Source organism: Misgurnus anguillicaudatus, chromosome 18, assembly GCF_027580225.2.
Source record: "Misgurnus anguillicaudatus chromosome 18, ASM2758022v2, whole genome shotgun sequence".
Lineage (NCBI taxonomy): Eukaryota > Metazoa > Chordata > Actinopteri > Cypriniformes > Cobitidae > Misgurnus > Misgurnus anguillicaudatus.
The window spans coordinates 3043133-3619848 of NC_073354.2; the positions used below are offsets into that span (position 1 = coordinate 3043133).

Sequence of the window (576716 nt, forward strand, 5' to 3'; positions counted from 1 at the left end):
GAGCAAGTTTGACTGAAATAACCACTCATTACAACCGAGGTATGCAGCAAAGCATTTGTGAAGCCACAACACACACAACCTTGAGGTGGATGGGCTACAACAGCAGAAGACCCCACCGAGTTCCACTCATCTCCAATAGGAAAAAGAGGCTACAATTTGCACAAGCTCACCAAAATTGAACAGTTGAAGACTGGAAAAAGTTTGCCTGGTCTGATGAGTCTCGATTTCTGTTGAGACATTCAGATGGTAGACTCAAAATTTGGCGTTTAAACAGAATAAGAACATGGATCCATAATGCCTTGTTAACACTGTGCAGGCTGGTGGTGGTGGTGTAATGGTGTGGGGGATGTTTTCTTGGTACACTTTAAGCCCCTTAGTGCCAATTGGGCATCGTTTAAATGCCACGGCCTACCCGAGCATCGTTTCTGACCATGTCCATCCCTTTATAACCACCATGTACTCATCCTCTGATGGCTACTTTCAGTAGGATAATGCACCAAGTCACAAAGCTCGAATCATTTCAAATTGGTTTCTTGAACATGACAATGAGTTCACTGTACTAAAATGGCCCCCACAGTCACCAGATCTCAACACAATAGAGCATCTTTGGGATGTGGTGGAATGGGAGCTTCGTGCCCTGGATGTGCATCCCACAAATCTCCATCAACTGCAAGATGCTATCAATATGGGCCAACATTTCTAAAGAATGCTTTTAGCACCTTGTTGAATCAATGCCACGTAGAATTAAGGCAGTTCTGAAGGCAAAAGGGGGTCAAACACAGTATTAGTATGGTGTTCCTCATAATCCTTTAGGTGAGCATGTGTGTATATAAATATATTATTTTATATATGCTTATTTATGAAGAAACATTTAAACATCAATATATAAAAAGTAAATTTGATCTAAAAAAAGAACAGCATGTTGTTTCCAAAATTAAATAAATGGCAACATACTTTGCCACTTTTCGCTTGGTCATTTTTCTATTAAATTTTCTGGGTGACCCCAGTTTGAAAACCACTGTAAAATGAAACACTCACATGCTCATTCACAAACACAGGTTTATTTAATAAAACAAATGTTTAAACACACATCACTTTAATATTATCAAGAACTTGTGTTAACAGGTTCTCTTTAGTAGGCCACACAGAGAAAAAAAACGGACAATTTAAAATCAGTGCAACATGAACTCCACATTAAACATTTACTGTGCTGAAGTACATATGGCTTGTGGTACAAATAATACAAAATATTAAATGTATTTAACATAAAAAAAATAATTAGGCCACACCATAAAAATATTTTAAAATGAAAACTTAACAAAAATAAGCATGAGTACATTTAGAAATTCCACATCCCCTTTAAGTTTTCATAAACTATGGCTGTAAGTTAAACAAATATAGAGCTCTGTGTTTTAACTAAACTGTCAACGACAGTAATAGCCTTAATCTGACTAACCATGGCTTTAATATGACCTTTCGCCGAGTACTCCTTAGTACTCTCAAAGTCATTTACAGTAAGGAGTGATACAAATCTTAAGTCTGAAATCCTAACAGAAATCATAAAAACACAAATAAAATTCCTTTAGCATTACACCACACCTGAAACAAAACACCCAGTTTAGTGACTAAACACGTGTCATTTAGTTTCATGCTGAGGTCAGGATCTTTAACTGAGTTACATGAAAATGATTTTCATCGCCCATCAGACTGCACTCAGCCCAATTTATATCAACAACAGATCACATGGCCGAGAAAGACAGACTTAAAGAAGTCATGCTTTGGACGTTGTGCTATTGTAGACCTGGACATCATCACTGTAGGCAACTGTAGGATTGCTGGTGGCCACACGCTGATGTTCACCATTCTTTCTCTTGTTTTTAAAGAAACAATAACCCAACACAGCCACGATGGCCAAGACAGCCACAACCAAAACCACAGCCAGAGCAACAGATGCTGAAAGACAGAAAAAAGTGTGTGTATGCGGTTGCCAAAAAACCTATTAAGGGGTTACGTACAATGCATCATTATCATTTTAAAGGGTTAGCTTACCCCAAAATGACAATTTTATCATAAACCTGTGTCGTGTTCTAATCCACTTAGTCCTGCGATTGTCTTCAGAAAACATTTTTAGATATTTCTGATGGAAACAGGGAGGCTTTTGTTGGTCCCATTGACTTCAGTTGGATCTACACAATCAAACCCACAAAAGAATAAAAGACATCGGCAGAAAGGTCCATGTTCACCATGAGCACTTTTGTGCACAAAGAAAACAAAACAAACGATTCCATACAACCATTTGTACTCTAGCTTGGTTGTTGCCAAAGTTTTTTTTCCTTTTTTATTAAGTGCATTATGCAAACATTGTAAACAATATTTAAACAGCTTGTATGAATGTTCAAATGAGCTGTTATTATGCAGCTGGTTGCCAGCAACTCACTGCAGATTTTGCATTTATGTTGTTTGCTGGCAACGGTTTGTTCAAGGTTGAATGAACATGGAACATTTTCAGTCTTTATCTTCTACAGTAAGTTACTGGCAACCAGCTGCATAACAACAGCTCATTTTTTATAGGCGAACTGAACGACCATGGAGGAGAACAAATTGTTGAATCAAATCGTTCGCTCCTTTTTCTTTGCACACAAAAGTGCTCTCGTTGCTTTAAAATATTATTATTGAATGACTGATGGCACATAGACCTCTCTGGCGACGTCCTTCACTCCTTCCCGGGCCCGATTGTGTAAATCCAACTGAAGCCAATGGGCACAAGCCTCACGGTTTTCAAAATCTTCAAAAATATCTAAAAATGAGTTCTGAAGACAATCTGAGGACTTGGTGGTTTAGAACGACATGGGGGTAAGTGATTTAAAATACAATTTTAATTTTCGGGTGAACTAACTCTTTAAAGGTGCAGTGTGTCATTTTTAGAAGGATCTCTTGACAGAAATGCAAAATATTATACAAAACTATATTATCAGGGGTGTATAAAGAACTTTCATAATGAACCGTTATGCGGTTATTACCTTAAAATGAGACATTTTTATCTACATACACCAAGGGTCCTTTACATGGAAGTCGCCATTTTGTGCCGCTATGTTTTTACAGAAGACCTTAACGGACAAACTTTTTTACTAAGTTGTCTCCGGCGATGACATGTTTGTCCGGTGGCGGCTACTGTAGCTTCTCTATGTGTTTCAAAATCTAGAGGTGAGCAGTGGACTAAGCCTTTGGTTGCAATTCGCAACCTCACCACTAGATGCCGCTAAAATTTACACACTGCACCTTTAATCCGCATATTATCAGAGAAACTCACATTTTAAGCTAGCATAAACACATTTTAAGGAAAATATAAAAAAATTTAAATGATAAACGTTATTATATAACACATTTTGGTTAAAAAAAGTGTTTTTTGAACATCTATGTATTAACACTAAATAAAAAAAGACTTACCTGATTGGCTTTCTCCTAGTTCTCCTGTCTCTCTCACATTGAACAATCCTCTCGCAAACACATTATTTTCTATAAAGGCACAAAATAGATCAAACTGAACTGATTTCAGCCATTATCACCAAATTTTCGTAGTTTAGATTTGGGCACCAAATCATACCTGTGACACCCGAGCATTTCTCCAAGCAATCATCCTTCTTCTCAAAGTTGTTTTCATTGTTTTCGCAGCCACCGTAAGTGAAGTGATGGCAATCTTTACTAGCGGGATCATAATACCAACGTGGAAAATGAGCTCGACATGGGCCTGTATTTGGTGGATCGGTACAGCCGGCTATACCAATATCAAAGAAATGAAATGGATTAAAAGAGAATCATAGTTAGATATCATGTACAAATGCAAAACCTATTAAAGCAAGTGGTGTCATATTAGTGTCTAAAACCCAAGTTGTTTTAGTTAAGTGACGTGGAGTAGACAGTTTTATCCAAAGCGACTTACAGTCCATTACAAGGTATACATTTTTATCAGCATGCATGTTGCCTGGGTTTGAACCCATGATTGTTAACGCAATGCTCTACCACAAGCATGATTATTTGGGGAATTTCTATAACAATGAAATTATAAACAAAAACATTTTAATATAGAAAAGATAGTAAGGAATGATAATAAAAAGGAAAGAAATTAGCTAAAAATGAGGGGTTTTTATGTTCACTCCCTACCCCTCTGCCGTAGCTCTCGATTCTCAGTCACAGTTTTGCAAATTCAAGTAGCAGAATCTTGACATCAAAACCTGACAACATGACATGCCTTTGCGTATCATATCTACAGTACAGTATGCGGGTTTGAAGATTTTAGATCTAAAGTTGAGAAAAAGGTTTCCAGCAACTTCTGAACATTTTGATCACACTGTCATGACTTCAGAAAACTTACGGTGCATTTCATGAATCATGTAGAGTACTTTTATGTTGCTTTTTGCTCCTTTTTACTTCTTTTCACAAAGAGCCGCTTGGACTTGGACTTAGTAAACTTCCATAGAGGTCATACATTTCTGAACTTAAAGGGTTAATGCTCAATAATGCTTAAAGGAATGGTTCGTCCATAATGAAAAAATTTCATATTAAATATTTTAATTTTAAACTTTGTAAACTATAAACATTGGCTTCCAGTAACGGTCGAATGTGTCATGAAATGCACAGAGTCAATGTCCGGCGTAAGCTCGACCTTTGACCGTCTGTGACGCATGACATGGGCCTATGTGTACAAACAGTATTACAAGCCAGTGTTTACAGTTTTATAATAATATTTTTATTACAAAAACCATCGGTTATCTTTAGAAGACATTTACTAACCCACTCAACCCTTATATGGATTATATTAATGATGGATGGATGTGCTTTAATATCATGGCACCCAATGCAATGCAATGCCATTACAAAACTACTGTAAGAGGAGTCAGGAAATTGAGAGAATTTTAATTTTAGGGTAAAGTATTCATGTTAAATGTTAATCACCCCATTATTTTTGAGGAAGTGCAAGAAACTCACCTTTGTAATTCGCCTTAATGACAAGAAGTTGGGACAGGCTTTCATTCACTAAAAAGATAAATGTAATAGCTTTTATAAATGTAAACTTAATGTCAGAACTCATGTATGATTATGAAGCTTAAAGTCTGACCTTTATCACAGGACGCCTCATCAGAACCGTCGCTGCAATGCGTTTGTCCATCACATTCAACCTCTTTCTTCAGACAGCAGCCATTAGAGCATTTAAACTGGTCTTCTTTACACGGAGAAGTACAGTCTGTATCACACATACACAGAAAAAAACAACACACACAAAATCAAATGAACAAAAACCCAGATAAAGGTTGATGATGAATCCCAAAAAAAAACCTTAAGATCATATTTCACCCCAAGTACAAAAAATCTTTAAAAAAATTATGTATCAAAATGAAGCCTATTTGTTACAGTACGTCATTTAACCGGAAATTCCCCTTAAAGGTGCAGTGTGTAAATTTTAGCGACATCTAGTAGTCAGGTTGCGCATTGCAACCGAAGGCTCAGTCCACTGTTTACCTCTCGCTTTTGAAACACATAGAAAAGCTACGTTAGCCACCACCGGACAAACATGTCATCACCGGACATAGATATATACACTAGAGCCGTTTCTCAATACCAAGTACGCCAAACTCGGACTTGTGTCCTTCGTAGTTCAAACTTGCAAGTTCAGACTCGGAAGAACGAACTCCTGATGCGAAATGCATTCTGGGAAACCTCACTGTCATAAGTCCACACAAGTCTCCTCTGATGCATCCTCGATAAAATGGGCGGATCAAGAACACATCCGGGGATTTTGTGTGAACTTGGGCTTAATGCGAACTTTGAACAGTACTTGGGCCGCGACTTATGATGTTTTTTTACAAGTCCACAAGAACAAAAGTACAGACAAGAACGCATATTGAGAAACGGCTTAGACGTCGCCTTGGGGTTCTAAGCATGCATCAAAACCGCCGCCATCTTAGAACAGGGGTCTTGTCATAGGAAGGATCTAAGTAAAGCTACTATCTCCGAAAGCCTGTACTCCGAATTCATGGACGATGCCGGACTTTTGTGCTGCGTATGGATGTTAGGCCTACTAGCACTATACATTATAGTTAGAAAAAGTAGATTTTTATATCAAAACTCTTATTTTTTTCTGGACTCAGTGCTAAATACATGTCTGACTGTTGGAACGAACCAAAACAAAACCTAGAAAATCGCATTTATGACGATTTATGGTGATTTTATTTCCGTTACACCATTGCCTACAATGACTCTGACGCGGGGTTCCCCTGTTTCAAGATGGCGGCTCTACTTGACGCATTAGGTCCAATGAACTGCGGCAGCCAAGGAGACATCTAGTGTACATATCTACGATCGCCAGAGACAACTTAGTAAAAAAGTTTGTCCGTTAAGAGCTTCTGTGAAAACATGGCGGCACAAAATGGCGACTTCCATGTAAAGGACCCTCGGTGTATGTAGATAAAACTTTTAATTCTAAGGTAATAAACACATAACGGTTCATTATGAAAGGTCTTTATCCACGCCTGATAATATAGTTTTGTATATTATTTTGCATTTCTGTCAAGAGATCCTTCTAAAAATTACACACTGCACCTTTAACACTAAATGCGTTAAAAAAGACAAAAAACAAGTATTCGAAAATTTAGTGGAGGAAGCAGATTTACCTTCGGTTAACACCTTTCTCGCTTCAGCACCATATATTGCTGTAGACAAACAACATTTCAGTGTTTAGATTAACGGCTGTGTTTCAAGGGTTTCATTCAATAAAATAACTTAACCCACTACAAATCTATAAAGTATTTTCCATCCGCACTGCATTCATTATCATGAGATATACATTACCTTTGGTGTCTTTACAGGCATCCAAACATTCCTTTTCGGAGAGGTAGTTGTTCTTATTCTGCTTACAGCCTCCAAAAATGAATTCTTCACAACTGCTAGAAGCTGCGTTGTAATGCCATCGAGTGAAGGAACCTCGGCAGGGACCCACCTTCTTAGGGATCAAACAGTGATCTAGTGGGAAATCAATTAGACTAAGTTAATTCCATTCTGATAAATAAAAGAATTGTAGAAATCAATCTTTTTCTTGTTGACCAAGTAAAATCGACAAAACATTTGCACTCTTGTAAGTAAATGGACTGTCTTAATACCGATTTCAGTTGATTTAATGTGACTTGGCAGTTGTAGGCAACTGTATCTAGTGTTTTAAGCACCACAATCTCTAACACATTGGCCTGGTTTTACAGACAGCCAGGAGTAAGTATTAGTTAAATTATGACATTTACTGTAAGTAGCTTTTATAAATGTGCCTTAGAAAAAAACAGCAGTGCATCTTGAGACAACAAAATGGCACTGATATATTTTAGGATGTTACTTAAGATACGTTATGATATATTAAGATAAGTTATTTTTAATACACCTTAAACATGCATTTCAATCTGAGGCTAGCCTGTAAGTGTACAAGATGTTTTTACTGGTATCATCGACTGATCAGATAAACAACACTAAATCTTTACCAAGTTGCCATTCATGTCTGTAACACAGCTAACATGCCAAAGCTGACTTTGTTTGTTGTAACCGTTACGTTTTTAACAATTGACATGCAATGTGCCACTAATAACAATAAAGTTGACTTTGGAAACTAAGGGTTTGTTTAAATCCTTACCTAAATGCATACTGATGCATTCCTTTGCAAACACCACTATTAAGGATGAATAGCACTCCTTGAATACAAATAAGTATGTAAGAGAACAATAAAAGGACTTCATGAGTACATGTTGATTTTACATGACACAACATGCCCCATTCGGTTTCATCTGTGGAAGTTCCTTTTAAAGTTATTGTTGAATCATGCAAGTGGAATCAACAGTTCTGGCAAACATTCAAACTCTGGATTCTTGAAATTGTTTGCAATAATGTTCAACACGGTGGGTAGTATTCATTTCATTATCCAAAAACCCATTACCCATCTCTCACACAACTGGAAGTCCCCCAGTAGTTGATAATTTTACCAGTTAAAACTCATCTTTCAGCATCATAACAGCCTACGGTATACTATAAACCACACCGGAGTATAAGCCGCATCCTTAAAAAATGCGTCATTAAGATGAAATAACATATATAAGTCACAGTGGACTATACGTCGCGTTTATTTAGAAAATGATTTCACAAAATCCAAGACATTTAATTTGGAAAGGCGAGTTATTCAACTAAACAATAGCAGACAGAACAGCAGGCTGAATAGATGTCTGTACGTTAAAGTAATATTATCAGTTATTTAAACCATAAACCATAGCATACAGAACTTACCTGGAAGGTTGAATAGTCTAAATTAACCAAACAAGCCAACTAGCGTAAAGTTCACAGACTCGTCATTCCGCATCACTGAATCTATTGAATTACATAAATACAGAAGCAGCATATGGTGAACTCTCGCGGCTATAGACGGTAATGTTGTCTCTTGCCTCATAAATGTCTAAATTAATTCATACTGACCTACAAGGCGCACCTGACTATAAGACGCAGCACCAGCCAAATTATGAAAAAAAACACGGCTTATAGACTGAAAAATACGGCATGTAAAAGTTTCTCCTGTGACAATAATTTCATCATGCTTTTAAAAAGCTTAAAATGTAACTCTGCAGTCCCCTCAAATCAGTCCCCGCCTTGACTTGGATCATAGATATATGTGTAAATAGATACTACATTCGGCAGTCTGGTTTCGCACAATATGTGAACTGCGCGTCTGCAGCACTTATTTTTTAGCGCTGATGTTTACAGCTTACAGCATTCACATGCGAGTCGGAGTTTAGCCGACGATACGGCACACACCAAAAAACATAATTCTTAGGTGGATAATTTACCCAAATGAAAATGTGTTGTTTATTTGCTCAACCTCATGGCATCCAATATGTTGGTGACAGTTTTTTCTGCAGTAGAACAATAAAGAAGATATTTTGCAGAACCCGAAGTGATCTGTGATTCATATAATGCCAATTTGAGAGCTTAAAAAACAGATATATCCAATACAAAAGTAATTCCCATGACTTGTGGTAACACATTGACGTCTTGTGAAACCAATCGATCAGTTTTTACAAGAAACAACGTTATTTACAACATAATTAGCGTTAATGCAGAGCCCCGCCTCTGCTAAAAATAAGTGTGATCTTCTTCTTGTGATGTTTTCTTTCTTGCGCGTGTCGGGTATAATATTAGTGGCATCGGGTCTCGGGTAATTACAATTAATGTGTTTTTTGCCGAACGAACCTGAAAACCTGAACTCTCTCGTGTGTGTGCATCAATGTCCTTTTCAAACCTCTCCTCTGTTTGCCAAGAGCGCTTGTGACATTGTGTGGCTGGCGGTAGCTTAATTTTCGTTGAGACAGACATATCAGTCAATTTTAAATGTATACATTTTAGCAGTTACCTGGGTGTCGTTTTCAGATAACGAAGTAAAACAAATGGAGCAGCTCGTCAAATTGGTTGCGAGATCAGCGGGGTTTATGTCTGACTGCTTCGTGCGGGGCTGCAGACTGCACACACGTCTGTCGGTGCCATTTACATTCGGGTCCAGTTGGGTTTAAAGCAACACTAAAGACTTATTGCTCTTTGCTCCCCCTACATGTTAGAAGCGTAATTGTTCATTACCACCATTACCTCTGATTGGATTGTAGGTCTGCCGTAAAGCAAGTTTTTGTAGTTTTCACTCGAACTACAGGACCGCTACCCGACGGTTGGAAACTTCTTTAGTGCGGTTTTGGCTGATAGAGGGCGGCAAAGCGAATGTGAAAGTGCCATTCACCCTGTTTTGAGTGGATGAACGACTGAAACTTTTTTGGAAACGTTATTTTAAGGTAAAAAAAAACTCTTTGGTATTGCTATAAAAAAAAATTTACACTGGTTCGGGTCAGACTCGGGTCTAATTTTCTCGGGTTTATCTCAGGTCGGGTCTTTAAAAAAAAAGTCGGGTCGGGTACCTTTATTTGGACCCGAGAAAACCTCTAGCACACACGTCAGTGCCGTGTACATTCTTGTCCTGTCGGGTTTAAAATAATTGCCACTGGGTCGGACGTGGGTCTAATTTTCTCAGGTTTGTTTTGGGTTGGGTTTACCCTTTAAAAGAAAATATTTATGCACGTCAGATTTGGGTAAAAAGCGATTCGGGTCGGACAAATTTGTGTTTATTAGCAGTTGGCAAAGCCTCTCCTTGACACTTGTAGAGCGGGAGGGTAAATCGCACCCCCTGTATATAATGTATTGTATTACAAATGTTCTATATTACATTTCTGTCAATAACCAATCGATTGGCTTCACAAGACGTCAATGCGTCACCAGGGGTTGTGTGGATTATGCGTGTATTGGATATTTCTACTTTTTTGAACTGTCAAAGTGGTGGAAAATGTTTACTCGCATCATATGAATCACAGAGCACATATCTTCTCCATTGTTATACTGAAGAAATAATGTCATATGGGATGGCCTGAGAGTGAGTAAACAGTACATTTAAATTTTTGGGTGAACTATCCCTTTAAAATCTGCCGACCATTATCTTGGTGTGTTCCTAGCTGGTGTCTGATCTCTGTTAAACACACACTGCATCACAGGAACAGGAAATGTGTGAGACATAGATGTGTGTCAATCAGGCAATAGCTAAACAGCAAGTGCATATGATGATTAAATGATTTTTAAATCGACCTCATTTACACTTTGAATCGCATATTTTTAATCGTTTCCATGAGTTTTTAATCTAACAGTTTATTTACTTAAAAATATGCTCCATCTATCTGACCTGTAACGCCTGCCACTCCATTTCTCCCCGTTTTTATCACTCACTTCTCCTCATGAGTTCATCTGTATTTGCTGGGGTGTGTTGTCTGTGTTCACAGGACTGTTTTCCATATACTGAGAAACTCCAGTGACTCACGCTGTAACATGTTAAACCGGTTCTTCACATTTATAAAAGGGAGCGGTGACTCCTATTACATGCTAAAAAATGGAAAGAGCCTGTCCCCAAATCATCACTGACATTACTGAACAGCGTTAGAAAAACATCTACTGTAGCTCTCATGTTGTTACAAACCTGTATAAATATATCTGTTCTGCTAAACACAAAGAAAGATATTTGTAATGAGGAAATAGAAGCACCACTGACTTCCATAGTAGGAAAAATACTACTACGGAAGTCAAGGGTGCTCAAAGACAGTTCAAAATAACTTCCATTGGGACTGTTTACATTTGGTATTGGACGATGCTATTTATAGGTGTAAACAGGGTGAGAAACGTTTTCAGGTCATCCACTTCGACCACATTCAGAGGTTGTCAAAAAAGAATTTGACCGGATTGCTTTTGTAGCGTAGACATGCATGTGGTCGAATGTGTTCGAGCAGCCACAAAAGACCACCTACTCTCCGCCAATTGATCTAATGAGTGATCTACGAGCACAATGTTTCTCCATGAGTCCTGACTTCTAGTGCAAGCATGCAGTGTACAGGGCTATCTTTAGGCATTCATTGATAAAACTAAAGCATTTTTTGATTTAACCCTTTCCCCGACATTGACAAGTTTTTACAGCAATCCGTATTTCCGCTATTATTACAGGTGGCGCTCTTACCCAACTTATAAACACTAAAGCATCCACTAAGGCCAAACAGTAAAAACTCATCACTCTGAATCTAATCTATAACAAAAGTCCATCACAAAAATGCAATTATCTCAGGTATTTTTCTTCAATTTTCTTCAGGGTCTTTTCTTTCATTTAATATATTATATGTTTATATATATTTAAAGAAGAATATTTTCTGGAAGGCATTAAACTTGTGAAAATCTTAAAAAATGCTGGCACTGGCTGGGAACTTTAAAAAAAAATGCTGTCGGGAAATAATTATTCTTGTGAGCGTGCGAAAGTTTTGTGCGCTTATTTCATCAATTGCTATGAAATATCAGTGAAAGCCTTGTGTACAAAATGTTGGGCAGCATGTTTACTAAAAACACAAGCAGCGGACTCTGACATAATATTAGTGCACATCAAATTAATTTGTAACCACATATCTACTGCTTGGGTTTAAATTAAAGTGAAATGAGGCCACTATATTATACCCGACCTGCGCAGAAGGCACACACAAAACCTTTAGACTTAAACCCGCTCAGGCCGGACCTTGGCATTTATCGGTGCACGCCTAATGAATGTGTATCTCTCATCCACTTGTGATCTGATTGACCAAAACACATCTTATTACCTGGTATAAACAGCCTCTTTGTGTTCAGTAGAACAAATAAATTAATACAGGCTTGCAACAACATGAAGGTGAGTTAATGATGACAGAATTTTGAGTGAACTATCACATAGTTCAGTAGTTACTATTTACTTTTTAAGCATCATGAAAATCTGACTTTTTTCATGTTTAAGTGCTATAATTGTGTCCCCAGTGCTTCTATTAACCTTGCAAATGTGAAAAAGATCAACCCAGTAACTTAGTTTTGGTAAACCCTTCTCTGCAAGACTACGAAAAATTAGCTCATTGAAATTTGGCTCCCCTTGTGATGTCAGAAGGGGATCTTATTATAAGAATACCCCCCTTAATCTGCACTAACCTAACCACGACACTGCCATTTAGTGCATAGATCAGCTCATTTGCATTTAAAAGGACACACAAAACAGCACATCCTCACATCTACAAAATGGCAATTTCAACATGAAGTTATAAATCTATATGATATTTTGAGCTAGTACGTCACATACATACTCTGGAGACACATCTTTAAAAAAGTATTGTAAAATGTCCCCTTTAAATCAGGACATTCAAGTAGCTGTTATAATGTGTCTTAGTTAAACATTAGAGGTGTGCAGACAAAACAATGGCATTGATACATGTAAAAGATATGTAAATGCAAATTATTTTGGTTAAGACAGCTCAAACTTGTGTTTTGTCTGGGACTAGACTTAAGCTTCGTCTTTGAAACCAGGTCTCAATGTCCTAATTTCTTTGAATAGATGAAGACCTTTACTCAGTACAAAATTCACTTTCAGTGAAGTCAGGTTCCCCTAAACTGTTCTAGCAGATTAAACGTTCTTCCCGATCCCATTTAAACCCAGTTAGTGTGTAATGTTGCTATAATAGCATAAATAATACCTGTAAAGTGATAAAGCTCAAAGTTCACTGTCAGGCGATATATTTTCTTTAACAGAATTCCTCTTTCAAAGCCTACAGTGAACGGCTGATTTGGACTACAGCTCTCTACTTCCCGGTTAAATAACATCAATATAAGAGTTTTTGACTAAGCTCCGCCCACAGGAATACGTCAGTCACCAGCTTTGGCTCAAACGGCTCTAAGCTAAGCTGCTATCTAATCACAACAAAAACAACTAAACAATCTACACAATCAGACTTCATTAAACAAGGAAGACATCAGCCCGTTTTGAGGACAGTGAAAACAACGCTATACAGATAAGTAAATTGTGTGAAAAATATTGTGTTTTTTTACACGTGAAACATGAACACATGTTAAATTGCACACTGTAAACACAATCAAAGCTTCAAAATCACAGAAAGAATGGGACCTTTAAACACAGCTATAGTTACACTACATCAACTGCAAATATCTTCCACAATGTTTAACATTAATAGTAACCAATTTGTCCATATTTAATGAAGTGGCTAATTCGCATTAATTTGTACGACCAACATTTGTACATTTTTGTAATTTATATTTTAACTTTTAAATTTCATAATAATTTAAAGCTGCAGAATGTAACTGTGGCCTCTCTATCGCTAAATATAAAATTGTTGTTATTTGTGTAGTAATGCTCTGTGTGTGCGTTGTGCTTCGCCCGCTACACATCAAAGCAGATCTGTCAATTTACAAACACATGACAGAAGTACATCCTAGTACATCCGCAACCAATCCGACTGCTCAAATTATAAATCATTAGTATAAGCTTACCATTGTGAATTGGGGCAAGGGAGAGGTTTTAAACACTGATTTGTTTTCTACATATCAATAACTGATTTTTTACAGATTGCAGCTTTAATGTTCGGTGGATGATGGCATGATGACATATTAGAGAATCGAAAAATGATTCAAAGTTAATTTTGTAGTCACCAGATATATAATGCGGATTAAAAAGTCCAGTTACAATGAGACTAGGAGTGGGTCAGACCAGCTGATCTGGAAAATAATGATCAAACATACAATAATACTCACGCTCAGATTGTTCAGGAGTGAGAACCAGCACAGTGACTTGAGCTGAATCTGAATGATGTGCTGAATCAGTCACTGTCAGTTTGAACTCATACACTCCAGGAATCAAGTTGGTCACTTTAATTTGGTCCTCATATTTGGTTTTCTGTGAAGGAACAGAAACTACTATTATGCCACAAAATAGTGGTTCTCAACTGATGGGTGGCATTGTATGCGCTATAATACGATCCAGACTAAATATGCATCTAGTACGAGTACTAAATATAACAATGTAAACATGACACACAATTTTTAGATGCCAAAAAAAATTTAATTTCTAAATTAATTTAATTGAAACTGTAGACATATTTACAAACCACATTTGTCACTTTTCATACTCATATATCATGTTAATAATTGTGTTGGGCTTATGTAGTTATATTTCTGTTTGATTTGTAATAAACAATGATGGTACTGTGATGTACCCCCAAATAATAGATAAGGTAAAATATGGGTCCTTTTAAAAATCTGGGACCAGTTAAGAAATAGTCAAGTAGCTTAATTTCAGTCCACTACATCACATCTTCATTTCATCTTAACAGCATAATAACCTTCAACTGAAACATAAAAATCACTGATCATATGAAAAGCATGATACCTCAATCACAACAGATGGATCTCCCTTGACGAGGGTCCATGAGTAGCTTATGATTTTCTCATCATCCCAACTCTCTATGCCATTCAGCAGGACCTCCCCTTTAGGCTGCACCACCATATCCGGCCCAGCATTGGCGATGGGATGTTTGTCAGTTTCATCTAGGGCAAAAACAATGATTGCTTAATTTCAAAGGCCATTGAGTCATTTTTAAAGAATAGTTTACACACTGTTGTTATTGTGTGATAGCATGCAGTCATTTAATAAGATTAATGTCTCGGCAACCCTACAAAAATGGGGTCTGACACACTCCTAAAGGGAGCTTCTTGATGCCACATGGGAATCAATTTTTGCTGAATAGTTCAAAAGTACCTTTCTGTTTCAAAAAAGGTTCTTTATGTTCTTCAAGGAACCAAAATTAGTTCTTCTATGGCATCACTTATTTTTAAGAGTGATGGTGTCTTTTACTATAGAAACTGTAGCTGTGTCCACTAAGGTAACCTGGTATTAGCTAATAGCCACACTGTTAGAATTTAAACAAAAACAACCAAAAGACCATTAAACCTTTTTAAAGAAAATATTGGTTTTATTTCACTATAACAAAAATTTTAGTAAACTGATTCCTGAGCACAAGGACATGCAGGCTACAAAAAAGTACTAAACGTTCAGAGAAGAAGCATTTCCTTATCTATATGACCCATGTACAGGTGGTTTGTATTAGAATGTATTAATGAATTTAGTGTCATGCAATTGTTTAAATAACTGAGCTTTGGCAAAATGTTTATTTATCCCTCCCACATATCAATTTTACTGTAAGGATCTTATTCAATAAAGTATTTATCTCCTCAATTTATAGGCTTCTTATAAAAGGTTTTTATATTTACCAGATTTCTGTCGATTCAGGTAATGCTCATACATGGGCTCCAGGATGTAATTCGAGAAACTGGAATTCTGTATGAATCTACAGACATATTTTTGCTTATATAAGCAGCTGAAGAGAAAGCAGTCGGTAACAGATTCTTCATCTTGTCCGTGTTCAATGAGCGCGACGTTACACTTGGCATCATTGCAGCACGCGGCGATACATTCGTCCTTATGATTGACGCTCGGGTTGTCCAGATACGTGGCTCCGTGTTTAATCGACTGGTCCGAATCCACAACAAAATCTTCTCGACCAGGAATGAACTTTTTCTCACACTTCTGCGCTTGTCCAGACGCGTCGCTCTGCGTTCCTTCGAAATAAACAGCGAGGATCTGAAGCAAGACGACGAAAACAAAACAGCACGAAGCCATTTTTAAGGGATCCTGATGTATTCGTAAAGTCCTCAAAGATACGTCAGTCACTTCAACTGGAGTTTAAATCAAACTTAATTAATAAGAATGAATCAAAAGTAAAACATCCTGTTTAGTCAGAACAGCTCAAAACAACGCTTTTTTTTAACGAAGGCTGTGCCTGTGAGCTCGTTTGTCTGCTGTGAGTTTTACCTGAGCTCAGGTGTGTTTTCGGTGAGAGTGAGGAAGTTAAACCGTGACGTAATGTGTGTCTTAAATCATAGTAAGCTGACTTGACTACTTGACTGCATTTCTGGGCATTATGTTGTTGTTTTCATAATGAGCAGCCTATTCTTTTTAAAATAAGTTTTTGAAATCCTGTTACCTTGAAAAAATATATTTTTGTTATATAATACTACTACTACTAATAATAATAATGATTATATAATAAACGTATTTTAATGATTAAATATTATAATACAATTTTAAATAATCAAATATATATATATATTCATTAAAAGTAATATTTTAATTTCACATATTTGAATAGCTGATCTTGTTTTTTGTTATCTTACAATATAGGCCTATTTTTCTTTTTTTTGTGACCCTCTCTGTGAAATCCAGGGTAAAGTCTCAATAATTAGGCTAATATAATTATGAGATTAGGAGCATCACAATGATCTCACTCGTTATTTTTAACCTTATTCATTATTAAAGATATTATAGTTTTTACAGAATTTTATTTACATTATATATGATTTTTAATGAAGAAAACAGTAAACCACAAAAAAGCTGATTTTTCAGGCAGGGTCAAATTTGACTTAATGTATTCATTTTCCCCATTGTTTTTATTTTAGCAAACTGAAAGAAGAGCTTTTGTAGGAGCTTGGATAATGCAGATTGTTTGGTAAGACAAACATTTGACAACTTAAATTGTAGGTTTTATCTGTCCTTAGTTATAGGTGCCAAAATATAAGATTTATGACTGTAGTAGTAATAATACATGGATTTATTTACAGGTTTTAATGATGATGGTAAAGACACAAAAGTAATATAAACACTGAGGACCAGAACTACTCAGCGAAAGTTTAGTTAAAGCATACAAAAACAACGACCGAGGAAGAGGGTGGATATAAAGACACAAGAAGGTGATAAAAGTAAACTAGGAAACGGTCACTATAGAAAAACTAAAAACAAACTATAAAACATTTGTTTATGTGAAAAGGAGCTAAAAGTCTAAAGGGTGGTTTCCCGGACAGGGTTTAAGATTAGTCCCAGACTAAAATGCATGTTTGAGAAACAACTTATACTTATCTTAACATATATCAATGCCATTGTTTTATCTCAAGATGCAAATAACTAATGCTTTTTGTAAAGTATGTTTGTAAAAACTACTTAAATGGCCTAATAGAACTAAGCCCTAGTCCTGGCTTAATCTAAACCCTGTCTGGGAAACCGCCCCTAAAAGTTTAATGGATAAATATCAAAACAAGAGTCCTTACATTAAATAAAACATGACAGCAGGACCTGCATCAGAATCTGAAATGCTAATATTACTTTTTTGCAAATGCAGATCAAAGCGTTTAGCTGTTAATTAAGGCTATGTTGATTTATCAAAGGTTACAGTAATGATTTGAAGTATTCAGAACAACATTACAGAGATAAAATATAAAGCCTTTTTTGTGTCAAATGTTACATTTCAATGTTTTTGCAGTCTGTTCATATCTCTGTGTATCTGAATTATAAAGAGATGGGTGGAGTTATTAGACAGCTGGGAGACATAGGGGAGAGAAAAGTGGTGTGTGTGTGTGTGTGGGGGGGGGCTTTTCTCTTCAAGTTTTCAACATACTATCTTCTTATGATTCAGCATTTTACAGGCATGAACCAGTCCAAAGTAATGTTTACTCCTTCAAACCTGGAGGAGGACAATGAATCCCCCCTATCGCATCCCTGGGAAACCGTAAAGAACTGCGGAGGAGGCTGGACATTGAGGAATGAATCGATAGATGGATCTTCTGTCTGATTGTGAGGTGAGACACGTCACTTTATTGGAGAAAGACATTGACGACTGAATAGTAGAAAGGATAGGAAATTTTGTAACACATTTTCGTTATCTGTAACTGGATTTTGTGCAGTGTGTCACAGTTGTTGATATAGCACTTCAATATTTAGTTGCTACATATTAATATTATAATATATTAAAATACAGGTTAATAATTCAGTCACCATAATAGCCAGAGCACTGCAACATTTGTATCAAATACACTTACTGTATAACTTCTCTGTCACATCAGGATGATATGAAAGTGACACTGTACAACTGTAGCTCTTCTCTCATTTGGTACTCATGCTGTGTTATAGCACTCTCATCATGTATGATTCGAAAAAAAAAAAAGATTAAGATTCCAAAGGAAGAATGAAACCCAATATGTGCCTCATTATTTCTGCCCTGGAGCAAGAATGATGATAAACGGATGAATAATATCCTGTGAATATATGGCCTATTTTTGAGTCTTTAACAAACTATTATAACTGGCTTTGACTGTCATTGACACATAAAGATACGAGATCAGTGACATCATTACCACCTCCAGCATACCAATATTACTACAAACAAGCTTGTGATTATTGTGTTTCCCATGACAGCAAATAATGAGATCTTTTTAAATTACGTCATACCCTAAAACATGCTCCTGCAAGAAAGGATCTGATCACTGGCTTACTGATTCTGTATGCCTGAGCAATGATCTGCTGGCGACTCTGGCTGGACGTCTGTTACTTTGTATGTGTTATACATATGTGAGTATAGTCTCCAAAGAACCCCACTGTACTGATGTCTGGGCTCTGTTTTAAAGTACAAATAGGCATGCTGGTATAAAGCAAACATTTGGATCTCAAAAGCTTTAGTACACACTCACCTTTGTAAATTGAATTAGAACATACAGTAAAAGTTTACACAGGCTGATGTCATAACCTTTCATGTTTACAAAAAGAGTTCATGCATAAAAAGTAATGAAATACAAATTTTTAAGTGTGTTGACTAAACGATTTACAATAACTGTATGCTGGAATACAGTTGAAATATCTTGAAATATTTATAGGGTCTTGATCTGAGCTTTTAGCCTTCACCTGATCATCTTAGATGCTCATAACTGAAAACACACCTTTTCCATTCAATTCACACACACACTGATAGACGAAATGTATAGATTTAATGCATTGTAAGTCACTTTGGATTAAATGCATGTCAGCGAACATTGTCATATGTTTATGTTTTGAGAGTTTGAATTGAAGTCTTACAACAAATGCAACTGTATCAACTGTGTCTTCAGTTAAGGCCAGTTGTTGACTGAAACTATAAAAGATGGGTCAGAAGTGAATGATGTACAGTAATTCACACAGTCCTTTCCCCCAGCTGGTCTAGTGGAAATACTTCTCCTGATTGTCTATGGAAAACTTGTTTCTTTGTCTGTGACTGAAACTCCCAGTAGAACATGCAGAACGTGGGTTTATTCACATCCTGTTTTCTTAATGAACAATGGTTTTAAGCAAAGGCCTCATTTTCCATTCAAACTGAGGGGGCACAGACATAATAGTCTATTAAAGAAACGTACATTAATCTGTTACTTGTCTTTTTATCTGTTTAGCACAATATTATTAGTTCTGAGCGGCAACTTTGTCACTTTTCAGAGATTTTCGCCATTTTGAGAGGGTTTGATCGTGTACTTTATTTATAAGGAAGGCGACAGTTGCAGTCGTCATCTTTGTTGAACCTAAAGAATTTAAATGTCGAACATTTCAAACTCTTGGTACAACGCCAAGAATCACATTCCTAACAGTAACATGTAATTTAATGCAAAAATGTGTTCCTCTAATCATCATATTCTTTATTTAGGACATACATTAAAAATTGTCCATAGCACTATACAAACACACAAAACAAAAACAATACAAAATTCGACACATACAATAAAGAATAATCACTACAACAGTCAAAAAAATTCCACAATACACAAGGAAAAAAAGTAATAATTTAATATATGATTTTTTTTAAAGTTTAAATATTTGCATTTCAAATAAAAAGTTGAAAATAAACAAAAAGTGTTACATCATTATTGCTTTTGCAGTGTTGAAGATTAAAATCAAAACGTTTATTAAAACAAAAAAATGGCATGTAAATATGATGCCAATATGTCATTATTCTGATTTAATTAATTGATATAGTATTTGACATAAAAGTTTATAAACACATTTATTTTGCGTTTTCACGTGAAGTCTTAGATCTCACTTTCTACATTGGCATGCGTGTTACATTTAATTTATTAAAACCGAAGCAATGTAATATATGCAGAGACAACTGTAAGTACTGTAATCTATTTGTTTAGAGCAATTTCTCCTTCAAATGTAATGGAGCTTATTTATGTACAGATATGTACCTCTTGAGGAAACAGTAGTTACCTTTTGTACCTCCTATACCTTTTTTCTGAGAGTGTCTGAAAATGTTTTTTTTATTTCATGTTTACTGAACATTACATAAAAGAAAACACATAAAATTACATAAAAGAAAGCATACATGACATTACATATACAACAGGGGGAAACAGTTTACAGAAAAGACAGGAGCAAAGGGTTTCAGATTATTGTTTTTTTATAATGGCCTAAAAGTAATTTTTTTATGATTAACTTCATATAAATTCAAAAGAATAAGCCAACTTAAAATATGCACAATTTTGTAAGATCAGTCATTTCCATGAAAAAGCACGAGCAAGCATAAGCCATTTTCATCCTTTCTGTTATTTTTGTTTTTGGTGCGAAGACAATCTGTTGCCTTCATTAAATAACCATTATTCCCTTGAGAACTTCTGCCAACTTGAGAAAAAGCCTTGAAAAAGAAAATGTATTTTCCATACCATAAATGTAAAGTGTTTCTTTTTTTAGATGTTGAAATACTTTGCCTTGTCTTTTTATATTAACATTTAAAGGCTGATTCCTCCAGAAGAGCACTGTGGCTTACTGGCACTTTCAAACGTTTTCAAGATTTTATTTATTTGAGCTAGTTAGACATACAGAAAGAACATTAACTCAAACAATGGTCCAATCATGGGGGGTTTGCTATCTGTTAGCCCAACAAATAGAAAATGAGTTTTCCCACTTTTTGTTGAACTAATAATGCTTGTTTTATATTTACATACACGTTTTACAATTTCCAATTTAAAACCTAAATAATATTTTACACAATGCATATGTTTGGAATCTCAGTCAATAGTATAGTGGACAATATGAAAAGAAAGGTTAAAGTTATTAATTCAATTTGGAAATAAAAAACGTATTCACCATGTTAATATTCAGCTTTACAACATGAATATTGGTAGTGTCTGTTATTGTAGATGATTTTTTTCACAGTGTATAAATGTAATACAGAGTTATTGTTAACAGAGCAGAGGCAGTGGGCATGTGTAATGCTTAGCTTAGACCCAGGAACAAAAAGAACTGTGTGCTAAAATGAAGTGTGTGCATGTTATATTTTATGTTATACAACAGTGACCACCCAGCCTGATTTGTACGAATGTTATGATTTGGCTAAAGTCAAATTATATGATTATCATAAAAAACAGTAACAAAACCCTGTCCTAACCCCAACATCACAGGAGAATCGTACAAAAATGTACGAATGTGGTTGTATAAATTAATACGAATAAAGCAACTTCACATTAACAATCAGGAAAATAAATGCAAATTACATTATGCAAAGTTCAGAGACAACTGAGAATATTTCAAATTCTGCTGTAAAACAATTTTATAAAAGACAATAGCATCTTTATTCAGTTGAAGCTATGGTTGAGTTTATACCACAGGGCTTTTGCTTTATTCTGATTGGTTGAGAAATGTTCCCCGGGTGTTGACTATTTGTCTGTGAAACGTGCACCTAAGTGGCAGATCACACAGAACACGCATTTCTGTCAGTGGCAGGTGCCTTTTTAATTGTTTTCTATGGGTGGTGAACGTTTTACACACTGTTGATGTGTGCCGAACATCTTGCAAGCTTTTCAGTTGTTCTAATCCTAAACCAGTCGTGAACTCAATTAAGTTTACAGATAAGTCTTTAAAATTAATCAAAACTGAAAATGGGCATTGTCTTTATCTGTTTCCTACTATCCAATCAAACATTTTCTTTAATAATTGATAAAAATGACATTACTGCTTTTGTCTTAGAGGTTAAATGTAATCAGTTGATTCCCTAATTTGATTACATTGCTCTCTTCTCTATGATTTCTGTCATCAATCCCTTAGGCTGTGCTATTGGCTTTGTAAAACTCACATTGCCTTGATTTGAAAACAGACTGACTGTTACTGTTGCTATATACTCTGTCCAGTCAGACAATATTCCAAAATGTTTTAAAACACATTATTTCTGTAAATATTTGACAGGAACACGTCGAATGCTGACCCAGGGGCGGATCTAGAAAATTATTTATGGGGTGGCAAGGGGGTGGCATGAGAACTACGAGGGGTGGCAATGAAGTAAGCATCCTTGCATGGTTGTCGTGGAATCAAGAAGTTATATACTGTATATACTATATTCGGTGTATACACTGGACCACACATTTTTAGTACATAAAAAACGCAACAAAAAATGTTCCTATAAGTACCCAAGCAGCTACCTTTAGCATCTCTACTGTAGCACCCTTTGTCTTAATACTAAGTTAAGACATACATCTTACCAATATCTAAAAACACTGACTGTAACCATGATGAGCAAGGTCGAACATAATGGTATAAAGACTGTTATATAAATAAAATAGGTTTGCCTAGTTTATATTAATGTAAAACATATTTAAAAGGCACACATCTCTTTCACTCATAACCCTCTTCTTTAATCCTTTCACTCACTTCATGATGGATTTCTGTCTTTTCACTTCTTTTAGCTATTTGCCATCCATATGTTTCATTCTTTCATGACTTCATCTACTCCTCTCCCTTCCACAACATATTTTTTGTTTTATTTGTACCTTCCACTCCCATAGTATTTGATTTTTCTATTCTTTTTGGTTACAAAAATTAATATCAGCATTTCTTTTCATAGTATCCTGGAAAATGCAGCATTAAGTTGTCTTTCAAGCTTTCTAAACATACACAACACTGAATAGTTCTTAGGTAATATCATAACGAGCGATTTCATATGCACGTATGGAATATTTTGATTGCTGCAGTAGCTAACAAGACATGACGAGCGGCTAACTCTAGAAAAAACTGCTTAAAAGATATTTACTGCTTACACAAACCTGCAGTTCAGTAGTTTTAACTACCAAGCAACTACCTCAGGCAATATTAATCAACAGTTTAATTTTTGTATTTTTATCCTGATGCAACATTTATCTGTAAAATATGACCGTATTCAGTACTCTGATTTGCTGATGTGATCCTCAACTTAATCACTTAAAGACAATAAAGAGAAACCACTAATTTTTTGCCAGCATGTGATGATGTGAGGTGCTTTATTAGATCGAATAACTTGCTACAGACGTGAAGAGACACTTTCTTCATGGGCATAAGTTGCCTTTCTGGTTAAAAGAGCCTACTCGGGCATATATTATATATATATTAGGATACCCGCGCTGGGGTGGCATATGGGGTGGCAATGCTTTTATTTAGGGTGGCAACTGCCACCCCGTGCCACCCCGGTAAAACCTAATTGTAAACTAGTAGCGTCTTTAACAAAATAACTTTGTATAGCATTTCTACTATTGTTTCTCTAAGACGAATCACACTGTTTTTGTTTCTGTTTTGATTTATTTAGGATTTTTTAAGTCACAGACTTGACTTATGTTTCATCTCTGTAAAATGTAATATAAGGCTGCTGCTATGTGTAACTGCAGCAAGCAATATAATGATTAGAAATACTTCAATATATACCAATATTAAGATGAGTGAACTGCATAAATACTTTTATCTTTGTTTCTCCTCGTCTTTCTTCTTGTCCTTACCTTGGCACCTGATGGCTCTTGCATTACAAAGTGTTGCATTACATCTCCACCATTCCCTCTCTATTTAAGGTGTCACTATTGAAGCTGTGACTTGGCGTGAACTAACCCCACCAAAGCTCTTCTTTAAGTATCAGCTGAGAAACCCTAACAGATCTTCTCGAGACGAAAACTCCAAAGTCTCGACCAGATTAACTGATCGCATGGTGACAGATTGACGTGAGGTGCAGATGAGCAATAAAATCTGATCATACATTCCATTTAACTTGCCAGAAAGACGTGCAACCTCCTAAGCACTTTAGAAAGAAGAAACGCCTTGACTCACATTTAACACACGTTTTTAGATGCAACTTTAAATGGCCCCTTAAACATTTACATCAAACAAATACGAAAAGTAAATAGAAATCTTTCTGCAGGCCAGATTATGTTATATTTTTTATTATGAAAACTTGAATGAATCATGAATTTGTTTAAAGGGCACCTATTATGCAAAATCCACTTTTGCAAGGTGTTTGGACATAAGTGTGCATTGGCAGTGTGTAAACAAAACCTACAATGAAATAAATCCCCAATAAACCGAAGCAGTCTCATCAGGCATGATGTTCTTGTTAATGTGACGTCACACTGATAAAGCCCCACCCATGCCCACTAACCGACAGTCCTGCATTACCATAGTTTCCACCCTTAGTGAACTGTATCCACCATATGTCGAAATTGAGATATTTTCTCAGACTATTCACAGGAATCAGATATATTTTGACTGAAAGATCTCACTGTCTGATGGCGAGGGAGTGAGGAGCTGTAGCTCATTTGCATTTAAAGGTACAGACATTAAAACTGTGCATTTTTGCTCCCACCCAAATAGGGGCATTTTGGACGTGCTATAATAAATGATCTGTGGGGTATTTTGAGCTGGAATGTCACAGACACATTTTGACTTATATTACACCTTGTAAAAATGGGCATAATATGTGCCCTTTAAGATTGCATGTATGCATCAATATGTAAAAAAAAACATATTAGGTTTTTTTATGTGGTGGAGTCCAAAGTTGGTAATCCATAGATTATTTTCTATACAGTTATATTGGAAAGACCTTGCCCGGCTGTTATTAGGATCATTAGGGCATTAAATTCTTCAAGACTGTGTCCAAAATATGGATATGATTATGTATAAAATGCTAAATATATAATGTACTTGGCAATTTACTAAAGTTTTAATAGTATTTTATCATTTAAAACATCATGATGATTATTTATCAAAAGGTACACGTTGGTACCTTAGAAGTAAATACTGTTGCCTCAAAAGGAAAAAATTATTATGCTTCAGATGATTAGTTTATGTGATAATGGCTTTATTAGGCTACATTAAGAATTTTGATGGATTATTAAAAGGGTTTGCTGTTACTGTCAAGATCTTTACTTGCCCCAGTGTTTATTCTGCTGTTTTTGGGAGGTTGTATTCCTAGTTATTTCCAGTAGTTATCTATTTCAGATCCTTAGATAATATTTAAACATTTGACTAGAGTCAAAAATGAAAAACAGCATCACCTTGTGGTGATATGTACTGTAGAGTGACCTCATAAAGTCATACAAATGCCCAGCATATAAATGCAACATGCACATTTGTACATTAAGTGGCAACACCCATCCACCTCCACCTCCCTCGCCCTGCCTTTGTTGTCAGAAATGCATTAACAGATGGGATTTTATAGATATTGGACAATTGTGCCAGCAAACTGTATCTCTCTTATAGCACCACATGGTAATATAATTATATTCAGTAACCAAAAACATTTAAAATCCTCATTCATTAAGTTCCACTATAGGGAGGTTTCTAAAAGCATGTTTTGAAAAGTACAGTGGTCTTATATTCATCAATCAGAAAGTCAATAAACATCAGCATGAGTTGTCCTTATTTAAAGTCTTATCACAAGTTCCTCAGCTCCATAAAATGTCTGATGTCTGATGTAATCACAGCTCAATTGTTGTGCAATATTGTTTTTCAGTTTTTGCCAGTATGAATACCAGTAAAGAGACCTATACTTGCTCTGCTAGATGGTATTACAGGAAGTATATTTTTTAAATATACACTGAGAAAAAAGATACAAAAGCTGTCACTGGGGCGGTACCCTTTCAAGAAGTACACCGTTGTGCCTAAAGGGTGCACATTGTAGCTCAAAGATACATATTGTTATCTCAAAGGTAGTAGCCTACATATGTGTACATAAATGGTACATACAAACTAAAAAAAAATGTTTTGTCAGTTTTGCAGACTGCACTACATGACTTAAAATTTAAGACAAACTTATAACAAGCAACGTTATTTTTAATGTATTATTGTAAAGGGCCGTGCTTGTACAATTGCTTGATAAAACCCTGTAAATAAACTGAGCAATTACCCAAGTTTAATCAAGGTATACTGTTTTAAAAATATAATGCAGTCCATCATAAGGTCCACCATTGGGGGGGGGGGGGACTGTTTTATAAAGACATATGTGAAAGCAGTGGGTTTTTGGATAACTGGTTTTAATGGTTTACTATCTACAGTATGTATAATACAAAAAATATACTAAATAAAATTAATAAAATATTTTTTGTGTCGGAGGTAATCATTGTGGAGAGGTCCCTGATCTAATGTAATTACAACACAGGAAAAGATGTTGTTTACATTGACATACTAAAATATAAATCAAATTTAAGGTATGGTACTATGTTATGCTATTTATTACATTCAGACACTTAACAGGTGCTTTTATGCAAAGGGACTTAGAAAACTGAGAGAAATAATAAAGCAATTCATCCTAAACAGGCAACAACAAGATAAGTGCTAAGATACGATATTTTATATTACACTGCCCTGTAGTTATAGTTTTCTTGCCATAACACAAATATGTTTTTCTACTGTAACTGTAAATGTTTTATCAATCCATATAGGTTTATCTTCAGATTTTAATCATCTGTTTTGAAGTATACAGTATCTATATGTTTTTATTGCTTTAAAATATAGGAAGAAGACTGAATGCCACTGTCAGTTTGATACAAGAAAAGCTAAAATAATGACAGAAAATGACATTTCCTCTGTGAAATAGGCCTAATTTATGCACATCTCATGCATATTAAATTATATGCCACTGATTTGTACATCAAGCCACAATGAGCTCTCACTATTTTAATTATAGTTAATATTATTTTATTTATTGTATTAAAAAGATACATTTTTACGGATGTTGTTTTACTTATATCCCTTTTAAGTACTAGCTTGAATGTAACTGAGACTTGAGTCTGATCCTGGTAGTTTAATAAGTACTTAGTAGTAAAAACAGATTTTATTCAAGTAGTGCTGTACTTGTAATAGAGTATTTACACATCTGTTACGGCTATACTTCCAATTTATGTTGATTGAATGAAGTCTTTGTTTGGAAAAGTTTATATAATAGGGCTTGACAATATGGAGTGCCAGATGGCCCGATGGCAGCATGGATGATGCTCTGGACAGATGAACATCACTTGCCCCATCTGACCAGTGTTGCATCATTCTCTAGAAAGGTTATCATAAGTTTCATGTATTGCCAAGTAAAATATTTAAGAAAAGAAAACGCAAAAGAGATTTCAATCTGCAACTTATGCTTTGTTTGAGAGGTTTTGTGTGTATGTGTCACAGGTCGGAGAAGCGGACCGCCCGTCGCGGGTCACGCTCCTCCTCGTTCCACCCCGAGGAGGTCCCAGAACACCCCAATGACCAGACAGACAAAGTATTAAAATTTAACAGCTTTATTTAAATATTAAAAATGATAGGAAGGGGAAGAAAAATAGGAAGTTAAAACAAAAATCAGTCCTTGGGCCTTCGTAGCAAAGGGGAGGGGAGCCCTAGGTAAATTCTCCACACGTATCGGCCTCTGATTCTCTCTCTCCTGCTGTAGGCGTGTAGCTGTAACACAGGGGGTTAATCTCAACCACTGGGGCTCACCCTAGTCACTGGTGACCACACAGGTAGGTATCTCGCAGTAACAGACTCTGGTTCTCTCTCTCTCCTCCTGTAGGCTTGTAGCTGTAACACAGGGAGTTAATCTCAACACTGGGGCTCACACTACTCACTGGTGGCCGCACACAGGTAAGTATTTCGCGGTAAAGGCTCTGGTTCTCTCTTACTGGGGGCTTCATTACAGGGGTCACAAACACAGCATATACTGTAAGTAGATAGCCAGCCTCACGGCCTCTCGTTGTCTCACAACAAGTTCAGTAAAGGGGCTACTGAAAACACCACCCAGCATCACTGCAATAATCCAAAGTGTATTCTCACAACAAAGTCTCAGACTCACCCACAGCACACTTCACTCTTCTACGTGAATCAATAAAGTCGCAGCCCCGCTTCATCTGACTGTCCTCGGGCTGGTGGGAAGATAATGTTGCAGGCTGGCAGTATAAACGTTGCTGCTGTGGCCCTTTAATCCTCTCCAAAGTGTTACGCCCCGGCTCGCCCACCGCCTTGCTCCGTGGTGGGGCCGTAGTCCCGCTCACTAAAGGCTCACAATGCACGTTGAAGCAGTATTCTACAATATCACCCTAATTTAGATGCTGAGTACTCACAATATTGACGCTCCTTTTCCTTTGTTTACCACCGTAGGTCGGATGCTTTCCTCTTCGCCCCGGTGTAACTCCACATAGTTCCGCCCCCTTAAAATCGTCCCCGGGTTACATACGCACATCCGAAGCATGTGCGCACTGAAAGCCACAGCTGTTTAATTTTAATATTTTACATTTTTATTAGTTATGCTCAGGGTGCGATTTGTGAAAAAACAGAGGGGGGGGATGTTTTCATAGGCGTCGATTTCGGCAACGGTGATTTCGTGAGTAATTTTGTACCCACCACTAGTTTTAACTTTTTTGACTGTTTTCAGTGGTTATGAAGAGCAATATGAGAGAGAAATTTGGTAATCATTGTCCGACCTAAACAAAAATCCATTATAATATTATTATTATTTTTTATATATTTCTAATTAAAATATTTCTAATATTCAGAAATGCGCTCTCCGCTCACGAGCTCTGATTGGAACAAACCCGAACCTCACTGTCTGCTGAACTTGCGCAGAAACTTAAAAATATAACCAGCTTTTCAAAATGGTTTTAAAACTAAACATTTATACTATTTTAGCACAAATTATGAGCTTATTTTTATAATTCTTGACATAATGTGTCTCTGTCCACATCACATTTCAAAACATTTTAATTCATAAAATAAATCATGAGAACATGAACTAATCACTGCATTTGCAGGAATTGTAAAATCTTTTTTCTTATTAACTCATGAAGTTAATAAGATTATGCCTCATCGGCATTTATCATGTGTAACTTCTGCCATTCTCAGTGGTGTGACTGGGACACTAACTCTGCTTGTCATCATAAACAGATAATCAGATTGTGATGTTTATTTCCGCTTTATTAATATGCGGCTGAATATGCTGCATTTCATCGTTTGACACACAGCTCCATAACCATCTCGCAAGTGTTGATAGGCTATTACTCGTGAGGTGTAACCGGGTCTTTAACCAATCAGATAGCGCCGTGGGCGGGACATTGAGCAAGTCTTCAGAGTGGTGAATACAGAGAGGCTGCACGGCAGCTGTATCAGAGCCAGCCAAAGTAGCGCATTTTAAAACAAAATTGACTTTAATCAAACCACGGATCCGTGATAAGTTTTGTGATCCGTCTCGCCACTAGTGTAGTAGCACTGATCACTTTGAGGGGGGGATAATTTATCACCACCAGGGATAAAAATAATTTAGGCAGAGGCAGCGATACATTGACCAGAAAGGGGGAAATCCCACGCATCCCCCCGGCAAATCGCACCCTGGTTATGCTCATAGTTTTTGGTACGTTTTTCTTATAAAATTACACAATAATGAAACAATTAAAACAATAATCATGTCTCACATGAGATGGCGGCAACACGGCCTTGCTCCTGGGAGCTGGACATTCTGGGTGGCTGGTGTAGAAGCCTGAGGAGAGATAAGTCTAAAATGTCATCACGGCTCACCCATGATCTTTTTTGGCCATGCCAGTATACAAGGTCTTTGAGATGGCTGCCCTGTTGTCGGGAGTCCAGGATGGTTTCACAGTAGATGTTGTTGCTTTCCTCTATGACTTCTGGTGGAGGATTAGAAACCTCATCACCACCAGACTCAGTAGGGGAAGAAGAGGATCAGTGAAAGGTTTACAAAGTGATACATGAAATGCGGGTGATATGCAATACTTAGCCGGTAGTGCTATTTGGTAGGTGACATTGTTGATTTGCCTCTTAGCAAATGGACCTATATAGTGGGGACACAACTTGTGGCATGGGAAACAAAAAATCCCGGATAGTACATGGGAGTGGCAGATCTTTGTGTCGGCCTGGCTCTTGTGTCCCCAGACGGCATGTTGAAGATGAAAGTGTGCTCACTCTCTCTGAACCAGTGGTTCATGGCTGGGACATATTATTATTTCCCTGACCAGGGAATCAGGGGAAGCTGGTAACAGAGTATGCATTGGAAAGAAGTTAACCCAGTGGTGGACTGTTGAAGGGAGTTGTGTGTATACTTAGCCCAGGAAAGGAAACGGCTCCAGTCCTGTTGATGTTGGTGACAGTATATCTCCTGCTTTCCTGGATCTAATGTTCAGTCTGACCGTTGTGGGTGGTATCCAGATGAAAGGCTGATGGAAATGCTAAGTAACGCTGGATGAAGGAGCGCCAGAAACGGGAGATAAATTGTGGTCCACAGAAACAGTGTCTTCTGGTAAGCCGAAGTGACAAAGGGCTTGGTGGAAAATGGCTTCTACTGTTTCTAGAGCTGTGGGTAACTTTTTCAGGAGAATGAGTTTGCAGGCTTTAGAGAATCTGCTCACAACCACCAAGGTGGATGGAGGGAGATCTATGGCAAAATCTATGGCTAAGTAAGACCTGGATGGTAAGGAATGGGTAATGGAATTAGTTTAATGGCAGGGAGTTGTTTTGGAGTGTGTGAAATGGTGCAGACTGAAAAGGCTTTGACTGAGTTTGACTGCCAGCAGCTCACAAATTCCGATATTGGAATTCCGCTCTGCCAGAGACAGTTTCTTCAAGAAGAAGGCACATAGAGGATAGAAGGGTCACCCTGCCGCTTGGACAACATGCCTCTAAACCTGGTCACAGAAGCATCCACTTTCATTATGAAAGGTAGCTCAGAATCAGGGTGGACCAGGGTTGGAGTTGGACAAAAGGCTTCTTTAAGGTTTTGAAAAGATTTAGGGGCAAGAAACTTGGGCTGGTCTTTTATGTGAGTGGAAAACTGATGCAAATGTAGTTGAAGATAAAACATCAGTAGAAATTGGCAAATCCCAGAAAGCGTTGGAGATCTGTGACGATAATGGGTTGTGGCCAATTGCAGATTACTTCTGCCTTCCTCTGGTCTATCTGAACTCCATTTCTGGTGATGATGTATCTGAGAAAATGGATGTTGTCACTGGAAAACTAGCATTTCTCAGATTTGAGAAAGTGGTGATGATCTCTTAACTTCTGGAGGACTTTGGTTACGTGTTGGCAATTGTTAATGAGAATTTGTAGATGTAGATAATGACAAAGTGGTGGAGGAACTTCTGGAATACGTCATTCATAAAGGATTGGATCACGGAAGGCAGGTTGAACAGGCCATAAGGCATTACTAGATATTCATAATGACCAGCAGGGGTTATGAATGCAGTCTTCCACTCATTTTCCTTCCGTATTCTGACGAGGTTATATGCACTCCGCAGGTATGGCTTCATGAAGACGCAGGCTCCCCATGTTTTAAGGAGGATGGTACCAGAGGAAGTGGATAACAGAACTTAACAGTGAAGCAAAAAGGAAGCTGGAAGAAGCAGGGGAAGTTGATGAATAGATGAGTGCCTCCACAATGTAGTTCTCCATAGCCTTCTCCTCTGGAATGAACAAGGGTAGATTTTACCTTTGAGTAAGGTGCCCTCAGGAAGCAGATTAATAGCGCAGTCCCATGGCTGATGAGGTAGAACCCAGGGATTTTTTTCAAGTTTTATGTTGAAAGTGAAGTTGGTGGAGAAGTTTGAGGGAGACATAATTTTCTGCAGATCCGGTGTGTAATAAGGCTTGTGCTGCAACAGAGGGTTGGGACGTAGTCAGTGATACATTAGTAGAGTTAATGCGGCAATCATGTGTTGAAGTTGGATGGTACTCACTTCTGGATGGTTGAATAGTTCTTCTTGGTGGTTGAATGGTTCTTCTTCTACTCACTGCTGGACGAGGAGTACAGATGGGACATCAAGGTATAAGATGTCCGTTTGAACCACAGTAGAGGCACAGATTATTCCGTATACACTGTTGTCGTTCCACGCGAGACAGATGGCATGAATCCACTTGCAAAGGTTCTGGTGCTGAAAGGGCGACAGATGTTGTAGTGGGAGATGATTTAACAGCAGGTTCATCCAGTGCATGCACATAGTTGTTGTATGATGCATATTAATTTGGTTATGAAACTCTCTAAGACAACTGAACTGTTGTAGATGGCCATATGACGGCACCGTTCTGAGTTCAGACCTCTGTGATAGGCATAATCACTTACAAAGGTTACCTTGGCAAATACTAAACAGTTCATCATGTATAGAGATAGCAGATAATGTTGGGCTCAATACAACTTTAAAGTGATCTGTAAACACCGTCAAAGAAGTAGTGACAAATCTGTTTTTAGTCCCACTGCAATGCACTTCCGGAGAGTAATGAGATAATGTATGCGATCTTGCTTTTTGCAATTGGATCTCGAACTGAAGTGAACATTGGAGAAGAAACCCACTGCAATCCTTCACCTCACCAGAGAAGGTTGTTGGTCAGGCCATCGGACTGAGAGAGGCAAATAAAGAGGAAATGGTGGCGGATGACATGTGAATCACTGATCGCATGAACAATAGGGTATATGCGCAACTTACTTCTGCATTCCTGTTAAACATAGTAGATCGCTTCCAGATCTGTATGCTCTACGCTGACATGGTGCTGTTTTCATACATGAAGCCTTTAGGAGCTATTAAAGATGAAAATAACCAATGTCCAGTGGATATGCTCGGTTGTCACTCAATTTAGCTGAACTCAATCAGAATATGCACGCATGCACAGCAGAGCGGAACCTGTGCCAGGACCGGTTGTTTCTCTGAACTGAGATCTTTTTAAATTTCACAACAACTTATTTTAGTTGCTTAAGAGTTACACTGTAAAAAATACTTTGCTGCCTTAAAATGTTTTGTTGAATTAACTCGAATTTACAAGTCATTTCAACTTAGTATTATTTATCTTGACTAGAGATGAGTTGTTATAACTACAGGTGAGTTGTTATAACTTATAAAATTAAGTTGGCTTTTCTCAACGATATTTTATAAGTTCTGACAACTCATTTCTTTTGACATGACTTGTAAATCTGAGATGATTTAACAAAAAATTTTAAGGCAGCAAAGTATTTTTTACAGTGTATGAAAACAGCATTTAAATATGACTTATTGGGGTATAGTCTCACAATCTTGTCTGACGGTAATAATAGCACGTTTTTAAGTTGCAAAGTACTGACAGATGTTCATCTGACAGGAAGTTTTATTTGTATGTGCGTGTACCATATTTATCCACTGGCAGCACGACTAACATAGCAGGGCATCTCGGGTATCAAGGTCAGATATTATTTCATAAAAGTCTAATCTAAAAATGGCATAGCAACCTGTTCTTAAAAAAAGTAAAAATCGAGAATCGAATCGAACCGTGACATTAGAATCGAAAATGAAGTCGAATCGAGGATGAAAATGTACTTTCACTTTTTTATACTTTATAGCTTTTGACAAAGACATTTTCTTTTCACATACATACATATTAGAAAAATAGAACATAACACAAATAATAATACTACACTCTAAAAAAACAAACGGTTCTATATAGCACCAAAACTGTTGATTTGAATCGTAATCATAGAAGAACCGTTTTTAGTGCCATATAGTACCAGTGAAGCACCTGTGTAGAACCATATAGGTGCCATATAGCACCACTATAGCACCACATTTGGTTCTATATAGCACTATATGGTTCTACACAGGCGCCTCACCGGCGCTACACGGCACCAAAAACGGCTCCTCTATGATTACGAGCAAAGAACCACTTTTGGTGCCATATAGCACCGTTTGTTTTTAGAGTGTATGAATAACAATAACAAGCCAAGATAACACATACCGGCAAGCAATATTTCAGCAAACGGATCAACTAGATATTCTTTAGGAGCCTCTACATTTGGCCTTACATAATGAGTGACATTGTTCACAAAGTTTATTTGCAATGGTACAGATGGCAGATGCAATATTTTAAGACCGATTGTGTCACAGCAGCGCGACTTGAGGCTAGTAAGGCCGTCCCAATTCAAAGGATGCTTAGAATGAAGCTTCAAAATGTGTCCTTATTTCTACGTGCTGTTAAGGATAGAACGAATGGATCCTTAAAAGCCGAGACTATCCCAAGATTCAATGCACACCTGTAACGGCTGGCTGAATGTTTTAAAATAAACAATTAAAACCTTTATTAAATAAAAGTGTGTATTTATCAGAAAAAATTTTTTTAGTATAAGTTATGTTTTGTGTTAATATTATTCTGTTTATGTTGCGTATATTTCTAAGGTTGATTAATTTGATATACTGTTGAATAGTTTAATCACGTGTCATATTTTCTAAAATAAATTAAAAAAATTCTGATTCCATATTTATTTTAATAAGTCAGAAACGTCTCCGCTGTGTCCTGCTGACAGGCGCGGTGGGCGCGTGCAGCAGGTGACGCCAATTATGGGTCGTCCGAAGGTTAGACTGTCTCATTTCGGTTCTCTTCGCGAACTTTTAAGGGCTGCCACCTTGAAAGACAGAGTGCTCACCTTTTAAGGTCGCATGCTTATAAGGTCGCAGCCCTTAAATTGGGACACAGCTCTGATGTGCCAAATGGAGGCTGTGTCCCAATTCAAGTGCTGCGACCTTATAAGCAAGTCTTTCAAGGTGGCAGCCTCAGAAATTTGCGAAGAGAATTATATGCAGCTGTTGCAGACACGCGGTGACTCTTGGGATGTTATCGGCTGTTGGGGATCTATTCTTTCTGTCCTTGACAGTGCGGAGAAATAATGGGCTTCATTTATCCTTTGGGTTGGGACGGCCTTGCTGGCCTCGGGTCGCGCTGCTGTGACGCAATTGGTCTTGAGGTGCGTCCTTGGAAGGTCGCGGCCTTTGAATTGGGACGCAGCTGGAGTTGCCTCCATTACAAGTGCTTTTTGTTGTGGGGCCGGTAAAAAGTTTGCCATGGCAAGTAAAAATCTTAATCAAGAAATTAACATTTAGACCTATATGTTTTTAAAATGTTGGAAAAAAGGAAAACATTTAAACAAAAGGGTGCTAATTTAAAACAAAATAATATTATGATTTTTGTTCAGACTTGTGGGGTAAATATTGGAGGGAACACGCCGCTGGGTTGAAGTGGACCCAATTCTGGGTTGCCCATGGTTGCATAACAACAACTCAACATTGGGTCATTTTTGGCCCATCATGTTTTCGGTCCAATGTTTACCCATTAGGGGTTAAAAATATCCCAACCATTTTTAGAGTGTTGTAGACATTTTTCATTAAATCAGGAAAAGGCAGATTCTCCTTGTTTATTGTATAAAAGCTTTTAAAGATAATAACTTTCTGTTTAACTTTTCTTGTTACATTTCAGATCAATTCTGTTGTAATGTGGACATTTTATTTTCTGTCTCTTTAAAAACTCAAAGCAGTTGAAGCGTTTTTAATCTTCAGTCTTATGTAACTGTGCATATGTTGTACTCTGATTAAGTTATCTCTTCTCTGAGTGATCTCACACAAATAATGAGAGCAACACGTCTGAAATCTCTATGACTACTTTGATTACCTCATGGATTTCAGTATGGCTGAGCAAGTTAAAAAGTTTATTCAATCAGACATTGTCAGATGTAAAACCCAATCCAAAATGTAAACATTTTGCTTTAAAACAAATTTTCTGACTATCATTTTAAAGGTTTACCAGGCTAAAAACAAATTAGTGAGTCTTTACATTAAAAATCACTCAAGTCTTCTTTCCTATTTACAAGATCCAGGTGCTGTACTAATGACACAGGAGATCATTTGGGATAGATAATTCTGAACACAGTCCATGTGGGATCCTAAATGTCCTGTGAACTTTTGCACACTGACTTGGTTTCACATGATAAGGGTTGTAAATTGGGAAAGACATGTTCTGTGAAAATAATTCAGATTAGAACATGACTCATATACAGTATGTATCACTGCATAGTCTAGAAATGATTTAAGTTAAGTTTCTTTTTTAAATAAAGAGATTCTGGATGCTGATTGGTCAGTGTTGCTGCAGTGCTCCAGCTGTTCTATAATAAATGATGTAGTACACATATGATGCCAACATCTCTTTACGTAGCTACTGTGAATATCTTTACACAGCTTCCATAGTGGCCTAACTGGCTCTTTTTTAATTCACTTTATCAAACTGTAATAAAATCTTGACTCCTTAATATCTTTATTTATTATGCAGTAGCAGTGTTGAGGGTAACGCATTCCAAGTAACGTGCATTACGTAATAATATTACTTTACTGAAGTAACGAATTACTTTATAAATGTACACATTAATATTTGAGTTACTTTTTTAAAAAAGTAATGCAAGTTACTTTTCAGTTCAATTAATTCTATTTTAAAATAAAATAATGTACTGAATTAAACTGAACATATTAACGTAGAATTACGCACTTTGTGCACCTGAGCCGGAACAGTTTGAGTCAGAAACTGAGATGGCAGGCCAGAGCTTGACATTTTTGCAATGATAAAAAACACCTGCAAGGCCTGAAAGAGATCAAGTCTCAGCTTAAAAAGTAACGCAAAAGTAACGTAAGCATTACTTTCCATGAAAAGTAACTAAGTAACGCAATTAGTTACTTTTTTTGGGGAGTAACTAAATATTGTAATGCATTACTTTTAAAATGAACTTTCCCCAACACTGTGCAGTAGTTGTTTGATGAAAAGCAAGAAGGTACTCCTGAGAGACTATCACGTGCTATTTTCTGAATATAATCTTGGTTGAAGGGTTGAAAAAAACACATTTTTCAAACAGTATATTTGTCTATAAAATCTTATTTTGTACCCAATTGCAAGACCTTTTTTGTTTTAATCTGATAAATATTTGATTAAAAAACAGGGCAAACACAATTTTGCTCTGCAGACCTTTTCAAAACCCATCAGCACTTTGATTGCGTTATTATGATATTATTATATCCTGCTGTGTGCTTTATTGCGTGTTCAGATGTGAAAGATTATACTTTCCTCTCTTAAGCATGTATTTATATTTATCAACCATGATGATTTTATTTGTTCAAAATTGTTTGAGATAATCCAGTAAATAGATTCTCAAAAAACTGTGACAAAATGTACTTTTCTTGTCTACATCCTGAAAAACAACCTTTGGCCTTTGTCAGATTTTACTTGAAAGACAACAAAAATCAATCAAGCAGAGGGACTAAAGGCTATAGCTGCTGTCGGCCCGATGCAATCAGTGAGTTTCATCAGTCCCAGTGCTGACGGGCAAGTCTTGGGTGTTGTTTATGAAACAGTCTTTGCCTTTGGCCTGCCACACTGGCTGATGGAACTTTGAACCCGTTGCAACCTTTGTTTAACCCCCCAAGTCGTCCCAGTATAAAAGGTGGTGATATAGGAGCAGCATCAGTCTCTGTCTGGAGGAGGACTCGCTTTAGTCCTTGAGCTTCTTCTGACCCAACATGGGGAACATGAAGCTCTGTCTGTTGCTGCTACTTGGCACTTCTGCCTTTGCCCGTGAGTATCATGTTTCATTCTGCTCTGTAGATATATCCAATAAAAACACTCCATCTTGTTTTATTTTTATTGCATTTTATTGCCATTTTAGTAGATCTCCGCATTTTGTGTCTGTGGTCAGACGTGTTACACATGTATTTAAATTTGTATATATTATTTACTTTAAATAATAAAAACTAATATATTGTAAATACTTTTGTGTCACACGCAGAGCAAGAAACGGAGTCTAATACTCATCCAGAATGTCATCGTAAGTTCAATTTTTATGATATAAATGTTATCTGTATTATAAACCCAGACTTTAAACATGTAAAAGCATCCCTGCTGTGTATTCTTACCTTTTATCTACTGGACTTATTGTACCTTTGTTGTTGTCAGTTACTTTGAACCTGCAATAAATTACATCAACTAGACCTCTCATGTACTCTGAGTCAAGATGTCAGAGTCCAAATGCCTAATACCTATTGTGATTAGATAATACAATACAATGTGATACAGTTTATATGATGGATCACTGCATTCTTAAAACCATATTAAATCAAGATAAACATACCTAAAAACAATATTCTGTGTCACAAGACGTAATACAGTAATATTGAAGACATATCTGACATTTTTGTTCCTTAATAGATAAAACTTTTTTCTTAAAAAAGAAAACAAGATAATACTTTAAAATTATTAATGATTACACACAATGTTTCAGATATTTCATTGTTGCATTTAACTTCTTTTCAGTATCTAAAAGATTTAAGATCTACAAAAAATATACATATCAGTATGAAGCAGAGATCCAGAACGGTGTAAAAGGGACAACCCCTCTCAAGAACGGCCCTAAAGTCTCCTGCAAGGTACATTTAAATGTATAAAGTCACACTTCAAGCTTCTGAATGCCTTGGTTTGTCTCTTTTTGACCCAACGCTGGGTTGAAAATAACCCAAATTTTTTTTACAGTGTATACACAACTGATCTACATGTTTTTGTAGTACTAGATGATTTCCTCCCGGTTAATAATATTTCCAAATTAACCATCTGCTCTAGGTTGAGATTGATGTACCTCAGGCATGCAGCTTTCAGCTCCGTACGAGCGAGTGCTCTCTGTCTGAGATAATAGATGTGAGTTCTGATGGGACGGCCATCTATGAACCTGTTGCTGATGCCCAGAACTTCCAAACTGCCATGGAGAAGAATGTTTAACGGTTACTTCACAAATATTGAGAACTGATCATTCTAGATTTGCAAATCTGTTTGAAAATTAAGTATATTTAAAATGACTACAGCAACTCAGAAGCTCAATCGTCCTGTAAAAAAATTTCAGGCTGTATTCACACTGCCTCATAATTTTAAAACAAATACCAGCATTTTAAACATGACATAAAGTTTGCTGTCATGTTAAGAACGGTTGTAAACAAATATAAAATATCCACACTGCCACATCACACTAATAGGGTTGTGGCTAGAAGGGATACAGCAACAGCCAAAATCAAGATGAGCGCTGGTTTATCCCAAACCTAACCCTAAACCCAACATTTCATAGGATTTTAGCCATAGCTGTATTCCATCTTTGAAAAACCCACTAACAGAGTCAACATATAAATCAGACAAAATCCAACAATCATTGTTTTTTGTGGGTAGGAAGACTTTAAGTCTCCACTTTATCACTTAGCCACAATTTAGCACAACCATACATGGGTTTAACAGCAATTTTTGTCTTTGAAAAGGAATGTACTGAAGTTTGTAGTTGAAGGTGAGAGCGAAGTGAAACTTTACTCCGATGGTGAGGATACCAACATCCTAAACTTCAAGAGGGGTATAATCTCCACTCTGATGGTGCCTGTCATGGAGAAAGAGCAGACCAAAAACATGGTACAAAAACGTTATCTTTTCTTTATAAGTCTTAATCTATATTTGCTTTATCAAACATTGTACAGGTCAGATTAACTTAATTTGCATCTTATGCAACGCCATTATTAGCACCAGCTTAATAACTGAGCAGATAAGATCATATTCTTATCGGGAATAATAAATTCCACTTAAGAACATCTTGACCCATGCAAACTTTGTGATATGATAACATTTTACATTGTCCCTAACTAAATACTGTCAGTGTTTGGATTTGTGTGTCAGATCCAAATAATGTAAAATATTTTGTGTTATGCAAGATGATTGATAAGTTCTAATTTAATAAGTGAAAGTAGATTGTTAGGACTTACTTAAAATGTTTGCTCTTATTGATTTAGCTTTTGTTATTTCATTAATCTAGGCAACTGTCCATGGAATCTGTGCCACTGAGGTCAAGGTCAATAACAAGGAAGATATTGCCACTGATGTCACCATCACCAGGGATCTGTCCGGATGTGATCTTTTCAAAACCCAAAGAAGCCACTCTAGCCCTCTTGCTATCGTCACTGGTTTGGTAAGGCATTCACACAGCATTAAAGTTTATATGTGAATCCGGCCTGGGAAAACTCAGCTAAAGTCATATTTTGTAATTTACTGTTTTCTACATATCAACATCCTACATTATTTAAAGAACATTCTGTGAAAATATAACCTTGATATCTGTAATACTGGTTAAAAATTGAAATCGATGTGAATCCAGTAACCGAAATCAAACTTTGATGCTCATAATCTCATTATTAGATTATAAGACTTTAGCCTAGATTTTACAGACAGCGTCAAATATTGTTTGAAAGACATAAATCATGGCTTTTTAGTTGCAGTAACCATCCTATCCATCTCCTTTTTTATTACAAACGTTGAATTAGTTTTGGCAGTTGGCAAAAGGGATTAACCTATTAAACTTATTGCAAAAAACTATGCATAATATCACATAGATGGCTTGGTCAATGCCTCCTGACCCAAAAACAAGTAACAATAAAATATTTTAATTTTATAACATGACGTTTTCATTAAGTTATATCTGTTTGTCCACAGCAATACCCTCTGTCCAAGCTGATTGGCAGCACCCAGTCCTGCACATACAAGTTTGACAACCAGAAACAGCACATGACTTCAGCTGAATGCATGGAGAAACACATCTTCCTTCCCTTCTCTTACCAGTGAGTCAAACTGACATTTTCAAATTCAATTTGTGTTTATAAATTGAATATATGTCAATAAAATTACCATTCCCTCTCTGCAGAAATGAGTATGGTATCTCTTCCCTTGTGAAGCAAACCCTAACTCTTCAAGGAACCAGCAAGATCAACGACAGAGTTTTTGCTATCGGTAAGTTTTTCTCTTTCTATGTAAATCTGTTGGTTTTTAATAAATGTCACTATAAGACTTCTATTTCTAACATATGGACTGCATATCACATCATCTTCCATCTTTTATACAGATTCTATTGACAGCAAATCTTTGTCACTGGAAGCTGTGGAAGAAAAAGCTAGAATCCAGACCTCCGATGCTTTGATGAGGTTGTTCAGAGACCTGAAAACCATGCATGAACAGCCGCAGGGCATCCAGAGGGTCAGCACCTTCCAGAGGCTGGTGTCTGAGCTCCGCAGCCTGGAAGTTGAAGTTCTGAAAGAGGCAACCGCTCAAATGGTTGAGGAGGACAAATTCTTGACCTGGCAGGCCCTGACCCAGTGTGGCACCCCAGAGTGTGGAAGTTCCATGCTCAGTATCCTCAAGACGATGGAACCCGATGCCATTGAGGTAGATGCCGCGATCTATGCTCTGGGAATGATGCACAGCCCAACTGGCCTCCTGGTGAAAGACATACTTGAGATTGCCCAGACCAAGAAGAGCAAACCAATCATGTATGCTCTCAGCAATGTCGTAAGAAGGTGAGCACATTCTTCCTAGAAACCTAGTGAGAAGCACTCACAAATAAACCAAATAAAATTCAAGATGGTTGATCTATATGGTTTTTCTAGTTGACCAAGCAAGTAGTCTTTTTATTTAAGCTAGTTAGGAAGCAAGCACACCAGCATCCAAACCTGCTACCTAGCTATGCTGGTCTTGTCTAAAGGGTTTGCCTCATATTTTGCTTTACAAATCCTAAATATATGTACATGTGTGTGGTATATAAATTTTTTAGGCACTTCGAAGCTGAGGGTAAGGTCACCCCTGAGATTCTTGAGGTATACAACTTTATCACCTCCATCCTTGGTGCTGACTGTGCTGGAGAGAAGGAACTGACCTACCTGACCCTAAGGGTGTGTATTCTTGAGCATCTTCCCTCTCGAACCTTTTCCCAATTCATACATTCCGAAAAATAATCTCTTATTTCAATCTCCCTTAATTAGGTTGTTGGAAACATGGGCGAGGCTATGGAAGCAGCTGATCCAAACATTAAAAACATGCTGCTCAAGTGCATGAGACAGCCTACCACCACTCTGTCTGTCCAGCTCGCTGCTATCCAGGCTTTCAGACGCATGTCTGTGACTTCTGATGTAAGTGTCACTTGATATTATGAATTTACATAAAAAACAACCAATTGTGTTCTATGGCAGATATGGCACATTTAGTCTTAGTTTCTATGGAAATATTTCAATAAGAATACCAAAACTCCAAAATCTTTGCTGTCTTTTTCTTCAGATCCGTTCCAACATCCAGAGAGTTGCCCTTTATGGCAAAGGTGCTGTTCAGAAAAGACTGGCCGCATATCTCATTTTGATGAAAAAGCCTGAAGCAAGCGACATAGAAGTTGTGAAAAAGATCCTTACCCAGGATCCGAACGTGCAAGTCAAATCCTTTGTGGCTTCCCATGTCTACAACATTGTTCACTCTAAAGACCCTGAAATTCAAGAGTATGTATTTTGCTTATTTGTCGGTTGTTCTTCAGAATACTCATTATCCTTTCCTCAACACTATAATTTTTCTCTTTCCAGGTTGGGCAAGAAAATAATCGAGGTCATGCAGGAGAATGAAGTGCTTACCCATTCTAACTACACTCAGCTTTCTCGTAACTACAAGATGGACGCATTTATGCCAGGAAAGGAGGCTTTGGGCTCCAGCACGCAGGGCAGCATGATCTTTGATCCCAGCAGCCAACTCCCCAGGGAAGTTATGTTGGAGACAACCCTAAAGGCCTTTGGTTTCAGCCTTGACTTCATTGAGGTGGGAAACTACTTTAGTAGTAGTAAAGAATTCAAGATCCCAATTGTTGTTATTCAGTTTATTTATTTGTACTTATTTTTATTTCAGTTTGGCATGGAGGGTAAAGGATTTGAGCCAACTGTTGAGACTATCTTTGGAAGCAACGGTTTCTTCCCTGACACAATTTCCAAGGCCATGTACTATGCTGGGGACAAGATGCCAAATAAAATCAATGAGATTCTGCAGGAGTGGGTTGAGCCTCTGAGAACGGAAAAAACTAAGAGACAGGTAACACAAACTATTACTTACTCCAACTATAATGACTGATACTGTATTACTGATATTTGGTGCAAGTACAGTATCAAAGGATGGCAATTTCTTAAGTACTGTTATAATTCTCTTTGACAGGTTCCTGAAAACATTGTAAGGGAAATGGTGCGCAACTTCAACAAGCTTGTTAAAGACCTGTACAACCAGGACTCACCAGAGGCCATTGCCTACTTGAGGATCATGGGAAATGAGCTGGGATACATCAAGGGCACAAGTGACCTGTCGGCTATTGTAGACAGGATGGTCACATACATTCAGGCCCTCAAGTACTCACCTGCTTTGGTATGTTCATACATTTTCACATACATATCTTTACTTGATCTTGTATATGAAACACCTTCATATCCAAAAACATGGCAAGTGATATCCTAAGTATAGTATAGTATAGTATACTGCTTCTCCTTCAATTCAGATTACAAAGGCCCTGATGTCTGGAGATCAGAACATCTTTGCTCACTACATCTTTATGGATAATGAGTTCTCCCTGCCAACCTCTTCTGGTTTCCCACTGAAGTTCGCAATGTCTGGAACCTTTGCACCTGGAGTAAAGGGTGGTCTGCAGATGAAACCTGGCAAGGTATTAAATAAAGTAGCTGATTACAATTCGATCAGTTGATAAATGGTGTATATGTCTGTTACATCATCTTGTGTTCAACCTTTGCACAAGTAGTACTCACTGATTGTTTTTTCACAGCATGAACTGTCTTTCTCACCTTCAATGGGAGTAGAATTTGTCACCCATATGGGAATCCACATTCCCAAGTTTGTTGTCTCTGCTGTGGAAATGCACACTACCATGTTCCATGAGAGCTCTCTTAATGCCAAGATCACCATGGGCAATGGTCAAATAAAGTTGTCTATCCCTGCACCCAAGGGTACTACTCAACTCTTCAGAGCCAGGTAGATTTGCGAAATCTGTTATCTTAAACCTAATTTCATCTTTATTTCAAAACCTAAAGTAAATGTACAGACAGATCAAAAATTTAATGGAAAACCTCTTGTATTTTTTTTAAACAGCAACAAGCTAGTGATGGTTTCCAACTCCCTGGTCAGACATGTGCCTGAAACAGGCGACAGATCCGCCATAGTGAATTGCAGTCCTCTAATTTCTGGCATCAAGTACTGCAGTAGTTTATCTTTCTCAGAAGCCAGACCAGATTCTCCATACTTTCCATTCAATGGAGAGTCCAGGTAAAAGTCTTCCATGTATTTTCAACATTTTGCAATGCATCATACGTTATACTAACACCGTTGCCTGCTCACAGTTTTGCTGTGGAAATCCAGCCCACCGGTGCAGTCACTGAGTACACAGCAACCTTTGCCTATGAGGTCTTGAACAAGGAAGGTGGCAACAAGGTTGATTCGCTGAAAATGATTCTGAGCACAGAAGGCATGTATATTTAACATCATTTTAACTCACGATGCTACAAAATTTCAAATTACAGCTATGCCACAGCGGGGCACATAGAGTTCCTTAAGTTTTAAAATGTTTTCTGTTTTCTCATTATAAAGGTGCTGATCCCACTGAGGCAACTGCCACTGTCAAGTACAACCGCAACAAGAATATGTTAACCACCAGCATTGAAATCCCTGACTACGATGTTGAGGCCGGAATTAATGTTGGTTTTGCTGAAAGCTCTTCTAATGAAAAGAAGGTCATCTTTGAAGTCACCAACAAAAATATTCCCCAGCTTTCTCTCATCGGTCGTGCCAAGTAAGCACACATCACATTTTAATGTTATGATGCTACTTGATCATTGCATGAATCTCTGACACAACATTTATTAATTCATTCTGAATGTAATAACTGTACCAGGCTTGACAAATTATGAAATGTGTGATATGTAAGTTTTTGTTTCTGCTAATAACAGACTTGAAGGCATGGAAGACGGTTTGCTGGAAGCCCAGTTGATTGTACCCTCACTCGATACTGATGCCACCTTGTCTGCCACCATGACAAATGTTGAAGGTTTAAATGTGGAACTTCAGAGTAACATCAAGCTCCCAGAGACCAACTCTGTGCAGAAGATAATTTTCCAATATGGTATTTTATCTCCTTTCGCAGTTTTTGCATGATTTTGAATGCAAATATAGCTACACAGGCTCATACATCTTACATACCTCTGCCTACATTTCCGCATAATGAAGTAGGTTCATATCGCTGCGTGTTTCGGTTGGAGTGTTCACTATAGGCACTGAAGGGGCTTGTATTTTCTCCATTTTGATGCGGGTTCATTCAAGGTTACAAAGAAGACAATACTGAATATTATTGAAGTATATTCTTCAGTTCATGGTTTTGTGACTATGGCGGATAAATGTCTGATGTTGTTACTCTCAGGATTGATTGTGTTCAGCTGAGGTATGTTAAGAACTTGTTGTTTACAGGAACATAGTGGCGACTTATAAAAGGGATAGTAATGATTGATCAAAATACATTAGATTTTAGATGGCTGTGTTTTATTAAAATTTAACTGGAAGGACAGCGTATGTCACTTAGGCATGCTACGCATTTGCATGCTTAAGACAATAAATAAATACCAAATGGCACAAATCTACTAAACAAAGATAAGCAGGTTTTAATTTATGTGTGTGTGTGCTTTGTAACTTTTGAAACCAAATGCATCTTTTGGACATCCCATCGAAAGATGCAACTATATGTACAGAAATGTAGAAATGTGTGTAGAGGTATGTATGGTAAGTGAGCCTGGGTTGAAATAGTATTGATCATAAGAAAAATCGCAATAAAGTGATGAAAAAAACCTGACATTTGTTGTCATAACAGCTGACGATGAGATGAAAGTTCAGCTAAAGTCTGACATGGACTCAGAGATCCAGAAGCAGCTTAACACAGAACGTCTTCAGAGCCACCTACAACAAGCCTTTGAAAAAATCATGGACCATAAAGTTGTCAAGACTGACATGAAGCTGCGTCACATTTATGCAAAACTCTGGGAGGTATGAGTTTGTCTATATTATATAGTTTAAACTGATTATAAAACCCAACAAAAATTAAAACAATTTTGTTTTTCATAAATTTGTGGAAGAATGTTTATTCCAGTATGTTCAATCCTATTACAGGCTTACCTCATTTGGGTAGACAAGATTTCCACCGACATGCCATACCTTCAGAATCTAAGAGAAAAAATTCCAGAACTGACTCTTCCATCTATGCCTGAGAGGGTGTACATGAACACGTAAGATTACTGCTAACCACCTTCATTTTTATATTTAGTTTCTACATCATACATTAAAAACTACAAGTAGAAAATGACAGTTAATTTTTTTTTATTTTTAGTGAGAGCACATTCAAATACAAGTTCAACAAAGATCATGTAACAGTCAGCATTCCCTTGCCTTTTGGTGGAAAGACATCTGAGGACCTGAGAATCCCTCCAACCATGGCCACCCCTGACTTGGTTATGCCACAGTTTGGTCTAATGCTGCCCTCTAAGCAGTTCAATCTACCTTCCTTCTCTATCCCATCGAGTTATGAACTCTCAATGCCACTCCTCGGAATGGTAGAAATATCGACAAAAGTGAGCACCAACCTCTACGACATGGAGGCAGTTTTCTCTGGTGGCAACAAGACTGAAAATGACCTCACCTACATTGCAAGCTACAAAGTGGTCGCCAACTCCCCAATGGAGCTTCTTGCCTTCGCTGTAAATGGTAAGCCTATGCCTACATGCTGTATTAGATTTTAATTTGTATGATTGATAATCAATATTTATTCAGTCAGTACTAAAAGAACATAATGACCGTATCTGTTACATGCAGGAACTGCTCAAATTGGTGAAATATCAAGCGACACTGTGAAGTTCGAAATCGATTCTTCCCTAAAGCATAAGCTCATAAATGCGCAATTCAGCCTGTTGGAAACATCCACGACTACAGACCTAGTAAAGACAACAGGAAATTACAAGATCAAAGCTTCCAGCCCTCTGGGTATGAAGATGTCCCTCGAGTACACAGCCCAGTGCTCTATCTCCTCTGAAATCACAGGAGATGGAAATCTAGATGGATCACTGAAATTAGGCCCACTGTCTGCTAGCACAGTTGCTTCACAAAGTTACGTACTACAACTCGAGAGCAGAGAGGCAAGAGCCGAATCTTCTTTCAGGTTGAGTTCTTCCATTTTCAAAATTCGAAACAAAGTAAAAGCTTCAGCAGCAAATGGAAAAATTTCATTTGAGTCAAACACTAACATCGACAACAACCCAGCCCAGCGAACCGCCGTTAAGCGCACACTTCGCAACCAGGTAGAATTCTCTGCAACCTTGAAGGAGGTCACTCTCAAGATTGAGTCCCAGGCTGATGACAACACAAATCGTGCTGTCTCCTTGCTTGCTGGATCCTTTAACACTCAGGGATTGGAACTCAATACTGATTCCAACATCAACTTTGCTGCCAACCGTGCCTCCCACAAGGGCACCCTGTCTTTCACCAAGGATGGCCTGTCCTCTAGCTGTACCACCAATGCTCAGGTCAGCTCTGTGACCTTTGAAAACATTTTTCAAGGTGGCATTGCAACTTCTGGTGCAACCATTTCTGTGTCCACAAAGGGAGCAGTCCAAGATAACAGCGTTGAGTTGAAAGTTGAAGGAAGACTTGCAAGTTCTGAGGTATATTTTAACAGCATGTATAAGGGTGATATCTTCAATGCCAACACTAGAAACAGGATTACTTTCAAGTTGAATGAAGAAGGATTGAACCTCTCCAACAACTTAATGGCATCACTTCAGGAGATGAAAATAGAAAACACAGACTCCCTGGAACTTACCCTTGAATCTTTGAACATCCGCTCTGAATCGGACAACTTCCTGAATGAGAACAACTTCTACAAGCACAACATTGCAGTGGACATTCGTGACTTTACAGCATCCTTGAATGTCAAAAATGATCTTAAGGTTATTGGTGTCAACTTAATCAATGATGCCCAGATGAAGGCAGAGCTTTACAAGATGGAACTTACTGGAACTCTGAAGGGAACCTTTGGTCAAGAGGAACTGAAACACAAATATGAAATTATTTATGCCGACCAGACAGCTTCGGCAAAGTGCAGCAGCAATGGAAGACTTCTGGGCACTCAAATGAGTCAGAGCTCTGAGATTGAGGTTGTTGGATATTCATCAAAGTTCACCAATGAGATGCGCTTCAACTCTCCCTCTCTCCAACTGGACAGCAACATCCTCACCAAAGCAGAACCTTTTAGATTGGTTGTTGACTGCTCCTTCAATGCTGATGGAGAGCTCAACCTGTATGGAAAACACAGTGGTCATGTGAAGAACATTCTGCTACTACGTGCCGAGCCTTTGTCTTTCTCACACAATTATGAATACAAGGCCTCAACCTCCCACCAGCTAAGTAATAGAAACACCATTACAACTAACTTCCAGAATGAAATAACAAGTGATGTCACTCCTCACCAGCAAAAGTTGAACAGTAAGATGGAGTCTAAACTGAATGAGCATGCTTTTGACTATACTTTGGAAATCTTCAACACTCCAGAGAACATTGGTATCGTATTGCTAGACACTGTGTCCACCAACCTCCTGAATAAAGACAGCAACGAAAATCAGGAATTTTCCATCTCCGGTACTCTGAAATATAAGAAGAACAGTGACAGTCATTTTATTACCCTGCCCTTTACTGACAAGCTCCCCGTTCTTACTGAAGAGGTCAAAATTGCAGTGCTTAACATGAAAGAGCGTAGCATTGACATGATGAATGACATTAACAACAAATATGATATTACAGACACTCTCCAGAGCAAAATAAGTAAACTTTTGGAGGCAATTAAAAATGTTGATGCTAGCAAGCTTTATGATGGTATAAGGTTTGTTTCCACATACATGACAGAAGTAGTATCGGAAATAGATATAAACTTGGAACCCATCCAGAATTTTTTATATAATTTCGAGCAAAGAACTGGCATTATCAGCAAGATCAAAGAAATCTTCTACAGAATTGATGTGTTTTTGAGAAGTTATAAAATTGAGAGAATTGTTGAGGAAAAGATTGATGATGCTGTGGAACTCATGAAGCAATATAAACTAAGGGAGACCATGCAATCAGCTGTAAGTTATCTAAACTCTTTTGACATAAAACCACAGTTTGATTCATACTGTGCACAGGTGTGTGAGTTGACAAATGAACTATACACCAAAGCCAGTGATTTAATTGATTATGACACCTTAGCTGATGAAGTAAGACAGAGGGTCACTGACCTAAGCAGGGTTCCATGCTTTGGAACGTTGTCCGGTGAATTTGCGATTAAAGCCTCTGAGCACACTTTGATGACCACTGCTGAACTCAGGAACTCAACGGATGACTCCGATAAGTTCACTGCAGTGCTGAATTCCCAGTTCCAGACAACTGTTGATCTCTTGGCCTACACCTTTGATGCCACTGCTCATCTAAAAATCCCGGAAATGAATGATGTGTCCCTGACTGAAACAGTTAAAGCCAATCACATGGCCTTTTCAGTTGATCACCAGGGATTCTTGTCTATTAATAGCGCTTTAGCCCAAGCATCTTCCAAGACCACTGCTAAGGCAACCACAGAACCATACACTGCTGACTTTGTGAGCGATGCATACTTGAGCACAGAGAAGGGATTATCAGGCACTTTGGAGACCTCTTACAGTCACAGTGTGAACATGCCAGTGGCCAACATCTTCAGCCAAGCCAAAATAACCCAGAAAGCTGTTGCTCAACTGGAATCTGGAATCATTACCTTCACAGTTGGAACTGATGGGAAAGGAAAGTACTCTATTCATGATTTGTCTAATGAAGGAACACACAACAGTGACTTGGAGATTTTGCTCAGTCTAGAATCCCTGAAATTGACCTTTACCAGCGATATAGACAGCAGTCTTATTAAGATGAAGCAGAAAGTGGATGCTGAGACGGTTGGTTTGACTGAGATCAAGTTTAATGTACATGTAGAGACAGATACTCCCTTCATCAAGAAGAGCATTGCTGCAGTTAAAGGGCAGTTGAATATTAAGAATCTCATGATGGAGCTCAGTGGATCCCACAGTGCTGAACTAACTGGCAAAGTTGAAGGAACCATTTCCAACTCGGTCACCTTCAAGGCTATGCCTTATGAAATTGTCTTTGACACCAAGAACAAGGAGAACACAAAGCTGATGCTTCCCTTTACATTGTCCGGTAAAGTTGATCTGCAGAATGACATGTCTTTAACTCTGAGTCCCGCTGTGCAACAGGCAAGCTGGACCGGTCTTGCTAGGTTCAATCAGTACAAGTACTCCCATTACATCGCTATGGCTAATGGTGAGAATGAGATTCAGGTTTCTGCATCGGTTAACGGCGAGGCTGATCTTAATGTTCTGACCTTACCGATTAATATTCCTAAAATGACTGTCCCATTTATTAACAAGGAAACACCATACGTAGAGGGATTTTCTTTCTGGGAGGACACAGGCCTTAAAAGAATCTTGATCACACCTCAGCAAACCTTTGATATGGATGTGAAGTTTAACTATTTAAAGAACTATGTGATGTTCAACATGGAGCCAATTCTGAATGCCATCATTAGCAAAATCAAAATACTAATACCAACATCTCAAATACACCAATGTCCATATTTAGCAAAGATCACTCTTCCCGATATTCAGAAACAAGTCATGATTCCTGTCATGGGAGACCTGACCTATGAGTTCTCTGTTAAAACTGCTATGATCACCACGAATACCAAGGCTGAGATCCTGAATCAGGAGGAAATTGTTGCTCAGTTTGAGTCTCGTTTAACCTCAGAGTTTGATGTTTTAAATGGCAAGACAAGTGGCAAGTCCACACTGAACAGAAATTCAGGGATGAAACTGTTGAGCAATTTGAATGTGGAGCATAAATATTTTCCCACTGGGAATTTTATGATCTACCACAAACTAACTAGAAATGCTGAAGATGGTCTTACTGTCTCTGTATCTTCTCCATCTGCTGGACTCCTTGGTCTTCAGCTGCAATGCAAGGGCTCATCCCAACATACAGGAAGACTTTTTGGGGCATATGACGTAAGTATTTATCATTTGTTAAAGAAATAGTTCACCCCAAAATTAATTTTGTTATCATTCATTCACCCTCACGTTGTTCCATACCTGTTCTCCTGAACACAAATTTAAGGGTGACTTCATTTTGGGGTGAACTATCCCTTTAAGAACATACCATACTAAACTTTTAATGTAATGCTTTAAATTAGCTGTTGACATGACCATACTTTCTTTTTAATTACAGTCTGAAGATAATGTTGACATTCTGAAGGTCAACGTTGCCATCATGGACTCAAACCGGCTGAGCATTCAGACACAGTGGAACAAGGAAATCCCTGCTAAGATTTTTATGTGGCTAAAAGAGAGAGCTGCTTCCCTAAAAGGTCTTAAAGACACAGTGACAATTTATATCAATGCAGTTTACATAGAGATGAGCAAGAAGTATGAGAAGCTAGATATCACCATTAATCAAGTTAAGGATCAAGCTAAACTCATGTACAAGAGAGCGGCTGAAAAGATCAACGCTGTTGATCTTGCAGGAATCAGCAGTAAGATTTCTGACAACATTGTGATCATGCTAAGAGTGTACCAGAAAAAAATCCAGGCCCTGTTGGAAGCATCCATCTCATTTATGAGAGACACCCAGTTCGAACTTCCCGGATACACTGAGAAACTCACTGGACTTGATATCTACAATAAAATCACTGTCTTTGTCGCTGATGTCACCGAGGAAGCCATCACAAAGTTACCAGAGGTCTTCAGTAAATATGTTGAGGTTCTCGCTGAGCGTATCAGAGAAGTAGAAATCACCATTCCAGGATCCACCTACGTTCTCCGTGGAAGCGAAATGCTGGACGACCTCCATGTAGTTTTCCAGAAGATCCAAAGCCAGATGATCATCATTGTGAAGAAGTTAGGAGATGTTCGGTTTGAGTCCATTGTCCAGAAAGTGTCCGAAATCCTGAAATTCACTGTGGTGAAAGCAGAGGAGCTCCTTAAAACGATCAAAATTCAAGATCTTGACAAGCTCACTGCCTGGATAAGCACTGTTTACAGAGATGCTGTCAACTCCGACATTGTAAGAGAGATTAGTAAGCAGATTGAGACATTCAGAAGAATCATTGTAGAGTTCTACAGAAGTATCAAAGCTAAGGCCCAGAACATCTTTGAAGAGATGACCAATGAACAACTGATTGCAGATGTCAATGCATGGATTGAATCTACCGTGGCACGTCTGCGTGTCTTTCTGAACCAAATAACCGAGACCCTTAATAATGTCGTGGAGAATGGTAAATTCTATGTGAAAGTGGATGACACAGAGATGGACATTGACATTCCTCTTCCATCAGTATGGAATTTCTAATCCTTGTATTAAGACGCTCCTTAGCTAAACTATTTTCAGAAAGAAATTATCAATAAAGTGTTATGCATAAACAATGTGCCTATAAGCTGCTTTTGTTCCCTCTTTTTATTTTGTAAATGACTAATTTAGAATAGTGTTAAAGCAAATATATGAATGTTACAATCTGTCTTACTGTATTTAAAAGCAATGACAGTAAAGTACCAATAAAAACATTTGTACTGCAGAAAATGTTTTGTATTTAATATAATAGGTCGTCTTCCCTTTTGCATTAACCCATGCACAACACTCATGATTATAAAAAAAAAAACATATAGAAAATTCCCATTTCTTATGTAGGCCTACGTCATAGAAAAATGACTAAACGCTGTACTAAACCACCCACCCGCTAGGTGTCACTATAACAAATAAAGACATTTAAAATCTTCTCATTTGTAATCAAATATCACTGATCAGTGATCAGTCTCAGAGCAGCTATTTCAAATGAACCAATACAGATTTATGGTCTCATCAAGATGCATTTATTTTTATCTGAAAATTGACATTTCAGCATCCCAAGAAGAAACATAAGTAAACAAATGTAACATTTGAAATAATAGCACTACTGTTTATAATGTAAATGTCTACATTCTGTGGTAACTTTTCAAGTAAAGTCACTCAGCTAGAAGCCCACCACATGCTCCAGTCCAACTTTAGATCTAAATATAGCTCACAGACATAGATGATGTCATTGCCAACAGGGCTCCTCCCATGTCATCTCTTTGGGAATAAACTGAGCTATGAGGCTGCTGACTCACTGTTTGTTCCACTGTTGAAACTACAAACACAAAAACTTTGAAGTAGTGCTGAAACCAGGGGTGAAACGTGGACTATTGGTAACTGTATACTGACGCAATTTACTGCAAGGTTTGATCATTAAACAGTCAATATTCAATCTTATTGATGTTTAAATACAATGTTTAAATACAATTATACAATATATTTTTATTATGGTATCTATACAATACATTCTAAAAATAAACATTATTAATATACATTTTGGTCCATAAAGTGATTCTCAACACCGGTCATGGGAACCCACATTACAGCAGTTTACAGTTTAGTGCATCATGTTATAATGTTTCCTTTTATAAATGTAAGTTTATAAAGCCTCAAAGTGAGACATTTAGGTTTTAAAAACTGGTTTGGTTTTGTTCAGTTTAGTCTAAAGCTAGATTAAATATATCAAGTATACATAACTAATTGAAGTAATTGTAATGTCCTCTCAATTTTATTCAACAACCAAATTAAGGATTGTTCATTATACATGTATGCAAACATCATATCATACTTATTGCAAATGATATTTCAGGCCAGGCATGTTTTTATTATATGTAAAAGAGTGTTCCTGCATAAACTCTTTAGAGGTCTTTGTTATGACAAAGGTGGAAGATCCCTGATGTAATTTCCCCTCAGAAGGGGAGATTCCTCCTTGAGGTTACACCCAAAATGTACCTATATTACGTTGTGTCAGTTACGTTGAGTAATTCAAGTCAGAACTGTTCACGTCCTTGGAATGTATTTGTTTATGGCAATACTCAATATATAAAATAATTAATCATATGAATCTTCATTCATAAAACTTTTAAGTCAAAGACAGTGAAGCAGTTAACAGTGTCTCTACTAAGATGACAACTGATTATTATAATTAATTACCATAAATAATTAGGATTTAAGGTCTGGCCTCTTTTTTTAAAGGGGGGGGGGGCTGTGAATATAAATACATAGTGTTATATGACATAATCACTACTATAATAATAATGGTTTTCAAATATCATGATGGAAAGCACAGCACCCACAAAGTATGATCAATATGATAGTGATTTACATTTGGCTCTCCTTATGATGTCATCAAATCACAGCACTTCCATTTAGTGCAGAGAAAAGCACAATTGAGTTTTAATTGCAACAAACCACCATCATTGTGATCAGTGTTTGAATTTAATCAGCTCATTTGCATTTTAAAGGACACACCCAAAACGGCACATTTTTCACACACCTACAAAGTGGCAATTTTTACATTTTATAATTAATTATTTATATGGTATTTTGAGCTAAAACTTCACATATGTGCTCTGGAGACACCAAAGATTTATTTGACATCTTAAAAAAGCCATGGCCCCTTTAAGATTTAATTTACCCATCTTTTATAAACATGCCTTAGAAAAAGACTGTACTGGTGTGTAAATTGAAACAAATCAATGGCACTGTCATATTTTAAGATCTGCTAGTTATTTTCAGTTGAGACAGCTCAAACATGTGTTTTAGTCTAGGACTAGCCTTAAGCCTTGTCTGTGAAACCGGGGTATGTATCCATTAAAATGTATTTTTATATCGATTCACACAATATGTTCTGTTCAATAACACTTTAACAAAGAATAGTGAATTATACCCACAGAAAACAAGCTAAAGGTGAGAAAAAATGTATAAAACAAAAATACAGACTCATGATGAACATTAAAAAATAAATATAAAAAATAGATATAAAACCAAAATCATTTATGGTAAAAAGTTTACAATTTTGCTTTTGTTTCATTTTCTTAAAATCCTTTTGCACCTCCAATAAGACACACGCCTTTGGTGTGAGAGACCCGGGTTTGAATCCACTGTGACACTGTCCCTGAGCGTGGGACCTCTGACAAATATACCAATTGTAAGTCACTTTGGATAAAAGCGTCAGCTAAATGAATACATTTAAATATTATCAGGGGTGTATAAAGACCTTTCATAATGAAATGTTATATGTTAATTACCTTAGAACAAGACCTTTTTACCTACATATACGGACATTCCCTACATTCACTTACATGGAAGTCGCCATTTTGTGCTGCCATTTTTCTACAGAAGCCCTTAACGGGCAATTTTTTTTTACTTAGTTGTCTCTGGCAATGACATGTTTGTCCGGTGGCAGCTACCGTAGTTTCTCTATGTGTTTCAAAAGACTTTGGTTGCAGTTCGCAACCTCACCACTAGATGCCGCTAAAATGTGCACACTGCACCTTTAAGTCTTTTTTTTAGGCTCGATACCCTCTAAATAGCACTAAAAGTGGTTCCTGTGTAGAACCATTATGTGCTATATAGAACCATATCTGGTGCTATAGTGGTGCTATGACCCCTGGATGGTTCTTCATAGGTGCTTTATGTTGGTGCTATTTGGCACTAAAAATGGTTCCCCTATAATTACGAGCTTTTAGTGCTATTCAGCACTATTTTTTTAGAGTGTATATTGTAAGTAATTTTTATTTAATAAGCTATTATCAGATTTGTTTAATGTGCTCAAGATTCTGAAAGGAACCGTTTATTTCTTTCCTTAGTTTGTAGAACCTGTATCCACCACAATGAACCTTCAGAAAGGTTCTCTAGATGTTAAATGTTTTTCAGGAACCATACAATGACAAAGAACCTTTCAAGTACCTTTATTTGTACATTTATGACATACTGACAGGAAGTAAAATCATATACTGTAAGTTTAATAAAAGGCTCCACATAACGAATGTGCCAAATACATAAATAGATTGTACTAAATGCTAAATACCCTCAGGGAATGATACAACTCCTTTCATTTACACTATTTAATGCCCATTTAAAATACAGTACAAATTAGTTTACAAAATGCTGGGGGGTGGGAGGTGTCCCACTTTTTTGTTCTAAATCAGTGACTATTGTACTTAAGATGTAGTAGAAGTTATAGGAATGGTTTTCCGGACAGAGATTAGCTTAAGCCAGGACTATAGGCCTTAGTTATATTAGGAAATGTAACAAACAAGCCTTACTAAAAGCATTACTTGTGTGCATTTTGAGGCAAAACAAAGGTCACTGATGTATTTTAAGAGTTGCGGTCAGTTTGGACAGCTCTTAAATTTATTTTAGTTTAGGACTAGTCTAATCCCTGTCTGGGAAACCGCCCCGTAAAGTGCTAAAGATGAATCACATATGGTTCTCATTTAGTAGTGCGGTTTCCCGAAAAGGGTTTAGATTAATCCAGGACTAGGCTTTAGTTATATTAGGACATTTGCAAAACAATGGTAGTGATATATGTTAAAATATGTTAGTGCAAGATGTTTTTTTAATTAAGGTAGATCAAACATGCATTTTAGTCTGGGACTAGGATAAGCCCTGTCTGGAAAAAATGTGTCTTTCATGAACAAAACAATTTCTTTCATAAACAAAACCATTTGTTTTTACATTCACTTATATTGCATGTAAATACCTTAGAGCAGCAAATGTAACAGAAATGAAACAAAATGATTTCCTTAATTGCAAAAATGTCCTTAATACTAAACCAACTGTTTGCTGCCTAGCATGACAATATAGGGATGGTCTGAAACATTTTACCAGTCTGTGTGATTTCAAATCCCAATGGCATGACCGGAAACAACATTTCAACACAATATTTACAGTTAACAAAGACAAGGTTGTGTTTAACTACAAACTCAGCTGTTCACATCCTAAATAAAGTTTAGTTTTCATATACAGCAGATAAAGGACCTGCATCAATACAGCACAAATCCTTCCTATTTCAGAAACAATGACTTTTTCCTCTGAAGTCCTTCCCATGCAGCTCATTCCAAATCCAACTAAGCAATCTTAAAAAGATCCTAATGAAATTTCTCATCTGTGTTATAAGTTTTTGACTAGTGATAAGTAAAATCTGAACTCAGTATTAAACATATATTAAGAAACATTGTGTTAACCAGAAGTCATTAGTGTTTAATATTCATATTGTGCCAGGTATACAATCTTATTTGAAGATTTTAGCCTAATGCTGTACAGTACTTAAAACAATGTAGGCCTATATTGGAACAGCTTAAATGGCAGTGCCTTATCCATTGTGCCAAAATTATCATTCATTCACATAAAATGACAACCTTTCAGCCAAGCTATAGTGTTCAGTCTGAATCTTTTCATGGCCCAAATGCCTTTGGATAGCTTTGAAACGTTGACCTCATTTGAAACAACAGCGAAGTGAGTTCTTTGATTCAAAAGTCATTTTCTCAGCTATAAACACACCCACAAAAGCAATCGTGAGAATGTGCAGTCTATTACCACATAGTAAAGATTCAGACTACAGCCCCGAACCTTTCAATGCGCGTCCATGACACGATCATCTGTTTGCGACTTTTACATGCAATTAATTCAATACATGCCATTCACATCAATCGACAACAGTTCAAACATCCAGGAGCCGGTTTGAATCTCTTCTGTAAGGCAGCTCGAGTAGCGGTCTCAAAAACTTCCCGCACCCCTTCTTTAGTTTTGGCAGAGCACTCAATGTATTCGTGCGCTCCGATGCGCGCAGCCATTGCGCGTCCGTCTTCCGCCTTTACGGGCTCTTGTTTCATTCTCGACAGCTCGCTTCTCAAAGTCTCATCGTTCCGCAAATCTTTCTTATTCGCCACCAAAATTATTGGCACGTTAGGACAGAAGTGTTTCGCTTCCGGTACCCACTTCTCCGGAATGTTTTGCAAAGAGTCCGGGCTGTCCACCGAGAAGCACATGAGAATAACATCAGTGTCGGGGTACGATAAGGGCCGTAGGCGGTCGTAGTCCTCTTGTCCCGCCGTGTCCCATAAAGCAAGCTGAACTCGTTTGGTGTCCACTTCGATGTCCGCCACGTAGTTTTCAAACACAGTGGGCACGTAAACCTCTGGAAATTCGTCTTTACTGAAAACGATTAACAGACAGGTTTTGCCACACGCTCCGTCGCCAACCACCACCAGCTTTTTACGAATACTCGCCATTAGTGAAGAGTTGCGCAAACTCTAAATAGCGGAATAGCCTTAGACTGTACTTGACCAGTAGCGCGCAGTGACTTTATAAACGTTATGTGAGTTCTTATTATAGCTGTCCAATCAGCGCGAAGTGCGCTCTGAGCTCACAACTAACATGAGTCAAATGCTGTTGGGACATTTTCCTCCTTATTTCAAACAGATTAGTCAGATGTTGAGGAGGAGTTATCAACACAAAGCACTCTGGGAAATGTGAACTTTTGGATGATCTTTATTTCAATGTCAGAGACAAGGGGAAAGGGAATTTTGGTAAACCATACTCTGGAAAGGATGTGTTCATTTTTTACACATTTTTTGTGTTATGCTAACACATGATGTGTCATTTTAACATATTGTGTGTCTTGTTGTGTTAAAATAAAACACGAGTTGTGTTAAAAGTAACACAAAATGTGTCCAATAATAACACAGGGATGTGTGTATTCTGGACAACCCAAAACTAAGAGTGTGTTTGAAGAAACGCCTAATAAATTTTTATTGTTAATTTAAAAGAATACTAAAGGCATTAAAACTGTAAAATAATACAAGTAGAAGTAGGCTATGTTATCAAAAAAAATTATTTACTTTAGACACAGTGATTCTCAACTAAGGTCCCCCCAAGATGATTTCAAATAAGACTAAACAAGAATTAAAGTAAGTTAAAACAACCAGAAATCAAGATATTTCTAAGTGTTTGTATGTTTGTAAAAATATACATCTGTCTAGTTATATGACAAGCATAGCATTTGTTTAGGCTATTTGGTAGAAATTGTGTTGGGGCTTTTAAATATTGTTGTGGACCTTGGCACTTTAAAGTCATCTGAACAGACATGATCACTTTATCATGCTGATAAACTTGCCAAACCTGTACCATTCTATCAAACACCATTAAATGCATTCAAATCATTGTGTTTTGCATGAGGATCATTGATTGTAAGTGTGATCTACTGACATGTCAGTGCGCAGGTCTGATGTTGTATGCGCCCTGTGAGCGAGTGTGTGTGCACAGGGGAGGAGGGCACCAATCCTCCCAAACTCCTGCACAAGCGCCTCCAACACCTAATCATTAAAACACACACACACACCACATCTCCACGGAAACTAAACTTATACACAGCATTGCGTCCTTCACAACCTCGGAGCATCGGCCTTGAACATCATCACACACAGCGCGTGAGTATCTTGAAGCAGATGTGATTGATATATCGGCGAGAGAGCGTCAATTGTTGCCCCTTTTGTTTAGGGGCTCGTGTAGGGGGGCCATGTTGTGAGTCTATCTCAGACAGGAGACCTGGGGCTTTATTCTGTAATTTTGACCAAATGCTCTCGTTTTTGGGTTCATAAACATTTGGTCGGCGCGTAGAGGTTTGTAATTGTTTGTAGTTGCTGTTTAAGACATTCATTGGTTGTGAAATGAACTTTTAGAGGCGAGAGGCCTGTGTGTTGTTTTATCAACAAAGCGGCTCGCGGATCTAAGCTAACACGTTAGCATGGACAAACGCTTTAAAGCGAGATTTCCTCTTAGTCTTAGATTTTTGTTTAGATTAGTTGTTTTATTAAACCAGTTGAGCTGTTTTCTACATCCGTTTGGTGGATTTTAAATATATAAACAAATATGTTTTTGTACGAAAACATACCCTTACTTGCGCTTAGTGCTAGCGAGGCGCTATCTGGCGGAGTCACGGGCCCTGTGATGCTAACAAACAACAGACACAATCGATCAAAAAAGACAACTGCTGGGGCTACACATATATACGTTTTATTAGTGTGTTGTAAAACTATGACATCGTTGGCAACCATGTATTCGTTTATATCTAATATAAGTCTTACTTCACCGCCGTCCATCAGCAGTGGGTTAGCTATTAGCATTGTGCTATCACTGTCCACCCTAGACATTCACATTGGCACGCATGTTAATTAAAATATAAATATATCGTCTAAATGAACATGTGTATTTAGTTTTAATAGTATAGTTCCACATTGTTAATGCAAAGTAGTGTGCATAAGTTAAGATTATAAGAAGTCTTAATACTGCCTCGATCTTATGATACTTTGATGTATTTTGTGTATACGTTAGCGGTTATATTCATGACACTTCTAATGAGAGTCATAAACAGGCCAATACTGTGTGTTTGAGTTTTAGATTGTTTGAAGGCTGATGTTTCAAGGTTTTTGTAGTAGATCTAAAGCAAAGTGTATGTGTCAATATTTGGAATTTTGTGGCACTTGGGTATAAAAGTTAATAATCTTTACTGTTGTCTGTGGGTTAGTGTTTACATCATGTCTGGTTTTTTTTTATATAACGAGCGTGTTTTGAACAAGTACCGGTATTTCAAGGTAGCAAGACACCGCTTTGCATATTCAAAATAGACCGAACAGTTCAGGAGAAGCCACTTAAAAACATATTGTGTGAATAAACTTGAGATTTCTTTGTAGGTTTACTCGTGGAATGAGCATTCCATGCAGCATCCTAGGTATGAATGACGTGGCCTGGCAGGAGACGCGAGGCGGGATGCTGCACACAAACGGTGCACCAGAGACCGGAGGGGTTCGAGTCCACGCAGGGGGCTCTTTAGCCACCGTAGGAGGTGCTGGGCAAGGGCCTGTAGCACACCCTCTGTCAGGGATGGATCGAGGGGCAAATCCCAACCCCGGCACCCCTCAGCCCCCACTTAGTGGCCGTTCCCAAGACGATGCCACTGTGGGCTATTTCTTTCAAAGGCAGCCTGGAGAGCAGCTGGGCGGCTGCGCTACAAGCAAACACCGCTGGCCCACTGGTGATGGAAACCATGTTGACCAGGTACCTAGGGGTGAACTCTTGTTTAATTCATGCTGCAACCTGAAGTTGGTCTTGATTCTTCTTAAATTCTTCATCCTTGTACTTATTACATAATTCTCTGAAATGCTTGATTCTGATTTGTCAGTTGTGGTCATTCTGTAAACTTTAAAACAAGAAATTCATACTTAAATTGATTGCATTGCCCATCGTGGGGCAAAACATGAATCAACCCTAAAATGTAACTGAAGATACTGTATTTATTTTTGAGTGTTTAAAGGCGAGGTGCATGATCTCTGAAAGCTAATGTTGATATTTGAAATCACCTAAACAAACACGCCCCTACCCCAATAGAATCTTGACCTTCTTTTGATAGACCCTCCCCACAAATACAGCAACAATTTCGTTTAGTAGACACGCATCTTACTGCTGATCGGCTACAAGTGTGTTTTGGTAGTCGGCCCGACAGAAATCGTGCATTCTGCCTTTTATATAGGGCTGCAACAACTAATTGCTAATAATCGATTATGAAATTCGTTGTCAATGAAAGCATGCTGCTCAAGGTCAGGCACTTTTTCATCATACAATGCGAGCTGTACATTTATCAGGCGCTTTTCACCGCCCGACCAGTGATGACGGAAGCAAACGCGCAAAAGAACACTGCTTAATAAAGGTTTAATTTTGTCCTTTAATATAAGTGAGTTTGTGTTAGTTTAAAGAGCACCAATTATCCGATTCCCGATTTTTCATTTTCTTTGGTGCAGAAGTGTATATTAGTACATGTTAACGATATGAAAAAGACACATACCTCAAAGTAAACAATGACGCGAGTTATCATCTCCAACGTAAATCTCTTTTCTTGGACTACAACAAACACACGGATTGTAGGCAACAGTTTACTTCCTGGGATTGGTGATGTAGACAAGATCAACATTATCATAATTCCTTCCGCTTCAGACTCGCAGCCTGCAAGTTAACTCCTGTTAGCATTGCATTGTTACCGAATCTTTCAAACATGGTAAGGAGTGTAACATTTCCTGCTGACGTTTTTAGCAATGAAATAGGTGCACATTAATTATTGTTGGGCTTTCATAAAAATAGTAATGAACCACAAACTAAGCATCTGCTTTAAAGTAAGAGAGAAATCCAGGTTTTATTACTGTAACAACGCAATAATGTAGGTTATATCACTTTCATATCATATGGCTTATTTATTTTGTTAATAACGAATAATACTAATACTTATCAAGGTCTAAAGTTGGAGATTTAAATGAGTTTATTAATCTGTGGCTACATTTATTCACAAGAGTACATCCTTGATATGCTTTTTTATTAATATTGTGACATTTAAAGATATTTTACTATTTAAAAGCTGCACAAACATTTTAAAATAAGGCCTACAATATCACAATCAAAAGATTATATTGGTAAAAACTATGTGCAATTTTAAAAGTAGACTTCTAAAGTCAATACCCTAATTTAATGCCGTATTTAGCTAAAATAAGTGAAAATTCGAATTGAGTAAAAATTGAGGCTTTTATCCGATTAGTCGATTAATCGGAAAAATAATCGCCTGATTAATCGATTATGAAAGTAATGGTTCCTTGCAGCACTAGTTTAATATTTTAGAGGTATGCCCATACAATGTTCAGTGGCTGTACCGTGGTAAAATTAAGTATTGAAAAGTCAGCAAACATGACAAATGCCTTTTGTATGTGTAGGTACGCAGTGTGGATGAGATGAATTATGATTTTCAAGCTTTGGCTCTGGAGTCTCGTGGAATGGGTGAGGTATGTGATTGAGTCTCGTCTTATTCTTTAAATGGTAATCCTGGTTTTCATGTGAAGATGTGTTATAATGTTTAATGTTTTCGTTGCTTTTGGATGTTTTTTCTTGTGTTTTCACACACAAACAAGATTGCCATATCGAACTTTGTTACAGCTACTTCCTGCAAAGAAATTATGGGAATCAGATGAATTGGCCAAAGATGGACGTAAAGGGATGTTGCTGGGTGAAGAATGGCGAGAGAACGCTTGGGGTCCTTCCCGTAAGTTCTATTATAATTTTTCAGTGCGTCAGTAATTTTTGCACATTTACAGAAATAAAGACTTGGCTGGGTTTTCACATTCAGTGTCACATTCACTGTAGAGGTGAAACAACTAGATGAGCAAAATATTACTTAATCTATTCTAGTAATATCCTGAATTCTTTGTCCATGTTTTATGTGTGTTCTGATTAGATCTAGTTTTTCTCATGACAATGCCATTGCTTTTTCTGCGCCGTTTGTAGATCATTCAGTATCTCAGCCTATTATGGTGCAAAGGCGGCCAGGCCAGGGCTACAATGGTAATGGAGACACAAGTTCAGTGCTGTCCCCGCGCTCAGAAGGAGGTGGTCTAGGTGTTAGTATGGTGGAGTATGTTCTCAGCTCCTCTCCTGGAGACAAGATGGACGGTCGCTACAGAAACGGAGGCTATGTGAGTCCACAAGTGTCTTATTACTGTCACTGAGCCAGTACACAACACTTGTCAGTTATAAACAAATCATATAGAAAATGGTTTTATGCATGAAAGGCTTATCTGACACGGGTATTTGTAGTGATACATTTTAATCAAAAATGTCTAATGCTGTTTTTCTGAAAGGAAAAAATCTGTATGATGGCACGTGGCACTTTGCAAGCTTTATGTTTCTTAATAATTGGAATAAAATTAGTGACTTTTTAAATTTTAAGGATATTTATTTTCAGTTTATAGTTTCAGATGTTTTTTGTTGTTGCCAAAAACGGACATTAAAATTATTGGGTATCTTAATTAGACATCATATTAACAAGGCTGTCGAGTTGTTGCTTTACTTCACTACTCTTTTGCATATTCTAGTTTTTAAAACTTTATATTATTTAGATAAAAAGCTAGTCTATCTCTCAGTATCTATAGGTGATTTTTTGTGTCTAAATTCATATGAAGGTAAAACTACAGTATTTGTCCCCTCACCAGGATTATCACATTTAACTTTGATTTATTTGAATTTCAGGGTGGAGCAGATACAGATCCAGATGGCAGGGAAAAGGGTGATCCTAAAGAAAAGGTTTCTCCATTTGAGGAGGACAAAAGCCCAGAGATGAAAGTCTGTGAAGAAGGGGACGCCTCTAAAGGCAATGCTAGAGGATTACTGAATGGGATGGACCGTGACTGCAAAGACTTCAAGTATGATGCTTTGTTTTTGTGTTATATAGTGTTGTAGTAAATAAATAAACCTAAGATATAATCAAATCTACTAGAATACTAATAAATAACACTATTTATACTATTAATAATACAATTTCCAGAATTTCACTGTATATGTTCAGCGACAATAAAGATCTTCTCTATTAGACTATTGGCGCTTTTCCATTGCATAGTACACCACGGTTTGGTTTGGTTTATTTTGAGTCGGGTCAGCTTACTTTTGGGAGCTTTTCCATTGGGTGCAGTACGTAGTACCCGATTCTTTTTTCGTACCACCTAGATTGGGGTTCTAAGCGACCCAAGCTGATACCAAACGTGACGCGAAAACACTGTAGATCACTGATTGGTCTGAGAGAAGCGTCACTACCAGTGTAAAAGATTAGCTTTACCTTGCTAGCTAGTCTCGAGCAAACATGTTGTCATCTGTGCTCTATAAGTTCCCAAACTCCCTTTTAGCGATGAAAAACATCCACAGGTTGAGAATCAGTGACACCATAACAGTTTTTTCCAGACTTGCAGTTTGTGGCGGAACATTCGCGACGAGCACGTCAACATTATATATGCTTAAATGCAACTTCAATGAGGCTCAGCGGAGCGCTGTCGACTGACACCTCGGGTGTTTGAACAGAAACTGTCATGTGAGAGAGAGGTAGTGATAAACGCGATGTGCAAACATCTATTTGTGGTGGTCAATTTTAATTTTGTGGCGGACTGAGAAATAAATAAATGTATAGGAATGTACAGCGACACTCTCACTTGTATGATGTCACAGCAGGCAGCGCAAATATAACGACACGCCTATAATCCCTCCCACTGCGAAGTGATACTAAACTCAATGGAAAAGCTTACAACGCCAAAGTGAGGTGAACTGACCCGACCCAAACTAAACTAAACCGTGGGGTACTATGCAATGGAAAAGCACCATATATTCACACTATGGACAATAACATACAAATCGTTCTAGAAATAGCAGCATTCACACCACAAATATAACGCTAAAGGTACAAGGAATGATATCTTTGGGATCACTTTGACAACCAATCAAATCTATTAAAATTTAAAGCCCTTGCATATTTAAAATGATGCACATGGATGCTGTGGAGATGCAGAGGTCCATAAGTTTGTGAGTAGGTATACATCGCTTCTAGTCAGATAGCGATCAGATGAGTTTGTGCAGAGCTGCATAATGTCTTATGTTTTCTGTAGCATTGACTGAAGAGAAAACATTGTTTTTTTTTTTACAGCCCCACTCCAGGCAGCCGCCAGGCGTCCCCCACAGAAGCAGTGGAACGATTAGGTCCTAGTCAGACGGGACTCGAAATGATGCAGCACCATCCACATGTAATGCAGCCACCCAACACGGTCACAAACAAACCTCCCACCGAGGACTTCCAGAGCCAGGAAGCCCAGAACATGGGTGGCATGGAGCAGCAGACAGGCATGGAATCACTTCAGTTTGATTATGCTGGGAACCAAATCCAGGTGGACTCAACTGGTACTCCAGTTGGCCTGTTTGACTACAACTCCCAACAGCAGGTACAACTGCTACAAATGCTTAAGCACTTATTTCTAAATGACTTTTACAGGATAAAGTGAAAACGAAGATGAAAGACTGTATTGTCTTTTTTATAAATCTTTTTTTAGCTGTTCCAGAGGTCCAATCATCTTACTGTTCAGCAGCTGACAGCAGCGCAGCAGCAGCAATACGCCCTCGCCGCAGCCCAGCAGCAGCACCTTGGTAACATCACCTTATACTTGCATCATACATTCATTTTGAGCTGTGCCAGCTTTGAGTTAGATGCTTTACCTGAGACACTAGCCTGGTTTCCATTACAGATTTGTGCAAATCTTTTGCGATACGTCGATAAAGACTATTGCAAAATGATGGTGTTTTCATTAGTCAATTTTATGCGACTAAAACATTTTTTGTCTCGTGTGATGAAAGTTATTCCAAAAATCATGGCTATCATATTTAACAGCCACTACACTTGCCATTTTTTGTTTTTAATGGAAGGATACGCAGGTGTGTTATCCAAGCTTTTATAAAAAATATTCATGTGACTTTTATGCACAGGTGAACTGAAAATGTTTAACTGCAGTTTGCGATATATTTCTTTTTCGAATTGCCAGAAAAACACCTCATGCGAGCACGTTTTTGCGAAATTGACACGCTGATTTTTAGGTTATATTCTGATTGCGATTTCAGTTTGCATAATTTGATCGGTAATGGAAACCTAACTACTGTCATGATAAAAGGATAACTTGAATTTATGGTCCTGTTTCACAAACGAGGCTTAGATTTAGCCAGGATTAGGCTAGATCAGCTTTTCTAATGTAAAAAACACAATACTGATGTGCATCTTGAGACAAAACGGTGTATATTTGAAGATATATAAATGTACGTTTTCGGTAAAACAACATGAGGGCTGCAGTTTCCCAGACAGGGCTTATCCTCGTCCCAGATTAAATTGGATGTTTGAGCTGCCTTCATTTAAAAACACCTTCCTACTGACATATCTTAATATATATCAGTTCCATTGTTTTGTCTCAAGATGCACACCAACTACTTAAATGTCCTAATATAAATAAGGCGTAGTCCTGTATTAATCTAAACTCTGTCCGGGAAACCACCCCTTAGACATTCAGTTTAATTTGGGACTAGGCTTAAGCCTTGTCTGTGAAACTGGACTTTTATAAAATACAATATATTTTATACAAACCGTAACAAATTAAAGTGAAATGGCTGAGTGTTTGTTTGTTTTTTCCTGTCATTTTGTGAATAACCTAGACAATATGATTTAATATACGAGTCATTTTGTGCGTTATGAAATAATTAATTTAATCTGTATGGCATTTTATTATGCCGGTGTGCATGTTCCCGGTAGGCCTTGCACCTGCATTTGTGCCAAATCCTTACATCATAAACGCTGCCCCTCCTGGAGCGGACCCGTACACTGCTGCTGGCCTGGCAGCAGCTGCAACACTTGCAGGTACATGCATGTATACACACTATCAGCAATGTAATGATAATGCTGCGATTGTTGAACTAAATTGAGTGTTTTCCCTTAGGTCCAGCAGTAGTCCCTCCTCAGTACTATGGTGTCCCGTGGGGCGTGTATCCAGCCAACCTTTTCCAGCAACAGACTGCAGCTGCTGCCAGTCATTCTGCCAACCAGCAGGCATCCAATCAAGGCCCAGGACCGGGACAACAGGTCGATTGCATCAACTCAGCATATAAGCCTTTTCTAGCACGTGACATTAGTATTATCCCTTTATTACTTCTCTTTTTTCTGAATATCTTGACTATTTCTCCATAAGTCAAATTAAAAATTGCTAGTGTGATTGATGTGCTTATTGACTTTGTGTTTTTGTATATCTAATCTTCTAAGTTCATCATGATGTCATTACTCTGGTAATCCAGTAACCAGTTTAGACTGTATGTGCAGTGATGCCTGAAAAAGCGGTGTGACACAATATTCCATAAAATACTGTTTACTTTGCACTGAACCCAGAACAGTCTTTCAAAAAGGGTTCAAAGTTCAGTCACAAGTTTGAAGATACCGTCATGTTAAATGCAGTGACCTCAACATTGTTTGCATTTAATCTTAGGGTTTCTTTGTATTTGATGAGATTAGTTTAACTCATCACATATAAAGTTTTTCTTATACTGTGTTCCCAGTGTCCTTGAAGCCCAGCAGTGTAGTTTTTTTATATTAGTTTAGATCAGTACTTGTTGTTTTTACTCTGAGAGCTTGTAATCTAATCCATTGTTTGGCTTCTCTATGGTCTGAAATGCATTTATGTTGAGATGTTTTTGCCATTAAGTGAATGATGAGAGATACGTCATTTGTGTACTTTGGGCTCTATTGTGTAACTCTTTCATCCCCCATTCAGGTGATGCGTGCAGGAACCAACCAGCGACCTCTGACCCCCGGCCAGAGCCAGCAGAGTCAACAGGAGTCCCTTGCTGCCAATCCGGCGCTGGCCTTCACTGGCATGACAGGTGAGACACTCTGATCTTTTCTTCCCGTTCTAACTTGAGCGGATACTTAAACTCGGATGAGATATTCCTTACATCTCAGGTTACGTCTACATTGCGCAGCCCGTGATGGGACACGCTTGACCTCGCCAGTAGCAAATGAGCTTTTTGTCACTTAATACTGACAATACACTCATTAACAGAGTATTTTTCAGTCTACTCAACTGCAACTCTTTATGTGTGATTATCATTCCTGTACTTATTTTGGCTAGCTTTGATTTGTGGCCTGAAAGGAGGTGTTTTACTTAATTCGTGATAGGAAAACTGAGACAAATGTTGGAAGCTTTTATTCAGGAATCCCTGCTTTACTCCAGACAAAAAATGGCAAGACTTAAGCAAAAAGCAGTTCGTAGAATTGAATTGAATCTAAATAGTGGTTAAACGCATACACAGGGGCGCGCATCATCTACGCTGAGCGTAACTGCGTCTGGTCGTTTCTTCAGATGGTGCAACAGGCGTAAATATTTATCACAATGCCGGACGTAGCTAAGCTCGACGTAGGACTTACACCCAACTTCTTAACGTCCGGCTGGTGCAACTGGCCCCTTGTTATTTGCGCATGATTAAACATGAGTCTTTATGGTGAGAAAACAAAGTTTTTTTGCGGGTTTTTTTTTTAAAGTGGGGCTTGGGGGTGTGCCAACCCGGTTGGGACATGTAAGGGGTGCGCAGGAAAAAAGTTTAGGAACCCCTGGACTAATAAAATAATAGGCTTAAATAAACATAAATCCACTTACAGTTCTCACGGACATGTGTTTTATCAACTGGCTATCATCCAGACATGATGGACCACGTCTTTATCTGATTTTGGCCGTGTGGCGCGCGTGCACGCTCCCGGTGTGAAGCACGTCCGTGCTATTCTCTGAGATGTTTTATCAACTGGCTAGTTATCCTCCAGACCCTGACAGACCACGTCTTTACTGTCAATTGTTTTTTTTTTTGACGACCTAGTTTAGGCGGTAAGGTTTCCTAGCTTAGCCGGGCCGCCCAAACTGCAAAGTGCTGCGGGAAACCCCTATTTGAGTGGTAGCAAAAACACTTTGTGTGTGTGTGCTTTTAAATGAAAATGAGCTGCGGCCCCTGGCCCTTACCGGAAGATGTGCTTTTATAATTTATACAGGCAGTGAGAGCGTTCGGTTAAAATAGACATGATTTCTGAGACAATAGTAACGTTAGCCACATTGTATAGCTGATTGCAAACATTTACCTCATATATTAAAGGATTAGTCCATTTTCTTAAAAGAAAAATCCAGATAATTTACTCAACACCATGTCATCCAAAATGTTGATGTCTTTCTTTGTTCAGTCGAGAAGAAATTATGTTTTTTGAAGAAAACATTGCAGAATTTTTCTAATTTTAATGGACTTTAATAGAACCCAACATTTAATACTTGACTCAACACTTAACAGTTTTTTCAACGGAGTTTCAAAGGACTACAAACAATCCCAAACGAGGCATAAGGGTCTTATCTAGCGAAACGACTGTCATGTTTGACAACAAAAACAACAAACATACACTTCTAAAGCACAACTTCTCGTTGTGTAGATCCGGTCGTGATGCGCCAGCTGACCCCACTACGTCACTGCAATACGTCATGACGTCAAGAGGTCACAGAGGACGAACGTGAAACTCTGCCCCAGTGTTTACAAGCGTCTTGAAAGAGGACCGTTCCGACGTTGTTGTATGTCAACTGATACTAATTAATGTCTTTATGGCAGTTTATTGTTTAAAATGGTCCGCAAATGTGCGTTTTATATATGTAACACGTGACCTCCCTATGTCACTACGCATTTACATTAGGTCGCGCTGGACCGGACCTTGATGAAAAGTTGTGGTTTAAAAGTATATATTTTCTCATTTTTCCTGTCAAAAATGACAATCGTCTCGCCAGACAAGACCCTTATGCCTCGTTTGGGATTGTTTATAGTCCTCTGAAACTCAGTTGAAAAAACTGTTAAGTGTTAAGTATTAAATGTTGGGTTCTATTAAAGTCCATTAAAATTAGAAAAATTCTGCAATGTTTTCTTCAAAAAACATAATTTCTTCTCGACTGAACAAAGAAAGACATCAACATTTTGGATGACATGGTGGTGAGTAAATTATCTGGATTTTTCTTTTAAGAAAATGGAATATTCCTTTAAGTGTGATATGTAGTTATTTTGGATATGGAGTTGGATTACAAACAGCTGATAGCAGTCCAGAGTAAAATAATTACACAATCCTATAAGACTTAACCCATTTTCTTAGGCACATTCCCTTTATAATCGAAACCAATCCACTAGAGCCCAAACGATATGCGTTTTTCCGAGCCGATACAGATATTAGGGAGTAAAAAAGACCGATAACCATCTGCCGATATTCTTTAGGTGTATATTATAGTACAGTACACATATGAAGAGTTTCGTTGCAAAACGAGATAAATCCATTTTTTTACATTTTTGTCAAAACATGTTTATTATTATGTTATCATGTTATTATCTTGTTTTATGGTGCTACTTAGCTGTATTTTTAAAGTTATGAAGGTTTAAATCAAAACAAACCATCTGCAGTTGCATTGAAATCAATTGGAATGCACAAACAAAAAACGAGATTTCTGAACAATTAAAAAAACGGTGGTTATCTCGTTTTTAGTGATGCACCGATGTATCGGCCGCCGATATTTATCAGCCGATTTTTTTTTTTTTTTGAAACCATCGGCAAAAGCACGAGAGAGGCCGATACCGATTTGTTTATTAATTAACCGCATAAAGGCAATGAGTTGCATGTCTGTTGTTTAATTAAAATGATTTAATGTTCTGGTGTGCACTATACTTAAGCACTGACAGAAAACCTTTGTTGAGCTGGCTCAAATGTCTTGGACAATAAAAGAAATAGACTGAAATGCTGAATAGCAAAAACCACCTTTGAACGTTGTCATGTTGTCTTATTATATTTGTTTTAGCTTAATTTGTGCCTCTCTTATTATGTTGGTCAGTTGAATGTTAATTAGATCCAGTCCATGTTCAGTAAAAATAATTTGATGCAGAAATAAACTTGCTAATAGACCAACTGTATAGTATTGTACACAAGTGTTTAATATCGGCATCGGTATCGGCCAGAAGTTGTCTGTTTAAACGGTATCGGTATCGGCCCAAAAAAATCCTATCGGTGCATCCCTACTCGTTTTGCGACGAAACTCTTCATATACTACAGTATATTATACTACAGTACTGTACCTAGTATACACTATATACATTAACAGAATATTCTGTATATAAATAAATACAATGCAATGCAATGATCACTCACAAATGTGGTGATCATACACTTATATTGACGTGACAAAGATATGTAATATAGGCAAGAAGTTAACAATAAACTTTATTATCCAAAATGAGTCTGATATCAGTGCACTAAACAGTAAATTGTCTTATTATAAATAACTTTAAAACACAAACAGAACAAATTATATAAAACTTTCATCATTTGCAGTTTTGACGAGAATTACGTTATATTGGACTTGTATTGAAAAGGGAAACTTATAAAGTCATTGTTTATTAGCTTTACAGTAAGTTATGGACTTCACAAATTAATTAGAAACTTACCGTTAAGAAGACATTGCTTGACTGACAACATCCTGATGTAGGCTAATATGCAATGTACTGCACAACGTTTTTATAACACAAAACAGTTAGACTTTAGACTTTTATAAAAATAAAGCGTCTTCTCTCTGCCTCTTTTATTTAGCGAGGATGTAGAGTTGCGCAAGCTTATTAAATCAATTGCTCTGAAATGAGCATGTTCACTAACAACACAAGCCGCTGTAATCTCATATAGTGTTATATAAGTGCACGACTGCACGTAGTTTAAACGTGTCATTTCTCTGTCTCGCGTCATTTCTCCCGCTTGTGTTTTAATAACTCGCAAGTCAACAAAAGAGACGGATTAAAAACTCCCAATGTAAATGGGAATGTGTTTCTCTTGTCCACTTATAATACAATTGACCAAAGCGCATCTTAATACCAGGTGTAAAAATGTTGTGAAGAAGACACTGCGTCTGCGTGACTACCGCCACCTGAACTGAGAGACCCAATGACTGAAGTGAAGGGGGTGGGCCGTGGGGGATTGGCTGGTGTCACTACACTGAGGTCACCATAAGCAACCAATAGGGCGCACTCTGCTGGTCAAACAAGTACTTACATCTTTCAAAAGCATTTCATGTGTTCTGTCAGAAACGTTCATATCGGCTGCATATCTGCGGCTTAAACGCCGATACAGATATATCTGCGACAGGCTCGTGTCGGCCGATAAAATCGGCAAAACGATAAATCGGTCGGCCTCTACAATCCACTATGTTTTAAGCAGCTGATATGTCAGGACTAAATGAAGATATGTTCACTCTTACATCCAACAGAAAAACACCCTTAAGTGCTTATGAGACATTTTTGTTGCTACAACTGCTCCATCGTGGAGACAATCGCAGACATTGCATAACTGACTCGGGGTGGAAATTATGCTAAGTCAGCAGTCTGTCAGCAATAGTGGGTGTGGCTTATGCTTTGTGACATCACATTGCAAAGAAAATGAAAACGACTTGGGCTGTGTCCCAAATAGCGCCCTTCATGTGGACTTGCGATTTAATGGACAAGCAAAGTACACAAGACCATAAAGTGTCCATTTGTCATTTTAGGTTTAAAAAGGGTGCTCATAGGCGCCCCCTTTTTAGTCGGTTGGCACCCTTGATGCACACTTTCCTTGAGCCCACAATTGTGTGTGCTTCGCAGTAGAGCTCGACCGATAAATGATTTTGAAGGCCGATACCGATACAAATGTTTGTATGCCTGCCGATATATCGGTCGAGCTCTACTTCGCAGTGGACTTCTTCACAAACGTGAAAACGGCGTTACGTCTCTAAAGTCTTGTGAGAAGACTGAAGTATTTAGGGTGCCAATAGGGGCAGGGCCTTGGTCTGTGGGACCGTTAAGTTTTATGGGGATTTTTAAAATAAAGCGAGTGGGTGGATTTTTTCATTATGGTGTGGCTGTGTACAAACTGACACGCATTTATGTTCAAAGTGAATTTTGCATAATAGGTCCCCTTTAAATAAATATTTTTTTCTAGGTTTGACCAGAACCCTTTCTTTTATGCTTTGACAGGTTATCAAGTTTTGGCACCAGCTGCGTATTACGATCAGACAGGAGCACTTGTAATGGGTCCTGGAGCTCGCACTGGCCTGGGTGGACCCGTCCGGCTGGTCCAAACCCCACTTCTCATCAACCCAGCAGCTGCACAGGCTGGTGAGTATTTCAGGAATTAGTATTAAGAAGTACTTTGTTTTCTCCCACTTAGCTAACACATGCATACTATTTCTTTTCTTAAGCCGCAGCTGCATCTGCCTCAGGCTCCGGTAACAGCATGTCCGGTCCTGCTAACGGTCTGTACCGGTCCATGGGCTGCCAACAGCCACAGCAGCCTCAACCTCAGCAGCAGCCTCCACCTCCCTCCAGCGGTCTGGCCTCCAGCTCTTTCTATGGTTCAGGCTCAGTGGCACCCAGCTCCCAGAGCAGCTCGCTCTTCTCCCACACAAGCGCGGCACCGCCACCCAGCAGCTCTTTGGCCTTTAGCAACACCGGTGGATCTCTGGGAGTGGGGCTCGGCTCCGCTCTTGGTGCATTTGGCTCCTCAGGTCTGTTTTTAGATAGAACAGAGAATAGGAGTTGTTGTAGAGTTAGTGATCTACCTCTAAAACTCAGTTTTTTTTTTTTATTGTTACACTAGTTATAAAACCAACTTTAGGTCTAAGGGGATCTTGAAACTTGGTGGTGTGGAACATCATGAGTTGACCATTTTATGGAGTTTACTGCTTGTAGTGAAAAATCTCACTTTGCCTTATTTTGTCGTCTTTGTCCTTCATTGCTTCTGCTTTGCAGTGTCAAGTTCCACCAGCAGCAGCGCAAACCGTCGAGACTCTCTATTGGCCAGCTCTGACCTTTACAAGCGTGGGGGTGGGAGCAGCTTGACTCCCATTGGCCAGTCTTTCTACAACAGTTTGGGATACTCTTCCTCCCCCAGTCCTATTGGCCTGACACCTGGTCACTCACCTCTGACACCTCCACCCTCTCTGCCTTCCTCCCATGGGTCCTCATCAAGCCTCCACTTGGGTATGATTTCTTTAATTAGTTTATTGATCCAGCCCATCATATCTTCATATTTTTTCTGTCAATCATTATGAGTACTAGTGGTGGCGTATTACCAATATAGTTAGGAAAAAACTAGTTAACTAATTACCTAAGGAGGAAAGTGAACCACAAAGCATAGTTACTTTCACAGTTTTTTGCTGCATTGCTACAAGGACACATTTTTTGGGTTTTTTTTTTTGAATAATTTGTTTACTTCATAATTCCAGCCGCATTTGTTATACTAAAATCTGTAAAATGGTCATAGTAAGTAAGGAATAATGTAAAGGCAGCGAAGCAGAGAGTCTTGTATAACACTGAAGGGGCTTATTTCGCGATAACAACTGAGTGCCTGTACATTATCCCACTTATTACATGGCTATTTACCTCATAAGTAAGGTAAGGAACATTAACTATTGATTTGTAATAATTTTTTGTACTAATTTTTAATGAGTGAATTTTTTCTGTGAGGAAAACACATTTAAGTTCGGTTTTAAGATAAGACAAGATGTTCAAATGTCACAAACGCACTATTTGATTTAAAGGACAAGTTGGGTATTTTACACTTAAAGCCCTGTTTTCAGATTGTTTATGGTGAAATAGAACAGTTTTGACTGAATTGACTGAATTTTCATGTGTTTGTCGTTTCACCTCCCACCTCTATAATGGGTTTATAGGTGCACAGGAACAATCCTTCCTAAAATGCATTAAACTTTCGTTTACAAAGACGTGAAACTCACCGAGTGGTCAGGGGTGTTCACTGATATTCTCACACAAAAATCGCTGTAAATGATGCTTTCCAACAGTTGTTTTAGCATTCGTTGTAAACTTGTGGACCTATTTTTCCAAACGCCTCACACCCGTATATTCTTCCATTTAGAGCTTGAATAATAGACACTCCAGACCAGGTGGTGGCGATAATCCACTTTTGCCAATTGCAAGAATAGAAACAAAGTTCCCGGCGTGGAGTAATACCCGACCTCACAGCACATCTAATACAAGTCAATGGAGTTGGACAAAAACTACGATAAAACCTGTTGGAATGCGTCTTTTGCAGGGATTTTTGCGTGAGCACATCAGCGAACACCCCCGACCACTCGGTGAGCCCCACGTCCCTGCAAACGAAAGTTCAATGCATTCCAGGAAGGACTGTTCCAGTGCACCCACAAACCCACTGCAGAGATGGGAGGTGACACAAGAAACACCCGAAAATTCTCAGGCCAGCATCATATGTTCAAATTTCAGTCAAAACCGTTTTACTTCATCATAAACAATAAAAAAAAATAAAATAAAACGGCAAGCAAACAAATTGTCAGACCTGTTCATTTTAGAAATCTGTAGTCTGGGAAACAAACACCCCAAGCCTGGGTTCCTTCGCTACACCTGTAAAACCGGTTTGTCAGGTGCCTGAGCTTAGTATGTTCTCATGTAGTCACGATACCAAAATTCTGACTTCGATATCTAATTAAAGTTTCTTGATACTGAATTGATGATACCATGGCAAAAACTAAACAACAGGATAAGTAATTAGTTAATAAATGAATAAATATGGAACTTAAAATTATTCGCTAATTATTAATAAAAAAACACAAAAAAACTCACACTTAAACAAAGGCTGTATTTAAAAATCTTGATGCCCAATTCGTGTTTGTTGCCTGTATGTTATTTTTTTACATCATCTTTTAAAAGCGACTCGTATCTGCATTTACACTAAACACTTGGCAAAACAATTCATGGTAGACATACTGACCTGGAACAACTTAAACCACAGAGAAAGTAAAATGTTGCAATATTCAATGGACACAGACAAAATGATTATACAAGATTATAGAGCTTTATTTCTGTAACAAGACATAAAACTTCAACATTACTCCACTAAGCGGAGCCATCATCCTCCATTGCGCTGCTAAAGGGAGTCATGTGATTGCTGGTGGTGTCCACATGAGTTGATGTCATTTGCCAGCGTCACATTTTTAAAGGTGCAGTGTGTAATTTTTGGTAGAATCTTTTGACAGAAATGCAAAATAATATACAAACTATATTATCAGGGGTGTATAAAGACCTTTCATAGTGAACCGTTATGTGTTTATTACCTTAGAATGAGACGTTTTCATCTACATACACCGAGGGTCCCCTTACATGGAAGTCGCCATTTTGGGCCACCATATTTCTACAGAAGCCCTTAACGGACAAACTTTTTTTACTAAGTTGTCTCCGACAATGACATGTTTGTCCGATGGTGGCTACAGTAGATTCTCCATGTGTTTCAAAAGCGAGGGGTGAGCAATAGACTGAGCTGTTGGTTGCAATTCACAACCTCACCACTAGATGCCCTAAAATTTACACACTGTACCTTTAATGACACACAACATGTCTTGAGATGGGAATATCCAATCTGTCCGCTTACATTGTGGACGGGAATGCATGTATCCGATTCATATCCGATTTATTTCCAAATATGAATAAAAGGCCTAAAACCGTTAAGACAATATCGGATTTTATGCACTTTTTTCCTTCTTACATTGTCGTGGGTCATATCCAATCTGTGCCACTTAAGAGGAAAAAATTTAAATCGAGTCCCTTCAAACAGGCAGTGTAAATGCGGCCAAAGTGTTCCTGTGCATTTCGTCTCATTTATTAAAAAATGAAAAATTGTTCATGTTAGTTCACTGTGTGTTAACATATTTAACTTGAGATTTTTAAAAATATATTAATATAGAAATTAATTGATAAATATTAAGGTGAAAACATTTTGTAGAAGTCCTTTTCATTATTCGTGAAGCGTTACCAATACAGTATATTTTGTCACAGCTGGTACTATATGCCACATGTGCATTTAAATAATAAATCACTTTGTTTGATTTATATTTGATGACATGAGCATAATGTAGGCTAATGTTATTCTTCACATTCTGTACCTGTCTTTATTTAAAAACAGGTTGGGATGTTTTGTCAGTTTGTTATGCATGTAATGATGTCTCATTGGTATTCAGAATAGCTTTCTTTGTAAAGCATGTACTTGTCTTGTGATTGGGCCATTTACTCAGAAAGTGATCCAACCATATCTCTCCGCTTTTGCTTTTAAAAGTAAACAACTTTCTCATCAAACTCGAAATCTGTTTTTCTTACACTTCATAGGTGGTCTGCCCAATGGCAGCGGCCGTTTTATTTCTGCCGCCCCGGGAGCAGAAGCCAAATACAGGAGTTCAGGCAGTACCTCCAGTCTGTTCAGCTCCAGCAGTCAGCTTTTCCCCCCACCACGAGCCCGATACAGCCGCTCGGACGTCATGCCTTCAGGACGCAGCCGCTTACTGGAGGACTTTCGAAACAACCGCTTCCCAAACCTGCAGCTCCGAGACCTGCCTGGACACATGGTGGAGTTCTCTCAGGATCAACATGGCTCCAGGTGCCAACACTTTACTCTTTGTTTGGTCATAGTAACGCCATCTTTATTGTTAAGAATTCAGATTATGTGTCTGATATTCAGTACATTTTGCTTAGCCATTTCAAACACCTACTGCTTCACTAAAGTTAAGAACTTTCTCGGTTTCACTATATTTGCCTACTGGTCATGGTTTCTCTGCTTAATTTAATGTCTTTACGTCATTGTGCAGGTTTATCCAGCAGAAGTTGGAGCGTGCTACCCCTGCAGAGAGACAGATGGTTTTTGGGGAGATCCTGCAGGCTGCATACCAGCTCATGACTGATGTCTTTGGGAACTACGTCATCCAGAAGTTCTTTGAGGTAACTTGGTAACCCCCTTTTACCATCATTTAAGTCCAAACTGTCCATTCTGTATCTGTTTCTGTTTTTGCTTTTTCAATAAATTGTATTCACTGTCTTTGTCTGCTGTAGTTTGGCAGTGCGGATCAGAAACTCGCTCTGGCGACTCGCATCCGTGGCCATGTTTTGCCACTGGCTTTGCAAATGTATGGTTGTCGAGTGATCCAGAAAGCTCTGGAGTCCATCTCCTCCGACCAGCAGGTAATTGTAAGTTGCCTTTTGTTTACTTTTTACATCACACCTCAACACAATTTAGATGAATTGTTGCGATTTATTAGCAAAGTCATTTTAGTTGTTTATCATTTTTAGCTGTTTGTTATTCTTACATTGTGGTCACTTGCCTTTTTACTGTTTTAGGAGTATCTTTTAATATGTTAAAACTAGAGGTAGACCGATTAATCTGCACAGATAGATGGCAAAAAGCCATGCCAATAGTTTTTCTGAGTTGCGTCCATTGCTTCATGTCATTATAAAAAATGATTTTGCATTGAAGTTTGTCGTCACGAATGACAGGACATTATTACCATCCATTTGCTTTAGTTTATATCCAGCTGGTTACTTTTATCCATGATTTAGCCGGCTAAGCTGCATATTTTAAGTTAATAAAGCGAACAATATGTGGCTGTCAGCTACATTAACATATCCAACAAATAAAAATCTTTTTTTTATTATAACTACAATACATTAATATATTTTTATTTATACATGTATTTCCTTAAGGCATTTTCATGGTTCAATACTGTTGTTTTATTACTTTTGTAATAAATTCCGGCACTGTTGAGTGTTATGTGTTGTGTTTTATCCCGTATCTATTTAAGTGGTGCACCAATAAATGCAGATATGCACTAATAATTCGTGGCCGATAACTATTCTTAATCGCACAGCTGATATTATTCATAGCTATTTCATGTACTATGGCTTTGATCAGTAAGTCCTTATAAATCTGAAATCACTGTTAGTTTGAATAGTTTAACCCGTTAATTGGTGCTGTCCCATGAGCGGGACACCTACGTTTATTTCAATATTTTCTATGTAAATGTTAATTTATCACGACAAACTATATATTGTTGGAAAGGTCTAAGAATGTAGTTTTCATATTTCAAACCCTTTTAGCAGTAATAATAATGCAGTAACTGTAATTTATTCATTTGTGACACAAGTAGGCAGCAAACCTTTTACAATTTTGTGTATTAAAAATAATACTATATTGGATTTATTTATTACAAATAAATTTAAACTGCTTTAAAAAAAATGAATATTTTCACCTCCAGACACTTCCCTAAAAAACGTTGAAGTGTCTTCTTTAAAACAAAAAATTACCAAAATTAAAACCAAAATTAGGCTTCTAGTACCAAAAAAAAAAAAAAATGCCAGAGTTATATTAATTTAAAGGTGTATATCACCTTTTCACCAACCCCTCACTCAAAAAGGGCTGCGCTAGTTAAAGGGTTAAAACATGCATTTGAAAAAGTGACAAACATCGTCAAACATAATCATTATACATATTCTTTATTATTATGAAAATACCTGAAAAGGTTTGAAGAACAGCAATATAAATATATCCTTAAGCCAATTCCTGGAGCTGCGAGTCATAGCTGCGTGTGTATGGTTTTTTTTCTACAGCGCATATTGAGTTACTGCACAAGAGCAGCATTTCACCGTAATTCATTTAGAAGCATAGCAAGCATCATCGTCCGATATATCAGTGCACCCCTAATCTATTTTAAAAACCATCGGTTGGATAATAGGGTATCGGCAATTATGGACCACTTGGTTATTGGTATAGATAAAATCCACTATCGGTCGACCTCTATAGCTGTCTCGCATCCTCGAATGCAAGGACTCATTCTTTGAAGGTCGCAGCCTCTCAAGTCCAAGAAGAGAAATACGAAGTCCGTAACAGGCACGCAATGAATCTGGGGATAGCCTCGGCTATGAAGGATCCATTCGATTTATCCCTCGCAGCCCGGAGAAAGAAGGACAGATTCTAAGTAGGGCTGTCAAAAGATTAATCATGATTTCATTAAAGGGGGCAGAGAATGAAAAACCATTTTTACCTTGTTTTTGTTGAATAATGGTAGTCTACCCACATTCACAAACATAAAAAAAGTGCTAAACATGCTTAACATCTCAGTCTCATAGAAATTCCTATTTTAGAAATGTCAGCCAGAAAACGGCCCAATCTGAAAAACTGATGCTTATGACATCACAGGCATCTCACTGCCCCTCCACTTTAAAATAATTGGTTACATTTTTTGAGTGGCAGCAAAGTCAGCCAATCAGTAATAAGATTGCAAGTTAAGCCAGTAGGGGGAGCAAATAGGTGCAAAACCACTTGTTTAAATTCCCCCACCCTAATAGAGCTATCTGAGAGAGGTTTTTAGGACGCTTTTAAGGCATTACAGACCCAAACAAAAAAATTTTGTCTACATGTCACATCACAGAACAAGGATAAATACCCCGTTCAATCATTCTATGTCATTTTTAAAGTTTGTGTTTGCATAATATATTTGTGTGTGCTTCGAGCTGGAATGGCCTTACTGACCTTCAGTCGCTGCTGTGGCATTTTCAAGTTCAAATAAGCTCAAAATATTCGTTTTCTCCCACAAACGTATAATTATGCTTCAAAAGTCGTATGTTAACTCACTTGAGTCATTTGGATAACTTATATAATGGATGCATGTTGTTCTGGAGCTTTGCCATGTTGGCTTCCATATAAGAGAATAACATGACAGCATTTTAATGTAAAATTATCGGTTTGTACATGAAAAAACATAGTATAACTCTTTGCCCGCCAGCATTTTTAAAAACGTTGCCAGCCATAGCCAGCATTTTTCACGATTTTCACAAAAGTTTAATGCCTTCACGAAAATGTTCTTCTTTAAATATATAAACACACAATATATCAAATAAAAGAGCAGACCCTGATTCATCCTACCTTCATTTGTTATCTTCTTATCACCTCTCAAATATGGGTAGGTTATAAAGCCTGGTTGTGAAGCCTGGCAAATTAAACCTTTATCTCTTTGATAGGAAGTTAATGAAAAAGATTAAACATTACTAGATAATATAATTCTCCTTTTTGCCTTTAAATATACATGGGTGATTCTCACGAAAACTTGGTTTTAAAAATGTCAAGCATGAAAATGTAAAAATTGCTTAATTTACTTTTTTCCCACCAGACATTGAAAAACAAAGTCTGGAGTAAATGGGAACATTAATTTAAAACTTTTACTTATCATTTAACACTTTTTGTAACATAATTTAAAAAATTAGTCCTAAAAAATCTAATTACCGCAACAGTCAGAAAACATCAACACTGACATATTTTCAAAATGACATGACAAACCTGAAAGAAAATAATTTGGAGATTCTGCACATGCATTTAAAATCAAAGTATTATGCTTCTATTAATTAAGTTAACATTTAATAAGCATCTGTTGCGGTAATGATAATCAAAATGTCGTGTAAGCATTCTGACAAGACAATATTTCAAATTAACTGTAAAAAAATGAACTTTATTAAAATTCTGTATGTGTGGTTAAACTGTTCTCAAAAAGTGTTGCGGAGGATGAGAACATCAGGCATGGACACATCATTTCCTAATTTTTCTTCATTTATTATTATACATGAATATTCAGTAAATATTTTTCTGTCATCTAAAGTAGTCTAGCAAAACATCCATTTTTTTTTCTTAATATTTTTGTGTTAATTTGATAACGCATGTTCAAACACAGCCGGACACATTGCGGTAATGAGAATTTCAGCAGAAAATGAGATAAAATTTACAATTATAAATTCTTATGTTGAAATCACACATTGTGCAAGGTAGAACACAGTATTGTGTTAATTCTGATGCTTTTTAATGTTACTATATTACACATTTTAAAGCTAAAATCATTAGTGCCGTGGTGTTTCAATGGTTTCGTGAGAATCACCCACATAAGCTTTGTAACTAGAATGATATTTTAAAAAGACAGAGGAAGACTTGCTCTTATCTAAGTTGTCCAGCAGTGTTACATTTGTATTGTTTGTTTTTTTCAGAGTGATATTGTGCGAGAATTGGATGGCCATGTGCTTAAGTGTGTGAAGGATCAGAATGGGAATCATGTGGTGCAGAAATGTATCGAGTGTGTCCAACCCCAGGCTCTTCAGTTCATCATTGATGCCTTCCAGGGCCAGGTATCATCTCAGAAACCCTCTTTCTTACCCACAACACATTTACACGAGATCACATGGTGATATGCTTCCAGTTCACCAATACTTAATTTCATTTTTAGCACTCGTTTCATTGTGTGTTTGTTTGCGTGTAGGTGTTTGTTTTGTCCACTCACCCGTATGGCTGCAGGGTCATCCAGCGTATCCTGGAGCACTGTACTCAGGAGCAGACCCTACCCATCCTGGAAGAACTCCATCAGCACTCAGAGCAACTGGGACAGGTATGATTTATGCACACTTGCATCCAGAAAGGGAGCTGTGATCTCTCTGATGTCTACCATTTTTACTGTAGTTTAGGTTTTGTTTTGGGTGGCCTCTCTTCTTCTCATTCTTCAAAATGACTCCAATAGATATGACAGATTGATAGATTGTGTAGAATGCAGGGATTGGTCACATTCCAGTTTAAACTTGGCTCATTAAGCACTTGATATTAGCTCATTGCGTTGTGCTCATTTAGAAGACAGTATTTTCTTGTTTTACAAAACTAGTCATAGAGTAGAGTAGTTACATCAGTTACAAGATTGTCTTCCTTTCACATCATAGTTAAAGTTCTCTCACTCATGCTACAGTAGTTGGAGATTTTATGATGATGAGGGAAAGAAAATGAATGAAACTGTTGTTGTAGAAACGTTTGTAGCATTTTTTTTTCTCCCGCTTCCCACGGCCTCATCCACCTGCACTCTTTTTTCGCTCTGTTGCATTGAGATGTTGCTCATTGCTGCTCTCTTGCTGTTTGCAAGCCAGAAGACCTGCAGCATTATTAATGCTTCTCCAGCAAAGTTTACAAAATTTAGCTGTCTTGATTGTTTATATTTATTGCATGTGTACACGTAGTGTTTCTTCACAAAGTAATGTCACCAACTACTGGTCTAGCACACATAAAACTGCATTTTTTGTCATTTTAGAAAGCATTGTCATGTGAAAGTGAAAACATTTTATATGTAAGACAAACGTTTCAGTTTTTACTATGTTGTTATCGTGTGAACTTAGCCTTAAGGGGCGGTCATACTATTTTATACGTATTTTCCGGACTATAAGCCGCACCGGAGTGCATCATTCAAAAATGCGTTATTAAGATGAAATAACATGTATAAGTGACAGTGGACTATATGTTGCGTTTATTTAGAAAAATATTTCACAAAATCCAAACCGAAGAACAGACATATAATCTGGAAAGGCAAGTTATTCAACTAAATAATCAGCAGGTTGAATAGATGTCTATACGTTAAAAATGTCCGTGTCAAATGACCTCTGCCAGTGATCTGACTTTTCTTTGTAAGCTTAGACTTTCTGCTCTTTATTTACATTGAACGGGTAAGTCCGAGGAGGCTTCCATGTCGTTCTGCCATACTGATAAACTATGATAGCAGAGAGGGACAAAAAGCACTAGCCTACCAATGCGTTTCCACAATGCATTTTCATTCAGAACACGTGTTTAGCCGAAACGGACAAGGAGATCAGTGATTACATAACGGCTACTGTAGTTGCAACACACATTTGGAAAAGCGAGGTGCTAGAGAGCACTATTTGTTTGAATGCAAAATACAATTTCACCACTAGATGGGGTAAATCCTACTTATTATCCCTTTAAAGTAATATTATCAGTTATTTAAATGATAAACCATAGCATACAGAACTTACCTGGAAGGTTGAATAGTTAAATAGATTAACCGAACAAGCCAACTAGCGTGAAGTTCGCAGACTCGTCATTCCACTTTACAGAATCCATTGAATTACATAAATACTGAAGCAGCGTATAGCGGACTCTTGCGGCTGTAGACAGTAATGATGTCTCTTGCCTCATAAATGTCAAAAATAATTCATACTGACTTACAAGGCGCACCTGACTATAAGACGCAGCACCAGCCAAGTTATGAAAATAACGCGGCTTATAGTCCTAAAATTACGATACATGTTTGGTTCCGTTGACTTTTATTCATACGCATACGAAAGACTGAAAACACAAGCTCATGCGAAGATATTTAGTGTAGCAAAGTTTAAGTCTGGTGAACTTTGATCTGCGAATTTGTGTCACGTAGAGATATGTGACCAGTCATGATACGTCACAGCCTGACCTTTCTACAGAAAAGCAAAGAAAAAACTTGTATTGATGAAGTGCTCCCCGCACATATTCACAGTAACATCCGAAAAATAGCCTAGTGTGATCGCCACTTTAGTCAGCAACAGGCTTGCGCTGTGATTGGTGACCATCTAGTGCTTGCCGCATATTTGAAAGTGTAAGGTTTAGTTTTGCAGTGTGCTTTGCTTGGATAGATAAAATGTAAGGATTAGGATGAGAATTTTCTTTAAAACCCCTTTTCTGTTTTTTATAGCTTCTATGTAGGGGTATGGCGGTTTCCCAATCCAGGACTAGGCCTTATTTATATTAGGTAATTTAAGAAGTTTTTACAAGCATACCTTACAAAAAACACTACAGGTGTGCATCTTGGGACAAAAATGTCACCGATATATGTTATAATTAGTCAGGAACAGGTGTTTTTAAATTTAAGCAACTCAAACTTGCCTTTTAGTCTGGGACTAGGATAAGCCCTCTCTGGGAAACCACATCATAGAGTCTAGTAGGTTTTGCTAACTTGTAATTCAAAACCTTCAGCAGACCAGTCAACATTGGGAATGAAACTTGTCATCTGAGCGTAGTCTTTTGGGTGAATGGAAAAGAGGCCACACAATGAGACAAGTATTTGGGTGGTGATGATTGCATGACATTTTCTGCATGACCTGTGTATGTATTTGTACCTTTTGCCTATTTAAATGTAGCATATTCAGTTGCTATGAAGGATGTTCATGTGTCCAGTTAGATGTGCTTGATGGATTTTGATGCAAAACATCACCCACCCCTTGACCCCCACTTATTTTATCTAGAAATATCAAGGCGTTTCTTTGGAGATGACCCCCAAAACATATTATACAGTGTCCAGCGATGCACTGTTCAAGGTCAGAGTCAAGCGTCCTTCCTCCTAATGAAAACCTCCTGGCGTCTCCTCGTCTCCCTCCTAACCAGCCTGTGTCTAACACCTAGATGCCTCTTCTCTACTTACTATTTGCTTTGCAGGGTTCCTGTCCCTTACACGCCTCCTCTTTCACACGCTTGCCTTCCTTTATGTCTTCCTCCTGCTCTGCTGTCTGCCTTTAATTCACTTATTATACAATTTCGACCTCAGAGTTGACAGCATGTTTGATTTGACAAGATTGAGGCTGTAAGGTGTGAGTGGCACAATACCAAGATGTCAGTCATTTATACCAATACCACTTCAACAAATAAACATGCTAAACATACTCCATTAAAGCTGCAGTCTGTAACTTTTGCCTCTCTATTGCCATCTCTGTATAAAACATACAATTGCAGTTTTTTGTGGAGATTTTTCTGTACATGCGTTGTGCTCCTCCGCTACTCTGTTTATCTGACAAAATATGAAAAATTATCCCAACAAGTAATATGTTGCGTTTGTTCGACTAAATGAAAACTTAAATGTTTAAGCTTAAATTACATTGCTCATGTTTTACCTATCCAGAAGAGAAAGTTATCTTTAACTGGGTTTCCATCACACTTATTTTATGCACATTTTGAAGTATCGCGTAAGAAACAAGTGATGGAAAAGCCAAATTTCAAATAAAAATCCCATAAAAAGTTTTAACGCTTATTTGAGGTGGTTTTTGACTTGTGCGAAAAAGCGTAAATACGAATAATTAGAGATGGAAACGCATTTGCAGAATAGATTATGACGTAGTGAACATTAAGCCCACATTTTTCAGCCGAAGTCGTCTTACCAATATATGGGGCTTGACGTCGTGTAATGCCCTTGCTGCTAATGCCTGCTTTGTTTGTCTTTCTTTTTTTATGTGAATTTTGAAAAGATTTTTTTCACGTTTCGATGGAAACCCAGCTTCTGATATTAACTCGCTTCTGATATTAAGCACTAGCTTTGTCATGTTCCCTTACTTACTGGAGGCTCTCTGTAGTTTTCATTGTTTAAACCATAGACTGTAAAAAAAGATGGACGACGCGACGTCACCTCCCACCATTGTAATGAATTGAAGCCAAAAATGTCCGACCACGGTCGCCGCCATGTTACGTAAAAACGTCAGTTTGGAGCCAAGGCATGCACAGAAGAAATCGTCCATGGAGCCAGAGGCTGAGCCGCGGTATCAAACCTTCGCCCAAACGCTCGCGCGACCAATTCAACCACGGCATTCATAACGACACCCCCTGTTTCTATATCATTCAATTACTAGCTTAATTGAAACTTAACACAATAATGAACACTTGAACATATATCAGCGTGATAACAACTACTTGAAAGGACCAAAACCATCTTTCGGAAACTTTTATTAGAAATGTAAATATTTTTTTTATTTAGAGCAGAGTCCCATTCATTTCAATGGAGAGGGCGGGGTTTATGACTTGTACTGCAGCCAGCCACTGGGGGGCAATCAAAGAGCCAGAGGCTTCACTTTTCAAGGCTTATGAGGCACACCCGGTTTAAACCTGAGCCGTTTCTCAATATGCGTTCTTGTCTGTACTTGTGTTCTTGTGGACTTGTGAAACGTCATCAGTCGCGGCCCAAGTACTGTTCCAATTCAAAGTTCGCATCAAGCCCAAGTTCACATAAAATCCCCGGATGTGTTCTTGATCCGCCCATTTTATCGAGGATGCATCAGAGGAGACTTGTGTCGACTTATGACAGCAAAGTTTCCCAGAATGCATTTCGCGTCAGAAGTTCGTTCTTCCGAGTCTAAACTTGCAAGTTCGAACTACGAAGGACACAAGTCCGAGTTTGGCGTACTTGGTATTGAGAAACGGCTCTGGTGTTTTCAAACTTTTTGTCAGCTGAACCCCCTTGACCTAAATTATTTACCCCCTGAGATTTTAATTAAATATTTCAATAATTTAACTCTTCTTTTTTTTGTTGCCACCCAGCGCCAGCATTTTTCATGATTTTCACAAAAGTTTAATGCGTTCCAGAAAAGATTCTTCTTAAAATATATAAACGCACAATATATCAAGTGAAAGAAAAAACGTTTCATCCTACCTTCATTAGCTGTTTGCCCTAGGGCGATACATCCACAAACTCGTCAATGGCAAGGAAGGGTTAATAGCACATTTGCATACTTAACTTTATAAATTATTTTAGTTTTCATCCGTTTTTAAGTTTTTATCAATAGTATTTTACGTAGATATTGTTTCCAGTTATTGGACTTTTTATTGGATCTTTTATTGTTATCAATGTATCTATTTTACGTTAGTTGTTCTCAGTTATCTGATATATTGTAGTGTTGTGTAATGGTCACATGACATGTAGAGTAAACAAATAAATTATATATTTTTGTTAGAATTTTATTAAGATAATTTATTCTGAAATTTGTTTATTTAGATTTTATGATTTAATTATAATTGATTATTTTTATTAACTCAAGAACCCCCTGCAATTCCCCCACAGACCACCAGGGGTTTGCGAACTCTGTTTGGGGAAACCCTGGTTTAAACAACAGATGATTCCCCAGATGTAAGGATGTAATAAGTTGACATGTTTACTTGATATTCCCCAGGTGATCGTCACTTAACTTTACAAATTAAACGCTGCCATCTTAGATGACAAGTAACTGTTAAACCACAGCAAACACATGCATGCAGTGTAGTTAACAGCTGCTGCAAATTAAAATCAAATCACTGTTATAAACGTAAAGTAAGACGACACTTTCTATGTATTTACTCAACTGAGTTTTGGTCATTTTTAACCATATAAAGTTTAGGATTGCAGTTTTAAGTTAAATTTAGTCTATAGTACTACTGACTTGATAATAGATGGGTGAAGTGTCATAAGATATTATCCTCATCCATTTGATGCAGACGCTTAACTGTTTTAAACTCTCGCAGCTTTGTTTATATTTCTGTCAAACTAAATGCGCTGTCTTCTCTGAGGTCTATTTCATCTCCTTCACACGCTATTTTCGATCATCTCTCAGCATTTCAGTGTTGTTATGGTACTTGCTTTCTTCACAGTTGTTTTCTTTCTCTGCTCCACTGAAACACCTTCTTGGCATCTCGGACCAACACCTTTGATTTGTAGTGGGCATCCTTAATAGCTGAACTAATCTTGTTCACCTGAACCAACCCAAAACAGTAGTCACCACTCCTTCATTTGAGGGATCACTCCAAAGTTAAGACAGGCAGGGGGTTTAAATCAAATGCCACATGTCCTTATTGAAATATTGACTTGCCTTCACATTGATTGTTGGTGTGTCTGTACTCAAGTTGGTGCTGTTATGGTTTCTTATAGGGTCATGTGTAGTGCCAATCATTACATTAGACCCAATCATATTACAGAAGATGCTAGTGTTAATTTGTCAGTGGCAATGGGTTGCTTGTTTTGGGTTTACACCAGTGAGGGTTTGGAGATTTCAGCTCATTAAGGTCAAATGAGAGGGTATGGTATTAAAATGCCACATTTTGAAGCTTGACTGTTAGTCACGTCTCTCTCTCTTTTCCTTTTCCCCCTTGTCTCCAACTGCAGGATCAGTATGGTAACTATGTCATTCAGCATGTTTTGGAGCATGGGCGTCCCGAAGACAAGAGCAAAATAGTGGCGGAGGTCAGAGGGAAGGTTCTGGCTCTGAGTCAGCATAAATTTGCAAGGTAGGTCAATACTGACAAAACTGTCAATTAAGGCTGCACGGTACGAGGTGGACTAATACTGCAATATTTCGTTTTTCTGCAAAGTCAGAAATTCTGAATAACTTGATAAGCTCTGTTTGGCATCACATTGAAGGCATTTCACGTTGTTTTTAACAGTACGGAAACAACATGTTTGAGATTCATCTGAATTCACAGCTGTAAACTGTTTTTTGTTAATTTTTTTTTTTTAAATCTGTCTCTCCTTTAGTAATGTTGTAGAGAAGTGTGTGATTCATTCATCTCGTGCGGAGAGGGCCCTGCTTATAGATGAGGTTTGCTGTCAGAAGGACGGCCCTCACAGCGCGCTCTACACCATGATGAAGGACCAGTACGCCAATTATGTGGTGCAAAGAATGATTGACATGGCCGAGCCTGCCCAGCGCAAGATCATCATGCACAAGGTAAAAACCCAGAAAACAATACCATTGGCCTGTTGCATAAAGCTGGTGTTAGTGGTTATCCCGGTGTAAGTTTGCGTTAGCAAACTGAGTTTTTGTGCTCAATATGATTGATTATTGCCATGGCAACTTGCGCTACATGGCTAACCTGCTACGGAGCAGGTTTTCTTCAGGGTAAGACCAAAGTCCTTTTAATAAGGAAGTTGCTACACTCCACCACCATATTTGCAACGCCTTCAGTTCTTGTAAGCAAAAGACAAACAAGAGCTGTCGATTCTGTGCATGCGCAAGCACCTCTCCCAGAGGATTCGGATTGATGATTGGCTCTTTTTATTGGGAGGTGGAACTAGACCGTTGCGATATCCCCCATTCATATCAATACCAGTGACGGATCTTGTAAATATTAAATATCTTTGGTAAGAGAGAGCAAACCTAAACTGGACCTGTTATCAAAGTAAATCTGATGCATCAAGGTAAACCCTTTAGTGTTGATAAGTAGAGCACTTTGACTGGAAAGAACTTGAGGATAAACACAATCATACATTTATTATATTATAGCATACAAGGACAATAAAGACCAAAATGCACTTACTTAAAGGCGCTCTAAGCGAATTGAAGCGTTTTAGACCATAAAACATTTTTTGTTACATACCGGAAACATCTCCTCACTATCTGCTTGCTGCCTGTCCGCTGATCAAACTGTAAAAAACCGCAATCTCTGTAGACAGCCCAGGCTCCACAAACGGCAATATCAACATAGTGGCCAAACCTAGCATCACAAAACAAAGTATTCCAGCCAATAAACGGCAAAAAGGATTTGGGGTGGGGGTTGGGCGCGTTCATGAAAGCACGGAAGGGAGGGGGAGGAGTTAGCTACGCTCCGTCTGTTTGAAAACAGTTTCAAACGTCAACAATAACTAACGTCTCGCAGATTCACTTAGAGAGCCTTTAACATCTTTAACAACGCTTAGATGTAATTTGCTGCCAAGATCTTTTGGAGTTTGAGTTGCCTTGTCCTTTAACTTATCATTAATCCTGTACTGTATTTCACAGATCTTTTTATTAATATTAAACTTTTTATTTGAAATGAAATTCCCTGAAATAGTTGTGAGTTTTCAGATGGTTTTATCCCCCATTGTGAGACTGTAAATACGTACTGTAGATCCCAAATCTAAAGGTTTACAAAGTTGCTTTCTGGAATTCGTATGTTTTTAAACCCTTTATAATTATGTATATTCATTTCTTTGAAAGAGAAATATGCTCATCGACTTTTTCAAGTTAAACACTATTGGTTGTTCGCAAACATGCATCATTGAATCGGGGATAAAACCGCAGTTGAGAAAGTTTCAGAAAACAGATTATTCCAAACCGTGCACGGGTGCGTGCCTTTGACCCCCAAAGCCTGGTTCATTTGACTAGTGGTATCGCTCTGTATCACACCGGGGTGCGGTTTGGTGAATAGTGTCCTGGCCGGCTTGCAGAGATTGGCTTGTGCGTGGGTCACTTGGGCTCAGGCGCGGAACGTGTAATGTGATCGCAAATCACACCAGAGCCATTTGAAAAGGAGAGACGTCAATTGCAAGATCACTCACCTTTATCTGCCTTCGTAAAAATCTTCTGATTCGTGCAGCAGGGTTACGTGAATGTCTGAGCTGCACACACGTCAGATCAACTAAGCAATATGATAGGCATGTGAAAGGGCTGTGTGCCATCGCGTACCAAACGAATAAAAACACAAACTTAACATTACAATAAATTCCAGTGTTAAGAGAGCACTTTACTTCCTGTTTTCTTCAAAGCACGCCTGGGCTTGGGTCGAAAAAAGTACATTGTGAGTGCTTTTGGGGGAGTAGGGAAGGAGGACAAACACGCTGGGACATGGTTTGGTTTGGAGTGCTCCCTAACCCATTTTTCAGGTTTTGTTAACTGAAAACACACTCTGCAACTCTGAGGTTGTTTAAATTGCTTCGTCCAACAGGCCACGTGTCATTGAATGAATTGTTTTTATTATGTCTACTGTATGCTGATATAGAATCACAGTATCTTAATTTTCTTTTTATTCCATGCTGTTTATTTAAGATTCGGCCCCATATCGCCACTCTTCGCAAATACACGTACGGAAAACACATCCTGGCTAAGCTGGAGAAGTACTACATGAAGAGCGGCTCAGACCTGGGGCCCATCGGGGGGCCCACCAACGGCCTCATGTAGGGGGCTCACACCTATCCCTCGCCCCCTTACCCTCAAATCACATCTGCTACGGGCATCTCCTCTCCACCGTGGAGTTCAGTCACACCCTTGAGGGGTTTTACCAAATAAGAAAGGAAATCAAGTGGGCTTCACCTAAGAATGCTGTGACATCTGACCATGCTAACCCTTAGCTGTTCAGCCGCTAGCGTCCCCCAACAGTGAGTGCATGGTCCGTAAACCGTTTTCTGGGTAAAGCACAACACTCTTGTTTATGATGTAAGTGATGTAACTGACTGTTTACTTTTTCTTTTCTAGTAAATATCTTGTACATTTTTTTTTACCTTGTAAATTCTCTGTAGAAAAAGAAACGTTTGCCGAAAACTTACAAATTCTTACAATTTACACCAGCAAGTGACTTTATAAGGCCAAACTTGGTGATCCTTTTTAATCGTTTTTCCTTCTCTCTTTCGTTTTTATATATCCAGACTTCTTATTAGCAGTTAGGGAGCGTGGCGCATTTAAGGGCACATGCCAAAGCTGTTGATGAAATTAACCAGTCAGCTAATCTCTAAGAAACTTGCTCGTAGATGACCACTTCTGTCTGGCCATTGATTTAGCTTTAAGAGCTTCAATGGTGGTCTGGTGTGCCGGCAGTCCCTCACGTGTGGACCTTTACACAACCAAGCGTTGTTTTAGCAACTGCTCCATCTTTAGGGTATTTGTGTCGGTGGATGACCTTCAAATTGAATAAATCAGAAAACGTTTGGAATCAAACGAGGAGCACAGCCTTGGGTTGTACCGTGATAGATCGTTAAGACCAGGAATCATTTTTTTATTTTGGGATGAGGGTATGTGAGGCTTGGGGGTGGCTGGGTTGGGATATGGCATGCTTTGTCTGGATTTAATGTTTATCGGAATGATTTTTCTTTGTCATCATGTTTGTGAAACATCTATCCGTCTAGAAGTTTTTTAAACACTGCCCTAGAAACGATATGGTTATGTACTGATTATCATCTCTTTACATTGTAATAGCTTAGGCGAAGTGTATAGCATCTTTATGTACAAGTAAATATTAAATCGTTGCTCTTTTTTCGGGTGGGGGTAGGAGTTTTAGACGGCATCCGAGGGCGACCACTCTTGTCTGTGGTGCCATCCCAGGACTTTTAACTTTGAAGCGTTTAAAGCATAATGACTTTTTTTTTTTAAACGCGGGAGGGGTAGAGACGTGTGGCTCGGTAGATGAAGAATACACAAAGATGAGTTTGAAGAGAGCGGACGTCTTCTGCTACACAACTTTTCTGTATGGCTAGTATATTAATGGCTTTCGTTCTTTTGCTTCATATGAATAAATGTAGAATATGTGTAGTATATGTGGAGTTATTAAGTGTAAGTTTATTAGTTGAATAGAAGAAAAAAAGAATCTAGTCGTGATGTTGGACAGGCCTTGCTAAATTGCGTAGTGATTGCTTTTATTTTGTCTGTACAGTTGTACATTTGTAAACGTTAACGCTGTAAATGGAATGTCTTTTACACTTTCTGGGGAAGAAAAAATTAGCGAAAATGTGCATTTTGATGTGTGAATATTCATCACTCCTTTCCCCTCGAATATAATGTATACAGTTTTCTTTGAACAAGCGTTATTTTAAGGATAAAAAAATCTTTTTATGGCGTCACAATCTCAAGGTGGTTTTGTTTTTAATCCGTTCTTGGACAAGGTCTGCCTCTCTATGTACCTGGAGCAGTGACACCTTCTGTCGACGTTGTCGTTTCGACACGTGGCAGTTGAATAAAATAAATTAAAAATTCATGAATAAAAATAAACTATCTTTGGTCCTACCTGCTACCATGATGGAAAATCACAGGACACGACAAGAATTATTTTTGTATAAAGGAGTGCTGTATTTTGGAGCAGCCACTAACTTGTAAGCGAAATAATTGTAAAATATTGTCAATTATATAAATATGAACATATGAGTTTTGTCACACTGTCAAAGTCATGTACATTTTCAGGTGGCCTTATGTACATTTCCAGATGTTAGACGAGGAGAAAAGAATTCATTTTTTTTGAAGCAGAATTGTGACTATGTATGATTAAACTGTTCTTCTAACATTTGACTTCTGCGTCCGACTCATTTATTATTTATGATGCAATGAACTTTCTGGGTTGAACGAGACCCTAACCCAACTAACATAAATCATTTCAATTCATCTCTCAGTTTGGGCAGTCAAGATAAGACATGGAGACAAATCAAGCTAATGTAGCATAGAAGCTGTTTTTAAATTACAATGCAATTGTATGTGTTCAGCGTGTTTAGGCATTAAATAATCTGAATGATTCATCATTTTATGAGCATTCGGTGATTGAATATTTCTCAATAATAACAACGGCTTACAGTAACCCGGTATATCTGCCATATTTGCACACCATTTATTATTGCAGGTACAAAAAAAAGGTTTCGAGGATATTTCCTAGTTTAATTGTAAAAAAAATAATTGAAATCTTATTTGTTATCTATGAATTAAAAACTGGGACAACCTATTTGAATGTTTATGTCTTTTTTTATTGTTGTGGGTTTGTGGAGGACAGAACGCCAAAAATTGGACATAATATGGTCACTAGTGATGGAAGCGCACGAAGTGCCTAAATATGGCGCCACCTTCTGGTGAAAACGTAAACGCAACAAGATCTCAGTCCAAACGTTTTACACTTTTTACAATGTAATCACAAAGGTTTTTCTAACATTATGTTTTTAAGAAAAATAAATTATTTAACTCAAGCCATTAAATAAAGTGTATTCTATCTTTTCAGTTTTATCTAGGCAACCCGATCATTAACACACTATCTCCCCTTTAAATTATACATAATATCTGTCTATAAACAAAAAGTAGGGAAAATGCTAGCTTTATCAGTGAGAAGAATGAATGTTTCATGAACTTGTACAATAAAACTGACCCGAGTTCACATTTGTGATCAACTTTCTTCCCCTAGTGGTAAACCATCGGATTTTCGAAACCGTTATGACGTAATGAAGCGTCGTTTGCTAAAATCATAGACATTAAAATCACGTGACTTGGCCAGTTTCTCCAAAAGGGATTTTTTTGCGGTATACCAAATAAAAGTTAAAGAAGTGCACTTTAAAATTTTGCATAACACCGTGTAATGCTTTATCTACATTTTGTGATGTAGCTGATATATCTTCTGTAATAAAAAAAGAGTGGAATATATTTGCCATTTATTTTTCTCATGCAATGTTTTCAAAGTTTTCTGGAAAGATTTGAGTTCCTATTGTTTTTCTAAAATTAATGTGACTTGTAGCTAATTTACACATTAAGAATATTTTGAAAATCAAAACAAATCTGTAGAATCAACTATTAACTTTCTTATCCTTATGGCAAAATTCTATTTTGACAAACAAATATTTCTTAAGAAAATACCTACTTTATAGATTTCTTATGTGAAGTAGAACATTTAATTAAATCACCAAAACTAATTGATAACAAAAAAAATTTTTCTTTTTTGAAGAAATGTGATTAGAGCTTTCATGTACCGTGATTAGTTTTTTTTTTATTTAAAGAGGTCATATTATGAGATTTTTTTTAAGATGTAAAAGAAATCTTCGTTGTCCCCAAAGTGCATATGTGAAGTTTTAGCTCAAAACACTCTACAGCTAATGTATTATAGCGTGTTAAAATTGCTAATTTGTAGGCATGAGCAAAAGTGTGCTGTTTTTGGGTCTGTCGTTTAAAATGCAAATGAGCAGATGTAATGCAAACACTGATCATGATGGTGTTTTTTGTAATTGAAACTCAATTGTGCTTTCAATCAAAGAGTATAGAAGAACAAGAGGCGAAACTCTGATGCATTTTTGGCAACAGCCACTAGGCGCTTCAGTAGTGCGGCCGCCATTTTGGAATGAAAATTCTCACAGCCAATTCATTCATTCTTAATTCATTCTCAGCGAATCTCACAGCCAAATCAGAAGCGCAATAGTAAGTTTCTTCAATTATATTTTTGTTTACTTGCTACAACTACACTAAATGCTGTATTGTCTTGTATGTATGTGTTGTGTTGTGTTGTTATTGTTATCAGTTGTGGAATCCAATCATTATATTGATACACATTTGAGGTAGTTTTTTTCTTACTTTATTATGTAATTCTATTTAATGCTACTTTACACATTTACTCCTATTATTATTCACCAACTCCACTAGGTATGAAATATATTTTGGACATATTAATCCCGTGGATCCCGCTACAAACATGATCTATTTCGAGCAATTCTGATATGTGTGTATATGTGTATGTATATGGAGCCAAAATATTATGTGTGGATGAGTTTATGTCGGTATGTATGTATTAGGTAGCCTATATAAAAATGGAAGACTTGTCTAAATATCTGAAAATAAGCTGTAAAAAGGGATTAATGATCACTGGTCTGATTGTATGATATACTGTGTTTTCATCATTCAGTTTGAATTTGATCTTTTAATGTACAAAGTAGCTGATATTGCCATCACTTCTAGTTGACTCCCGAATCGCTCTCATTCCAAAATGGTGGATTCGTAGGGGTGCTGCTGGGCGCTGGTGTTGCAATGGAACGTTCTATTGACTTTCACTTCTTGTCAATATTAGTTCTTTGTTTCAATTAAAGGTGCAGTGTGTATATTTTAGCGGCATCTAGTGGTGAGGTTGTGAATTGCAACCAACGGGTCAGTCCACTGCTCACCCTTGGCTTTTGAAACACATAGAGAAGCTACTGTAGCCACCACCGGACAAACAGGTCATCATCGGAGACAACTTGGTAAAAAAAATTGTATGATAAGGGTTTCTGTAGAGGGGACCCAAAAAGGCGACTTCCATGTAAGGGGACCCTCTGTGTATGTAGATAAAAAACATCTCATTCTAAGGTAATAAACACATAACGGTTCATTATGAAAGGTCTTAATACACCTTTGATAATATAGTTTTGTATATTATATTTCATTTCTGTCAAGAGATCCTTCTAAAAATTACACACTGCACCTTTAAGTACTTTTCTTTCTCTCTTTCTCTCTGCCCTAAATGGCAGTGCTGTGGTTTGATAATGCAGTTTAAGGGGGCTGTATTATTGTAATTCGCCTTGCTAACTACTTCACAAAACAGGCAAAATCTGAACGACCTAATTTTTCACATTCTTGCAGAAAATGGCTTACCCAAACAAAGTTACTGGTTTGATCTTTATTACATTGTCTAGGTTAATGGACCCAGTTATAGCACTTAAACATAAAAAAGTCTGATTTTCACGCTATGACCCCTTTAAGTTTTGTCCATCAGAGTTCATCAGCTGCCAGCTATCGTCTGTGTGGCCAGTGCGCCACAGTGTGCTATCCTCCAGGCCTGCAGGTGGCGGTGTGAGTTGATTTTATTGCAGCAGGCCGCAGCAGAAGAAGACGCGCTGTAAATGGCCACCTCCATCTCCTTAAACGAGACCAACAAAGATTACACGGAAAAATAAACGTCGACTTTTTATGAATCACTGATATCCTGAATCCTGTCATATATTATAACGGTAAGATGATCAATTTCTAACAGTAATAACGAAATCTAGCATAAAGAATGAGTTAATTAAATGGTCGTGCTCGAGCGTAGTTAACAACAACGCGCTACTGTCTCTGTTTTTTGATATCAATGTAAATCGATAAACTAATTTTTATTCCCCAAAGCAGTTTTATAAATATAAAAATCACATTTAGTGAAATAATAGTACCAAACCCGTCATATAGTATTACTCATTTGAGATCAGAGACCTTAGATCCGAAAGTAATGTGATGTCTCTTAACATAACTTAGATTGATCTGCTGATATTTTCTCATTCAAACACACTGAGATCCAGGTTGATCGTGTTTGATGTGCCATGACAAAATGCCTTAAAATAACACGATTATAGATTATTTACCTTACTGATGCACAGTTATTACATTTTAATAATATAAATTTAATTTCCAAACTTGAAAACCATGGTAACTGGTGGTAACGTTTTTTTTTTTTACAAATACAAAACCTATTACTTGCTTGTCTGTCTACTAAGTTAAAATGCCTTTGATATGTTCAGTGTTTTGTAGACCCTGCACAGGGATTGCTGTCCAGTGGACTTAAAGTCCAGTTTGGTATCAGCATACACTTCATCCAAAATGATGGACGGCAAGGAAAACTCCAATGCCACTTCTGGAAGTTTTGCCACAAATCTGGACCACACGAAACCATGCTGGTACTGGGATAAAAAGGATCTAGCCCGCACTCCGTCCCAGTCCGACGGCCTCGACCCGGCCACAGAAGCCCGGTACAGACGAGAGGGAGCCAGATTCATATTCGATGTCGGAACTCGTCTGGGACTGTATCCTTTTGATGTTTTTTTGCTAAATAATATATTTGATTTATGACTGTTGCATGGTCACTTCATTGTAGGACTGAGTTTAAATACTTTTAATGCTGTTTTTGTACAATCCTTAACCATTTTGTTTTAGACATTATGATACATTGGCTACTGGAATAACATACTTTCATCGTTTTTATATGTTTCATTCTTTTAAACAGTTCCCAAGATATGTAAGTAAATGTCTAGTTATTATTGAGTGTGTTTTTTCACATAGTCAAAAAAGAAACCAATTTTCATGCAAATCAACTGGCTACACACAAAACTGCGTTCACACAGAATTTGGAGATTTGTAAAGTTTTCCGTCAGTTGAGTGGAGACGAGAGCAAACTTTTATGCGTTACTTTACACTTCTGTATGTGATGTTTATCTACTACATGCGAAGACATGTTTCTCACAAAACTGCGAGAAAGACGTTTACATGTAACACAAAATAATAATGGGCAGTGCATTATTTGACTATACACATTATCAGTTTATTATGCATAATAGGAGTAAGACTTCATGTAAACACACTTATTGTTAATAATTTCTAATTACAGAAATGTTTGTTTTCATACACTGCCAACACACATTTTTATAAACTACTTATAAAGGTGTTTTTTGCACAATAAAAGAAGCAAACTCATTGGCTCTTATCCAAAGGTTACCGGGGCTTGCTGTCTTTTCTTGGCTGGTAAAGTGGAAGAAACCCCTAAGAAGTGCAAGGACATCATTAAAACGGCTCGCAGTCTGCTAAATGATGTGCAGTTTGCCCAGTTTGGAGACGATCCGAAGGTTTGTAACCCCTTGCCATACACAATCAAGCAATCTTGTAATATCCCATCTGTACTGTAACATTTGTGTGATGTCTCTACAGGAGGAGGTCATGGTCTTGGAAAGGATTTTACTGCAGACAATAAAGTTTGATTTACAAGTCGAGCACCCGTATCAGTTTCTCCTGCGCTACGCTAAACAGCTGAAAGGTACTGCCAGTATTTTTTTTAAAGTCCATTCAAGTCCATTTATTTGTGCTTTACATTGATTTCTCTTTCATAATATACAAAAATCCTCTTTAAAGAAGATCACTCGAGGAGTTGTTTTTCAGGTGATAAAAACAAGGTTCAGAAGCTTGTGCAGATGGCCTGGACCTTTGTCAATGACAGGTTTGTTTAACTTGGATTCATTTTGTTTTGCTGGTTTAGTCCAAATAATATTTCACACAGTTCTAAGTGAAAATAAACCTCAAGGATCCTACTCTCCAGTCCGAAGTAAATTAAATTGTTATTTTTGGACCTTTGCATCCTTCTTCCTTAAGAAGCAATAAGTTATCTTTAACCAGGGCATTAAAATACAGCTTAGCGTTGTTTTAAATGAAATGTTATGGGGTTTGTTTTTGCACTAGCAGTCTCTGCACAATGTTGTCTCTACAATGGGAGCCAGAGATAATAGCAGTGGCTGTCATGTACCTCGCCGGCCGACTCTGTAAGTTTGACATCCAGGAGTGGACGTCTAAGCAATCTTCTCGCCGGTGGTGGGAGCAGTTTGTACAGGACGTACCAGTGGAGCTGCTGGAGGGTAACTGACTCAAATCAAATGCAACATAGTATTTGATAGGGGGCGGTCACAAACTTATTTTAGGAAAGTCACAGAGACAGGACTTTATTTGTGTATTATATTGCTTTTCAAGACCTAATTTAAATACATTTGCCTAAATTAAAGGTGCAATAGAATGTAAAGAGTAGATGAGTTGTATACAGGTCCATACTGAAAAAAAATCACAAACTTACCACTCAGAAATGTCCATTAACAATCTCCAAACAATTGATCATTCCTCAAAATCTGTATCTTTGTCTGATACAGACTCAAACATAAGATCTGTTTACACACACACAGAGAGCTACTGAAAGAGCTGCTCAGAGCTCAACATTATTATTCATGACCCTTTCAAAGAAAGTATTAATAGATGTTTTTGTATGTGTGCATGTAAATGTTTTTCTTTCTTTTTAACACTTTTTTTTTTCAGAACAAACTGGGCAGCACAGATAGATAAATTATTATCCATAAGGTTGTGTACATTGTTTGTGTAGGTGATGAGGAGATCTCATTGTCGGGGAACTGAACGATGCTCTGATTGGTTCTAGAGGATTGAATATCACACGTTTAAAGCTTCCGTATATTTTGAGCTTGTTCTTCATTTCCATACCCTTCAGACATCTGCCACCAGATCCTGGACTTGTACTCTCAGGGTAAGCAGCCAATACCCCAGCAGCCTCAAATTCAGGAGAAGGAGAAACCGCCACCTCCTCCTGTGGCCCTTCCCAGCCAGTCGGGAGGGCAGAACCCACCTGCTCAACCACCTATAAAGAAAAACTCCCCACAGGCCAGCCCACCTGCCAAGATGAAACGGCAACATGTAAGTTTACACATTAACTATCTGCTCTGTTATTGTTTAGACGTTATCATGAAGAGGAAACAGTGTGTCCCAATTATGTTTGAATCACATCCCATGACTTAGTCAGTGTCAAAGTCATTGTCTTTGAAACATCTAAATGTGGAACTTCTGTTGATTGTAAAGTTGTGCAAAGATAAAATATTCGATGTTAAAGGTTCTTATGTTTTGTTTTGTAGGTTTCTCCTAAAGAAGAACCCAAAGCTCCAACAGGTAAAATACAATAAGCGAATGTGCTAAATGGTGTCATAAAACATATTTTCCGTTACTAATATTTAATCTCTTTGTTTCAGAGCAAGTTGGGTCTAAGATACCACGACTGGAGAGTCCTATGCCCCCTCTTCCTGTTTCTCAACCCCCAGGTAAGACTTACAGTGATATGAAATGACCAATAGAAGCCACTAGGGTTGTGCCGATAGTATCGTGTATCGACGATCTTCAGACATATCGCCAATGGCAGGCTTTCATGGCGATAGTCAAGACGATAGTTGGCGAATGGTTATTATTATTATCATCATAGTTTTACATTAACATCCACATTGCATGCTTTTCCTCGCATGAGGGTTTGTGGGCTTTGCTTTACGCGGAGAGCTTGTAAAGAGAGAATTTCTTCTTGCACGTACCTGCACTTAATGCGCACGTCTTGGGCTCCTTCTACCACTAAATCCAGCGCCCCGCGTCATGAGCAGCTGTGCTTCTCTCTGTCTGACGTGCACGCCCTCTCGCGTCTGTCCGAAGTCTAAACATAAACTAAAGTAGTAATCCTTATGTATTTGTTCAGTTTAATGCATTTCATGCAAGCTGAGGCAAACTTCACTTTTTGTTTAAAATATGACCCGCTGCATTAGGGGTGGAACAATACATGTATTCGTTTCGAACCGAATCGGTACGGGGGTCACGGTTCGGTGCATGAATTTAAACGGAGAATACACGGTATGAAAATAAAAAAAACTTGCGTGCAAAATAATTAATGTAATGCGGAACTACTGTTAGATCCGCGGGTTCTTTATGGACAGCTAATCTGTTGCCCCGCTTTAGCTCTGAAGCTCTGATTGGCGCCGATGCAGCTGAGCTCCGCCTATGTGCGCTCTGTCAGAGACCGTTTACATTCTCTGGCACTCTGCAGTTTTTTGTCAGGTTCACGGTCCAGTGAGTGAAATAGCAGCGACAGCGAGTATGGCAAATGGTGGTGAGGATCCGCCGGCCCCTTTAAGATCGCAAGTTTGGCAAAACTTCAGTTTTCCAGTCAGTTACAGTAGTACAGGCGAGAGAGTGGTGGAAAAGACGAGGACTTTGCGTCGGCGTTGTTCAGCAGTTGTTAGGTATGTGAGTGGAAATACATCTAATCGGGGCTCTCAAGTCTCACGCATTCACCTTGACAAACACGCATTTCAGTCAGTTCAAACGCCACACTTTGTATTTCTCACGCTGAGAAGTAGGAGATAAATTGTCCTGCTATATACAACAGGCATACGCAGGGCAGTTCTGTCGAGTTCAGCTGCTTTCAGTTTTTTAAGTGTGCTCAACTTTACGCCGCGCCATCAGCGTAAGAGTACTGCGAGAAATCTTGCGAAGGAGGCTGATTTCAAATCGCTCTCGCGTTACTCTGACGTCATCCACTTGTCGTTTCTTGCAGCCCCTCGTGAAGTCGTACACACCTATTAATTCATCCTACAAGCCTATTTTTTGTTCTTTAGTACATTAATATGAAATAAGGCCAAAAATGTAATTTAAAAATGTATTTAGGTAACACTTGTAATACATTTGAACCCCTATTTGTATGAAAGATGAGTACAAGATTACTTAAAGTGGTATATATTTTTGAAATACGAGATTGTATGTTAAATGCATTTCAGTTAATATTCATGACATCTCAAAGTAACACTGATAAGGACACCTATGTTTTTAAGATTAGCTTAAAAAAAATGCCTTCTTCATTTTTGTTTTGCTTTTTTCCTCCATTGTACCGAAAGTGAATCGAACCGTGAAGCCTGAACCGAGGTACGAACCGAACCGGGACTTGTGTGTACCGTTCCACCCCTACGCTGCATATTGGCGCCTCTCTCTCACTCTCGCATACGTGCAGAGAGCTGCGCTCTGTCCGAAGTCAGATCACTAGGTATTAATCCTGTTTATGATATGCATTTCAATGAGTTGTAGCAACACGTCCCTCGTGTTTAATATATGATTGTGTTTAAAATATGATCGCGTTCCGCTGGACCGATGCGTTTAAAAAGGCACCTCATGAGAGCACCACTGCTTGACACGTGTAGCCCTCTGCAACAGCACCTAAAAAATGCATTGAATTGTTTGTATGTGCGCGCACGTGTGTGTGCGTGCGCAGATGCATGTTTTTACAGTTATTAAGTAATCATGGTTAGGGTTTTAATGACGCGCTCGCATTAATGGCATCAGTTTTAAGAAGGTTGCGGTCATGACGGTGGTGCTCTTGTTCATTTTTGTCCACCAATTCAGTGACTTGTTATAATGAGTAAAAAATTAACAAATAAAAAAATTAGTAAACTACTGCCCCGCCCCCCCGATACTATCATGTATCGCCGATATCACAGGCTGACGATAGGACGATCTCAAAATGGGGCATATCGCCCAACACTGGAAGCCACTAAACAGTTTTCATGCCCATCATGGGAGCTAACAAATATCATGTTTGTCTCATGAAAACATCCTCTATATTAATCGTTGTAGTCCAAATTGTATTTGTTTACAGTGTTGGCTTTTAACAATTTGTTTGTTAAACTGTATTTGTTGAGTTTTTCATTCAGATGAAGTTAAATTGCAGTTCTAGTCACATTAACGCAACTCATCTGTCCTTGTAGATCGCAAGGCTCCATCTGCCATCCCAGCACCACCTGCTGAAGCAGAACCGGCCACATCAGTCGACATCGACCCAGCACAGGGGCCGGCTCCTCCTCTGCCGCATGGAGCACCGCCTCCTTTACCTCACCGCCCGCCTCCCCCACCCCCCTCCAGCTATATCATGGGAATGTCCACGTCCAGTTCGTACATGTCAGGGGAGGGATTTCAGAGTCTGCAGTCTATGATGAAGACCGAAGGGCCCTCGTATGCGCCCATGCCCCCTTCGTACGGTCTACCGTACCACCCGCACGTCTATCCGCATCAAAACCCTCCAGGCCCACCACCTCCATCTACTTACCCCCCTCCCAACCTGCCACCACCCACGCCATCTTACCCCCCTCCAGGTTACAACCCCAGCTACCCCCCTCCTCCTCCACGTATGCCACCAGGACACAATGTACCACCTCCTGTAATGGGCTTGCCACCTGCTGGGTACCCACCTCCACCTGTGCCTCCTGGGCAACCTCAGGTGCCCCTTCCACCCCATGCCATGCCACCTGTGTCGGGAATGAACAGAGGAGCTTGGATGAGATGAGATGTTTTGTATTGATGTACTTTAGGCAGTTAATAAAAGTTATTTTTTCCTCTCGGATTTGATACGTTTACTTTATTTCAAGTTAAATGTTTAGGCACTTAAATAAAATGTAACGCTTATTTCTCCTTTTGAATATTTTCCTAATGCCTTGCACTGCACACCCCAGTACAAGACTGTTAACAAGGTTTTCTTTTTTTTTAAACTTGAGATAGAAATTAAAATGATTTATGTACAGTAGCCTACATTGGCTCATGTCTCTCATCTGATTTCATTGGTTTATGCTCTTTAGTACATGGACCACAAAAGCGTCCAATCTCTTGTTAGTTACCTTAATAGTCTATAGCAAAGGTAGGTAACGTCGGTCCTGGAGTGCCAATGGCTGAATCCGAAACCGCATACTGCCATACACTATATAGTAGGCAAAAAGCAGTAGGCAAACGAATAGTGTATGTCCGAAACCTCAGTGTACATAAAAGGGTAGGCGAGAATTACCGGGATTTTGGACTATTTCTCGCGATATTCAGAGGCACGTGTACTTAAGTATCGTCCAAAACCACCTACTTACTGAAAATGTTGTAGGGGAAACAGTACGTGAACAGAGTAGTACGTTGGAATCCTCAGTATCCATAAAGTCAGTAGGGGAGAAATCCCCGGATGCCCTACTCGGAACCGGCCCTGCAAACAGGTCATTCTTATCTTAATCACACGTTACATAAAATAGGGAAACATAATGCAGGTTTATGTGAAGTTTGTTTAACAGAGGAAACAGTGGAACATTAATGATGGTATATGAAAGAGAAAGAGAGGTTTGGCCACTTGTTGATATTGCCGTTTGTGAAGCCTGGGCTGTCTACAGAGTCTACAGCGTTTTTTTACAGTTTGATCAGCGGACAGGCAGCAAGCAGATAGTGAGGAGATGTTTCCGGTATGTAACAAAAAATGTTTTATGGTCTAAAACGCTTCAATTCGCTTAGAGCGCCTTTAAGGAGGAAATGCAATCAATGGGAATCCAAGATTTACATTAACTGAAATATTAACTGACGGATCAAATGCAGGGAAAATGATAAATGCAATCATGAGATTTATCAGGATAAGTGGATTAAAAAATAGAATATGATAAGAATAATAATAATTATTATTATTTTTCTTTTTAGTTTAATATTTTGTTTTGTTAGTTCATTCTCTTCACACTCCACCACAGTAGGTGGTATGCAGCTATGAAGTTGGTTCGCAATCCGCCATAAAATCGAAAGAAGAATAAGAAAATACTAAGGCTGCGTCCGAAACCGCATACTGTATATCCCAGCAAACATTGGTCGGACGGCAACGTCGTCTCCCTGGCCAAAAGAGGTCGCGGCAGGACGCCACAAATGGTGTACTATTGGTCCGAAATCAACGTCGTCTCCTCGTCCAAAATTAGTCGGTGCTGGACGGCACAAATGCACAACATGTCCTAAAATGCATTTATGTAGTCCTTGTGAAATATGCAAATGCTGTGCGTACACCTTGGTTAATACTGCAATAATTAATTTAAGTGAACAACGTAGTTTTTAAGAGGTTATGAATAGACGTCCACTCACGTCTTTTACACGTCTAGACTAGACTCGTATAAAAAAACATAATAATCTTTATGAAAACCACGATTTGTATACAAAGTAAATATATTAACTTTATCTTGTTTAAATAAATTATAATCACAAAGTGCCCAGTGTGATTGCAAAGCCACACTGCATTTTAGTCATTATTTCAACCTGTTTTATTATTGAATGTATGCATATAAATGTAAAACAGATACATATCCGGTCACCATTTAGGTCTGAGTTGGATGTAATTTCAAAAACTCTGCTTCCAATATTATATTAAGAAATAATTTACAAAATCCCGCGATAGGACAGATTATCTCGCGAGATAACGTCACGCGTTCTTCCGGAAGTTCACATTCAAACAGGAGGAGCGGTTACGAGGGAGTTTTGTCTATATATTATGTAAAATCTACTGTTGGGTAAGTACATTGTGTATTATTTGATTAACGTGCTTACGTTTTACTTGTTTGACACGAAGGCCCGAAATAAACGTTACCAGAATTGTTCACAATGAGTATGGCAAAAATTAGCTAGAAGGCTAAAAGCTAACGTACTTTGAACTTATACATGGTATAAAGTATGTTTAAGGATACAGTCAAAGTTATTACTGTTACTTATTAATCTAGCCTCTTGAAAGTCTCTTTCAGAAAGTAAATTATCTGAAAAATAAAAGTTATTTGGCATTAATGGAATTACAATGATTTGATTGCCTAAACATTGCACATGCAAAATATTAAATACTGTTTTGCATTAAAAGTTTAGCAGAAGTGTTTGTTTGATTAACTTCCTTTGCTTTTGTTTTGTACAAAGGAAAAGCAGAACCTCATCCAAATAAAAATAAACAAGCTGTTAAAGGCACTGTGTCCTACACAGACCCTCCAAAATATAACCACCCAAAACCCAAGTCAGGTAAATGCCTCAGTTTGAAAATACATTAACAAATTGGAGTTGTTATTGTGGAGTTAATATAATTAATTACAATTTCGTTTTATTTACAGTTGAAGATCAACACAAACCAAATGAAGATGCACATTCTACAAACAATAAAAAAAGGTATGGAAAACTGTAGATATGAATTTTTGTAGATATGGCTTAAACAGTCTACACATTTGTTAATGTTCTAATGTGTCATATGTCCTTTTTTGTGCTAAAGATCAAGTTTTGTGTCCAACACACTTGGATGAGGCGTGCCCGACCCCTGACTTTGTCTACCCTACATTAAGTTGTAAGTTTTTGACTTCTTTGCTTAATACTACGAAAAAGCATGATTTTTTTCATAAAGGACTTTTATATATTTTGATATGAAACTCAAAAATGTATATAAATTGTTTTGGTGTATTTTGTTTACACAGGCACACTTCATGACAGTAAACATCTGTATCAAGATGGTGTGATTGATCTATACCCTAGAATAAGCTGTGACACTATGAGACGTACGTGCTACTGATGCTTTTTTTTTGGTGCATTCCCACACTATACAAACACGTTGCTTTGCTCCTAACTGCATACACTTTTGCCTTTATAATGTCATTCTCATTTTTAGGTAAAAATTTATTCCATGAGTCAGGGTTTTGCCTGAATGTCAACATAATATCCAAAAACTTTGATATAAAAAATGATTTATTTTAATATTTTACACTACTGTTTTTTTTTAAATACATTGTGCATGTGTATGTTTATTGTACTTAATGAAATTACATGCAAGGTGTCATTTGTTTCGCAGGGTCACATAATGAACAGCCATCTTACAGACAACCGAAAGAGTATTGTTTTCTTGTGTATTGTCATACACCTAAAGAGGATTTTTTAAATCATACAATTATGGTGTTATTCATTCATTAATGAGTTCTTTCTTATCTTAAATAACTTTTCATTTTTCACTTCTTTTATTTTTAATGTCTATATAGTATTCTCTACAATCCCAAATTCTGGATTGACGCCCCAGTACCAGAGGGCACGCCAATCCCAGAGAGCATCAATCTGAAAGCAGGTGATGGCAATTTACTACTAATCAAGGAACTGGCTTTACTGACGAGATGCGCATGATATCGCATGTGATTTATCGTGCAGCCCTAGATTTTACTTTAGTGACAACACAGCTTAGAGGATAAACATGTACATTTCTCTGAATCTGAGTTAATAGTTACAAATACAGAGCTTATAATGTCTGTCATTGCTCAACCACAAAGACCTAAAAGTACAGACAGCTAATTTCATAACTAATGCAGTATTACACTGTGAAGTTATTTATATATACTGTTAAAATATTACACTACCATGTAATTAACTATATTTGTCCAGGTGAGGTAACACAAGAAAAACTAACAGGATGGAGACTACCTGATTCTTCACCTATGGCCTCAGCTTCAAATGCAAGAAGTAAGAAATGCTATAATATGACTGTGTATTTTGCATTATGAATACATTATGAATACATCAAAGATGTTGATAACAAGTTGATCTGCGTAAATTGTGACATAAAGAATATGTATATATATTTCCAGCTATCTTTCTATAACATTATTTCAATTGTTTTCACATGTAGGTCCAGCAACTGTCTGAGTTGGTGGATATTCTGTCAGAGACTGCGTGAACAATGTTATGAACAGGCATGTATTTCTCTTGAATTGTGTAATCCTGAATAATATTTCAGGAATATATGTTGATTACCACCATTAACCCAGCTATTTATATTACTTCATTACAGAATTTAATCTGTCACACATTACTGTTTGGAAGTTTTAATGTTCGTAGTGACTTAAACAGTCAGCCATACTGAAAACAAGAAATCAAAACATAATTTCAGTGTAAGCCATTACTTGTCATCAAAACTTATGGATGAGGATATAGTTTATAGCACTTGTTACATGATAGATGAGTAGTTGTGAAATGCTAAAACATAGTTTATGTTTGAATATTGCATGCAATTGCTATGTTGCACATTACTGTTAATTGTGATTTATTGACCATTTAGGTTATTTGTCTAAGGTGAAGTAATCTTACATTTCTTTCACAGAATGATGTCTAATTGTCTTATGGCAAAGTTCAATATGAGGGGTGGTGGACATCTGGAAAAGAAGTATTTTAAAGGCACACCTTTGTATTGTGTTATTCAAGGTAATTTGGGGAATATGTTGATCTAAAAACTTGTTTTTGTATATTATTGATGTAATTTTTATTGCTGATTTATGTATTTAGGGGACATCACAGCTCACCTGTCTTTATCAGAAATATCCTGTTCATTTTTTGACGATTACAAACCTAGTTCAGGGTCTTTCTCAAGGGCACCACAGTGGTTTTGTAGAGGGAGAGGACAAATGCTGTTTCCCCCACAACTGATCTAACACTTATTTAATGCAGGACATCTTGTATTGTATTTTAATTGTATTTATTTTAAAAAGAAACATATTCTTCTCTTCCCTCAGATGCTGTGAAGAGGTGGAGCCCAAATGCCACAGACTCAGAAATAGATGCAGCTATGGCAGACCACCTCAAGCTGGGGAAGAGCTGGGGGTTGTGAATACACTAAATAAGCCAAACAGCTCTAATGTGTAAAAGAGAGAGTTCACAAAAAAATGAAAATTGTTATAATTTTCTTACCCACATGTTTCAAACATGTATACATTTCTATTTTCTGCTGAACACAAAGATTGAAAAATGTTTGTAACCAAGCTAACTGTCAATAATTTTTTTTACACTTGTAGTAATGGGTTGTGAGATCTGCTTTCTGCGTTCTATTCTTTCAAATATCTTTGTGTTCTGCAGAACATAGAAAAGTATACAGGTTTGAAACATAAGAGAGAGTAAATTATTAAATAATCATTTTTGGGTGAACTATCCTTTTATATAGTAAAGTATTTTGAAATTGTTATTATAGTTAAACGGTTTAAAAAAAAATAAAAAGTGCTGAATCGGAACATGCTTCTTTTTTTGCTTGTGTCCACAAATAGTGTGTTCTTTGGTGTGTTTGTGAGGTGCGCGTGATTGCAACGTTGTGGGGACGTTCGGGTTTGGCTGGACTGAATTTGTGTATTTTAAGAACTTTTATAATTGCCTATTACAAAGTAGCCTGTTTTATATGCACGTTTAAGTGAGTATAACCCATGAATTAAGCAGAGACTCATATTACCGTCCAGAAGAGGACATTTTTAGACGTGCACGGACCGTGTAGAAAAGACGTGTGATTCACGGTCAGATGACGTCAAAGACGTCGGTTGGATTTTCATTTTGGAACTATTTTTCAACCATGACGGGACGTGACGAACGGACGTCTTTTCAACGGTCATCACACGTCCAAATGTTTGCTGGGTAATAGGTACTAATAAGATGAAGTACCTACTTACTTGCCAATAAAACAGTAGGTACCATACGTCGTCATCACTTCATTTCAGCGCGAAAACAGGCGCATGCACTAAAAACTTGAAAGCTATGAGAACAATCGCTGTGTTTAAGACTTGGCACTTGGTTTGGACTAAAAGACTGGACTCTGGCATATTAATTTATTGTAACATGGCAATGATGACAAATGCTGTTATTTTCTTTTTCTGTTTAATAAAATAAAAAAAAGGCGAATGCCTCTACTTCTTCGATTGATAAGTCCTCTCCCGGGGCATCATGGGATAGTGAAGTGTCCATCGGATGCACGCTGCAAAATCTAACCGGAAGTAGTAGGTCATCCGGGTACTTTTCGCATACTGTTATTCGAATACAATGTATTCGGACATACTACTCCCCTCACCTACTGCTTTTCGCGTACTATATAGTATGAAGTAGGCGGTTTCGGACGCAGCATTTCTCTTCACCGTGACTGAAGCGTCTCGCCGTAGATCGTCGCACTTGTGAGGGACGCAATGATCGCGTCCCTTTACACGCGTTCCGGCAGAAGAATTTTACAAGGATTTAGAGCTTCGCTCCTCGAGTGAAGAACCGTAAATCTTATGGACTCCGAGATATATCGAATAACTGCGTTCTAGGCAGCGTGTTTCATTGAGTGTAAAAAGAGTCTTGTCTCTGTGTGTTTTAGTTTTGAGATGGATGTGGATTGTTGTGAATCTTCAGTGTATGTAACTAATGATGGGAGTCTGGATTCAGTGTGGATGAGCAGAGATCAGAGCCGCACACCACAGCCACTGCTGGACTCTAAACTCTCTGAAGAGAAATCCAGACACACACAGGACTCAGATCTCAGTCTGACTTTACTCTGTTATACTGAGTCAAAGCTCACAGACACTCAGGACACTACAGTGTGTGACAGTAAACAGAGCTTACAGGAGGATCAAACCTCCACAGAGTCTCTGGATTCTGTCTGTAACGCTGGAGAACAGCAACAGATCCTGAAGATGTGTTCAGTCAAACTGATCGACTTCAGGAACCTGATGATGAAGATTAAAACTGAACCTACAGAAATAAAAACTGAACCCACAGAAATAAAAACTGAACCTACAGAAATAAAAACTGAACCCACAGAAATCAAAACTGAACCTACAGAAGACCTTCACACTGAGGAAGATGATGATTGTATTCCTTCAGGTACGTCTCCTCAATTATTGTTGTATTTTTTATTTTTTATACTTAAAATTTTTAACTGTGATCTGAGCACCTGTTTTATAAAAGTGGGATTCAGTCACAAACTATTAGGATATCTTTAATATTTGTTGAGTAACAGGCATGTAGGCTTACCTGCAGCCTTCCAGCCACACTTCACAGCAGCAGACACGGACCAAAAAAAAAAACTACTCCAAACACACACATTTGTACTGGCGGTCAGCGCCATTTTCCCCATGGGGAGGGCAACTCGCAGAAAACACTAAACACAAATTCCATAGACATCAACTCTGGAAAAATATATTTGATCACAATAATTAGAATATATAACTTTTTTTCCAATACCTTACCAATTAGTTCATAAATAAATAAAGTTTGGTTCTGGTTGGTTGTCAGTTTAGGTCATGGGTCGGTAGGGATTTTATTTTATTTTTCATTTTTTTCCCAGTGGCAGCAAAGGAAAGGTAGGAAATTGTTCAATATTTAAATTAGATAGCGAATATATTTGAGGTGACTTTGGCTATATTGTGTGTTTGTCTCGCGCAGCCATGTTTCCACGGATTATCTCTTTTTAATGGAGTGTGTGTGTGTGTGTGTGTGTGTGTGTGCGTGCGTGTGTGTATGTGTGTGTGTGTGTGTGTGTGTGTGTGTGTGTCAGTGGCGTATCCAAGATTGTTTTCATGGGGGGGCACAAAGGAGCCGGTACAAATCTTAGGGTGGCACAATTAAAAAATTTATTATGCCTGAATCTAGTAGTTTTCCCTTTGCTTTTAATACTACTTGGAGTATAGTTATTCTTATTTATTACTAGTATATGATTTACAAGAGACAAATAATTTAAAGATCAGATGGTGGAATAGTATTCATTTATCAAAGATTAGTATCAATCGATCAACGTTTGATTTGTGTAATTAAAATACATTATTTTATTAAACTATACTTAAGCAATATCGCTCAAGTAGGAGTGTGATAGGTCTATATCATCACGGCTGTGATTAGGCCAGAGACACGAGGCCGAGTGCCGGAGGCAATCACAGCTGTGATGATATAGAACTATATCACACGACTCCGAGAGCAATATTGCTTTTATACAACAGTTCGACGGCACACGTTTGAAAAACGAAAACTAGAAAACAACAACGGAGTTATTTTAAAAGCCTCTTTGTTTGAGAACTACTTCTTCCGCCACGGATTTGAGGGCGGCCAGAATGACAGGTAAAACTTTCGGCTGCTTTGAAGCTCATAACAACTCAATGGACGGAAAAGCCGTTACTTTATATTACCGTTTCTTGGTCACAAAGTGTAGTTTTAAGATTAGTTCAGTCGAGAATGTATATGTATTATATTTAAATCTGCAGTCGATTAGTAAAGATAGCGCCTGTTTGAACGTTTGCTTAGTGAGATTCGGTACGAATGAGAACCAAGGCATGAGCGGACATCAGTGTTCTCTCTCCCTGCGGACCACCGCCCTCTCTGGGCTACATCTCTGACAGGGATTCCCTGGCTCTCATGTTGGCCTTGTTTGTTTATGATCGTCAAAATGAGATCAAATCAGCAGTATTTGGTGTCATGATCAAACTATTACTTGTTTTCTTATTCATATTTAGTGTCTTTTGTGTTGTTATTGTTTTGGCGCTAGGTAAAAGTTAATAAAACTATATTTGTATAACGTTACTATTGCTTTCTCATTTATTCTTAACGCGATACGAGCACTCGATTATTATTATTAAACTTTGTTCTTGTCAGTACTATATAAAACGTTTTTTTTATAAGTGTCAGAGAGATGTTTTTGCATGCTGCTTATAAATATATCAGTGGCGATATCTCATAACATGTTTTAATAGTCACGTCACGATAAAGTAAATGATCAATGTCCACATTTAAAAGCTGCAGTGCTTACTTGCAGTTTCACTGTGTTTTCGCGTTCTGATAAGAGATATAGCTCCAGAAAAAAACGAGTGTTTACATTCCTCTTTCCAAGTGTTAATCGTCCACACGATGTGACAAGACATTACTCCCATTAACTTTAATGTAACATCCAAGAGCGCTGATCTTTGACAGAATAATAACTTCCGATTGAGGATTCACAGACTGATTTATGAGCAAGTAAACTAATGAGACACACGGAGAGTGTTTAAAAACAGGGCGTCTGTGTTTTTCCATTCAGAGTTGAGCCTGTTTCGGACCTCCATTCACTAGGTGGCGGAATGATACGAAAGGTGAAGCGGTTACTGTGCCGTTATCAGTACAATATCGTATGGCTCTTAGCCAATCAGATTCGAGAACCAGAAAGAACTGTTGTATAAAATGAGTAGGGCTGTCACTTTTGTGAAAAAATCATTTTCGATTTTTAATATACAAGTGTTCATTGAATCGATTGTAAAATCGATTTTCCATGTCTAAAAAAGACGTTTCCATTTAACGCCAAATAACAGACAAATGTAAAGAGAGCGCCTGAAACGCACAAGTCAGCAATATTTCTTATTCATTGTCATTAAGTTTCGTGCAGAATAAAAACAGCAACAGTAGTACAACATTCTCTAAAAAAATATGCAGAGTGGACTGCTGCCACATATGAAAAACATTACTGCAGGTTCAACCGGCTGCTTTTATGATTTAGGCATTTCAAAAATGATTTTAAATAATGATTCGATCCATTTCAAACAACTGTTCAAAAATGAAACTTTAAATAGACTAACTTGAAGTTGAGAACATGCTGTGTATTTTTTTATTAAACGTAACCGACACTTAGGCGGCACTAGGCAGGCATAATGAAATGCGCAAAAAGACTAGGGCCATTACAAATTATTGGTCAGGAAAACAAGTCGATCAACATTTTAGGGGTCAAGAGCAGAGCGCTTTTCATTCACTATGTCCATCTGTTGAGAAGACGCACTCCGACCGCACTGATGTCCCAGGGAAACTCGGGTACTTCGTTGCCAGCTGCGTATTTCGTACTGCCAATCTTCCATCTCAAAAGCGGGTCGCTGTCAGCTCGCAAGGGTGGTTCCTTGTCATAACTCATCATCTCCTGTAAGGTCACATTTTCGACGCTGTCTCATGTTGCACAGGTTTATTGACGTTGTCCTCCATTTTCTTTGCAAAACACTAGATGCAGCGATTAAAAGCGTGAAACTATAGGTGCGTAAAATTGCTGGGTATTTTCTGTCTAGCTTTCGCACACCTACTGCACTTTCGGAATTCTTTATTTTCTTTTTCTGCTTGTTTGTGAGTTTTGTTACATCTATATTTTTAACTGTTTAATTCTTTTAAAATTAATAGTGTACATATTTGGTTAAAATCGATTGCCTATTTTCGTTTTCGAAACGTTTTTTGGTTGGTCCGATCGATTGTGCAATCGATTTTCGAACGAAAAGTGACAGCCCTAAAAATGAGTTATATCCAGTGTTATCAAGTTAACATACTGTAGTGACATACATACTTTAGACCTAACACGTTTCTAGTCTTCTATAAAGTTTTCTCGACGTGGGCACCATTTTCTCTCTCTCTCTCTCTCACACACACACACACACACACACACACACACACACACACACACACACACACACACACACACACACACACACACACACACACACACACACACACACACACACACACAACACACACGCACACACCTCACAAATGATCCTGCGTGTGCGTTCTTGAAGGAAAAGCGCGTGTTTTCGCGGCAATTGCACCGCCCAATTCGCGTCATTTGCGAGGACGCATGATTGTGTCTTTGCATTGACTTTGTATGTAATCTACTCGGGCAGATAGACTTAATGCGCGCGTCTTGGACTCCTATTATCTGAAATAAAACCGGTGCGTCATAAGCAGCTGCGCTTCTCTCTGTCTCACGTGCACGTGCTCTCACATCTGTCCAAAGTCTAAACATAAACTAAAGTAATAATCCTTCCCTATTTGTTCAGTTTTATGCGTTTCATGCAAGCTGAAGCAAACTATCCATTTTGCTTAAAATATAACCGGCTGCATCTTGGCGGCTCTCTTGTGCACGTGCAGAGAGCTGGGCTCTGTCCGAAGGCAGATCACTAAGTAGTAATCCTGTTTATAATATGCATTTCAAGAAGTTGTAGCAATACATCCCTCGTGTTTAAAATATAAATCGCGTTCCGCTGGATGGATGTTTTTAAAGGCACTTCTGAGAGGTTTATTTTCCCCCGCTTGGCAAGCCAACCGGACGTGACATGGGGCGTGGCAGCATCGACGATCCTATTTTTTAATTCGAAGTTCGAGGTTGTAACTTAATTTCGATCGATTTTGATTTAAAATCGAAATCGTGACACCCTTAATTGGTAGACTCCCAAACTAAATGGAACAAAGGATTCACGCCAATACTTTCCCAGACATATACAAGTATGAGACAAACACCACAATGACAAAGTTCAATACAATAATTTTACTGGACATTAATAATATAACAAAAATATCAATACAAAATTTGTGTGTCTTGTTTCTTTGTGTTTGTGTGAATGTGTGGGTGAATATATGTCCATGTTCAAGTCCCAGTTCTCTGTGTGGTCATAATGTGACCGTCACACTGTCTTCTGTTTGTGTGAATATAGAAAAAGATACAAAATCTCATTTCATTGTTCTTTGTGTAAATAAGAGTGAAAAGATAATTTAACTGTTTCATGTTTCTTTCAGATGTGAAGAGTGAAGAAATAACGTCCTCAACATCAAAAGAGCGACTGACAGCACAAACTCTGCACGAACAGACATTCAGCTCACAGAGACATTTAGAGAGACATGAGACAAAACACACAGAACATGAACTGTTCACCAGATCTGAGATCAGCTTTACTACCTTACAAGAGAGGAAACTTCATTCAAAAGAACACAGAGAGAAGCAGCAGTTTCACTGTGAGCAGTGTGGGAAGGGTTTTGTCTTCTTATCTCGGCTAAAAGTTCACATGAGGACACACAGTGGTGAAAAGCCTTTCAACTGCACTGAATGTGGAAAATACTTCAAAACCAAACAAAGTCTTGATTTTCATCAGAGAATTCACACAGGAGAAAAACCACACGAATGTCCTCACTGTAAGAAGAGATTTAGCCGTAAACATATTCTGAAGTGTCACATGATTTTACACACCAATGAGAGACAGCGTCACTTTAGGGATTCAAGTTCATCACAGCAGAATATTCACTCTGAAGAGAAACTCTATCAATGTTCACACTGTGATAAACCTTTCTGCAATAAACATCAGCTGATAATCCATGAGAGAATTCATACTGGAGAGAAACCTTATCACTGTAGTGTCTGTGGCAAGAGTTTTAGTAATCCTAGCAGTTTAGTGGTACATCAGAGAATTCATACAGGTGAAAAACCTTTCCAATGCTCTCAGTGTGGCAAGACGTTTGCTCAGTCAGGTCAGTTAAAAGACCATCAGAGACTTCATACTGGAGAGAAACCTCATCACTGTAATGTTTGTGGGAAGAGTTTTAGTCAATCCTCAAACTTTCAAAGGCACCAGAGACTTCATACTGGAGAGAAACCTTACAAATGCTCTCAGTGTGACAAGACGTTTACTCTGTCAGGTCAGTTAAAAGATCACCAGAGTCTTCATACAGGAGTGAAACCTTACAAATGCTCTCAGTGTGACAAGGCGTTTACTCGGTCAGGTCACTTAAAAGACCATCAGAGACTTCATACAGGAGAGAAACCTTACAAATGCTCTCAGTGTGACAAGACGTTTACTCAGTCGAGCCACCTAAAAGACCACCAGAGAGTTCACACAGGAGAAAAACCTTACAAATGCTCTCAGTGTGACAAGACGTTTACTCAGTTAGCTCACTTAAAGGAACATCAGAAACTTCATACAGGAGAGAAACCTTACAAATGCTCTCAGTGTGACAAGACGTTTACTCGGTCAGGTTACTTAAGAGACCATCAGAGACTTCATACAGGTGATAAACCTTACAAATGCTCTCAGTGTGACAAGACGTTTACTCAGTCGAGTCACTTAAAAGACCATCAGAGACTTCATACAGGTGAAAAGCCTTACAAATGCTCTCAGTGTGACAAGTCGTGTACTTCATCAAGTAACTTAAAAGTCCATCAGAGAGTTCATACAGGAGAGAAACCTTATGTCTGCTCTCACTGTGGAGAGAGATTCACTTATTCTAGAAGTCTTCAGCATCATCAGAAGAAACATCCTGAAGAACAAACTACACTGAAATCATCATAGCATTGGCCACGTATATTTGGAGTGAATGTTGGATGTGCTAGAACAAAACCAATGGATTTCTGTGAATGACTTTGGTTATTCACAATGTAAAAAAGGAAAGGTTTTTTTCGACCACTGTTTTGAATTTTCCCTTTTTCGCTCGACAAAAAAACAGGTCGACCAATGAGATCTGTAAGGTCCCTTTTCCGGGTCCGCCCACAGGTCCAACGACGGTAGCCAATGGCGTGGCAGAAGGATACTTACGCGTTACTGTCTTTCCTTTACACAACATAACAGAATTGGTTATAGACATTTGTTTACAAACAAATATAAATTAATACACGTTACCTCGTTATTTCATCTGACTCCATAATGAAACATTTTAAAGATTTGTAGGTAATTATCAAATTTAGATAAACATTTCATCATTCTATTCACTCATGTTTACATTGGTAATCGAATGAATGAGTTCAATGTCATATCAGTCCACACCGGCCGTTGTGTGGGTACTGAACACAAACTCGACCGTACTAGAGGTTGAGGCTAAAGCAATTTAACAAAGTCAATCTCTTGTTAAAAGGTCCCCATGTAGCTCTCAAAAATCGCCACTTACATATAAAACATAAAAACATAATCAGATGTTCAGTCTAGCTCCTTCGAGACGCATATAGTTAAATCATAGAACTATATAACAACTTGATTATAAAGAGGTAATTATAATTACCAAATGTGATTACAAAACAACTTAGTTAAGGTTAAATAATTAATCTGGCCATACAAAAACTAGAGGTTATGGCTAAAGCAATTTAATGATACCGCTTCATGTTTACGTGCCCTCATTAAATAGTATCTATATAGCCCCCACAGTCGCTTACACCACTTAAAGGCGGAGTCCATGATGTTTGAAAGCCAATGTTGATATTTGAAATCACCCAAACAAACACGCCCCTACCCCAATAGAATCTGGACTTTCTGTTGATAGACCCGCTCCACACATACGCAACCCGGCATTTGATTTGATTGGCTATAAGTGTGTTTTGGTAGTCGGCTCGTCTCCTTTTCCAAACCGTTTTTCAAACATCGTGGAGTCCGCCTTTAATGAATTATAACCAGATGTTTAGCTTAGCTCCTTCTAGCTGCCTGTAGTTAAATCTCATGACTATAGAATAACGTGATTATAAAATGGATAATAGGACTATCACTCTGATAGTCCATGCGACTGCCCACCAGCATAGTTAAGAGGCAGAATCTAATTAACATGAATTAACCCCGATCAAAGATTTGTGGTAAAAATGGATACCGTAATACTTTATCGTAACTTAGAAAAGCCAATGATACAGAGAAGATTAGGCAACTAGAATGAATACAAATGTAACAATTTATTTACCAGGTAAACGACACAATAATTCAAAGTCAATTCAATCAATAATTCAAAAGTCAATTCAATCAATATAACATATAAATCAATCATGAGAAATATGAAGTCATTCAAAACCAACTCAAACAAAATAATACATTTGTCAGGAATTGCTGGAGAGATGAACCCAAAAGCACACGATGTCGGGGAGAACAAAATAGACTTTATTTTAACTACACAAAACAAACACCCACGAGGGGGTACACAACATGAAACAGGATATTTAGACAGATAACAATAAACTAGACAAGATCTTGGTTAACTAGAACCCACACGAACACGAGAATACACAATGATCCTGAACAGAACTAAGGACACAAAAACATTAAATAGAAAAAACCAAACAAGATAACGAGCGGGAACAGGTGATGGGAGAAAACCAATGATCACTGATAAGCAGGAGAACGAGGGGGCGGGGACAAATGACAAGACACCGGAGGCACATGCCACAATAAACAAAGGATGAGCCTCCACATAAAGCCTGGGACTGAAAGAACTCTGCCACCATGACAAAATACAAATATAAAACAAGACTCTTATGGCAGAGTCTTGACAACATTGATCAATCACATAAAAACATGACAATATGAAAGCGAATATTCAATTCAAGTAATATAATACATTGACCAATCATACAAAAACCTTAATGGTACGAAATGAGAAGGTTTGAAAATGTTACCTGGAGATGCAAACTACACACAGTGATCGTGCGGGATATCTGTATATAAATTCCCTGAGTCACTTGCCACTTGTCCTTAAATACCCAGATCAAATAAACATTTATGTAAATAGTCTTTAACAATTGGGATTTGAAATGATTGGATTCTACAAACCTGTGGGAGGCACCTCGCCCGTATACTGCTGAGATGGGGTACACCCCCTTGTATTGAGTCATGTTTTTCTTAATTCTGTTAAACATGAAAACTTTAAATTGTTATTTGCATGGGAGACTTTTCACATTATCATTTAATGAAACCTTAGAATGTCCTGTGTGAAGAGTGTAAGGAGAGAAAGGAGGGGCAGAGGGGGTTAGGCCTTTTGGCCGCAGAGTCACAGTTTGCCTTGTTTGAAAACCAAATGTTACTCTGTGGGGAGTCCACTGAGTTCTGTGGAACGTTTTGATTCACGAGGGAGGTGTTGCAGGATCTCGGCTCCCTTGCTGTGAGTTCGGGAGGAAACCGGTAGTGATGTAAAGATATCTCTTTGAATGTCCTTGTTGTCTCAAGCACCTGTGGAATGCCCCGCTGTGTCTCCCAGGGGGTGGGGCCTTTTGGTCAGGATATTACAGCAATTCTTAAGGCTTGTTATAGTCGTGTGTAGGTCCTACGGCGTAGCAGCGACGGCGTAGGTTCCGCGTCGGTTTTCATTTATACTTTTGCGTCGTCGTCCGCGTCGACGTGCAAACACACGCGCGACCGCTGGTGGGCAGTATCCACACGTGTAACCACAGTAGCAGCGCGACCGTCAAAGAAGAAGAAACCGGGCAAGTTAACCCACAAACGAAGAAGAAACAGCAACTTGTTGTGTATGTTTTGAGAAGACCAGCAATGATGGAAGTAAATAAACAGTGACTTTTGATGCAGTTTGAGTTAAATCACTCCTCAACTTGGCTCATCTTTGTTTTCACCGTCACAAACGGAAATACCTACAGTGGGGCAAAAAAGTATTTAGTCAGCTACCAATTGTTCAAGTTCTCACACTTAAAAAGATGAGAGAGGCCTGTAATTTTTGTCAAAGGTACACGTCAACTATGAGAGACAAAATGAGAAAAAAATCCGGAAAATCACATTGTCTGATTTTTTAAATAATTTATTTGTAAATTATGGTGAAAAATAAGTATTTGGTCAATAACAAAAGTTTATGTCAATACTTTGTTATATACCCTTTGTTGGCAATAACAGAGATCAAACGTTTTCTGTAAGTCTCCACAAGGTTTTTACATATTGTTGCTGGTAGTTTGGCCCATTCCTCCATGCAGATCTCCTCTAGAGCAGTGATGTTTTAGGGCTGTCGCTGGGCAACTCAGATTTTCAACTCCCTCCAAAGATTTTCTATGGGGTTGAGATCTGGAGACTGGCTAGGCCACTCCAGGACCTTGAAATTATTCTTACGAAACCACTACTTCTTTGCCCGGGCGGTATGTTTGGGATCACTGCCATACTGAAAGACCCAGCCACGTTTCATCTTCAATGCCCTTGCTGACGAAAGGAGGTTTTGAGTCAAAATCTCACGATACATGGACCCATTCATTCTTTCCTTAACTCAGATCAGTCGTCCTGGTCCCTTTGCAGAAAAACAGCCCCAAAGCATGAGGTTTCCACCCCCATGCTTCACAGTAGGTATGGTGTTCTTTGGATGCAACTCAGCATCTTTCTCCTCCAAACACAAGAAGTTGAGTTTCTACCAAAATGTTATGTTTTGGTTTCATCTGACCATATGACATTCTCCCACTCTTCTTCTGGATCATCCAAATGCTCTCTAGCAAACTTCAGACGGGTCCGACCATGTACTGGCTTAAGCAGGTGGACACATCTGGCACTGCAGGAATTGAGTCCCTGGCTGCATAGTGTGTTACTGATGGTAGCCTTTGTTACTTTGGTCCCAGCTCTCTGCAGGTCATTCACTAGGTCCCCCCATGTGGTTCTGGGATTTTTGCTCACCATTCTGGTGATAATTTTTACCCTACGGGATGAGATCTTGCGTGGAGCCCCAGATCGAGGGAGATTATCAGTGTTCTTGTATGTCTTACATTTTCTAATAATTGCTCTCACAATTGATTTCTTCACACCAAGCTGCTTACCTATTGCAGATTCAGTCTTCCCAGCCTGGTGCAGATCTACAATTTTGTTTCTGGTGTCCTTTGACAGCTCTTTGGTCTTGGCCATAGTAGAGTTTGCATTCTGACTGTTTTAGGTTGTGGACGGGTGTCTTTTATACTGCTAACAAGTTCAAACAGGTGCCATTAATACAGGTAACAAGTGGAGGACAGAGGATCCTCTTAAAGAAAAAGTTACAGGTCTGTGAGAGAAAGAAATCTTGCTTTTTTGTTATTGACCAAATACTTATTTTCCACCATAAATTGCAAATAAATTCTTAAAAAATCAGACAATGTGATTTTCTGGATTTTTTCCCTCATTTTGTCTCTCATAGTTGAAGTGTACCTATGATGAAAATTACAGGCCCCTCTCATCTTTTTAAGTGGGAGAACTTGCACAATTGGTGGTTGACTAAATACTTTTTTGCCCCACTGTATGACGCAGATTTTTTTACCTGACCGGAGGGGTTCTGGTGGACCAATCACAGCGCTTGCGGTCCGTGTAGAACTGACGCGCTGTTAAAAATTTTGCGAGGTGCGCGTCAGGCTACGCAGAGCTACGCAGCTACGGCGCAGTAGCTACGGCGTAGAGCCTACACACGACTATAAATCGCCCTTTACAGATCCAAACATTATGCCATGTTCCTGGAGCCGCTGCTGTTGTAGTACCCCTGTAAAGGAGTATGGAAAATGTGATTAAAGTCTTAATAAACACAAACGCTGAAATGATGGCTTCCTTCTCTCGTGGTCTTTACTTAGAATCAAACACAATAAAAGTATATTCATATTACAACTTTTCAGGACACTACATGGTCAACACACATATGACTTTTGCATAGTAATGTCTGAATGTAAACATTAACAACACTAAACATTTGCATATCCAGCATTTACAACACTACTGGGCGGTTTCGCGGACAGGGATTAGACTAGTCCTGGACTTAAACACTTTTAAGAGCTCTCCAAACTGAAAACAACTTGCACTTACATATCTTCAAATTAGGGGTGGGCGATAAACCGGTAGACATAATTAACCGGTAGAAATTTGTCAACCGGTAGAGATTTTGGACTATCGTTTCTATCGAGGTTACGTGCCCACGTCACGCTCCTGTGCGTGTGGTCGCGAAAACGTAACGTTTGTACACGTATTTAAGCACTGCAGTTTTAAAACAAGTTATTTTAAGCCATTGAAACACAGACAACAGATCTGTATGCGTGCGTTCTTTCTGTGTCAGGAGCGGACAAGTCGCGCAACCGCTGCTCTTTCAGTCTGTGAGGAGCGCGCAAGTCGCGCGTCCGCTGCTCATGAGCATTTTTCCGCTTTATTGGCCTTAAATACACATATGCGTCAAAATTCCCCATAAACACGACCAGTTAGGTCTTAGAGAAAGTAAACAGCTGAAAGAGAAAGCGCATGTGTAACAGTGTATTGGATCCGGACTTTGGTCTTAAAGGGGAAGTTACCTAATTTTGCTCCTGTCTGTCACTCTTGTTAATCAAACAGCATTGAGAGAAAATCTCTCACTGCTCCTGATTAAATCACTTTTCTACCTTAAATAAAAATATATATAGGCCTATACATACATGCTTAAGTATTTATTATCATTCTTATATCATTGACTGTTTATCTTCAGAGAGCTTGAGTTTTGTTTGTTTTTATCTTCTTTCTAAAAAAAACTCTACCGTGATACATATCGTTATCATGATATAAAATTAATCCTATCGTGATAGAAGATTTTGGTCATATCGCCCACCCCTACTTCAAATACATCAGGGCCCTTTGTTTTACCTCAAAATGCACACAGGTAATGTTTTTAGTAAGGCATGTTTGTTAAAACTACTTATATTTCCTAATTAAACTAAGACCTAGTCCTGGATTAAGCTAATCCTGGTCCGGGAAACTGCCCCAATATGTTCAGCACACATATGACTTTTCATAGTAATGTCTGACTGTAAACATTAACAACACTAAACATTTTACCCTTTATCTAAATGATAGCATGAAAATGATTATGTAAAATACATTTAGAATTAAATCCATATTCTCAGTTGATAACATGTTACTCAGTTCGTTAAAAGATATAACATTGAATAAGGCATGAAATTTGCTTTTAAACTACACTCACATATGTAATGCATAACACATAGATTACAGACATCATCGTACGGATCACGACCCATGGTTCGGCTCGCATGTGATTCCCAGATTAATACGCAAATTTAAATAGGAAAAGTTTATCATTTGCGCGTGTTTCAAAGGCTTGCAAATGCTAACACTCAAGTGATTTAAAACAATTTAACCGCAAAAAGGCGCTAAAGTGAGCACCCCTTTTACGCACATGTGGTTTAATGTGTCCGGTCCAGCTCCAGTCAGGCACGTGCCCAAGTGTAAATCTTTTGTGCCCCGGTTTAAATTTTAGCAGTTATAGTGCAATCCTTTACAAAGACGGATCTTTATGCAATGTAGTTACCCAATTTACGCTTGTAAAAGCGACGAAGCAGTCGCAATGACGCGTGCACGCACGTATTCATGTCCGCGCGCGTCTTTGCGTTCATCCGCGCACAACCGCAATCAAAAGATGACACACGAGTGAGTTAGCTTTTGAAAACATGACGAGACTAAAGGAAGTTTCTAAATAGCAATGCTTATCTTATTTTGACTCGATCACTATTGGCTTCTGTAGATGTACATCAGAAATGTTTTGTGCAAAGCAGGGAAAGGGAAGAAGAACGGAGAGATGATGAGTTTAAGGGAGGTAAGACAAACTACATCCTCACCCTGTCAGGTCTCAAACATTATCAAACAAATCTCAGGAAAACTTCTTGTCAAGTCTATAGAATTGCATTGTTGCTGAGAAAATCAACAGATATATGTGTTATACTGTTCTGTATTTTCAGATATGAAATTAATATTTAGTATACTAATATTTAACTCTGGACACTATGACTTATAACAGTTAGCAGTAACTATGATTGAGATTATTTAGTATAGCAGTCATAAAATGACTGGTTTCTTAAAATATTCTTGTAAAAATAAGTTATGAGTCATTGCTATCATTGTATAATGTAGAAAATATTTCTCTGCTGTCATTATTTCCAACAATGTAATGCCATTTATGCATCCAAACATGTTAATAATGTTAGGTATGATGATGATTACACTTGTATATATGTATCTTTCGCAGTAACTGTTGCACTGTAGAATAGTGGGTTAAGCAAAGGACATTGTATAGAAGTTTTGCACACAGGAAATTTTCTGCTTGGGGCCCCCATAGACCCTAGAATCGCCTCTGTATGACATCAGATTACTGCGAGAACAATTCGAAAGCGGTCCTCTCGCGGGACCTCCCGCCGGCCGGTCTGCGTTGCGCTGCACGTAGAGTAGACGAAAACACAGCGGAGCGAGCGCCATTCAACGACAGCAAATAACTGAAACCTACTGACAAAATCTCACAAAGTCTCTGAACGTAATAGAGGAGTAATAGAGGAGACATGGAGCAAAATAAAAAGCCAAGCACTCGTGGCAAAAATACTCCAAAGGTTTGAAATCCGAGATAAATTTTTCCTGGACCGCTGAGACTAGTTTAAAGTAGTAGCTAGCGTGTGCTCAAGCCCTTATCATTCAAATAAAAGAGTGCTGCTGCTTTCTAAAGTTACCAGCCAATCAGCATTTCCACTCGCCAATTTTTTTCCGGCGAAAATAAGAGAATGCAACAATGATTCGTTTTTCTTTCGCGGACATCCTGACAAAACATGACAACATTTTTGTGATCAAACATAAGCTTTCTTCGTTTCTTTGTCGATAGACATAAAGCTTTACTGGGGCACAGGCCCCCCATTTTTTGCTGACTTTTTTTTGAAAGCCTGCTGTGTGCAAGAAGTGTGCAACACTTCTATACAATGTCCTTTGCTAAACCCTTAATCCGTGACTCTTTGGGTCCTTGCAAATTGTCAAATGAGAAATGCAAATTAGCTATGGCCAGGTGTGGATGTAACAAGCTTGCTGATTGGCTCTGATTGTACGTCATGCACAGATTTATAGATCTCGGATCAGGGGCGTAGCACAAGGTCCCGGGCCCTATGCATAGGCAGTCCTGATGGGCCCCCCATTTTTCCATATAGTTTTCTAATCACTACATGAACAAACTGTATGATAACCAAACAAGACTTGATTCAGACATATTTTATTTTGCTGAAGTAACAAGACATTAAATTTTAGAACATTTATTTTTATTATGCTTTATTACTTTAAGGCATAAATTAAATCTTAAATATGCCATTTTAGTTTTGTACTTTAACAAAAAGCTCCATTCATATTAAAAGACGAACAAAACATGCATCACTAGTCATTTTATCTGGAAAAAAGGCAAAATGAAACAAATGCTATTGCTTGCATACTATAGCCTATTATTAAAATTAAACATTTTTTCAAATTAGGCTATTGTTTTGTATGCAAACAGCTGTTACTATACAGTTTATTTATTTAGCCTTTCAACTCAATTTGCATGTAGTCTATGACCAAATTATCATCTGAAAGTGAATATTCTGCTTTTTTAATGGGTTGTCTCAGTTAATTTTAGCACTAACAATCGCAGCCAGGAAAATTCAAACAGTTTAGCCAGAGGTGGAAAGAGTAATAAGATATTCTACTTAAGTAAAAGTAAAGTTACTTTAATAATATTTTACTTAAGTAGTAAAAGTAAAGTTACTTGTCTAAAAATCTACTCAAGTAAAAGTAAAAAGTAAGTCACTTTAACTTTACTCAGAGTAAAAGTAACTTTTTTACAGCGGGAAGAGGTGGAGAATTCTAGTATAGTTCAAAAACGACAAGGGAATATACATTTCAAACTAGTTGTTTTTAATTGTAGGAATATCTTTACAATTAAAGTGCAACAGCAAAAAGTTAATAAAGTAAAAGCTTTTATATAACTAAGAAACATTTATGGAATAGTTTAATGATTTTTACAGGTGAGTATTCACTTTTAAAGCAAAAATAATATGAGGTCAGCAGCTAGTAAATACAATCACTATAGTAAGGTTGTAATTGATGTATTGCTGGTAACATTGTTATATAGTTTAAATGAGCATATCATGAGATGAGTGCATGGCTATATAATTCATCCTTATTGTCTTTTATCTAACTTCCCTGACCTGGGTACCTGATGTAAGACCTTTATTCTTATTTCTCTTTCTCTCTCCAATGTCTAATGACCTGCGCATTTTCAAGGACGTTCTTAAGTTGTGGTTGACTTGATGCAAAGCTGATTGACATCGGAAGATAATGCGCATGGTATTAAAAACGCGTCGTGCAAATGAGCGATAAAACCCCGGTCCACAATTCAGTTCTCATAAGCATAAATCCTACCTTACATAGGAATAAAACACTCGCTTCACGTCAGAGGAAAGTGGTCGCTTAAATATGGCCAGAGGTTTCTTTCATAAGAAATTAATTGAGGGTCTGCATTAGCGCGTACCTGTCTCGTCCGTCTCCATGGTTCTTTTTGTGAGTTTAGCGCGTTCCCCGTCCATCAATCAATCATCATCCATCCGTGATTACCTTGCATTTTTTAAAATATTCTTTACTCAGTAATGGATATGATTTAAAAAATGTAGCGAAGTAGTATAGTAGGAAGTTTGTTTTTTTCTTCTATTGTATTTTCTTTCTGTTTTGGTGGCCCAATTTAGCTTTCTTTGACAAAGACATTTCAACCGCACGCAGAAGTTTGCGCTCTACCAGACGCACAACTACAAACAAAATGCACGTGCAGATGGACTAAACCATTTGGTGCATTAGGAAGGGGTGGGACCGTGAGACTTTAGATAGTTTTTACTTAGGCTATACAAAATATATTCAAACAGTTATTCAGCAAATACACTAACTTTACATTTCATTTGACATTATAAAATTAAAATAAGAAATGAAAATATCCAGGTAAAATAAAATATATTCCAGACTTTCAAGGGCCCTCTCTCCCCTTGGGGCCCTGGTAATCAGTACTGGTTTTACCCCCAGTCCGACGCCCCTGTCTCGGATGAGGACCCCAAAAGTCACGAAAAAGCTAAATAGAGAGGCTAAAACGAAAAGCAAATCGAATAGCAAGAATAAGGAGAACCATCAGGAAATGAAAACAGAAATTTTAAACGGAAATGCCCTTTTAAATGCCTAATTTAAACCCGTATTTGTAGTTCAATTTATAAATCCAGTTATTTATTTCTCTTTTTAAATCGCATTTGGAAATACAGTTTGAAATTCCATTATTTTTTTAAGAATTTTTAAATGCAATTTAAAATTATGAACTTATTGAGTGTTTTATGTTGTTTTTGTAAATTGTTATATTATTTTGAACTATTTATTAATGGATTAATATTTCATTTCTACATTATTTTTATAATCTCGCTCTTTATTGCCTAATAAAATGTTACATAATGATTTTTTTTTGTAACTTTGTCTATTTATTTATAGATTAATTAATGAATTATTAAACAAATGTATTAATTGCTATTTTTATTGTCCAGGTAACATTAAAAGCATCACAAACATTGAGGATAGAACTTCTAATCTGCAGTTTAACTTTTTTAACTAAATATAATAAAAGTTTTTTTAGAAGGGATAAGTACATGCCATCTTAAGGGCTAAGGTTATAATATATTGTTATGTGGAAAACACTTAAAGTTTCGGCTGAGTGTACAGTTTAAGCTGGTGTGATTCTGGCACTGTGCTGGCAGTGTCGGCTGACTTTTAGCACCCGGACATGGTCCAGTGTCGGCTGAGTGTACAGTTTTAGCTGGTGTGATTCTGGCAATGTGCTGGCAGTGTTGGCTCAATTTTGGCACCCGGAAATGGCCAGTGTACTTGGGCCGATTCTGGGGCGTCATTCATCCCAGATTTGGCCCTTCTCTGGCAGCCGGAACTGGGCCGTGTTTTTTTCTGGCCTGCCGGATTTGGGCCATTATTGGGCCAAACTGTTTTGGCTACCTGGGTATACTCTGAAGTTAAAACGCAATGAGAAATAAATCAGTCACTTTAGGTTAAAAGATCTTACCACAGTTAGTCGGCTATCCGTTTTTACAACAATAAAAAGTTTCTAACATTATATTCTCCTCAAATTCTCCTCAAATCGATTGGAAATCACTCGTATATATATTTCTTCTCACATATTTAAGTTACTAAATCAAGAAAGAGACAAAAGAACCGCTAAAATAATGTACGTCTCTGAGGTAAAAACGAAAGGACCGTTATTTTTTAAATTAACGACTTTTCCTGAGCACAAGATAAAGCGGGTACTCGTGAAAAAGGCGGTAAGCTCGTGCAGACAAGCACGCGCATATTAGACGTGCACACTAAAGGAATAATGGGTTTAATTATGCATTCACTTCATTTCCTAAAAAAAAAACATAACCAAAAAATAACCATTAGAGAACGTTCTGTATAAGTTATTTTTAGGTTATTTTAAAAATAACCACCCTGCAACGTTATGGGAACGTTATTTTTTGGTTCCAAAAAAAGAACCAAAAAAGAACCAAAAAATAACGTTCTGTATAAGTTATTTTTAGGTTATTTTAAAAATAACCACCCTACAACGTTATGGGAACGTTATTTTATGGTTGCAAAAAATAAAACCTAAAAATAACGTTCCCAGAACGTTATTTTTTGGTTCCCAAAAAATAACCAAAATATAACCAAAAACTAACGTTAGGGGAACGTTCTGTGTTTGCTGGGATATCTGCGGTGTTATTTCTCTCAAACCCGCGTCCGCCGAATTTCTGACCAGGACCTCCGCAACCTGTGAGTTCCACTCCCGCCCACGACCGTAATGTTTGGGTCCAAACCCGCGGATTTTCTCTGGGCATTTGTGTACTGTTTTCACAAACTCCCGAGTAAACATTCGTTCAGATTAACATCCAGAATAACAGACATTTAACATGATTGCTTTTAAAATTAGGGATGTGCACGAATGGTCAAATATTCGATCTGCAATAATAATTAGAATGGGGAAAAAATGATATTCAAATGTTTTTAATCCGCCACCGCAGCATTCCGGCTACTGCTCATTTAATCCTTTTTCACTTCACCTCTACGGTCTTTTACAGACTTTAATATATATGTATTTCTGATTGTTTTGGTAATTCAGATTGCAGACTAATTTAAGTGTTTAGAGTTTTAATGCCGGGTGTTAGACGTGCTTCTCCGCCGCCGCATCAGCGTGCATCATGAGAGATTCGTTAGCTTCCTTATAGTTTATTTTGTTGTTAAAACGACACGAGACACACATGGAAAGCGAAACAGGGAACATTTATTTTATCTGTGAATATGGTTATAACGAACCCGATTACTGCAAATGCCGTAGCAGCAAACAATAGCTCCGTTTTGTGAAGTGTTGTTAAATTAAGCTCGTAACTTTGCACCCTCAGCAATAATGTATCAAGCCCGCTTGGGTTATTTGTAACATAATATTAAATTCAGATATATTTGTTAGATCCGTTTGTTGTTCTCACTGGATAACAACAGAGCAGAGTTTTTTCTGCAGCTGGCATTAATGAGAAAAACGGGTTTCACTGGAGAAGGTATAGGCTAAATATGATTTTCTTTCTAAACAAAAACATGTCAGACTAAATAAAGAAGATATTTATATTTGACTGAGCCTTCGATCCATTCGGGGTTTTAACGTGCATTAAAATGCCATAATTTTTTTATCAGCATTTTGTAACATTAACGTTAAAACAAAACCACAACTAGCACATCTCAGTTTTTAAATGTATACTGCATGGCAAACAAGCACCAAAGGATTAATTAAACAAACAGTTTAACTTTTAACAACCTGATGTGTCACTAGTAGCCTACTCACCAGTTTTTCCAGATGTGAGGCAGATAGCCTATATAACTGAAGTTGGGTTTGTTTATGTCACATGCTGTTTGGCTTAATTTTCTTCTCAAATTGTGTGTGTTGACTTCATTTCTATTACACACAAAAATACCATAAGTGCAATGGTAGTACTAATAATTGGCATAATTTCTTTCGTTGTTTCGGCTTTCGGTTTTCGGCCTTGGTTTCCTCTTTTTCGGTTTTCGGTTTCGGCCAAGAATTTTCATTTCGGTGCATCCCTACTTTAAACAGAGTTTCTGATAACGTTAATGATATTACAGTGGCCAGTCTTAACAGTGTATGATAATTCAGCTCGTCTTGATTTAATTATTTTATTTTGCCGAATGCGAAAAAACCGAATGGGACTCAGGAAATATACGCGCATTAGTAAGACCTTACGGCAGATCACGTTGGCCAAAACACGACAAGAACCGCGTATTTAAAAGATATTGCGGGCAAACACAGACATTTGCATTCGGACGGGATTAAATTTCTCAGAGGACCTCTGAGTTCGGCGAAAAACAGTAGGTAAATTGCTCTGGAATTCTTACGGAGGTCATCAAAGAAAAACACAGACATGGCCGATTCGGACGGGATTAAAAACACAGAGGACCTCTGAGAAGCACGATTTTCTCAGAGGTCCCCCTGATCCCGTCCGAATAGGGCTTACACAGTTGTGAGGGGAGAAGGGACAAGAGCTGTGCCACATAAAAAAAAAAAAATACCAGTACACACTCTAGCTATACGTAAGCTCTCTAATCTATCTACAAAAAAAAGATATGAAGAGTTTCGTTGGAAAACGAGATAAATCCATTTTTTAACATTTTTGTCAAAACATGTTTATTATTATGTTATCATGTTATTAATTTGTTTTATGGTGCTAGCTGTATTTTTTAAGTTATGAAGGTTTAAATCAAAACAAACCAACTGCAGTTGAATTGAAATTAATTGGAATGCACAACCAAAAAACGAGATTTCTGAACAATTAAAAAAACGGTGGTTATTTCGTTTTGCAACGAAACTCTTCAAATATAGATAAATCTTCAGCGTCAGCGACGTCCTAACTGACCTACTTTGGCTAACAAAATCACAAAATGTAAAGCGAGTGGTACACGCTCTTAACCTAGTGTATTTGGCAGTTATATTTTTGCACGTGTAGGGATAGTGGACGTCACGTGACATTCATACCTGTCAGCTTCTCCCAACGAACAAACAAACAAGACATCCGAGGAAAAAAGTAACAAACAAAATGACAGGGAAGGCGTGCCGAAGCTTTACAAAACACAAACAATAATTAACTGAGACAGCATGAGTGAAAGAACAAAGAGGGTACATTATTTCAGCGAAAAAAGCTGGGCTGCGTTCAGCTCAGACAAAACGTTGCACAACGTTTATTAAACTGAAACGGTGATGCATTGAACACCCTGTTGTGATGACGCAAGAGTTGCACCTACGGTAGCTGAGAGGCCATTCTTTGTGTTCTTTTTTTTAATGTTTCTGAAGCCTGATGAAATCGTTATAAATGTGTGTTTAATTCTGTAAAATACCCTCGATGTTACAGTCACTGACCTTGCCGTCCAGAATGAAAAACAACATTCCAGCTTGAACCCATTGAGCGAGCTGTCTCTTACCGCGTGGTTTTATACATCTTGCCGCTGATTGGGCTGACATTTCGGACACACCCACCAAACAAGAGAAAACGCTTCTAAAACCTGTTGCATTCCGTTGCACACACCATTTCAAGGAAATGTCGTTCAACCCGGAAACCGTAGCAAAACGTTGCGCACCGATGTGAGATTGAGCGTGCCCCTGGTTACCTAGTGATGGTCGTTTTCGAAGCACTGCTTCATGAGGCTTCGAAACATTTACGAATCTTTTGTTTCGAATCAGTAGCCGTTTCTCAATATGCGTTCTTTTCTGTACTTGCGTTCTTGTGGACTTGTGAAACGTCATCAGTCGCAGCCCAAGTACTGTTCCAATTCAAAGTTCGCATCAAGCCTGTAATGATATGATAAGATCTCCAGGGCACAAGGGGGCGCTGTTGTATAATGAATGTTCTACACCAGTAGTTTGCTTTATGTGATGTTATTGTTTTGATTAAAGCATTATGGTCTAGCACTCAATGGAGTAAGTCGTAGTCTCATTACATGGTGTCAGAACGGACAAATCTTCGCCAATATGGAAGCACTAAAAGCACCAGACCCTCTGAGATTGGACGGAAATATCGCAGACAATTGGAAGAAATGGAAACAAAAATTTGAACTTTACATGATCGCTACAGGCATCGAAGGAAAATCTAAAAAAGTACAAAGCAGCACGTTACTGCACGTCATCGGGGATGAGGCTCTCGAAATTTACAACACCTTTGAATTCACACAGCAGGAGGACAGAATAAAGCTTAAGGTACTACTGGAGAAATTTGAGCAACATTTTACCCCTCACAGAAATGTAACATTTGAGAGACATGTGTTCAACACTCGTGTTCAAGCCATCGGTGAGAACATAGACCAGTTCGTTACTGACTTAAGAATAAAGGCAAGGTCATGTGAGTACGGACATTTAACTGACAGTCTAATAAAAGACCGAATAGTCGTGGGAATAAGGGATGATCAACTAAGAGCCAAATTGTTGAGAACAATGGATTTAGATCTACCTGTATCTATATGTCGCGCTGCGGAGGCGAGCCGCATGCAAATGGACAAATTGCAAACTGCACAAGCCGAGTGCGTTGTCAATGAAGTCAAAAGGGAGCGCGCGGAAAAATCTCAAACGTCATTTGTCACGTCACGCAGGCAAAACATGATACAGGACTGTAAATACTGTGGCAGAGACCATCAGAGGGGAAAATGTCCCGCCTATGGTGAAAAATGCAAAAAATGCGGAAAAATGAATCACTTTTCAAGCAAGTGCATGTCCAAAGCATTGTCATATGCAACCAAAAAGCCAGTACACACGGTAGAACAACAGTCTGACTCAGATTCAGAAGAAATGTTTATAGACATGGTAAAATCAAATAATGGTGAAGACTGGGAAGTAGACCTTATAGTAAATGACAGGAAAATAAGATTTAAAATAGACACAGGAGCTCAATGCAATATTATACCAGAATCAATCCACAGACAGACTTGTGCTCAACTTGTGAAGTCTAAAGCAAAGTTAGTGACTTATGGAGGGCAATGCCTAAAGCCAATAGGAAAATGCCAGTTGCTGACAGAATACAAAAGAAGATTCCATCACATCGAATTCCAAGTTTTACATCAGAATGCAACACCACTACTAGGACTTACAACCTGCGTACGCCTTGGTCTCATAAAACGCATCAGTGAGGTAAAGACATGGCCAAGTCAAGATATACAGGAGAAATATGCAGACGTGTTTGATGGACTGGGCTGTTTTGAAAGAGAACAGCACATCAAAATCAGAGCGAACACACAACCCATCATCCATGCACCAAGAAAGGTTCCCGTGGCCTTGAGAGACAAAGTAAAGGCAGAACTAAGAAGAATGGAAAACCTGGATGTCATTGAAAAAGTAACAGAACCCAGGCAGTGGGTAAGCAGCATGGTCACGGTATGGAAACCAGAAAAACAGAAGATCCGGATATGCATGGACCCCAAGGACTTGAATGCTGCTATTGAAAGGGAACACTACCCCATGAGGACGATCGAAGAAGTGATGGCTCGGATGCCAGGAGCTAAGGTGTTCAGCACATTAGATGCTCAATGTGGATACTGGCAGGTCAAATTGGATAAGGAAAGTTCAGCGCTGTGCACCTTTAACACCCCCTTCGGACGCTACGCATACAAAAGACTACCTTTCGGAATAAATACAGCTGGAGAAATATTTCAAAGACTCATGACTGAAATGTTCGAGGACATGGAGGGTGTAGAGGTAATTGTTGATGACATCCTCGTATGGGGGGAAAACGAAGAGCAGCACAACCAGAGGCTGAAAAGTGTATTGGAGCGAGTGAGAGAAAAGAACATAAAACTCAACTCAGAAAAATGCACATTCAATGCGCAAGAAGTCAAATACATGGGGCACATCCTAACAGCTGAAGGACTTAAGCCAGACCCCAAGAAAGTAGAGGCAGTCAGGAAAATGCAGAAACCCACTAACAAGACTGAGTTACAGATATATTTAGGGATGGTAACATATTTAGGAAAATTCATACCGCAGCTATCCACCATAACGGCACCACTCCGGATCCTGCTAGAGAAGACCACAGAATGGAGCTGGATGGAGGAACAAAACAAGAGTTTTGAGAAGCTGCAAGAGATGGTCACAGAAGCTCCAGTACTAAAATACTATGACGCATCAAAACCCGTCAAACTGAGCGTGGATGCCTCTAGTTGTGGAATAGGAGCTGTGCTATTTCAAGATGAGTGTCCCATAGCTTACGCATCAAAAGCCTTTACCGACACACAGAAAAGATACGCACAAATAGAAAAGGAGTTGGCCGCCATTATGTTTGGATGTGACAAGTTCTACCAGTACCTATTCGGTCGGGCGTTCGAGGTTGAAACAGACCACAAACCTCTCGAAACAATAATGAAAAAACCCTTGGCTGAGACTCCACTAAGACTTCAGAAAATGCTCCTCAGGCTGCAGAAATACAACATGACTGTGAAATACAAAAAAGGAAAGGAACTTTATGTGGCTGATGCCCTGAGTAGGAACTTTTTAAAGGACACAGACGAAAATTAAAATATTGATGATGTACAAGTGTGTGCAGTGATGTGCTTACCCATAGCACCCGCCAGACTCCAGGAAATACTCACAGAAACAGAGAAGGATCCAACCCTCACAGCAGTAAAAAGGTTCATCCTCCAGGGCTGGACAGATAAAAGATCAGAAACACCAGATGAGACTAAGGTGTACTGGGATTACAAGAGTGAAATGACAGTAGAAGATGGGCTGATATTCAAAGGCAACCAACTAGTGATACCAAGCACTATGAGAAGAATGATGCTGGAAAAAGTACACTCCAGCCACCAAGGGATTGAAAAAACAAAGAGGCTAGCAAGAGATGTCATATTCTGGCCAGGGATGCAAGCCCAGATAGCTGACACAGTCTCAAGATGTGCCATATGCAACACCTACAGAAGGCAGAATAGAAAGGAGCCCATGATTGGGCATGACATACCGGAAAGGCCATGGCAAAAAGTAGCTACAGATATTTTCGAACTTGATGGAGAACACTACCTCATCCTGATTGACTACTATTCGAACTTCATCGAAGTAAGCAAACTAAACACCACATCAAGCCAGGCAGTCATCAACATCTGCAAACAGCAGTTCTCCCGACATGGCATACCTGATGAAGTCTGCTCTGACAACGGCACACAGTATTCCTCCGCCGAATTCAGGATGTTCAGTGAAGAATACGGATTCAAACATGTCACATCATCTCCCACGTACCCCCAATCCAACGGAAAAGCTGAAAAGGGAGTACAGATAGCAAAAAACCTTCTCAAGAAAGCCAAAGCTGACAAACGAGACCCTCACCTCGCCCTCTTGGATTATCGAAATACACCCCTGGATGGACTTCCCTCACCTGCACAGCTGCTTATGGGCCGCAGAACAAAGACAAGACTGCCCACAGCACAAAACCTGCTTCAACCAGGAACAGTGGAAGGGGTGCAGGATAGAATGAGGGTCAACCAAGACAGAGCGAAACACTACTATGACAGAGGATCACGCGTGCTACCAACCCTCAGCCCAGGAGACACCGTGAGGTTAAGGGAGGGCAAGCAGTGGAGACCAGCTAAAGTAGTAAAACCAATACCCGAACCACGGTCATACCTAGTGGAAGCAGACGGACAGCAGTACAGCCGAAATAGAAGAGAGCTCATCAAAACAGAGGAAGACACCCCTGCATGTACAGAGGGGACAGGAGAGAACAATGAGAGAAAAGAAAGACGTTACACATTCAGAAAACCCAAACCCGTAGAAAGACTGAACTTATAACAGAGAGAATGAACTTACCGAAATTACAAATACCCGAGAACAGATTTAACTCCTAACGTTGTTATTCTCTTGCAGGTTACCAGTGAACGTTCTTACCTAAATAATGCCTTCATGCATGTTACATTTATAAACGTTATTACTTTACAGAAGGAAGTTACAGAGAGCATCCTTAGTTGTAAATGCTGCTATTGTAAATTTAACTTTATGCAGTACTGTTGCCCCGTATTTCTGTTAAATCACTTTAGAAAAGGGGAGATGTAATGATATGATAAGATCTCCAGGGCACAAGGGGGCGCTGTTGTATAATGAATGTTCTACACCAGTAGTTTGCTTTATGTGATGTTATTGTTTTGATTAAAGCATTATGGTCTTGCACTCAATGGAGTAAGTCGTAGTCTCATTACAAAGCCCAAGTTCACATAAAATCCCCGGATGTGTTCTTGATCCGCCCATTTTATCGAGGATGCATCAGAGGAGACTTGTGTGGACTTATGACAGCGAAGTTTCCCAGAAAGCATTTCGCGTCAGAAGTTCGTTCTTCCGAGTCTGAACTTGCAAGTTCGAACTACGAAGGACACAAGTCCGAGTTTGGCGTACTTGGTATTGAGAAACGGCTAGTGGTTCGGAGCGTGTTTCAAACTGGCCCAAGTCACGTGATTTTAGCAAACGAGGCTTCATTACGTCATAACTGTTTCGAAACGTTTCGAAAATCCGACGATTCACCACTAGGGGGAGTTGATCACATGACCAGTGTCTAATGTTTCGGTGAACTCGGGTCAGTTTTATTATAAAAGTTCATAAAACATTTATCCTTCTGACTAATTACGCTGCCATTTTGTATTTATTGTTTATAGACAGATTTAATGACAAAAATGTGCATAATTAAAAGGGTAGTTAGTTTTAATGATTTGTTTGCCCTAAATAAAACTAAAAACACATAATACACTTTTAACTGTCTTAATTAAGTTAAATAACTTTTTTAAACATATTTTAATAAAAAACTTGCTATTATTTTGTAAAAAAAAGTCTACAATTTTTGGCCATATCTGCTTTACACTATTTTGACCAGCAGGGGTCGCCAGCGTGTGTGCTGTTTCGAACTGCTTCGAAAAACTGAATCAATTTTTAAACATTGCTTTTTCGATTGAACCAATTGCTTCGAAGCTTCGAAAAGCTTCGTTTCTCCCATCACTATAGGTGTGTTCGACTTCATGCGGCGCTGCGCAGACCGATCGGTGGCTGACTTAAAGCAGTGCATTCCGGTTAGTAATTTTGTCCGACTTAAGCTGGCGCTGCAGGCACGTGATTGTGTCATATGGTTTTTAAGTACTGCGAGAGCGATTCGAGATCAGCCGCCTGACTTAGCCAGCGCAGTTCCCGAAGAGGAGCTGCACGGGCTGTAATGACGACACAGCTGTTTCACGATTGGTCGGATTCACCACATGACAACAATCACGTGTGTTTCGTGTGTATTTTCACGCCCTTAGTTCCACAAATGCTCACAAATCTGTAATTTTATAACAGTTAAAGCTCTTTTCATGTAGTCGCGATGTTATATTGTATCATCTTCATCAAAATAAAATGGATAAAAAACGTACCCCACTACATTGGTATTTAAATAATATATGCTTATGTTAAACTTTATTCTTGTAAAAACAGATGCTGTAATCCTCTTCAGTTCCACTCATGCTCATACACGGACATTCAAAACAGTATAATTCACTTTTTATGTAGTTTACATCTTACAAATCATGTTTATTGCGATAAAGCAAGCAAACGGCACGTGATCAGCCATGCTTGACGTAAATGCCGCAAACTACGGGAACCACAGCGCGTCCGACTTCACGTCTCCGTTTCAGCTCCTCCCCACCTGCACGCGGCTATCTCGCCGATCGGTTACATCCAGCCACAGCCGATGTCGAACACACCTATTGGCTACCCGGATGGGGGGTGGGATTTACATCAGTCCGTGTAACGGGATTGGTAAATGTATGAATGACGTCATCGGGATTCCCCAGTAACAACCAATGAACGGATTTCAGAAGAATGCAGGTACGGATCGCTGGAAAGAGACAGAAAACACGCAAAACACACACAGGAGCGTAACAATAAACATCAAAAACAGAAAAAAACCATCGAACATTTTATAAATAAAAATGCATAAATTAATAGTAAATGATTGTGTAAATGAAAAAAATAAATATATATATATCAAGTAAAAAAAATGAATAAATGTTTATAGATAGATGTCTCAATAACCCAGCCCCTGTCCTTACATTTATTTTATGCTTTAACAGTTGACTTCAACAGTAACAATTTTCAGCATTTTAGCTATAGCAGTATTGATAAATGGATATGAACAGTCCTGTATTGCTACAGTAAAAGTTTGATTTTAAGTCAGTTTGTGCCCCTTGAAAAGAATTTTTAGCACGAACTGCCACTGCTCACTTGTGCTATTAGTTCCTTCTCTCCAGTTCAGCAGGAGGCGCTGCAGCTCTTTAGTCGGCCGATAAACCCACTAAAGAAAGAAAGAGCGCGACCTTGTGTAAGGTTTGTGTCGGGGTTGTGTTTTTTCTCTTGCGTGTTTCATTGAGTGTAAAAAGAGTCTGTCTCTAGAGACTCTTGTCTCTGTGTGTTTTAGTGTTGAGATGGATGTGGATTGTTGTGAATCTTCAGTGTATGTAACTAATGATGGGAGTCTGGATTCAGTGTGGATGAGCAGAGATCAGAGCTGCACACCACAGACACTGCTGGACTCTAAACTCTCTGAAGAGAAATCCAGACACACACAGGACACAACAGTGTGTGACAGTAAACAGAGCTTACAGGAGGACCAAACCTCCACAGAGTATCTGGATTCTGTCTGTAACGCTGGAGAACAGCAGCAGATCCTGAAGATGTGTTCAGTTAAACTGATCGACTTCAGGAACCTGATGATGAAGATTAAAACTGAGCCCACAGAAATCAAAACTGAACCTACAGAAATAAAAACTGAACCTACAGAGGAGGAAGATCGCACTGAGGAAGATGATGATTTTATTCCTTCAGGTACGTCTCCTCAAGTATTGTTGTATTTTTAAAATTTGTAACTGTCATCTGAGCACCTGTTTTATAAAAGTGGGATTCAGTCACAAACTATTAGGATATCTTTAATATTTGTTAAGTAACAGGCATGTAGGCTTAAAAAGTCTCTCATTCTAGAAGTGTCACCATGCAATGCAACAAGGATTAGCACTCAGTAAATGTTCATGCATTACTTTTCAGATCTTTGATCACTACTTATGTTGTCTTTATTCTAATAAAATGTTATCAAAAATTATTTAAAAAAATTTAGCCGTATATGTTTCCAAAATTGGGTTTATTTGATGTGCAATGACCCGGTTGTAATAACAGGACTGACAGCTTTCTTCTGTCTATATGTGTGAATATAGAAAAAGATACAGAATCTCAATTCATTGTTCTTTGTGTAAATAAGAGTGAAAAGATAATTTAATTGTTTCATGTTTCCTTCAGATGTGAAGATTGAAGAAATAACATCCTCAACATCAAAAGAGCGACTGACAGCACAAACTCTTTCCTGCATCACCTCTGGAAAGACATTCAGCTCACAAAGACATTTAGAGAGACATGAGAGAAAACACACAGAACAGAAACTCTTCACCAGATCTGAGATCAGTTTTACTACCTCACAAGACAAGAAACTTCATTCAGAAGAGCACAGAGAGAAGAAGAAGATGAAGAAGCAGCAGTATTACTGTGAGCAGTGTGGGAAGGGTTTTGTCGTCTTATCTCGGCTAAAAGTTCACATGAGGACACACAGTGGTGAAAAGCCTTTCAACTGCACTGAATGTGGAAAATACTTCAAAACCAAACAAGGTCTTGTTTTTCATAAGAGAATTCACACAGGAGAAAAACCATACGAATGTCCTCACTGTGAGAAGAGATTTAGCCGTAAACATATTCTGAAGTGTCACATGATTTTACACACCAATGAGAGACCGCATCACTTTAGGGATTCAAGTTCATCACAGCAGAATATTCACTCTGAAGAGAAACTCTATCAATGTTCACAGTGTGATAAACGTTTCTGCAATAAAAATCATCTGATAATCCATGAGAGAATTCACACTGGAGAGAAACCTTATCACTGTAGTGTCTGTGGCAAGAGTTTCAGTCAATCTAACAGTTTGGTCGTACACCAGAGAACTCATACAGGTGAAAAACCTTTCAAATGCTCTCAGTGTGACAAGACATTTGCTCAGTCAGGTAACTTAAAAGACCATCAGAGACTTCATACTGGAGAAAAAGCTTATCACTGTAATGTTTGTGGGAGGAGTTTCAGACAACCTAACAGTTTAGTAATACACCAGAGAATTCATACATGTGAAAAACCTTACAAATGCTCTCAGTGTGACAAGACGTTTGCTCAGTCATGTAACTTAAAATCCCATCAGAAAGTTCATACTGGAGAAAAACCTCATCACTGTAGTGTTTGTGGGAAGAGTTTTAGTCAATGGTCAAACTTTCAAAACCACCAGATACTTCATACAGGTGAAAAACCTTACAAATGCTCTCAGTGTGACAAGACGTTTGCTCAGTCATGTAACTTAAAATCCCATCAGAGAGTTCATACTGGAGAAAAACCTTATCACTGTAGTGTTTGTGGGAAGAGTTTTAGTCAATCGTCAAACTTTCAAAACCACCAGAGAATTCATACAGGTGAAAAACCTTACAAATGCTCTCAGTGTGACAAGAAGTTTGCTTATTCTGCTTCTTTAAAAGCCCATCAGAGAGTTCATACTGGAGAAAAACCTCATCACTGTAATGTTTGTGGGAGGAGTTTTAGTCAATGGTCAAACTTTCAAAAGCATCAGAGACTTCATACAGGTGATAAACCTTACGTCTGCTCTGTCTGTGGAGAGAGATTCACTCATTCTAGAAGTCTTCAGTATCATCAGAAGAAACATCCTGAAGAACAAACTACACTGAAATCATCATAGCACCGGCCACGTATATTTGGTGTGAAAGTTGGACGTGATAATGTGCTAGAACAAAACCAATGGATTTCTATGAATGACTGGTTATTCACAGTGTAAAAAAGGGAAGGTTTTTTTCGATCACTGTGTTGAATTTTCCCTTTTTCGCACAACGAATTTTTATTATTAAAGAAAGTTGCAAGTGTACAAAGTGGTCCGTTGTTGCTGGGCAGTTATCAATTTGGCAGCATGAGGGTGGGCATCACACCAAACTGGAATTGAACCCGTCTGTCTCACATGTCCTCAAGAGAGGCGAGGATAAGACAGGGAAACAGAAACAAGATGTTGTTAGCACATATGCTGTATTAAAGCCGAACATTCAGTAAAGAATAATTGACGACGGGCCGTTGACTTATTCTAAAATAATGCACACCTTATTTTGTTCGTTCAGTTTCCAATTTAATTAAACCTCCCAGTGACTTGAACTGCTCTACCACTGAGCAGTGTAATGCATTTCTCAATCATTTTTCAACAAAAATGTAGAATATTTATAATGTGATTGCTTGTGAAGATGCTCCTGAGCTTGTTGAGGTGCATCCTCCCAGTCTCTCTGGGATTGCTTTTTCAAGTTTTAGTGCTGTTGACTCTGATCTTATTTCTAAACTTGTTTTGTCCATGAACTCTACTACTTGCATACTGGATCCACTCCCTACGACTGTTTTTAAAAAATTGTCTGCCTGTCATTTTCCCTCACATTACTACTATTGTAAATGCTTCACTCAATTCAGGGACTGTCTTTTCTGCTTTAAAAATGGCCGCAGTTATGCCAGTTCTCAAAAAAATTGGGAGCGATTTAACTGATCTGTCAAATTATTGACCCATTTCTAATTTACATTTCCTGCCAAAAGTGCTCGAGCATGTGGTTGTTGGTCAACTCCATACTCACCTCCGTAGTAATAGCCTATTAGAAAGATTTCAATCTGGGTTTAGATCTGGACACAGTACAGAGACTGCATTGGTCAGAGTTCTCAATGATCTCCTTGTTATAGCTGACTCTGGGGCTTGTGGTATTTTGGTCATGACTCATGTTAGACCTTACTGCTGCATTTGATACCATTTGTCACAGTATATTATTGGACAGATTGCATAAGTGGACCGGTCTGTCTGGAACTGTGTTAACTTGGTTTAAATCTTACCTCTCGGAACGCTCCCAATTTGTCTATCTGGGTTCGAATAGATCTCAGACTGCGCCTCTGTGTCAGGGTATCCCTCAGGGGTCAGTTTTGGGTCCTATTTTATTTAGTGTTTATATGTTGCCCCTTGTGCAGATTATTGGAAAGTATGGCCTGAGCTATCACTGCTATGCAGACGACACCCAGATTTATATCAGCTCTCAGCCTGATTTTAATTTTTCCTCCTCGAAACTGTCTGACTGTTTGCTGGAAATTAAAGGGTGGATGAAACTCAACTTCCTAGGACTTAATTGCTCCAAAACTGAAGTATTATTAATTGGCACTCCTTTGAATATTAGTAAAAGTGAGGTTTTTAAGATTTCAGTAGACAACAGTCAATTGTCCCCTTCTGGGCAGGTTTGCAACTTGGGCGTGATTTTTGATGCCCAGCTAACTTTTAATTCACATTTTAAAAATATAACAAAGGTTGCTTTTTTCCATCTGAGGAATATTGCGTGCATCAGACCGTTACTCTCTAGGCCTGACGCAGAGAGGCTAATTCATGCTTTCATCACGTCAAGGCTTGATTATTGTAATTCTCTTTTTGCTGGTTTACCAGCTAACTCCATTAAGAAGTTGCAATACAGTATATACAGAACTCTGCCGCATGTGTTTTGACCCACAAATCCTCACGCCATCACATTACACCTGTACTCCAACAACTTCACTGGCTTCCAGTTGATTTTAAAATTTTGATTTTAACCTATAAAGCAGTACATGGGTTGGCTCCAGATTACATCTGTGAGTTGGTTACTCCATCCATTCCTGCTCGCTCTCTCCGCTCTGCTGGCTCTCTTTCTCTGTTGCAGCCTCGTTGTAAATTAAAAACCATTGGGGGACGGGCCTTCTCCTATAAGGCACCAAAGCTATGAAATGCATTACCTGCGTCTATCAGGGTTGCTGCTTCTTTGGAATGTTTTAAGAAACTTCTTAATACACATCTTTTTAGTCATGCTTTTAGTGTATATAATGTATGTATTTGTTTTATTCTTTTTACTGTAATGCTTTATTGTTTGATTATTTTGTATGTATGTTGTAGCGCTTTGAGTTTGAGAAAGGCGTGTTATAAATAAAATGTATTATTATTATTATTATTTTGAAATAATTCTGCAGTTAATTATTATACTTATACCACAGACATTACTTAGACGTTTCTCTGGTATTTTAAGACATTTGACAGGTCAGTCAGACGTGCGTTTATCAAAAACAAAAAACAAAAAAAAAACATTATGGATAGCCGTAGAACATTTCTTAACCAATCGGAATGAAGCATTAAACAGCCCTATGGTATAATACAGTATAATAGATGTGTGTTTGGTTCTGTTCAAGCTAACTTTTGTGTCATTAATATGTTTAGGAGCTGATTTAGGTGAATGTTTGGTTAAAGAGATGAGTTTTAAGTTTAAGCAGACTTTCAAAAATAGAGATGACTATGATCATGATACAGTTTTAAATCTTGTATCAATCTATGACACTTCCATATGATGTTAAAATAAAAAACATTGGGTGTGTGTGTGTTTATAGTAACATTCACATGTACACATTTGGCAGATGCCTTTATCCAAAGTGACTTAAAGTGACATGCCTTTTTTATAATATGTTTGTTCCCTGAGATCGAACCAATGATATTTGCTATAATGTAATGTTCTAAAACACTGCTGTTAATATGAGGATTAATATGTATCTTTGGTGGATCCTTCTATGCTCTACTGTCAGTGCCACTTCAGCACTTAAATCCTCAGCAGTGGAACTATTGCGTTTGAACTCAATGAATTTCAGGCCTCCTCTGGCTCTGTTTACCCACCGTGACATTGTTTCCCGGCCAAGATACATCCATCGCGGATCGGGACGATCATATACATCCAGTAAGTCATCCTCTGTTATTAATTCGATCTGGTCTAAAGTTCATTCAGTTTCCTCCACCGGCTGTGGAGTTAATTTTAATCAACTGTTTCCAGTTACCAAAGCAACACCAAATGCTAGCTCTATTGACTGTTTTAAATGTGGACTTTTTAATGTTCGTTCTCTTACTAACAAAGGGCTACTAATAAGTGAGTTTATTAGTGATTGTAAACTGGACATATTGTGCCTCACTGAAACTTGGCAACAGCCTAATGACTATTTTTATCTTAATCAGACAACCCCAAATGGTTATTCTTACATCAGTCAACCTCGTTCTATTGGGCGTAGTGGTGGTGGGGTTGCTGTTGTCTATCGTGACACTATCAAAGTTAAAACAATCAGAATACCTCATTTTTCTTTTGAATGTTTGGCTGTTATACTCTCTGGCTTTCAACCATTGGTAATTTTAACACTCTATAGGCCGCCTAAACCATGTGATCTGTTTGTAACTGAATTTCTGCATTAATGATTTCACTCTCTGCCTATTCTCCCAATATATTAATTATTGGTGATTTTAATGCCTCTACTACTTGTTCTTTCGCTGCTGATTTTTTGTCACTACTTGATGGTCTTGATGTCACCCAAAATGTAAATTTTCCAACTCATAACCAAGGACACACTCTTGATTTAGTTTGTTCAACTGGTATTATTCCTTGTAATTTAACACATGTTGATTTGGCCATCTTCGATCACAAAGCTGTTTTATTTGAAGTCTCTGTCCCTGTTTCCATGTTTAAACCTCTACGCACCATGACCTATAGAAACATAGGACCTTATGAGTCTTACAAATACATGCTCGACTACTGACTCCTTTTGTCCCCTCAGCCTCATCACTCATTACAATGACTGCTTATCTTCTTCTCTTGATGCTCTTGCTCCCACTCAAACTCATTCTGTTTCCTTCAACTACTTGGCTCCGTGGTACACACCTGAGCTGCGCCAGTTAAAAAGATGTGGGAGACGACTTGAGCGCCTGTATAGACGGACGGGCCTTGTCTCTCATGCACAGGACTACAAAGATCATCTTTTGCTATATAATAACACCATTTCTGCTGCTAGGACATCTTATTACCCAAACATTATAAACTCTGGGAATAATAATTCAAAGCTCCTGTTTTCAACTGTACACCGGCTCCTTAAGCCGCCTGACAACATTTCCTCTCATCCCTCAACAGAACTCTGTGATAAGTTTCTAAACTTTTTCCATGCAAAAATTCAAGAAATACATCACCATCAATTTGCCTAGCACTTCAGCTCATAACCTGACCTATATTACTGCCCTCTCAACCTTCACCTTGGCTACTGAGAACCAGATTAATGAACTTGTCAGCAAATCAAAAACATCTACTTCCCAATTAGACCCTCTGCCTACCTGTTTCAAAGCATGCCTGCATTCCATTTCTCCATTTCTCACCAAATTAGTTGATTCCTCCCTTTCCACTAGCATTGTACCACCCACTCTTAAGATTGCTGCTGTCACTCCGGTCCTTAAAAAGCCCAATGCTGATCCTGATGATTTGAACAACTACCGTCCCATCTCCAATCTTCCTTTTGTATCCAAGATTTTGGAGCGGGTCGTGGCACATGTCGTGGAATTTTAGCCGCATCAAATAATATTCACTAGAAGTGAAAGTCAAGGATCACACAGACACACTGTCGACAGAATTTTCTTTGTCTGAATTTAAATGATGTTTTTATTAACAAAGTTCGTGAGGAACACGTTCAAATAATCAACCTAATCACCTCAACTACGACCAGCTGTTGACAATCAGTAATCAGGTATCCACCTGATTGGCATCAACAGAAACCTATATAGACTGGAAACCAACTCACCCTCATTCCTCGATAGTTTCAGCATCCCTCCACCTCCCCTTCTCCGCACGATTGCCTAAGTCACCTTACTAACCAGAACAGGGGGGATTGTTCTGGGTTCGGGCCTAAGGCTGAGCCCGGAACCCTCTCCCCGCCAGGAAGCGCTCCGGGCTCAGTCCATTAACGAGCTCGGAGCCCTCTCCTCGGACAGCACGCCAAATACGCATATTAATAACTCTGTTCTGAATTATTTGTAAGTGTGAACTCGTGAATATATTCTGCAGAATAGGCTCTCACCCCCTGGTGCTAGGAGTCTAAACCCAAGAGCCCAGTTTACAAGGTTGAGCACATATTTATAGTAAGATACTGAAAAACACAGTCATCCCATCTCCGCCCATGATCCAAAGATCTCATCTTAGTTCCAGCGTCACTTAGAAAATAAACCTTCAATTTATCAATGACTAAGAAACATATCAGTTGAAGCACATCTGGTCAAATAGAAGAAATTATTTTGTTCTCAGTGAAACTCTACCGTTTACTGAGTTTTTCCACTTGTTCATCATTTGTTTCTTATCTCATTCACTAGCCCCCCTTTATCTTATCTGGTAGGACTTTGCATAATGTCCTAGTCTTTGGACATTTTACTACTGAACAGATGGAAAGAACAGAAAACTTTCACTAGAACAGAAGAACAGGATTTTGCATTTAACAATTATAAGTTCATAAACTATAATTAAAATAAAAAATCTTCCACTACACCCATCAACTACATCACTATCTTATCCACAATGACATGTATGAAAGTTTCCAATCTGGTTTCCGTGCTAAACATAGCATGGAAACAGCACTAGTCCGAATCACCTACGACTTACTCTGTGCTGCTGATGCTGGTCTATTGTCCATCCTGATCTTACTTGACTTGAGTGCTGCCTTCGACACCATCTCGCATCCCCTTCTCATTGAGCGTCTGGCCAGTATTGGTATCATAGGGGATGCACTCTCCTGGTTCTGTTCATACCTCACGAATCGTCAACATTTTGTAAAACTCAAACATTTTAAATCGGCCTGTGCGTCCCTGCCTCAGGGTGTTCCCCAGGGGTCAGTATTGGGTCCACTCCTCTTCATCATATATCTGCTTCCCCTGGGTAAGATTATGAGACACCACAAAATAAGTTTCCACTGCTATGCTGACAATACTCAGCTTTATATTTCATCCAAACCTACATTTCCCTTTCCACCTACCTCCCTCACCAACTGTCTTCAAGATATTCAAATTTGGATGAATACAAACTTTTTGAAACTTAATGCCAATAAAACAGAAGTTCTGCTCATCGGCTCCAAATCTACTCTCTCAAAACAGCAAAACCTCAATATAATCATTAATGATATCTCGACCCCCCCCCTTCCCTTACAACTCAAGTCAAAAGCCTTGGTGTCATTTTGGACAGTTCCCTATCATTCAAATCCCAGATTAAATCACTTACACAGACCTCATTCTTTCACCTCCGAAATATTTCCAGGCTCAGACCATCATTGACACAAGCCAGCACTGAAACCCTAATCCATGCCCTTGTCACGTCACGTCTGGATTATTGTAATTCCCTTTACATAGGTCTCCCTTCTAAGCTGATAAATAGACTTCAACTTATTCAGAACTCTGCTGCTCGAATCCTCACTGGTACCAGATCATTTGAACATATCACACCTATCCTTATCACACTACACTGGCTCCCTGTTCATTTCCGTATTGATTTTAAGATTCTTATCATCACCTACAAAGCACTCCATAATCTCGCACCCAGCTACATCTCTGACGTCCTATCTGAATATGTCCCTGCACGATCCCTACGCTCACCTTCGACTGGCCTCCTTGTTACACCCAATTTCAGTCTCTCCACAATGGGAGCCAGGGCCTTCAGTCGTGCTGCTCCAAGATTTTGGAACGCCCTCCCACATTCGACAGGCAGACACAGTCAATTCTTTAAAAAAAATTGTTGAAAACTTATCTTTTTAAGAAAGCATTTAATCTTTAAACATTTTTTGTATTATACTGTCTTTTAACATGTATTACTATGAATTTATGTATTTTAATGTATTACCTTTTTTAATGTCCTTTGTAATATGTAAGATGTCCTTGAGTGTCTAGAAAGGCGTCGGCCAAATAAAATGTATTATTATTATTATTACCATATTACTATCGTCAAACTTCAGAGGAACAGATTTAATGATGTGCCATGGGCTTTTTATGTCTATAATTGTGTTTTGTGTCTATATCTGTCATTACACTGACCAGAACAGCACAAAACAATGTGGATTAAACAAATCACAGTTATATAAGCTGACCGTCAAAAAGCTTCTTGAAGAGGTTTTGTTCATGAATGCATGTAAAATAAAGTAATGTGAACCTGAGATTTTTCTACTGTTATTAAACTGCACAGTATGCGCTGCAAACACAGCCGCACAGTGAAAGCACAATGGCCACGCGCAGCAACGCTCTCCTCATGCTGTTAATTTTGCCAGAAAGAATTGGTTTATAATGTTATTTCTTATTAAAAGCAACACTATGTAGTTTCCATGTAAAAATGACTTGCAGCTCCCCCATGTGGTTGGAAAGCACAACAGTGCCTGGTATCAGACACTCTTCTGCAGGCAGGGGGAGGGGCGGGGCTGTGTGCTCTACCCTCCACTGCCACTTTCAGAGTGTGCTTGTAGCAGCTAGGAGGCTGCTCAGGTTGCAGCAACAGTACAATTTGCACGCACGCACACACACACATGCACACACACTGACAAGAAGTGCCTAATCATATGCATATTCCACATTTTAATGCAGTTACTTGCTCTGGTCTTGACTTGCTCTGGTCTTGGTCTTGTCTTGGTCTCGGCCTGTCTTGGTCTTGGTCATGACTTGGTCTCGGATTAGGTGGTATTGACTACAACACTAGTTATAGGAGTAAAACCATTGTACCACTTATGAAGTACTTTTCCATTGCATAGTACTCCAGGGTTTGGTTTGGTTTAGTTTGGGTTGGGTCATTTTTCCATACAGTTTGTGGTGGAACATTCGCGACGAGCACGTCAGCATTATATATGCTTAAATGCAACTTCAATAAGGGTTCAGTGGAGCGCCGTCGACTGATGCCGCGGTGTTTGTACAGAAACTGTCATGTGAGACAGAGGTAGTGATAAACGCGATGTGCAAACATCTATTTGTGGTGGCCAATTTTAATTTTGTGGCGGACTGATAAAAAAAAAGTGTATGGGAATGTACAACACTCTCACTTGTATGATGTCACAGCAGTAGGCAGCGCAAATATAACGACACGCCTATAATCCACCCCACTGCGAAGTGTTACTAAACTCGATGGAAAAGCTAACCACGCCAAAGTGAGATGAACTGACCCGACCCAAACTAAACTAAACCGTGGGGTACTATGCAATGGAAAAGCGCCACTACACTGAGACATTTCAAATGATATCAAAGACCAGATTTAGATCTTTGTGCATGTAGAATGTATCATTTCATATACAGTTTATGGATGAGCTTGGAGATGGAGAGACAGACATATGGCTGCATGAAGATGTGATGTTGAGCTCTCTGGAGAGGGGCTACCTTTAGTCAGGATTTGACACCATCCTACAAGTTCTTGACTGGTCAACTTTTTGGTAAGGATTACTATTGTAATAAGAACTGAATGCAATATTATTATACTTTACTTTTGATTACTTTCAATTTAGGCAGACTAAAGTGCTGTTAAATCAATCTGAAAAACATGAACAGCACTGTTTTTTATTTATATGTTTGCAGTGGCGGCGCCAGGGAGGAGCTAGGTGGTGCTGTAGCTCCGGCTATAGGGAATGTGGAGTTGACGTCACGCGGTGTTGCATTATGGGTAATCCGCCAAATTTGCAGGATCGCGTCCTGTCCCGCTGTATTAGATTTCATGTGTTGGAGGTTGTTTTTGTATTTTCTGTCAAGATTTTAATAAACTTCGATATGTTTGGTCAGTATACTGCTCGATCAAGCAGGTCACGCGATCGTTCAGGGAGGAAACTTGACAACGGAAAACGTTTTTTCAGCTTTTATTCGTGGAAAAAACAAGGGAAGCCGGTGCAGGAGCTGACGAAAAGACGCCGGATCGCGTGGTTTGCCTGCTGCAATCAGGAGAAAAAACGTCAGAACTACTTAAATTGTCTTGTTTTTATGCTAACACTGTCAAACTAACTTGTAAATGTAAGTTATTGATAGGATGATTCATTCATTTCTGATCACCCTAACCACATGAGTTATAAAAATAAATATTTAGACAATTTTGACGATTGTAACAAATATTTTTTATTAAATGCAACTGCTCAAACCCACTGCTTGTGACTCTTTAAATAACATAACGTTAGCTAAATATTTAACATTTTGTTTGTTTTAATAACTTGGCCAAAACAGAAGTGCCATCTTATGAACATGTGTTGATTCATTGCACAGAATACAACGGAGAAGTTTTTTTATAGAATCATTAAGACATTGTCAGTAAATAGCTGGTTTGCCAACCGTCATAAGACTTCAAAAGAAGAAGTGTCATCTTACTTAAAGCTTGAAGAGATTTATAGGTCTTAAACTCCTGCAAAGTGTAAATAAAGTCCTGCAAAAACAAGGTAATTTATCAGATATGTAAGCGGAGGTAGTGCGTCTGGATCCGTAATCCAGTCTTGGGCTGCTAAATCGTGGATCTATGTTGTTTATTTGTCCAAATAAAGTTTTTTGGCAGTAGCATTTAGTTTCTCCCGATAGGGTCCATTCTCTTTTTCTTTCAACTTCACGATTTCTTCCGTTCTTCTTCAATTTTACCTAGTTTTTAACTGAACACACGCACAATTAAATGGCATAGCGGTCGGCGGTGCCTCTAAACATGGCGCCCACGTCCCATAATGCAACACTGCGGTGACGTACATTAACATTCCCTATAATATCCAAAGCACCCGCCCAGCACCCCCAAGAAATGTCTGTAATTTTTAATATTTATTTTTTAATGTCATGTTTGAATAGTGTTTTCATGTTGTTAAAAAAGGGAGTTAAATAATAATTTAAAAATATATATTTAGCTAAAATATCATGACGCCCAAACAGGTGATCTTCTTTGGCCAATGGGTGCAGCGCCCGGTGAACTTTTGACCTTAATGCACGGCAGTTTGTTTTTGATAGCGAGTTTAGAAATTTAGCCAATTACACCAAAATGGATACACAAAAAAACTACCCGAGGAACAGCAGTGGACACACTAGGACCAGTAATCTGGCACTTTTGGCTATAAATACGGAGAGGACGAGGACCCTTGCGTCAACATCTTTGATGATGCTGTTTTGTTGTGAAGATGTCTATGATAAGTGCTTGATTTTCCCCTCTGTTGGCTATTACAAATTGAATTAATTTGGTGGTTAAAGAACAAATATTGGCTCTGCATTGTTACATCTATAGGGTGCCCATACGTGTCATTCTTCCTGGACGCGTCCTGTCCAGGATTTCGGTGCGTCTTCCGGAAGTATTTGTTGACCGCATACGCCATTCAGTTAAAAACATAAGATATACAATCGTAGTTTCATTCTTACCTTAAAATGTAATGGTTGCTTTTCTCCCTGCTGAAAAAAACAGCTAAAACCAGCTTAAGCTGGTCAAGCTGGTTTTAGCTGGTTTAAGATGGAAATAGCTGGTTTTAGCTGGTCTCCCAGCCTGGTCAAGGTGGTCTCCCAGGCTGGTCAAGCTGGTCTCCCAGCCTGGCCAGCTTAAACCAGCTAAGACAAGCCAGCCTGACCACCAAGCAGGCATGACCAACCTTCAACGTTGACATTGATACAATGTTGAAACAACGGTGAATGGTAAACGGTTGTTTTATGACATTTTAATTTGTGAATCCTTTAGATAAAAATGTAAAAACTCATTTTATGAAAATACTTATATTTTTAAAATTTAACAAAAGTAATTGATCAAGTTAAAAATATATTTGACACATGCAAATAAATCATCTTTGTATCTTTATTTTTCCCTTTCAAAAAAGTGCAGTTTTGGTAAATATTTTTCTAGGTTGCTCATATTATATAAAGTTTAAGAAGCTACAAATATTTTATGTTTACTATTACATTGATTTTAACACTGGTGGGGCATGTGATTTCCATATGATGAATTCAGGAGATGGATTAGGCTATTTTTGTAAGCATTATTATGGTTGTTTTATTTTTAGTATATTTTCATCACAATGTCTTAAATATAACGTTTGAAATATAAATTTTAAGAATACCATTAATAATGTAATAACATCCAACCTTTTCTCAGCTTTCTTTACGGTGCCACAGACAGCTCCCTCAGCCTTTTGTAAGCAAAACATGCCCATGCGGGCCCACTGTGGGGTTTACTGTGGGACAGTGTGGGCAGGGCAAACTCACACCACATCCCAAATGGGCCCCACACAGGGCCCATATGGGCAGGGCGAGCAGGCTCCTTATGACTTTGCCCTTTTGAGCCCCATGGGGGTTTTTAGTGGGCATGCCCACAGAAAACCCACACATGCCCCATATTTTTTTTAGCTAGCCCCCATTAGTTTGCCATTAATCATAGGGCCTAATAATTTTTTTAAATATTTTATTTTTAAAATAAGTATTATTATTAAATTATTAAAATAATTATCATTGGTTGTTATTATCTTAGCAGATCATTTTTTATGTTTATTGTTGTTGTTAAATCAAAAACCAGTTACTACACTTTTATTATAATAAAAACATTTCTTTTATTTTTTTATAAAGCTCTGTCCATTTAGAACAAAATGTGCATGCATGTTTATGAAATAATTGAACCCACCCCCGGATGAAGATCTAAAAAGCTATGTTTTAAAAGCACAATATTTCTGTTTATTTTAATAGAAAAAATATTTATTGTTAAACAAGTTCTCATTTTCAGTTCCGTCTGGACGTGGGACATCTTTTTTTTACCATCTTTATTGTTTTTTTAACATTTTGTCTTTTGTTATATGTGTTATTAGCTATGGTTATTAGTCATGTTCGACTTCATGCTGCGCTGCGAGAACCGACATCATACGTTGATGACGTCAATGTATCGCGAGAGCGAGTCAAGAAATTACACTCTCGCGGTAAATTGACGTTATCAACCTGTCAGCGCAGCAAGAAGTCGAACACACGTATTTGCGGGCGCGCGCCTCCGTCCTCGTGAGTTCAAAGTGGATTTGGATTTTAACCGTTTACCTCAGACGACAGTTTTCATTTCTATGGCAAATTCTAAGGTAAGTTTTTATTAATTCCTGGTTACGTCATTAAAATAAGTTCACAGTTATGTTGTTTTTTTTTTTTTTAGTAACAGTTAATTCGATATGACTCAAATATTCTGAACTTTAATGTTGAATGTTGATGCAGTGGTTTGACTGAGCTCGTGACGCATCTGAGCTAATGTAGTGCAGATCTTTTATTTGTCTTTAACGTTACCTTCTTTAAAAATGTGTTATCCTCGTTCTTCAAATTTATTTGACATTGTTTAGTTAATTATAACGCAAGTTATTTAAATGTAGGGTTTGACGCGTAAGTTAAATGTAAGGCTATTTAACTTACAGTACGGGCACACAGGTTACAGTAACGTTAGCCTGTTAAAACTGTTAAGAATTTCAATTCTGGATTAATAGCTATTGTATATTTATGTTCACTTTTCTTTACAGGTCATTTTCTTGTTGTGTTTTGATGTTTTCAATTTGGCTGAAGAGTAAGTATTACTTTGTGTTTATATTTGCATCCAAAACACAAGTGCTCAAAAAGTGCATATCTGGTTTATCATTGTCATTTGGAAAATATAAGAAAATAATTTAGGATACAATGGTTATTGTTCAGCACAGCAATTCATTTCTTTTGTATGTCACTATTCCTTCTACAGTATGTAGGCTTACATATTTCAAACCCTTTGTTTTCAATAGACAGAGACAAAAGTTAATTCATAGTTCAGAGTGGATGTTGACATAAGTTTTAGAGAGGCTTCATGTTGACATATAAAATTGGTCTTTGTGGTGGTGTACATAACAGCATTATTTTTGTACATATCTTTATGTATTATGGTTTTAATCATAATTTTTTAAATGATGGCTATGTCCATGAGCTACCACCCACCATTGTAACGCACCACCAAGCTAGCATGTTGCAATAGAAATCAATCATTTACAATTTATTTTTGAAGCATCTCCCCTACAACATTACAATGCATTTAGTATTTGTTTTGTATTCAGGTCAAATTCTACTAATCATAATAACTAAGATACAATGTTTTGTATTTCACAATTTATATTTCTTTTGAAAAGGGGCCATTATTTGTTTTTTGTTTTATTATGTGTTTTATATTGTAGGCAGATTACAATGCAATTTGAAGAAGTGTGATAAAATACACAGAGGTGAAGTCATGTGTCTTTCCAGATGCCCAATCTGTACCACTCAAAAAGTAATGAAGTAACAGTGTACCATGACAAAAAATGGAAACATTCTTTATTTCTTTCAAAGTTGTTCTTGGGCCACAGTTTATTGTATTTCTAACCAAAACATTACATTTATGATTGTATACTAATGAAATATGTTTTTCTTTTTCTGAACTTTATCAAACGCAATGATAGCTAAGATGAGCCTGAAGAGGAGATTTGGGAAGATGCTGTTTTATAAGTCTTTGCTTTGCCAGATCACCTGTGGTAAGTTTGTAAAACATATATTAAAAATAGGACCAGACCATCATCTAATCAAATTTTTTGATCAGGTCGAGATGTCTGCTAACAAGATGCCTTGTTGGTCTGGGCGAGTTTGAAGTCTCTCACAGACAGTCCAGAAGGTCTGGAGTCCATCTTAGCTTTTATTGGTAAGTGACTGCACAAAAGGCTGTTTGACCCACACGTAAATGTTTGCTCTGTTCTGCATCTCTTTGTGGGGGGGGGGGGGGGGTGTTAAAGTTGATATGACCTAAGTATTCCGACCATTTACTCAGTACTTAGTTGAAGCACCTTTTGAAGTGGCAGTTACAGCCTCCGGTCTTTTTGGGTATGACAAAGCAATCTTTGCAACTCCTGGATTTATTTTTAACCAAAGCGATCAGAAGCACCATTCACTTCTATAGTATTCTTTTATCCTACTATGGAAGTCAATGGTTCTTCCGGTCAGTTTGGTTACAGACATTCCTCAAAATATCTTCATGAGAAATTGGAGGCAGCTGAGCTAAATTGCAGATATTGATGCAAATGATCTGTATAATGTAAATATAATATTTCTTTTTTCATACATTTGCAGAAGTTTCAAAAATTCAGTTTTTACTTTGTCATGGGGTATGTATTGTAGATTTATGAGGAAAATATCTAAACAATTACAGTATCATGCAACTACCTTAAAATTTAAATGTGAAAGGGGTCTACCCTGAATACTTTCTGAATGCACTGTAGGTGATCTTGATTGAAGCTTATTGTCACCTTAAACACAACAGCTTTCTTCCTTCATCAGATGGCTATGCTATGTTTCTAGACAGACCATTAAAGAACACACACACACACCCTGATGTGCAATAACAAGATTTTTTTTATACATGGGCTAAAAATGCATCATTTTTGAAAATGAAATAACTTTTGTTTTCTCTTTAGATGCTTTCATTGGGTTTTAAGTAGAGTATGAGCCAGAATGGAAGGGTGTTGGTGGCCATAAGAAGACTGTGAGCTAAACCTACAACAAAATTCATATTTGCAGTTTTCCTATAAAAAATTTTCTATTCAGATGAATAAAATGACTTTTAAATATTATTTTGTTTTCATATTTTATGTTTTTATTCTGTATTTGGAATATTCCACTTCCACACTACTAACTGGAAACCTAACTGTTTGAAAGAATTTGTTTTTATCTATAAAAGATCAATTTTAACAGCTGCTTTCATGTTTATTTAGAAAGGGTAGGCACATGCCATCGTTCACATTCAAACTTTACCTACTTTAGGTGTTTAGTTTTATGGATGGGGTTGTACTGTAGGTAATGAGCAGCAAGTTGCATTCTTGTAATAATTACACTAAAACATGATATGTACAGCAAATCTTTTTGTTAGTATTGTCTTTAAAACTAAATTATCTATATTTAGTGTTAAAAAGTGCGTTAAAACTGCTTTGCGATAAAGAAAATAAAGAATTGATCACAAAAAAATTCTTTATTTCAATTTCATGTATAGCTGCTTTAGAACAATAGAAAATTGTGAAAATGCGTTCTTTACAATGCGTGGAATGGAGCGCCGTGATTTGTTGAGTAGATTTTTTGCATTCTGCAGAGAGAGAGGACTGGCGTTTATCGTGTTTTGGAAAAAAAAGGGAGAAAAAATGACGGAATAACACGGCGGATATCGGATTTTGTGTGAAATTAAGAATTTACTTTTTAATACGGACCAGATACCATACTGATTTTGGAGGAAACTCTTTTTTTTAAAAATGGCATTTATCACGTTTTGGAACCAAACTCTTCAAATTCACACCGAATACACATGGTTAGTGTGTAAACAGTTTAAGGCGCTATGATGATTTCAGTGTAGTTTGTTCTTCAGGATGTTTCTTCTGATGATGCTGAAGACTTCCAGAATGAGTGAATCTCTCTCCACAGACAGAGCAGACATAAGGTTTCTCTCCTGTATGAAGTCTCTGATGGGTTTTTAAGTTACCATATGAAGTGAACGACTTGTCACACTGAGAGCATTTGTAAGGCTTTTCACCTGTATGAACTCTCTGATGGTCTTGTAAGTGACCTGACCGAGTAAACGTCTTGTCACACTGAGAGCATTTGTAAGGTTTTTCACCTGTATGAAGTCTCTGGTGCTTTTGAAAGTTTGACGATTGACTAAAACTTTTCCCACAAACATTACAGTGATGAGGTTTCTCTCCAGTATGAAGTCTATGATGGCCTTTTAAGGAAGCTGAATAAGCAAACGTCTTGTCACACTGAGAGCATTTGTAAGGTTTTTCACCTGTATGAAGTCTCTGGTGGTTTTGAAAGTTTGATAATTGACTAAAACTCTTGCCACAGACACTACAGTGATAAGGTTTCTCTCCAGTGTGAATTCTCTCATGGATTATCAGCTGATGTTTATTGCAGAAAGGTTTATCACAGTGTGAACATTGATAGAGTTTCTCTTCAGAGTGAATATTCTGCTGTGATGAACTTGAATCCCTAAAGTGACGCTGTCTCTCATTGGTGTGTAAAAGCATGTGACACTTCAGATTATGTTTACGGCTAAATCTCTTCTTACAGTGAGGACATTCGTGTGGTTTTTCTCCTGTGTGAATTCTCTGATGAATATCAAGACCTTGTTTGGTTTTGAAGTATTTTCCACATTCAGTGCAGTAGAAAGGCTTTTCACCACTGTGTGTCCTCATGTGAACTTTTAGCTGAGATAAGACAACAAAACCCTTCCCACACTGCTCACAGTGAAACTGCTTCTTCTTCATCATCTTCTTCTTCTTCTTTCTGTGGTCTTCTGCATGAAGTTTCTTCTCTTGTAAGTTGGTAAAACTGGTCTCAGATCTGGTGAAGCGTTCATGTTCTGTGTGTTTTGTCTCATGTCTCTCTAAATGTCTCTGTGAGCTGAATGTCTGTTTGTGCAGAGTTTGTGCTGTCAGTCGCTCTTTTGATGTTGAGGACGTTATTTCTATATCACAACATGATTCACTCTTCACATCTGAAAGAAACACAATACAAATTAAATGATCTTTTCAGTCTTATTTACACAAAGAAGAATGAATTGAGATTCTGTATCTTTTTCTATATTGGCACAGAGACAGAAAGACAGTTGTCAGTCCTGTTATTACAACTGGGTCATTGCACAATTTTTGGAAACATAACAGTCCTTCCAGTTTCTCGCAATTCCACGATCTTGCAACTCAGCGCAAAATCAACAAAATGTCAACAAAATTTTTAAATATCTCATAAAAATAAATAAAATAATCTAATATTGTGTCATGAGATGGGGTAGACAACTCCGTAAATATTTTTGTCTTTTTTTACTACGCACATGCACATCTCCTTCTAGCACGCGCCCGCTATATAGGCTACCCTGCACCGTATGGTTAATCTCATGGACACACAATTCAGTGTCTTGCCCGGGACAAACCCGCAATTAACAGAACACCCCGTTATTGACACCCATTTGACTCAAACCCGGAAATTGCACTGGAAACTATAAGGCTGTGCAATTAATCGTTTTTCCAATTTCGATTTTTAGAAATTTCATTTCCAAAAAAAGACAATCCAGGTCATTCGATTAGTGTGCCGCATTCTGTTTCTGACATTTTAATTTTTGTTATAAATCCGCCCCCACGTCAGTCTGAAGGATCCTACTATGTCTATGTGTTTGGACTAATGTATTTGTTCAGTTTTATGCATTTCAAGCGACCAGAGATGTTGTTTTAAATATAATCATCTGCATCATGGCGCCTCTCTCTGTCACTTACATTTTTTTAAACAAAACTGAAAATTGTGAAAAAACTATGGAAGACACACATCCTGTAAAATAAACTCACTGTAAAAAATACTCTGCTGCCCTAAATTTCTTTGCCGAATCAACTCGGATTTACAAGTCATCTCAACTTGCTATTATTTATCTTGACTAGAGATGAGTTGTTATAACTACAGGTGAGTTGTTATAGCTTATAAATTTAAGTTGACTTTTCTCAACTATATTTTATAAGTTGTGACAACTCATCTTTTTTGACATGACTTGTAAATCTTAGTTGATTTAACAAAAAAATTTAAGGCAGCAAAGCTTTTTTTACAGTGCTGCTAAAAGGTTTTTATGATCAAACTAGTAATTTTATGTTATTCTGTGTTATCAATTTCAACAAGATTTGAGCTTTAATAGGTTTATTTTTAAACAAATTTATTGCCAATTACTGGACAGGAGTGTGAAACGCTGATGCAGAAGTAAAGAATTTTGTTGGGTAGTATAAGAGAAATGATGAGGACGTTGAAGGTCTCATTTAAAAAGTAGTTTATTCAATCGAAGCGGTAGCAAAGTACACAAAGCACTCAGGGTTCATCGGAGTTGGAATGAACCCTGAACAAAGTCAGTCTCTTTTGAAATCTGTTTCCCCACCCCTAATGCTAATGTTGTACCCTTTGAGAAACCAAGAATATCTATGTAAATGGCCATTATCCCTCTTTGTACTCATTTTCATATGCTGCACCCCTATAACAAATGAACACCAATGTAAATGGCTCAATTTCTTACAGTCACCAAAGGAGTACTTAATCAAATGGTCCAATTGATCTGAAAGCTCTACCAGTATCACTAGTAGCTATGGTTAAGCAGGATATAATACACTCAAAAATCATTCCTACCTTAAGACAACTTTGCAACAAGTTAATAAGAAACTGCCAAACAAGCTTGCTCAAAAGAGATTATATTCTCAAAGATTTTGGTAAGGAGACAATAAGAAAGATTAGATGATCCCTGTCCCACCAAAGATGAAAGAAATGCAGTTTAAAATTATGAATAGGATTTATCCAACTAATGATTTCTTAAAACAGTAACTTTTATGAAAATGAACCAGGAGATTTGTATCATCTTTTCTGATTGTGTGAAATTGTACGAAGGTTTTGGCTGGACATTATACAATTGCTGGTATCCAAAAGAATTCAGATAATGAATCTAACAATTAATGATATAAAATGTGGTATTTTTCGCAATGATCACAATGACTTTGGCATTAAAAATGTAATTCTGTTAAGTAAACATTTTATACATTAATGTCATTTTTTCACATTACTCATTGTAGGAATAAGTTGAAACATTTTTATAAGTATTTATTACTGTTTAAAAAAAAGAATGCTGTGAAATTGGCTTCATTTATAAACATTCTTATTGAATAATTGCCCTTTTGCTTTAGTTTATTATTATGTTTGACGAGTGTTGCTTTTTCAAATGCATGTTATAATCGACTCAAACAAACCGTGATTTTAGATTGATAAGTTCTTTCTTACTGATCAAAAGCCGTAGTACATGAAAAAGCTGTGAATAATATCAGCTGTGTGATCAGAATGTTATCGGCCAGGTATTATGAGTGTGTACCAGCATTTATCGTGACAATTCTAGAATAAGATTAAGTTATTTTTAAACCCACATGCTTGTTGCTCATCAAGTATTAAATATATCCTAAACTCCTTTAAAAAACTTTATAAAACAGGTGCTCAAGAATTTAAAAAAATTACAATAATTGAGGAGACAGAGACATACCTGACGGAATAAAATCATCATTTTCCTCAGTGGGATCTTCCTCTTCTGTGGGTTCAGTTTTAATCTTCATCATCAGGTTCCTGAAGTCGATCAGTTTGACTGAACACATCTTCAGGATCTGCTGCTGTTCTCCAGCGTTACAGACAGAATCCAGAGACTCTGTGGAGGTTTGGTCCTCCTGTAAGCCCTCATTACTGTCACACACTGTAGTGTCCTGAGTGTCTGTGAGCTTTGACTCAGTATAACAGAGTAAAGTCAGACTGAGATCTGAGTCCTGTGTGTGTCTGGATTTCTCTTCAGAGAGTTTAGAGTCCAGCAGTGGCTGTTGTGTGCGGCTCTGATCTCTGCTCATCCACACTGGATCCAGACTCACAACATTAGTCACATACACTGAAGATTCCCAACAATCCACATCCTGACAACACAACACACAGACAGATTATAATGATTTCATTTCGTCAAACAGACAGTGATTCAGGTAAAGGATGTTTAAGCTGTACAAACCTCTCTCTTCACTCCGTCATCTCCTCTTAACCTCAGTTTTGCCTCCAGTAACGCCACTTCTTTCTTCAGCTGAGAGATTTCTGTGATCAAATCATCAATATCCAGCATGGACAGATCAGTTCCTACTGATTTACAGCACATCTCATCTGTCATCATCAACAATTCAACACTAAAATACACAGAGACAAGACTCTGTTTACACTCAATAAAAAAACGAAGAGAGAAAAACACTGAGGATACAAAAACACATCAAGCGCGAACTTTTCCTTTCTTTCTTTAGTGGGTTTATCGGCGGACTACAGCGCTGCTGCGCCTCCTGCTGTACGGGAGAGAGACGACACTTATAAAAAACTTATAAAAGCTTATAAAAACTTATTTCTAGGTTTTTTGGCTTGTTAGCTGTACATCTTGTCACATAGCAGCTTTTAGGCATTATTCTGTTTTTTGTTATAAGCCAGAAATGACAAGGAGGCGGCCTCAATATAGTCAATGGAGACTGTTGGATTGTTTCCCCCCCGGTGGGCGTGGTTTTAATTATTTTTTTTAATTGAGTACAAAATTATATAAACCACAAAGGCAACTATACATTCACAGTGTAGTTAAGTATTACAGGCTCAACACAAGAAAAATTAGAAAAAATAAATAGAAATCTGAAATTATAATTTACATGAACTTAAATAGAGGGGCGTGGTTTTCAAATAAGAATAGACGGGTTTTAGTCATTTCAAAAGAGGTAAACAACATTGGTCCAGAAACACTTTCTGTTTCAGTTTGTGATTGTTTTTTAATTTCACATATATCATTATCTTTAAGATGTTTAACATTTTGATTCAGTTCTATTATGTTCGGTTGTATTTTATCCCAATGTTTAGTGTTAAAAAACTGAAACAGGCAGGAAGTTCTTCTGGACTGGAGTTGTTTACATCTTTTGACATGGTCTATATGCAAATTCTGTTTGTGTGTAAAACAGAATTCACATACCGGTATAAAGTCTTTCATTACAAAATCTTGTTTATTTGTGTTGTCCAAGAAATATTAATTTACTCCAACAACCATTAGGGGGCAAACTTGACAAAGGTTTATATTTAGCATTGGCACGTGAACGTCGTCCTCACTCCTTTTAAATATCAAGAGTCCACATTGCCAGAGTTGTCTTTCAAATAAAGGTTAAAATGCCCCCCAAAATATGGTATTTATGCATATTGCTGTTAACTGTATGGCTCACATTATCATTATGGCATAGGCTGAATGGCACAAATGACATTTCTACAGTATAAATGCAGTACAAACACTGCGTAAAATACTGAACTTAATAAATTGTGAAGCATTTTCTTCCTTTTAAAGACTAGCATATTAACATATAAAATAAAAACAATATAATTGTGCCAACATATACATATAGCTAATAATGAAGAAAAAGCATCCAATATAACCCAGATAAATGGGAAGTCTTTTTGGGAAGTAAAATCCCTTAGATCTTTGAAAGGATGTACACTTGCAATGAACAAACAGAAAACAATGTGCTTAAACAATAGTATGTTTATTGATAAAATTGGGCTGGATTCACTTTGTACAATTTTTTTTACATGTTTGATAAAATATCAGCCCGGTCTCTCCTGGTTTGTGAAAGGGATCTGCAGTCATGCTTAACTCTATTAACACTGAAGACAGGATAAACCTGAGGATTTTACACACAATAAAATACAGGGTACAGGCCACACGGGCTCCAAATAAAACCCCATGCACAAAGGAGGCAGCAAAAGCCAAATAAAATCATTTTAAAAATCATGGCTTTTGTTTTAGGCCGTTTCTCAAGTCCGTAGGATTTGTTTGCAACTCTTTTCATTTTTTAAAAACAATAGCATCTCATCTTTGTTTAAGGTGTGGGTCACACAAAACCCATGCCAACCAATCAAACCAAACACACTCTTATAAACCAAAACCGCCTCTGATGTGTTGAACTCCTCCATTAGTCGATATGCTATTTTTAGACAATAATATCTTCATACTGTATTGCATTCAGTACATACAGTAGCTTTAATATTGGACAACTCATATTTGTTTGACAGGGTTTGAAATAAAATGAGGGAAAGAATCTTACTATGCTCTCACATACTATTACATGCATGCATTTATTTAGCTGCTTGATAACTTGTTATATCCAAAACTTGAGTGCGGTTATGATTTATGCTTAACAATATTTTGTTTTTGGCAAACAGCACATTAAGATAAAATACTTATACTTTATTCATTGATTTTGAGGTTAAATCTAAGTAAATTCTGCCGAATGAAGGTAAACATGGTTAAATGTTTTAAATGGAGATTACTTTTATCAATAGCTAAGTGTATTTTCAAATAGCTAAATAACTCAATATAAACTTTTGAATTTTTGTATTCGTGAATTAATGTGTCTCTTAGACAATTTCATCTTCCAGCCTATTTACTAATGTTGCTTTCTGCAACCTTTTTATGTATAGTGAAACACACTTAAATTCATGTCTGTCAATGTGTTTGTCGTGACTGGTAGCTGGTTAATACGAATGGATTAAGCAATTATTTACCGCTGTTCCAATTATCATCCAGGACACGAAATACAAAAAGGGCTGAAACAGACAGATCTATGTATTAAACACGCGATGTAAATGTGTCATTTCTCCAGACCTGACCTGAGAGATGTGATTGTCGAGCGTGCATAGCACACCGCTTTAAAATCTGACATCTTAATTGTACAAAACTGGAATTTGGTAGAGATTGCTTCTTGTTTTTTTTCTACATACAGGAACAAAAAGAAAATCATAGCGAAATTGTGCTGCTGTCGTTTCCAAAATTTGTTGCACTGTTAAGAAAACGTTTCCAAGTAGTGTACTTAAAAAAACAGCCACTACAAAAGTAAAAACATCTAAAAAGACATGATAATAAATTGATTTGAAGCTTTTATACATATCTTACATTGTTATGATGAGAGTCATTTAGGTCATGGGGAGGAAATGGCACAGTGGAGTGAGCGGGTCTGCTAATGCCCACTTTGCTCTGAAAGAAGTATACCACAGTTCAGTGGACCCAACTTTGTCTAGAAGGAGTTATCTGACATCACTGTTTTGTAAATTAGAAACAAGACTTGAGTCGACTACATATGACTAGCTGCCCGTAGTAAACACTTCATAGGCTCTCTCCCAAATGGCACCTTCAGCCCTCACGGCCCTCCTCCAGGACCATACTTTGCCATATGGGATATTTGCAGTGCAGCCTCAGCGAATGGGTGAATTAGCGGCCGTATGCAAGTCACATCTGACAGATGCAACATTCAAGGGCACCATTTGGGACGGGGCTATAGTTTCAAATGGGATTCCTGATAATATATAAAAAAGATCAAATATAATACATGCCTGATACACAGATGCCAAGCTACAGAAATCTGAAAAATGAAGTGGCAGCGGCAGGTTGAAGCACACCGACTGCAAATGATTTAGAGGAAGGTGGTAGTGGACAGGAGTGTATGTGGTGCACGTTGTTGGCTAGACAGCTTCTCAGATTGGCCCTGCTGAGGTTTGATAGTGGATGAAGGTCGCTCATCGCCTGTCAAAGCAACTATAGAGGACCTTTGAACTGGTTCCCAGAGAGCTGCTGTCGGACGGATGGCTTTGATCCTGCCGCGTCGCCGAGCTTGCGCCACACCACCTGATCACACACAAAGATGTAAAATAAACAAACAGTATTTCAGTACACCCATAAACAACTAAAATGGGAACATGAAAGGACTACTCTTATGTAAACACCTCCAGAAAGCAGACGACTCTGGCCCGGATCCACGCCGAAGTCAACGCGGATCGGGTCCGCAGTCGTCTTCTAATTTTGTCTTTTTCAGAATAAGGTCAACAATTAGATTACTGCTGTCCACGTTAACATAGTTTGATTAGATTATGATTATATTTTACTTCTGTTGTTACACGTTCAGGTACATTCTTTAGGTAGCGTTAATGCTGGCGAAGGGAGTATGTTTTCATTTGTTTTCAATAGAAGCGCTGCGCTTTTCAAATGCTGGCGGGTTTTATCCGCGCTGAGAGTTGAATTTTTTTTTAACTTTGGGTGAAACGCTCAGCTCATCAATGTCACTTCCCACCTGGCCGTCCAATTACAGTGGAGGAGGGGTGGGACAAATATCACAACAACCAACGGCGCATCGTTCAACGATTGATAAACAAAATAGAAGTATCATAGCAACCAAAGCGCTCAGCTGAAAAAAGCTGGCAAGTGCCTACAGTCGGGCGTCTGCCTGGTGTTTTTAGTCGCATTTAAACACTTTGGTGTGCACGCCCCCTTAGGGATCTGAAATCGCTGTAAGTGGGTGTAACTGCTCAGTGAATTCCTTCCAAAATGTTTCAAAATATGCATGAAGATAAGCTGAGCTCTATCAACACATTGATTGTTGACACTGGTGTTGAAGTAGCTGGGATGAAGTTCCAGGTGAGAGGGACAGAGGCGTTATTGTGCTCTCAGCTGGATTTCTACATTCCACTGAGAACTATCAGCTCACGCTATCATGACCTCAGAGCTCTGTGTATCAACCTGTCTGTCCCCATTCTCTAGGGTCTCGCCCCTTTGGTTACAAGAAAACCTTACATAACATCCTATATGAAATAGAGCACCACATGGCAAAAAATATATTTTTCAAAATATACAAAAAATATATTTGCTGAAAAAAATATATTGGAATATGTTAACAAAAAGATATTTTTCACCAATATATTTTTGGTATATTTTGAAATATATTTTAAAAGTAAATACATCTTGAAGCTTTAAAAATATATTTTTAGCCCTCCATATATTTTAATCCAAGGAAACATATTCACGCCGTATTGGAAGAAAACTTTGTTTATTTTAAGAACCTATAAAATAACAGTTTTAAAAAGGTTCAAATTAAATATACTAGTCAACATTTGAAGTGGATCAAAAACGTTTATTATAAAACGGCTCGTTCTGGTTCTTCATTCTGATTGGTTGAAACGCGTTCTAAGCCGTGATAAAATACCCCGGTAAACCCACGGTTCAGACCGCATCACAAGTTTCACTGCGCCACTGTTGTTGCGTACTGATTTATGAAAATAAACACCACACTCTTTAATCATATTTTAATTTTTCTACCTTTGCACAATTATGGCGATATCCAGATAAATGTCAATAAATAAAACATTTCGTCAATAAAGAGAAAACGTTCTCGTTCTCTGAGGTATTTTTTGTCTTATTGATATTTCTGCTATTATCCACTAGATGGCAATCTTACCCAACTTAAACACTGACGCATTCATTCGACACAACAGCGTTGTGGTGGATTTAGCGTGATGTGTAAGTTTTGATCAGGCTCTGAATCTGATCTCTTACAAAGTTCTTCACAAAAATGGAATTATCTCCGCTTTTAGCTGAAAATGTGAGAGGTGATAACTGATAAGAGAACAAATGAAGGTAGGATGAAACGTTTTTTTTTGTTGTTGGAAAGCGGATGGACTGTTCTTTCATTTGATATTTTATGTTTATTTAAAGAAGATAATTTTTCTGTAAGGTATTAAACTAAAACTGGGTGGCAACTTAAAAAAAAAACGCTGACGGGGAAAGAGTTCAGCATGCTTCCAAGCATATTTGATCATCACTTCAACAGTTGCACGATATAAATGTTAATGTATATTTTACATGAATGTTGATATATAAAAATAAACACTAAAGTCTTAAATCATATTTTCATTGTGTCTTTGCTGTGTCTGTGTTGGTTGAGAATTGCGCTTTGTTGCAGCCACACTTGATTCTGAGGAACTACTTTGTTTGGCGGAAGAGTAATATTTGTACTAATATAATTACAACTTATTTGTGTTTTATTTTGTGAAACCCTGCTATGCATATGATGTAACCGTTTTATAAACGCCATAAACCCCGCAAAGCAGTGGGTTACCAGTGCATTTTATAACAGCTTAATGCACTCCGCTTCGCGTCGTGCCTAACAACGCCCCTTAGCTGTTAGAAAATGCACTGGTAACAGGGCTGGACTGGTAATCTGGCATACCGGGCAAATGCCCGGTGGGCCGACGTCCTTGGGGGCCGGTGAATATAATATGATATATATATATTTTTTTTAATTGGCCAACGACCGGCCTCATAAAGCATGGACAGCGGCCCATTGGTTCATTTTCCATACTGACAATGGGCTGGCCCAATCATCTCTTAACAAGCTCCACCCCTCCCCTTCTGTTTCTTGTGTCAGATGGAAACAGAGAGCGATGATCTGACACACACAAAAAAACAGAGCGAGTATCATACAGACGTATCATACATCTCGCACTATTTTTGTCTGACCAGCCCCATAACACTCGTTCATTGCGCAACGCAGCCCGTTGCTTTCTTTCTTTGTTTTAATGTAATTCATTAATGGCGCTAAAAGGCGCGGTGGCAATGTACTGCATTTTCCAAAAAGTTAGCGTAAGATGTTTTTTTTTTCGGACAGACCGGCCCAGGAGACACCTAATCAGCAGCCCATTGGTTCTTTTTGATTTGACATTTGGCTAGCCCAATAACAACTTTTAGGGCATTTTATGAAGCATGCAGCGTCAGTGTGCGTCTGTCAAAATAAGAGACGAGAAGCGAGTTGACGTGCGGTAAGCAGAACTGCTTTTAAAACACTGTTGTTAGATATCCTCTTAATACAACACAGTCAAAAACACAAATGATAGATCAATGGCTGTTTGCAACATGACAGTGATTACACTGTGGGCAGAATTATTACATCAAACTTTTGATCACAGTTTTTATCAAACATTATATTTTAGTTAATTGCAAACCAAATAAATTTTAATAACTACCATTAATTTTGTAAATAAAGCATTTATAAGTAATACATTATTGTTAATGATGGCTGACTGGAGAAAAAAGCACCTTATATTCAATGGTGCAGAATTATTAGGCACATTTTCTTTTAAATTTAAAATGGGCCAAAAATGTTTAACACACACTGGACATTCATTATTTATGTCCATAAGAAAGATGCCATGCATGGAAATTGCAAAATTGAGGTATGACCATTATACAAGAAATCCTGATTCGGGCAGCAAGGGCATAAAATAGGATGAAAGGAAAATATATATACAAAATTAATGTTGGTTATTAAAATTACTTTGGTTTGGAATTGGTAAAAGGTGTTCAGAAAAAAAAGTGATCAAAATTTTCTGCACACACTGTAATGGGGCTTGTGGCTTGTCATTGTAACATTTATCTTGTCTCAGTGTTATTATAAGGTGCACAACATTGTGCACACACTGGCTTATACTATTATTTTTAAAACCTGCAAAGCCTTTTACAGCGCTTACATTTTTGTAAGGTCACGTGTCAGCTCTTATACTTTTCTACTTAATCATTATATGGATTTATAGTCAAGGTTGCACAAAGATTTGTGATCCTATGTAGTGGGCCGGTCTGGGCCAAAATGCCAGGGCCAATTTTTTGTCCCAGTCCAGCCCTGACTGGTAACCCACTGCTTTGCGGGGTTTATTGCTTTATTAAAGTTGTCCTACGACAAGAACGGGTATTGCGTATTGATTTTAAGACAACTTTTAGAAAAGGTTTTGATCCACTTCAGTTGTTGACTAGTGTATATTATCAACTTCAAAAATATACTTTTTAAAATTAACTTGTATTTAGCATAATATTTAAAGTATAGGGTAATATGCCACAAATGTAACATTTTATGAAACAACTAACGAATCTATAGAAAAATACATTTTTGCCATATGGGATATAAAATTTGAATTTTTTTGCTTCCCCTTGAAATACATTTTGTAATATATTTAGTTTTAACCTTCATATCAACATATGAAGAGTTTGCTTCCAAAACGCGATAAACGGCATTTTTGAAAAAAAATAGTTACTGCCAAAATCAGTATTATATCAGGTCAGTATTTAAAAGTAAATAATTAATTTTACGCAAAATCCAATATCCTCTGTGCCATTCTGTCATCTTTTCTCCCTTTTTTCCCAAAATGCGATAAACGCCACTCCTCCTTTTCTACAGAACGCAATAAATCCATTCCAGAAATTACAGCCCACCGTTCACACAATGTAAACAAACAATGGTGGTGCGTTGAGTACACGGAATCTTAGTTTTCCTCATCTACTTTGTACTTCGTGATCAACAAACAAAACAAAATAATACTTTAATAGCATTGAAAAATCTGTGATGGTTTTCTGTGACGGGAAAGATTGTCATCAACATCTAATAATTTACGCGAAGCACTCGGGAGACTGGTGCTTATCTCCCGACAGCATCAAGTTTCTCATGCTAACACATTGACCCCAGGGGATCTTATGAATAACTTTACATTATTTTACTCAAAGTCAATGAAAATCGAGCAGGACCAAAACATTTTACAGCTGATCGCTGTGAAAAATGCTAAGCAACGACGTCAAGTGCAATGACAGTGATCTTAATATGACAAAGTAAGTGTTTTGATTAATGCCATTAATGTTTATTTTTTATCAGTGTGTACAACTGTTTAAAGCAACACTATGTAGTTTTTCAACCTTTAAATAATGTCTCTAAAATTATTTCAGTGATAGAACAACTCTTAACTGGACAAATTGTACTGTTGCTGCAACCTGAGCAGCCTCCTAGCTGCTACAAGCACACTCTGAAAGTCGAGGTGGAGGGTAGAGCACCAGCCCCGCCCCTCCCCCTGCCTGCAGAAGAGTGTCTGATACCAGGCACTGTTGCACTTTTCAACCACATGGGGGAGCCGTAAGTCAATTTTACATGGAAACTACATAGTGTTGCTTTAACTAAATGAATATAAAATGGCAAAGATGAATGCACATTTGTACTTTGAATTAATAGATTTCTAGCATTTTGAAACAAAAACTGTCATGGATTTATTGCATTTTGTGGAAAAAATAATTCGTTTTGTAATAAATCTTTGAAAATCAAGTTATGGTTTTGAATTTTTTATGTTTTTATAACCTAAAGATGCTATGTGAAAGTTTGTAACAGAAAATACTGGTTTTCATCTTGTCACTTTCTTGGTATAGAAAACACGTTTTTACCCAAATTTGTCAAAATGGATTTATTGCGTTTTGGAACCAAACTCTTCATATATTTCCAAATTTAAAAAAAATCAATGGAGCATAATATTCTACAAAATGTATTTTAGCATATATTTATTAAAATATATTTTTGGCCAGTGAAATATATATTTTTTGCTGTATGGGAACAGAGTTTTACGGAGCCCCTAAGGGGACATGGAGCAAAAATTAAAGTTTAGTTTCACGTGCGCACATAAAACTATTGTGTGTGCGCGTGAAACTTTTGCGTGTAAAAGATTAGTTTTGCTTGCTCACGTGAAACTATCGCGTGCGCTTGTGAACATGATAGATTCACGTGATTTACGCAAAACTAATCTTTGAAAAGAATTCTGCACATGAAGGTTTCGCGTGAGTACATGAAAGTTTCATGTGAGCACATGAAACTAAACTTTAGAATTTTTTACCACAATGTCACCTTAGGGGCTTGGTAGAGTTTTAGTACAAATGCATACAGATATTATTATTAGTAAACCAACAGCACTGTTGAAATAATAATGAAAATAAAAGAGCAGAGAGAGAGAGAGAGAGAGGAGGGTACATCACTCACATTGCACATCTCTCGTACTATAGCCTTCTCTTTGTCACTCAGGTCTTCCTCACTTTCTTCTGGAAGCTTCTTGTCCATCTTATCATGGACCTCCAGAACCTGTTATTACATTGTTAAGAGCATTTAAAGAGTTCAGATGCAAAACCCTCTAAGTGCGTCTGACATGTTTTCTTGTAAATAAGCATTTTTATCAGACTCTTGACGGATTACCCATACTTTGCCATTATAGTGCATACAAATAATTTTATTGTTAAATATTCTCCTTGAAATTACTTTGTGCTATTATTCTTTCAAATGAAATCAACACTTATCCTGTTACCTAATGCAGCGACATTCATACATTTTATGTATAAATTAGGGCTGTCAAAATTAACGCGTTAACGCAAATTAATTTTAACGGCACTAATTTTATTAACGCGCGATTAATGCAACACGATCCATGCTGATTAGAGCATAAAAAACTTGAAAAGTGTTACATTTAGGTAAATTTAGAACAGATAAAAATGTGCGATTAATTTGCGATTAATCGCGAGTTAACTCATGAAATCATGCGATTAATCTAGATTAAATATTTTAATCTATTGACAGCCCTAGTATAAATTCTTTTTGGGGTCAGTTATATTTCAGAAGTAACTGCAATGACCTTCATGAAGCACAAAAACTAATCTTGTTGTACCAATAAAATAAAAAGATTAAATTGCTGATCCTATTTTTCCTCCAGCATTTAAAAGATTGCCAAGCAATTACATCAGAATAAATGAAGACACTAATCTAATGATAGTGGTCCGTGTGTGATTTATATACCTTCATGGCATGAACCACAGCCTCAGGTTTCTGTGCAGATGAGAGAAACCCTGTGGATGGTGAAGATTCGCTGGTTGGTAGTCTACCTGTGCCCTGCAGAACAGAATGTATGAGATGGTTAGCCATTAAAGTACAACTTAAATTGTGTGTCATTTTATGAGATTCAGCCTGTAAAAAACCTTTAAACTCTACATAAAATCATGTAAGGAACATTCTGTAAATATAACCTTGATATTAACTGAGTAAGGTCATATCAATGATTGAAAAAAATACTAAAATCAAACTTTGATGCTCTCAGCATTAGATTTTGAGACTTTGACCTGGATTTCATAGATAAGGTCACACATATAGGGTAATGTGACACAAATGAAACATTTTATAAAACAACTAACATAACAGCATAATGGTAAAAGGTACTTTAACACACAAAACACATATTAATGGTATAAAATTACTGTGAACACACAACATGTTGGCACTCCACCCACATCTGTCATTTATGGATCACTTAAAAACACAGTTCAACCCTATGGTTAAGATCTACCTTCACTGTCTAGTTAAATCTTTCCCAAGACAGCGTGGTTGACAGAAATGATCATAATTTAGGGCAGATTTCAACCAAGACAAATAAAACAACCCTTTGTGTAAATCGTGTCATGGCTCGTCGGTGTCCCACCAACATTTTGATCCACGTGACAACATAGATCTTTCCATTTAAATTGATTTAGTGCAAAATAATTTTCTCGAAATCTGTTCAGCATTCTGCAAAAAATATTTTGCGAGTTTGTAGCTTAAGTCGTAAAGTGAATAAAATTTAGGCTATGTAATGATCATTATGTGAAGAACCAGTGGGTACAACCAAAGTCATTTTAGGGAAGTTGCGCCTATGGTTGCAACGCCTCTTGGCAGTTATTTAAGTCATGCAAGACTAAAAAAAAATGTGCCGAGCGCATTCGATCAATAACATTACCTCATTTTTGACAGAAGTGGCATTTAGCGGTCAGATGTTCAAACCATTTCTGTTAACTAAATATTTTACGAAATATTTTGGGGTGCTCCATTATCACCCTTACCTATTCACAAACATACTTCACTCTAAAAATGGATGGGTTATTGGACAGAACATACTGCTGGGTTGAAATTGACCCAATGCTGGGTTATTAACCTATGGTTGCATAACAACAACCTAACATGGCAAGTACCTTGCACGACTCTGTACAGAGCCCCTACCCTAGAGAATCAACAGTCTTTTTCAATTAATGATTACTTCTTTTATCTGCAAGGTGAGACTTATTGCCAGAGCGACCATATTGAGAGTTGCATTGTCCACTATTATAGAAGTACTACATCTTGTTCATCCAATATCTTTGGTACCACTGCCCTCCAAAACTTAACAGCACCCTTATCAATCATCATTACAGTTCCAACCTTAAGCTAAATTATGAAAGGACACATGATCTCTGCAAAAGTGTGTCTGCGCGTTTCTGTGTAAAATTAAAGAAGAGAAAAAACCCAGCCAAACCACTGAAACAAGGTAGTTGGTTTATAGCTGGCCTTTAGTGGGTCCAGTTTGGTTGAGGTGGTTGACCACTCTACACTGGTTATAAAACACACACTAATGCATCATAACTTTAATTATCTGTCTTAACTCAGCAGGGTTGAGCTCAAGAGATATGAGGTTCATTCATAATGAAAACTACATCCCCTTAAACATTCATCTTACATTAAATACAACAGCACAGACAGCTGCGAAGGACAAAAAGTGCCTCGGATCATTTAATCATTCATGCTTCAAGAAAAGAGCCGGATATGATCCGCATACATTAACTCCAATGAGGCCTCGAAATATCCCATTAGAAAACGAAGACAGACGGCTGTGTCATGTTGTGTGCGGAGTTAAGGACGAAATCGGAAGACTGTGGTGTCTGATACGCTGTGCTTTACAATCAAAACCACTGGAAAATAATCCTGAGGCGGTTGCCATGGAAACCAGAAAACTATTTTTAAATGACTGAATAAATACAAAATGTATTTAGACTAAAATGAGCTCACTTAAGAGGATTCAAGACAAAATCATCCCTAAAAGAACGAGTCAGGCCGAAGCTAGATTGCATTGCAGTACAGAGTAAAGTCAGTATGTAAGTAGGTAGAAATTCACTATTGGAAGGCATAAAATTTAGTCAAAATGCATTTACTGCTTAAATGATTGGCTCAAACACTAATGCTCAATACTGTGTGTATTTGCAAAGCTGGCAGCATCCAAGTTGTGATCTACTCTTAGATAAAAAGGTACAAGTAGGTAGAAAAGTTGTCACTGAATGTTGTCAAAAAATACACTTTTGTACTTAAAAGGTGCACATGGGAACTATCACTTTAAAGATTTTCAAAAGGTTTACAGGCAGGAATACATGAATATACAGTACAGTACAATACGGCGTGACTTCATGTGTGCTGCCTGAAGGCTACACAATCAAAGACCGATTTGCTTTACCTTTCAATTTTTGCATTTCTTTTAGCATATAGATCTGCTAATTTTTCAGGAAGCCACAACGTTTTTAAAGATATGTAAAATACTTTCAGTACAAAAAGGAAAGCCCTCCGGCAGTATACAAAAGATGAAAGATCAAATCTAGGAAGAAACAGGTTTTTCCTCATGGTTGCTAAATAGTGACAAAACTGCTGAAACTGAACTTTTTTGAATTCATCTCTTGAATTAATCTCTCATTATTGTAACAATTGGCCCTACATAATAAACATAATATATATGTACATATAAATAAACTTTACATTAAGGTTCTTTACAGTAGAAAACAATTCTTTATTTGTTAACCTTAATTAACATTAACATTATAAATACTTGTATGATGTAGACACAGTAGTGGGACGTGCATGTAGTAGGGTGTTCAGTGTACATTTAAGGACTATGAATGGAACCAAAAGTCAATAAAACATTATGATAAAACTGATTTTTTTGTCTCACAGAAGATCACTTACATTAAGCAAAGCTTCCTGACGCTGTGGGAGAGATGACAGCTGTGATTCTGAATGGAAGAGGGTCATGTTCTTCCTTAAAGCTCTCAGGTCACCTGGAGCACACTGTATGATGACACACAAAAACAAATGTGAGACATAATAACACATATTAGAATATTTTCTCAATGAAAAAGAGAAGTCACAGGAAAAGCAGCAGAAAGAAGATTGATGTGTAGTTTATAAGCCACTGAAGATAGAGACAGTACAAGCAGTGGACAGACCACTTTGCTGATTAAACTGATTAAATGAATATTCCACTTTTATTTTTCTGATAATTTACTAAACAATCCCAACCAAGACATAAGGGTCTAATCTTCTGTATTACGTAATCACGTTGAAAAGTCACGCATGACGTATGCAAAACTACAGCTCCAGTGTTTACAAGTGTGGAGAAAGAGGAGCGTTCAGATGTTGTTGTATGTGGAATGATACTAATTAATGTCTTTGTTTCAGTTTATTGTTTAAAATGGTCCACAAGTGTGTGTTTCAAGTGGTGCGTCACATGTCTACAGGGTTCCCACACCTTAGTTAACTTCAAATTCAAGGACTTTTCAAGGACTTTCCAGGTTCAATACCCTCAAATTCAAGGACTTAATGTAGGGACACATTTTAAGTGAGAGCAAGGTTACATCGTGTTACCTTTTAAGATACATTGTTACAGTTCCCTTTCGAGGGAACTCGCGCTGCGTCACTGCGGTGACACTTTGGGGACGCCTCCAGGGGTAAGTGCGTCTGAATGTGTATATCAAATTCAACCAATGGTGAGGCTTAACGACAAAGACAGGGTGACGTGGGAGCCAGGAAGTATATCACTATCTGAAATATTACCAAAGACGGCGTTACAGGGACGCAGGAAGTATGGCAAGGAGACGCAGCATCTTGTTCCCTTCTCATGGAACAACAGTTACATACGTAACCCGAGATGTTTTCATGTGTCAAACACAACTATGCAAAAAAGCATTTTGGTATGAATTAACATTCGCATACAGAAGATATAAGCATTTAAAGTGAACAGTTTAGCACGTGTGCTTACAAGGGTAGAATTTTTATGATATTATCCTACACTACACATTAAATAATATGGATTTTTCTTGCATAAAATAGATTCAAGCACTTTCAGTGACCTGTATCTATGTATTTATATTTTCAAAAACTTCCCAGGGCCTTGAATTATTTCCCCCAGATTCACAAACTTTCAAGGATTTCAAGGACCCGTGGGAACCCTGTGGCTAGTGCAAGACATGAAGTTTTGGTTTAAAGGTCACGTTCTTCCTGATACCATTTTTTAAACTTTAGTTAGTGTGTAATGTTGCTGTTAGTGCATAAATAATACCTTTAAAATGATAAAGTTCAAAGTTCACTTCCAGGCGATATATTTTCATTAACAGAATTCCCCTTTCAAAGCCTACAGTGAACAGCCGGTTTGGACTACAGTCCTCTACTTCCTGCTTTAATGAGGTCACTAGAACAGTTTTTGACTAAACTCCGCCCAGAGAAATACATCAGTCGCCAGCTAAGCTAAGCTGCTGCCATTCTCCTCGAACGTTTCCTGGCCAGGATTTCGGGTCCGTCTTCCGGAAGTTGACCGCATACGTCATAGAGGACTATTATTATTATTACAGAAAAGCAACGTTACATTTTAAGGTAAGAATAAAACTATGATTGTATGTCTTATGTATTTGTTACTGAATGGCGTCAACAAATACAACTTCCGGAAGACGCACCAAACAAACTACACAATCAGAACTCGTTATGTATTTCTGAAGGAGGGACAAGGACCGTTTTTAGGACAGTGATATTGTGCACTGTAAACACAATCATATCTTCAAATAAAAAAACAGGAAGAACAGGACCTTTAAAAGTATATTTACATTTACATTTAGGCATTTAGCAGACTCTTTTGTCCAAAGCGACTTACAAAGATTAGGAAACAATAAAAGCGATGTGTCATAGGGAGGCAATAGTACAAAAATACCTGTATGAGAGAAAAGAAAAGGTTAGTTTAGGTATTGAAGATACAACTTCTCCCTCGTGACTCTTCTTGGTTTAGAGAGAACTAGAATAATGTGGCAGTGTGCACTATTAAACCCATTCATTTCAAAGAACATTTATGTCATGTATTTTTGGAAGAGATGGGTTTTTGTTTTTTGAAAGTTTTTAAGTACCTTTTTTTGGTAAAAATGTAGATTCACTAGATAAGACACTTATGTCGCGGTTGGGATCGTTTAGTGCCCTTTAATCTGCATTGAAACTTAAGATCCACTAAAGTCCACTATAATGTTTTCCTCAAAAAACTTGAAAAACATAAACATCTTGGATTACATGGTAGTGAGTAAATTATCGATTTTTAATGAAAGTGGAGTAATCTTTTAAAGCTAACTAACGGTACTAGTATCTGGTCTGCCAACCTGCTCTTGATATCTCAGACTTCTGACCATTTAATTGCCCAAATGCGGCATTCTTACGTAATGCTAGCACAAACTCTAACACAGCTTTATCCTTTATGTATTTTTGTCTAACAAGGGTAAGCTTACATTTCTTCATGCTGCTATAATTGAGACACCCACAGGCTCCAGCTGGCATCATCTCTAATCACCACTGATGCTTATTTGGCATTTTCAATGTCTTGCTCTCATGTCCTCTAAAACACATGATCTGCTGAAGAAAGGATCTATAAATAACTCTCTTAGGAGAAGTTTGTGCTTTGGGTAGCTGTGAGGAAGATGTGAACTTCACTTTAAGCCTCCAACGTAAACAATACTGTATTACCCAACAGCTATCCATGGTACACTGTCAGAAAAAATAAATTGTCCCTAATTGGGGCAGTACCGCTTAAAAAGGTCAATATACCATTTAGGTGCAGATATACATTTGGTACAAATAGTGTATGTATCTCTGAGGTACCAATATAAAATCTTTAGGTTGCAAAGGTGTACTTTTTAAAAGAGTACTGCCCCAGTGACAGCTAGGGACCATTTTTTTCCCTATATTGAGTACATGGTACAAACAAGATTTGATTGCACCCATTTGCCAAATACAGTAGGGTCCAAAATTCCACTACACTGTAAAACTGGAATTTAACTATCTGGAACGTGTTAGACAGAATTGGAACACTCGCTGATGTCATAACTTTACACAGGTGCTCTCACCGGTTGCACAGGTGTGGTTCTTTACATTAGCTATGGATACGTTACACTAATATTTTCTTGTTCTGATAATGTTCGACGACCATAAAGTGAGCACATTATGTTTTAACAAGAATTAAACGTGAGCCAACATGCTGTACAAAGGATTTTGCCTCAGGGACATCACTACCGTTACCATACGTGTCTTCATTTGATCAGTTTTGAAACGAAAACAAATCTCCACACTGTGATAGATGGAAAAGCACGATCCTCAGAGGGTTTTCCATAAATCATCTATCAGCCCAACACTGCAGGACATTCATCCTCTCGTCATTCCAGAGTTATTACTGTCCGCTGAGAAGTCACCACATTGCAGTTTGCATTGCATTTCTCTTCCAACAATGCTGACAAAGATGAATTTTGTGGTGCAAGGACGTGACCCACTGAGATTGTAAATCAATGTGGGACCATAAACTGTGCTTGTGGACAGTAAATATTTGAATGTTTAAGTGTTGAACAATTTTACACCTGTACAGTCTTAACCGCATGGTGTTCCCTGTGGGTGTTACACTGAAATCCTAGTCGATTAAACCATCAGAACGTTTTCAGGTTATCCTACACATATGTTGCACAAGTTTTTGGTTAGTTTAAGCAATAAATACTGTGAACATTATACAGCCCTAAGGATTTGCATGTTTAATTACTCATTTACAGAAACATTTTTACAATCATGCCAAGCCCTATATTTTTTTTATTTAATATTTCCTTTATGTATGACAAAATGGGTTGCTTATCATGTTGACCTTAAAGTGACAGTTCACCCAAAAATTACAATTCTGTCATCATTTATTCACTCTCACATTGTTACAAACCTGTATAAACTTTTTATTCTGTTGAACACAAAGGAAGATACCCCGAGGAATATTTTGCAACCAAACCGATCAGAAGCCCCATTGACTGCCTATACTATAGGTACTATAGATGTCAATGGGGCTTCTGATTGGTTTCGTTACAAACATTCTTCAAAATATCTTCCTTCGTGTTCATCAGAACAAATACATTTATACAGGTTTGTACCAACATCTGGTATCTGGTTATATTTAGGATAAACTGACATGCACTATGGGAGTGTCAAACTGAATGGAAGAATGTTTATTTTCCTGTCAGAATGAATTTCGCCTCAGCTGTTGGAATGCTGTCTGTCTGGGACTCGGATGACTGCATTGTTCCTCTAACAACATCAGCACAATGAAGTAATAAGTCAAAAATCTGAATATTAGGGCACTTATTACGCCCATTTTAATGCAAGTCTCAGGTGTGGCCAGAATGTGTCTGTGACATTTCAGCTCATAATACCACACTGATCATGTATTATAGCATGTCCACAATGCACAAAACAGGTTGGGTGGGAACAAAAAAGCGCTGTTTTCATGCCTGTACCTTTAAATGCAAATGAGTTACATCTCCTCATCATCTCCTTACCAAAAGAGACAGTGAGTGTTTCCAGTTAAAATAGATCTGACTGCTGTGAATACAGTCGGAGATAATAGTATCTATCTAACTATTGAGATAAGGTGGACAGCAGACAACTCACTAAGGGTGGAAACTATGGTAATGCAGGACTGTCATTCAGTGGCCATGGGCGGGGCTTTATCAGTGTGACGTCACATTATCAAGAGAATCAAAACGGTATGTCTAAGACTGAAGAGATTAAAAAATAAGGAGTGGGTGAATTTGTTCCATTTTAAGGGTGGTTGTGCACACACTGCAAATGCACATTTATGTCCAAACCTTGTAAAAGTGGATTTTGCAAAATAGGTGATCCTTTAATGCCAGTGTTCAGGTTACAAAACACAACAGACTGGTACATTTTTCATTGTTCGTTTTGATTTGAGATTTGATTGGCTTCTTTGATAATATTTTATCATATTTACCATTTTCCATGATGATTAGTTGCCCAACAGCTGACCAGTCAATTATTAAACTCAACTAGTTTCAAATACTGTATGTTACTAACACAGCTTTACAGTTAATGACTTTATCGATACATGCAGCATTTACCATAGAGCAGAATACACTTATCTGAGATGTTGTATTTCCAAAATGTACCCCCTTGTAGCCCACTGCTATAGCCATCCATGCACAATCTGAATTATTTTCCTGTCCGACAACCCACACTCATTAATTGATGACTGACCATTAACATGAACGATAATGTTAAATTAATATTTAAAATAGGCCGATTTAAATACTTTGGAAAAGCTATGGTTACGTCTGGTGTCTAGAGTTTACAACCCTTGAAACTTTTGTAAATGTTGCAGACCCTGTTTGCTGTGTTGTGTAGACTGTTGTAAATGAAAGCATGGCTGCCCACATTTACTCCCTGATTGGTTTATCTGGATCATTGCTTATCCTTTCCTGATTCGTCAAGCCCCTATCATATGACATTACATTATCGAAACATGACAACGGCCAGCTGCAACAATCGTGTATACAATAACATGGAGGCGAAACTGCAGGCTTTTCAGTGTTTCAGCTATTCAGACTCAAAACAAGCGCATAAGTACAACGGTAAACGATCACTATTTCACTTACTGTACATAGCATATAGCTAAGAAAATGCCACTTGTCACTTAACGTAAATAGAATATATCATTATATAATGCTGTATAGCATTTTGTTAAGACTAACCTAATAAAGGTTATAGATACACTATGTAGCCTATAGATGGTTTCAGCAGTAACAATATAAACAAGCGGCTTTCGTGGAAAACACGTAACTTCCGGTAAACTCTGCTAAGAATAAATAACAAAATCCATTTAAAGTAGTTTATTTATATAACAAGCAAAATAAACAACACGTAGATTACCTAAGAAACCAAAACATTTGTTATTTTCGATGAGGTATTTGTTTAAGAGTTTAGTGCTCCAATGAAATGGTCTATACAAATTTGTTTTATATACATCAGTTACCCAATGCATTTCTGCATGGGCTATGAATTTAACTTTTTAAGCTTTTCAACGACTGGTCAATTAAAAAAATATTAGTTATATTTCAAATTTATACCTTATGTCAAACTTTGATTTTTTTATTCAAACATTACAGACAACACTAAAGAATGGAGTCTAATGTTGGGCACTAAAATTTACACTGACTGTACTATCAGCGTCATAATAATGATGAGGACAGAAAGAGGTCTCGATATGGAAGAACAAACATTTGAGCTCATGCCTCAAAAGCCCCAAAGCACATCTCCGCATGTCAACACAGGTTTGAGCACTTATAGCCTAGCATGTCATGTACACATTAACTTTTGAGCGTCAAAGTAGAAATGTGAGACAGGTGAGAAGAAGGTTGGAAGGAAAGAGCCATCACCCCAAATAAAAGTGTGGTTGAATTACCTTCGTAGGTATCGGTGATAAGCTATAACGACCACATGGCTGTGAAAAACAAGAGACATTTTTAAACACCTATAGCAAACATATGCAAGTAAATGTTTGTAAATATGTAGTATAATCATCAGATGACCTGCTTCAATCTTAGGTCTTAGGTGTATGGTTTGTGTCTTAACCTTGCCAAGCTGGCATTTAGCTGTTAAAGTAGTTGTTTTTTGCACACCAGAATCTAAATGGACTGAAAAATCCACTGGGTCTTTAAATGAGTGTGACTGCCAATTTTAGCACTGGCAGGCAAATCCATTGAATGTTCTTGGGCTTTCTATTTGAGCTGAACTTGCACTTTGCACAAGCTTTCATCCAAAGTGACATGCATTCAACCATTCACCAGCACAGAAACACAGTCAACAATATAACAACAATATAACCCTGCTTAAAACACAATAGAAACATCACATAAAAACATCACAGAACCATCTAACGGATTTAATGGTTATAATGGGAATTATATTGGTTTTAAATGGAAACTATAATGGGCTCTGATGGTCCCTACTGGTAATGTCTTGGGTTTTAATAGTGTGATGTTATCTGGTGAATGTCAACCAACAGAACGCTATTAAATCCTACTGGGAAAAAGCCAAAACACACTATATAAAGGAATTTTGTAATGGTTTTAATGGTAAATAGCTGATGGATCCTGATGGTATTGTAATGGAAGACATTCGTATGAGTATTAAATCCATTTTAATTTCTGTGATGTTTTCCAGCTAACCTTAAATTGTTAAATTTTAATGACTACTGATCAAAATGAAATGGTTATAGACATTCCTCAGCTAAATATTAGAATATGACCACATTGTTAAAATCAGGGGTAACATGAAGTATATTACAACAACAGTTAAAATGTTGTTTAGGAAAAGCTCAGTATCCTGTAAGTTATCCAAGAGTTCATTTGGGTTCATGTATGGTCAGAACCGCGTTTCAAAAGATGGAGGTCTCCTCTGAATTATTCATGCTTCAAATGAATTCACTCGCTTTCAGAGGACTGGTGCAATGAGACGCAAACCATTTTCTCTTATTTGACCAGAGGGAGAAAGTAACGCTCTTGCATTTTGAATACAGTCTCACAAAGTTCCTTGCATCCTGGGGATAAACTGCATTTAGACATTCAAAGCTCCGTGTTTCACATGTTCAAAGAGGGACTTGTATAACGAAAAGAGATCCAGTACCGCAGTATTGTACACCCGCGACCACTGTGGGAGAGGGAAGCTGACACTGAAAATGTAATGAGGATATGTGATTAAAAGAGAGAACCGGTGCAGCAGTCTAAGGACGTATATGCTTTGTTTTTGTGAATACTGTGATACGGTAAATGCTACCTAGAAGGGCTTTTATAAGAACTGCTCTGTTGTCAGCCACTCCAGTGCCCACACAGTGTTTTTCTTCTCAATGGAGATTCATATTGTAAGTACAGCACGCATGATGGGTTGATATTAAAGCATCTCTGTGATCTAAGACTGAACTGCCTTATCTTGTTGCTACCTATACATATATTTTTGCAAAAGCAGCTTAATGCGATGAGATAATGATATTAACTGAATGCTCTCGGCATGTGTTGTATGTACATCAAAAACTTTTGCTTCAAATGAGCTTAATCCCGGCCTCAGGCCATTCAGAAATACCAGTTTGTTGGCAGAATCCGTTAAACGCCACACCAATTTTTCAGCAAAGTCCTCTAAATGTATGAAAGAAGAATTAGAAATGCAAAATAACTAGGGGTGGAATTGTTTGGCTCTCATGAATCGATTCAGAATCGATTCATAGGGTCCCGATTATATTTAGAATCGATTCTTGACATACTAATTAGCATATTTGTGACGTCATCACATTTGCACTCAAGGTCAGACTAGCACTGGCACTTTTGCTACTACACTGAATAAAATAAAGGCTGGATTTACTTAAAATATAGTGCATCATTTTTGCATCCATTTTTAAAGCAAGTATTACATGGAATATTAAGCAATTTATGCAACTGCTTAAAATTTCAAGTAAAACTTATTATTTTTGTAATGCAGCTAAGTGCTCAGGAAAGCCACTCTCATTACATGTATGTTCTGTTTCTGTTTTTAGACATTAATTTCATGCATCTTGAAGTATGGGCCAAAAGTGCTCATAGTTCAGGATGCATGTAATGCACAGCTTGATGTGAAGAAACCAAAAAAATCACATTCAAGTGCAGTAAAAAGAGTGGGCTGCAAGCGTTTATCTTTCCTGTTCTGCTGGATGTGTTTGTGTCAAGTCGTTTGTTGTGGAGGGCCTGTGTGTACTGTAGCAGGTGAATGAGTTTGTGACGTTTTGTGTTGGGAGGTTGGTGGTTATTCCCTCAGGTTAAACAGGTGATCTCAAAATACAGTCTCAGCTGCTAAAACCCACTCGCTCTTATACAGGGAATATTGAGGTCAGGGAAGCTGAGGGATTCCCACACAACCATGGTGTGACGGTGAGCATAGCACATCTCAACCTACCATGAATGAAAAAAAATTAACCCAAATTTAATCCACTAAGGTTGTCAAATATAGGCCCATATTATTTGATATACAAAACACTACTACAGCATAAAGAAATAATGTCATAACCTCAATCCATACCTGTGACAGCAATTTGTTATTATTTTCCTCTAGTAGCCGGACCTTAGTTTCCAACTGCCGAATGTAGTTTGCGGATGGATCTGAAAAAGACAAAGACAGCGATTTAAATCAAGATGATCTATAAAGACTTTTCCATTAGCATTCCCATTTGGCATACCACAATATAAATGTATACATGGGTATATGTATATATATATATATATATATATCAACCCTATATCACAAAATTATGTACCTAGAGGTGCGTATGGAACAACGTGACAAGTTGCCGAGTTTGAACGTGAGCATGTCACGCTTCTCTGTTTGTGTCACTGTCACGTATTGGTTACACAACTTTTTTGTCCTATTTTCAAACCATTGTCGCTTCGGTTTAGGGTTAGATTTGGTGCTTGCGTTATATGTCACTTTAAGTATTGGTTTATAAAAAACAAGATACAAGACTTATTCTTTTATATTTTCTAAACTTTAAAGGAATAGTCTACTCATTTTCAATATTAAAATATGTTATTACCTTAACTAAGAATTGTTGATACATCCCTCTATCATCTGTGTGCGTGCACGTAAGCGCTGGAGCGCGCTGCGACGCTTCGATAGCATTTAGCTTAGCCCCATTCATTCAATGGTACCATTTAGAGATAAAGTTAGAAGTGACCAAACACATCAACGTTTTTCCTATTTAAGACGAGTAGTTATACGAGCAAGTTTGGTGGTACAAAATAAAACGTAGCGCTTTTCTAAGCGGATTTAAAAGAGGAACTATATTTTATGGCGTAATAGCACTTATGGGAGTACTTCGACTCGGCGCAGTAACACCCTCCCTCTCCCATTATGAGAGTGAGAAGGAGAGCGGACTTTTCAGGCGAGTCCAAGTACTCCCAAAAGTGCTATTACGCCATAAAATATAGTTCCTCTTTTAAATCCGCTTAGAAAAGCGCTACGTTTTATTTTGTACCACCAAACTTGCTCATATAACTACTCGTCTAAAATAGGAAAAACGTTGATGTGTTTGGTCACTTCTAACTTTATCTCTAAATGGTACAATTGAATGAATGGGGCTAAGCTAAATGCTATCGAAGCGTCGCAGCGTGCTCCAGCGCTTACGTGCACGCACACAGATGATAGAGCGATGTATCAACAATTCTTAGTTAAGGTAATAACATATTTTAATATTGAAAATGAGTAGACTATTCCTTTAACCAATTGTCGCCTGACGTTGGGGTTAGAGTTGGGTTTGCGTAGGGATGTCATTTTATGTAAATCTAACCCTAAACCGAAGCGACAATGGCAAGAAAATAGGACAAAAAAGTTGAGCAACCAACACGCGACAGCGACACAAACAGAAAAGCGCGACACGCCCACGCCCAAACTCGGCAAAACGCGACATTGTCACATTGGTCCATACGTGCCTCTAGGTACGTAATTTTGTGATATTGGGTTGATATATATATATATATATATATATATATATATATATATATATATTAAGATTAAGAACGTCATCAGTGAATGATCTGGGATTGAATGCGATCCTTAACAAAGTCATGACATTATTTTCCTGGTGCTTCAGTAAACTGATTTAGCCTACTTAATTTATCATGCATGTGTTTTAAGCTAATCCTTGGTGATTTGCTCCCTAACCAAGCTTTAAGCCTAAAATTAGCTGGTGTCTGATAAACCACAGCCGAGTCTGTTATTTAATCACCATTAGCATAAAATATACATTAGCATGAGAATGTGCTGGCCTGGATTTCTGAAAAATGATCAAGCCTGTAACATAAGAAGCAAGCAAATGAAGAGTAATAACACTCTTTTAGTTAAGGGACGTCATCGTGGTTCAAATCATACACATTATCATAGACTCTGTAGTCTGTAACAGGGAACACAAAACAAGTTGTCGTTGTGGCGAAATCTGTCATTTTATAAAAATTTTAAGGTCACCTATTTAAGAAATTCACTTTTATATTAGGATGCAAAAGATGCTAAATGCCACCTATAATAAGATAATGATAGAAATACGTTCATATTATACGTTCATCTAATACTTTCAAATACAGTTATTTACTAAAAGTCAAAACCCCAGTAGTGGACAGTGAGGCACTGGATGGCTGTTAATCCACTGTAACATTTTTTATTAAACTTTATCTGCTTCACTGAACCAAAGGCAAAATGGTCAATAACATGACATACTAGAAATGCTCCGATCAGGATTTTTGCAACCGATACCCAGTACCCATTTGTTGTCTTGATACCATTGCCTAATACTGATTCTTCAAGCTAATATTTTAGCTCCTGGATGACTGTAAATGTTAAAAAAAAATCTAGATAAAGTAATACCATTTTACTTGCAGTAATTATGTAGCCTATATTATTTTAAATTAGTTTTAATAGAGAATATGTGAAGACGTATCGCGCTGGATGGGAGCGCATCCTCATAGAAAACATCCAAAATCCAAATTTGCAGGCATTATTTACTTATTTACTTTATTAAATCTATATGGTTTACATACATTTTCATACATACATTTTATTTAATAATATATTTAATAAATTTTAAATTTATGTTTTGGTATCTCAAACTGGTATTGTTTAAATTATAAAGAACTTTATACTAAAAGTAATTAAAAATATATAATTATTTTATATTAAATAATAATTTTATATTAAATAATTAAAATACTTTGGCATTGTTTTATTGTTTAAAATGTTTTCTATAAATCACACTGTACAAATATATCACTAGCTGTTGGGATGTTGGAATAATTGAAAAACATCTGTCCAACAACTTGGATGTTTTCAAATGTCAGGGTGGTACAACCACAATCATGTGGTTGTGGTCTTTTATTTAAAAGTTAACAAGTAAAAACAGTAAACATGTTATTACATCATCCAGAGGACTCCACATAATTCTTATGGCTGAGATGATTTTAAATTACTCTGATATACTGAAAAAAATAGCTACTTTAATGTAATGGGTAGACTGGTACATTTTTTGTGTCAGGTGGTACAATCAATATAAAACTAAGAAATGTTATTTTATTTAAATATCTTTTAGCTGTAATTAAAAATTATATTTATGAACTTGGCATCAGATGCAAATGTTTACACCACCATCCAAGCAGAAGACTGTAAATTAGTCAGTTTACAGTCTTCTGCTTGGATGGTGGTGTAAACTTTTGCAAAAGTCAGTTGGAGCCACCAAGATGTAAAGGGTGCAATGAATGTCCCTATAAATAAAAAAACTTTTAATATAAATAATAAACAATTTTAATAAGCTAATAGTTAGCTAATAATACAGGGAGAACATTAAAACTTTTAGACAATCAGGGTTCCCACAGGTCCTTGAAAATTTGTGAATCTGGGGGGAAAATTGAAGGCCCTGGGAAGTTTTTGAAAATATACATGCATAGATACAGGTCATTGAAAGTGCTTGAATCTATTGTATGCAAGAAGTTTTCTGGGAAAAATCCATATTATTCCCTGTAGTGTAGGATAATGTCATAAAAATTCTAGACTTTTCTAAACTGTTCGCTTTAAATGCTTATATCTTCTGTATGCAAATGTTGATTCATACCAAAATGCTTTTTACATGTATGTAACTGTTGTTCCTTGAGAAGGGAACGAGATGCTGCGTCTCCCTTGCCATACTTTCTGCATCCCTGTAACGCTCTCTTTGGCAATATATCAGATAGCGATATACTTCCTGGCTTCCGCGTCACCCTGTCTTTGTCGTTAAGCCTCATCATTGGTTGAATTTGATATACACATTCAGACTAACTTACCCCTGGGAGCGTCCCCAAAGTGTCACCGCAGTGGCGCAGCACGAGTTCCCTTGAAAGGGAACTGTAACAATGTATCTTAAAAGAGAACACGATATAACATTGCTTTCGCGTAAAATGTGTCCCCACATTTAGTCATTGAATTCGAGTGCATTGGACATGTAAAGTCCCTAAAAGGTCCTTGAATTTGAAGTTAACTAAGGTGTGGGAACCCTGGACAATAATCAGTTGTACCATCGAACAATTTTTGGGTGGGGCAATCAAAAATACTGTGAAAAATGCATTTTAAATGTTGTTTAATTAATGCAACTTTTCAAAAAACATTATTTCTGACTCAAAAACATGGATTACATTAATTTAAAAAAGATATATATTTTAAATATGTTGTTAAAGCTTGTTTTGTCATTGACCCAAAAGCCGAGCCGATCAAAAGAAAACTTCAATCCACAAGACCCATGCTCCAGGATACTGGAACAAGCACTACTAAAAATCATTCCAACCAAAAGCCACTACTGGAATATGACTCCACTACCCTCAGAGCAATTTTAAAAATTAACTTTCCATCATTCCAGGGAGCTAAACGCTCTTGTCAGCATAACTGACCACAAGAGACCCAGACTCAGAAGTAGTTTTGTAAGCCGGGCCTGCAGGGACTGTTTAGTTATATTGTATAGAAAAAATGGTCCTCAAATGGTTGCAAGTTGCAACCCATTTGTCTGATAGGATCACGAATAGAAGAGAATAATGCTAAATGACAACTTAATCGTACCTTGGAACACTGTCAGTAATATCAAAATATGCAGCGGTCACTGGGGCTGTACCCTTTAAAAACAGCTTTTCACCTGAAGAGCTATATACATATCTACTAATGGTACATATTAGGACCTATTTAAAAGGGTACTGCCCCAGTGACAGCTCTGGTAAATAATTTGATAATTTCTTCTAACAGTGTAGTATAGTCAACTACGAAAAGGTCATCCACTTTATATTAAAAATCTCTGTCCACTTCAAGCTTCACATCTATTTCAACCAAGCGTGCCGCACAAGCCCTGAAAAGTGAAGCCAAAACGTCTCGATCGCCCCCCAGTGACTGGTCCCAGTATAGGTCATAAAGCCCGCCTCCCCATGTTATTCAATGGGACTTGAGACCAACTAAAAAAATTAATTACACTTCAATTATCTTTTTTCCGAAGCTGGTTTCTGTCATTTACTGTAGTTTTTATCACGCTGATGTAAATTCAAATGTTTGTTTTTAAAATAGGTTTGTGTTTAGTTAGTTATGCGCATTCTACGTGTGATATGCGCATTCTACGAGAGCGAGAGCGGGGTTTTGACTTCGCGCCTTCCCTTCCTGCTCACTACTGTGCATGACTGGTCCCGAAATCGCTATTGTGCAGACTCAAGACCCAAGATGTCAGCGCCATATCGGGCAACTGGCGGCTTCACTTTTCACCAATGGAAGAGAGCAAACAGGCGTCGTCCATCTTTTTTACAGTCTATGATTTCAACATGCAAAAGATTTGTATACTTTATGGTGCTTCATTTTTAAGTGCCTTTGAAGATAAACATCTGCAAAATGACTAAATGTGTAAAAGGGTGTGACGTCAAAAGTTGTTTTTGATCAAATTCTATATAATTAATGTGTCACTTTGTAGGAGCAAACAAAACAAGGCAGATGTCTTCCTGAATAGCTTGCATGACATTCTTAAAAAACACATATCTCTAATATTGACTGAGTAAAAGATTGAAATCTTATGTGATGTTCATCATTAGATTTTAAGACTTTAGCCTGGATTTCACAGACAGGGTCACATAGCTGAAAAGGCTGTAACACTCCCACAGAAAATATCTGGCTACCGTATACAGTAGAGGTCAGCACTATATTACTGTAGGATTTAAAGCACTAAATCATCAAATAAATCTGCTGTGCATGTTAGCAAAGTGAATTGACAGGATTGTGTTTGTGTTGGATCGTGATGCTGGGTTGGTACATAGGGGTGGGGTTGAGTCCCTCACGCTTTGTCGCTTCCAATCGCATCAGCAATGCCATGACCCAGTTACATGGCCGTCGCTGCGGCACAAGAATCATAATGATGGACCAACTGCGTTGTCATTCTAACATTATAAGCAGCTTCTTACAAGTCACACCCGAAGCCCAAAAGCAGCTGGCTTTGTTTAGAGTAACACTTGAGATGAACGCAAACTTCAGACTTTTGGAAACTCACTGTTTAGACTGCAGGAATGCTGTCGTTCAACTTCCTTTCAACATCTGTTGCGACACTGGGCGTTCCTCGCTGCATGCGTGCATGTGTTTTAAATTCGAATCAAAAGCAGTGCGTCTATGTTGTGAACGACTGCGTAGGTCAAGGAAAACTCCCAGCCTGGGTGTGTGCAAAAAGTTGCTGGATCAATTGATGCAAGATGTGGCAGCCCAGGCAGAAACAACAGTCTTTACAATAATTCATTCCATGTTGCCTGACCTCATTCTGTTAGAAAACTACAGCGCAGCAGACAATGAAACTTAATTTAAAGAGAGAGGGAAACGCTACAGACCTGAATGCAAACGTCTTTGAATGCACTGAAGTCTGCAACTTAGCTTTATTTACAGTTGAAACATCTTGTTTAAAAGCCAAAAGTTGTTGGAAAGCCAAAAAGGCATTTAATATGTCTCTGAGAGACAAAAAAATAAAAACATTATTTTTATCACTGATCATACCAACACAGACTTTAATTCACGTTAAAGACACAACATGTAATTTTTCAACGACCCTGGACCACAAAACCAATCATAAGTCGCATGGGTATATTTGAAGCAACAGCCAACAATAAATTATCTTTTTTATGCTAAAAACTATTAGGATATCAAGTAAAGATCATGGACAACTTTAAATTTTCTGTCGGTCTTAGAACACGATGTAACTACAGAAGAGTCAAGTTTTAAATAGGAAAATATCAAAACTCTTTGGTTATTTTTGAGCGCAATGCTAAGGGTCTAATCAGATTCAATGGATTATGCTAAGCTATGCTAAAAGTGCTAGCGCCAGACCCGGAGAAAGTGGAGTGTCCCTTTAAACTGCAATTCATCAACTGGCCACTAGAGGCACCAAAAGGGAGTAAATTCCCATAGACCTCCAAGTTAAAAAAAAGTGATTTTGGTCTATATAGCTGATTTTGCCTTTATGACAATTGTGGTGGTGTGTGAATTTTTTGTAACTCATCTGTTTTAAGGGCGTGGCCACTTGAGTGATGGGTAAACTGTCACTGCTGTCACTACCGTTGAGCTAGGCAGGCTTGGTTTCAGCAACCAGTCACCTTAAGATCACCCATGTCCCAGCTCTTTACCCATTTTCTGTTATCCGCAAGTGATGCATAGTGATGCGCTGCCAAGATGGTAACTTCAGGCTCAGCCAACTGTAGGCTTCAAAAAAGCTCTTTACAATCCTATGGGTGACGCCACGGCACAGACACTACGTCTATATTTTTTTACAATATGGTTTGAACTCCGGGAACACACACATACTGATAAAAAAATGTACACCATGTAATGCACCGTAAATTGCTTTGGATGAAAACATCTGCCAAATGCATAAATCGTATCTAAATCTTAAAACGAGTGGAATGATGGGACTTGTCTACACCTCCACAGTGGATGGAAATCTGATGGGACTCACAAATCATCTTTACATGTATTGAAATAAAGTTTTATAACATGGCATTTATAACAAGCAACTCAACACTACTGCTTTCCAATCACTCTTGCAATATTTGAATGACATGCGCTGATTAGTCTGCAAAGCGACACATCGAACACACAATATGATTTATACAGCAGTGAAAGGAGAAAGCAAGGATAATGTAGACATAACATCATTGACAGGTGACAGAGAAGGGGACACTATATGAAGAGTTTGGTTCCAAAACGCAATAAACACCATTTTTGAAAAAAATGAGTTACTGCCAAAATCAGTATTATATCAGGTCAGTAGTTAAAAGTAAATAATTAATTTTACGCAAAATCCAATACCCGCCGTGATATTCTGTCATCTTTTCTCCCTTTTTTCCCAAAATGCGACAAACGCCACTGCTCCTTTTTTACAGAACGCAATAACTCCATTTCTGATATTACAGCGGACCATTCACGCAATATAAACAAACATGGCGGCGCGCTGAGTACACGGAGTCCTAGTTTTCCTCATCTACTTTGTACTTCGTGATCAACAAACAAACAAAAACAAAAGAATACTTTAATTGCATCGCTAAACCTGTGATGGTTTTCTGTGACGGGAAAGAAACGTAAGCCATCAACAGCTAATAATTTCCGCGAGAGGCACTCGGTTGCTTGTTCTCCAGACAGCATCAAGCTTCTCATGCTAAAACATTGTGTTCTTAATATAACAAAGTAAGTGTTTTGGTTAATGCCATTAATGTTTATTTTTTAATCATTGTATACCACTAGTCAACTAAATAAATATAAAATGGTAAAGATGAATGCACATTTATACATTGATTTAATAGATTTATAGCATTTTGAAATAAAAAACTGTCATGGATTTATTGCATTTTGTGGAAAAAAGAATTCGTTTTTATAATAAATATTGAAAATCAAGTTATGGATTTGAATTTTTTATGTTTTTATAACCTAAAGATGCTATGTGAAAGTTTGTAACGGAAAATAGTGGTTTTCATCTTGTCACTTTCTTGGTATAGAAAACACGTTTTTACCGAAATTTGTCAAAATGGATTTATTGCGTTTTGGAACCAAACTCTTCATATACTGTTAAATAAACTTAATATGTGTTACCAATTGAAGTAAGTTAAACAAACGTTGACATTTCATTGCTAAGATCAGCTTGAGTATCTTCACAAATAAGTCTATTGGATTTTCTCACCCATTATATCATCTACTAATATAAACGTTTAGCTTCCTCACAGTACAAAAAAATGCTAACACCCAAAGTGAAATGAATAAGGGAAAAATGACAGTGTTACTGTACACCTTCAATTATAACCTCAGCTAATCATTGACATCTACAGTGACCTTGATCCTCACGTGAGCACACAAGTACACACATAGCCACAAATGAAAGCATTAACTCAGTGCTCAATCACCTCTTCAGGGAGATAAGTGCTGGTTATTTATCTACTCTGTCATAATAGTGGCAAGGGTTCTAGTGTTTATGTTTTTAAGGAGTGAAGTATGTAATGTTTACATCCATTACCCCATCCAAGTTTAACATCTAGTGCTTTTATATTTATGGATTTGGCAGACGCTTTCATCCAAAGCAACTTGCAATGCATGCAAGATATAAATATTATATAATATTTAATATTATCATTACTTTACTTGCTATATTAATCCTACACACTAAAAATGGTTGGGTTATTTTTGACCCATAACGGGTAAATATTTGACAGAACACGTACTGGGTTAAAAAATTGACCCAATGCTGGGTTATTTTAACCCAACTACTAGTTTGTTTTCAATTAAAAGCATACTCATAATTTGATATTATGTTCTATAAATTGTGTTCCTGTAATAGCTCAGTGCTGGAGCATTGTGTTAGCAGCTCAAAAGGTTGTGGTTTCCAGCCCAGGGAACAGATTTACTGATAAAATGTATAGCTTGTTATCCAATCTATGTAGGTTTAGATAAAAGCATTTGCCCAATGCATAAAAATGTTATTGTAAACATAGCATTTCCTATTAAATCTCTTTAAACTTAAAACTTTTTAGTGCAAAGGTAATATTAACTTTTAATTACCTAAGGACAAAAGCTGGAGAAGGTTTGAACTAAAACAAGAAAAAAAACGGAGAAGCTTTGAACCGTCCTAGGAATGTTATGAGCTCCCATGTAACAAAATGGGAAAAATGTGACAGAACCAAGAAAAACATTACGAGGTCAAATCATTTGAACGAGCTGGAACTGGACAAGAAAACAAAATGTTAACTTTCATCCAGAAACGTTGACGGAAAGCTCTGCTTTATCAGATATGGCAGAATCTGATCAACATGAATACTTTTGCAAATCAAAAGTCAACTTTCTAGTTTCAATATGAATACTTTCTCAAGGCCTTTGAATCTCAAAAAACAAAACCTGGAGACATCAATTTAAGCTGATGCAGCAATTGTGTATCTATTTAAAGCAGAATCAGTTTGCTGATTACTAATCAGTGCGCTCTCACTACTGATACAGATGCTAAAACTACACTGCAAAAAATGTCCGCAGAAATTACAGTATTACTGGGTATTACTGGCAACTAGCTGCCAGTAACTTACTGTAGATTTTACATTTATGTTATTTACAGGCAACATTTTCTTCAAAGTTAAATGAACATGAAACATTTTTAGACTTCATCTTCTACAGTAAGTTACTGGCAACCAGCTGCAAAATTACAGCAAATTTTTTACAGTGTATATCATGATGTTTTGATATGGTTAAAGCTTATAAATGATTATTCATGTACCATATTTCCATGGTATTGAGAATACAACGATATTGTCCATAAAACATACAAACAAAACAAACAGTTGTTAGACTCTTCTATAAACAAATCGAGTAGTAGACTTTGATGGTCCAAGTAATTGGACCAAATATAAAAAGTCTCTAATGCCACAGTGGAACAGCTAGAGACATCAAACAAGATATATGTACATCTAAATTTCATCCCATAGTCCCTCAGGACTACCAGCTCTATAAAGTAATTGCTGGTCACATGAGAGCACATCAGGAAGATCAACAACAACATCTCCTTAGGGGACAAAAGACACATCACATCTTCAAGCACAGTGGAGCACATCACAGCTACAACAATGTTCAATAAATATTTAATGCACTGCCAGACTCCAAGATCAACAGGGGCAATGAGATTCTTCACAGCTCGGCTAACATGAAAATACCTGCAATCTTTGTACAAAAAGTGTCTGCCACAATACTACAGTTATTTTTTATAACAGATAAAAAGCTTTGGTTAATTAGCTATTGTGGTGGGATAATCTAAAACAAAGCCTAATACAGTATCTGCAAAATAGAGAGCTTGACAATAAAGGAGTGCCTGATGACCCGTGATGTGAAAAACACGACGGAATGTACAACACAGAACGTCACGGAATTTGGCGAAGTTTGCCTTCATATTATGAAGTTAGTTTTTTTGTTTCATTAATCAGCAATTGACAGAAATACATGGAAACATTTTCCTGTTGGACGTAACGAAAGGTACGTCCATTTCTCGTTATGCATAGCAAACAATGACAAGCGTTGCCTTATCAAAGCCGCAAGCAGGTTTTCATCAAAGCCCTGGACACAGCAGACTAAAGGCACAGTATACAATATTTCCACTTGTTCGTCCGCACAACGCAACGCTCTCACATCTATTTACCAGCGTGAATAGCTCGTATATGCTCCTCAGACATGAGGGCTCACATCTGAAGCGCACACACAAGAGCATTGCCACCACACGCATGATCACTAAACTGTGAAAGTTTTCTTTCTTTTTTAAGTGAACATAAACAGCTGGATGTTTTGTCAGTATATTGAAACAGTGCAGTCTGTCTTGGGTCTTAAAGTGACAGTAGCCTGTTGCTTTCTGTGTCAGACATGTTCATTACACACTCACTACTCTTAACTGAACAACTTTACATTTAATTCATACAGTGAGGACTGTGCAGTGTATTATTTGTATTTATTGCTAATGTTAAATTATGTTGAAAGACAATTTCATAACTAATATATTTACATTTAATACAGATACCTGAAAAGTAAAATAAGATGAGTATAGTATTATGATTAAACTTTTGGTTGCTTGTCAAATGTCAATAGCATAGTTATAGTGCATTGCGGTTACTCTGACAGCCAAAATACATCAACCTATATGTACATTTAATTAAAACATTTAATAAATTGTTGTTAAATTGTATTCGTTTAATGTTTACCTAACCATTAAAACCAGAATCCAGAAAATGAAAACATAGAATTTAAGAATAAATCAATTGGAATTTGGGAAGAAATAAAACGGATTTCATAGGGCCCTAATCATGAATGATGCTTGACAGTTTTGAGAGACAAGGCCAGTGCTTCATTGTCACGAAAGTTTACCATTTGCATGAGCCTAATATTCAAGTACAAGAAGACGTGAAAGAGATTTCGATGCATTGCATGCCCAATAATTGCAATTGGTGCAGACACAAGATGTCAAGTTTATGCTTGCTTAAACTGACATATTTACACAAAATTATCCTTGTAAACATAGTCAATTATGTCTTAAGTTAATAGTTCAGAAATAAAACACATGAATGTTGGATCCGTGCATCCATATACAGTACTGTTAGACCAGCCTAAAAATCTGATTTGTTCTGTTGTATCTATTTATGCAATTGTTTATAATTTGATATATGTTCTTATTAAATTAATGTTCTTATTAAATATGTATGCACACGTTGGTCTTTACCAGAATCTATATATTTTAGTTTGTAAAGTTTTAAATGTTAATATTTTTCTTACAAAATCACATCGATTGCCCTCAGAAGTCCTTTATTAACCCCCTGGAGCCGTGTGGATTACTTCTGTGAAGGATGGATGGACTTTTTTTGGGCTTTAAATCAGAAGCACCATTTACTACCATTTGGAGAAGCCAGGAAATTTTGTAATCTTACTTCGACCGTGTTAATCTGAAAAAAAGAGATAATCATATACACTGAGGATGGCTTGAGATAAAGGTGTGATTCTTTTCTACTGTACGCAGTAATTATGAAAGCTGTTTTTCCAGAAATTACCTGCCCATGTACATTATTTCTCTGTAGATCACGGAATGGCTGCTTTCAGGTTTTTTTCCAGATCAGACAAGCTCACACAGATCATGCTGTCGTGTTTGTCTACATATTATGTCACTTATTGACTGGTAAAGTGTCTGTAATATCGTTCAACAAGATTCCCCAGAGTGTTTTTAAAGCAACCCTGAGACCACACGCCGCAGAAGTTCAATGCGTTCACATAGTCGGGTAAGGGTGTGAGCTCACTGTTGGCAACAGTTATGTGACCCAAGAAGCAAATGTGTTTATCTGGGAAGACATGAGCTGCAATTATCTGCGTTGTTTTTGAGCAAATACTAATTTCTCCTCTTCTGCCACTGACCACTAACATTGCTGAGGCACAGATGATTGAATATTTTACAGTGCAGATCGAATGTAGCTCTAAGCCCAAATTAAAGAATGATCCACAGCACGGACACATGCAAGCCGTGACCTGTGAACCTAGAACTTAAAGTGATATATAAGTGCAATTTTCATCAAAGATCCATAGACAAATTTTGCAAAAAAGAAAATTCTGTCTCTATGAGTCTGTATAGACTAGGCATGGGCCGGTTACCGGTTTCAAGGTACAACGAGGTTTTAAACAGTCAAGGTTATAAAACCAATAAAATATTCTGTGACACTGTCTGAGCTGTGTTTATACAAAATTCATTATATCATTAAGTCATGTGATTGATTTGATGTTTACATATAATATACATTACGAAAATAATATATTTTTTGAAAGCATATTATAATTTAAAGGATTTATTTTACCTGGCATTTGAAAATAACACATTTAAGTGTTGCAATGGCAATACCACAACACTGTAAAACTGTGGTATTTTTGTTAAAGATTATCATACCACCAGAATCTTATACCAGTCCATGCCTAGTATAGACCAGTGGTTTTCAAACTGGGGGCCGCGAGATGGTACCAGGGGGGCCCCAGTTTTATGACATTTTATGAAATACATTAATTTATCATGAATCCTGTATAATTAAACCTAAAAAAATAAGGCTACTAACCAAAAGCACTATTTTTTGTATAATTTAATGTTAAAATGTGGAGTTTTAGAACAGTTTTTGTCACAAATTTTCTTTGGGGGGCCTGAAGGAATACACTGTACACAAGGGGGGCCGCACGCTGAGAAAGTTTGGGAACCACTGGTATAGACTATATTGATGGTCTACTTTATTTTGAAGTTTGATACCCTGATTCTTCAATCTTAACCAATGATTCATAATTTGTGTTACACATTGAAAACATACATGATTGAAAAGACAAAAGGGTGTTTTTTTATATTTTGAAGTACTCCCCAGGGAAAGCATTTTTTTAAATACTTTATTATTAATATTATGCTGGGTTGGACCGAATGATCTGTTATTTAAGGGATAATGTAAACCCAGAAAAACTGAACCCAAAATAATATTTTAATACCTTATTAGTTATCAATTCGCACCCGGCATGAGTAAAGAGAGATACATTAAACATACAGTATTATTGGCTACAAATCAAGATGATTGACAGTACCCGGATGAGGTCAGTTTTTTGGGTTATTATCGACCAAAGTATTCCAGATAGCCATGTATATTAAAACTAAATCATAGCCATACCCCTTAAAACTGGTAAAAACAAAACTGGTCAACAAAAACTAAATAATCTTTCAAAAAAGTTCCATAGTTGTCTTTTCATATAAATGCATTTTTCTTTTCTAACGATGAAATTTACTATGGATGTGCATTTTTGCCAATTTTTAATGTATACAGTAGCTCTGAAAAACAAGTACGTGAATAGCTGGAGGCGTACGACTTCTCTGTGTGCTTTACTGTCATGGTACTGTGATGTCATACGCCGATCGGTCTGCGCAGCACAGCATTAACCTAGTCAGACCTCCAAATGCCACTAAAATTAATCAAAAAAATTAAAAAACCTGCACGACGATCATTGTTTTCGTGATCTATTGTCGATGTCACGTCCGAGTACTCAGCAACTTGTGCCCATCCTTAAAAAATATACTGTATCCTAAAGTGGGTTTGAATCAACCCTTGCCTCAGAACTCTGAAGTAACCATTGCTTAGTTTCACAGCAATATTACTTTTTGCTCCTCACAAAAACCTTTTTCCTAAAGGTACAAAGTCTGAAGTTCTTTGTCTGGTGACACTTCATCGCATTCATAATCTAAGCAGACACCCATAGAGGCTCTTAGGAATTTCACTAGAAAGTGTCAGTACAACACGCACAAGCTTGTACAAATCTGTCCCTTACATGCTTGTGATTAGTCACAACTCTTATCCTTTATGTAACTATTTGCATAATTAACAACAATCCTATTTAGTGCTTACAGTACAAAGAAAATGTTTTACAAGAAACCGTCTGTTCTTGCATCACTTTGCGGTCTATGACATTACAGCCAGTAATTCAGTAAATCTGAAAATTCATTGTAAATTGTGCAAATCACACCAAAGTCTGCTTGAAACTGTGGTCTAGGTCATGGTTCACTCGGACAGCAATTTGAAATTGATGGGGAAATGAGTCTAATTTTTTTAAAACAAGTGATGGTACTAAACTTCTTGATACATTTATTATAGTTTACAACAACATAATACCCATTACAGAACAATATAACTCATTGATGCTTGTTTTCACAGAAATAGCCTTTGGCAAACAGCTTGCATTCTTTACGTTTTGCAATTCATGAAAGTGGCAGGCAGACAGAAGTGTTGTTTTGTGCATGTTAAGTATTGCTTGTGAAAAGTAAAGAGACAAAAATAAATTAAACAGTGAAGCCAAAAGCCTTTCAGCTAGTGCTACTTTTAATAAACCATTCTACTGTATGCAGAACAGATTTCCACAAACTTACAAGACTTACATTATAAATTATATGTCCAAATATTGAGTGGAAAAGATTAGTCTTATCAATCTATGAATCCTTGGAGTTTTACAGCATTGAAAGAAATTAATATCAAACACACTGTAAAAAAATCCTTGTTGCACTTAAACTTTTAAGGGTCCTATTTTAACAATCTTAGCACATGGTCTAAAGTGCAAGGCGCACAGTCTAAAAGGGTGTGTCCGAATCCATTTTTGCTAATTTAACAATGGGAAAAAATAGTTTAAACGCTTGCAAACGCAAGACGCGACGCACTGCCTTTTTTAAAAAAAGAGCAGTGCGACGCGGCTTTTCAAATTGCTAAGCAACCACCGAGTCAGCTGTCTTGTCAATCAAATATTGAAGCGTGAGCGCTCTTTTGCTGTTAACTGTCATATTAGTAGAAAAAAACTTTAAAAAGAGGGCGCTTGCTCTGACCTTGTTTGAGGATGAGAGGTGCACAAACACACAGGAGAGAGTCTTCAAAGCAACTGTAAACTTCCCTCACCACAACGTAAGGCCCGCCTCTCCCCTCATTCGATTAGACAATTGGACGTCAGGCGCTTCTCCGCTCCTTCAAAAACGCGTGCGCGGCAGGGGGCAAAAAAGCAAGGCGCTCGGCGCGCATAAACGTGCCCCGCCCATAGAATATCATTCAAAAAAGGTGCCTACAACTGCCATAAACGCTTTTGGTGTAACTGGCCCCTAATGGGTGTGTTTTGGGCGTAACGAGAGTCTCATCTCCTATCCCCTTTAAAAGCCAGGTGCACTAGTCAGTCCTCATTTATGTCCAAGAGACTTGATAATAATCTTTTAAATTTGAATCATTTAAGTTTTATATTTAAAAACGTTTGTGTGCTGTCCATGTGTGTAATAAGCAAACCCGCATTGTCATCTTTTTTATTGGCGCATATTACTAACGCGCTCATTAAATAACAAAAACTGTATTGCGCCATTCACTTTCAAGCAGGTTTTAGTTGGTCAATGGCGTAGTCTATTTTAGTTGCCTCAAAATAGCAACGCACCAACAATGAGCCTAAACGCACCTCGTTTTCAGACCAGAATGCCCATGGGCACAAAAATGGGTGCAAATGTATTTGATATTTAAACAACTGCTGAACTTAAAAATGACAACTGCTCGGGCTGAAACTAGCAAAAGACACTTGCGTAGCACTTTGCGCTGCATTGTGCCGGGTGTATGATAGGGCCCTTACATTTAATCAACTTGAATTGACAATTAATTTAAACTTTTTTTAAGTTATTTTTTGGGCCATTTTTTCCTTTATTGGATCGATAGTAATTAAGGAGACGACAGGAAAGTATGCACCATGTGTCGGACCACTGTCCACTACACCATCGACTCCAACAATTTAAACCTTTTTAACTAGTAATTTACTAAGTTATTTCAAGTTGTTTCAAATTTACCAAGGTGCAACAAGGAATTTTTGTACTTAAAGTGTATATATGTGTCAATCATTACATATATTAAAGCCTTACACTTTTTATATGTGTATATTTATATATGATGTATTTTTGTAATTTATTTAATTCAGCAATGTGAGTTTAGATCATCTGTATTCTTATAGAGCGAGAAGTTCTAAAAGTTTATACAATGACAGATTCTATACTCAAAAACAAGCTTAAATCTACTGGCCTTAGCTTGGTTATTTCTAATGTTTATGCTTCTCTGGTCAGGGCACCTTGTTATTATCTCACCACAGATTATTATGCAACTGACCTTGGGCAAAACATCACTTTAACATGATAATGAACCACAGTCATGCCCGACTACCCCTCCAAGTCATGTGGGACTAAGCACATTCCTATGCACCAGGTCAGGGAAAGATCTATCCGAACATTGAAGTGTGTGCGCGGGCAGTAGGATTCTAGGACTCTTTGGGGCCTTTTGGTATATCGGAGGTGTGAATATTTATGCATGTCATCCCTTTGCTACCCCAGGCTTGTGTTTTAGATCATGGTGACATTAAAAGACTTGTCCATGAGGTCTCACAAACACCTGGAGTCTACAGTATGCCTGCATTTAAAGCCTAATAAACACTAAAGATGCTTTTCTTTTGAAGAAGATATCATCATCTGCACTGTCGCTGAACCTCCACCCTGTATAATCTCCATGCACCAAGAGTTCAAATGTCCCAGTGGGCAGCAATAAGACACACTGGTGGAGCCGGAGCTGAGACCGCAATGCGGAGACCTCAGACAGGCTCTGACTTCATCTGATGGAAACAGGCTTCTGCTGAGTTTTTAAACAGAACAAAGTAACACATCTGTGGCGAGCTCAGCATCTTTCATTGCCTTCACCAATTCTACAATTAACGTTGGTTAAATAAGACCCGCATTCTTTTCATTCAGCACCTCAAGAACCGTGTCGGTGATGCAATGACAATTTCTATATGTCTGTCATGTGCTGTAATGTTGCTATATACTGTATAAATTTCAGGCCTTTCTCTAGGAAAGAAGTGTCTTTCATTGCTCGAGAACTTAGGCAATTTATGAAAGTCTTGACCTGCTTCGTAAAGTTAAAAAGTAGAAAAGTGGCAATAGTATGGGAAAGGACAGCACACGCTCTGAAAAACACAAAAAAATGGTATCCTAGCAACAAGAGACTTGACAGTCTCTTGCTTGCGCTGCAAAATCGACGATTATGAGAGTTAACCTTGAGCTGCCATGAAAAGCACTTCTAACCCCCTCAAAGAGCAACTTTCATCTTTTACGCCCTTGCGAATCCCTCTGCCCATGAGAATACATTTTATTTACCCTCATGTGTATTTTGGATACAGGACCATTTTTAAAATGTAGTCAAAATTTTAATAAAGTAATATCGCATCTCATCTCAGAGGGGCTAGATTGCTGATAATGCTGAAACTATGACCTGAATGAGAGGTATATCTTTGTTCATTTTTGCAACTCAAATAATTTCTGGTCTATAGGATAGTGGTGTAAAGCCGGTTAAAATAAAAAGTTCAGATTTCCTTGCAAATTCAAACCCTATAAAAGCAATGCTTTAAAAATGTTTGATTTACACTGCGTAAAAGTAAATGAATCATATATTAAAATGAATATCATCAATAATAATAGTAGTTGTTGTTGTATTTTTAAAATGTTCTACCTCGAGTCTTTGCTATAAGTGCAAGTACATGAAAACTATTACATCAAAGAATTTGATAGAATTTTGCATTTTTTCCTTAAACTTCAACATCTGCATGAAACAAACAGCATAACCACTACCAGAAAGTGCATTTTCTCAGCTCAGCACTGCAGAGATGTGTAATGCATTTAAACGTCCAGAGGTCCATTCAAAGTTTTTATTGAAGGCCTCAGCTTTGTCTGGCTGACAAAAGCAATAGGCAGATGGTCCACTGTTTTATACAACACAACATAGGTTGTGAACACAGAGAGGAAGCCGCACACTTCTTCCAAAAGCAAGAAAACCAATTTTTGGGGATTTTATGGAAAAAAGTTAAACAGTTTATAAAATTTAAAGCAGAACACTTTTAAACAAAGCCCCAACAGAACTCCCCCGCTGGTCTGTACTTACACTACACTTTATGGTCCTTACCCGAGTACGCTTACGTCATTAAAAGATGTGACTGCTTTGAAGAAAACGAAGATATGCACAATGGAGTTGTGTATCGTAACATCATGCGTGCTGCGCAGATCAATTGGCATATAACGTGGTGCCCAAGCTCAGTCCTGCAGTAGAGCCCTGCACGGGCCAAAAACTCCAGCCCTAACCCGGCCCGTAGTGTTCAAGCCCTACCCAACCCCAGCCCGACAATGCCTGTAATTTTTTCAGCCCGAACCCGACCACGACCCGAGACCAATATCAATCACTTATAAGCTCTCTCGGATGCGCGCTCTCAGATGCGCGCTGTCTCTGCTACAAACGCAAACACACACAATGAGGAGAGACGCTAAAATAAGCCCGAGCCCGACCCGAGCCCGGTCTGTAAAAAAAACTGCCCGAGCCCGGCCCAAATGGGCTTAGCCTGTCGGGCCCCGACGGGCTTGCAGGGCTTTATCCTGCAGGGCTGGTGTCCTGCAGAGTTTCGCTCCAACCCTAAGCATACACACCTGGAGCTAATTAAAGTCTTAGTGAGCATACTAGAAACTTCCAGGCAAGTTGGAGTATAACAGCTATTTTTAACACTATCGGTTATCGGACAAGTGTTAAAAACAGCTTGTTTTAAAAACAGTGCTAGTTTAAAAACAGCTGAAAGTCATGGCCGATATATCCTGTCAGTCAAAAGAGAACAGAAAAATGCAATGAATTTGAGCTCTGTGTATAGAAAATGTAAAGAAACATCACTAGTTTAATGTTCAATATTAATGATCATTATATGAATGAAAAAAATCAGGAAATATAATCTTAATTTAGTTAATGCACGTTAAGTCTTTCCCTGCCATTGACGAGTTATCTCGTCAATTAAGAGAAAACATTTCCCTGCCAATGACACTTTCCTGACGAATTTATAAAAACCTAGGGCTGTCAAAAGATTAATCGCGATTAATTGCATTATAAAAATTGTGTTTGCATAACATATTTGTGTGTGTATTGTGTGTAATTATTATGTATACATAAGAGAAACATTTTATTTATGTATTTTTTTATTTATATATAATGTGCATTTATATATATATATAAAATAATTACACACAGTGCACACATTTATGTTATGCAAAAACAAACTTTACTTTTGTATGCGATTAATCTTATGATAGCCCTAAAAATAAAACTGATGCAAAAACTCTGTGTATGTTTTAAAATTTTGTATTTTTTAAGAAACCTTTCCATATTTTAGAGGTTATAAAAAGGGAACAAATTTGTTTGTTTGTTTGACAGCAGAGGGTCTGTTCTTTTATTTGATACATTTGTATGTTTATATATTTATAGAAGAACATTTTCCTGGAAGGTACTATTTTATGAAACTTTTGTGAAAATCACAAAAAAGGCTGGCGGGGAATGAGTTAATATAAGCACTAAACTATCGGTATCGGCTGATTTCATTCTGAATAATTGGCTATCAGTATTGTAGGAAAAGTTTTATATTAGCATCTCTAAATTAAAGTAACACGACAGCGATTGGAGAGCAGAATGCTACTAAGATGCTTTTAAATCTCTTTCGCAATTTCATAAACCGATCGATCTGTGCAAGCATGCATGATGTCAAACACACCCTTGTTATCTGGGGTCGTTTAGAATATGGTGACGTACTGTGCTTGTACTGTAATTGTGCTGTGTGTATCAGAATGTTTTGAATTCTCGCACATCGGGACTCAAAGTGAACCCTACCAGAAACCACCTCTGCAAGCTACTAGGGTACGCTTACACCTACTGCACTCTGATACGGTATGGAGCAATACTGGTACAGTCTAGAACAGCATAGTGTACATCCTAAATTTCACTTGGAGGATCAGACAGGACAATTTCATCAGTGTAAGATTTAAAATATCCAGATATCAGATTCAGCAGTAAAAGGCAAAGACACAAATGACTTTGAATATGTTTAAAAAATACTCTCTGTGCAGAATGTAAAAAATAAGCTGACGATCACATGAAACTCCCCTTAAAATTGGTCTCCAAGGACATTGGGGACACTGTGATTAACCTGACATGAGGAAATGTTTTGAGTCAACAGAATTGGATCGCTGAGTGTGTTCTCTGAAGCTAACAGTTGCTTGCCAATGTGCCACCTGACCACATAATCAACAATGTAATTACACTGTGTTTCAGTCAGCAATAAATAAACAAATTGAAATCAATGCTTTTCCACTTAGTCAAAGCTTATAGGAGCTGTATGTACAGTAGGTTTTGGATAGTACTAAATTAAAAGTAGTGCTGCCACTAACGACTAATTTTCTAACGACTAATCTTTCGACTAATTTTTCGAATAGTCGACTATTCTAAACGACTAATTAAAAAAAACTCAAGTGTTTGTTATTTCATTGTGTCCATTTTATTTTGAACCCACCGGTGTCATAAACAATATAAATAACTTAAATGTTACCAAATAAAAAATTACAATGTAAACAATATAAATAATAATAAAAACTTCCAGTGCAAAGCAGATGCTTAACAGAAATATGAAATGTTTCACTTCTACTCTTTGATCTTATATTGCATTTTAACACAACTGAATGCTATTTTACATATTATCTGTTCTGTTGTAGCCTATAAAATAGTGACTAAACATGACCCATCACCTCGTTTTTAATCCAACCAGCTGTTCCTTTAACTGCTGCTAAAATCCTGATTTAGATATGCAAAAATCACCATACATTTACATTGTAGCTTTACTGCTGTTGCTCTTCTCATAATTGTTGTTGTGTTTTGAGCCATTTCTTGATTTTAAATGCGAGTGATATAGCGCAGACAATTCGGTGCCAATTAAGAAATATAAGAGAATACACTGTTGTTGTTACATAGACTACTACAGAACACGGCATACAGCATCATAGGGAGGGAGAAAGCTCGCACACAGACTCACACTACTGCTAATCTTTCTTCAAGTCATGTTAATTCGATCAGTCGTCTTTGTCAGAGACATCTGTGAATGTTGACGTTTACGCAAAAAAAGAAAGTACATTAAAAACACTGCCACCTTTTCACTGTCACGTAAGAGACAGGCGCGCGCGGTCGAGGCGCTGCAAGCAACATGAGTGATAGAGTGAGAGTGAGAGAGAGAGAGAGAGAGAGAGAGAGAGAGAGAGAGAGAGAGAGAGAGAGAGAGAGAGAGAGAGAGAGAGAGAGACGCGCTGAACACTCGCAACAATGAATTGAGCCGTTTAAAATAGTAAAATAAAAATGTAAATGGGAATCATGAAAAATCTATTTGTTGCGTCCAGTGTTGATTCCGTGGCGGAATCACGAGCAAACACTGATAGCCTTTAACATCCAAAGACAGAGTCATTGTACTTCTCAAAAGAGTTAATAAAACAGTACTGACTAGCTCGCCGTTTCATTAATAATCATATAACAGTTACTTACGTTGTCCTATTCTCTGTGGGTGTATCGTCAATAACTCCCGAGTGTTTTCGTTTGAGATGCTCGTGCATTGTCGTTGTGCTCCCGTGATAAGCCAGCGACGTTTGGCACGGTGTAACAGACCACTCTTTTATCACAACTTGGCTTAAAATACTTTCATACTTCGGAAGCTTTCCGACTCATAATTCCATAGACTCACCTGCCACCGCCAATTTTTCAAAATTAAAGCAGTGAAGGCAGGGGGAGAGGGAAGAAAGATGATAGCGTAGCAGATTAACCAGCAGGGCGCGCACAGCGCACAGACTGGTGTGGAGGTGAATTACATTGAGCCATTTGAGACATGAGACAGAATTACAGTGGGCCGTTTGAGACGGAAAAAAATAAATATGCGACTCCTCGACTAAAAAAATTGCCGTCGACAAATTTTCATCGTCGACTACGTCGACTATTCGCGGCAGCACTAATTAAAAGTAGTATAATATATTCATAGATATTTAGGAAACGTGCAAAGTTCACATATCTTGCTTGTTAGAATGTTTTTTTGTTTTGTTTTGGTCTGTGTAATCCTGCCAGGGTTTCCCGCAGCACTTTGCAGTTCGGGCGGCCCACCTAAGCTGTGGAACGGGAACCCTACTGCCTTAACAAAAAATTTTTTAAATCCGCTGCACAAAAGGCCGTCGCATGCATCTCGGAGAATAGCACGGACACGAGCGGCCACGTGCGCCACATGACCGAAATGAGAGAGAAAGAAAGCGACGTCGTGGTCCACCGTTGCTGTCTAAATTCCGGCAAATACTAGAGGGGCTGGGCCATTTTTTATGTGAGTCCGGTGAGATTTTTTCTACATAGAGGTTACGCGGATGCAGTGGCGAACTGGTCATCTGGAGCACTGAGACTTTTCCCAGTGGGATGCATGGCAATGTGGGCCGGTTTGCCTTAATGCATGCAAGTTATAGAGTAATGACAATAATGATTACAACACTGTGTTTTTTGTTTGGACCCACTTGTAAACTCGTTGTCATTGCTGCCTCCTTCAAAACACACAGTCGCTTAGAGCAGCCATCTAACAGTCTAACAGCACATCATTGTCATAATGTTGACAAATCAAAATAAAGTTTCTGTTCACAGAAGCCGTAGTGATCAACTCCCAGCCAATCGAATTACACGACCGAGCAAAAATGTTAAGTTTTAAGAAGTCTGTGTTTCTTAAGACAAATGCGAATTCCAGCCAATCACATTAGCTGAGAAGCATTCCAACCAATTAAATGAAAGAAGGCTGGAGTTTATGTTCACTATGTTTGAGGGTTTGTATTAGTGATGCACCGATGTATCGGCCACCGATATTTATCGGCCGATTTTTGATGAATTTGAAACCATCGGCATATCGGCAATAGCACGAGAAAGGCCGATACCGATTGTTTATTAATTAACTGCATAAAGAAATCCATTATATGTAAAAAATGAGTTGATGTTGTTAATAAAATAAATGCTGAATAGCAACAACCACCTTTGAAGGTTGTCATGCTGTCTTTGAAGGTTGTCATTATATTTGTTTTAGCTTGTTCTCTTATTATGTTGGTCAGTTGAATGTGAATTAGATCCAATCCATGTTCAGTAAAAATAATTTGATGCAGAAATAAACTAGCTAATAGACCAACTGTATAGTATTGGTCTATAAGTGTTTAATATCGGCATCGGTATCGGCCAGAAGTTGTCTGTTTAAAGGTGCTGTACGTAACGTTTCTACTTAAACTAATCCATTTTCAATTGCCTGTGTGTGAAGGGGTTGTAATATCTCATTAAAATGATCCACTTTGCGGGTTTTGCTATTACCTCTGAAAAAAAATATTATTATTTTTATGTGAAAGTACCGGGCCGGATTTGGCGCGAAATCCAGTGACGTCACCCGCATGCGCGTTCCCGAGCCTCTCGCCTCGTCTACTGACTTTGCGCTCAACAGCGACGACACTGTCTGATAACAGAATGAAACGACCTGCTCCCATCACAACACAGACTCCAACACAAACTCCACATATTGTGAAGAAAAGTTATCTGCTGAAGCTCGTAAGGCCAAACGTGAATCGGATCAACAACGGACAAAAACACGGATTAACATTGGCAGGGCATTTGAATTATGGAGAAACCTCCGCTTTGTTTTGGGTATAAAAACGGATCCGGAGTTGGCTTTCATCCTTTTGGACAGGTAAGCTAACATTACTACAAAGCATGTCAAATATATTTCGAGTGTGCTTTAGTTTTTTAGACGTTGTTTCGGTTTGCTAGCCTTCGCTTTAGCGTGTGTTCGCCCAGCCGTCGTCGATCGATGACGTAAAACTGCGGACGCGTTTGTTTGCGTGCGTCCGCTTTTTAAAAGTCTTTAAACTTGTACAGTCTGACATTGATGGAAACTGAGTTTATACAATGTGACATGGACTTAACTACGATATTGATCACACAGTGTGGCAAGCAACAACCCTAAAGGACTAATAGCACAGTGTATTTACTGTTATACTGAAATTGTTCAGTGTAGTTCACTAACTGTTTTCGTTATCTTACCGTAAATGTACATATGTAACACCACATTACACAGGCTAAATGCAGTCAATTAAACGTTGCAGTGGGAGTTTACCTGAGTTTCCAGCATGTTGTGTGATGTTTTCTCCGGTGTGTTACATCTCAGTTTGGCCGTCGCTCATGAGTTCGAGCACGCGCTTGTAAACTTAGTGGTTGCAATCTAAACAATCACCGCTAGAGGCCGCTGTACACTACATACAGCGCCTTTAAATCGGAATCGGCCCAAAAAATCCTATCGGTGCATCCCTAGTTTGTATAGTGCTTTACACACGAATACATATTGTTTCAAAGCTATTTTACGAAAAATGCATCCTTATATTAAAAAATACAGATAATTAACTTTAGGTCTATTTCTGCTGGAAACCCTGCCCGCCCATTGCCAATTTACCCAATAGTGTATTTCGACAGCACGGTTGCTTAAATGACACCACAATGGCACATAAATATACAACCTCAGGTGGATACAACCTCTGAAAGAACCACATATTGAGTTATAAAAATCCACAAAAGCAGGTTTGTAATTTGCAGACAACCAAAACGTTGCAAATGTGAAAATGAGCAGATAAACAAATGTTTTCCATCGTCGGTCACGCTATATGTGTAAACCCGAGAGGGGGGCAGGGAAAAAAACGTCTCCAATACTTTGAATTTAGACTGCGGTATCAAGTTCAACTGCTAGAAGTCAATTTTACATACAGCTCCTTTAAATTAAAGCCATTTCAAATACCCCTAAAATGATGATACAGACACCTGCAAAACGTAACTGTAACGTCAACATTAGAGCTTTTGCCTAAAAACGCTAGCATATAGCATTAACTAGCATATAGCACTAACTCAGCAGTCACAACTTTGTTTTTAGTCATAGATATGTACACTAGATGTCGCCTTGGCTACGGCAGTTCATTGAAAAAAATGCGTCAAATAGAGCCGCCATCTTGAAACAGGGGAGCCCAGCATCAGCATCATTGTAGGCAATGGTGTAACGAAAATAAAATCACCATTAATCATCATGAATGCGATATTCTAGGTTTTCTTTAGGTTTGTTTCAACAGTCAGACATGTATTTAGCATTGAGTCCAGAAAAATATTTAAGTTTTGATATTGTGAAAATCTACTTTTTCTAACTATAATGCATAGTGCTATTAGCCCTAACATCAACACGCAGCACAAAAGTCCGTTATCGTCCATGAATTTGAAATACAGGCGGAGATAGCAGCGTTACCTAGCTACTTCCTATGACAAGACCCCTGTTCCAAGATGGCGGTGGTTTTGACACATACTTAGAACCCCAAGGCGACATCTATTGTATATATCTATGGTTTTATTAATTAATTAAATTAATTGCAAGTGTAATTTATTGTTGGGGCGTACATCACAACTGTAACATCACAGTCAGTGTTATGTTGAGATTGGCTTGTTTTCCAGTGTTCTTTTGCATGCACAAGGTTTACATAAGAAGGAGGAAATTATTATTTTTATTCATCTATGCCTAAGTAAATACAGTTTTCCATTCTAGGGCACCTTTAACTAATCTTAAAATGAACTCTCCAATTTATTTAGTACGCAAAAATGTAGGTTAGGTGGGGGAAACAGCCATTTAAATTCCAAAGAGGAGTGGGCGATGCTATGGATGTGATTTATGGCTGAATTAACTCTTGCATGGGTTGATTTGTTTGTTTGGGAATTCCCTCAGGACAAAGTTTCGCAATTAAAACACCCATTCTGCAATCATTTTTGTAGTGTGCACACCTAAATCAAGTAAACCAAGTATGTGCTGGTCAATGAGCTGGAGAGTAGTGTGGTTCACATAAATCATACAGGTCTGGAAAGCAACCATTTTAATTTTAAAAATGTATTTTAAATCTATTAAAAGTTGTGTTTTAAGTTGTTTCGGTGATCTTTTAATTGCACAAGCCAAACTGCTATTGGTCCGTGACTAATAGGTGGTTGTGTCTCAACAACCTACTTTGACATAAAACATTCTGTTTTTCTCTTTACTCTCAGTCTCTAACTGCCGAAAGGTTTTAAAACCTCACCCAAAGAAGAACGTGGCCCTAAAACAGTACCATAAGAAAGTAAAACGTAAATCTTTCCAAGTCACCCCCTGAATCTACCATACATCCCTGTATTACATGCATCCAATGGAGTCTGGAGTCCAACCACTGATTCTCCTCTGCTGTATGCACTGAATTTCAATGAGCTCACGTGATGTGCACTGTCGAATGATGAGTCTCACATCTATCTTACTATTTATTCAGAGGTCTTTGTGAAAGAACTCACCATTGACAGTTAAGGAATGTGGAAATTCCAGTCTGACTTTTGCTTTTGAATCAGCCATAGAGTTAATGTTGTACAATGTCTGACAGCATACAGGAAGTTTGTTAAAATCTTAAGATGTAATTCATCAGTCTTCTTGTGCGTACTTGTAAGGCAAGTTTCAATGGAGCCACACTTCCTACGCAGCAGCGGCACACCCTTAAAACATGCAGAATATGTTTGGGATAAAAAACAGGCCTGCAGTTATAGGACACTGATATATTTTATCTATTAACTATTTAATTGTTTGTGTAATAACCTGATTTAATTCCGGCAAAGGTTCATCTTTCACTAACACTGCGTTGCTATACAATCTGCAGTGTTTTAAATTATTGACACACATAAAGAACTGGCTGAGCTAGTTTTAAGGTTTTACTTTGACCCCTGTTTGGGTCACCATGCTCATTGTTAAACCGGGCTGATAGATTTTACTGCCAACTGACAAAAGAAATGTCTTTAGTATATTGCAACAGCAATAGATTTCAACCTAGATTTTCATGTCAATTCAGTGCTGTTAACACTTCTATTATTTGTTAAAGGTGATGCAATGTCACAATTCATCAAACATTTTTAACCTACAGTCTTACATAGATTACTGTGATGATGGATGGATGAGTTTTTGGAGCCTTAACAAGTGGGAAACCGAGCACCGGCCCTAAGAAAGCCTGGATATTATTTATAAAGCCTAACTTAGAACATATGTTGAATCTAAATCAAGCAAATTTGTTTTTTAATCGACCATCCGAATTAAATTCTACTAGAAATTTTTCACTGCATTGGATGGTGCAGCTTTATTATAAATTTAGTGAACTTCTGTGAAACCTCAGTGAACTTAAGTGAAAATTTGTCTAAGATTAAGACTAAGACCGACCGACGGAAAATTAAAAGCTGTGATATGGCTAGGAACAATAGTCTCAGACTGGCGTAATAATCAAGGACTTTGCTGCTGTAACATGGCTGTAGCATGCGTAGTGATATTACGCACTGCCCGAAAATATCGAAACTCTTTGGTCATTTTTACCGCGATGCTAATTGTCTAATCAGATTCAATGGATTGGGCTAAGCTATGCTAAAAGTGCTAGCGCCAGACCCAAAAATCAGCTGAATGGATTCCAAAATGTATTACTGCCAAAAAGCTTGTCTGGATGTAGATGTAGAGTACAATTAAAAACAGTTAAGAACTGTCTTTTTAAATTTTAAGAATCAAAATGTTTGGCTATATAAAGAAATAATATATTAAATTGTTCTCTGATATCTACAGAAAAAGGTGTGTGGCTTTATTAAGTGCACAAATGATCCAGAGACGGTTTTACATGTCCATTTACAACCCTAGAATTTGCTCCCAGAATGAAAAAATCTATTATTACCTTATTTGAAAGGGTCATAAATAATAATGTTGAGCTCTGCTCTGATTGGCTGTTTCTCAGAGCAGCTCCTTCAGTAGCTGTGTGTGTGTGTGTAAACAGATCTTATATTTGACTCTTTACCAGAAAAATATATTTGAGGAATAATCAATTGTTTGGAGATTGTTAATGGACGTTTCTGAGTGGTAAGTTTGTATTTTTTAGTGTGGACCTGCAAAACATAACTGTTACGTCAATAGTAAAACTTCAGCTTAAATGCTAACATATAGCATTAACTAGCATAATGCGCTAAGTCACAACTTTATTTTAAGCATTGTAACAACATTGTAAATAATTTAATGTGTAATTTATGTTGGAGGAGTATATCACGACTGTAATGTCACAGTGGGTGTTATGTTGAGATTGGTCTGTTTTCCAGCAGTCTTTTGTATGCACGAGGTTTACATAAGAAGAGGGAAACAAGTGTGTTTGAGGCTCACGATATGTCAGAACTCTTATTATTTATCTATGCTTAGATAAACTGTTTAAAATTCTACGGCATCTTTAAAACTGTTACATTTTAGCATACTTTGCCTAACAAGACCACCTTCAGTTCAGTTGCAGCAGGATCATTTCACATAAGCCACATAAGCTAAGAGTCTTCAAATCCTGATTTACAAATCCATTCCAGAACAACATAATGACTATCCTTCCTCGTGTCTCACACTAGATGGACCCCTATGGGTATGTAAGCTCAGATAACATCTCCTGAGTGCCATTTTAGTCTATCATTTTAGACCTTTAGTCTATCTGTTGGCCCATAGTGAAAGCAGGTATATGGAAGAACAGAAACATAACAACAGTTACAGCCAATAGTTACTATAATTGTTGCTATTAATCATATACTTAGAAGAACAACTACTGATACAGCACAGATGTTCTGAACATTGATACTGATCCACTAATATTCAGATTGACAGTAATTATAATAAAGCCTTTTAACATTGCCATATGGCTTTTTTGTGTATCATTTTTTTCAACGTTTGAAGAACAGTTTATTTTGTTTTGTGCTACGAAATAACTCTGTGGTCTTTTCACTCAAACCACAGATATTGTCTTGTTCTTGAAATACTTTCAAAATCTAATTTACAATCAAAATCTAAACAATGTTAAAAAAAATGTTGTGTCACAGAAACCATTGTATGATATGACAGGAATGTAGCACTACATCCTGTATGTGTCTTACACTTTTGAACATGGTGCATCTGGAAACCATTAGAAATCTCTATTGTGTTCGTGTAAACCAGTGTTATTTTTAACGATAATGATCAAACAAATATACTAGTCAACATTTGAAGTGGATCAAAACCTTTCATTAAAGTTGTCTTAATATCCAATACACATTATTGTCTTAGGACAACATATTTGATCCACTTCATATGTTGATTAGTAGTGTATTTTAATTTTTAAATGTGATTTAATTTAATTTAATGTTTACAGCTAGAAAATAAGATAGCACAAATAAAAAACTCTGTTTAGACGGATTTTGCCAAACCGTCTATAAAATGAACAGACAAAAACATTATAAAATTGGTTTTAGCTATTAGTAGCCCATTATGTTATTTAAATGGTCAACATTTCCTGAAGCCTTTCAATTTGTTAAAAAAACTGTTTAATGGAAAGTGCCAGTAATGTAGCACAGCTTGTAACTGAACTTTATGATGAAATATGAACCTGTCTCCTGTTATTACTGCAGCACCATCTGTGTATTGGGACATCCAGTGGCAAAACTGACCGATGAGACCTCTTTAAAAGGACAGAGAGTGGCCAGACACACACACACACACACACACACACACACACACACACACACACACACACACACACACACACACACACACACACACACACACACACACACACACACACACACACACACACACACACACTTCCATCTTCATTCGTTTATCACTTTGTGGCTTTTAGCATGCCTCAGGAATCCCTGTGGAATCTAGATTACACCATGGGTTCGCTTAAGAAGTCTTATTCAGTAAGTGCACACCACAAACTTAATCCAGGCCACACATACTGACTTCCATTAAAAACATTTCATTGATCAGATGTACTGACAGTCATCAATGATCAAAGTAGACCACCATACATGCAACACATAATGCGAACGACCAGGGCTCAAACGAGTGAATCTGAAGAAGCCTGTCAAAAAAATTTTTTATGTAATATCTTATTTTATGCATGATCTTGGCAGACCTACAAACTTTACATTGGTTTTAGGGATGCATAACGATTAATCGCGATTAATCTATAGCAGAATAAAAGTTTTTGTTTACATCATATATGAATGTGAACTGTGAATAATAATTATGTATATATAAATATGCACACATGCATGTATAATTTTGAAAAGAATATATATTTATATATTAAGTATTTATATTTACATATAATATAAATTATTCATAAATATACAAAAGTATATACACACATAAACATTTCTTAAATATATAAATGCATGTGTGTGTATTTATCTATACAAAGTTATTATTCACAGTTTACACACATATATGATGTAAACAAAAACTTTTATTCTGCTATAGATTAATCACGATTAATCGTTATGCATCCCCAATTGGTTTATACAAATGAAGTTATAAACAGCGACATCACATTCACTGCAGGTTGGTGTATTGTACATTCGGGCTATGCAAGTAATCGTTTTAATTTTTTGATTCAAAAAATTACAAAAACAAGATGATTATTGTGCGATAAAAATATAAATCGCATGCCACTGGACCAATGTGTTTGTAAGGCACTTCTAAAGGCACCACTGATTTGACATGTGTCAATAAAAAGGTTAAATAAATGCATGTTTTCAAGGTCTGAGTAGGTAATTGTGTTAAATAATATTGATTATGATTTTTTTTTACCAAAATAGCCATGATTATGATTTTGCCCATATTTGTGCAGCCAAACTGTACATTCACAAGTAGTGTTGTCAAAAGTACTGGTACTTTGGTAAACAATAAAAAATATTGATACCAGATTTTCAACTAGTGGGTCAAGCCGGTACTAATGCCTGATGGTTGTTTAAAATGTTTCTATTTGTAATAAAGCAGGAAAAATGTTTGGTTACAAAACGTGTCAGAAACTTATTTTTTTGCGATGATCCAAAAGTTTGTGGGAAAAATGAATGGGCTTTTTTTGAGAGGACCAGCGTTCCACTAACTTTCAGGTTGACCTACGTCATCCCTGCAGAAATCTATAGTAATATTAATTTAGTAACTCTTGTTAATTTCATTGGCTCCAATCTCACATACACACTGCAAAGTTTTGAGGGTGACCACCGCATGCTGACATAGTGATAAGCAAATCTTCATATTAAACATGGATACTACAAATCGTTTGGTATCAGCTGCATATATGATAAAATAAATACTCTAGGAATTTTTGTATGCCAATATTGGCAGAGATGCTGTGATTTGTTTGTGCTTTTAAACAGGGGGCTCTCCCTGGACTCTAATATACAAGTTACCCCTGAGGTATCCCTACAGTATTCAAATGTATTAAATGTACCTCCTCACAAAACTGAAATAAGGTCATTCAACTTCTGTTAAACCAAATAAACTAAATATTTGCCGTGACACAATATTGCAATATTTTAAAATATCAATCATTTCTCCAAACCTTACACTCGCACATACATGTTCTAAAAGAAAAAAGACATTTTAGATAATAAGTAAAGACTGAAGAGCATAAGATTGTCAGCTATACTCACTATTGAGTCCATTTGGGATACTCCTATGAAGATGTGGAGTGGACAGATCATCCATGGATCGCCTTATGGTGCCAATCTTGTTCTCTACAGCCTTGTGTATATGATGATGATGATGATGGTCTGGGCTACCAGCACTTCCACCACTGGATGTACTGCTCCCATCACCAACGTCTCGGACATTGCCAGAACCTCCATTCAGGTTGCTGAGGCTGGACTGACTGTCGATGGAGCTCCTAGATCCCGCTCCATTCCTATCTTCATCCAACATGAGTATGATCTCCTTAAGTTCCACATTTTCCTGTAAAATGCTCTCCTGGCTGGTCTCCAGCTCCTTAAGTTTTTGCTGATAGGCGCTCACCTCCTTCCATATGGTACTTGCTGTATACCTCCCAAACCTTTGCCATTCCCTCGACAGCTTCTTACCTTTCTGCCTATCATCGTCCAGAAAGCAGCACAGCTCCCTGAGCTCCTGGCTGTCATCCTGCAGTTTCTGGTTGATCTCCTTTAGGTTCCGAATCTCATGCAGGTGCACCTGCAGTCTGCGGTTGATGTCTTTCATCATGTTCCCATGTTCCAGCATCAGGTTCATCTTCTCACTGTCGACCCTTCTCAGTCTTTTGATCAAGTCCTCTTTGCTCCATCTTAGCAGTTCATCGTCAGAGATCTTGCTCAGGTCATCTTTAGGACAATGTTTTGCCATCATGATTCTCAGAGAGAGGCAGTTTCAGAGGGAAATATTCAATACTGATCTAACATGGTGCAGTGTTTCGATCTCAGCAGTAAAACGCAACGTAAGGTCTCATTTAAAATCATTTATGTACACTACGCTGAGGAATTCCTTTACGAAAAAAATGGAAGGTAGAGCACGAGCTGATTTGTATTCCGGACCAATTTATTTTCAAATCAACATGTTTAAAAACGCCTCACTTACCCAGAACCTCGAAATCATGCGTGTATTTATAAATCCGAAAATAGACGCGATATGTAAATCCAGGAGTGTGGCTTTAAGCGAATCCCCAAGACGCGCGTGATCGTACAGGTTTCAAAGGCAATATTAAAAGATAACTATACAACGCCTATGATTAATAACATAAACGCATTTAATTTAACCAGAAGCGATTTAAGCGATTGATGGGAATTCTCACATATGTAAATGCAGAGTCTCATGGACAGCTATGGCGTGAAACGATCCGAGCGCGAGCGGACTTGAGCAGGTACAGAGATGAGAGGCAGAACAGCAGGAGCTGCCCTCTTAAAGAGACAGAGTCCGCATTCCTGAATTCTTCAATGAACGAAAAATGTTATCCCATTTCATCTACCTGTCTGTCTATCTTTCTATCGAACTACATTACAAAGTTTCTATTTGGTTGAAATAAAAAGTAGCCTACAGATCTTGTAGTTTTGACATTTTACAGCACGATCTGAGAGTTTTCAATCAAAACAATCCAATATTATTTAAACATTTTACAGTCCATTTATTGAAAGCTAAATTGTTAACTAGTAAATCAATATAGATAGTAAACGTAACCACGTTATTTGTACCCCCTGCGAGTGCGAAGTGAATTAACTTAGGTGTTGTATGAGCCAGTTGCATAGTCTCTGATCTACTAAAATAGGCCTAAAAATAATTCAGCAAAAACCTGAGAAATAGCTTGAGATATGTTGGACCATATATATTGTTTTTTTGTTGTTTGTTTTCGTTTTTATGTTTGTCCATTACAAAGCATTATTAAATATAATTAAAATAATTATAATCATAGATTTAACCCCCCACAATTTTTGGATGATGCAGACTGTTGTAACAGTAATTTGTTTGCTATCGCACATTGCCATCTCGTGGACAAAAATATATTTACATCCGGGGCATTACAGTCTGTTCTCTACTTTGCCGTACCGAAAACGTCGACAAATAACTCGTAAACATTGCTTTACAAACTTTTTTTAAGGGCTTATTATTGAGAGAACGATAAACAGTTGCTTTTGTAATGGTTAATAGCTGCCTATCCGATTTTAGAACAATAATTTAAAAGCCTTTTTTTAAAAGCTATTTATCACGTAGCTTTACAAGCAAATAAAATACCTCAGTATACTTATATTAAACACACGACCAAAACAATAAAAAATGTTCACGTTTTAAAGTATAAATATAGTATAGTACAAGTTCATAATTTTTTAACGGCGAGTACATCTGGCTCCATAGCTCAGTGGTTAGAGCACTGGTCTTGTAAACCAGGGGTCGCGAGTTCGATCCTCGCTGGGGCCTGTTGATCGGTAGTGTTTTTTAAATTTCTTTAATTTTCATCTTAACGTCATTCCTTATAAAAGATAATAATGTTCCTTTTCAAACTAAAAATTGTTCTTCAAGGATAATCACGAAAGTCAGAATGAATGTTTAATGTAAAGACTAACATAGTATTTCATATCATGTTTTTATCTCTCTCATTAAATACACAATAAATGCATTAAATGTATAAAATGTTGCATTAATTCAAAATTAATACTCATGTGGGGCTATCCTTTTTTCAGTTATGTTTTACATTTTGAGGCCTTTTCAACAAACATTTCAGAGATTTTCAGTTAAGATGTTTTATTATGATCTTAAACTACAGTAATTCATATTACAGATCTACCTCTAGCCTCTATTTGTGCCTACAATAGAAATGTCTTTTTATCTATCTGTCTGTCTAAATATCTACATTTACAGACACTGACAAAACAACGTAAATATAAAGAATAAGCATGTAGTTATCTAGTGTTTTTAACTCATATAAGCATTAAATGTGGAAAATCACTGTGTATTGTTGGGTTTAAAAAAATTGCATATTGCAAACAGAAAAAGTGTATATCGAGGGGTAAAAACCAGATGACGACATTTTGGGTGAAATGGAGATATTAATACATGTATCAAATGTTGAGCACTTTCTACTGCCAAAAGGACACATGTGAATTTCTAATCAATTTGAAATTATAAAAGAAAATCAAACTAAAAGTTGGTAAAATGTCACTTACGCCCCCTCTGGTTCTCACCCCTCGATATGGAGCATCCTAAATAAGGGTGTTAAAAATCCATTCAGGTTATGTTTGAAAAGTGCCTGTTAGTAGACTGTCAAGTACATAGGAAGTCCTGCGTCTAGAACATGTCCTCTGTACAATGTTTAAGGTTGCAAATAACTCCACTTAGGGGCCGCAGAAATCCTGTGTCTTTAATGCCAAAAGACTGTCCAGGAACCAGACTGAACTCAAATCTCTGAAGCAGTTTGGCAAGCACAACTTTTGCCTCCATCTGTAAGAGAATGGATGGTCATTACACAGATCTGCAAACCCTGTAAAAATCGTCGCCGCCCGGTTCAGGTAACTAACAACTAGATTACAGTTTTATGACTGCTATAAATCATATTATGCTTTGTGTGTGTGCTTAATGGAATCCCGAAAGTCTAAGCTTTTCAACGATGTGCCGCATGAACGTGTATTTTGAAGATTTAAAGGTGCAGTGTGTAAATTTTAGCGGCATCTAGTGGTGAGGTTGTGAATTGCAACCAACGGCTCAGTCCACTGCTCACCCCTCACTTTTGAAACGCATAGAGAAGCTAGGGTAGCTGCCACGAAAAACATGTCATCATCGGAGACAACTTAGAAAAAAAGTTTGTCTGTTAAGGGCTTCTGTAGAAACATATAGTTTTGTATATTATTTTGCATTTCTGTCAAGAGATCCTTCTAAAAATTACACACTGCACCTTTAATGCTTCAAAATTACAATAACGTTTATGCAGCCTCATGTGCAGGGGGGGGGTGTGTGAGACACAGTGTTCCTTATCAGGTTAAGACATTTGAGAGGTCAGGTTTGCGTTTATCGAAAAACAATTCATACCCAGAGAAAATTTTTCAACCAATCAGAATAAAGCATTTAACAGCCCCGTGGTAAAAGGATAAGATAAAGTTCAAGTGTGTGTGTGTGTGTGTGTGTGTGTGTGTGTGTGTGCGCACGTGCGCGCGCATGTATGTGTGTCTATCACCTGTGAGAAGGCCTGCCCTAGACAGGATCGGGGTCCAAGTGCAAATGGGTAGTAGCAGTAATAAGGCCTTAAAAAGACGACAAAAATGGTGGTTAACAGTACTCATGTTGTAATGTTATCTACATAACTGCAAAAATATGTTAAAAAAAATGTGGATGTTAAAAGTGGAAAACAAATTAATAATTTACTGTATTAATAAACAAATTATTCATAATAGCAGAAACAGTGTGGACATTTGACTGATTACTTACTTTGGGGCATTTACATCAAATCTCTCAGGATCAAACTTCAGAGGGTCTTTAAAAAACTTTTCCATTCTTGAGGAGACATAGGAACTGAACTGTTAACAAAGTTAGTAGTAGTTAAAAACAGTTATGAATATAAAAGCCATTAAAGCCATGTGTATGTGTATAAATATATTATTTTTAAAATAAACTTTTCATTTTGTGACCCACTTAAAAAGGTATAATTTATCCTGGGACCCACCAACATATTTTTAAAGGTAAACATGAGGAAACACACTTTTTCTCTTTTATAATTGAGGTTTTATTTTCCTTATCATGTTTTTAATAAAATGTAAGCTTTTGCAATATCAAAATACCCTACCAAGTGACATTGTGCGACCCACCTGAACCCACTGTGCGACCCAGTAGTGGGTCCCGACCCAGGGTTTGAAACCCCTGGTCTAGAGAGGAGTGTAATTGGAGAACTATAATAAATTGTTACATTGGTAGTGCTATTAAGTGCTTTTGTCATTCAAAACTTTACAGTATAGGTCATATAATATATACAATTCAAAATACTGCCTGAAATGAAAGAGATCATATGTAGGGCTGTCACAATGATTAAATAATCATCTCATCGCGATTGTGTCACCTCATCGTGATGATTTCAGATCACCACAATGATTGCACATCTCTTAAAAATACACAAGGGGGAGCTGCAGCCCTATATAAATGAGACAGTATCTGATGGCGCTTTTTAACTGACAGTGTAAGGCAATACATTCCAAAGCCATTCAATAAAGTGAGAAAAACTGCAGTTAAAGAAATGCTGCAAAAGATGATTAGCAGTATGAACATAACATACATTTCCAAAACAGCAATTTCAAATTTAAGGAAGTGAAGGATGCTATTCTAAAGGATCTGTAAGGAATTGATTTTTTTGGTAGCCACTACAGACATGTGGTCCAGTACTTATATGACCTTAGTAGGATTAGCTACTATTTAAGGCCTTTTCTGGTATAGTTTGTTTAATCTGATTGCATTTTTATTTTCAGTTATTTTTCAAAAACTTTATTTTGTTTATTTCTTATGAAGAATTTTCAGTTTTTGAAAAGATATATTCATTAAATATTTACTTTTAAATATGTCTTATGTGTATTGATATTTACTGTCAGGTAAACCTTGCAAAATATTTATTTTTAATAATCAAAACAATGTGTGAAACTTATTTCCAAATTTCATAATTGTGACAGCCTTAATCATATGTGAAGAATACTCACAACAGCAGAACATCCTCCTGGGATTTTCAGTCCATTTATAATCATGTCCTCAGGCAGCAAGCGAGACGTTGCTGGAGCAGTGGGGTACAGTCGCAGAGTTTCCTTCAACACCTGAGACATTATAAAGAAAACACCATGACCATTCAACACACTTCATGACTGACCAGGCACTTACTGAAGTACTATAAAAATCATGCCTGTCAATAACAACACCTGAGACAAGTAGCAGAGTTTTCCCAGGTCTTCATATAAAATTTCCTTTTTCATTCCAAGGACTTTGTCCACCTCCGCTTTAGCTCTTGGAATTAAATGATATTTAACTGTTAAACAATTGTTTTACCACAGCTTGATGAATACTAAGAATTCACACTGGAAGATTATTACAGAAAATATAAATTGTCTTAATATGTTTTACCGTTTGTATATCTCAGGGTGTCGCCCTAATTCCATGATTGCAAATGAAATCTGATTGGCTGTTGTCTCTTGGCCTGCAGAGAATTTAAGTGTCAGTTATTATCGAATTTAGTTTCCAGACACTAAACAAACAATGATAACTCACCTGCGATAAAGAAAGTGACAAAATTGTCCAGCATTAGCTCATGATCTTCTGAATTGTTAGCTTTTTCCTCCTCTACAGCAAAAACAAAGTGTTACAGATGATGTCTATGTATTGTTGAATAAAAAGTCATTTAATGTCTCAGTCAGTGAAGACTCTCATACCTGCTGTCTTGAGGATTTGAGAGAGAATGTCTTTGGGAACATCTTCACCATTTTCCACTGCTGTCTTCCTGTCTTGTATCCATTTCTCTCCGGTTCTGCGTAAGAGTTCAGCGGCATCTTTAATCTGTTGTACCATCTTCCAGTTTTTAGGGTTGAGCTGAAGTTTCACAAATGCAAAAGTTTCTAATCAGATTATGTTACATTGACCCCAACACTTCAGGATGACAGAAGTATTATTTATAATATTAAAATCTATTACCCTAAATAAAGGATCCCTGTGATTATACACCATGCCTTTCAAACACAGCTCTATTGCATTCTGGAAAGGGGAGTCAGTGTCGTTCAACATATTCAAATCAACACCAAAAGCCACCTGTGGATGAAGACACAATAAAGTATTTGTTTTCCATTTAGGGGACTGCACCCTAAAATGTGTACAAATGCAATGTAGGGATTACTGTAAATCAGACTTGGTGACTGCAGCGCCTGGGCTCAATGCTCTGATTTGAAGATTGCTTTCTACAATAAAGACTACAGCTTGAGGAAATCCAAGTCTCCTCTTAAAGGTTTCCAACACAGTATAACTAAATATAAGTACAGAGAGGCTGTGGATCAGAGGAAAGAAGTTTGAAACCTTGGTAATGACATCGAGTGTGACACAGTTGACCAGATCATGCATGACAACAGGTGTTTTCCCATCAGCGTTTTCTTCCAGTTTGTCCATGAGGCGTTCTGACATCTCATTAAACGTGCCCATCAGACCTCGCAGGTATCTGATGAATAACATATCATCAGCTGTACTGCACAAGGAGAGCATTTCAACGTCTTATAGATTTTGCGTATTTGACTCACGAGCTGCTGAAGGCCGGATCCATGATGCGCCGCTGCCTGTACCAGGCATCATGATCCACAGCCGTCACCAGACCGTTTCCAAGGAACCTGAGGAGATTTAAATGATGTGACTTATTCAGTCTCAGTAATACACCATAAAACACTTACATTCAAACTGAAAGTCATACATAATAGGGCTGTTAAAATAGGACCAAAGGTAAGCAAATCTTTGAAATGTGTGAAAAGCCATTGCAACAATTCATTACACTTTAAATGAAAGTGAACATTCTTTTCTCTCCTCTTCTTGTCCCCTTTATTATAATGTAAGTTTCTGTTTCTTGCCCTTCCCATTTACAACCCAGCAAAGATAAAGCTCACCTTTTCCCAAGCAAGCTAAAGAGGGTTTTGTAGACAAGGGGATCTTTAGGATACTTGGGTGACATCATGATTGTCTGCAATGAAGGGGCAGACATTTTGATTAGGATTTTTTGGGTTCGATTACAAACATGAATAAGGGTTAAATACTTACCTTTGTAGCCTCAGGGCAATAAATCACGACCACAGCATAATGGAAGGTGTTAAGTCTGTACACAGGACCGTATTTTTCTGCCCTTTAAACAGAAACACAGGGACTTGATCTAAGCATCCTTTGACCACATAGAAAATATTTCAGTATGTCTGCAATTTACATTTCATTCAAGAAAAGTAAAAAATAGGTCTGCTGCTTGACACAATAGAGCCTGGTATCATTACTGTGTACATAAAAAAACATTGTGATTAAAGATTGATTCCAAAAGAATGCATTTAAAATCTAATTTTCATTTTTTTTTACAATTTGGCTCCAGCTATGAGATAAAAGTTGAGCCAAGCAATGCACCTGGTCGGCCAACTTGAATGGGGGGGGGGGGGGGGGGGGGTAAGACAAGGATCAAAAGAATTACACCTAAAATTTAAGTAACCCTACACTCTTCTTTAATTTCCATCTGTTATTAAAAATTAATCTCACATTTCTACTGATATAACAAAGTAACATTATGTATTTAAGTTATGTTGGTGTATTTTACATTTCTTTTCTTTTTGAGTTTTGACTCAGAAAAACCTTGCCGCACCTCATTGTAACACTAAAAATTTCACCACACTTTTGTGTGTGTCTGTGTGTGATATTTTCTATCTTCTGGGCACCGAACAACCATGCATTGTCTTCCCTGAAACTTGTTGGTGGCAAAATTCCGTCCATGCGGCGGAGGCTTGAAAGTAATCCTGGTTACAAACTCATTTTTACGTGTGAAGCAACTTTACATATGTGTCCTGAGTTTGTCACACCACAGACAAAATGTGTTATTAACCGACCAACAAAGGTACAGCCCCAATGAGTACTGGACCATTTTTTTCTGACAGTGTGCAATTTCCAATGTATTTTTAATTGTTGTTCTTTGTAACAATACCTTACATATTTTATCGTATGTTTTAATGCTAAGTTTAAGACTTTAAACTATTGTAAGAACAATAATAGTTTAAACGAAAGCCAGAAGTGTTTGCTGTGACAGTGCATTCCTGCTCTAAGTGTCTGTTGTGTGTGTGAGTGAAAGTGTGCGTGTGTACAGGTTTTTATACATTGTGAGGTCCAAATTTCCTTATAATGATAGTAGAAGTCCTAACCACCTACATGTGGACCGCCAGCCAAGTAGCCATACAAAATTGTTTATTTGAAAATGTAAAAATGCAGAAAGGTTTCTGTAGGGGTTAGGTTAAGGGGTTAGAATATGAAACGTCACCCCCTACAGCAAAAAATATTTTTAAATATAATTTTAAATATATTTAAAAAAATGCCCAAAATATAGGCTATTTGCTGAATATATTTTTGGCCATTTTTGTATATTTTGAAATATTTAAAAAAATATATATATATATATTTTAAAGCATGTATATTCATGTCCTATTGGGAATAAAAGGTTTTTATGTTACAAGCCTGTAAACATAAAAGGTTTGAAAAGGGTCAAATTAAATATATATTTTCAAATGCAAAAGTATACTTTATATTTGTATAATTTTACATTTTATACATACTTTACAAAATGTAATTTTTTTGGCTAGGAAAAATATTTTTGACATATGGGTTGTACAATTAGAAATATATCTGTATTAAGCATTTTTAAAACATATTTTTGGCAGAGAAATTTATTTTTTGCCTTATGGGCCAAAATAAAAGCAAACCGGTTTGACGTATTTTATGAGAACTCAATGTTCTGATAATAGGCTATAGTGTGGAAATTGAGGTTTCAGGTCAAATCGCCTGGAAAATAACCAAAGCATTGTGCAACATGCATTACACAAAGTGGACGTGTTGTTTCGAGGTTCCAGTTGAAATAGCCCATATAACACAAGAACACAAAGTGATTTAATAAAGCAAAAGTAAAAGGCTTTCAACTTACCAGTTCAGTAAAATATTGTGCATGATGCTGTCCGACGTAGGTGCTTTAATAAAAGTTGTATGTCCCAGTAAAAAATTATAAAGAATGAAGTTAGTTTATCTTACCTTTGATAACACAAAACAAATGTCTTTACAATATATTTTACAAAACACATTGCAATAGCGTTCATAACATTTCTTACTTATCCCTTGGAGGTCCGGGTATATGATCATATTTCTGATGAACATGTCTAACATACAGACAATATGCAACAAATGCGATTAAAGCAACACAAAGCACGTAAAACATAAGAGATGTGAGCCATCCTGTAATCTCGTGAAGGAGCGTCATGATCGCGTCTTGAATCCGGTGCGCTTTTCTGCTTACTCGATTAAAACACTTTAAAATACTGGACACTCAAATAAATATTTGAGACTTTTATGTCTATAGGTCTCCCGTATTTCCGGGTATCCGGACAATGTTTTGGACGACAGAGGGTGGTCCTTTTCCCATGGCCTTAGCCAGAGAATTCTGGGACCCTAAAAAACATCGCACAGCCCACATATCGTGTTGTGTAGCCTATTCTCTGAGGGTTAACTACACATTGATTTTACACATTTAAATATATAAACTACCAAAAGTTTAGGATTACTTATTTATGTAACTCCAACACAATGTAGGCATAGAAACACCGTTTGAAAACCCCTGGTATTATATATGGAGTAACGTGATATTATGGATTACTTAGAAAATAACAAAACCAAATAAATGCAAATAACGATTTTACTAAACATCATCAAGTTAAAAGTGAAACATTTATCTCAATATTTTATCATCAATGCCGTTATGAAACATTGTTTAAAGTCTTGTACAATTATTCAAACTAATAAAGTCATACAAAATACAATGAATTATTAAATGAGACACTGCCTGTAAAAATCCAGCAAAGTAATCTTTTGGTCGTTTATTTGGTCAAATAAAATAAAAATCAACCAAGTCTGAATAGATGAAGGTTATATGGTACTGCATAATATACTAAAGCAATATCACTTAAGTAGTATGATATGGCTCTGTATCAGCATGGCAGTGATTAGGGTAGAGGATATCACAGCCATATTGATAAAGACTTATATCACATGACTATGAGAGCGATATAGCTTTAGTATATCATGCATTACCATATTATCTTCATCTATTAAGACAATGAGTGCTTTTTTACTAAACTGATTCTTATTTGATATAAAATCAACAATCAATGTTGTGTGTTTACATTGTCCCGTCACCACGTTCTGAGCGCTCATGGCTGGATGGTTGGTTTCTGGACTTGGAGCGTGACTCACGACCACTGTCTTTTTTCCGGAAGTTCACAAGCTAAGCACTCTGCTCATATGCGCTTTGGGGACTCAGAGCTGAACCGATTGCTGACATGGCTGACTATTTTCATACATCGACATAATGTCTTGTTTCCTCCATCAGGGAACAGAGGTTGCATACATAACCAAGATGTTTTATTGACTGTAATAAATCATACCATTATCTGGGAGCTGCTCCACTCCTGCCTTGCCCTCCTTGATGAAAGGCGGGACGGCAGCTGCCTTCCGCAGTTCCTGTTTTCACCGTGGTGGCACCTCAGCTTACTTTGGGGCGTTCGCAACTAGGTCTGTCAAATGAGGAATAACAGCCAGGCTCTGCTCTTTCTTTTTCCCTCTCCTCAGAGTTGGGGGAACTCACATCAGTTTCAGGAGCCTACTTTCATTTGAGCAGTATCATTTGAGTTTGGTAATGAACTTGTGCTGTAAGCAGTGGGTGACAATCTTGGGAGTCAGGTGGATGTTAAAGCAGGTCAGATTTCTTTTCCTGCCTTTCTGCCAGTACTATGGCAGTACTACAGGCATACCAGGCAGACCTATTAAAAGAACTAGACAAAGGTGAGGGGGATTAATGACAGGCCTGGTGGCAACAGAAAAGGCATCTGTGGTTCAATTCAATTTCAATTAAATTTTATTTTATAGCGCTTTTCACAATTGGTAATTGTTTCAAAGAAGCTTTACATTAAAAGAAGAAGGGGAAACACAGAAAAATTGACAGACAACATAAGTAGCAAAATAAAGCGGCTATGAATAAACTTTACAAGCGAGCATATTAATAATGTCTAGTATACAAGAGGGTGCTAAGTTATGCCTGAACTGGGTCTGTTTGTCTCAATGTCCTCGGGTTCGAGGACGAGACAGGGAGAGAGAAACAAAATAGCATAGGGGCGGTTCGCATGTAATCCAAGTGTCACACAGTGTTGTGGTTTAACATATGCTCGGTTCCAGACAGGTTAGCTATTGCGGCATGAGTATATTACCCAGACGAGTTATGTGAATGCTTTGTTTACACCCCTTACTTCATAGTACCCAAGAAAGGTGGGTTAAGACCGATCTTGGATCTGCTCTCTCTGAATCGTGCACTTCACAAGATGCTGTTCAAGATGTTGTCGCAGAAGAGCATTTTTCAATGCATCTGTCCCCAAGACTGGTTTGCAGCCATCAACCTGAAAGACGCGTACTTTCATGTCTCGATTCTCCCCCAACACAGGCCATTTCTTCATTTTGCGTTCGAGGGGCGGGCATTCAGTACAGAGTCGTACCCTTGGGGCTGTCTCTGTCTCCCCATGGAACTGGACTTGGTCGAACGTACAGCACGCTTGACACAGGAATGTGTACAGTCAGTACTGAACTGCTTGAATTCGTTCAATAGCAAGACGGCGGTCCCACTGAAACATTTTCAGAGGCAGCTGCGGCAGCCATAACACCGCTCGGGCTGCTCCATATTAGACCACTTCAGCAATGGCTTCATGACTGAGTCCCGAGGTGAGCGTTGCACATCAGCATGCACCGGGTGAAAATGACACCCGGGTGCCACCACACCTCTACCGCATGGTCAGAACCCTTATTTCTTTGGGCTGATGTACCCCTAAAGCAGGTCTCCAGAAACACTGTGATATGCACAGATGCTTCCACCACAGGCTGGGGGGGCCACGTACAATGGGCGTGCAGTATCACTGGTTTGGACAGCACCCCAGCTTCACTGGCATATCAACTGCCTCAGGTTGTGGACAGTGTATCTTGCTCTCGAATGCCCAAAACGATTTGAGATTCGAGGCAAAGATGTCCTAGTCTGTAAAGACAATATTGCGACTGTTGCGTACATCAACTGACAAGGTGGTCTGCGCTCCCATCGCATGTTGCAACTCACCAGCCACGTCCTTCTGTGGAGTCAGAAGCATCTGAGGTCCCTTTGTGCTGTTCACATACACGGATTGCTCAATGTAGCAGCCGACATGCTATCACGTGCAGCACGCTTTGTCGAGTGATGACTCCACATCCTGGTGGTCCAGCTGATTGTTCGGAGCCGCACAGGTAGACCTGTTTGTGTCTTCAGAGATGTCTCACTGCCACCTGTTTTACTCTCTGACCGGGGAAACACTCCGTTTAGATGGGTTGGTACACAGCTGGCCACGGGGCCTTCAAAAGTATATCTCTGCTTACCATGACCCGGTAGAAGGTGGGTCAGTTGGTCAGCACGACCTGGTCTTTAAATTCCTTAGGGGGGCGAGGATATTAAACCCACCTCATTCGCCCTCTATACCCGCATGGGACTTGTCCATGGTGCTGAAATGTCTCCAGAGTCCTCCCTTTGAGCCTTTGCAGTCAGCACAAATCAAGTTTCTATCAATGAAAACTTTGATGCTGCACTGGCCTCAGTAAAAAGGGGGTTGGTGACCTACATGCCTTTTCGGTCGACGATTTGTGACTACAATTTGGGCCCGCTGACCCCATTATAATACTGAGACCCCGGCCCGGCTATGTTCCCAAGGTTTCCACTACTCCTTTTAGAGATCAGGTGGTGAGCCTGCAAGCGCTGCTCTGAGAGGAGGCAGACCCAACTTAGCTCTGCGACTATACGTGGACCGGACGCAAAACTTCAGGACCTCAGAACAGCTCTTTTGTGTGTTACGGAGGAAAACAGAAGGGAAAAGCTGTCTCCAAGCAGAGTATGTCACACTGGATAGTTGACACTATTGCCCTTGCTTTTCAAAAGCAAGGACTGCCGTGCCCACTCAAGCTAAGGGCGTATATACTAGAAGTACGGCATCCTCTTGGTCATTGGCTTGCAGTGCCTCACTGACAGACATTTGTAGAGCTGCAGGCTGAGCGACACCAAACACATTAACTAGGTTTTATAGTGTTTGTGTCAAGCCAGTTTCCTCCCATGTTCTCACCTCAAACCAGTAGAAAGACTGAGAGCCCCAGCTCGTGTGTCAGCTTGCGGCGCCAGTATGTCGCTACATTAGTGCCAAAAATCCTTTATTGTAGAATTTGGTACTTCCTCCAATGCCCTTGGCATCCAGAGTGTCTGGTGCCAGCCTTTCGTTAGCTAAATTCTTAAAAATCTATGTTAACGCTTGGCATATATATTAGCGACCCCTAAAGGATCCCATATGTAAAAAGTAAAAAACTAAGCCCACGTTTTTCCCTCAGCAGAGTTGCCGCTGCAGCCTCTGTAACAGTGTAGTCTCATTAGAAAGCCACCCCAGAGACCTCGATATGCAGTAAAACCCTCTGCTGTTATTCCATATTGTAAAATGCCACCAAAGAAACCTCTAAGGCAGGGATGGGCATCTTCGGTCCTGGAAGGCCGGTGTCCTGCAGAGTTTAGCACCAACCACATAATTAAACACAACTGAAGCAGCCAATTAAGGTCTTACTAGTCATACTAGAAAGTTTTAGGCAGGTGTGCTGAGGCAAGTTGTAGCTAAACTCTGCAGGACACTGGCCCTCCAGGATCAAAGTTGCCCATTCCTGCTCTAGGGGATGTGGCTTTGCAACAATTCCCAGAGTCCCAGAGCTCTTTCTACTAGAACTATGTATGCCAGTGGTTCTCAATCCTGTTTCTGGGGCCCATTGCTCTGCACATTTTGCATGTCTCCCTTAATCTAACACACCAGACTCTGACCATGAGCTCATTAGGCGAAAGCTCTTTGAACTGAGCTAAGTGTGTCAGTGAGAGACATACAAAAGGTGCAGAGCAGTGGACCTCAGGGAACAGGATTGAGAACCACAGATGTATGCCCTCACATCATGGATTTTTACTTCCTGTTGTGAGGATCATCACCCTGACCCAATTCAGTGCCTGGTTGGTTCAATACTGGAATTCCCTCAAGAGCGCCTTTTGGCTGGATTAGCCCCTTCCACTTTCACTAAGATTTTGGTGCCCACTTAAAGCCAGATTGAACCCTGGAATAGATTATATTCCTAAGGTTCCTTCTTTGGGCAGTTATTCGGTCATACTTCATGCCTTCTATCTTTCGCTACACGAGGTGCCAGAGCACAAAAGGCTGCATCTTTTATGTCCAATTTGGCCTTTGAGGATTTATGTCCACCGCTTAAGCAAGTGGTGTAAGTCCTCTCAGCTTTTGGTTTACATGCCTTTGCTCTGACTAGTGAGGCATGTTTCCTTCATTCTCCTCTGGCCATTAGAGCACATTTCACTGGAAGTGAGGCATCTTCAAAGGCATTGTCTAGGCCGGGTTCATCCCTTAATAATGTATGTGCAGAGTTGAAGTCTCTACCAAAGGAAACAGCTTTTAACCTTTTCCCTGATTAGGGAATGAGGCGCTGCATCACTTCTGTCATGCCTGCATGGTCTTCTTCAGACTAAAGAATCTGGTGACATTGTTGGCAGGTGCCTTTCATAGGCTTTATGGCACAGTGGCGGAGCCAGAGGGCTAATTGTTGCCACCCCGCTGAAAACATTACACTGTTTGATTTTTACGAACATTTCTCAGATCTCCTAGCGGATGTGAATGCGCAGCATGCACAAGCATGCAGCGTGCTGTTGCTGCTACACTTTTCATTAGGCTTGTTCGACTTCATGCGGCGCCGCAAGAACCATCAGCCGGATGACGTCAAAGTTCCACGAGAGCGACTTAAAAGCAAACTCCTCCGTATGATTTCACGAATCGCTCTCGCGGTACTTTGACGTAATCCAGCTGTCGATTCAATAAAAAACATGTCGTTAGCAAATGTTCAGCAACAATCACAGACATTAGGTAGGCTTATTCATATTGGCACGTGTAATGCAGCATATTGAACTTAATAAAACCACCGTGGAGATAGTACAGGGATGTAAACAACGCGCTTTCCGGCGCCTCACGCTTTTTCACATCAGTTTGGGTGACTTGGGTCTGAGAGGGTTGGATTATAATTTCACAAAGTCATCTGAAGCCATTCCATAGCTTAATGTGAGGGACAGAAGTCTATCCACATCATTACATTAAAGTTTATGGAAACTCGTTCCCTCCTCCCTTAACATAACATGTCTAGATGTCTTTAAGCAATTTTCCTTGTGTTGTCAAATAGGCTAGACCTCAATATACTCAGATCTTGTCGTAATGTATTACTTTAGTATTTGTTTATTAGTAACGATGTACTTATGGTAAATAAAAACAAGCAAATTAAATTTTGGTTTCTTCATGAGGTGTGTAACCAAGTTTTCTTTTAGGGACAGCAGAATAAAGAGAAAAAGCGATACTACCAACTTCTTTCTAAAGAAGCAAAAGTCAGGTGCAGATCAGGGCCAAACAGATCCCAGTTGTTCTATTTTTGCTGTATACTTAATACATATCTTTGCAATTACATCAATTGGCTTTACATGTGCTTACAAAGTAATGTTTTTTTGCAACTTATTATATCTGTGATGTCTGTCATTGAACATGTAGAGATTACGTTGTCTTTATTAAACTTTATCAATATTGGCCAGACGACTATTGCTGGAGGGTTCTAGAGATTTTGATGAAAAAAAATCTACATATTGTGCACTGTTAGAACATTATGATTCCTTTGGCTTCACGCTCAAACGCACAGCCTTGTAAAGAATAGTTTTTTTGACTCGCACTTGTACACAGTCGCATGCACGACCTACATGTACAATGTGCACAGGGTTTCAAAAATGTGGAGGTGCACGCACACTTCTGATGACACACTGTACACAGACCCTGGCGTACAGTAAAAGATGGACTATACTTTGGCCTTTATTGTGCGAGTGAAACTGCACCTATTGGGCAGCATAGAGGCTGTCAATCAAATAAGTGGGCCTGTACATCAAAGAAAGCTAAAGTACTTAAAGGGGAAAAACACACATCAGACTTTTATTAGTCAGAGTATAAAAAAAAAGGATGAAAAATCATAAATTACTTTATTTTGTATGATTTTTGAGTAATATTATAGTTATAACTCAAGAAACATTACAAACTAATGACAAACACATGATCCAGGACACCCTTTAAAACTCCATTCAGGTTAATATTTGATCAGTAAACACACATTGGTAAACTGTTTAGTACATAGTAAATCCTGGGTCTAGAACATGTCCTGTGTACAATGTTTAATTTTGCAAATAACTCCACTTAGGGGCCGCAGTGTTCCCGTGTCTTTAATTTTAAAAGACTGTCCAGGAACCAGACTGAACTCAAATCTCTGAAGAAGTTTGGCAAGCACCACTTTGGCCTCCATCTGTAACACAACAGATTGTCATTACACAGATCTGCAAACTCTGTCATGGAGATGATCCAAAGTCCAAATTTGTCTTTGCTTTTTATTACCTGTGAGAAGGCCTGCCCTAGACAGGATCGTGGTCCCAGTGCAAACGGGTAATAGCAGTAATAAGGCCTTAAAAAAGAAAGCAAATCATGATCAACAGCAGTAAGGTTGTAATGTTGACAACATCACCGCTAAAATATGTGTAACAAAAACATAGATGTCAGAGTTAACACATATGCCATATGCAGACAGCAACTTTAACATAATTTATTTAACAAAATTAAAACAGAAAAACAGGGCTTATATAAGCCCAAAAGCAGTTTACAGGACGGAAAAAAAACTTCCAAGTGAGTATAAGAAGATGAAGATAAGTCAAAGAACATTAAAGGGGACATATCATGAAAATCTAATATAACAACATAAATAAGATACTTAACACTAGACAGAGCAAACCTTAAACTTGAATATAAACTAGACAATAAACATGACAATGAACTTGACTTGACAATAGAGCAAACATCTCACATGAAAGGTACAAAACGAACAAGCACAGGACAGCACATACAAGAACATTTAATAAGGAGCAAATGTATTAAAAAACAATTCATAATAGCCGAAACAGTTGAGACAGAATCTCATTTAAGATCTAAATGCCAGAGGACAAAATAGGTCTGATTAATTTCTTTGGGGCATTTACATCAAATCTCTCAGGATCAAACTTCAGCGGATCTTTAAAAAACTTGTCCATTCTTGAGGAGATATAAGAATTGAACTGTTAAAAAAGTAGGCAATTTAATTAAGCAGTTTATTAATAGTGCTATTAAACAAATACACATTTCATATGTTTTCATAAGGTGTATATCATGGATCTCCAACCCGGTTCCTGGAGAGTGCCTGTCCTGTAGATATCAGTTCTAAGTCTAACCCCAATCAAACACACCTGAACCTATGTGGGACATAAAATATAATACAAATTTAAAGAAATACTCACAGAAGCAATACATCCTCCTGGGATTTTCAGTCCATTTATAATCATGTCCTCAGGCAGCAAGCGAGACGTTGCTGGAGCAGTGGGGTACAGTCGCAGAGTTTCCTTCAACACCTATGACATTATAAAACGAAAAAACAATGACCATTCAACACAATTCATGACTGACCAGGCACTTACTAAAGTACTATAAATATGTGCCTGTCAATGGACCAACCTGAGACAAGTAACAGAGTTTTCCCAGGTCTTCATATAAAATTTCCTTTCTCATTCCAAGGACTTCGTCCACCTCCGCTTTAGCTCTTGGAATTAAATAATATTTAACTGTTAAACCATTGTATTATCACAGCTTGATGAACATTGTCATAAAAGAATTCACACTGGAACATTATTACAAAAAATATAAATTGTCTTAATATGTTTTACCGTTTGTATATCTCAGGGTGTCGCCCTAATTCCATGATGGCAAATGAGAGTTGATTGGCTGTTGTCTCTTGCCCTGCAAAACATTAAGTGTCGGTTATAAAATTGCTGAAGTTTATGTACACCAAACAAACAATGATAACTGACCTGCAATAAAGAAAGTGACAAAATTGTCCAGCATTAGCTCATGATCTTCTGAATTGTTAGCTTTTTCCTCCTCTACAGCAAAAACAAAGTGTTACAGAAGATGTCTATGTATTGTTGAATAAACAGGCATTAAATGTTTCAGTCAGTGAAGACTCTCATACCTGCTGTCTTGAGGATTTGAGAGAGAATGTCTTTGGGAACATCTTCACCATTTTCCACTGCTGTCTTCCTGTCTTGTATCCATTTCTCTCCGGTTCTACGTAAGAGTTCAGCTGCGTCTTTAACTTGTTGTACCATCTTCCAGTTCTTGGGGTTAAGCTGAAGTTTCACAAATGCAAAAGTTTCTAATCAGATTATGTTACATTGACTTCAGGATGACAGAAGGATCGTTTATAGTATTAAAATCTCTTACCCTAAATAAAGGATCCCTGAGATAATACAACATGCCCTTTAAACACAGCTCTATTGCATTCTGGAAAGGGGAGTCAGTGTCGTTCAACAAATTCAAATCAACACCAAAAGCCACCTGTGGATAAAGACACAATAAAGTACTAAACTCAGCTGGTACTGATCAACAGCTCATATGATTATCAGGACATTTGTCCTTTTTTTGTTGAAGTTCCTAGGTTATTTGGTAAAACACTGCTAGCATGGAATAACTCAAGATGTACACAAAAGGCTATTTCTCTCAAATATTGTTCACAAATCTCTGTTAGTGAACTGCGATCAGGTGTTGTGTGATAAAACTGCACATTTTAGAGTATCCTTTTATAGAGGGTATGCACCTGACAAAGTGACTGCGGTTACACCCACTGAGTGGCAAAAAGTCTGAGCGACAGCATTATCATAGGGTGAAAAACGCGTCTAAAATGTACAAAGTAGTTGTGTGATTGACTGTGCTAACAAATTCAACAAAAATTTGGAGTGGTCTTTTTCCAGACTGCAAAACAATAACTCAAAGGAGAAGTAAATCAGTAGCAGTAGCCATATGTCAGGTAAGTAAAATTTTGGGATAAAAAAATCCTATAAAAATACACCAATGAATATAATAAAAAAAAACATCCATTATGATGAGCCTTGTGTTCTACAAAGGTGGGATGGTTTAATAGTGTTAGGCAAGACAAACATATTATGTCAGGAAAAGCAATGTCTGGCCACATGTCCACAGACTACTTGTTGTTTGGCAAGTTGTTAGGGTCACTGTTAAGGCCAACTAAATTCAACGTAAGATGATAATAGTCAGTTCACTTTCGAGGGAACTTCAATGCTGCGTCAGAGCTGACGCTATGGGGAACGCCTACAGCGTGACGTCGTCTGAGTATGTATATCAAATTCGACCAATGGTTGGGGGTGACCTCATAGACAGAAGCCAGAGAGCATAAATACGGCAGAGAGGAACGCCCACTTTATCTTTTTTTCCTCAGCAGCTATCTATGTGTGTGTGTATCAAGAGTGTTTGAATAGCTTAAACTGTGTGACTGAATAGTTTAACTGTGTGGCTGACAACTAAGAAATCAGAAAGTTTAGGAGCTGAGCACGCTCACGCCGCTCTTGAGGGCGCGTTCATTATGATAACTTTAACCTTTCAAAATGCTCTGTTGTTCCTACCCTGGGTGTGGAAGCCTGCGCTCCAGTTACTTCCCCTCAGTGAGAGGGACATGATCTTGTGTAATCTTCCCCCAAGGGGGTTGATGTATTCGAGCACAGGGTAGTGAGGACGCACAGCTATCCTCCCTCCTCCATATGATGATTTAATCAAGCTCAATATACGAGCTGCATATGTCGAAGTTTAATCCGAATGGCCTGAAGAGAAACAGAAAGAGAGTCCACACAATAAGCTGTCAGAGCCCTTCCTACCTGCTAAAACTCAGCCACACACTGTTTGGGCTGTGTGTCGTTGTTTTGAAGAGTCAAGACGATGACCGCATCTCTGGCGGCTGAAGTCCTGCATCCACTGAGGTGGTGTAGTGTACTTTGACCGTGAAGGCTCTGCCTTGGGAGGGTTTGGAAGCACGCATTGCAGGCACTTCCAACCCGAATGGGAGCCCTTTCCAATGTTTTACCTCTGAGGAGATATATGTTGTAAGCACAGCCCTTCTCTTTACCGACCGGTTCAAGATCCGCGTCCGCTAAGGCGGTGTGCACTTATCCTTTCTGCCGGGAGGGACGCATGCCATTTTCTCCCTCCCCGGTCGGTAGCCCGTGCTTCACTGTTTGACGGTGTCAGACGATGTTCGAGTGCCTCGCGGTTCAAGGCCCGCCTCAACCGGTCAATTAAATGAGAAGTTGATTGAGGTTGTTTCTCGTGATACTGCTAGTTTTAATATGTATGAACCAGCAGATAAGAAAGAAACTATATCATCCAACATGTTAGATGAGAGATTTCTTATAAAATACGTGCAATCTCAACACCAGAGGCTTCCTTTCTTTCCTGATCTCCATTCTTATTACGCAAGTCATGGAAAAGACCATTCTATCCCAATGTTTACATAAGCACTTCAGCTAGCTTTTAAACATAATATATTTAGATAATGTTTTTATGTTGCCATGAGTTGCTTCATCCCTAAAGCCTCTAGCATTGTCAAATATATATATTTGTGTATAAAGCCCTATCAAAAGGCATGCCCTACTGGGGAGTGAGGGATTTATCCACCATTTACGGGTTCCAACACCTCTCAGTGTCCTCCTGTATTAACTGTGAACACTCTGCCTCTCATGGTACAGCGCACAGTAAATCATGTTCCTTTGTTAAAATTTATAACAGCATGGGAAAACATTCCAAACATATCTCAATAGGTGTTTTGCACAAAAATTTAGGCTACCTCCCTAATTTTAGAGGAGGAATTGGAATCCCTTTTATTCAAGGGCTATACAGTGGATTTTTCACAGAATCTCAGGTTTGCCTTTGGGGGCATGGCATACCAATATCGGCCTTCCCTTCGGCCTAGCTTCACACATTTACAAAATGTGCCGTTACACTTTTAGGGCATTTGCATACTATTTATATTGACAATTGGCTAATATTAGCCCAGTCAGCACAGATGGCAGCACAGCATCGAGATGTTGTGCTTGCACATCTAAGACACCTAGGGTTGAGACTGAACACCAAGAAAAGTATGTTAGTCCCAACACAGGTGATCACATTTTGGGGATAATATGGAACTTGACGACGATGCAGGCACATATGTCTTCTGCTCGAGTCATGTCCATTTTTCACAGAAGTGAATGAGATGAGGCTAGGTCAATCGCACACCACGTGGTAGTTTTAAAAACAGGGGTTTTCCCCGAGGGGCAACCCTTTTTGCATTTTCAGGGTTAGGCGCGCATGTCTACGTGCCCAAGTGCCCTGTTTGCCATAAGAATATGGATAAATGTCGGGTTTCTGTCTAAAGGCCCAGAGTTAGGTCTGCATGGTCTGTCACTGCATGACATTAATGACAGATGCATCTTTGTTAAGCTGAGGATGGGCTATGGAAGGCCAAAAGGACAAAAATGTCCAATCAGCTAAGCGGCAGGAAAATTGTGCTTCTCCAGCATAGAGGACCTCTTTTCTGGGCATGGTATAGATTTCAACGACTGCAGGCACGGTTGTCTCCTGCTCGTATAGAATCCATCTTTTAACTATGGGGTTCCTTGAGGGGCAACCCGTATCTCATGCAGATGCTTTGTGCCTTAGTATTATGGAAGAAACCATTGTTCCTTTCCCAAGAAGGCCAATATTGGGGGCTCAGGGTCGTCACATCAGGCTTACGACGGATGCATCCCTCTAAGGCCTCTAAGTGGCTATGGAAGACCATAAGGTCAAATTTTTTTTCCTGGAGCAGACGTTCTGCTGAGGCAGATGTTGAGCTCGGGGAAATGAAGACTCCACCCTCATGTGGGGGAGCAAGTCTGGCTCAGGTTCAGCCAAGCGAAAGCTGACCTGTTTGCAATTCAGAAGAATTCACATTGTACTCTCTGGTTTTCTCTCTCTCACCCAGTCCCACTCGGGCTGGATGGCATGACACAGGAAGGGCCTGAGGGCCTCTGGTGTGTTTTTCCCCAATTGCTCTGCTCCCGGGAGTTCTGGAGAGGGTCCAGCAGCACAGGCACAGCTGTTGCTCGTAGCCCCGTGTTGGCCGACCCGAGTGTGGTTTTCGAACCTAGTTTCCCTTCTAGATGGCTCCCCATGTCAGGGGCCAATCTGGAGGGATCAGCAGTCTCAGGCAAGGGGCACTGTGTTTCACCTCTGCCTTGAGCGAATGAGTTTGTGGGCCTCTGAGAAGAACAGACTCATAGAAACGGGTCTCTTAACCGGGGTTGTGCAGACTATTTTACATTCCAGAGCTCCTCCCACCAGGAAAGTATACACATTTAAATTAAGACTTCTTAATACATGGTGCCAAGTAGGGATGGGCAAAATCTTATCGTCTGCGATATAGTGCCAAATTTTATCCTTTGACGCCTCACGATAACAACGATAAATCTAGTTGATGGGGTAGTTTGTGCGCGCCCAATTCATTGTTCGCGTGCAGAGTGAAAACAAACATTGGACGTCAGCAATTTGGCAAATAGATGGTAAGCTGTTTGAAACAACTTTGGTGAAGAAATGTGGATGTTAACTTCAGGTGTGCTCGACTTTTAAGCCGCACATGTGTGCTGTCTGTCTGTAAACAGTGCGAGGGTAAACGCGTCATCTATTAAAAAAAAACTTTCTGACGTCGTCTGTTCTAAATGCCGGTAATGCTATATTTTTCGTTCACAAATAGCACTTACTGGTAAATTACTGGTAATCTTACAACCTGTCTTACTGGTAAATTGGGAGCACTGATTTACCGGAAAGGTTCTGTTCACACATTACCTGTTAACTGCAATTTACCAGTAAATTACCAGTAAAGACTGTATGTGTGAAAGGGACAATTGACTGTTCCACACTAAACTTCTTTACTTTATCAGGTTACTTTAACATGTTTGTTACTTTACCAGGATTTATTTGCAGTTGTACTCTGTTGTAATTTTGAAACACATCTAAAGACATTGTTACTTTTACAGAAGAGAATAATTTATCGTCTTTTTTTATCATCACCGCAACAAACAACTGAAATCACCGTGATAAATTTTTTAGGCCATATCGCCCATCCCTAGTGCCAAGAGCACTTATATGACCCAGTTAACTGCCCCTGTGTGGCACTCGGAGGCTGAGGCCTGCGAGTCATTTTAGGATACCTGCGTGGGATCTGTTTGTGGTCCTGGAGGACGTATCAGGGGCACCATTTGACCCATTTATACCATTTCAGAAAGTTCCTTAATTTGAAGCCTCTTGATGGCCCTTTTCTTTAACCGTGATAGCTCATTCAACTTGATGTATGGCAGCATTGAGGGCCCTGTCTCGATCCAGGATATCTGTGATGCGGCAAGCAGGTCCTCATCGCTCACTTTTGTGCACTTTTGAGTTGGATCTCAACTCTATTCCTGGGGATCGTGTGCTTTGGTCTCAGTTGTGCTTTCTATACACAGACAGGCACTTGTAGTCTGGTGGATTGGGTATAACGTTCCCCATAGCGTCAGCTCTGAAGCAGCGTTAAAGTTCCCTCGAAAGGGAACGTCTCAGGTTACGTATTTAACCTTTGTTCCCTGAGAAGGGAATGAGACGCTGCGTCTCCCTGGCCATACTTCTGACGTGCCTGTACACCTGCTTCGCCATATGCCAGATAAAGTTGGCGTTCCTCTCTGTAGTATTTATGCTCTCTGGCTTCTGTCTATGACGTCACCCCCAACCATTGGTCAAATTTGATATACATACTCAGATGCCGTCACCCTGTAGGCGTTCCCCATAGCGTCAACTCTGACACAGCATCTCGTTCCCTTCTCAGGGAACAAGGGTTACATACGTAACCTGAGACGTTTTCCTCACGTCGCTATGCAGCCGCTATGAAATCCAGCCATTTTGTTGAATTTTTGCCACTCAGCAGAGCAAGCTCCGGCGTAGTCACGTGAAAAAGTAACGTTGTTGTACACCCTCCATTGTGGCCAGCCAAAGTCACACCTGTGGAATAACCATGCTGTCTAATCAGCATCTTGATATGCCAATCTGTGAGGTGGATGGTTTATCTTAGCAAAGGAGAAGTGCTCACTAACACAGATTTAGGTTTGTAAACAATATTTGAGAGAAATATGCCTTTTATGTACATAAAAAAGTCTTAGATATTTGAGTTCAGCTCATGAAAAATGTTAGAATGTTGCGTTTACAATTTTTTTGTGTAATTAAGCAGGAGAAGGTGACAGAAGTGGATCAGAGGAAAGAGTTTAAAAACCTTGGTAATGACATCGAGTGTGACACAGTTGACCAGATCATGCATGACAACAGGTGTTTTCCCATCAGCGTTTTCTTCCAGTTTGTCCATGAGGCGTTCTGACATCTCATTAAACGTGCCCATCAGACCTCGCAGGTATCTGATGAATAACATATCATCAGCTGTACTGCACACGCAGAGCATTTCAATGTCTTAAAGATTTTGTGTATTTGACTCACGAGCTGCTGAAGGCCGGATCCATGATACGCCGCTGCCTGTACCAGACATCATGATTCACAGCCGTCACTAGACCGTTTCCTAGGAACCTGAGGAGATTTAAATGATGTGACTTATTCAGCCTCAGTAACACACCATAAAACACTTAAGGGCTCGTTATAGTCGTGCGTAGGTCCTACGCCGTAGCCGCATCGGTTTTCATTTATACTTTTGCGTTGTCCTCCGCGTCGAGGCTACGGATAGCCTACGCCAGTGTTCCCCAAATCTTACCCTGTAGGGCCGGAGCACTGCAGAGTTTAGCTCCAACGCTGATCAAACACCCAAGCAAGCTAATCAAGGTCTTCATGATCACTAGAAAATCACAGGTGGGTAAGTTTGATTAGGGTTGAACCTAAACTCTGCAGTGCTCCGGCCCTCCAGGGAAAGATTTGGGGAACACTGGCCTACGCCGTAGCTAGGGCGTAGACCCTACGCACGACCACAAATCGCCCTTTACATTCAAACTGAAAATCATATGTAATACGGCTGTTAATTAAATATTTACATCCAATTATAATAATAAGGCTTATAATAAGATAAAGAAATAAAACACTATTTTGATTTACTATGCCACTTTTTAAAAATGTCTATTTAGTGCATTACTTGGGTGCCAAAAATATGGTAAATGATTGTGAAAATGTTAATTTGTGGAACAATGGGGGTTGTAGTCTTCACCTTCAAGGTCGATAGAGATCGATGCGACGAGACTCTCCATCGATGACACAAATTAAATAAAGTTTTATAATCTTTACATTATAAGGTAAGACCCACAACGTGAGAAACCACAACAGAGTGAAATGCGCTACTTTCACATTCCACATATTTCTGTATGCAAACCACTACTACTGTGGAGACCGATCGACTTATGATATAGAATGATTCATTGCGAGATCTATTTGATAAAATGTAACAATAATAAAAATGTGCACTACAGCCCTCTTTGGTTCACTCTCAGAAGATGCTCTGTTACAAACATGGATAAGGCTTCGCCTGTACGCTTTTCTTTCAATAGCTGTGGTTTCAGCAGTCCTTATGAGGGATCCATTAAGAACGTGTTTGTGTCCTATAGTGACTCCGTTCTGGACGACCCGAGTGTGGTTCTCAGATCTGGTGTCTCTGCTAGAAGGCACACCATGGGAGCTCCCTATGAGGAGGGATCTTCTTTCTATGGTACTAGATGACTGAAACCCAGTTTAAATTGTAGAATGTGTTTAAATTAGAAACAAACAATGAATTTCAGTTGGATGGTGCCTTTCTATTTCTTCAAAAACAAAAAAGTAATCCCTTTCATCCTAAAAATAGCCATATTGGTTTGATAAGCATTTAAACCAAAGGTAAGCAAAGCCTGGAATTGGGTGACAAGCCATGAGAGCAATTCATCACATTTTTCCTGTTTTTTCTCTTTATTTTAAGGTTCATTTTCTGTTTCTTATCAGGTTTTTTTTGTAATGAAAATCCCAGCCAAAGATAAAGCTCACCTTTTCCCAAACAAGTTAAATAGGCTTTTGTAGACAAAGGGATCTTTAGGATACTTAGGTGACATCAGGATTGTCTGCAATAAAAGAGGAGAGACATATTAATAAGCTTTTTTAACTTGAACATGAACATGCTGTGAACATGAATAAGGGTTAAATATTTACCTTTGTAGCCTCAGGGCAATAAATCACAACCACAGCATAATGGAAGCTGTTAAGTCTGTACACAGGACCATATTTTTCTGCCCTTTAAACAGAAACAAAGCACTTAGTCAAAGCATCTGAAAAAATGTCTGCTGTTAATTAACAAAACAAAAGGGGTGCAGTTTACACAAAACAGATACTGTGTTCAGTTTTTCTTTAAAATAAACAGCAATTGGCTCAGTAATTTGTTATCAGTTGCACCGTACCGTATTACTTGCACCATAGTATTACATTTTCTAAAAACTAAACTGGGAATAAACTACAAGTGTATACAAATGTTTCCAGTAACGTTTGTGAGAGACTCCTGCTGTTCCGGTAGAAACTGTATCCCTGCGCCTGGGAGGGAATTCTTGAGGTTTAAATTAGGGATGCACGATATATTGGCCAACATATAAATGATAAATGAAAGCCGATAAACGATGGATTATTTTGGTTTGTTGAACCACGTCACTTGCTCATTGCTGGCCATGTGGAGTTTTGATTGGTGCTTTCTGTAACATATAGCACGAAGATGACACGTGTTGCGGGCTTAAGAATAGTATGCTAGTCTAGCGCAAAGACAAGATGTCCGCGGTCTGGGGGTTTTTCATTGTGAAATTAATATGAATATTTATAGGCATGTATGTATATATGTATATATGTAGTTATCGGTTATCGGTATCAGCCATAATTTCCATATCGGTGCATCCCTAGTTTAAATGTTTATATTCTTTATAGTCGTAAATTGTTAAAGTCTGCTTATTTTCAGCAAATATTATATGAAATATGATATTATATTCGCTATTAAAAAACTTCGAAGCAGGACTACTTTGTCAAGCGTAATGTGTCGTAGCAGTGAGCAGGTCATAATGATGTCTCCTTAAATGAAATACCTGATTCCACTCATCTGGCTCCTTCCAGAATGTTTAAAACCTGTCCTTTATTAACACACTAACAAGCTGACATTTCTTATTTTCCCTAATTCACTTTGCAAATTGAAATTTAATGAATATTTGATAAATTCATGGGCAGGTGAACATTATAACTAACATTATTATTATCAAAATTAATAATAATAATAATGTTACAATAGAAAATAATGCATTTTATTTAAAAACTCTTATACTGATCAGATCCTTTCTGTAATATTATCTGCCAAAAGTAATTAGTTCAAGAGGGCAAATGTATAAAAATGTATTTCAAGCATGAAATCATTTTGCACACATAGGTCCTATGAGGGTCCCATATTATAGTGTAAAGTTTCCACAGTCAGTGAGGGTTTGTGTTGCCATGTCATCTGCTGGTGTTGGTCCACTGTGTTTTCTGAGGTCCAAGGTCAACACAGCTGTATACCAGGAGCACTTATGCTTCCTGCTGCTGACCAACTTTATGGAGATGCAGATTTCATTTTCCAACAGGACTTCGCACCTGCACACAGTGCCAAATCTACCAGTACCTGGTTTAAAAACCATGGTATCCCTGTTCTTACTTGGCCAGCAAACTTGCCTGACCTTAACTCTATAGAAAATCTATGAGGTATTGTGAAGAGGAAGATGCGATATGCCAAACCCAACAATGCAGAAGAGCTGAAGGCCACTATCAGAGCAACCTGATAGCTCTCATAACACCTGAGCAGTGCCACAGACTGATCAACTCCATGTCACGCCGCATTGCTCCAGTAATTCAGGCAAAAGGAGACCCAACTAAGTATTGAGTGCTGTAAAGATTTCTAAAAATCCTTTCTTTGTATTGCCTTAACCTCCTAAGACCACATTTTCTGGTTGTTTGCACTATAATAATTAATTCTGTGTAACTGGAACTTGTTGTACACAAACGTGAAAAATTACACTGCTTCATGTTCAAAGAAAATGTTTGGTTATTATATTTATTGGTTCTTCCTAACCCCAAAATAGCTGGAAGTAATCTGAAAAAAAGACAAACCAAAGCTCCGGTCTAGGTTAAGCAATATTATACTTTTCTGAGATACTGAATTTTGGATTTTCCTTCTTTGTCAGTTATAATCATCAAAATATAAAAAAAACAAACCTTTGAAATATATCAGTCTGTGTGTAATGAATGAATATAATATACAAGTTTCCCTTTTTTAATTTTATTAACTTTTTGATGATATTATAATTATATGACCAATACCTGTATATTCATACTTTTGCTTCAAAACCAACCAGTCAAATCAAAAGAACTACATCTCAAGAGGAAACCTGCTGTCAAATCCTGGCGCAAAAAAATGACAACCAAAGGAACGGGACAACGACCGAAAACTAACCAAAACATTGTACGACATGAACAAAGTGAGCGTGTTTCGAGGTTCCAGTTGAAATAGCCCATATAATTAGTTACGCAAAATTTAAATAAAACAAACGTAAAAAGCGTTAATCTTACCAGTTCAGCAAAACATCGTGCATAATGTTGTTCGATGAAGTTGCTTTGACAAAAGTTGGCGTATGTCCCAGTAAAAAGCTATAAAGAATGCAGTGATCAAGTTTATCTTAATTTTGATAACACAAAGTATTTACTATTTTATATAATGCACATTGCTATTGTGAATGCATTCATGACGCTTAAACTTACTTATCCCTTGGAGGTCCAGGTATATGATCATATTTCTGATGGACATGTCTTACATACAGACAATATGCAACAAATGCGATTAAAGCAACACAGAGCACGTAAAACATAAGAGATGTGAGCCATCCTGTGATCTCATGAAGAAGCGTCATGATCGCGTTGAGAGTCCGGTGCGCTTATTTCTCCTCTATCTCCTACAGCAGTGGTTCTCAAACTGGGGGCCGGGGCCCCCAGGGGGGCCGCGAGATGGTGCCAGGGGGGCCCCAGTTTTATGACATTTCATAAAATACATTTATTTATCATGAATTCTGTGTAATTAAACCTAAAAAAAATAAGGCTACTAACCAACAGCACTACTTTGTATACTTTAATATGTTTTGTCTTATTAAAATGTACAGCACTACTTTGTATACTTTAATATGTTTTGTCTTATTAAAATGTTACGTTTTAGAACAAATTTGTTATAAAAAAAATTGGGGGCCGTGAAGGAATGCACCATATACAAGGGGGGCCGCACGCTGAAAAAGTTTGAGAACCACTGTCCTACAGAACACTGTGGCAATTTCTCAATATGCGTTCTTGTCTGCACTTGCGTCCTTGTCGCTGCAGCTCCGAAGTTCACATACCCGGATGTCTATAGCAGAAAAGGCCGCGTAATATTCGAAATATTACTGTGTCACAAAATGCAGTTTTAAGAGCTGTTTAGGCGAGAATATGTGTAAAGTTATCTTAGGTCAGTTAGTAAAGGTAGTGCATATCAGTAGGTATGTTGCTAAAATTTTCAAAATTGTTAAATGCTAAAACTAGTTGTTCAGAAAGAGCTTGAAAAAAGCTTTTAAATGTAAATAACAAAATACTGGCCATTTGAAACTCGAAAATCATCACTTTATTTTGTCCCATGTTTTCCATTAAAATTCAAGAAAATGTGTGACCGAATCATGAAAATATGAAGCTTTTTGCTATTACTTTTTACATTTTTAAGATATTGACCTGAATCTTTCAGGATAAGCTGTTTGATATATCCTCTACATCAGGGGTCGGCAAGTAACTTTGGCCGCGGGCCAATATTTTTTTTAGCCAGTAGATGGCGGGCCACCTGCTGTTGGCACACTTACGTCTTATTTCACGTATTTGTTACTCAACTTTTTTGTCCTATTTTCAAACCATTGTCGCTTCGGTTTAGGGTTAGATTTGGTGCTTGTGTTATATGTCACTTTAAGTATTTGTCACTTTAAGTATTGGTTTATAAAATAAAAAGATACAATACTTATTCTTTTATATTTTCTAAACTTTAACCAATTGTCACCTGACGTTGGGGTTAGAGTTTGTTTAGGTAAGGGTGTCATTTTATGTAAATCTAACCATAAACCGAAGCGACAATGGTAAGAAACTAGGACAAAAAAGTTGAGCAACCAATACGTGACAGCGACACAAACAGAAAGCGTGACATGCACACGCTCAAACGCGGCAAAGCGTGACATTGTCACGCTGGTCCATGCGTGAAATAGTCACGCAATGTCGTGATATAGGGTTGCATACGTCTTATTTTGAATTAGCCTAGTATTGGCTATCTGATCTTTTGTCAAGAAACATTGTCTTTATTTCCTATTTAAAATATGAAAGACGGCATTAAAAATAGCTAAAAACATGGTTATGAGTCTGTGTATCATTCGTTCAATCGTTTTTTAAATTAAAAACAAAAATGAAAAAATTAATCACCACGGGTTTTCTGATTGTGTGCTCAGATAAAAAATTAATTACTGGATTAGACAATTTTTTTATTTAACACCTTTATAGGCATAATATATAAATGAAATCATTTTAAACAGATCAAGTACTATTAGTGGTAACATATCACAGGCATTTATGCTCTCATGAAAGACTCTTACAGTCCGACTTTTGAACTGTATTCCTTTTTTTATTAATATTTATCCGGGACACACACATACACACCTAAGGTTTAAGGAGGTCTCCGCTTTTTGTCCAGCTCCGACAAGGTTCTATTCAGTAAACCGCTTAAAATACACTCTGTGTTCCCCCGCTTTATTTCCCGACCTGACGGGTCCGCAAAACTTAACGTTGGATCTCGTTCCCAGAATCTCAAATTCAATGTCTCTAACGAAAAAAGAGAGATGAAGTAGCCTATAACAATTATACATGTTATACAAAAATTATGTTCGTGCCAATATAAATATTATTTTAACATTGTATTGTTAGCAGAGAAAAAAATGTCACAGAAAAAATAATAAAATATAAATAATAAATTAAATATGACAAAGCGTCTCACTCAAATTTCTAACCAACATAAACCGAAACCATTGGTTGCAGAGTTGCTGTTCAAACAAATTGCTGAAAATCCTCCTTTGCCAAATTTATTTTTAAAAGGAGGTAAAGATCAAAGAACTATGCGTTAGGAAAATTAATAATGGCTTTATTTTAATAGACATGTTAAAACCATATTTTGGCGGATTACTTTCATTTTTTAACGAATTTACCTGCCCATTTAGTCTTAATAATTAACGGTAAACGTACTTGACTTGCTGTTCTCGAAGGCAGGTCGAACCTAAGGTCGGGCTCGAGCCCCAAGTTCAAGTAACAGAACAGAACAGTAGATTCCTTTAAAACGTCAAAAGTGTAAAAGTTAAAATATTACTGCAGTAAAAGAGTTTATTTTATCATATTTTGTAGTGGTTTCTAAAAGCCTGCAATTACTTTTCAGTAATTTGCGATGTCACGGAGTTTAACGTCTTCACGCGTGACGCATTGACATGATTTACGAGGTAAATTTGCAAATGATTCATGAAGTCAAACCTCTGCAATTATTTGATTGATTGTGTTTTAGAAGTATGTTCAAAATCTAATGACAGTTATGATCGCGGATGCGCTGGTAGAGAAAGAGAACGAGAAAGAGCAGCCGGTTAAGATTAAACTAGCTATTATACGCATTATTCCACGACGCAAATATTTTTTTATCAGGTAATACATATTATTTGTCAGTGTGTTATACGCGAATAAATAATAATGAAAAAAGTTCAAAAGTCGGACTGTAAGCGAATGAGACTTACCGGAAAGGTTTCTATTCAAACTATTCAAATGTAATCTGTTAGGGCTTAGTCACACCAAAAGCGTTTATGGCAGTTGCAGGCGCCTTTTTTGAATGATATTCTATGGGCAGGGCGCGTTTGCGCGCTGTTTATGCGCGCCGAGCCCCTTGCGGTTTTCTGCCGCCTGCCGCGCACGCGTTTTTGAAGGAGCGCTAACCCCCCAGTCACATTAGCTACAAGCGACAGAGACAGAGCGACAGGCCACCATTCATTTTCAATGGAAGTGACCGTTTGCCAGCGACAAGCGACGAGCTCGCCGGTGCGCGAGCAACCCCTCGTTCAGACAGCCAACGACAAGCAGTAGCAGAGCGACGCGATCTCATTCATTTCAATGGAAACCTGGCGACTTCCGGCGACACGAGCGACAGTGACCGTTGGCGACCGTATGGGCGTGTCTAGCGACGCGAGAAAGTTAAGAAAAGTTTAACTTTATGCAAATGTCGAGCGACTTTCGGGAGCGACTACCAATAAGAACAAAGCAGTGGAGTTCACGTCATCCTTCTCTCGTCAGTTATTGGCGTGGATGGTACTCATTTGTTTATCACAAGCAGATTTAGAAACGCCTCATTGAAAAAGACAAGCGACACACAGCGATAATATGGAAGGCCATTGGGGCAAAAACGTGTTAAAAATACGTGTTAACACGCACTACGTGTTAACGCGTAAATCACGTGTTAACACGTACTACGTGTTAACGCGTAAGTGCGTGTTAACACGTAAATCACGTGTTAACGCGTTAGAAATCATGGACATGGAGTTTTACCACCATCTAGTGGTGTGGCGAATCTGACCTAAATACACAGAACGGACAGATAGATAGGATTGTAAATTGAAGTATTTTATCCTAAATATATATTTTTAAAAGTAATTAACAGTGAATAATGATCATAAATAGTTTACAGCTTGGACTATATATAATAATTATAGTATCATTTAATTTTGTTATAAATAATTTTGTTAGCTTTGTGAATTAGCCAATAGTCCCAATTTCTATTTACTTTGTGTCTAATGTCTTGTTCTTTTAGTACCTGCCTATGGAAAGAATTATATTCTTAAAAATAGAGGTGTTAAATGATGACACAGTAGTGTTACACAATTCTTATAAACAGTAGAGGATGATTAATATTGCAAGAAAAAATTATTTAAACACTACTTAACCACAGTTAATCTAATTAAGTTTATGTTAATAACAATTGGTTAATATCAAGATTATAAAAGTAAATGGAATGTATGCTCAAGCAGATGCACATCTGCATCATTTGTGAACACACACACACACACACTTTATGATGTTCTACTTATGAAGTCTTTGGACTACCTGCCATCATGATCTGATTGCACTTAAAGCTAGTTCAACTAGTTTATAAATGCCTTATAAAATTTGTTTTTTCACTAGTGTCATACACATATCCTTAATAATACAGTATAGCAATACCACACTATATAATTACAACCAATTTAGCATATGAACAACAGATGGAACTCTATATGTATGGCCTAATGGGAGAACATCAATGTCATTGTATAGAGCAGTTAGGCTTTAAAACATGCTTTTTGAGTTTAATTAATAATCTTATTTTGTCTGAAGGAGGCTCTCTACTACAAACCTTTTAAGCTTTTTTTTTTACTTTTTGGCACGCGTTGCCTCAGACAAAGTTTCCATATCAGAAAGTATGTGTCATAGATCAATCTGAGGCTTCCAATGGATTAGTCACGCTCAGACTGTTTCTTTGTCATAGTAACTAGAACTACTCTGCAGCAGATACTAGAACAATTATGCAAATGTAATAAACTTTTGCTTTTTTTCTGTGTATTTTCTGATCTATAAGACACTTTGGATGAATGTATATGCTAAATGAATAAATGCATATGTGATGACTGGAAAAAAAGAAGAATGGCAATAAAACACATGTCTATAGCTTTGATTGGAATAAAAAAAAGTGCTTTCTTGTTTTCACCTTTAGCACCTTTTAACTCCAAGCAGATATGAGACAGATAGGCTACTCACTACAGGGGGCTGCAAGAATAAAACAAAATATTTATTTTTGATTATGCCCTTGATAATCATGATAATTAATGTTGATTAATAAACTACATTAAAATGCTTAATTGCATTTTTATAGGTAATTCATTTTATAGGCTAAAACGTTTGAATGGTTTTTGCTTGCTTACTAATTTAAGACATCACACTAACTTTCTGAGTGACATGGAAACAAAAGGTTTTTCAAACTTGGACTAAATTGTATAGAAATTGGCTACACTGCACAATAAAAATCCCTTTATAATGGATGACGTGGGGATTACTTGGCCCGTCTGAGTCTGACCTTTGGATTATAATCAGTACAATCAATGTACAGTAGAGAACACAGCAAAATTGTATTGGGAGCAATTTAGGGGCGGTTTCCCGGACAGGGATTAGACTAGTCCTAGACTAAAATAAATGTAAGAGCTGTACAAACTAAAAAAAAAAATGCATTGACATATCTTAAAATACATCAGTGCTCTTTGTTTTGCCTTAAAATGCACACAAGTAATGTTTTTAGTAAGGTATGTTTGTTTATTCTTTCCTAATTAGGCTTAATCTTGGTTTAAGAAAACCCCTGTCCGGGAAAACACCACTTTGTTTGTCATTTAGTGTTTTGCGTTCATATTCTTAACTTTGGACATAGATTTATTAATATATTATTAAAATGATAAGATCATTAATGCATTGTCATTAATTTTTAAACACTGACGGGACTCTAATTAGTTATGAAAAATGTAGTCAAGAAAACAGTATTAATATTACTCAAAGAGATTTTCTAAGAATAATTAAGGGTATTTCCCCTAAACTTCTACAGCTTATCAGATCATCCTTACAATACTCTCCTTTAAGGGAAGACATTCCTCGAATAATGATAGATGGTATTGACTTGTTAGATAAAAATGCAATAATATTCATATCAGAAGAACATTACTCTCTATAAGTAGTATTTCTCCTAAAGCAGTGTCTTCATGGAAACGGTTATATCCTTCAGTATCTTTATCTAACATATGGTCTATTCATAATAAGTTTGTGATACCAAATAAAGTCAAAGAAATCCACTTTAAAATCCTTCATATTTTTTACCCCTGCAAGTTATTTTTATCTAAATTTATGGATATTCACCTTTTTGTGGTTCTGAAAATGAATCAGTGATTCATTTGTTTGTTAAATGTCCCTTTACAACACCATTTTGGAATGAAATTTCAAGATTGATTTTTACATCCTTTAATAATCTTATTGACTTCACTGAAGAAATGGTCCTGTTTTTGTCATGTAATACTGGTTCTGTTCCTTTAAACAATACTATTAATATCCTGTGCTTGCTTGGAAAAGGTCATATTCATAAGTGTAAAGTTACAGCCTCAAAACCTAATTTTATTGCATTTTGCTCAGAATTAAAAGGTTTAACTGAATCTCTTTGTAAATTAAAGAATAACAAAAAAGCAGTTAAATCATACCAGATATTAAATAAGGTTTTGAATTCACATGTAATTTGAGATATGATATTTAGATGAACTTTCCTACCCCCTACTTGAGTAAAAATATAACAATTATTTTATGTCTATGTATGTTTTTTCTTTATTTATTTTCTTTATTTATTTTATTATTATTTGTTTATTTATTTCATTATTATTTTTTATAACTGTAAATCCCTCATAAAAGAATGTTTGTTCTTATTACTTTATAATACAATGTTATTGTATAATACTATTTGTATGTATAATACAAATGTTAATTGTTACTGACATAATGGTAATAATAAAAAAAAAACAGAAAAAAAAACTCGTTTTAGTCATTTGTGCATTGCATGTCGTTACCACTAATGAGCACAAGATGGCAGATGACTTCTTCGCCACTATCATTTTGAGTCGTATTTTAAAGGAAGATTTACAAGCAATAGCATGCAATGATTTTACTATAGCCAACTTATTAAATGAAGATCCAAAACCAGGAAGTCAAATGCAGTTTGAGATTTATTAAGAAAAGTGTGTTATATAACAGGATATAGAAGAGGCAGATCATTATTTTCACACTCCATCACAGCAGGTGGCGGTATGCACCTTTAAAGTTGGTTCGTAACCCGCCATTAAACCAAAAGAAGAAGATGAAGATTGTAACGTCAGCTCATCGTAAGCATTAGGTAAGTGCTCGCTCACAAGCTTATGAATAATTATATTGCAGCGAATGCGTTACGACAGGCACTGTCATTGTGTGAATAATTAATGATATAGTGATCCAAGCATTACGTCGAGTTTGCCGTAAGCTTACCTCATAGCCATCATAAGCCAGGTTTGCTGACGTAAGAGTAACGTAACCACACGGAAGAGCCAAAAAGTACTATTGAGGAATACAAACGCAAAAGCAGCAGCAGTAACAACAACAACAGAAAACAGTTTTGTTAGATAAATGGCCTTGGGCAAAAGTCTTTATAACTGCAATCACATAAGTTAGTGGAAACAGTGTCAGGCTTTCCCAGATGGAGACAATATAGTGAGGTAAAATTTTAGTGCTGTTTAAATGAATGCGTTGTGTTTGTTATTCATTTAAAAATATGAACATAAAGTTATGACTCATGACAAACTGGCAAGAGAGTTGATAACACAGATCTGTCCAAATATGAGGGAAACTATATTCCTTTGTAGGCCTACTGTGTAGCATTATTAGAGTAAGTTGGTCTAAATAATTTCCTTGTTGATTTTACATTAAGATTTTACATTTGAATAACCATTGTTTCAAAAATCATAAAAACAAATCTGATTCTAGTTATTACTAATACAAGCAACTTTTTATGGTTTTCTATATGCTTGTCTTTCACAGATTATTCACCCAGTGTTTATTCACAAGATTGACCGAAGCTTATTTAGATGACCAAATTATGAACATTGTGACCCACCCTGAGGCTGTAAGAGTGTGCCTGATGAGAGAATGCGTACTTGAAGCAGTTATAGGACATAATATATTCAAGAAGACCAAGCGATCCTTATAGGACTACATGCAAAGCAATGTACTCCAGACCGCACAACTGGACATACAGGTACTTTTTAAAAAGCTCATTATTCTTCTTAACTTAAACATGCATGCTTATTCTTTCTACTATTGTCTGTTTTATTATTAGTAAACAGTTTTGTTTTAAATTGTTAAAACATCTTTATCCTTTTTCAGATTATATTTTTGTTAAAGATTTTTTATTATCTACATGTCATGTCTGTGTTTATTTCAAGTGCAAACAGTAGAACTGTCACAAATGAATATATCTATGACTTTGCACCTGCACTTAATTTAGACATTTTTAAGCATTTTAGGTCAAAATCAGAGTGTAACTTTTACTTTTCATACTAAATGAAATATTCAGCCCCAAATAGCACTTGATTACAGAAGAGTTTTCACTTGTTGACTGACTGATACAGCAACCATCACACCAAACATTCCAAAACCTGTTTCATTAGATAGAAACAATCAATGAATTTGGGCAACCAGTATCTGATTGAATACTATAGCTAAAAGTGTGTCACAGCTTTGGTCTGATCGGTTGTTGCTGTTTATATGTTTGTACGCTGTGTGTTTTGTCTTTGTTTTGACAGGTGGCCATGCACATACCAGTCATTGTCTTAAGCCCAGGATACACTGCAGGATTTTTGCTCTCCTATAATATCATTACTTTATCACACATTGCGACATGGATCATTTAAACTTGGGTACGACAAGCATGTAGACTGTATAATGATGAAACCTATTGACTCATAGGTTGTGACGACTGTGACTCCAGTTAAGTGCAGTGTCACCAGCATGTGCTAGTGTTAAACAAATACTGGTACGCTGGTCGACATAGGACCACCGAAGAGCCACGATCACAGAAATTGCCACAAATGTTTCACGATGGTAATCTTTTGTTTGGGACCGCCAAAAATCATGCAGTGTATCCCAGGCTATATCCTCCCCTCCGTCTAGTCATCATCTCATTAATTATGAGATGCGCTGTCAGTGCTTTTTCTTTCTGACTCTTCTCTGTTCTCTCCAGATTGTGCCCTGATGCCATCTGCCCCGTTCTCCCAGCCTCATCTTCCCTCTCTATGCCTAGCTTCACATCGGTTGGCTCTTCTTTGGCTCTCTTCATCCCGTCTGCCTGCCTCGCTGCTCTCCCTGATAACATTTCCTGACTGATGCCTTGCACTCTGACTCTTTCTGCAAGGTGCCATTCTCAGCAGTGACTCAATTTAGTGCCACCCTGCTGCTTGGTGAGTCTCTGCATTCTGGAATTGAGATTTTCATTGCCCATTCAATAAACTGTTTTGTGCCTACAGTTGAGTCTGTGACTGTAGTGATGTAAGTAAGGTCTCAACTTTATACCTTTTAATATTGATTTCTAGTTACACAGTTGTCTTTATGATGGGCCTAGCATTTTTTAGAGAGTCTGTATTTCTGTTTCCTATGTCAATACTACCTATTACAATGTTTTTGGTTGAAAACAATTATAGGCCTTTGTTGCCAATGTTTGTTGTTTATGGGTTTTATTAATAATCAAATATTAAATAAGATTCATTTATAACTGAGCAAAAAAATTAATCCTTTTGGAGTTTATATTCCATTATAATTAGCCTAATTCTTACTAGAGTACATGTAATAAAGTTCTGTTTTCTTTGTCATGTATGTTGTTACTACAGTACATTCTGATTGTATGAAGTTATAAGACTTAACAGTTTACAGGCTGTGATGTGCATTAGGCCTACATATACTAACATTCCTAGGTCATCCATTTCCCAGGGCAGCACAATAAACTTTACCATTTATGTGTTGCAGGCATTGCACTTCTGAGGTCATCACCATCTTTCTTCAGCCAAACAAAATGATTCTCACCAACCACCCCGGCTCTGCTAAGCTTGATGTTGGAGGTCTGCTGTTTTTGAAGCAGGAGACCACTGTCCATTAAAGGCTTCATAAACCATTTAACAAAATCACATAAGATAGTGTAGTTCATACTCCATGCGATGTGCCATACAATGGAAGGGCCATGTTCCTTATCACATCTGGATACTGCAAAGCTCCTGTCTCTTCAACAATTTACGAACTAATCAATTATTAAATGAAGAAATGCTATGTAAAAGCAAAGATATTTCTTCCTGTGGCATTTGAGTCTTAAATGTAGTAATTACTGTTTTATGGCATAAAGAAAAGTTAAATATTATATTATTTTAAAAGCATCATGTATCTTTTTTCATTCCTAATGTATTCTACTAGTAGTGTGTCAGGCACTTTAACCCTTATGAAAAAAGCCAAGGAAAATAGAGAGCATCATATCAAAACAACTGTTTATTTGCACATGCAACATTAAACTATGGTATACATCTCTGTTTTCATTACAATATTGAAAAGGATGAGTATTTGGAGTCTACAGTACTGCTTGCTCCATCTCCAGCAAAGATAAAAACATCCTAAGAAAAAGGACTCATTCACACAGTATTCCTCTTTTTACAACCGCGACACATTTTGCACAGACAACACAGCATCTGGAGGATGTATATGATCCTCACCAGTGTTATTTATTGTTTTTCCTGTGTGTCTAATGATGATAAAAAAATTATAATTGATCAATTATACTTTGAAGGATAAAACAAAACTACTATATTTACTATAAAGCTATCTAAACCAATAGCAGCTTCATAAGACTTAAGGTGGTTATCAAAGGGACTAACAAACAAATATAATGCATATGGGTTGACCTGTGAAAACATAATTTCCTGTTTTCATTTGTCAGTTACCAGTTAGGCTTTAGAAACATGATAAAGTTAAAGTGTATTTAAAAATATAGTTTGGAGAAATGTGTGAAAGTGGTCATGAATTTCAAGGGTTGAATGATTATAGTTAACTGTTTAAAATATGTAGTTGTAGCCTACTAATGCTTTTATAAAATGCTCAAAATATATTTTAGATTACATCCTGTGATATCCAAGCCTTCTTTCTTTCTGTGTTTTCAAAGCTCCACACCAGTAGGTGGTGGTAAAGAAAACCGTGTAGGTACGCGTTAACACGTGATTTACGTGTTAACACGCGATTTACGCGTTAACACGTAGTACGTGTTAACACGTGATTTACGCGTTAACACGTAGTGCGTGTTAACACGTATTTTTAACACGTTTTTGCCCCAATGGCCTTCCATACGATAATGTCGCTGGCTGTCTGAACGAGGGGCAAGGCGGGGCCAAAATAGACAAGCAGGCTATTTTATGCAAATACTGAGCGATGCGACAAAGCGACTGCCAATCGGAGTGAAGGAGCAACGTGACGTAGGTCTGTGGTCGAGTCTGAGAAAATAATTCAAGATGGCGGAAAATGCGCATTTATGTATATATCTTATAAGTTTGGCATTTTATCTCAAATATTTTGTTACTTTTATCGAGAAATAAATACTTTTAAATCCAAAAACACCGTTCTTGTAACTTAACAATACCTCTAAAGTGACTTTTGATACCGCTTTTAGAAACTAGCCAAGGAACGCACATCAAGCGGGTGCGTGTCGCTCGGTGTCGTTCACTTTTGTAGCTAATGTGACTGTAGGGTAAGAGCGGAGGAGCGCCTGACGTCATTCGCGTCTTCCATTGTCCAATCGAATGAGGGGAGAGGCGGGCCTTCCCAGGTGAAAAAAAATTCTATTAAAAATATACTTTAAAAAAGTGTACTAAGTATATTTTCTAGATTTTGTACTATTTTCGTCAAATCCAAGTATAGTTAAGTGTACTCAATTATGTATTAACTTCAACTTAACACCTATTTGATTACACTTCAAGTGTAAATAGTATGCTAAAATGGAACAACTTTTTTTAAACTTCAAGTGCACTAAAATACACTCCTGAAAATCAAGATTCAAGAGTAATTAAGCACACTTACAGTACAATTGCATTGTATTGCCATTTTAATGGAAATACACTTAAAAAGCCATTGCAGCACAAATAATAGTTGTGTTTAAGTACATTTTGTGTATACTGCTATCATACTTATAATTACTATAAACTACGTTAATTTAGTATGCCTCTGTAATATTTCAAGTGCTCTACAAATGCACTTCCTAACTATTTTTAGTGCTTTTAAAGTGTCCCACTATGACAATAATAATGTTTTTAAAGTGAAGTTAAATTACAACCTAAACATCATAGACACATACTTTCAGTGCAATATTATTATAGTGTATTTTTATATTTTAAGTATATTTAATTTGTACTTTTATCCCCATTGTGTTATACTTAAGCATGAATATTGCTATTACACTACAAGTGTATTATATAAAAATTCAGTTCAAATGCACACAAACAGATTACAAACTGCATTTCAAAAAAGGATCTTTATTATTGACACAAAAGTAACACACAAACAGATATTGGCAAAATGGGGAACCTTAAACAGTCGACTTTCTTTGAAATGCCGGGAAGAGAACAATTGCGAACAACTTGTACTATATGCACATCTAGCTCTGATTTGAACTACTGGAGGCCTTGTAACTGGCATTGTTGCACTTCCTCCATAGAAGGTCCCAGATCTCTGCCACCTCGATGTTGGGGAATCACTCCCTCACTGCATCTGTAAAACAGGAAAGAGACATTTCAATTTCAATTTTATTTATATAGCGCTTTTCACAATTTGTAGTTGTTTCAAAGCAGCTTTACATTAAAAGAAGCAGGGGAAACATAGACAAATCGACAGACAATATAAGTAGCAAAATACAGGGGCTATGAATAAACTTTACAAGCGAGCAAATTAATAATGTCTCATATACAAGATGGTGCTAAGTTAAGCCAATGTTGGTTGACTCCCCGGGGTTGAAAAAACCTCAGGGAGGAACAAAAAGTCCTAGGAGGAAAAGATATACACATATATATATGGGATGTAAACGGATAAGGAGATTTAACGGGTACCGTCGGTGGTCAGGCATCGGCTGGGCATCATGTTGAAGGGCAGCCAGTAGATCATTGGTGTGTTGACCTCCACGGCAGCCGGAACTGGTCTGTTTGTCTCAATGTCCTCGGTTTGAGGACGAGACAGGGAGAGAGAAACAAAATCCTATTAGCGTAGGGGCCATTCACATGCAATGCAAGTGTCAGACAGTGTTGTGTTTTAATATATGCTCGGTTCCAGACAGGCTAGCTATTGCGGCATTAGTAAATTACCCAGACGAGTTATGTGAATGCTTTGTTCCGTACAAGCTAACTTTTGCGAGATGAGTATAATTTACTAGACAAATTATGTGAATGCTTTGTTAAAGAAAAAAGTCTTAAAGAATAATTCCGGTATTAAACACCTTGAGTCTCATTTCTGGCTTGCCCCGGATGAACTACAGTGATGGTCACTGAAATTTTGACAATGGGTTGTGTCTTGACTTTTTGACTTGTTTAAAAGCGCCTCTTGACTGCCCCAGAATGCAAGTCAAGGGCCACGCACAAACACGTCACCAAAACAACACCCAACCTTCACCCCCAAAACTCTGCTACTCACAGAGTGGTTCGTGGTGTTCGTTGATGATTAAAGGAATAGTCTACTCATTTTCAATATTAAAATATGTTATTACCTTAACTAAGAATTGTTGATACATCCCTCTATCATCTGTGTGCGTGCACGTAAGCGCTGGAGCGCGCTGCGACGCTTCGATAGTATTTAGCTTAGCCCCATTCATTCAATGCTACCATTTAGAGATAAAGTTAGAAGTGACCAAACACATCAACGTTTTTCCTATTTAAGACGAGTAGTTATCCGAGCAAGTTGGTGGTACAAAATAAAACGTAGCGCTTTTCTAAGCGGATTTAAAAGAGGAACTATATTTTATGGCGTAATAGCACCCCTGTGAGCACTTCGACTCGCCTGAAAAGTCCGCTCCCCTTCTCACTCTCATAAATGGGAGAGGGAGGGTGTTACTGCGCCGAGTCGAAGTACTCCCAAAAGTGCTATTACGCCATAAAATATAGTTCCTCTTTTAAATCCGCTTAGAAAAGCGCTACGTTTTATTTTGTACCACCAACTTGCTTGTATAACTACTCGTCTTAAATAGGAAAAACATTGATGTGTTTGGTCACTTCTAACTTTATCTCTAAATGGTACCATTGAATGAATGGGGCTAAGCTAAATGCTATCGAGGCGTCGCAGCATGATAGAGTGATGTATCAACAATTCCTAGCCAAGGCAACAACACATTCCAACATTGAAAAATGAGTAGACCATTCCCTTAAAAACAAATATATCAGAGCAATGTATGATTTTAATCCGTGTTATTTGCTATAGTGTATCTATTTTTTCAGACACCTCACAGCCACGTATATACTTCCGCTCTATATTTGAGTCTGAAGCGTTAGCACACTCTTGACCACTTGATGGCGACAACCACTTTGCCGTACAAGGACGCTGAACGGAACTTGTTGTCTAGCGTATAGACAGTCACAATCGAGCTCAACTTCAAACCTAAGGCTGGTCACTGAACCATCAAATATGGGAAAAATTTGTGCCCTACTCCGAGGGCACAGTTGCTCTGCTCATGCTAGCCTTCTGAGAGAAACCGAGCGAAAAAACTACAACCACATTTAAACAGACCCCTTTTCCATTTCCGGCGGCAGAGTGATATATCAGCGAGCAATGAGTCTTCCAAGAGAAGTCAATGGAATTTTACAAAATGCCAAATAACACGACAGAAAATGTATTTCGCTACACTACTTGTTTTTAATCATCAACGAACACCACAAACCACTCGGTTTTGAAAATGAACGTTAAGTGCTGCTCCAATGACACTCCTGTGCATGGCCCCCGACTTCCACTCCGAAGCAGCCAAGAGACGCCTCCAAACGAGTCAAAAAATTCAAGACACGACCCACTGTCAAAACCACAGTGTCCATCACTGCAGCTCATCCAAAACAAACCAACAATGAGACCCAAAGTGCCAAACACCAGAATTGTCCCCTAATGGACCATTTCACCTGTAGAAACATTAATCTTTATTGAAAGTGTCTCATATTTGTAGTGGAAAAGTAACATACATTTCGAATTTGGTGCCTATTTGACTGAAAAAGGGGTGTTTGTAGTCTCACCCCCTCAACAAAGATATTGGACGTCCTTCTTTCAATGATGCAAAATTATGATATTTACATCATTGAAAGAAGGAAGTGCAACACTTAAATCTGTATTTCTCCTGTCTCAGGAAATGATGCATGACCATTCAAAAACATGACTGGGGTTCTAAAGATACAAAGCTTAATACAAGTGGGTGAAGTGTCCCTTTAGATTTAAAGTGATTGACTGTGTCTGATTCACAGATATCAGTTGGCAAATCATTTCAGAGCTTAGACACTTTTGATATTCTAGGGATAATTAAGAAACCAGAATTTTGCGACCGCAGTGTACGTGTTGGATTGTATTCTGATATTAATTCTCTAAGATACGAAGGTGCTGAGCCATTTAAGGTTTTATAGGTGATTAATAGTATTTTTAATTGTATGCGATATTTGACTGGTAGCCAGCATGACATGGGCATGAATTAAAACAAGATTAAATTAATTGATTAAACTGAACTTACATCATTTTTACACAGAAACCTCTTCGGCGTCAGCAAGGTCGACCACATGGTACATGACCTCTGTAAACACAAACATGGATAGACATCATATTAAAAAAGAAGGCAATCATACAACTTTAAAATATATTTTGACTCCAAGCTTCTTTACAACACAATCTAACGTTAGTTTATCTTAAACTTAAAGTGAAGCTGGCTTGGTTACTAAACAGAATAAAGCTATTAAAACAGGCTTGCAAAATAAGCAGCATCTATCAGAACTAACGTTACAGCAATGAGCTTTTAAACAACAAGAGATCGTCTATATCGTTTAAAATAGCAGAAAGAGCAATTTGCTACAGTTAGCAACACAGTCTCCAACACAAGTAATCTAGCAGTTTTATTTTTTAAGTTTTAAACATCGAATTGATTCGTTTATCAGGCATTTTGCATGTAACTTTGCTCACTGAAAAACCGCATGTTGAACTTACTAACGTTAACGTTACTGTGTACAGTGTATACTCTTAATGTTTCCTGTGTTTGCTTTAAATTAAAACACTTCTCGCATAAAGACAAAAATAATCACAATGAAGAACAAAATAGGAAAAAATACGGAACAGATCTGCGCGATGTAGAGGAATAAAAGTCAAACTTACCTCAGCCGTACTGTTTAGCATGAAAACGAAGACTGAGTCAGGAACGGTTTGAATAATGCCGTTGATCATGATTGGTGGGAATGAATGGGTGGGTGTAGGTGCATTCTGGGAATTGGAGTCTTTTGCCCTGGCGTTCTTACGTGATGTAGATATAAATTAACTACAAATTCCAAGATGCATTGGATGTTTCAAATGTTTTTTTTTTTTCATTATTTTGGATCCTCTGCTGGCACTTTATGTATTTTTATAATCTGCGTTTTCACACTGATTTGTTCTTTATACTTTATCAATAATAAAAATATAAAATATTTTTATAAAATGTATAACGTTTACAAAACACGTTAAGGTTGACAAACATGTAGTTATTTTGAGTGATGCTCAGATTTTCTTAAATAAAAAACCTTTATGAATTATCCAGCTGTGAGGATTCTGGAAACTTCCACCAGTTCCTATATACATCCATATGTATGAACACAAGGTTTCTGGATGTTTCACGAGTTTACTTCTGAGTATTACGTTTCCAAGCTCTCTGCCTCATTTATTTGACAAATCTAAAGTTAAGCAGGGATTTCCCATCCGTATTTGTCTGGATACAGCTCTTTTCATGCAGTGTATACATGTTATTATTCTAACATATTTTATGAAAGTATTCTGATATGCAACTAAAAATACACTTATTTTAGAGTGTATCGTATAAAGTGTACAGAAGTCACACTTCTAATGAAGTGAGATCATAGTACACTTTAAAAAAGTAAATTAACAATTAATTTCCCAAAAATATACATACCATAAGTATATTGAATTGTCACTCTAAGTATGTCAAATTTAATACACTTAAAAAAAATAAACTTCTATACAATTTAAAATACATTGACAACAAAGTACACTTTCAAAAAGTACATTTAAAAAATAATTTAATTACTGGTAAATTAGTATACTTATTTTTTGGACTCTTAAGTTGAACTTAATTACATCTTTTTTGAAATATACTTTCAAAAAGTACATTTAAAAGATAATTGAATTACTGGTAAATTAGTATACTTATTTTTTGGACTCTTAAGTTGAACTTAATTACATCTTTTTTGAAGTATACTTTCAAAAAGTACATTTAAAAGATAATTGAATTACTGGTAAATTAGTATACTTATTTTTCGGACTCTTAAGTTGAACTTAATTACATCTTTTTGGAAGTATACTTTCCAAAAGTACATTTTAAAAATAATTGAATTACTGGATAATTAGTATACTTATTGTTTGGACTGTTAAGTTGAACTTAATTACATCTTTTTGGAAGTATACTTTTAAAAAGTACATATTAAATACTCTTTAAATTAAGTACAACAAGTAGAAGCATACTTGTTTTATATTTCATGTACTTCAATCATATTTCTTATACACTAAAGTATACTACTTTTTTACCTGGGTTACGTTGTGGCGAGGGAAGTTTACAGTTGCTTTGAAGAACCGGACTCCACTCGCTCACTCTCTCCTGCGTGTTTGTGCTCCTCTTATCCTCAAACAAGGGCAGAGCAAGCGCCCTCTTTTTAAAGTTTCTGCTAATATGACAGTTAACAGCAAAAGAGCGCTCACGCTTCAATATTTGATTGACAAGACAGCTGACTCGGTGGTTGCTTAGCAATATGAAAAGCCGCGCTGCACTGCTCTTTTTTAAAAAAGGCAGTGCGTTGCGCCTTGCGTTTGCAAGCGTTTAAAGCGCTTTTGGTGTGACTGAGCCCTTAGTAGGCTATCGGATCTGTTTAAATTTATTTCATTGGTATATGTCTGCTAAGGTGTTCAATTAAAATTTGTCCGAACCCGTTTTCATTCATTTTTGTTATTTTAGATCTGAGCGCACATTCAGAAAACGAGTCGTTTGATTTTAGTTCAGGAAATAAATAATAGAAAAACAAGTCGTTTTTCTTTCTTTATTTTTTGGTTTTGATTTGAAAAAATGAATGAAGGAATGATACACTGGGCCATTTTTGTAAACTGTTATTTTAAAATAAAAAAGTGTGATTAAAAAAAAATTTAAAAAACGGATTTCAAATTAATCCTGCGGGCCAGAAAATATTACTGGGGGGCCACTTTTGGCCCGCGGGCCGCCTGTTGCCGACCCCTGCTCTACATATTCTACTTGTGAAAAGTCAGATATATAATAAAACAAACCACTAATTACACCAAATAACTCTCTTTATTCAGTCTATATATACAGACATGTACATGGCTATACGGCTGCTTCCCATTCTTTACCATTCAAGCAGATTTTGGTAGAGGTAAAACCACCTGTGGTAGTCGTTCAAATGTATTAAAATTTCGTTCACTTGTAGTTTAGCAATTAAGCTAAATGTCTTTACAATTTCAAGAATGTCTTTACTTCAGCAAAAACAACGACGATTTTTACAAACAACAGACTTTGGCGAGCTCGCACGGCTAGTAGTTAAACATGAAAGGTGGTGACTGAAAACGAAAAGGTACCTATATCTTCCGGTGATGTTAAAAATAAAAACTCAGAAATTTTGCCATCAACAAACCAACAGAGCCTTTATTTTCCACATCACCACGCGCCGCCTGAGGAAATTTTGAGTTTCGTTGAACGGAACCAAAAAGTCAGCCGTGAGTTAGCAACATACCTAATATCAGTGGCGAAGCCAGAAATGTTCAAGTGGGTGGGCCTTTATAAAACAGGGTGGGCAAAGGATAGAATGTACATATATTGGGGGCGTGCACAACAAAGTGTCTATGCCCATGGCCGGGGTATGTTTTTTTCCCAATGTAAGCGCGGCTTTTTTCAAAACAGCCAGTGCTGTCCGTTTTTTCTGCGCTGTGGTCTAAAAATATTCAACTCTGGATGAAAAGCTCAGCTTGCCAATGTAAGTTCTCACACGGCCGTCCAATCACAGTGGATGAAAGGGCGGGACTAATATCACAACAACCAACCGGCTCACAGCTCAAGTATCACAGCAACCAAAGCACTTGGCTGAAAAAACAGCTGGCATTTGGCGTCCTCCATGCGTTTTCAACCGCGTTTAAAAGCTTTGGTGCACGCTACCTAAGCCAGTTACCTTGATGCCATGCATGCAGCACAATGTTTCAAGGGGAAAATTATAAAACAACTAAAATAACCAACCAGCTTGACTACAGTATATGGGCAGGTGTAGCAGTGCCCCACCAAATTATTAATCAACTTGAAAACACAGAACTCAATATAAACTGAATTACTAATGGAATTAGTTTTTACGTTATTTACGTTGCGTGAACGTAGATCCGAACAATGTCATTCCTCCTCAGCAATATGCATGACGTGAAAGCGTCATAGGCTACAAAACTCGTTCGAAAGATTGTTATTTAATGAGAAAATGGCCATCAAACAACATGGCGCAATACAAAATTGCATGTGTTGTCATTTAAGTGTAAATATTCCAACAACATTAAATCATACAGCCTATGACACGATCACAGTCTACTCCCCTAAATAGTTGATTGGAGTAATACTCCTGACTATAAACTGTAAATAATAATGACACCACTATAAACATTAAGAAAATGTCTAAACTCACCATTACGGGGCAGTTTCCCGGACCAGGATTAGCTTAATCCAGGACTAGGCCTTAGTTTAATTAGGAAATATAACTAGTTTTAACAAACATGCCTTACTAAAAACATTACCTGTGTGCAGTTTGAGGTAAAACAAAGGGCACTGGTGTATTTTAAGATATGTCAGTGCAAGTTGTTTTCAGTTTGGACAGCTCTTAAAAGTGTTTAAGTCTAGGACTAGTCTAATCCCTGTCTGGGAAACCGCCCCTACATGTCCTGTATTAGTCTGAGACGGGGCTTCTGGTTAAAGATGGAGAAAGTCTTTGACCATAATGTCCCTTTGCGCAAAGAAAAGCAGAAATACATTTCTCAGACGAGCATTTATCATCGATGAGCGTAACGTTATAGGTTTTTTAAACAATATGCGGTGAAGAACAGTCTTTCAACACAGCATGAAGTCATTATCAAAGTAATAAGTGCTCGTTTCATTTTGTTGACGTTTGAAAAGATGTCCTCAGTAATCCAGCATTTCCATGAGTGATGTAATAGTCTCCGTCTCCAAAAGTAAACAGACAACAGCAGATGTCGGAAAGGCTGATAAACTCAATGATTTGCGACTCGCTGTTTTCAAATTCAGTTCAATCGCGCGTAGGCGGAACTAACAATGACTGACGAATCATATTCAACGTTTCATGTTGACAAGCGTGTGCACCTATAGGATAAAAGAAAACTGCGAAACTGACTGAACATGCAAACTTGCACTTAAATTTTATATTGACATATATGAAATTATAGTGTGATAAGACGTCTATTCGTAGTACTAATATTTATTTTTGTTAAATTATTTACACATTTATCTGGAAAATGGCCTTCTGATAGGGTGGGCCACAACTAGGCCCACCTGTAGCTTAACCACTGCCTGTTCCCCTCATTAGTTCTCTCTATCCTTTGTGCCCTTTGTTCTGCTTACTATCGTCGAAAAAAGAGGATCTCTTTTTTCCCAGTATGGAACTGGACTCGGTCCAGTACAGTCAATACTGACTTGCTTGAACACATTGAAAGGCAAGAACGTGGTCCCACTGAAACAATTTCAGAGGCTCCTGGGGCATATGGCTGCAGCAGCGGCTGTGACACTGCTCGGGCTGCTCCATATGAGGGCCCACCCACAGTCGGTTTAGCTGATTTGGAAACATTTCAGCAGAGCGCAGATGGATCTGTTTGCTTCTCTAGAGACATCCCATTGTCGCCTGTTTTATTCATTTACCAGAGAACAGACCGGTGAGAACACCCAGGGCCGACCATTATGGAACGTCGAAAGAGTCAAAATGTCACAAAAAAGGTTTTGATTTTCCTCCACTGCCTCAATGACCAATGTTGCGGGGCATCGGCTGTCAGCCTCTCACTAGTTGCATTCTCTGAAATCCTGTGTTAGGCTAGGTGTCCACATTGCGTCCCCATAAGGGTTCCTATGTAAGGGCGCACTCACATTATCCAAACCAAACCAAACCATGCCCCAGCGCGATTGTTACCCCTCCCTTCTGCCCCATGGTGCACGCACTCACACTGTACTTTTTATCGATCCGAGTCCGTGCGCGCTTTCGTCATTAAGATGCGTTTGTTTTGAAAAAAGCAGGAAGTAAAGCTCTCCCTTAACACTGGAACCCACCATAATGATAAGTCTGTGGTTTTTACCCGGAGTCGTTTGGTGCGCGATTACAGACAGCCCTCTCACATGTCATCATATTGCGTAGTTGATCTGTCACATGCGCAGCTCGGACATTCACGTAACCCCGCTGCGCGCATCAAAAGGTTTTTACGGCGGCAGATGAAGGTGAGTGGTCGCGTAGCTGACATCTTCACCTTTTGAATCGCGCTCAGGCGCGAATGCGCTCACACCACATCTTCCGCGCCTGAGCCCAAGTGAACCGCGCTCCGGCCCACCTCTGCAACCCGGCCGTGGCGCAATAAACCACTCCGCGCCCGGGCGCAGAACAAAGCGATCACACTTGTCAAACAAACCAGGCTTTGGGGGTCAAACGCGCCCGAGCGCGGTTTGGTTTGGATAGTGTGAGTGCGCCCTAAGTATTTCCGTGGACCTAATCTACCATGTTTTTCTCTTAGCAGAGCTCTGCGTCTCTCTCTAGTATTACTTTAGGGAACGAGGGTTACATTCATAACCGAGATGATCTGAAGAGTTGTCAATAATACAATCACAATAAGATTATAATAACAGTGTGATTGTAATGTCAGACAAATATTGTGCTGTTGCCGGCTGTGAAAACAAAATTATCGCAATGTCACAAAGAAATTGTTGATTTTTAACAAATGTCCTGCCATATTAATGCTGATTTATGTGCCGACTGTTTTGGACCACAAGAATCCCACAAACTGTAAGTAATGTATTTAATTTAAATACTATTTTGCAACCAGTAGGCTAATGACCGATTCATCTGTGAGTTTTGAATTACATTGTGCAAGTTGGAAATTTAATAACACTATATTTACACAAGCATGTTAGAAATATGTTGGTTTTGTATTGATAGTCTTTGCTAATAGTTGGTGGCAGTAAGTGCAGTATTTAGGGTGCAAACCTCCATTTAAAATAATAAAAATGTTGTGCTCTTTGCGTACAAGCAGAACAGTGTCGGTAAACTCTAGTTATTCATTTATATGCTTCTATTATTGGTGAAACCTTTAAAGTGTAGTCGGTAATTTTATCAATTATAACTTATCTTTGAGCATGTAAACAGCATATGTAAACAATTTCCCTGACAGTAATTACAGTATATGAACTCCCATGAATATGCAAATTAGTCTCTACTCACTTGCACCAGAATGTCTTTGTAAAACTCTAATTATATGGACAAAATACTCAGCAACGGTGTTATATGATGAATTTTCACATTGTTTTTCATAAAGCATATAAAAAATGTACATATAAACAACAATAAAAAGGTGATTTTCACCACAAGGGGACTTAAAAAGACCATTTGAAAGGTTGAAAGCCACCATGATCGATTGAGTTAAACTGCAGTTATTCAGCAACATGTACTCTACAATAGGCTGTCAAAGAAGGTGGCGTGTACTGTACATCAAAGAAAGCCAAAGTTCTTAAATGGGAAACACACAAATAAAAAAATAGTCAGAAGATAAAAACCAAGGTAAATACATTTTATTTTTGTACGCTTTTGGGCAAAAATATATTATATTAATATAAAAACACTTAAGGGAACATAGTAAAATTAAAGTCTAAAAATAAAAAAAAGTTAAAAAAACATGTCAGAACTCCTATCAAACTCCTTTCAGGTTAATGTTTGATCAAAAAAGGTGCACATTAGTAGACTGTCCAGAACATAGGTAGGCCTGGAGCTAGAACATGTCCTGTGTACAATGTTTAATGTTGCAAATAACACCACTTAGGGGCCGCAGTGTTCCCGTGTCTTTAATGTCAAAAGACTGTCCAGGAACCAGACTGAACTCAAATCTCTGAAGAAGTTTAGCAAGCACCACTTTTGCCTCCATCTGTAACACAATGGATTGTCATTTACACATATATGCAAATTTTGTCATGGAGAAGATACAAAAAGTTGAAATGTTTCTTTTTATTCTATTACCTGTGAGAAAACCTGCCCTAGACAGGATCGTGGTCCCAGTGCAAACGGGTAATAGCAGTAATAAGGCCTTAAAAAAAAGAAGGCAAATCATTATCAACAGCAGTAAGGTGTAATGTTGATAACATCACTGTTAAAATATGTTTAACAAAACATGGATGACAGGGTTAGGACATACAAACCCCAAATGCAGACAGCTTCAACAAAATGTCTTTAACAAAACCAGGGCTTACATAAGCCTAAAAACAGCCAACATGACTAATAAAAAAAAAAACTCACAAGTGAGTACAACAAGACGAATCTAAGACAAAGTACACTAAACTAGACTTTCACTTGACATTACTACACTTGAACTCTAATTACAAAGACCACAATCACATCAGACTATGGTCCAACAAACACACCAATACAGGGATCTAAATAGGCGACAATAAGGGTAACAATAGGGCAGCAGGTAAAAGGTGAGAAACAATAATTAGATGATTAATCAAGATCACATATGAAACATCAACCAGAACAAGTGTGTCAAGGTACAAACACAATGCACAAGACTACATACTACATGTCAAACAATGCCATCTAAGAGTCATTTTTATCATGATAACAATATATAATTCTTGTTACCAATATCAATATCACAAAAAACTTATACAAGCCTAAAAAATGAAGACAAATATAAACAAAACTCAAGATACTCTGAAGATAAAAAGTCAATGATAAACAGGGGTGCATAATTGGTGGGTGGGCGGGTCAGGACCTTGAGGCAGAGACAGGACATGGTTAGGTAACAGAGGCGGTCCTGGACCGTGAAGCACGGACAGTCCTGGGTCGTGAGGCAGCCGTGGGCCAGGATCATGGGGCAGACGTGGACCAGGAACGTGAGGTAGATGTGGACCAGGATCGTGAGATAGACGTGGACCAGGATCATGGAGCAGATGTGGACCAGGATCATGGAGCAGACGTGGACCAGGATCATGAGGCAGCCGTGGACCAGGATCATTAGGCAGATGTGGACCATTAGACACGTCCTCTGTGTCCTCTGCCTCCTCCATACATCTTGGTACTACACCCCAAAAAATATTAATGGGAGCTGCAGCCATCCTGGGCACAGGAGACATTGGACACCAGGGTGGTGCTCTAGAACTGCAGATAGAGACAACAGAGAGAGAGGCTGGCATAGCCAGGTTAGCAGAAAACAGGTCAGTAAAGGCAGAGAATTCAAAGAGTTCAATAATGTCCATCTTGAGCCAGGCAGAGAGTTTATCGTGTTTATGATTGTCCATTTTGAAACAGGCAGAGAGTTCAGAGTCGGCCATTTTAGATAGGGCCAAGAGTCTATGCAAGTCGTGCATAGTTATGTTAGCAAGGGCAGAGAGTCTATGGAGCTTCGGAGTGACCATAATAGCTGACCTACAGGACACAGGGAATTCAGGGGTAACCATCTCGGCCTCTACACTCAGGAAACTTGGACACAGGCCTCATGGTCATGACAGAAAATTCAGGAAACTTACGTTCAGCAGACTAGGTCGGAACAATAAGCTCAGGGGACTCAGATTCTGACTTACTAACCGTAGCTATCTGAAAAACAGATGCAGGCATGGCAACAGCCATCTTGGGTACAGAGACAGGTTTGGTTTCGGCCATCTTAGTAACAGAAACAGGCATGATGGTGGCCATCTTGGTAACAGAGACAGACTTAGCGGCAGCCATCTTGGAAACAGAAACAGGTATGGCTTGAACGGTCTTAGGCAAAACAGGCATGACTTTAGCTGGCTCTTGTGAGGTAGTTGTGGTTGAACTGTAGTGCTCCTCATCACAGCTCCCACAGTGAAGGGAGAGCCACTCAAAGCAAAATCTATATATCGCTCTAAGGACCAGGTTGAGCCATTTCGTCGTATACGCTGACTTAAATCCTCATTAAGGCCATGATAAAACAAGTCCTTAAGTGCCACATCATTAAACCCTACCTGGTCGCTTAAATTCAGGAAGTCCTCGACGTACTCCTTAATTGGGCCGGTTGCCCTGGCGTAATTCGAACAGAGAAAACGTTGGATTCATGTCATCGGGCTGGGATACAAAATCATCCGCTGGATTCTGGTTACGGGGAGTATTCTGTAACAAAGGGGCTGCTTACACAAAGCAAGAGAGAGCGAGATGAATCCAAATGCAAGGAGGTTTATTATACAATCCCAAAAGTGCAGGCAAACATATCCAACAGGGTAATCCAAAGACGTAATCCAAAACAGGCAATGGGTCATAACATGAAACAAGGCAACATGAAACAATGGCAAATACAAGGAAACGCTTAGTAAGGATGGTTACAGTTGGCAATACTTAGCAAGGTGACATGGTGACGGAACAGGCTTTATACATGACAACAGGAAGTGAACCGTGAAGTGTGACATGACATGATATCAAAATAAAAGACCAAAACAACAAACCAAACAGAATACAAGACAAAACCCGTACACATGAGTGACAACAGGTACAATATTAGGTGACTGAGAGCAAGGACCTTAAGACAGTTGGCAGAGCGGCTCATGAACAAACTTGAACAAATGTTTTCTTTTTTTTGACAAAATCAATAACAGGCTCACACAAACCCATAAACAGCCAACAGGATTAATATGTGTCCTTGTCCTGTCCTTGTGACAAGTCAGTGACAATAGATGTTAAAGGCGGCCCATCAAAATTGTAGCCTGACTACGTCAGACTTCGTACTTTCGCTCAATTTAATTTCACTTCTGTACTTAGTCTGAGATATCTCCCATTATAACCGTTTTCCTCCGGCTCCAAAATGGCCAGCCCAATCAATGAACAGAGGGTGGGCTGAGAGCTGTGACATAGACGCTAAGTGCCGAATGTAAGATTGTAGTTTACAGTGGAGATGGAGACACAGAATGCTATTGGCTCTGTTGTGGAAAATATTCCCGGCATTTGCCAACTTAAGCCCGCACAAGAAGAGTGTTTGTTAAACATTTTGAATGTAGATGATGTTGTTGTCCTACTCCCGACAGGTTTTTGGAAAAGTTTAATTTATCAACTATTACTGATTGTCAGTGAGAAACTTGGGAGGAGTTGGAGTTTTAGAGGGTGTATCTCGGTCTCTTTTACCTGCCGAACTCGAACTGGCACCGATTTGACAGGCTAGTGTCTCCTTTCCTTAAATATTGCCATGTCATGCTGCAATCTTGCAATTATGTTGCAGCATTTCCAACAGACTTGAAATGAACAAAGAGCTGTGTTTAACAGAACTTATGCTGCTAACCAGTGCATAACACACGTCATAACCAAATGTTATGTGATTGGCTTACGTTTACACCAATGATTTTAAACTTCAGACAAGCCCCCCCACGAGAAAGTAAATGCTTGTCAATTATGCCCAGCCAGACTCTGTCTACGAAGCGGAGCAAAGTATCAGAGGATGTTATTACCAGGCTATCAAAATGGTGCCTAAATACAAATAAACATATATTATACATTAACTAAATAGGCCAAATGTAATAAATTATTCATAACAGCAGAAACATTGCAGACAGAAGCTCACTTGAGGTCTATATCCAAGAGGACAAAATGGGACTGACTACTTACTTTGGGGCATTCACATCAAATCTCTCAGGATCAAACGTCAGTGGATCTTTAAAAAACTTTTCCATTCTTCCAGAGACATAGGAACTGAACTGTTAAAAAAGTCAACAGTAATTAAAAACAGTTATAAAGATTAAAGCCACAACAGTATTAGTTGTCTGTAGGATTGTGAAGAACACTCACAAGAGCAGCACATCCTCCTGGGATTTTAAATCCATTAATAATCATGTCCTCAGGCAGCCAGCGAGATGTTCCTGGAGCAGTGGGGTACAGTCGCAGGGTTTCCTTCAACACCTATGACATTATTGAACAAATAACACCATATTAACACACTGACAAGCTCCTAACTTAAAAGAATCAATGAAAATGACCATATATTTTTTGGGCATTTTTTGCCTTTAATAGACAGACAGTAATGAACAGAGAGGACAGGAAAGTACAGGGTGGAGAGAGGGGAACAGGACCGGCAAAGGACACCAAGCCGGTATACAAACTCAGGTCACCCAAAGCACGTCTGCACTACATGTCGAGGGCTGCCCACTACACCAGTGGCTACAACGAAAATTACCCAATAATGTAATTGTAAACACATCTAGATAAAAATTGGTGGCACGCCAGCTCCATGTAAGACGATTTCTGGTTACTTGCGAGAACCAATTATTATCCTACATACCGACATGGAGCCGCCATGCTGCCAGTTTTGATCTAGTTGTGTTTACATTCAAACGCAACATAATGGCTAAATACTCTCAAAATACGAATTGCTTTCTCAACAACGTATTGTTTTACTTCAAAAGACATACATTAATTCATAGGTGTAATTTGCAGGTGGGACAGGTGGGACTATTACTTACGTTATAAAATGTCATTATTTTTGCACATTTTCGTTACACTCTAATGCCTTAGATCGTGATTATTGTGGTTAACCAGAAGAATTGTTTTGCACGTTGGTTGTGTGTATGTGTTAAGGGGAATTTTATGTTTTTTTCTGGGGTGGGTGTTCTAAAAAAGTCTATACACTCAGGGTGTGGGAAGCTGGAAAGCAAGCGACAAAACATATGTGAGACATGTGACCCCTTATTTACATTGTGCGCGTTATGGCTGCTACGTGGCTGCCGGAGCTGATCGCGACCATTCTAGTCAATGCTTGTGTTAACACCAGCAGCGCCACTAAACATACGCGCATCAAAGCCACACTGTAAATACAAAATAAAAGTCAAATATCTTGTCAATTTCAAACTTAAACACCCCAGAAATCCTGTCAATTTCAAAATAAACACCCTGTGCAGGCTCCCTTATTTCAGTTCACTATATCCTCTTGCTCACAGGCACTGTATGTGAAATATAAATCATAATTGAGGATGTATTTTAGATGACTATAAACAGCTACAAATCTTTAATCCTTGTCCTTCATATCTGAAATTTTACGTTTATTAACTTGTTATCTACAGAACAACAAAATAGGACATAGCCAAAAAAAAAAACCACAACAATAAACAGAATTAAACCGAACAAAACATTAACATGATCTTGTGAATCCTGTTGCTTCACTCCTGAAATGCTCCTCCTGGTGTGAGTTGGCAACGTGAGGAAAATAGAACAGAACCGCGTTGGAGCGATAACGCTGGCAGACATGTGCAGTGTGAATAATAGGCAAGAGCATTGTTTATGAATGGGCAATTGAAACGTTGACCCCCCCAGACAGCAACAGACCAATTTAACCCCTGCTTATAGTATTGTGAATTGCTACAGCACATAGTATTTGGGTCCATTCATTATTTCTTAATTTCATTGGCACGTCAGAGATCTTGCTGCAAAATGCCTGAAGGTTTGTCACCACCACTTTTCAAAACATAAGTTATACCATTGCATATACCATATGCGGCTGCCCCGAGAATTTTCGGGTATTTGTGTTTCACCTCCCAGCTCTACAATGGGTTTATAGGTGCACTGGAACAATCCTTCCTTAAATGCATTAAACTTTCGTTTACAAAGACGTGAAACTCACCGAGTGGTCAGGGGTGTTCACTGATATGCTCCCACAAAAATCGCTGCAAAAGATGCTTTCCAACAGCTGTTTTAGCATTCGTTGTAAACTTGTGGACCTATTTTTCCAAACACCTCACACCTGTACATTCTTCCGCTGAGAGCTTGAATAATAGACACTCCAGCCCAGGTGGTGGCGCTAATCCGCCATTGCCAATTGCAAGAATAGAAACAAAGTTCCCGGCGCGGAATAATACCGTACCTCACAGCACATCTAATACAAGTCAATGGAGATGGCAATAACTACGATAAAACCTGTTGGAATGCGTATTTTGCAGCGATTTTTGTGTGAGCATATCAGTAAACACCCCTGACCACTTGATGAGTTTCACGTCTTTGTAAACGAAAGTTTAATGCATTTTAGGAAGGATTGTTCCAGTGCACCTATAAACCCATTGAAGAGGTGGGAGGTGAAACACAAACACCCAAAAATTATCGGGGCAGCCGCATATGTCGAAATTTCGGTCAAAACTGTTCTATTTCATGAACAATCTGAAAACAGGGCTTTAAGTTTATAATACAGAATTTGTCATTTAAAGGCAGGATAGGCAGGAATTATCTAAAAAAAAACTTTTTTACAAATTTTTTTAAACAGTCTTTATATATCAATACATAAGTAAAATGTGGGTACTCTGAAAAAGAGAGTGTGGAAGTTGAGTGTCTGTAGACCTCTCACCACTGTTTTAGACACAACTCATTTTCCATTCACTCCACCCCCTCCCTTCTGGGTTTCTTCTAAAACCACGCCCCCAAAACACATGAACACGCGACACCGACAGCTTTACTGGGAGAAGGATTTACCTCAGACGAGCGGAGAGGTAGGAGCGTGGTGCATGTAATAACATCAAGTCACAATCACATGTAATAATACACCTAACTTCATCACTAGGAATATAAACAGATAGGATGGCTTTTAGTACTCACTATTAAGCCAGTGTTTTGCATGGAAGAGTTTCTGTGATGAAAGCATTGTTGACTCTGATGAGGACTACACTCCGGAGACAATACCGCTATCGCATCATCGACTCGAGAAAAAGCCACGTGATATTTACTCTCGTTTGATTGCTTCGTTTATTCCTTTTTTTGCCTTGTTTGCCTTCGCTGACTGGATATGCAGGTACTGTGAGTTGTGAATGCACTTTCTCTGCCATACTTTTGCTCTTCCTAGAGTGCCTCGTGCACTTTCAAATCAATCGGGAGTGCGCATGTGTGGGCAGATCCCATAGCAACGGGTGGTGCCATGGCCGCGAGAGAGAGTGATATTCGCGCAAGCTAATCATTTGTTTCGTCCCGAATGGAAATAATTAACTGTGTTTAAAACAGTCGTGAGAGGTCTACAGACACTCGGGTTTTATACTCTCTTTTTCAGAGTACTTACATTTTAATTATGCATTTGTATATAAAGACAGTTTAAACAAATTTGTAAAAAAGTTTTTTAGATAATTCCTGCCTACCCTGCCTTTAAGGCCATTCAATTATTATTTTGAGTACTTTAAATATTGTGCCTGTCAATGGACCCACCTGAGACAAGTAACAGAGTTTTCCAAGGTCTTCATTTACAATTTCCCTTTTTGTCCCAAGGACTTCATCCACTTCTGCTTTAGCCCTGGGAAAAAAAGAAAATCTAACTATTACCTCAGCATGATGAACGTAATTACAAAGAATTCACGCTGGAACATTATTACAGAAAATATAATTTGTCTTAATATGTTTTACCGTTTGTATATCTCAGGGTGTCGCCCCAATTCCATGATTGCAAATGAGAGTTGATTGGCTGTTGTCTCTTGCCCTGCAAAAAATAAGTGTCAGTTATTATCGCATTTCCAGACACAAAAACAATGATAACTCACCTGCGATAAAGAAAGTGACAAAATTGTCCAGCATCAGCTCATGATCTTCTGAATTGTTAGCTTTTTCCTCCTCTACAGCAAAAACAAAGTGTTACAGAAGATGTCTATGTATTGTTGAATAAAAAGGCATTAAATGTTTCAGTCAGTGAAGACTCTCATACCTGCTGTCTTGAGGATTTGAGAGAGAATGTCTTTGGGAACATCTTCACCATTTTCCACTGCTGTCTTCCTGTCTTGTATCCATTTCTCTCCGGTTCTGCGTAAGAGTTTAGTTGCGTCTTTAACTTGTTGTACCATCTTCCAGTTTTTAGGGTTGAGCTGAAGTTTCACAAATGCAAAAGTTTCTAATCAGATTATGTTACGCTGACCCATGACAAAAGGATATAATATTAAAATCTCTTACCCTAAATAAAGGATCCCTGATATAATACAACATGCCCTTTAAACACAGCTCTATTGCATTCTGGAAGGGGGAGTCAGTGTCGTTCAACAAATTCAAATCAACACCAAAAGCCACCTGTGGATAAAGACACAATCAAGTACTAAACTCAGTTGGTACTGATCAACAGCTCATATGATTATCAGGACATTTGTCCTTTTCTGCAATACAAAATACAGTGAAGATCAAAATTAGACAAGAACCCACAATTTCCAACAAAGCCTAACTTTTCACTTTTTACTAATTTGCAAGATGGTAAGCCGTTCTGAAGTCACTGTAACCCTCAAGCAGCAGGTTGTTCAGATGAAGGCCAAAGGGACAATCCTTTTAGCTATAGCATAGCTAAACGTTGATCGTTCCAAATCTGTGATTTCTAGAATATTGCATCTGTACAATGCCACTAACTTATTCAAGTCCCTCAAAATGTCTGGTTGTCCAAGAAAAACAAGAGAAAATCTCTATGGGAAATTTGTTCAAAACTGCAGCTGGGATTGCTCATCAGTTCAGTGCTGAACATCTGAGAGATCTGTTTTTGCATACAGTGTTTCAACGGTTAAAAGATTTTGGACTTAAGCCCGAGATACACTGCACAATTTTTGGTTGTCCCAGACTAAAGATTGCTATCATGAAACAATCGTCACGATTTCTGTGATCATGGCTCTTCATCGGTGGTCCTATGTCGTACAGTGAGAGAGTTCAAAAATGGCCGTTTTCCCGGTGTTGCGTCCAAAGATAACCTACGATAGTTTTCTGACAAAAGAATTTGTTTACCACTAGCGCATGCTGGTGATGTTGCGCCAACGTGTGACGCAGGCGCCGAAGCCTCCGTGTCATCATCGTACAGTCTACATGCTTGTCATTCCAAAGTGTAAAAAATCCATGTCGCAGAGTGTGATAAGGTAATGATGTGTAAAAATCCTGCAGTGCATTCCGGGCTTAAAAGCCTACTCTGCAATGACTAAACCAGAATCAAAAGGCTAGGCCAGTAGTTACCAACTCCAGTCCTCAGGGGCCCCCCTCCCAGAATATTTTAGATATGAAACACCTGATTACACTCATCGGGTATCTTACAGAATGTTTGAAATGTTTCCTTAATTATATATATATCTAAGGAATAATCGACGATGGGCGGTTGAATTATTAGAAAAAGAATGCACACCTGAGGTTGTGATGCGGCCACGACGCAACGGGGAGTCCAGATATGGAACTGTAATGCGTTCAAGAGAGCTGCCTGGAACTACGTTCGCCGTGCGTTTCCCAGAAAATAACTGCACACCTTAGAACATTCATCAGCCAATCAGATTCAAGCATTCAATGGACCCATAGTATAAATAAATAAATCAATTCTGGGAAGTGGGCCCCAAGGACAAGAGTTGGGAACCATTGGCTAGACTAACCATTGCTGAGAATCAGGTTATGTGGAAAGAGGAAGAATGTTTAATTTATTTGTGTCTGATGGTAAACTAGGGGCCCTATCTTGCACCCAGCGCAATTGACTTTGTCAGTGACGCATGTATAATTTCGTAATTTGCACTGGCGCACAGCGTGTTTTTCCCTCCACAGACGCACGTCGGCAAACTAGGGAATGAACTTGCGCTCCCTGGGCGGTTCAGCGCAAAAAAGGAGGCGTGCTCTGGCGCAAACCATCTCTTATGCTATTTTGCAGTTTCAAAAAGCAATTGCGCTACTAACCAAAAAAAAACTAGTCTAAAGTCAGTGGCGCGTTGCGCGTGGTTCATTATGCTATTTTAAGAGCGCAAGCTTGACCATAATGTATAGCGTGCACAACGCGCATTGCTTATCTAATCTACACAGATGCAACAGTTATTTTTGCAAATCATAAATTGTTACAATAAAAAATATAAGATAAGGGAAATCATTAAATCATAAATTGTTACAATAAAAAATATTAATACATGAGATAAGGGAAATCATTGTGGTGAGCATTGTGGTGATAGTTTTTATTTATTGGCAGCGTTAAACAATTATCATGCAAATAACGATTAAAATATTTTCAGAAGTTTGTTGAGTGGCTGTATTACGTTTATTTTATCTAAATAATAATTAAAATGTTTTCATAAGAAACCTTCATGTATGTGAACTTGATTTGTAAGTGTACTTTGGGGTTGAACCTTGCTTGCGTTTCTTGTGTCCGATTTCAAAGCTCTCAAACCCTTTCAGCGGTGAGGGTGGATGCAGCGATGTCCTCCTGTGTGCCCGATTTATGCTGGCAAGCTTGGGATCCCCCCGTCTCCTGACATCATTGTAGTGCTTGGCGCAGATGATGAGACTATTTCCTCTCACGCCTGTTTAACCGACGCTGATTTGGGAGTGTTCTCCTATCCCCATACAAAACAACTTCTCTGTCTTTGACTGCTCTTAAAAGAACGTCGGTCTCCTCGGCTGTGAACCGCTCCTGGCGTGCGCCTGTCAAATCCGTCATAATAATAGCAACCCGCCATGGAACTTGCGCCGTTGCGTTTAAAGGGAATGTTGGATAGCGTTCTGATTGGTTTATTTGACGTTACACCCAATCCACACCTATGAATAATGAACCTACTTCAGATCAACCCCTTATTGATTTGCGCCTGGCGCAAGACTTATTTCTCCCGCCGGGAAAATAGCAACAGTGCCCAAGATCCGCCCACAAAGTCACTTGCGCTTTGCGCTTCGGACTTGCGTTTCAGATCGTTAAAATAGGGCCCTATATGTTAATTGTCAAACTGGGGAAAATCTGAACCAAATGGCCCTCATTTATCAAAAGTGCGTACATCAAATTTCCAGCGTACACCTGGCGTACAATCAAAACCACGGTGACTTTGAGATTTATCAATATGGACGTTGGCGTACGGCACGCTCAAATCCTACGCCAGCTCAGGAGGTGGTGTACGCACGTTTTGAGTTAGGAAATGCACAGAAAAAAATTCCTAACACAACAAAACGCATTGACAAACTAAAATAGTATATGATATATTATGACCCACTGTAAAAAAAACAACAACAGTAATTATAAACGTATTTTTTTTTTTTTTGCAACACGAACTTCAATGTTTAATTTGTGTGACTTTACCAAAGCGTTTGATTTGTATACACATGTATTCCTTAAAGGAATATTCCATTTCCTTAAAACAAAAATCCAGATAATTTACTCACCACCATGTCATCCAAAATGTTGATGTCTTTCTTTGTTCAGTCGAGAAAAAATTATGTTTTTTTGAGGAAAACATTGCAGGATTTTTCTCATTTTAATGGACTTTAATAGACACCAACAATTAACACTTAAGTCAACATGTAACAGTTTTTTTCAACAGAGTTTCAAAGGACTATAAACAATCCCAAACGAGGCATAAGGGTTTTATCTAGCGAAACGATTGTCATTTTTGACAAGAAAAATAACAAATATCCACTTTTAAAGCACAACTTCTCGTCTAGATCCGGTCCAGCGCGACCTCACGTAAATACGTAGTGACGTAGGGAGGTCACGTGTTACATATATAAAACGCACATTTGCGGACCATTCTAAACAATAAACTGACACAAAGACATTAATTAGTATCAGTTGACATACAACAACGTAGGAACGGTCCTCTTTCAACACGCTTGTAAACACTGGGGCGGAGTTTCACGTTAGTCTTCTGTGACCTCTTGACGTCATGACGTATTGCGTGGGGTCACGCTGGCGCATCACGACCGGATCTAAACGAGAAGTTGTGCTTTAAACGTGTATATTTGTTATTTTTATTGTCAAAAATGACAATCGTTTTGCTAGATAAGACCCTTATGCCTCGTTTGGGATTGTTTATAGTCCTTTGAAACTCCGTTAAAAAAAACTGTTACGTGTTGAGTTAAGTGTTAATTGTTGGTGTCTATTAAAGTCCATTAAAATGATAAAAATCCTGCAATGTTTTCCTCAAAAAACATAATTTCTTCTCGACTGAACAAAGAAATACATCAACATTTTGGATGACATGGTGGAAGTAAATTATCTGGATTTTTCTTTTAAGAAAATGGAATATTCCTTTAAGTTACGAGGCGTTTCAGGGCAGAGCACATGAGCAGAGCGGAAAGTTGAGCGGTGCGGTAATACCATCAGAGCGCCTTTTTCCGAAAATTCCGCTCGCTCAGCACCGCTCGTTGAACCCAGAACGCCCTTTGATAATTTGCTAGTTTGAGAATCTGTAAAAACGTCTAGCAATAAGTTATGGAATTCAAGCCTTATACATAAATGTAAAGTAAAAATCAAAGTTAAGATTGAGCAGGAAGAAAAAATTGAAAGGGAGTGCGGAGAGACTGTAAAGAGTTAGCAAATATTCTTCCTGGAATCTGAAGCGGCACATTGCAAGAAAGCACAAGGATGTGCTACGAAAACATGGTAATAATGCATCAAAAGGTAAGCTAGTTACATACCATTCAATGATAAATAAATAGCTTCACATGAATAGGTAAGGTATGCTTGTGTTGAATGGAACCATAAATCCGATCATGATGACATGCGGACAAAATCATGGCCACAAATAATCTTTTATGCTACATTATGGACACTCACTTCTTTTTCTTATTTAGTCTAAAGTATGGCCATAAATTTAGAATTTGTTCCCAATATTCAACAGTTTGTTTCTTGGAATTAATTATTATAATATTTCGTAATTACTATTACAATTATTATTACTTCAAATAATGAATTAGCTTTGTAAAACATGTGGATGTCGTGGAAACAAATTGTTAATTTGAATTATATCCGGAGCTTCGTATCAAACTGGATCTTAGCTGAAAAACAACTGTATGTAAATACAGAACAACACACTTCAAAAGTTACTACATCATTTAAAAATAGTATTTAAAAAACTTAACCGAACCATTAAGCAGACATAGAATTTAGATGTAGACAACAGTAAATAATAACAATAATAATAATAATAAATAATTATTCTTCTAAATATCAATAAGTGTCATTAATAATAAAAATAATAACACAAATATTACAAAATGTCATGCAATTATTAATGTGTCTTTAATCCCGCTCTTTAAACTCCCAAATAAAACAATTTTGTTTCTTTCCACTTCCCCGGTTTCTCTTCTTTGCCATCTTCCGTGTGTCCATGGCGTAAAATGAGGGCGTGGGGGAAGCGGAGGCTTGAATTTATATGGGTGTGTTATTCTAATGACGATCGTTTTCAGCCGCGGCATTTATGAAGGGCAGGTATTGCGTACACCTGAATATCAAAGGTACGCACAGCTTCATAAATCAGGCGGTGAGAGGAGTGTAAGCATAATCTTACGCCAACATATACACCCGTTTCTATACGCAAGAATGATAAATGAGGGCCAATGTGTGTAAAGAAGTCAGTGAAAGGTGGAGGAGGAAGTGTCATGGTTGGAGAATGTTTTCTGCAACAGGAATTGGGCCTCTTATACAGCTACATGAAAGAGTAAATGCAAGTGTTTATCGGTTCCTTCCCTGCATTTTTATGCTATTACTTTTAATGTTTCTTTGTGCAACAAACATTTCTGTTCTTTCATTGCGATCAATGTGTTTTCCACAAAATAAAGGTTTTTTTGTTGAAGTTCCTAGGTTATTTTGTAAAACACTGTTCTGCTAGCGTGCAGTTTGTGCAGAAATTCTTTGGTTATGCAAATCGATTGTTGCAGCAGTTGTCAGGGTGGCTGGTCTCAGACAATCTTGAAGGTGAAGATGCTGAATGTTGAGGTCCTGGTATGATATGGTTACAGCCTGCGGTTGTCAGGCCGGTTCGATGTACTGCGAAATTCTCTGAAACGTCTTTGGAGACGGCTTATGGTAGACAAATGAACATTAAATTCCAGGGGCAACAGCTCTGGTGGACATTCCTGCAGTCAGCATGCCAACTGCACACCCACTCAAAACTTGTGAAATCTGAAGCTTTGTGCTTTGTGATAAAACTGCACATTTTAGAGTGGCCTTTTATTGTGGCCAGCCTAAGGCACACCTGTGTAATGATCATGCTTTCTAATCAGCATCTTGATAGGCCACATCTGTGAGGTGGATGGATTATCTTAGGGAAAAAGAAGTGCTCACTAACACAGTTTTAGACAGATTTGTAAACAATATTGGAGAAAAATACGCCTTTTGTGTACATGAAAAAGTCTTAAGATTTTGACTTTAGCTCATGAAAAATGTGAGAGTGTTGCTTTTTAGTGTAGTTAAGCAGGAGAAGGGGACAGAAGTGGTTTAGAGGAAATGAGTTTGAAACCTTTGTAATGACATCGAGTGTGACACAGTTGACCATATCATGCATGACAACAGGAGTTTTCCCATCAGCGTTTTCCTCCAGTTTGTCCATGAGGCGTTCTGACATCTCGTTAAACGTGCCCAACAGACCTCGCAGGTATCTGATAAAAACATATCATCAGCTGTATTGCACAAGCAGAGCATTTCAATGTCTTATAGATTTTGTGTATTTGACTCACAAGCTGCTGAAGGCCGGATCCATGATGCGCCGCTGCCTGTACCAGGCATCATGATCCACAGCCGTCACCAGACCGTTTCCAAGGAACCTGAGGAGATTTGAAAGATGTGACTTATTCAGCCTCAGTAAAACACATACATTTTTACATTTAAACTGAAAATCATATGCAATAGGGCTGTTAATTAGATATGTACATCCAATTGTAATAATAAGGCTTATAATAAGATAAAGAAATAAAACAGTATTTTGACTTACTATGCCACAAAAAATATGCTAAAAGGATTGTGAAAATGTTTATTTGTGGAACAATGGGGGTTGTAGTCTTCACCTTAATGCGATCGATGCGACAGGACTCCCCATCGATGACATAATTAAATAAAGTTTTATAATCTTTAGGGCTGTAACGATTAATCGTGTGTCCCATTAAAAATGCTTGTCTGAAATCGATTTTGAATCGCAAGGCTGCGATTCTGTGTTTCATGCACAGTATACTACTGCATTTGGTCAGTAGGAAGTCCTTATCAATCTAAAATCATTATGAGTCCAAGTCGTTTATAACGTGCATTTAAAAAGCAACACTAGTTAAACAAAATCATTCAAATATTCTTTATTATCATGAAAATATCTGAATCAATTTGAAGAACAGCGATATAAGTATTCCTGCAGACATTTTCTGGAATAGCTACTTCCTGTCACAAACAAAGTTTCTGCAAGAGAGCGCCAAACCACCCAACGCGGATTGATTGCCTGTGCGAAGTGCATTAAAATCTTTTAATGAATGGCTAGCCGTGGATTATCTCGCTTATACCTTGGTTATTTGCCAAGTTAAGGCTGTAATTAATGTTTACAGTGTAATTTTTTTAACAGACGGGTAAAAATGACGGCCATTTTCTTAAAGCAACACTAAAGAGTTTTTGCTCTTTGCTCCCCCTACAGGTTGGAAGCGGAATTGTCCATTACCACTGTCTTAATTAATTTAGCCTACTGCAGCATAGCTGGCTCTGATTGTATTGTAGGTCTGTCGTAAAGCAAGTTTTTGTAGTTTTCACTCGAACTACAGGACCGCAACCCGACGGTTGGAAACTTCTTTAGTGCGGTTTTGGCTGATAAAGGGCTGCAAAGTGAATGTGAAAGTGCCGTTCACCCTGTTTCCAGTGGATTAACGTTATTTTAAGGTAAAAAAAATCTCTTTTGTGTTGCTTTAAGTTAAGGGTCGCACTCCGTCCGCTTTAAATAAAGTAGTGCCATCGTATTGCTTTTATTTAAATTCATTATTAAAAGAGCGAGACGGACCAGAGAGAGAGAGAGACACACTTTAAAGAGAGACGCACCCATGCATCTCTCTCTCTGTCTCTCTCTCTCTCCAAGTCTTCTATTTCGTCTTGTGCCTGGGCCCATGTGTCAAAATTGCCATATTCACCGTACAAAAATCATCAAAGGGCGGCACACACCAAAGCTTTTTTACGCGGCTGAAAAAGCCTGGAGGACGCCGAATGCCAGCTGTTTTATCAGCTGAGCGTCGAGTTTCTTCAGTTGAGTGCTTTGGTTCCTGTGATACTTCTGATTTGTTTATCAGTCGTTGTACGATGCGCCGGTTGGTTGTTGTGATATTTGTCCAGCCCTCCCCCACTGTGATTGAACGCCGTGTGAGAACCGACATTGACGAGCGGAGCTTTTCACTCAAAGTTGAATCTTGTTCTCGCTCAGCGCTGAGCGGGGAAAAACCGCAGAGTTCCGGCTTTCAGCACAGAAAAAAATACTATGCAGAATTATCTTATTTTGACTTAATATAAAATATTCCTTTAATTTTGAATAGTCTGTCATGGACCCAGTACCACATATGAGATATTGTTTGAAAGCATAGAATCTCTACTTTCTGCAGATATGCATCACTTTGAGATATGTTTTACTGTAAGAAAGTTAGTTACACTTAATTTACACTAATGATGTAAAAAAAATCGTCTTTTGTAAACGTATGTGAAACTTGAGTGTGGACTGCCTCAGATAGCACAGATAGGCATAAATGCTACACCATCTTTTCTCTTAGGTCCTACTCTAAACAATGAGTCCATTCACAGCATTTTCTTTGGTTGTGTGCATGAATAATCCCTTGCTATTTATTATATGTGCAGCACAAAAAAAGTATTTTTATATGAAAAATGTATTTTCACACCCTTCAGTAAAATGAGAATAACTTTTGAATTCGACATAGAGATCATTCTTTTTTGGGTGTTGTCTGCTGCTGGTAACAACCAGCATAAACAGCAGCTTTTTATGTAACTTCAAAGGGTTTTCTTTAAAACGATATAAAGATATTGCATTTATTTCACTGTATGTGGTTATGAGGACACTTCAAATATTTTTAGGCAGAAATTGTATACAAAAAGGTTAGTATTCCTCCCTTCAGTTGGAGTAGAATAACTTTTGCATTGATTATGATAGAGAAAAAAATCAATTTTTCCTCTGTAAGCTGGCAATGGCTGGAATCAAACAAAACTGTCTGCAGGTTTCGTTACCACTCAGGGCCAGAGTTATACACTTTTAAATACAGACTTTAGAAAAAAAACATCAAAAAGCGCCTATTTATTTTTGTGTTTATTAGAGGACTGACAACACATACAACCACGTTGAGCACTTTCAACAGTGTTTTATATAATTTCAAAGGGTTTCCTGTAAAATGATACCAAACTTTTGTATGTGCACCTCTGCATGTGGGTATGGGAAGCTTTTGAAATTGGGTAGGGCAAAAATAGGCGAAAATCCCCAAAAGCCTCAGAGTGTAGAGGATTAATTGCTAACTTAAATCAAACTGACTGGAACTACCTGTGCATTAAACGGTTTTAATGCACACCTTCCAGCCAATCAGAATCGGGTATGTAAACAGACCATTGTATAATAAAAATGTGCACTACAGCTCTCTTTGGTTCGCTCTCAGCAGATGCTCTGTTACAGAAATGGCTGAGGCTTCGTCTGTACGCTTTTCTCCCAATAGCTGTGGTTTCAGCAGTCCTGATGAGGGTCCATTAAGAATGCGTTTGTGTCCTGTTAGTGCCTCCGTTCTGGACGACCCGAGTGTGGTTCTCAGATCTGGTGTCTCTGCTAGAAGGCACACCATGGGAGCTCCCTATGAGGAGGGATCTTCTGTCTATGGTACTAGATGACTGAAACCTAGCTGCCTTCCTGGGACCTATCTGTTGTGCTGGAAAATCTTCTCAGACAGAGTCATCCTCTGAGAAAGCTCTCACTCTTAAATTAGCTTTTTAGCTTTCACCTGTCTGAAGAGAGTTATTATGCACCCTAGATAGGATTATACTCAAAAAGTGCCTTCTTCTGTTGGTTACCCTTTTACACTTCAAACCTTCTTTCCTCTACCGCAATATGTGCTTTAATAACCTACATCCAGCTGAATCTCATCTGCTAACTTGTTTTGGAGCACACTATGGGGGAATGCGATCTCCAAACAGCATAACGCTTATTGGATTGTACTTGCTATGACCCTTATCTTATGAGGCACTTAAAATGCCTTTGCCTCTAGAGATCAGAGCCCACACTACAAGGAGTTTGGCCTTTTCTTCGGTTCTGACTAGGAGTGCATCTCTCAATGATGTCCATGCTGTGGCAGGGTGATCCAAGTCAGGGCTTTAAAGGAATAGTCTATTCATTTTCAATATTAAAATATGTTATTACCTTAACGTAGAATTGTTGATACATCCCTTTATCATCTGTGTGCGTGCACGCAAGCGCTGGAGCGCGCTGCAACACTTTGATAGCATTTAGCTTAGCCCCATTCATTCAATGGTACCATTTAGAGATAAAGTTAGAAGTGACCAAACACATCAACGTTTTTCCTATTTAAGACGAGTAGTTATACGAGCAAGTTTGGTGGTACAAAATAAAACGTAGCGCTTTTCTAAGCGGATTTAAAAGAGGAACTATATTTTATGGCGTAATAGCACTTTTGTGAGTACTTCAACTCGGCGCAGTTACACCCTCCCTCTCCCATTATGAGAGTGAGAAGGGGAGCGGACTTTTCAGGCGAGTCGAAGTACTCCCAAAAGTGCTATTACACCATACAATATAGTTCCTCTTTTAAATCCGCTTAGAAAAGCGCTACGTTTAATTTTGTACAACCAAACTTGCTCGTATAACACATCCTTAAAACATATCATGATCGTTGCCATAAACAAGAGCTGAGGAGAAGAAATCGCCTAGGTTTCAAATAGAAAGCTGCTAGCAAATGTAAATATTTAAAAAGAAATCATAATAAATGTGTCATAATGTTCATTCCTTTATATCCTCTTCTCCTGAGGTGACGTTAAGTGCTTGCTCTGGCAAGATAATCTTAATAATATCATGTAGTGTGTGATGCACTAGGATTTTAAAGTCCTGTAGTGTGAGCATGTTTAGGATTTGAGCAAAGAATATCTGACAAGATTCTCCTTATGTGTGTGCTGCAACTAGATTTCATAATCTGCCAGGATTTTAAAAATCCTGTAGTGTGAGCCAGGCATTAGCTCAGTAGCGTAAAGATTCTCAGCTGCTAATCTGTTTTGGAGCATGCAATAGGGGGGTTCCTGTATAGCTCAGTGGTAGATGACGAAGTTTGTTTTAATCCGAATATAAAGGAATTAAGTATAATCTTACTTTATCATTATGTTTTTCTATATAAATATAACCAGTTATATGTATCACTTAGTTTTCCAGTGTGTGTGTGTAGGAAATTTACCAGCATGTATTGCAGTCTGTTCATGTACATGGTGAGGGTCTACATGCTGAGGGCCGAGACAAAAGACGTACTGTCCCAGGAATGTAATCTTGATAAAGTGATGCCATATGTTTTCTATATGATACAAACCATATGTTTCTGAATATTAGACCGTATGGAGTACATGTATGGAGTTCACATTTATGGGGGGGAGTATGAAGAGTTTGGTTCCAAAACGCGACAAACGCCATTTTTGAAAAAAATGAGTTACTGCCAAAATCAGTATTATATCAGGTCATTAATTAAAAGTTCATTCTTAATTTTACGCAAAATCCAATACCCGCCGTGATATTCTGTCATCTTTTCTCCCTTTTTTCCCAAAATGCGACAAACGCCACTCCTCCTTTTTTACAGAACGCATTAAATCCATTTCTGATATTACAGCCCACCAGTCACGCAATGTAAACAAACAATGGCGGCGCGCTGAGTACACAGAGTCCTAGTTTTCCTCATCTACTTTGTACTTCGTGATCAACAAACAAAACAAAATAATACTTTAATTGCATCGCTAAACCTGTGATGGTTTTCTGTGACGGGAAAGAAACGTAAGCCATCATCTAATAATTTCCGCGAGAGGCACTCGGTTGCTTGTTCTCCCGACAGCATCAAGCCTATCATGCTAAAACATTGACTCCAGAGGATCTTATGAAAACTTTACATAATTTTACTCAAAGTCAACGAAAATCGAGCGGGACCAAAACATTTTACAGCTGATCGCTGTGAAAATGTTAAGAGACGACGTCAAGTATAACCGCAGCAATGTGTTCTTAACATAAATAAAAGTGTTTTGGTTAATGTCATTAATGTTTATTTTTTAATCATTGTATACTACTAGTCAACTAAATAAATATAAAATGGTAAAGATGAATGCACATCTATACATTGATTTAATAGATTTATAGCATTTTGAATAAAAACTTGTCATGGATTTATTGCATTTTGTGGAAAAAATAATCAGTTTTTATAATAAATCTTTGAAAATCAACTTATGGATTTGAATTTTTTATGTTTTTATAACCTAAAGATGCTATGTGAAAGTTTGTAACAGAAAATAGTGGTTTTCATCTTGTCACTTTCTTGGTATAGAAAACACGTTTTTACCGAAATTTGTCAAAATGGATTTATTGCGTTTTGGAACCAAACTCTTCATATATATATATTTGTGGTACAGTTAAACTTTAGTGGATCTTGCAAGATCTCCTGACAAATCAAAACCTAAGACTGAAGATTTGTTTTCTTCATTCGAGAAAAGGGAAAACCACAACATAGAGCACTGCGTTTGGGTTCAAACCCAGGGAAAAGAAATACTAATGAAAATGTATAGCTTGTAATGCACAAATATATATCGTAGACGCTATGACCGTTGTTTATGAGACGTAAGGAATGCCTTTGCCTCTAGCGCTGAGGTTCTCTCGAAAAAAAAACCCCGTTGCAGGTTACAGATGTAACACGGTTCCCTAAAACAGTACACAAGATGGTTTTTCTCATTAGCACACTTCAGGCGTCATTGCTTCGTCACCTGACTGTGAACATTAACTTGACTGAGCTAAAGGCGTAATTTTACACGTGCTTTGACATTGGCGCATGCTTCAAAGACATACTCCAAAGCATCTAACATGACGCAATGTCTCGTAACTTGGATTTTAATGGAAAAATCTGTCTGACAAACTTTTTAGAAAAAAATGTATTTGGTTAAAAATAAAAATAAATAAAAAACTAAAAAGGTAGAATGTGGTTAAATTAGATACAAACATATAATAAATTTCGGTTTGATGGTGTCTTTATATTTCTTCAAACACACAAAAAGAAATCCCTTTTATCCTAAAAATAGCCATATTGGTTTGGTAAGCATTTAAAGCAAAGGTAAGCAAAGCCTGGAAATGGGTGAAAAGCCATGAGAGCAATTCATCACATTTCCCCTCATTTTCATTTTCTGTTTCTTATCGGGGTTTTTTTGTTGTATTGAATAACCCATCAAAAGATAAAGCTCACCTTTTCCCAAACAAGTTAAATAGCCTTTTGTAGAAAATGGGATCTTTAGGATACTTAGGTGACATCAGGATTGTCTGCAATAAAAGAGGAGAGACATATTGATAAGCTTTTTTTAGCTTCTAACTGTGAACATTAAGTAAGGGTTAAAGGCGGAGTCCACGATGTTTGAAAAACGCTTTGGAATAGAAGACGGGCCGACTACCAAAACACACTTATAGCCAATCAAATCAAATCAAATGCCGGGTTGCGTATGTGTAGGGCGGGTCTATCAGCAGAAGGTCCAGATTCTATTGGGGTAGGGGCGTGTTTGTTTAGGTGATTTCAAATATCAACATTGGCTTTCAAACATCATGGACTCCGCCTTTAAATATTTACCTTTGTAGCCTCAGGGCAATAAATCACAACCATAGCAAAATGGAAGCTGTTAAGTCTGTACACAGGACCATATTTTTCTGCCCTTTAAACAGAAACAAAGCACTTAGTCAAATCATCATTTGACCACAAAGAAAATATTTCAGTAGACCAAGTCTGAAAAAATGACTGCTGTTAATTGACAAATCAAAAGGGGTACAGTTTACATGAAACAAATACTGTGTTCGGTTTTTCTTTAAAATAAACACAAATTGGCTCAGTAATTTGTCATCAGGGAGGGAGCCCGGAGTAGTCTGTTTTTATGTGTACGTGAATGTCCCAGCCAACATTGCAATGTGGGCCCAATATGGGCTTTATATTTGGGCCCAATATGGGTTTGTCCCCACCTGGAACAGCCCTCATGAATTTGAAATAGAATCTGATTGGGGCAACTTACATAAGGCCCATATTGCCCCCACCTTATGAAGCCCACATGTCATTTACCAGGGCCCAGTATGGGTTTTTAATGGGTACTGGACTGGTCACTCATTATGTAATAATTATACTTTTAATTCTTAATTGTAATTTACCTTATATATTTATTTAAATAATATATTTGATTAAAATTAATAACTAATAAAAGCAACAATTTCAGTTTGGAGCATGAATATTCAACAATTCACTCATCTGGGAGGGAATTCTTGTAGTTTAAATGTTTATATACTTTATAGTTGTAATTGTTAAAGTCTGCTTATTTTCAGCAAATATTATATGAAATATGATATTATATTATAGTAGAAGTGAGCAGGTCATAATGATGTCTCCTTATATGAAATACCTGACTCCACTCATCAGAATGTTTAAAACCTTTCCTTTATTAACACACTAACAAGCTGACATCTCTTATTTTCCCTCATTCACTGTGCAAATTGAAATTAAATTAACATTTGATAAAATCATAGGCAGGTGAACATTATAACTAAAATTATTATTATCAAAATTACATGTCACAATAGAAAATTTAAATGTATAAAAATGTATTTCAAGCATGAAATTATTTTGCCCACATATGTCCTATGAGGGTCCCATATTATCAGCACACATGGGCAAACCTATATGTGACCCACATACATGTGCTGATCATATAATTAGAATATCATCAAAAAGTTTATTTCACTAATTCCATTCAAAAAGTGAAACGTGTATATTATATTCATTCATTACACACAAATCCATATATTTCAAATGTTTATTTCTTTAGAAAAAAGAAAAATGAGGCACTCCTGATAAATGCACAAAAAGCCCTCAATGAAACAATGGCCACACGCCCACGCGCTTCAACCACACAGCCCCCATCAGGGCATGCCAAACACACACAGGTGAACGCATCCACCAGGTAGAGAGGCATGGGAATGGCCACACGACCCAAGCCCCACCCCCAACCTTAAAACTTATTTAATTATTTTCATTACAGCCAAACACACTGAGCTGTTCACAAAGAATACACTAATCATAAAAAACAAGTAAAGATTGCACAAAATATGTGTTACACTTGAACATTGCTATGCACACACAAGTAAAGATTGCACAAAATATTTGTTACACTTGAACATTGCTATGCACAGACATATCAAAAAACATTACCCATGATAAATCTAAAAACAAACATTAGAAAAGTATTACCAAATATTTGTTATGTTAAAGTATAAGTAAAACTTCCTCTAATGTTGATAGACACCTTCCATCCTAAACATAAACCAATCACCCACTGTATGCAAATTAAGGCAGCCCTGAGTTTTACAACAACCAATCAGTACTAAATTCCTATATGCTTTGTCTCTCTGGATATTTAAGGGAATGATGTAAAATGGTTCAGCGGGTCTTTCTGTACTTGGAAACTCACCCCTATGATGCTGTAGCATCATGTATTTTCATTTTACTTTGAAAAATCTGTAACCAGATATTCATCATTTGCCAGGTATGCATTATTCTCATTTGATTCTATGTTTCTTCGTATTTGAATTGGAATGTAAATTGGCTTCTGAATTATGTTTTTCTTACCTGGATAATAAATTGTTATGTTTGATTTTATTCTGTGTTGCTTGGTAAATGTTGACACTGCAAGTAATATCGTTGTATCCGTAGTTACCGTAAGGACTGAAATCAGGCTAGGATTGGCCCAATCCCAGTTAGATAGTGAATAATACATCAGCTAAGGATTTGTGAGATACGAATAGCACTTAAATAGTTAGTTTAAGTGTACTTAGAAGCGTGGAGGCTGTGTTTCCGTTTAGAGTAACATTTCTGATTACTCTAAATAGGGTCCAATATTATTCTATTCATTAACTTTGACTAGAAATAATTATTGTAATAATTAAGTGTCACCTCTAAGGGGACTAAATAAAGTATGTTTAAAGTTGAACACGCAGAGAGCGGCCACTTAAGCGGATAGTCCAACCTCTGGCAGCGACCAATACTGATTCGCTTATGACCGTTGACCAGTATATTAATTATAAGGCCCATACTAGGATCATGTGCGACTGTCAGAACCGAATGAATGAGTGTAATACCAGAGCTTTATCAGAATAAATAAACAAACATCCATCTAAATTCTGTAAGTGTTAAAAGTAATAATCAATCTGATTTGTATTATAATATAAACTAAATCTTTATCTTTGGAGTCAGATAAGAGATAAACAAACCTTAATTACGTAACGCCAAAACGTCATCTGCAAGCGCCGAAAAAGACAGAACGCGCTAGAATCCTTCGACCATGCCATTTGGATTCCGTTGTTGGGCCAAACGGCTGGATGGGGACATATTTGTACACCCTTACAATGTGATATGCCAGACCCAACAATGCAGAAGAGCTGAAGGCCACTATCACAGCATTTTTGGTCATTACATTTATTGATTCTTCTTAACCCCAAAATTGCTGGAAGAAATCTGAAAAAAGGAGGTTAAGCAATATTCTAATTTTCTGAGATACTGAAAGCTCCACTGTGTAGGATCTACTCCCATCAAGCGGTGAAAGTCTATATGACAACCAACTGAATATTACTTTCTAGCCCCCCCATTCGGAACGCGTTTTAACCCGTACGGTGGCCCAGCCGTGTCATGCCAAGGTTAACATGGCTTCCAGTAGCTACAAAGCAAAAGCAATGAAACAAAATGAACAATTTCCAATGTCCTTTGCCTGTGATCCATCAAAGCACACAGATTTATTTTTAACATGGAAAAAGTCTGATTGTCATGATATGTCCGCTTAAAATCACATACAAAAAGCAACCATAAACGTAGCTTAGACACTGCTTTTTCATCCACGCGAGGAAAAATATCACAGGGGCTGTTAAACATGGTATTAAGATGTGTTTTCGTCGATCAGATCACAAGTGGACGAGAGAGACACATTACGTTTACACTTGGTGTTTAAATCCATCTCTTTTTGTCCATTTTCGACCGCTTCTCTCCAGATTACTGAGGAGATGGTCTGTGGACGAGTCCCTCTCATGTCATTTAATCATGAGCGGGAGTAATGACAGGTTTAAATGGACGCAAACTAATATTATGTCAGAGTCCAATGCTTATGTTTTCGGTAAACGTTACATGTCCGTGTATATGTAAGAGCTTTCTCTGATATTGGTGAAATAAGATCGCTCAACTTTCACACGCTTGTAAAATGAAACAAAAGACGCGCAGATCAGACGCTTTTATCAACGAAAGGCTAAAAATAGCGCTGTACACCGTGTGTTTGTGTTAGAGGTCAGAAAAGATGAAAAACATTTATCTCAGTACCTCAGATTACACAAATGGGCGGAGAGAAGGCGTGTGGCTGTTCGAACACATTTCAGGAATGTCCCTCATCGGCGAATGTATTTCAAAGATGGATGCACATCATGGATGCGCCAGTCGAGCGACTCGACCGTATGTATTTTAAATAGCAGATTCTACACTTACGAGAATACTTTGATTAGTGGGGTGGAAGTAATTACACATGAATGAGCACATACTATTGAAAGAATTAACTCAAAAAAGTACACAGTGGAGCTTTAATGAATTTGGGATTTTCATTAGTTGTCAGTTATAATCATCAAAATTAAAAGAAATAAACATTTGAAATATATCAGTCTGTGTGTAATTGCTGATTATAATATACAAGTTTCACTTTTAGAGCGGAATTAGTAAAATAAATCAACTGCTGTTTTTTCAGCAGGGAATGCAGGTTTGTTGCCACACTCTTAGAACAGTGGTTCTCAAACCTTTTCAGCATGCGGCCCCCTTTGTGTACGGTGCATTCCTTCACGCCCCCCCCCCCCCAAAGAAAATTTATGACAAAAAACATTTCTAAAACTTCACATTTTAATTAAACAAACCATTAAATTATACAAAGTAGTGCTGCCTTATTTTTTTAGGTTTAATTTAACAGAATTCATGATAAATTAATGTATTTTATACAAATGTCATAAAACTGGGGCCCCCCTGGCACCATCTTGCGGCCCCCCTGGGGGCCCCGGACCCCAGTTTGAGAACCCCTGTCTTAGAATGAATGTGTTAAAAACAACACATTAGTGTTGATTGTGGGACGACACACTAAATGCGTTGTCCCAGAATTCACCCATCACTGTGTTATTATTGAAACAACACATTTTGTGTTACTTTTAACATAGCTTGTGTTATATTTTAACACAAAATCAACACAAAATGACACACAATGTGTTAAAATTACACATAATGTGTTAAAATCTTAACGCACAAAGATGTGTAAAAAATTAACACATCCTTTCTAAGAGTGCAGAATCCAATAAGAACCTGATACAAAAAAAAAAACATCTCAGAGGGGCATATGTCTTCAGTTTCCCTTTCAATTCGCAAACCTCCACAAAACTTTTAACCAGTCAAAGGACCAAATGAAATCAAAAGAACAAACTGCTACAGCTCCCTCAAAAAAGTAAATGGACTGCATTTATATAGCGCTTTTAACAGACCTCGACACTTGGTCCGGTGGAGCCAGGGATTGAACCACCAACCTTCCGGTTTGTAGAAAACCTACATGAACCACTGAGCCACTGCCGACCCCCTTAATACTTTTAATAATGAATAAACTGACTGTACTTTTAATACAAGCCCAAACCTTTTACCAAATCCTGGCGTAACAAAAAATGACAACCAAAGGAACGGGACCGAAAAATAACCAAAACATTGTACAACATGCATTACACAAAGTGAACGTGTTTCGAGGTTCCAGTTGAAATAGCCCATATACGCACATTTAAATAAAGCAAACGTATAAAGCGTTCATCTTACCAGTTCAGAAAAACGCCGTGCATGATGTTGTTCGATGTAGCTTTGACAAAAGCCGGCGTATGTCCCAGTAAAAAGCTATAAAGAATGCAGCGGTCAAGTTTATCTTAATTTTGATAACACAAAACAAAGTATTTACTATTTTATATAATGCACATTGCTATTGTGAATGCATTCATAACGCTTAAACTTACTTATCCCTTGGAGGTCCAGGTATATGATCATATTTCTGATGAACATGTCTAACATACAGACAATATGCAACAAATGCGATTAAAGCAACACAGAGCACGTAAAACATAAGAGATGTGAGCCATCCTGTGATCTCATGAAGAAGCGTCATGATCGCGTTGAGAGTCCGGTGCGCTTTACGTCTCCTCTATCACTTTGGCAGTTTCTCAATATGCGTTCTATCCGTTCTTGCGTCCTTGTTAGGGTGACCAGATGAGATTGGCTGAAATTTGGGACGGGGGGGGGGGGGGGGGTTTCCAGACGTAACGGGGGGGGGGTCATCCAATAATAGTTTTATTTATTAATTTTATTTAATAATAAAAGACAATGAATTTCAAACTGAATCAATCATATTAATATAAGTACATATGCTTATAAATAAATTAGTATAGTATAGTTCATACAAGAATAGTTTTCTTTATTTTACTTAATAATAAAAATAAGGAATTTCAAACTGAAGTTACTGAACTAATCATATTTTTATTAATATAAGTACATATGCGTATACATTTATATAATATGTAAAGAAGTATTTTTTAACAAAGTGCTTTGCGTGCCCTCGACCAATCTGACTCCTTCACGCGACTGACTGTCACTGCCTGCACTTTCAACTGTCCTCGCGGCTGCTGCAACTTTCGCTCTCTTAGTCAACTCTATAAAACAAAAAGGTCCTATTATCTTTGTGCATATATATGAATTAGATAAATTAATAGAAACAATACAACGTCAGCATATTTCGCGGAGGTTTTAACTGCTGCCAGCACAATGAGAGCCTACAGTATAAAAACAAGATGCTGCAACCAATGAGCAGCTGGCGGCGGCTGGCTGCAGCCAATGAGCAGCCGGCTGGGGCTGGGTGCAGGATGACTTAAAGGAATAGTCTACTCATTTTCAATATTAAAATATATAAGTGCACGGTAAGGTTTTGATGACTTTTATTTTGAAATTGTCACTTTTCGTTTGTTACGTCACTTGGTGTATTCACAGGTGCATATCATCTGTGTGTTTGATCTGTTATATAATGCTAAAACATTTGGGTATTTTGGCATCTTTTAAATTGTTGGGTTTTTATAATAAAATTTGGGATATAGGAAAATTACCTACTGGATGGAAAGAGTCAGTCATTATTCCTATTAAGAAACCAGGAAAGGATCCGTCAAATCCAAAGAATTATCGACCAATAGCATTGACATCGCACATGGGAAAGATAATGGAAAGAATGATTACGGAGAGAATAGAATTTTATGTGGAAAGTAGAGGAATTTTATCACCTCATCAGAGTGGTTTTAGAAGAGGAAGAGGAACTATGGATCCCATTATATGTCTAGAAACAGATATTAAGAAAGCTCAGATAAATAAAGAATCAGTGATGGCAGTCTTTTTCGATGTTGAAAAAGCATATGACATGGTTTGGAAAGAAGGATTAATGATTAAACTTGATATGATAGGAATAACGGGTAGAATTTATAATTGGATAAAAGATTTTTTATTTGAAAGATGTATTCAAGTTAGAATTGGGAAAGCCTTATCTGGAAGATATATGGTGGAGAATGGTACCCCTCAGGGCAGCATCATTAGTCCAATACTCTTTACCATTATGATAAATGATGTTTTTTCTCAAGTGCAAGGAGATATTGGTAGATCATTATTTGCTGACGATGGAGCACTGTGGAAAAGAGGAAAGAATATAAATCATATTACAAGAAAAATACAAGAAGCAGTTGAAATAGTAGAGAAATGGTCATATTCATGGGGATTCAGGTTTTCAGTAGATAAAACAAAATCAATAGTATTTACTAGGAAAAGAGGTATTGATACACAGATAAAGATGTACGGAGAAACGATTGAAAGAGTTAAAATTTTTAAGTTTTTGGGTGTGTGGTTTGATATTAAATTATTATGGAAGGAACATATTCAAAGGATAGAAACTAAATGTAAAATAATTTTAAATGTGATGAGATGTCTAAGAGGGTTAGAATGGGGAGCAAGTAGAACTGCAATGAAAAATATCTATATAACATTGATAAGATCAGTAATAGATTATGGATGCATTGTTTATGGTTCAGCAGGAAAAACTTTATTAAAAAAGCTGGATGTGATTCAAGCTCAGGCTTTGAGACTCTGTTGTGGTGCTTTTAAAACGACTCCTGTAGCTGCTCTTCAAGTTGAAGTGGGTGAAATGCCATTACAAATCAGGCGTAAGCAGCTTATGATGAATTACTGAGTGAATCTTCAAGGTCATTAAGAGGACCGCCATCCTACAGTAAAGGTGCTTCTTCCATGTTGGGAAATGGAAATATCCAAACAGACGTGTTTTGCATGGAAAAGTGACAAAGAAGCAAGAGAAATGGGTTTAAGTGGAAAAAGATTCATCCCTACTGTAGCTTTATCAATAACTCCACCCTGGATGTTTCCTGCAGTTTTCTTGGATTTTTCTATGCTAGAATTATTGAAAGATTTCAAAGAATCTGAAAACATTGCAAATATTGTGGAAGATAAACTACAAACAGTGTACCAAGAATATACCCCAGTGTATACTGATGGATCTAAAGATCCTAATACCGGGAGAACAGGTTTTGCTTTTAGTATTCCATCTTTGAACATTTTTATTAATAGGAGAACATCAGATCATTTATCGGTATATACTGTAGAAATGATGGCAATAGCAACAGCATTACAGTGGATAGAAGATACTCAAGTGAAAAAGGTTATTCTGTGTTCAGATTCATGTTCAGTATTACAGTCATTGAAATCATTCACATCTAGCAGACAGGATTTACTAAATGAGATATATGAAAATCTGTATAGATTCAATCATAGGAACATCAGGATAACGTTTATGTGGATACCAGCTCATAAGGGGATAGAGGGTAATGAAAAGGTTGATATATTAGCAAAACAGGCTTTGGAAGCTGAGGATATCATTAATATCTCACTTAGTAAAGCTGAAGGGAAAGCAATAATTAAAGCCTATACTATTAGGGAATGGCAACAAGAGTGGGATACAGGAAATACAGGACGTCAATTTTATGAAATACAGCAAGAAGTAACAGCAGTGAGGATAACTAAAAGAGGCACAAAAGAGGAAACTATTTTAACAAGATTAAGACTGGGTCATACTATGTTGAACAAAACCTTAAAATTAATAAATAAACATCCAACAGGAAAATGTGATCATTGTGGACTAGAGGAAACAGTTGAACATGTTATTTGTGTATGTCAAAAATATAATAATGAACGAGAAATAATGAGGAATGAACTTAGGAAGACCGGAGTGGTTGAATTAAATCTTAAAAATATAATACATAATGGATTAGAAAGTTTATTTCTGTATCTTAAAACAACAGGGTTGATTGGGAGAATTTAGTGTGTTTTTTTTTTTTTTTTTTTTTTTTTTTATTAGCATAATGTAAGGCTCCATATTCCAATACAGTAGGTGGCGATAATGCACCTTAAAGTTGGTGCTACCCGCCATTAAAAGGAAGAAGAAGAAGATCTGTGTGTTTGCATGTGGATTCAGTGTGGAAGAGGGTGAGTAGCTGGGACGCTCACTTTCTGTTGACCGTTTCTTTTAGCTATGTTTCTTTTTATACATTTACTTTGATTTACAGTTCTTTTCATTTAGTTCATTTACTGGGGATGAACTTATCTTGCCATCATTACATGTCTGCTGATCAACATTAATAAACCACCCTGTATGCAACTGAAACGCGTCATCTTTAAACTCCCTCTACTCAGCCTCTTAGCAGCTACTGGTTGCTGCTATAACATAGTCAACAGAAAAGGCTTGCTGTTGGATTTGATCATTGGAATCGCGGATCATTGGGATCGTGAATCATTGGGATCGTGGATCATTGGGATCGCGGATCATTGGGATCGTGGATCAACGAAAAGGACTTCTCTGTTCGCACAACACGAAAACACGGACGCACACAGCGAAAGCAAACAATGTCTACAGAAGAGGTATGTTAGCGGTTTTGCTGTGTGTGTGTGTTTGGCAACAGCGTTGCTGTGTGAAGACGCCGGTGTTGTTGCGTGAAGTTTGTGCACAGTTTTATTGAATGGATTGGATCGTGGTTGTGGAACAAGGTCTATAGTTGCTACACACTTGTTATCGCGTGGTGGTGCTGCGTCCATTCATGAAGTTGTTGGATCGATTAGTGCGCTCTGTGCACGGCGCTGTTTGAAGAAAGTGGATTGCGTTGTGGTCGTAATGAACGCAGATGAGAACGAGAACGCTGCTGAGAGCAGCAAGAGAGAGCCTAAGCCTACAGCAAAGGCATTGGCACTTAAAATTGAAGGATTGCAAAAGGAACGAAAGGCTATGGTGAATAAAATGAAGAGCATGATTTTAACTATGAAAGATCTCATGAAATGTGATGACAAAGCTCCACAGGTGTGTTCAATGTTGGCATCTTTGAAATGTTTAAAGGATGATGTATCTGTGTTGCACAAAAAGATACTTGTGTTTCTACCTCCTGATGAACTAAATAAACAAATGGAGTGGTTTGAATCAATATGTAAGCACAATGATGGATTTGTGGAAGATGTTGAAAAATGGTTGGATGAAGAGGAAAATCCCAGGCAAAATGCTCAAACTAAAGAATCATGTTCTACTCAAAGCCATGCAAATGTTTGCTCATCATCACTCCCTGTTCTACATTTTACAAGGCCAATGGATAATCCTGTTATACCTCTGTTGAGTTCTATCACTACATCTTCGCTTGAACCAGTTTCATCATCTCACAATATGCATGTTCAAAGTGAATATCAGAATCTTAATGCTGGCTATGATGATGTACAAAATCAAATACAACCAACAGACAGTGTTTCTAATGTGAGCAGGAAAACATTGTCTAGTAACACAACTCATGGATCTCAAACCAGTCGTTCGTCTATTGCATCTGCTCGTCTCAAGACAGAGGCCGAGATGGCAGCCTTGTTGGCACGTCAGAAAATGTTACAACAAAAACATGCATTGCAGAAAGAAGAGGAAGATCTGAGAAGGAGAAAAGAACAAATGGAGCTTGACACTGAAATCTCTGTATCAATGGCCAAGATGAAAGTATATAGTGACTCAAAATCGAAATCAAGTGTATCTACTAAGCCTTCTGATACTAATGTTTTAAGGAAGAAACAGACTAGAGCTGAATCTCTTATTCCTCATGTGGAATCATTCTTACCTTCGAGTTCATGTGCGGTGTCACAACATCCACCTGCATCTTATGCACAGACTCAGATTCATGCTTCTCAAGAAGATTTAATGCATTTTCCAACTCAACCAGTTCAACAACTGCAATATACTGTACAATCTAATTCAAGGCCATCACAACCAGCCATACCCAGCACCAGTCATGATAATGGACATGGACCTAGAGTGCATGGAGCACATGGATCAAGTTCACATGATGGTTTGGAAGGAGGAAATATTTTTAAGCTGATTGATAAGCAAAATGAAATTGCTGCCCTATTAATTCAGCAGCGTAATTCATCTTCACTTCCTCCAAATGAGGTCCCATGCTTTGATGGGGATCCATTACGTTACTATGATTTTATACAGACATTTGATGAAGAGGTGGTGGAAAGGAAAGCAGTTGGTGAGGCAGATTGTTTACATTTCCTAGAGCAGTACACAAGAGGGCAACCTAAGGAACTTGTTAGGAGTTGTCGGCATATGATTCCTTCTCAAGGGTACATAAGGGCCAAAGCTTTGCTAAAGGAGCATTTTGGCAACGAGGTAAGGATAGCCTCAGCTTACATGGAGAAGGCACTCGTATGGAAAGTGATAAAGTCTGAGGATGCTAAAGCTCTGCAGGATTATGGTTTGTTTCTCAGAAGTTGTTGTAATGTTATGCAGAATATTCATTACATGAATGAGTTGAATCTTGCTACCAATATGCAAGTAATTCTTGCAAAGCTTCCTTATAAGATGAGAGAAAAATGGAGGATAGTGGCATATGATTTACAGGAAAGACATAATCGTCCAGCTTGTTTTTCTGACATTGTGAATTTCATAGAAAGACAGGTGAAAATACTCACGGATCCAGTATTTGGAAACATTCAAGATGTTCTGCCTAGTGGAGGTAAAAATCTGAATGTAAAATCATCTCATTCCAAATCTAGAAGCAGTTTTGCCACCACAGTCACTGCAACTGATGTGAAGGAATGTAGTGGGAAGAATGTGAAAAGTTTCTGTCTTTTCTGTGAAGGGGAACATGAACTGGACTTCTGTAAAAGGCTTGCTGAGAAATCTCATGGAGAAAAGATTAATTTCCTAAAGAAGAAGGGGATTTGTTTTGGTTGCTTATGTACAGGACATGTCAGCCGTGATTGCAAGCAGAGAAGCATATGTAAGATATGTCATCTCAAGCACCCAAGTCTTCTTCATATTTCTTCATCAGAGAAAAAGAACATTCAGTACAGTAGGAAAGAAGAATCAAAGCCTACACTGGGTAGTGCTTTGGTCTCGCTTCAATCCAGTGCCCTTACTGGGGCTGGTAAAGACAATTGTGCATTGTCTATTGTTCCTGTATGTGTGAAATCTAAGAAAGGAAGTAAAGTGGTGATCACCTATGCATTTCTGGATTCTGGAAGTTCTGCAACTTTCTGCACAGAGAGTTTAATGTCAAAGCTCAATCTCTCTGCTAAGAAAATCAACATACTGATGAGAACCATGAATCAAGATAAATCCATTTTTTGTCATGTTCTTAAGGATTTGGAAGTGTCAGGATTGAATCAAGAGCATTACTGTACTTTGCCAGAAGTATAAACTCAGAAGAACATGCCTGTAAGTAAAGCTAACATCGCCACACAAAATGATCTTGCTTGTTGGCCTCATTTAAGTGACATCTGTTTACCATCAATTGATGCTGGTGTAGAGCTGTTGATTGGTGCTAATGTGCCAGAGGCATTGGAGCCATGGCAGATTATTCATAGTCAGAATAATAGTCCATATGCTACCCTACTGAAAAATCCAGCTAAGACCAGCATAAGCTGGTGAGCTGGTTTTAGCTGGTCCCCAGCTTGGTTTTAGCTGGTTTTGCTGGTGTAGGAAGCTGGTTTTGCTGGTGTAGCAAGCTTGTCTAGCTGTGTTTCGGTCACATTTTAAGCTGGTCTAGCTGGACTTAGCTGGTCATGCTGGAATACCAACTGGCCCACCAGCATGACCAGCTTTGTCAGGCTGGAAGGACCAGCGTAAACCACCTTAAACCAGCTAAAACCAGCCAAAACCAGCTACCATCTTATGCTGGTTTCAGCTGGATTCTTCAGTAGGGTATTAAGACCATGTTTGGGTGGATAGTTAATGGACCAATGAATCGACTGGAGAAGCATGCTGTTGAGGAATATCCTCATATGACTGTTAATAGGATCACAGTTATGAAGCTGGATGAGTTGTGGGAGCGGCAGTTCAAGACAGACTTTCCTGAATGTGTTCAAGAGGAACAAGAAGGATTGTCAAAGCAAGATCATCAGTTTATGAATTTTGTTTCTCGGTCAGCAAGACTGATGAATGAACATTACTACATTGGCCTTCCACTCAAAAATGAAACCGTAGTCATGCCAAGAAATAGAGCAATAGTGGAACAACGTGCTCTGAATCTTCAAAGAAAGCTTCGAAGAAACCCCTCATTTCATTCTGATTACATTAATTTCATGGAGAACGTCATCTCGAAAGGACATGCTGAAAAGGTTCCCACAGCGGAATTGGAACGACATGATGGACGCTTATGGTATATACCTCACCATGGGGTATATCATCCCAAAAAGCAAAAGATCCGAGTGGTGTTTGATTGTGGAGCATCATACCAAGGAACATCATTGAATGAACATCTTCTGCAAGGTCCAGACCTAACAAGTCCGCTGGTGAGTGTTCTTGTGAAATTCAGAATGGAGTATGTTGCTATGATGGCTGACATAGAATCGATGTTTCATCAGGTCAAGGTACATCCTAATGATTGTGATCTGTTGAGATTTCTATGGTGGCCAGGAGGAAACATTGATGGTGATCTGGAAGAATACAGAATGGTTGTGCATTTGTTTGGAGCAACATCGTCTCCAAGTTGCTCTAGCTATGCATTGAGAAGGTGTGCAGAGGATCATAAGGATCTGTATGATGCCAAGACAGTAGATGTTGTCTTCAATAACTTCTATGTAGACGATTGTCTTGTATCTGTGCCTACAAATTCTGATGCAGTACAGCTGTACCAAAGACTCACTGAAATATGTGCCAGAGGTGGATTTCGATTAACGAAATGGATCAGTAACAGCCGTACTGTGTTGAACGCCATACCTGAGAAAGACAGAGACCAGAAAATAAAGAACTTGGATTTGGAACATGACACGCTACCATTGGAAAGGGCATTAGGTGTTCAATGGTGTGCTGAATCAGATGTTTTCAAGTTTAAGGTGACCATCAGAGACAGACCTCTAACCAGAAGAGGAATTCTTTCCATCATTAGTTCAATCTATGATCCTCTTGGTTTTCTGTCTCCCGTGATCTTACGTGGCAAAATTATACTTCAAGATCTGTGTCGAGAGAAAATCGGATGGGACTGCACTATACCAACAGTGTACATTCAGCGATGGACAAGTTGGTTGGATGAACTTCATGAATTGGATAAATTTGAGGTTCGAAGATGATTTAAACCTGACAACTTTGGAGAAGTTGCATCTGCCCAATTACATCACTTCTCAGATGCCAGCGAGAAAGGTTATGGCACTGTATCTTACTTGTTGCTTCATAATGATCAACAAATTGCCCATTCTACTCTGCTAATGAGTAAAGCGAGAGTAACACCTTTGAAAGTAATCACTATCCCTCGTCTTGAACTCACTGCTGCTACGCTTGCAAGTCGTATGGACAAGTTGTGGAAAAGAGAGCTGAAGATAAACCTTCAGGATTCTGTGTTCTGGACAGACAGCACATCTGTTCTTAAATACATCCAAAATGAGACTTCTAGGTTCAAATGCTTTGTAGCCAACAGAGTTGCAGAAATTCTAAGGGTTTCTGAAACTACACAATGGAGGTATGTTAACTCTTTCAACAACCCAGCTGATTTGGTTTCCAGAGGTTTAAAGGTCACCTCTTTCTTAAAAAACAAGACTTGGATTTCTGGCCCTTCATTTCTTCTTCAACCACAAGAGTCGTGGCCCATGGATCCTACTGATGTAGGTACAATGTCTTCTAATGACCCAGAAGTAAAAGGGAGTGTTCTGGTGAATACTGTACAAATTCAGCAAGAGTTTGATTTTCTGCCATACTTCAATCACTACTCTTCATGGATGCGTTTGAAAAAAGGCATAGCTTGGATACTTAGATTCAGGAACATTTTAATTGATCTAAGCAAGGAAAGGAAAAGATTAACAACTGATTACCATGACAAGTCAATCATGGACAAGTCACAACTACAGACTCTTAACAAAGAGATGCAAAAGTTCAAATCCAATATGACTTCTAAGTTGTTGTCTCCAGAAGAACTGGAGAAAGCTGAACTGGAGATTATTCGTATATGTCAAAAAAGAGATATTCTGAAGAACTGTCAAGTCTATGGAAGGATGGACTGGTAAAACGAAGTAGTGAACTCTATAAACTGAACCCTGTGCTTCACTTGGATATCATCAGAGTTGGTGGACGTCTGGACAAGGCTATGATGCCTGAAGACGTTAAACACCCGGTAATACTGGCTAAGGACCTGCATGTTACATATTTGATTCTGCAGCAGATACATAAGGATATTGGACACTGTGGACGGAATTATTTGATGGCTACTTTGCGACAGAGATATTGGGTCCCTGGTGCTAGCACTGCAATAAGGAGGATTTTATCAAAGTGTGTAGTATGCAAACTTCTTCATGGAACCACAGGTCATCAGCAGATGGCAGATTTGCCGCAAGAGAGAGTTACACCTGACAAACCACCTTTCACCCATGTTGGAGTGGACTGCTTTGGTCCCTTTGAAGTCAAGCGAGGAAGGAGTGTTGTAAAACGTTATGGAGTAATCTTCAAATGTTTGACCACAAGAGCTGTTCATCTTGAAATATTATCTTCACTTGAAACTGACTCTTTTATTCATGGATTAAGACGATTTATTGCACGTCGAGGACAAGTAGTCGAGATCCTTTCAGACAATGGTACAAACTTTGTTGGTGCCCAACGTGAGTTGCAGGAAGCCAAAAACAACTGGAATCATAATCAAATCAATTCATTTTTGCTTCAAAAAGGAATCAAGTGGAACTTCAATCCTCCGTCTGGTTCACACTTTGGAGGAATTTGGGAGTGGCTCATAAGGTCCGTAAGAAAGATTCTAAATTCTATCCTTGGAAGACAAAGTTTGGATGAGGAGGGTTTACACACACTACTTTGTGAAATTGAATCAATCCTTAACAATCGTCCTATATCTAGAGCATCAATGGATGTTAATGATTTGGAAGCCCTTACACCCAACCATCTCCTTTTGCTGAAGACTCAGCCATCTTTACCACCTGGACTGTTCGAGAAGAATGATTTGTATTCACGTCGAAGGTGGCGACAGGTCCAGTACATGGCAGATCTATTTTGGAAAAGGTGGATCGGGGAGTATCTTCTTGAACTACAAGGACGCCAGAAGTGGCTGGTGAAGAAACGCAATTTCCAAGTGGGTGATATAGTGCTTGTAGTTGATAATACTGCTCCAAGAAACTCATGGATTATGGGCAAAATTATTCAGATCATACAAGATAAAAACTTGCACACATTTGTGTATATGTTGTTTATCTGTAAAAAAGATCTAATGATTTTCATGTGTAATGTGTTGTGAGTGTATTGTATTATGATTATTACATTTTTGGGGTGTAATAATCAGGGGCTGGAGTATAAGTGCACGGTAAGGTTTTGATGACTTTTATTTTGAAATTGTCACTTTTCGTTTGTTACGTCACTTGGTGTATTCACAGGTGCATATCATCTGTGTGTTTGCATGTGGATTCAGTGTGGAAGAGGGTGAGTAGCTGGGACGCTCACTTTCTGTTGACCGTTTCTTTTAGCTACGTTTCTTTTTATACATTTACTTTGATTTACAGTTCTTTTCATTTAGTTCATTTACTGGGGATGAACTTATCTTGCCATCATTACATGTCTGCTGATCAACATTAATAAACCACCCTGTATGCAACTGAAACGCGTCATCTTTAAACTCCCTCTACTCAGCCTCTTAGTGGCTACTGGTTGCTGCTATAAAATATGTTATTACCTTAACTTAGAACTGTTGATACATCCCTCTATCATCTGTGTGCTTGCACGTAAGCGCTGGAGCGCGCTGCGACGCTTCGGCGCAGTAACACCCTCCCTCTCCCATTATGAGAGGGAGAAGGGGAGCGGACTTTTCAGGCGAGTCGAAGTACTCCCAAAAGTGCCACCACGCCATAAAATACAGTTCCTCTTTTAAATCCGTTTAGAAAAGCGCTACGTTTTATTTTGTACCACCAAACTTGCTCGTATAACTACTCGTCTTAAATAGGAAAAATGTTGATGTGTTTGGTCACTTCTAACTTTATCTCTAAATGGTACCATTGAATGAACGGGGCCAAGCCAAACGCCATCGAAGCGTCGCAGCGCGCTCCAGCGCTTACGTGCACGCACACAGATGATAGAGGGATGTATCAACAATTCTTAGTTAAGGTAATAACATTTTAATATTGAAAATGAGTAGACTATTCCTTTAACCTCCTCGCTCATGTTTTATCAGACAACTACTACTCAAGATTTTGCTTTAGTATAAAATTTCGGGGAAATTAAAGCGGGATTCGGGATTAAGATTTTGCTTCAGTATGATTTTCGGGACAATTAGAGCAGGATTCGGGATTCGGGACAGCAGCTTAGATTTCGGGACTGTCCCGAATTTTTCGGGACGTCTGGTCACCCTAGTCCTTGTGGACTTGTGAAACGTCATCAGTCGCAGCCCAAGTGTGCTGCTGTTCCAGGGTATGCACATGACGTCACTGTCGGCGAGAGGGACTGCGGTTACGCCCACTGGGTGGCAAAAGACAGAGCGGCAGCATTTGAGTACAGCGTAACATCCGCGAAAACACGGTGAAAACGCGTCGAAATGGGAAAAAGCTGTTGTGTGATAGACTGTACTAACAGATTTAAAAAAATTCAGAGTTATCGTTTTACAGACTGCCAAAAAACACCAAAAGGAGAAGTAATTAGATCGTTCATGCCAACGTCCATGCACAGACCACAGGTGGGTTGACAAGTTGCTAGGGTTACTATCAAGCAGAGGTTTTACTTTCTACTTAAAAGTATTTTTTCAAGTATTTGTAAATGGAGTAAAATTGAGTCCAAACTGTTCTGACAGTCTGGGGGGAACATTAATGCATAAGTATGTGATATGATTGGAGCACAAAGGAATATGTGTTTGGGATGTCACATCCAAGCTGTAATGAAAGTATGGCAGATTTTTTCCAGTTGATCGATTATTCAGAGATATTTGAAAATGAGTCAATGATTTCAATCGTTTCTTGTAATGATGATGGGGGGTCTTGTAAATATAGTAATATATCATCAGCGTAAAGACTAATTTAATGATGCATGTTTAGTGTTTGAATTCCTTTAATGTAGTTGTTTTGACGGATAGCTGCTGCTAATGGTTCAATCTAAATGGTGAATAATGAAGGGGAAAGTGGGCATCCTTGTCTAGCCCCACGACGCAGTGTGAAGATGTGTGATGGGTTGGTAAATCCATGGGTGATGACAGTGGCTGAAGGTGATGTATACAGAATTTTGATCCAATTAATGAAATAATTTTTCCTCTTAGTACTGCTTTCCCTGTTTCCCACAAAAGAGATGGAGATGTTTCCGGGGAATCATTCATCTCCAGAAAGCATGCCCACTCTCTTTTAAAAAAACTGTCAAAATCATGGTCTTTTAAAAGAGATGTGTTAAATCGCTACCGAGTTTGTTTTTCCAAGGTTGCTTGTCAAGACCGGTCCAGCAAGTCTGTTCTTTGTATTCTTGGAATTGTGAAATGTCCTTGTTTAGAACTGGTTTGGACGAAAGAGTGATACTCTTATTATAGGCAAACAGTACTACTTTTAATGTTATATAGTTTAAAATTTCATGATTTCAAACCTTTAATATACATGTATATATATATTGTATATGTATTTACAATAAACAATAAACCCCATTTAAAAGGACCAGCAATAGTCTTTCCAATATAAGTCTGTCATTGTCTTAATTTTGGATGAAGATAATATGATACTGCATAATATATTAAATAAAGATAATAAACAATGTGTTATATTAGTGTCCTCTTTCTGTCACCCACTCAATGTCAATGTAGTGACACTAGGGGTTCACTCTTGTGTACCCCAGGCACCTCTGATCTTTTCTAGAAAAGGCCATTGCAAAAAGTTAGTGGAATTTGCCAGTCTTCACCTCAGATATCTAGGTATATGAAAATGAGATGGGTTGCACCACTCATCAAGATTTGACTACTTCAAAGAAGCGAGGAACCGATTGCCAGCAGTCCGCCGAGCCCACTAAGACAGGTGGAAAACGTAAGTCTAAGCGGCCCTGAGACAGGCGACTTCGAGGTTCAGGAGATCGCTCTTTGGGAGATGGTGAAGGCATCCTCTCGGAGGAGGGCCAGGCGGGGAATCCTTGGTTTTCATTCATTTCTAATTTGCACCCACAAAACCACAAAAAGAGCCAATTCCATTTTCTTCTCCAGGTCTCCAGAGGAACACAAAAGCTACGGACAGGTGCACAACCCACGTCCTCCCCTTCCTCTATCGCCAGCGGGTGTGTGAAAGTGGCCAGGACCCACACTCTTACGCGTGATTCAATTAGCTGGCCGCAGCCCCCCCCCAAAAAAAATTTGCGAACATTCACTTCACTACGGGGAGAGCTACAGATGCGCACGTACTTCGTTTGGAGATTGCTGTCGTACTGGTGAAGGACCTGATTGAGCCGATCCTTCCAGCTGAGATGAGGTCAGTGTTTTACAGCCCTTACTTCATTGTACCCAAGAAAAGCAACTGGATGCGATCGATCTTGGACCTGTGTTCGCTGAATCGAGCACTTCACAAGCTGCCATTTTCCTAATGCTTACGCACAAGAGCATATTTCAATGCATTTGTCCGCACGATTGGTTCGCAAGCAATGACCTGAAGGACACGTACATTCATGTCTCGATTCTCCCCTGACACAAGCCGTTTCTCCACTTTGCGTTTGAGGGCTGGGCATATCAGTACAAAGTCGGGCTTTCTCTTTCTCCTCGTGTCTTCATGAAAGCAGCGGAGGGGGCTTTAAAACCCATGAGAGAGAGAGAGAGTGGTGTGCGCATTCTGGCATATCTCTAAGTTTGGCTCATAATAAGCACAGTCTCATCAGATTTGCTTTGTGAGCAAAAAGATTGTGTGCTCAAACACCTCGCTCGTCTAGGTCTTCAGGTCAAGTGGGAGAAGAGCAAACTTTGTCCTACGCAGAGGATCTCTTTTTGCCCAGTATGGAACTGGACTCGGTCAAACTGACACCACGTCTAACAGAAGCGCATGTACAGTCAATACTGACTTGATTGAACACATTCAAATGCAAGAACGCGGTCCCAGTGAACAACTTTAGAGACTCCTGGGGCATATGGCTGCAACAGTGGCTGTGACACCACTCGGGCTGCTCCATATGAGACGGCTTCAGTGTTGGCTTCACAATCGAGTCCAAAGGAGAGCGTGGGTTGCACCAGGTAACAGTTACACCAGCATGCCGTCTCACATTTACCCTGTGGTTACTTTACACTTTACGACAATAGTTAGCCTGTCTGGAACCGAGCTGACTTAAACCACTATGATGTATGACACTTGCATTACATGCGAACGGCCCCTACGCTAATAGAACTCTGTTTTTGTCTCCCTGTCTCGTCCTCGACCCCGAGGACAATGAAACAAACAGATCCAGTTCCTGTTGCTGTGAAGGTCATCGCACCACTGACCTACTGGCTGTCCTTCAACGTGATGTCCAGCTGATGCCCGACCAACGACCACCGGCTAAACCAGTTTAATCCGCTTACCCGCCTCCTATCCCTACCGTATCTATATATATATAATTATATATTAATTCCTTCTAAGGGTTTTTGTCCTTCTAGGAGTTTTTCCCATTGGGTTTTTTCCTAGGGGGTTTTCGTCCCAGGGAGAGTCAGCCAACTTTGGCTTAACTTAGCACTTTACTGTATACGTTACATTATTAATATGCTCGCTTGTACTGTTTAACCTTAGCCGCTATCTCTACTTCTTATATTATCTATTGATTTTCTGTGTTCTCAGCTACATATTCTCATGTAAAGCTGCTTTGCAACAATTAACACTTGTAAAAAGCGCTATATAAATAAAATTGAATTGAATTAAATTGGTTAGACCCGTCATTTCTCAGGACAAGTGTACCACTGAGACGGGTCTCCAGGCATGCCATTGTATGCACAGATGCCTCTCCCACAGGATGGGGGGCAACGTACGGTGGGCTCGCAGCTTCGGGGGTCTGGACATCACCCAAGCTGCACTGGCATATAAAATGCCTCGAGTTGTGGGCTGTATATCTTGCTCTCGTTTGTTTAAGGAATGAGCTCCGAAGCAAACATGTATTAGTTTGCACCGACAACACTGCGACTGTTGTGTACATTAATTGCCAAGGCGGTTTTACGCTCTCTTTACCTGTCGCATCTCACCTGTAATCTCCTCATCTGGAGCCTGAAGAATCAGAAGTCTCTTCGTGCCATTCACATCCTGGCGACTCCACCCACGTTGGTTTAGCTTGTTTGGAAACGTTTTGGCAGAGCAAAGATAAATCTGTTAGCTTCTCTAAAGACAACCCATTGTCACCTGTTTTATTCATTAACCGAGGAAACACTCTGTGTGGATGAACTGGCACATTACTGTTAGCAGGGTCTGCACAAATATTTGTTTCCCCCAGTGAGCCTTCTCGCACAGACACTATGCAAATTCAGGAAGGACGAGGAGCACATTCTACTAGTTGCACCGTATTGGACCACCAGGAATTGGTTCCCAGAACTCACAATCCTTGCGACAGCCCCTCCCTGGCAAATTCCCCTGAGGAAGGACCTTCCTTCTCAAGGAGGGGGCACATTATGGCACCGGCATCCCGACGTGTGGCACCTCCATGTGTGGTCTCTGGATGGGACCCGGAGGTTATAAGTGATTTACCGCTAGCGATATCTAACACCTCCTCTGCAGCATGAACGCCTTCACTAGACAAGAAAAAATGTGATTTTCACCACAGGAGGACCTAAAAAGACCATTTGAAAGGTTGACAGCCACCATGAACGATTGACAGTGAAACTGAAGTTATCCAGCAACATGTACTGAACAATAGGCTGTCAAAGAAGGGTCGTGTACATCAAAGAAAGCCAAAGTTCTTAAATGGGAAACACACAAAAAAACATTAGTCAGAAGATAAAAAACAGGGTAAATAATTTTTTATTTTGTACGTTTTTTGGGCAATATATATTATATTAGTATAATTACACTTCAGGAGTAAAATAAAAACTTAAAAAAACATTAAAACACATCCTTTAAAACTCCTTTTAGGTTAATATTTGATCAAAAAAAGTGCACATGAGGTCTAGAACATAGGTAGGCCTGGACCTAGAACACATCCTGTGTGCAGTGTTTAATGTTGCAAATAACTCCACTTAGGGGCCGTAGTGTTCCCGTGTCTTTAATGTCAAAAGACTGTCCAGGAACCAGACTAAACTCAAATCTCTGAAGAAGTTTAGCAAGCACCACTTTTGCCTCCATCTGTAACACAATGGGTTGTCATTTACACATATATGCAAATTTTGTCATGGAGAAGATACAAAAAGTTTAAATGTTTCTTTTTATTTTATTACCTGTGAGAAAACCTGCCCTAGACAGGATCGTGGTCCCAGTGCAAACGGGTAATAGCAGTAATAAGGCCTTAAAAAAGAAGGCAAATCATTATCAACAGCAGTAAGGTGTTATGTTGATAACATCACTGTTAAAATATGTTTAACAAAACATGGATGACAGGGTTAGGACATACAAACCCCAAATGCAGACAGCTTCTTAAACAACATTTCTTTAACAGAATCAAAAACAGCCAACAAGACTAATAAAAATCTCACGAGTACAACAAGGTGAATCTAAGACAAAGTACATTAAACTACACTTTCAGTTGACATTACTACACTTGAACTCTACTTACAAAGACCACAATCACAACAGACAATGGTCCAACACACACACACACCAATACAGGGATCTTAATGGGGGACAATAATGGTAACAATAGGGCAGCAGGTAAAAGGTGTGAAACAATAATAAGATTATTCATTTTTGCAAAGGAAAATAGAGATCAGATGCAGAACGATCTTTTAAAACACACACAGAGTTCTTTCATTTTCATGTGAGGTGTTACTTCCGGGTTGTATAAGTTGCGGAAGTGGCGGATAATAGCGATATTGCGGAAAGCCGGAAATTCTCGTTATTGGCAGGTAAGCATTTTCTCTTAATTGACGAGATGACTCGTTAATGGCAGGGAAAGAGTTAAAGGTAGAAAAGTGTTTTATTCAACTTTTAAGTTTAATTATCAGGAGTGACAACAGGAACAATATTAGGTTACTTCCCCTTTAAGACCTTAAGACCAAACTCTGGATCCAATATACTGTTACACGTGTGTTTATTTGAAAATAAGTAGGCATCCCCCTCAGGAGGCTCCACTTCAGATGGTACATCACTATCTCCCATGTGTTGAGGGTCACATTGAAGCAGGTGTTAAAAAAGTCCTTAAGTGCCGCCTCATTAAACCCCAGACCATCTGCTACCACCAGGGACAGAGCAAGTGTTATGTGGATGTATGGAATGAACCCAATTGCAGACAACAAAGGGTTAACTAAGGATATTTATTAATGAAAAAACAGAAAACAAAACCCACGAGGGGGCAAAACAACATAAACAAGATGCTAAAACAGATGGAGTGGACACTAAACAGAACAAGATACAAATCTACACTGAAACACTAAACAGGATGACACTTAACAATAAACTAGACTAAACACTTGATATAGATAACACTAGACTTGACTTGACAGCAGAACACAGTACTCACAGGTATGGTAACAATTAGTGATGTTAGGTTCTTGAACGAATCGTTCTTTTGAGCCGGTTCTCAGGAAGTAACCGGTCGAACCGGTTCACAAATCGAACTGAATCAAACGTAAGTTTTGGGCATAGGTTCCGGGTTGATGACGCAAGACGCACAGCCGAAATAGCACGTCGGACTCAAGAACCGGACGATTTTTGTCGATGATTGCCGAGGCGAGGATTGCCGACGATTCTGACGGATGAGTTGCTGACACTGCGTGTGAATTATCGAGGATTTGAATGAGCCTGAAGTGCGAATAAGCTTCTTTTTTATTAGTTTCTTGATATGCTTGTTTATTAAAAAGCTTTAGTTTTGGTACGATTTATTGTGCATGCAAATCATATTGTAGTTGTTTAAGGAAGACCATGAGTTTAACACACAACTGTATTTATTATTTATACTTACACATCCGCAATTGTACATCACTTTTAGGAATCTTATTCAAGTTGTAGGCTTGTCAAAACTGGTCAGTTGTATCTGGCATTTATTATTTATCATCCGCGATTGAAACTGTGACCACAAACATTATTAACTTCTTGTGAATGAAAGGCAATAAATCAGCTATATGCCTTCACAAAAACAACGTTTTTTTAAATGTTTTAATGTGTTGACACAAACGACTTTATTTGAATGTTTCATTGATACAGTAAATGCGAAGTGGTGTCATTTCTTGATGACGTCAGGAACCGGTGAATCGGCTTTTTGAACCGGTTCAATGAGCCGAACTGTCCGAAATGAGCCGGTTCGCGGAAATGAATCGGACTTTGCATCACTAGTAACAATGCACAAGCACAGGACAACAAACACAAGGATCTTAAATAGAGAAGAACTAATGAGGGCAACAGGTGACAGGAATCAAACAATAATGGGATAATTAATGAGGAAACAAGGGGGCGGGGTCAAGAGACGAGACTGAGAGCACATGGCTAGGAATAAACAAAGCCAGTGCTCTCACACAAAACATGGGTCTGTCATGGTTCTGCCACAAGACTAGATAAAACAAAGGACAAGATGGCAGAACCATGACAGCAAGGCCCTTAAGAGCTGCATTGTCTGTTGGCAGACCGCCTCATGACCAACTTGAATAAATTCAAAAACAGGCTCACACAAGCTCATAAACAGCCAACAGGATTAATATGAAATAAAAATTTACAAGGTAGTAAAACAATATATATATTGCTATATCTTGAACTCTACTTACAACAATCATAACTACAAAGAACAATGGCCTAACATAAGACTGCAAACATAAGGGTAATAAACAGGGAGCAAACAATTAGGGTAACCAAAGGCAGCAGGTAAAAAAACAATAAATAGATCATTAATGAGGAAACAAGAGGGGCTGTCACAGACCTGTGAGGAGAGACTTAACCAAAACACATCTACGAGACCTTGTGACAGGTCAGTGAAAATAGATGTTAAAGGCCGCCCATCAAAATGGTGCCTAAATATAACTAAATATATATTATATATTAACTAAATAGGCCAAATGCAAGAATAAATAAATTATTCATAACAGCAGAAACATTGCAGACAGAAGTTCCCTTGAGATCTAAATCCAAGAGGACAAAATGGGACTGACTACTTACTTTGGGGCATTCACATCAAATCTTTCAGGATCAAACGTCAGTGGATCTTTAAAAAACTTTTCCATTCTTCCAGAGACATAGGAACTAAACTGTTAAAAAAGTCAACAGTAATTAAAAACAGTTATAAAGATTAAAGCCACATTCTCTAACAGTATTAGTTGTCTGTAGGATTGTGAAGAACACTCACAAGAGCAGCACATCCTCCTGGGATTTTAAATCCATTAATAATCATGTCCTCAGGCAGCCAGCGAGATGTTCCTGGAGCAGTGGGGTACAGTCGCAGGGTTTCCTTCAACACCTATGACATTATTGAACAAATAACACCATATTAACACACTGACAAGCTCCTAACTTAAAAGAATCAATGAAAATGACCATATATATATATATATATATATATATATATATATATATATATATATATATATATATATATATATATATATATATATATATATATATATATATATATATTTTGCCTTTAATAGACAGACAGTAATGTACAGAGAGGACAGGAAAGTACAGGGTGGAGAGAGGGGAACAGGACCGGCAAAGGACACTAAGCCGGGATACGAACTCAGGTCACCCAAATCCCGTCTGCACTACATGTCAAGGGCTGCCCACTACACCAGTGGCTACAACGAAAATTACCCAATAATTTAACTGTAAACACATCTAGATAAAAAACAATAATCATCTTACATACCGACAGGGAGCCGTCATGCTGCCATTTTTTATCTAAATGTGTTTACATTCAAACGAGACATTATCGCAAAATACGCTCAAAATACGAATCGCTTTCTCTCAACAACGTATTGTTTTACTTCAAAAGACATACATTAAAAGGAAATTTCACTTTTTTTGAAAATATGCTCATTTTTCAGCTCCCCTAGAGTTAAACATTTGAGTCTTACCATTTTGAAATTAGTGATGGTCAACCCGGATCTTTTTAAGGATTCGGGTTATTCTGAGTCACTCACTAATATGATCTGGGTTGTGCGAGTCACTCGAGTCATTTGAGTCTTGGTCAAAATCTCCCAATTCCAATTGCTAAGTCATACTAATGCCAACCAAGCAACTCAGATCATGCATGCAGCTACGAGTCTACGACTCCTCTGCTAGCAAAAAAGGGCTCATGTGACCTGAGGAACTCATAAAAAACATGCATGTCCGTGGTAACATTATCAATAACATAATTGTAAAAGTTCGGTGTGTTTAGTTTCATTTCATAACAACAAATATATCAACACCACGTTTAGAAGATGTCAGGCTTTGTTGACTTTGGACGTGAGAGGAACGTGTCCTGTTTCAGATTGACTTACAAGATCCACGATAGGCTTCCGTTAATGCAGCCACACAGTCAATCATCCGCGCAAGAACATGATCTTGTGAGTAAGTCCCAGACAGAGCCGCCCGCTCCTGCACGGGTCCTGTGAGTGAACCACTCACGTCACTCTGTGACTCAGTCAACAAGAGGAGCCGTGTATGTCCGTCGTTGGCGGATCTTTCCAACAGCACTGCTGCAGCAGTCCTCGTATTTAAAATGTTTAAACTTGCAGCTTCTACCCAAAACATTGTGCCAGTCAAATATTGCAAAAGATAAGCCTACATAAGTCAGTGGGTTAATAACACGAGCAAGGCTCGTTTCTCCTAGTTCAGGATTCAAGCTCTATGAGTCACTCTCTGTGTGAATCCCCGAGCCGCCGACAAACTTATTGTCGCGCGCACGCATCCCTTTGTACTCGGACTCGGAGCTGCAGGAAATTATGATCCGGAATAGCAGCTTTTGGTTCACTTGGTACCCCCAGTCGACATTTGGTGATGTAAATTAACTCGTTGTTGCAAGTTATAGAACCTATGGCAGCTTATGTAGAGTTATTTGTTGTAATTCTGTTGTAAACATTTGAAGAGCTTTGTATTTGATACAATTTTTCATTTTTAATGCAAAATCTGAGAGGACTCAACTGACTCGGGTTAATGGTCACTAAGGACTCATGGTTCTCGAGTCATTTTTGGGATCGGGTTAAATGATCCGAGTTTCGAGTGACTCGCTCATCACTATTTGAAATCTATTCAGCTGATCTCCAGGTCTGGCGCTACCACTTTTAGCATAGCTTGGCACAATCCATTGAATCTGATTAGACCATTAGCTTCGCACTAAAAAATTACCAAAGAGTTTCAATATTTTTCCTGTTTAAAACTTGACTCTTCTGTAGTTACATCGCGTACGAAGGCTGACAGAAAATTAAAAGCTGCAGTTTTCTAGGCAGATATGGTTAGGAACTATACTCTCAAACTGGTGTAATAATCAAGGACTTTGCTCATGTACCATGGCTGTAGCAGGTGTAGTGACATACACAGTGCCTGAAAATAGTCCCCTGCTATTGAAAGTAACCAAGGGGACTATTTTCTGGCAGTGCGTAATTATATAAATGTGTGTAGAAAAGGCCAGAGCATTGTTTATGAATGGCAATTGAAACTTTGACTCCCCAATGAATTTGGGTCCATTCAAATCATACACCTAGGATGCCATTAAGGCCATTCAATTATTCAATTATTCTTTTGAGTACTTTAAATATTGTGCCTGTCAATGGACCAACCTGAGACAAGTAACAGAGTTTTCCAAGGTCTTCATTTACAATTTCCCTTTTTGTCCCAAGGACTTCGTCCACTTCTGCTTTAGCCCTGGGAAAGAAAGAAAATCTAACTATTACCACAGCTTGATGAGGGTAATTATTCATTACAAGAATTCACACTGGAACAATATTACAAAAAATGTAAATTTCCTTAATATGCTTTAGCCCGTTTGTATATCTCAGGGTGTCGCCCCAATTCCATGATTGCAAATGAGAGTTGATTGGCTGTTGTCTCTTGGCCTGCAAAAAATAAGTATCAGTTAATATTGCTTTAAGTTTCCAGACACTAAAAACAATGATAACTCACCTGCGATAAAGAAAGTGACAAAATTGTCCAGCATTAGCTCATGATCTTCTGAATTGTTAGCTTTTTCCTCCTCTACAGCAAAAACAAAGTGTTACAGAAGATGTCTATGTATTGTTGAATAAAAAGTCATTCAATGTCTCAGTCAGTGAAGACTCTCATACCTGCTGTCTTGAGGATTTGAGAGAGAATGTCTTTGGGAACATCTTCACCATTTTCCACTGCTGTCTTCCTGTCTTGTATCCATTTCTCTCCGGTTCTACGTAAGAGTTCAGCGGCATCTTTAATCTGTTGTACCATCTTCCAGTTTTTAGGGTTGAGCTGAAGTTTCACAAAGGCAAAAGTTTCTAATCAGATTATGTTACGCTGACCCATGACAAAAGGATATAATATTAAAATCTCTTACCCTATAAAAAGGATCCCTGAGATAAAACACCATGCCCTTTAAACACAGCTCTATTGCATTCTGGAAGGGGGAGTCAGTGTAATTCAACAAATTCAAATCAACACCAAAAGCCACCTGTGGATAAAGAGACAATAAAGTACTAAACATGACATTTGTCCTTTTCTTTGGTGTTTTAAATATTCAGTCAGTGCTGTTTGTCTGAATGTAATTAAGCAGGAGAAGGGGACAGAAGTGGATTAGAGGAAAGGTGTTTTGAAACCTTTGTAATGACATCGAGTGTGACACAGTTGACCAGATCATGCATGACAACAGGAGTTTTCCCATCAGCGTTTTCCTCCAGTTTGTCCATGAGGCGTTCTGACATCTCATTAAACGTGCCCAACAGACCTCGCAGGTATCTGATGAATAACATATCATCAGCTGTATAGCACAAGCAGAGCATTTCAATCTCTTACAGATGTCTTACAAATGTCTTACGAGCTGCTAAAGGCCGGATCCATGATGCGCCGCTGCCTGTACCAGACATCATGATCCGCAGCCGTCACCAGACCATTTCCCAGGAACCTGAGGAGATTTAAATAATATGTTTTATAAGTCCAAGTAAAACCCATAGTACAGTCAAATTCAATCTGAAAGTCATAGATAATATGTTTATTTCACAGACGTGTTTATTTCACAGACGTGTTTATTTCACAGACGTGTTTTGGCTTACAGGCATATGAGCTTGGACGGACTATTAGTCGCTGTACTCTCGCTTTGTGCTTTTTGGTGAATGTTTCCAGGCAAGAGAGCAACTTTGCGCGTGTTTGGACGTGTTTATTTCCCAGACATGTTTCGGCTTACGAGTATATGAGCTTGGACAGACTATTAGTCGCTGTACTCTCGCGTTGTTAGTGCTTTCGGTAAAACATTTCTGCATCAGACCAGGATATGAACATTTGTTTTGTGAATGTTTCCGGACACGTTTATTTCAAAGACGTGTTTTGGCTTACCAGCGTAAGCATTGAGCCAGCGCGTCTGTGGAGATATTGTGTGGGGGACGCGTTTGTGTGGAGGATGCAGGGATAAACGAATGTCTGACTAAAGTAAGTGTTTCTATTTTCTTTGTTATACTAAGGTGGCATTTATATACACAATAGCATATCTGAGCGGTGTTTTATATGTCTATATTGTGAGAGCAATGAGGCTGATATAACACAGATGTAATTACAGTAAACAAGAGTCAAAAAGAAAATTGGTTAAACTTAATAAACATTTAATATGCATACCCTTTTTAAGTACTTGAAAAGACATTTGTACTGTGGATCTGACACCTCACGTTACTGTTTGAATAAGACTTTGCTACACACCAGACCAGAGTGGTATTGTGTGTAACACAATGTAACATCATGTTTAAAAGTAAGTCATGATTGGTGTCAGTCAGACACAGTGGTGGTGGCTATTTTCTTTGTTTTACTAACGTGGCATTTATGTTCACAATAGCATATCTGAGCCGTGTTCCGATTAATGGGAGTGGCTTGCAGAGCTGTGCATTGTGGTGCATTGTGGAAGTTGTAGTTTAGTCAAATAGGCACAAAATTCTAAATTTATGTTACATTTTAACTACAGATATGACCCACTTTCAATAAAGATTAATGTTCCTATCGATGAAATGGCCCTTTAAGTTAGAGACAAACATCCAATAAATATGAAGTTACTGGTGCCTGTCAATTTTTCAAACACATGAAAAGAAATTAATTTAATCCCAAAGATAGCCATATTGTTTTAATAAGTGAGCAGCAGCTCATGAACAGCATAAGCAGTGAACCCTACAATCTGATATGATGTCAGGCATAATGGGGTACTTGGCTCCCCTATATTTTCCCCCCTTTATTTTATTGTAAAGTTCCTGCTTACCATTTTCAATAAATTTATCTTGAATAACCCAGCAAAAGATAAAGCTCACCTTTTCCCAAACAAGTTAAAAAGCCGTTTGTAGACAAAGGGATCCTTGGGATACTTAGGTGACATCAGGATTGTCTGCAATAAAGAGGGTAATAGAGATTTTGATTCGAGTTTTTTTGCTACTAACTGTTAACAAAATGAGGTTAAATGTATACCTTTGTAGCCTCTTGGCAATAAATCACAATCACAACAAAGTGAAAGCTGTTAAGTCTATACACAGGACCATATTCTTCTGCCCTTTAAAACAGAAATACAAGCACATGTTAAGAAGACATTCCAGTTTTTCCTTTGCAAAATTTTATCAGGCAGCTTCTTGAGGTTTCACCACCTGAGATGCATTTTTAAAATTATTGAAGGGGTTCACATTTATAATGGGCTCTTATTGCTTTCTCTTCAATATTCAGTCTTAGTTATATATATATATATAAAAGAAAATAATAAATAAGTAGAACTACTTTCTGCCTGGCACAAATACAGTATCAGGAAAACAAAATCTCCTAGTATTAAGTGCTATTTATACACAAAAGTTACCTTAAAGTGAAACGCACCAACCCCTTGATTAAGTTAAGTGGTGTAGGTTAAGTGTATACAATATGCACACGAAACGTGCATTTTATATGCACCAAGCTGCTAATAATATCCATACCTCAAAAAAGTGCGTAAATATGCACATAAAAAGGTCATAAACAGCATGCCAAATACAAACATAAATTCTATTGATACGCAGCAGCCGGTCATGAACCATTTTTTTAAGGGTGCACACCTTCATACTGTAATCATAATCCACATCACAACCTTTTATATGCCATATACTTACAGACTATACAAACAAAAAGAGAAAAATTTCAGATAATTTACTCACCACCATGTCATCCAAAATGTTGATGTCTTTCTTTGTTCAATCGAGAAGAAATTATGTTTTTGAGGAAAACATTCCAGGATTTTTCTCATTTTAATGGACCCCAACACTTAACACTTAACTGAACACTTAACAGTTTTTTTCAATGGAGTTTCAAAGGACTCTCACGATCCCAAACGAGGCATAAGGGTCTTATCCAGTGAAACGTTTGTCATTTTTGACAAGAAAAATATGCACGTTTAAACCACAACTTCTCGTCTAAGGTCCTGTCCCAAATGGCACACTTCATGTGGCCTTTCGGTCTCGTGGCCTTAATTTGCGCGTGCTCGCTTAGTCTACGAGTCCGTAGGGTGTCCCATCTGTCATTTTTACGCTTTGAAGTGTGCTCATCAGCGCCTCCTTTGCCCCTTGATGCGATCTTTACCAACTCAGAAGTCCTTGCGAAAGAGCAATCAGACCAATCAGACGACGAAATGGAGGAGTTCACACTGACAGGAAACTTCTCTACCTATTTCCGGCTTAATCCTCAAGTCTGTCCCAAAATACGACTCTGGTGCACCCACGTGGACTCGCATCAAAGGTCCATAAAGTCTGCACTACATTATGTCATCAGAGTGTGGACTCTGAGGAGGACCACAAGTCCGGAGTGTGCCATTTGGGACAGGGGCAAATTCCGGTCCTGTGATGCGCCAGCGCGACCTCACGCAAAACGTCATCACGTCAAGAGGTCACGGATGATGTTTGCGAAACTATGTCCCAGTGGTTACAAATGTGGAGAAAGAGGACCGTTCCAACGTTGTTGTATGTGGAATGATACTAATTAATGTCTTTGTGTCAGTTTATTGTTTAAAATGGTCCACAAATGTGCGTTTTATGTAACACGTGACCTTTCTACATCACTACGCAATTACGCGAGGTCGCACTGGCGCGTCAGAAAACCGGAGATAGACGAGAAGTTGTTGTTTAAAAGTGCATGTTTTTATTTTTTTGCCAAAAATGACAACTTTTCACTATATAAGACCCTTATGCCTCTTTTGGGATCGTTTAGAGTCCTTTGAAACTGCAATTGTAAACTGCATTAAGACTGTTACGAGTTGGGGTCCATTAAAGTCCATTAAAAGGAGAAAATTCCTGGATGTTTTTCTCAAAAAACATAATCTCTTCTCGACTGAACAAAGAAAGACAATAAAATTTTGGATGAAATGATGGTGAGTAAAATATCTGGATTTTTTTTAAGAAAACTGACTAATCCTTTAATGCAGGGTTTTCAATCCTGTCCTGGAGGACCACTAGTACAATTTGCATGTCTCCCTCATTAGACACACCTGGTTTAAATCTTCAGCTCATGCAAGACCTGAACTGGGTGTGTGAGGTAACTGAATGAGGTGTGTCACAAAAGGGAAACATGCAAAATGTGCAGTACTAGTGGTCGTCCAGGACAGGTTTGAAAACCCCTGCTTCAATGAAACTCGCTCAACAGTCACGTGACGTCTGTGATTGGCTGTGATAAATAACACTTTAAAACAGGGAATAAAAAGAAACATCTCATGCAGCGTAAGCAGATCTTAATGTTATGTTGTAGGCTATAGTCTACATGTTTTATTATTATTTATTTAATTGCATTGAAATCACTAACTAACAATATTGTTTCTCAACATTTCTGTATTAATTCAAGCATTAATGTTAGTTAATGTCAATACAGTTATTCATGGTGCATTCATTAATGTTAACAGTTACGTATACAACGCTTGATTTTATAAATGTATTAGTAAATAAATAAGTGCTTTAGAAGTATTGATCATTGTTAGTTCATAGATAATGCATTAACTAATTGGTAACAAATAACCTTATTGGAAAGTGTTACCAACCTATTTGTATAAAATTAACGCATTTTTGTATCATAATTGACCTTTGACCAGCGGTAAATCTAGATATTAACTCCACCTTTTAACTATCACCTTTGTACACAGTTAATCCGCGACAGTCCTGTCATGAAAAATGGAAAATAACCAAAACATTGTGCAACATGCATTACGCCAAGTGGACGTGCATTTTCGAGGATCAAGTTCAATATAACACAATATTTCTATAAGTACGAACAAAACAGAAGTGAAAAGCTTTAGGCTTACCAGTTCAGAAATACATCGTGTACAATCTCGTCCGATTTCATTGCTTTGACAAAAGTTGGCGTATGTCCCAGGAAAAAACTACAGAGAATGCCGTTTAATGTTAGTTTATCTTTGAAGATTTTTAACAGACAGACAAATAAAGATATTTGCAATATCTTCCAAAATACAATCGTGCATTTATAACATTTCATACTTATCCCTTGGAGGTCCAGGTATATGATCATATTTCTGATGAACATGTCTAACATACAGACAATATGCAACAAATGCGATTAAAGCAACACAGAGCACGTAAAACATAAGAGATGTGAGCCATCCTGTGATCTCATGAAGAAGCGTCATGATCGCGTTGAGAGTCCGGTGCGCTTACAGTACGTCTCGTCTATCACGAACAGGAAACTTTTATACAGGAGACTGAAATATTTGAGACTTGTGTAACAGGTCTCCCGTATTTCCGGGTATCTAAACATTGTTTGGAAGGGGTTTGGACGACAGAGGGTGGTAATCGTCCAGCCCGGGCCGTAGCGAATTTTGGGCCACTGAATAAAATAATGTGGCTCCTCATCGCCCTCCACCCACATAATACAGTGATATTTGTGCGGTATTGTAATCTGTAATATATAATAGTCATGCTGCTTAATTAAATATTGTTATTTTAGCTGTTAATAATATAACATCTTAAGTTTATTTTCATAAAATTTTAAATAGGACATTTTAAAAGCAAAAAAGCATAAAAATGAAGACAAAAAGTTTATAAAGTTTAATAGCACATTTAACTTAAAATTTCTAGTTCCGTAAACTTAATTTTGAGTTGATTTAATTTGAAATATCAATGGCTCTGTCCAACATCTCCACAAGATGTTCTATTGTTAATTCCTTTATATTACTTTTGGTATTATAACACAAAATTGATTACTGACTATAAGCCTATCATTGAATAAACTTGAATTTCAGTTTTCAATCTGTGATAATGCATAAATAATCAAAATATTCAGACGCAAAGAATTATGGGAATACCTCAAAACATGTACTAATAATTTTAAGTTCAGTTTACTTAAATGTTTTAGTTTAATGAATATTCTTAAAAGTTTAATAAACAAAAATATTCAAGCATTGGTCCAAAACACAAAATATTAATGAAATAAATAGTTTGACCAGTAAAATGCATTAGTTACAATGTCTTATTTGCCCAAAAAAATCTAACAACAAAAGTATTTCTCTGGCATATTAGGGTTTTTTACATGCCCTTAAAATGTCTTCCTGATCCTGTTACACTGAATAATCTCTAAACAGCTGAAAATTTGGGTCAAAAGTCCCCTGTTTTTTCAGTACTTAAACATAATAAAATAAAACATTAATACAGTAACACAGCCAATGATTATATAAACATATAAACAAAGCATTTCATTTTATAGGTTTATTCCAAGATTAAATTGTAATATCAAGTGTGGACCATTTTATTTGAGCCTTACATTTTAATCATTAAAGTTGAACATTTACATGCTTTTAACATGTTTCTAATTATAAACGTACTTATTGCAGACTCAAAATTGGGAACATCTTCAGAACATCTTCAGAACATCTTTATCCAGATAAATGGCTGAAATAAGAAATTTCAATAAGGCAAAACCATTGTTTTATAGACATCATTTTTAGTTATGTGCCCATTAATGAAAACGTTCTGAAGACAACATTAACAACTTGTAGCTTTTATTACAGTGTGTTGTGGGCTTATATGTTTTCCATTGCTTAATTTCATGATGTTAATTTCTTTAACATGGTTTGCCTTGTCAAATTTTGTGTTGTTTACCTATTTGCCACCATAAGTGCCCCCTACAAAATATTCTACTTATCTAGAATGTATCTAATTGCATATATGTGATCTAGTCTATGAAAACCCAGCTAAAACAGTGTTTTTGTGAATTTTGTGAAAATATAACCTTGATCTTTTATATTGACTGTAATGTAAAAGATTGAAATTAAAGTGAAATCAGTGATTAAAATCAATCTTTGATGCTCTTACTCCCATCATTAGATTCTGAGACTTTAGCCTAGATATAACAAACAAATTCAGAAACATTGCAAACATAGATACATATTATCAAAGTCTCTATAAGGAAGGTCTCCCCACTTTGTGGCTTTATTTGCAACGCTTACATGCAGCTATTTTAGTCAAATCTTTTTTAACATGAATGAGGAAAAGGAGATATCTTTAAAATCACTTGCTTACAACATATTTCTGACCAACAATTAAACCTTACATTTTAAACCTTACAATTTGCACAAAAACAAGGCCTTTCCTCTGAAGCACAACAATGTGAAGAACGAAACTACATTCAATATGATTACACACTAATATTTTTAAATTTCATTAATTCTGGTGTGTTCGTTTGTTATGTAACTCCACCATGGCCGGTCCCAAGCCCGGGTGAGAAAGGAGAAGGGTTGGGGTGGGGCCAGCAACCCCACCCCGTAAAATCCCAAACGCTACAGAAACCTAAGCAACAGAAAAATCCAACCAGTGCTATAATCTGGGAGATGCCTCTACAGAAGGACAGATGACACAGATTGGTGAAAGCCTCACGGAAGCCAACCAGCTGATGAATCTCCTGACGATGAAAGCAACAACAAAGATTGGAACATGGAATGTACGAAACATGTACGAAACTGGAAAAGCATCTCAAGTGGCAGGTGAGATGAAAAGATAACATTCAAGTACTAGGAATCTGTGAGTGCAGATGGAATGGGTCTGGCATGACATCACTTGCCAGCGGATAGAAAATCTTCTACTCGGGACATGCAGACGAGAACCATGACCACACAGAAAGAGTTGCCATCATGATGTCCCTAGTAGCCAGAACCCTTATGGAATGGCAGCCAGTCTCCCCTAGAATCATGACAGCAAGGTTCAACTCCAAGGGAAGAAAAGTTACATTCATCCAATGCTACTCACCAACTTATGACGCTGATGAGGAAGCAAAAGAAAACTTCTAAAATTCCCTCCAGACATAGTCAATGAGTTACCCAAAAGAGACATCAAGATACTGATGGGTGACCTAAATGCCAAAATAGGAAAAGACAAGCTTGGAAAAGAGTTGATTATGGGAACACAGACCCTTGGAGAACTGAATGAAAATGGCAAGCTTTTCATAGACTTTTGCACTTTAATGACATAATCATTGGTAGCAGTGTATTCCAGCATAAAGACATCCACAAAGAAACGGACGGAAACAACAAAAACGAGATAGACTACATCAATATCTCTAGGAAATGGAGATGAATCCTGCCAGATACAAAATCCCAATGAGGGGCAGCCTCAGACCATCACTTGGGGATTGGAACCATCAAAGTCAAGCTATGAGCCTTCAGAGACATAGCCAATCAACCTCACATCAAGTTTAACATACAGTGGCTGAAGGAGAAAGATTACAGAGACACCTTTTTAGCCTCCCTGAAGAACAGATTTGAAGCCTTGAACCTGGTGACCGAAGAAACACCACTGGAAGAACACTGGAGCTCTCTGAAAGAGACACATTGACAGGCACATGCCAAGAAGTGCTGGGCAAAAGAGAATGTACAACCAAGCAATGGCTCTCCAGTGACACATGGCAACTGATAAAGAGCAGAAAAGACATCAAGCAGCAGATCAACAGCAACAAGAACGAAGAGGAAAAGAAAGTTCTTCGAGATAAATTTACCCAACTGAATTAGAAAGTTAATAATAGTGCCAGAAAGGACAAGAAGCTCTTTAATGATGCTCTAGGAACAGAGGCAGAACAGGCAGCAGGAAAGAGGGACCTCAGTAATCTGTACAAGGTCAGTAAGACTCTCTTAACTAAGAAGACAAATGTGGACAAACCGGTTAAAGACAGAGGAGGAAACCCCATCAGTAAAGAGCAAGACCAGAGACAACGATGGGCTGATCACTTTAAAGAACTGCTAAATCAACCTTTGCTATCAGTAAGACCAGACATTCCTCCTGCAGACTCACCACTCAGTCAACATCAACCCTCCTACGAAAGCAGAAATCCTAAAAGCCTTGAAGATCTTGAAAAATGGGAAAGCAGCCGGCTCTGATGGAATTCCCCCAGAGGCGCTCAAGGCTGACCTTTCAACCACAGTCAGCATGCTGCTGCCTCTACTGCAGAAGGTTTGCAGAGTAGGAAGAGCACCAACAGACCGGAAAATAGGACACAGCGTAAATCTTCCCAAGAAAGGAGATCTAGGATCCTGCAAGAACTGGCGTGGCATCACGCTACTGTCAGTACCGAGCAAAGTACTGACTCGCATTATCGTTGATCGGCTGAAAGATGCAGTGGAAGAAAACCTTAGGCCAGAATTCAAGTTGGCTTCAGGAAAGACAAGTCATGTACAGATCAGATAGCAACACTCTCAATCATCGAACAATCCTTGGAGTAGCAGTCACCACTGTACCTTAACTTCATCGACTTTCGTCAAACGTTCGATAAGGAAACCATCTGGCAGTTCCTCTATCATTATGGAATCCCTCAGTTTCATCACCCTGATTCAGCAAGTTTATGAAGGCACCACATGCCAAATTATCTATGAAGGCAAATTGACAGAGGAATTTGAGGTGAGAACAGGAGTCTGGCAAGGATGCATGCTCTCCCTGATGATCTTCTTGTTAGTAGTCGACTGGGTGATGCATCAGACAACTAAAACAGGAAAAACCAGAATCCAGTGGTCCCTGATTTCTTGAAGACTTGGACTTTGTGGATGATTTGTGCCCAATGTCCAGAAATGCCAACATATGCAACAGAAAACCAATAACCTAGCCCAAGAAGCATCCAAGACTGGACTGCAGATCAACCTAAAGAAGACTGTAATCATGACCCTGTTAAAAAGCAGCAGAAGCCAATCACCCTTGGAGACAGCGAGCTGAAAGAAGTCACCTCTTTCACCTACCTGGGCAGCATTGTATCAGCAACAGATGGTTCTGACAAGGACATTAAAGCCAGAGTCAGGAATGCTAGATACGCTTTTATTACCCTGAGACCATAGCCTGGTTAGCCAGACCTACATCAAGATGTAAGGTCTGGCAACTCTTCACACAAACGGCTCAATGCAAGGGGCGGGATATAAGGTTGTCCCTCAAAATGTCTCTGCATGCAATAGGATAGCGCTATGACCAATCAGAGCAAACAACAATCACAAGCGGATTGTGGCTGAGTCCCATGCGTTTCCCCACCAGTGGAGCTAATTGGTATATCAAACTTTTACCGTAACCAGTCGGCAAAACTCCAAACACATCTTTCTTGCTTAAAAATGACTTCAGTAGGGTTATTTGCTCTTCTCTCAAAGAAAAACATAAGTCTAAGTCCTCCAGAGTCGCGGCCAAAGCCGCTTCAAAAGAAAGCTGTTCGCCAGCAGCAGCAGCCATTCTTTGTTTTCAAGTAGGAACCGTCGCAGGCAGCTCTGTCGTCATCATGTTAAGCCCGCCCCACAGACGCTACACACGATGTGATTGGCCTGACCAAATTTTGGTTTTTGGAGCTGTTAAGTGTATTGTGAGTGCCTAGACTAAACCCTGGCAGCAAATATATTTTGCGGCCGCTAGGGTGCGTCTAGATTTCTAGGCTACTGAGACCAGTCTGGAGGTCAACATCCCTATCTGTCCGCAACAAAATACAAATTTTCAACAGCAACGTTAAGTCTGTCCTCCTTTTTGACTCAGAGACCTTGAGAGTCACCAACACCCTAACAACAAACTCCAATTATTTGTCAATGGCTGCCTTCGCAACATACTGAAGATCAGGTGTACAGACAAACTAATGAACAATGATTTATGGCAGAGAACAAACCAAGATCCCATCAAGTAGCAGATTGCCAGGCATAAATAGCAATGGATAGGACACACCCTGCGGAAACCCCCAAAGGACATCACCCTGCAGGTCTTGCAGTGGAACCCCCAGGGAAAGGGAAGGGTCAGTCGCCCTAAGACCATGTGTAGACGATACTGCAAAGAGGAAATGAAGAAGTGCAAGCTGTCGTGGGGCGAACTGAAAAAGGCTGCCCAGAATAGATTGTGTTGGAGAGCCATAGGTGTTATTTACACTGGGGACGCTGGTTGATTTTGTCCCCACCACTTTTTGAAAGCATTTGGTTAAATGTTCTGGAAAATCAAACCATACCTGTGTGACTTACAACTGGTTTTGTGGTACAGGGTCACATATGTTGTGTTGTTTGCTTATGGTGTGTTTTCTTTTACATATGTAATGAATTTCATTGTAATCATTGACTTAACGCTCTGCTGTTTTCTACAGTATGGTACTTTGGCACTGTTCGGTTGAGCTGGTGTTGCAGGGACTGTTACATCTGCTGTCGACATTGTTGAGGGATTTATGCTGAGTATTTTCGTGTTGTTGACTGGCCTACGCTATGCCCATTTTTTATGCGTCGTTATTCAATATTTTTTATGCCTTGTTATTCAATATATTCAATGTGCATGTCTAGGGGTGAAAATATAACTTTGATATACATAAAGGAATAGTTCACCACAAAATAAAGATTTTCTGATATTTAACTCACACTTAAGCCATCCTATGTGTATATGACTTTCTTCTTTCAGCCGAGCACAATCAGAGTTACATCAAATACAAATCTGGCTCTTCCCAGCTTTGTTATAGCATTAGATAGTGCCGAATATTTCTTTCTCGTGAACATGCATACAGCCATTGAGGGAAACCATTGATCAAGTTAGAAATAAAAATATTTTCCTTTCACAAACCCATTGCTTTGCTTTTGATGCATGGATGTGTTTATTTGTGGATTGATCCTTGAAAAATGGGACACTTTCCAATGGCAAAAAATCCAAAGCTGAAAAGAGACAGGATATTATTTAAAGGAGCTGTAAGTAGTGTTTCTACTTAAACTGATCCCTTTTCAATTGCCTTTGTGTGAAGGGGTTGTAATCGCACATTAAAAGATCCACTTTTTGCGGGTTTTGCTATTACCTCTGAAAAAATATATTATTATTTTTATGTGAAAGTACCGGGTCAGATTTGGGGTGAAATCCAGTGACCTCTCGCCTCGTCTACTGACTTTTCACTCAACAGCAACGAGACTGCAACATGTCTGATAACATTAAGAAACAACCTGCTCCCAGCACAAACTCCACATATTGTGAAGAAAAAAAATTATCTGCTGAAGCTCGTAAGGCCAAACGTGAATCGGATCAACTTCGGACAAAAACACGGATTAATATCGGCAGGGCATTTGAATTATGGAGAAACCTCCGCTTTGTTTTGGGTATCAAATGGATCCGGAGTTGGCTTTCATCCTATTGGACAGGTAAGCTAACATTCCTACAAAGCATGTAAAATATATTTCGTATTTGTATACTTTAGTTTTAGATGTTGTTTCGGTTTGCTAGCCTTCGCTTTAGCGTGTTTGCCCAGCCGTCGTCGATCGATGACGTAAAGCTGCGGACGCGTTTGTTTGCGTGCGTCCGATTTTACTCAAATGTAATTAAAATACATTCAATTCAACAAAGCAGTTCAATAAATAATTACCCTTTTTTCATTGTCTATTTTTCAATAAGGGTAAAAGAAATTTGTGTGCTTTTACCAAACCAATTTTTAAATTGACCTTTGAACCCTTTGATTTAATGGTGGTGTTGAGCGCTAATAATGCAAACTTTACATAGAGGATAATGTTTAGGCAGCAGGTTTTAGCCCAGAAAAAATCCCAGACAGTGTGATCAGGACCCGACACGCACTAGATTGGGATAAAATGTGGATTTTAGTTGATGCTGTGCTACAAATGTATTCTGTCTGACTTAAAACCACATTTTAAAATGAATTGAAATAAAAATGAAATAAATCACATCAAATTCTGGTTAAGCTAAACTTAAACAGATTATTTTTTAAAATTTTATAATATTTTATAATATTGAATTTATATTTCTCCTAAGAAAGCATTTTCTCTATTGTGTGTGACTAAAAGGTTAAAGAAAATGCAGAACACTTTAACTCATTTTTGTATTTGCAACTTGCAAAAGCAACAAAAAGCACTCAAAATAATAATAAACATGAACATATTCTCTTAAAAAGTTGTTTGATATGAATGATTTCCCTTTTTTAGGTAAGTGTCCTGAAAGTTCTGGGAAGTGCACCATCTGAATAGATCATCAGTTCAAAGCTTCAGCAAATATGTGATTAAAACCCAATAAATACTGTACAGTCACATGCCAAAACATCAATTCAGAGTATGACTAGAACAAATACTGTTCTTGACAATATTGTAACAATGGTCATTGAAAGCAATCCCTTCACAAAATGATCAACATAAACACAGAAAATGATGTGTCACCACTTAAACATTTGAATAAAAGAAAATAAAGTGCCAGCCTTTGCTTGTGGGAACACAGTCTGCATGCTCTTGCGAATATTTTACATTATAACTGGAGCAAATGTAGGAATCATAGCTAACCTGTGTAGTTCCTGACAATACTTGAAAAACAACCACAAAAATAACACAACAAATGCACATTTACAGATCACCTAGTCTCCTAAACTGCATACAAACATAAAGTACTACATTGTAACAATCCATATTCCATAATATTCTCTTTACTTTATCTGTTTGTATTTTTCAATAACTATAGACTATCTAAAAACTTTAATAATTAGTAAACTGAGCAGTTTTGCCAATTCACAGGTGTAGAGGACTTTAGAAAACTACACTAGTCAATTTTTGAAGTGGATCAAAAAAGTAAGTCAAAGACAAGAACAGATATTGTTTATATCTTTTATGAAAGGTTTTGAGCCTTCAAATGTTGAAACAGTGTAGTTAAAATAGAGAAAACCTGTATTGTTGTGGATTAGAATACAATAAAGGATATATATTATGTCAATTTTTACACAATGTAATTTAAGTTGCATGTGTGCCTAGAATGTGTCTGTGAAGTTTCAGCTTAAAACACACCACAAATCATTTGTTATAGCATGTCCATAATGCCCGCATTTGAGCAGGAGCAAAAATGTTTTCATGTGTTTTCTCTTTAAATGCAAATTAGCACAGCTCCTCACTAACTTAAATGAGTGCTTTCAGTTAAAAAGATCTGATTCCTGTGAATACAGTCTGAGACAATAGTATCTTTTGCTGCATAAGCGCAAAAATTAACCATTCAGTCAGTGGCCATGGGGGGCTTTTCAATCTGATGTCACATTAACAAGAGAATCAACAGCGATTGTCTTTGGTAGACATGTTTGCTAAAATAGGGATTAAAAGAGTGGGTGGATTTTTTCATTCCAGGTTGGTTGTGTTTAAACTCTGCCAACACACAATTATGTCCAAACACATTTATGTGCCCTTTAAAATCAATGGAGATTTTTTTCATCTGTGTTTGTGTAGAACATTAAGGGGCGGTTTACCGGACAGGGATTAGACTAGTCCTAGACTAAAACATTTTTAAGAGCTGTCCAAACTGAATACAACTTGCGCTGACATATCTTATCAGGGCCCTTTGTTTTGCCTCAAAATGCACACAGGTAATGTTTTTAGTAAGGCATGTTTGTTAAAACTAGTTATATTTCCTAATTAAACTAAGGCCTAGTCCTGGATTAAGCTAATCCCTGTCCAGGAAACCGCCCCTATATGTTATCTCTAACTGATTCAAGAGGCTATGTTTCCAAAGAGAACTCGTCTACCCAAATACTTTCCTATTGCTTTCAAGTCCAAGCGAAAAAATATATAGTCTGATTGTAATGAATGTTTCTCACCCCTGTAGCCTGACTAAATTTCAAACAGTTTAGATCGATATTCCAGCTAAATGTCACTCAATATTTATACACCAGAATTTCAAAACCTGAAAGTAGAGAAAAAATGTAAGGAGAAAATGAATAAGGAATATTTAATATTCTGAACTTTTCATAGGAAACAAGTTGGAGAAACATTGTAAGGTAAAATCACTAAGTAATCTTTTATCTTGTACATTAATTAAAACATCTTTAAATAAGATATTATTGACATAAGATGATGTTAATTTTATTGTACAAGAAGTCACATTACTTTTACATTACACACTCTTTGGAAGATTCTTAAATCATGATATACAATAAAGCAAAGCTTCAAAACTTTCTACACAGGCTTATTGGAATTGTGTACCACTACCTACATTTCAGCATAACCCGAAATATGTTGCTCTTGGTTAACGCTATCTCATCGCAATTCGTACGTATTTTATAAGGTGGCCAATTCGTTAATGTTTTTTTATGATAATCGTACATTTTGGCATGATTAACTTCGTACAAATTCATACAACTTAACCAACTCGAAAAATATATACAAATTCTCGTGAGATCAGGCTGTCCTATATCGCCACATCTGTTGTTTAAAGTGTCCACTAGAGGCACTGCAGTTGTTTTTTTCTCAGTTTTAATGCGGGTTTATTTATTAGCATTTATTTTTCATTTCATGCTTGTCTGACGGTGGGGGATAAATGTCTGAAGTCGTTACTATCAAGGATTGATCATGTTCGACCAAGGTACGTCAAGAACTTGTTTACAGGAAGCAGTGGCGAAAAGTGACCGTAACGAATGATCAATATATATCTGTATGTTTCAGTCGTCTGTGCCGTGTTAAAATTAAACAAGGACAGCGTAAGTATCTTAGGCACAATGAATTTGCGTGCATATGACTATCAATAACTACCAAAGAGCACAAATCTACATAACAAGGACGAGCAGGTTTTAACTTGTGTTTGTGTCTGCTTTAAAACTTTAAAAAATCTAATGCCTCTAGTGGACATTTCATTAAAAGATGCAGTGATAAGTACCATGAGCAACATATTTTGGTTATACAAAAATGTAGGTAGATGTAAGCCTGGGTTAAAAAAATGTCAATGTTTCACCCTCACAGGGTGAATCGTAAAAAATGTATGAATGTGGTCGTATCATTAAATATGAATTAGCCACCTAATAAAATATGTACGAATTGCCATGAGATAGGAGCAATTCCAGTGAGCCTGTGTAGAATTTTTTGTAGCTTTGCTTTAAAAAGTTAAAAGTTATAAACACAGCTACTTGGCAAGAAGGCATGCTTCACAAACACAGTTACTGCACGAATACGCGGCTGGCACTGTTTGTATGGAGCTGAGCACCATGGCAGAATAAGGGTTTTGGCGAGGGACTTCAGTACTCTCTGGCCTCCTCCAATTCATTCATGAAGATGTCCTGATGTGGGTTCTCAGTGCAATGTAAGCCATTATTGGGTGGACGGACAGCATGAAACCTGCTCCAGTCTCCTTTGCACAGTATCCAGGGCAGTACATCCACCTTGAAATGCAGCTCTGGAGAGAACTCTGTGCTTATTAGGTTGGGGGTGCCTGCCCCATTACCCCTTGTAATTAGCTGCCTGTGGTCATCATAGCAACAGTGCTGTACGGCAAGCGTGGTGCCCTCCCCTGAGAGAGCAGACCGCAAGCAGGTGCTTGCAGAGGGCTTGTAGATATCCAGCCGTTCTTTTGGACCACTGGCATCCCTCCATCGGAAGGTCCGGTTATGTCCCGCGTCTCGCAGATCGATTATGCTGTTAGAGGCCTCTGAGGGGTACGTGCAAGGGCAGCTGGGTAATTCAATAAAAACCTGCTGCAGATAACGCTGAAGAAACTCATTCTTACAGTTTAACCACTTCTCACAGCTGTCAACATCTGAAGAAAAACATGACACGTCACACATTAGATGAAAACACTTTAGATATTCGATATTCTTCCCTGGCTCTGCTAGTTGCAACAATCGCTAGCTGTGTTTCGTTCGCCTGCCTCCGTGTTGTTTGCCGTAAAGTGATCCTGCTTCTCGTGATATCTGAGACTTTGTGAGACTGAAGGATGGCGGGTCGGATACACTGAACTTGCAAGTGGGGTATTCTTCCTACAGGTGGTAGGGGCGGGCGAGAGAGTCTTCATTCGTCCTGTAATGAGTCATTTAACCATATACCGACTTACGAAGATGATTTATTAAAGGAACACGCCCACATTTTGGGAATTTAGCTTATTCACCGTATCCCCCAGAGTTAGATAAGTCCATACATACCTCTCTCATCTCCGTGCGTGCTGTAACTCTGTCTGACGCAGCCCCGCTAGCTTAGCTTAGCACAAAGACTGGAAGTGGGTGGCTTTAGCTAGCATACTGCTCCCAATAAGTGACAAAATAACGCGATCATTTTCCTATTTATGTGTTGTGATTTGTATAGTCAAACCGTGTACAAACAACAAGGTGACATGAGACACAGCGATCCTCCAACAGTATACACACCGAGAACCACACTCTCTGAAGACGAAGCACTGCCGCACGGGCGGAGCGATCCGCTAGCAGCACACGAGAAGCCCCTGGTGAGGAGCAGAGAGTTCGGTCAGAATTGTGCAAATCACTCCGCCCATGCGGCAGTGCTTTGTCTTCAGAGAATATAGTTCTCAGTATGTATACTGCCAAAAGATCGCTGAGTCTCACATCACCTTGCTATCTGCACACGGCCCGACCACACAAATCACAACACACAAATAGGAAAATGATCGCATTACCCTGCCACTTATTGGGAGCAGCACGCCAGCCAAAGCCACCCACTTCCAGTCTTTGTGCTAAGCTAAGCTAGCGGGGGCTGCGTCAGACAGAGTTACAGCACGCACGGAGATGAGAGAGGTATGTATGTACTTATCTAACTCTGGGGGATACGATGAATAAGCTAAATTCCCAAAATGTGGGCGTGTTCCTTTAACATAAAAATGCTGCCTTGTGTCCCTTTAATTGACGGACGCTAAGGAGAGGTCAGGAAAGTACCGGGTGGAGAGAGGGAAATGGGACCGACAAATGACGCCAAGCCAGGACACGCTACATGTGAAGCTACTTTTCACTACACTCTGAATATAAATTCTATTTTAACTCAGTATTTTAATTCTTGATAACAGTAAACCTCAATCCAGCACTCACCAGTGCCAAAGTCTTCTGTGCCATTGTTCAACTTAAATGGAAAGACATCGGCCACACTGTTCAAATTATCTGTAAAAAAAACATTTACATAAAAATAATTTAGAAACAAGACAAAGATAGATTTTTTAGTAAATAATTCAAACTAACCTGGGCATGGGGCAAGGTCACAGCTTTGGGACTCAGTGGATGTGCAGAAATCTCCACATGAACGTGAGCGGCTCTGGTTGCCATGACCACAGGTAACACTACAGGGCGTCCATGCACTCCACTCCTCTTTAATTTCTGTGTGAAAAGACATTGTGTGTTACAACAGGTATAAGTGGTATTTTCTAAAACAAGCTATTTAAATTTCAAAGACACTTGGGAGTACAAAGTATCTAACAACCAACCAGAACACCTAAATAACTAGGCCCGGATTGCATTAAACTTTCGTTTACAAAGACGTGAAACTCACCAAGTGGTCAGTGGTATTCACTGAAATGCTCACACAAAAATCTCTGCAAAAGATGCAGGGCTTTAAGCATAAAATACTGAACTTGTCCTTTAAGCCCAAGTTGATTGTGTCCCAAGTCCCGACCACTTATTGGAAGAATTCTTGCATTAGGGTCTATTAACATCTAAACCACATAAAAACGCAGGACCTGCCTCTTTCTCCTGCTTTTCAAAGTGCTTGCCTGTGAACACGAGTTTTGTTTCAGACGCGTCTATATTCGAGTGCGCTTGCCGCAAGTCTAGATTTAAAATAAACTTGGCCTCTTAAAGGAAAATGTGATGAATTTTCGAAATTTCATCTTCCGATCACCACCAGAGGGAGCCATCACCTGAGTTCTAATGCTCATTTCGGACTGCAATTCCCATGATTCCACATACCGGGACTGATAACGTGTACACCTGCATCCAATCATGAACCCTTTATATTCCTCACTTGAACTTGAAACTCACTGCGAAGTCTTGATTTGCCATCTCTGAGCGTTTTCCTGTCTGTTTATATCCCGGTTTGTTACTTTGATCTGTCTATTGACTATTACGATTGTTTGCTGCCTGCCCTGATTTACTGCCTGTTATACGACTAAGAGTTTGCCTGTCCCTTGCATTGTGTTTGTTCGTGTATAACCTGTTCTGTTAATATGGAAAGACAATAAAGACTGCAAATGGATCCTCAGCCTCACGGTACATCATTACAAAAAATTATCTACAAATCGTTATTTCTTTTTAAATCTAAGTCAGATGTAACAATGAATTGTCATTATCATCTATTGCAAGAGTAACAAAAATCTATTTGATGCAAAACTTAGTTTTTTTGAAAAAGTAAATCTTTAAAAAATAAAAAGTACTTTTGTACTTATTAAGATAATGAGTTTTATTTTTCCATCTGTTTTTCCTGCATACTTGATAAATCTTGCTTGTGTGTTGTTGTATCTAAATAGTGTCTAAACTTTTTCAACCCAACAGGACCCACCATTTTTTAAAAATAGAAATATAGATAAAAGGACATACACATTTGTTTCCTTTCAGTAGTTTTTGAATACGTTTAGTTGAATAATATTAAAATACCTTATGGTAGGACTGCACGATTATGGGAAAATTATGGTATGTACTTGGTATTGAGAAACGGCCAATCTCTCAAGACTAAGGGGGTGTGTACACCAATGCGTGTTCAGCAATGTGTTTACGCCAATGATCTATATAAATGACTGGATTGCGCATGACTTCACAATTGTGCAGCCACCGCGCCGCCATATTGGTATGCCCAAACATTCTATTAAATCAATGGATGTTAAAAAACATCACTTTACTAGTCTCCATTTTTATATCTGAAGTCTCCCTGTACATTATTACAACACAAATGTCATAAGCATGTACATAGTTATTTACTGAAAGTTGTTCATTTAGCTTTTTAATCAGTATAAGTTACTATACATTTATCTTTATTACAGTATCAGATCAGCAGACAGACCGCAGCATATTTAGTATTAATGACAAACGTGCTCATTCTGAAATCTAAAAAAATAATCCTGCTTTGTACCGTATGTGCATCCAATAATTTACCTAAACTTATTCAGAGAAATAACGTTGACTGTGTAAATGACTGTCAAAAAAACGTTATTTATTCCCGTGTCATTAACTCACCTTAACGTTTTCTATAAATCCCTTATCCTGCCCGATTAAAACATAAACATTGCAAATAACACCAAAATTAACAATTAGTTTACGTACACATATCCTAAAAATGTATTTTGTGTGACTGATACGCTGTAAAGCGGGTGAATTTAGATCATGATTTTGAATGTAAGTCAATGACGCCCTCTGCCGGTTTGGTATACCTAGATGACCGCTCGAACTCTGAGCTGGCTTCACCTCACGCTTTTATTTTAAGCATTCAATGCTCAATCCAGTCATTTTTAGATCAGTGGTTTAAAACCTTTGCTATATGTGTCCCCTAAGAAATCATTTGATTTTGGACTTGTGAACTCATAGGCTGGCGGGTGTGCACATGTTGTTGTGAGGTGACATGTGACATAAATCAGGTTTTCACGCAAATTATGAAAATGTATTGAAATAAGATGACTTTCTCATAGAATGGGCACATTAAACTCCATAGTCATGTTTGGCTCTCTTTAGTCATTCAAGTAAGTATAAGCATTAGTCTCAAGTGAGACTGGATTGAAACCACCCTTAATCTCTGGATTTAATCTATGATTTAATGTGGATGTAATCACTGTGTGTTTCTTTGACCACTCCAATTACCCCCAATCTCATTTTACCCTTGTGAGCAATTTTACATGACTGCTCTGCACTGCAAAGTGAGCAATTCCCATCCCAAAATAACAACAGAGGCGTAACATTATGTGTGGCCCTGAAAAGCCTTGAATTCTTGAACGGGCTTAAAAGATTCAACCGCTCTGGGCTGGAAGTGGGGGGAATGCAGGGCCTGGGGCCTGACCCGCAGGATATAAAGTAAACCAATGACCCCTCTCACTCGGTGTTCCTGATCTGTGCTCTAATTAAACACAAACATGGGCTTATTTGTCCAAGAGAAAGTCCTCATGCTACCATTAGTGAGTGGAGTGGGACAGTCTTCAAACGGCGGTCTTCTGCGCCAAACGGGACCAGTGTTTACTTCAAAGACCCGACACTCACAAATACCCCAGAGGCTGAGAGTTTAGTTAACCCAATCACTGTAACTACACTCGCCAACCTCTACATGTCTCTTTCCCTCAGCTGCTTTTAATCAAAGACAAGGCAAAGCTTAGCTAAAGCCAGGACTAAGCCTTAGTTAAATGAAGATGTTTAAGCATCTTTTATAAACATGCCTTAGAAAAGTTGTTACTGGTGTGTATTTTGAGACAAAATCAATAGCACTGGCCTATTTTAACATCTGTGCATGAAAGTTTTTTCAGTTGAGACAACTCAAACATGTGTTTTAGGACTAGCCACTAGCCTTGACCCTTGACTGTCAAACCAGGGGTAACGGTTCTTTGAAAAGTCACATCTTTAAAATAAAAATGTTTATAAAATAAATTTTACTTGTACACATGCTATGTGTCTTTATTAATACATAAGCCAAAACATTGAAAGCAGTAATGTACCCAGCATGTCAAAATATGACGCTAAATGAGGAAACCCTGTGCAATTAACTCATTCCCCGCCAGCCGTCTTTTTTAAAAAGTTGCCGCAAACATTTTTGGAATTTTCACAAAAGTTTCACTAAATGCCTTCCAGGAAAATGTTCTTCTTTAAATATATAAAAATACAAATACTGTATATCAAATGAAAGAACAGACTCTCTGCTTTCAAACAAACAAACAAAACGTTTCATCCTTTCTTTATTTGTTCTTTTTTATAATCTCTTTAATATGGGTAGGTTTCTGTAAAAATACTACATTTTGAGCAAAAAGCTGAAATGATTTCATTTTTGTGATCAGATTCAGAAGATGATCAAAACATGGATTTTTAATTTAAATTTTTTTTTTTTAAATGTTGAAAAATTGGTTTTTGCTTTAGTTTTTTATAAATTGGGTAAGTGGATAATAGCGGAATTACAGATTAACATAAAAACTCATTGGCAAAAAATAAAGTAAAGCATCATTGGCAGGAAAATGTTTTCTCTTAATTGACAAAATAACTCGTCAATGGCAAGGAAAGAGTTAAAAGGATAGTTCACCTATAAACTATTTTATTTTCTTCTCCTCGTGTTGTTCTAGACCTGTATGACTTTTTTTATTTTGATGAAGATATTTTATATCTTGGTAAGCTGCTGTAACCATTGACTTTTATCATTTATCAAAATATCTTCTTCACCATTTATCACAAAACTTATAATACTTACAATAAAGTTCTCAAACAGTCTTAAAGGCGGGGTGCATGATCTCTGAAAGCCAATGCTGATATCTGAAATCACCTAAACAAACACACCCATACCCCAATAGAATCTGGACGTCCTTTGATAGACCCGACCCACACATACGCAACCCAGGCAACGATGTTGATTAGTAGACACGCCCCTTACTGCTGATTGGCTGAAAATGTGTTTTGGTAGTCGGCCCGATTCCCTTTTCCAAAGTGTTTTTCAAATATCATGCACTACACTTTTAAAAGTCTCTTTTCCTTATTTTAGACACCTTAAGATGATTAACTTAAAATCTGTAAGCTATTAAACATAATAAAATTTGAACATTAATAAATAAAAATAATTAAAATAAATAGCACCTGTGCTTTTTGTAGACTCCAACTGGCCAACCTTAAAACTTTAAAAACACTTAACTTTCAAAACACAAACCTATCAAATCTATCAAATCTAACAGACTATCTATCTAAACAGACTATGTGGTTGTGGCTAGAAGGAATACAGCTACCGCCAAAATCTCGTGAAATCTGGCTGAATGAGCGCTTGTTTCATCCTAATCCTACCCGTAACAACATTGCGCGAGATTTGACCGTAGCTGTATAACCTCTGCCACTTTGTTACACGTTACATGAGTAACAGCGAAACGCCACAAATGAGAAAGAAAGAGAAAAGAAACGATCGGAAATGAATAGGGTTTGGTTTTACACTGGGAAAGTGTGACCAACTTTGACTGATATAGCATCTTGGATTGTTGTGAACACGCAAATGCAGCATCTGAATACAGGGAAATACTGCAATATATGCAAGTGAATCGCAGTCATTTAGAAAGAACATTGCAATTATGTATGAAAGGAGATTGTGATCCTTTTTAAGATCAATCGTGCAGCCCTACTTGGGTGTCAGAATAGTTTGTTAGAGGAAAAACATGAAGACACTCTGATGGCACCAATACATCTGCGTAAAATGAATGCTCACCATATTGGCTTTGAGCAGGAGTCCATGAGCCTTCCCAATCTACTCCCAGGCCACTAGGAAGGGGTTCACCGCTGTCATACTCGCCAGTGTAGTCGTCTTCTTCCTCCACTGTTTTGCCTGTACCATCCTCACCTGAATCTGCATCCGTGTAACTCCAGAACAATGGCCAAAACAGCTTTTTCCCACCCACCCAGTCTACAGTAGAGGGAGGAGAGGAGGAAGACATGGGCAAGTTCTCATTCCTTTCTTCAACAAGGTTCTTTTCTGTTTCCAGGGGAGGGGCCTCCAACACCTCTATGGTCACCTACAACCAAAGGTGCAAAAGCAAACAGAGATTAGAGAAGCATTTGTACACAACAAATGATAAAAAACAAGACAAGTCATCCAGTACAAGTATATGATCCGTGTTTACAAAACAGTCGGTAATTCTCAGTAGTGAGTCACCGATTGCTAATCTCTTTATTTTTAGCTTAGGCTCAGTATCAAATCAGGCAGAATTATTATCATTCAGGATGAGATTTTGCTGTTTTATAGATCGTTATTAAGCCTTTCTTTTTAGAATATGAGGATAAATAACAAGCATCACGATCGCTTAAATGCAGTCACCTGAATGTTTGGGTTTTGGGAGCCAATGTCAGCATTTGCCAGGTCTGGGAAGTTTTTGAGGTCTAGGACAAATGGTTTGGATTCTTCCTCAGGCTCAGGCTGAGGTAGGCCACCTGTGGAGTGGTGCTGGTGCCACCTGTGTTGGTGAGGCCGTGAATCTCCCAAATCCCTCTGGACCTGATTCTGCTCGCTCAGAAAGTTTTGCTCATGGCTGGTGTCTCTTGAAGTTGTCTGAGAGTTTTTCTGCAAAAACAAAACGGAATCCAAAATAAGTGGTACACATCCTGGCAGCATGTTGGTTAATACTGATGACAGCCATATTGATCTTCAGATGTTAGGTCATAATGCAAATAGTGTAAATTTACATAAATGGGAGAATACTTAGCGAACTATGCTATTAACTTAAACCAGTTGCTTAGCATGTAATATTTATGCAACTTTGGGGTTACAATATAATGTTTAACGGTGCCAAAGAATGCATTGAAATAATATGTTAAGTTGTTCTCTGATTTCTTCATAAAAAGCTATGTGAAAAGGGCCATAAATAATAATGTTGAGCTCTGCTCTGATTGGCTGTTTCTTAGAGCAGCTCCTTCAGTAGCTCTGTGTGTGTAAACAGATCTTATGTTTGAGTCTGTATCAGACGAAGATACAGATTTTAAGGAATAATCAATTGTTTGAAGATTGTTAATGGACGTTTCTGAGTGGTAAGTTTTTTTTTCAGTAAGGACCTGCAAAACAGCAATAGTAGAACTTCAGTCTAAACGCTATAGCATATAGCATTAACTAGCATATGGCCCTAACTCGGCAGTCACAACTTTTGTTTTAGCATTGTACTTAATTTAATGTGTAATTTAATGATGGGGCGTACATCTGTAATGTCACAGTTGGTGTTATGTTGAGATTGGCCTGTTGAGATATGCTGTACATAAGAAGGAAGAAACAATCTTGTTTGAGGCTCACGATATGTCATTACCATGTACAAAACTAAGTAAATACAGTTTTACATTCTACGGCACCTTTAAGCAAAAAAAAAGCTTCTGTTGGAAAGGTTCTGGTCCTTGAACAGTGTTCGGCAAGGGAAATTGTGGACCTCTATCAGAACAGGGCAGTTCCTGTTAAGCTTTGTTGATTTTAAGGAAAGCAGTGTTGATGAAAAAGCTTCTGTGTAAGGCGTCTTCTCAATTTCACCTTCCTGGCTCAGTGGTGTAAGTCTGAACAAGGGAAGAATAGTGGATGACTAGTTAAGGAATTTAATTTCCTAAGTGTCCAGAATAGAAACCAAATATCCCTTATCATCCTTTACTTCAACCCTAGACCACCTCATACTGCGTCTCTGCTCTTCTATCTCTCTGTGTTGTCGCTATAAAATAATTTTTCTTAGTGGAATGTGACTGTTTTGCCTGCAGGCTTTCTCACCATCATCAAGAACATATGTCAGGAATTCCATTACCCAAAACAAAGCCTTATGCACTAGAGAAAGACTATGAGATACACACAGCCTCTATTGAGCTCTCTGGTGAGACACATGGACACAATCAGCTCACACACTTTACGTTGGAGCATTTGGGAAAGCAGCCGAGAGTGCACCCTAGATTTATGTGACCTCCAATATCAAAGTCCCAGGACCACACCATTTCCAAACCAGTGGAGATAAACAATAAGCTAACCCCATCCCCTCTTCCTTTGATGACCCCACATGTAAAAACAAAAGAGACATTTAGTAATACAAAACTGAGTAGTAGGACCATTCTTCTTTGAAAGGTTAGAGATGGCCTCCTTGCACATACACACAGGATCAAGGAGACCAGGAAATGCAGGAAATTCCACATTAACAAAGAAGAGGGGCTTAAAAAAACAACCGAGGGGCTAACCTATGACCCTATGAGAGTTAGGGAACATTAAAGGGCATCTTCTTTGACCACTATTATGTAAAACATCATTGTACTGTATGGCGCCCCTCATCTGTCTGTTCTGGGCCCTCTTTCATGGTCAAATAATATTTTTATATGTTGATTCGCAAAAATCATTTTAAACCTCTTTGTACTTTGGAAGAACTTATGATAGTGTTACTATAGACTTGAGGTAATCACGTGGTGATAATTCAAAAGGAGTTCTTTTCCAACCGAGATATTCATAATATATGATGTATTAACATTATTCTTTGAACCAACCAACTACATTATATTGCTGTTTTAACTTGAAGGTCATGAGCACACAAAATTCATGATGTTTTGATAAAGACTGTTCTTGAAATAATGGTCAAAATGGTGATTCCAGATTATTAAGGGGATGATTGTACATTTTTCAACCCTGTTACCCTTGTAATTTTGACAAAATAATGGTAAATAAAAAGTGGATATACACCATTGACAATACGTTTAGGGTTACTTTACTGAAATGTTTTGCAATCTTTTTAAAAGTGTATGTTTCAATGTTTGTGCCAATTTATTAATTTAATTCATTAGAAAACTAAAATGAAGACTTGAATGAGGACACCATTAATAAGAAGCCAAAATTTACGAAAACTCGTTCAAAAGCTAAGTCCAACGCTGTCAACCATGTTCCCTTTAACCATATTACAATGCAATACATAACCTACTAATAAATAATAAAATATTGAGATGCCATGTAATTTACTAACACTTAAAGAGGTATTTTTCTATATGACACAGCCTACTTACCTCTCCGGAGACGCCGTGTCTGAATCCAGCAGCGTTTGCGCACTGCCGATGTCTCGTCGGGAAGCTGATCACGCGCACTATCCAAAGAGGCATCAGGACGCTTACAAGGACCCAACCACTTTTACGTGCTCCCAACATTGTGAACTGTGTAGGATATGTTTACTAAATACTACAAATATTCTCAGTTCTACATAAGCAATATTTTCCTATAAAGCTCTGCAAGTTTTCCTCCTCGTTGAAGTCTTTTGTAATGCGCAATTGTTCATCTTCAGCCAAACTTGATTCAAACTCGCACAGGTGTGAGCATTTCATGAATGTGGAGATTCAAAGAATCCCTACACGTTCGTTTCTTTAACCAAGACACAGACTGTGCCTTCACTGTGTGTCGGTCCACGTGGATTGGTAAGGTCTCAGTTTAAGTTCTCTTGGTCTTACCCACGCATTGCTCCTCAGTCCGCACCGGTTCACCTCCATTCAACTGTTTCTAACTTTATTACTATGTCGTGCCTTCTTGTTTTCTCTAAGCTGATAGTAGTCATTGTCATCGATGGCACATTACCCCTTTGGTTAATGACATCATCTATAGTACCAATGCGCTTGAGCTTAAACTGCGTGCGCAATGAGCATCAGCAGTGGTGGGTGATCCATAGAGTCAGACTGTGGGAGGAGAAACTCATCAAGTCTAGAGCAGTGTTTCTCAAACTTTTTCAGCCCAAGGACCACTTTATCTTCCAATTTTTTTCTGAGGACCACCTAACAGAATCCCACTCTAACACTCCCCCAAAAAACAACAAAATAGGAAGGATAAGCTAAATTTAATATGCAACTGTTTCAAGTCAAAAACTATTTTTTTAAAAACAAATGCAATGCTATGTTCAGAAATTATTAATGAATTTTATTTCATTTGAAAAAGTAAATGTGAAATAAGTTGCAGCTTAATATGAACAACAAACTGCACATGTGTAGAAACTGCAATTAAACATACTATAACAGCCTAGGACCCACTTAATGTCATTCCAAAGAGCCATTAGTTTAAAACTGAGGTGGTGGGTATATGAAGTCTATGGTTGTAACTATGGTTACAATAAAATACTAAAAAAAATGTTCCCCTTAATGTCCAAAATCACTGAAATTACAGGGATTTTACACATGAACAAAAACTAGTACATAACAAAACTAATAGATCTGTGGATTATAGCTGCTTTCAGTTGATGCTTGATCTTTTATTTTGACTCCTCTTTGGTTTAGCCACCGATCTATTTTTACGTTATTAAAACAGAATGGCAAGAACTGATATCACAGTTTCGCAAGTGCATTAAAAGTCTACTTAAATAAGTGACGATTGTAGACACTTGCCTAGTTTAGGTCATCTTTTGGCGGACCACTGGGTGGGTTTGGCGGACCACACTTTGAGAATTACTGGTCTAGAGGATTGCATGATGTAGTTTTACATGTAGGTTAAAGCGAAAGAGGACAGGTGTGGAAAACAATTCATTTCCAAGCGGTGCGCATTATTCAGATTTAATTAATTTTAATTGAGGTAGCAAAATGATGCAGATTTGTATTCGGGAAAAGTAGAATAAAAATATAGGAAATAATTTTTTTTTTCATTCTAATTCATACAAATGCTGTAATGGATCCACTGAAATAAGCTTGTTATTAAAAACACTTCCCTTGGGAAATTGATTTCTACTATCCCTTTAAAGGTGCAGTGTGTAATTTTTAGAAGGATCTCTTGACAGAAATGCAAAATTATATACAAAACTATATTATCAGGGGTGTATAAAGACCTTTCATAATGAACCGTTAAGTGTTTATTACCTTAGAATGAGACATTTATCTACATACACTGAGGGTCCCCTTACATGGAAGCTGCCATTTTGTGTCGCCATTTTTCCACAGAAGCCCTTAACGGACAATTTTTTTTACTAAGTTGTCTCCGGCGATGACATGTTTTTCCGGTGGCAGCTACCGTAGCTTCTCTATGTGTTTCAAAATCGAGGGGTGAGCAGTGGACTAAGCCATTGGTTGCAATTTGCAACCTCACCACTAGATGACGCTAAATTTTACACACTGCACTTTTAAATCTTGTTCTTTGGAAAAATATTTTTATAGGAAATTTTGCAAGAAACACATCACAATTGCAAAAACATGTTTATTTGCTGAAAGTTGCAACTCATGAAACAAAAATAAACAGTGTGGAATGTCCTTTGGATTCAGTGTCAAATGCAGGTCTGTGGCAATATACTCATGTCCATATATGCTATGCCAACGTCATATCTGCGTCTCTTAACAGTCATCAGTAGCTCAAATAGTCTCGTTCACATGTGTACCAGGAGACATATTCAGAGCTGCCTTTCCGATTAAGACCAAGACTTTAGAAAACAAAAGGAAAATAAAACACACTGAAAAAAATCCAATACATCCGACAGGCAAAAGCCACATCATCATACATACAGACATAAAGGAGCACTTCATCTGATATCAGTGACCCGTTTTAGCACTTTCATTAGAGCTACAAAGAACAAAACATTTTAAACAGAGATTACATTAATTTATCTCATATTAAAACAGCAAAAGCAGCTATATAACAAAAGGCAACATCTCTCCTCCGCTGTCTGTAAACAGACAGAAAGACAGAAGTGAGATGTTATGGCTAAGTAATTGTCAGATATGAGAATCAACACTAAGTAACAGGTGTTCAAGTAAGACATAAGGCACTTTCCACAAACAGAATACACATTAGGCCCTGGAAAAGTTTTTGTTTTTGATGGAAACGGGTAACAGGTTGGCCAGTAACAGGGATTTTGCCCTCACTGAGTCTGAGCTAGCGAGTTTGGGGGCAAAGTCTTTTATATTTAAAATTATTGAAAAAACAAATTCAATATATATGTTTTTTTCTTTGGTTGTTTTATTTTGTTATGTGGATGTATATGTATGTTATATTTAGTTTTAACTGCAATTTTGTGATAAAGATGAATAGCCTGGACCTTGGGGGACCACCAGAACAGGGAGTGGGTGGGTTAGAACTTTTGAAAATTTTATTGGACCCCTACTTTGTGCAAAATCAATAGAAATGTATTAAAAATAATAATAATAATAAAAATCAACTGATAAATTAATATGTTTGTGTCATGTTAGATTAGCAAACGCACTAATATTTGCATAAAAACATTATCATTATCATAATGTTAACCAAATTATTTTATATAAATATATATAATGTACTCAACCATCACAAATATGAGATTTGTAACTTGAATGACCCACTATTTTCAGTTCCCTACATTCTCAATATTCTAAATCAATTCGGAAGCCTCTCTGGCTATAAAATAGTTTAAAACATAAACCCAATATTGTGTGTCATATTAATGGAAAGTGCCACGAATCAAATCAAAAATTGGTAATTGAAAATAAATTTTCCATCACAGAAAGCCATTATAAAGCAAAAGACAGATGATCAGTTTTTCAATATTATCAATAGTGCATTACTTCTAATCTATCTACACAGTGAAATTAGCATTTTTAAACTTTAAAGATTTCATATGAAGATTTGTGGACCTAAGCAAAGCTAATATGTAGTAGGTGAAATGCAGAGACACTGCACAGAGTATGTGAGTAGTCGCATGCTTTTACCTTAAATGTATAGTTTTTAAGTTTTTCTATCGGTGCATCATATATAGTGGAAAATAAAATGTGTACGGAAACGTTCACACCAATCCCTTTATATAATCTGCACTGAAATATATATATATTTACGAATAACTCTCTACAAATACAATTATTTGTATTACTTGTATGGATTTAAATACTTAACTGTACACATAAGTAGATTTCTTATTTCTGATGTAAAATTATCTCTGATCCGAAGTGTCAACAGCTAAAGATATTGCACATTGATATGAATATGGTTACTGACCACTGAGGTAAGGCTTGAAATTTGGTCAATCGGTGGGCTTCAATAAGTGTAAGCCCACTGAAATGAATGGCTGTGAAAAAGTACAAATAAGTTAAACACACACAGAAGACAAACGCAGTAAAGGAAAGCAATCATTTGATCATGGAAAGTGCTACTGGTGGTCGTGGTGGCTCTCCAGGTATGAAAAACAGTCTGTGTCTTCGCTTTGGGCTCTGTTGTATCGGGAGTATTTCAGCTGAAGTACGTCGCCAACTTCACTGATGGCTTTTAAAGCCTGAGAAAATAAATGAGATGTTTGCATTATTACATGCTTTGTTAGATGTTCGAGTTAATGTTTATAGATTGTAGTTGACTCAGAGGTGAGTCAGAGTTTCAGATGAATGATCTGCTGATTCATATACAGTACATTAAAAACATTAGCGGTGACATTGAGCAGGGGACAGATAGGGTGAACGGAGGTAGATTAGGACACTTTTCTAGGACACACATCCTACTAACAGACTTCATGTAAAATATGATTACGTTTTGTTTTCTGTCAAATTTAAGGTGAAATATGAAATATTCATGTTTTTGACTTTCTGAGAGATTCCTACTTATGAACTCTTAAAGGAAAATGAAAATTCTGTCATCATTTGATCATTTTGTTACAAACCTGTATAAATGTCTTTGTTCTGCTGACCACAATGAAAGATATTTAGAAAAATGTTAATAACCAAAAAGATCAGGGGCACCATTCACTTCAATAGTATAATTTTTCCTGCCATGGAAGTCAATGGTGCCCCCGATCTGCTTTGTTACAAATATGTTTTAAAATATCTTTTTTTATTCTGGTGAATAAAGACATTTATACCAGTTTGTAACAACTTGAAGGTGAGTAAATGATGACAGAATTTTGGGGCAAACTATTCCTTTAAAGGAACAGTATGTAAGATATTTATATCAATTAATTATAAAATGGCCCTGATATGTCACTAGACATTAAGAAATCATTTTCACTTCAAATACTTATAACACTCACAAGAGTGGTCTGGCCAGGATATTGTCATTTAAAAAGTGGAGTTGCAGCCCTCAACTGATGTTTATGTTGTCATTTTTGTATATTGGCCACTAGCTGTGTGATTGCAGTACCAGTTTTGGCCACAATCCTACATACTGTTCCTTTAAAGGCGGAGTGCACGATTTCTGAAAATTGCTTTGGAAAAGAAGACGGGCCAACTACCAAACACACTTGTAGCCAATCAGCAGTAAGGAGCGTGTCTACTAACCGACATCGTTGTCTTGGTTGCGTTTGTGTGGGGCGGGTCTATCAAAAGAAGGTCCAGATTCTATTGCCGTAGGCAGGGGCTTGTTTGTTTAGGTGATTTCAAATATCAACATTGGCTTTCAGAGATCATGCACCCCTCCTTTAAGGGAAGATTAATGGCAAAACTAATATAGTACTAAATGACTTTTAATGTTGACTCATTACATTACATTTATGCATTTGGCATATGCTTTAATTCAAAGCAACTTACAGTGCATTGCATGGTATACTACTTTTGTGTCTCTGGGTTTAAAGGCGGAGTGCACGATCTTTGAAAACCAATGTTGATATTTGAAATCACCTAAACAAACACACCACTACCAGAATAGAATCTGGACCATATTTTGATAGACCCGCCCCACACATAGGCAACCCAGACAATGATATTAGTTTGTAGACACACCCCTTACTGCTGATTGGCTAGAAGTGTGTTTTGGTACTCGCCCCGACCCCCTTTTCCAAAGCGTTTTTTAAAAAATCGTGCACCCCGCCTTTAAACCCACAACCTTTTGCGCGGCTAATGCAATGCGCAAGTTATACAGGAGCACTTGATTCATGCCCAATTAGGTAATAAACATTTATCAAGCAAGTAAATATGGTGAATGTTAATGTTATGGTGTCTTTACGTAAAAAGCTTTGGTCATGTGACTTACCGTGTCGAGCATTTCTCTGGTGTGAGCAGCAGAAACGCAGAATCGTGCCCGGGACTCGATGATGGGTGTGGCGGGAAACCCAACCACCACTGTCCCGATGTTCCTCTTGAGCATCTCCCGACCAAACGCTCTATAGAGCAGAAGTACAAAAGACATTAACTTCAAACAACTTTCTGCAATTCCCAAAATAGCATTTCAGCAAATATAATAGCCATGATTTAGAACAAAGTGACACTGACCCGATTTTAGCTGGCATGTAAAGCATCAAGGGTACAACAGGCGAGTCATTGTTTCCATAGATGATGAAGCCCATCTCGTGGAGTTTTCTCCGAAAGTAGGTTGTGTTTTCTGACAGCTGATTAAGTCTTTTCTGACCTGCATGAAAGAAAAAAATACATGCTCTCATCTACAATGCTGGAAACTATAAATTTTAATTGCTTTTTTAAAAACTTATTTTTTTACTATTTATAAAATAAATGATGTTTGCTAAAGAAACCAATACTATTACTATTGCTTCTTCAGTTGTAAATAAAGTGGCTTGTTTTAATATCTGGTATTATTAAAATTAATATTAATATAATATCTGAATTAATATTCAAAAAGGGTACTTATTAAAAAAGGTGACAACTTTTGTACCTTCATGTACCTTTTTTTCTCAGAGTGTAATCACAAAGGGTTCATCAAAGGCTAAATGCCCATCTCATACTGAAAGACCTCGCTAAAGGTTTAAGGAGATCTTCACCCCTTTTGCCCACTTTAAAACCTCACAGGGACTACAGATGTGATGCATCTTTGAGCTGAAAATGTGGTTTTCCAGATGGGCGCCCTGTTAAATCATACGAGGCTGATATTGAGTATGGTGCTTATAACTAATAGCAGAGATGGAGTTAGCGTAAGCAATCGCTGAGTCATCAAATTTACTTTTCCCAAACAAAACTTTGCTGATAAATAACTTTATGCAACGCTGGAAATATTTAAAGGCTTTAGAAAGTTAAGTTCTTAAGGCACATAAACATCCTCATCTATAATAGCTCAATTTCACATCTTGTTGCATTGAGCAATGCATGTACGCAATGTAGGTGCTATAGCAAGCATTAGTCTACTATAACCAATTTTGTCAGGTGAGCGATTACTGGGGCTTTATAGATGTTAGCTGAATTGTTGACATTTATAGAATTAACAACACTGGTTTAACGGTACTAGGTGACATTTAACCCCTGATGCTGAGGGTTGTAACTGCCGCTGTAATGTAGATGTACAGTAAAGTATAATAACAGCACACCTGCAAGCACCGAGTATGTTTCTAATGCATGCACTAATAAAATGCAATACTTTCAAAACACTGCACATCTCTGCCACAAGTATACTTCAGTTAGTATTATATCATAAACCAATCATATCCAGATCAAAGACAAACTACTTTACAAACCTAAAAATATATAGATGCAGAGTGTAGACAGTCAAAAGTACAGGATACAAAATGCAGCTAAGCAAAATGATAAAATATGATTGGGTGGTAAACGTGATGTGAACTTAATGGAGTATTAACAAGTTGAGAACATATAGCAAGTTCCTAAATACAAATTAAACAAGAATGAGATGCATAATTATCATAAGTTTTCTCTTTTGATGGTTGATGCTGCCATCCTGTGGCTCTTTTTAAAACTACACTTCACATTTTCAGAGTCATTGGGACGGCAAAACATGAAATATTAAATTCTCAGATAATGCATTTATTACCAATATATTTAATAATACATTTTATTTGTATGCATGACATGAAAAAATAAATGCTACTTTAACCGAGACTTTGCTTGCCAAGCTTTGACATCCGAGAACTTTAGTTTTTAAAACTTTACTTTTCATAATACGGTTGACACTTGTATGGAATTGCCCAACTTAACTATTTATGCAAATTTTATTGCCTTCATTCATAAATATGCTTTGCTTAAAACAAACATCACGGCCAACATATACAGGATGCAATCGTTTTCAGGGAAAATAGTCTGCTCATCAACTTTGGACTTGAAGTCAAACACAAAATTTAACCAGAAAAATGACTCAAACTCACCTAACGTGGTGCCGTCCTCTCCCATAATGCACTTCATAGAAGTGATAATCTGCTGGGTGACGGGTGAGGACATTGAGGTAGCGTAAACTGCACTGTGAGAATGTGAGCGGAGATAATCTATCAGCTCCTACAAAGAATAAAGCAAATAAACATTAAGTGCTTTTCAAAAACCTAAAATTTGAATTAACCAAAACTTATTAAAATAAACAATGTAGTGCTGTTGCTTAGCAGCCTTATTTTTCTGAGGTATATTTACACAGAACTCATGATAAATTAATGCATTTTATAAAATCATAAAACAAAGTCATAAAACTGGGGCAATCCTGGTACCATCCCAGGGCCCCCAGTTTGAGAACCACTGTCCTAAATGACATGCATTTGGGTTAATACAGAAATGGGAACCCAAAAGGACAACTTAAATAGATAGAGAGGGGACCATCATTATCTTAGTAATGCATTTTTGTTGGATTCCTAAATGCATAAATATATAAATATATATATATATATATTTATATAATTCAAATTATATTTGGAGGACCCCCGATAATACCACCATAATCCCTCCAAGGGGTCTCATACTGAAGACCCATGCTTTAGAAAAACAGGCTTTCTGTATCATCACAATTATGTTCTTCTAACACACTTTTCCATGAGTTACAGTGTTATGATCTGGCAACATTGACAATTAGTGGTGTGAGTTTATGGCGGTACTATGTATCTGACCGAAGAATGATAGACAGGGTAAATGCCTAGATTTTCAAATCTAATGTTTCCACTTTTTCTATAACCTGGAAAAATGACAACATAGGAGGCTGTTCACCTTTTTTCCTCCGATGTATCCTCCAGCAGCACCAAAGCTCTTGGTAAAAGTGCCCATCATGATGTCAACGTCAGTCGGATCCAGGCCAAAGTAGTCCACAACACCTCTACCTCTCGGTCCTAGTGCCCCGATACTGTGAGCTTCATCGAGGTACAGGTAGGCTTTGTATTTCTTTTTAAGAGCGATGATCTCTGGAAGCCGCACTATTGAGCCCTCCATACTACACAGAAAAACAAAGATGTAACCTATATACCCAGAAAATGCAATATATGCACTAAAGTTATTAGAAAATAATAGAAAAGAGGCTATCAACATCTGTTTATACTTTTAAACTTTGACCCATCTCTTATTAGGCAGCTGAGATCTATAATATACCATTTTAAAAGAAGTAAAAACATATTTCAGTCAAGTTACTATTTCAACTTTCTTATATGGAGGAGGATTAGGGTCTTAAATAAAAACAGGCTCAACATTAGGCAAGATTAATAATTAAAATAAGCTGAAAAGAGTTACCAGTACCTACAAAATGTACAATTTTCGCTTTCATGTTAAAACAGAAGAATTGATGATTATTACTGTATGATTTTATGCCTTCAGCCATTAAAAAATGTAAAACACTGTATCAGGTTCCTGTGCTATTTAAAACAACAGTAAACATTTCTAATTGTACCTGTAAATTCCCTCCACAATGATGAGGATCTTCTTCCAGGGTCGATGAGTTCTAGGCTGGCCGTGCACGATGGCATCCCGAAGCAACTTCTCCAGACTCTGCATATCTGACAATGAGTATAAAAGTACATTTAAAGGAACTGTATGTAACATTGACCTCTAGCAGAGGAACTTAGTATCGCTTAGTATGCCATGTATGGGCCATTGGGGTCTCATTTAAACAACAGTGAAAACTGGCAACCGAGTGGGTGGGATCACACAGGCCAAAACAAAAACAAACATCCTGATACGCAAGTAGGGTTGGGAATCGAATTTTGATTTCAATTCTGCGTGGTCACATAATTTTTACATCATCTGCCAAGACACATGAGTCACCTAATCTATAGCCATCTGCGCACAGGACCTTTTGCTTGAATTCTTAAAGTCAGTTCGCAGAATGGATCGTGGTGGACGGCGCACTAAAGTGTGGCTGCATTTTGCAAAACCAGAAAAAGGCAAAGCTAAGTGTAATTATAGTGACAAACTACTATTATGTTGCAAGATGGATGTCACCAGCAATATGGCAAAACATCGGCAGTTCGTTCATCGTATCGAAATAAAAGAATGCCCCCTGTTTGATGTGTTGCACATCCCAAATGCCGAGTGCTCTTCACTAGCCGCTGCAGACAGTAGTGCGCTATCAGAGAAACAGATACGTGAACTTAGCATGTTGCCTAAATTTCTAGGAATATATTATAGTTTTATATAATATTTATAGTATATAAACATACATACACCTCCTTTATGACTGACGTATTATTTAATATGCAATTCCTGCTGACTGGTTCGATAAACATCTTTACAATAAAATACCAATAAAATATGCATCTTATACCATTTGTTAAAATTGTAAGATTGCTTGAAATTATTACAAATTATTCATTATTAAAAGTGGTGCTTTGATGGCTATTGCAGTAAATGGGATAAACTATTAACTCATCCCCTTTACAGCATTACTGCTAAAACATTATGGCCTGGTTTCACAGATAAAGCTTAGCTAAAGCCAGGACTAGGCCTTAGTTAAATTAAGACGTTTAAACATCTTTTATAAACATGCCTTAGAAAAAGACGTTACTGGTGTGTATATTGAGACAAATCAATGGCACTGTCATATTTTAAGATCTGTCAGTGAAAGTTAATTTCAGTTTACACGCCTCAAACACGTGTCTTAGTCTAGTGCCTTAAGCCTTATCTGTAAAACCGGGAAAATAAAGGTTAAAAAAAAAAAAAACTGAGTAAAGCCAGTCAATCTTACTGTTTGTGCAGTCAATATTTGCATAACTTTGCATGAAAGTTGACTACTATGACATTCCCTAGTGCATACAGTGTTAAAATACTGTGTTTATTGCGCATGTATTATGCATGTAATTTATTGAATTGTTAAATTGTGGATGACCATTATTGCAAATCACGTGAACTTACTGTTGTGTTTAAACACACGGATGGTGGAACCGGATAGACGGGCACCCAGAACCAAAGAAGCATGATTGAGCTCATCACTTAAGATCAGACAGCCCTGATAAACACACACATATATACATACAAACACATAAATCTCAACAAAAAAATAAACTTTTTAAACTATTAAAATGGTAAACCTCTTAAATGCTTGGCAACAGTAACTGAAATAAGGTTTCACCCAGGATTTTCTCCTATAACAGGTAAGAATGTCCGGAGAACAAGTCGGAATGTCATTTACCGGCAAAGGAATTTGAATCAGCTGTGAATGGAATGTGTGTCCATATGCTAATTCTAATGCTTTCAATGATGTGTTGTGTGACTCAGTTATGACTAACTTACGTGACTGGAAGCATACACTGATAAATCACACATGAACATAGGGAGTGTTTTCAATAAAGGACCAAAACAATGACAAGGAACCTCAATGTTCCTTCCCACCCTACTTTGTTTTGATGTGAAAAGGAAACTCTAAGCATTCCATGTGACTTATTGTATAAGCTTGTATAGTGAAAGAAAACACCAGGTGCTGAAGCAGATGTTTCGAGTAAAAACAAATCCTTACTCTGCCCACGAGTGCAGGAATATTCATGGAGTTTGTAGCAAAGCCCATTCCAAACACCATGGATGACTCTACTCCCAAAAACCTGGCTGCCAGCTTCTCGAGCTCCTCATGTTTGTCCAGATTTCCTGAAACAGACAAAAGACTCCAATGATTCAAGCAAACAATGAGTAAAAAATTCTTAAAATGTAAAATCAGAAAACTACAAGTAAACAATAAAACTTGCAAATAATAAAATGCAAGGAAATAACTGTGCATAGGATCAGAGGCGGCTGGTGACTGCTCTTCCGAGGGGTGCAAATTCAAAATATGTGTTCAGAATGTCATGTGTGCCATGTGTATCTAGTGTTTTGTCAAAATAAGTGCCTGCTGCAGATGCGTCCAAACCGTTTATGATCTCAAAAGAGACGCTGACGTTCACAAAATACACAAAAGAGACTCACTTAACAGTAAACTCGGATTACGCATGAGATTATGCAAGTATCTGGCAAACGTGAACGTCTTTTTATCATAAACCCTTTAGACATGTCTGCAGCAGGCACTTATTTTGACAAAACACATGATGCACATAGATTCACTCGCCGCGCAGAACACATATTTTAATAGGGCTGGGTATTAATTCAGATGTTCCAGATCGATTCAATTTCGATTCACATGCTATCAAATCGATTCGATTTCGATACTCGGTTCGATTTTCTGTTCTGATTCTTGGGTCGGTTTTTATACTTGATTCTCGATTCAACTCAATGAATATAGATTTAATACAAATACTATATTTATAAAAAGTGAACATAAGTTTACAAGTGGGTTATTAATAAAAAGAAATTAAGAGCCACAAACCTATATATTAAACTCTTTTAATTTAGGTACACTTGGGTACATTTCCTTGATCAAACAGGATCAGGTTATTTCATAAAAAAAAATATTCAAAATCGTTTTTGAATCGACCACGTTTAAAAAAAAACTATTTATGGAAAAATCTTCTTTTTTTTTGCCCAGCCCTATATTTTAAATTACAAACCACACACATGACGGGCTTGTATACATGTTGTGATGACTTTCGCATTGTGCATCCTCGAGTCACCGGCCACCACTGCATAGGATGTAAAACAAGAAGGGAGTAGAAAACTTCCCAAACGCTTTACTGTTGCTGTCAAATGTTTCCAATTAAACTCTTTTTTGATTAAACCGTAAATTTGATTTTCGGGACCAACTAATTAAATTAGACTGACCCTGATATAAGCAGGGTGTTTAATGTGCCCACATTCGCTTAAACTATTAATACAACTACAAGTAAGGTAAATAGTACAAATAAATAATAATAATAGAACTATAGAATACATAAAATAGCATTTGTGGTAAATTATGTGAATTTTTTGTAATAAATTACAAGAGGCCAAGATCATTCCATTTAAATAATAAAAATGTAATAAATCATTTGTTTTCGTATTACTGTTTACTATGCTGGATAATCCTCTGATGTCATTTTTAAAGTTGAATTCTTATGCTACGTGCACATCAAAAGTGATTATTATTATTATTAGCATTAATAAATTACATACAAGTTCAATGCAAAGACACAATTAAAACTTCACACAGCACTTTGGTCCCAGAAAATACTCGTAAACTTGGCAGCGAGGCTTCTGTGTGAATGCAAACACATCCTGTAAATGTTCTCGGATCGCTCCTGGAAATATGACCTAGTAACATTTTCATAACATTCCCAGAAAGCATTTCGTGTGAACAAGATGCAGAAACAATGCCGTAAGGGACGTGCCATAGTGAGGACGCGCGTGTCATCACAACAATGAAGTTATGGTTCAGCTCTTTAAATTGAGGGATTTACCTGCAGATAAACATTCACAACAAGAAATGTCTGCAAACTGGACTGAAACAGAGATCAGGGAGCTCCTTACTATCCGCGCTGAATAACCTACCCTAACATTAACATTTCACCATATTTGGCCTTGGCCCCCATTATACCAGAGACATAAATGGATGTAAAGTTTGCCAGAGATGGTTACCTATTTCCTGCCTTGTACTGCTCACCCCAACACCGTATTTCATACAGCAATCTGACGCAGCATCAGCACACGCACCAGAACTCTCCGCAAAGCCGAGGTAGTTATATGAGCCCATATTAATCACATCCTTTATGACCCGTCCTGTGTGTCTGCGAGACAAAAACTTGGTCACACATAAACATCAAAAAAATATATCACAAACTCACAAATACAAAGTAGCAATTTTTTTTTTCTATTTTCTGCCAAATCATTTCAGTTGCAGAACATTTAATGCATCTCTATTTCCAGCTAAATGTTTTGCTTCAACACTCCAATGTGTTATGCAGTTTGCAGTTTTATGTTGACAGACTATACGCTTTCTAAAACCCACGTCACACCACAGTGTAGCAACACAAACACAAAGGAGCTTAAAAAAGACTTACTCAAAGGTCCAGTTGTAATCAGGCGTGGTCCGTTCCACAAGGTCCATCTTTGCTCCAGGAACGCTGCAGATGGGTCTGTTCCAGTTATCTCTGATCCTCATGTACAGGTTCCTAGTGTAGAAGTCCTCGAAGTCCTGGTACAGTGGAACAAAATCCTGAGAACAAAAAATACAAACAAATATAAATCTTCAAGTGCTAATTGACAGAGAAAAACGATTAAAAATAATACAAACCAGGATCGTGTTTATCACACTTTTAATTACTTTGGTCACATGCAAGAGTGCTTCTTGTCTGTACAAAAATTAAACTGCTATGTGAGGGTATTTTAGGTCTAAAGGGTTTTTAGGGCCTTGGGAAGTTTTGACCTGCATTGACATTTGTGCTTTTTTCAGTTGCTTAAAAACATAATAATGGCAAAAGTCTCATAACATCCTGCCTACTCATTCACATAAAACAATACATTTATTTAAAATTCCTAAGACATTTAGAAAGGCCATATGCATTGGTATGTGGTTGCTAAACTCTTGCTAGGGCAAGGTCATTATATTTGAGATATAACTACTAAGCAATGTTTAATATTCACAGTTACAAGTTTTAAAGATGCCATGTATGAGCAATTTAAAAACTGATGTTTGATCATCTACACTACTTACTTACCAATAGGGCTGTGCAAAAATATCGATATTGTATCGATATTTTGATCTCTACTATCGATATTTTAAAAACCATAAAATCCCTCTGCGTGCGTCAAACAACCTCCTCTGCCGCTGCAGTAGTTGCCACTGTCCAGTTGTCTGCCATATACGGCCATTCGGCCAATATCTCGGAAGTTAGAGGGAGTGAGAAAATGGCCGAAAATTTTAAAACACCTGCAGCTTTCAAAGAGCTCTATTTTTTTTTACATTTTTGAAAAAAAAAGAAAAAGTATTGCAATGTATCGCAACATGCAATGCATTGTATACGTATCGTATCATGACCCATGTATCGTGACACGTATAGTATCGGGAGGCCCTTGCCAATACCCAGCCATACTAACCAACTGAACTAAACTGATAGTGTTTTAAGTTTACCTTCTGTTCTTCTCTCTCTCGGGCCAGATGACACTTCTCAAACTTCCATTCCCTCAGGAAGTCTCGCAGGTAGCCAAAAATGGTGAGGATGCCATAACCCATGTAGGTGAGGACGGCCACCAGCAATGGCGTCTCCTCAAATGACTGCTCAAAGGGCTTGTTGTAAAGTGCTGAAACATGATGGTTCTGTTGAAATTAAAAGCAGATACATTTATTATGAATATCTGATCAAATACAATAACCCATATACAGTGCAGATTCCAAAAAACTATTGTAAAGGTTTGCCATACGTTTGTGTTTGATTTAGTGCTGGGAAAAGATTAATCACGATTAATCGCATACAAAATATTTTTGCCTAATATATGAGTGTGCGCTGTGTGTAACTATTATGTATACATAAATACACACATTCATGTATGTATTTAAGAAACATTTACATGTGTATTATATATTTATTTATATTGCTTGCGAAATCTAAAATGCTTCCATACCTCTGACTTTTTATGTGAAGGTGGCATCAACGTTGATGAAGCACCTGAAACCGCCATTTTAAGCACTGAATGAATGAATGACAGGCTCGCCTCTCGCCCCTTGGTAACATCACGCAAGGCAAAAAAGAGGGTGACATCTAGTAAAGAAGACTATTAATTAGATTAACGTTAATCTTAGGTTCAATGTTTGCGGAAATATATATGAAAGAAAAAAATCGATTCTGCTCTTTGAGAATCGATTTTGAATCGACCACGTAAAAAAACAACAACGATTAATCGAAAAATCAATTTTTTTTGTCCAGCCCTAACTAGTATGATTCTTAGGGCTGTGACGATTAATCGTGCAAAAGCGTGTTTTCCCAATTAATACATTTTAATGAATTACAGTGAAATGCCGCCACATCCAAAAGCCAGGGGACGCTCTCTTGTAGAAACGCCATTTGTGCCACAGAAGAAGTATAATTACAAACGCTATTCCAGGAAATGTCTAAAGGGAATGTTTATATCGCTGTTCTTCAAATTGTTTCAGGTATTTTCATGATAATAAACATATTTTTAATGATTGTGTTTGACGATGTTGCTTTTTTAAATTCACATTATAAACGACTCAAACTCATAGTGATTTTAGATTGATAAGGACTTTCTACTGATCACAGAGCCGTAGTACATGCACAAGCTGTGCATGAAACACAGAATCGGAGCCTTGCAATTCAGAATAGATTTCAGGCAGGTCTTTTTAATGGGGAACGCGATGAATCGTCACAGCCCTAATGATTTAAGTAAAACACATTAGGTAGATGGGAGCGTGAGATGTACAAGTTGTGACAAACAGACCTTATTTCATTAAAATTTGATTGTAAGATGCATCACGATGCGGGCGTGGGTGAATCTGCATTGATTCACAAACGTCAGTTGGGTCAGATTTTTATTTGTCATTACTTGTCAATTATTTGGCCACACAAAAAAATTTATAAAAAAATAAAGGCCTGATAATTGTTTTTTACCCATATAACTTTAATAAATAAGGCTATGATGGCAAAAGCTATTAGCCTACCTCATATAAATTGTTGTAGTTTGATTAATCTACACAAACACTAGTTTGAGGTTTATTTGGAGTGCTGTCGCTTTAAGACATCATAAACGGATCCAAAACACTCACAAAATTTTGTCAATCCAACTGAATTTAATCTGATTGCAAATTATGACAGTTCAGTTTACATGTACCCTAAACGTTGCAATCTAATTTAACCCCTTCAGACCCTGCGTCCACTGGAATGGACATCACATGTTTTGTGGTTTAAACAAACAAAAATGCTAATCAACCAATCAAAATAAGGCTAGGGCTGCACGATAAATTGCATGCGATATCACACGCATCTCATCAGTTATGCCGGTTCCTTCAATAGTAGTAAATCGCCATCAGCTGCTTTCAGATGGAGCAGCATTTACTACACAAAGCCGTTTTTCACAAGCTGGGCGTTTAAGTAGTTTACACAGAAACGACAAGGGCCGTCTTCAAAAGTTTGCATTTGTACAGCGTATATCCAAAATGCTACTGTCAAAACACACAAGCCACTATTGCACTGGCAAGCATCACTCACATTTTACTCATACAATGAAATCAATTTGGGAATGAAACAGCTCATATCTTCTGTAAAACATAGGCACCGCAAAGAGGACCAGAAAACTGCTAAAATCCACAGACAAATGATAGGGGGGTAAAACAAACAGAGTTTCCTGACGAGTTTCGGTTTGAAACCTAATCTGTGAGTCACGTTGGCCAATCAAACGAGCCTGAGTTTTCCCTTACACCCTCCTGCTGCTTAGCAACAGCATGTGATCAAAGTCATGCTTCTCTCTAACTACACCCTCTCTTAACCTTGCCCTTCCAGTAAGTAATGGCTTGATGTGACTGCTGGGTCTAATGCTGAATCAGCTAACATAAAGCTTGGTTAGGTCAGGTTTACAGTCTGTGGCAATGCTGAAGCGTCACACCTTTTCAGAAAACCAGTTCTAAGCATAGGTTGGTCATATTTGCACAGTTAGCAGTAAATTAGCCAAGCCAAAACCACTCAAACCTGGAACACGACAAACAAACGTTTAATTTCATGCAGGAAACTTAACTCATTACATTAACCTATGTTGTGTTGGGTGTTTACCAAATAATAACTGTTTTCACGTTTCTTAAACAACTTACCCTAATGGATGGTAGTAGGACAAATTGATAAACCTAGCTGCTATAAATTGGTTGAATCAGTATTGCTGGTCAGGTTGATCAATAAACAGAACAATGTTTTAAAAGCTTCACAGCGTCAGTCTTCTAAAGAAGCTTCATGTTTTTCACATTTGGGTTTTACATTAGCCTGGAACAGAACATATATTTTCTAAATAAAACAAAACCCTGCGCACGAGTAGCACTTGTTATTTAAAAAGGTTATTATGTGATTATAAAGACCACACCGCTCATGTTCTCTGAAAAGTTGTTGCTCCCAGAAGCGCTTTTCTTTGGACAACATCCTCAGGTTGCGATGAATAAAAACACTGCTTCTCCAGTTACACAACTGAACACTGCACTATTATATTCAAGACTACAATCAACACAAAAGACAACAAAAACTCCACTTCCTTCAACTAACTGATAAAACAACGAACTTTAAACATTTAACCCTGAACACTTAATTCCATTTCAAAATCTCAGTTGATGCTTTGCATGGCAATATAAACAGGATCACGAATGTACTTTTACAGTAAATTATTGTTCAAATTAATATGGTTTCTGTAATTAAAATGTATGGTGATAAACAGTAAAAGGAATTTTACTAAACTTTTCCATGAAAACTACAGTTAAGAATTGTGACATATACAAAACTTTGCTGTATTGACAAAAAGCGAATTTCTTGTATACGACAATTTTCTGTAAACCAAAGGTGCCTCTTTTTTTTTTACCATAAAAACAAACATTTTTACAGAGTATTCTGTAAAATATGTTCTGAATTTTAACCGGAAAAAAAGTGTTAAAGTGATACAGTAAAAACCTGTATAATCGAGAGTAACACTTTATAACTTTGTTATATAATATAACAAACAAGGAAACACAATTAAGAGTTCAGTGATATATGAATATGAAGTATGAATAAAACTAAAAAATTCAAGTTTTAGAACACTTTTAACTTTTTAACGTTTTTTATTATATATTCAACTGCTATATAACTGTATTATAAACCAAATGTTTCCGAATGCTGTCTTGAAAGCTGGTAAAACCTTTTTTTTAGATCATTTTAATGTATATTTCCTCAGTTCTCGTGGAAATCATAAACAAAATGTATCTCAAATTAATTTTTTCGGCAGTGTATAAAATATAAACATTAACTGAAATGTGAAAAATCTGTTATGGGCTTATTAAATGGTACATTCGACGTAATAACTTTCCAATGGGAAAGGGGTGATCCACATTCCTCAAATTATCAGCACACATCGATGAATGTGAGTAAACATGACTGAATTTTCGGTTAAATTTTTCTTTAAACACACAAATCAAGCCTAGACATGAACTCCTGTATGAATGGGACTGTTGTAACTGTTTACACTGTACCGCTTCTTCAGTATAAGCGACTGTGTGTTGTGTGTTTCCGGGTGTGTGGAGCACAGAAAGCGGCCTCACCTTCTCTGTCGAGCGGCGGGATCTATTTTGCTGCTTTTGGAAGACGCAGTGGCTCTTCACGTACCCGTTTGCTCCGGGTTTCTTGGTTTGACTCGTTCGGTGGCAGGTATCTCCATTCAGAAGCTTGCTAACGGAGTTTAGCGTCATTGCAGGCTGGTGAAGGGCGGTGACTCTCTCCGCTTCTAATCTCTGTTTGACTACAGTTCCTGTCCTGTCTCCTCTCGATCACTCGAGCGATTATGCCACGCCCCCACTGTCAGATTACAGGAAAACACGTCCTACACGCAGTCACGTCCAATAAATTTGAAAAACGTCAAACGAGGGAGCGGCTTATCAGTGAATATTAATAATTAAAATGACGTCATTACCCTATAGTAACCCCGTAGAGGGCGTGGACCCACACAACTCTCGAGTCTTTACGTCATATATTGCGCTTTATTGGATGCTGGATATGAGTAATGGAAAATCTGATGCATGTAAACCATGAAATACTGTTTCTTAAAAAAGTAAATATTGTTTTATATAAGTTTTCTCTCCCTCAAAAACAACTTATCTAATAAAGTCTTAATGAAGATAATTTTCCTTTTATTTTTTTAAACATTTTTTAAAGAGTAATCGATTATGGATTATAAATCTACTTTATTTCCTTAAAGTAAATTCCAAGGTCAGGCTTCTGTGTCAGAATGTAAAGTTCAGCAGAGCTTCCTGTTTAATAAACAACCTCACATTTACTTAGATGACTTTTTCCAAAGCTTTTCCCACGCATGCCCTGTAAAACCAGTTTCTGCCACAGTTGATTTAAAAAATAATAATTTAGCAAGATCAGATTTTAAGTATGAAATGTAGTATTTTAAAATAACAATAAATATTCTCATAATTATGACTTTGTAACTCATAACAGGAAACTTTCTTTTCTTTTAAAAATTCATAAAACCTTTTCAAATTATTACCTACAGATATCAATTTGTTGGTGCTGCATGGCAACATTATTATTTTTTGATGGTTGTTGACAGCCAAAATATTTTGACATTTAGCTTTAAAAAAAATCCTAAAACCTTGAAGATTTATATCAGTTTTTTAACTAACTTCTCAATTTTTAATGTTTAGTTTTTACTGTAATTTCATTCCTCTCTTTTTTTTGACACTATAGGTAGTATTTCTGATTAGATCTCCATTAATTTGGCCTAAAAACAATAAGGGTACTTGAATGAATGAATGTCATTTTAGTGTGATATATAAACACCTTATCTACCCACCCCTTAAAAACCAATTTTTTGTTTTTTAATACACATATGCCCACTTGATTAACAGAATTCTTGCACCAAGCTCTGCTTTGCCAAAATGATAAGCTAACAAGCAAAATCTTAAAAAAAAACTTGACTAAATCCTCTAACAACTGTCTCTCGTCTACAGTCATATCTATTCACCTTATGTAACATTTTAACCTGTTTTAACCCTTTTATCAGAATCTATTTGAATATTTATTGTCATTATACACCCTATTTTTAAGCCGTTTATACTTGTATGGCCCTTTATGAGCATCTCATCTCATAGCTGCTAAACAGCACCTCTGCTGTCCCATAATGTTATATCAATCTTTTCTGTCCGTGCTGTGCACTGTTGATCTTTAATTTAAATAAACATTTAAAGGTGCAATCTGTATTATTTGGGAGGATCTATTGACATAATTGCATCACAATATACATAACTATGTTTCAGTGGTGGGTAAAGACATTACATAATAAGCAAATATGTTTTTTTATCTACATACACTGGGGGTCCTCTTACATGGAAGTTTGTCCTGTGGTGGCTACCATAGCTTTACTATGCATTTTAACATAGATATGTATACTAGATGTCGCCCTGGCTACGGCAGTTCATTGGACCGAATGCGTCCAGAAAAAAAAGTTTTGATATTATGAAAATCTAGTTTTTCTAACTATAATGTATAGTGCTAGTAGGCCTAACATCAATACACAGCAAAAAAGTCCGGGCGGAGATAGTATCTTTACCTAGCTACTTCCTACAACAAGACCCCTGTTCCAAGATGGCGACGTTTTGACGCATGCTTAGAACCCCAAGGCGACATCTAATGTATATATCTATGGCGTTTTTAAAGGACGAGTGACCTTTGGACTGAGCTGTTGGTTGCAATTCACAGTCTCGTCGCTAGATGGCACTAAAACTCCCATGTTTTATACACACAATTTTCACTTATATTACAAAGCCAAAAGTTAAAGAAACACACTTGTCTTTGCATTATCATTTACTTGTTGATTTTCAAGGGGAATCTGTTTGATTGACACAACCATTACTGCCTCTTCGGGAGCTGCAGACGTTCAGCTGAATGATTTTTTAATGCTGTTGTGGCGTCTGCTCTATAAGAACAAAAAGCTTTTTGCTCAATTGACTGAAACAAGCAGCCTGGAATATTTGCTGGTTGCTTCTCCACGGACAACTGATAAGAACCTATCAATCTTAGCTTTTGTCTGCCTGCCAAAGTTTCCATTATGACACAACACAATGTGCTGGCTGTTTGTTCTCCAAATCAGACAAAAGCTTGCAAAAGAACCAATTTCCTTAGGATGTCATCAGTAAGAAACTCATTTTTCTTGTGCGGCACACTTTAGAAACACAAACAGCAGACGAGTGAGGACTCATTATCGGCCTGTCCTGAAAAATTAACTATACCCCAAAACCTGGACAATAGTGGAACGCGTGGCGGACAAAATGGTGTATTTTCTAAGAGTGCACAAGCATGAGGCCAACCATAATGGTAGGAAATATTTGCTATTAAAATGTACAGACCCATCTGATCATTACTAATAAGGTTTCTGCAAAGACTTGTTGTGTCATAAACTTTTGTTAAACACAGAGCTTATTTTTTTAATAATAAAAAAAAAATTGGGGGGCTTTTTGCAAGGGAACCAGTGTTCCTCTAACTTCCAGGGTTGGCCTACAAAAATATGTCATCCCTGTGGCAGTCTATTAGTCAATGCAGTAGCAGCTAACATGAACTATTAAGGGTGGTTTCCCGGACAGGGATTAGACTAGTTCTAGAAGAGCTGTCCAAATAGAAAACAATTTGTACTGACATATCTTAAAATACATCAGCGCCCTTTGTTTTGCCTCAAAATCCACACAAGTAATGTTTTTAGTAAGGCATGTTTGTTATAAACTAGTTATATTTCCTAATTAAACTAGTCCTAGTCCTGGATTAAGCTAATCCCTGTCTGGGAAACCACCCCTTAATGATTAATACTTCTATAGATTTATTAATTTTAGTTCATGTTAATTTCGGCATTAACTAATGCATTTAAAAAATTGAGCGTTGTAACTGTTAACATAACTGTACATTCTTTTGGCCAAGGTCAAACCATTTTTTAATCGCTCTGACCTTGAGAAAGCCATTCATGCTTTTATTAGCTCCAGATTAGATTATTGTAATGCACTTTATGTTGGTGTCTCACAGTCGTCCCTCAGGCGCCTTCAGATGGTGCAGAATGCTGCAGCCCGTCTTTTAACCAACACACGCAAGCTTTATATAACCTTTTATAATTCCTGTTGATACACTATCACTGACCTCGGCCTTTTTAAAGCTAAACTTAAAACGTATTTATTTATTTAAACTGGCTTTTAATGTCTAGCAATTGTTGTGACTATTTTTGTGTATTTTATATATTTCTTGTTTAAGGTCTTTATTTATTATTTTTTGTTTTTATTGTTCTGTTTTTATTGGAAAACACTTTGGTTCACCTTGAGTGTTGGAAAGGGCTGTATAAATAAATGTTGATTAATTGATTGATTGATTAATTAACGCACCAGGAACTAACATGAATAACTCTATTGACATTAATTAACATCAACAAGAATTAATACATGCTGAAAAACTTTATTGTTCATGTTAGTTAATGCATTTACTAATTTACTAATACAACCTTATCGTAAGGTGTTACTAGAAAATGGCCTGGTGGTTTCACAGACGAGGCTTAGCTTAAGCCAGGAATATGCTTTTGGTAAATTAAGATAGTCATGTCTGTGAAACCGGGCGATAATGTTTTAAAGGCAAAAGCTGTTATACAAAATAGCGTTGTTTTTTAGCAATAAAACAGGTTCTCTTTAAATAAATTCAATGCACACAGACTGAAGTACTTTTTTCTTTGAATTGTGATGATTTTGGCTTACATTTGTGGCTCATCATGTAAAATAATGTGTTCGGTGCGCCATGTGAACCTATGTATGTGCATCACGTGTCATGTCAAAATACTTGCCTGCTGCATACAGTACATGTCAAAAAGGTTCATAACAAGACACTTAACACCAAAGATTAAGATTACACATGAGATTAAGCGAGTATCTAGGCTTCTGGAAAGTATGTTCATGTACTGTATATGTACTTAATACTTGGTAGGGGCTCCTTTTGCTTTAATTACCGCCTCATGGCGGCGATGTGACACAGCTAAGGTGGTATGCCCAGGTTCAGTTCATGTGCATTTTATGGTCTCTTGTTTCACATTTTCCTCTTTACAATACCCTATAGATTCAGGTCTGATAAGTTTGCTGGCCAGTCAAGCACACCAAAATCATGGTCATTGACCAACATTTGGTGCTTTTGGCAGTGTGGTCAAGCTGGTCAGCAGAAGGAAGCATGAAGTGCTCAAACATTTGGTTAATGGGTGCAGTGACTTTGGTTTTTAAAAAACAAAGTGGACAAACACCAGCAGATGACATATTACACCCTGAATCATCAGAGACTGTGGAAACTTTACACTTGACTTCAAGCAACTTGGACTATGAGCTTCTCCACCCTTCCTTTAGACTCCTTGGTTTCCAATGAAATACAAAACTAGCTCTTATCTGAAAAGAGGACTTTGGACCACTAGGCAACAGTCCAGTTCTTCTCCTTAGCCCAGACGCCTCTGACATTGTCTGTGGTTCAGGAGTGGCTTTACAAACGGAATATGACAACTGTAGTCAAATTCCTTGACACGTCGGTGTGTGGTGGCTATTCCTTGTGAAGTTCACCCAAATTCAAGCCTCTCAATGCTGCGGTTCTCTTGGTTGGTTGTGCATCTTTTTCTACCACTCAACTTTCGGTTAACATGCTTTGATACAGCGCTCTTTGAACCGCCAGCTTCTTTGGCAATGAATGTTTGGCTTAGCCTCCTTGTGAAGGATGTCAATGATTGTCTTTTGGACAACTGTCAGATCAGCAGTCTTCCCCGTGATTGTGTATCCTGGTGAACCAAAATGATAGACCATTTTGAAGGCTCAGGAAACCTTTGCAGGTGTTTAGCTGAATGGCATGTCAACACATTTTAATTTGTTGAAATATTGAATTGGTGGGTTTTGTTAAATGCGTGCCAAAATCATCAAAAGACCTAAAGTACTTTTCTAATGTCATTTATTTAATACACGAGTTCCACAATTTTAGTTTTAGTAATTACTGAAATAAATGAACCTTTCCACAACATTCTAATTGATTGAGATACACCTGTATATAACGTATCAAGGGGTGGTATCTTGAACAGGGCTTATCTTAGTGCATGTTTGAACTGCTTTAGTTTAAAGACATCTTGCACTGACACATCTTAACATTATCATTCTACGTAAATGTAATTTTTTTGTCCTTAGCCTTTATAGAAATATTACACGTGAAAAACACTTTAGGGTTAATTTTTCTTTTATATTATAAAATGAAACAATGTTATTTGAACAATTACACTTTCTTGAGCCATCAATGTAGCAATATTTGATTTTAATTCATTAATTGGAATTCCAAGCACCACAGAAGTGCTCGTCCCCACATGTACAGATGGAAAATGCTTTATTTTGAGATCAAAAACAGGGTTTTCTTCCAAAATGGATTAAACTAAATAATGTAGTGAGTATACAATGATTGACAACATGTGGTTTGATACTTTACAGCAGCAATTTTGTAAAATGCAGTTTTCATGAAAATAGTCACTGGTGTTACCTTCCTTTTATTGTAACTCCAGTAAAGATCAGTAACACCAGTTACTGGTGATTTTTTGTGTCACTGGTGTTACTGTGTTTTTTCTTTCACATTAAAGGTGCAGTGTGTAATTTTTAGTGGCATCTAGTGGTGAGGTTGCGAATTGCAACCAACGGCTCAGTCCACTGTTCACTCCTCACTTTTGAAACACTTAAGAACTAAGCTTTAAGCTGATTAAAAAAATAATAATATTTCATAAACACCTTTAATATTGCTAAAAAAGTAAGGTAACACCAGTGACAAAAATGGTGTAATGTAGTCTTTAAGTACATGCACACAAAACAATCATTAAGCTGTCATTTGTGTGTACTCATATAGTCAAAGAGTAATCTAATAATGTGTTCTAAGTTTAAATGTTAGAAAAATAAATACATTTTAAGAAATCTTGACATACCAAAAGTGGACGTTTCTGTAGAATTCAGTGTTCAGTGTTATTGTGTAGTCTTAGGATGCACACCAGTGTTGATTTTTGTAAGGTATGTTTGTAAAAACATACTTAAATATCCTAATATAACTTAAAAAATAGTCATGGATTAATCTAAATGCTGTCCTGGAAACCACCCCAAAGTGTTTGGAAGAAAGATGTTGCCAATCCTTTTGATCCCATTTTTTTCTCACTTTAGTCAGAGATATAGGGGCGATTTCCAAGACATAGCTTATCCTAGTCCAAGACTAAAATGCATGTTTGAGCTGCCTTTATTTAAAAATATCTTGTAAAGTCATAGCTTAACATATATCAGTTTTATTGTTTTGTCTTAAGATGCACACCAGTATATTTTTGTAAGGTCTGGAAAGCGACTTAAGTGTCCTAATATGAGGCCTAATCTTGGATTAATCTAAACCCTGTCCGGGAAACCTCCCCTTAATCTTTCATGGAAGTCAAAGTGATATATAGCTTTCTTCATTCATGCAGTATTCACTTATCAATGCACACTCATAACAAATTTACTCTTGAGAATAAAAAAAACTAAAGTTGAAATACCCAGATCGAACCTATGAAATATGACCAGTAAAACAAGATCAGTTTCTTATTTTTTACCTGCGGACCTGATGATTGCGGAGTTTCCAGTGATGCATTAATCATAATCAATGAAAATAAATGGGACTGACATTTATTTAAACAACTAATAAATCTAAAAAGCGTTATGTGTGTGTTAAAGACCATGCTGCTATTTATTGGCCCTTGTAATTTATAGGTGCCATTTAATCATCTGTGTAAATTAGACTCATTTGTCCAGAAATAATTGAAAGAAAACACAAATACATCTAGCCACAAAAAAGCGCTTAGCATTTACTACAGTATGAAATGTTAAAATAATATAAACATTTGTCATTCATAACAGTGACAGCTTGTTTTTGCATGTAAATGCAAACAGTGACCTAAAAAAATTTTGGAAAATGAGAAAGCTTTGCATTTACAAAACTACACAGACACCTCTTTGTATAAAAATGTAAGTGATCTATAAAGCATCTTTTAAACAAGCGTAGATGTTGAGCAGATGAATTAATTTCACATCAAATGCTTAAATGAACAGCAGATGAAATCTCTAAGGACAGCAATAGATTCATAAGACTAATGGAGTTATTTAAAATTCATTAACTTTAAAAGAAACACTGTTCTGAGCTTAATTTCACAATCTCTCACAACCAACATCATTCTCTATAAGAAATTTATTAGGGCAGTTTTGCAGTACAAGACTTTTAGATTTACACTTTAAAGAGGCATTAAAGAAACCACAAATGGAGAAAAGAGGGCACATCTACACTCGAGTGGATGGCTTGAACAAAAAAAAACCTACTAAAATTGTAACATTCAATTTACAATTACAAAACAAGAAGGTTATGGTATGTGTGTGAGGAAATGGGGTTTGACCCTGCAGCTTTGGCCAACGAAAGTGCCTCTCACTCCTTCCTGCGCTTCTTCTCGTGATCGTAGTCCTTGGAGCGACCACTGGTGGATGCTCGTTTGGAGCCTCCGTGCTGTTTGGCCTCCTCCAAGAACTTGTCCAGACCGAAAGGATCTTCCTCAAACTGGACAGGACCATCCCTGCGAGGTCCATGATCTGCACCTGAAAACTCTCGATCAGGAACAAACCTGAAGAAACAAAATGATTCGATTGTAAATATTCCAAATGCTGTTCTGTTTCTGTCATCCATAATTGAGTTTTGATGGTGATAAAAGTACACAAAGGCAAATGTTCAGCAGTTGTCTTCATACCTGTTGGTCTGCATGAGTGTGTCCAGGTCATCTCCATACATATCCTTATCTGCATTCTTACTGGGCCTGTAAATGTTCTGTGCCATGTCTCTGCCAACTCTAAATGGCTGATCGTACACATTATACACTTCATCCTCTCCACCAGCAAAACCACTATCCATGCCCTGAAAAACACAGATAGACAGTGAGCTCATCAAGTTTTTACTCAAGTTAATAAAATATTTCAGCTAACAAAAAGTACAAAAACACATACCATTGACAAAACAACCGAAAAATAATTGTATAAATTTTCAGCAAAAAATAAAAGTACTTTTTAAAATATAAATTAAACTTAAACTGTGTGGTTAGTTATTTTTGATACAATTAAGCCATGATTTTTCAATGTGATTATTCATTGCTTTGGCTTGATATGTTTTTTGTACGAGTTTAATTATCTAACATCTACCGAGCCCCTAAGGTGACATTGGAGTAAAAAAAGTGCACGATAGTTTCACGCGAACACGCAAAACTAAACTATTTAATTTTTGCTCCATGTCCCCTTAGGGGCTCTGTACATATCCAAAGAATACTGAGAGGCAGATTTTCCACACCACAAAGCACTTGCATTCTTTGGTTTATAAATGAATGCAATTCATCCGAATTAAAATGGATTGTGCAATGTGCGCAACAATACAGTTTTATAAAAGAATATTAATTTTTTATTTTTATGAATTAAGTGCACTTAAGAATTGCACACAATAAAACAAGTGCTATTAAAAAATATAGTATATTATATAGTAGTATATAATATATAATAATATATTATTATATAGTATTGTATAATGTCATAAATGAAATCTGTTTGATAAACTGCAGTAATTATTGCTATAGACCCCTTAATCGCCTACGTCACTGTGACGTCCCTGCTCTAGCTGGACGCAAAAAACAAATAGGAACCATAGCAGGCGCGCTAAAAGTTTGAGGTTTTGACTTTAAATTGTCATCATGTTGTGTTTTTTTGTCTGCCAGAATAGAAGAAACAGCACTTTTGGTTCAAAACTAAAGTTTTACCAGATCTCGGCAGACATTTCTTCACAGAAATCAAGACGACACCAATGTGGTTAAATGCAATACGGCTCGTGTTTGCAGTGCACACTTCATATCAGGTCAAATAATCAATGAATATGTTCTGGTGGGATGGTTATATCTAGTACAAATCAGCAAGTTTCTGTTTTATAGGTGAAAAGTCGCCAACCTCCAACATTGTTAAGCTAAATGTTAAACAAACATACAGCGAATGATGTGTGCACCATCCTTTGAATGGCTCTTAAAACAATCCACATTGCTAATCATAGTTAGCCCAGCGATAGGTTACATTAGAAAATAATCCTGGACAAAATTCCCCAAACCACCTAAGTAATTCATATGCTGTCTAGGAAATATCCAAAACCTGGTTAAAATCGAGTTAACCCTTTAGGCGCCAGAGGTTTTTTCCTAAAACATTTAATTTTGACATGTTACTTTCAAAAGGCTATATCTTAAACGTGATAAGAGATAGAGACTTTCTGTAAATTAGAGAAATTTAAGGATGAAACACTTTATGGAGGGAAATAAAATTAAATTAAATTTAATCATTAAATTTGCATATTATGACGTCATATGTGGCAGCCATCTTGAATTTTCATGAAAAATCACATGTTTGAATGATAAAATGCAGCACTTCTTTCCCCCCAAAATGTCCCTCACCTTCTGTATGCTATATTGCACAATACTGAATGCTCAGGTAAATAGTAGGTAGTAAACAAACTGATCTGCGCGCCGATAGACTAACGTTATGCATAATGGCTCCTCTGCCCCGTGTAATGTAACTCCGCCTCTGCTCCTGCTACGAGCCGCATGGCCAGATCTGCCTCGCATGCGCCCCGAGTGGAGAATTTGCACAGCTTGGACTATTGCCTTTACTGTCGCCGTGATTGTGTGCACGGGACGGAGCACTGGAAGTCGTCCGCTCGCCCGACAGACTCCCAGGGCCCGCTCGGGAAGACGCAGCTCGCTCTACATTGCTTGCACGGTAAAACGACTGGACGCGCATATTACCTCCAGCCTCATTCCCCACACCTGTAACACGCCCGCTAACCCCATGAATTCTCCGACCCCGTGTAACATTCCCACCACTGACATTGGGCAAAAGATTCATCATGTGCTTGGTGTATAACTTAGCTACACTTTCACTTTGTCCAGCCGCACGATTGCAAAGCAGGGGCGCGTCTGAATCGTGGTCACTAAATGAATCACCAGCATCTTCTGAAGGCAGATATTCCCCTTCATAATCATTGTCAGCGAATATAAGACCCAATACTTCATTGCAGGTAAGCTTTTTTGATGCCATTATATGATCATGTATTGAAAAAACTCGCTGAGGTTATCGCTCTGATAAAATGACTCACTTGCACACTAGCTTTGCTGTTGCGCACTTCAATGCGCTCTTGCTCTAAGAGTTTGTATAGAAGCATGATGTTTTTCTGAGTCGGGTATAAAGTATGACATGTCTGCCATCTAGTGGAGGGGGGGGATGAACGAAATTTGACACCCTATGTGACAAAATCGGCAGTTACATTCAGTGACGCATCTTGTCGACAAAAGTCGACCGTGGCGCCTAGAGGGTTAATTTACAAAAATAGCTGTCATGGTCCCGCAGAATCAGTGACTGTACATATTTGGACAGTTCCAAACCGTCTTCTGCATCCATGTTTAATAAATTCCCCCTAAAACGTACTAGCTTACGCTTGTCAATATTGAATCCACGGCTCTTTTTGCCTCCAGCTAAGCCCCGCCCACCCGGAGATGTTGCAATGTTTACAAACTTTTAAGGGGTCTGTACAACTTGGTTAAAACATTTTCATTGTCTTTCTATTCTATTATCCAAGATGTCTGATTTGAGATCAGAGTGTGAGGGTTGGTTACCTTGCTCTGATTGAAGAGCCTCTGGTCATACTGAGCCTCACTGGAGGTGCGGGGGTTCGGCTGACCCAAAGCAATGAGCTCACTGATGTCTCTGTCCTGATCTCTCTGCAGCTTAGACCTGGAAGAACCCAAATCAAACTGACATCAGCTAAACCCACATGAACACCTCATAAAGACAGCCAAAAACATCACACTACACGTTTTGAAGTATGGAGTCAGGGATTACTCGCACAAATGTCTTTTGTGGAAAAAACATAAATAATTCAACTGCAAAGTAAATGCATTTGAACAACCATGTCAAACAAAGTTTGAATATGAAACGTGTTGGTGCGTTTCACTAAAAGGATCACCAGTGGGAATCACAGGAAGAGAAAACCTGCATGTCATCATGTATGTTAAATTGTAACGTCCGCACCAGCTCATGAATTAATGAGGTAAAGCTTATAAAAAATGCATGTACCTCTTATCAGGGGCGGCTCTGGAGATGTTTCTGTCGTGCTGCCGTTCTTTCCTCCGCTCGTGACGGATCTCATCACGTTCCCTGACCTCTGTCTCCTCTCCACCTTAAGAGAACACAGTCACAAATGTTAAAACACAACTTAAACCGGAAAAGTAGAGCTGCACAATTAATTGTTAAAAGATCGTGATCTCGATTCGACACCCCCCCAAGCGATCTTAATCCAGCATTTTGATGATTCAGGTAATTCAATTTTAAGGAGGAAAGACGCAGTCTCGTCAGTTCTCTCGACAACACGCAATTACAGCGACCGCGATGGCGTCTTGTCACATTTATTATTGCGCAAGCCAGATGTGCTCATGTTCGCCGCACTGGTACAGCAGAAGTTTTTGCAGAGAAATTAGACAGAAAGAAACAGAAACTAAAGAGAATGAGTGAGGCAGAGCAATGCGCATGTACGTTTTGTTTTAGTACCAAAAAGAGGATCTTTTTCTAGATCTTATCCCTTCCGAAAGGGTTTTTATCACTGGGGAAACATTGGCTGTGTCCAAATAACCACACTTGCTGTCTTTGCACTTACATTAGTTTTCCTGTATTTGGCCCAAGTGTTCTAGTGGGCGTGAAGATTAAGCGTGCATTAAGATTTATTCACCCGATGGATGTTCATGCACCAGCAAGACCGTCAAAAAACACTCGAATGCATTCTCTGGAATCCTCTCAAGCCGAGGTTTCCGCCTTACGATTGGTTGCCGCCGAACCGCATCATAGCTCATTACCATAAAGTAATGTTAATCCATGTCTACTTAAAATGTATATTTTTATTTTTTTCTTTAAATAAAATGAATACATAATCACTCTACAATTAACATTAACTGAATTTAAAGATTGTTCAGGGGTTGTACATCTTTAAAATTAACAAAGTTCTTGAGAACAGTGAGAAAATCATGATCTTTATTTTAGCAAAAGAATCGTGATTCTCATTTTATACAGAATCGTGCAGCTCTAGTGGACAGGTGCAATTATAGGTTGTTAAATTTCATTGCATTTTTTGTGCTTCGCTGAACTCAAAATAAAGTTACAACTCAGCATTTAGTTTTATACCAAAATCCAAGACCTCAATGTTTTCATATAAATGAATCTCATGCGTTTAAAATGGTGCATAGCCCCTTCCTTTGCTTGCTTTCCTTTGTCACCGTGGGCTTTGATACCGGCTCTCCTGTCTCTGGCCATCTTAGCCAACTCTCTCAACTTCTCTTCTTTCTTTTCCTTCTCCTTCTGCGCCATCTTCTTTTCCACCTGAGCTCTCATCTCCACAGCTTCCCTGGCCTGAGATCACATCAAAACACCAAGACCATTAACAACAGACAAAAATCCAAGCACAAATCACCTCTTACAAAGATGGTGAAAAGTCATTCATGCGTAAAAACTTTTACAAAAATGGCACCGATATAGGATCTGTTGTGTATATTTATAACATAGAAAACAAGAAAAGGCTGATCTGAAGTCTGAAATAGCATTAATACTTTCGGCAACGCAGGAAAAATAGTTGTACCTTTCTGTCTGCAATGTACAAAGCCTCAGCCAGCTTTGCAAAGTTCTCATTGATATGAACGGTTTGCAAGCCTCTTCCGTCAGCCGCCAAACGCTTGTCCAATGGGATAGTGTAACCCTGAGAGGCAGTGATGAGAGATTTGAGAAAGCAATGCAGTTGTAGATCCAATGTCAATAGTTTAAAACCAAAGAATAAACGGATTAATAATTGATGGATGCACTCAATCTTACCTTTGCGTTCTTCCAGTTTGAAATGCATGGTGGAATCTTCCACTCCTGCTGTTCTTTCACTGTCATCTAAAGTGAGGAAAAAAATGAAGCTTTAGAATAAAGGCCTGTGTGACGTAAGCTGGGATGAAGTTAGTCCAAGCCAGCATGTGTGCGTTTCTCACCTTTCTGCTAGGAGAGTGCATAACTGGAGCGGGAGGGGACGGAGGTCCGCGGGGAATCTTCTTATTGATTCTGTTAGGAAAGACAAAACAATGTCAAGTGAATTGTCCAACACATCTCACATTCCTTTTTGATATTTACATGTATGCTCTTATCTTAAGGGACTTATAGTGCATTTAATGTACAAGTACATGATAAGGTGTTTTAAAGTGACATACTTGAAACGTGGGGGCTCCATGGGATCTTTCTGCATTTCCACCATACGGATGACCCGCTGTTTGGCTCCAGAGTTAAACGCAAGTCCTTGCTGGGAAGGTGTGTACCTTTAATAAACACACAGATAAATGACGACATTTAATATTGTGAACCCCAACAACAACTTGGATTCAAAATGCGGTCAGCATCCTCCTGGGCATGATTCTGGGAATGAAGGTTTTGCAAAGAAAAACATTCCTGTAAGTAAATCACACCATTTCTTAACCAAGTGCAATATCATACAATGTTGAAAGTCTTTGTCCAACCAGCTGTGACTATTTAGCAATGACCATAATGAACGTTATTATAAATATACATTCAATATTTATAAAATCCAGTCTTTCGAAATGTAATGTTTAATCATTTGAAGCAGTTTTGTGTTCAGTTTGAACAAACTGGTTGTTGACTAAAATTCTCCACGTTCCTCAGATAAAAGTGTTTAACTTCAACATGAATCACTACATTTAAAATCATAATTTATCAGTGAAACTGCTCTTACCGGATGTACTGCGCTGGAGCCTGTTTGTCTGCAGCACGCACAGGCATGGCTGCCGCAATTTTCTGTGAGACTTGTTTCTCCAGAGCCATCCTGGTTTTCTCCGTAAGCTACAGAAGGAGAAAACAAGAAACTGAATTCATGTGGGATTGACGGCATAAGAATTAACAAACACAGCAGCTACACCAAAAATGTTAATGATTATAGACTAGGTATACAATACTTTATATTAGGGATGCACCGAATCCAGGATTCGGTTTCGGATTCGGCCGAATACTGGGCTTTTTGACGGGGTTCGGGTTCGGCCGAATCCCAGATTTTTTTTCCCACCGAACCGAACCCTAGGCTTGCGCTACGCTGGTCGACGTCACGCGGCCGTTGATTACACACATCGGGTGCTGACGTGGAGATGAGCTTTTTCTTTCGGTAAGCCTTAGGGTCTGGACACACCAAAACTTTTAAACACGGCTGAAAACGCCTTGAGGACGCCAAATGCCAGCTGTTTTTCAGCCGAGCGCTTGGTCGCAGTGATGCTTCAGCTGTGAGCCGGTTGGTTGCTGTGGTAATGTCCCGCCCCTCCTCCACTGTAATTGGACGGCCGTGTGAAGACTGTGACATTGACGAGCGGAGCTTCTAACTCAAAGTATAGTTTTCAGCGCGGAGCTGCTTGCTTATTGGAAAAACGAGCGTGTCGCAACGCATCGCTTTTATTATGCATAGGCTTATGGTAATTGTCAAAATAGTCTTCCAACTTGTCATCCTGGCATAATGTGAATAAAATGAAAAATACACTGCTGTGGACGTTGTTTACTTCATTAATGTGCTTTACTGTGTTAATGGAATAAGGATGCGAGTAGGATTCAGTATTCGGTTTCGGATTCGGCCGAATCTTAAACGGTGGATTCGGGATTCGGCCGAACCTAAAAAATCTGGATTCGGTGCATCCCTACTTTATATAGTATCAGTATTAGAGCTGGACGATATGCCCAAAATTTCTATTGCCAATATACTCAATTTTGGTCGGTAAGGTATAAATCCGATGTTAAAAAAAGCCTTGGGATAAACTGCAAAGAATGCCCACAATTTAGGAAAATATCTTATTGCGATTTTTCTGCCAGAAATTTCAATTTGCGATTACATTTTGAAGCACATGCAACTCATACGAATGTCACAGCTGCATACATACTTTTAACTTTTGCACGTTTCTCATCTTTCCTCTTCTCTGGGAAAACACTCCAAGCTCCCAACCACATTAATTGATTGCATCGTGACAATGATATGATTTGACGTGAGGTACAGATGAGCGATTTAAATCCGATCAGGCATTCCATTTCCTCACCAAAGGAAAATAAAACTTGACCTAACCACATGTTTTAGACGTGACGTGTAAACAGCCGCAGGACGTTGTAATGTATATCCAAACATCGGAAATGTGTTTTGAAACCATATCACTGTTATTGAAAATTACATTTTTAAATACTGAAGCAATATTGACTTTGCTGAATAACATCTAAAGCTACATGCCAATTGTTACATTTGGCTGGCATTGCTATTGACCAGTGTAACTTTTAACAAACCTATTTAAGACTAAGGTTATAAATTCCATGGTAAAACCAAGCTGGGTAACTCACATCTTGTATCGCCTCTTCATCTGGCCTCTGCAGTTCAGGAGCATCATCATTTACCACTTCCTTAGGAAGCATGTCTGTGTATTTACTGAATATGACCTATCAAAAAAAACAAAAACAAACGAATAAGAATTAATTCCCTTAAGCCTTAAGATGTGATCCAGTAAGAGATATAGATATAGATGAAGTACCTTGTCTTTGCCTTGCCCTTGCCTGGCAATGGCATCATATTTTATCTTTCCCTCAGCATCCACCTGGACAGCTAGAGCATTGGAGGTCCTTTTCTTCCTGCCCATTTCCAGAGGATACTGAGCAACATGAACCTCTGGAAAGGCACCTCCATCTCCAAAGTCCTTTAAAACAAAACATTCATAAATCCTAATAGACATTTTCTTAATTCGACTGGCATCAATAGGCCATGATGACACATGATGTAACAGCAGGTGTTAACTAAACTAGTGTTGCAATACCTCGAGAGCGCGTGGCACCCATGATTTCCTGAAGCCGTAGGGAGGAGGTTCTCTACGGGTGGACACCAAAGCAGTTGACAGAGATCTCTGAGCACGAGATCTCTCCTCTGCCTCAAGCTGGTCCTGAGTCAGCTGGGTGGGTGCAGGGAGAAAACTACAAAAAAAGAGCGACATCAAATGTTACATTAGCTAATTGAGGTGTCGGGTGGATTAACATATATATTAACATTTACATGTAAAGGTGTATTATGCAGAAGTTGAAAGGGAAAATTCATTTTGAAATTAAAATGTTTATTTCCTTATGTTGTTGCAAACCTGAATGATTTTCTTCCATTAAAAAATATTTACTAAACAGAATGATCAGGCCTGTCAGTCTCATTAACTTTAATTGTACAAAAGAAAAGCAGCATCAACATTTCAACATTTTTTAGTTACAGAGATGTTACAGAGTTAAGGAGACGCAGGTCTGACGTCATCGACAAACAAGGTCTGAAACGATATTAGGATGTACAAAGTGATTTTGATTCCATTTGGTTTTTAAATACATAAAACATAATTTAATACCATATAATAAAGTATGTGCGACAGTAATGTGTAGAAACTGTATTTGACGACTAGAAGTTTGCTAGTAATTGATGCTCCTGTGGCTCAAGAGAGATTGCATTGGCAAAGCAATGGTAGTGGGTTCGATTCCACCATCACTAACGCTACACTGATAATATAGTTATAGGTTAAACGCAAGTCACTTTGGATAATACAAATACACAAATGTAAAGTAAATGTTTACAATACAGTTACATTTTATTAAAAAAAAACTAATCCGCTGAACCAACACTTTACTATAGCATTGGTGGCTGGGTATGTTTTTTGACGTTGTTATTATAGCGTAAATGTAATTGTGTTACTGTAGAAGTAAGTAAAGAGCATACGTGTCGTGTTTCTGTTAAGTAGTGCTTTCTGATTATCTTTTCATGTGGATGTAGCATTAGCCTCTTAGCATTCACCGAAATACAAAGAGCACAACACCACAGGCCTAGGCGGGCCAAACAACATAGCATGGTCAAGAAACATCACACACTACGGACAAACACCATACACGAAAACAAATAAACACGGGACGACCTTTCGGTAGAGTTTTCAACAAAAGTATAAAAGTAAAACCCCAAAAACAGTTTCAAAGCGACTCACCTCGTCAGCGACATCTTCACCACTACTGTAGGGCGTGACGTCACGTCACTAAAATAACTTCTCGCGATGTTTGGGGAACTAAAAACCCTTTTGGGAAAATGTTTGTGATTTTATTGTTAAGAATATTGATGTTGATTTTGTTTTATTTTGGAAACATGTGCTTTTTGGTGTTTTGAAGAATCAATGAGACTACCATACTACCAATAGTATTAACATAATAAATCTGATTCTTCTGTTAGCAAAATTTCATATTCACAAATGTCAATTTTTTGGTCAAAATCCCTGTTTCATATCATTTAAAAAAAGAAATGGAAATTTATATTGATTCTATAAGATACTCTTTGAAGCAAAAGGCACTGAAAACTTTGAAAATGTGTACTTTATTTAATATTTTATTGTAAATCCCCCCTTGCATATTTTGTATTTGTATTGTAACGGTGAAGTTTTGTAATTGTTGTATGTTGCTGATAATTCAATGTAATAAATGAAAAAATGTTTGTGGAAGTAAAGGGTTCTTCAGTGATTAACTCCAGTACATAAATTAAGAGAAACATGTATTTCACTCCATTGATTTGAGCAGATATTGTCATTCATGTCTTCAGATTTTTCTATATCTACACTAAATTTTATAAATAATTGCTTTTTACTATGTAAATCTTATTCCTACTTTTGTAAGTTCGCATATATAGTTTTTTTAGTTGGCATATATAGTTAAAACCTATAAAAAGTTTGGCCATTGCTGCAAGGTTTTAAAAAAATCATGAATTTGGTGGTAATGTGCAACTATGCTTACTACACTTACTGTGGTTTTTAAACCAAATTATTTGAATTTATTTGACAAAATATATACTTTTAAACCTTCATATATTTCAAATATTTCAAAATGTGTTTCAGGGGCAACAAATACATTTCTAATTTTACAATTAATTTTCCTGGCCAAAATATAAAAATTTGTATAAAATGTATAAGTAGGCCTGTATAAAATATAAAATGTATACTTTTGCAGTTGAAACGGTATTTAATTTTAATATTTTCAAACCTGTTTACATGTTTGTAACATACAAAGGTTTTCTTCCAATGCGACATGAATATAAATGCTTAAAAATATATTCATTTTTAAAATTTATTTCAAAATATACAAAAAATAAAAAAAATACATTTGTGTAAACATATTTAAAAAAAATATACATGGCCATTTGTTTGTATATTTTGAAATATTTTTTGCTGTATGGGTTCCTGCACACACACACAAACACACAACACTGACACACACACACACAACACTGACACACACACACACACACACACAACACTGACACACACACACACACACACACACACACACACACACACACACACACACACACACACACACACACACGCACACAATTTGATTTTCCCCCACTGTCTTTGCTGACAGCGATGTCCCCTCTATGTCTGACCTCCAGTCTGTAAACTTTCCACCCCTGAGCCTTAACCACTGCTCTACTGCCATCACACAACATCTACCTATATAATAAACAAACAAAATCTGCTCTTGGTGATTCTATGGCAGCATGTTATTACTAAATGCATGTATGCTTCCTGAAAGGTGGCATATATTTTCACATCAGCAATAAGAGTTAAGCCGTGTTCTTTCAATGCATCACTTGCTTAGCTATCCTTTCATCCATCTGCATGTTAGCCTTTTCAAATATTTCACTGGTTGTAGATGACAGATTAAGTGGTAATTCACAGGGCTGTTGAGCTATGGTCTCTGAATACTGATGTGCTAGACTCCTATACTCTGTTAGCACTGAGCAATGAGGCAGTTAAGACAGCAACCATTATCTCAGCAAATAGCCACAAGGGAGTCCTCCAGCCATGGCAAATGTCAGTTCCTATTTAAAATTATCCTTAAATCCTGCCATCCTGCATGAAACCTTATTTTAGACAAATCGTTTTTCCTTTCAAGACTCAAATGCTACCTTTATTTCACAACATATACACTATCGATCATGTGAGTATTGCAAATAATGAAATGCATGAGGCTAGAGACATGGCAAATTTTGATTTATTCCATACACATTGTGTGGAGAAATGTATGCTATATGTGGATGTACAAATAATTGTGCTCATTTAACTTCACAGGAAACACCTGAGAAGATAAGAGTTTTGCCGCAAGCCTGTCACACCAGGCAGTCCCACTACAATCCCCCTCACTGGACAGGGTGGAGGAAAAGTGACATTATCAACAACTTCAGTGGCCTTAAAGGCCGAGTCCACGATGTTTGAAAACGCTTTGGAAAAGGAGACGGGCCGACTACCAAAACACACTTATAGCCAATCAGCAGTAAGGAGCGTGTCTACTAACCGACATCCTTGCCGGGTTGTGTATGTGTGGGGCGGGTCTATCAACCGAAGGTCCAGATTCTATTGGGGTAGGGGCGTGTTTGTTTAGGTGATTTCAAATATCAACATTGGCTTTCAAACAACGTGGACTCCGCCTTTAATTATGGCCCCTGTTGTCAGGCAAATATTATCCAGAACTGCACATGTAATGACTGTTGGGGCAAAGGTGTGGTCCACCTCAAGCAGTCACCTCCAGCATGTCAAATATGTTATCTCATCTGTTGCGAATATAACAAGATTTATAAAAATCATTTGTCAGAAGTTTACCACTAACTAGCGGCCCACCGGTTGAGAATCACTGACCTATGCCATGTATTAAAGAAGTGAGTATACTCCGTACACCTGCATATACCCGGCAGTACACCACTGCTCATGAGCAACCAATCCCTTAATCAGAACCATTAAAACATAACTGTGTTTGCCCCAAATGCCAGCCATGTTATAAGATCTGTGTTTCCTGCCACCCTGGTAAAGAATGGCATGAGAGTCACCCATGAGATCTTTTTAGTGTAACGGTATCACAGACCAGATGGAGACAGATACAAAATACAGTTCATTAAAACACATGTCAGATGTAAATGACAGATGAATGACTGAAGGTTTCCTACGATGATCACAGTTAAGATGGTAAACAAGCACACACAGTCTTGACAGTCACTGAATACAAATATCACTTTACTTTTCTTCATAGATGGAGACAGTGAGGACGACAAAGCAGATGACGTGGACCGAAGAGCATGAGGACAGCGTGGGAGTCTGGCAGGTGGGAACAGCAAAGATTATATATTTATCTCAATTTCAAGAATTAGAACCTTAGGGGTCACACATCTGTATGAACACTAAAACAAATATGTGCGACTTATGAATACAGTGTCAGCCAGGCCTCAGAGAGACAGAAACAAGACATATCTTCTTTCATTGTGTGAAATTACAAACCTCACAGTCAACAGAAGAAATGGAGTGCGCAGTTTACTCAATGAACGTGTGTAAAATATACTTTCTGCAACGTTCAAGTGTGTAAAAGTGAAGGCAGTATTTTTGTCAAATGAAAATGGCAGATTGCATGCTCTGCTGTGTTTGGCGATGTTGGACTGTTGATTTGTGATAAGCGAGCGCTCTAACCTTGAGCATCCTGCAGTGTGTTCTCCCAGGACTGAGCAGTCTGTCATTCTCCTGAGAGACACCAAGTTATTAATGTGACAGTGGATAAAAGGACGTGTCAGCTGAGATCAATCACACAGCCTCGGCAGGGATAAGCACACATTTAATAGAACCAATCATCTTCAGCGGTAAGGCCAAGTTCAGGAACTTTCTCCTCAATGAAAATCATCTTTCAGAGTTTACCATGCCGTGTACTTATCAGATAAAGTTAATTGCAGCTTTATGGGTTTCGCTTTGACACATTATGCTTAAACAAAGAAAAATGTTAAAAGATTTTTATATTACATAAATCGAATGAATAATATTAAAGGGCCATTGATTAGAACTGAAAAGTTTTATGATGTGATAGCTGTGGGATTAGGGGGGCCAGATGAAATGACGGTGACAAATAAGATGGACTTGGAGTGGAGGTGTGGTTTTGGGTTATACATGCTCTCTGACATGTTTTTTTGTGATAGAAAGTGCACATTTATCTTTTTGCACAGCTCTGAACTCCTACGGGTGTATCCCGGATCTTATAAAATTCTCATATTATTGCCTTAATGAAGCTTTATTGACCTCATTTAACACTGCTTTAGTGCACATGTGTGTTCATTTTGCCTTAACTCTTAAAGGTTTGAAAGCACATTTTCTACAGGCCACACAGTTCCTGTACGTCAGGTTTGATTAATTTCTCATTGATTCACAGGTAAATGCTCATAGGCTTTAGATTGGAAGGAGATGAATGGAGAATAGTATTAGCAAAAAAGTGGGTCAGACCTGCAGTCTGGGGAGCATTTTACCTTGTCCTGCGCTAAGAGTGTGCCAGCAGCAAATGCAAAAGGGCCAGACTATTTAAAACAAACCTTAAAGAAACAAGAAAGGATGTTGAGCTATTAATGTTGCCTAATTATGAGCATTATAAAGCTTTATACAGTTAGTTACAGTCATTTAAGGTGCATTGTGTAACTTTAATAAGGATCTCTTGAGAGAAATGCAAATTTAATATGCATAACTATATTATCAGTGGTGTATAAAGACCTTACATAACTGAATGAACTGAAGTGTTTTTATTATCAGCTGTTTTTATCAACAAACACCGTGGGTCTCGTTACATGAAAGTCACTGTCATGTTTCTGTAGTAGCCCTACATGGACAAACTGTTCTACAGGGCGTGTTTTCTCCCTAAGTTGTCTCAGATGACAACATGTTTGTCCTATGGCGGCTACCGTAGCTTCTCATTGCGTTTCGAAATCGAGGTTGGTTGCAATTCGCAATCTCACTGCTAGAATTGGTCCCAGGATGAGGACTTTGCCAAATCACTACCGAAACGCATCAGCTTAAAACCCTATAACTGTCACTGTCCCACAGGTGGGACGTTTGGCATTACATATTTAAAACAATAATTACATAGCCTAAACCTACACCAATCTTGACAAACTATATACCGTTGGAAAGCTCTAAGAATGTAGTTTTAATATATCAACACCATTTTGAAAAAAAAAGTATGTAGTAAGAGTCATTTTCTAAAATGTCGCAGACCAACAGGTGGGACCAAAATGTTATTAAATATTTATTTGTAAATATCCCATTAACCTGAAATAACCTCGACAAACTATATATTGTTGGAAAGCTCAGGGAATGTAGTTTTCATATTTCAAGGCCATTTGATGATGGAAATTTAGTAGGGACATTCATTTTGTTATTTGTCACTGACCCTGTAGGAGTCCATATGAATTCATATATATTCATAATTCTAATATTCTTCAAAATGAATATATGAATCTTCAAAAATCTTGACAAACTATATATCGTTGGAAAGCTCGAAGAATGTAGTTTTCATATTTCAAAACCTTTTTGCATTAAACACAATGCAGAGACAGTAATTACTTAACTTGTGACAAGATATTGCAACTAACCGTTGACACCTAGTGGCCTTGGTTGGTAAAACCACTAAAAGTGTGACAGAAACTTCATTTTTTGTTATTTTCACCTAAAATTTGGTTCAGAACTAGTTGAGACTTGTGTCTTTATTGGTGTTTTGAGAGTAAAACATTTTAATTTTTATATACATTTGATTAGAGAGTATATACTTTATTGCATTATTTTTATTATTTAAAATAAATTTAAACTATAAATTGTCTTCTTAAAAAAGAGACCAAGATTTTGCTTCTAAACCAAAGAATGCCAGAGTTATAGTAATTTTAACGTGCAGATCACCTTTTCACCCCCCCTCAAAAGGGGCGGTGACAGTTATAGGGTTAATGGAACAGTGTGCGATGATGCGCTAGTTTATGATCAAATCAGAACATTTACAAGCGATGTTTCTCAAGACAAAGAGCACCTATTTTTAATAGCTTAAAATCAAAATATTTGTTATAATACAATGTGTGTGTGTGGTTTATGGTTAAAAACCATATTATTTTCCATATACGTATTTTTGTAGCTCCAGATTTCACTCTCTTCCTGAAACGCACACATTTGAAAAGCTCTGTGTCCCTTATTGGCCAGCTAATCAGTACGTTGTGATTGGCCTGACCTGAATACCTCTGATGTCAGCCGGAAATGTGATGCTCCTTACCATGTTTGAAAGATTCGGTTGCTAACAGGAGTTCATTTACGTCTTGTCTGCATCACCAATCCCAGAAAGTAACCTGTTGCCTACAATCCGTGTGTTTGTTGTAGCCCAAGAAAAGAAATTTATGTTGGAGATGATAACTCGCATCATCATTTATTTTGGGGTTTGTACCTTTTGCATATCATTAACATGTACTAATACACACTTACACACCAAAGGAAATGTAAAAACGTGAATCTGACAATAGGTGCTCTTTAACTCTTTCACATTTTTAAAATCCTGACTGTCCCCCTGGAATGAGGACTGTTTTTTGTTTCCATGGCGACGCATCAAATTTGTCACCTGAATGTGACACTTTCTTGCATACTTGCCAGAACGCATTAAGTTTCTTTTTTATTATAAACATTCTTATTGGCAGAAATGGACAAAACCACAATAAAATGTTTTAAACTTTAACTCACAAATGGGCTATGCTCTATATAGTCTGCAATTTGTTTTAGTAAAAACATTTGTATAATATCAGCATCAATACATGGAATAAACCAGTGGTTCTCAAACTTTTTTGGCATGCGGCCCCCCTTATGTATGGTGCATCCCTTAATGCCCCCCCAAAATATTTGGATATAAAATATTGAAAAGCTTAAAATTTAAATTAAACAAAACGTATACAATGTAGTGTTGTTGGTTATATAGCCTTATTTTTCTGAGGATTTATTTCACAGAATTTATGATAATATATTAATTTATTTTATAAAATGTGATTAAACTGGGGCCCCCTGGCACCATCTTAGGGCCCCCGGCCCCCAGTTTGAGAACCACTGCAATAAACCACCCAAATCCACATTTTTTAAGTTCTAATATGTAGTATTATATTTTATTTATATTTTTATGCATTTGGCAAACGCTTTTATCCAAAGCAACTTACAGTGCATTACAAGGTATGTTTTAACAGTGTTTGTTCCCTGGGTTCGAACCCATGACCTTTTGCGCTGTAAATGCAATGCTCTACCACTGAGCTACAAGTAAATCAATAAAAGCTATTATTAACAATTTAATTTATTTATTGTTTACTTGAAAATGCCTTGAATCGTTTTTACTAGTTTTACCACTGCATCGGATCACCGCTCTCCACTGATATGTTGACATTACTCTGTATTTATGAACTCTACATTTTATTGTGGTGTTTGTGAGATAAAATAAAACCACCTTGTGCATAAAAACACTGAAGTAAAGGCTGTTTTTGTGAATATAAATGACAGAGGCTCACTGTGTGCCATGAAAGCATTTTTAAATCAGTGTATTTTTCACTTCTAAAGTTCGGTACATGAAAAAAATACATCAAGGGCTTAAAATCATTGTTTGAGAAGCTGTATTATAATGAGAGTCTCTTCCAGCACACCTCTGTGTGTGCCTTGAAGGCCAGTTTGAATCTGACAGTACAGAAATCTCACATGATGGGATGTGAACAGATTCCAGTAAATCACTGGCTGTGTAAATGGACCAAAATCAAATGATCCCATGACAAATCGTTGTGTGTAAAGGACTTTAGTCATGTCCTCCTTGTTACTCTAACTAGATTCATGTGTTTGAATTATTCACAAATAATAGGCACATCTTTTTTCTTTTCTTATTTACATATTATTGTCTGTTAAATTGTTACGCGATTTCATGTTCACATTATACTGTTATTGGTCCTGGCCGAACCACAGCCTTGCTAATATTGTCACGACACGGAAGGGTTGTAAGGACAGGACGCAAATGCAAGGTTCAAAATAAATAACATTTAATAATAAAAACACGAGGGCAGACATGGTGAAGGCAGGAACACAGGAACATGAACAAAGGAACATTAACACAGGAACAGACGGGGTATCAATGACAATGATCCAGCAGTGAGCAAACAGAAGACAGAGGTATATATACACAGACTAAATGACAAACAGGTGTGATGAGGCAGGTAATTAATCAATAAATGTCCAGGTGATAACAATCGGAACAGAGACAAGACATGACACGGATTAACCGTGACAAATATACAGTTTGTCTATAATGCACTCTTGGTCACCTGATATTGCTTTCAAGGCTATTCGAACACCAAGGTGTTAAACTTTGATGCATAATTCTTTATACACCATTATGAACATGAAACAATACTTTAGATCTTGCAGCTTATTAAGAAAAAGTGTTATATGTGATTGGATTTTTGCACCATGTGTTTAGCTTTAAACACATTCTATAAAACAAGCATGTGACTGCTTTGTCTTTGTTTTATCAGTGCATGTATTTGTATTCCAGCAGTGTCCTCTTCTCTGGTATGATCTAGTTTAAACACACGTCTGGGAGTCCACTGGGAGCAAACAGCACAGGCCTGGCACTTCATAAATCTTAAGGACAGATGAGGGGAAGAATTCGACACACAGCAATGCAGCTAAAACACTTTCTCCAGTCCTGGGCGGAGCTTTGGCCACTCACTCTTCTCATCTTATTCTAGATCAGAGATGGCAGATGTCTGCCTTGTTTGGGTCAGGTAAGGTAAAGGATCTCCCATAAGGGAAGGCAAAAAACTTGTCTCCAATGAGCAGGTCATACCAGATCAAAGCTAATATTCTCTGTAGTCTTAGCTCTGGCTGGAAAGCATTTTTTTGAAACCAGATTATGAAAATAAGAAAACATGAAACATGATTTTCTGCATTGCATGTTTTATTGTAACACTGTAAGTTGATATAACAAAGTTCATGTCCATGTCCCTTAAGGGTAGGGTTACCAACTCTCTCACTCTGAAATACGGGACAAAATGTGCCTGTCGCAGCAGTGCGTATATGGTTTTGTATACAGTTTAAAGCCATTTGTCAAAATGATAGCTAATCTCCTAATTAAATATTAATTAATAGCCCTGGGAACATACATGGTAGGTTTATTAATTGTTTGTTAATTTACAGCAGGTAGCCTACTTTTAATACATAAGCCTACTTTTGAACCATTAACTTTGTTACCTGTCTAAAACAAAACACTTGTGACTCCCGCACTAAAGGTAAATAAAACGTTATCCCCTTCATTTTAATCTTGTTTGACACTCTTAAACATGTTCATTTGTGCTGGTGCTGAGGATCTGTGATTGGATAAAAGGTGTCGTGATCAGCACTGCTACTGCTTGTGGCTCGACTGACAGGGGATGCATCAAAGTAGTACCGCGAGAGCATTTCGATAGTGGCTTCTGTAGGATTTCTCGAATCCCTCTCGCGGGATTTTGATGTTATCTGCCTGTCGTTGTGGCGCCACATGAAGTCGAAGCCTGTTTTATCAGTCTCTGGTTAGATAGATCAAGCGTAGCAGTCAAAAAACGGGACGCGACACGTCCCGTACGGGACAAATAAATTAGGCTTAAAATACGGGACGTCCTGGCAAATCCGGGACAGTTGGCAACCCTACTTAAGGGACACTCCACTTTTATGAAAATAGGCTAATTTTTCAGCTCCCCTAGAGTTAAACATTTGATTTTTACCATTTTGGAATCCATTTAGCTGATCTCTGGGTCTGGCGCTGCCACTTTTAGCATACATTAGCTTAGCATAATCCATTGAATCTGATTAGACCATTAGCATCGTGCTCAAACATAATCAAGAACTTTGCTGCCGTACCATGCCTGCAGCAGGCGCAATGATATTACGCAGTGCCCGAAAATATTCCCCTGCTATTGAAAGTTACCAAGGGGACTATTTTTAGGCAGTGCGTAATATCACTACGCCTGCTGCAGCCATGGAACGGCAGCAAAGTCCTTGATTATTACGTCAGAATGAGAGTATAGTTCCTAGCCATATCTGCCTAGAAAATCACAACTTTTAATTTTCTGTCAGTCTTAGTACACAATGTAACTACAGAAGAGTCAAGTTTTAAACAGGAAAAGTATCAAAACTCTTTAGTTATTTTTGAGAGCGATGTTTATGGTCTAATCAGATTCAGTGGATTATGCTGCTAAAAGTGCTAGCATCAGACCCGGAGATTCCAATCCGAATGGATTCCAAAACTGTAAAAATCAAATGTTTAACTCTAGAGGAGCTATAAAATAAGCCTTTTTCAAAAAAGTGAATTGTCCCTTTAATTTTCCACTGGTTGGTGACAAAAAAACTAACCAGGAATGTTGTGACATTGAATGTGAATCTGCTGCACAATCTCAGAATATATTAAATATACTGTAAGGTTATACTGTAGGGTGAGATTTTGGACCAGTGAGATTTTAAAATCGAATCTGGACCTTAAGAGGGTCCAAAACTAGGGTACACTAGTATTAAAGAAACAACTTTCCAAAATGCTAAACTAACTAACTAAAATATCTAAGAAAATGTTGTCAAATTAAAGGTGCAGTGTGTAATTTTCTGCACAAGGATCTCTTGACGGAAATGCAAAAGTAATATACAAAACTATATCAGGGCTGTATAAAGACCTTTTTATAATGAACTATTATGTTTTTTTATTATCTTAGAATGAGACGTTTTTATCTACATACACCAAGGGTCCCCTAACGTGGAAATCACCATTTTGTGCCGCCATGTTTCTACAGAAACCATTAACGGACAAACTTTTTTTACTAAGTTGTCTCAGTCTATGACTATAGTCCCTTTCACACATACAGTCTTTACTGGTAATTTACTGGTAAATTGCAGTTAACATGTCATGTGCAGTGTTGGGAGTAACGCATTACAAAATATAATATATTACAGTAATATATTAGTTTTTGCTGTAACGCAGTAATATAACGCATTACTAATAAAATTTTGGTAATATTTTACTCGTTACAGTCTTAGTAACAAGCGCGTTACAACAATGCATTTCAAAATTAGACTGTGTTATTTAAATTTTTTTATTTTTGACCAATGCGCGCGACCAGCATCCACACATGAAAAAGCTGCGTGTAATAGTTATGGCTGCGTCCCAAACCGCATACTTCTAAGTTATACTATATAGTGGGCGAAAATCACTACTTCTCGTACTCTTTGCCTACTATATAGTATGGAAGTAGGCGGTTTGAGACGCAGCGTATGTCTGTTTCCACGTGCTGTATGCAACATGTTAATTTTTACTTTAACTTTGTATTTGAAATGCGATTTGGACGCGGTGCGCGTCAAATATAGACATGTGGAAGTCCGCGGCCATAAGCATTGACTAAAGTGGTCGCAATCAGGTCCGGTAGCGCCGCACACGCATAATTTTGCGAATAAGAGCACTAAGTAAAAGCAACAGAAAGTTTCTATCGGTCTCCTGTGCTGCTTGAACCTCAGAAGTAAAGAGACTTTTACAAATGTTGCCAGTAAAATCCATATCACACCAGCAATGACAAGGTAAGCTTTGCTATGATTACAGTGCTAGGCTATTCCTATGCTATCTACAGTTTTATTACAAAACAGCAACCTAAACTACAACATAACATTAGTGAAGACTTAAACATGGTTTTATCTAAATATAATTTAGTACATTTAAACATCACTGTTTAAAGTTTTACCAGCCTTTGTATGGGAGCCTATATTCATTGTTTGGCAAAAGCAGTGTTCCTCTGTTTGTCTGTGTTTTATATGTTTGTCTACATGTAATCCTTATATTGTACTGAAATGAGCTGTATTCCTTGAGGCCTGATCCTCCAATAGCACTTTTTGATAAGTTGTGTCAATCCAGTGCATGCCAGGTTTGTGCTGTGAATCTGAATTAAGAGTGATCACTTAAGAATAGAAATGAAAAGAGGTTGCGTGTCTTGCCATGTTATTAGGCTATAGGTTGCATTATAGTGGTCTCTAGCTCTATTGTGTTTGGTATGTGTACCATAATTTACCAGACTTTTACCAGATCATTTGTCTATGTTTTGATTCTGACAGTGATTGTTACTGTATTTTGCCATAAATCTTCACTTTTCCTATTCAAAGCTCGAGGGCCAACACATAACTTCTAGATTTATAAGCAGCAACAAACTACATTTTAACATTTTATAATGCCTAGTCATACTTCTGTTCTTTTGATGAAAGTAACTCAAAAGTAATGCAAAAGTAGTGTAACTCATTACAGTTCAGAGTCAGTAATATTGTAATGTAACTAATTACTTTCAAATGACAGTAATTTGTAATATATAATGTATTACACTTTGGAAGTAACTTGCCCAACACTGGTCATGTATGAACAGAACCTTTCCGGTAAATCAGTGCTCCCAATTTACCAGTAAGACAGGTTGTAAGATTACCGGTAATTTACCGGTAAGCGCTGTGTGTGAACGAAAAATATAGCATTACCGGCATTTAGAACGTACGATGTCAGACCGTGCTGACAGATCGGGCCAATCAGAAAGTTTTTTTATACAGGTGACGCGGTTTCCCCCAGACTGTTTACGGACTTTTCCACACACATGTTGCTTAAAGTCGAGCACACCTTAAGTTAACATCCACATTTCTTCACCAAAGTTGTTTAAAACAGCTTACCATCTAATTGCCAAATTGCCGATGTCCTTAGCACACCATCTGTGAAGCCTAATGTGCAAACGCGCAGGTTCCGTTTGACGCCGCCTAACGCAATGTTGTTTGGTCACGAGCAACTTCGCGACCGTTTGCCACAGATGTGAAAACAACAAAATACGGACCGTGGATATTAAGTCATAACCCGCTGTTTACAAATACGACACGGACGGAGCTCGCCGGCCACGCGCCACAGGTAACTTCCGCTTTCTCTCCGAGTTTACCGGTATTTTGATACTGATGTGTGAATGATGTCTTACTGGTAAAAAAACGGAACGTCACTGCATGTATGAACAGCACATTTTTGTATTTACTGGTAAATTCATTCTGGTAAATTCATGGTAATTTACCAGAATTACTGTGTGAAAGAGGCTATCGTCTATGAGGCCTACCGTAGCTTCTCTATGCGTTTCAAAAGCGAGGGAAGAGCAGTGGACTGAGCCATTGGTTGCAATTCGCAACCTCACCACTAGAGGGCGCTTAAATTTACACACTACACCTTTAACAGATTGTATCAATGCATTCTTTGGCACCTTCAAAATTCAAATGATCTTTGATCAAATGTATTATCTTTGAAAATTATTTATTTTATTATTTACATTTCATTTAGTTTAATCTTAATTCATCTGTTAAATGCGTGTGATTATTATTTGCCGAGGAAGCTGCTTCACCTCAATAAACCTGGAGATTTTAACCAACCCACTGCATGTGAGCCTGTATGTTCCTTCTCTGGAGGGACCTCTTAAAATCTGCCAAGATTTCCTTTGATGTTTTCTACTATGAAAGGAAAGAGGTCAATAGTCAATCCTATGAACACCCACCTTGTCAAGAAGTGGTAGAAGAGAAGCAGGGTCAGGGGGTGATTGTAAAAGCTTACAAGGGTAAATAAAACGGAGCCAAAGAGTGAGAGTGGCCTTTACAGGGCCAGTAAATTCTGAATGGAGTGTCAGGGGTGTTGTGTTTATGCTGTCTTTTATCACGTTAGCACTTTCAGAGATGCATTTGTTTCAATTTGAAGGTTAAAATATAAAATCTTGGAAGCAGGCAAAGGGAATAGCATGCCTGGGTTAGCAGCATTCATTAGGCCAGCATGAGTAGCGTTCCCATAAATGAGATACTCACTCTATACTTCTCCCACAATGACCATTTACACAGGATGGGTTCTTGCGTTCCATCTGAGCACATTTTTTAATACTTGGTTTATGTTCACATGAGTCAGATGCACATGATTGGCTGATAATTCCTTCACTATTCATGAGGGAGCACAGCAATACTATTAAATCTCATTTATTCTGCTGTTTTTTGTGTTGTACACAATATAGTCATGATGAAACATGCAGGAACCAATGAGCTTTGGTGCATTTTGATATCTTGTGTGTATTATTTACATACACTTTTGTTTTTACTTTATAGTCGTTTTGATTCTCCACACTATTTAGTTTATTGATTTGGTTGAAGTATAACACATAAGTTAACCGCATGGCATATATGTAGTTCCAAAGTTATGGATATGTATCCAGAATAAACAGTCTGCCCATGACTAAAAGCTTGTTTAAAGGGCTAGTTCGGCCAAAAATGATATTAAACACACGATTTACTCACCCCGAAGCCGTCCGAGATGCATATGTCCATCATTTTTCGGACTGACACATTTTCAGTTATTTTGGAAAATGTTTTAGATCTTTCAGTTAATAAAATGTGAAGTTATGGGGTCCACGTTCTTCAAGTCCAAAAAATGTGCATCCATCCTTCACAAAATAAATCCAAACGATGATAAACAAAGGCCTTCTAAGGGTAATCCGCGCCGTTTTGTGGTAGAAATATCCACATTTAAAACTTTATAAATGAAAATAACTTGCTTCCGGTAATGCCCCATCTTAGTCGCGTCTGCATTCAAGATGGGAGCGTTAGCAGCTTACAGAGGTTTCTCTGCTGCTGCTCTGTGCCCCCCCTCTCCGAATTTGTCATTTGTCACTAAGAAAGTGTGTACACTACGCTGATACTCTCTCCTGAATACAAAGGAGTATAAGGCTACGTTTACACGTGGGCGACTATTTTCATAAATGGACATTTCAACCTCTCCGATCTCAAAAATAATATTGTGCGTCAGTTTTCAGAAAAGTGTTTATTTACACGTACCCGTGCATATATGCCGTCAAGAGAAGCTCAAGCCCACGTAAGCCAATCACCGGTGGAGCTGGTGGTGATATGGACTGGTTCTTCGTGTTGGAGGGAGGAGTTGTTGCAGTAGGTGTTCGATGAAGTGACGTTCGATGAATGTGATTTCTCAACTCGCTCTTGCGGTACGTTGACATCATCCGTCTGTCGGTTCTTGCAACGCAGCATGAAGTCAAACACACTTAAAATTGCAGACCTCCGAGCACTTCTCTCTGCTCCTCGACATAATGGAGCAGCTGTATTTGCAAATACAAACACACGAAATGAGTTTGTACGAACACAAATGTGATCATGGAAGCATTCAGAGTAGCAGTCACATGTAAACATAGGTTGCACTTTTGATGTAGGCGCGAGCTCTGGCGCATACTATGACGTTGGCTGCCTAAACATCCGTTTGTCTCAGTTTACATGCAAGCGTGCAACCGAAGATTTACAAGATCTCCACTCTGGCTGGAGTTTTTAGAAACAATAGGTTTCAGAGGCGAGTTCTCCGTTTGCGTGTAAACGAGGGGCACAAACGAAGGTAAATATCTCCATTTAAAAAAAAAAAAACATGTACGTATAAACATAGCCTAAGATGGCGGTGCTACCGGAAGGTAGTTATTTTGGTTTATAAAGTTTTAAATATAGATATTTCTACAACATCACTGCGCGGATTACCCGCAGAATACCTTTTTTTATCATACTGGAGACGTTTGGATTTCTTTGGGGAAGGATATATGCAATGTTTTTGGACTTGAAGGACATGGACCCCGTAACTTTACTGTTTAGCAGCTGAAAGAGACATTTTCTGTGTTTGTCTGAAAAATGGACATATGCATCTCGGACGGCTTCGGGGTGAGTAAAACATAGGTTTAATATAATTTTTGGCTGAACTATCCCTTTAAAGAATTGTAATTAATTAATGGTAATTAATAAATTATTTATTAAATAGCTATTTCTTATTAAGGTTATATTGTTATTATTATTATTTATGTCTTTACCAAGTTATTGGATCACAAAATTTAAATGTGCTTGTTCCAAGTATATCCAGGTAGACAGTTCTAATTTTACTTGTTTTATAAAAACTGTCAGAGGTGGAAAGTAACGAATTACATTTACTCACGTTAGTGTAATTGAGTAGTTTTTTTGTGTATTTTTACTTTTTTGAGTAGTTTTTAAAATCTGTACTTTTACTTTTACTTAAGTATGTTTTATTTAAAGTATTGTACTTCGCTACATTTTAAATCATATCCGTTACTGAGTAAAAAAATATTTTAAAAAGCAAGGTGATAAAGACGCGCAACGGATGTAAATGGGCGGGGCCCGGAGGAACGCGCAAAAAGAACCATGGAGACGGACGAGACAGGCGCGCGCTAATGCAGACCCGCTTCAGTTCAAATCTTATGAAAGAAACCCCTGGTCATATTTAAGCGACCACTTTCCACTGACGCGAAGCGAGTGTTTCATTTCTATGAAAGGTAGGATTCATGCTCTTAAGTACGAAATTGCACGACGCGTTTTTAATACCATGCGCATTATCTTCCGAGGTCTAGCAGCTTCGCGTCAAGTCAAACACAACTTCAAAACGTCCTCGAGAATGCGCAGGTCATAAAGGGTTCGTTATAGTCGTGCGTAGGTCCTACGGCGTAGCAGCGACGGCGTAGGTTCCGCGTCGGTTTTCATTTATACTTTTGCGTCGTCGTCCGCGTCGACGTGCAAACACACGCGCGACCGCTGGTAGGCAGTATCCACGCGTGTAACCACAGTAGCAGCACAAACGTGAAAGAAGAAGAAGCTTAGCAAGTTAACCCACAAACGCAGAAGAAACAGCAACTTGTTGTGTATAATTTGAGAAGACCAGCAATGATGGAAGTAAATAAACAGCGACTTTTGATGCAGTTTGAGTTAAATCACTCCTCAACTTGGCTCATCTTTGTTTTCACCGTCACAAACGGAAATACCTATGACGCATTCTTTTTTACCTGACGGAAGGGGTTCTGGTGGACCAATCACAGCGCTTGCGGTCCGCGTAGATCTGACGCGCTGTTAAATTTTTTGTGAGGTGCGCGTCAGGCTACGCAGAGCTACGCACAGGCTACGGATAGCCTACGCCGTAGCTACGGCGTAGAACATACGCACGACTATAAATCGCCCTTTAGACATTGCAGAGAGAGAGCGCGCGAGAGAGAGAGAGAGAGAGAGAGAGAGAGAGAGAGAGAGAGAGAGAGAAGAATTAAGGTCATCAGGTACCCAGGTCAGGCAAGTAAGAAGATAATAAACGTGTCAAATGTATATAGGCATGGCACTCATCTCATTATATGCTCATTTAAACTAGATATATAGTTTAATAAAATAATTTATGTTACCAGCAATACATTAATTACAACCTTACTATAGTGATTGTATTTACAAGCGTTATTAACGCGTTAATTTTGACAGCCCTAGTTATAATGCATAGATTTATTTATTAACCCAAAATGTGTTCTGTCCAATATTTACAGAACACCCAAATTGGGGTAAAAAATAACCCAGCAGTATTTAGTAAATGATTTTATTTTACTATAAGGGACACACATGCTGATAAAAATGTATACCTTGTAATGCACTTTGGATAAAAGCATAAATGTAAATTTGGCTGTCATTTAAATTGCTAAGAACTGAAATTACAAAAATGGCAGCATTTAGACAATGTCAACCATTTTTACTCTTATGGTAATGTTTACATGCCAGCAGATGGCAGTACTGACTGTCTAACACATTCTAGTTGGGTCAAGTGACAGCTTACATTCACTGTCTCTCTGTTACTAGTAAACATCCGGGAGGCATTTCGCAGGTATCTCGGCACAGAGAAAGGAAACCATGCTTATCAGAGCCAAAAAATGGAATTACAAGTGGCAACGTGGATGAATGCCAGGGCCGTGTAGAGGCAGCAATGAATGCAGGGGGCTTCACTCGTGTGTTCTTCGTGTCATTTCCCTTCCTTAAACCCTTACAGCAAACAGGCCCCTTTAAAAACCTGCTACTGATGTGATGAATGCTCACTGCTCATAGGAAGAAATTACTCATTTCCTAATTGACTCAGAATTGCTTCATCACTTCACGAGTGCTCATTTGGATGCAACGAGTTGGCTAATTAAAATGCTCTCAGCAAACATTGACAAGCTTTTCCCTCAATTACTTGAAGGCTGATCACATTCAAATAAACACGTGTAACACTGGTGCCAATGAAATGCCATATTTGTATTAGAACAGAGCTTTTAGCTGGGAAGGCCATTGTGACCTTGAGATTTCTCGCATGAACTTCATTGAATGTGCTTGGAGCACCATCCGAAGCAAATCTCAAACAGCACAGTTATAGACAGACCGCCAGTTGACGGTCTAATGCGTATGCGGACAAAATTGCAAATGCTTTCCAAAACTCATTATCTGACAATTTTCAAGGTTGTCAGGGTGCACAGGTGTTACACAGTTTATCTTGAATTGAAGCTCATTAAACTTGAAACCACCAAAGCTATTGTTGTGTATGCGTGCAGTTTAACATCTGTAAGAAAATGATGACTAGTGAAGCGATTGCGTTCATTTTGCATGAAAGAAATTATTGCATATTGCACAACCTCTACAAGTGCTGCAGTGTTGGAGCATGAATATTCACTCAAAGCACAATTCGTTTAGTACAATTACAGAAATCATAACTACAATAGATGTAGTAATTAGGAAGCAAGAGCCTGTTTCCATAGCTACAGTGCTGGGAAATGAAATCAGTATCAGTGTTCAGTGAGTATTTAAACTATTATTAAATATACGTTTGCACTGAATATTTAAATCACTCTGCGTGCACTTTAGATGCTCTTTGTGAATTTCTAATATATATTCAGTACTAAACATTAAAAATAAAGGTGCTAAACAATGTCTTAAAAAGTTTAAACTTTATAGGCCTACTTCTGATGTTATACTGTAGAGCTAACACTTGTTTAACTTGATATTTTCTGCAGTGAAGTTAACACACTTAAAATAGCGTTTGAGCTCAAACTGAGACTCACACATTACTGTTTGTGTTTCCAACAAAACTTTTAATTAACCTTCTTCTAACATTTATTTTGAGATACAAAAAGGGGAATACCACACACTTTTCTGTCACATGCACGGCTCGTCTGTATGGGCGGGGGGGCAATGCCCTACCAAAATATTGAATATTGAAAACTCTATATTAAGAGTTATACTAATATTAAGAAAACTGTTAAGATGTAAAATGAATCTTTGGTGTCCCAAGAGTATGTATATGAAGCTCAAAAACCATTACAGCATGTTAAAATTGCCACTTTTAGGTGTCAGCAAAAATGTGCTGTTAATGGGTGTGTCCTTTTAAAGCAACACTATGTAGTTTTTTTTACCTTTAAATAATGTCTCTAAAACTATTTAAATGATAGAACAACTTTTAACTGGACAAATTGTACTGTTGCTGCAACCTGAGCAGCCTCCTAGCTGCTACAAGCACACTCTGAAAGTGGCGGTGGAGGGTAGGAAACACAGCCCCGCCCCTACCGCTGCCTGCAGAAGAGTGTCTGATACCAGGCACTGTTGCGCTTTTCAACCACATGGGGGAGCTGTAAGTCATTTTTACATGGAAACTACATAGTGTTGCTTTAAATGCAAATGAGCTGATGAAATGCAAACACTAAAGGGCTCATTATAGTCGTGCGTAGGTCCTACGGCGTAGCCACGACGGTGTAGGTTCCACGTTGGTTTTCATTTATACTTTTGCGTCGTCATCCGCGTTGACGTGCAAACACACGCGCAGGCCGCTGGTAGGCAGTAACCACACGTGTAACCACAGTAGCAGCGCGAACATCAAAGAAGAAAAAGCTTACCAAGTTAACCCACAAACGAAGAAGAAACAGCAACTTTTTGTGTATAATTTGAGAAGACCAGCAATGATGGATGTAAATAAACAGCGACTTTTGATGCAGTTTGAGTTAAATCACTCCTCAACTTGGCTCATCTTTGTTTTCACCATCACAAACGGAAATACCTATGACGCAGTTTTTTAACCTGACGGGAGGGGTTCGGGTGGACCAATCACAGCGCTTGCGGTCCGCGTAGATCTGACGCGCTGTTAAAATTTTTGCGAGTTGCACGTCAGGCTACGCAGAGCTACGCACAGGCTACGGATAGCCTATGCCATAGCTACGGCGTAGAACTTACACACGACTATAAATCACTCTTAAGGATGGTGATGGTTTGTTGTAATTGAAACTCAATAGTCAATTATCTCTCTTTCCTTCTCTCTGCACTAAATGGCAGTGCTGTGTTTGTATAGTGCAGATTAAGGGGCAGTATTATTATAATAAGGTCCCCTTCTGACATCACAAGGGGAGCCAAATTTCAATGACCTATTTTTTTTCCACATGCTTGCAGAGAACGGTTTACCAAAACTAAATTACTGGGTTGATCTTTTTCACATTTTCTAGGTAAGTAGGGCTGTCAAAAGATTAATCGCGATTAATCGCATCCAAAATAAAAGTTTGTGTTTACATAACTGTGTACTGTGTGTAAATATTATGTATTTACATTCATCTATATATTTAAGAATTATTTGCACTTAAATACTGTTTATACATTTATATAATTTATATTATATATAAATACAAATATTTTATATTTAAACATAACCAATTTGTCTTAAATATATACATAATTGGGTGTGTTTTTATATAATTATACACCGTACACACATATGTTATATAAACACAAACTTTTATTTTGGATGTGATTAATCGCAATTAATCTTTTGACAGCCCTAAGCATGGGGACTCAATTATAGCACGTAAACATAAAAAATGTCCCCTTTAACCTTATCAAAACTGTTAACTCGTAAATGTGTCTAATAATTTTTTTACAAATATTTTCGGAGCTTCTAGAATATTTTAAGAGTCTCATAGAGTGAGATAAATATACAGTATTAGGAAATTAAGCACATGGCTCGGTTAGCTACTGTATGTAATGTGTTCCCTTTCCGAGCTCAATAGCGCCCCATGTAAATTTGTGGTGAAAAATGGAAATGCAGCGAGCCCTGATAGAAAGCCATATCTAACTTTTACTTTACATAAACAAAGTTCCGGATAATGTTATCATTCCGCGTAATCAAAGTGCATATTAGAGTCTATGTGACAGAATTAGTATGGCTGATTCTCTATGTTGTGATAATTGTGAGTGCTACAAATCAACTCTATTGTAAGTGTTACAATGAGCTTTTATTACATAATTATTTGAAAGATTGTCAGTTTATGAGACAATGGTCATCAAACAACTTTGCCCTGACAAGCCAAACAACCAATGGTAAGTCGTTCAATGGGGCATTTAAAGGGTCGTGGGATAAAACATTGGCTGTCTGGTTGTATTAAATGTAATAAAGTGTTTTATTTCACATGCTTAGTTTTTCATTCTTCTTAATGGGGATGAGTGGATGTGTCACAAGTCGGGGCTGGCCACTAGTGTAACACAAGCCACGCCCCTTCTTAGTTTCCACCTCGAGGAGGTCCCCAAAGCCAACCCAATGACCAGACAACACAAGTGCACGTAAGTATAAAAAAATAGAATTTTTCTCTGGTAACACATCTTCTCGCTCACATCTCCAGCTTGGGACAGGGTACAGTAAGTACGGTACAGGTAAGGTTTTTCCTCGTTCACTTTCTCTCTTCACAGGCTGCTGGCTGGGACACAGAACGACAGTTATTCACACTGCTAATGACTCGCTCACCTCTCCAGCTTGGGACAGCGTACAGTAAGTACGATACAGGTAAGGTTTTCCTCGTTCACTTTCTCTCTTCACAGGCTGCTGGCTGAGACAGAGAACGACAGTTATTCACACTGCTAATGACTCGCTCACCTCTCCAGCTTGGGACAGCTTGCAGTAAGTACGGTACAGGTAAGGTTTTCCTCGTTCACTGCCCTCTCTTTTCCGCTTCCTGGACAGGGGCACCCTTTTGGAGAGGCTTCGGGACAGGTGGGATCTAACTCCGCCTTCCTTCTCCCTCAGTAGATGTTCTGTACATATACACAAGCAAGCGTTAATCTTAGGTTCTACTCACTCAGTCTCGAGCAGTCGAACTCTTCACCACCCTCCACAGAACAACCCAGATCCAAAAGATGGCTGCCGACTATCACCATGGTAAGTATTCACATCCAGGGGCTCGCCCACAGCATAGGCCAGATAGTAGGAGAACTGGTACCCGCAGCCTTTTGTTTTCCCACGGCGGGGTTGGGGGAGGCGGGGTTTTTCTGACAATATACACACACAGCAACACACTGCACCACTCCAAAGTGTATTTCCACAGCAAACACAGACTCACCCACAGCACTCAAAGTGTACACTTAGGACGCCCCGTCTTCCTCCACTTCACCAGAGTCCGTTAGGCGATTGTTAACGCGGGCCAGTCGCGTCCACGTCACTGTAGCTGCCCCACTCTCGCCTCCCTTTCGGCTCTCCCACCACACTGCTCCGTGGCAGGGCCGTCACTCCTTTCACTGGAGTCCTTCAATATAGACAGAGTAAATAAACAGCGTAATCTAAATCAATAGTGTATACTCACAGTCGCTGTACAATCCTCTCCGATACTCTCCTCTTCCTTATGCACCAATATATATTTCCAACAGCACACGGCGAGGTGTTTCCTCCTAGTGGCAGTGCTACACAATAATTCCGTTAAGTTCTAATTTCTTCATAGGGGTAATCACTCACTCTAACTCCGTTTTCTTCTGTTTCGTTTCAGTTTTCAGCGGTTTCCTGTCGTCTCCCAGCTACTACGGTTTGTTCTGTCCTACACAGCCACGCCAGCTCCAGCAGCGAAGACACCCAGCAACAACAGACAGCGCACGACAGCAGCACCAAACAACAACCCAACTGTGTTTTTAGACGATCCTTTTATACTGCCTTCTTTGTTGTGTCTTCCAATCCCCAAACGCTAATGTTAATAAGACGCAACTGTGTCGAATCAGCTTATTTTCGTCCCGCGGCGTTTACCGGAAGTTCCGGTGTTCCTGTTTTCCCATCTGAAACACTTCCGGGCGGAACCAAACTCTCCTACTTTTGGTTCCCCCCCTGGAAAGATCGTCACCGTGTGACAGATGTGTGTGTGTGTGTGTGTGTACCTGGTAATTATCACGTTGTGGGGACCAATTGTCCCCACAAAGATAGGAATACCAGTAGTTTTGTGACCTTGTGGGGACATTTTGAGGTCCCCATGAGTAAACAAGCTTATAAATCAAACAGAATGATGTTTATTGAAAATGTGAAATATCAGATAGTTTTCTATGATGGTTGGGGTTAGGGAATGGGGTAGGTTAGGGGAATAGAATATACAGTTTGTACGCTATAAAATGCATTACGTCTATGAAATGTCCCCACAAAACATGGAAACCAGAATGTGTGTGTGTGTGTGTGCACTTAAAAGGGCTAAAAAATAAATTAATCAGTATTAGAGCGCCCCCTAAGACTGAATTACAGAAGGACACTATGCCTCTGCTCAGTGTTCTACATGCGATCAGTCATTTAAATGTAAAACGTATACCAATAGCGGTTAATAGCCTACAATACAATCCAGAATCTGCCCCACTTAAATTGATAGTCTACCGCTACTGTTCTGTCGGTTTGCATATTATTCCATAATATTCCGCTCATAATTGGTGCTGACTCCTATCAAATATTAATTCTGTCTCAGCAAAGATTTTTTAAAAGGTGCACATGTTGCTTAAGCTTGACAACCTAAGGCTGACCGGTACTTGGAATATTAGCAGATTTTCATAAACAGTGTTTTTATACCCACCCAGAGTTATGGGAAACTCTTAATAACACCCAGACAGATCTGTTCTGGAACATATTGTACCTGCTTTTGACAGGTGACGTGGAGAAGCAGTAGTGTACTCATGTGCCTTGTTAAAACAGTGCTTTACATTACATTCTTGACCAACCAGTAGGTCAACTTTTCCACTTAATATTTCATAGTCTTCAAACTGTTCTGAAGACTAACAAACTATTTTTAAAAGTGTAAGGTACGGGAACCTGTGTTAAAATTATCATTATCGCACCACTCGTACCAAAAAAACAGAATCACCAGTCTGTCTTGAGTTCATAATACCTGCAGAGTTACAGTCATTTCAAAAGATGTTTCACAGCTTGTGCCTGAGCTGAAAATTGAAATGCTCATTTCTGAATATAGGTTTTTCTTCTCTTCTAGCTTTGCTCGCTTTACTTTTCTGAGCTGTGACTAAAACATACATTTCATACATATTGATTCTGAAATGACCAATTAAACAATAATATTATGCCTAATGCAACAAAATTAAACATAAACCAGGAACAAAACCTGATGGTAATGACCTGTAATCACTGGCATTTATTCATATTGTTTTGCATGACAGTGTATTTATCATATTTATTATACAGGAAAACAGTACTGGGGTGCGTTCTCCGATAACGTTGTCTCTTAGCGCGCTAGGAAGACTCTTAAGTTAAACCTTAACTACAGGTATACCTTTCCTACGTGTGTTCTCCGATCTATACCTTAGGATGTTGCTTAAGGTAAACCTTCTTAAGTTTAACCTTAGCGGGTGCCGTCCATGGAGGAGGTGCTGAATAGGTTGATATCGATTGCTCGACATAAAATAAAGTGGGTTGTGCAAGTACTTGGCTGTGCATTACACTTAAAATATATAAAAACAAACTGCTGTTGTTCATTAGTTCACGCATTTATTGTGCTTGGACAGTGGATACGCAGGCAGCGCGTTAACAATGTGGATAAAGCTTAATGGACACATTTCTGGAGCCTGTCTGTCTAAATATAACATATCAAATATTATATAATAGCCTATAAATATATAGTATGATTGCTTTAGATTTTAGCTTTAATTAGTTTTAATGTGGAAATTTTGTTGACCTTAGACTATACAAGCAGTAATCAAGTGCACAGTTTATTTTGAATGTTTATAAAGAATATGGCATGCAGTTGCCTCAAAGTTATAAAACATTAAAAAACTTTGATGCAAAGTCGAATTAACATTAATAATCATAATTATTTTTTGTAATTTTACCCGATTTATTTATGCAGCTAAAATACTAGCCGTTAGACTAAGATTTAACGGATATGAAATGCACAAATGAAATATAGGATTCGCTGTATAGCTGCCAGTTTCACCAACTCCATCACCTAAAATATATTTTTTAAATAGTTTCTTAATCCCGTAGCATTTAATAGTTCACAGTTGATGTCCCTTTGGAAAACATAATTAAAAATCTAACAACCATCAATGCAATGATGTCTAATTATGTAAATGTTTTATTCTTTAAATATAAAAAATATTTGCCTAATTAAACACGGAGTGTATTGCATTTTTTTTTTACAAATATTTAGTTATATAGACTGCAATGTAAGCTTTTATGAAAGTGATGGCCCCTAGTGGAGTCATGTGGGATAAGGTATAGCTAAGAGTGCTCCAGACCAACCTTCCGAACGAATGACTTACAGAAGTGATACGTAACTAAGAACGTTTCGGAAAACACGTATTAGCGATAAGGTACAGCTTAAGGTACAACTTAAGAACGACGTAGCGTTAAGGTAGTTTCGGAGAACGCAGCCCTGGTCTTCCTTTCAGTCCCTTCTTTTTGACATCAACATCACAAGTTTTCTTATTTGTTGATTTCTTAAAATAGGTTGGTTTGAGTTGTATAAGACCTTCCTGTTTAAGGTCATGAACGCTTAAAGGACAAGTTCTGTATTTTACACTTAAAGCCCTGTTTTCAGATTGTTTATGATGAAATAGAACGGTTTTGACTGAAATTTGAACATATGATGCTGGCCCGAGAATTTTCGTTTTTTTGTTGTATCACCTCCCACCTCTACAATGGGTTTATAGGTGCACAGGAAAAATCCTTCCTAAAATGCATTAAACTTTCGTTTACAAAGATGTGAAACTCACCGAGTGGTCAGGGGTGTTCACTGAGATGCTCACACAAAAATTGCTGCAAAAGATGCTTTCCAACAGGTTTTATCGTAGTTTTTGTATTAGATGTGCTGTGAGGAACAGTATTACTCCGCGCCGGGAACCCGTTTGTATTCTTGCAATTGGCAAAGGCGGATTATCGCCACCACCTGGGCTGGAGTGTCTATTATTCAAGCTCTAAGCGGAAGAATGTACGGATGTGAGGCGTTTGGAAAAATAGGTCCACAAGTTTACAATGAATGCTAAAACACCTGTTGGAAAGCATCTTTTGCAGCGATTTTTGTGTGAGCATATCAGTGAACACCCCTGACCACTCGCTGAGTTTCACGTCTTTGTAAACGAAAGTTTAATGCATTTTAGGAAGGATTGTTCCTGTGCACCTATAAACCCATTGTAGAGGTGGGAGGTGATACAACAAACACCCGAAAATTCTCGGGGCAGCCGCATATGTCCAAATTTCAGTCCATTCAATTTCATCATAAACAATCAGAAAATAGGGCTTTAAGTGTAAAATACCGAACTTGTCCTTTAAAGTCTATCTGTTAATCATTTGTAATGTTTGTACTGGCCAATCAAAATCAAGCATTTCATAAAAAGTCATAAAACTGGGGCCCCCTGCCACCATCTCATGCTCCCCAAGGAGGCCACGCCCCCTAGTTTGAGAACCACAACCTTACTGTGTCTTATTTATAGTGAAATCGGGTTTTCTTTATACCATTAAAGACGGAGTGCACAATGTCTGAAAAACGCTTTGGAAAAGAGAGTCGGGCCGACTACCAAAACACACTTGAAGCAGTAAGGGGCATGTCTACTAACCGACATCATTGTCTGGGTTGCGTATGTGTGGGGTGGGTCTATCAAAAGTGATTTCAAATGTCAACATTGGCTTTCAGAGATCATGCACCCCGCCTTTAATCATTAAAAAACACTAGATATTGCCCAAAACCTCAAACCTCCCATTCAGATAACGGAAAACCCCAATAAGGTGTTAAATTCAATTCAATTCTATTAAAGGCACAATATGTAATTTTCACCAAATTTTGTCGCTAAAACAACAACGGCTGCAGCTTGATGATGCTTTTGATAGGAATCGATCAGACAGGACTCACAAATCATGTTGATGGATGAAATAATGAAAACGTTTTATTACTGTTACATTATAATCTAAGCCAGTGTTTCCCAACCCTGGTCCTCTGGCACCCCCTCCCAGAAAGTTTTAGATGTCTCCTTATTTAACACACCTGATTTAACTCATCAGCTTGTTAGGGACACATGTTTACCATTTTGGAAGGAGGCTGATGAGTCAAATCAGGTGTTTTAAATAAGGAGACATCTAAAACTTTTTGGGAGGGGGTGCCCGAGGACCAGGATTGGGAAACACTGATCTAAGCCCACAGTTTGGGTTAATTGAAGTGTGTTTGCCTTCATATGATACTGCGCAGACCAATCGGCGTATGACATGAAACAATCTCGAGAGTTCTGTTTTTTAAGTGAGGAGTTTAGATGTATTATACATTCATCAAATACTTTCGCCTTAAAACCACTTAATCGCAGCCTCAGCCCATTTAGAAATACCTGTTTGTTGGCAGAATCAAAATGCTAATTTACAAGAAAACATGTCAGGGGGTTTTGCATCTGAGCTCTTCAATTGCTATCTCGATTTTTTGATGTCACACACTTTTCGGTCTTCTGCATAGTACCCATGAAGTCAAACACATCTACTGTATGGTTTCTAATGGTGCATTCACACCAACCGCAGTAGAGGCAGCAACGTGCTATTTGCGCATTTGAACATTTGAGTTTACTCGCTTCATTCAGGTAAAAGCCGCACGTGAAATTCGAGACATTCATGCGGAAATTCAGATCATGGGAGGGGCTTCTGCGACTTCGCTGAGACTCCGGTCGCTTCCTGTAATCACGTCACTACTACAGCAAGGTCCTGATTGGTTAACACGGCCCGGAATTCTGCCGAAGTTCAGATTTTCAACTCGCGCGTTTTCCGCGACAACGCTCAATTCGCGCGGAACGCGGCAGTAACGCCGCAGGACGCCTAATCGCGTCTTTGCATTGACTTTGTATGTAATCTACTCTCGCAAATCGCTGAAACGTCAGGTGTAAACCCACAGTAAGGCAGCGACAGCAGAAACTAAGGATAAATCAGACACGACACCATTGGCAAGTGACCCTATGAATGGGGAGGAGCGCTTTTAAAACTGTGAATTCTCTGGATTGTTGAACATTAAGGATAATGTTAGTACACGTAAACAAATATATATAATACTATGCTAGTAGTTTTAAGATACTTTACTGCAAAAAAACATACATATTTTGCCTTTAAATCACAAAAAGTTTAGACTGGTACATATGAAGAGTTTGGTTCCAAAACGCAAAAAATCCATTTTGACAAATTTCGGTAAAAACGTGTTTTCTATACCAAGAAAGTGACAAGATTAAAACCACTATTTTCTGTTACAAACGTTCACATAGCATCTTTAGGTTATAAAAACATAAAAAATTCAAATCATAACTTGATTTTCAAAGATTTATTATAAAAACTAATTCTTTTTTCCACAAAATGCAATAAATCCATGACAGTTTTTTATTTCAAAATGCTATAAATCTATTAAATCAATGTATAAATGTGCATTCATCTTTACCATTTTATAGTTATTTAGTTGACTAGTGGTATACAATGATTCAAAAATAAACATTAATGGCATTAACCAAAACACTTACTTTGTTATATTAAGAACACATTGCTGCGGAGACGTCGTCTCTTTACATTTTTCACAGCGATCAGCTGTAAAATGTTTTGGTCCTGCTCGATTTTCGTTGACTTTGAGTAAAATTATGTACAGTTTTTCATAAGATCCTCTGGGGTCAATGTGTTAGCATGAGAAGCTTGATGCTGTCTGGAGAACAACCAACCGAGTGCCTCTCGCGGAAATTATTAGCTGTTGATGGCTTACGTTTCTTTCCCGTCACAGAAAACCATCACAGGTTTAGCAATGCAATTAAAGTATTATTTTGTTTTGTTTGTTGATCACGAAGTACAAAGTAGATGAGGAAAACTAGGACTCCGTGTACTCAGCGCGCCGCCATGTTTGTTTACATTGCGTGACTGGTGGGCTGTAATATCAGGAATGGATTTGTTGCGTTCTGTAAAAAAAGGAGGAGTGGCGTTTGTCGCATTTTGGGAAAAAAGGGAGAAAAGATGACAGAATATCACGGCGGGTATTGGATTTTGTGTAAAATTAATTGTTTACTTTTAACTACTGACCTGATATAATACTGATTTTGGCAGTAACTCATTTTTTTCAAAAATGGCGTTTATCGCGTTTTGGAACCAAACTCTTCATATATACTGTATATATAGAGAGAGAGAGCATTTGCTCTCCACTCCGCTATCAAACTCATGTTAAAATGTCAGTCAAGAGCAAGCCAAGCATGTGAGAGCAGCTGGCCTCTCTTCCTGCCGACCGTGTGTTTAAATGCCGGCTGTTTTAAATGAAGATGATCGGAATTAAGAATCTCTCCTGCTGATATGCTAGTCAGGCCCGACTCTCTGAGAAACACCACCAGGCTCGCAGGCGGAGGATTTCAACATGTCGGCAGAACATGACTGAAATCAGCCAGGCGTGAGAGGAGAATACAGGGGGCGTGAAATTAACCGCCGCTCTCTCACAATTCATCTTCCCCCACATTTGCTCCGTTACTCGCTGATGTATTCATTTGAATGTGTTTTACGTCTAATAAACACCACAATGGCATTTTTAAGTATAATGTAAGTAATGCAGTTTTTTTAAGTTTGCAGACGATTTTGCTGGTCAGTCACGCTGAGCGTGCCCACGCACACAAACATCCTTGAGGTGATTCTTTATTTAAGGATGTCCAAATGAATTCTTGCTGAAGCACAGCGTGAGAGATATTTTGTCAGTGATTGTCTCCTTACAAACAGTGTCGAGGTCAGAAGCTAAACGGCGGAGCTGCATTTAGAGCTCATTGAGACTCAGGTTGGCCAAGGACAAAACTCAGATGTAGGATGATATCATAGTGATCTTCTGGCTCTTGTCATCTCATCATTATCATGACTATTTCCACCAGTGCTGTCAGCACCCAAGATTAGCTCACAATGCAATACTGACAGGAGTTAATATCGTCTTTACTACCATATCAATATGTGCTGAATCTGATCCAGAAAATGCAGATGAGCAAGCTGATCGATCAACTTTACCAGCGCGGCTTGAACAAGACGTAACAGATTGGTAAGGTAAGGATACTAAAACATTACAACCATTTCTGCATTTGTGATCATAGAAACAAAAAAACAACAAGTGCTAATTTAATTCTTTAAAGGAGACTTTTCACAAGACTTTTTTAATATGTCAAATAAATTTTTGGTGTCCCCAGAGTACATATGTGAAGTTTTAGCTCAAAATACCATATAGTTAATTTATTATGGCATGTTAAAATAGGCACTTAATGGGGCTGCGCAAAAATGCACCGTTTTTGTGTGTATCCCTTTAAATCCAAATGAGCTGCTCAGGTGGGCGGAGTCTCAAGCGCTCGCGCTGTAGACAAGACATTGCATCAAGAGGGCGATTCTTTCATGAAAGAAGTTAGTAAGCGATTTTCAGCATTAGATATTTGAACAAGTTTAAAAAGTATTTGACGCGACGTGTGTAGGAGATGTGAGTGTGGGGGCGGGGATGTTTGTTTTTGCACGTGCGCATACCTTACACGTGTGCTGAAGCAGATGCTGAAGACAGCAAAAAAGTAAATTGCCTTTGATGAGGGAGCAACGATGTTGTCTGTCTGGTCATTTTTCAAAGTGTCTATAGAGGATCCTCGCTATGCTGTATGCAATAAGTGTGAGGGCCAAGTGATGCGAGGGGGAGTTCGGGCCAAATCGTTCAACGCTACCAATTTGATCACCCACTTAAAAAATAAGCATACCGGAGCCTACAAAGAATAAGAGAAATCAGCAAATGCTAACAAACTGCGGAAAAAAGCTAACGCTACGGCAGCTGCACCGGTCGGTAGCCCAAATAGAACAAGCGCTGGAAAAGACGAAGTAATTCCACAAAGACCACCCGAAGCAAAAGGCATTGACCATGGCGATAACAAAGATGATCGCTGTCGATGACCAACCGTTTTCGTTAGTGGAAAATGAAGAATTTAGGGAGGTGCTTGATCTCGCTGAGCCCCGCTATGACAAGCCAAGTCGTCGTTACTTTGCGGATGTCGCCCTGCCTGCCTTACATGATGTCGTAGCCACTCACGTGCACAAGTTACTCGACAGCGATGTTAATGACATTAGTTTTACAACGGATATCTGGAGTTCCGACCTCAACCAAACAAGCATGTTGAGCCTTACGGCTCAGTGGATTGATGTCAACTTCGAGATGAAGAGAGCTGTGCTACATGCCCAAGAATTCCCTGGCTCGCATACAGGTAGGCATGGATATTTTTTTGGACAGATACACATTAAATTAAAATGTAGGCATAGTAGAAATTAAGCTAACGTCCTTCGGGCTGTGCACGTATAACTTACCTATATACAGTATCAATCAGCTACAGCTTGCTTTTACTCTAAAGTTTTGATGTATTGTTACCATAGTAAAAAAACACGATCTCATGTGAGATCAGGTTGTAAAAACAGCCTTTGTGGAGGTGTAAAATATATTCGAGTGATAAGAAGAGTTTAGTTTCACCATTGAATGGATGAAAAGCCTGCTATCAATTAAAATATCCACTGTAACGTTAGCTGCAGCCCAACTTTATTCGAGCCTAACTTACACGTAGCAAGTGTTCAGCGTGTGTTGACTTGAACCATGGACATAATTGAAAGTTTATGCGGTGGGATTTTGTTGGGATTCACTTAAAGGGGACATATCATAAAAATAAGACTTTAATTTAAGACTTTGTTTAAAGAGTAACTAAACCCTAAACCAACTTTTTTTAGTAAATGATCTGTAAGAATTATGGTTTATTAGTTATGGTGTAAAAATATCTGAGTGCCGCCCTCTTCAGGTTGAACGGTGGCAACTGCAGTTGAATTTTCCTATTGGATGTTGGGTCCAAAAAATAACTTGTGACGTAAGCATATAAATAAATCATTTGTGGGGTATTTTGAGCTAAAAAGCAAAGACAGCAAAGATTTATTTATTATTTTAAAGTCTTATGAAATGTCCCTTTTAATATCAGAGATTGCTGAGGGGTGTTTATAAATATCTGGGAAATTTCAAGTTAGAAGAGGTTAGGTACAGAACAGCCTACACAGTTGTTGAACTAGAGATATGACTGCTTAGAATGTGGAAATGGCATAACTTGGATGGGGGGAAAATTTATTATATCATGTGCCAGCTAGCTAACGTGTCTTTGATTAAACTTTTTTATCCTTTTATTCCAGGTACCGCCATAGCCAGTGCATTTGACGCCATGTTTACAGAATGGAAAATCCGGAAAGAAAATGTGCACGTTGTGTTTCGAGACAACGCACGTAATATGGTGAAGGCAATGGAGGAGTTTGGTGTTAAAAGCCTGGGCTGTATGGCTCATCTGGGGCAGTTAGCAGTACTAAGCCAGCGAAGCGTTGTTGACTCTTTGGCTATAGCGAGAAAAATAGTCGGCCATTTTAAAAGCTCCCCCCTTGGTACCTCTCGGCTGAGAGACATCCAGAGAGAGATGGGAATGAAGACCAAGATGCTACAACAGGATGTCCCGACGCGCTGGAACAGTACATTCCTGATGATGACAACTCTCCTAGAACAGAAGCACGCACTGATTATGTACGTGGTTGACCACGGACTGCCTGTATCTCTCAATGCAAACCAGTGGAGTCTCATTGAGAAAATGACCACACTCCTGGCACCCTTTGAAGAGATGATAAGAGAGATTAGCTCGCATACAGCTACAGCTGCTGACGTGATCCCCTCTGTTGTGGCACTCAAGCGTTTTCTGAACAAAACGAGAAGGAAGTGGACAAGATGACAGCGTCAGTGACGAACAGCACCAGTGCCACAGATGGGCCTACACCAGACAGAGAAGAAGGTGAACCACAAGAAAAGAGGATGTGTACGCAACGTGAAGGGCATTCGTTTCTGGACATGTTTGATGAAATTCTGGAGGAAAAGGAGCAGGATGAACAGGCAACGAGTTCAACGAGTGTGCAGGTACAGGTAGGCTAGTTTACTATACTATTTCAATCAATGTTGAATAATAATTTCCAGATGATTTGCCAGAGATGTATATTTATGCACTTTTCTATATTTTTTTTAGGTGCATGGTTACCTGAGTGAGCCCACCCTTCCCAGAAATGCGAGCCCGCTGCAGTACTGGCAAAGCAACATGACCCACTTCCCTGCCCTCGCCACAGTGGCACGCAAGTACCTGTCAGCTCCATGTACTAGCGTGGACAGTGAACGTCTCTTCTCCTCTGCTTCAAATGTTGTCAGTGAAAAGAGAAATAGGATTGGTACAGAAAGAGCAGAAATGCTCCTGTTTGTAAAGCACAACATTCGTCTGCCTTGGGAAGGCCAAGGGTTAGGTCTAACCCTAAAGTACTTTGCAGTTACAGTACTCACAGTTCAGAAGACTGTAAAAGCCAGTGTCTGTTCAGCCCAGTTTGTTATGGCTCCATTTTCATATTTTACCTTAGCTCCATAACTTTTGGCGTTGGCCATTTAAGACCTACTACTGTACTTTAAAGTTTTGTACTGTTGTACAATGTTCACAGAATACAGTGACTTGGTCTTAAGTGAGTTAGATGTTTACTCAAGGTTGGCTTATTCATAGTGTGAATTCAGGACACATGTGTATCCTTTATAAAAAAATAAAAAATAAAAATAAATATATATATATATATATATATATATATAATTATTTTTTTTTCTGAAAATTGATGACATTTTGCACATGGGTAAAGGTGCCCAATCAGTAATATCTGGAAATAAATTACAAAACTAAAAAAAAAAAGTGTTTTGGAAAATAGCTCTTTATTTGATTATCATAAAAATGTGTTTTCTATACAGAGATATCGGTATCGGCAAATATCGGTATCGGCCATAACAGACAAGAGTCATATCGGTTATCGGCATCGGCCAAAATGTTCACATCGGTGCATCACTAGTTTTATGCATACTAAATACATGTTTATCAGCAGATGGGGAACATTGTGGAATAAAAATAAAGACTTTTAGGTCTCATGCTGCTGTTTTAAACAGGCACAATGATTTTTAGCATGTTACAATAAATTACACTTCCACAAACACTCAGAAGTTTACTTTTTGACCAAACCATCTTGTAACTCATTTCTTCAGAGAAACATTAAACAACATTTTTATGCTTATTGTGTATGATAGTGAAAACGCGCGTTGTTCTCTCACTCTGTCTTGTGCAGTGCATTAATCCTTGTGTTCATTCATATAAACTTCAGAGAGACATATTAAACAACATACTTGAAAGCGAACCGTCGTGTTGCTCTCTCTCTCTCTCTCTCTCGTTCGTTCGCTCACTCTTTCTCTCTCACTCACTCGCTCTCTCTGTTGCACTAAGGTAAGGTTAATCCTCATCTTCAACCTTTAGAAAGACCATAAAAACTACAAGTTATAAGACTGTAGGCTACTGTTTGTGTTTGAGGGAATACAAACACGTCGTGCTGTCAGTCATTCTTTCTCTCTGTCTCACTCGTGAGGCCGCGTCATGGTTGGATAGCGCAGATGAAGGGGCGGTATCATTATACAGTTTTTCTGAAATGCTAAAACACATTTTTAGAAACCATCACTCATTTTCTCAAAACCTTAAACACAAATCCCAATTTCAAACACAATTTACAGAACCCCTGACTCTTCCAGCAAAATCAAACAATTCCTTCAAAACCATTTCACTTGTATTCAAAATCAAACTAAGCTTTCAAATCATACACACATAAATCTATAATATAAAACACTACAAAGCAGCCATTAGACACTACCTTAAAAAACGGAAAACACAACATCCAGGAGATCTGCTTACAAAAAAATACATGTTTATTGTACATAACAACACACTTGACAAATACTGTTAAAAATCTATATTACTGTAATCACAAGTTTAGTTCAATAAATATAGTGAATACTTTACTGTAAGTACTGCAAGTAATAGTATGTTTTCAATATTACTGTAAGCAGCACTTGTATTTTGTAAAAAGTCAGTAATCCAACTGCATTTTTTGCCAATTGCATCGTCTCGGGTGTCCTTTTCTTCATCATACTCTTCATCTGCCTCTCAGACTGTTTCCAATCCACACAATTGGTAAAAAAATACCATAAGATAAAAGTGTGTAGAATTTTGAGTGGTTGTGTTTACTCGATGATAACAGTGTTGTAGTTGTGTTCAACTTTTGCCTGCCTGTGTTTAGCATTTATAAAACAAGTTCATTGCAGTGTGAAATGTGTGTTTTAGTGAGAAGTTTGTGTTTAGAGTTTTGCAAAAAGAGTGCATGATTTGACAAAAGGGTTTAGGCCACTATGAATTTGGTTCAGAGATTGGGCTTTAGTGTTTTAGCAATTCAGAAAAACTGTAATAAGATCCCCTTACTACGTCATGGGGGGAGCGAAATCCGAATGACCTATATATTGACATGCTTGCAGAGAGAACCTTACCAAAACAAAGTTACAGGGTTGCTATTTTTCATGTTTTCTGGGTTGGTAGAAGCACTGGGGACCCGATTATAACACTTAAACATGGAAAAGTCTGATTTTCATGGAATGTCCCCTTTAAATATAAAAACATAAACTACTTACAGGCTGTGAGTCAGAAGCGGGTGGGATTATGATAATGACCATCGTGTCCACATCAATTGGCCCAGGAAGCAAAATGTTGCCTACAATCTGTGTGTTTGTTGTAGTCCAAGAAAAGAGATTTACATTGGAAACAATAACTCGTGTCACTGTATACTTTAGGATTTGCACCTTTTGCGTATCGTTAACATGTACAAATATACACTTACACACCAAAGGAAATGAAAAGCGTGAATCAGATAATTGGTGCTCTTTATTCTTAAATCATGTTAATTTTAGCATTTACTAATACATTTTTGAAATCTGTCACATGCACAACGAATTAACACAGATTAATACATGCTAAAAAACTATATTGCTCATTAAAGAGGTGACGAATAGGCTGTTTTATTGTTTTATACTGTTGCCTGCGGTCTACTTATGATGTTCGCGTAGTTTTTACACTCAAAAACATCAATAAGTAATAGGCTATTTTGTAACCTGGTTCTGAGGCTGTCTGGAGAAATGCTCTGTTTTGATGGGCAGGCCGCAATGAAGACTTCGACGTAAACGTCCACTGCCATGATTGGACAGCTTCTTCCCCGTCATTACATGTGGGGAAATGTTTTAAAAACATTAATGTGTAAAAATAGCAGCCGAACACATATATGTTTGAGACACAAAAGATTCCGGGTGCTAAAGATGATACACATAAATGACAATACGTATAGTAAAGTAGAAACAAATCTTTAAACTCAACGTGACTAAATTACCGTATACAACACAGTAAGCGGGCATCAGAATCTAAATCGCAGCTGGTAAGTCCTTCCTTATCACTAAATGTTTTATATTTCTAACATTATATTACAGTTATTATGTTGAGTGTTGAACCTTTATTAATAGTTTAGTGTTTTTTAGTAAATTAAAACAGTCAAACAAATGTGTTTAGACACAGATGTTACACTCAATCAGGTCAAGTGATCTCTAACAAAGCAATAGTGACACATATATTAATATGTTTTACTCACACTGCTGTGTCATTCCTGTCAGATCCAATATTGATGGTTCAACATTGCTTATTCATCACAGTCTCTCTGCAAATCCAACATCAACTTGTGGCTTCGTTACAAATGAATCTGTAAACAAGTAAACAAACACTCCCCACGCGAGCTGGAACTTTGTAAAAATAAACATCAACAACGCATTACTAATGTTAGGTTTCGAAGGAAGGTTATACAGCGACTGTGTTCTTCCACGACTGGGCACTCTACAAACTTTGTCAATCTTAAAGGCATGTTGTTGGAAAGCTGCATACGGTTTGCTTCACCCCCAGCCCCCCACATGTGTTACTTCCGTACACGTGAACCTGTGGGCATGGCTACAAAAGTGGTCATTGCCATTTGAATTTGGAGGTGATGTAAAATCTCTACAACATCCACATTGGCACATTCCCGAACCAACTGTTTTCTTTGCTTGGTGCTTGGTGTTATATTTCAGTAACAAGGACTTTTCACTTCTGAAACTGATGTTCATTTAAGTATGATGACCTCTTATATAACAAATTATCAAGTTAAAATTGATTCCTTGATTCACCGCTCCTTTAATAGTTCATGTTAGCTAATGCATTTACTAATAAAAGCTCATTGTAATTCTACCCAGAAGCAATAGCCATCATTTCATCTGTCTGTCTGTCTGTCTGTCTATCCGCTCCAACCAAACACAGAACCCCACTCCCATTCCCATTTTTAAGATGACAGCAGCATCTTTTCAGTACGACCTTTTGACCTTCTCAGACCTTTAATCAGGGTAAATCTTCTCTAAAGACAATAGGGCAAACAGTCATTAACCTCACCAAAAGTAGTGTGCGGGTGGTTGACTGAAATAACGATCAGCAAGGGCAAGATTTAATGAGTATTGGCATCAATCTGAGCATCCTTTAGTGACGTCTCCAGGGACAAGTGTACCTTGGATGTGTACTGCTGCCAAACCACATTCAGGGAGGTATAGTTTTGTCTGCTGTCCATCACCCTCATAAACCCTTTTACAAATAGAGGAATAGGCTTCTGTCAGAATGCTTTTCATTGTGTCAGTGTAGATTCAGTCACTAAGATGAGCAAGCAATAAAGTTGATTGAAGGCGAAATGGTGAGTCTGCAAAACTGTTTCCAAACTCCTCTCTTTCACTGTCAGGATACAGATCATTAATCTATAGGTGCAAATGAGGTCATGTTGACAAAGAAATTCCCCAAGCATTATGTAACCCAGATCCAGTGCAATCAATAAAACATTGTGTTTTACAAAATTTGAACAGAGACAGGAAGTGGTAGACTTTTTGGAACATATTTTTCTCATAAGGAGAATATGAACAATTCAGTGGCAAGAAAAAGTATGTAAACCTTTTGGAATTTCATGGTTTTCTGAATAGATTTTTCATAAAATGTGATTTGATCTTCATCTAAGTCAAGGGTATTGACAAACATAATACTTAAATAAATTATTAAATATATATAAAAAAATATTTTTTGTTTATTTATTAATTTAAATATATATTTAAATATATTATGTCTCCATTCTTTTTAATGTGCCTCAATATACATTTATGAATTTGCTTTGGGACCTTTATCATTTAAAAACGAGCACAAGCCAATCAAAGTAGGAGGGTGTAGTCAGCACCTCCCTAAGATGTTCTTATTGGCTCAAAGTGTCAAACCAGTCCAAAGTAATTGAGAGTGGTATCTGATCACAGGATTTAAAAAAGTTCAGCGACAATGTCCCAAGGATGACAGCAGCAATAACAGTGTTATTGATATGACAAAGTAAGTGTTTTGATTAATGCCATTAATGTTTCTTTATTGTTAAATCAGTGTATACCACTAGTCAACTAAATGAATATAACATGGCAAAGATGAATGCACATTTATATATTGATTCAATAGATTTATAGCATTTTGAAAAAAAAAACTTGTCAAGGATTTATTGCATTTTGCGGAAAAAATAATCAGTTTTCTTTAAAAATCTAATTATGGATTTGAATTTTTTATGTTTTTATAACCTAAAGATGTTATGTGAACGTTTGTAACAGAAAATAGTGGTTTTCATCTTGTCACTTTCTTGGTATAGAAAACACATTTTTACCGAAAGGCTTTATAGAAGTATTCTGCTTAAACAGCAATTAAGAAATCCATTAATTTTAAATTTGCAGGCGACACTGGTAACATACTGTATACCAGGGGTCTCCAGCCTTTTTTCATTGGAGAGCTACTTTCTAAAAAATAAAAGTGGTCGAGAGATACTTGTGTCACGTTATACCTAAATTAGTGAGTTAATAGACACCGGTCTATTAACTCTTTCCCCGCCAGCATTATTTTTTTTTAGTTGCCAGCCAGTGCCAGCATTTTTTTTATTTTTCACAAAATTGTAATACCTTCCAGAAAATGCTTTTCTTTAAACATAAACATACAATACATCAAATCAAAGAACAGATCCTTTAAAACAACAACAACAAAAAAACTTTCATGTTGTCTTTATTTATACTTTTTTATCACCTCTTATATGGGTAGGATATTCGTCAAAAAATACCACATTTTGAATAAAAAAATCAATTATTAAAGATCAGATTTAGAAAGATGATCTAAACATAGAGTATACTGCTTTTGGATTCATAGGGATGTGCATGTATGTCACGTATGGCTCTCTGGTATCTCTTAACATTTGATGTTTAAATATGAGATGATAACTCATTGAACTTGTGACGACGACTGTATTTTTGTTTGATCAAAAATGAATCCGAAAATGACGGCATCCATTTTAACCATAGTGCCTCGACTCAAGATGTGAGCGGATCTTCCGGTTGCCACGGTGCGGCGTTCACAGTGTTGCGCGGATCGTCCGGCGCGGGTGTGCGGACTTATCTGTTTGTTTTTTAATCATACATGTTAAATTACTGATGTCATATGATACGCCGGTCTACCCAGCTCAACGCGACGTCAAACACGTACCCAGTCTTTATTACCTCAGGCGCTTGTAAAACTAACCAGACATACAAATGCGCCATAACCACAGAAAATAAATAAATAAATAAACCCACGAGCTAGCTACCTGCAATTAAGACCCACGACGTGTTGGAGACCCCTGCTGTATACTCATCTACAACCATTAAAATGTAAATCATAACACTGATCTCAGATAAGTAGGTGGGAAATACGTACCAAGTAGGTATTTATGTATTAATTCCAGAATGCACTGTTAGACTGATATCATGCTCTGATGTTCTATCTATTCCACATAGATCTCAAGAGCCCATGCATTCTTCATTGAGATTCAGTGTTCATATAGCTCAGGTGAGCAGGGCTCAGGCTTAGAGATGAAGAAACTGTCAGTGTGTCAGTGCCCTTAGACCCGACAGATCGATTGAAACTTCTGTTATCTTAGGAGATGAATATTAGACTTGGGTGAGTAGGTGTATGGTTTCGTTCCTGCAACACAACAGACCTCTGGCTATGATCATTTCGTGCCTTATTTCTGACTAAGGGACAACACTTTGAAGAACACAGTGAAATGTGTCTCGTATAAAACATACAACTTCAGCTTTGATGCTTCTTTGAGTGAACAAGGCCTATCGGGGCCTTTTTGAAGTTTTAACTGAAAGAACGTTCTCCGCAAACTCAAGGTGACTGGAGAGAGACAGTCAAGTGTAGCAGCCTTGTCTTTGATGACTGAATTTGCCTGCGAGTCGCTTTGTGTTGTAGTGATTCCTGAGGTAAGGGAATGTGAGGATTACTATGACTGCACCCATAATGCACAACATCATTAGATTCTCTTGGGATGACTGTACTTAGTAACAAGGACAGGTGCACTGTAAAAAAATTAGCATAACGTTTATACAATTTAATTATGCAAGTCAATTTAACCTACTTTGTAAGTGTTGTGATAAGTTCACATAACTTAGAAAACTATCCTGTAACCATACTTTTAGCACATTCACGTGAAGGGCGGATATCCCAAAACAAAGATTTTTCAGGACCTCACTTCAAATGAATGGGAAAGACTTTTTTCAAAATGGCTGCTCATGCAAGTATAATCAAGGCTGTCTCTCAATCAGCTCCCTTGTTCCCCTGGGGTCTGAGGGTTTTGGGACACTGGCAGAGGTTCTAAAATGCTCTAACAATTGGTCTTTTTTTCAGAAACTTTATTAGTTATATCACATAACACTGTATTCAGCACAAACTGTGCTACAATCTTATGTGAGTAACATGTACAAGTTTGTATTTTTAAGGTAATGATGTTTATGCATGATGTGTAAATATATATATTTTAAAAGTTGCTGAAATAAGGCCAAGAAACTAGGGGTGGCACGGTTAATAAAAAAAATCCGAACCGTTCGGTTCGCTTGTCTCGGTTCGGAGCGCGTGTGTGTCGTACGGTTCAACGGTTCATGGCATGCGCAATGTAACCTCATGCCCTGTATGTGACCTCAGATAGCGTGTTTCCCTTTCTCGCGAAAGAAGAGGTGACTGGTGTGGAGTGTAAGTACTGCAGGTTATGTTACGTGTAGAAATGGCAAGTGGGAGAGAAAAGGAAGTCTGCTCGGAGTTGGAGGATGTGCCAGTGGAGTGTAAGTACTGCAGGTTATGTTATGTGTAGAAATGGCAAGTGGGAGAGAAAAGGAAGTCTGCCCGGAGTTGGAGGATGTGCCAGCGTCGTATGATGACAGCGGAAATAAAACAATAGATAGAACTGCAGTCTCGAACAGCCACAGGAGACCGCCTTCTCTTCGACCATTTATCTAATCTGAGGTACACCGTTTCACGTCTTTTCTGCGAACACACGAACAGCGCTATTTTTAGCCTTTCATTGATAAAACGAAAGCTGCTGATTTCCGCGTAGTTTCATTTTGCTAGCGTGTGAAAGTTGCGCGATCTTATTTCATAAATTGTCCCTCAAAGTAATCAGGACAGAAGTAGTCAAAAGTGGACAAAAGAGACGGATTTAAATATTACAGGTGTAAACGTTATGTTTCTCTCTCGTCCACATATACTCTCTGCAGTATTTAAGCAGCCTGTCAGTGATTAATCTAAGAGCTACACTGAAGTTGGCATTTTGATAAATGCAAGTTATCTTTGTGTGCAAAAAAGCACATAAGTTCATGTAGATGGCAATTCACATTCTCTTTTTTGCCAAATAAACGAAAAGCATGTTGAAATCATCAATGTCTTCCCTCTTGCTGTATCAAAATCTCACCTGGCTTTCCTCAGAGATGTGCTTAAAGTAAAATTCAGTTTGTGCATGATTATATGATATAACTTTTTTAATGATGTATCCTAAATGATGTTTTATTAACGTAGTTCGGGAGGAGCACGTCAAATAAACCACTTAAGTACTTCCAGCTGTCTATAATCAGTAATCAACAGATACTCTAGTACCACCAGATGTCCTCAATCAGTAATCATCATATCTACCCAATCAGGACAAAGGCAAGCCATATATAAGTCACAGTTTGACTCTGCAAAGATCCTCTGCAGTCTTCAGAATCCCTCCACCACCCCATCACCTCTCACTCACCAGGTTAATTCCTAAACTGGGGGGGGGGGATACTCTGCGTTCAGGCCCATTTCCGAGCTCAGAGCCCTCTCCCCGGACAGCACGCCAAATACGTTTACTAATTTAATCTTACCAACTTATTTGTAAGTGTGAACTCGTGAAATTATAGATAATTAATACATTAATAAGATAATACATTTCTGGAGTGTTAAAAATTAAAAGAAAAAATAACAAGAACCGTACTGAACCGACAACCGTGACCATAAAACCGTGATACGAACCGAACTGAGGGTTTTGTGAACCGTGCCACCCCTACAAGGAACACATCCTAAACATTTGTTCACAAACAAAAAAGTACTGGATCTTGTAGAGTTGGGAATTCGCTACAAAAAGATGTAAAACCAATTTTACACACTCATTCACATGAAACAATATATTGATTTAACTTTTTCTAAGACACTTTTTGTTGTGTAAAGGCAATTATGCAAGGGAGGGTCAATGGTCATGAATATTAATGTGATTCACACCTGAGGAGATAAAGACCCAACCCCCTAATGCCTCAAAGAGAAATTGTTCTAGAATTATTTTTTAGGAGACTTAAAGAGAAAATGTTTTGCTTGTAGTTTAATGACAAAATAGTGTACAATAAGAAATGAAAAAATAAATGAAATTTGAATTTTTGTACACATACATTTTAGCAGGCAAATTTGGAAAACAGTTCCTGAAGATACATCCCTGGCATTTCCCAGGTAAACTATCATGTACATAAACTACATTCAGAACATCTCAGATGAACATCTAGTTATATAAAAAGCTGTTTTCAGATGACTGTTGTTAGATGGCCATCGACTGATTTTCTAGCTTCTATTCTTAACAATGTTTAATGCATGTGTTTCTGTAAGTGCATATAAACTGTTTAAAAACACGTCACATATGGCATCGTGTTAACCATTTGTAAACAATAGCGTCATGGGTAAGCATTGTATGGAATCATATTACAGCACAAAATATCCGGTAGTGTTTAAAAGCAGCCTAACAGAGAAGTTGCCATCAAGGACAACATTATAGCAAAAGTAAATGAGAACTACTGTGTCTATACTGCACGGCATTTAGAGAATTAAAGTTACACACCACGTAGAGAATGACACACCATGTGCGCAAGTACACACGTATCCTCGCTTGTAAACAATGGCAACCTGGTGAGCCTGCTGAGGTCACATATGCAAGCATATTACATGATAGCAAATGTAAATGAGAATAAACGACTTACTTGACAGGAATAATATCCTCCTCCAGTCTGTCTTGATGCAGAAGAAGTTTCATTGTTCTTCTGAGGTAAAGATGAAGGGCCCTATTTTAATTATCTAAGCGCATTGTTTAAAGCGCACGGTCTACACGGGAATGTCCGAAGCCACTTTTGCTAATTTAATGACGGGAAAAATTGTTTGTGCGCCGAGTGCACGGTCGAAAAGGGTTGTTCATATTTTCCTAATGTGTAACGGGTGTGTTTTTGGTGTAACGTGCAATAAACCAATGACAGTCTTATCTCTCATCCCCTTTAAAAGCCAGTTGCACTGGCTCTATGTCTAATCCCTATTTAGATGATGGACTTTGTAAACTGAAAAACTAAGAGGAGGAAGAAGACCCCCAGTTTAAGATTAATGTTAAAAATGTGTTGTTTTCCTTTTTATTGAAATTTATTTTTTTTGGATTAAAACCTTTAAAAGATGTTTTCTTTCAGTCATAGGAGTAAAAATAGCAGGCTTTTAATTGCTGTAAATGTATTGATATCCTACATAATCATTGTAATCTCATAAAATAATTTGCAAATATGCAAGAAAAGGTTTGTACTCTAAAAATACAAAGAAGAGATAAAGAATTTACAAACGTGCAGAGAGCCGAAGCGTTTCAGCACTAGAACAGCACCATGGGATTTTTAAAAAGCATTACTTAAAATGTTTCTCATCTCACCATATCCACAGGTACAGAGTCATCATATACAATAAATTTGTGAGGTAGCATTTAAAACATTTAAAAATATGCATTTGTTTAAAGCAAAACATTTATTTATTTACCAGGCTGCAGGTGAAGCAGCTTTTTGCGCCTTCTAACGTCTCATAATTGGTCCTCATTTATGTCTAAGAGACTCAATAATAATTTTTTACATTCAATCCTTTAATCTCTTACATTTTAATTTTTTGATTTTTTCATATTTAAAAGCGTTTTTGTGCTGCTGCGCATTCATGTGTGTGATAAGCAAACCCACGTTGTCGTCTCGTTTATAGGCGCAAATTTACTGCGCTCTTTAGATAACAAAAACATATTGCGCCACTGACTTTTGACTTTAGACCAGGTTTTTGTTGATCAATGGTGTAGTCTATTTTTGTTGCCTCAAAATAGCAACGCGCCAACAATGCGCCTGAACACAGACAAGAATGACCATGGGTGCAAAAGTGGGCACAAATGCATTTGCTATTTAAACAACGTGAAGCTAAACGTGAAAATGATAATTGCGCAGGGTTGAAACTAGCAAAAGACACTTACGTCGCGCATTGCGTGTATGATAGAGCCAAAGTCTTCCTAACTCGTCCTCATTGTCCACACATAACTGAAAATCTTCCTCACGTGTGTGTACAATGTTTATCATCCAAACACACAGTAAAGTCTTTAAATCTGATAAAACTGCAGCTGGTTGCCAGTAACTTACTGTAGATTTAAATTTATGTTAATTACTGGCAAGAGTTCATTCAAAGTTAAATAAATATTAAATATTAACAAGTTTTTATCTTTACAGAATAAAACTATAGAATAACAGCCTCATGCAAAGCATTCTAGGAACCAGAAATCACCATCAACCTTCTTCTGTTTTTTGCTTTAGATTTTGTTTCCCAGAATGCTTAGCTTAATGCTGTTATTTTAGTAAGGAATAGGTACTTGTAAGACTTGTATATTTAATGTTCATTTAACTTTGAACAAAATGTTGCCAGTAAATAACATAAATTTAAATCTACAGTAAGTTACTGGCAACCAGCTGCAAGTAACACTGTAATTTCTACTGATTTTTTATTTTACAGTGTACCGCCTGTTGGCGTGACCTCATTACCTGTAATGAGGTCACGCCAACAGGCGGTACACTGTAAAATACAGACAGGAAAAACGGTACTCTCGTTACTTCAATACAGACAATATTTGTTTCCGATTATAATTCGTTTGTTTAAAAGTAGACATTTCAGGCTTTCTTTAGTTATATATATCATGTTTGTGTGACAAATATTCACAGAGTTTCAATTGAAACGTCTGTAAGCCGGTTTATTTTCTTTATTTGACAAAAACACAAAGATTTGTTGTTATTGTGTAAGTAGTGTTTTAATTTTGTGTCAACTGTTCCTTTAAAATGAAACAGAAAGGCAAGAATGACTGTTTGTAAACACTCTGTGTACACATCACCCATCTTACGTTGGTCGTACTAAGAGGTCACACTATTGGTTGAGTCACTGTTATTACCAAGCAATAAAACTTAAACAAATTGTAAATCCATTTGCTGTAACTAGTGGGGAAGAAATGACACACTTCACCTTTCCACTATGTAGGTTTACACACTTAACCACTGACCAGGGAGCTGTAAAATGTATCTGTAAAAACTTTGTAACCCCACAACCGACAGATTCATTAGCTCATTAAACGCTATAATTACCAGAGCAGAATGGTGAGATGCTTTGTCTCAACAGGGTTTCTTTGTTGACTGTAAGTGTGAAAAACACAAGCTATTGCTCTTCTTATCCTGACTCTTACCAGCTTTAACAGCTCAGCGTGCTCTCAAAGACACAAATGTCAGAGCCGCACACCCTCCACTCTTATCTACCTCTGCACACGACAGAAAATAAATGATTAATCGCACAGACTCGTCATGGGGACACCTCATCAAGCCACGACTTGATAAATGCTCCTCTCGGATATAAGTGGAATAAACTACAGTACGTGGGCCATTCGCATGGAAATGATGGGCGGTGATGACGATGCAAAAAAAATGTTCTTACCGATAAGGCACATAACCGAGAGCCACCGTCAGAAAATGAAGTGGAACTGCGTAGATCATGAATCACATTATATCTGTGATAAATAGAGACCAATATCGTTCATACTCTCACAGCAATTCTCACAAGTGGCCTGAGGGAGATTTTTTATAACCAAACATTGTTTCATTATTCATTTAATTTTCCCTAGATTCATATGCATATTGGTATGCCACGTGCTGGTAGTTTAGTCAAATAACGGTGTATGTGTTTTCTTGTCAGGCAGTCAGGATTGTGTCTACACAGAAAATCAAACCTTAATTGTTGCCTGTTTGCTTATAGGAAAAATGATTTGTTCATTATTTGAGCTCAGTATTGTAGAGTCAAATGACTTTGGATTGTTTATTGTTGCTATAAAATTTTATTTAAATATTTATTACACAGTACTCAATACCTGATGTCAGGTACATTTTATGTTATGGTACGTATTAACACCTTTTTAAAGGGTGACCATCCCAGTGACAGCTTTTATACTATTATTTCTTACAGTGTATGGCTCATCTTTGCAAACTTAATAATTAAACAAAGCAACACAAAGATGAGGAAATGAACTCCACTGTAGGTGTGAATAAAGATCTTCTTATTCAGTTCAAAGGTCACGCATTCTCATTGTTTCTGTAGGTGCTTGTTTTCTCTCTGCCCTGAAGTTGAATCGTATGTTGGACTACTCTCACAGGGCCTGCGGTGCAATGATCAATTGTGCATTAATTTTAAGAACAAGGTTATAAAAGAGGGATTAGCGTTCATCGATTATCACTCTTGAATGCGGTCCATCTGTAAATAGCAAGTCAATATCTGCAGCGTTTATTGACACACTATTGAATAGCGCAGGGCTAAAAACACAGCCGGCTTCAGAATGATCCCACCAACTGAGGAGAAATCGTTGTCAGTGCTATTGGTGAATCCGTCAAGAAAATCAAATTTAATCAGGGCAAATTTGACCAAATACCAAGCCAGAGGAGGTACTCTATGGCCTTCATACATGATCAATAACCAGGTAGTGAACAGTGGCGCCGGTGATTTCTTTTTGAGGGCGCATGATGCGAAGCTCATCACACCATGTATGTAGCCAGTCATATGTGTGGCTCGTTTCAAAATAGGCTATGTTATATTAATAGGCTATGTTCAGGGCTTCATGTAAACCTATGTGCATCACGCGTGATGTAAAAATACGAGCCTACTGCTAAAGGGTTTATGATAAAAGAGACACTTGTTTTTGCCAGATACTCACTTAATCTTATGTGTAATCAGAGTTTAGTGTTAAGTTAGTGTCTTACGAGTATTTTGTAAAAAATGTCATAAACCCTTTCAATGTGTGCGCAGCAAGCTTGTATTAAGACAAGAGGCATGATGCACATGGTTCACTGAATGGAAGTAGACAGTTTAGAGATTCTTCTTGGTAACCTGTCATGTGAGTAATCACATGACAGGAAACCAATGCCAGTATAAAAGGAAGCAGCAGGAGCACATGGGTAGCATATGCTAAAGCTAATCCACTATTGGATTGTGGAGTTTCTCATTGTGGACTTACTCTTCCAGAAACGTTAGTGGATTACACTTTAATACACCTGAGGACACTTTGAACACTTGGACTTTTAGCACACTTGGACTTTTAGATTGTTTTAGGTTTGGTTTTTATCCACACTATTCCTACGCCCCATGACGCTTTGCGTGAATTATGGGTGCGACTTCCGGCGCGTACTATCACTGAACCAGAGCCGGCGTTTCCCTACTGAAAAATCCAGCTAAGACCAGCATAAGCTGGTGAGCTGGTTTTAGCTGGTCCCCAGCTTGGTTTTAGCTGTTTTTGCTGGTGTAGGAAGCTGGTTTTGCTGATGTAGCAAGCTGGTCTAGCTGTGTTTTGGTCACATTTTAAGCTGGTCTAGCTGGACTTAGCTGGTCATGCTGGAATACCAGCTGACCCACCAGCATGACCAGCTAAGTCCAGGCTGGGAGGACCAGCGTAAACCACCTTAAACCAGCTAAAACCAGCTACCAGCTTATGCTGGTTTAAGCTGGATTTTTCAGTAGGGTTTCCATGATGATTACGGTCTTGATTTAATTTATGAGCCAGTGTGAGAATGAAATTAAGAAGTGTCCTGGTACATCACATGAAGATATATTCAATCGTTTCATGTTGTTTCTCCGGGGTGACGGGTCTTCAATGCGCAAATATAAAAGCACAGAGACATACCAGTATCCCTACAGTGGGACAGTCAGTCGAGTGTTTAATACATGAAATATACAGAGACTTCTGGTTTTAAACCTTTTCAGGTGATGGTTTAAAATGTCACAACTGTCCCTGGTGTGAGTTTTTTTAAACAGCAATTTTTAATCGACTTGTTTGAGTTTTTATGGCGACACATCAAGCTTAACGCAATCCGACAGCAGCACTTCTCATTCAGCACATTATTAGTTATTTAAATGTCACACCCAGGGGCTGGCTATGGTTTAGCTAAAGCCACGCCCCTTTTCAACTTCCACCTCGAGGAGGTCCCCAAAGCCAACCCAATGACCAGACAACAACGAGGATGAGTAAGTATAAAAACAATCTTTATTGATTTAAATATTTAAAAGAACTTGGGGGAAATGGGGAAAGGGCAATTAAAATTTGGGTCTCTGGCTCTGCCCTCCAGGTGGGCTACGGTCAAAGCAATGACGGGGAAAGGGGGGGGGGGCGTAGAAGTCAGGCTCCTGCCTGGTCTCTTTTATCCGTGGCGCCCTCCTTTTTCCTTCCTGGAGGCAGAATAAAAGCAAAATGAGTGTTGACGTATTTTTCCTGTCTGCGTACCTTTTCTCTCCTCACGGGGGCTTTCCACACGTGCTTTTACTGTTCCCTGTCGTATCGTTCACTCTTCCTTTCTCTTGCTCCACAGGTGGCGGCTGGGGCACAAAGATACAGTTAGTTCGACTTGGGTTGCTCTCACCTCTTCGCTGGTTACAGCTAACGGTAAGTACAGGTTTCACACAGCTCGTTCTCTTGGTGTTCACTCTCTTTCTCTTTCTCCACAGGCAACGGCTGGGACACAAAGGCACAGTTAGTTCGACTTGGTTTGCTCTCACCTCTTCGCTGGTTACAGCTCCCGGTAAGTACAGGTTTCACACAGCTCGTTCTCTTGGTGTTCACTCTCTTTCTCTTTCTCCACAGGCAACGGCTGGGACAACAAAGGCACAGTTAGTTCGACTTGGTTTGCTCTCACCTCTTCGCTGGTTACAGCTCACTGTAAGTACAGGTTTCGCACAGTTCGTTCCTCTCCTGGGATCCTCCTTGTGTTCCATTTCGGTACGGTGCGTTCTCCGTCCCTGTAATCAGCAGACCTGAAACGGGGTATAGTACAATACAACCAGGTGGCGGACTTACGACAATTGGTTTCTCTCTATAGGTCAGATAGACAAGCAGTTTTCCATGTAGCGTCGGGGACAGACCCTCACCATGAGCTCGATGGTCACAGAGGGGTGGATACGTCACGCCGTCACACCAGGCCGAGCGCTGCCCTTCTCTTGTTACCGTTAGGCGATCGTACACCGAGCAGGGGCGCCCCTTTGTAGAGACCACGGGACGGCGGAATTCCTAAACCTCACTCTCTGCAACAGTAAGTATATCAATAATAGTGACCCTTAGTCGTACTTACACGTACACCAATCGTGCAGCTCTTCACCACCGTTCTTTAGAGGCACCCCAAACGTCTGGACGGGAGATCGTTCCGTGGCACCGCTCCGTTACGTAGGCCTGAAGCGTGTTCACAACATATATTAAGATATACTTAATATATCGCACTGGACGCACTGTTGTTTGTGTTTGAATGGCTTAAAATCACTTGTTTTTAAACTGCGGTGCTTAAATATATGGACAAATGTTACGTTTTTGTGACCACACGCAAATGCAACTGCAAGAACCGACAGGTCGATGACATCAAAGTCCCGCGAGAGCATTTCGGAAGCAGTCTCCTCATATGATTCCTCGTCAATCTCTCTGACGGGATTTGGATGTCATCTGCCTCTTGGTTCTTGAGGCGCCACGTGAAGTTTACCCACGAGTTTAACATACCTATTGTATCAGCGGCTAGATCAGCATAGCATTAAAAAAACGTGACGCGAATGATCACGTACGTGAGAAATCATTTACCCCCAAAATACAGGACCCCTAATGTAATCATACTGTGGAGACACGCAAGTTACCTGGCTGTTTGGGTTTCTTAGCCCTCGAACTGAAAGGCTTGCCAATCTTCATCATTTCGCTAAGCCAAGTCAATCTCCATTGGTCTTTTACACCTTTATCGATCTTCGAAACATCAGAGCCTTCCTGCTTTATAAGTTTGACCATGCTAGCTAAAATAAACTTTTACCTCAGCTTAACGGGATACAGTCAGAAAACCCGGAGTGAATCCGGTGCATAGTGATTTCAGTACGCTCACAGTGGAGAGAGGAACGTGATTTGGCTCCACTCCAGGCTTTGATAACATCCCAGAGACGAAAGATCTTTGATTATGTCCCCAGATATGCTAAAGCCCATATTTAAACGAACTAACGCGAACGCAGATAGAATTTAAATCAGAATAGGACACCTGATAGTCTGAAAAAATAATACCTAATTTGGAAAAAATAATACCTCTAAGCCGAATTTAACACTCTTAATGGCCTTAAATTTGACCATTTTGATTTATCACTTTTTAATACTTTTTAAAACCCCACGGACACCCTGTGTGTAATCTCTTACCTTTTGGCATAACAGTTAGTTAATGTAATAGATTAAAAAGCATTACGTAGTCAATTTTTCACAGCAACTGGAGATAATCTAATGTTATAGACCTCAGCAATGAGCTTCACTGTCATTTTAAGTGGCCGTGCACTTGAAGTTCAAATAGATTTTAATGCTATCAATGGTTTATCCTTCATCAGGTGGGAAAAATCGCTCAGAAAGTGATCCCAAAGATGTCGTTCATTGTATCTGTATCGTTATAGTTTTGGTGTGAGCTCCGCTATTCTGTTTAATATAAAACGATTTCTAAAACTATGTGAACGGCCCTTAATTCCCTACCTAGTATCAATGCCAGACCTATTATTATGTTCATATAGTTATTAATACTATTTTAATAACTGTCTCAATTTATGGCAGCTTATTTGAAAGATTTATTAGCTTATTATGAAGGATTTCATAATAAGCATTAAAATGCCAGTCAAAATGGCAGACTCTTATCCCTCGCAATAGGACTACCATTAACGCAGCATTAGCTGTAGTGGCTCACCGGAAGTTTTACCCATATAAGCTCAAAGATGGCGTTGCCCGCATTTACGTCAGGAATAGTGTGGATATTCCTTTCTTTTAACAGTCTTGAGTTTTAGTGTGTTATTTTAAGTTACTTGTGTTTGTAAATACACTTATTTAAGTTGATTACACTTGTTTGTCTCTTTATTTTAACTCTTTTAATCTCACACAGTTAAATCAGACCCCTTTTATCTATTCATGACTCAACCAATAAGGCTGATTGTTACAACACACTAAATGCGTTGTCCCAGCATCCACACATCTCTGTGTTATTATTGAAACAACACATTTTGTGTTACTTTTAACACAACTTGTGTTATATTTGAACACAAAATCAACACAAAATGACACATAGGGGCGGTTTCCCGGACAGGGATTAGACTAGTCCTAGACTTAAACACTTTTAAGAGCACTCCAAACTGAAAACAACTTGCACTTACATATCTTAAAATACATCAGTGCCCTTTGTTTTACCTCAAAATGCACACAGGTAATGTTTTTAGTAAGGCATGTTTGTTAAAACTAGTTATATTTCCTAATTAAACTAAGGCCTAGTACTGGATTAAGCTAATCCTGGTCCGGGAAACCGCCCCATAATGTGTTAAAATTACACATAATGTGTTAAAAGCTTAACGCACAAAGATGTGTAAATCCTTTCTAAGAGTGTATAAACAGGACGACAACGCACGTTTGCTTACTACACACACAAGGAGGCGCAGCAGCACACAAACATTTTTAACTCTTTCCCCACCATTTACAAATTAACTTGTCAATTAAGAAGCCAATGACAAGTTTTTTATATTTAAAGAAGAGCATTTTCTGGAAGGCATTAAACTTTTGTGAGAATCATAAAAAATGCCGGCACTGGCTGCAGCTTTTTTTTTAAACGCTGGCGGGGAAAGTTAAAGCATAAATTAAAAGGATTATAATGTAAAAAATTATTATTGAGTGTTATTGAGGCTAATATTGCATTTATTTTGGATTTTTATAAAATGCTACCCCACGGATATACTGTGTATGATGACTTTGTCACGGTGTGTTTAACACCGAAAAAGGAAAACTAAAGGAGAACCCAAACGCAGACAAGATATACAAAAATAAACTATGATTTTATTAAAACAGAACAGAAACACCCACGTGAGGGTAAAACAGAAGATAAACTAAACACTGTGGTAAAACACAAACCAAAACACGGGAACAACAGGAACAGCTCTTTAACACGAAGCACATGAACACAGAGCAATAACAACTTCGACAACGAATGCCCACACGAGAGGGCATAATAAAGACACCACATCAATGGGGAACAGGTGAACATAATTAATTACGTAAGACACGAGTACATAAGGGAGTAGGGCAAAAGTGACAAGACACTGGGAACATGTGTCACACATACATGATGTGAAAAAACACGTGTCCCCACATAAACCACAATGCTGCCCTGACCTTGCCCTCAGAACATAGACCTGAACCTATAAGGTCTGGCAAGATCACCACAGCGACAAGACACTGGGAACACGTGCCACACACACAATATGACTCCACATGTCCCCACACAGAATATAATACTGTCATGGTCCTGTCAGATGCACTCAGACCTAAATCTAGCACAGAAGTCTGACAAGACCATGACAGACTTTGTATCTCTGGATATGGGAAGATGAGAACCATTTAAAGGTAATAGACTACTTTTACACGCAACTGTTCAGCTCTTGCAACTTTTGTACATTCTTCATCTCCGGTTTGTTACAGATAAAGTATTTTAGAGTGCTAATCTTTTTTTTGCATATTTGTAAAGTAATCTTTAAGATTGCAATGATCATGTATCCATACTTTTTTTTCAATTTTACTTTTTCAATTTTATTACAAAAAATAAACGCACATTTTCAAGTCAATCTTGAACTGGTGGTTTTATTCCGCTTACAGTTTTTCCTCTTACAAACTTCATTATAAAGTGTTAAAAAAATACATTACTATAATATACAGACAACTATTGTGGATTTACAGCACTTTTGTGTTTCTACATTTTGGCCTTAACATTTAGCAGACGCTTTTATCCAAAGCGACATGTTTTGTAGTGTTTATAACTGTCTCTGACGATATCCTTATCACCTTGAGAGATCCTTTGACCACTAAGTATCATCATGCAGTCTTTAGCGACCCTGTAATGCATGTGCTCCTCTGATGCTTAAGTATCCATCATTATACTGTTCAATGTTATGACATTTGATATAAGTGGATCTGCTGAGTCAGATGCATAAAGTTTCTAAATCACATTCCCACAGGTTTTAATCACAAAGGTCATATAGCAAACTATTTAAATAAAATGTCAGCTTCCCAAAAAAGATAGGTAGAAATAATCTAATCTACCATGTAGGATGGCTAATGAGAAAAGAATCTCAGAAAGTCGAATCTTCTTTTGACCTCTTGTAGGCTTATGATGAGCAACACTACCATGTATCTGTCTCCGTCTTTGAGAGGAACTTGTGCTATCATTGAAGTGACATGCCACAGGGTTTATTTTGACAGGCTTTTAAAGATGTTTCCTCCTGATACCTGTAAGCTGTTTTCTGCTGAGGAAATTGGATGACTTAAGGTGGCTGGGGACGTCAAAAAATGATGGGCCTTGCCAATGCTGATGATGAGTTGATCTAAAGCCTCAATGCAGAGCCTGCTGTTCATATAGTTACACCATCTCTCAGTGTAAAGACTGTGAAATTGCTCCAAAATAAAAAGCTTTACAGAGACACATCTATTGATCAGAGGACCTACGTACATTTGGCTTGAAAAACAATCGGTTAATCTTCCTAAAGTATCCGTCTGACAAAAACTGCATTTAGTCCTTAATGAAGTTGAAATCTATACATGAAAACACAGCGAAAGACCATATACCAAGCAATCTCTTCTGGTTAGTGGCACCCTCATCAATACAGTTTACATTTATTTGTGAAATCTTAACACCATTCCAGCATGTAAGGCTATATTCATGGCTAGAACTGGTTACTCTATACACACACGTTAATCTATACACAAGTTGGGGAAGGAAAAATTGGCTGTGGGATAAAACCAGAGTACACAGAGTAAATGCAAACTTCACATAAAATTACCACCTGACCAGCCAAAGCCCACACATGTTTAGAAAAGATTGCAATAATGCAATGTGCAATAAAAACCTCTTTGTTGACTCTTTTTCAGTCATTGAAAAATTTCAATTTCCATCAAACAGCAAAACTGTATTTTTGATTGCCACCTTTTTAAACAAAATGTTTTAAATGAGGTCATATTTGACCAAATGCAACAAAAATCACATGAACAGTGACTGTATGTGAAACTACTTTTTACAACAAAACAACATCAATAATACAAAAAAGCTATGAACCCCAATGAATTATTAATACCAAGTATTTAAATCCCCACACAGTTCCAGTGCCTTGACCCAGCATGAATCATTTATTCAAGGGCAAGGCCTGGCTTATGGCTATTCCACACAGAATTACTTCATCATTTGGATTTATTCATTTATTATTTTGGGGGGATGTTTAAGCTAAAAAGATGAAGGAACTTAGATGTATCACACAATATGAGTTGGACTGCTCCTGCTTTAGATCTTTACACTACTGACCTGTCACCTATTCATTACTGTGCTTGAGCGTGTCATATTCTGTGTCCCGTGAATGTAATTCTGTTTTAATACATTCAGACCTCTGCGGCACTGAAAGTCATACACAGTTAGCCCCTGGTGTATTTCCCTCTTTTATGCATCATCTTTGTGGAGTAAAATCTTTCCAAAAAAGCAAACGGAAAACAAAATTATTTTTAATAATTAAGATCCCACGTCGATGTTGAGGGGGTTCATCTTTTTATGAATAACTCAGCACAAGACACACACGCACACATACACACCACCACACACAATAGTCAGACTCCAAGGTGACACCATTTTTCAGAGATCCCAATAAAAACCATCCAGTGTCTCTGAGGTTAATGTGTTTTACTAAACAGCTTTGTGGAGCCCTTATTGTGATTGTTATCCCTAATACACCAGACTCACTGCCTGTAATTCTCTCCCTCGCTCTTCTGCGGGCCGGGAGGCAGGAGAGGCAAAGATTACAAAAGCAAGCATTACATAATTCATTATCCAGACTGGTCTGGTTTGGTTCAGGGGAAGGGGAGGGTAAGGGGACACCTTCAGATGGTGCTTCTGACAGCGGCACAGAGAGGCTGGAACACTTCATTGGTTTTACTGTGTGTGTGTGTGTGAGAGAGAGAGAGAGAGAGAGAGAATGGGAGAGAGAGAGAGAGAGAGAGAGAGAGAGAGAGATTGAGATACCAATTTTCTCACCTACCTTTGGCTGGGCAAAGAGAACACATTGCAGTGGTCAGTAAACACATAATCTTTTAAAAGCAACTCGTATCTGATATCTGCATTAAACACTTGCTGGAAAAATTCAAGGTAGCAGTGGCGGCCGGTGACTTCTTTTTCGAGGGCTCACAATGCAAAGCTCGGCAAAACATTTATTTAGCCGTCATGTGTGGTTCGTCCAAAATATGTGTTTGCAGGGTCATGTTAACCTATGTGGATCACGCGACATGTCAAAAAAGTGCCTAGTGCTCAAGTCCGAGTTCTTAAAGGCCAAATCCAAGTCGAGTCCGCCCGAGTCTAGAAAGTAATTAAATTAAAAAAAGATATAAAATTTGTATTGTAAATTGTTACTTTCTATTAATACTTTAACCTTTCAACCCATTAAACCAATGGCAATATAAGCATGTAATAAAAATACCTCTATTGCATCTTGTCATTGCCATTGAACATTTTTATTTTATTTCAACTAGTTTCCTATCAAAAATAATTTCAAAGAAAAGAAAGGAATATAGAGGTATCTTCTTTTTACCAGATGTCTTGCAAGTAAATTCTCTATGATTTTCGTAAGCAAAACAAATTATTGCTGACTTTGAGGACATTATGCTAGCCACGCATTGATGTGTGTGAGGTGTGTGTTTGTCTGCACGTATGATGCGACTGGCTCAGGGACGGCCCTGGGCATAGGCGGAATAGGCAAATGCTAAGGGCGCCGCCGACCCCTTGGGGCGTCCGTGCGCCCAAATTATCATTATTTTAATATATGTATATAAACATTTTACTATAAATATTTAATTTTGCACAAGAAAACAGCAGTTATTTATGAATTATTAGTAGCATAGTATCTCGGAAGATCGTGCTTGTTAAATAGCTCTGTGGCTATACTGCACTGAAGCAGCAGTTAAAAATATAAACACAGAATTCAGTGAACGTCAAGAACAAGAAAACGGAAACAACAATCAGACAGAGACGCGGAATTTACATAATGTTACACGGACCATGTTTAAATTTCAATGTTTCTACACAGAAATACCAACTTGTTCACTTTGTTTGGTATTAATAAGCTGCGCATTGGAGTGCTGGCCGCGGTGCTGAAGACGCGCTCGGACGGAGTACTGGTGGCAGCACAGATATTTACGTGCAACCTATTGGAAACTATTATTCGTTATTATATAATTATTATTCGTTATTTTACTTTATTACTTCCACTTAAGAAGAGTTTTGCACTTTTTATTTCAATATTTCTCTTTATATAAATACTATTTTGTACTTAAATCGATAATTTCATTATTTTACTAACCCAACTAACTCATCCGCGCTTTCCGATAGGTTGCACGTAAGGGGAAAAGTATAGCTTTATTCCCCTTGAGAAGAGTTCTGCACTTTTAAACTTTGAAAAAAATCTCTTTACAAAAAATATTTTTTCTTCTATTTGATTTTGAAAGCTATGATTTAGTTATTTTACTAACCCAACTAATAGGTTGCACGTAAATATCTGTGCATAAGTGTCACCAGTACTCTGTCAGAACGCGTCTTCAGCACCGCAGCGAGTAGTCACTCCAATGCGCAGCTTATTAATACAAAACAAAGTGAACAAGTTGGTATTTCTGTCCAGAAACATGGAAATTTAAACATGGTCCGTGTATCGTAATTTAAATCCCGTGTCTCGGTCTGATTGTTGTCTCCGTTTTCTTGTTCTTGACGTTCGCTGAATTCTGTGTTTATATTTTAAACTGCCGCTTCAGTGCAGTATAACCACAGAGCTATTTAACAATGAGCACAATGTCCCGAGATACTACAACATGCTACTAATAATTCATTAATAAGAGCTGTTTTCTTGTACAAAATTAAATATTTTCAGTTAAATGTACAGTGTTAAAACATGTAAAAAAGACAAGATTTTAACAATGTCAAGATCAAATGCCTGACAGGGTATTGTGTGTGTGTGTGTGTGTGTGTGTGTGTGTGTGTGTGTGTTTGCGTGCGTGCGTGTTTGTTTCCAAAATATTTTCAAAATAAAGAAAAACAAGACAAAGCTGTGCAGTTTGTTTCTGTGTAAGTTCAGGAACAAAATGATTGGAACACAATTGTGATTGTGTGATTCTAAAGGGCACCATGCAGGTGAAATCTTGCCTAGGGCAGCAAATTGGCCAGGGCCGGCCCTGGACTGGCTGCTGCCTGCCAGTGTGTTGCAGTAAAATAACAGGAGGGGGAGACCGTGAGACATTAATTAATTTCTCATCTCAAGTTTATGCTGGTTTTATTGTTACACATGACGCAGACTTGACTGTACTCTGGATATTTTCCGAGTCCAAAATGTCCAAGTCCGTGTCAAGTCTGAGTACAAATTCACCCGAGTGCGTGACAAGTCCGAGTTCATTGAAAATTGGACTCAAGTCCAAGTTAAACTACCCCAACTCTACCTAGTGCAGACGCTTTGAAGGGGTTCATGATAAAAGAGATGCTCACGTTTGCCAGATTAGTGTTGTAGTTCTCGAGACCAGTCTCGGTCTCAAGACCACTTTTTAAAGGTCTTGGTCTCGTCTTGGAATTGACCGCATTTTTACCCAGTCTCGTCTCGGTCTCAGACAAAGAGGACTCTGAATTTTATTTCAAGACCGGTCAAGACCACAACTGATGGCACATCACAAATGTATTTTTTATCATTAATTTTATTCAGTTTATTCAGGTTTGGCATATGATGTTGGCATTGTTTAAGAATTGTTTAAGTTTCTCCCAATTACCCAATTTTTCTAATTTTATTACTAAAAACACCTGCATTGTGTTAAGTGGATGGCAAGCCATGAAAGACAGTTCTGAATAAATGGTTAAATTGATTTTAGCTCTTTAGTGTTTGTTCACTTTTATTTGCTTAGTCAAAGATAAATTCCCACATATCTGCAATGCCTTTGATTATTTTATCAACTTCTCTGATTGCGCGCACGCACGCACACACACACACACACACACACACACACACACACACACACACACAAACTCTGGTTTCCATGTTTTGTGGGGACATTCCATAGACATAATGCATTTTATACTGTACAAACTGTATATTCTATTCCCCTTACCTACCCCATTCCCTAACCCCAACCATCACAGAAACCCTTGTGCTACTTCACATCTTCAAAAAACATCATTTTGTTTGATTTATAAGCTTGTTTCCTCATGGGGAAATTAAAACTAGTATCTGGCTCTGTCCTCCAGGTAGGCCACGGCCAAGAGGGTGACAGGGAGGAAGGGGACAACGGGGGGGGGGGGGGGGTGGGGGTGGTGGTGGTGGTGGGGTCCAAGGCCCGGTGGACTGGGGTAGGAGACTCAGGCTTGGTCTCTACTATCCGTGGCGCCCTCCTTCTTCTTCCTAGAGGCAGAAATCAAAGCAGTGTGAGTGTTAAAAGTAACGTCCTGTTTGAGCACCTAGCTTAATTCGTGGAGCCTTCTCCCTTGTTCTCGCACAGTTCTGGACGTGCCGCTCACTTTTCCTTTCTATCTCTCCACAGGGGCGACTGGGACACAAAGGTGCAGTTAATTCGATTCGTATGGCTCTCACCTCTCTGCTGGACACAGCGTACCGTAAGTACAAGTTTCGCTCGTTTCCTTCTCGTGTTGTTCACTCTCTCTCTTTCCTTCTCCACAGGTGATGACTAGGACACAAAGGTGCAGTAAATTCGATTCGTATGGCTCTCACCTCTCTGCTGGACACAGCGTACCGTAAGTACAAGTTTCACTCGTCTCCTTCTCGTGTGGTTCACTCTCTCTCTTTCCTTCTCCACAGGTGATGACTAGGACACAAAGGTGCAGTTAATTCGATTCGTATGGCTCTCACCTCTCTGCTGGACACAGCGTAACCGTAAGTACAAGTTTCACTCGTTTCTTCTCGTGTTGTTCACTCTCTCTCTTTCCTTCTCCACAGGTGGTGACTAGGACACAAAGGTGCAGTTAATTCGATTCATATGGCTCTCACCTCTTCTGCGGGACACAGCGTACCGTAAGTACAGGTTTCACTCGTGGCGCTCACTCCGTGACGATCGGAGACAATGTGTTCTCCGTATCTGTCGATGAACGGGCTCAAAGAGGTTAGTAGATATGACTTTTAGCAAATGTGACAGGCCTTACGTCAAATGTTTGCGATGTGTCTGCTGGGACAAGCAGTTCCTACGTGGCGTCGTGGGCGAACCCTCTCGACTGGCTCGATGGTTACAGAGGGGTGGACGTCACACCGTCTCACCGGGCCGAGCGCTGCCCTCTCCTCGCTACCGTTAGGCGATCGAACACTGGACAGGGGCGCCCCTTTGTAGAGGCCTTGGGACGGTGAAGTTCCTACACCTCTCACTCTGCAACAGCAATTCCTATACAGTTGAACACATCCAAAATGACAGCCCCTGATCGTACTCACACGTCTGCTAGTCCTTCTGTTCTCCACCGCCACTCTCTCCAATTTCACCCAATGTCTAGACGGGGAAAGATCGTTCCGAGGCACCGTACTGTTACCTTAGACCTGGAGCACACTCACAACATATGCTATACTGAAGTATATAAGGGCCGACAGCCTCTTCGTCCTCCCTCGACGACGTGTATGAAGGCGGGGGTTTATCTGACAAGACACACAATAATGCACAGCAATCCACAGCAATATACAGCACCCCGTCAAAATAAAGGTTTCCACAGCACAGGGACTCACCCACCACACTCTAGTGAACACAAAGGACACCCGTCTTCCTCCACTTCGCTTAGGTTGGATCTGGCGATGAAATATACGGCCTAGTTGGTAGTATCGTCGTTGTGACTGCTTCAGTATGGATTCCTTCGGCTCACCCACCGCGCTATTTTAGGGGTAGGGCCGCCCTCCTTCTCCTGGAGGTATCTATCACAAAGGCAGATAAATAGCAATGCGTTTCCACTATAATCTGAGTACTCACATCAAGGCCCGTCTCAGTTCCGTTTCGCTTTGTCTCCGTTTACAATATATTCCTTTCCCGTTTCCCTTTTTGGTCCACGAATATCTTCGCCACCATACGACTCCAGCCTGTGAGAGAGAGAGTTCAGACAACCACCAGCAACACGCCAAACGAGCACAACACAGCGCTTCAACACACTCCAAAAAGCCCTCTCAAACTGTGATTAAACTTGGTCTTAAGTACTGCCCTGTTTAGCGTGTCCTCCAATCACCAACCGCTCTTCATAACTAGGCACAGGTGCATCCAATTCGGCGATTTTCCCGCCCGCGGCGCTTACCGGAAGTCCTTACCGGAAACACTTCCGGGCGGAACCAAACTTCCATAATTTTGGTTCCGCCCCAAAGAAAAAAAAAAGATCGTCACCTTGTGACACACACACACACACACACACACACACACACACACACACACCACACACACACACACACACACACACACACACCATTTTGTTTGATTTATAAGCTTGTTTCCTCATGGAGACATCAAAATGGGGACAATTGGTCCCACAATGTAATAATTACCAGGTACACACACGCGCGCGCACACGCATGCACACACAGACAAGAAGTGCCTAATTATTTGAATATTCCACATTTGATCATAAGTGTTTTTATGCAATGACTTGCACTGGTCTTGGTCTTGACTTGGTCTCGGCCTGTCTTGGTCTTGACTTGGCCTCAACCCTTTAAAGTCTTGGTCTTATCTTGGGCTTGGCCTGTCTTGGTCTTGGTCATGACTTGGTCTCGGATTAGGTGGTCTTGACTACAACACTATGCCAGATACTTGTAGGGTGACCAGACGTCCCGTTTTTCCCGGGACAGTCCCGTATTTCAACTCTAATTTTAGTGTCCCGACTTATTATGAAAAAATCATATTTTGTCCCGTATTTCATTACAGTTTTTTTCGATTGCTAAACGACAGTGGGCACAACTGGAGTCACAAGTGCAAAACTCTAACTACAGTCTGCACAGCAGCAATTCATGTGGACCAAACTCTAGTTCATTTTTCATTGCTTTACACAGTTTTCAAAACTCTACACACTTATTCCATGACTTTAAACACAACCTGCACAACACTGTGAATTTACAGCACTTTGTTCAAATGCTAACACACTGCTGTCAAAACTGTGAACCACACATTCAAAACAGAATTGATTTCAGCCTTGTGCCTTTCAAACACTGCTGATTGTAATTTTATATAAATATAAATTCCAATGTCATATATATGTCCAATGTCATATATATATTTCATATATATATATAATATTACTTTTTATATAAATATGATAGGTAGAGCTCAGAAAGACTAATTTTGGAAATGAAACAAAGAAGACGGGTTCGTGGAGGGAGAAGGGTGGCATGTAGTGGCCTGATGCTAGAGAGAGGCACGATCAGCCCCTCAATTATTTGTTTGAATTACAGTATGTACTTTTAGTTTCTACCTTTTTTTCTCATTACTGTAATTCCATAAATTACTACAAACTATTGAAGCAAACTGCAAATTTTCATTTACCTTAAAGAATTATGATGTTCTAAAAAAATCATGTGATAAATCAATCAATAAATAAATAATTATTTGAAGAAAACATTACTTTGTATGAAGTCACTGAAATTGTTCAATCTGTAAGATAAAAAGTTAGTATTTTGTGTATTGGTGTTTGATGTTAGTGTTTTTCCTCTCAGTGTGTTGTGAGTGACAGTGTGTCTTATCTCATTGAGGGTTGTGTTTAGTGTTTGGCTGCACTGAGCTGTTTTGAGTCATGTGTTTAGAGTTGTGTTGCTTGAAGCGAGTTTTGCAGGTGATATGTACAGTTTAGGTCAGGTGACTTTTGGTATTGCGGACTGTAGTTGGAGTTTTGCACATGTGGCTCCAGTTGTGCCCACTGGCGTTTAGCAATCGAAAAAAACTGTAATAATAATAATAATTATTATTATTATTTTTTTTTTTGCTGAGTGATAGCGTGAGTACTTGAAGTCTCCTCTCATATGAAAATAGCCCAATAAAAATAAAAAGTAAAAGCAAATCGCATTATAGTATATTTTAGAGAACAAAAGTACCATCCAATCAAAATTCCCTAAATCAACTTGATGTTGGTGAGCGGAATCCGACGTCACCTGCAGTTAAGTGTAGTAGAGAGCACGGAGGAGCTTGACTCGGGTGCAAAGATGTCAAAGAAGCATGCGTGTACATTTAATGAGGATCTTCAAAAATAGTTTAAATTTCTCAAAAGAGAGTCACTATCAGATGCAAGCAAATTAAGATGCAACATTTGCGGGGCTCGCTTTTCCATTGCTCACGGAGGCCGCGCCGACATTACGCAGCAAATGCACACAAAAAAACACATGGACGCTGCTAAAAGTAAGTGTGCTACTCCAAGGCTGCGTCCGAAAACTCTAAATTGCTGCCTTCTGAGGCAGCTTTCCAAGGCAGGAAGGCATCAAGGCATGTCCGAAATCAATGTTTGGCTTACTTCCTGTCTCCTGAGATACCTATGCGTGGACGTACATTAAGAATGTGATTGGTCGAGCCCGGTCGAGTTGGAAAAAATAAAATGGCGGCCAAGGACGCTACTGGACCACCAATTTAGTGTAAATAAAGGTAACGTTAGATTTTCACTTTTTACACCTTTTAATTGCATTTCTAGCGAGAAATTAATATTGTAGTTTTCAAATATGTGATTAGTTATCACAAAGGCGCTCTCTGTTTAAATTTCAAACACGCTGCCTTTGAAGTGTGTCCGAAAGTCTTTCTCTGAGCTGCCTTCATGCCTCCGAAGTCATTTCCTCATGAGGCAGGGAGGCAACGAGTCACTGCCTTGAGTTTTCGGACGCAGCGCAAGTGTCAGTGAATTCTTGCATATCATTCTGTTATTCATGGGCACAGTTTTCGGTCAGCTGACTGCACTGCAAAATTAATTAAGAAATTGTATGATCCAAAATTTTCTTCTGCTCGCACTAAACCTGCAATTTTATGTAAGTCTACATATTTTTTTACATAGTAAATAATATTATCAAGTGTAAACTACTTGTTTGTGTTCATTGGGATTGTGGGTCTGTGGGTCCTTTGTCTGTCCCGTATTCCACTCTGAGAAATCTGGTCACCCTAGATACTTGCTTAGTTTAGTTTTAAGTTAGTGTCTTGCCAGTATTTTGTGAACATGAGTGTCTCTTTTATCATAAACTCTTACTGGCCGCCACTGGTGTTACATATATGAATGTTACTTCTAAGACTGCATGCACACCGCCTGCAACTAGCAACATCTGAGTGACACAATCTCATTTACTTCAGTGGAAGCTTGGTGACTTCTGGCAACACGAGCGACTATGTATTAATATATGTATTATTGTAGTATAATATTAATATAGAGTATGTATAAATAGTACAAGTTTCTAAACTACAGTTACTTTTAAATGTCTAGTTAGCCAACACTTTCATTTTCGTGTATTTTGTTAGTTTAGCAATTATAATGTTTGAGTCTAGAGACAACAGCAGTAACATATGATAATCATATATGCTTATAACTACAACTGTAGAGACATAGTCACCATGCTCTCGAGTGTTCAAAGACCGGCTTGGCAGGGTTGCCAGATTTGCATAACACTGGAAAATTTTATCTAGCACACTGACTCTAACCCAAATACCAAAACATTACTTTAAAAAAAAATAACCTTACATCAATATTGTCAGTGGATAAACAAACATTTTCTTAAGGTGTGTTCTTTAGTATGCAAAAATCCTCAGTTACACTGTCACAATTTTATTTCACAGATCTGTGATAACATCTTGTTTCCTGCAATCCTGCATTTATTTATTTTCAGTTTGTTGCTACATGCACTGACCCCAACTGTACAACAGCTTGAGTGCTTTCATGGCTGGCAGAGATATTCAGTTTCTGAAATGCTTCCTGGCCTGTTAGGGCGAACAGAGTCGGTTTCATTGCTTTCCAATTTGACCTTGCTGTGTCTGCAGGCATCACTGTGATGTCATTAATGGGAGTCAAGGTGAGAGCCCACCAAAGTAAACAGACGTTCATTAAATCTGTGTCCCAATTCGAAGGCTCGACCTTCTGAGGACATGACCTTCTGAGCACTCTGTCTTTGAATGTCGCAGCCTCCGGTCCAGGTGAGAGATGCAAACGTGTGAAGTTTGACCGATACAACAATATACAGTAATTACATTTAAAAGCGCTTTAAAGCTCCAGTGTGTACTTTTTTTAGTTAATTCTTAGCAAAAACCCATGTTTTCTTCCAAAAGTATGTGCTCATTCATGTGTAATTACTTCCACCCCACTAATCAAAGTATTCTCGTAAGTGTAGAATCTGCTATTTAAAATACATACCGCCGTAGCGCTCTCTGGCTGAATCCATGTTGTGCCTCCATCTTTGAAATACATTCGCCGACGAGGGACATTCCTGAAATTCAAGCTCCGCCTTTCGCGCTTTCAGAGCACACTCAAGCTGGCCGCGAGCTGAAGCCTACGGAGGTTGCATGTGTAGGCGGTATACGTCATCAAGACAGTCTTATTTCAGAATATTAACAATTATAAAGCTGACATTTATTCTTAGTTAATTGTAAATTGATGTAATATGCTTATGACTTGCGAATGTAATGCTCAGTTAATTTAAATAAACCAGGCTTGATGACGTATGCAGCCCGGATATGCGACCTGCGTTAGACTGAATCCTTCGGCCGCACGCCGTGATAAACCTGCGATCTAATGCTTTGAAAGCCTGTTGAAGAACTATTCTCGAGGACATTAAAACAAGTCGCCAAGGAAGCGAAACAGGGATTTTAAACGACAACGCGACAGGAAAAACATCAAGACCAAAGTCAATATTGGAGTTAGTTTTCCAAGATGGGGCTCATTGGACTCAAGTTACTTTCTATCTTCACCACAGGTAATTCAGCATATTCGTTTACATCTATACAGTTTATGTTGTAAACTTGAAGTTTTATAGTTCCTTGGCTAACTATAGCATGGGTATGCGTAACACTTGTTAGTGTAAACATGCATGTGGTTTAATGTCTTGGAACAGCCACACGCCGTCTCTCCGCCCATTTATGTAATCTGAGGTACTGAGATAAATGTTTTTCATCTTTTCTGACCTCTAACACAAACACACGGTGTACAGCGCTATTTTTAGCCTTTCATTGATAAAAGCGTCTGATCTGCGCGTCTTTCGTTTCATTTTACAAGCGTGTGAAAGTTGAGCGATCTTATTTCACCAATATCAGAGAAAGCTCTTACATATACACGGACATGTAACGTTTACTTAAAACATAAGCATTGGACTCTGACATTAGTTTCGCGTCCATTTAAACCTGTCATTACTCCAGCTCATGAGTAAATGACAGGAGAGGAACTGGTCCACAGACCATCTCCTCAGTAATCTGAAGAGAAGCGGTCGAAAATGGACAAAAAGAGACGGATTTAAACACCAAGTGTAAACGTAATGTCTCTCTCTCGTCCACTTGTGATCTGATCGATGAAAACAGCCCCTGTGATATTTTTCCTCGCGTGGATGAAAAAGGAGTGTCTAAGCTACGTTTATGATTGCTTTTTGTAACTTATGTGATTTTAAGCGGACATATCATGACAATCAAACTTTTTACATGTTTAACATAAATCTGTGTGCTTTGACGGATCAAAGGCAAAGGACAATGCAAAGTGTTCATTTTTTTTTCATTGCTTTTGCTTTAGCTACTGGAAGCCATGTTAACCTTGGCATGACAGGGCCACCGTACTAGTTAAAACGCGTTCCGAATGGGGGGGGGCTAGAAACTAATAATCAGTTGGTTGTCATATAGAGCTTTACCGCTAGATGGGAGTAGATCCTACACAGTGGTGCTTTAAGTGAATCTGTGTAAAGTCTCTCTTGTTGACGTTCGAAGTGTTGTCAAAAAAACGGAGCATAGCTAACTCCTCCCCTCCCCTTCCGTGCTTTCTGAACGAGTACGCGCCCAACCCCCACTCCCAAATCCTTCTCATCGTTTATTGGCTGGAACACTTTTTTATGTTTCGTGGTGGTATTTGACCCCTTTGTTTTTGTTGCAGTTTGTGGAGCCTGGGCTGTCTATTTTTTTACAATAGACGTTTTTTTACAGTGGTCTGCGCTTGGGTTCGTTCTCACTCTAATCCTGACAAATGCATTACTAGATGTTAGGGTATATTTTAAACCTGTTTCTAACATCGGATTTTCCGTCTGTTAATGAACCAAAATATCAACTGTTAACTGCAGTAACGTTCGTTTAAGTTTTTCAGGAAATCTAAACTCCGAGACAAACCATAAACTTAATTTAAAAAGAAGTGTTCAACACAAAAGATTTTTTCACAACCAAAAAGTAGTTTATGTAAGGAATAATTGACGACGGAAATAATTCAACGGCCAGGAGTCAATTATTCCGCTTATACTACGGTTACCACACCTCAAGACATCGATCACATGATAATTTTAAAGGGATTCATCCATTTTTTGTACTTAAATTGCTATTGTGAGTAGGACTATTTCTTCAGCATCTCATCCAATGCCTTTTTACTCAAAACATTTCAAAACGTCATTTTAAAGCTGGCAATGGAGGCTTGAGGCGTTGATAGCATTCTAATGCAGTTATTAATTAAGTTATTAGAAAGAGAGCGACAGAGACACAGAGAGAGAAAGAAGGAAAGAGAGAGAGAGTGAAAGAGAGAAAGGGTGTGTGTGTGTGTGTGAGAGAGAGAGAGAGAGAGAGAGAGAGAGAGAGGGCGAGCGAGAGATTGTGTGAATATGGCTACCTCAGTGCGTCACTAAACAAGCCTGCTATTGCCTCGGAAAATCATCTGTCATGTTGTTTTTGTTAGTCCATTATTACAGTTAACTATGAGAAGTATTATGGGACTGTCAAAAGAGCTGCCTGGAACTACGTTTGCCGTGTGTTTCCCAGAAAATAATTGCATACCTCAGAACGTTCATCAGCCAATCAGATTCAAGCATTCAACAGACCCGTAGTATAATTTAAAGTATATATGGATTCATCTTTTTCTACGAAGTTACATAATTTAGTTAGGAGCAGTGGGTGATTTCCCCTTCTTCTTTTGTTTTTTCTTTAACTTTAACAAGTGTGTGACATTCAGTAAAGCCTGGAATACACTGCAGGATTTTTGCCCTCCTATAAGATCTTTACTTTATCACACTGTGCAACATGTGTGTGTGGTGGTGGGGTCCAAGGCCCGGTGGACTGGGGTAGGAGACTCAGGCTTGGTCTCTACTATCCGTGGCGCCCTCCTTCTTCTTCCTAGAGGCAGAAATCAAAGCAGTGTGAGTGTTAAAAGTAACGTCCTGTTTGAGCACCTAGCTTAATTCGTGGAGCCTTCTCCCTTGTTCTCGCACAGTTCTGGACGTGCCGCTCACTTTTCCTTTCTATCTCTCCACAGGGGCGACTGGGACACAAAGGTGCAGTTAATTCGATTCGTATGGCTCTCACCTCTCTGCTGGACACAGCGTACCGTAAGTACAAGTTTCGCTCGTTTCCTTCTCGTGTTGTTCACTCTCTCTCTTTCCTTCTCCACAGGTGATGACTAGGACACAAAGGTGCAGTAAATTCGATTCGTATGGCTCTCACCTCTCTGCTGGACACAGCGTACCGTAAGTACAAGTTTCACTCGTCTCCTTCTCGTGTGGTTCACTCTCTCTCTTTCCTTCTCCACAGGTGATGACTAGGACACAAAGGTGCAGTTAATTCGATTTGTATGGCTCTCACCTCTCTGCTGGACACAGCGTAACCGTAAGTACAAGTTTCACTCGTTTCTTCTCGTGTTGTTCACTCTCTCTCTTTCCTTCTCCACAGGTGGTGACTAGGACACAAAGGTGCAGTTAATTCGATTCATATGGCTCTCACCTCTTCTGCGGGACACAGCGTACCGTAAGTACAGGTTTCACTCGTGACGCTCACTCCGTGACGATCGGAGACAATGTGTTCTCCGTATCTGTCGATGAACGGGCTCAAAGAGGTTAGTAGATATGACTTCTAGCAAATGTGACAGGCCTTACGTCAAATGTTTGCGATGTGTCTGCTGGGACAAGCAGTTCCTACGTGGCGTCGTGGGCGAACCCTCTCGACTGGCTCGATGGTTACAGAGGGGTGGACGTCACACCGTCTCACCGGGCCGAGCGCTGCCCTCTCCTCGCTACCGTTAGGCGATCGAACACTGGACAGGGGCGCCCCTTTGTAGAGGCCTTGGGACGGTGAAGTTCCTACACCTCTCACTCTGCAACAGCAATTCCTATACAGTTGAACACATCCAAAATGACAGCCCCTGATCGTACTCACACGTCTGCTAGTCCTTCTGTTCTCCACCGCCACTCTCTCTAATTTCACCCAATGTCTAGACGGGGAAAGATCGTTCCGAGGCACCGTACTGTTACCTCAGACCTGGAGCACACTCACAACATATGCTATACTGAAGTATATAAGGGCCGACAGCCTCTTCGTCCTCCCTCGACGACGTGTATGAAGGCGGGGGTTTATCTGACAAGACACACAATAATGCACAGCAATCCACAGCAATATACAGCACCACGTCAAAATAAAGGTTTCCACAGCACAGGGACTCACCCACCACACTCTAGTGAACACAAAGGACACCCGTCTTCCTCCACTTCGCTTAGGTTGGATCTGGCGATGAAATATACGGCCTAGTTGGTAGTATCGTCGTTGTGACTGCTTCAGTATGGGTTCCTTCGGCTCACCCACCACGCTATTTTAAGGGTAGGGCCGCCCTCCTTCTCCTGGAGGTATCTATCACAAAGGCAGATAAATAGCAATGCGTTTCCAATGTAATCTGAGTACTCACATCAAGGCCCGTCTCAGTTCCGTTTCGCTTTGTCTCCGTTTACAATATATTCCTTTCCCGTTTCCCTTTTTGGTCCACGAATATCTTCGCCACCATACGACTCCAGCCTGTGAGAGAGAGAGTTCAGACAACCACCAGCAACACGCCAAACGAGCACAACACAGCGCTTCAACACACTCCAAAAAGCCCTCTCAAACTGTGATTAAACTTGGTCTTAAGTACTGCCCTGTTTAGCGTGTCCTCCAATCACCAACCGCTCTTCATAACTAGGCACAGGTGCATCCAATTCGGCGATTTTCCCGCCCGCGGCGCTTACCGGAAGTCCTTACCGGAAACACTTCCGGGCGGAACCAAACTTCCATAATTTTGGTTCCGCCCCAAAGAAAAAAAAAAGATCGTCACCTTGTGACACACACACACACATCACACACACACACACACACACACACACACACACACACACACACCACACACACATCACACACACACACACACACACACACACCATTTTGTTTGATTTATAAGCTTGTTTCCTCATGGAGACATCAAAATGGGGACAATTGGTCCCACAATGTAATAATTACCAGGTACACACACGCGCGCGCACACGCATGCACACACAGACAAGAAGTGCCTAATTATTTGAATATTCCACATTTGATCATAAGTGTTTTTATGCAATGACTTGCACTGGTCTTGGTCTTGACTTGGTCTCGGCCTGTCTTGGTCTTGACTTGGCCTCAACCCTTTAAAGTCTTGGTCTTATCTTGGGCTTGGCCTGTCTTGGTCTTGGTCATGACTTGGTCTCGGATTAGGTGGTCTTGACTACAACACTATGCCAGATATCATACTTGCTTAGTTTAGTTTTAAGTTAGTGTCTTGCCAGTATTTTGTGAACATGAGTGTCTCTTTTATCATAAACTCTTACTGGCCGCCACTGGTGTTACATATATGAATGTTACTTCTAAGACTGCATGCACACCGCCTGCAACTAGCAACATCTGAGTGACACAATCTCATTTACTTCAGTGGAAGCTTGGTGACTTCTGGCAACACGAGCGACTATGTATTAATATATGTATTATTGTAGTATAATATTAATATAGAGTATGTATAAATAGTACAAGTTTCTAAACTACAGTTACTTTTAAATGTCTAGTTAGCCAACACTTTCATTTTCGTGTATTTTGTTAGTTTAGCAATTATAATGTTTGAGTCTAGAGACAACAGCAGTAACATATGATAATCATATATGCTTATAACTACAACTGTAGAGACATAGTCACCATGCTCTCGAGTGTTCAAAGACCGGCTTGGCAGGGTTGCCAGATTTGCATAACACTGGAAAATTTTATCTAGCACACTGACTCTAACCCAAATACCAAAACATTACTTTAAAAAAAAATAACCTTACATCAATATTGTCAGTGGATAAACAAACATTTTCTTAAGGTGTGTTCTTTAGTATGCAAAAATCCTCAGTTACACTGTCACAATTTTATTTCACAGATCTGTGATAACATCTTGTTTCCTGCAATCCTGCATTTATTTATTTTCAGTTTGTTGCTACATGCACTGACCCCAACTGTACAACAGCTTGAGTGCTTTCATGGCTGGCAGAGATATTCAGTTTCTGAAATGCTTCCTGGCCTGTTAGGGCGAACAGAGTCGGTTTCATTGCTTTCCAATTTGACCTTGCTGTGTCTGCAGGCATCACTGTGATGTCATTAATGGGAGTCACGGTGAGAGCCCACCAAAGTAAACAGACGTTCATTAAATCTGTGTCCCAATTCGAAGGCTCGACCTTCTGAGGACATGACCTTAGAAGGCGAGCACTCTGTCTTTGAATGTCGCAGCCTCCGGTCCAGGTGAGAGATGCAAACGTGTGAAGTTTGACCGATACAACAATATACAGTAATTACATTTAAAAGCGCTTTAAGTGAATCTGTGTGAAGTCTCTCTTGTTGACGTTCGAAGTGTTGTCAAAAAAACGGAGCATAGCTAACTCCTCCCCTCCCCTTCCGTGCTTTCTGAACGAGTACGCGCCCAACCCCCACTCCCAAATCCATCTCATCGTTTATTGGCTGGAACACTTTTTTATGTTTCGTGGTGGTATTTGACCCCTTTGTTTTTGTTGCAGTTTGTGGAGCCTGGGCTGTCTATTTTTTTACAATAGACGTTTTTTTTTACAGTGTGTTCAGGGGACAGGCAGCTAGCAGATAGTGAGGATATGTTTAGGCCTACTGTATAAGACAAAAAGGTTTTATGGCCTAAACGCGTGAATTCGCTTAGAGCGCATTTAATCACTTTCAACATGCCCACCGGCCGACAAACCCCGTCGCACACATGGCCAGTACGTGCCTGGGCTCAGCTCATGGTCATTTGTTAAAGGGCCTCGAGTCAGCGATAGCCTTTGCTTACAGTCCAATATCGGAAGCTAAGCAGGGTCTGGCCTGGTTAGTACCTGGATGGCAGACCCCTGGGAATACCAGCAGCAGTGGCGGAAACAATTTTTTTTTATTGGGTGGCCAATGCATAGTGCACGTTAGAAAACAATGTGTAAGCAATGTATTAAAAACATAAATGAATCTTATGATCGCTGATCAGGCATACCTCACATTACCCCAGATAAATATTCCTAACTGCATTCCAACATTTCAACTGCAAAATTCCTAATGCATTACTAGATGTTAGGGTATATTTTAAACCTGTTTCTAACATCTGTTTTTCCGTCTGTTAATGAACCAAAATATCAACTGTTAACTGCAGTAACGTTCGTTTAAGTTTTTCAGGAAATCTAAACTCCGAGACAAACCATAAACTTAATTTAAATAGAAGTGTTCAACACAAAAGATTTTTTCACAACCAAAAAGTAGTTTATGTAAGGAATAATTGACGACGGAAATAATTCAACGGCCAGGAGTCAATTATTCCGCTTATACTACGGTTACCACACCTCAAGACATCGATCACATGATAATTTTAAAGTGATTCGTCCATTTTTTGTACTTAAATTGCTATTGTGAGTAGGACTATTTCTTCCGCATCTCATCCAATGCCTTTTTACTCAAAACATTTCAAAACGTCATTTTAAAGCTGGCAATGGAGGCTTGAGGCGTTGATAGCATTCTAATGCAGTTATTAATTAAGTTATTAGAAAGAGAGCGACAGAGACACAGAGAGAGAAAGAAGGAAAGAGAGAGAGAGTGAAAGAGAGAAAGGGTGTGTGTGTGTGTGAGAGAGAGAGAGAGAGAGAGAGAGAGAGAGAGAGGGCGAGCGAGAGATTGTGTGAATATGGCTACCTCAGTGCGTCACTAAACAGTGCTGCTATTGCCTCGGAAAATCATCTGTCATGTTGTTTTTGTTAGTCCATTATTACAGTTAACTATGAGAAGTATTATGGAACTGTCAAAAGAGCTGCCTGGAACTACGTTTGCCGTGTGTTTCCCAGAAAATAATTGCATACCTCAGAACGTTCATCAGCCAATCAGATTCAAGCATTCAACAGACCCGTAGTATAATTTAAAGTAAATATGGATTCATCTTTTTCTACGAAGTTACATAATTTAGTTAGGAGCAGTGGGTGATTTCCCCTTCTTCTTTTGTTTTTCTTTAACTTTAACAAGTGTGTGACATTCAGTAAAGCCCGGAATACATTGCAGGATTTTTGCCCTCCTATAAGATCTTTACCTTATCACACTGTGCAACATGGATTGTTTAAACTCGGGAACGACATGCATGTAGACTATACGATGATGACACGGAAGCTTCGGTAGCTGTGTCACACGTTAGCACAACGTCCCCAGCATGCGCTCGTGGTAAACAAATACCGGTACGCAGGTCGTAGCAGCAAACACACTGTGTGGTGATCCTGCTGAATTTCTGACATTATCAGAAAACTATCGTAGGCTATCTTTGGACTCAAAACCGGGAAAACGACCGTCTTTGAACCTCTCTCACTGTAAGACATAGGACCACCGATGAAGAGCCACGATTACAGAAATCGCAACGATTGTTTCAAGATGGCAATCTTTCATCTGGGACAGCCAATAATCATGCAGTGTATCCCGGGCTTAAGACAGCTATTTTGACATATGATAATTTAAAGGGACACTCCATGTTTTAAAAAATAGGGAAATTTTCTTTAGATGGGTCATTATTGCTTAGCATAATCCATTGAATCCGATTAGACCGAAAGAATTTTGATATTTAACATAACCTAATACGGAAGGTTACACTGGTGCGGCTAGTGCAAGATGGGAAGTTGTGGCTTAAAAATACCAATTTTTTTATTTATTTATTTTTGTGTGAAAAGAACAAACGTTTTGTTCGATAAGACCTTTATGCCTCTGTTGGGACATTTAGATACTTTGAAAATGCACTGAAACTGTAAACGGTCTGCTAAAGTCCACTAGAGAAAAATCCTGGAATGTTTTCCTCAAAAAACATAATTTTTTTTCGACTGAAGAAAGAAGGACATAAACATCTTGGATGACATGGTAGTGAGTAAATTATCAGAAGTAATTTTTTAAACACATGCTTGCAGGTTTCACACCCCAGAGAGGACACATTTTTTGCCGAGTTCAGACTGTACGATTTTCAGTACAGACTACGAAGTAGTCGGATCACATTTTCATACTGCATGATTATCTGGGGTAGCGTTCAGTCACTGCTGTTTTTACACTGCACAACGGATCGACGACAGGGGGTTTCACACGGCATGACTTTACAATAGGAAGAATCGTCGACAACTTGGTCCCGGTCCGCAAACTACGTCTCACAGCCAAACACACGCGAGAAGTGACAAGGAAACAACGCGAGGTCCCGCGAGCGAGATTGGAGTTCTAACATGACACTGCGGATTATTATTCAAAATGGTAGCCAGCAAGAAGCTTGCCATAACTGCATGTGCGCTCATTTGTAGCGAAAATAAAAAGATAAAATCCTTTTCTTAACCAAATCCATGCCTGCTGATATTATGGGCTCTAACTTCATAACTCCTCCCTGAACTTCCAACTGTCCTGTATGTTGCTCTCTCATTGGCTGTAGGTCATCACCGATGTTATTTACAGTCAAAACACATTTCACACGACATGATTTTGACCAGATATTTAGCATGCCAAATATCTCACGGGTGTCGGCGACTCGTCTGCGATTCTCTCAGATCGCGTTTTTGATAATTCACACTGTGTGATGGTCACTCGCATGCACGAGAGCCGATTTGCCTGTGATTTCGGGCATTTGTCTGCGATTTCTCCAAACCTGTCGGCGAGTCAAAATCAGGGCTAAAATCGTGCAGTCTGAACTCGGCATTAGCTTGCATAGTTATTGTTTTTAATTATTCATAACCTTGATCTGTTGATAGGTAATTATGCACAAATTCAGTTAGCATATGATTACCCAAAGACCCACGAGCAAAGCAGATAAATCACAAACTCTGGCTGAACTCTGCATGTCACACTGCCATGTCTGACAGGGTTGCCCCCATTTTCAACTCACCGTGTTGCTGCAATTCAGTGGCTGGAGTCGTGACTGCGTTAATAGCCTTTATCGCTTCCTATAAAACCTGCTTGCATCAGCTGCCACTGTTCTGAGTAAGTCTGCTTAGTCTCTAACAGAGCCTATGCAGTATTACAATACAGGAAAGAACGATATACACTAAAAGAAAGATTGGCACCTTTTCTCTTTTAAAAACAAGCTTCCCTATAAAGGTCTCCAAAGTTCAACTAATCACATGTGAGGCATGTTAAAAACACGCATCACACTGCAACCCGTTTAGTCACGGGAAGCACTTCTTCTGGGTCTTGGCAGCTTGCCTAAGGGGAGCCCCTATGTGTTCGGCAACATATAGTATAGTTTTTGTTTTTTGGAAGAGGCAGAAGATTAAGGATTCTGACTGTTGACTCTTCATTGTCACGACTGTGGTATATACATTTTTTTTGTTGTTAAAAATTGTTTACTTGAAGTGAAAGCTAGCATGACCTGTACATTCTTTGTACATCAAATCAACATAAAGTGATATTTGCAACCCACTCCATACATTTTATGAGTGTATTTGATTTAATGTTGATTTTAAACTTGCTGCCTTCTACAAATTCATGCAGATAAGAAATATCTCACAGATTTCCATGCAAAATGATTCACAGTCCATGGACTTCAGAATTAGCTGTTAGCAGACTGAAACATTAACTGATATGTTCTTGTCAGCAGCTATAATCTCGGTGATTTAGCCAAATAAACGCTCCCTTCAAACCGCAATCCTTCTTCCTCAAGCAGGCTGTTAGCTTAGCCCACCACATGCCACGCTTTTGCGTCTGCTATATATAGCAGTCATCATCATCGGCTTTCAGGGAGCTTTCATCTTTTTTCTCCTTTCGTTTTCTTTCTTTTTTTTTGTATTAACCGCACCAGTGGCTCTCTTTTCCTAAAGTGCTTTCCTGCAGCTAGCTGTAAGTTTCCTGCCGTGTCCTTGAAGAGGTCACGCATTGGATTGTTCTTTAACTCTTTCCCTTCTGAGTGGTCAGACAAAGTAAAATTGATACAAATACTTTGGGATAGTACGAATTTCCGCCATCTAAAAATTCTGTCATCATTTACCTACCCTTATGTTAGCTTTCTTTACAAAACACAAGAAGAGAAATTAGATGATGATCATTATATTACATGCAATAATACTGAATAAGGACTGAGGCTTTATAAAGATACAAAATACCAGAAACTACATAAAACATTTTGTGTACTATTTTGTGTAATTTGATTGCTTTGTTTGCTATACTGCCTCAAATATGGGCCATTATTTACTGGAAATCCTTATAGCCACAATACTGTAGCTCTCATTGGCTCAATAGATGAACACAGCCCCCCTGTTAATTTTCATCTTTTCAACCACTCAGCTGATTAGTTTCACAAAATTGGTTCTGAACTGTCCACCAAAGCATTTAAACTTGTCTGAAGAGCCAGGCTGTGGGTGCTCAGTAGCATCTCATAGCTTTGGTTGGTTGGTGTTAGTATTTGTCCTGCCCCTCCTCCACTGTGATTGGACAACTGGATGAAAAGTGACATTGACGAGCTCAGTGTATTACTCTAATGCTGAGTTTACACCAACCGCGTTTCAGGCGTCAAAAACGCGTCTACCACACCTAGTTTGCCGCTTGAACAGTTTGAATGCATTCGCGCGTGTAGAGCGGAGTAGACGCACGTCGGCAAAATCTGCTTCTTGTGGGAGGGGCAAGTGCTATGCAGTTGTCTGTTTGCAAGATGACTGATGTTGATTGTGCATTTATCGAGAGAGAGTTACCAGTTTGTATTTGGTAACCTTACTATAGGGGGAAAATAAACGGCGGGGGTCGATAAATGTCACGTGACTCAAAAATGTCACGTGACTCAAAAATGTCACGTGACTCAAAAGTGAAGTGTGTATTAAAACTTACCAGGTTGCCCAGGAGGATAAAGATTAAAAAGCCTTTATTAATACATGGCTAAGTAGAATAAAAACATGCCTATGCGTTTCAGCCAACAAGGCTTTCGTCAGGGCTTGAAGTTTCTGCTTTTTGCCCAATGTCCCCACTGACACTCTTCCAAGCAAGGTCCTTTTTATTCCTGTCTCCTCTATAGAAATAAGTACTTGTGTCGTATAGCTCCGGGTGGCTGCTTACGGACAATATCAAGCGTTGGTTGAATGAGTGACTCCGGGCGGGGCTGCCACCAAAGCAGCAAGCAAGCTCCTGATTGGTTAATGTGCCATGAAATTCCCCCAAAGTTCAAATTTTTCAACTCGGGCATCAGCCGCAAATTCGTGTGAACCGCAAAATGGACAAAAAGCACCATTCGCGCATACTGCGCACAACGCTCAATTCGCGCCTTGAGTCTTCCGTGCCGCGCCAAGCGCTTCTTCCGCGCCGCGGGACCTTTAGACGCGCGTCAACGCGTCCTCACATTGACTTTATATTGAAATAATTCGCGCTTCACGCCTCTACCGCGGTTGGTGTAAACACAGCATTAAGCTGCATTCAGACTAGCAGCGACTAGCAGTAGCAGAGCTACGCGATCTCATTTCAATGGAAGCTTGCTGACTTCCGACAAAACGAGCGACAGTAACCATTGGCAACTGGATGGGGTGTGTCCAATCGCGTGACAAAGTTGAAACGTTTTTTACTTTATGCATATTATGAGCAACTTTCGGGAGCGACTACCAATGAGAACGAAGTAGTGGAGTTCACGTCATCAGTCTCTCATCAGTTACTGGAGTGGACGTTAGGGCTGTCACTTTTTATTTAAGGGGGCATTATGTAGCTTATTAATTCTAAAATCTTTAAAATAGAGTTTTAATTTGTATATTTATGAGCCAACCATAATGTAATAGAAAGAATGACACCTTGACTGTCCTCCATGGTTGTCTCTATCAGCCTGTAGGCTTCTTTGTGTGTGGAGGAGTCGGGTCCGAATTGGCGCGAAAATTCAAAATGTGACGTCATGCGCATGCTCGTCTACTTGGGCGTTCTATATAGACGCGTACGGCAGTCATTAGTAAACAGCGGCAATCGCTACTAGCATGTTTCAAATGGACTCTGCAGACGGAGAGAAGCGACCAACCTCCAGCACAATCTAGACACCCACTTAAACTCCTCGTAAGTTAAAAAAATAAATCCTTATCTAGTGCGGCCAAAATAAAGCGTGGCCGGCGTTGGGGCAAAGACAAGAGTAAACATCAGATTTGCATTTGATTCTTGGAGGGAGCTCCGGTCAGCACTGGGTATGAAAACAGACCCCGAGCTGGCTTTCTTTTTACTGCAAAGGTAAGACAGTTACAGGCCATTTGTAACATATTATTTTATTGTTATGTGGTGTAATGCTAACAATAGCATGTAGCACAGGACCGTTTCAAAAGTTACTTTCTTATATGAATAATCTTTATTCAGAGCACACGTGCATTGAGATTGTGATTGTCAGAGTGTGTTTTACCGTGTAAAGTTAGTGTTACAAAACTTTTAGAAGTAGACTTCAGTTGACAATATAAAGTAGCACTGCAACATTTTACTAAAATATGGTCTGTCAAACAATAACCTTACAGTACTGTAACTTCTCTTACATCTGTTAACATGCTGGTGAATCTCAATGAGCTGAAGTGGTTGCTATGGTAACTCTGGTTGTTTTGATCGTGCTCGTAAGAGTGTGCCCAACGAGAACAAACATGAGACTGGCTGCAGTTTCTATAATGGCCACTGGTGTCAGTAACGGTTAGAAATTTCAGAACCTACGTAGAGCTCCTTTAATATTCGAATATGAATCTGTCTTGTAAACGGATTTGAAATGATCATGTGCTGACTGAGTCAAGTGAGATCTGCTTAACTTAGAGGTAAGTTTAATTTCATCTCAAATATCAAATGATTTGTGCTCTCTATCCTTAAAAACGGTCAAGCAAAAAGCATGCGCAGAGATAATGTACTTGTCAATGACGGCTCACAAACGCGCGGGATAGGCTATGTATGTGTGCTTGTTGTCATTGGGATTCCTTCTCACAAACACGCTCAAGCGCGGGATATGTGTGCTTGTTAATGACAGGCATGTAATTCGTGGAATTCCACTGAGTTTTCCGCCAAAATCTGCTGGCACGGATTCCGCTTGGGCTTGGTTATATGCCTAATGGCCGTTTCACAAGGTACTCGGCAAGCGACAAAAGTGACAGCCCTAGTGGACGTTACTCATTTGTTTATGACAACCAGATATAGAAACGCCTCTTTTGAAAGAGACGAGCGACACACAGCGACCAAGTCGCTTATAATGTGAATGTACCTTAAGAGGGCGTTTACATCAAAGCGTTTAAATGCAGCTGAAAGCAGCAAGTGGATGCCGACTGTAGGCGCTTGCCATCTTTTTTCAACTTAGCATTGGTTGCTATGATACTTCTGCTTTGTTTATTAATCGTTGAACTGGTTGGTTGAACCTCCTCCAGTGTGATTGAACGGTTAACTCTTTCACCGCCAGCATTTTTTTAAAAAGTTGCCAGCCAGCGCCAGCGTTTTTCATGATTTTCACCAAAGTTTAATGCCTTCCAGAAAATGTTCTTCTTCAGATATAAACATTCAATATAGCAAATGAAAGAACAGACCCTCTGCTTTCAAAAAAAAAAAAAAATGTTTCATCCTACCTTGATTAGTTCTTTTGTAATCAGCTTTTGAATATGGGTAGGTTTCTGCAAAAACAACACATTTTGAGCAAAAAGCTGAGATAATTCCATGTTTGTGACGAACTTTTCATAGAGATCCCATTCAGAGCGATCTTTAAAACAGACACGGACATGCAGCAGCTTGCCATAGGGCAATACTTCCGGGTTTAAAAAGTTGCGGAAGGGCGCCACCTGGTGGATAATAGCGGTATTGCGGAAAGACGGAAAATCTCGTCATTGGCGGGGAAGCGTTTTCTCTTAATTGACGAAATATCTCGTCAATGGCGGGGAAAGAGTTAAGTAAGAAGTGACACTCGCCAGCTGCTGGCGTTTTTGAAAAGCGCAGCACTTCCATTTGAAACAATTAAAAACATATGCCGCTTCCCGGCGTAAATGCCTTGGTGTGCACGCCCCCTAAGTTAAACATTTTTCAACTCAGCGCGGACAAAAATCGTAAACTGCTGGTGTTTTTTAAAAGCCATTGTGAACAATTGAAAACTCATGCCGGTCGCAAGATAAAAACTCCAGTGTACACAGGGCCTAACTGTGCATGCACAATGCCAGCAACTTCTTGTTGTGTGTCACTAGTCTCTTTGAGGTCGTTAGGAGCATAGGCGGAAATCCTGGGGGGGTCGGGGGGGACAGGACCCCCCCATCTGAGGGTTGTCCCCCCCTAAAATATCATTAAAAATATGTGTATTGAAAATAATTGAATGGTTTATAATACTTAAAATTGTTGTGTAAGAAGTAAAACAATACAAATGCAAACGGAGCAACAACAAAAACCGTTGTAAACATTTGGATTCCCCCCTCCCTTGCCTCACAGTGGTTTGGTCCACTGCCAGCGCCACACAGTCGGGTGGTCGAGAAGTGTACGGAGCCGACGCGTTAATCACCTATATACCTACAAACCAACGTTTCCCATTAATTATCAGTTTAACCTCATATGTTTTAAAACGGGACTATTTGGACATATAAACATGAACATATTTGGTTTTATGAGAAGCAGATAAACGAACAAGAAAACATTTTTATGCATTCATGCAGAGGTGAGGCAGAGCTGAAAGTAACAAATTACATTTACTCACGTTGCTGTAATTGAGTTTTTTTTGTGTGTGTATCTGTACTTTTACTTTTTTGAGTAGGTTTAAAATCTGTACTTTTACTTTTACTGAAGTTTTGTTTAAAGTATTGTAGGCTTTACTTCACTACATTTTAAATCATAGAGGGACGAGACAGGCGCGGGCTAATGCAGACCCTCAATTCAATTCTTATGAAAGAAACCCATTGACGCGAAGCGATTGTTTCATTCAGGCTTACCGCTAATTTGCACGGCGCGTTTTAATACATGCGCATTATCCTTCGAGGTCTAGCAGCTTCGCGTCAAGCCAAACATAACTTAAGAACGTCCTCGGGAATGCGCAGATCATTAGACATTGCAGAGAGAGAGAGAGAGAGAGAGAGAGAGAGAGAGAGAGAGAGAGAGAGATTGAAAGACATCAGGTACACAGGTCAGGGAAGCTACAATAAACGTGTAAAGGATAAAAGGATATGGCACTTATCTCATTATATGCTCATTTAAACATGGTATATAGTTTAATAAAATAATGTATGTTACCAGCAATACATCAATTACAACCTTACTATAGTGATTGTATTTACTAGCTGCTGAACTCATATTATTTTTGCTTCAGCATAACTCACCTGTAAAAATCATTAAATAATTCCATAAATGTTTCTTAGTTAAAAAGCTTTTTGTTTTATTAACTTTTTGTTTTTGCACTTTAATTGTAAAGATGTTCCTACAATAAAAACAACTAGTTTGAGATTTATATTTCCTTGTCCTTTTTGAACTATATAGAAACCTCTCCCCGCTGTAAAAAAGTAACTTTTACTCTGAGTAAAATTAAAATGACTTACTTTTTACTTTTACTTAAGTAGAATATTTTATTACTCTTTCCACCCCTGCATTCATGTGTATTAAAATTAAATTTGCGTCCGTTCATAGAGAAAGAGAAACGTTTTCTATCTGTACATATTTCCTTGCAAGTACAATTTTGCCTGTATTATTGGTGTCCCCTTTAAAAATTGTTCTTGAAAAATGTTATGTTTATTGTATTGGAATGTAGCACACAAGTCATATAAACTACCATTCATTTGTGATCTTTTTACAACACATTTTTTGAAGCATGATAGCTCGAGCACACATTCTTGCAAGTGCATACAGTAAAAGAGTAAGCAGTACATTCTTCAGGTTTTTGTGTTCCGAGGTGAATTATTTATAAATGAATTTATTTTGGGTGAGCTATTCTTATAAGCCTGGTTTGTGACTGTCTCCACATCAGTATTAAAGTGAATGTAGATATCATCCCATGGTGGCTATCTGCCCCATCAGAAGACTCATTATACAGTGAATGACCCCATTATATCACATGGAAACTGCTATTTCCCTCGATGACCCTCAAGCTTTGATTTGAGAAATCCCTTGAGACCTAATTTAATTTGATGTCCTGTGTCAGACCACTCTTCAATCTGAGCTCTGTAATATCTAACACATTAGGAAAGCAGAAGGCCTAGACTGCATTTTGTTTGGAGTTTAAAGTTATTGATGGAAATGTTTGATTTGTTGGTGCCATTCTTGCCATCTGGATTCATAACACACTGAGCTAGCAATAAGGTGACTCATTTTAACAGAGCACTGCACTAAAATTATACAGTACATTGAAAAGCATTCATCTATTTACTGCCTAAACAGATTTATGCCGTATTAGTTATGTCATATATTTGTATATTTTCTCATATAGTGTAATTTTTAAATATTATAAGAATGTTATAATGTTATTTGCTATAACTTTTAGTATTTTGTTTTCATTTCTTATTGTCAGGTTTCAGAGGATGCAAGAAACTGACGGACCTAGCTCCAGATTGGCTGTGTTCAGCCTCTTTGCTCTGTGTTATAAAATGAGGACTACATCTGTAGCCTAAGCCCCCTGGTCCAGGTTTATCCCAAGGTTTTTCCCCAACCCCTACTCAATACTAGACACTTATTTTACTGTGGATGTATCTGTTCAACTATAACACTGTCAGAAAAAAGGTACAAAAGCTGGCACTGGGACAGTACCCTTACGAAAAAGTTCCTAATATGTTCTAATATGCGTATATTTGTACATTTAAAGTTCTAATATGTATGTTTGAGGTACTAACATGCACTCTTTAGGTACAATGGTGTACTTTTTTGAAAGGGTAACCCCTCAGTGACAGCTTTATTACCTTTTATCTGAGTACCGAAAAGTAATTATTGGTTCTACTTTAGATGTGTATGCATATTGTTTACATACATAAGAAAATGACATTTATTACATTACTTGTTCTGCATAGTCTATGTAGTTTTGAATAGGTTTGGGGTTCGGGGTGGGTTTTAGGGTTATGGATACACTCTTAGAAAGGATGTGTTAATTTTTTACACATCATTGTGTGGTAAGCTTTTAACACATTATGTGTAATTTTAACACATTATGTGTCATTTTCTGTTGATTTTGTGTTAAAATATAACACATGTTGTGTTAAAAGTAACACAAAATGTGTTGTTTCAATAATAACACAGCGATGGGTGAATTCTGGGACAACGCATTTAGTGTGTTGTCCCAGAATCAACACTAATGTGTTGTTTTTAACACATTCGTTCTAAGAGTGTAGTCTCAACAATGTAATGCAAATACCTTAAATGTATGTATAGATTAAAAACATGTATGTATACATAAATATACAGCCGTGAAAAAAATTAAGAGACCACTCCAGTTTTGACTTTAATCATTATTTTGAATGAAATTGAATTGTGACAATTTCTGTCCAGTGAATTCCAAGAAAAGCAAACGTCTGGAACGTCACCCAACAGCAATGTAAAAGAATGAGAACATGAAAAGACCCATGAAAGATGTGACTATATTTTTTTTTAATTCATGTAAAACATTAGTATTTTGTTGTCGATTAATTATTTTTACCTTATTTTCTCTGCAGTAATGAAGATTGGAAAACACTGGACCATGTTTTTCCCACTTAAATTTTCAGTAAATAAATGCAAATAAAGCATCATTTTTATTAAGAATTTGCCAGAAATGTTGTTGATAGTTGACTGAATGAAACAAAAACTATGATAAACACATATGCCTATAAATAGTAAATCTAGAAAAACTCAAAGGAACCATTGAAGTGGTCTCTTATATTTTTCTGCTGCTGTTTATGAAGAGTTTCGTTGCAAAACGACATAAATCTATTTTAAAAAATTTTTGTCAAAACATGTTTATTATTATGTTATCATGTTATTATTTTGTTTTATGGTGCTACTTAGCTGTATTTTTAAGTTATGAAGGTTTAAATCAAAACAAACCAACTGCAGTTGAATTCATATTAATTGGAATGCACAACCAAAAAACGTGATTTCTGAACAATTAACAAAACGGTGGTTATCTCGTTTTGCAACGAAACTCATTATGTATATATTCATACATACATACATACATACATTTTTTTTAATCTATGCATACTGTGCATTTAAGGTATTTGCATTGCACAAACACACACAGGGGCACAAATTCAAAATTAGTGTTTGTTTTGTCATGTGCATCACGTGTTTTGTCAAAATAAGTGCCTGCTGCACATGCATCAAAACCATTTATGATAAAAGAGATGCTCACGTTCACAAAATACATGCAGGACACTCCCTTAACAGTAAACTCTGAAAGTTCATGAACTCGTTCATATTTTGGGCGAACGTGATTTATTAAAGAAAATAAAAAAATCTAATCAAATTCTCTAGAAAAAAAGGGCACTTCGGAGGGTAAGGACAAAAAGGGCATGTGTTCTGCACAGGTTGAACCCTATCTGTGCACGTGCCTGATCACACTCCTACTCGAGCGATATTGCTTAAATATCTATATAGATGTATATATGTATGCATCATTACTGCAGCTAGCTTCAGATATTATATACTGCAAGCTATCTCCAAGTCATTCACCAACAATTCAAAATATTCTGAGATCTTAAATAATAAAACAAAGCCCAAAACGCCCAAGGCACATTACAGTTTACAGCATGACTTTTATACATTTTTTTATTTTTTTCCACTTGCATCTAAAGTGTAGACATTCGGGGCAATCTGAGAAAATATGCTGCACGATCAGGTTTACATTGCTCTCTGCACATTCATTTACTTTCAAAGATTTACCCTGTCCATGTAATTTGAATCTAAACTATGTTATTGAATCAAAATGTGACATAAAAACTGTAGGAACCCCAGCAGCACTTTCAGTAAGAGGAGTTTTTAAGATAGCTATTCAGTGTTTGAAATTTAGCCTGTCCACTCACGGTAAAGTAAGGATCACAGCAAAAAAAAAAAAAAAAAAAATTTCATCTCTATCCATATTTTAGCTCATAACGCATCATACCATTTTTTTAAAAACAGAAATAAAAATGAAGACTATTCTCAGTTAAAGGCCAAGACTCCAGGTTATACATAGGAAATAGGGAATTGAGGAGTTTGGAGGCTAAGGATTAGAGCCTAAGGCAATGTTTACACTATAACAAAATAGTAAAAAGCCCTGTTGTCGTCCCGTTTATAGGCACACATTACTAACGCACTCTCTAAATAATAATAAAAATATATGACAATAGACCAGGTTTTAGTTGGTCAATGGGGTAGTCTCTTACAGTTGTCTGAAAATAGCAATGTGCCAACAATGCGCCTGAACACATCCTGTTTCAGTACCCCCATGGACGCACAAATAGGCACAAATGCATTTGCTATTTAAATAACATGGCGCTGGACATGAAAATGATAACTGCGTTAGGCTAAAACTAGCAAAAAACTTGGGTCGCGCATTTCGCTGCATTGTACCGCATTGCACCGGGTGCATGATAGGGCCCTGCAAGCTCTCCTGGATCCCTTCAGTGTTGATCTATTCTCAGTCTTATCTAGTCATATTCAATTGTATTAAGTACGTGTTTCCATGCCTTTCTGCCAGTTCTTTGTATTATTGTCATTAAAATTTAATTACAGTCTCCTCCCTCCACACACACCATTGACACCAACACTGTCTTAAAATGGGACACAGTGCTTTTCACTGATAAATGCAATAAAAGATAAAAATGGGACACCAAAACCACTTAAGCACAATGTTTTTCCAATATCTCCTTGATGTCCTAATCTACAGCTGAGCTGTTCATTTTCGTCTGCTTATTAGAGCCAAACAGATGTGTTTGAAGTCATTTATCAAAGAATCAATATAGCAATGAAGTTTCTCATCTAATTGCTGTCATGGCACTAATAGCTGTAACAGCACTTTGGATTGGACAGACACTGCAGGGTTCCTGTTTTCATCTCTGCCAAGGAATTCAAACTCTTTTATGCTGATTTTTGTAAACATAAAGTTGCAAAATGTAATACGAAGAGACTTCGTTCTTTTAAATACTAAATAATGTTTTTCAAAATCATTTTTTCATGAAAACTGGCAGTTCAGTTGATGATGCCATGCGGGCTTGTCTATCAATCATATAGCTAATCCCAATGTGCATTATCAGACAATCAAACATTCCCACTGCCTCTGTTTGCCCCAGTGCACTCTGGGAGCTGGTTTTGACAGCTGACCACATTAAGATGTATGGTTGAGCGTGGCGTTTGGGACCTGTCCTACATATAACCAGTATAACTTGCTACATGTCACTTTTCTGCCAAACTTCTTTGAAAGGAGTTCTTTATAAATTATAAATCTTAAGTAACCAACTTAATTATAAATGTGGATATAATAATACATTTGTGCCCTACAGTCAAATTTCCAGTAATTCATTTACTTTGCAGATGTCCCCATTTTATTGTAAATGTTAAATCAAAACATTTTGAAGCTAGCAGACAGTAGTGATGTATCTGTACCAACAGATTTCCTTTACAAACAACCCCAATTTTGACAGAAAACATTGGTTCTCAAATGGTGAGTTGTGTCCCTAATATAGGTTGGATGTCTTTTCTGGCATGCAACCTATATTTGGGCAACGGAAAATGCTAATTTTAAAAATATATTATGTGGCAAGATGTCAGGGTTATAATGTTTGCAGTTCATGGTATTATCAATACATCTGTTACATTTGGTTCCTTAAAAAGCAGATGCAGAAGACAGCAACAGCCCCTTCTAAAATGTCAGCACTAGTGGTCCATCCTCAGCAATGACCATGAACTTGCCACATGCTGTGATATAAAGAGGTTCAATACACTGACTGCAATTGCCCAAACTATTTCTTGTTTTCTTGCTTAATCCTCCGACATGCGGTGAATGTGATGCTTTCGGTCACAGTGGGAAATGCCTGTCCATCTGATCATGCCCTGCATGCTGCACCGTCCTCTACTTTTGCCATGGCTGTTCTGAAACAGATTACTGTAAATATTTAAAGTAGCTATAGTGTAATTTCTCATTTTTTATATATCATTTGGCTATTGTAACATTTTATCAGGCTTCCGTCCACCAGAGGGAGCCTTCACTTAAAAATTGAACTCTGTCACTTCACTTCCTGTTCCTGCCACATCAGTTCCTGTCTGATCATTTCCTGTCACCCTGTATTTAAGCAATGTGTTTAAACTGCCAGTTCTCGGCCTTACTAAGCAGTCTTCTATGACACCATTGTTGACTATTGTGATGATAATGTGTTTCTACAAAATAGTTAAGCAACAAGACTTTTGTCAAGTGTATTACATTTCATAAATAATACGTTTTTGTTTTACATTTAATATTTAAGTACATTAACGTACTTTTATTCAAGTAAAAGTACACAATTTTAATGTAATTAGATATTAAATAAATATGCAATATTAAAGAATACACAGTATGATTATATGCTTTAGAATGTAGTAAAGTAAAATTTTTCCTAATACAAACAACCTAATAAAGCACAGATGCTTGGAAAATGTAACTAATGTAACTAAGTATTGTCCACCTCTGCTATCAAGTCCAACTAAATTCAATTTAAGCTGATAATAGTTTTACTGCCATGTTTGCAGCAGCCGCTATGAAAACCGGCCATTTTGTTGAACGTTTGCCACTCAACACGGCGTGCCCCATCATGGTAATGTGGAAAAGTGATGTCAGTGCATACCCTCTATAGAACCGGTTCAATCTCTATGTCATACTGCGAAGTATTGTTGTTTTAACCTGCAGTACCAAGTCATTGCCATTGTCATTGTTTCTTGTTCATGTTTTGTATTTTGACCTGTGGGTGTATCTTGGATTACGTTTATTGGATTACCCTTTTGTCTTGTTTGCCTGGCTTATTAATAAACTTCTGCATTTGGATTTTACCATTAGTCTCATCACGTTACATGTCACTTCATTTGTACCAATTTTGCATGCAATTTGCCTTTATTTGGATGTACAAGCCCAATGTTTTTGTTTTGAGAAGTGTTTGATGTGTTCAACTCTTTTAATTTACTCTTTAAATTATAAAAAAATATTGAATTTCTCTTGTGAGAAACTGTGAACTGTCAGAAATCCTAAAGAAAGTTTTGTTCCCCATAAGAAAGAAAGTTGTATTGCATGCCAAAGGAATGGCAAAACATGCTACAAATGACATATTTTATCATAATTTAAATTAGTGTTTTTTTTTAAAGAAAATCTTGTGTTATTTATTAATAGTCTAAACAGTTTTTAATAGTTTTATTTTACTTATATTAATATCATTTACTGTTTGCGTGTAAGGTCCTTAAACTTTTTCTTGTTTACTAAGGTAAAACTACTTTAACTTTAAAATACTTTTACATTTAAACACTATCTTCTCTATTAACAGCTGCAATGTGTGACGTGGCAATGCAGGGAACTGTGGGTTACTTGCAGCAGTGAATGACACATCTCTGCATCTTTGCTTTTCTGAAATGAGGGACAGCCTTGTGATGTTTGCAGCCTTCGAATGCGACCTTCAGAAAACGCAGCCTACTGAAACGAGACACACAGCTAGTATTTTAATTCCTGGCTGACTTGTCCCTTTAGCCATATAACTGTTGTCACTGACAGCGTCTCATGGTTTATTATATTAATTGATTATTCAGGAGGCATTACGGGAAGGTATATAAACAGTATCAGTGCTATTAGAAACACAGCTTATCGCTTCATTTGAAAATAAAGTGTTGGAAACAGTTTTGATAGATAATCATTATTAGACATAATGTGAAAACAGTTTGAAATACGATAATTGAAAAAGCACTGTGCGTTTCATTGTGACATTAAAAAAGTTGAAAACAAACAAAAAGGGAAAAGGTTGGAAATGGGTTTCATGCGCAATTTCCTCATGTAATAATGTCTTACGGCACATTTCAATGAATGCCTCAGTGTTATGATCTTATTGAAGAGTTATATAGCAGTACAAAATGTCCTTTAAATTCTTCAAAGTTAAGCCCTGCGGTCTGGCCAACTCACAGCTGTTGAAATAAACTGACATAAATGAAAAGACTCAAATTCTGCATCCGCAGGGCGGCAGCTGTGACTTTGGTATCTTCCTCACGTATCCGAGGTTGAGCGTTCTTTTATGAAGCATACGTTCATAAACTGTCTACCGCTCTGTATGCAACCCGAGGGCATCAAATGATTAGATGTGAAAGCTGAAGTCTTTCAGCTCTCATAGCGGTGCATTACAGTAGCTATTAGGCAAACACTTGCAGCAAAAAGAACATGTCTAGACGACGCACTGTTTATTGTACTTTCAAGTTTTATTAAGCCAAAAACCTACGTCAGCTACTGTAACTTAGCACTGGAAAATAAAAAGGCGTTAGGGTGCTTTTGAAGTATTGCATAGACTGTAATAAAATGTTTTAATACATTAATCAGTGCAGTTGCACATGATGAGATCCTGGTTGGTGGTTTATGGTGTTTTTATGTGTGCCAGATTTAGTAATAAAGCTACACAATGGCTGGCTGAAAAATTAACAGAGACAATGCTAAAAGCACATTCACAGCTGATCTCTGATTTCTATGAATTTGTAACTATTTTCATTCTCAATTTAATAGGTATTTAGGCCAATACCCATTTCTCTGTCTTACCCCTACCCCTTAGTTTTGCACATCCATGTGAATGTGCAATCAATTTATGTATTATGTATTCTTTTTTTTCAAAATGCATTAAATGTGCATTCATTTTGCCATGTTATATTAATTTAGTTGACTAGTGGTATACACTGATTAAAATAAACATTAATGGCATTAATCAAAACACTTAAGCTACTTTGTCATATAGTCATTGCTGCGGCTATACTTGGGACGTCATCGCTTAACATTTTTCATGGCGATCAGCTGTAAAATGTTTTGGTCCTGCTCGATTTTTTGTTGACTTTGAGTAATGTAAAGTTTTTGATAAGATCTTCTGGGGTCACTGTGTTAGCATGACAGAAGCTTAATGCTGTCGGGAGAACAAGCACCCAAGTGCCTCTCGCGTAAATTATTAAGGGCCCTATTTTAACGATCTAAGCGCATTGTCTAAAGCGCACAGCGCAACGTCTAAATGGGCGTGTCCGAATCCACTTTTGCTAATTTAACGACGGGAAAAATTGTTTTTGCGCCGAGCGCATGGTCAAAAAGGGTTGGTCCTATTGTAATGGGAGTATTTTAGGCGTAACATGCAGTAAACCAATGAGAGTCACAGCTTTCATTCCCTTTAAAAGCAAGTTGCGCTGGCGCTATGTCTAATCCCTATTTAAATGACGGACTTTGTAAACTGAAAAACTAAGCGGAGGTAGAAGATCCCCAGTTTAAGATTAATGTTAAATAATTGTGTTCTTTTTCACTTTATTGAAATTGTTATTTTTTTATTAAAACCTTTAAAACCCGTTTTCTTTTAGTCATGGAAGTAAAAAGCAGGCTTTTAATTGCTTTAAATGTATGGCTATCCCATATCATCAAAAAATAATTTACAAGTATGTAAGATAAGGTTTGTACTCTAAAAATACTTTATTTGTAACAAACAGGAGATAAAGAAATTACAAATGGCTCTCCTCACGTTTCAGCACTTTGGACAGCGTTTTTTTAGCAAAAAGTTTTTTTAAGCATTACTTACAAATGTTTATCATCTCGCCATATCCACAGGTACATCATATACAATAAATCCGTGAGGTAGCATTAAAAAAAACTTTTAAAAACAGATGCATTTGTTTAAAGCAAAGCATTTATTTACTTATCAGGCTGCAGGTGAAGCAGCTCTTTGCGCCTTCTAACGTCTCATAATCGATCCTCATTTATAAATATGTCCAAGAGACTCAATAATAATCTTTTACATTCAATCCTTTAATCTTTCATATTTAAAAGCGTTTTTGTGCTGCTGCGCATTCATGTATGTGTTAAGCAAACCCGCATTTTCCTCCCGTTTATAGGCGCATTTTACTAATGCGCTCTTTAAATAACATAAAACACATTGCGCCATTGACTTTAGACTTTAGAGCAGGTTTTTGTTGGTCAATGGTTTAGTCTATTTTAGTTGCCTGAAAATAGCAACGCGCCAACAATGCGCCTGAACACACCTCATTTTCAGACCAGAACGCCCATGGGCGCAAAAGGGGGCGCAAATGCATTTGCTATTTAAACAACGCGGCGCTAAACGTGAAAATTAGGGTGGAAACTAGCGAAAGACACTTGCGTCGCGCATTGCGCTGCATTGCGCCGGGTGTAAGATAGAGCCCTAGATGTTAATGGCTTACGTTTCTTTCCCATCATAGAAAACCACTACAGGTTTATCAATGCCATTAAAGTATTTTTTTGTTTTTGTTTGTTTGTTGATGACGAAGTACAAAGTAGATGAGGAAAACTAGGATTCTGTGTACTCAATGCAGCGCCATTGTTTGTTTACATTGCGTGGAATGGTGCGCTGTAATTTGTGGAACGGATTTATTGCATTCTGCAGAAAAGGGGTGCCATTTATCGTGTTTTGGGGAAAAAGGGAGAAAAGATGACAGAAAAACACAGCGGATATTGTATTTTGCGTAAAATTAAGAATTTACTTTTAAATATAATATATTTAAGCGATGTCGCTCGAGTAGGAGTGTGATGTAGCTCTATATCATCACGGCTGTGATTAGGCCAGAGGCACGAGGCCGCAGGCCGAGTGCCGGAGGCAGTCACGGCCGTGATGATATAGAGCTATATCACACGACTCTGAGAGCGATATTGCTTTTATACAACAGTTCGACGGCACACGTTTGAAAAACGAAAACTAGAAAACAACAACGGAGTTATTTTAAAAGCCTCTTTGTTTGAGAACTACTTCTTCCGCCACGGATTTGAGGGCGGCCAGAATGACAGGTAACACTTTCGGCTGCTTTGAAGCTCATAACAACTCAATGGACGGAAAAGCAGTTACTTTATATTACCGTTTCTTTGTCACAAAGTGTAGTTTTAAGATTAGTTCAGTCGAGAATGTATATGTATTATATTTAAATCTGCAGTCGATTAGTAAAGATAGCGCCTGTTTGAACGTTTGCTTAGTGAGATTCGGTATGAATGAGAACCAAACCATGAGCGGACATCAGTGTTCACTCGCCCCGCTGACCACCGCCCTCTCTGGGCTACATCTCTGAAAGAGATACCCTGGCTCTCATGTTGGCCTTGTTTGTTTATGATCGTCAAAATGAGATCAAATCAGCAGTATTTGGTGTCATGATCAAACTATTACTTGTTTTTTAATTCATATTTAGTGTCTTTTGTGTTGTTATTGTTTTGGCGCGAGGTAAAAGTTAATAAAACTACTTGTATAACGTTACTATTGCTTTCTCATTTATTCTTAACGTGATACGAGCACTCGATTATTATTATTAAACTTTGTTCTTGTCAGTACTATATAAAACGGTTTTTTATAAGTGTCAGAGAGATGTTTTTGCATGCTGCTTATAAATATATCAGTGGCGATATCTCATAACATGTTTTAATAGTCACGTCACGATAAAGTAAATGATCAATGTCCACATTTAAAAGCTGCGGTGCTTACCTGCAGTTTCACGGTGTTTTCGCGTTCTGATAAGACATATAGCTCCAGAAAAAAAACGAGTGTTTATATTCCTCTTTCCAAGTGTTAATAATCCACACGATGTGACAAGACATTTCTCCCATTAACTGTAACGTAACATCCAAGAGCGCTGATCTTTGAAGGAATAATAACTTCCGATTGGGGATTCACAGACTGATTTATGAGCTAGTGAACTAATGAGACAAACGGAGAGTGATTCAAAACAGGGCGTCTGTGTTTTTCCATTCAGAGATGAGCCTGCTTAGGACCTCCATTCACTAGGTGGCGGAATGATACGAAAGGTGAAGAGGTTACAGTGCCGATATCAGCACAATATCGCACAGGTCTTAGCCAATCAGATTCGAGAACCAGAAAGAACTGTTGTATAAAAACATATAATACTGATTTTGGCTCTTTTTTTAAAATGGAGTTTATCGCGTTTTGAAACCAAACTCTTCATGTGTACAAATACTTACATAAATATAATATAACTTGCAAAATAAATGTGTTTGCATGTATTGTGTAAACAAGGGGGGGGGGTATGGTGTGAGAGTGTTTTAGGGCTTACTCACATTGAACTTTACTGTACCCAAGCATGAATATCCCTCCGCCCCACTCCCTGCAGATCTTCACTCACACTATGATTCGGACCAAGTATGCTTACGTCATGATGTAATTGTTTTAAAGACAACCAGAAAATAATCTCATCAGAGTCGGCACTATGGAGTTCACCGTAATCATTTCATTGTAAAAAGTTATAAGCAAACCGATTGCCGTACCACATTAAAGTAACACGAGAGCTACTGGGAGGAGACTCCTAATATGCTTTCAATGGAGCACAACTGTTTTTGGGGGTTATTTGGGACTCAGTGACATGCGGCTGCACACAATCCTGCTGTACATGTAAGAAGAGTTTTTACTGTGACAGCTGAAATTGAAAAAGTATATGAACAGTCACATAATTGAAGTCAAGTTCGCGCTCACATGTCTCGAAACATTTACACCACTCAAACAAACCAGACTTTGGCGTTTTTTTGATCCCTTTGATCTCTCTTATGAGACCACTTATGAGACTTCATGTGAAAATATTTGTCATATTCCCCTAAAAATAGCCAAGCAAGGTGAGGGAACATGAGGCAACAAGAGGTAACACCGTGCTCAAGGCCGCCTTAATGCACGGGCTTACCTGGGCTGAAGTTCAAGGGCCTCCCAAGTTTGCGTTCATGACGAGCTGAAAATGTCATATTGTTTTGTAACTTGTCGGGTTTTCTGTCAATCCCTCTAATTGCACGTTACATGGCTGCTGATTGGTCCGTTGTAACTTAACGTGAAATAAAATGTCAGACATAACATATTTTTATTCCGCGTAATGTTATTAAGTGCGCGTTGTCAACTTGACATTCCTGCACGTTAGACTGAGTGTGACAGAGAAACGGGAAATAATCCACCAACAAATGAAAGAGTAATTTCTGAAATTTCATAATAAGCACTAGTGAGGTGCAGCTCTCTCTCTCTCTCTCTCTCTCACTCTTTCGTGCGCGTGCTCGCTCGTTCGCTCTCTGTGCTCGTTCAGCTGAGTCTCTGGCATGCAGAAGTCTCTCCCACCGTGCACAAGAAACTGTGCCGCTAAATTAAGAAAGGATTTCCCGCACATAATGCTGTTAGTTGTTATAAAGTTTAAGTTTACTTGCGTTTATATCAGTGACGCGTGCGCAGCTGGAGCGATGTAGTTTGACGCGACGTTAGCTCACAGTACACACATCTGTTGGTAGAAAGACGAGAAAGAGACGCAACGGTAAAGGTGCAAGAAAGTAAAGAGCGACAAGACCATCTCAAATGATCATCCCCTGATAGCACCATTATAATCTCATTATCTAAAGATCTTATATACAGGTATGTTCCCTGTCTGTCTTCTGCATATTCATACTTGGTCGTTTTACATGCTTATGTATGCATAAATACTAAATACAATGCATACTATATCTTCAGTAGCCTACAAAATAAATAAATGATTAAAAAACAAGATTCTGTCTATAAAGACTTAGCTTTTGTTATCATTAATGCATTTAACAAGATTCTGTCTATAAAGACTTATCTTTTGTTATCATTAATGCATTTTCACTTTAAAACTAACTTTAACTTATTATATTTTTAAAACTGTGGTGAGCATTTAGTTAGTGAGTGGCAATTATCTGCAAATTATATTCCAAAAATTATATAAACATAAAGCTTATAAACATATAAACTTTTACACATTTTGGTTTTATTATCACCACATGTTGCTGTGTGTGGTTGTTAAATAAAGTGTCTTATGTTTATGCTCAAGTGGACTCAGTGATATGTTAATAACAATATTATGGTGTTTTCTGGCTCAAAGAGGGAAAACTCACTGTTGTATGTCTCGAAAGAAACTAATGCATTTTGTGATGTAGATTACCTAGATATTACACTTAAAAAAGAGACTATAAATCGAGGGGAAGGGGGGCCTACAAAACCTCTTAGCCCCGGGGCCTCACATTAGGTTAAGGCGGCCCTGACCGTGCTATTGTTTTGGGTAACACTTCAGTAAGTGAAATTTATTCCCCACCATCTCACCTTTTATTAGAAGATTATTTCTCCTAATTGCCTGTCACTAATCTGGTTCAAACTAATGCTAACGTGTCAAACATGTTAAAGTTGATTGTTGGATTTAAAATATATTGTAACCGTCATTTTCACACTGTGCCAACAACAATAGGATCCATACTAAAGTCATGAGCCATTTTTGCAGTGCCTTTGTGCCTATATATTACATTACATTATATCTAAAGTGTCCATGTAATTTCTTAAACAATATTATAGTAAAAGTAACATTATATTTAACATGGTTTTATATCATTTTATAACTTTTAGAGATGTTTGTGAATGATGGTTCCACACCAGTCTGTTATTGTGAAATATCCACCCCCTAAAAACATGATGCGGCCCAAAGTGAAACGTCATTAGGCAGTCCTTTAAAGCGACTATAGTTTTGGCTACTCCAGACTAGCGAAATGCTAAAGCTAATGCATTCGTTATTATAGTGTTAGGGGCGGGGACATGCTCGTTGGCACCAGTGTGTCTTTGAGCTATAATTTCAGGCCCGCCCAAAAACTCTTAAACTCAGAAATGGTAAAAAACTCCACAATTTAGTACTAACATAGTTCACATAGTAACACGTTAAAGCGTAACTAAACCCTAAACTAACTTTTTTAGTTGATGATCTGTAAGAATGGGGCTTTATTAGTGCTGTTCATTGATTTTAGTAAGTTTTTTGACATTTGGATGCAAAGTGTTTCAATACTACAATATATGGTGTAAAAACGTCTGAGTGCTGCCCTCTTCAGGCTGAACAATGGCTACTGCAGTTGAATTTTCCTATTGGATGTTGGGTCCAAAAAATGACTCGTGATGTAAGCAGGTTCAAGATCACCACACCCTTGTTACGATCTCACCACACACTTAGTTCGTCCCCTCTATCTCCTTGGGATCTGCCCACTTTTCTTGCATTTTTCAAATATTGCCAATGGGTGGAGTCAGGCTCTGACCAGGGGTTTAGTTACACTTTAATAAGGCGTTAACATAAATATATTTTATTGACACTAATTTTATTAACATGCGATTAAACCAACACACACAATTTCTGTTTGACCCTTGGCTTAGCATGTTGTAGGATAAACTGAGACACAGTCATAGACAGTAAATAGTCATCAAATGATCTTTATTTCTACGTTTTCTGAGAGGTATTTCGTGCTAAACATCCTAAATACAAATGATGTGTGTCCAGCCAAATGCGCATCTGAGATTTTGGTTTCGGTTTTACGACTTGCTTGATGTTAAAAGAGTTATTAAGAGAGATAAAGTTCAGTGCCCGGTTGCACGAAACTTTTTAAAGCGGAATTGAACCCTAGACATTTTAGCCTGTTATCACGGATAATTTATGTCCATTTTGCATTTTACATGAGAAAAAAAGAAATTTGCACGATTTCGATTATTAGAATGATAGTGTGTTGAAGTGGAATTTTCATAACGGTCTTTGATGGACTCAATTAGACAGAATGCACTGTGCGAAACTGAATCATTAGCTCCACCCACTTACCGATTTAAAAGCAAACTCATCCGTATGATTTCGCGAATCGCTCTCACGGTACTTTGATGTCATCCGGATATGAACACGAGCAAAGCAAGCTAACGTTATCTCATCCTGTACAGCTGTCAATCAAAGAACGTTATCATCTACTGTCAATCATCTCGCCTCAAGACCCGCCCCCATTTAGAACGTTCAGAATTATGTAGTGCTGCATTTTTCTTCAGTTGATTTGACAACCCTTCAAATCACATTTACTGTTGCAGTTAAAAGCTTTAATTTTTTATATGGAGTTATTAGATTTGATGGCAGCACAATCGACTACATATATGTGATGAAATATAGTGTTGGAGCATAATGTTGTTTTAAGTTGGACTTCGCTTTAAGTATTTTTAGATAACAAACCTTTTCTTGCTTGACTTTACACAGACTTGAAAGATTTCTATAAATCTCCTTGTCTGAAAGGAACAAGAATATTGCTGATTGTGTCTAAAGTAATAATACATTTACATACATATATCCTGCATGCTGGCTGATTTTAGGTCAGGATTTTGACTGTAAATTGGCATAGCAATTTAGCCACTCAAACACTTCTGTTGGCTTCACCTCCTGCTGCTTGTTTAGTCGTCTATTTAGTCACAGGAATTAGTGCAAGAGTGTGTCCTTCATGTGTCCTAATGAGTCGAACATGTCTGAGAGACAGGACTTGATTCAGTAAATGAGATGGGCTGTTAACTTGAGACATTTCAAGCCAGACAAGATGGCTTTTGGTTTAATGAGACAGTCCTTGCATCTGAACATATAAACCTCCCAACTACAGGGTATCCAAATACAGTATAAAAGGATATAAAGGAATTTATGTATCAATGTTTATTATGGTTTACTGCATCTACTGACATTCTGAATTTGTATTTAGCTTTGGAGTGCATTAGCTGTCAAATGTGGCTTTGCCTTAAACAAAACACTATTGGTTATTTTTAAAAAGGGGAGGGTCTTCTCGAAAGTTCTGAACTGACTTCCTTTTTCGGTTGAAATGGCATCATCACATTGAATAATGCTGTGCGTTCCAAAGCATTTCAGACTTTTAAAGTGAATAGGGTATGGAGATGTCCTCTTCTTATTGGATTTCCCTTATTGTGAAAAGTATGGAAATCTGCATACAGCCAATTGACTTTACTCTGAAAACTCCAAAGGTGTTATTCTTTGCAAGCAGACAGAATTTAGTCTGGTGTAGAAGCATTATTATTCATTAATCCTTTACCAAAAATAACTTTATTCAATGTTCTACTTTCTACTTTTTAAAATAAAAGTAAATAAGAGTACATTATCAGTCTATTGCATTTTCACAAATATACAATGAACTCTTGCAGACAGAAATATTTATCTTTAAACTTATAAGCATTATAATTATGTTTTTATATCCATTTTATGGATCAATTTAAAATCGTTCACATCCGTATAATGATGCATCATAAAAACCTCTCAGAAAATATGCAAATAGAGTTATTTTGGTAATATTTTACAATAAAGTTGTATTGTAACACAAACAAACAATGAACAATAGTTTTTTTTGCCAGTTTTTCTTATTAATGTTAGTTAATGTCGAAGCAGTTATTCGTGTTAGTTCATGGTGCATAACAGCAATGCCTGATTAATGTACTAGTAAATGCTGAAATGAACATGAACTAAGATTAATAAATGCTGTAGAAGTATTGTTTAATGTTAGTTATTTTAACTAACTGCATTAACTATTGTTAACCAATGCAACCTTATTGTAAAGTGTTACAGATCTTTCTATATATAAAGAGATGTCTCCTCAACAACAGACCGATGTGCTACCAGGCGTTCGACAGATAAAAGAAACTCATACAGGTTTAGAAAAAGATGAGAGTGAGAAAATGAGGACAGAATTGATATTTTTGGGTGAACTATCCCTTTAAGGATTGCAACACATAGGTCTCCCCGAAAATTGTGTATGATTTAACCAATCAAAGAAGGTTTTCATATCTGCTGAAGTGTTTCCAGTTAAGTGTGCTGTATGCATCAGATGCATTCAGCCAATGGTCTGTGCGTGCTTGACGTCTCCCTTATAAATTAACCATGGTTTTATTCCATTAAAAAACATGGTTCCTATAGTTAATGGTTACCACAAAATAACCATGGCTGTGCTGCAAAAACCATAGTTACGGCAGTAAAACCATGGTTTTGCCAATGGTAATTACTAAAAAAGTGGTTATTACAAATTTTCATAAGGGTGACAGGCTTGGATGGATGGGATAGGGTGGCTTGAGACCAACGCAGGTATGGAGACCCTCCTTGACTCCCCCAAACAATTCTCATCAAACGGCCTACACAGTCAAATTATCTTGGCTATGCTTCGAAAAGTGTTGTAGTATAAACTCTGTATATCTCATTTGTACATTTTCGTATACACATCAGAGACAAACTTAATTCTTGAAACTATATAAATGAATGACGAATACAAAGCAATTGTAAACGGGACCATGCCAATGAATGTTTTGTTTGTCCTTTGATAGCTGATAGTGAAACAAACAGCATCAGTAGTGGCAAGCGAGTTTCTGAAGTATTGAAATTAGCCTTCTAAGGATATCCACTCTCTTTTTCCCCAAGGTTGTTTTCCTCTGCTGATAGCATCAGCATGCCGGGCCAATCTTAAGATAGATTAATGTGTCATTGGACAGGAGCAGTCTTTCATCAGATGTCTACAATATCTGTCTGGATCAACCAGAGTATTGTCAACGAAAACCCACGCTGCAGACGACAGCAGCAAACTTCAAATTCGCTCAGTCTTTCTCTCTCGGGTAGACTAGTTCTCTAGAGTTGCTGAACACAAGATGATTCTTGAGACATAACATGCATATAAATACCTCAACAGGACTCTGGCTATACTTAAGCACCATGTTGAGAGATGGAACGAGAGCACATGAGTATGAAGATGAGGATTTATTTAGTCACGATGAATATCTCAGTGCCTGGTGATGATCCCCAGCGAGATAAAGAACACAGCTTTATGTTTGCCTGCTTTTCTGAATACAGCATCAATCAAATTGACAAGAAACAAGATGGATTAACATCACTACACAGACCAAATCAATAGACAACAGAGTTTAAGGACCCTATTTTAATGATTTAAGCACATGGTCTAAAGCACATGGCGCACAGTCTAAAAGGGTGTGTCCGAATCCACTTTTGCTATTTTAACTATGAGTAAAAAGGTTTGTGCGCCTAGCGCACAGTCTAAAAGAGTTGTTCCTATTCTCGTAATGAGTAATAAGTGTGTTTTGGGCGTAATGTGCAATAAACCAATGAGAGTCTTACCTCTCATCCCCTTTAAAAGCCAGTTGCACTCACGCCATGCCGATTCCCTATTTAGATGGTGGAATTTGTAAACTGAAAAAACTAAGCAGAGAAAGAAGACCAGTTTAAGATTGATGTTAAAAAATGTGTTGTTTTCATTTGTATTGAAATTGATATTTTTGTATAAAAAGCTTTGATTCTCTTTAAAAGTCATTTTATTTCAGTCATGGAAGTAAAATTAGCAGTAAAATGCATTTGCTATTAAAACAACGTGATCCTGGATTTGAAAATAATAACTGTGCTGTGCTTAAAGGGAGAGTCCACGATGTTTGAAAAACGCTTTGGAAAAGGAGACGGGCCGACTACCAAAACACACTTATAGCCAATCAGCAGTAAGGAGCGTGTCTACTAATCAACATCCTTTCCGGGTTGCGTATGTGTGGGGCGGGTCTATCAACAGAAGGTCCAGATTCTATTGAGGGAAGGGGCGTGTTTGTTTAGGTGATTTCAAATATCAACATTGGCTTTCAAACATCATGGACTCCGCCTTTAACCTAGCAAAAACATTTGAGCCACGCATTGCACTGCATTGCGCCGGGTGTATGATAGGGCCCATTGACGTCACCAATTTTGCCCCAAAAGGAGCCAACGCAAAAGATCCATTAGGTCATAAGGAAGTCATTGTTTTTTTTTTTTATAAAATACTCTCTGGTTCTCATAATATGATTGCTCACAGCAAATGTCTTAGTTTGCTCTTTTGAGTTCTTTAGTACAACTAGTTTGCAGTGGCGGCTGGTGACTTCTTTTTTTGAGGGCGCACCATGCGAAGTTCGTCACAACATGTATGTAGCCCGTCATGTGTGTGGTTCGTAATTTCAAAAAATGTGTTCTACGCTTTGAGAGATCGTGTGCATCACATGTCCTGCCAAAATAAGTGCCTGCTGCAGACGCGTCTAAAGGGTTTATGATAAAAGAGACGCTCACGTTTGCCAGATACTCGCATAATCTCATGCGTAATCAGAGTTTAATGTTAATGGAGTGTTTTGCGTGTCTTTTGTGAACATTAGCGTCTCTTTTATCATAAACGCTTTTGACACGTGTGCAGTAGGCACTTATTTTGACAAAACACATGATGCACACATGATCTCTCGACAAGCAGGACACATGTTTTGGAAAAGGGAACCACTCATTTGATACTCTTATTTTGAATTAGCGCCCCTCGGATGAGGAGTCACGAGCCGGCACTGCTAGTTTGGTAGGCCTGTCTAATAGACTTCCTCAATTCACCGGGACCTTGGTCACACTCACAGGCTTTCCAATTCATGCCCCTTTAAAAATAAGTTTACATTTAGTTCCAACTGAGAATATAAATACTTCACTGGAAAATTACCATCATCTTGTACAAAATGAACATTTGTTTGAAAATGACAGACAATCCAAAGTCTACAATAAATTATTCAAAGCAGAGAAGGACTTTCTTGACTTAAGTAATTACAACACAGCTGCGGTGCACCTGACTGATAAGAAATGATGGAAAATTTGAAGACAATGAAGTGATTTTGTCTTTCAGGAACAATTGCTTTCCAACCCAATACACAGAAAACAAAAGCAGACATTCACTCTAAACTCTTGCCTTTTGATAAACATGTGGATTTAAACTAAATCAAATATCAATTTCTACGAAAGGCTGCCCTGTTGTACAAAAAGGTTCAGACCAATATTTCCATGATGTTCCTAGCTGGACAAATAGAACAGGACCATCAAAACTTGACTGGTAATACTAGTCAACTACCATGGTCTTGCTGGTTAAGCTTTTGGAGGTCTGATGTTATGTAACTTAGAGGATAAGGTGCAATGTAAGTGTATTATTTTCTATCAGGCATGTCGATGGCAATAGTAAACATGTGTAATATGAATATCCTGGTGTGTGTGGTCTGCAGCTGTCTTTGGTGAGAAGAGCGGTTAATCTCTTAATCAGGATGCTGATATATCCACTTTGGGACCTATCCTGGAAGCACAACAGATCAAAGGTATCCTGACACTGTTTCACTGCCCCAAAACACTGTTCATGTACAGTGTTGGGGGTAACGAGTTACAAAGTAACGGATTACAGTAACTACATTACTTTTTTGGGTAACGAAGTAAAGTAACGCATTACACTAATAATATTGGTAACTACACTACTTTACTAGACTACAGGAACGCGCTTTCCGGCGTTACCCAAGCAGTGTTTGCCTGGGTGTAAAGTTCTGTCTATTTAAGTGGTGCGTGCATGCGTGTCCCTGTACGTGTGCCGTTGCCATAGAGATTGATTTGACGGAGCTGCTGGTGCAAAGGGGAGCGGGAAATGAAGACGGAGGGTTTCAGCCACTGGTGCGATATTCACATAACTTTCAGCGTATTGCTCGAAAGGACAAAAATATTCGTGTGAAATGCCCACTATGCCCACACGACAAGTGTCTTTCAACTGCTGACAACGCGATGAGCAACCTGTCTGAGCATTTGTAAGCCCATCATGGCAATACAACACTTGTGGCGAAAGATCCTGTTAACTTACCGGCCAGGGATCGAGAGGTCTGAACCCGAAGACGGAATTAGGTAATGAACCTCAATCGAGTCAGAGCCAGAGCATAATTCTTTTAAAGAAATTATTTGAACGTAACCCGAACAGTAATGTCGCGTGCGCTCAATTTATAGAAAAAGCCAGGAGTCAGGACCGCTGTTTTCTTCATAATCTTACTTCCAAATCTAATCCTATAAACTTTTCGGTGTTTGATGTATCACTGTTACCGCCCTGCCAGACTGTCTTAAATAGAGAAATAAGTTAATTCCTTGATTTGCGTTGTTGATTCATTTATAAATAATTCCCCCAAGGGTTTAGTTTATGCGCAAAAAGCATTAAAATGAATAGAACGTGATGATTACGTCTTTCTTTGGTGAAAATATAATAAAATAAATAAGCCTATATTAAATGTGTTTCCCTTAAATAATTAGCAAATTAACAAAACGAATTCAAAAGTAGCCTATGAGTTTATTTATTGTGTGACGCGCTCCCAAACCGATGCAGCACAAAACACTTTTTACCTATTTAAAAAAGCACAATGTTTTGTTATTATTGCGAGTGTAACTTTACATAAATAAATGTACACATTACAGTTTTGAATGTTGTTTTACTTTTATTTGTATGACCATAATTTAAGGTAATGCAAAATGCAAGCTCCTCACGCGTTTCATGCCATCACCCGCGTGGGTTTACACAGGGCAGCGAGAAAGAGACATTAAACTTTTAACATTCTACTTGAGTTTTTTTGGACATCCCTTTGGAATCACTGCAATCATATCATCAATTTATTAGGTAATAATAAATATAAGCGCAGCGCTTATGAGTGTTCAAACACTGCTGACCGCTCAGCTGTCAATCAGCCGACCCTCACAAAGTTTCACATTAAATGATAATATATTTGAACAGTCATGGTCCTGTGCTTATTTCTGTCAATGTTCTGCATGAAGATCTTTAAAGGTTTCTAATTACATCACGATTTGCGGTGCGGCCGGTCGCAGTCTTTATGTAAAACGGGTATGAAATAAATTGATGCTGATGTCGGATAACGGGTCAACTGTTATTTTAATCGCGCGGATGCGGGTTATCAAACAGGACTGTGCATGACTCGTATAAGGAAAATGGAATGACAACATGAAAATTATAAAATAGCCTACATGTTTATATTCTGTATGAAACCACCATGGGCGCTAAACTTGCGGTGTTAAAGGGACAGTTCACCCAAAAATAAATTATAAATTTTGTTACAAACCTGTATAAATATCCTTGTTCTGATAAACACGAAGCAACATATTTTGAGAAATGTTAACAACCAAACCAAGCATGAGCCCCATTCACTTCCATAGTAGGAAAAAATAATGCTATGGAAGTGAATTGGGCTCATGAATGGTTTGGTTACAAACATTCCTCAAAATATTTTCGTTCATGTTCACCAGAACAAGGACGTTTATACAGGTTTGTAACAACATGAGAGTTACAAACCTGATTTACAAATAAATTATACAGAATTTTAATTTTTGGGCGAACTATAAATCCGATGGGGTCAAAAATTAGGGTGCACCTAACTTTTGTGCTGGTGCACCTAAGAAAAAATGTTAGGCCCACCAGTGCAACCAGTGCAAAAAGTTAGTCTAGAGCCCTGGCCGGTCGTTTAAAGTAGTCACTCATCCTCAGCCGACCCCGCCTAAACCATGTCCATGTATCTATGTGGTAAATTAAGAAAAAGGAAAGTAAAGTAATAAGTAGTGAAGTTACTTTTCAAATGCAGTAACTAGTAAAGTAATCTCATTACAATTTTAAGAAGTAACTAGTAACTAGTAACTAATTACATTTTTTGAGTAACTACCCCAACACTGTTCATGTAGTTGGTAGAAAAATGCATTTTAATGGTGTGCTACACTGTGTTTTGGCCACTGTCCAGTAACATCAAAGTTTTCATGCCAAATGGCCTTAAGTGCCATGTCAGGTGAATATTAATATTATACATCAAATAAAAGCATTCAGTATGATATTTTCCAAGACATAAGAGACTGAAACGATTAGATTTACGTTAATCCATAAATTAGCCATAAAAACCTGAATAAGAAAATGGTAATAGTGGGTTTTGTTTGGAACCAATAAGATCCAAGTGCACTTACAATTTATCAAACAATTTAGCATGCAGCTGTCCCAGATATTAAATAAGCTCCAAAATTAAAATACAGTGAGACCAATCGGGAAAATGCTTATTAAAAAAAACTATATCTTAAAATATTTTGTTTAACTGATCATACTTTTATTTTTGTACAGCCAAATGGTTTTCTAATTCTCTGATAACTCTGATTTTCAAGGGTTTAAAATATTTCTCTTTCAAAAATAAACTGGTGTCCATTTAGATTTTTGTTACACACTGTTCATTATGTTTATGTTTAGTTTATGTGTAATGTTGCTGTTCAAGCTTAAAAAAGGCTCACAGTTCATTGCAAAGGGTATATACTGTACCTGTATATAACCTCAACATACGACTTTGCCCTGCACATTTTACGGAGGTCTAGCTTTTTCAATCTAAGGCAGCTTGCATAAACAGAGCATGTTTAAAGTGACTCAATTACATTTTTGTCCTCCAATGTGGCACAGGACGGATATGACCCACGGACGTATACGCACAGAGCTGATCCTCCCTATACGCACAGTATGCAAGCTGCGTAGCGCCCCAAACCACTAGGGGGTACCTTTGCTCCTAACTTTATCCGGGATTACATAGACCAGTTGGTGCCGTATGCACGTTTTATACAGTAAATGAGACCCTGGTCTGGTTCTGGTCTGTGCAGCTTTGCTTGCGGTTGATTAAGAAGATGAAGAACACATTATTGTTTTAAACTCCTAGTCTTGACTAACCAGGCAATGGATCTATTTCACTCAGTCCAAATCCCCAGATTCAGTATTAGTCAAATGTTTTTTTTTTTTAGAAATGTACACATGAATAATCAAAGTCTTTCATAACGTACGTGTTAAAGATATAAACACATTCATTTATGCAAGATGTTGTGTGACTCCTGTTAGCATTTTAAAACAATCCACATTACGTCTAAAAGTTTGCATTTTAGAGAATTATTGGTGTATTTTGATTTGTTTACATCTGGAGTCTGATCATGCCTATTGTTTGTTATAGTTTTTCTGACAACTGTTGTAACCATTGTTCCCCGAGAAGGGAATGAGACGCTGCGTCGCCGAAGCTACGCAATGGGAACGCCCTCTGCGTGATTGCGTCTGAAGCACGTATGTCAAATCAATCCAATGGTCAAGTGACACGTCATAGGCGGGTGACGTGGGAACCAGGAAGCTATAAAAAGAGCACCCGGCAAGCCGACTTCAGCTAGATTGTGCCGAAGCAAGGCGAGACAGGGATGCAGGGAGTATGGCAGGGAGACGCAGCGTCTCGTTCCCTTCTCGGGAACAATGGTTACATTCGTAACCCGAGACGTTCCCCTTCGAGGGAACTCGAGCTGCGTCGCCGAAGCTACGCTATGGGAACAATGTACCAAAACACCATACTACCAAGTGCCTGTCTGTGTGTAAAAACGCGCACAGCTTAAGACATAAGCACCTGGGCTCCAGGCGTAGCACCAACATCTAACTCGTAGAACCGAACAAATGTGAGCGGAGATGTGCCGCATCACAGACATCCTGCATTGAAGCCCCTAGCCACAAGGCCTTGGAGGCTGCCATACCCCGAGTAGAATGAGCCCTGACAGCGATAGGTGAAGGCCGTCCAGTGGTCTCATAAGCCAGAGAGATAGCCTCAACTATCCACTTACTGAGTGTCTGCTTAGTCGCCGGCAGGCCTTTCTTAAGCGAGCCAAAGCACACAAACAGTTGATCAGACCTCCTCTACAGTTTCCATAACTCTGGGCGGGGGTGAAGAATCGAGCCACCCGCCAGAGAGAGGAGATCCCTCCTGACGGGTATTTCCCAAGGTGAGCCGTCGAGGAGGGACACCAGGTCAGAGAACCATATTCGGTTCGGCCAGAGTGGGGCTACCAACAACAAGCGGACGTTGTTGCGACGAACCCTCTCCAGAACTCACGGGAGCAGAGCGATCAGAGGAAAAGCGTACAGCCGTAGCCTCGGCCACGGCTGGACCATGGCATCCAGTCCCAGCGGTGCTGGATGTGTGAGAGAAAACCATAGCGGACAGTGTGTCGTCTCTCTGGATGCAAACAGATCCACTTCCGCCTGGTAAAATCTCGTCCAAATGGACTCCACCACCTGAGGGTGGAGCCTCCACTCCCCGGGGCTCAGCCCCTGTCTCGACAGGACGTTTGCTCCCTGATTCAGACACCCGGGAATGTACACTGCTCTGAGGGACAGCAACTTCCCCTGTGTCCACAGAAGGATATGCCGCGCCAATTTGTACAAAGGGCATGAACGCAAACCCCCCTGGTGGTTGATGTACGCGACTACCGACGTGTTGTCTGTCCGGACTAACACGTGATGGCCCCGCAGGTGAGGAATGAAACATCTCAGGGCGTAGAACACTGCCATCATCTCCAGGAAATTTATGTGCCAGCTGAGCTGTCTGGCCCCCCATAATCCATGAGCCAAATGGCCCTCCATAGTTGCTCCCCAGCCTGTGAGGGAAGCATCCGTTGTCAGCGTAACTCGACGGTACTGAGCCCCCAACATCAGTCCTTGGGAGAGAAACCATGGTCTCTTCCAAAGATCTAAGGCACGAAGACATCTGCGCGTGACCTTGATCAGACGCAATGGGTTGCCCCTCAGGGAAAACCCTTTGGTTTTGAGCCACCACTGTAGCGGTCTCATGTGAAGCAGCCCAAGGGGTATCACATTGGACGCTGCTGCCATGAGCCCCAACAACCTCTGAAATTGTTTTACAGTGTGTGACTGGCCTAACTTCACTCTGCCTACAGCCAAAAGAATGGATTTCACACGAGCAGGGGACAGATGTGCCTGCATTGTTGTTGAATCCCATATAACGCCAAGAAAAGCTGTCCTCTGTACTGGAGAGAGCATGCTTTTCTTTGCATTTAGCCTTAACCCCAGTCCTCTCATGTGGGTCAGCGCAGCATCTCTGATTGGGCTAAAATTAACCGATCGTCTATGTAGTTTAAGACACGGATGCCCCGGAGTCGTAATGGAGCCAGCGCTGCATCCATGCACTTTGTAAATGTACGGGGTGACAGAGATAGACCGAAAGGGAGAACCCGATATTGGTAAGCCACGCCCCCGAAGGCGAACCTTAGGAATCTCCTGTGTTGCGGGAGGATAGATATGTAAAAATACGCGTCTTTTAGATCTATCGTCACAAACCAGTCCTCGGATCTGATTTGTGTGACATTCTGCTTTATAGTTAACATCTTGAACTTTAGTTTTGCAACAGACCGGTTCAGATGACGTAGATCTAAAATCGGATGTAACCCCCCGTCTTTCTTTGGAACTATGAAATAGCGGCTGTAAAAGCCTGACTCCCTGTCGTGAGGAGGAACACATTCTATGGCTTCCTTTCACAAGAGAGTTTCTACTTCTTGTTCCATTTTTAGAGCCTGCCCAGCACCCACTATGGTAGATAACACGCCGTTGAATTGGGGTGGCTGGTTGCAAAACTGAATTTTGTAGCCTTTTTCTATTATTTGCAGAACCCACTGAGACACGTTTGGCAGGAGTTTCCACACTGCCAAATTTTCTATAAGGGGGACCAGCCTCTCGAGACTGGCTTTTGCTGTACTGTTTAAACTTTTCCTGGTGCCCTGAACCAAACTGGCAGGGTTCAACCTGGGTGATATTAATGCCTCCCTCCTCAGAGAGAGGTGTTGCGTGCCCCGCGCACGAGGCACACAAGAATATGAAGCCGCTGTGCCCCGAAACACTGTCTGTTTTCTGCTTGGATGATGTCTGAGTGCGACCGCCCGAACCCCAGTTTTTTTGAGGGGGACCACGAGTGGCAACACTATGCTTTTGTGATGCTCTATATACGATGTCGATGGCTGCTCCCGCCCAGCAGCCCTAGAATCAAGAGCACGGCGGGGGAGATAGCGTTCGAACGCCGCCGACTGCTTACGAGCCTCCGCAAATCTCTCGACGACAGTATTAACGGTATCGCCGAAGAGCCCGGAGGGCGCAACGGGCGCGTCTCAGAGAAATGCCCTATCTGAGGTTTTAAGCTCGGACAGATTAAGCCATAAATGGCGTACCGTGGCTACGAGAGCTCCCATTGATCTACCCACGGCTTTCGCAGTCTCTTTAATCGCCCTGAGTGACACATCAGTGACTCGACGAAGCTCTTTAAATATATCAGACGTACCCCCCGCCTCGGTATCTAAATCTTTAAGCAGTTCTGCTTGGTACGCCTGTAAGACAGCTAAGGTATGCAGTGAAGCCCCAGCCTGCCCTGCAGACTTATAAGCTTTACCCACTAAAGATGAAGTTAACCTAACCGGTTTTGTGGGAAGCGAAGGCGATTTTAATGATGATGCCGCAGCGGGGGAGAGATAGCTCGCAAGCGTCTGCTCCACCCGGGCATTGTTAAATATCGGTGTTCACCCATCCCCACAATGTTGGAATACATGATGGCGTGAGAGGTATGAACACGGGCTGAATACGGAGCTTTCCATGATCTCGACAGCTCGCTGTGGAGATCAGGAAAGAAAGGCATGTTGCGCCACGAAGGTTGAGGTTTTTGTCTTAAAAAGCGCTCGTCTAACATGCTCTGAGGACGCGCGCTCTGTGTCTCCGCCGGCCAGTCTAATTTTAAGCGAGCCACGGCATTAGTGACAACCTCCATTAAATCATCAAACGCGGGGGACGAATGAGAAGGCTCCTCAGCGTCCACCACGTCCACAGACATAATATCGACTTCCTCGGACGACGATAAATGCAAATCTGGGCTCCCGCCCTGGGCGGAAGAAACCGCAGCGAGGGCTTCCGAATCCAGAGATGGGGCACTAGATCCCGCGGGTGAAGGCTGACAAAGGGGAAGACCCATCTCAAGCTCGTCCGTGAGATCTAGTTGTGATCGCCATGATCGCAGCTTCCGCTCTGCCTCGGCAGCAGCGGGGCCAGAACCGTGGGGAACACGCGGCTCACCACCCTCCTCGAAGAGTGCGAGCCGCGAGCGCAACGTACGGAGCGGCATCCTTTCACAATGTGCACAACCACCCCTCTCAAGAGATGATCGTGCGTGTTGTGCCCCGAGGCACATAACACAGAGACGATGCGAGTCCTCGCTCGTAATGAAATGAGGACACGTGGAAGCACACTCCTTAAAACTTTGTTTGGACTTGGACATGATAATGACACACACTCGCTTGCTGAGGCACAAAGAGCTGAAGTCGGCTTGCCGGGTGCTCTTTTTATACTAGCTTCCTGGTTCCCACGTCACCCGCCTATGACGTGTCACTTGACCATTGGATTGATTTGACATACGTGATTCAGATGCAATCACGCAGAGGGCGTTCCCATAGCGTAGCTTCGGCGACGCAGCTCGAGTTCCCTCGAAGGGGAACCATGGTTTTACTACAGTAATGGTTTTACTACAGTAATGGTTCAACAACGTTTTTTGAAAAGCATTACTTACAAAACCATGGTTATTTTGTTGTAACCATGGTTTTACTACAGTAACCATGTTTTTTTTTACTGTAATAAAACCATGGATCATTTTTGTAAAGGAAGGGCTTTTTAGAAAACACATTTCAATAGTTTTGAAGTGATCTGATGAGTGTCACAGTAATGTCCATCAGGCAAAAATGTAGAGCTATAAAATAATACAACATGTTTTTAGTTAACATTTTGTTTATAGCTACATTTAAGCAGAGACAGTGAATGGGTTTTTATGAGGGCGCTGACAGGGCCCCCTCACAATGTTGCTTAGGGCCCCCAGAAGGCTAGGATCATCTCTGTATAAGCAGGATTTTTTTTAATCAGATGTGAATCGGATAGATGCATGTGCATCCGCAATGTAAGCAGGCAGATTGGATTTTCCATGACAAAACGTGTCGTACATGATTGAAAAGTGACGTTGACAACTGAAGTCAACTCAATTGGACACCACCAGCGATCACATGATATTTCTTAGCAGCGCAATGGAGGACGACTGCTCTCCTTTGTGGAGTAATGCTGTTTCATGTCTTTTTACAGAAATAAGGTGGTATAATCTTGTATTTAAACATTGTATACTTATTTTGTCTGTGTCCATTGCATGTTGCAGCGTTTTACTTTCTCTGTGGTTTAAGCGGTTCCAGATCAGTATGTCTACATCGAAGTGTTTTGCCAAGTGTTAAGTGTAATGCTAATGCTGGATATGATTTGCTTTTTAACAAATTGGATTTGGGCATCAAGGTCTGCAATGTAAATCCAGTACAATGCCGAGTTCGTACAAAGGCTAATCCTGAAAGATGTAGCAATTCACATTTCATCGGAACAACCTTTTGATTATGGAGCACAACCTGTAAGTATGTTTTATTCTTTGGTGATGGTTTTCTAATAACAGTTTCAATATCATATAGTATTTTTTATGTTATAGCAACAACTTAAATAAAGGACAAGGCTGTTTGACCCCACTAGCCATGTAACTAAGGACTAATTCAACAAACGCCAACAACCCCCCAAGCTTGTATTTAAATCCTACAGACAAAAATAGTGATGTTTACTAGTGTGAGATAAACACCATAATTAACAAGCTGGTTTAGCTACAGGCACACAGTTCCTTTTCGTGACCGACGAATTGTGAACTCGCTTAGAGAGATCAATCTACTTCGAGAAACTACTAAAACGCCAATGAACTTGGCATGCAGGTATTTGCATCTGCCAGCGCCGCCCCGCTGCGTAGGTATATAAGCAGCAGGTGCACGTTACTAAATTAGCTTTTTTCGCTTCGAAAGCCGGAAGTATCTGCTACTGAAAAGCTACCTGCTCTGACGGAGTACACCATTTGCTGAAGTTGGTTGGACAAGTACAACAGCGGACGCACAGTTTCCACTTCTTTCTCTTTTTTTTGTTTAAGTCTGTGTGTTGCCTCTCCCCTGCGCATCACCAACTGGCATCTGAAGAGAGTGATTTCCCTAAAAGAGTCCAGATGTTGAGCTCTGTGTCTTTTTAAAGGCAACCACTCTCTCATGACGTGGAGATTTGCGTCTTTTTAAAGATGGCATTTTTTCCGTGCAGCCTTGGATGTGGCAAGTATCTGGGACCCTGGATAGTCATGAACGTTGTCTCTCGTGCCTGGGCCTCGAGCACGCTGAGGCAGCGTTTGTGGGGGGTTCATGTACTCCGGAGACAGGTGTAGTTCCTTCGGGAGCGGCGCTCGCGTTCTCCGAGTGCCGAACTTCGTCACGCTGCAGTCACAAGGCTGTCGAAGGAAGTCGTCAGGTCCATCCTCCGGCTTTCAGCACCCTGATCCACAACCAGCAGAGGTGCCAATGGAGACGATGGGCTCATGTTCTGTGATGTCCACCGAATCCAAAAGTACAAGAGGCCCTGAGACGGGCGACCTGGAGATGGAGGGGATCACTCTTCGGGAGGTGGTGACAGCACCACTGCCTCCCACGGATTTTCAGCCGGCACACACAAACACACAAAAAGAGTGCATTCCCCTTTTTCTCCAGGTCTCTAGAGGTAAGTGAGAGCCATGAGCGAGCCCATACCCGTTCACCCTCCTCTTCTTCCGTCGCAGCGGTTGCTTCCGAGAGTCTTGGCACTTCGTTTCAGAAGCCAGACGACCATGCCACCCTTCAGCAGACTCAGGTCAGTGTTACACCACACATTGTCGATGTTCGTGTTGCTATGGCGCACACACCGACAGCCACCTCCGTTCCGCTCAGCTGGCCCACCGCGGGTACATCGGTAGTTCCATTAATTCCCCTCGTTTGGTCTCTGGGGGCCCGGCAACAGCTTCCCAGCCCGTCGCATTGGTTATTATGCACGATCTGCCTCGGTTACACGATTCAATTCGACCGACATACCCCAAAATTTTCAGGGATCCGTTTCACCACGGTGAAAAATGCCAACAAACATGTACTGGATGCGGAGATCGCTGTCCTACTGGCGAAGGACACGATAGAGCCAGTCCCTCCAACCTAGATGATGTCAGGGTTTTACAGCCCATTCTTCATAGTACCCAAAAAGAGCGGTGGGTTATGTCCGATCTTGGATTTGCGTTTACTGAACCGTGCACTTCTAAAAATGCAGTTCAGGATGATAAAGCCGAAAAGTATTAAACAATGTATTCCCTCCAATATTGGTTTGCAGCCATAGACCTGAAAAACGCGTACTCTCCCCATGTCTTCACGAAAGTAGTGGAAGCAGTATTCGCATTCTGGCTTATCTCGGCGATTGTCTCATAATATCTTACTCTCGGCAGATGCTGTGCGAACACCAAGACTTAATGCTTTCGCATCTTGCTCGTTTGGGTCTTTAGGGTCAACTGAGAGAAGAGCAAACTTTGCCCTGTCCAGAGGATCTCTTTTCTTGGTAGGGAACTGGATTCGGTCGAACACACAGCCCACCTAACCAAAGCACGTGTACAGTCAATTCTAACGTGTTTCAATGCTCTCAATGGCAAGTCAGCGGCCCCACTGAAACAATTTCATAGGCTCATGGGACCTAATGGCAGCAGCTGCGGCTTGGATTCGAAGGGTTTCCACAGGCACAGGGTCAGCTTCAGTGGCGCTTTGGTAGGGATTCCCAATTCGTCAGTCACGATGTGATGTAGTAGTAACCGACTGAAAGGGAACACCTTGGTTACGGATGTAACCCTCATTCACTGAAGGAAGGGAACGAGACGTCATGTTCTATCACCACAGTTTGCTGTTCCACTGCTGATTACCGTCCGGGCACTGATGCTCGTCTTTCTCAGCAAAAATAGCAAATTAGGTAATGTGCACCTGCTGCTTATATACCCATGCAGCGGGGCGGTGCCAGCAGATGCAAATACCTGCATGCCAAGTTCATTCGCGTTTCCGTAGTTTATTGAAGTAGATTGGTCTCTCTAAGTGAGTTCCCAATTCGTAAGTCACGACGTGGTGTCTGAATTGTGTAACCGAGACGTTCTGTGCTCGATTTGACCCCAGTAGTAAATCCACAAGTCCATAAATTTGAATGTAATTTTCATAAAGGGCTCATAACTATGGGCACAGATTTTTGGCTACAATTGTTCTATAAAAAGACAACTAATAAGAACCTCTTCTGTATTATTATTAAGAATGTTTCAACTTATTAGTCAAACAGAAGGAGTCTTTAGAGTGCTTATACGTGGAGGGGAAATGACAAGTCAGTGTTGTGTAACACAAAAGTTCTTAGCTTTTTGTGTGAGTCAGATGGTTTAGTTATCTTTTAAAATGATAAGGTGTTCTTTCACCTTGGTATGACTGTCTGGGATGAACAACAGTTTGGTTTTTGATCAATTCAGTTTCTTGAACTTCATAGGTAAGAATGCTCACCAGGCATGCAGGATACCTGTCACTGGGTTAAAAAGATATTTAATTCAGCTTTATCAGGGTGGGAATGACAGTTGAAGTTATAAAAGGTATTCACACTGTAAAAAATTTATTGTTGGCTCAATGAATAATTTTTTAGTAACTAGTTCAACAGAAATTTTACATTCACTCAATTTCTGACTCCAAAGTGTTGCCTGGATTGATGTTTTTTGGTTGACCCAAACTTGACTCAAATATAAAAAAGTAGTTTGTTAAAACTAGCTTTATAGTTCATTAAACTAAAATGTTTTAATCAGTTGAATCTTTAAAAACTTACAGCAAAGACTCTGTCAATTAAAATGTAAGTATTTACTCAATGTTTTATGTGTTACTTCAATTAATATTTATTATTTGGAAATTTTTAATAAACTTTTTTAAATTATTTATCAAATAATTTATGCTGGTGTTGTTAACAAAATAATTAACTTCAGTCACATAAAAACAAAAGCTTTATTCAATTATCATACAGACTAAACATACAGAATTAAGTCTTCTCTAAATAGAAGGCACAAAACAATCCAAAAAGCACTCCAAAGTCAGTCAGAACATCTGCAGGGCCATTTAGGAGACCTTCTTTCGCCATGTATCCCTCTGGTCTGCCTCTCCACATCATCACCGCTCTGGTTTGATAAACAGAGGAATATAAATACACACACACATACATAAATACACGTTTAATATAATAAAGCTTGACGGTGAAAGACTTTATTCCCTAAAATTGCCAAATTTCCCTCAGAAATCACACGTAATTGAATTAAACATTTTTGGTCAATTTTCTCGGACAGGGCTTATCACTGACTAAAGTACTGACATCTCTTAACATATGAGTGCTATTGTTTTGTCTCAAAATGCATGCCAGTATTGTATTTTATAAGGTTTGTTTGTAAAAATGTCCCAATTATAATTAAGACCGAGTCCTAAGCCCTGTCCCGTAAACCAACCCTATATCCAGGCTATCTTAACTACAATAGATCCACTTTAACTCGGACACATAACATAACACACCTTTATATAACTTATATCTTTACAAAAACGTCGAGTATTTGCGTCTTTGCCAATTAATATAGTCTAAAATTAAAGGCACACAAGGCAAGTCTGAGTATTATTTCTCTACTAGCTCCCCCTAGTGTCTGGGAGTAAATGCTTTCTATATCTGAGACCTTACGAGACTGAAGGACACCGGGTCGGATACAACTTGCAAGTGGGGTATTCTTCCTACAGACGGTAGGGGCGGGCGAGAGAGTCTTCATTCGTCATGTAATGAGTCATTTAACCATATACCTGTACCGACTTACGAAGATGATTTATTAACATAAAAATGCTGCCTTGTGTCCCTTTAACATTAATTTACAAACACTTACCTGACGTTAACTTGAGGAAACGGCTGATGACTTGTGTCCTTGTGTAAAACAGTGAGTGATTCCGGCTGTTACGTGCGGATTGATCTCAGATGAAATGACCTGATCCAGATCCTTCCGAGTTAGGACATTTTATATTGGGACTATTTCTCCACCTTGACTGGATTTGAAAATAACCATTCATTTAATGTTTTAAACACAGATTTATCTAGACTTAAAATAATATGTCTTCTCAGCTAAGCTCAAACAAGAAAATTGGTTTAACTTATATATGTTTGCCCGTCCAACATTTCATTAATTGGATTTTTTTACAGTGCACTCTGCTAGGTTATTTTTTACTACGGGACAAATACTGTAAGGGATCTTGGTAGAAATCCCTGGAGAAACTGATGTGAACCTGAAGCAGCACCTTTCATGACATCTGATAGATTCAGCTCTGAAGGTACTGTAGGATGTGTAACATAAGAGTTCAGATCCTGTTATGCTTCATTCAGTAAGGATGAGAGGATTTGGTGACTTATAGTTTTGAATGGGAAATCATTTACAATGAGGTTCTATTAAAAGACTGTAAAAATATATTGCTCATTGTTAGTTCATGTTACGCATTAACAAACACATAAACTAATAATGCTATGCATTAGGTTACTATCGTTATTGAATGGAACAATGTAAAATGGTTAACTTCAAAGGCTGTCTTCATTTTTCTCACTTTCTGAAAATAAGGTCAGTTTCTGTGGCATGTGCTGGTTTAAACCATGACTGATTTACATATTTTACATTTAGTTATTTTAACAGATGTTTTTATCCAAAATTACAAACCTGTAAAAAAAAAACAATAGAGTGAACAAACTTACAAATGTTCCAAAACGCGATAAACACCATTTTTTGAAAAAAAAAATGAGTTTCTGCCAAAATCAGTATTATATCAGGTCAGTATTTAAAAGTAAATTCCTAATTACGCAAAATCCAATATCCGCCGTGTTATTCGTTATTCTGTCATCTTTTCTCCCTTTTTCCCCAAAACACAATAAACGCCACTCCTTATTTTCTACAGAACGCAATAAATCCGGTCCACAAATTACAGCGCAGCATTCCACGCAATGTAAACAAACAATGGCGGCGTGTTGAGTACATCTTAGTTTTCCTCATCTACTTTGTACTTCGTGATCAACAAACAAACAAAAACAAAATAATACTTTAATTGCGATAAACCTGTGGTGGTTTCTGTCATGCTAACACACTGACCCTAGAGGATCTTATGAAAAACTTTCCATTATTTTACTCAAAGTCAGCGAAAATCGAGCAGGACCAAAACTACATCTGATCGCTGTGAAAAATGTTAAGCAACGACGTCAAATATAACCACAGCAATGACAGTGATCTTAATATGACAAAGTAAGTGTTTTTATTAATGCCATTAATGTTTATTTTTAATCAGTGTATACAACTGTTCAACTAAATGAATATAAAATGGCAAAGATGAATGCACATTTATATATTGATTGAATAGATTTATAGCATTTTGAAAAAAAAACTGTCATGGATCATTCGTTTTTATAATAAATCTTTGAAAATAAAGTTATGGATTTGAATTTTTTATGTTTTTTATAACCTAAAAATGCTATGTGAAAGTTTTTAACAGAAAATAGTGGTTTTCATCTTGTCACTTTCTTGGTATAGAAAACACGTTTTTACCAAAATTTGTCAAAATGGATTTATTGCGTTTTGGAACCAAACTCTTCAAATTCAATTTGGCGATGGGATGTACTCTAGGATCTGGTTGAGTACTGTACTGTACATGATCAAGGGCTTCATTTATAAAATCCTTTGAGAATTATCTCGTCAATTAAGAGAAAACATTTGCAGTCAGAAAACTTAATTTTTATGTTAATTTGCAATACCGCGATTACCCAATTTATGAAAAAAATGAAGCTGAAATGTTATTTACTAATTTTAAACTCTGTGTATGTTTTGATAAATGTTCTGAATCTGATCTTTAACAAAATTATTTCACAAAAATTCAATTACTTCGTTTTTTTGCTAAAAAAATATTTTTAAAGAAAAATACCCATATTTAAGAGTTTATGAGCAGAGAAAAAAATATAGATAGAATGAAACGTTTTTTCCCCATTTTGTTTGTTTGTTTGTTTAGTGTTTGTTTGAAAGCAGAGGGTCTGATCTTTCATTTGATATATTTTTATGTCTATATATTTTTAGAATAACATTTTCCTGGAAGGCATTTTGTGAAACTTTTGTGAAAATCACAAAAAATGCTGACAGGGAATGAGTTAATGTCATAGACTGCGTTTACATGCAGCCAATAACCCGTTCAAATCCGGAATATTAGCAATAACCCGGTCGCGCACGTCCATGTAAACACCGGCAAAAACCCGAATATGCTAATATTCCTGTTTTTAAAATCCCGAATATTACCCCTGGGTTACCTCTTTTCTAGCCCGAAATTTTGGTCATGTAAACGCGCATCGGGATATTCCCATCAAAAGGAACATTGATTTGTGTTCTGCGCATGTTCTATTCGCAAGGAATCTTGGTCTTTTGAGTAGAGGAACTTCTTGTATACACTTTTAGAGCGAGGAGGAAACCAATTGCAACAACCGCGCTTTGCACGTTAAATTAATATATTGCTATGCCCTTCTTGTTTTTCACATCATACATGTATAATGAAGTTCAAATAGATTGTCAATAGTTATGAGAGTAACTTGTTTTTTTTTTTGTGAATTTGAATTCAAAATGTAATACTATGCTATTCATATTTCGTTAAATACAGTAAATGTGTGAAAAAAGTGAAAGATGACAGAATAACTGCATATAGCGTCGTCTGCATAGATACAGTTTCTAAGATTAAAATTACTTTAATTTAACTGATCCACCGAAATACAAAGCGGCATAATATAACTGATTGCTTACCAGCATTAAAACCACTTAAAATAAAAACCTTAGGTTTTTTCTTTGTATGCAGCGTCCGCTCTGTGGATTAGGATGTTGCAATAACGCCGGTGGCTTTATTATTAACTGACTGAATACTTGACTCTTACCTGACATTTAGATATGAAAGTTTACCATCAACAGTACCTGCGCGAAACATTAAACACTGATGATCATCTGCCGACTCGACTGTTTCTGCACGTCCTCAGTCCGCTTAATTAACGGCTTTTCGTTCTATCCGCGTGAGGTAAACATTTTTGTTCTGTACTTTTTTACTTGCATGTATTTCTACATATTTTCGGCCAAGTAACACTCAGGATATAATATAAGTTATTATAGATAGCATAAAAGCTTGTTCTAAAAGGATGACAATTATAAAAACGATCTTTCCAGCTTAATTTAGCCAAAATAATGATTTATTCGTTTTCATACTTTATATATGTTAATTTATCTACTAATATATTATTGAAAATGCCATAAATAAATATTCATTGCCTTCTGTAAGCTATTGCATTCGTTTTGTACATTTATAGGTGCATAAATACTGTCTAATTTAAATTTCTTTAAGACGTGGTTGTGTTCTCTATTTACCGATGCTCTGTAAATTTGCACTTAAAAACCTTCTTGTTAGAAAATTGTTCTTCAATTAATTTTTTTTTCAAAAATATATTTAGCTGAAGAAGGCTAGTATATAGCTTGTTAATCTTTTTATCAAAAAAAGGAAAGTCATGTAACTTAGCCTACCCTGCTTCTACATCGGTGCAGCTTGTTCTGGATTTAAATAATACTTTTATTTTACATGAAGGCAGTAAAACCGCAAAGCGCACTAGTGAGCCACGCAAAATCACCGCATTTACCTTTCAATCACAGTTTACATCGGGATATTGCCAATTCCACGTATACAGGGGTAACTCTCTCTGCTCACGCATGTAAACGGGTTATTCCGAATGTTTCAGAAACCCGAAACCCGACCTTAACTCGACCATAACCCGAAAATTGACAGCATGTAAACGTAGTCATTGACATATAAAAAGATCACTTGTCAATGTTTAAATCCTTTAAAAGCAGCAAGAAAGACTTATATTTCCAAAAACCTGCAAGCGGACAAGAAAAAGTGTGCAGGTTTGCTCAGACCCTGACTTTTCCAGATCAAAGAAGACAATTTTTATAAATATGGACTTTGCCGCGTAAATCAAATCTGTGTTTACGCACACTTTATAAGTGAGGCCCATGGACTTGCAAAGTAAATGCAGTAAAGATATGGCCATTCTGAATTCTGAATGTCTGATAGGTTCAGCTCTGGGGTAAAAATCCTTTCACATAGCACGTTGATCACTAAGTGTTGTTTTGGCGATGATGGTTGCTTTGTGATGGGAGGCAGTCAAGGGTTGTAGTGAATTATTTGTAAATGTTTCATATTTAAAAGTGTGTTTCGGTTTAGTATATTCTAAAAGGAAATGATACATCGACAGTCCTAAAATTTGTTGTTGAGGAAAGAGACAAAGTCATTAGGAAAGGAGGGCTGAGTAATGAGGGAAAAGGTGCAGAAGAGTTTCCTGGGATCTGAGACAGGAGCAAGTTTAGCTTGACAGTAGCTTTTCTTGGTGTTTGTAACTGCAGCTGTAAATGAGGCAAGAAGTGCATAGCAGGCAAATCACAATCTTTTTTCTGACTTTCCTTCTGTGCTGCTTTCTGGAAGTAGGACAGATGAAGTAAACCAAAGAGTGGAGAAAATGACTGGATGATTAAAAAGTACACTCTTTAAAATAAAAGTGCTAAATGATTTTTAGATGCGCTGGATGAATGTTCTATAAAACACCTTGTTCAACAAATCTGCATATCTGTGCTACCAAGTCATCAAGCATTGTCGAAGGCCATCTTAATCTGAAGGATGCTTGGAAGGCAGCCTTCGTTTTGTGTCCATCATTCAGCCTTTTTGAAGGGTGCATAAAATGTATTCTTTGCGGCCTTGAATCACCCACAATCCTTTGCATAAATTCTGAAAACAAAGCGAGAATCTAGTCGGCACTGAACTAAAGGTATAAACAAGGCTTTATCCCAGCATTGCATTCTCGAACGTGTACAGTGTGAAACAAATCGAGGTTACATGTTATGACTTGACGCTTACAGCCAATCGGAAAGCGCTTACCTTTGAGATTGACACGATTGGGCCTAAATAATTGATTTAGTCAAGATTTATAGTAAAATAACTGGTACATAGATAGTGTACTCTGACAATAGGTTCAATATGTCAGACACACTCATTCATTTGGGTTTCAAGACACAAGGACCAAATCCTGAACCCTGTAGCAGTCGTGTAAATCCATGTATAACACCTCTCAACTCAGAAAATAACCCTGTGCTTGAATGTGGAGAAGTTTAAGAGGAGAGAGGTTGTGTACTGACAGCTGTGTGTTTTACAATAGCAGGAAGCTGAGCCAGGCTGTGTTCTCAGATGACCAGCATCCGCAGGCCTCCATTAGTGAAAACACAATAACATAAAGCTCCATGCAGAGATTAAATATTTCATAACACACACAGACAGATTTGCACATAGTGAAGCGTACCTTTTCCAGAAACTCAATTCCATCTCACTAACAACACATATTTTTCTCAGCTTTTTTATTTTATTGGTATAATAAACTTTGAATAGTTGCACTAAACACATAGGGTAATGGGCACAAAATGTGAAATATGGGGATGTAGATATATAAAATGACTTAAAATATTGTAAGACACAAATTAAAAGAGCACGTATTTCATTGCTAAAAACAATGCTTTTTTGTATTTGGTATAATACAATGTGTTTGCGTGGTTTATGGTTAAAAACACATTATTTTCCACATACCGTACATTTTTGTAGATCCAGATTTCACTCTCTTCCTGAAACGCACGGATTTGAAATAGTACAGTGCATAGCTGGAGAAACTAACTAGTCAAGACCAAGCGATTTAATTCTGTTTACAAATTTAAAGACATTAAATAAAATTTGTATATATTTAGAATGATGGATATAGAATGCAGTACAGGTTTTTTGCTTATTTTGTTATTATGTATTGATCAACGTAAGTCTACATATTATAATAACAAGGACCTATGCTTCTAACCACAGATGAAGAGCTGTATTAAACCAGACAAGTTTGCGATGCAGCTTGAGGATGTTCGTATAAGGTTTCGGGAAACACCAAATCGTTGAACTTTGTCAGTAACAACGAAACTTACGACAATGATGCTTTTGGGAAAAGCACCCCAGATGCACATGCCCAAAAGCAAATTTTGAAGCTGAAACCAGTTTGCAGTGTAAAAAAGGGTTGGGGACCCCTGCCTTAGATGAATTAAAATTTCCACCTGTACTAGGGGTCTCCTATAGGTCTTCAGCTTTTCTCGCTTATCTTTCCACTTCAAATTCTACGTTTACATAATACCAAGTAGTAAAAATGTAAAAGTATTTCCTGTGCATATGAGTTAACGTGGATCAGCGAAGATTAATAAAAATGCTGTATTATGCGTGCCAGGCCAGTATGGTGATGTTACTTTGTAAAGAAACAGTATCCTACTGCACATTGTCACGGCTAGTCCGTGACATGTTTTGTGTGTCTCACTTATCCGTTTCACCTGGACTTTCATGGACTAATTACGCCAACACACTACACCTGTTATATGTTTGATTGTATTTGTATTTATACGCCTTAGTTCCGTCAGCCTGGGCCGGATGATTTTCACTACTACCCTGTCTGTTCCTGTGTGTGTTTAGTGTTCTAGTTTTTACTCACCTGATTCCGTTGTTTTGTTTTCTCATGTTTGATATTCACTGTCATCATTAAATGTTATTTATTTAACCAAGAACTCTGCACATGCATCCTCATTTCACCACACCAGAAACCAGCCGTGACACACATATGCATTCTTCTACAGAGAGCAATAAATACAATCAAGATGGCAAAAGCATGAAGCAGTTTTGTTTAGATGGACAATAAGGTAGGTTTTGATTGACAAGATACAAATGCTCCATCATCCTCAGTACAAACACACATGATATAGTAGCTGGTCTTCTTTATGGACGTGATGTAACTACAAAATGACAAATAAATATATGAGAACCCTGTATTCTTTTCTATTCAGTTCTGCTCCCTCTAGCTGTTTTTGAACAGGTTGTATTTTATGTAAAAACCTTGTGTTGTGTGAAAACCTACTGTTATAATTCTTCAATTGGAACAGCAGTGCCTTTTTATCCCTGAAAAAAAGGGTTTGTGGCTAATTGTAATGTGTAATTATGGGGTGGTAATTGGCAGTTACATTCAAATAGTCATAGCGGCACATGATGTATTCAAAACGTCAGCACTACCTTGTTTAAAATGTTGTCTTTTTGTGAACAAAAATTAATGCAACAGGTTAGCTTGCAGAGATGATCACAATGCTCTTGTCCACAACATGCTATAAAGCTGAGGCCTCACTATGCAACTGTTGTCTGCCAGAATGAATGTACCAGGGGCGTTGCTAGACATAAAGCTCTACTGGGGCACGGGCCCCCCATTATTATTAATTTTTTTCCTTGAAAGCCTGTGGTGTGCAAGATACAATTTCCTTTGCTTAACCCACTATTCCAACATTGCAACAAGTACTGGGAAAGACAAACATTTATTTAAAAATATTTAAGTATCATCTTCATAAATACATACAACATTATTAACATATTTAAAGGCATAAAATAATGACAGGAGAGAAAATATTTTTATGCACATTTGCATTTTACATAACAATGATTAATAACTTTTTTTATTTTTAAGAATATTTTCATTTTATGACTGCTACTAAAAAAATCTATCTTAGTTACTGCTAACTGTTTATGTAATGACCTAGAGCTAGTGAACTAAATATTAATTTCATATCTGAAAATACAGAACAGTATAACACAGTTTTTGTTGTATGTGAACAATGCAATTTTATAGACTATTGACAGAGGTTTTCCTGAGTTTTATCCTCTAATGTTTGAGCCCTGACAGGGTAAGATGTTATGTGTCTTTACTCCCTTAACTCATCATCTCTCATTTTTGCTTCCCTTTTACTGCTTTGCACAAAACATTTCTGATGTTCATCACATGCGAAATGAAAATATGATTTCCATTATTATTTAGAAACTTACTTTAGTCTCGTCATGTTTTCATAAACCAACTCAATCGCGTGTACTTTGTATGCGGCGGCGCACGGCAAAGCAGTCGCGCACGGACATGAATGGATGCGTGGACGCGGACATGAATTGGGGCGTGCACGCGTCAGTGCGACTGCTCAAACGTGAATTGGGTAACTACATTGCATAAAGATCCGTTTTGCCGCGATTGTCTTTGTAAAGGAATAGTTAACTGCTAATGTAAACTTGAGATTTACACAGGGGCACAAAAGATTTACACTGGGGCACGTGCCCCAGTAAAAGGGGTCTAGCGACGCCCCTGGAATGTACTCATCATTATGCATGAATGCTGTATCAAGCATTATGCTACTTAAATTTTTGGAACAGCCTTTGGGTTGGAGGAGCCTGTTGTACCTTACTTTAAAATGCTTCTTAGCCTACCTAAGCAGGTTTGGGAACTGAGCAGCAGTTTATAAGCGCTACGTCTACATAAAGAGGTGCAGTTTGTACATATTAAATTAATAATTCAGGTATAAAGTATTTACTGACAGACAGCGATGAGGAAATATTGTGGGAGGATTCACTAAAAGTGCATTGAGGCTGTTGAAATACATGTGCTGTCTTGGCACCCAGTTCACCAGAGCAAATAATGTCATGAATATAGCCAAAATATTTGTGCCTGATGTCTTTTGGGTCTGTACAGGATGACACAATCCAGACACCCGAGCAGCTCTGTAGTATGTAAAAATTGCATGGAATGTCTAAATATATGCTATGTTATGACACCTTTCTCTATCATTTTATAATCAAAAAATGTGTAATTTATTTACATTTTACACCTGAAAGACGCTTTTAACCTAAGTGACTTACATTTAAAGGTACAGCGGAAGATTTTCCAGAATTTTTTTTAACATTTTGAAAAAAACACGGTGAGAAGGTGAGCTTCAATGAATGGCTTAAGCCGTAGCCCACCACACATATATACCTCAAAGTGCGCATGTGCAGAAAGCGAACCTAGGGACGAGCACATACGATGGCCTTACATCAACATATCATCAGAATGATTGACAACTGGGGTGACCAATAGTCTTGATGATCCACCCGGACAAAGAAAATCTTCCGCTTTACCTTTAAGATATATAGTAAGATATACATACATAGTGGTGATGTAAAAAGCTGCTTTCATTAAATACGTGTTAATGCTCAAATGTTTCAATTGACCAAGCCACTAACCCAGCTCCTGGGTAAAACAAAACTACTCGAAGAAATAACCCAACAAGCTCTTCCCAGTGTTTGTGATGAAGAAAATAACCCAAAGTGTTTTTCAGAGTGTAGATTCTCTGGTTTCAGGCGATAAGAAATGCTAACAGAGTAAAGGCAAACAAATTATTTCAGGAATAAAAAGATCAATAGCATCTTGACTAAATCTCTACCTTAAGACTCTCATTACAGTAACCCAAAGCCATCTGTCTCTGCCAAATCAGAAATTGTAGAGACAAAGATAGTGTCTCGACTGGCTGGAAGCGGACAGTGCTTGCAGCTGTTTGGGAATTACTTAAACCAACAGGGAAAAGAGACAATGCTAGATTACTGTATTTTAATTACAGCATCACAGTGTATTTACAGCAGTTTGTAGATGCTCTGCCTCGTAAATCAGGGATCTCTCTGGGTCAGTACATTGATATTACATTAAAAGGACATCATTTGACTTATTGTTTCACCCACGGTCCTTTGACCACCCATGGAAGGCTTCTGGACCAGACAACGTTCCTGGCAAAGTGCTCAGAGGATGTTTAACCTAACCTGGTGGATGTTTTCATTGACATCTACAGTACGACATCTCCCTGAGCAGCGCTGTCATCCCAACGTGCTTCAACGCCATCGTCCTTGTTTCATAGTGTTTTGCCTTAATGACTACCATCCTGTTTCACTTACATCCATCATCATGAAGTGCATTGAGAGGCTTTTCATCAAACCCCGCTGCCCCCCTCACTAGACCCCCAGTAATTGATATATTATTTCAACTGCTCCTCAGCACCTGAAGCTGAAACTGCTTGGGCAAAAGATCTCACTCTGTAATTGGATCCTGGACTTCCTGGCTGAAAGGCATTTCCAATACTACAACAGTGAGCAACGGGGCCCCCCAGGGCTGTGTACTTAGTCCACTGCTATTCACCTGGTGACTCACGGCTGTGCAGCGATGCACAGTTTGAATCAATCATCAACTTTGCCAATGACACAACTGTGATGGGTCTCATCAGTAAGAACGATGAGTCATCATACAGAGAGGAGGTACAGAAGCTTATGGAGTGGTGCAGAGCTATCCTGAATGTGAAAAAAGTTAATTGTTTGCAGTTAATTGCAGTTCCTTGTGCCCCCAAGTACAGACTTCTTGCAACTCGATACATTACAAATGAATGTACTGTACAGTTGGTTTATTTTATAATATTGTATTATAGACAAGTGTTTTACTCTGTCAGACTTCACATCTAATACTGTATTCCATCTCAAGCATGCTCTTTACAAACACTGTTTTATCTTTGGTAATCAAGTTTAATTGCTTTTGGAAAAAACTCTTAATGAGTGAAAAAGTTATTTTCAACAATCAACCTCTGGGACATAAAAGTTTTTGTAGTTGAAAACAAAAATAGGCAGATCCTGTGCTGTAAATGGTAGATGCACATCTCCAAACAGCAGCATATTACTGGAACACTATATACTTTTGAGTTATATTTTTCTTCTGAGTAGGAGAATTAATCTCCCACACAAACACGCAAGTCTTCATTTGCACTGCTTTTCATTTACATGTATTCATTTAGAAGATGCTTTTATCCAAAGCAACTCACAAATCAAAATAATTGATTGGAGTTGCAAGAAACTCACAAAATCAATTCTTGAAGGTGCAAAAATATTTTTAATGCATCCTCTGACTGTGCTTTTCTCTAGATTCTTGCAGACAGACACCTCCGAGCTTGCCCTGTTTGAAGACATTGCAGCAATTCTAATCTATCAAAATCTGCCTCTCTTGTCAGTCCATCTGCTGCAAACATTTACATGCACTTTATGATGTGCTGATTAGAGCAGGATGACAGTAAATTGTTTTTTATGTATATTTGTTATAAAATGCTTAATAGAAACACCAAGATGCAAAAGATCCACATATAAATGTAATATAATTTTTTTCTGTATGGGTTGTAAAAACAGAAATGTATTGTTGCCCCTGAAATACATTTTGAAATATGTATATGTTAATACATGAAGGTTAAAACTGTAAGGGTGGATACAGTGGTTCAAGCTGTTGCCGAAATGACTAAAAAAAAAACGTTAACAGCAAGATGATGTAAAACTGTGTATTTCTTGTCAATAACCACCCTTCTGCAACTTACCAATGATTTAAATAAGTGCAGTTTTGATAGCAAAATATGTGGGAGAGCATTGCTAGAATATAAATATATTTTATTGCAATGGGTAGCGTTTAATATTAACATTAAATCAAAACTAAACAGATTTATAAATGAAAAGGTTTAATAACACTACTACTTTACAATAGTTAAACTAAAAATGCATTAAATGGTAAAATATACATGTACAATTAACTGTTTGCAATGTGTATAAGATATCACCTGATGGTATAGACTAGAGAACAGAGAAAGAAAACAAGTTGAGAAGAAATAGAGTCACCATTGAGAACTGAAATCTAGGCCTAATCAGCCTGGTCTCACTGTTAATACGTAGTATTTACACGTAACTTTAAACAACCCAAAATTTTTTTTGTACGTTTAAAAGATGCTAAAACGTACAATATAGACATATTTACAACATGTAAACGTAGCATTATTACGTTTTGACAGCTAAAAAACGTAGAACATTTACGTATATTTCATTCCATAAAGATTGCTGTATAATTTATTTTTAACCATTTTAGCGATATGTTACCACCTTAACCCTACCCCAAACCTTACCCTAAACCCAAAATCTTTTTATACAAAATGTTTAAATACGTAATGTATTCTTTTTAAATTATGCAACGTAAAGGACAGATAATGTTTAGGAACATATTAGTAACAATATAGCATTCAAAGATAATTTAAGGTGCTACAGTCCTACGCAAAACAGTTTATTAAAATCATTTAACATTACTGTTTAAAAAATCATAACAGACAGACAAGTGTAATCACAACAACTTATTTATTGCGAATATTAAAATCAGTACCAAAAGTAGTTAAAATGACGATGTGCTACAGCCGCGGTCCTCTCTGGAGTACATGAAGTAAAGTAAAGTAAAGAGAAGTATTAAAGTTATTAATCCAAGAGTTTGATCAGCGTTGATCCGGCTTCCCTCTGTCACGGCGCGCTTTTTTCATTTAAAATGTACACCAACGGAAATGGAAATGACGCAAATATGTCACGTGGCACTCAAAGAGCCAATGAGCTTTTGATATCACTGCCGTAAAGCAATGTGTCGTAAAGCTTCTTGAGGCGGGATATTTGAATTCACATTAACGAACGCGCGATCTGACTTTACAGTTGCTGATGAGACTCGGATCAAAATCGCTGGATAAAGGGTTGAATTTGGATCTGTACCTCGCAATCATATGCATTTTAAAGATGTGGATTACAGCAAATGAATAAAAGTAACACCTTTTGTGAATTTATGTTGTAATTATTGTTTAGTAGTAATAATAACGTATTGCATAGAAGACAGGAGGAGAAAACGCGTTTTTGTGTGTCATGGCAAACAAAATAAATATAAATACAGAAATGCTATTAATTTTAAAGTTTTAAAATGTTAAATATTGTGAAATTCTCTGCATATCAATCATTTCATTAGGTAAGTGGGTAAACTGTCTTAAATATGTCAGAAAATATGACTAAAAACATTGTTATGAGAAACGCCAACGCCCGCGATTTTAATATTTATGAATAGGAACAACTTACGTACAAATTTGTACGTTTGTAAAGCTGTAAATACGTAAATAATTTACGTATTAGTCCTGTCAAAACGTCGACATTGTACGTTTCAGTGTGTTTTAAACGTAAGTAAATGTACGTATTGTACAACCACACTGAAACGTAAAAATACACACGTATTCTCATGAGATCACGTTGGCCTAATTGCCTAAACCCTAGAGCTCAGGGCCCAGTTGCATAAAGCACCTTAAGTGTAATTTTCCCTTAAGTTCACCCTTATGTTTCCCTTAATCTTAAGTGTGTTGCAGAAAAAAACCCTTACGTTTTTTCTGTTGTGTCTCCGTGGTAACAGTAGTATTTTATAACGGCAAACCCGGGTCGCTGCCGTGAAACACTTAATGATTACCCTTGCTTAAGAGAACCTCTTAAGGGATTAAATGCAACACCCTTAAATTATTCTCTTAGGTAAGTGGAATATACCATTTAAGTGTCATAATTAAGGGATGAACTTAAGGTGCTTTATGCAACCGGGACCAGGTAAAGAAGAAAAGCATAGAGAACGAACAGAGACCAGCCCAAAGAAGAAGAAGAGCAGAGAAAAAGCAAAAGGTCGAAGCCCAGAAGAACCCCAAAGAGTGTCTTTTATCCCCTTTCCTTGACCTTGTGACTAAACCCAACATCATACATTCAAACTGACCAGTCAGAAGATCACCTTTAACCTCCACTGTACTGAATAAACAACTCTGCCAGTAGTCTTTGATCACTATCAGTAAGAACAGTAATGCAGATGGTACAGGACAAAACTAAATATATTTTTAAATTCAAAAATATATTTAATGAAGCTTTATTTTTTACAAAATGTATTTAGCATTTAAAACATATTTTTGGCCGGATAAATAATTTTTTTTTTTTTTTTTGCCGTATGGGTGATAAACTGAACAGAAACATTAAAGCCCTGCTAACCTAGGTGTTTTCAGCAATATTAAAATAGTCTCTGGTATCCCCAGAATGTGTCTGTGTCAGTTTTAGCTGAAAATACACCACAGATCTTTCATTATACGATGTTGAACATGGCCATTTGTGGCTGCAATGAAAAGCGCACTGTTTGTGTGTGTGTCTCTTTAAATGCAAAGAAGAAAGCTTCTGTTCCCCTTCCCCGTATGCAAATTAGGGGGTAGAGCGCTTACATGTGTGCTTTGGACTACATCAAAACATGTGTTTCTGGCAGAAGGTTAAACTGCTCTGCGCTTATGAGGCGGAGTCTGTGGGTGGGGCGTAATCATTGTGACATCACATTGCTAGGGGATCCCCAACAGCCTGTTTTATGTGACTGTTGCAGTTTAAAAAAGATTACACAAAGAAGAAAAGATGGTTCCCTTTCAGTCGGTCACTACGACGTCACGTCGTGACCGACGAATTGGGAACCGCTTCGCGGGTGACCTATCTGCTTCGAGAAACCTTTAAAACGCCAATGAACTTGGCATGCAGATAATTGCATCTGCCGGCGCCGCCCCGCCGCGCAGGTATTTAATAAGCGGCAGGTGCAGTTATCAAATCAGCTTTTTAGCTTCGAAAGCTGGCAGACTGACTGCTCACGAGAAGCTACTCTCTGCTCTTTGGAGAACTCTGCGTGTTCGATTTGGTTGGGCAAAGGCATTTCAGCGGAGGCTCGCGGGTATTCCACCTCTCTTTTTAATTTTTTGACTTTTTTCTCACTCTTAGTTGAGTGTGTGCGTAGCCGTTCCCCTGTGTGCTTCATCAACATCAGCACATTAAAAGAGTATTTCCTCTAAAAGAGTATTTCGGTGTTCTGCGTCTTTTTAAAGACAGCATTTCACTTGCACTGAGACGGGAGCGTCTTTTTAAAGATGTCTTTCCGTCCGTGTTTCTGGATGCGGCAAATGTATGGGTCCCCGGGTGGCCACGATCGTTTTCTCTCGTGCGCAAGAGTGCATGCTGAGGCTGCGATCGTGGAGGGTTCATACTCCTAAGAGAGCATGAACCTCTTGGATGGCGGAGACGGGTTTCGTACCTCCGGGAACGTTACCCCCGTTTTTCCGTTGCGGAGCCCCGTTAAAGGTGCGGTGGCAAAACTCCGGAAATCTTATCTCCGTATAAACGGTGCTGAATCGGTTAGCTGGTTCGTCCAGTGACTCTCAGCACCCCCATCCACAGCCAGAGGTGCCGTAAGAGACGGGTGGCGCGTGTTCTACGCGCTCTCGTCCTCTTTCAGTCCTCACGAGGATTCTATGTCTGTCACAGCATCGGAGAGGGGGTCGTCTATTCGGTCGCCGACTCGGACCCACTCCCGCCTTCGGGTTGGGTAGGGGCTTCCGTGCTCGACCCCGAGTGGCGGCCATGTACGCTCGGGAGCGCGGAGATGGTCTGCGTGGAGCGGAGAGCTCCTCCCCCACCGCACCGTCCCGCCTAGATGATTGGCACTTCAGGACTGCAAGAACAGCCCCGACCTTCTGTGCCTTTCTTCCCGGGGTGCATGTTGGTTGACACGGTCGTGGAAAACTCGTTTTCCTCCCGGAACCGATCGTTCAGCCATCACCTCTCACCTCTCCTGACGGCGGGGCCGCTAAGGTTGCTGCTCCAAGAGACCAGCCTCCCTCCCCTCACAGACCCACGGGCTTGTGAGAGGCGGCCTCTGCCGTGCGCGCCATGGCGTGATGCAGGTCCGCCAGGCTAAGGCACTGAAGGATCTGCACAGGTGAGGTCACGGTCCGGCAACTAAAGAATCCTGTGTGGCTCTGACCTGGCGCTACGTGCGACTGGGTTCACCCCACAGACCGCCGGACGTGCTATGCCCACCCCCGGTGGTCCAGGAACGCCATCTCTGGTTGCGTCTTGCGGGCATTAAGTAGGTCGTTAATAATCGTCCTAAATGTTCCATTTTAGACCAGCCATTTCGGCGACGCGGCTGAGAGTGTCCAACAATGATCGGCCGCTTTAGAGCAGACTGAGGCATCATGCCACGTCGGAGCCTAGCTGCCCCCTCCGTTACGTCAGTATATTGGTCTGCTTTTCGCCGAGGGCGTCCTGCTACGGCTTTTTTGTTCCTTCATCCCGGCAGCTCTGAGGAAGCTGTCGTAAGCAGTACACCCGCCCGCTCAGCCCGCTACAGAGGTGGAAAATGAAACTTAGCGGCTCTGAGTCGGGCGATCTGAAGATTGAGAGGATCGCTCTTCAGGAGATGGTGAAAGCATCATTCTCCCCCCCACCCCGGAGGAGGGCCGGGTGGGGAATCCTTGGTTTCGTTTTGTGTTCCGCCGACTTCAATCGGCACCCACTAACCTCAAAGAGCGAATTCCTCTTCTTTCTCCAGATCACCGGAGGCATACAGGAGTTTCGGACGGGCTCAAAACCCTAAGTTCTCCTCTTCCTCTTTCGCCAGCGGATGTATCGAGCGGGACATCTACAAAGGAGCCTTTGCTCAGCATCCATCAGCGGTTTCGGGTGAGTGTTTCATTACACACAACATCTCACAATGCGGCCAAAGAGCACGCGTCGTTGAGTTCCCCGTCTCCGCTCGCCACGGGTACACACATCGTGCCGTTAATTTCCTCTCGCTCGGTATCTGGGGGCCTGGGAAGAGCTTCCCAGCCCGTCGCGTTGGCTTTTACGCACGATCCGTCTCAGTTACGCATTCAATTTGCCCGGCTACCTTACAAATATTCAGGCATTCGCTTCACCACGGTGAAGGCTGTCGATGCGCACGTACTGCGTGCGGAGATTGCTGTCCTATTGGCGAAAGGACGCGATCTAGCCGGTCCCTCCAGCCGAGATAAATTCGGGGCTTTACAGCCCTTCATTGTACCCAAGAAGAGTGGCGGGTTGCGTCCGATCCTAGATCTGCGCGTACTGAATCGAGAATTCACAGAATTCACATTCACAGAATGCTGTTCAAAATGTTTACGCAGAGGAGCATATTTTAATGCATCCGCCCATAGGATTGGTTCGCAGCCTTCAACCTGAAGGACGCGTACTTTCATGTCTCCATACTCCCCCAACACAAGCCGTTTCTCCGCTTTGTGTTCGAGGGGAGGGCATATCAGTACAAAGTCTCACCGTTCGGGCTTTCTCTCTCTCTCTCTCTCTCTCTCTCTCTCTCTCTCCCTGTGTCTTCATGAAAGTTGTGGATGGCGCACTGCAGCCCCTGAGAGAGAGAGTGGTGTTTGCGTTTTGGCGTATTGGCTCATAATAGCTCAGTTTCGTCAGATGCTGTGCACACACATAGATCGTGTACTTAAACACCTCGCTCGTCTCGGTCTTCAGGCCAACTGGGGAAAGAGTAAACTTTGCCCCGTGCAGAGAATCTCTTTTCTCGGAAAGTAACGGGATTTGGTCGATTTAACAACACGTCTCATAGAAGCGCGTGTTCAGTCAATTCTGGCTTGCCTCAATATTTAAAGGCAGGGTTGCGGTTCCACTGAAATATTTTTAGAAACTTCTGAGGCATATGACAGCAGCCGCGGCCGTGACACCGCTCGGGCTGCTCCATATGAGACCGCTTCAGTGTTGGCTTTATGACCAAGTCCCGAGGAGAGCGTGGCTCACCGGCTTTCACAGTATTATAATTACATCGAGATGCCGTCACACTTTCACCCCGTGGTCAGACCCAGCGTTTCTCAGGGTGCGGGTGCCACTGAGAGGTCTCCAGGCATGCTATTGTTGGCAAAGATGCCTCTACCACGGGGTGGGCAGCCATGTACGGCAGGCTCGTCGCTTCGGGGGTCTGTTCAACATTCCAGCGACATTAGCATAAATTGCCCCGAGCTGTGCACTGTATATCTTGCGCTCGTCCGTTTCGTCAACGTGATTTGATGCTTAAGATGTAGTGCGCACCGACAACACTGCGGCTGTAGCGTATATCTATCGCCAAGGCGGTCTGCGCTCTCGTCACCTGTCGCATCTCGCCCGTCTCTCCTCCTCTGGAGTCAGAAGTATCTGAGGTCTCTTCGTGCCATTCACATGTCGGGGTCGCTGAACACAGCGGCAGTCGCGCTCTCACGAGCAGTGCGCTCCGGCGAGTGGCGACTCCACCCCCGGTCAGTTCAGCTGATTTGGAAATGTTTCGGCAGAGCGCAGTTAGATCCATTTGCTTCTTCAGAGACAACCCATTGTCGCCTGTTTTATTCATTATCCGAAGGAACACTCGGCGTGGATGCACTGGCACAAAGCTGGCCGCGGGGTTTTCCCCAGTAAGCTTTATTGCGCAGACACTGTGCAAAGTCAGGGAGGACGAGGAGCGCATTCTATTAGTTGCGCCGTACCGGACAACTAGGAATTGGTTTTACAGAGTTCACTCTCCTCGCGACAGTCCCTCCCTGGCTGACTCCTTGGCACATTATGGCACCCTCGCCCCGATCTGTGGAACCCCCATGTGTGGTCTTTGGACGGGGCACGGAGGTTTTAGGTGGTTTACCCCAGGCGGTATCTAACACCATCGCTGCAGCGCGAGCACTGTCTATGAGACAGGCGTATATGCTGAAATGGAACCTGTTTGTTGTTTGGTGTACCTCTCAGCGAGAGGACCCCCGAGAATGCTCGATCAGTATTGTGCTTTCATATCTCCAGCACCGCTTGGAGAAGAGGCTGTCACCATCTACTATTAAAGTAGATATCGCGGCAATATCCGCGCATCACGCACCTATAGACGGTAGGTCTGTGGGTCAGCACGATCTGGTCATTAGGTTTTTAACAGGGGCACGGAGGCTGAATCCTTCGCGCCTCCCTCTATTCCTCCTTGGGACTTGTCCATGGTGCTGAAAGTTCAGCACTGCCCTTTCGAGCCTCTGCTGACGGTGAGCGTCAAGTTTCTCACTATGAAAACTTTGACGCTCCTCGCATTGGCTTCTATTAAAAGGATAGGGGATTTTCATGCATTTTCGGTCAACGATTCGTGCCTTCAGTTCGGGCCGGCTGAATCCAGCGTTAAACTGAGACCCCGGCCGGGCTACGTGCCTAAAGTTCCCACCACTCCCTTTAGAGGTCGGGTGGGGGACTTTTCAAGCGCTGCCTTCGGAGGCAGACCCAGCTATGGCTTTGTTATGTTCTGTACGTGCACTACGTGTGTATGTGGATTGCACTCAAAGCTTTCGGACTTCAGAACAGCTCTTTGTCTGTTACGGTGGTCAGCAGAAAGGGAAAGCTGTCACTAAACAGAGGATGTCTCATTGGATTGTAGACACAATCGCCCTGAAATATGAGAAACAGGGCATTCCTTGCCCTTTTGGTTTGAGAGCCCATTCAACCAGAAGCGTGGCTTCATCTTGGGCTTTGGCTTGTGGTTCCTCGCTTTCAGATATTTGTAGAGCTGCTGGCTGGGTGACACCTAATACGTTCACTAGATTCTACAGTGTTCGTGTTGAGCCGGTATCCTCTCGAGTTCTCTCGTCAGATCAGTGAGAACATCGAGGAACGGCTCCTGTGTCGGCTTGGAGCCTTTCTTTTTGGCTGCGCAGAAACCGCACCATTATGGAAGGCCATTAAGGCAAAAACGTTACAAAAAATGTTTTTTGTCTTTTCCACCGCTTGGTGACCGATGTTGCGGAGCATCGGCTGCCAGCCTCTCACTAGATGTATTCTTGACTATCTGGGTGAGGCTAGCGCCCACATTGCGCCCCCTAGTGGTTTCTTTGTGAGTATTTCCGTGGAAAGTTTATGATTTACTACGTTTCCCTTAGCGGAGTTCGTTCCGCGCCTCTCTAGTGTTGCTAAGAGAGTGTATTTTTATAGACCTCGTGTCTTTTTATCCATCACCTTAGTGGTTGACTCCTAGAGGGTTTTTCTTCCGCAGCGATCTTAGTCCCGCCTGACGAGTTCGCTTCCCAGTTCGCCTAGTCACTATCGTGGGTTAAGGAACAAGTAGTGACCGGCCTCTGCTTCAACCCCATTTCCGTTCCCTTAAAGAGGAGAGTCGGAGGGTTTATGCAGGCACTGGAAGGGTCAGCTTCAGTGGCGCTTTGGTAGGGATTCCCAATTCGTCGGTCACGACGTGACGTCGTAGTGACCGACTGAAAGGGAACGTCTCGGTTACATATGTAACCCTCGTTCCCTGAAGGAAGGGAACGGAGACGTCACGTCCCGTCGCCACAATTTGCTGTTCCACTGCTGATATTGTCCGGACACTTTTCTTTCTGTCCAGCTTTCTCAGCAAAAAATAGCTGATTTGATAACTGCACCTGCCGCTTATTAAATACCTGCGCGGCGGGGCGGCGCCGGCAGATGCAATTATCTGCATGCCAAGTTCATTGGCGTTTTAAAGGTTTCTCGAAGCAGATAGGTCACCCGCGAAGCGGTTCCCAATTCGTCGGTCACGACGTGACGTCTCCGTTCCCTTCCTTCAGGGAACGAGGGTTACATATGTAACCGAGACGATTTGTATAATATCAGGATGTTTCTACACACACACTGGCGAATCATTTTTTGCTAGAAACACATTTAAAGCAGGAGTGCACAATGTTTGAAAGCCAAGGTTGACATTTGAAATCACCTTAACAAACACGCCACTACCCCAATAGAATCTGGACCTTCTTTTGATAGACCCGCCCCACACATTCGCAACCCCGACAAGGATGTTGGTTAGTAGACATGCCACTTACTGCTGATTGGCTACCAGTGTGTTTTGGTAGTAGGCCCGACTCCCTTTTCCAAAGCGTTTTTCAAACATTGTGTACTCCGCCTTTAAAATGCATTTTTAGGTTGGGGGCTTTAAGGGCCCTATTTTTATTTATTTTCTAATTTTAAATGCAGACAGTATAGACCAAACATATTACTGCTGATGAGGACTATTGACATTGAGCTACCTCATGTTTTAGATAAAGGTTTTTTCATTTCATTCTGTGTACACAGAACATTCAATTCGGTTGCCATTTATATTCTGTGTGCTTGCTGTCTGCAGCTAATGCTATCAATGGACATTGATTAGTGGTGAAAACCTTATCTGCTCCACATCTCAAAGATGTTTAACCTGGCAGGTGGAAGCAGATGGTACGTGTGAATTTGTACGGCTGAGCAGGTGGACATCGCGTCGCATTAATTTTGAAGTGTGAATGTCGGCAATAGGAAATCTCACCTTTCACACTAATATAACATGCAAAGCGATAAACTGCCATATGCAGTCCCTATCGATATTCTCAGCTTAATAGTGTTGTCAAAAATATGTGTTATAAAAAGTACACAGATGTCTGTTGTATCAAATGTATTTCTTAGGTCACAATCCTGACCTAAAAAAGCTTTTTTTTAACAGTTGTTTGCACTGGCGTAAGCTGTTAGTAATCTGGTCTTTAGTGTTATTCCTTCATGATGATACACTATACAGTTTGTAAAGATTAATAATTTTTGAAGGAGGCTTGTTTATGTCATGTTTGATATGATCACTGAAATTCCCTGTATCAGACCACCATTGGCTTGTCACTGACCAATAAGCTACAGTATTTCTCACACTGAAGAACAAATCATTGTCTAACTCATATCTGATCCAGACTTCTCAGGAAACATACAACCATATTACAAACATCTATTTTTGATTATGTAAAGAATCTATTTTTAATGATCTCCTACATTTAAAAGAGCAATAAAAAAGGAAACTGGAGCCATATATCTGTGTTTATTGATTTTATTTCTTATCACTGAAGCATAAGCATAAATGTACACTCTCAGAAAAAAAGATGGTCACCTTTTCAAAAAGTACATCCTGTTATCTCAAAGGTGCATATCTGTACCTAAATCAGGGGCATACCTGTCAACCCCCGTGTTTTCCTGGGATTCTTCCGTATTTTAGCATTCTATCCCACTATCATCCCGTATCTTTCTACAAAAAATTCCAATTGAGCATATTTAATATTTGCTACTTTCGCCGCCACGAAAGAAGGCAGCAGTATCAGCTGTAACATTTCACTCAAACAACACCTGACAATAAAACAAGAAAAAGAAGAACAGCATCCAGAGGAGGGACCTTGCAGAGCCGCATGCAAAGTTACACCAAAAGCAGTGTGCCACTGGGGGTAAATATTGGGGTTTGGAAATTTTCCTTACTTTCAAATCACAATGTTGAAAGGTGTGCAGGGGTGTCAAACTCATTTTAGGTTGAGGGCCGGATGGTAAGTAACATCACCATGTGAGAGCGAGATATATTTTTTAAACGTTATGTGCTAATAATGTGTTAATATTAACTAAACAAACTACTAATTATTAGCAAGAAAACTAGAAAAACACGACTCTGTGAACACTACAATTCATAAGTACTCAGAAACATGAACACACTTACACTGTAGAATAAAAATACACACAAACCCCACTGGTCTTGGGTTGAAAAGCCTTCATTTAACTCCCTCTGCATGGAACTAACAGAATTATACAGTATGCTTATACCTTATCCTCTCTGTATTGCTAAATAATGCCAAAATCATTCATAAATCGTTTGCTTTTCTTTGGAATATATTTGTAATGAGAACAGCCATTTAGCAAAGAATAGTCTTTTGCATTTATAAAGCATTACAATCAGGGACTGAAGTTAACTTTTCAGACCATCAGCCACGGTGGCAGGTGGATTTCTAATTTACTGAATAGTGAATGATAACACTGTCCTTATTGTATAAATTAAATATAATTAGTTTTTAGAGCTACAAAAGTGACTTTGTCTTTGTCTTAGGTTGTTTGATTAACATTAATGACATAGACTTAAGTATGTTAATTGAGGTTTACTGTCTCTTTAAGACCAAATAAGCACAGACATACACTTAAGACATAAACAAATGTTTTTATTAGAAAAAGAACACTGTGAAGATCATTTTGTTTGTATGTGCCCTGTCAAGAACAGAAAGATTTTATGTACGCTTGCTTTTTGGAACGCGCCTGTCACAGGTGGGAGCGGACCGCCCCTGTCGCGGGTCACGCTCCACCTTCTGTTTTCACCCTGAGGAGGTCCCAAAACACCCCAATGACCAGACAGACGAGAGAAATAAAATTTAATTTTTTTATTACACAAGGAGGGGGATTTAAATAATTAAAAGAATCTCAAGTCCTTTAGCCTTCATCTCCTGGGCCCACACACAGGGGGGAAGGGGCATTCCGGTCGGTAAGTGCACTGGGGTCATAGTTTTGGGCATACAGGGATGCATACAGGTGAGTACACTGGGCTTTTAGCTTTGGGCGTACAGGGATGCATACAGGTGAGTACATTGGGCTATTAGCTTTGGGCGTACAGGGAGGGATACCGGTGGATACACTGAGCTTTTAGCTTTGGGCGTACAGGGAGGTATACAGGTGGGTACACTGAGCTTTTAGCTTTGGGCGTACAGGGAGGTATACAGGTGGGTACACTGAGCTTTTAGCTTTGGGCGTACAGGGAGGTATACAGGTGAGTACACTGGGAAGTAGCTTTTAGCTTTGGGCGTACAGGGAGGTATACAGGTGGGTAATCTGAGATTTTAGCTTTGGGCTTACAAGGATGCATACAGGTGAGTACATTGGGCTTTTAGCTTTGGGTGTACGGGGATGCATACAGGTGAGCAAATGGGCAGAAGCACAAACTGGACGTAGGCTGACAGTCTCCACAACCACAACGCCACCCTCCGCGAACACCGGATCAATGTGGCTCCTTCTTTGAAGGTTACTTTTCATCCGCCATTGGCTTCCTTTTAACCAGACGCTCGTCTTGACTCTTGGTTTCTTTTTCGGTTTCCGGCTTCCCCCATTCACAGCAGCCCAGCGGGCCCCCAAAGCGAACCCCAAAGCGAACTCACAGAACCTCCGGAACAACTCCTCCCTTCCGTTTCTTCAACGCCCTTTTTATGAGCCTCCTCTTCACTACGATTTCCAATCCTTACTCGCCACGCTCACTTGGCACACCTGATCCCGATCATCTTTGATTTATTTGCCCGGAAATAGCCGGAACCGGCCTGGTCCTTCGTTAAACTCGTCAGGGCGGAACTATCTTCGCCCTTTCCGTTCCGCCCATAAAAGTCACTACGTGACACGTCTGTGTATGTGCACTATTGAGTGCCCTTAAACTCTCGCGCGCACACACAGACGGAGGGGGAATTCCAAACTGCGCACATAAACACCCCACATAAGTTGTTTTTCATTACTCTATTCGCAAAATGTATGTTAATGTACTACAGTATAAGACACAGTAGCGCAGCTCTCTCTAAAGTTTACTCATCAAGAGTTCTGATCTCTCACAGCACTACACACTACTTTATGTGCGCAGTTTGGAATTCCCCCTCCGTCTGTGTGTGCGAGCTAGAGTTTAAGGGCACTCAATAGTGCACATACACAGACGTGTCACAGAGTGACTTTTATGGGCGGAACGGAAAGGGCGAAGATAACGTTTAACGAAGGACCAGGTACTACACATCTGTGTACTCCCTCCCTGTACTACACATATGTGCAACTGTGATTGTACTGTAGCCTATGTTGGGGGGGTTGAAAACATTGGGTGCGGGTTGTTTATACATTGACCCGCGCATCACTGGTAGATTGACAGTGTTACCCGCCAATTGCAAAGTTCATCTGCATTTGGCGCGTGGTCAAGTGTTAATTTCAGGCACTGATTACAGTACCTAATACAGTTTAAAAACACAGACATTATGCTTTCTTCTTCCTTTATTTCTTTACGCCATTCCAGCATCTACGGCTATATTCATGGCGAGAACAAGATAATCCATACACAAGTTTTATTCAGACAAGTTGATCCATAAACAGGTTAGAGGAGGGTCAATTTGGCATCTCCAATCTGGCAAACTTTCATGTTTTTGGCCTGTGGGAGGAAACAAGAGTACCCGGAGTAAACCCATGCTGACACAGGGAGAACATATACAAATTCTACACAGAAAGGCCACCTGCCCTAGCCGGGGCTCGAACCGGGGACGCATTATGCTTTCAAATTGTGCTTCATTACATTTCTTCAACTACCGCCCAGCGGATTAACATCACCAGTTTTGGGGCAGGTGTTACTCTTAAACCCTTTTCAAAACTAAAACCTGATGTTTATTGTGCTTCACCATCTTGGCTTGTTAAGGCAGAAACTTGGGTGTTTCACTGATATTTCATACATGGTATGCGACAAGCAGTGGAATCGGCATGCGGTACTTTGGATTTTAGAGCACCGCATTCGATCTATGCTCCACCTGTAAAACCTTCCGCGTTTTGCACCTCTCCTATTGAATATGAAGTAGACACTCGCTACTGCCACCTGCCTATAGGTCCGGTCTGAAAGGGATTTTAAAATATGAACCCCTGACACCCCTGACCTAAATGGTACATATTAGGACATTTTAAAAAAATGTTGTACCTTTTTTTTTTTTTTTTTAACAGCCCTGAAGACAAAAACACATCTTACACTTTCAGGGTGACGTCACTCCAGGAATTGCATTCTAACTTAATCAATTCCCATTGCTTTTATTCACCCAGACCTAAACCGAGTTTTTCAGGTTAGTTAATGGGATCCTACTTGAAGATGATAAAATGTGGGCAATCTTCTTTTCAATTGATTTGTATTGAGCTTCAGACTTGTGGGGATCTTTTCCGTTTAAGAAATACCACAGCACAGTGGGGCGTGAAGTCAATCTTGAGTGTTCTGTTACGATGGTGTGAAGATGTAAAGAGATCCCTGCTGAGCGATATGTGTGTCTGACCAGAGTCTGGTTGTGTTACAATACTGAAAGATGTTGGGTCATTTCTCAATAACAGATTAGGTGACTGACTGTGTCAATGAGTAGATAAGACACGGAGAGATACAGAAGGTTTACAGTATCCAATACAGTATCAACCAATATGCTTTTTACTGTTCTCTGATTGATTTGTAATTGTTTTGTTTGTTGAACATTACATTTTGAAGCCATCAGTATTATACATTCTACACATGCTTCATACATTCGGATTTGTCTTCACTGGAAATACCAACAAAATGTCAATTTGTACACATTCGACAAGGTGGCAAATTCATGTTCATTCATAAGACCACATTCATACATTTTTGTTTAATATGCTTTCTGCACCGGTGACATTGAGGTATTATTTGTTTTCTAATAATTATGTTTTTGAATGATTCATTCATTCAAATTTGCGAAATTCCTGTGAGACCGGGCTGAAATTACTTGAATAGCCAAATCTTTTCTTTAGAATTGGATGTCATCTAAAGTTACCCTTGAAAAATATTTGGCCTTCTTAGTTTTTTATTTGAATAATCTGGCCCTTGAAAGTAAGACCACTACCATTTCATGGTCACTTCTGGACATATAAAAAGACCAATTTATTAAGTCAAGAAAATAAAATAGTTTTTAAAGAATAAGGCCACCATCTGGAAGCATCATTAGACCACATCTGGCAAATCTAATATCACATTAGGTCTTTCATTTCATTTTGATCTGCTCTGAATCATTTCGAGACCTATTATAGACTGCACCACCAACACATTTGGGTTTAAAACAAATATTGACTTGTTTAATTTGCCTTTAAATTTTGTTTCAAAAGTCAACTGCAAAATGAACAGAGCCTATTAAAAATGGTATAATGTAGATGATTTTGGAGTCTGAGAAAGAAATGCCTGCATGTATGCTCTAGTAAATAGCAATGAGGCTCTAGATTGAAATGTCATCAACAAACCTAATGAATTATCACAGCAGTGTATATGAAGTAATGAGAAAGCAGTCATCCCGATACTTTTTCCATGTGTTTTATAAAGTTATCAGCGTCTCCGTCTATTACAGTATTCATTTTCCATGGAAAGACTAATCTTCATAAACACAAAAAACAATACTTATTCTTTGTGTTGGCCTTAAAGCGATAGTTTGCCCAAAAATGAAAACAATCCCATTGATTTACTTCCTTTTTCATATGAACACATATTCAGATATTTTTGAAAAACTAGCTCTTCCAATTTTTATAACAGAACCTTAAAGTCCAAAGAATGTGCATACATCCTTCGCAAAAGTAATCCACACAGTTTCAGGGGGGAAAATAAAGACCTTTTGTAAGAGAAATGTCCATATTTAAAACTTTACAAAACGAAAATAACTAGCTTCCATCTTAGAGTCCTCTGCATTCAGGAGAGAGTAACAGTGTACGCACCTTTCACACTAATCATTATTCAAAAACTCATCTGTGCACTGAAACCTCATATTGAAATTGGCAGTACCAAAAAGCTTGGTAGATCTGAGATGGGCCTGTCATGAGAAATATTTTTCTTCAGTTCTGACTGCATTGCACCCATGGCTTTATTTTCTAAAATGTTCGTCACAAGGCTTGGCAGGATTTGCATTATCAGTGCCCAACCACTCTCCACCGCAGTGTTGCGTGACACAGCACCAATCATATGCCTCGCTCAAATTATTCTTACACAAAACCAAACAAAATGTCATTCAAGCCAGTGAAAGCATATAAATGTCTGTGAAATATTTGGCAGGAATATAATAGACATGCTGAAATAAAACAGACAGGGTCACTGTAAACATTAGCTTATTTCAGAGTTTTAGTGCTGGCAAGTTGCCACAGTGAGAACGCATTTGATATAAAGAGCAGTTAGGAAGCAGTCCCTCCAAGCAACCACACATGATGAAATTGAGATAAGAATTATTATTATCTTTAGCCAATATTTATACTTTTTTTTACATTTTCAGACATTTTAGTAGCCTGGCTAACACCAGACCAGTCTCATAGAGAATGAGACGTGGTCTGGGAACCCCATGCTCATTTTCTCGTATTTGAGGCGTGGTTTACGAATGCCCAGAGCCGTTTATTGGGCGATACGAATGTCTATCAAATGCGTCTGTACGTAGCCCATAGCCAAGCGTTTCAATTATGCCAGATGATGTATGTAGAGCGACATCAATTCAAACGTAAACAACTTTTATCGTGTAAGTTACATGTGCACACAACTGAAAGTTATGGAACTAAACTGGTAGCTGTATATTGATATTAAAGAGCAACACAACTTAGTGTCACTGTGACAACCACAGTACAGGCATAATGACAATATGATATTAATAAATACCACTTACCATTTATAAGTTAAATGGACTTCGTTGACGACGATGCCTAGCAGGTTGGTCCTATAAAACTCTGTGATTATCATGTCTTGCCATACAAACATCCTTCTTGGATATGAAATTGTTTAATGCCAAAAGTTGCTCTTTTTAAAATAAACTTGCGTTCAAAATTACTAAGAACACTATCTAAGGCTCCATTGAAAAGTAACTTGACGTCTGCTGCTGTGTTATAACAAATAACAAAACTGCTTCGGTATGTCGCATGGACGTCGTCATCATCTTGCTGCCATTGTGTGATTGGTTCCCTATTTCATGGGCAAAAAAGGTCCATAGTTTCCATGCTAGACTTGCAGCGTGAATAAATTTGCGCGCAAGGCAGCATGGGGAAACCTAACATTTTAGAGCATTGATGAATGACTACTGTATATTGCTCTTTCTTAATTTGTTTACATCAACTAATGTTACTTTTTACAATTTGATAGATTAAAAATCATCAGTATATACAAGTTTTCCAAAAGAAATATGTTCTGTATATTCTGTAAATGTATTGTTCATACTTAATCCATGTTGGATATGGTTTCAACTATGTTATCATACAGCTGTGGAAAAAAATAAGAGGCCGCTCCAGTTTTGTTTAATCATCATTTTTACTGACCATACTGCAAGTTGTATGCAGTTCTGAATGTTAATTTCGAAATACCCAGACATCACAGGCAGGCGTTGAATCTTAGGATAGCCAAGGCTGTGAAGGATCCAACGTGATCTCACGGCAAGTCATGTTATAGTCAGGAAAAATTTGATTAATTTATTTGTGTCCATGGCATGAAATTCAGCTTTATTCGTGCCTCGAGCACGAATGTCTTTTTCGTGTCACTCAGCAAGAATTTCTATAAATAGTTTTTCGTGTGGGTGGCATGACTTTCGTGTCATTTTATGTAATGTTTTCTAATTTTTCCCCCTATTTTTAAATTATTGTCCCTTGGGATTGGGGTTAGATTTACTTTTTTGTATTGGTTTCTACATGTTTATCTTTCGCTTTTGAAACTATTCTCGCCTGGAGTTGGGGTTAGAGTTGGGGTTTGGGTAAGGATGTCTAAAAATGTAACAGAAAGGGATTCCAACCCCAAGCGATATTGGTAAGAAAATAGAAAAAAACAATGAGAAAACAATTCATAAAATGAAATGAAAAAGAAAGTCATGCAACAGACATGAAAAACTATTTATAGAAATTCGTGCGAGTGCCATGAAATGTGCTCAAAGCATGAAAAAAGCTGAATTTTGTGCCATGGACATAAATAAATTAATTAAATGTTTCATGACTATAAAACGACTTTCCGTGAGATCAGTCTGGAATGATCCATCTACGGATCCTTGGTTTCAGGGGAAACAAAGGTCGCATTTAAAAGCTGCATGTGAAGGAATTAAACCTTCGAATTGGGACAGCCTCTGTGGCGGCCCGGTGACGTCTTTGGCCTTCAAAAAACAGCTTTTGAAGGATGCAGCCCCTGAATTGGGATGCACCCATTTAGTGCAAATTAACACAAAATAATAGTATTTAGTTGTACTATTTCGCTATTAGTCATATTATCATATTATCATTAACTTATATGCACATCTTGAGCGTTCATGGTTAGAAATGAACATGTAAACAAAAAAACAATTATTATCATTAAAACATGAAATGACGGAAATTGACAATGACCGAATCTTTACAATGGTGTTCATCAAAAAAATGATGGAGATTAAAAAACTTTAACGCATCCTTTGGTGTGTGTGTGTGTGTGCGCGCGGGCATGTGTTTGAATGATTACCTTGATTAGTTCATTAATAATAATTCAACCACATTATACACAAATTCACAAATTCATAGTACATTTATTTCATGCTTTAACAGTTGACTTAAACAGTAACATTTTCAGCATTTTAGCTACTGTAACAGTAATGATACACCGTCACCTGATAAATGGCTACTGTATTTACATTCCTGCATTACTAGAGTAAAGGTTTAATTTTGAGTTTGTTTGTGCCCACCCCCTCAACATTTTTTAGCACCAGCTGCCACTGCTCACCAATATATATTTAGATATTCTGCATAAATAAAGAAATGTGTCCTATAAACCTTACATGTTTTGGAAATCCACAGTAGAAACAATGCATTCATCCTAAACAAAAAAACAGATTTGTTCACATACTGTAGTGTTGCTGCATTTTTCACAGAGACTACGTTTGAAATAGGACACTGTTACTATTTCTACGGCATGCAGTTATATATACTGTGTGCAGCGTTAAATCTTCGAAGCATTTTCTGTATGCAAGCAATATAAGAAATTCTCTACAGTATTGCCAAATCGGGCAGTGTGTACAAGCCGAGCACACTGTGCAAGAAACTGTATCCCACAATGTACCAAGCTAAACTCGACCTTTTATTTCAAGTGTGATGAATGAACTGGAATGAAATCAGGTCATTATACTGTAGAAGACGTTTTCCACACTGGATGAAAAATGATGAAACTAACAGATATTTGTTTCTTAGATAATCGCTGGACACCACTTGCTGAATTAAATGAAGGTAATCTATAATACCCAAAGAAAGTTAGACTTTCCATTTCCATTCATCTCAATACCAACTGCAGCTAGTGGAAGCACACAAGCTATGTTGCCATGTTTGCTTTATGAACACACTTCTGCCATTACTGGATTTGTAGATTTCATGTGATTCATCTCCGCTGTCAGGGAGTAGTCAGCAAAAACACATTTCTACTTCAAATTGAAATAGAATGGAACCCTTAGTGAAGTGTATGCTACATTATATATCAATTTTGAAATATATGCAAAGCGTTTCATCTCAACATGCAAGAATGCTTTTTGCTGCATAATGGTGTAGCTATGGCATATACACATATATAAAACACCAAAAATAGGCCAAAAATATATAAGTTAAACCAATATTCTTGTTGGGGCTTAGTTGAGAAGACATATTATTTTTAAGTCTGCATAAATCTATTTTTAAAACAGTAATTTAAGGGTGATTTTATCAAATCCAGTCATTCAGAATGGCTAGTGTTGATTGAACTAATTAAGACTAATCTGGTCCATTTGTGGAGTTATAACAGCTATGTTTCCCGACAGCACAATGCTCATATTATTACTGTTTTTTTGTCACAAAATGTAGTTATAAGAGTTATTCAGGACAGATGTGAATGTATGTGTTTACAGATCAAATATGCAGTCTGTTAATAAATATAGCGTCTATTGAGAAATTAGCTTGGGCGCTTTCGGAGATGAGCTCCAGAGGATCACCGGGCGCTCAAGCGTTCACTCCTCGACCACCTCACCTCGGCAAGTCAGAAATTGACCGGTGGATCTGATATCTCTGTGGCATTTAAACATGAGATTCAATTCATTTTCATTTCTTATACTTAATAATTAAATGATTATGTTTATATCATATTTTAGGATTGCACTTAAGTGATATCGCAGTTGAGTGATGCATCATGTAAGTTACTCTGCTGTCCCATTTGTTATAACCGGACTGCGTCCTGCTCCCCAGTTTGCACTCCAGAACTGAAGGAACAGGTGGAGAAATAATCCCAATACCATAACAATTTTAAACAATACTTGGTTGCACTTTATTTTACAGTACGTGTACTTACCATGTACATATATGGTAAATAAGTTGTACTTACCGACAAATGTGTGGTACTTACTTTTAGGTATCTACATGGTAATTAATTGGTATCATTACTGTACTTACCAGTAGTACATACTTGGTAGTTACTATGTAACTCTAGGTAAGTACTGGGTAATAACATATACATACTTATAGTGTAGGTATACTGTAACTAACGAGAAAAATTACTGTACTTACAAATAAATGTTCAATATAAGTATTTACTATTTACAGGCAAGTTAGGATAAATGACAGGTATTTATAGGGTACATGTATGATAACTAATATCAAACACTACTGTACTTACAAATTGTATATACATGATAAGTGTGTGGTACCTGTAGGCCAGTGTAAGTTAATGACCGGCACATATGGTGTATGTATACTGTAACTAACAAGAAACACTACTGTACTTACAAATTGTATATACACGATAAGTGTGTGGTACCTGCAGGCCAGTGTAAGTTATACTTATACCATACGTATATGATAATTAAGAAACATTACTGATGTGCCATTTTGGTACTCAGACTCAGTATCTTTGTCATTTAAACCAAGCATTAAATAACCGTATGCATTAACGACTGGGTACATTCACTAGTACGTCTATGGTAACTGCATGGAAACAGGACTGTAAAATAAAGTGTTGCTTTTTACACAGTTATTACATAGGACCTACCACCTAAGATATAGCATCATATAAGTGTCACTGTGAGGCAAACCCAACCATTGACTATCGTACGCATTAACTACTGGGTACATTCACTAGTAAGTCTATGGTAACTGCATGGAAACAGGACTGTAAAATAAAGTGTTGCTTTTGACACAGTTATTACATAGGACCTACCACCTAGAGATATAGCATCATATACATGTTACTGTGAGGCAAACCCAACCATTGACTATCATAAGCATTAACTACTGTGTACATTCACTAGTAAGTCTATGGTAACTGCATGGAAACAGGACTGTAAAATAAAGTGTTGCTTTTTACACAGTTATTACATAGGACCTACCACCTAAGATATAGCATCATATACATGTCACTGTGAGGCAAACCCAACCATTGACTATCATACGCATTAACTACTGGGTACATTCACTAGTACAAACTTATTGTGTATATACAATTTGTAAGTACAGAAGTGTTTGATATTAGTTATCATATATGTACACTATAAATACCTGTCATTTACCCTAACTTGCCTGTAAATATTAAATACTTAAATTGTGCATTTATTTGTAAGTACAGTAATGTTTCTCGTAAGTTACAGTATACCTATACTATAAGTATGTATCTGTTATAACCCAGTACTTATCTAAAGTTACATAATAACTACCAAGTATCTACCACTGGTAAGTATAGTAATAATACCAGTTAATTACCATGTTGATACCTAAAAATAAGTACCACACATTTGTCGGTAAGTACAACTCATTTACCATATATGTACAAGGTAAGTACACGTACTGTAAAATAAAGTGCTACCCAATACTTTTTAACATTATTTCAGGGAATATAGTCTTTCAGCGAATAAAGTCTTTCACCGACAAGCTTTATTATTTGAACATGTATTTGTGATTGTGTGTGTATGTATTTATATTTTTACAAATTTACTCTGTATATCAAACCAGAGCGGGGAGGCTATGAGTCTCCTCGAGACACCGAAGGTCTGGATTTAGTAGTGGATATGGCTGTAGTGGTGCAGGAAGAAGTTATCCTAAAAGGCCTTGCTGATGTTCTGACTGACGCTTTAGTGCTTTTCGGACTGTTTTATGCTCTCTATTTAGAAAATACATAATCCTGTATGTTAAGTCTGCATGAGAATTGATTGTAATGATTTTAAACCTTGTGTTTTTTATGTGACTGAAGTAATAATTTTGCTAACAACACCAGCGTGAAATTATTTGGTAAATAATAAAAACAACAATTTTAAGATTTCCAAATAATAAATAATACTGGAGTAAATACTAAATTTTAAGTGACAAAGTCTTTTCTGTACGTTTTTAAAGATTCAACTGATATAATATATCAGATGATATAATTCATGATATAATTCAAACTAGGGGTGGAACGGTACATGTATTAGTTTCGAACCGAATCTGTACCGGGGTCACGGTTCGGTGCATGAATTTAAACGGAGAATACACGGTATGAAAATAAAAAAAACTTGTGTGCAAAATAATTAATGTAATGCGGAACTACTGTTAGATCCGCGGGTTCTTTATGGACAGCTAATCTGTTGCCCCGCTTTAGCTCTGAAGCTCTGATTGGTGCCGATGCAGCCGAGCTCCGCCTATGTATGTGCTCTATCAGAGCCTGCGTCTACATTCTGGCACTCTGCATTTTTTTTGTCAGGTCGACGCCGATCCAGTCAGTTAGTGAGCAGCGATAGCGAGGATGGCAAGTGGTGTTCCACAAGAGTTAGATGCTCCGCCAGCCATCGCAAGTTTGGCAAAACTTCAGTTTTCCAGTCAGTTACAATAGTAAGTTACAGGCGAGAGAGTGGTGGAAAAGACGAGGACTGTGCGTCGGCTTTGTTCACCAGTTGTTAGGTATGTGAGTGGAAATACATCTAATCAGGGCTCTCAAGTCTCACGCATTCACCTTGACACACATGCATTTCAGTCAGTTCACACGCCACATTTTGTATTTCTCACGCTGAGAAGTAGGAGATAAATTGTCCTGCTAATATACAATTAATGGACGAGGCGCAGTTCTGTCGAGTTCAGCTGCTTTCAGTTTTTTAAGCGTGCTCAACTTTACGCAGCGCCATCACCGTCAGAGTACTGCGAGAAATCTTGCGGAGGAGGCTGATTTCAAATCGCTCTCGTGTTACTCTGACGTCATCCACTTGTCGTTTCTTGCAGCGCCTCGTGAAGTCGTACACACCTATTAATTCATCCTACAAGCCTACTTTTTTGTTCTTTAGTACATTAATATGAAATAAGGCCAAAATGTAATTTTAACCCTCTGGGGTCTAAGGGGGTTTTAGGGCCCTGGAGAAGTTTTGACATGCACTGACATTTGTGCTTTTTTCAGTTGCTTAAAAACATAATAATGGCAAGTGTCTCATAACACTGCGTTAAGCACAAACTGGGCTACAATATTATATGATCAACATGTATGTACATGTCTTTATTTTTGAGAGAAAAATGTTTATGCGTGGTTTTTGAAAAAGCTAAATTTTTAAGTGACTGATATAAGTCAAAAAAACTCATACTAAACATGTTTTCCCAAGACTTTTCAAAATAGGATCTAGTAGTCTAGAGTTTTTTCTTTAAAATTATGTGAAAATCATTCTGCTTACTCATTTACATAAGACAATAATATTGATTTACAATTTCAAAGTCACTTTTTGGTTAGGAAGGCAATATGCAAGGAGGCTGGAAGCTCTTGAATAATCTGTGATTGACAGCTGAAGAACAAAACACTTGCATAATGAGCTGCATAGGCAGTAAGACGACGCCTTGTTACGTGTTTGTTTGTGAAAGCAACACAAAAGAAATGCCTTCCCATGCGTGATCCTGCATTAAATAAACTTACCGTGCAGAGATATACGCGAACAAACAGGGTTTTAGATGTGTTTCGATCCGTCTTAATACAAAAGTGCGTCAAATATAAGGCATTGTGTGTTTGTGTGTGCGTTTGGCCGTCAACCGCGTCTGACGGAAGCACAAAGAAAACATAAGCGCCTGGAGATGACTTGTATTTACAGGCGAGAGAGCATACTTTATAATTTTACCACAAACCGCGTCAAATATGAGGCATCTTGTGTTTTTGTGTGCGTTTGGACCTCGATCCCGTCACACTGACGAAGCACACACTCGCGTCTTTTTGGAGATAACTTTATGCGCGAGTAAACAAGTAGATGTGATGTTTGCAATGGCACCTTTTATAAGAATACCACAAAGCGCGTCAAATATGAGGCATCGTGTTTGTGTGTGCGTTTGGACATCGCGTCACTGACGAAGCACACGCACTCGCGTCTGTTTGGAGATAACTTTAGGCGCGAGTAAACAAGTAGATGTGATGTTTACAATCGCATATCTTATAATGATACCACAAAGCGCGTCAAATATGAGGTATTTGTGTGTGCGTTTGGACGTCGATCACGTCTGTTTGATGAAGCACACACACTCGCGTCTGGAGATAACTTAAGTTACAGTCTGAGTAAACAAGTAGATGTCATGTCACCAACACTTGGATTAAAACTCAACACAGCACTGCCACTGACTGAATGGCTACAGAGACGAAGTCTCCATTGACTGGGGTTGACTAATGAATATGGATGATCTCTGCTCTTCTCTTTAATGGAGCGGGGCGTGGCTCATTATAGATAATACAGGAACACGAGAAAGACGGTACATCTCCCTCTTCTAACACAGTTAACAACGAATTACAATATTTGATTTCGATTTCACTTACATCTTCCAAAAGCAGACATTCCAAGCATTATGTAGATATGTATCTTTTGTTTATATGACAAGTATTCCTTAAGTTACAGTTAATTTTTCTGACGTGTTTCTGAAAGGACTTCACTGAGGGAGAGAGAACAAAACACGCATCATGTTTATTTTCTTAATTTTGCAAAAGCACAACACTCTGTTTTTATTGGGAGTGGACAGATAAAAACTAGACACTTTAACGTTTTAAATGATGTATAAATCATATCTGTATGTCCAAAATCAGCAGTTATCTAACTCTCTTTGCGGAGTGATTGAAAAATAAAGAGTTTTCAGCGCCCGCACCGCCGTCGACCCCAGAGTGTTAAAATGTATTTAGGTAACACATTTGAACCCATATTTGTATGAAAGATGAGTACAAGATTACTTAAAGTGGTGTACATTTTTGAAATACGAGATAGTATGTTAAATGCATTTCAGTTCATATTCATGACATCTCAAAATAACACTGATAAGGACACCTATGTTTTTAAGATTATCTTAAGTACTAAGATTTTTGTTTTGCTTTTCCCTCCATTGTACCGAAAGTGAATGAAACCGTGGCCCCTGAACCGAGGTACGCAGGGTGCGATTTGTGAAAAAAACAGAGGGGGGGATGTTTTCATAGGCGTCGATTTTGGCGATGGTGGGTGCCCACCATATTTCGTCATGAGTCATTTTGTACCCACCACTAGTTTTAACTTTTTTGACTTTTTTGTTTTCAGTGGTTATGAAGAGCAATATGAGAGAGAAATTTGGTAATCATTGTCCGACCTAACAAAAATCCATTATAATATTATTATTATTATGTTTTATATATTTCTAATTAAAATATTTCTAATATTCAGAAATGCGCTCTCCGCTCACGACCTCTGATCGGAACAAACCCGAACTTCACTGTCTGCTGAACTTGTGCAGAAACATAAAAATATAACCAGCTTTTCAAAATGGTTTTAAAACTAAACATTTATACTATTTTAGCACAAATTATGAGCTTATTGACGATTTTTATAATTCTTGACATAATGCGTCTCTGTCCACAGCACATTTCAAAACATTTTAATTCATAAAAATAAATCATGAGAACATGAACTCATCACTGCATTTGCAGGAATTGTAAAATCTTTTTTCTTATTAACTCATGAAGCAGCCTAACGCAATATTTTTACTCTAATAGCTTATCTTTCCCCACACATATGAACTGTGATCATGCACAACGAAAAAACACGCAAGAATTAAATCTTGAATGGCAAAACTATATGGCACAACATAGTGTCATCTTAAACATAAATATGAACAATGTATTGATTGCAAAGTTAAACCATTACAGTAGAAACTGTTTTAATGCTGCTTTTAAAGTAATAACATTAAATTTACACCGCGATGCTGAGCTACAGTGAAATGATAGAGAAGTCAGATGCATTATGTGTTAGTCACTTAGCCTCATTTGCGCAAACTGGACGCGCTCGCGCCTCGCTAAACGCCTCATCGGCATGTATCATGTGTAACTTCGGCCATTCTCAGTGGTGTGACTGGGACACCAACTCTGCTTATCATCATAAACAGATAATCAGATTGTTATGTTTATTCCCGCTTTATTAATATGCGGCTGAACAGGGGCGTCGCTAGACCCCTTTTACTGGGGCACGTGCCCCAGTGTAAATCTTTTGTGCCCCTGTGTAAATCTCAAGTTTACATTAGCAGTTAACTATTCCTTTACAAAGACAATCGCGGCAAAACGGATCTTTATGCAATGTAGTTACCCAATTCACGTTTGAGCAGTCGCACTGACCCACTGCGCAAAATGACGTCAGAATGACGTCTTTTTCATGGAATTTTTGGACGTCCGAATTCGGTACATAAAAGGGGTTGTTTTGTAATGCCAGGCGACGTCTTTTTTGCGACGTCTTCTGCACGTCTAAATGTTTACATCCGTAGGACCTCCGTGTAAGGAAAAAAGACATGAAAAAAGCGAAAAGAAATGATTGTCTCTGCACTTCACCCATCCATTGCAACACCGAACGCTTCAGTCATTTCCTGCCGGCCGCGGGTTTCGAACCACCGATCTCTGGATCACAAGCCAGTCTTGCTAACCACTCAGCCACAAGGCCATATGTTAATTTGCATTCATAACACGAACGCAACATTATGAGAACAGGTGAGAATATTTTCATGTTAAATTGTTAGTATGATCATATATTGTAATATAACGAACTACGCATTTAATTACAGATTTTTAATTGTACATTTAGATGAATTTGTATATAAATAAAGAAAGCAGAAAACACAGTATACTGTATAAAATAATATAGACTATTCGTAAGTATTAATCATGTTGGTACAATAATGCTGATATTTGTAAATAAAAAATTTTTTATAGGCCTAATCATGTAATACAGACATAGGCCTGTCATAGACGTCCAAATGACGTCCAAAGAATTACCCAGTTCAAACGTCAGATGTTGCCCGTAAATATGACGTCCAAATGACGTCCAAAAAATTACCCAGTTTAAACGTCAAATGTTGCCCGTAAATATGACGTCCAAGTAGGGTCATGGTTGGACGTCCAAATAGTGGACCTAGTTTGGACGTCGAATAGATGTCCAGAATTGGTCATGGACCGACGGACCCAATATAGACACGATCTGCACGTCTATTCGACGTCCTGTGTTTAGTGGGGACGCGTGCACGCCCCAATTCATGTCCGCGTCCACGCATCCATTCATGTCCATTAAATAATAATAATGGGGGGCCCGTGCCCCAGTAGAGCTTTATGTCTAGCAACGCCCCTGCGGCTGAATATGCTGCATTTCATCGGTTCGACACACAGCTCCAGAACCAGCTCCAAGTGTTGATAGGCTATTACTCGTGAGGTGTAACCAATCAGATATCGCCGTGGGCGGGACAATGAGCAAGTCTGCAGAGTGGTGAATACAGAGATGCTGCGCGGCAGCTGTCACATCAGAGCCAGCCACAGTAGCGCATTTGAACACAACATTGACTTTAATCAAACCACGGATCCGTGATAAGGTTTGTGATCCGTCTCGCCACTAGTGGAGTAGCACTGATCACTTTGAGGGGGGGATAAATTTAGCCCCACCGGGGATAAAAATAATTAAGCAGAGGCAGGGATACATTGACCAGAAAGGGGGAAATCCCACGCATCCCCCCTGGCAAATCGCACCCTGGAGGTACGAACCGAACCGAGACTTCTGTGTACCGTTCCACCCCTAATTCAAACACAAGTCACTTTTTGTTTTATGATTCATTCTTTATGGAGTTGGTTTCCATCGTCACAATAATGTAATCAATCACACATGTTGGGTGAGTGCTGTAACCTGTTAACATCTGTGCTTAAAGATTAATCCTGCAAACGTGCAGTTCACATATGCATTGTGTGAAACCGAACTTAGCAGTTGTGTGTCTTAAACTGCTGAATGTAACAACTATTTGAAAGTGTGAAAGAGTGGAGGTGGGGACTAATTCGCATATTCATATCTATGGTCCAAGCTGTGCAATTAAGTAGAGGCAGGTACTAGTTTGCATATTCATAGATCTGCATATACTAAATGAGGCAAGGGTGTAAAGTTACATTCAAGCTTTTTTAAAGCATAAATAAATTACTGTGTCAGGGAAAGCGTTAACATATTCTATTATGATGCTCAAAGATGCCATTCTATAACGCACACTTACATTGCATCCCGTCTGTAAACTCTTGCATCTATAAGGCAACGACTTATGCATTTATATTAGATGCCAAAGGACCCGACTATCAGACCCTCAGTGGAAAATGAAACCATAAGTTCACCAGCTTGGTTGGATCAGCATGGAATGGAATGGTTACAGAACGAAAAGAGTTTGGAACTCTTTTTATGGAAAAGTAGCTATTGTTTTATATCAACCATTATAGTTCTTCATAAGCACACACAAAATCTTTGTAATCATTGTTTGCTTCTCAAAAAAGTCTCTCTTTTTTGTGTCTTTGTTCTGTCGTTTGATTGCAGCTCTCATTACACAATGTTGAATCAGAAAGGTTTAATGGCTATGTATTATGTAATTTTTCTTCCTGGGCGATAATTAAATTCAGAGTGCTTTATTCCCCAAACTACATGCAAATGTGGTAATTAACCCTGGGAATTAGAAGCGACCTCTACTTTCACAGAGAGAGTGATCATACAATGAAGATTACATATAGCATCATGTTTGTCTAACAGCCACACATCCACAACATTGTCCTGGTAACAAAACCTTATTGAAAGCTTACTGTACAACTGTGGATTTGAGGAACAGGGTAAGTTCACACATTTAGGTTTTAGTGAGCTGCCTGTTCGTCTACTGCCTACCTAGGCAGCAACCATGAGACAATGTCCTTACTACAATGAAACATACACTCACCTAAAGGATTATTAGGAACACCATACTACTACTGTGTTTGACCCTAGTAGAAGTAGTAGAAGACCCTTTCGCCTTCAGAACTGCCTTAATTCTATGTGGCATTGATTCAACAAGGTGCTGAAAGCATTCTTTAGAAATGTTGGCCCATATTGATAGAATAGCATATTGCAGTTGATGGAGATTTGTGGGATGCACGTCCAGGGCACGAAGCTCCCGTTCCAACACATCCCAAAGATGCTCTATTGGGTTGAGATCTGGTGACTGTGGGGGCCATTTTAGTACAGTGAACTCATTGTCATGTTCAAGAAACCAATTTGAAATGATTCAAGCTTTGTGACATGGTGCATTATCCTGCTGGAAGTAGGCATTCCTGGTCCTGGAGGGCTACTGCCCTGCAAAGTTTAGCTCCAACCCTAATCAAACACACCTGAAAATCCTAATCAAAGGCTGTAGGATTATTTGGAAATGACATTCAGGTGTGTTTGATTAGGGTTGGAGCTAAACTTTGCAGGACAGTGGCCCTCCAGGACCAGGAATGCCCACCCCTGCATCAGAGGATGGGTACATGGTGGTCATAAAGGGATGGACATGGTCAGAAGCAATGCTCAAGCAGGCTGTGTCATGTAAATGATGCCCAATTGGCACTAAGGGGCCAAAAGTGTGGCAAGAAAACATCCCCCACATTATTACACCACCACCATCAGCCTGCACAGTGGTAACAAGGCATGATGGATCCATGTTCTCATTCTGTTTACGCCAAATTCTGACTCTACCATCTGAATGTCTCAACAGAAATTGAGACTCATCAGACCAAACAAAATTTTTCCAGTCTTCAACTGTCCAATTTTGGTGAGCTTGTGCAAATTGTAGCCTCTTTTTCCTATTTGTAGTGAAGATGAGTGGTACCTGGTGGGGTCTTCTGCTGTTGTAGCCCGGAAGTGTTTCCGCCCGGACCGGAAAAGACGAACACCGGACTTCCGGTAAGCGCCGCGAGCGGGAAAATCGGAGAATTGGACGCAGCTGTGCCTAGTTAACGGGAGCGGCCGATGATTGGAGGATACGCTGAACAGGGCAGTATTTAGAAGCAGCAAAAATCAGAGTTAGAAAGCGATTGACACGAGAGGGATCGACACGGGGAAAGCTACGGAAACCTACGGCAGAAAGATGATCCGCACCTTTTGAAGAGCCCGCAGGCTCTGTTGATCCGGGAATTGCTAGAAGCAGGCGAAAAGAGGACAGAGCCACAGGAGGCGAAAGAAAGGCTAGATGTGGATCTTTTAAAAGGAGCACCCCAAAGAGAGAGAGCTTTTGGCTGAAATAGTATGATTGTGAAGATATCGCGAACCTTAAAGGTTGAGAAGAGCACGGAGTATTTGGTGAATTGAGACCAAGACAACACTGGGATTGAACCCGACATTGTTGTGAGTACCAAGTACAAGTTGTAACTGCCTTGTGTAATGATCTAGCCGTATGTTAGATTCCTCCAGGTGGAAGAGAACGGCCCTACCCCTATTATAGCGTGGTGGGTGAGCCGAGTGGACGTTTTACTGAAGCAGTCACAACGACGACACCACTAGCTGGGCCGCATTATCCATCGCCAGATCTGACTGAAGTGAAGTAAAGGAAGACGGGAGTCCTTTTTGTGCACTGAGCGTGGTGGGTGAGTCTTTGTGCTGTGAAAAACCTTTAAGTTTGACGTGGTGTTGTATATTGCTGTGGGTTGCTGTGGATTGCTGTATGTCTTGTCTGACAGACCCCCGCCTTCACGCACTTCGCTAAGGGAAGACCAAGAGGCTGCTGGCCTTAGCTTGACTCAACCCTGCATATGTTGTGAGCGTGTTTCAGATCTCCGAAAGTAGCACGGTGCCCCGGGACAATCCTTTCCCGCCTAGACATTTGGTGGGTGGTGCGAGCGACAACGAAGAGCTGGAGAAGCAGCAGCATTGTGAGTACGATTCGTGGCTATTACCATTCAATACTGCAAACTGTGCGAGTCTTATTGTTGCAGAGAGCGAGGTGAAGTGATTCTCATCGTCCCGTGGCCTCTACAAAGGGGCGCCCCTGTCCAGAATTCGAACGCCTGACGGCAGCGAGGAAAGGGAAGCGCTCGGCCCGGTGAGACGTTGAGTTATCCCACCCCCCTGCCACCGCACAGCCGTCGAGAGGGTTTGCCCCCGACGCCACGTAGGGACGACTTACTCCATCAGACGTTTCGCCTAAGTTGATACCTGTGAAGGAAAGAACAGAGTGAATAACCTGAGGAGAGATCGAAGGAACCTGTACTTACGGTACGCTGTGTCCAGCAGAGAGGTGAGAGCCATTCAAAGCCAATTAACTGTGTTTCTGTGTCCAAGACGATGCCTGTGGAAAGAGAAGAGAGCGAGTGAACGACCTGAAAAAGGAACTGTGTGAAACCCTGCCGGGGAGACAACGAGAGCCTGAAGAGGCCGTTATTTTAAGTTCCCCTTCCTCCCTCCCTTATTTATTATTTTAAGTAATTTAAATAAAGTACATTTTAATTTTATGCCTACCTTGTGTGTCTGGTCATTGGGGTGGCTTTGGGAATCTCCTCGAGGTGGAAAAAGGGGCATGACCTTATTTACATCTGGGTCCACCCCGACTTGTGACACACTGATGTATTTTAAGATATGCCAGTGAAAGTTGTATTCAGTTTGGACAGCTCTTTCATTTATTTTAGTTTAGGACTAGTCTAATCCCTCTCCGGGCAACGGCCCCTTAGTGTTTGGGACTCAAATTTTATTTAAATCATTGGTTGCAATTTAATTTCTCTTTGTATTACTTCAGCAGTGCTGATTCTATTCTCCAAGAGTGCACAGTTGACTTTAGACATGCTGTTTGATAAGAAACTGTGTCATCATCAAACACTTTCTACTTTAATTAGAGCAGACAGCTGTAACTTAGGGAGTCCGGAATAAAAAAATAAATTACCACTTCTGAAATGTTGAAAGTTCCTAAAAACGATGACAGGAATGAATACCACATGCATATAGTTTACAGTACCCACTGACTTCCAAAGGATTTATTCTTTGTTCTATAGAAGTCAATAGGTACCTTCAACGTTGTGCTTACCATCATTTATCAAAATATCTTCTTTTGTGTTCATCAGAATAAAGAAACTCATACAGGTTTTGAGCAACATGAGGATGATAAAATTATGACAGAATTTTCATTTTTGAGTGAACTATATTCCTTTAAAGGTGTCACTGCCTTTTTAATGTAATTTTTTTTACATTAAAAACATCCTAATTTAGCTGTAATATGTTGACCTCCTCTCATCAGAACGCTCCGTGTGGGTGTGGCGGATCGTGGGTGTGGCGGATAGTAGTTTTAAAATTAAGCACACATTGGTATGATTGGCTTGTAAAAACGTATGCATGTCTGTTTGACAGCATTCATTCTTCATGCAGTACAGTAGATGAACCCTGTTTTGATTTATGTTAAAATAAAGTAAAGCTAACTCTTTAGCAAAGCTAAACTAACTTTTAGCAAAGCTACTTAGCAGTTACTCATGCTTGGTTATTGCGACATTACGGTTGGATCCAATATAATAGTTGGCTTTTAATTTCAGTCTTTCTAAAATCCTGAGTCGAGTTATATCTTGTTTGAAAATGAATGATCTGTAAAATGCCATGACCAAATCTTAACCAAGTTTTACTGGTATGGTCTGGACTTAAAGGGACAGTTCACCCAAAAATGAATATTTTGTCATCATTTACTCACCCCATAAATTTAATTGTTCTGATGAACACAAAGAAAGATATTTTGAGAAATGTTTGTAATTAAACCGTTGTGGACCCCATTCACTTCAATAGTAGGAAAAACAAATACTATCGAAGTAAATGGGGTCCACGAATGGTTTGATTACGAACATTTCTCAAAATATCTTCCTTTGTGTTCATCAGAACAAAGAAATGAGTGCGGGTTTGTAACAACACGAGGGTGAGTAAATAATGGCAGAATATTCATTTTTGGGTGAACTATCCCTTTAAGTGTAATCCGCTGTATGTTGGGATCAGATGGAAGGATATGCAACGGCTGTGTTCTGTCCACAATCTGAAACTGCACAGCATCTTGGTGTCTTGAATTATTTCTGCATAGATCTCTCTCCATATGTATCTGCTTGTCTCTCTCAATATTTACACTATGTGTGAGAAACAGTGGTCAGGGCTAAATAGGCATTGATGTAGTAACAGGCGTTGATCTTCTCCAAAAGCTGTGCTATTACGTCATAAAGTGGCACATTCCAAATGCTGTAGTTTACATTTATCTGACGCTTTTATCCAAAGCAACTTAAAATTGCTACAGTATATATGTCAGAGGGCGCACGCCTCTGGAGCAACTAGGGGTTAAGTGTCTTTGCGTTTTGAGTTACAATGACCTCTTGTATGTCAAAAGGTTAAGGGAATTTTGAGCTCTCAATTCACTGTAGGTGAGTAAAACAGTTACAGAATGAATGTTTAGTAGCATGTCAGCTGTCAATCATAGAAGTGGGCGGTACACTGAGCCTGGCCGAATGCTTTTAAAGGGTTAACTCCAAAGTCAGACTGTTTCAGTCAGAGGATGAAAACAAGTGAAAGTGGAGTTGAAAATTATAATTTTTTAGGCAAAAAATATTAGTAATATTATAACTACACCTCAGGGAACCTAATAAAATAAATGTTTGAACTCTAAGCTGCTTCAGACCGCTGTTAAAGACCCATAATAATAGACATAATAGTGTGAACATTTATAATCTGAGCACACTTATTACAGCTTTATGCAAATGAACATGCAGATCTTAGCTGTCTAAAGTGTATGTTCACCACATTGCACTTCAGCAACCATATGTCAGACGCATTGTTTCTGGAACACAGCTATTTAAAGAGCTAGCACAGCTATTACATCAATCCACATGATTTCTTTTAGTCTGGTGTGAATGCTGCTTTCTGAACTTAGGGAAACCAAGGGCCTACTTAAAAAGGGGTTGGAGAACAGTATAATTTAGTTTTTCACCCAATAAATGATCTCTTTTTGACTGTTTCTTGCTAAACCCTCAATGTTTAACTTTTTTATTTGTTTTAAAGGTGTGCTAAATGTTTAGAAGGCATTCAAACATTACTTTTTTGATGTGTGATATAAATCAATCAAAATGAGTTGTTCTGGTGTACTGTAATAAGTGTTACAATGTGTCATAGGTCATTTCCCATAATGCTTTTATAACTGGCACTCTCTTAGACTACGTTTACACGTGAGCGGCTATTTTCATAAACCTCCTTTCAACCTCTCTGGTTTCAAAAATAACTTCGTGCACACATGTCAGTTTTCAGAAAAGTGTTCATTGACAAGTACCTGTGTATATATGCCGTCAAGAGCATGCCAAACTTCTAGGTGGCGGTGTAACGAGAAGCTCAAGCCCACTTAAGCCAATCAGAATCCCGAAAACAGCAACAAATCACTTCCTGATTCTCTTTAGACAAGGTCGCACTTTTGGCGTAGATGCAAGCTCTGGCACATACTGTGATGTTGGCTGCCTAAACATCCGTTTGTCTCAGTTTACATGCAAGTGTGTAACCTAAAATTTTCCAAATCTCCACTCTGGCCGGAGTTTTTAAAAAGAATCAGATTCATAGGCGAGTTCTCAATTTGCGTGTATCTGGGTTATTTTTGACTCATGTTGGGTAAATCTTGGACAGAACACACCACTGGGTTAAAATTGACCCAATGCTGGGTGAAAATTGACCCAACTGCTGGGTTATTATAACCCATGGTTGTATAACAACAACCCAACATTGGGTCATTTTTAACCCATCATGTGTTCTGTCCAGTATTTACCCATTATGGTTTAAAAATAACCCAGTCTTTTTAGAGTGCAGCTGCAGGCTTTAAAACACACGATACATTAGTAGAACAGAAAGGGTCAGATAAAGAGGTTAGTAAGAGTTTCACACTTCACTTTTATAGTATATTCACAACATGTTTTTTTTCTTTACAGCGTTTGCTCACCAAGCACCTCCTCCTGGCCTTGTCGTGAAGATGGACTCACGGTTACTTGTGTTAAAAAGCCACACTATAGTAAAAGAAAAGAAAATCCCTTCTTTTTATCAGTACCTTTCTAGCATCTTCAAGGTCTCTTTTCTCACATTCAGGCTACACCACCACTTCAGTCCGTCCATCACACACCCTCCCTCTAAAGAGCTCAAATTAGCACTGACCTTCAAGTGACAACCGGTAAAAGCGATCCTCGTCCCTGTTAGAGACAGGCAGTTTCTTTATGAATCCCTTTGTGCCAATTACCCAGCAGCAGTGAAAGGTCTTGCTCAGGTGAGCATCTATAATAATCACCAGAGGTAAACATCACGGTTAGTCTGACTTCTTCCATTGCTCAGGGTTTCATTGAGCGGTCTGGAGGGATTTTGTGAAGTTATATGCAATAATATGCAGTTTGACTGGTGCAGAATGACCTCAGGAGATGATATGATATCCAACCGTAGCTGTTGGAGGAAGATTTCAGGTGTTTTATTTGTATCATGCTGTCGATAACCACAGGCAAATATTTAAAGTCATCCCTCGGTGTAGATACAAACAGTAAAAGGTTTACAGTAAACATGCAATTGAATCTAGCAGGCAAGCAAATAAATGTTTAAAACAATGATTCTCAACTAGTTTTGCCTCAGGGTCTGTAGTATTTACAATGGAAAAGCAACTCAAAACAGTATCAACACATAAACGTAAACAGAAATGAAATATAATCGTAATTATGTTTGTCTGCATATTGAAATTGTTCATGACCAGGGTTGTTATGTTCCTGCAGCTGAACGATTAGAGCACCCAATGTTGTACATGCTAATAAATTGTATACCTTGTAAGAAAGCTAATTAATTTTACTGTTAAATGTCTCCCAAAAGAAAAAAAAACAGGTTTCTGCAAAGGTGGAACGAGTGCTAAAATTAAGAAAAAGTTTAGTCTCAGCTTCATAATTTTTTTTTAATGTGAACATAATGTTCGCAGACCTCTATTTTTTTTCTGTAGAACACATTTGTTGATGTCTTTGATCACTTTATCCATACAATAAAAGTGAATGTTGCCTCTGCAATGTAAGCATATAACGTTACATTATGTAAACACATTATTATTGCACAGTTTACATTATTACAGGACAGTCTTAAAATGTTACATGTTGTTCCTGTTCATTTTTTCAAAGGAACTTTGGCCTGATCATTTACATATGGAAGCCGAGAGAGAACATGCACTATTATTATTTTTGCTTGCTTGTTTTCTCATGATAACAAAAGTTGTTTTCTTGTGATCTCGACATAACAAAAGTTGTTTTCTTGTGATCTCGACATAACAAAAGTTGTATTCTTGAGATGTGATTAACGATAGAACGTGTTGTTTTGTTTGTAAACAGAACGTAATACCTAAATTAGTGAGTTAATAGACACTGTGATTTTTGCCGCGGGCTTCATAGGGTTGCGTGGCACTTATCTGTTTGTTTTTCAATCATGCATGTTAAATTACTGATGTCATATGATATGCCGATCTACACAGCTCAACGCGACGTCAAATACGCACCCAGTCTTTACTACCACAGGCGCTTGTAACACTAACCAGACATCCAAATGTGCCATAACCAAAGAAAATAAATAAATAAATAAATAAACCCACGAGCGAGCTACCTGCAATTAAGACATGAGCTACCAGTAGCTCGCGAGCGACGTGTTGGAGACCCCTGATATACATGTTTCTACTTTTAACAGCATTTAAATGGAATGACTGAAAGTCAACAAACAGTCACAAAACCAACGTGTTTATGTGGTTGTCAGCTATAATGCACACTTTTTAGATTTTTGATATTTATTTAAATAAACTGTTAAATACTATTGCAGATAGAAATGTGTACAGTATTACTTTAGCGATGAACATGAACGTCCAACTTTATTTATTTATTAAGTCTATCGGCTACACATTAGCTACACGTGTGGTAACGGTGAAGACCCCAACTCATATGCATTAGCAGTCCACTTCAAAATACACTAAATATTATGGACAGGAAATGACATTATGACATTTGGATTATGATGTCAGGATAACGAGAAAACAACTTTTGTTTTCTCGAGATCATGAGAAAATTAAGTCGTGATCATGAGAAAACAACTTTTGTTATCTCGAGATAACTAGAAATTAAGTCGTGATCACGGGAAAACAAGCAAGCAGAAATAATAGTGCATGGCCTCTCTCGATTTCCGTATTTACACCCTGTATCCGCCAGAATTTTTTTTCATGCGGTCGGAATATGTTTTTAATTTTTACCAAAGCAGCAGCTTTTTGTCCACGCTCAGCGCTTAGCACCAAGAGTTAAAAAATGTTCAACTTGGGTGAAAAGCTAAGATCATCAATGTCGATTTTCACTTAGCCTAATTATCCAATCACAGTGGAGGAGGTGCAGGACAAATACAACACCAACCAACCGGAGCATTGTACAACGACTGATAAACAAAACAGAAAGATTGTAGCAACCAATGGCGTTTTAGGTGCATTTAAACGCTTTGGTGGACACAGGGCCCTAGGCCACTGTAGGTATAATTTAGAAATCTGGCCATAAACTTCATGCTTACATTTTAAAGGACACAATGGGGCAGTTTTACAGACAGGGTTTAGATTAATCCAGGATTAAGCTTTAGTTATATTAGGACATTTAAGTATTTTTACAAACAAACCTTACAAAAAACAATGCTGGTGTGCATCTTGAAAGAAAACAATGGCAGTGATATATGTTAAGAGATGTCAGTGCAAGATGTTTTTAAATTGAGACAGCTAAAAAATTCATTTTAGTCTGGGACTAGGATAAGCCCTGTCTGGGAAACAGAATAGCCTGTGAAAAAAAATACTGTCACTAAAGCCTGTGTACTTTTATCTTTTTTAATATAGATTTGTGATTATGTGTGTGTGTGTGTGTGTGTGTGTGTGTGTCTTTAAAGTGATGGTTAGTGGAGCTGGTGTTATTTGCATTAGAGGCGTTGATCCCAGAGAAAAGACTGTGTGACCCACTTACACATGATAGAGCAATAGGCACAGGCACGCACACACACACACACACACACACACACACACACACACACACACACACACACACACACACACACACACACACACAAACTTCTATCTCTCAGAACACTGCGATTAAGCTGCCGATGAGTGCTGATCCCATCTTGATCCGCTCATGCGCTGCTGATGATTAAGTGTCTGCCCAATGTTTGTTGACACATCTGTCCGATTCAAAGGGTCCCCAACCTCATGCTGAGTCAATATTAACATCCACTTACCTGAGCTTAGTGGATCAGCCACCTGCAAACGGCAAAAGAGCCTGCTGGAATTCTCAATGGACAGGTGTTAACGTAATGGGTGTAAATTGTTGCCCTTCCTGATCACTTAAAAAAATGAACAGGAAAAATCACAATGGCCAGTTAGGTTGCACTGAAGTGACTCAAATCCTATTGTTTTCTCTCATCTAACACAAATCAGATATGACACACGAACGTGTAAAAAGGTAAAATAACAGATTTACGTCATTGAAAAAGCAACGTTGGCAAATGACGTCAGCACAGGTGGACACCACCCACAATCACAAGACTCTTCTTAGCAGTGCAATAGAGGACGACAGCTCCACCTAGTGCAGGGGTGTCCAAAGTCAGTCCTTGAGGGCTTGTGTCCTGCAGAGTTTAGCTAAAACTTTCCTCAACACACCTGTCTCAAAGTATCTAGTCTGCCTATAAGACCTTGATTAGCTGGATCAGGTGTGTTTGATTAGGGTTGGAATAAAACACTGCAGAGACACCGGCCCTCCAGGAGCAGGAGTGGACACCCCTGACTTAGTGGAATAATGCTGAAGTTTCATGTCTTGTTACAGAAAAAAAGGCGGTATTTTCGCGTCGAGTCTAGGACAACTCAGAGGTATCGTACATAAGAAATGCACATTAAATAGCGCGAGCTTAGTCAGATAGCATCTATTTCAAAATGCAAAATATACTTTTGTTAGCAGCCAATGTTAATTGCTTACAATTTGGGACAAATATGATGTTATTTAATGTTAAACTATGTGAGCGGAACTCTGTGGCGCGACAGGGATTTGAGCAGTGTCCAGAGTCGCAGTGGATAGCTGCCGGCAGACGCCAAGAGGTGGCGCCGGTGTGCATACATTCATAGAAACCTGGTGCATTTTTCAGAACCTGGTGCATTTTTCCCTTGGTTCGGTTCGTTTTAGCATATGTGAACACGCACCAAAACAATCACTCTGAGACCGCTTGAACGAGGTGGTCTCGGCCCAATTGCAAACGAACTCGGTTCGCTATAAGTGTGAAAGCAAACCGATCCAACATACCATGATGCCAAATTCTGGTGAGCACAGCAACGCCATTCAAAACCAAAGCGCACCTGTTCCTTATAAAATGTCTTGTAATTGCTCTTCTCCGCAATAGGTACATGGAAAGTCACACCTAATTTTTAATTCCTGCAAAGCTGCTGTCTGTCAATCCTGAAGGACAACTTTGAGCGGAATTAACGAACATAAACAGATGCACTCTAACCAATTAAAGGAGAGTTTACTCGCGCGTGACTTGCATTAACATAGTCTGGTCCGTTTGAAAATATTGCCTTGTCAATACGAACAGAATCAAGATAGTAACATTGTAGCACTTTAATTGAACCAAAGGTCTGAAAACACCCTTAATCAAAGCAAAAGATTTTTTATTTTGCGTTAGAATGTGCATTAGAGCGACCCTCCTGATTTGACGAGCTGAAGAGGCAATAATTATACCATTCTTGTCATATTTTATTGGTAGTTAAAGAGATAAAATGGGAAGTAAATTGAGACTTCTGCTTAAAGGCTGCAGCTCTTGTAACATAACTTGACATGTGTCTGCTCTTCAGTTTCAGAAGAGAGCTCAAAAAAACATGGATTTCATAATACCATATCATTTCTTTTCATATACTGTTTTCTTTTGTCTGTACTGTTTGTGCTTAAATGTATTTTCTATGAAGCTACAACAATGCAAATAAAAAAGAAATAGCAGCATACATTTAAACTGAATACCGAAGACTGCATGATTTTAAACTTTTTTCACCAAGATTAAATTGAACTGAGTTGAACTTTAAAATTGTCTGTAGAATTTACAGGAACTAGATGTCAATAAGTTGCGAGTCTGGGTAGTTAATTGGAACTTAAACTGGAATTAACTTAAACTGGTTAAAATTTTTGAAAAGGTGGAATTGAAAAGGAATTATACAACTTAATAACATTTAAAAATGACTCCACGTTGGAGCATATGGTGTAATGGACAGTGCTCCGACATATGGTGCAGACGCACTTCTGGTGACCCGAGTTTGAATCCCGGCTTGAGGACCTTTGCTGATCCCCCTCAGCATTATAAGTTTTTTTGCAACTATTATTATTAGAATATACATCATCAAGCTTGTTAAGATTTCTGTCAAATCAACGTAAAAAATACTTTACATTTTTAACTTATATGTCAACCTCACAGAGGCCAAACTTAAAATAGTAGGTTGAATTGACTTGGAAAACCAAGTTCAAGAGAGTTACCCATAGTTGGACTGTATTGAGTCTATAGTTAGATGGTAAAATGGCATCAATTGCTTACTGGGTTTCTAGGCTGTAGTTAATGTCACTGCAAAAATATAGCATTTCATTGTAAAAGATCTGGGTGGAAAATATAATTAAATAAAAAAGCTTCTTTAAGACAAGAATAAAACAATATAAATGACCATATCTATGTAAAGTTCATTTTATCATCTTATTGGAAAATAAAGAAGGACTTAAAGCTAACAGATGTGGACAAAAAAGCCAGAAAAACTTCAATTTAGCTGGTTTCCTCAATACCTTTCTAACAAAAGGAATAATGAAAAACAACACAGCACACAATTTAGTTCAGAAGAGCCGAGAATGTTTTAGGGAGTAAATGAAACATCCATTAAACAGAAAAAATACAATAGAAAGTAAATCATTCTGTACTGAAAAAGAAACGCTGCGTCTAAGAAATTATTTGCCTTTTAAAGAGTAAAAAAGAAATTGGAGAAAAAATTGGTTCTGTGCACATAAAGCTCTTTGCTGCCTCGGGGTGCACGATGAATTCACTACCTCACCAATGTGAAAGAAATAAGAGACTCTACAGTAAGCAAATCTAATCTAGAGCTCTGCCTGTTACTAACAGAAACATTCCCCCAATAAAACCAGGAGCATTAAACCCAGTTAAACAGAGATTGCAAAGCTAAATTCATTTTACTGGTAGATTAAAATGATTTTTCCTTACGTCCTTTGGAGCCAGAGTTCATTTTGAAAGCTTTGAATTGACAATCTACAGCAAGTAGTAGGAAACTAAATGATGCTGCTTTTAAGATACCTTATTTGTTGGTTTTAGCTGACCACAAAGATGGTTTCTACCAGTGAGGCCCTTACGAAAATTAACCATGGTTTTATTGTGGTAAAAGTGTAGTTACCATGTTTTTTTTTTTGATGTATTGATTACTATCAGCAAAACAATGGTTTTACTACACTACCATGGTTTAACTATGGTTTTTGAAAACCATGTTTGTCAAAACCATGGTTATTTTGTGGTTACCATGGTTTTTCTACAGTTACCATGTTTTTTTTTTTGGTTTTAACTGTAGTAAAACCATGGTTAATTTTTGTAAGGGGGTTCGGTTGTTATAGTGGGCTTTTGTATTTGCCTATCTTTCAAATAAAGCAATCACAGAATGCATTGCTTATGCGTTTTCAAAGTCTGAGTCTGGCGTAACTGATGTAGACCAATGCAGACCAACAGCTGCCTGAGCAATGCAATGCATTTTGGTTAAAATTTTGATTGACACTGCAGCTTCCTAACAATCGCATGGTCCATCAAAGTACCATTTAAGCAAAATAAGACTCCAAAATTGTTTTCTCCAACATTGGCTGTGATAGCTTTGATGATGACACACTTTTTTCTTATTGGCCAGGCTCACTGGCGACAACAATGACGTGTGTTTCCTGTTTATTCTGACACCTTTTTTTCCACTAATGCTCACAAAAAATATTTTTATAACAATTAAAACACTGTTTATATTAATATATTAATATGTGTATTATGTAATTTATTAAAATGAAAGTGAAAAGAATGTAGTACCCACCAGTGTTATTTTTGACGGCAAATTTTTTTATTATTTTTAGTCATAGTCTTTTGACTAAAATACAATTTAGTTTTAGTCATACCATCTGAATTGTTTTAGTTTTAGTCAACTAAATGCCATGAGATTGAAGTTGAAGGAATCTACAATAGATTTAGTTGGCTAAAATTAAATGGGTTTAAATGTAATTTAGTTAAAGTGTAATTGAATGTGCCATGCTGACAAATGTCAGTATCAGTTTATTCAAATCTTTAAAGCTTTCGTTCTAACTGAGTTGACTCCTTCAGTGAAGGGTGTGTTTGTTCAGTACATTGACCATTGATCCTTTAAGGCTCGCACTTGAATGTGATCGGTTCGTGCATTGGGCTCATGGCCAATGGGGGAGAGACTTGTGAACGAGAAATACGAGGTAATGCATTGAAACACAAAGTCGTTCACTTGAAAGATTAATTCGAAAAGACAGTCATGCATCCCTCTTTATGGTACATAATAGCACACTTGATTTCATGTGAGGACAATTAAATTGTATTTATCATATTATGTCAATCAATCTTATAATCTATATCTTACTCGTTCAATCAGTACAGGACATTACTGGTTTTAATTTTGCCGTATATAATATATGTACCAGCTCAGGTTAGCTGATAAAGTAGCATCTGCATATATAAAACATTTGTGTTTGTCTTTAAAATGAGTTGCGGAATGACTCTACTGCAATCGCTCTTCACGTTTGTTCACTTCTCCATATGCTTTTGATCCGCTTTCGCAGGAATTGATTTTATAAGATCACCCTGCGTAGCTCTGCATTTCCCTCAGAAGACCACACAGAGATGCTCTCTCTCTCTCACTCACTGACACTTTTGTTGTTTTTATTCGTTGACGAAAATATCAATAGGTTTTCATCATGGATTAGTTTTTATTTAGTTATCTCGTTTTCGTCAGTGAAAATGCATCGTTAACGACAACTATAAAAATGATCGAATCAACAAATGAACACTGGTACTCACTTTTTTGGTATTTTAATAATACAGACTTATCTGTAACTTCATTTTTGGACATGCAGTACAAAGCAGCCCATAACATTTTTAATATAAAGTGTTTATGGATACATTCAGTGCCAGGCAGTAACTAGTTACTGTAATAATATTTAAAAAAATCCACAAAAAACCTACAGAGTTACTTTTTTGTCACCACAGCACCATCACATTGTGTAACCATGGTTATTTTGTGGTAACCATGATTTTACTACAGTAGTCATAGTAGTTTTAAGTGTAGTAAAATTATTGTAGTAAAACATACATTTTCTTGGGCCCATCTTGAACCAGTAGCCTATGTTGTTGACACAATAGTTGTCAATACTAAAAGTCTTCACTGTGTTATGTCCACCGCTAAGCTTGAAATCTTACGCACCTGTGTTCAGGTCAAGCGCAGCTGGACTCCACACAGTTTAGCGTCAACTGTCATTTTTAAAGAGAGCGCAAAAGTGACCATTAAGGGTGTACCGTTTTGAGCCGGTGACTTTACTGACAACTAGACACAGAGTCTTAACAAGCTCTTTCTGAATGATGGGTAGAAACAGTGTATGCTTGGATGGTAGTCCAAACCCACACATGCCTGCATTATTTTGGTTTCCGTGGGTTTCACAGTTGAGTGACAGATGGGTGACAGGTCGCAGGAAGTGCAAAGAGGCAGGTGCGATCTGGGCAAGCATCAGTCATACGAATGGAGGCAGGAGAAAATTAGTCATGACAGGTAAATGGCTGTGTATCAAATAAATCATAACTGCTCATACTGACAAACTGCATTTAGGCACCTTCATATTGGACCATATAATGACTGAAATCAAGTCCGTCAAGTTATATGTTTGACTTGTGTCAAAATTCTTTTTTTTTCTCAATGTCAACGTGCCTTCCCAGATGTACAGTTACCTGATATGTCACTATTTTTTGAGCCAATGGGTCATAAATGTCATGTGACTCACTATGGAGCAACATGCTGACAGTGGTTTTTGTCCGATAGCACCTTATAAATCCCTTCACTAGCTTTAATATAAAATGCAACATGCAGAAAACGAAAACACAAGCATGTTTTTTATTAAGTGGCAAGCATCTACCACAAAGGCAATTATTCACCCATTTATATTCACAGTAAATTATCATTTTTTACACATTAATGCTGTTTCTAATGAGTCAGATTTGAGACTACTATTTTATGATTTTATATCAAGGTTGGGTCGGTACTGGTTGGTTTTTTGCAACCTTGGGAAAGTGCTGGTCAATAAAAACAAAGCACTGAATCTCTCATTGCATCTCTCTCGCTTCTTCTATTGACGCCCTGTAAGCACCTCTTGCAACCTACACCCGATCTTTGCCAAACAACGTTCCCGATCACCTCTCAACAACGATCATATCATCAAGCTGATGAAATGTTGGCAGGCGCCGGTTTCTCTGCAAGCTTATTAGCTGTAATGAGTAATTTGATTATGCTGATAGACTCCATGTATTGGCATTTTCCTCACATAAGCATGCTCACCATTTCTTCCATCGGAGGCTTTGAAGTCTCTCTTTGAGGTTACACATCAAAGCGAGAATATATGAAGAGGGTGGAGTAGAGAAAGTCTTACTCACCTCAAGCACTGAAACCATTCCAATAAGATCGGCTTTCTAAGGGTGTTTTTATGCCACAACTGGAAAAAAGGAATTGATTAGAAACAGTTACCATAAAATCAAGGCAACACGATGCATTCATTTGGGGATGGTTTCCTGGACAGGGTTTGAATTAATCCAGGACTAGACCTTAGTTATATTATGGCAAGCTTTTACGAGTTTTTACAAACAAACTTACAAAAAAATGCTGGTGTGCATCTTGAAATAAAGTAGAGGCTAATTCATATGAATTCAACAAAGTTTTTTGTACGATTTGCTTTGACTGCTGTGATGTTGGGTTTAATGGTGGTGTATCATTATTATTTTTAACCAGTGTATGTTTTTGTATGGTTCACTTCATACAAATTTAGAAGAATTAGCCAGCTTGTGAAATGCGTAGTAAAGCTTTCGGGGGCTAATAACAGAAAAAGAAAGAGAGATGGAAGCATGAAGGAAAGCGCAATTTTGACACTGGAACCCATCGTAATGTTACCTCTGTGTTTTTTATTTAGAGTTTGGTGCGCGATGAGACACAGCCCTCTCACATCATATTGCTTAGGTGATCTGTCGGATGCGCAACTCACGTGCAACTGCGCGCACCACTCTTTGAAGGATTGCATGCAGGTATTTATCTCCCCCAAACACCAGCAGAGACAGTGAGAGACTACTAGTGCAGCTTATCATGGTCTTTATGAGAAGAGGAACTGTCTTTCCAGTCAAAAAACTAAGCATCGTTTTAAAAAAACCTGCCACGTTTGCTTACATAAACAACAGTTTGATTTTCTGTGTGTGTATATAGTGTGTATTCAGGGCTTGACATTAACACCCGCCAAATGCGGGTAGATTTAAGACAGCCAATCCCACTAGCCACTTTGGCAGGTTGAATATAATTTTTTAATTGTAGTTTTCTTAAAAGTTATGCGAAATGATAAACAATTCGCAATGCAACACTGGGAAACTACAACTCCCATGAGCACTCTGCACCCAGCGCAACGCACATAGGCCGCTTGTAGACCCGAGCGCACGATCAGCAGAGTGTTGTGGACCAAAACGCCACCTTCCAGAGAGCGCGAGAGAGCTGATGGATTTGCGAATGCACAAAAGGATGCAGTCTGAGCGCATACACACTTTAGGAAAGATAAAACAATTGTGTTTATCATGTAGGTAATCTATTACATCCCTGCTCCACTTTTAATATATTAATTCAAAGTTAATCTATTTATGCCTTACTAGCATGTTTTTCATGCACCTAAATATATGATATGATCTATAGGCTACTGATATACATACCAGCTAATAAATGTTGTCTTAATTTGGGTGGTCAGACTGCATTTGAAATTCATTCTGCATCTAATTTAGCTAAACCAAGTAAATTTGCTTGAATTAAAATCATTTTCGGATGCCAAAGTCAAGTTTAATCATAGAACATTTATTTACCAGCAACAAAATTGTGGCCAGTGAAAATGACTTGTAAATCTGAGTTAATTCAGCAAATCATTTTAAGGCAGCAAAGTATTTTTTACAGTGTGTATTACATTAAAATGTGCATAGCACTGCACATGTGTTAGCTAAATAGGCTACGTTTTCACAGTTTGAGTTTGGATTAAGTTCTACTGCTGTTTTTACACTGTTGTTTTGCACAGCAATAAAAAAAATGAAGAAAAAAATTATTTACATGCAACTGCAAAATATAGCCCCATGCACTGCCACTGAATTCTGATTTATTAAATTCAAGCAGATATACAGAGAAAAGTTAAACATTTTAAAGTTTTTAAAAGAAGCCATTTTTTGGCTTCTGTTTCGGTTTTCGGCCAAGTGAATCCAAAATTTTCGATTTCGGACCAGAATTTTTTTTATTGGTGCATCACTAAAAGCAGCCAATTGGGGGTTAAAATTAGGCTATCTTAATATGCAGAACCGAGGTTGCTGAGCTGAAAACTGGAAAATAAAAGGAAGCATGCCATGTACAATAAATGACAACAATTTGGAAAACAACTATATCTCTGGTTTACCATGGAATCATGCATAGATTTGCTACCAAACTTGAAGGCTGGCAAATATTAATGTTAACAGACTGGTTAGTGTTTGCTTACTTTATTAATTAATGTTGTGTGTGTGCCATATCTGTACACTCTCAGAAATAAAGGTACAAAAGTTGTCACTGGGACAGTACCCTTTCAAAAAGGTACACCTTTGTACCCAAAGAGTGCATATTAGTACTTTGAACTGCCAAAATGTACCTTTAAAGGAACAAATTTGTACCTAAATGGTACATATTAGGACCTTTTTTAAAGGGTACTGCCCCAGTGACAGCTTCGTACCTTTATTTTTGACAGTGTACTTTTTAAAATTCAAAATGTGAATGTATTTTTTTTTTGGGGGGGGGGGGTCAAAATTGTTGCTGCATACCCCTCTTGCAACTGGGTAGTTGCGCCCCTGGGGGCACTTATTTAGTAAACGCTTTTTTGGGTCGTATTTTGGGTAATGGACGAATTACCTAAATGGTCATCTGGATGAAGGATAGGTTGCACATACATAATCACCACATGACAAGTCACAACAAAGACGACAATTAAGTAAAAGCAACAAACATTGAATACTAATTCATTCACTCTTGCTGCAGTGCATGCTGGGAACTCAAGTAGGACTACAAAACAAAATAATGTTTAACAATAATAAATTCATTACAGTTAATCCAACCTGAAATGACTTGCGATATGATATAATTAAAAAGAAACTACATTAAAAAACTAAAAAGTCTTAGAAAGGATAATGTTGATAATGAGTCATTTTTATAAGTCATAATATTGCAACAATAAAAAAGACAAGATGGCGGTTCTGTTTTCAGTCAAAATAGTGCAATTCAATAGCTTTTGACGGGTAATGAGTGTTGTCAGGAAAAGAGGTTTTAAAATGCCTCATACCGGATGCTGTTTACTTTATCAGTATACGCTATCACCCATTTTGGCCATAACAGAGAGAGAGAGTCATTTCCTGTGTTGATGACTGGACTTTCAGTGCTGTTTTTCCTTCATGTTTTGAAGCAAATCAATGTGGGCAGAGAGCCTGCTAATTGTATCAAGGGTTTTAGACCCGTGATATTCGATAAAATGGGAGGCATAAATATTTCATGGTTTCCATTTCTCTCTTGTCACCCCTTAGCACTTTCACGCTTGTCTTTTGTCATACATCCAGAAAAGATAGCATATACAGATTCACCCCGAAGGGGCCAATCAACACGTTTCTCTATACCTGTAAGTACACATTTTGTTTTGATGAATTTAACCGAAAATAGGAGCATTTGTGTTGTTTTCGTTTCTTTTCTTACATTACATCTTGATCCCAAATATATACAGTACATACATGTTAGGATACTGCCCAGAGCCATGCTTGACCATTTTTTTCTGACAGTGTACCTGCTGTTCTTCATCTTTATATCTGCCTTGTTGTTGAGTACAAGTCTTAACTTACATCAAAGTTTATCATCTTTGAGAGATTTAGGGGGTTTCACATTAACACTTTTGGTGTGTCCATTTCACATCAGAGTTTGGTTTGTTTGGATGATGTAAACACTATTTTCCAATCTCAGGTGCGCACCCTTGAACTGCACCCAAGTCCATCTGAAAAGGTGGGTTGGGTGTACCGGTTCCTGTGGTACAGTTCGCTGCTGATATGAACACAATCAAACTAAATCACGGAAGTGAACCGCTATTGATGACGCGCGAGCATTAGTGCTTATTAACATTAACAAGCAGATTTCTGGGTCAGCCTGATGTGCTGTAAACATAATTTCTGTTTATTTTCTGCTTGCCTCCGCAATCATCGGTGGACAACCCACTTTTTTTTTGTCCAATTTAAGTCCTTTTGCAGCAGAAAGATGCGAATGGGTTTCTGTAATTTATTCTTTGATAACAAAACCAAAGGTTCAAATAAAGAGCAATGAGGATACAAAACACTTTGTCCATTTTGGCGCCTTCTCTTTTATAGCCAGATGACGCAAGTGTACCGCGCTTTAGAGGAAAATATTATGATGTGAACAGAGACCAGCGGGGGAAGAGGGAGGGGGGAGCAATCAAACTCGGGTTCAGACCAGGTAATCAAACCTAATATGAAGTGAGACCAAGTGCAAGAACTGCTCAAATGGATACAAACCTTGGATTTGTAGGATCTAGCTTTTTTGCATAGTCATAGTTGGAAATACAATATAATTTTCTGTTATAACTCAACAGGATAATATTTTGTCTGATCTTCCACTGAGATGATTTTCTATCAGAAAAAGTTACCATGTTGTAAAATAAACGACTTTTTCAGTATTGTTTCAATTGTTTATTAGAAAAACTTATTTCTGAGCAATCCCATGTTTAACCATATTGATATACAGTATCAGATGTAAAATTTAGCTGTTTTCAATACCCATGCGACGTCTCAAATTTTCCAAGCATTTTTTCCCCATATAGTTAGGTAAGCAGTTTCCAAACTTGTCACGTCCATAACGGAGCAATGTCACATCCATAACATTGTTTCCTCCCAAGGGGCAACCTATCCTGAATCCAATACGAAAGTGAGTTAAACTGCAATTCATCGACTGGCTTCTAAAGGCTTGTTTCGGAAATTTCCATAGACCTCCATGCTAAAATGCCTAAATGTACAGCATAAAAAAATGTTTACAGCCTGGTACATATATAGCTATATAGCTAATTTTGCCATCATGACAATTCAATTCAATTTTATTTATATAGCGCTTTCACAATTGTTAATTGTTTCAAAGCAGCTTTACATGAATAGATGTAGGGGAAAACACAGAATAATCGATAGATAATATAAGAAGTAGAACACAGCGACTAAGAGTAAACCGTACAAGCGAGCGTAGTAATAATGTAACGTATACAGTAAAGTGCTAAGTTAAGCCAATGTTGGCTGACTCTCCCAGGGATGAACCTCCCCAAGGAAAAAAACCCTGTGGGAAAACTCCAAGGAGGAGAAAACCCTTGAGAGAGATACATATATATATATTTATATATATAAACACTATATATATTTAACTGGTTCAGCCGGTGGTCATTGGTCGCGCATCGGCTGGGCATCACGTTGAAGGACAGCCAGTAGATCAGTGGTGTGATGACATTCACAGCAGCAGGAACTGGGTCTGTTTGTCTCATTGTCCTCTGGGTCGAGGACGAGACAGGGAGAGAGAAACAGAATCTTATACAATTGTGAGGGGGGTGACTCATCTTCTTAAATTACATTAATCCTTAAATTCTGCAAAATTAAGGGTGTGGCACTTGAGTGACAGATGAATTGCCACTGCTGTCACTACTGTTGAGCTAGTGGTTTCAGCAACCAGCCACCTCAGCTCTTCCCACATCTCACCTCTTTGCCCATTTTCGGTTATCTGCAAGTAATGCGCAGTGACGTGCTGTTTCTTCCTCATGAATGCAGACGAAAAGTAAAATAAAAATATTTGATGTTCTTTGAAGAACCATCCCCACTCCATTTTTTTTCCAGGCATTATTGCTTTTGTTTTAAACATTTTAATTTACAGAATTCCTACAAAGTAGGTGGTCTTCCAAAATCTACGTGTATAGGCTGATATTTTTCTGATGTCTGGACTCTATCTGCGGGTTAGGAAAATGTAAACAGATGGTTCAATATATTAATATAATAAATACATTCTCTGATTTTCTAATCTGTAACCATTAGGCTGCCACTGCCTACTTCTCTTGGTAATCGTGTTTCAGTTTCCATTTATTCAGATCATCAGGAAGACTCCTTTCGAACAAACCCGAGGACACATTTATGGCAGAGGAGTTCAGTCATACTCAAGTTGATGAGTCCGATCTACAAAAGAATGATTACTTTAGTCACGTCGAAAACCGTCACCACTTTTCACTAAAAGTTAAAAGGGGGGTGCATGATTTTTGAAAAACACTTTCAAAAAGAGAGTTGGGCCCAGTACCAAAACACACTTGTAGCCAATCAGCAGTAAGGGGCGTGTCTACAAACCAACATCATTGCCTGGGTTGTGTATGTGTGGGGCGGGTCTATTAAAAGAAGGTCCAGATTCTATTGGGGTAGAGGCATGTTTGTTTAGGTGATTTAAAATATCAACATTGGTTTTCAGAGATCATGCACCCCGCCTTTAAGGTTTAGTTGAATCCAAGGCTTTGAACCAGTTCACGGAACGAAAACTAAACCCAGAAACTTTTGATGTTTTGCAAGGAACAGAAATGAAACCAGAAATTTATTAAAATATATGTTCCGGAACAGAATCGATTATTTAAAATAATGGTAACCGTTTAATACCATTATTTTTTTCATTCTTTGACAAGATTTCTGTGCAATATGACTTGGTGAAGTTCACTTCCGGTCGTCGTTGACTCATCTGAGAAATGAAAAGCTTGCCACCAGCAAGTAGCCTACTCAAGCCCAAGTCTCTAATAGTCTCTAAAGTCATAAGAAGTAAATATTGTAGGCTACCAAGTATCTCAAGATGTTTGTTTTTAATACTAATCAGTGGTGTAACAGATCGCTGACATGCGATTCGCGGATTAATATGCAAATTTAAATATAGTAAAAGTTGATAATTTGCACGTGTTTCAAAGGCTTGCAAATGTTAACACTTAAGTGATTTTAAATAAATTAACCACAAAAAGGTGCTAAAGTGAGCAATTTCTGTACGCACAGATGCACATGCAGTTGAATGAGTCCGGTCCAACTCCAATCAAAAGTGATTATCCCTACAGTATATGCTCTTCAAAGATCAGAACTCTTGATGTATAAACTTTAGAGAGAGTTGCGCTACTGTGTCTCATACTGTAGTCCATTAAAATACATTTGGCAAATAAAGCACAGAAAAACAACGTAATTTACACTTTATGTGGAGCGACTGTTTATGCTGCATCTTCTTCCCGAAGCGTCGTTTGAAATTCGTCCTTCGTCTGTGTGTATGCGCGTGTTTAAGTGCACTCAAAAGTGCATACACAGAGATACGCGTTTCAAACAGCAAGCGAACATTCTTTCTGCTCTTGACAGGACACATACAAACAAAATGATCTCAAAATACCACAGTATGCTTTGTCTAATAGTTGTTTGCCAGTAAACGACATGGCAGAAATTGGCCTTGTTTTAATTAATGTATAATGCTGAAAAATGTAGGCATGTCAGAATTACAGTTATGCCGCTTACATAATGTAGCCTTTTGATGACAAGATAGAGACTTAAGGAAAATTATGTAGACTAATAATTTAAGTTTAATGTCCTAATGATCAGCCTAATTATGTATGCCCCACAACTGACATGAAACGTTATTAACCGGTTCGGGAACTTTATTTTTGGTTCTAACAGGTTCAGAACCGTCAATTTTAGGGTTGAACCAAAAACCGGAAACATTAAAATACTGTTTCTGTTTGGAACAAACCAATTGGGGGAAAATCTGGTTCAAAGCCCTGGTGGAATCAATCTAACACTACTTATTTTTATACCTGGGCTATTTTTTCACTGTCAAGACGAGGGGCAGATAAAGTCCATGTTCTTTGTGGGCCAGTACAACGTGAACTCATGGAATACATGTGTACTTTTACGTGGGTGTACCACACTTATTTAAAGGTATAGCGTAAGATTTTCGTTTTCCGGGTGGATCACCTCTGTTATTGGTCATCCCAGATGTCAATCATTCTGATGATATGTTGACGTATAACCGTCGTACGTGCTCGCCTCTAGGTTCGCTTTCTGCACATGCGCACTTTCACGTGTATGTGTGTTGTGCTACGGTTTCAACCATTCATTGAAGCTCGCGCTCTCGCTGTGTTTTTTTTTTCAAAATGTCTGAGGATCGCAAGAGAAAAAGTGTCTACGAATTGTATGACAAGAAGAGAAAGGACTATAAAGTAATAAACAAGACCAGAGTGTTTATGTGAGACTATTTCACACGCTGGCCGCTGGTGTGAGCTAAAAGGACAGGTTGGGCTTCCCACGCGAAGTTTCTACTGGAAAGGTACATTTTGTCATGCGATTTTGAGAAATCCATTTAAAATCACTGCTAGTAAAAGTTGATGTAAGCTATGATTAGCGAAGCTAGTCCTGGCACGAGTCACGAACCGCACAGACACGGTAAACATGCCGACAGAAACTTGTAAACAGAGCGAAGAGAAGAACTGAGCTCCTGCATGCTCTCTCTCTCTCTCTGTCTCGTGCACGCATTTAACAGGCGTTCCCTCTCGGGAGGAGGGAGAGGGTTGCATGTGCATTGTTTAAAAAATATCGAGGGGCGGTTCTTTTAAATAATTCGGGAAAATCTTCCGCTATACCTTTAAGTTTTCATACACACTGAAACTTAAAATATTGATGTATTGACAGGACCAATACAATAATTATTTACATATTAACAGCTTTACAGATGTACAGATTTGTACGTATTCCTATAATTATTCAAATAGCGGGCATGGGAGTTTCTTACTCATATTAATGACAAGTTTTCAGTCTTATTTATTTAAAACAGTTTACTCATTTACCTAATGTTTACATGTTTATAACTTTCAGAAAATTACACAATATTAAACAAGACTAAACTTTTACATTTTTAAATGAATAACATTTCTGTAATCATTACCTTTGTAATATTTAGTTGTTTTCTCCTATGCAGTCTTCTCCTAAGGCACAATAATTACACCAAAACACCACATAAATTTACGGATGATGTTCATTTTATTAATTTGCTGTAATCCACATCTTTAAAATTCATATGATTGCAAAGAACAGATTCAAATTCAGCCTTTTATCCAACGATTTTGATCCTAGTTCTTATCAGCAACCGTAAACGTCAAATCTTGCAATCGTTGTGAATGAAGCTTTACGACAGTGATATCAAATACTCATTGGCTCATGTGTGTTGCGTCACAGTACATTTTTAAAATAAAAAAAGTTTTGGTTTAGGGTAAGGTTTGGGGTAGGGTTGGGGTGGTAACATTATCAAAAAAAAAAAAAAAATGGTTAAAGGGAAATTATTCAGCAATATTCAGGGCTTGACATTAACTTTTTGAGCAACTTGTCCCTCGGACAAGTAAATTTGTGTTTCACTTGTCCATGCACAAAAGTCACTTGTCCAGGTAAAGATTTATAATATAATGTATTTTTTGTGTTTTGCTAAATCACTGGCGGAGCAAGGGATTTTCAGTGGTGGCCAGGCATACAACCTTAAAATACGTTTAAGTATTATAGGTGTGTTAATCAGAATAATGTATAACATACAATTGCTACAATACTTGAATTTTAATTAAAATGAATTGAGATTAACATAAAATTTATAGTCATTATTCAACCTCATGTTTTTTTTAAACTATTTAATCAAATAAAACTTTTGAAATTTACTTTGAAACCAGGATTTATATCTCCCATTGCTGAAAATACTATAGAGACCAGAAAATCATGTGAATTTAGGCCACTGAAATGTATTTTACTAAGATTCATTTGGCTGCTTCTTGCTACTCTTTCTGAAGAATGATGCTATATCTGCTGCCTTTCTCTTCAGTTTTCCCACATTTCAATGATTGTAGAAAAGAGTCACCTTTAATAAATGGACTAATCCGATCACCCCTGTTGTTAAGTGCGAAATGGACTGTTCCAAAACTTACCGCTAGAGAGTCTGCGCAGTGTCGGAGAATAGACCAGGTGAATGATAACGGGGAAGGAGATCGGCTGAATAGTGTAAATAGTTATAGTTTAAATAAGCAGGATTGATTCAAATCAAAGTAGGTTTTGTGGACTGTGCGTCTGCGTGCATTATACTAACCACACATCTATGCACATTTATTAAAGTCAACGATTTGAATACTTTGAGTGAGACATACTTGTTCTAACCGGACAAACTGTAGCCTTCAACCAAACCCGGACTAGCAATTAAACCAAAATAATAGAAGATTTTTCAATGATTGTCTGACATAAAAACACTAAAGCAAAACATTACCATGTTTTAAAAATTATTAGAATAAATGTATCTAGATTATCTGTTATATATATAAAATCAATCTTAAACCTAGCATTTACGCTGTAATGTTCGTGTGGGATTTTTAATGTACAGAACTCTGTCAGATTCAAATAGCTGTCGCACAGCACGCACACATGTTCATGCGCGCACAGCTTGTTTAGTGACAATAACAGTACATGTAAACGTGTGTGTCGGCGTGCGCGCTATCTGTTCAATATTCCGCTCGGTGTTTGCGCTGCGCGTTCTGCTCTGTCGTTAACGGCACATAACGTGAAGTAACATTGATTGAAATTTAACTTGTCCAGTCGGACAACTAATTTTCTCTTACACTTGTCCTACAAAAAATCCACTTGTCCCGGACAAGCGGACAAGCCTAAATGTCGAGCCCTGATATTTATGCTTTGAAATATTTATAAATGTTTAACGTTTTGTAGCTGTAAAAACGTGATAATGCTGCAATTAAATATTGAAAATACATCTACATTGTATGCTTCAGTATCTATTTAAACATACAAAAAGTATGTTTTGTGTTTTTGAAATGTATGTATACTACGTATTAACAGTGAGACAAAGCTTGCCAGTAAATCTGGATGAAAAATAAACTTCTTCCAAAGCTAAAAGTTTTTCAGAAGAAAAATAACTGGAAGAATGAAGTCAATAAACAAATATGCCACGAGGTTAAACAAATAGTTCAACCAAAAATGTACTTTTTATCATTATTTACTTAGTGTTGTATTGATTTGAACGAGTATGCTGTTATTTTTGGTGTAAAGATTTCAATCTTTAGAGTCCTTCAAGCTTCAATAAGGATATAAAAGGATAAGATGCACAAACAATCACCAAAAATATTGCATTTACCGTATATTAGCTCATTTTTAAAGCCCACCTAACCTAAAAAATGCACTTTTAAATATGTTTCAAGCAGATAATGAGTGTTTGTTTAGAAACATCCTGCTATTATACAAATCCGTCTTTTCTTCTTTGTGTGATTTTCTTTAAACTGCAACAGTCACAGGCTGTTGGAAATCCCCTATCAATGTGATGTCACACTGATTGCGCCCCAACCATAACCGCTCACAGATCTGCCTTATGAGTGCGTAATTCAACCTTTTACCAGTGAGACATGTCCTGATGTAGTCCAAAGCACATGTGTGAGCACTCTACCACCTACTTTACATACGGATAGGGGAACAGAAGCTTTCTTTGCATTTAAAGAAACACACAAAAAACAGCACGTCTTTCATTGCAGCCTCAAATAGCCATGTTCAACATTGTATAATGAAAGCTTTGTGGTGTATTTTGAGCTGAAACTTTACAGACACATTCTAGGGTACCAGAGACTATTTTTATATTGCTGAAAACACCAAGGTTATGGGCCCTTTAAGACATACTGTACAATACATGTAGGTTGTTGTAAGGAACACCCATGTCCAGATTCAAATATTGTATATCAACTTGAATTATGTTATTGACACCAACTCTACGCACGGTCTAAATGGGCGTGCTCGATGCCACTTTTGCTAAATAACGACGTGAAAAATGGTTTGTTTCGAGCAAGAGCAATGGACGTCGGGATGCGCTGTCCGCTGTGTCCCGATGCCTACTGGAGTCAGCGGAGAGCGAATGTTCGGGACTCCAGGCTCGGCTCAAGTTAGCTGCATCCACGCTCGATTAATTTCTTCGGGGTGGTTGTCGCAACACATGAGCTGGGTCCTGGGAGGCCCGAGTCTGTTGTCATGGTTCCTCGGACGGTCGAATCTTCAGGGTCGATTCTTGGGAGGAGCGGCGCCGTGCTCAAGGCAGTTCTGGGATTTAATTCCCGATTTATTCCCCGGGATGGTTGCGGCTATCTACGAGTTCATTCCTGGGCCTGTTGAATCCTCATCGGTTGCCGTGAGGGATGAGTCGCCTGAGTCGGTTCCCTTAAGGGTCGAATCTTCTGAGTCGACTCCCAGGATGGTCGAATCTTCTGGGTTGGTTCCTGTGTCGGTGGAGTTTTCTGTGTTGGTTCCCGCGATGGTTGAACTTTCGGAGTCAGGTCCCGCCATGGTTGAACTTTCAAAGTCGGTTCCCGTAATGGTCTACGCACCAGAGACTGTTCCAGTATTGGCCGGTCAGGTTTCGTCCTGTCTCCAGTTCGGTCCAACCCGCCGTCGTCTCCTAAACCCTCCGTCCCTCCCCCCGAGTCGCCCTCCCAGACTTTGTTTTGTTTTGTGGTGTCTGGAAGACACTTTTTTTGGGGGGGGGGGTAATGTCACGGTGGATCCGTGTCATGTTTTGTGTCTGTTCCATATTGTCATCACCTGGACATTTGTTAATTATCACCTGATTCATTCCACCTGTGTGTCATTATCTGTGTGTATTTATACCAGTGTTGGTGTCACACTCATCGCCGGATCATTGTTGTTGCTACCATGTTTGTAACCTGTTCCACGTTCATCTGTTCCTGTGTTTTACTTACCTGCTGTTATTTTGATTCCCAGTTATTTATTAAATGTTATTTATTCAATCTACAAACTCTGCACTTGCGTCCTCACTTCCTCACTCCTGCAAACCAGTCATGACATACCAGGCTACAGGTGAAGCAGCTCTTTGCGCCCTCTAACGTCTCATAATTAGTCCTCATTTATGTCCAAGAGACTCAATAATAATCTTTTACATTCAATCCTTTAATCTTTCATATTTAAATGCGTTTTTGTGCTGCTGCGCATTCATGTGTGTTAATAGCAAACCCGTGTTGTCGTCCCGTTTATAGGCGCATATTACTAGCGTGCTCTTTAAATAACAAAAAACATATTGCTTTAGACTTTAGACCAGGTTTTAGTTGGTCAATGGCGTAGTCTATTTTAGTTGCCTAAAATAAGGTATATAGACTGCTTTAATGATACATTATACAGTACACTGTAATAACAGGGGAACCATTTTTAGCGCTACAGAGCACCTACAGTAATAAAGCACCTCTGTAGAACCATAAGTGGTGCTAAAGCATGAAAACATAACGCAATATGGTTCTACACAGGCGCTGTTTAGAATTAAAAATAGTTCCCCTTACAGGCCAGTGAACCACTTTTAGTGCTATTTAGCATCATTTTTATAACATTTTCACTATCTAAATAAAAGCTATTCATATAATCATGAGGGTGTGTAAATAATTACAAAAAATGTATCCTTATGACATTACAATGTCATTTGTAATGTCCCAGAAATACATTGTTGACATTTTAAATAATATAAGACTGTACTTCCACAAAGACTTTCATGCCCTGTCATTAGTATGGTGCGAGTCTTTGTATTTAGAAAAAGATAAGAGACAGAAAAAGGCAGCAAGGGGTGGAATAATGGTTTTCTACACCATGGAGAACAACTCCTGCCACGCTGCCAAGCAGACATAATGACATCAGAGCAGACATAATGACATATTTATAGCAGCACTTATTACTCTCTCAGTTCTCTATGCCACTTATTCTGTTTTTACAGGCACACGATGCCTCCCCGCAGCTCCGAGCAACCTCGCAGCCTCCCGTAGAGAACAACGTGCAGCTCGCATTACAACATCAAGAGTAGTTCTTTGACTGAGGTACATTCCCTCACAGAGACACATCTCATGATACCTTCAAAGATTTATCATAGTTTTGATTAGATCTTGGATTCAGGCAGTTTATTACTCACGAGAGATAATAGGCAGGTTTGGTTTGGCACTGACACGTCTGAGTTGATATGTGATCAAAGGCTGGGCAAATTCACAGAATAAAATGTTTTACTTTTGACATTGACCTCCAGTGTTTCTACAATAAATTGACGTAATTCTCAGGATCAAAGAGTATAAGGCTAAAATAATAACTGAAAGGCAGATGCATTTCATTCACAACAAATACTCTCAGTTCATGAGTCACACTACTGGCCGAGTTGTGATTTAACAGGTTGCACATTTCACCACAACCTCATTTAACAGCTGCAAAGAGTTTCAATAACACGGGCGGTGAGCAGCTGTTGTCGCAGACAGCGAGGGAGTTAATCAATTAAATGCTGCCCGGCCCTGAAGAATCCGAGTGAAGCGCCGGCAGGCATGCGGTAAGGTCTAGTGTTTATTGCATTAGTTCTCAGGCAGCCTGCAACGCTAAGCCTAAATTTGTTTGCTCTGTCTATTCTGCAAAGTGAATTTGCTGTGCCCTTCATACGTAGAATATTTACCCTACTTGCCAATAGAGAGAGCAGGAGGGAATATTGGAAAGACTCTTGACTATAACAAGCTGTTCTACAGAGAGATTTCAAACTTCACATGGAGCAGTCAACTGTAATTTCAATCAGCTGGATATTTTCACAAGGCAAGATTCAAAGGAAAAAGAGCGAGGCGCTACACATACTTTTCCTGATAATCTCAGGTCAAACAGAATGCTTAAAGGGATAATTTACCCAAAAAAGAAAATTCTTCCATCATTTTTACTATCATGTTGTTACGAACCTGTTTAAATGTATTTTTTTCTGATGAACACGAAGGAAGATATTTAGTTTGTAACCAAAACAATTATTCACTTACATAGTAGAAAAAAACACTATGAAAGTGAATGGGGCTGATGAATGGATTGGTTACTAACATTCCTTTAAATATCTTACTTTGTGTTCATTAAAACAAAGAAATGTATATAGGTTTGTAACAACATGAGGGTGAGTAAATTATGAGAGAATTTTTGGGTGAATTATCTCTTTAAGGTAACATAGTTTAACAGCTAACTCCTGCAGCAGGAAATTTCAGCACCATGGACAGAGATCATCACAATAACCGACATCAGATAACCTCAGTAACCGCCTTAGTTTAAAGTCACAATGAAACTGAATTTAAAACTTTATTGTGTGATTTTTTATACATGACTCATCATATTCATTATCTAAAAATCATAATCTTTAATCAAAAGTGCTATTTTCCTCCCATTCTCAAAACGATCTGTCTTTACTTTTGTTCATAGGAATGGCGCGAGGGCGGGGCCCAGGAAAAGATTGCAGTGATTAGCAACTCGCAACATGTCCCAACTTCAAGCGATTCAATCAGTTCTCAATAGACGAAATCAAGTCTCGCCCTACATTTTTTCTCATTTCTGAAGCCGTTTTACTCATATATTCGTCAATGCGGGGAAAATAAGACAATCGCTGCTTATGTTTCAGGACAACTTTAACTCTGCTATCACAATAGATATTGTAATTTGTCGCAATGCGCATGTGTTGAATGCCTATGTACGCATACGAGTCAAATTTTTTATACTTTACAAGACAGTCTGTTCAACTGTGCAGGTGCAGGCACGTAAATATAATGGGCCTGACAGTTTGTGACAGTATGTGAACCTTTTGATATTTCATACTTTCCTGAATAAATTTGTCATAAAATGCGATCTGATCTTCATCTAAGTCAAAGGGTATTGACAAACATGCAGGGGCGGTTCCCAGATAGGGATAAGATTAGTCCTAGACTAAAATAAATGTAAGAGCTGTCCAAACTCAAAACAACTTGCACTGACATTTCTTAAAATACAGCAGTGTGCTTTTTTAAGGCATGTTTGAACCCTTGAGTTAATGACCTCAAAAAAGCTAATTGGAGTCAGGTTTTAGCACTCTTAAGACCTGGTGTGTCCATCACATTTTTTGTTGTTCGCACCATAATACTTAATTCTGTGTAACTGGAACCTGTTGTACAAACGTGGACAATTACACTGCTTCATGTTTAAAGAAAAATATTTGATTATTATATTTATTGGTTCTTCCCAACGCCAAATATCTGGAAGAAATCTAAAATGCAAGCCAAACCAAAACTCGGGTCTTAAGAGGTTAAATGTGTGGACTACAGTCACTTTGACTGATAAAAACACCTCAAACATTTGGAGTTTGGCCTGCACAAGAAGAACACGCTTATGTGAGCCATGGCTCACCAAAAAGAGCTTTCAGAGGAGCTACCATCAAGAATGGTTGCTTTACATGAAGCTGGACAGGTTTATTTCAAAGACTTTAAAAAATTCACCAGTCTACAGTTACTCTCTATCTACAAATAGAGACGATTTGGGACTGTTGCTACTCTACCAAGAAGTATCTGTTCATGAGTCTACAATATGTAAAACACTGAACAAGCAGGGTATCCATGGCAGGACACCAAGAAAGAAGCTGCTGCTGCTTCTTAAAATAACATTGCTGCACGCATTAAGTTTGCAAAAGAGCACATTGACAATATACAATGTTTTGTAGACTGATAAAACTAAGATTGAACTATTTGGAAAAACACACATCTGGCGTAAAAAGGGCACGGCATATCATCATGAAACCATCATTCCAACTGTAAAGTATGGTGGAGGAAACATCATGATTTGGGCCTGCTTTGCTGCATCGGGGCCTGGCCAGCTTGCAATCATTTAAGGGAAGATGAATACCCAAATAAATCAGACAATTCTTCAGGATAATATGAGAATGTCTGTAAGTCAGCTGAAACTGTGTTGAAGGTGGGTGATGCAACAACACCAGAGCAAGTCCACAACAGAATGGCTCCACCAAAAATGTATTAAAAAAAGGAAATATCCCGCACACTATTAGTTTGCAAAATATTAAAAAATGTTTATTGCGACGTTTCGATCATAAGATCTTCCTCAGGCATATGAACATGATAATGGTATGGATACCATTGTCTCCTCATCTTACGCACCTAACCGTAACTAACAGGTGTGCGACATTGTTCTTCTATAGAAAAACAAAATCCGCCTTTTGGAGTGGTCAGTTCAGAGTCCAGACGTCAACCCAATAGAGATGCTATGAATTGACTTAAAGAGGGCCATACACATGAGACATCCAAAGAATAAGACCGAGCTAAAACAGTAATTCCAGGAAGAATGGGCTAAAATTCCTCCTCAACAATGTGCAGGTCTGATCTACAGCTACAGGAAGTGCCTGATTGAGGTTATTGCTGCCTTCCAAGGGGGGGGCCAACCCACCCAGTTGTTAATGCTAAGGGTTCACTTCCTTTTCCACTGCCATTTTAAATGTTGAATGAGTGTGTTCAATAAAGACATGAAAGATCAGAATTTTTTTAGATAAGGGATAAGATTTGTATTTGCAAATTTCTGAGAGATGGATGTAGTTGCAAAGCCACATATAGTTATTCAAATCTCTAAAGTAGACTATCGAATTAAAGTGTAACCCAAAGTGATCAGCAACACATAGATGTAGACCAACAGCCTTTCGAAACAGACCCCAATATAGATTTTTTTTTCATAAAAAATGTATCTATGTTGGCAGCCTACTATAGGTAATGGAACAGAGTTGTTGAATAACATGTTTTGTTGTACTTTTCCGAGTTAGTTTGACAGGGATAGCAGAGAGATGACAGGTAATGATGACGGAATTGGATCAGGAAATGATGTGCGTAAGACTTGCATTTGTGTCAACGTCAGGTAGGTGTGGAAATCACTGAGACATGGCTTCAATTCACCATGAAGGCAGATGCCTATTCTCACCAATGCACTCTGTCAGTAACAGGGCCATTTATAACGACAGAGAGAGGCCGTGGTGTGTTTATTATGGAATAGGGTTGTAACCGAGGAGGACTGTTTGTTTTATACACAAGGGCGGAGAAGGTCAGAGGTGTGAAGCGTTCTGTTTACAGCTGAGTAAGGCTGTTGGGTTTCTTACACTCCCTTTGCATTTATTCAGTTGAATAGATTTAGCTGTAGTCCCACTGTAGACAGAAATGCTAACAGAATGCTAATAAGAGGATTTGTTGTAGAGCCCTACAGAATGAGCACTGCAGACATGCTGGAGAGCCCCTGGTAACCCTACAGTGCAGAACTGATAAAGCGTCCATGAGAGGAGCAGTAAAGTGAGCACATTTACTAAGCAACAGCATCATTTTTGCATTTCAGCACAGAAACACACATTTTATTCACTAACCATATTTAATCCAGTTTAACCTTAATCCTCTTTGCACAAGTTGATAACATCCCTGGGGTATGGAGCGAGCCTTCAGTGATTATTCAAGGGCATATGCAAATCGAAAAGATTCAACATGCTTTCTGGCCACTCAAACATTTCCACAGGGTTACTGCACACCACACTTTTCTTAAAATGCAAGATGGTCTGTATTATAAACAACATATGAGTAGCTGAGTGGGCATTCGAAATTCATTTTCAAGTCAGTAAAAGTGTCTCTCAGTAGATCCACTCTGGGAAATTTGTATGTATTTTACGAGGTGGCTAATTTGTATTAATTTGAACCACCACATTCATACATTTTTTTTGTACGGTTTGCTTTCACCCCTGTGACGTTGGGGTTTGGGGCAAGGTTAGATGATAGGTTTTTTATGACAATTGTACATACACACAATAGCCATAAAAAAATAACAGCATTATAAAAGCAACAACTTATTATTTATATCATGGGTCTTCAATGGGGTCCAGGGACCCTTAGTTGTATTACTGGGGGTCCTCCAAATATTGTTTAAATGCATTTTTTTTAAAATGAGATTAGGCATCAAACAGAAATGCATTTATAAGCCAATAATCATAAACCGTGTAGAAGCGTGTGCAGCAGGCACTTATTTTGACATAAAGCATAATGCACATGGTTCACATGAAGCAATCCTCCTATCCATTAAGGGGTCCTTGGCCTGAAAAGGCTCTGATTTATATAATATATTTGGATAATTTCTGTCAATTTACATTCACTTTGCCTTCTAGACTACCTAACCAGACTTACATAGACTAAAATGAAAGCCTTTCTGTCAATATGGTGCAAGGACACAGTTGTACATTCTCCATATATCGTTGCAAATGTGTATATGGAAAATGACAATGTCTTGCTTCCTGTAGCTTAGTGGTTGAAACATTGTATTAGCAGTGCAAAGGCCATGGGTTTGATCCCAAGGGAACACATACTAAAACAATGTATATTAAATTTACTGTAAGTAACTCTGAATAAAAATGTCTGTCAAATTGTCCAATTCAAGGTGCAATCAGACTGTGGAAACATCACAAATCACCCAAACACACCCACAATTAACAGCATATTTCTGCCTGTGGAAAGCAGACATAAAAACAGAGCTGGGCTTATAAGAAACATTTCAGTCCATTTTCCAGCGATCAGCAATTTATCAAATGATGGAGAACAGAGTTATTATACTTTCAGCATTTTTAAGAGCTGAATCAGGTGTCTGAAGTGGTGCTGTACAGTCTCAGTATTGTATGCCAGATCACAGTAGCCTGCTTTATCCTTCACGACTTAACAATCAAAGACTCCAAGATTTTTAGCATTTGTTGCCTGATTTGCATAATTACCTCACCGAATCAGGCGTTAAAACAACGCAGTGTATGCAAAGAAAAGACACAATCAGTGGGGCGCAATTTATTCTTAGTTCAACTCTTTTGTACAAAAGATCACATGATAACAAGATGCTCTTGAAAACTTTAAGATCATGCTGGGAAAACGTTGAAGCATTTGATCTTAGGAATTGAATTTCTTACAAGCAGCGTGTGTGTGTCAGTGTGTGTGTGCGTGTGCGTGTGTGTGCGTGTGTGTGTGTGTGTGTGTGTGTGTGTGTGCGTGTGTGTGTGTGTGTGTGTGTGTGTGTGTGCACGTGTGTGTATTATCTCAGAGATGACTGAAATGAGATGAGAGTACAAACGTACAGTTTGTTCGTACTGTACATCACGTTGTTTTTTATCCTTTACTTCTCTTTATTAAGAAAATACATTCAGTTTATATATTCAAAATTTTACCCATTGTTCATTACTTTTATTACTGCTTATTCTTGTGTTCGTAAAAACCTAGCCATTGGTTTAAATTAAACTCTTTTGACCAGTGACGGACGGGAACTTCTTTTTCGAGGCACATGATACAAAGCTTGTCAAAACATGTGTTTAGCCGGTCATGTGTGTTGCTGGTCATGTAAAAATATATGTCTGGCGCGTCATGTGAGCCTATGTGCATCACGCGTCATGTCAAAATACGTGCCTGAAAACACATGCCGTGCCGGCTTCAAAGGCTTATGTTATCTGCACACCACTTTTGTGTTTTTAAATTAAATGTTATCTTATGGCAATTTGTACGTATAGTATTTTCATACTCATATAACTCGTACGACCACATTTTTACATTTTAGTACAATTTGCTTTGACGTTGGGGGCAGGGTTAAGGTTGAGGTTTCTTTATTATTCTTTATGATAATCGTATGTTTTTGTACGATTCACTTCATAGGAATAAGCCAACTTGTAAAATACATACAAATTCTTATGAGATCAGGCTGGTTAAATTACAGCCCAGTGAGTTTGGCTCGTCCCAACAGCTGGATTATTGATATTTTTAGAATGTGCTGTCTTTAGGAAATGTCTTCATCTAAAGGTTTTCACAAGATGATGTGGTATTATAACACCTCTTGAATCTGTTTATAGTCAGACTGAGCATTGAGAAGGCAACTTCAATTCAATAAACTCATTTTATTCTATTATCACTTTGTCTCCTATGAAAAGCATTTCACAGTGGACCTATAAACTCACTGTATTGTTACTTTACTTTATATGTGTTCCAATAGAAAAATATATCATCTGTGGCAGGCGGTGTAGTCCTACTGCATTTCCAGACAGATATTTTGAAGGTCATCACCGTTATTTCTCTTTTCTTCATCCTTTTATAGAGTTGCTGATAAATGTATCAGTCATGAGTGTTTTATGGCCTGTTTTGGTTTATGTGAACTCTTGTTCTCAACCAGCGGGTTGGTCTCACTGCCTGAGGTCTCACAATTCCTCCACTATCAGCTCACTGAAAAATAATCGTTTGAAGGTATTTGTGATATTTTAACTTTGTGTACTGACCCTGTACGCATGGGGTTACCCCATTCAAAGACACCCCTTCATATACTAGACCCAAGCAGGATTTGACTGGACTACTAATGAATCAATCAATCAGTAAGCAAACAACTGACAACTTGAATGAATGAGTTTATTGAATTATTGATTGAAAATGATTGATGTAAATAATCTTACACATTTCTTAATATAAGCAGTAAAGTAAGTCCCACATTCAGCACACTAACAGACAATGGGGTAGTTTCCCGGACAGGGCTTATTCTAGTCTAGTTTTATTTTAAAAACACTTTGCACTAACATGTCTTAACATATATCAGTGTTATTGTTTTATCTCAGGATGCACACCACTATTGTTTTTTATAAGGTATGTGTCACCGGGTGACTATACTTGGGCGGAACCAAAAGTGGCGGAGAAAGGTTCCGCCTGGAGATGGTTTCCGCCCGGGCCCGATTCTTAATCAGTTTTGCTTCCTGGTTTCCCTGCCAACGCTGATTACAAGGGAATGAGCAGCAGGTGTGGCAAATTAAATGGAGCAACCTGTGATTGGAGGTGAGGGTGAAGGCAAGCCACATAAAAAGGGCCAAGGAAGCACAAAGAGGAGAGTTGTTTTCGGGTGGGAGTCCCTTTATGCCTTAGGCAACGCAACCACACGCCCCGTCCCTGGAGGAGCCGAAAGGACGCCGTTGACCCGCGATTCACTTATGGTGTAAGGGAAGAGTGCGGCTGCCAGAAGAGGCGAAAAGGACGGGGCTGTGGAAATTAAAGGGACACTACACCGGGTGCTGGTGGTATACTTTGTGTACGCTGTGTTGCTGCTTTGCAGACGGACCACGCTGGTCATATCGCTCTCCTGGGGAAGAGAGGAAGAGACAATCAGCTGACGAAGGAATATTGTGGAGTTTCAGTGAGAAAGAGTGGACACAGAGCCATCAAGAGCGCAGTGAACAGAGGTTATTGGCAACAAAGCGTGAGTAACCGCTGTGGTACTTATCTGTACATAACTTGTATGAAGAGTTGTCCTGGTGTGTGCTTTTTGTGTTTCTTGAGGTCCCTGGCCCCACTGGAGAGGAAAGCGTGGGTGAGCCGCGGGTTGACCGGAAGCACGGACGAAGCACCGTTCACCAGTAAGCCAGTGGCCCTGTGGGAAAAAGGAAGTGCAGGGGAGCCAGGGGAGTGATAACCAACACGCCGGGCCTGTGAATATCACACATCTCTCCCTCATTTGTGATCCAGTTGTTGCCCAACCATCCTCTCGAGGTCGTCGTAGTCAGGTGGCAAGGACGATCTAAAATTCACGTGAAATTGTATAAGAGTGCTGTGGGTGAGTTTCACTGATTGATGGTGTTTACGCTTTACTTGCTG

General features: G+C 38.4%; 13 protein-coding genes, 4 long non-coding RNA genes and 1 other non-coding gene across 39 annotated transcripts; 8 read left to right on the forward strand and 10 right to left on the reverse strand.

The window, feature by feature from the left end:
• Nucleotides 1-1041: 1041 nt before the first annotated feature.
• On the reverse strand, nucleotides 1042-16359 carry spint1b (serine peptidase inhibitor, Kunitz type 1 b). The gene is made up of 10 exons (XM_073855544.1): nucleotides 15721-16359; nucleotides 14840-14997; nucleotides 14206-14347; nucleotides 6847-7017; nucleotides 6669-6707; nucleotides 5117-5242; nucleotides 4987-5034; nucleotides 3605-3775; nucleotides 3448-3516; nucleotides 1042-1953 (listed from the first exon to the last, which is right to left on the reverse strand). The coding sequence occupies exons 1-10, from the start codon at nucleotides 16127-16129 to the stop codon at nucleotides 1772-1774; spliced, it is 1515 nt and encodes a 504-aa protein (XP_073711645.1). The 5' UTR covers nucleotides 16130-16359; the 3' UTR covers nucleotides 1042-1771.
• A 21451-nt stretch (nucleotides 16360-37810) lies between these two features.
• LOC141350370 (apolipoprotein B-100-like) lies at nucleotides 37811-94108 on the forward strand. The gene is made up of 49 exons (XM_073855445.1): nucleotides 37811-37963; nucleotides 38175-38213; nucleotides 38699-38811; nucleotides 39002-39147; nucleotides 39682-39826; nucleotides 40224-40376; nucleotides 40898-41022; nucleotides 41106-41191; nucleotides 41304-41754; nucleotides 42009-42126; nucleotides 42217-42363; nucleotides 42509-42720; nucleotides 42802-43030; nucleotides 43118-43297; nucleotides 43418-43621; nucleotides 43752-43916; nucleotides 44034-44239; nucleotides 44357-44530; nucleotides 44605-44729; nucleotides 44852-45053; nucleotides 45211-45383; nucleotides 46122-46294; nucleotides 46418-46533; nucleotides 46635-47008; nucleotides 47117-51375; nucleotides 51596-52711; nucleotides 60140-60369; nucleotides 60952-61315; nucleotides 63013-63081; nucleotides 63233-63338; nucleotides 63581-63768; nucleotides 64322-64494; nucleotides 65760-66051; nucleotides 66160-66253; nucleotides 67401-67505; nucleotides 67585-67727; nucleotides 68410-68518; nucleotides 73691-73831; nucleotides 73915-74220; nucleotides 74465-74695; nucleotides 77849-78116; nucleotides 78325-78454; nucleotides 78566-78700; nucleotides 82538-82675; nucleotides 82807-82932; nucleotides 85595-85666; nucleotides 89245-89366; nucleotides 89614-89806; nucleotides 91883-94108. Exons 1-49 carry the CDS (start codon nucleotides 37909-37911, stop codon nucleotides 92012-92014), a joined length of 13353 nt encoding a protein of 4450 aa, XP_073711546.1. The 5' UTR covers nucleotides 37811-37908; the 3' UTR covers nucleotides 92015-94108.
• Nucleotides 56151-58631, reverse strand: LOC141350437 (rho-related GTP-binding protein RhoB). The gene has a single exon (XM_073855545.1). It carries the CDS (start codon nucleotides 58489-58491, stop codon nucleotides 57901-57903), a length of 591 nt encoding a protein of 196 aa, XP_073711646.1. The 5' UTR covers nucleotides 58492-58631; the 3' UTR covers nucleotides 56151-57900.
• A 3256-nt stretch (nucleotides 94109-97364) lies between the features above and the next one.
• Nucleotides 97365-104306, forward strand: ccnk (cyclin K). Of its 7 annotated transcripts, none has more exons than XM_073855547.1 (11): nucleotides 97365-97542; nucleotides 98096-98367; nucleotides 98498-98579; nucleotides 99052-99183; nucleotides 99266-99371; nucleotides 99467-99551; nucleotides 99791-99963; nucleotides 100599-100801; nucleotides 101017-101050; nucleotides 101131-101199; nucleotides 103675-104306. In XM_073855547.1, exons 2-11 carry the CDS (start codon nucleotides 98165-98167, stop codon nucleotides 104247-104249), a joined length of 1662 nt encoding a protein of 553 aa, XP_073711648.1. In that variant the 5' UTR covers nucleotides 97365-97542; nucleotides 98096-98164; the 3' UTR covers nucleotides 104250-104306. The 7 variants fall into 7 exon arrangements, with proteins under 7 accessions (XP_073711648.1, XP_073711647.1, XP_073711650.1 ...); XM_073855546.1 differs by having other exon boundaries at nucleotides 97366-97542; nucleotides 98086-98367; XM_073855549.1 differs by having other exon boundaries at nucleotides 97366-97542; nucleotides 98086-98367; nucleotides 99470-99551.
• A 5884-nt stretch (nucleotides 104307-110190) lies between these two features.
• On the forward strand, nucleotides 110191-143932 carry LOC141350439 (uncharacterized). 3 transcript variants are annotated; one of them, XM_073855555.1, is made up of 4 exons: nucleotides 110192-111361; nucleotides 116045-117559; nucleotides 132653-132663; nucleotides 140383-143932. In XM_073855555.1, exons 1-4 carry the CDS (start codon nucleotides 110863-110865, stop codon nucleotides 141631-141633), a joined length of 3276 nt encoding a protein of 1091 aa, XP_073711656.1. In that variant the 5' UTR covers nucleotides 110192-110862; the 3' UTR covers nucleotides 141634-143932. The 3 variants fall into 3 exon arrangements, with proteins under 3 accessions (XP_073711654.1, XP_073711656.1, XP_073711655.1); XM_073855553.1 differs by lacking the exons at nucleotides 132653-132663; nucleotides 140383-143932 and having other exon boundaries at nucleotides 110191-111361; nucleotides 116045-118523; XM_073855554.1 differs by lacking the exons at nucleotides 110192-111361; nucleotides 116045-117559; nucleotides 132653-132663 and adding an exon at nucleotides 139118-139681 and having other exon boundaries at nucleotides 140147-143932.
• Nucleotides 143933-153110: 9178 nt separating this feature from the next.
• On the forward strand, nucleotides 153111-156356 carry LOC141350444 (uncharacterized). Of its 4 annotated transcripts, none has more exons than XR_012358543.1 (6): nucleotides 153111-153833; nucleotides 154260-154303; nucleotides 154935-155026; nucleotides 155196-155271; nucleotides 155333-155431; nucleotides 156201-156356. It is a non-coding gene; the product is annotated as an uncharacterized lncRNA (long non-coding RNA). The 4 variants fall into 4 exon arrangements; XR_012358541.1 differs by having other exon boundaries at nucleotides 153118-153833; nucleotides 155196-155267; XR_012358542.1 differs by having other exon boundaries at nucleotides 153113-153833; nucleotides 154939-155026; nucleotides 155196-155431.
• A 376-nt stretch (nucleotides 156357-156732) lies between these two features.
• Nucleotides 156733-161638, reverse strand: LOC141350440 (uncharacterized). Its single transcript, XM_073855556.1, has 3 exons — nucleotides 161324-161638; nucleotides 160820-161234; nucleotides 156733-158266 (listed from the first exon to the last, which is right to left on the reverse strand). Exons 1-3 carry the CDS (start codon nucleotides 161477-161479, stop codon nucleotides 157107-157109), a joined length of 1731 nt encoding a protein of 576 aa, XP_073711657.1. The 5' UTR covers nucleotides 161480-161638; the 3' UTR covers nucleotides 156733-157106.
• A 1206-nt stretch (nucleotides 161639-162844) lies between these two features.
• ccdc85cb (coiled-coil domain containing 85C, b) lies at nucleotides 162845-217987 on the reverse strand. Of its 2 annotated transcripts, XM_073855563.1 has the most exons (7): nucleotides 216452-217984; nucleotides 183990-184069; nucleotides 181348-181386; nucleotides 174783-174884; nucleotides 171789-171881; nucleotides 170985-171083; nucleotides 162845-165001 (listed from the first exon to the last, which is right to left on the reverse strand). In XM_073855563.1, exons 1-7 carry the CDS (start codon nucleotides 217152-217154, stop codon nucleotides 164912-164914), a joined length of 1206 nt encoding a protein of 401 aa, XP_073711664.1. In that variant the 5' UTR covers nucleotides 217155-217984; the 3' UTR covers nucleotides 162845-164911. The 2 variants fall into 2 exon arrangements, with proteins under 2 accessions (XP_073711664.1, XP_073711665.1); XM_073855564.1 differs by lacking the exon at nucleotides 181348-181386 and having other exon boundaries at nucleotides 216452-217987.
• A 654-nt stretch (nucleotides 217988-218641) lies between these two features.
• trnat-ugu (transfer RNA threonine (anticodon UGU)) lies at nucleotides 218642-218714 on the forward strand. Its single transcript has one exon. It is a non-coding gene; the product is annotated as a tRNA-Thr (tRNA).
• Nucleotides 218715-218830: 116 nt separating this feature from the next.
• Nucleotides 218831-296502, reverse strand: LOC141350441 (cholesterol 24-hydroxylase-like). 7 transcript variants are annotated; one of them, XM_073855560.1, is made up of 15 exons: nucleotides 296289-296493; nucleotides 225952-226026; nucleotides 224049-224130; nucleotides 223898-223971; nucleotides 223541-223627; nucleotides 223323-223461; nucleotides 222948-223061; nucleotides 222689-222845; nucleotides 222528-222599; nucleotides 222384-222456; nucleotides 222182-222266; nucleotides 221969-222079; nucleotides 220716-220804; nucleotides 220465-220531; nucleotides 218831-219734 (listed from the first exon to the last, which is right to left on the reverse strand). In XM_073855560.1, the coding sequence occupies exons 1-15, from the start codon at nucleotides 296435-296437 to the stop codon at nucleotides 219582-219584; spliced, it is 1527 nt and encodes a 508-aa protein (XP_073711661.1). In that variant the 5' UTR covers nucleotides 296438-296493; the 3' UTR covers nucleotides 218831-219581. The 7 variants fall into 7 exon arrangements, 6 of the variants coding, with proteins under 6 accessions (XP_073711661.1, XP_073711660.1, XP_073711659.1 ...); XM_073855559.1 differs by lacking the exon at nucleotides 296289-296493 and adding an exon at nucleotides 245870-246062; XM_073855558.1 differs by lacking the exon at nucleotides 296289-296493 and adding an exon at nucleotides 226133-226447.
• LOC129439836 (uncharacterized) lies at nucleotides 252808-256111 on the forward strand. 3 transcript variants are annotated; one of them, XR_012358537.1, is made up of 4 exons: nucleotides 252808-253136; nucleotides 253814-254030; nucleotides 255015-255231; nucleotides 255794-256108. It is a non-coding gene; the product is annotated as an uncharacterized lncRNA (long non-coding RNA). The 3 variants fall into 3 exon arrangements; XR_012358538.1 differs by lacking the exon at nucleotides 252808-253136 and adding an exon at nucleotides 253186-253491 and having other exon boundaries at nucleotides 255794-256111; XR_012358539.1 differs by lacking the exon at nucleotides 252808-253136 and adding an exon at nucleotides 253512-253661 and having other exon boundaries at nucleotides 255794-256111.
• Nucleotides 269398-272901, reverse strand: LOC141350443 (uncharacterized). The gene is made up of 2 exons (XM_073855565.1): nucleotides 270122-272901; nucleotides 269398-270073 (listed from the first exon to the last, which is right to left on the reverse strand). Exons 1-2 carry the CDS (start codon nucleotides 270756-270758, stop codon nucleotides 270027-270029), a joined length of 684 nt encoding a protein of 227 aa, XP_073711666.1. The 5' UTR covers nucleotides 270759-272901; the 3' UTR covers nucleotides 269398-270026.
• A 16274-nt stretch (nucleotides 296503-312776) lies between the features above and the next one.
• LOC141350445 (cholesterol 24-hydroxylase-like) lies at nucleotides 312777-324794 on the reverse strand. Its single transcript, XM_073855566.1, has 15 exons — nucleotides 324540-324794; nucleotides 324347-324424; nucleotides 321514-321595; nucleotides 321360-321433; nucleotides 319892-319978; nucleotides 319674-319812; nucleotides 319415-319528; nucleotides 319173-319329; nucleotides 319012-319083; nucleotides 318862-318944; nucleotides 318669-318743; nucleotides 316256-316366; nucleotides 316069-316157; nucleotides 313206-313272; nucleotides 312777-313113 (listed from the first exon to the last, which is right to left on the reverse strand). The coding sequence occupies exons 1-15, from the start codon at nucleotides 324686-324688 to the stop codon at nucleotides 312961-312963; spliced, it is 1530 nt and encodes a 509-aa protein (XP_073711667.1). The 5' UTR covers nucleotides 324689-324794; the 3' UTR covers nucleotides 312777-312960.
• A 10436-nt stretch (nucleotides 324795-335230) lies between these two features.
• ism2b (isthmin 2b) lies at nucleotides 335231-346723 on the reverse strand. The gene is made up of 6 exons (XM_073855567.1): nucleotides 345907-346723; nucleotides 343223-343465; nucleotides 342617-342920; nucleotides 337441-337575; nucleotides 337294-337362; nucleotides 335231-336017 (listed from the first exon to the last, which is right to left on the reverse strand). Exons 1-6 carry the CDS (start codon nucleotides 346042-346044, stop codon nucleotides 335500-335502), a joined length of 1407 nt encoding a protein of 468 aa, XP_073711668.1. The 5' UTR covers nucleotides 346045-346723; the 3' UTR covers nucleotides 335231-335499.
• A 1320-nt stretch (nucleotides 346724-348043) lies between these two features.
• sptlc2b (serine palmitoyltransferase, long chain base subunit 2b) lies at nucleotides 348044-365309 on the reverse strand. The gene is made up of 12 exons (XM_073855568.1): nucleotides 365069-365309; nucleotides 360917-361102; nucleotides 359847-360001; nucleotides 359425-359573; nucleotides 357404-357528; nucleotides 356803-356896; nucleotides 355343-355448; nucleotides 354673-354892; nucleotides 353853-353979; nucleotides 352021-352156; nucleotides 351782-351911; nucleotides 348044-350099 (listed from the first exon to the last, which is right to left on the reverse strand). Exons 1-12 carry the CDS (start codon nucleotides 365213-365215, stop codon nucleotides 349977-349979), a joined length of 1698 nt encoding a protein of 565 aa, XP_073711669.1. The 5' UTR covers nucleotides 365216-365309; the 3' UTR covers nucleotides 348044-349976.
• A 7428-nt stretch (nucleotides 365310-372737) lies between these two features.
• On the reverse strand, nucleotides 372738-382817 carry snw1 (SNW domain containing 1). 2 transcript variants are annotated; one of them, XM_073855570.1, is made up of 14 exons: nucleotides 382681-382817; nucleotides 381493-381646; nucleotides 381214-381375; nucleotides 381026-381121; nucleotides 379398-379504; nucleotides 378862-378966; nucleotides 378646-378715; nucleotides 378485-378550; nucleotides 378255-378371; nucleotides 377886-378028; nucleotides 376706-376807; nucleotides 376246-376363; nucleotides 373303-373466; nucleotides 372738-373179 (listed from the first exon to the last, which is right to left on the reverse strand). In XM_073855570.1, exons 1-14 carry the CDS (start codon nucleotides 382692-382694, stop codon nucleotides 372987-372989), a joined length of 1611 nt encoding a protein of 536 aa, XP_073711671.1. In that variant the 5' UTR covers nucleotides 382695-382817; the 3' UTR covers nucleotides 372738-372986. The 2 variants fall into 2 exon arrangements, with proteins under 2 accessions (XP_073711671.1, XP_073711670.1); XM_073855569.1 differs by lacking the exon at nucleotides 382681-382817 and having other exon boundaries at nucleotides 381493-381666.
• A 7811-nt stretch (nucleotides 382818-390628) lies between these two features.
• On the forward strand, nucleotides 390629-400302 carry LOC141350315 (uncharacterized). The gene is made up of 3 exons (XR_012358398.1): nucleotides 390629-390888; nucleotides 391085-391316; nucleotides 400249-400302. It is a non-coding gene; the product is annotated as an uncharacterized lncRNA (long non-coding RNA).
• A 139372-nt stretch (nucleotides 400303-539674) lies between these two features.
• On the forward strand, nucleotides 539675-541244 carry LOC141350316 (uncharacterized). The gene is made up of 2 exons (XR_012358399.1): nucleotides 539675-540380; nucleotides 540474-541244. It is a non-coding gene; the product is annotated as an uncharacterized lncRNA (long non-coding RNA).
• The last annotated feature ends 35472 nt before the right edge of the window (nucleotides 541245-576716 follow it).

What these genes read in the sequence shown, in the direction of transcription:
- spint1b (XM_073855544.1), bottom strand. Translation starts at nt 16,129, where the DNA reads ATGGCTTCGTGCTGTTTTGTTTTCGTCGTCTTGCTTCAGATCCTCGCT. An exon ending in GAGAAAGGTGTTAACCGAAG is followed by an intron (nt 5,243 to 6,668) that starts GTAAATCTGCTT and finishes TGTGTGATACAG; the next exon opens with ACTGTACTTCTCCGTGTAAA. An exon ending in ACTAGGAGAAAGCCAATCAG is followed by an intron (nt 1,954 to 3,447) that starts GTAAGTCTTTTT and finishes TCTGTCTTTCAG; the next exon opens with CATCTGTTGCTCTGGCTGTG.
- LOC141350370 (XM_073855445.1), top strand. Translation starts at nt 37,909, where the DNA reads ATGGGGAACATGAAGCTCTGTCTGTTGCTGCTACTTGGCACTTCTGCC. An exon ending in ATGGAAACCATGTTGACCAG is followed by an intron (nt 61,316 to 63,012) that starts GTACCTAGGGGT and finishes TTGTATGTGTAG; the next exon opens with GTACGCAGTGTGGATGAGAT. An exon ending in GCTACAGAAACGGAGGCTAT is followed by an intron (nt 63,769 to 64,321) that starts GTGAGTCCACAA and finishes TTTGAATTTCAG; the next exon opens with GGTGGAGCAGATACAGATCC.
- LOC141350437 (XM_073855545.1), bottom strand. Translation starts at nt 58,491, where the DNA reads ATGGCGAGTATTCGTAAAAAGCTGGTGGTGGTTGGCGACGGAGCGTGT.
- ccnk (XM_073855547.1), top strand. Translation starts at nt 98,165, where the DNA reads ATGATGGACGGCAAGGAAAACTCCAATGCCACTTCTGGAAGTTTTGCC. An exon ending in GTCGGAACTCGTCTGGGACT is followed by an intron (nt 98,368 to 98,497) that starts GTATCCTTTTGA and finishes ATTTTGTTTTAG; the next exon opens with ACATTATGATACATTGGCTA. An exon ending in TCCTGTTTCTCAACCCCCAG is followed by an intron (nt 101,200 to 103,674) that starts GTAAGACTTACA and finishes CTGTCCTTGTAG; the next exon opens with ATCGCAAGGCTCCATCTGCC.
- LOC141350439 (XM_073855555.1), top strand. Translation starts at nt 110,863, where the DNA reads ATGGATGTGGATTGTTGTGAATCTTCAGTGTATGTAACTAATGATGGG. An exon ending in TGATGATTGTATTCCTTCAG is followed by an intron (nt 111,362 to 116,044) that starts GTACGTCTCCTC and finishes TGTTTCTTTCAG; the next exon opens with ATGTGAAGAGTGAAGAAATA.
- LOC141350440 (XM_073855556.1), bottom strand. Translation starts at nt 161,479, where the DNA reads ATGATGACAGATGAGATGTGCTGTAAATCAGTAGGAACTGATCTGTCC. An exon ending in ATGACGGAGTGAAGAGAGAG is followed by an intron (nt 161,235 to 161,323) that starts GTTTGTACAGCT and finishes TTGTGTTGTCAG; the next exon opens with GATGTGGATTGTTGGGAATC. An exon ending in TGATGATTTTATTCCGTCAG is followed by an intron (nt 158,267 to 160,819) that starts GTATGTCTCTGT and finishes TGTTTCTTTCAG; the next exon opens with ATGTGAAGAGTGAATCATGT.
- ccdc85cb (XM_073855563.1), bottom strand. Translation starts at nt 217,154, where the DNA reads ATGATGGCAAAACATTGTCCTAAAGATGACCTGAGCAAGATCTCTGAC. An exon ending in CTGTGGTTCATGCCATGAAG is followed by an intron (nt 171,084 to 171,788) that starts GTATATAAATCA and finishes ATGTAATAACAG; the next exon opens with GTTCTGGAGGTCCATGATAA. An exon ending in TAGTACGAGAGATGTGCAAT is followed by an intron (nt 165,002 to 170,984) that starts GTGAGTGATGTA and finishes GTGTGTGATCAG; the next exon opens with GTGGTGTGGCGCAAGCTCGG.
- LOC141350441 (XM_073855557.1), bottom strand. Translation starts at nt 246,018, where the DNA reads ATGACGCTTCTTCATGAGATCACAGGATGGCTCACATCTCTTATGTTT. An exon ending in AACTCTGTTACTTGTCTCAG is followed by an intron (nt 234,619 to 234,721) that starts GTTGGTCCATTG and finishes ATAATGTCATAG; the next exon opens with GTGTTGAAGGAAACTCTGCG. An exon ending in CAGGAGGATGTATTGCTTCT is followed by an intron (nt 234,289 to 234,507) that starts GTGAGTATTTCT and finishes CTTTTTTAACAG; the next exon opens with TTCAATTCTTATATCTCCTC.
- LOC141350443 (XM_073855565.1), bottom strand. Translation starts at nt 270,758, where the DNA reads ATGGTTACCCCTGAATTCCCTGTGTCCTGTAGGTCAGCTATTATGGTC. An exon ending in AGGACTGTCCGTGCTTCACG is followed by an intron (nt 270,074 to 270,121) that starts GTCCAGGACCGC and finishes CTCTGCCTCAAG; the next exon opens with GTCCTGACCCGCCCACCCAC.
- LOC141350445 (XM_073855566.1), bottom strand. Translation starts at nt 324,688, where the DNA reads ATGACGCTTCTTCATGAGATCACAGGATGGCTCACATCTCTTATGTTT. An exon ending in CACGATGTATTTCTGAACTG is followed by an intron (nt 321,596 to 324,346) that starts GTAAGCCTAAAG and finishes TCTGTTTTAAAG; the next exon opens with GGCAGAAGAATATGGTCCTG. An exon ending in TAGGGCAGGTTTTCTCACAG is followed by an intron (nt 313,114 to 313,205) that starts GTAATAAAATAA and finishes ATTGTGTTACAG; the next exon opens with ATGGAGGCAAAAGTGGTGCT.
- ism2b (XM_073855567.1), bottom strand. Translation starts at nt 346,044, where the DNA reads ATGTTGGGAGCACGTAAAAGTGGTTGGGTCCTTGTAAGCGTCCTGATG. An exon ending in CCCAAAACCCAAACATTCAG is followed by an intron (nt 342,921 to 343,222) that starts GTGACTGCATTT and finishes CTTTGGTTGTAG; the next exon opens with GTGACCATAGAGGTGTTGGA. An exon ending in TGACCTTGCCCCATGCCCAG is followed by an intron (nt 337,363 to 337,440) that starts GTTAGTTTGAAT and finishes TTTTTTTTACAG; the next exon opens with ATAATTTGAACAGTGTGGCC.
- sptlc2b (XM_073855568.1), bottom strand. Translation starts at nt 365,215, where the DNA reads ATGACGCTAAACTCCGTTAGCAAGCTTCTGAATGGAGATACCTGCCAC. An exon ending in GATTACAACTGGACCTTTGA is followed by an intron (nt 359,574 to 359,846) that starts GTAAGTCTTTTT and finishes TTTGTCTCGCAG; the next exon opens with ACACACAGGACGGGTCATAA. An exon ending in CCAGAGAAATGCTCGACACG is followed by an intron (nt 350,100 to 351,781) that starts GTAAGTCACATG and finishes TTATTTTCTCAG; the next exon opens with GCTTTAAAAGCCATCAGTGA.
- snw1 (XM_073855569.1), bottom strand. Translation starts at nt 381,666, where the DNA reads ATGTCGCTCTTTTTTTGTAGTTTTCTCCCTGCACCCACCCAGCTGACT. An exon ending in AAGGGCAAGGCAAAGACAAG is followed by an intron (nt 381,122 to 381,213) that starts GTACTTCATCTA and finishes TTTTTTTGATAG; the next exon opens with GTCATATTCAGTAAATACAC. An exon ending in ATGGAGCCCCCACGTTTCAA is followed by an intron (nt 378,716 to 378,861) that starts GTATGTCACTTT and finishes CTTTCCTAACAG; the next exon opens with AATCAATAAGAAGATTCCCC.